This window comes from Melospiza melodia, chromosome 9 (assembly GCF_035770615.1).
Source record: "Melospiza melodia melodia isolate bMelMel2 chromosome 9, bMelMel2.pri, whole genome shotgun sequence".
In the NCBI taxonomy this organism is placed as follows: domain Eukaryota; kingdom Metazoa; phylum Chordata; class Aves; order Passeriformes; family Passerellidae; genus Melospiza; species Melospiza melodia.
The window spans coordinates 5,592,838-6,161,823 of NC_086202.1; the positions used below are offsets into that span (position 1 = coordinate 5,592,838).

Here is a 568,986-nt window from a genome sequence, read left to right on the forward strand (position 1 = left end):
AGCACTGCAAACTTAAAGATGATCTGTCTTTTTCTGAGCTCAAGATTAGGCAAGGAACCAGTAGCAGCAGTCACAAAAACTACTGAGTGTGGCAATTTTTTTTTTTTTTTTGGGTAATTGTTTGTGTTTTTTTTACTTTGGTTGTTTCTTCTGGTTGGCCAAAAATTCCCTTTCGTGTGCAGGTGTGGAATATTCTTCTGTGAGAGGTGGAGAGCTGCCAAAACCTGAATCAGACTTTTTTCCTTCTTCTTTCATTTTTGAAAAAGAGAGGCTGCAAGTTAGGGAAACAGAACTGGGAAGTGCTGAGCCTTTTTCAGGGCTCAGCATTTTCAAAGAGGGATGCCCAAGGATGCAGCTGACCCCCGGAGGGGTGGGGGTGGATGGAGAGGGAAAGCTGCAGGGCTGGGAACTGCCAAAGGTGGATTCTGTTCAGGGTTTCAGTGCTAAGGGCCAGCTGTCCTTGTGGATGTAACTGATATCCCAACAGGGCTCTCAAACTGCACAGAAAAAGGAGGGGAAAAATCAGTTTATATTTTTATATTTATCAGTTTTAAAAGGTCTTCATGGTGTGCTAAATAAAACTGAGAAAGGCATAGCAGTAACTAAAGTGACATAGACAAAAAATCTGCATTCAGCCAAGTTCCAGTTTTGGTCCCAGGGGAGCTGTAGCTATAACCTGAAAACCATTATTTACCTCACTGTTGATTCCTAATTTGCCTCTGGGTGCATTCAGCTGGGCACTAAAACCTCCAGAATCATGATATGGGGATGCCCTGACAACTTTAATTTTATTTATGTGGCAGCAATCTTCCATTGAGCAGCATTTTCCTTCAAGGCACGTCCTGCCTCACCAGGGTGGGAGATTTATGAGCATCTGGAGCACAGCAGCATGAGCACCCACTTCCCAGAGGATGTGCAGACATCCCTCCCACCCCTCTTTGGTCTCTGTGGCCTCCACCCTGCTCCTTCACCCTTCCATTTAGGAGTAACCTACACCAGGATTATTACTTTTTTCCCCCTCTTCATATTCTCCTTTAAATTTTATAAATACAGTGGGCAGGAGTGGTTGTACCTCTGGACCACAAACTTTCCTAAATATCTTATAAAAACCATTAATTTTCAACATGGGTAAAAAGACAGTGATAGGAAAGAGAAGTCATTGTTACTGAGAAAAGGAAAATCACAGCTCCCAGTGTGGTGAGCATCACTGTTTTCCATGTAACCTGTTCCATGATTTTTCCCCCTGACACTGGGATGTACTACACAGTTCTGCTTTAAAAATAAATAGAAGGGTTTTGCCTGGGGGTATTTTTTTTTGGTTTTATTTTTTGCCAGTGAGACCAGCAGCTGAAGTGGATGGAGCTGTGGCAGGAGCAGCTCTGGCTGTGCCTCGCAGTGAATCCTTCCTGGGAGCCGCAGGTGCCGCAGCTTGGCTCTGCCCTTGGCCTGGGAGGATTTGCAAACACGTGTTCCACCAGGGCTGCAGCCCCATCTTTTATTTCCACAAATAACAGCACCAATTTAAACGTGATTTAATCAGGTGGCAGCTTTTGCATCTGCTGCAGGTTCATTGCATTGACACCATTTAATAGATTTGCTTTTTGGGCACCTGTCTCACGTGCCTGGTTGGACTGACAGAAGCCAGAGATTCAACCTCCACCACGACATTAATGCTGGGATTTTCAGGGGCTCAAACAGCACCTGAAGCTGCAGCTGGGGTCAGAGGGGACATTTTGCTAAATGTTCTCCTTGCTGCAGGGTGGAGCTCTGGTGGCCTCAGCACAGGGAGGACAGAGGGGGCTTGAGGATGGTCAGGGCTGGCAGTGAGGAAAGGATGGGAGGGTTGAGGTGTCAGACCACAAGAGGAGACTCCAGAGGGATCTCAGAGCCTCTTTCAGCCCCTAAAGGGGCTCCAGGAGAGCTGGAGAGGGATTTTGGACAAGGCATGGAGGGACAGGGCACAGGGAATGGCTCCCACTGCCAGAGGGCAGGGATGGATGGGATGTTGGGGAGGATTCTTCCCTGTGAGGGGGGCAAAGCTCCATTCCCCGTGAGCTCCGTGTGAGGGGGACACGGCAGAGCTGGGACCCCAAAATCTCCATAGCAGCCTCAGGACCCCAAATCCTCATCGTGGCAGCAGGACCCTCAAACCCACATTGCAGCTGCGAGACCCCAAACCCCACTGTGGCCCCAGGACCCCCAAATCCCCATCATGGCACAGGACCCTCAAACCCACATTGTGGTCCCTGGACCCTCAAACACCCATTGCGGCTGTGAGACCCCAAAACCCCCATGGCAACCCTTGGGCCCTCAAATCCCCATGGCAGCCCCGAAATCCCAAGCCCCCATGGCAGCCCCGGGACCCCAAATCCCCATGGTGGCCCCGGGACCCCTAAATCTTCACGGCAGCCCTGGAACCCCAAATCCCACTGAAGCTGTAGAACCCAAACCCTCATTGCAGCTGTGGAACCCCCAAACCCCTATGGCAGCCCCAGGGCCCCCAAAACTCCATCACGGCCCTGGGACCCCCAAATCCCCACGGCGGCCCCGGCGCCCCCGACCCGTGCAGGGCCCCGAAGCACCGGCAGAGGGCGCGCTGGGGCGGATTTTGGGGTCCCTGTGGGTTATTTGTGGCTTAGGGGATCTCAGTGTTTTATTTAGGATTCAGGGGTCCCTGTGCGTTATTTGGGGATTAAGAGATTTCAGTGTTTTATTTGGGGTTTAGGGGTTTCTGTGTGTAATTTGGGGATTTTGGGGATATTTGATTTGACTTTTGCTGTATTTTTCCTGCACCCTGGATGTTGGGCTGTGCATTTGCTTATGGCTTCCTGTGCTTTGGAAGCTGCCATGGGATGAAGGTGGGTGGGTGAGGCACTTTGGAACAACCACACTGGCTCAATGTGTCCAAAACACGTGGCAGTGCCAGCACTGTGGTTGTGTGTAGCCATGGTATTTTCTGAAAAATCCTTTCCTTAGGATTTTTCCTCCTGAGAAGCTGAAAGGCCTCAGGAACAAAATGTAAACAATGGTTATCTGCTGCTGTGGAATGCAACAGGTGCATCTGTGATTGGTCTCATGTGCTTGTTTCTAATTAATGGCCAATCACAGTCAGCTGGCTCAGACTCTCTGTCTGAGACACAAACCTTTGTTATCATTCTTTCTTTTTCTATTCTTAGCCAGCATTCTGATGAAATCCTTTCTTCTATTCTTTTAGTATTGTTTTAATATAATATATATAATAAAGAATAAATCAGCCTTCTGAAACATGGAGTCAGATCCTCATGTCTTCCCTCATCCTCAGACCCCTGTGAACATGGTCACAATTGTGTGCCCCTTCAGTTTCCAGAATTAAGGGGGAGGAGGATGCTTTAGTGCCTTACTGAGCTTTTTTTCTTGGAGGTTGGCAATGTTGTCAAAGTGCCACAAAGCTGCCCCAGGGCTGAGCAGGTCCAGGTGGGTTCATTCCTGACCCGGAGCAGCTGTGAGCAGACACAGGGAACCCCCACTGCCCTCCCAGAGGGAACAGCACATTCCCCGAGCTTCCAGCCACCCTCCAGGAAGCGCAGGAACCTGGGCTCAAAAACAGGAAAAGAAACAAAGAAACAGAAGCCCCGAGAGCTGAGTCCTGGGGGATGCAGCAGGGAACTTCACAGCTCCGCAGCTGCTTTGCTCTGTGCCAAGGAGGGTCACAGCTGCCTGCCCCGCTGCTCACCTGGGGAAGTTTGCATGGAAGCAGAGCCAGGTGTAAATCGGAGTGTAAATCAGAGTATTCACCACAAACACCCCATGGCATTGCTCCCAAATCAGCTTCACGTGCACTGAGAAATGTGCACTGTCCTGCAGCTCTGCCCTTTCCCTCCCATGAGTGCAGCAGTGACAATTTTTTATTCTTTTTCCATCTCTTTTTTAGCACCCACTTCCAATATTCTTCCTCCTGCACTCCAGGCATTCAATCCCTCTGCTGTACTCCAACCCACAAATGAGTTTTAAAATAATCAGAAGCCGTGAGTGATGTACCTGTGGCCAGACCTGGTCAGGGAGTGCTTGTTTCACATTTCAGGCTGGTGATTATGACTGAAATCTCACTCTGCTGAAATCCAATAGTGAACGTGCCACGTGAGGCAAGGGTTTGACATCTGCAAATGGGTGCCATCTGTCTCTCCCTGTAAGAGCATTAACTGTCTAAAAAAGGAAAAGAGATGCATGAAACTTGGTCTGAGGTCAAAAGAATGCGAGTGAGATTAGGGGTTTCTGATTGCAAAGCAAAATGGGGCATAGATTCACCCCCCTGTTATAGAAGCCTCCTCGAGCCAGGTCTCATAAGCTCTTAAAAGCTATAAAATACCCAAGATAACTCAGCTGCCTTTGGAGGCATCAAATCAGCAAGATAGCTTCTGTTGCAGTGTTGGAAACAAAAAGGTTTAATAAAAAGGCAAAATAACAAACAGAGAAAAACCGAGCCAAGTGCAAGAAGTTCTTGCTCCTATTAAAACACTTCCCAAAAGCCATTAGTTTCTTTGTTCACTTCTTTGCCTAGTGAATTGTCTAAGCAGGACAATTTGGCTTCTGTCCAGTTAGCTATCCTTAAGTTTAAGGTGAAGTCCCTGAGGCCTATGAGATGGCTTTTTCACTTAATCAAGGAGAAAAACTTCAGGGCTTCTTTCCTTTTTGAGGGGACAAAGGATAGTTTTGTCAACAAAAAGCACATTGCTCTAGCCCCCAGCTCTTCTTGGGAACTGAGGGGGAGAAAACTGCAGAACTCACACCTGCAGGTTTGGGGGAACTTGGGGCGCACAGGCAATCATACAGCCCAGGCTTCTTTTTAGGGCCAGACCAAATGAGGAACTGAGTAACATCACAACACACAATTTTGACTCAGCTTTCTGCAATTCTACTTCTGCTCCCATCCCCAATCTCTGGAGCAGGGACCAGGGCCCTGCTCTGCGCCAGAAACAGCTCCTTGCTTCTCTTTTCAGGACACACTTTGCTCCCGTGGGCAGCAGCAATGGGGTTGGTGTGTCCATGCTCATTTTCCCCACTTTTGGGCTGTTTCAGAGCCCTGGGCTGCCAGAGGAACCTCAGCTCTGCTGGGCTCCCCTGCCTGGCTCTGCCTTGTCAGGGATTTGGGACTGACTTCTCTGCCTCTGTCCTTAGGTGTTACAAGCCAGCACTCAGCCCAGTTTCACAAGAACTCCTTTTTTTAAAGGCTTTACATCACACATAAAGGCTTCACATCACCCACAAGGTTTAAAGGCTTTACACCACGCTTGGCCCAGGATTTGCAGGCTGGAGGGGAGCCTGCTCTGTGGGCACTGAGGCAGCTCAGAGAGGATTTGTGAGCTCTGGGTGCTGCAGCAGGGCTGCTGCTGTGTCCTGGCACACTCTGGGCTGTTTCTAGCACAGCACAGTGTGCTGGAGCAGGGACACCCCTTGAGCAGCACAGAGGAAGGGATTTGCTGTGCATTTCACTCTGTTCTTGCTGTGAGTGTTTGTTCCTGCCTGCCCATGCACTCAGTCTTGCAGGAGAGCATCCTTCTGGGTTTGATGCAGGCTGTGCACATCCTGAGCACCTCATGTGACATCAGGGGTCTGACTGTCACCCAAACTATCCAGAAATTCTTTTAAAAAGAATCTAAAGGTTGGTAGATAAGGTGGGTAATGAGTGATGCCTACACATTACTGAAAATCATGTTTCCTTTCCCTGAAGGATACCAGGATAATGCAAAGGTGTGTGTTAAGCAGGATGGAGAGTTTTGCTGAAGAGAGATCTGCCTTGGCCCCATTGCAGGCAGTAATGACATGATGCTGGAACCCAGGACATCTCTCTGGCTGCCCTGGAGGGCTCCAGACCCTGGCAAATTGCTTGTTTTTAAAATTTTAAAAGTTTAATAGTAATAAAGTGATTATAAAAATAGTAATACAAATAGAGTAATAATAGTCTGGACAACTTGAATTAGGACCATCCGAGGCAATAGAAACAAAGAGTTACTGACAGTCCAGGTACGTTTTCTGGGTAACATAATCCTGGAAAAGGACCCACGTTAACAAAGGATTAACCCTTAAAAGCAACAGCCTGTTGCATATTCATACACCTCATACATGATGCATAAATTCCATTCAAACACAGGATTCTGTCTGGTCAGTGTCAACTTCTTCCTCTGAATCCTGACAGTGTCATCCTGGCTGAGCGAGGTGGGAAAAAGTTCATTTCTCCTGATAACGAGGCAATAAATTCTCTTTCTTTGAAAGATTTGGGTGTCCTGTGGCTGCTTTCTCAGTGCGAGTCCTTTCTTTAGGAAAAAAAGTATCCTACATAGCATAGTTTATATTTTAACATTTTGTTATAACCTAAAACTATATTTACCACACTACTTAAGATAATTAATAGAGCATAATTAATAGCACAACATATACAATATTCATTTTAATATTTGTGACATACAATATTCATTTTAATATTTGCTAAAAGTCAATCATAAAATACACATTTTTCACACCTTGAAAACCAGAGCTGAGGAATCTCGACTTCTTCGGTCGCTGGGTAAAAAGACTTTTAATACCTCGGGAGCCATTGCAGCAACACAAAACCCGAGACCATGGCATAGGAAGCAGCACAGAAAAGAGCAAAACCGCAGTTTCAGGCTGCGGGAGTAGAACCAGACCCTCCCATTAAAGCAGGAATGTGGGGCTGGTTTTTCCCGGCTCCAGGAATTCACCCATCCAATGGAGAACAATCCGCAATTACAGGCGAAAAGCTGCGGGTGTCTCACTTGAACCGGGAAACGCTCTGGGGGCCCGCGGGGTTTGACAAGGAGAGGTTTTACCCTGCAGGTTTGAACGGAAAGAGGGAAATCTTTACCTGTGGTTTCACACAGCTCTCAATGAGCCAGGACAAGGTGTGGGCAGCATCGCGGGTTCCTGATCTGTGGAACGGGAGAACCCTCAGTGAAACCAGCTGTGCTCCAGCTGCTGTTCCCTGCGCCCCTGGGCAGGGCAAGGCAGCTCTGCGGCGCACATCGCTCTGTCTCTGCCCTTCCTGCTCCTGTCCTCCATCCTCTGCTGGGATGGTGGCACTTCTGGCTTGGTTTAGAGCAGAGACAGACTGTCAGAAATAGGTGATAGGTATTGGAAAAGTATTGTAAATAAAGTACATGTAGTTCTTAGCATAAAAAGCCAACGCCACCCCAAGGGCGGTCAGTGCGCCATGAACCGGCCTGCTGGACAGATCTCAGCCGGTCAGAGAAAGAATGCAAGAGATAAAATAAACAACTTCTGTGGGAAACGCCAATCGCTTGTTTTTAAAATTTTCAAAGTTTAATAGCAATAAAATGGTTATAAAAATAGTATTAAAATTAGAGTAATAACAATTTGGACAAATTCAATTAGGACAATTACGAGACAATAGAAACAAAGAGTTATGGACAGTACGGGTACCTTTTTCTGCGCAGTGACCTGCTCTGACCACTCACAGACAAAACCCAGACCCTGCTCGTCTGCAGGGATTTACTGATCCTGGTTTGCCTGGAAGACATCCCCAAAACTGTCACCAGGATATTCTCTGAAAAATCCTCTTTGCCCAGGATTTTCCCCTGGGAAGCTGAGAAGCCTCAGAGAGGAATGAAAACAATAATTATCTGATTGCTGCTCCTGTGTTTGCTGCTTTGGGATGTGGCTTGGACATTGTCTCCCAGCAGGTGAATGTCTGATTGGCTCCATGTGAATTGCTTTTAATTAATGACCAATCACGATCAGCTGTATCAGAGTCTGAGTCAGTCCCGAGCTTTTATTATAATTTCTTGCTAAGCCTTCTGATGTATCCTTTCTCTTTCTTTAGTATAGTTTTAGTATAGCATAATATAATATAATATAATATAATATAATATAATATAATATAATATAATATAATATAATATAATATAATATAATATAATATAATATAATATAATATAATATAATATAATATAATATAATATAATATAATATAATATAATATAATATAATATAATATAACATAATATAATATAATATAATATAATATAATATAACATAACATAATATAACATAATATAACATAACATAATATAACATAATATAACATATAACATAACATAACATAATCTCATCATTATAAATCAACCTTCTGGGAACACGGAGTCAAATTCTCATCTCTTACCTCATCCTGGGGACTTCACAAACACCACACAAAACAACTGTGGCCCAGGGTGTATCTGAAAAATGTTGGAAGGATGACTAGTAAAAAAAATAATTTTTTTCCCCCCCTGCCAAATGAGATAAGGAAAGCCTTTTGGGGGAAAATTCCTTTCCAGGAAATCTTTTTGATTAAAAAAAAATCTTTTTGGTTTTAAAAATTTTTCTCAGGTGCTCCTAGCAAGGCCGCATTATATTTCTATCTGAAGGTACCATTATGTACACAACAGCACTGCAAACCATCAGGGCTGCAGCAGCAGGGATGACTCACAGCTCCATTCCTTTGTGAGCACTGTGGCATCTCTGCATGCAGAGTGTTACTGCCAGCCTCACGTTTGAATTTGTGTGGCTCATACAGAGCTGTGGGCTCAGACCCTGACCTGCAATGGCCACTCACACAGAGAGATTTGTTCTCTGCCTGAGAATTGTTTTAGTCACAAATGAAAAACTGACAGAGCAGGTAAAAAAGGGAATGTGCAGCTTTGCAGCTGGACAGTGGAGGGCTGGGTGGAAATGTTTCCATGGGTCCTGTCCCACTCCTGACCTGCTGCTCCAGCAGCCAGGGGGGTGCTGAGGGTCCTGCCCTGCTGCCATCTGCCAGAGAGCCCGAGGCACCAACCTGCATCCAGCTGATGGCCTCATGGATCACATCCAAAGCCCTTTAGATCACACTCAGGGCTCTGAAAACGTGCATGCAAGTGTTGGTGGATGCCCTGGATTGATAAGGAGCTCTAGCTCATCCAGGGCACCTGCAAATATTTGTATGAATGTATTCAGAGTGGGCAAACATTTACGAATGCCAAACATTTATGAGTAAGTGAGAAGCCTTGGAGGGTGAGGGGATTGCAAATCCCCTCTGTATTCCTTCCACAAGCAGCAGTGAGCACAGCAATCACTCCATGGTGTGTGATGGAGAAGAGGCAGTTCAGCCCCAGTGCCGAAGCTCTGCATGCAGTGGGGCAGTGCTGGAGGTGTCCCCTGTCACTGGGGACAAAAAGGGGGAGCCCTGTGCTGCCAGAGCTCGTGCTGTGCCAACTGTGGCAGCTACACACATTCCAGCAGATGATTCCACCGAGGTATCTCCAAACCCAAGCTGGGGCTTCTCCCTGGCTGTCCCTCCCCTGCCATGTGTGGGCTGTGAGCTGCTCAGGGCAGCCGTGGCATCTTGCTGGGAACATTTGCTCAGCTCTGGCTGAAAGGAATCCTGCTGTTTCCACCATCCCTTGCCAAACTTGCCCTGGTGCTGGGCTGTCTGGAGGCAGAGCATCCCTCTGCTGACACACACAGTGAGGCAGCTCAGGTCTCTTTGGATCTCCAGGTCTGGAGCCCATCTCCAACCACACTGGGGAAGCCAAAAGGCACAGGATTTCTTGGGAGGAATTTTTTACTGCGGCTTCCTACACTGTTTGTTCCTGTGTTAACTTAACTCACCTTTCACCTTGCTGGGCTAAAGCCCTGAAGGTTTTGGTGTCAGGGATCCCTGTCAGGCACAAGGGCAGTGATCTGCCTGCTCCAAATCGGCTGAGTGACGCCTCCTGCTGCGGCTGCTGATCCTCCCTAATTGCTGCCACCACGTCAGAGCCACATCAGGCAGGCTGAGATGACATGGGACACTCTAATCCCTGCAAATTCCCTCTCACCTGAGCCCTCTGCGGTCTTCCTTCTGATTTGCCGACCTTCTGTGGGGAGTTTTCAGGGGATAAAAGCAGCATTAATGGTTTGAGGGTCCCAGACCTCAGCACAGGCATCTCCTGCTGGTATCTGTTTGTGCTGCTGGCACTCAGCACCACAGGCTGTACCCTGGGACCAGGGAATGCAGTAGAGGAGAGCTGGGAGAGAATTACTCTGGAATACACACAGCTTCCAAACTCCTGGGAGAGAGATATTCTGGAATACACACAGCTTCCAAACTCCTGAGAGAGTTTTTCTGGAATACACACAGCTTCCAAACTCCTGAGAGAGTTGCTCTGGAATACACACTGCTCCCAAACTCCTCTGCATCCTGCTGAGATGGAGGGCCCTGCCTCCACGCTGTGCCTGAGAACTTGCTACATAAAGCACTGCAGAGTGCTTGGCATTGCTGAAAATCCACCTGAGCTGGGGCAAAGCCCCCTCTCCAGGAGCTGCAGGTGCTCTCGTAGGATTGTGAAACAGCAGAGCTCAAACAGAGTCAGCAAGTGTGCCCTGCCCATCATCCCAGAATACCCAGGCTTCCAGGATGTCAAGGTTTGCATGCCAAAACTCTCTTTGCAATATGGGGTGACTGCTACCTATTCTTCTGCTGGATGAATGGCTCCCTTATGTTCTGGGAAGCTGATGTTTGATATGATAATAAAGTCTGAGCTGTGGTTGGGTGTAGAAAAACTTAACTTGAAAGGCTTTTATTCTGCTACAATTTAAAAGCTGATTATTATTTTTAGGTTGGTTTTGTTTTTTAAACCATTTTTAAAAGTTTGAGCTAGGAAGGCTGCTTTGGCCAGGTTGAAGTGTCCAATTACCTAACTTATTCCAAAAGTACAACCACTGCAGGCAGGGACATCAGATTTGCTGGGTCCCCTCCAGAATGAAGTGTGATGGAAGAGTGGGAGATCAAAACCTCGACTGCTTTTCAGTTTACATGGCATGTCCAACCCAGTATTTCTCATTTGAGCTCAATGTTGCTCATTCATTAGGAGCAGGCAGCGTGCCAGGGGCTGATGATGGAGTGCCCCACTGAGACATTGCTGGGCTCTCCAACCAGATTTGTGGCTGGACCCTTAGTGAGGATCTAGACTTAATTAGAGATTGTCAGAAACTGCATGAGTGATGGCTTTTTTTTTTTTTAAATACCAAAGGCATTGTCAGACATAATAAATTATTGCAAAATGTTCCACGACCCCGCTGTGGCTGTCATCTACATACAGTATAGTCTTTCTTTTTATTGATTAGAAACAGTAATATAATATAAAACAGTTCTTCTCTCAAGCCAAACCGCTGAGGTTTTCAGAGAAAAAGGCCATGGTCTGTACAGAAACCAGCTGCTGCTCCTGGTAGCTTGAGACTGGCCAGGGTGTCTTGGAGTACCTGTGAGAAAGGTGGGAATGGCAGGGCAGGGACTTTGAAAACCCAGAGGACATTAAACTGTGGGAAGGCAACCTTTTACATGGTGAATTTCTGCCAAAATTTTATCTCCCAGTCAATAAAAGGGTTTATCACATGGATGTTCCCCTGAAATCAACCTAGAGATGCCCAAGTGTATCAATGGGGGCTGGGCCAGGTTTTCCTTTACTATTTAAATAATTTGAGTATTGATTTGGCAGGTTGGAAAGGAGAGAAGCATTCTGCAAAGGGAAAAGAGGAGAAAAAATATGCATATTGATTGGTGATGATGATGATGATGATGATGATGATGATGAAAAAAAAAATAATAATAAAAAACTTCATAGTTTCAAGATGTAGAAATGAATCGATATTGAATAGTTCACCGTTGTAGGATGTAGAAATGAATGTATATTGAATAGTTCACAGTTGTAGGATGTAGAAATGGATGTATATTGAATGTGAAAATTGCAATTTTTGTAAAAATGCACTGAGTTCAGCAGTTATCTGGGATTAAAGAAGGTTGGGGGGGAAATGAATCTCTTAGAAGTAGGATCAAGGTCTGCCTTGGGAAACAGCAGCTACAAGCTAATGGGATTTGGAAAAGATAAACCTAAAGTTCTGTTAATACAGACAAGTGAGAAATTAAAAGAGTTAGAATTTCACAGAGACAACACAAATTGTGTCACAGTCAGCTGGAGGTAAAAATGCTCAGCATTGACCTCAGCCCCCTGGACTTCTGTTCCAGAGAGGGATTGGTACCAAACTGCTTGGTCTTCAGGAAATTTGGATTAAGAATCTCAAACATCTCAACAGCTGTTTATTGTATGGAATCTTATACCTGAGATCTATTTCTACTTAAGCCAACATATCTTAATTCATATTTCCTTCTTCCTTTTGCCCCCAACCCCGCCTTTTCCTCCCCCGCCTCTCTTTAAAACAGCCATCCAAAAGTTCTTTGGCAAATCCTGCCTTCAGCCAAATGTTCCAGGACCTGGAGAGAGGCAGGAGGCTCGGTGACCGCCCAAGGAGGGGCTCCTTACCCCAGGGCCTGGGGGGCCCCTCGGGAGGCTGCTCGAGAGCCCGCCAGCCCCCCAGCCCCGGCTTCCAGGACAAGCCCCTGCAGGAGTATTTCACCGAGAGGCTGCTGGAGCTGGGGAGCCGCGAGGGCCAGAGGAGCAGCAGGAGATGCAGGGGCCTTGCAGAGAGGAACCAGAGCCGGTGCCGGAGCGGGAGGGAGGCAGAGCAGCCCTGTGGCCCAGCACAGCAGCACAGCAGCGCGGGAACGGACAGCGAGGCCCAGCAGGAGATCCACAGCATCCTAAAGGTCTGCTCTGGTGACTTCTTGGAGCTTTTGACAGTGCCCATCACCGCTCCTCTGGAAGCGCTGGTGCAGGAGAAGTGATGCTGGAGATGGTCACGGGTTTTCCTGCAGTCCTGGAAGAGTTGTTCCTGCACCACTGTCATTTATAGCTCAGTCCCCTCTGATGCAGAAAGGGGCTTGTTTTGGGATTGCTCTTGATTAACATTGCATATATTTGTTTTCAGTTATTTCCTGGAAAGAATCAGCGTGATTGAGCCATAGGTGCAGTACATACATGCATGTATTACTAGAATACTTAAGTTGCCTTCAGAAATGCTGATTAGTGTCAGAGGAGTAGCTTGTTTCCTGCTGTGCACTTTGTGTTAATTAATCTGAGGAAAGGCTGTTGTATTCTGCCTCTTTATTTTGCTTTTTTAAGCCCCTTGCTTTTATGATGTCACTGTGGCCTGACTAATTTATCTTCTTACTGTGACTTATTTCTGACACAGATGCAAATAGTTGATGAGAAATTACTGATTTTCAGTCATTGCCATGTAGTCAGTGGATCACTGCAAGAGTCTGATGCATGAAGAAGCAAACACAGACATAAGATCTACATTTAAATATGATCTGCCATTATGGTTTTATTTGCAGACTCAGAACCCCTTGACTGAAAAACCACCGCAGGGGCAGAGAGGAAAAAATGCTGGATTTAAGTTAGATTGATGGAATGAAGTATGAAAGAAGGCTCCTTCCCTCTTTCCTTCTGTAAATACAAGAACCACATAGGGAATTCCTAATGTAATCTGAACTTCAAATTGTTTATCGTATTTTAATGTTTATCGTGGTCATGTAAGTATAAAATGTCAGCTGCAGCTGAATCTTTTTACTATGGGAAATGTCAATGTTTAATTCCACAGTGAATATCAGACCCAAATGAAGCAATGACTTTAAGCTTCCAGAAAGATCTATTACTGCCTGTGGTATCATCAGCAATAAATTCCTCATTATAGTTGTGGTTGGAATGGATGTTTCTCTCTTTGCTTTCAGACTGGTTTTAATGTGATTTAGCAAATAAACCATGGCCCTGGCTCTACCCAGCCCCATCCTGTCTGACTCCTCTCCATCACTTTTCCCTCCTTGTGCCTCTGTTTCTTCAGCCCTGGTGAAACTTGCCCCAAGTTGCCTTGTCCCTTCTGCAGGTCACATTTCCCTTCTTCCCAACACCTGCTTGCAGAAATATTTCTTCTGCATTGCCTCCTCGGCTCTTGGCCTCATGTTTGTGTTTTTCAGACTGTAGAGATACCAGGAAAGGGGAGGGCAGATTAAGGAACTTCTCACATCCCTCTGCCACTTCCCTCAGGAAACAACCAAGGGTTTTCCCCCTAAAAAAAGGGGAAGGGAAACATTTAAGACTCATTCCACATCCTTTCCCCCATCCTGGGATCAAGATAATCTAAGAGAAACCAGATAGGATACTGAGAGCTCTCAGTCCTTTGTGTGTGGGAGAAAACTCTAAATATTTAGGACAAATAAACTTTTCTGAATTCCCAATTGTCTTCCTGCTGCAAATGGAGGGAGCAGCCAATTAGGTGAGATTTTCCCTGCAGGAAAATATTTTTATTTTGAAAGATTTAAAGGGAAGTCTGAAACTCATAATGTATTAGCAGATGCCATTGAAGGGATGCATCTGGTTTTCATTGTGAGCTTGCCAGAGGTTAGTTTCTCCTCCAGGAGTGGATGCACAATAATAACACGGTTTTATGTGAGGGCATAATAATAACAGTGCATGAGGAACAGTATTAATGGGACACAGGCAACCTTAATTCTTTCATTTCTTAAACATGTGGCTTTGCACACTTGGATGTGTCCTTTTGAAGTTTGGTTTTGCAAGTCATTTCCCACCTACAAGCTTTTCAGAAAAGGGAAACTGCCTGCCTTTTTGCTCCTGATGTTTCAATGGCTGTCACAGTGCAATAACCCCAGATTAGCAGGTCTGGAGCATCCTGAGCCTCTGTGCAGATTTAAATGAACAGAGGAATGTGGAGACTTGTTAGGGTGAGACTGACATTTGCTGACACAGCAAAGGAAAACAAAGCTCCCTTAAGAAAAAAAAAATAGCAGCAATAAGCTGCAATTAAAAAGAAACCAGAAAACCAAGAAATTTCTTCTCTGAAGGAGTGGTGAGGCTTTGGAATGGGTTGCCCAGGGAGGGTGGCAGAGTCCCTGGAAACGTTCCAGAAATGACTTAATGCTATGGTTTAGTGGACAAGGTGGTGTTTGGTCAAACGTTTGACCTGATGATCTTGGAAGTCTTTTCCAACCTTAATGATTCCATGGTTCCGTGATTTACCCAAGCATCTGTAAATGGGTTATTCGAGCTGCTCAGTCTCTGGGTACTTCCTCTTCTCCACTGAAGAAAATTCAGAGCATCAGTTTTTAACGGGCCATGTTTAAATTTAATTTTTTGCTTTTACTGAATACCAAACACGAAACAGAATTTCAAAATCCCAAAAAATAGACTGACTTGGCAGAAACTTGTAATGTTTCCTCCCCCAGAAGGACCCCATAGACCTGAAATTTCACAGCCAGGCCCATTTATGGTATTTTTCATCTGTAAAGCACCCTGAGGAATTATAAAAAGTTGACGTGTCTTTTAAATTGGATTTCCTTCAAAATAGTGTCATGACTTTCCTCTGAGAAGCTGCACATCCCATGTCAGAGATAGTGGAAAAGTCTAGGAAGACTAAATCTCCCTGGAGGGAATATTTCTAGATGTTTCTGCATAGAAAAGACATGAAGTTACAGAGAAAACAAAAACAAAACAAAACAAAACAAAAAAAAAAACAACAGAGCACCAAGAGCTGTTAAGAGAAGAAATAAAATTTCATCTCACAGCCTCTCAGATTGTTAAAACCTTGTGAAAAAATGTCTTGGGTTTGTTTGGAAAGTGATAATATGCATGACTTGAATTTGTATAGTCTATTACCTTGGGTTTTACTGAGCTTAGCTGTTGGATGTAGCTGCTTCTTTCATGCAGATAATCTGTTTTCTCAATGTTCTTCTGTGCAACTTGAGGCAGACACTGCCTGCCATTAGCAGTCTCATAAAAATATTCTTTATGCCTCTGAAAAGTTCTTCTTTCTCCTCTTAAAGGAAAAGCAGTGCACCATCACTGTCCTGCTGGTGATTTTGCAGCCACCCTTTATCTCTGTTTCAGGTGTTCCTGTGTGGAACTCTGCACAGCACCTTGGCTGGTTGTTGTTTTCCTCCTGTAAATTTATTCTGTCTGTCTGTCTGGAGCTTAGGCAAAGCAGGGCCTCATAAATCAGGCAGTGCTCACTTCACTTAAAGCAGAGTTCAAACGTTCTGCAGCTCGTGTTCCTGCTGGGATTTTGTCCCCTTCTCCCTGAATTTACCCCAAAAAAGTTGTGTTGGCTGCTGGGGAAGGGAAGGGAAGGGAAGGGAAGGGAAGGGAAGGGAAGGGAAGGGAAGGGAAGGGAAGGGAAGGGAAGGGAAGGGAAGGGAAGGGAAGGGAAGGGAAGGGAAGGGAAGGGAAGGGAAGGGAAGGGAAGGGAAGGGAAGGGAAGGGAAGGGGGTATCAGGTGAAACACAACCTGGCGAGAACAGAACGTGCCCAAAATGAGATCCAACCTCAGGCTGGGTCCCCCAATCTCTGTGGTGGGACAGAAACCACAAACCACACAAAGCCATCCAGAAAGAGATGAGATACCCCACCCTCATTGTAACCATCTTCAGGATCCAAAGCACCTGCGGAATCTCTGCTTGATTAGGTGCCTCATTAAAGCAAAACATACGGTTTCCATGTATTTAAATTAAGGAATTTATTAAAAAAAAAAAGCCAAAAAACCCAATCAAAACAGTGGTTTGATCTAAATACAGCAGCACTGTGACATTACTAGGACATTATGTACGAAGAATCCAAGCAGCCATAGAACACAGAAGCCTTTATCTTCAGTAACAATCTCAAAATGAAACTAGCTTCATCAAACAATGTTAAAGATCTCCCTGGAAAGAGAAACAAAACCAAACAGACCCTCCCCACCCCTAACCCCTTGGATATTAGAATGACTTTTTTTTTGTACAATATCAACAGCCACTAGCTCTTCTAATTGAGAACACTTGCTTTAATTTATTACAAAAATGATCTGTTGACTCAGTTATGAAAGACAACTTTTAACATTGCTTTAGAAGTGTCTGCTCCTCTTATAGACTACAGTATTAGAAGTGCTTAAAAACATTTACTCCTGGATATGCTCTTGAAATTCAATCAGAAGGATATTCTGTGTGTGTTTATATACCAAATATGATTTTTAATTTTTAAAGCAGGTGAAAAGACTAACCCTAATATGAAACTGCAATTTTACAATTTAATTATTAGTCAGATATGGGCAACCACATGATAGTTCATGAAATCTTTAGGTCTATCTACATTGCTCAGAAACACAAAATAAAGTTTTTACAGCTTTCAGCTTCAAAAGGCTAAAATGTTCAGTCTTTTAGAAGAGTGTCCAGTGTTTAAAAGAAATGCAATTAAGGGAGACCGCATTCAATACTCATGAAACAACTCATTTGAGCTTGCTAATTAACATATCCAACAGCTGCATGTGGGGTGATGAGAAAGGAAAACACATTTGCCATCCAGCCACTCCCTGAGGTGTTTCTTCTCTGGGAGTGAATCCTCTCTGCAGGACCACTCCAGAAATCCTGGAGCCCACGGACCCCAGGCACTTTTGCTCTTTTTGCCTCTTTTGCTTCCAGACCCAGATCCACATTTGGGACTTCACACAGCACCTCTCTCAGTGGGTGCCCAGGGAATCCTTTGCAGGCATGGCCAAAAAAGCCGAACCAATGAATGTTGTTTTGCTCCCCTGCTCATAACTATTTATCTCCATTCTAGAAACAGAGGAAGTGTTTCCATGTGAATGCCACACTCACTGGCCAGCTCTTCAGCAAGAAATGAATGCTTTAAACATTTGCACTGCCACCTCTTTGTCTGCTGGAGATGTCTTACAGAAGTGCAGTTTGTTCTGTTTCAGTATCTCTAAGGAGCTAAGACAAACCAATAATAAAAGAGTCCTAATTTAGGAGAGTGTCTCACTGGTCATGTAAATAAAGATCAGCTACACTAAGCCTACTTCATTTAAATAATAATACAAAGACTTGATACTGATCTGGTTTATGCACAGACTCCAAAGTGCTTTCCATTGACAGACAGAGAGCATCTCTCCGTGTTTGGGAATGGGAAAACAAAATTGCACCGAGGTTTGCCCAGGGCAGTGAGGAAAAACACAGCCAGAAGAGGAATAGAAACCATCACTCCTGGCTCCAGTACATACAGCAAGGAGAATACATATGTGCCAGCAGTAATATTCATGTTAATGAATAGGCAGCAATCTGTTTAAAATTGCTTCTTTCATAAAGCCCATTTGTCAGTACAGCAGCTTAGTTGATCCAACTGCAGCAGATTGTATTTGTATTATCACAGACACATTTGGGGGAGGTCAGCCCATAATACTGCAGCATATTGTTGGCTTTCACCTTCTTTGATGAAATTTTTTCCTTTCCCTAAAGGAAATAATTTTAAAATCCTCTGAACCAATTCCTTTATCTTTTCAGTTTTTGCATTTAAGGAAAGACAATTATTACCAGCCAGCACTTTAATATTATTTAATATAAAAGGAAGTGTGTCCTGCCCAGCACACAGAAGAGATGTTTTTAAATGATGCAGACTTTCTCTTAACTTTAGCATGAGGGTGTTAGTAATTATTCTCCTTACTCTAAATCTTTAGTATTATTTTAAGTTAAAGGTCATATTTGTGAAAGGCTTGAGAAAGACAACTCTGGAACTTCCTGATTTCCATGGAGCCAGTGAACATTTGATTCTTCCAAAATTCACTGCCAAAGGAACCTCCCTGCAGCCTGAGACAGACTGGGACCATCCCTGGGCAGGAGAGCCTTGGAGTGAGGACTTGAGCTCCTGCAGGCTTCCACGTGATGGAAGATGCCAAGAGACAGAAAGGATATTCTTCCAAAGAAAAATCCAGTCTTTCCAAGGTTGTATGGGAAATGCCTGATGAATGAACTCCTCTGCAGTGAGTAACTGCAGTGAATATGGCAAATATTAACTGAACAAATCAATGATCACAACTAATTGTGGAGCAGGGGTGCAAACACCAACATCTTGTTCACAACGGAGCCCGTTCCTGCTCCGTGGACGTTGGTGAGGAGCAGCAGCTGTGCTCTGGGGCTGTGCATTTATTGCTCTTCCAGAGCAGCCTGTGCAGGGAGCTCCTGGCTGAGGCTGGGGGAATCCTGCTTGCCCCATCCAGCTGTCCCCTCTGACCTCAGGGGGACAACACTGTCCTTGAGCCACGGGCCAGCCCTTGCGCGTGCCACCCCCAGGTCACTGCAGGAACCCTGGCCAGCACGTGGTGGCCCCAGGGAAGAAGGTGCAGCAGTGTGGTGCCACTGCACCCCTGCTGGAGATCCACACCCCGTGGGACTTCACAGCCTGTCCTCCAGAGCTCACAGCTTCTGTGTCTCCCTCACCCTGCCCGTGCTTTTACCACTAATGCAAGTTCATTTCCTGCTGGTTCCTTCAGCTGAGGCATGGCCACTGAGAAAGATCAACTGGATTGGAAATGTGAGCAGAGGATTCAAGCCGGATCCTGAGGTTTGGGTGAGTGACCTTAAGAATCTCTGTCTTCAAATCTGGTGCTTTACTGGGTCAGCCAAGTTTGATTCCTACTGCTGATGGCACTCCCAGCTGATGGCTGCAAATTGAGGAGGTACCAAGCTGTGTTTATGGAGGGCTGCTTTGTCTCTGAGCTGGCAGGAACCAGCAGGGCCAGGTGAACACTGAGATACTGAATTCTGCAGCTCCCTAACACTCCCTTTGATCTGCACTACCTGCTTGGTTTGATTATCTTCACACCTTTCCCAGCTTCACAAGCAGGTTTTTGTTCAGAAACAACATCTGAGTCATGGCCAGTCTTGTGAAAAACCTCTTTTTAGATAATCCAGGTCAAGAGTGCACATCTAAGAGTTTGTGGTTTTTTTTTTTTTCTTCATTATTCATTTGCTTAAAAAAAGCCTCACATCCAACAGTGGGGAAAAAATGCTACAAGACTCAAATGAACCTTGAGACACTGTAGGAAATGAATAGCAAACACCTGACTCATGAAAGTCTGTCAACTAATTAGTGTTCATCAGACTCCTCAACAAAGATTTAAAAATAAAAGGCATGCTTGCATAATTCAGGATCAGATTGCAAATGATTTCTGATTCTTAAAAAGAGCTAAGTTTGCTCATCTGTCTATTTAAAACAAGCAACCAGATCTGAGCATATGCATTTTTTGGAAAGAATTTGGATGCTAACTGAAGAGGACATAAAGAAAATGAATCAGTCTGGAAAGCTATTACAAAACTACTCCTTTCTTCTCCTTTGTTACCTGCAGACCTACCTCAAAATTCACCTGGAGTCAAAATACTAAAAATCTTATTGCAAATGCTGTCCAAGGTTGTATGACAAAACTACTTTTGTTATTTTCAGAGTTCCCAGTGGTTTTTAAATTTGACTCCATGGAGCCAATGGCCAAATGCCTGTGGAAGCCTGGCTGAGCAGGGCACTGCCTTGAGAGGGCTTCAGCCCTGAGTTCTGGGCCCAAACTGCACCTGGTCACACTATGGAAGTGCAAGGACTGTGCTCCTACTCCAGCTCTGAGTGCACGGTGAGCTGAAAAAATAATAAAAATCATCTCAACAAAAATAAGAAGGAATAAACAAGAAATCCTGCAGGTTTTGTTGTTGTAGGCAAACCACGACAAGGAGATCCCTAGGACTGGTCATTAGCACTTCTGATGGATTTTAAGCTTTCCAGGGCTGGAGGCCGAAAAGTTCTGCTGCCCCAGCATGGTAATACTGTTTGTAGTTTGTAGAGACACTGCAGGGATGAAATCTCTGTCTGTTGGTGGTGTTTTCTGTCTCTCCTCTTCCTCTCTCACTGCTCCAAGGAGGTGGGATTCAGAGGGGCTCCATCCCAGGCTTGATGCCTTCAGGTGCACAGCAGCATCCTTCTTCCATGCCACGAGAACTCAGGGTACCCAGCCCTAGCAGCACACCCTGCAGGTACCCAGGGAGAATGAATGCTCTCACCCTTCCAGCACTCTGCCAGAGCCCCAGAGCTGCTGAGTGAGCACTGTCCTGCCTGAAAGGACAGCAGGACAAGGCACAAATGCTGTCCTTCACTGCTGTCCCTAAAATGTCATCCACCACAGGTTAGGGCTGGGAGCATCTAAAAGGTGTAACCAACATTTGCAGTTTGTTCACCAGCTTTCAGGAAGGAATTGGCTGGTATTTCTCAATACTGGGAGATGGTGAAGAATGAAGATTTTAGTCTTCACATGCCAAACTAGCGACATCTCTAAAATCCTGCATCTTCTATAAGATCTGCAATGCCATCATCTGACATGGGAGAATGGCTGAAGCCTCATCTCCCTGTCTTGACTCTTCTCTGTCAGCTGCTCTATGCAAGTCCCTGTTCTGCCCCTCTGTCTCACAGCTTCACGCTGCTTTGCTATGTCATTCCTGTGTGCTTCTCACTCAGGGATTTGCCACCACCAACCTTCATCCTTTTCCCCCTCAGCACTGGCCACACAGAACATGCACGTGGCAGTCTAATGAATTTTGGCTATTTACACTCCCACTGGAACATCACTTCCTTGGACCCTGGGGTAGCTCCACTGCTGGCTAACAGGATTTTAAACACACCAGGGTGGCTTTCAGATGCTCCTGATGACCCAAAGGTTTAAAAAATTCAGTATAGTCTAGCCAACATTGTAAGGAGTATGGGGAACCAACACACCCTAGAGAACGCTTTGGGCTGCAGTTGTGGGCACAAAGGATTTCCAGCTCCTGTGGAAGGGAAGTTACCCTATTTTTTGGCCTGGTGTTCTTAACAATAAGAGTGAAATACTTGAAAAGAGCCTGATTCTGATGCCTGAGGTACTGCTACTGATCCTGCCTGATCTGCTCATCCTAGTGGGGCAGAGTTTTTGTCAATGGTTAAAGGATCCTGGACAAAGAACGATGGAGCTGGGAGTGGGAGTTATTATTTCATGCTGGCATTTCATTCAGTTGAGGGTCTAATTGAGGGGATGTGTCAGGGGGTGTTTGCATGACACATGGAAGTATTTTAAGTGCAGTCACAGCCTGTGGGTTCTGCTACTGCCCAAAAGCAGCTCAGATCCCACCCTGAGCCTCCACAGCTCAGCCCTACAAAGCTGTCACAAATCTCACGGTTGGCACAAGCCAGACTGCTGAACTTCCCTCCTGCTGCCTCTTGGATGTGGGCAGCTGTGGAAAGGCCTTGGGCTTTTCACTGCAGCATGGAGAACACTTTGAGTTTTGCTCTCCTTTCAGCAGGTGCAGGTTTGAAGTCCTAGAAAAAGAAATGGACATTTGCTATCCTGGTCACCTCTCCCTCAGCTTTGTTCTGCCTGTTGCTAGAAACAGCACAAAGACCAGTGAAGGAAAAGAGCTTAAAACAGGGCTCCCTGTCTAACTAAAAAGCCTTTGATGGAGCAACAACGTAAGTGCAAATCTCAACTGTGCTGGTCCCAAGACATCACAAACCATCAGCATAGCAAGTAGCATTTGTGAATGCATCAAAATCTTGTCTTTCAGCATTTAATGCGAGACATTACAAACTAATGAAGAGGAGAAATGTATGCAGTGTTGCTGTAAACCAAATATACAGATGTAAAATAATTAAGAATAAACTGTTCCATAAAAATGCATGTCAATAAACCCCTGTGTGATAAAGTGATTTATGAAGAATTTTCTAGAATTGCTAAAAAGAATGATTTCTCGTTTGAGGCTCTGGAAGTCTTGAGTCACATTTTGTTTCTTTTAAAAAAATGTCTTAAAACACATGGCTTTACAGCTGCTGCTTGGAAAATATACACCTCCAAAGTCTGACTTTCATTTAAATACAAATGTACAAAATGTAAACTGAGACAATAGAGAAATTTACAAAACTTTTCTTTAAAAATAATAAAGACAAAATTCAGTTCTAGTATGATGCTATTTAAATACGTGCAAGTAGTCATGTTCATTGAATTTCTATTGCAATGTTCTAAAGAGACAAATTTGATTCACACAGTCTTGAGTGCCACCTCCAAAAACAGACCTGAGTGGAAATTTCTTCTTAAAATGTGAGGCTCCACTGGAAGGAATGGATAGAAAAATCTCCATTTTGGGAGATCCAGATTTTCTTTCTTTTCACTCAACGGTGGAGGCTCTCTCATCCACAGAAGCTCCAGAGATTATAGTGGAAGGATGCAACATGATGTTTCATGGGACTGAGCTGGAACTAGCTGCTTCCAGTGGAGTTTGAACTTACGTGATTTGAATTTATGTGATGATTTAAACTGGCCTTTGAATTTGGAGAACTCTTTGAATTGTTCTGATGCTGTAGGAAGAGGAAGAGGAAGAAAATTACAATTAGATTTCCATAATATGCCATGGTTCTATTTTTAATCCAACATTGTTCATTTTATGGTACTGGCTGGACTGCAAGATTCTTGATTGAAGATCCTCAGATGGAAAATATTCTTCATTTTCCTACCTGTAGTCTCTCTAGGTCAGCAGAACCATGGCAGTTCTTGAGCAATGCAGCAAAGGAGACTCACTCCAGCTCCAAGAGCCAAATCAATTCACTGCAAAATGTCAGTATCTGCTAAATCTGACTAATACAGAGGGGGTACCTGCCAGTGCTCAGGCATGGCTTTAACCCTACAGAAATAGCCCAGTCTAAGAATGTTATTGACATTTGCAAGTGGTGCCTTGGTGTCTCATGAAAGCCACACATAATTTTTTATCCAGGCTGCTCTCTTCTTTATTATCTTGCTTTCCTCCCTCAAAATGTGCATTTGCTTTTTTTTTTTTTTTTAAACACATAAATCAAGGATTTTCACCAGGAACTTCTTAAAACCATAAAACAGTTTCAAAAGGCGTTTCAGCATAGCACTGAAAAACAGGTTGGGTGAGAAGTTTTCAACTGCTGGAAACAAAACTCATGGGCAACACTGGAACTGCTGGTGGCAAAAATCACACAGGGTAGATGAAAAACTTGAGATATGGAGGAAAATGTGGGAGCCAGCCCTCTCAAAGATGAACTGCCCTTCTCCTAGCACAAATATCACCACAACAGGGCTGTGAAAAAAAGTATCTACAGGAGTTTCCTGGTCTTAGTCATAAAAGATCTCACCTTTCGCTTAAATATTCTCTGTAGCAATCCTTTCTTGGGTGGCTCTGGGGGGTAGCTTTTGTTTAGGTCTGGTGAAATAGTACCATTTGGTCCAAATACATTCAGCTCCTTGAAGCACTCTGTTTCTATCATCTAATGGAATATATATAGAGAGAGAGAAAAAAAGGGAATTATTCATCTGCACTAAATAAATTCCAGTAGGGCTGGGTTTTTCAAAGTCAGCAGTGTGTGAGGAGAGTTAACAGTTGGATTCCTGCTGGTGTATTTGAGAGTATGAAAAGCAGAGGCTGAGTCTGCTCTGTGTGTTTGCACATCAGGCTTGTCAGAAGCTGCCCCACAAGACTTTCTGTTCCTTCCTCCAGCATTGCAGAGAATACCAGGCAGAGACAGGCACACTTACAAAATCCCAGTTACTAGCAGCCCTCTGCCCAAGTGGATCTGCTGTTTGATGCAGAGCTGGATTCTGAAATCCACTGCTGGCTGTGTTTGGATGCCAAGCAGAGACAAAGACCCAGGCATGGAAATGCTGGAGGAGCTCAGGGTGCAGGGTGAACTGCTGCAGACAGTGGGTGACAGCAGGGTCACCAGAGGAGGATCCTTAAGGATTTCCAGCTGAGCCACAGAAGGGGCTGAGAGCTGCCCAAACACCTCTGCAGAAACCCAGGAGGAGGAAGTACAGTAGGATCCTTGCCAATTCACACAAACACACAGAGCCAACAGATACAGTCACCTGAACCTGACATCTGTGCTACATTACAGATCTTGAAAGAGGCCATTTGTAACTCATGAAAGCATTAGAGTCTGGCAAGTTGTCCAGTAGCTATATATTACTGGAACATACAGCTCCCCTTAAATCGTCTGTGTTATGGGCTTTATTGCAGTAATTTTGCTATGATACATCCTTACCTCATTTTGCCATGGAATAGACACCGATCCTGTGGAAAACTTGGAATAGAAATCGTCATCTGTTTGGTCCAGGTTAACTCCTTTCACTGTGGAGAACTGCTCAATGTCTAGCACATCCTTGCAGTACACTGCTCTGGGCTATGTCAGCAGAAAAAAAAAAGGAGAAATGACAAGAGGAAAAATATTTCTGAGTCGGACCATGTGCTTTCATTCACAGATTCAGTCAAGTGAGAATGTCTAACAAGTGTGTGTCTGCATCCTCCTTCTCCAGGCTTGCTCTGCCTGCATGTTTATCATCAAAGGCTGACTTCACTTTAAGCACATTAAGCTTCCTATTCCAAAGTCCTCAAAGCATCAGTCAAAGAGGGTTTTAGTCATCCATGTGCCATCTGGTTAAGAGGTGAGGGCAAAAGGACAGAAAGAGCCAGAAAAGAAAAATGGAACCCTTCAGCAGTCTTTTTATTTAGAGAGGGAACAACAGAAAACCAGAATGTTTACCAGTGGCACACTGAGAGAGCCCTGGAAAGAGGCCTCAGATAGAAAGTGCCCTCCTGCCCAGATAGCTGTGGAGTTTGCAGCTTGGAAGTTTAAAGGAATGCATCCTAATTGCTAAAGAAAACAGAGGAGGTTTGGCACTTTTCCATTGTTTTTATTAATAGCTCTGCTGCTGGAAGCTGCCCAGAATTACCTCTATTAACTCTTTTAACTCGCCTGCATTTCTTCAAAGGAACAGTCAAATGGCTTTGCCTTTTTGAACCACTCAGTTTTCGGGGATGACAGAGACAAAGCTCTCTGCAGTGATGGAACTTTCAGCTCTATATTTCAGCAGTCAGCCCCAGGGAGCAGAAAATCCATCAGTGGCTGCCTGTCACAGGCAGCGTGTGTGCCCAGGGATCTCCCAACCTTTGGTGTGCAGGGATCACTGAGGGGTGGCTTGTGGGACCAGCCTGGACCCCAGCCCATGTGGAATCCTGCTGTCTGTCCCTGCTACCAGGACTGCACAGCCAGGGTGTGCAGCACTTTATTGATCTGGTTCTCAGCACTGTGACCAAACAAATTGACCTAATTCCTGACAGAAGCCCTGTTTGCTGGAGGCTGTATCCCTCTGCATTCCTGACAGATGCAATCCAATTTTTGTAAGAGAGGATGGAGAGACATGGTTTGGATAACAACTTCTGCCATTGGCTATATAGCTTTGGGTGATTCAGCTGACTTCAGTAAAGACTGGGAGATCTATGGATGAAGTGCCAAATAAATTAAATTAGGGGCAGCTCTCGAGCTCCCAATAAAGAGCCATAAAAATTTATGTGCCTTCGCTTTTGCAAATATGTCCCTAGGAGGTGCCTTCTAGGCCTTACGTGCCACGGTTTTTATGCACTCTGGCGGATCCCAAATTTGAGCCCAGAATTTTATAATTTTCTACATCAGAAAGAAATAGTAGCTTGTCTCTTATTTCTTCCCACTAAAGCAGGTCGTAACACCACGGGCTAATTGGCAGGAATAACTAGGCTGCATAGTAAAATGTAAAGCAAAACCAGAGCAACTAAAGTAAACTTTTGTAGTGTTCAAACCACTTTGGTTTGGTTGAGCCTGCAGCAAGGGGAATGGGAGCTGCCAAGATGTTACTTTCTTTAATATGTTAAAATGGCAGTGTTTACTTAGAACCATATGGGGACTTTAAGGATAGAAGCTCCAGCCAGAAAGAGAGCCCTGCAGGAGGGAAATAATCAGATAACTCTGCGCACTGGGCTAGAAACCCATACCACAAAAGGGTGGAAAAAGTTTTGTTGTTGCCAGTGCAACAAAGCCTTTCAGTATGTGTGAGCCTGGTGTGTAAATCTGGGCAAGGACTCAGTGTTGGGTTCTGTGCCCCAAAATGAGAGAGAAAGAGAGATCCAAATGCTCTCTAAGGTCCAAGTCACCTTCTCTGCTTGAGGTGACACTTGATGCTGAGCCTGGCTCAGATCTCTGCAGCAAATGACTCTTCTCATGATGATCCAACTCCACAGAGCCCTGGACTTTGCATTTCTGGTTTCACCTCTATAAACCTGCATGCACACATTTGGCTTTCACTGCTGATTGTTCCAAGCACCACCTGGTTCTGAGAACACTTATTTTCACAGTAATGCCATGGATAAGGGTTCCCAGTGCCTCCAGTGCCATACAGGAATGCTGTGGTAAAAGGAGTGGGAATGGATCGAGCCCCAGATTAAATCCCCATGCCCACAGAGCCCTCTCTCCTCTTCCTCCCAGCCTCCCCACTCCAGCCCCACCACTCATCACACCTTCCTGGGGTAGCTCCCTGTGCAGAGAGCGATGACAGCCCTGAGAGAGAGAAGCTATTTTAGAAACAAACCTCTTAAAAGAGGCCACTGGGGGTCCTTGCTGTTGTACTTACATCAGGCACGAAGGGAGGATCCAGCATTCCTGCTTCTAACCGCTTGAAATTCATGCTCTTGAAAAAGGGGTGTCTCTTCACCTCTGCTGCCCCTTCCCCCTGACATCCCAGCCGCTGCTTCACGTCTTTGGTGAGGAGCTGAAACGTGCCAACAGGAATGGGGAGGCTGTCAGAAAAGCAAGAGCTCCACAAAGATATTTTTATCTCCACTTGTTGTTGAATGTGCCCACAGGGATGTACAGAGGGGAGTTGCAACTGCTGTTGCTTAAAAGCTGGAGTTAAATGGATTAGGATTGCACTGTTCTACATGCTGGTGAAATCCTCAGAAAATCACCTGCTGTAAAGTGTTTACAGTCAAAATAGAGACCGTTTCTTTTGCCTGCTTTCAGCGAACACTTTCAAGAGGAGATCTACATATCCTAGTAACACATAAAGATTTTACTTTCTTATATGTCATTTACATGTAAAGATGTACATTCATAAGTTCCATGTTCTTTGTCTCAGTTCTTTTTGTTTTGCCTTTTTTTTACATTTGTAAGAATAATTTTCCCTCAAAAGAACAGGTGCTTAGGAAAAACCAAAAATACCAAATTGTATTTCCCTCACCCATTGCACTACATTCCAGAGCATCACATGGCACACTGAACCACCCCTTTACAGTCATGGGGAGTTCCATCCATGGAGCCAGTGCTCAGTAATTATCCTCAGTTCTGCCTTGTTTGTTTTCAGAGAAGGTCAGTGCACAACCTCTACCTGCTACAGCAAGTCCTGCCTGTTTCCTGGGTACCCATAATGGAGCAATGCCCACCAAAGTGAACTCAGCCTCTTTGCTCTATCAGGCAAGCAAGTCCATGAAGAGAAACACCGCGATAAATATACAGGAGAGATTCAACAGGGATATATATACAACATGATATATGTACAGGAGAGATTCAACAGGGGAGGCTCAACAGCACCTTCCAGGGCAGGAGAGCTGGAGAGGGACCTTGGAGAGAGGCATGTCACAAATAGACAAGGGGGAATGGCTTTAAGCTGAAGGGATATATACAGGGATATATATACAATATGATATATATACAGGAGAGACTCAACAGCACCTTCCAGTGCAAGAGAGCTGGAGAAGGACCTTGGATAAGGGCAACTCAAAAATAGACAAGGGGAATGGCTTTAAATGAGGGATGGCAGGTTTAGATAGGATATTAGGAAGATATTCTTCCCTGAGGGTGATGTAGTCCTGGCACAGGATGCCCAGAGAAGCTGTGGCTGCCCTGGATCCCTGGAAGTGCCCAACTCCAGGCTGGACAGGGCTTGGAGCACCCTGCTCCAGTGGAAGGCGTCCCTGCCATGGCAGAGGGTTAGACTGGACAGTATTGAGGATCCCTCCGAGACAAACCTTCCTGCCGTTCCCTGGGTGATGCTGAGCCGCTCGGGAGGTGCCGCCGGGAGGCAGCAGAGGAAAGGGCAGCGGCGGGAGCGCCGCCCGGGGACGGGGGACGGGACACGGCAGGGAGCGCTGCCCGGGGACGGGACACGGGGCACGGCGGGAGCGCTGCCCGGGGACGGGGGACGGGACACGGGGCACGGCAGGGAGCGCTCCCCGGGGACGGGGAACGGGACACGGGACACGGCAGGGTGCGCTCCCCGGGGACGGAGAACGGGACACGGGACACGGCGGGAGCGCTGCCCGGGGACGGGACACGGGACACGGAGCACGGCGGGAGCGCTGCCCGGGGACGGGGCTGCTCCGGGGGATGGCAGCGCTGCCGCTGCTCCTCCGCCGCTGGCCCCGGCGTTATGGGCCCGCAGCCGGGCCAGAAGCAGCGCTCAGCCCTGCCCGGGTGGGCTGTGCTCGGTGATGGCACCGAGAGCATCAGCAAAGCCCGGCGGGGCTCGGCGGCAGGCGGGACAGGGGCAAGGGCTGGGTTGGGCTCTCTCTGAGCCCGGGCAGGCACCGGGAGCATCCCGGCAGATCCCCGGGACGGTCCCAGCTGCGGGTGAAGGGATGCCAACACATTTGGGAAGGCTGGGGAGGATCCCGTGCTCTCGGGTGCATCCCTGCAGGAGCAGGAAAGGTAGCCAGGCGGGCTCCACGCTGGGGCAAGGCTGCCTGGAGATGCTGATGGTGTGCCCAGCTCGGGGTTTGTGTGCCCAGCTCGGGGTTTGTGTGCCCAGATCAGGGTTGTGTGCCCACCTTGGGACTTGTGTGCCCAGCTCAGGGTTGTGTGCCCAGCTCAGGGTTGTGTGCCCAGATCAGGGCTGTGTGCCCAGCTCAGGGTTGTGTGCTCAGCTGGGGTTTGTGTGCCCAGCTCAGGGTTTGTGTGCCCAGCTCAGGGCTGTGTGCCCAGCTCAGGGTTGTGTGCCCAGCTCAGGGCTGTGTGCCCAGCTCAGGGCTGTGTGCCCAGCTCAGGGCTGTGTGCCCAGCTCAGGGTTTGTGTGCCCAGCTCAGGGTTTGTGTGCCCACCTCAGGGTTGTGTGCCCAGATCAGGGTTGTGTGCCCAGCTCAGGGTTGTGTGCCCAGCTCAGGGTTGTGTGCCCAGATCAGGGTTTGTGTGCCCAGCTCAGGGTTGTGTGCCCAGCTCAGGGTTTGTGTGCCCAGCTCAGGGTTGTGTGCCCAGCTCAGGGTTGTGTGCCCCAGCACATTCTGCCTCAGCCACCGAGGCAGCAGCCCAGCTCAGCTGCCTTGTCTCACCAACAGGGAACGTGGAAATTGTTTGTTGCTAATGTCATGCTGTGCTCTTTCCTCTGGTGCCTGGCTGGAGCTGGGGTTTCTTGTCCCTGTCAGGGGTTTACAGTGTCACAGCTCTTCAGGCCTTGCTACCACTGGGCATTTTCACCACCTGGGCATTGGTGGTTTTCTGATCTGACTTCCAACAGCCACCTCAGTTCTGTTTCTGTGCTGCTGGGGACCTCAATTCCAGCCTGAGATGGCAAATGGCTTTGGCAATCCGTGTGCCCCATGGTGCAGAGGCAGCAGCCAGGCCAGAAATGGTGCTGAAGGGGCTTGTAGACATGAGTCCCTTCATATTTTCTGCTCAGGTCTTTCTGCCCCAGCAGCAGCAATAACAGGAGATTGAATGGTCAGAGGAATGGGTTTAAAGCCATTCCTCTGCTGCTGGCCACAGCAGCGATGTTCAGCTTCCAAACAGCAACAGCCCTTTCTTCCCCACACTTTGCCTGTGATGCTGCCAAGCTGGTGACATCTGGGCTGACAGATCACAACTGCCTGATCCATAAATGTGAAAAGACTTGAGGAAACATCTGTATGCCCTGTCATTCCCTGAACAGAGAGATTCACATGATACTGTACCACATCCATCTGACTCACTGCAAAAGATCTGTCTCAGAGCACTTCTCTGGACTTTGCTTCCTCTGCTAGAAGGAAAGAGAGATGCTTTGCTTTCAAATAAGTGCATTAGATTTGAGTTCTCATGGTCCTGAGACTAGGAGTTTTGTTGTGAGGAGTTTTTTGGGGTTGTTTCTGGGTTGTTTTAGTTTTTTGGTTTTTTAAAATCTCAACAGTTTTATGCTCTAGCCTATTGAAGATGATTGCTTTGGAATTTCCAATCAGAATCAGGTTTATTCTATTCTGGTTGGGCAAAGAAATCAAAAATTGTTTTAGTCTTTTATTCTCATGTCAATAGGACTTTCCTGACAGATGTAAGGAAGAATCTGAAAGCAGAAAGATCATTTTTAGTACCCATGGCTCTGGAATACTTTTAGAAATGATACCTTGGACCTTTGAGGAACAGCTGAGGAGCAAGTGGTGGAAGGAAGGGACGGATTTGGACCTTCCTGGAGATGATACAGGAGAGCTCTGCAGTCTCTGCCCTCAGGTCAGCTCTGAAGGGATGAAAAGGGGGTTATTTCCCATCTCTGCAGCCTGGATTCTGGGCTCAGTGGGGAGACCAGGCTGATGTGTGAATTTGCCCTTGTCAGGCTGTAGGATGTTTGGAGTGTGCGGTCAGAGAAAAGGGGAGCTGAGGACAGAAAAAGCTGCCTGGGGATTCCTGGGTTCCTCCATGACAAACAAGGGAGTATTCAGTAACTTCAGATGCAAGAAGGAAGTTTCTGGAGCATGAATGCAGTTGGTTGTGGGTGGCTTGGCCACTGCTGGCTGGAAGACACAAAAGGGAACAGGCCACTGGGAATAGGCTGGGGCTGAAAGAACAGGGAGAGGAGAGGATTCTCCTGCAAAACCCTGCTGCGGGGGAGCTGCAGTCTCCTAAGAGTCCCAGGAGAGTCACAATGGAGAAAACTGCTAGAAATAAATGGAACTTGAAAAGCTGTAGATGGAGCCAGCTCTAGAGATGGCAACAGGTGAAACCAGCCATTCTTCCTGGCTTCTGTTGCAGATATCAAGACATAGCATGGACTAGAATATTTTCCAGAAGGGAGAATCCTTCCTTTCACCAAGGAATTATTAGTCTTTCACCATTTCCTGCCCCAGAACCTTTCTGCAATAATGAATCCATTCAAGAGCCTGAAAGATGCATCCCATTTGGGAATGTGACATGGAAAAGAAAATGGAGATAACAACAGTATGTTATAAGTCATCTCTACACTTTTGTTTAATTCAGCTTCAAAGGGTTTGTTTAATATGAATAGGGAGCAGAACAAAAGCAACTCCATCAGGCTGATGACAAGCCCTCCTGGGACAGCAGTGCAAGGGACTCCATCAAATGTAATTTAAATGAAATTCTACAGTAGATCCTGCAGATAATTCACAGTTTCAAATCGGGAGATGGCCTGGGCCACCCAACCACGCATGAAGCTAATGCCAAAGAGCAGAGCTGTGAGCTCTGGTAAAAAAGGCTCCAGCTGACACTGGACATTTAGGGTTTAGTCTGCAGAGTTCATGGGCAGACCATGACTAGAACAGGACTTTCAAAGAGAGTCTTGAGTAGCAGCAGTAAAGTTCTGTCAAGATCTTGATACAAAGAGCTCTCTGATACTTTCATGTCACTCACTTGATCCCCACTGGGGATTCAAACTCTGCAATGTCTGAGACTTTTTTCCATGACTTTGTTTTGCTTCCTTTACAAAAAGAAACAACTGTTGTGAGGACTGCTAAAAAAAGCCAAAAGTCCCCAAAGCACTGTTTTATCTTCATGTGATCAGTCAGTTCATCTCCAGACCATACCATGTAATAAATAATTCCAAGTTCTAAGATGATAGTCCTAAAATTATAGGAGCAAGGAAAACAAAAAATTGCCACTCATGAAAGGAGACAAGGGGAAGGCTAAAACCACTTCCACTGACTCAGCTGATCAAGCAGTTTGAGGAATCACCTAGGTAAAGTTCAGCCCTGACACTGAAGTAAACATTTTATTTTAAGCAATTTTTAGAGAACAGAAAAGCAATACTTTGGTCAATTACTAAATGAGAGCAGAGAGATGAAAGAGAAGTTATTCTTGGGCGCTGCTAAACTTTAAGGTGTCATAATGCTGATTTCCATGGGATGAAAGCAGAAAGGAGGGATGGCAGCAGGCAGGAGTAGCTGTATGCTCACAGAGCTCCTGATGGTAAGTGAGGAACAGGAAAAAATTGCTTTTGAGGAAAACAGAACCTGTTATATTTTAGTTGGTTGGGGTGACACTTTGAAAAGGGAATGGAGATCAGAAACATGGAACAGCTGAGGCTGGAAGCCACATCTGGACATGGTCTAGTCCAACCCCTCTAGTGCCTGTCCTAGTTCAAAGCAGAGGTTCCTAGAGCAGGTTGTTCCAGACCTTGCCTGGTTGGGCTTTGGATATTTCCAAGTGTGGAGACTGCACAGCCTCTCTGGGCAACCTGTTCCACTATTTGGTTACCCTCAGGATGGAAAAATGTGTCCTAATGTTCAGAGGGAACAGAACAGCTCCTGTGCCCCAAAGTTCCCTTGCTTCCTGTCCTGTTGCAGGACACCCAACCAAGAGTTTGGCCCTGTCTCCTTTACACCATCCCACCAGAGACCCCTTGTGCAGGGTAAAATGGGAGCTGCAGGGATAAAAGGCACCAGGGAAGGCAATTCTGTGGGAAATGCAGACAAGCAGGGCCCTGACAGAGTGACAGAGCAGCGCAGCAATGAGGGCCCATCCAACACTGCTGACTTGAATGCACTTCAAGTCACATCTCGGGATGCATGACTGCACTTGTCAGGGAAAACAGGCATGTACATCATGGAGTACGAGGCATAACCACAACAAACACGGAGCATTTCCTAGAAAGACTGGATTTTTTCACAGAAAAAACACACCAGGAGCAGCTATGTTATATGGGAACTATGGGTTGGGGAGCTTCCCAGAAAGCCAGCTGCCCCCTGTTCCTAATTATTTGTTATTCATCTCTGTTTCAGTCCAAAATGAGGTCTGATTTATGGGAAATTACTTACAAAATGAAACATGGAAATATGGGATGGATGATGATTAATGGGAGCTATGATATGTGCCTGCAAAAATGCAAAAGGGCACAAACATCCAGGAGGGGCAGGCTGACGTGGGGTGACACCAGAGGGTTTTCCTATGAGTAAATGAACAAAGACAATGTATTTCCTGGTGGTGATGCTATTAGCTCATGGAGAAAGCTCTGAAGAGAAGGCTGGGCAACATGGTGGGAAACATTTCCTCACTCCTGCCCTGAAGAGTCCACCATGGGAAAGCCTTTTGTTCTGGATCTTCAAGAAGGCTCAAGTTTCATTTATGTCTTGCAACTTTTTGCCTTATTTTGCAGACATGATGGGTACTTTATGACTCTTTTGTTTCCTTGTTAAGACGCTGATGGAAAGCAACAAAGTTCTGGCCTTCATTATAAAAAGCAAAAAGAAATGGAGAAAATATGAATTTGAATAATGGATTTAAAAATAAAAAACATCACTTGATAAAATAAATTACTTTTGGATGGGAAACCACAAAGGCCATCACACTCAGTACCAGGACTCAGACTCTTCCTGCCTCAAGATGCTAATGCTCAGAAAAGAAAAGCTTATCTTTGGATCTATTAATAGTTTGCACAAACCACCTCAATAAAGATGTCACATGATTGGACAGGGAAGCTGCAGTGATCAAGTTTTCAGGAGTAATTTATATATAGTCCAAGCTTCCCTGAGGCAAGACGAAGAGCTAGATGATCTCCTGAGGTCCCGACTCCCTGAAACCAGAGTCTCCATGGCTGGAAGATGAAAATGACCACCACAGTGTCATGCCTGTCTGCTGCCCTGGGAGTGTGGGAGGTCATCCACAGCACTATCCCATCAATGCTACATTTAATTCTTCCCAGCTTAAAGTTCTCATGGTTATGTTCAGAGTGTATGTTCATTCTGTTATGCAAGGGAAATAAAGAGTAACAAGAAGGGTTCTACAGGTATGCCAGCCAGAAAAGGGAGGTTGAACTATGTGATCTTTAAAGGTCCCTTTCAACCCAAGCTATCCTGATTCTATGCCTCAAGCAGCAAGGTAAATTTTTTGCCTCACATTTCCATTTCAGATTAACAGCAGGACACACACAGAAATTCCCTGCCACTCCAGCAGACTCTGCTGCTCACCTGGTGAGAGCTGAGATGCTGCCTGGGAAGAGAGGGCAGCCAGTTGGGGCACATGGGATGCTCTGTGAGAACCCATGGGATGCCTTGTGAGAGCCCATGGGATGGTCTGTGGGAGCCCATGGGATGGTCAGTGAGAGCCCATGGGATGGTGTGTGAGAGCCCATGGGATGGTGTGTGAGAGCCCATGGGATGGTCAGTGAGAGGCCATGGGATGGTCAGTGAGAGGCCATGGGATGGTCAGTGAGAGCCCATGGGATGGTGTGTGAGAGCCCATGGGATGCCCTGTGAGAGCCCATGGGATGGTGTGTGAGAGCCCATGGGATGGTGTGTGAGAGCCCATGGGATGGTCAGTGAGAGGCCATGGGATGGTGTGTGAGAGCCCATGGGATGGTCAGTGAGAGCCCATGGGATGCCCTGTGAGAGGCCATGGGATGCTCTGTGAGAGCCCATGGGATGGTCAGTGAGAGCCCATGGGATGCTCTGTGAGAGCCCATGGGATGGTGTGTGAGAGCCCATGGGATGCTCTGTGAGAGCCCATGGGATGGTCAGTGAGAGCCCATGGGATGCTCTGTGAGAGCCCATGGGATGGTGTGTGAGAGCCCATGGGATGCTCTGTGAGAGCCCATGGGATGGTGTGTGAGAGCCCATGGGATGCCCTGTGAGAGCCCATGGGATGGTGTGTGAGAGCCCATGGGATGGTCTGTGGGAGCCCATGGGATGGTGTGTGAGAGCCCATGGGATGGTGTGTGAGAGCCCATGGGATGGTGTGTGAGAGCCCATGGGATGGTCAGTGAGAGGCCATGGGATGGTCAGTGAGAGGCCATGGGATGGTCAGTGAGAGGCCATGGGATGGTGTGTGAGAGCCCATGGGATGGTCAGTGAGAGCCCATGGGATGGTGTGTGAGAGCCCATGGGATGGTCTGTGAGAGGCCATGGGATGGTCAGTGAGAGCCCATGGGATGGTGTGTGAGAGCCCATGGGATGGTGTGTGAGAGCCCATGGGATGGTCAGTGAGAGCCCATGGGATGGTCTGTGGGAGCCCATGGGATGCCCTGTGAGAGCCCATGGGATGGTCAGTGAGAGCCCATGGGATGGTCAGTGAGAGCCCATGGGATGGTCAGTGAGAGGCCATGGGATGGTCAGTGAGAGGCCATGGGATGGTCAGTGAGAGGCCATGGGATGGTCAGTGAGAGCCCATGGGATGCTCTGTGAGAGCCCATGGGATGGTCAGTGAGAGCCCATGGGATGGTGTGTGAGAGCCCATGGGATGGTGTGTGAGAGCCCATGGGATGGTCTGTGAGAGGCCATGGGATGGTCAGTGAGAGCCCATGGGATGGTCAGTGAGAGCCCATGGGATGGTCAGTGAGAGCCCATGGGATGGTCAGTGAGAGCCCATGGGATGGTCAGTGAGAGGCCATGGGATGGTCAGTGAGAGGCCATGGGATGGTGTGTGAGAGCCCATGGGATGGTGTGTGAGAGCCCATGGGATGGTCAGTGAGAGCCCATGGGATGTTCTGTGGGAGCCCATGGGATGCCCTGTGAGAGCCCATGGGATGCCCTGTGAGAGCCCATGGGATGGTCAGTGAGAGCCCATGGGATGGTCAGTGAGAGCCCATGGGATGGTCAGTGAGAGGCCATGGGATGGTCAGTGAGAGGCCATGGGATGGTCAGTGAGAGGCCATGGGATGGTCAGTGAGAGCCCATGGGATGGTCAGTGAGAGGCCATGGGATGGTCTGTGGGAGCCCATGGGATGGTCAGTGAGAGGCCATGGGATGGTCAGTGAGAGCCCATGGGATGCCCTGTGAGAGCCCATGGGATGGTCTGTGAGAGCCCATGGGATGGTCTGTGAGAGCCCATGGGATGGTCTGTGGGAGCCCATGGGATGGTCAGTGAGAGCCCATGGGATGCCCTGTGAGAGCCCATGGGATGGTCTGTGGGAGCCCATGGGATGGTCAGTGAGAGCCCATGGGATGGTCTGTGGGAGCCCATGGGATGGTCAGTGAGAGCCCCTGGCTGCCCCAGGTGCTCCATGCCAGCTTCACTGGGGCTCTGCATCACCAGTTAAGGGCAGTGAAGGGCCCAGAGCATCTCTCAAGAGTGATGTCAGTTAAACACCACCCCGAGGATTCAGGAATGACTCGGTGCACTGTGAGTTAATGACTTCCAGGCATGACTCTTGGCAGTGCTACCATTATTATTCTGCAAGGAGACTTCAGTGTCTCTTCTTGCAGCCAGCCAGCCAGAGTGTTGTGGATCTGCTCTTTGCCTGCCTGTTGCACAAGGCATTGGTGAAACCCTCCCTACCTATTTGTTGACCTTTCCTCCCCTTCGTTCTCCCTCCACCAGCAAACACAGATAGATCATTGTCTCCAAAGGAGACTTCACTCCTTAGCAAACAACACCCAGAAAAAGGCCACATCCTTTTCCAAATTACAATTCAGCCTTCTAAAGATGGATGTCAACAAGACATTGATGAATTCAGACGCAGCTTTGAAATTTCTCAGAGGGATTGAGGATTTCCATTGTCAGACATGGCTATTGTGCTAGGAAAATGACTCCCAGCTGAAGGAGTGAGAAAACATTTTGAAGAACAGCTCAACAGTATTAAGAAAAGCTGGATACCCTGACACCCCCGGGGAAAAGCTGCTAACAAAGTTAGTGAGATGGGCTGGAACAACATTTGAGTGTCACAATAATTTCATTGCATAATCTTTGTCCTGCTTACCCCCAGCTCTCACCAAAGACAATGGAAGCGTGGGGTTTGCAGTTCCTTGCAGGAGACAATCAGGTTCTTGCATCATCGAGTCCTTTTTCTTTTTTTCTACAAGTTTATAAAAGACAGAGATGCATTCTTGACTGCAAACTAACATTCAAAGTCTCATGAGAATAGACACCGCTCCTTCGGCCATAAAACTCTGGAGAGGGCTCGGGATCACCGAGATGAATCTCACGGAGAAACAAGCCCAAATAAACAGAGTCTGAATGAATAGAGAGTGCAGTCATCCCATCCACAGATGAGCTTGGTTAGTCCCTGTTTCTGCAGCCCCTCCATGGCCCCCTGTTACTGCTCAGACAGTGTCAGACATAGCTGGTTAGTGAAGCTGCCCCACTGAGCCTTCCAGCCCCTTACCATTTTACAGATGGACTTGGCCTCCTCAGAGAACTTATGGGAGTACACCTCCTCTGTCTCCAGCACTCTTCTGTCCACTTCTTCCCTCTTCACCTTCTCTTTCCTCCCACGGAACGGCGATTGCCCAGCAATCATTTCATAAATGAGGCAGCCTAACCCCCAGTAGTCAGGGCTGAGTGTGTATCTCTGGTTGTTCAGCACCTCTGGAGCTGTGGAGGAGAGTGAGATGCCTTGTGGAAATGCTTGGTGTTTACACAGGCACAGCATTTAAATGCCTCAAAGTTTCATTTTGGTGACTGAATACACATGCACAGAGAATGATGGGTAAAATACAGAAATACCTTCTGAAATGCAGCATGCTGCATGCCATGGTGTTCTCTCTACATGCTACATGCCTTGTGCATGCTGTCTTCTGACTTCTCTACCAACTCAGTCCAATTAAAATAAAAAATCATGAAAGAAGTTGGGTCTAAATATTAAGCAGAGACCTAATTTTAAGAGTTCCTCCAGATTTCTCCACTTAGGGAAGAAAGGAAATGCAAACACACATCCTGTAAACAGCTGTGACATTTCTTCAAAAGCAAGTTCTGTCTCTTTGGTCAATTCATAGCTTCTCTTTTTCCCCTTTAAAGAAACTCCAATCCATTAATTTTGTGTTGCAACCACAGACAATGCTTTTGGGCAGAGAGTCACTGTCTTGCAGGCACCCTCACCTCCATGCAGGGGTACAAACACACATCCCCACGTGCTCACAAGCACAGAGCCTTGGTGTGCACGCAAACTTACACTGGGATAACAAAATTTAGACATGACAACTGATTTGCTTGCTTTCATTAAAGTCTCCATATGGTGTAACAGTGGCTCACATCAGCTAGTTTCTATTCAGTCAAATAAGCATAAGCAATTTTTACTCCAAGAAAATATGCCCACCCAGAGAATGCATGAAAATAATTACACTGAGTTTAGAAAACAGATCTAGTTAAATAAGGGAGTGTAGTTTTTTTTTTTTTTTTTTTACCAATGTAGAAATCTCTACTTGTCTTTTGTGCAGATCCTCCTTTGCACATAGAGGAAAGCTCAAGCTGACCCTGGTCAAGATGACCATAGGTCTGACTTACCCCTTTTATCATAACCATGCAAATACATTCTAACTCCTATACAAAGCAACAACTAGAAAGAAACCTTTATTTTGGCACATAACCCTCCTAAGATAAATCTACAATAAAATCACTAGAATCCCAGTTGCTGTCTCCCCTTTCAATTTTCTTTGCTGATTTAAGGTTATAGACCAGCCTCACTGAGAGCTGTAGAGGTCCAGCCTTTCACCCTCTTCTGATTTTCACTATCAGGATTTCTGTAGGAGTTGCTGCATGAAACTGGACCCAGCTGAATGTGAATACTTTTTATTCTTTTTCTTAAGCTTTCTCGGCAGAAATATCTCTAAAACTCAAGTAACCTTGGTAAATTTTTAAAAAGATGAGCTGTGGAAGACTTACCCATATACCCTACTGTTCCTACTCTTCCACGGATTGATTCACCCTCGGGGATTTTGACAGCTAGACCCAAATCAGATATTCTAATATGGCCTGGAAGGAAAAAAGAAACAAAACAACACAAAGCAGATATAATAACCTGACCCAAATTAGTCCAAAACACACAACTGTGGTCATTGCTAAACGACTCCTGCAATTTACTGCTCAGACATTTTAGGAAAAGAGTGTTCTGAATCACTGAATTGGAGCAGTTCCATTGATTGGGAAAAGAGGAATTATTAAGGGCACTACAACACAGTGAAATAAATGCTAACAGTAAGGCTGTGGACTGCAGTGAATTGCATCAGGTATTTTAAAACCAATGAAAAAAGGCAGAGAGAAGCATGCTGTGGGGAAGTATCTTGAACTGATCACAGAGGATGGACGGGCTGACACAATTCTGTAACTCTGTGATGGCTGAGGAGGCCACATCTGGCCTGCAAGTCAGCAGGAGATTCGATTATCGCTGCCTCCAGCAATGAATGGGTACCTGGGTTTGCATGAAACCAGACTTGGCTCAGCAGAGGGGGAAAGTACTTTCAAAAATGGAGAGGGAAGCACAGATTTAGAAATTGGAGCTCCCTTTGTGTTGCACCAGCCTTGCAACAAGGATGGAAAAGCAGCGAGGGAAGGCAGAGAGCCCCAGCAAGGCCGAGCTCTGGAGAACAGCCCCTGCTGAGGGCACGGCTGCCTCCCTCCATCTGCGCAGAGCTCCAGCAGCTCAGCCACCCCTAGACAGGAATATCAGTGTATGCTGAGCCTCTTAATCACTTCAGAGCATTATTTGTCTTTGTGCAATATATATCCTGAAACTAACTTAATCTACTTTACTGCGAAAGCATCTCTGTAAAGCTCCGAGACTTACCATAATCATCCAGCAGGATATTTTCTGGCTTCAGATCTCTGGAAATGAAAGATAGCAGTTATGGGCGTGAAGCTGGTTTTGATAACATAACCATACAACTGTGTGGGGGCATTTATTACTTGTAATAAACTAATTGAGTGTCAATTCAAACAGCAAGGAACTCCTGAAACCAATACAACCTTTTACAACTCACTTCACAGATAGACTGAGACCATATGTCTTTTCCTAAACTGGAGTTGTAATTTTTCACCAAACCAAGCTTTTAGTTCCTAATCTACCCTATAATGGACTCATCCATCTAGTCCTGTAAGCCCTGTAAACGAACCCCTATAGCCCTGTGTGCTGTAAAATCTCTCTAACATTTTCTGTTATAAAATCTTATGTTAAAAAAATAGATTTTAAAATCCCTTATTTACATGGGAAAATGGAAATAGCAATCTGCTGGGCTCTAATTTTCTATGTCTGGCATCTGAGCCAGACTGAATGTGTGAATGTGTGTCCATGCACGTGCACACATGTGCAATAATTTTGTTGAGTTTGGAAAACGCGGGGCAGAGGGGGGAATGCTGTGCCCAGATTAAGATTATTCTTACAAGCATTAGTGAAACTCTAGTGCAAGGTGGTCAATCTGATGTCAAAGATGTGCCTTTTACTGTTCCTGAGGGAAAAAAAAAAAAATCTGGGCATGGTACAAACTTCTGAAGTAAATAATCTCACTTTTCATATATTTAGCAGAGCCTGGGCAGTCTGAAAAGTTTGAGGTGGGAGCCAGGCAGGCTCCTTCTCATCCTGCTCGTGCAGAGGGCACTGAAGCCAGCCCAAGAGATGGGAGCAGAGGTGTCAGAGGGGGACATGGACATGCTGGGCTGGGAGTGTCCCAGCAGTGCCCAGGACTGGGCTGTGCTGGCCTCAGCCTGAATGAGGCACCAGCAGCTGGGTGAGGCAGGAAAAACAGCATTGCTTCAATTCACCACACCATGCCCTGGCTTTTATCTAAAGACAGTGCTCAGCCTGGTGCAAATCCAAGCCCTGCTTGGCCTCTTCTTTTTTGTCAGTGTGTCAGTGTAAGGCTGCCTTGCATCTCTGAACCAGCTTGGTTCTGGTAACTTCCCAGAAAAGAGTAATTTCTGTGCAAAGAGCAAAGAGAAATCCTCACACCAGGGCACAGGGCAGAGCACAGAGCCCACCCCACCTCTCCAGCTGCACCACTCCAGTATCATGAATTTTCCTGTGCAGAAGACGGGTACTTTATAGTTTTGACAATGCCTAAGTTGGAATTTTGAAACTTGCCGTGTTTTTATTTATGATTTCAAGCAAGAACACAGAGCGCTGTGAGTAATCTCCTCTCCTTGCTTGCTTCAGACCTTCCTGACCTCCCAGATAAACCTCACCCAGTGCTCAGTGGTACCAAGCCTGCTTTTCAAACAAACAATGCTGAAATATGTGAAGGGCATATTTCTGAATATTGAGGAGAAGCTGTGATTTTGTTTAACATACCACTGTGGCTTTCCCTGCCACTCAGCAGAAGGTTTCCAATGCTGGAGCAGCACAGTCAAGGGCATTGTCTATTTATTTTTGAAAATAGGTTTTAAATCCTGTAAGAATCATTCCCTTGAAGAACTCAGCCTTCATCAGTTATTTAATCTTCTGCTCAGCAGTTATTAGTGCCACATAAAACTGCAACTGGGGGCAGTGATAAGAATCTTATGTGCAACTTGGGAAATTGTTGTCTTTGAATGAGAAAATGGGAGACTCCAGAAGGACTCTGAGAACATCAGTTCAGTTCTTAGGGTCCTCTGTGATTCAGGGCAAGTAGAGGAAGCTTTCCTCCCTTCCCAGGCATCAGCTGTCATTCCTGTTTTCAGGATTCTGGTTCCTCAGGATCGAGGCTGGCTTCCTTTGCAGGGCCAGCACTTCCAAGGGTTCATGACTGAAAAAAGTCCAGGAGGAATAAAACTCCCTGGTGGACACACTGACACATAAAGCTACTTCCCAAAGGCTCAGCTTCCCATTTGTAAATTAGCCTTGCCCAAACACACTGAAACATAAACTGCTGGCACTGTGCCCACGCTCAAAAGGCAATTGTCTGGCTGTGCAGGACAGCCTAAACAACTCAATTAATCACTTTGGACAAGGCTTTACCATGTACTTGTGCAATGCCTGGGACAATGTGAGCTCGGAGCTTCCAGGCATCGCTACGGTATAAATGAAAAAAAATTACATACATAAAAAATATTTCTAGAAACAAAAAAAAGTTATATACATATACATATATATAAAAATTATAAAATAAAAATCTAAATACATAATCTAAATTATGAACTTTAAATGAATAAAAATGAATTACATATATATACACATAAATAATTTTAGTAGAACCAGCAGCTTTTTACATTTGCTTTCCACGAACAACCAACCCATTGACCTTTACTAACATGCTGCAGTTGAGAGATGTAGCACAAGTGCCATGTTTGACAAGGGAATTCTGAATGAGATGAATCTGACTCTGAGCCTGGTTGTTCTCCCAGGTCACGTCTGCAGCGTGCGTCAGCAGCGGCCCAGGAGATGGGGATGCATTTTCCAAAGCTGTGATTTACTCAGGAGCATTTTGTTTAAAGAAAATGAAATTAAGTCTGAAGAAGAAGTGTTTTGTGATGAATTATTCGCCTTGAGAAGGCAGTGGCATTTAGCTGCTATTTTTTATTGACCTATATAGCACTTCTCACGGGTCCCACAACACGCTGCGCTGTTACAAATGAGGGGTCTCTGCAGATGCTCCTGACATACTGCTAGAAAATGTCACCTACAAGGATGTAGTATCATTCATCACCAAAATGAATGTGCCATCTGAGGTGTAAAGTAGCAGCTCTTTTAAGAGAAGCATGAAAACTCCTGCTTAAGGAAGTAGGTGCCATTTCTCTCAGAGCCATGCACTATTTTATGTGGCCAGATCTGATTTGTTCTATTAGAAAATGGAATTAGTATGGCATTTTACCAGCCATGTTATGAATGAACCAGTCATTTTTTTACTAAAATATGATTGTGAAACACTACACTACCTCCTAAAATGTTTGAATGTGTGGTAGGAGGTTTTCTAAGGGAAAAGGAAGCCAGACGCTTCACTTATGATTTGATTTTTCAATTGACGTTAGACATTTAGTACCATTTTGTTCCCTGGGGAAAGAAAAAACTTCCTTCTTGGGTGAGCACCAACTAAATCAGCATGTTATCTGTCTGCCCTCTGTGTGCCAGCTAGCAAGATGCAAGGCAACCAAGTGTCAGTTTCTTAGAGGTTTCCAAGGAACAACAATATTGCATTTTCCATGCATACAAGTGCATGTATCATATGTATTACACCCAGGCATATAAAATGATTTAAAGTGTGGCTTGGCTTTTAAAAATAGCATCTTATTGTCTATTAATCATTGTCCTTGGAAGTTCTTTCATCAATTTACAGACTCTCTTCTGCTGTGAATGCCAGCAATGATGATTTCACAAGCGGGGATGATGAAGACAAACAAGAACCGTTGTTTACAACTACAGTGGCTGTTGATTAAAAAAAATAAATCCTCGTGGAGTCACAAGAACTCTGTCTGCAATCTGCTTGCTTTTCCAGCCTGCCCTGGAAAAGTGCTTGTGTAGAGCTGGGAGCCAAAGTGGAAGCTGAGAACTTGGGATGTGCCCTCCTGGAAGCGGCAGCGCCGGGCAGCGCTGTGCCCGCTGGCTGCACCCAGGGAGGGTGGGATGCTGCCAGCAGGATGCCTCTGTGGTGTGCCTGGGAATGGGCCCTCTTCCATGGCTGGCACGCCAGGATCACCAGGATCCCATCCAGCTAATCACACGCACACCAGGGGAGATCCATGCCCTCTGTCTCAGACACCCTCTTGCGTGCCATCTGCAATAGAAGTTCTCCCACACCTGATGTGCTGCAGCCCCTCCTGCAAAATAATCTAACTCATTAAAATAGAGGCTTGGATGGAATGATCTCCATTTCACCCCAACTAAGAACTCAATTCCTTAATGAAATCCCTCTAAAGGAACTTCCATCATTTTCTTCTGTAGCCCAGTGCACACTGAGGTAGGGTTTGGGGAGCTTTGTGCTAGTTCTGGATGATTTAGACAGGATGTATTTAGGGAAGCAACTGCTTCCTTCCATGATTATTGTATCATGCTGTATTTATACAGGGCTCTGCAAAATTTCAGCCAAAGCACTCGGGCATCTCAGCTGTGCAGCACCACAATAAGAAGGGAGGAAGCAGACAATTCTTTCCTACCCAGAAAAGACATCCTGAGACTCTAGAGAGTGCTTACCTGTACACAGTGTTTTCTCTGTGAAGGTCTTCCAAGCCACAAAGAATCTCTGCTGCATAAAACAAAGCTCTTTCCTCCTCAAAGCCTGGGTTTCCCATGTTGTAGATATGAAACTTCAGGTCACCTCCATTCATTATGGTCAGAACTAAACACAGTGCGTCCTTTGTTTCATAGGCATAGGCTAAATTGACCTAGAAAAACATTTGCAGCACAGTTGTGACAGTTCAGATGGCTGCTAAGAAGGAAGTGCTAGCTCTTCATTAAAGATTTTCATTAAAGATTTTCCCCAGAAAATGAAAAAAAAAATACATTGATTGACTTTGGTATGGGCTTTCTTACAGTGGTAAGCACGTATTTTAAAAGTTCGGAAAAATCAGATGTTAGGATTCTACAGATTTATTTGTGGACCAGAAACCCTCAAGGCTCAGATGGCTTCAGAGGCTGGGCAAGCATACTAATTCCAGGCATATTTTCCCATGTATGAGAAATCTTAGTAATCAAGGGAATCTACACCTCCTGCTGCACTGTTTTGCATCTCAGTGAGTTCTCTGGAAGGCCCAGATGTCCCAGTCCTGGGGTGATCAAATGGACCATCACAGAGATGTGAAGTCCAGCATCATCCCTGGGGGCTCTGGTGGGCGCACAAGGAAAAATCAGACCAGCCAAAATCGACCCATCACTTTTAAATACGTGCCATCCTCTGTCAGAGGCAACTAAACACTAAGCAAACACCTTGCATCTGTTGTATACACAGTGTTCCCTGAAATAAGCATAAAGAACACGACAGGTGCTGAGATAACACCTTTTTTCTTTTTCTAAATCTAAGGGAAGCTTTAAAGGAGGGACAAGAGCTGGTGTGACTCAGGAGAGCCCTGCATCAGGCCAAGCAGCTCCACCTCACTGCTCAGATGCTTCTGCAAGCCAGTCTCATCTGATCTGTTTGGGCTGAATCTCCTTCAGTCTCCTCCAAGCACCTCTCTCCCAGAGCCTGGGAATTCAGGTGATCACACTGGGTAAGAGCAGCTCATCCTGATGCAAGCCAAGGCTGTGAAACAGATCCTGCTCCCATGGCAGGCACAGGCCCCTTGTCTGCTGCACTTCTCATGCACCAGAGACTGAAATGAGACTCTGCAAAGGTACCCAGAGCAGGACTAGGGTGCAAGCAAAGGGATTCAGCTCCTGGCACCTCTCCAGGAGCAGGAGATGGAGGAGGCACTGGGTTCAACCAGAGCAGGTGAGCAGGGAACCACGGAGCTCAAACAATACTCACTACAAACTGACTATTGACTTTCTCTAAAATCTGCTTCTCGTTGAGCGCCATGGATTCGCCTTTCCTCTTCTTGATCCTCTTCTTCTCCAACCTCTTGCAGGCGTACATCTTCCCCGTGGCTCGCACTTGGCAGGCGCAGACCTGCGAACAAACGGAGCACAGCAATCGTGGGTGATGCAAAGCAAACCCAGCTGTGTCTGGGCTGCTCTTCCCTCCTCACATCTCCTCTGGATCAGTCCTTTTAAGGCCAGAGATGGAGGCGCAGTGAGCCAGGCCTAGGCGGGGGCAGCTGGGGGATAAACTACTGTTTCCAAACCTGCTGTGGAATATTGGTTTAATTACTTCACTTTCCTCTGCCTGCTTCCTCTCCCACCTCCTTTTGTCTGTGCAGAGTTTAATCTCTCAAGTCTGCACCTCCCCTGCCTCTGCTGCCACCTCCACACACCAGGAAAATACAAACAAGGGTGTGACCCCAATTCCGCCGTGAACGCAACAGCTGAACACAAAATAACTCTCCAAAGTGTCCCTTTGAGATTATGGTGTCACGAGGGGTTAAGTAGAACTGTCAGCAATTAATGTAAATCAGCCTCTGTCACATCAGGCTCCTGTACCTGCACTGTCTGAAAAGTAAGAAACTAAAAGTAAGAAACACTCTTAACAGAAAATTTCAGAATTACTCACCTCCCCAAAGCCGCCTTTCCCCAGCACCCTGTACTGCCTAAACGTGTTTTTTGTTACTGGTTGCCTGGAAGAAAAGGAAATAAATAAATAAACCCCCTCACCACACTATGTTTAATGCACTCTCTGTGATTTATTTATTTCAGAGCATACTTTTGAAAAGCAAAATAGATAAATATTATATAATCCCATTATTTCAAGGTAATCGTATTATATAATATAATATATAATTACATAATTACATTACTTCAATACTATGTATGGCTTGAACTTTTCAATTCCAACATATTAAGCTGTAATAAAATACAACACATTAGTGAGTCATCAGTATAATTTCTGCTAGCATCTTAGGACCAAGGAGGGTTCTGAATCTCCATTATACAACTTTGGCCTTTGTTAAGCAAAGAGGAAGCCTGAGATCTTCCATTGAGATATTAATTCCCATGACACATAGGGTGGGCTAACACATTGCTTTGCTTGGCCAGCAAGATGTGAAAAAGAGATCCAAAATTCAAACCACCAGAAAACACTTCTGTTGTGTTAAACAAAACATGAAGCTCATATGAATGAAAGGCAGAAACAATTCTGGGAGCAGGAGGATTTGTGTGACATTTGCAGGCTGGGAGAGCAGGAAGACGAGATCCAAGCCAGTGCATTCCCTCTGGGCTACCTGCTTCCTGGGGGAGCATCAAGGGCAAGAAGGGATCAAGAGCAAAATTAAGGTTAAATAAATCTGTCTTTGAGGGCAGAGTGCTCCCTAACACTTGACACGATCCCTACACAACCTCCCAGGCTTCCCACAAAATCTGCTCCACCAGAACTGCTCCAACCCTACACCAAACCTTTACTTTGCTACTGTAGAAGTTTTACAACACGACAGAAGAAGAATTCCAGGTTCAGGGAGATCCCGTTTTGTTTCCAGCACCAAGGTTTTACAGGGATCCCAGCAGTGGATTTGAACATTCCTGCTCCCCTCTGGCAGGCAGCCAGCCGGCAGAGGGAGCACAGGGACGTGGCTGTTCCCACCACAGGGATGATGAGGTCGATGACAATGAAGAATAAATGCTGAACTGAATCCTTTCATTAATGCCCTTTATTGTTTTCCAAACTAGGGGGAGAATAGTATGCAGACACTAAAAAACTAGAAGAGGAAAAGATGTTTTTTTCAGTATTCCATGAGGCTGCTGCAAATGCTTTTGGGGTTAAAAGCATCAATTAGTATTGATAGCTACATGTTCAGCAATGTCCCTGGAATAAATGGACCCTGTGACTGCTCCTTTGGAGCTCTTGATCACTCCATGCTACTAACATCTCTTTGCTAATCCCAAAAACAATTCTCCCAGCTTCTTAAGCCAGGCATATCCAACAGCTTGTCACACTTGTTGGGGGAATGGAAAAAAAAAATCCTCAAAGCATTGCAGAAAATTCCTTATCCCTAATGTGAAAACAGATAGGAAATAGCCTGGCTAGAGATGAATCACCCGATGTTTTTTTAATTGAAATGGAAGAGTAAATGCTGGGCTCAGAGAAGATGGCATGTGGAGCATGTCTTGGCATGAAATGGCTCTTCCCTGTGCCCACCCCTCCAGAGCAGCAGCTCTGCAGCTTTCCAGGGAGAGGAACTGGCACAGCTCCTGTGATCTGGAGGCATCCTGCTGCCACACAGTGCTCACGGATCCGGCCCTGGCTCAGCCGCCGTAATTAATGCCATTTGTGCAAAATGGGGCTTCTCCCTGCCCAAGGTCACTGTCACCCAGCAGTGACCGTCTGTGCAGCACCCCCTGACAGGGGAAAGGCACTCTCCTTGCAAATTAATACCCACCAAGGCTGCCTGGTTATTAAATGTGCTCAGGAATGTCCAGCCAATAAATACGGCGAGAGGACCTGTACGCCGCATTTTCCCTCTCTTTGGAGTGATTTAATAACAGTGACAACTGGTCCAGACAAAATGTCACCACATTCAGAGGGGAAGCTAAACAGAAAGACAGCTGAAGTTGCTGAACGTACATCAATCATACCTAATATGTTTAATGTACCTAAGCCCATTAAATGGTCCAACACTTGAGCTGTAGAAGCAAACATTATCTCAAGTGTCAGATTTTGAGCATATTCGACAGACTTTGCATGGAAAGTAAAAACAAGCATTTTAATTTATTTTTATTCAAAAAAGTGTTGTGACACTTACCTTTCCAACCACTTCCACTGGAGGAACCTGTCGAAGTACATGCTGTTTAGGTACTCTTGGAATGGTTCCCCACTGAGGTGGTCAAGGACAGATCTATCTCAGATGAAAAGGATATATAAGCATTTTATAATCCTGAACTTTGAGCAAAAGAGAAATGAAACAAGAGGAGAAAAGTCCAGAGTTCTTTTACAGTAGGATCATGTTACTTCTACTTTATTTTGCACTTTATTTTGTACTTTATTTTGCTCACTGTTTCAACATAGAAACAAAGTGATGTGCTCGATGTATTTCATAACAGGAGGCCTCACACAAGCTGAATACTGGTGATGCTTGCTGAAAATTATCAGGGCAACTCCCACTGACTTTAAAGGACTTTTACAAAGGTTGTTAGCCACCACAGAGTGAATGTCTTTGCTTCTGTTAGTAAACTGAAACAACATCCTCAGGAACTGAGCTCCTAAACTTTGAGGGATGTTTACATCTGGATAGAAAACTTCTGGCTGAAGCCCATTTCTATCAAAGAGAGACCATCTGAGGCATCATTTTGAGCAAAAAGTTCAGTTTCAATTCCTGCTATATAGAAGAAGAGTACATGTGACTAAAGTCAAAGGGGATTTCCTAACAGCTATGTGCTCTGTAGAGTAAAACAGAGGAAAGAAAAGTCTGAACAGGGATGTGGATTTGCTTCTGGATCAAGAAAAGAATTTTGGGGCTCAGGCAGTGGATAGAAACTTTTGCTTAATGGAAGGAATAAAGGAATAAAAAGGTCAGTCTGCAAATGTGAGAAGAAAGTCTGTGGCTTGAGGCAGGCAGCAAAGAGCCAGAGAGCATCAGGCATCCCATCAGAAAGGCCAAGGGCTTGGAACTAAGAAAACATGGGCTGAGCTGGGAGTTGTCTAAAATGAAGGGGGTCAGGTTGTTTAACAATGTTAAACATGCTGGTGCTGGTTCTTGCTTTGCTTCCTGGGGCTCCTGCAGCCACCTCTGCTGGCAGCACTGGCAGGACACAAGTTGGGTTTGGGTGAAAAGCGCCCAAAGAAATGAGCATTTCTGTCTGGGTGTACACAGACACACTTGTGTCTGTGTCTAAAGGCATAGGGACACATTTCCAGATCTTGCTGGAAGGAGGAAATCCTCTCTGAATGACTGCTCTAGTCTGGGGATGGATAGTCCATGACTTACCCTGAGGCAGTTCTCAGAGCAAACAAGTCATCATGAGTAATGTGTCTCCTCAGTTCAGTTCCTCCCTGTTCATGAGCTAGTATTTTTGGGATTTCTTAACTGTTACAATGTTATTATTTTTTGTAATTCTTGCACCATCAATTTGGTGAAGGTAGGTAATTGCGCATGTTCAGAATGCACAAGTCAAATTGTTGCTGTCTTCATTAGCTTTGACTGGATACAGATCATAAGAGTTTCCCTTAATGGATTTAAGACTACAAAATGAAATTAAAAGTAAGTCTTAATTTACTTTAACAAATGTCCAAATTCACATCAGATTTCTAGGTGATGTTGGAGGAGGGCAGGAGCAGCCAGTCAAAATATTAAAGCTAAAAGCAGAAGCTACATACATGCACTTTTCTTGCAGACTGATTTTTATCTATGAAGAAGTGAATGGAACTTATCCCATCCCTGCTCCTCCAGGACAGCAGGCTTTATATTTGTATGTATGCCTCCCTTTCCTGGTCTGACTGTGAACCCTTCCAAAATTAACATCATTCAGCACCAGTAAATACCAACAGCAATTTTTTAAAACTTCCTTTTGACCTCATTTTAGTCCGTGTGAGATGGTCAGCATATTTATTAACAAGGTCCCAAACCTGGCTCATTTCTCAGTTTCAGGATGGGATGAAGGAAGGAGCCTGCATTAAGTGGTGCCCAATGCTCGCCCTTTCCATTCAGTTAATTAAAAGCTGCACGTATTTTAAAAGAACAATAGCTGCCTTTCAGCAGTTGTTTGCTTTTTAGTTCTCCTCTTTGGCAACAACAAAGTGCATTTTAGAGGGAACTGTCAGCTTTCAAACCCATTTGGGAGCTGGAAACAGGCACCAGGGGGGTTTGTGTGCAGCACAGCTCTGCCTTTGTCACTGGGACTGGCACCCACAACTGGTGCGAGGCACAGAGCATCTCTACAGGACACCATGCAGGGAAACTGCCGGTGCTACAAGGGAAGGCCAGAAATAACCCACAGCTCCTACCAGCTCAAAGAATAACTGGAACCAGAAAAGGTCAATGAAATGAGTCAAAACAATGAATGACAGCGGAGCAAATTTTACAAATCCCCATTACATCACCCAGGGAAAACAAACCGTGCTCAGCCAGGAACCGCATGGGCCCGCGTGCCACGAGCCCTCCTTTTCATATTTTTATTGGTTTATGATCTACTGGTGTGGATGCACTCAGGGCAGGGTTTGCAAAGGCAGATTGCATACATGGAGCTTTAGCACATAATGGCACAAATGGCTGCAGAAACTGATAAGCCTTTTCCCAGACAAAGGGGGAAATACACGTTGGTTTGAACGCCACGGGCAGACAGAAAGAATTAAAAAAGCCCCGTTCTCCTGGTGAAGATTTTCTGGAAAAGCCATGCAGAGCAAGTTTGCACATTCCTCTGTCTAAATGGACTGTATAGCCACTTAATTTTTATTCACTTTGAAACAGAGATGTTTTCTTTGGATACATTATCATTGTAGCTCTTTTCACACAGCATGAAATCCACGGCTGGCTTACTTGGCTGGAACACTCTGTCAAATACCTGAAACAGTAAGTGCCTGTGTGCATGCTATATAATGGCATGGAAATGTTTATAACATTTTGTTCAGATGAAATGACTTCACCGCTTGTCAGCTCTGCCTCAAGGAGTGTGAGCAGAGATGTGAGCCTCAGGTTCAGGCTGGAATGTCACATTCCCTACCTGCCACATTCATTCCCCACGAGCTGCTGGCTGCAGCCCTGGCATCTTGGGGTGTGTGTGATATACTTACTTTGTACAGGGAGAGAACAGCTCCTTGCAGGGGCTGTTTTCCAGTTTCTCCTCTGTCTGCTGGATAAGTTCTTGACTGACTTCAGGAACATAGGCTGGAGACTGGGGAGAGAAGAGAGGGGCACATTAAATCCCCGGCGAGGTGCAGGTTCTGCTCTCCCGGCGTGTGAGAGGCACATTCATTATTTATGCCCCCGAGCTGCTTCCATTCAATTCCAGCGGTTGTGTAAAAGCAAAGGAGCTTTACGTCAAAGAGCAGTAAAATAGGATACCGTGGCAACTCGCTCCACATTCCACTCTATCCTCACATTGCTTTTCTGCCTTCTCCGGTGCTTTCACCTCCTTGCCCAGCCTCATGAATATGCAGGACCCGCTCCTTGCCAATTCTTTGAACTGCTCCCTTGCATCCCATGAAAAATGTGCTGGCCTGAGCTGTGTACAGCCCATTCTATTAACAAAAGAGAATTTGCCCAGTATTTTCACTTCATGGGTGATTCATTGTGCTGTCCAAAAAATCCATCTTTTTTTTTTTCCTTTTTTTACCAGCAAAGCAAAACAAGAGCAGAGTATTGGTACTTATTGATATAGATTGACATCTATCTATATATTAAAAAGATGTTCACAAAAGTATCTGGACACTTTAGTTCATCCTTAGACAAAAATAATTCAGCAACTTTAAAATAATAATTTCAGAAAGGAACTTTGCCAACCAACCACATATAGTCTATTAACCTTCTCCTCCCTTTGGAGAGAATGTATATTCAACCCTGCAAACCTTACCAAAGAGAGGTCTCTTGCAATATGCCTTGATGGTTAACCAGTTTAGGACTTTTGGGACTAATTATCTAAAAGGACAGATTTTTAGGCAGTCCACATCCTTACACATTGACTGTATACTGTAATTATATTACAAAGTATATTTGGTATAAATATACAAGGTATATTTATATAAATATACAAGGTATATTTGGGTGTGTGTGTGTGTGTGTGCACCTACTCATAGGCATTTCTCCCATCTACATGAAAGTCCCTTTATGTAACCAATTGGATTTGGGTATTTTCAATAAACTCAGCCATAGAGGGTAAAATCCTCTTTCCTTGCAGAAGCCTTAATGCTCAGTAAGGTCCCCATCCATGCCCACAGCCACCAGATGTGCTGAGTGGGTGGGGCACAGAGCATCATCCCTCATTCCTGGCCAGATGTTCTCATTAACTCACCCCCCAGTCAGAGATATCTTGGCAAGCCCTGAAATGCATTGCAGGCAGAGTTCAAAAACATTGGGAATGAGGACAGAGGAAGGGGCAGAGGTGGAGCCACAGAAAATCTCCAGCATGTTGAGAGCTGAATTAAGTCTTTTATCTTTCCCTTCCCACTGCTGAAATGTGAATATGATCCCAGCTGTGACATGAAAAAGTAAGTTTGTTCCACTTGAATGTTTTTAAATGGGAACGTGGTTTACAGAACTGTCTGTGCACTCTGTGCAATGCACTCTCACTGCCCAGCCTTGACAGACAATCTGCAGAACGTGCTGGGGACACCTCTGACCTCACTGAAATGTTTCCTCATTCCCTCAATATATTCCTCCATTTCCTCAGCAAAAGATATCTAGGGAACACTCACTTTTAATCACAGAGTAGATTACTAATAATTAAGAAGTCTCATGGTTTTTTGAGAGGTAGATCAGCCCCTCATGTCAACATCTAAAAGTTAGAGACTGAGACAAAGCTAGATTTGTCAGCTTGATTGACCACTGAGGTAACTACACGTGCTCACAACAAAATCTAAGTCCCAGTTTTGGTTCAACAGTGCGAGTAGAGGCAAGAGGGAAGCAGTGAAACAAAAAACCCTCCTGTTTTCCAGTCCTACAGCACTGAAACTACTGGGGGAAAGACAGGGAAACAGATTAAACCAAAATCTTTTAAAGCAATATTCAGATATGAACAAAAGTCTAATGATTAGCAGTATTTCAGCTGATTGTGGCCAGAAACCAGATGAATGAATACCTTTAATTTACAATTTATGCACTCAGTGGATACACCTTTGCACATGCATCCTCACTGGTAGCCCAAGGTTGGTAGGTGTCTGTGTGAATCCAGTGGTCCAAACCCTGTTTCAAGATGATCATCCCTCTGATTTACAGGGAACAGAAACACCCCTGAACTCCACAGTTTTGGGGCTGCTGTGGACCAGGAGTGGTTTTGATGTGAATGGAGCAGCGCTTCAGTAAAATCTGTACCAGGGCCTCTAACTGAAGTTACTACTGACTACATCTTGAACTTGTTCTGACTTCAGAGGTCAGAACAGGAATCCAAAAGCTAAGTACTAAACTGCATAATTAGTCATTTAGACCAAGTGACCTGATTCTTACTCATGCCAGGCAACTTCATCTCCCATTGGGAGTTCATTTCCCAGTGGAAGGTAAACTGCCTTGAGGTTAGTGTTGAAGATCATGCCCATGACACATTACTAGAGTACTAATCCCATCAAACTTTGTCTGAGATCAAAGTACACTTAAAAATAAATTATAAGCATCAGCTAACTCTTATTCATAAAGAGGAAATTAAATTCTTGTAGTGAAAGGGGGAAAGAATGAGCAAAAGAAATAGTAAGTAAGACAATGTGGGAAGCATTTACAAATGACACAAACTGTGATTCCTCTCTCCAAGTTTGTGGGAGATACAGTCACCACTTGGTTTTTCAAAACCGCTCATTGCTAATCTCTGAGTCTTTACTCCCTCTGCACAAACTTGAGCAAGGTAAAAATATCAAGGTGGGCAAAGACACAAACTCACTGAAATCCTGTGCATGGACTAAAGCCTTCGAGTGCAGTGCAAACACCTCCCTAGACCACTCCATTTTGTATAACAAGGAAGAGAGGTTGTGTTGGTTTGTTTTTTGCTTTTTTTTTTTTTTTTCCAAAGACTGATCATTTCCAAAGCTTCTGTAGACCCACCAAAACATTTTGTGCTGTTCTACAGCCCTCCACAGAGTTCAGGGCACCACATGCCTGGGAAGAACATGCCCAACCCTTCCCAACTGTGCCCGCAGCTCCAGGGAGCCTTTGTAGGACCCTTGCTGAGACTCTCCTTGAGACTTGCCAGTCCCCACTGCTCCCATTAAACAGCCATGGCTGCCACTTTCCCTGTGTGAATGCTGTGCATACCCACAGCATTCAGAAGTTCAAACAAAGCCAGAAATAATTACAGCCCAAAACCCAACCCACCAACCTACTTCTGCTCCCCTGGAGAACCATTAGGTAGCACAGGTTGTGCGTGCAAGGAAGCCTTTGGATCCCAAGAGTGAAAGCTTCCAAAGGTAACACTTGGGCCTTTTACAGATGAAAAAGTTGCTCCTTCCCTGGAGAGGTGCAGAAGATTTCTGCAGCCACAATGAAATGGTTATTAACACCATTCTCCTGCTGCATTATGGGCAAGGGCTGTAAAAGCAAATTTGGCTTTTACAAGGGAACAGAGACACCTTTTCCAACATATTAAATGTCCTGTGGCAGCTAGGAGAGCCATACACCGTGATTAAGACCATTACATCTGAGCTTGTGACAAAGAATATTCTGCTAACTCTTGAGAAACACCTGCAGAAACCAGTTACACCTTCTTGCATTCAAAACAAAACAGTGGGGAGTTACAAGCATAGTTCCACATTTCCCCTAATGGCTATTCTGTTTCCTGAAGGCAAAGAAGGAGATTCTTGATCTCACTTACAATAATGTAATCAGAAATTATGCCAGTCAAACCAACTGATTAACGCTAGGGTAAAGCTGATGGAACTGAAACCAGATTCATGGCAGCACAAAATGTGCTGAAGTTGATTCTACAACAAAAATGTCTCTCATCACATTATCCTTATTGATCAGACCTTTTAATAATAGTCCAAAAGTCTACAATACTTTTACCAGGTTTTAACCAAAATCTCCTACCTCCTGTACCTTCTCTTTAATGGCCAGAAACTGAAAACCGCTCTACAAATATTTTGCTGGCATAGCAATAGCTCTGTTTTATGATACTCTCCCATTTAATTTTTAAGAAAAGAAAAGAATGCAACTAGGAATCGTGTTAGTGGTTATTTGAGAAACAAGAAATGGATATTCAGTTACTTCTGAGTGCCATTAGCCCACCCTGAGAAAAGTCTCCTCTTCTAAACTTTATTTTTTTCTGTCTTTATAAAAGAGTTCCTTTCAGATGCTCTTCCCTTTCCATTAATGGCATGAGAACAGCTGATAGATCTCACACTTGCTCAGGGTTAGTTGTGTTCATGCCCACAAAAAGACTGGAAGCCAGCAGGGCCCTGTCCAGCAGCAGAGTCTGGTGCTGCCCATGGCCTGGCACTCCACTGGAGTACTGAAGAGTAGCAAAGTCTGATTCAGATCAGATAAAAGCTTCCAGGCTCTGTGGCTCCCCATCATCTGTTATTGTGAATGTCATGTTGCATCGCTACTCTTTAAAACGTGGCCTCTTCTTTTCTGACAGCTCTGTAAGTTTTGCTACAGGCTATTTCACCCAGATCTCCAAGACCCAGTCTTTGCTGAGTTCACTGAACAGCACAGCCATCAAAAAACCTTCTCCTGAAGTCATCACTATGTGTTTGCCATGCCACTCACAGCACCTCTCAGTGCTTCCCCTGCGACTGTGTGGGGGAGATGCGACCTTGTGTGGATCTATCAGTAAATCAAACTCTTTATCAAACAAGCTGAAGTGCTGGCAGTACCAAGGGAGGCATTCAGAAGACCTTCTCTTTTACTTTTTCATGAAGATGTGTCATTTGTTCTAGCTTTTCTTGTGAGATAAGATACATTTCCAAACATTTACAGTGTATGACCTCGGTCAAGACGTGGCGCGCTACAGGCGTCACCTCCATGCCTGTGGGAGTGAAAGCAGGCAGGCAGCAAGCAAAGATTGGCACTTTCAAGGAACAGGAGCATTTTTCTGGCAGCCCAGCAGCTGGGGTTCACACTTGTGGAGCTGGGGTGAGGTGGGAAGGTGTCCCCAGTGATTCCCAGAGCAGATGCACACACAACACAAACCTGCGTGGGCAGAGCTGGCTCATTGTGGGTAACACTGGTGTTCCTGTGGGAAAAGTGCCCAAATGACGAAGAGGACTGAGGGTGATGTGTTGAGGATCCAGCTAAAGACATGTCCAGCTGGGGTCACCACCATTTGAGAAACCTACAGAGAGCTGACAAGAGCACCGAGTGACTGGAGTGCTGAGAAACAAGCTTAGGAAAAAAAACCCAGAGGAAAGCATTGAGGAATTTTAGAATCTGTTTAGGCTGGAAAAACAAGGGTGAAACTTGATAAAGGTCTTTTAATATAGAAATGTTTTTAATAAAAAGGGCAGGGATCAATTATTCTGCATATTCTGCTCTGCTCTGGGGGAATGATGTGAAGAAATCCACTTAATTGGATATGAAGGCTTTTTATTCTAATTTTTCACACAGGGAAGCAGAAGAACAGGCCTATGAATATTGTGGAATCTGTTCTCAGAGGTCTGAAAGACCTCCAAGGGCACTCAGACATCTGTTGATCATCTAAGTGTATTTGATCTCTGTTCAATGCAAGAAGCTCTTGAGCCCTTTCCCAGTCCTTTGTACCAATGATTTTGCAAAACACTGGGCTTCATAAAGCACAGGCACATGGCATGGCCATGAGAACAGATGAGGAAGGGAGTTTGTTTGCTGAGTGCTCACCAAAGGATACCTGTAGGTCTGAGAAAAGGAATAAGAATCTTCTCTGCAAATTAGCAGTCCTGCTTCAAAGACTTGTCTCAATCATCACTGTCTCCTAAAAAAATAAATGACGTGGCTTGCAGATCCTTGAAGTTCAGAGCAGAAAAAGGGAAAGCATTGAGTTTGGCCAGACTGACTTGGTAAGAAACAGAGCAGTAGTTCAGAGGTGATTCTTCACCCTTACACAATGACTTTAATCTAAGAACCTTAAAATATTAACTCTTCAGTGCAGGATTAAGTTTTCATGAGCTAGGTGGCAATCTCACAATATTTTACAGAAGGGTGCACAGGAGGTTGAGAGATGTGTTTTGCAGAGGATTTGATCATCACCTGTGACTGAAATCAAAGAAGTCGCTCTGGGATAAATGAAAGCTAGAGATGCTCAGATTCCTCAAATCAGTCCAATTGTCCCTTGCAATTAGTGAATAAAGAATAGAAACCTAGAAGTACAGGCTTTCATTTCATACCAGCTCCTGCCAGTGGATGTGAGTCATCAGGGTGTCTTACAGCACAACTGCTCATCACTACAGAAGCCATATGAACCAGAAAGATTCCACACTCTTTAGATTGAATAGACCTGATGCAAACTTCTGTCACAAACACAACTGCTTTCCTGGCAAGTTTCAGGCATGCAGCTGATACTGAAACACGATGAGTTATTTTAAAAGTCACTTGTGTAAAATAAATAACGTGCAGCATATGTTATGTTTCAGGTTATGAAAACATTCCACAACAAACTGGCTTAAAACAATTAAAAACCTTTCAGTCAATGGACAAAAGTTCAAGCTGTAACTTTTCTTGAGCTGCGTCTCAAATTGCCTTCCAAGCATTTGTCTTCATGATATGTGTGTTTTCAGATGTTGACAGCAATGTTCCACATATAATCTGTTTGAAAATCTCCACACAGATTTGCTACTAGTAGAGACCTCAAAACTATGACAGAAACAGGCTAAAATGAACTTTTTTTGTGTGAGATGATGCATGATCAGACAAGAACAGTTCATACACAAAAACCTGGAAATTCTGGCTTTATCCAGCACTCTAAACTCCAGCCAGGGAAGTTTCAGCCACGCAGCCAGAGACTGACTGAGGGAAAGTGTGAAGGCACTGACAGGGGGAATCCAAAATTCTTTTAGGTTGGGAAAGACCTTTAAGATGACTGAGTCCCGTCAAGAAATTCAGGGGAGAGCAGCAGATGAGGAGATGGAATGTCTTGGTTGTATTTAGATTTTGGGAAACCAAGGCTGGGCATTCCTGGTGAGGGAAAGGATCCCAGCACTGCCACAGCACACGCAGTCTCCTGATGCCTTTTAGTGTTACACAAAGAAATCTTGGAACATTCTTTTGCCTTTCCCTGTGTCTGATCTTATCTATTCAGTCTGAGCTGTATGTGTGGTAAACAGCCAATTCTACATCAGGAGCAGCTGCAACACTTTAACTAATCAACTTCTGCATTTTCTCTTTACTTTTATTTTTTTCCCTTGCCACAGTCATTTGGGTCTGTATGAGCAGAACCAGTAAAGCAAAAGGCTTCATAATTCCAGGATATTTGCTTTGAGAGGACAGATATAGGAATGGCAGTGGGGTGGATGGGGAGCATGGAAGGCAGCTGTTATTAGCAGCAATTTATCTATTACAAGGGTGTAGACATGACACCTAAGAATGGGGGGCCCATATTGCCAGGCATTATAGACATGCTATGGGAGCCAGAGCTTCCAAAGCAAACCAATCTCACCAGCCCTGGGAATGGGAACAGGGGCCAAAGACATGAAATATCTCATCAGGATTACAGAGAGGGTCAGTGGCAGAGAAAATATTGAGCCCAATCCCAATACCCAGGGCAGGCTCACTTGCTGTATCTGAATGAAGCAAATCATCAGTGCCTGTCAGCTGTGGGGTTTGTTTTGTAGCTGCAAGCTGATCTGGAGTCATGACAAATCTGTTTTCCCTCATATGCTGCTAAACTATCAAAACACATGTTGACACACAGAGAAACGCAATGAGTGGAGGCAGCAGAGTCCTCAGCCAGCAGCTGAGCATGTTCTGGCCTGGAGGGGTTGTACTGATACTGCACAAGGGGCCACCTCAGCTCTGGGGCTAGATCTGGAGCAGCTTCAGGCTCCCCCACTTGTCCTGGGCTCCTCAGGTTGCCTCTGGTGCCTCAGCAGCAGAAAAAGGAGAAGTTTCCTCCCTGGGTTCCCAGCATCCTTCCTCTTTGGAGCTGGGATACAAGCTGCAGTCTGGAACTGTGCCTTTCCTTGGGAAAACAGCAGCCTCTGAGGTTTCCCTTCTGACAGGTGCATAGGAAGTATATGAGTTATTTTTTGGCCCTCCTGTTAGTCACCAACAGGGCCTGCTATCTGGCTGTACCTTGTTTTTCCTCTTCTCAGCAGACATTTTTTGTAGCTGCTCCTTTCTAGAAACCGCATTTGTGCTCCTGATAGTGGCAAACAAGCAACTGCCATGCAAGTGGTGTGAGTCAACATGTTTCCTACACACAGCTCTTCTGTCCAAAGTGTGGTTTCCTTGGAATGTTGACTTGTTTGATTCAGAGAAATCTGGGGGCATAACCACAACAGGAGTTTCGGAGCAACAAAGGAAAAGGCTGCCTAGACTCAAGAAGGAGGAAATTCTTCCTGGCTCCTATTGGTGACCAAAGCTTAAACACCCAAAGCCCCATAGAAAGTAATTTTGAAATAACAAATTGTCCCATGAGACAAAATTTAGTTGCTTCATCATCTCCTTTTGCAAGTCCAGTGAATCAGCTGCAGACTTTATACTCTTCAATTAAACAGAAACACTCACCACAATCCCAACCAGTGACAGGGTTTTTGGTACAGCTTATTTTATAGCTCTAAACTGGTCAGCACAGAAGATATGCTTTTGACTTCAATTAGTGAGAAATTGGGCCTCACAAGAAGTGCTTGCAGAATATTTTCCTGGATCTTCAAACCCTAGTTCTTTCCTAGCCATACTTTTAAAATTATTCTTTAGAAACATGCTCATAGAGGTTTCTTCACCAAAGAAACACATTTTTTCCTCCTTTTTGTAGACATGCTCATAGAGGTTTCTTCACCAAAGAAACATATTTTTCCTCCTTTCTGTAGACAATAGGTTTATTGGTAGAGGGATGCTCATAAACCAGCCAGCTGAAATAGTTTTAAACAAATTTGCTTTTAAAGCAGGGGAAAGGAAAGTTTTGCTTTGTTTGTTGTTGCCCTTTTTCTGCCTTAAAAGCATTTTGCACCTGGATTAAAGGATGGAAACGGATGAAATAACCTGTCAGCAGGATGAGGAGTGCAGCTTAAGGAACAGAAAAGAGCAGGTTTATATCAAGCAGGATCTTCTGTCCACCCCACAGTGAGGCTGCTTACAATCCTTTGGAGTGTCACAGAACCACTTTTGTTAACAACCCAACAGAGCCATGTCCACAAGCAGCCAGATATTTGATAAAGCTTTTTGGGAGAACAATGTATTCCCACTATTACTAACAGCAAACATGACAGGACAATTCTGAAAGCTTCTCTTCTCAGGAAGATTTTTTTCTCTTGTCACATGTGCTTAATAGGTTTGGACAACATCCAGTGTCCAGCCTCTTATCAGGACCTTCCTACTTCTTTTAACATCCTCCTGCACTGATGGATGGCCTAAACATTAGCAAGCAACCTTATGTTGCAATAGTCATAGCTTGGCTTCCTCTGGTAAACCAAATGTCATTTGTTCCATTAAAAAAAAACCAAAAAAAAAACCCCAAAAAACCAACAACCCCTAAACAGATAAACACTCACTTACAACCTCAACGTTACTGAATGGCTTTCTTGCAGGAAAACAAACAGATCCCTGCTTGAATTCACTCCTGAGACACAAGGCTGTAAACAGGAGTAACCCTTCCCTTGCAGGCTGGAGCCTGATCCACACTGAGCTGATGTTTTGCCATCACTTGCAGGGGGGGATTCTATAGAATTTGCCTTCATCTTTTTCCATTGGCAGGTCAAAATCCTGAGGAAAATTTTGAATGAAAAAAATGAAAATCCAGAAGAGAGTCTGGGAAGGTCTTGCAAAGAATTAGGAAACAAATGAAACAAACATCAGGCAGGAGCCAGTGGCCCACTCACAGACAGACTGGAAACACCCAGGAAGGCAAACAAAATCACTGCTGGAAACAGGGCATTCCCACATCACCTGGATCACACAACCCATTAGCAGTCAGATGGTAACAGCCATCTGCAAGGAGCTGGGAGGGAGGACATTTATTGTAGGCAATGACATGTTGTTTGCAGTGGCATATTCCACTCTTCCTCACTTTTGCTTGTTGAACAAACAACATCAGTGCAAGGATAATAAACTTGCTATGTGCTTGATTTTTGACTCAGGTCAGAGTCTGACTTGGTTAAAAAAATAAATTAGCATACAAGCTAAAGCTCAGCAAGCAAGTTAAATGACTTTTTTCAGTGTTGTTGGATTACTGGGGGAAAAAATAAACATTAATAGCTTGAAGTGTCACATATCCACATTTAAATATGCTGGTTATTTCTAAATCAATTTGTAAAAAGACTTTTCAAAAAAATCTCACTTTTTACAATAATATTTTAAGGAAATGAAATATATTTTTTTCTGTGGCATTTAAAACCCTGTGATTCCTGGTTCCATGTTAAATTAGCACAGTCTACCAGCTTACTGATTCTTCTAGTTACATCATCCCAGCCAAAGGTGTCAGCCTTAGGCATCTCACTGGAATTTGCCTGACCTGTTCTTGAGAGGCTACTCAGATGCTGAAGTCTCCAGATGTTTTTCCAGAATCCTAATTTCCTATTACAAGGGAACCAGGTGAGAAATAAGGTTTGATTAACTTCCATTCTCACCATGAGCTTCCTGATTCTCTGCTTTGTTGGCGTTGCCTGTTACTGCTTCTGAGTTTAGCACATGGAATCCTGAGCTCAGAGACACATTTGTTGATCCATTACACTTTTACTTCCAGAAATCTGAAACTGAACCAGCAAAGCTTCAGCAAGTGGGGGAATGGATAGGTGGGCAGGGTAGGTCAGGACTTCAAAGGACTCCTGAACTATTGAGAAATTGTGCCCAGAAACCTGGGTGGATATGCCATGCCAGGTAATTTAATGTATTCTGCATGACACCTAGCACGGAATTCACCTCATCACACTTTAATCACCTAAAAGCTGAGACACTCAGAGCCTGCCCAGGCTCCCTGCAGCCAGTGGGCAGAAAGAGTCATCCCATGTCTCCCATCCATCTCCCTCCAAGGCTGAGTGCTGGGAATGCAAGGGGCAGGACTCACCAGAGGTCTATTTTAATGTCATCCTGTGCAAACACACAAAAGCCATCTCCTGCAGATTCCTGGATGGTTTGCAAGTCAGTGTTCCAGACAGCTGGAAAAGGCTGATTCCTTTTTTCCCATGTGAGCAACGTTTTCAGGCAGAAAAGGCTGTTTCTGGGAAAGCTGAATGGACCTGAAAGTCTTTCAGAATTAACTTCCCTGGCCACTGGATAATCCATACAAACCAAATAGAAGTCATGAGGGGCATGCAGAGGGGATAGGGAAAAGATGACCCCCAAAACAGGGAGGAGAAAACTATAATTAGCATATTCATTAGCCAAGGGGAGGCAAATAGAGCCTTCCTGCTGCCGGATAACCCTGAGCAGATCTGCTCTTTGTTTGCAGAGTCCCTTTGGATGGGCTGGCTGCTCTGAGAGGAGCTGGAGCAGGCTGGGGTCTGCCCTGCCTCACAGGCAGATGGAAGCCAGGTTCACATGTGTGGCTGACATCCATTAGTGGAATTGAGTTTCCACTGTCCAAAGGGTCAAGTCGGAGCAATTCCAGCAAACACAGGGAAGCCAGAAGGCTTCTTCTCAATGAGCAAAGCATCCCAGTGCTTTTCCTGACCAAGAATGACAAACAGTGAGGAGGCATGAGCACTGGGGAGTGTAACCTCTCCAGAAAACAGGGAAAGAGAAGCAGAGCTTCAATAGCTCTGATGAGCACAAAACCAGAGGAGGTGATGACTCCAGCCCAGACCTTCTACCAGTCTGAGCAAAGGCATTGCAAGGACAGGACACAGGGACCACCCAAGGACCTATTCTGGGGCAGCATCATCAGGGCAGGGCAGGCTCCAAGTTGTTTCCATAGTCTCTCCTACAAGTTTGGCACCACTGCAGGAGACAGAAGCCCTCAGTAAGTGTTTAGTTAACTAACATTTGTATTATAAACAGTGGGTAAAAGATGAGGAAATAGGACTTGAGCAAACCGTGAGAAAAAAGCCTTTTTGCCTGAGACCACAGCAAAGGGACTCCTAATCAAGGCAACACTGTGATTCTTCAGATTCCCTACCACACTACATTACAGCCTGGCCTCAGTGGCAGACAAACGTTTATTAAAATAAATCCTGACTAGAAAGCATTAATTTGAGTAACACAGTTGCCATTCTGCCACCCAGACATTTTCCCAGAACTGAACCTGGGAAAGATGAGCTTTTCCAGAGAGCCCACAGAGAAGGTACTTTCCTGGGCTCAGACACAGTGATCAGCAGAGATATTGATTGTGCTGTCTCTGCAGCAACAACAGGAATTATCCATTGATTTCTCTGGAGACTGGATTATGTATTGATTATGTGAGCTGCAAAGCAGAGGCCTAAGTAATGCTATCATGTCTGGCTAAAATGGTGCTCGTGGAGTAGTGAAGTCAATAGAAAGGGGAGATGAGAAATCCATTGAGGTAAAGGGCAGAGTCCCAGGGTAATTAATTAAATGGCAAAATTCTGGCTCAAGTGATGCCAGGATTTCTACTTAAGCATTTTGCATCCTGAGAAGTCCCCTAATAGGAGCCCAAAGGATGCAGTGAATAACGCTTTGAGCAAGTAAATAATTCTGGCCCATCCCGAGCCCATGTAACACTCTGTGGACAGACAGGCACCTCATTCATTGCTTACTTCAATTGGGTCATTAATGAAATGCATAGGGTTTAGAAAAATTTGAAAACTAGCTGTGGAGATAACTCCTGGACCGAGCCTGAAGGGGCCATCCACTGCAGCCAGTGAAAAGAGATACTGTGCTGGCCTTTTATCAGCAAGATAATGAGCTTACAGGGGGACAGAGATGACTTGCTGGATATAAGTGACATAAGCTGAATTTGCAGGAGAAAGATAACAAGGTAGAAAACAGCCCCTGAAGGCTCACCTTTCAAAACACAGAGCCTCTGTCTTGCATTAAACTCTGCAGATTGCTTTACAGAAGCTTAACGTTTCTATCTTCCACTGCTCCCCTTAGAGTGGCATTCAGCTTTTGTTCTGGCCGTCCCAAAAACTAATTATAGCATGTTCCCTAGGAGGCATTTAGTAAAACTAAACAGGTAGAGGAAGAGGTCTCAGGACTTGAATCCAATTCTTGGTATGGTGTGACCTGCAGGACTCAGCCAGAATCGTTAAGAAGTGATAGATGGAACTTCACTGGTCAGCAAAGATGACTCACCCAGAAGCACAAGTGCTGAACTTTGCATTTATTTTGGAGCTGGAAATGGGAAGGAGGGGAAGAAATCCCAAGGAGAGAGGCAAAGGTCCTCGTTGTCAAGATCAAAGCAATGGCCAAAAGGGAACTATCAGAGGATGGTGCACAAAGATGGGAGAGGTGTCTGTGAGCAGCAGCCTGGCTCAGCCAGGTGGCCTGGCCCAGCAGAAAGCCTCATGTGTAATTTTAATTTCATCTACCCATCTTATGGAGATGTTTTCTTCTCCATAAACATCTGGTTTGAGAGAAGGGCACATTCTTGCCAGTAGACAAGTGGAAGGCCAGGCACTGCTGACCAGCCAGAGGCCCTTTCAAGGGACTTTTCCCTCCCTTCCTTATCCTATAATTGGTCATAAAAACAAAGCCATAGTTTTGTTTACCAAAATCCCCACCGATAGCCTCAGACTGGTGTAAGGAGGTTATTGCTGTGCCCAGCCAACCTCTTGCAGCAAAGAAAGTGCAAACATGGCCTTTATTCTGTGCATTTCCTGGAGGAAAGGGTACTGGACAGGAATTCAGATAAGAAAATTCATGTTGTCGCTGTTCTTCATATTCTGTGAAGTATTTTAATGGGGATAACAATACACATTAGACATCCTGTTCAGTAACATTTTTAGTACCCAGCTGAGTCCAAATATAAACTATAATGGCATATGGAGACTGTCTTAAGAGCCATTTCAAATCAATTTAGTTTTATATAGCGTCTCTTCAAGTCTCTCAAGGTGATTTACAGTGAAAAAGCAAATAGTGGGATAGTGATTTAGTGGAGTAAGGCATGGCAGCTGTCAGGCAGGAAGGAAAAAATGCTGCATGGAGACGTAAAACTCTAATTTAAAAGCAGTACAAAGGTAAATATATCTCTTTGCTCTTCCAGTACAAGAAGCAGTCAGGTAATGAAGCCAGGTTGGGTTCAGTTTAATTCAACAGTTCAATGGAGCCATTTACAGATGGAACTGGACCTAAAACTCAACCTTTTCCACTCAACTGCTGAGATTAGGAAAAAAAACAGGGAAGAAATATTTGTGACCAATTCATTTTACCATCATATTTCACAACCTCAGAAATTTCAGACTTCCTGTGGCTTGGACTTCTGCCCTAGGGGCTTATGAAGTCAAGAAGGCAGCTTTAAGTGTCTTTTTCATGGAAATTGTTAAAGCCTTTTTTAAAGAAGCAAGACTCTAGTCAGGAAACCTTGGCCTGGCTGGTGTGACAACCATTGTGCTGCTCCTGTGCACGGAGGAGGAATAATTCTTCAGAGAATGTTTCCCTCAGCTACAGGACACCCTTCCTGTGGGTTTTTTGCCCTCCTGCTCACCCCTCAAGTGAAGCTGCTGCGGAAGCCATGAAAACACTCATATTTTGGTGTTCCTAGTGTGGAGATCTTACATTTCCCTTCCATCAAAGAGCTCAGAACAGGCTGTTGGATGTGGCTGTTTCAGTGAACTTCAGGCAAGAGAGAGGGAATGCTGCTGACTTCCTAGGGCCTGGGTACACAGGATCCTGGGACAGCTCAGCATGGAAGGGACCTTTGAAGATTTCATGGGAGAGGTAGTCTAGATGAGATGATGCAGTGCCCAACAGCATCCTGAAAACCTCCAGTGATAAGGACTCCACCACACCCTTAGGGAGGTTGTTCTATATACTTCTTGTTTGAGAGGCCTAAACCATCCGTGTTTCCTTCCACCTAAACCATCCGTGTTTCCTTCCACCTAAACCATCCGTGTTTCCTTCCACCTAAACCACCCACATTTCCTTCCACCTAAACCACCCACATTTCCTTCCACCTAAACCATCCACATTTCCTTCTACCTAAACCATCCACATTTCCTTCTACCTAAACCTTCTACATTTCCTTCCACCTAAACCACCCATATTTCCTTCCACCTAAACCACCCATGTTTCCTTCCACCTAAACCACTCACATTTCCTTCCACCTAAACCACCCACGTTTCCTTCTACCTAAACCACCCAGGTTTCCTTCCACCCAAACCACCCAGGTTTCCTTCCAGGTGCCAGCATTTGTCAGGATTTGTCACTGCTGCTGCCTGCAGGTCAGGGACATGGTGGAAGCCTGACCTGCTTGTCCACCAGGATTAAGATTTCAATTTTCCAACAAGCAGGTAGGGGCTGTTCAGGATGCCAAAGCTGTGGAGAGCCTGAGCTGTGATCACTTGAGAACCTCCTTGCTCCAGCATGCTGGCAAGGGCAGGGTTTGCTGAGTGGCCTCAGGGCAGACGTCTCACAGGCTGTGACTCTGTGACTCACACGGGGCTGGGAGTCCTGCTGGGATGTCTGCTCATCTGGGAAAGTGCCTTCTCCTCCTTTCTGCTGTGCAAGAAGTGTATGTTTTATTAAATAAAGTGCATGTTCCCTATGCAAATGAGCGCCCTTTGGAAGGGTGATACACTGACACGTTTTATGTTAAATATGTATGCCCTTTAAAAAACGAAGCAAGAGCTAAAAATCATTTATAAATATTAAAGAGTGAGAAGTCTACTTTTTGTTTTCACTGTGTTTCTGATCCTGCACTCTGGGAAAAACACTCCTCACATTATAAGACTGAATTATCTGTCCAAGAACTAAACCTGTAATTTATTCTATCAGTCAAGCTGTATGTCACGCATTTTTGGATCAAGACAATCAGGTTCTTTGAAGCACAGACACACACCTACTTAAAAGAAGCTTTCAGCTGAAAGCAGAAGACTCCAGAAACAGCAGCAATTTGTACCTTTCAAGGAACTGATTATTAAATAGAGAAATGCTGATTCCAATGAAAAGAAGGTTTCTTTGCTGGCCAGGATGATGTTCCATTAGGACATTTGGGTCCAGATTCATCTGCTTGGACTGCGGACATCAGTCCTTTCAATCATTGACTTCTAATGGCATCAAATGTGTCCTTTGGAGATACTTATTTCTCTTTCTTGACAAGAAAGGACAGTAGGCCATCTGCAATCCTAACCTGACTACCTTAGTTAGGTATCTAAAATGAAATTAAATCAATCCAGGCCTTTGTTTTTTTAAAGTATTCATTGCTTGGGACACCTATCAGAAAGTCCAGTATCCAACCCATTGTTACAACACAGTCACCCTTGCCTCCAGGAAGCATTTTCTGCTATGCAAGGTTTCCACATCCCTCTGGGAACAAGCAGAAGTTTCTCATTAAGGAACAAAAGTGCAGCAAGACCAATGCAGACATTAAAGCACCACCAGCAGGGAGGCAGTTTTAGATTACCAGTGAAGGAGGGGAGCTCTGTGTTTCACAGGATCACAGAATGGGTGATGCTGGAAGGGACCACTGGAGATCATCCAGTTTCCTTCTGCTCAGAGTTGTTAAGGTAACTTGCAAATACCAGAAAAGTCTCAGGGCAGACTGTAAATATGCTGTGCCAATTTTACATACTGAGAAACCAGGTACACAGGTCAAATAAGAAGTCCAGGGCATGGCAGAGAATGGAAACTCCAGCTCTGGAGTCCCAGTATTTTTCCTTCCTGTAACACCACTGTTCTTTGTTGATGAAGAAGCAGCAGTTTTCAGCTTGGTCTTCACTGCACATTCACTAAATTATTCCATGTACTTCTGGCTGCACCATGGATGGCAGGAGAGCCACTGGACAGCAGTGAAGGGCTTTTGGAAACCTGCAGCAGGACTGGCTGAAGTGAAGCAATGCTATCCTCCCCTCACTTTACTAGCTCTGCTATCAGCAAAATGCCTTTCTCCCTTTCCAGATGGGAGCCGGAGCAGTGGGAAATATTTTCCCTCAGAGTTTGTTGCTCTGTTGACAGGAATTTTAAGACAAAAGGTCATTTTGGTGGATTTAAAAAGCAGTGGAACTTCGTGCCCCTAATGAATGGGCAGCAGGAACTTATACTGGCAGTGCTCAATGGCTGCACATGAAACTAGCCAGGCCCAGTAAATGAAACCAGATCCCAAAATGCAGCCTGAGATAACTGAAAGTATGCATCAAAGTTTATTGTAGGAAAATGACTGAGTGGAAAAAGAGTGGTCTGCTCTGCCCCTGCACCTCCAAAACATATTGTACCACTTAAGCCCTCTAGAAGGACATCTGCCAAAAATGTGATTAATTCTCCTGAAGGTCAAATGTATTACTTTTGTAAAATAGTTGAAGCAGCAGTTGTACGTCTTTGATTACTCTTACGAAAGCAACTCAGGAAAAATCCCAGGATGGCTCTTGTGTTTGAAGCTGCTCTTGTGTTTGAAGCTGGATGTTTACTGCTTACTGGCAGTGACTTGTGCAGCGAAGGTGAAATGTGGTCAGGAAATGATTGTAACCCCCCCAGAAGGGCTGGTCCCAGAGCAGCCTGTCCCAAATTCCAGCAGCACATCCTGTGTCCCTGTTTGGAGTGCCACCCTGTGGATGCTGCTCCCAGGAGCTCCTCTCCTTCCCACAGCCACAGAGGAACACTCAGGACCCACCCTGGGCACGAGGATGGGTGACAGAACCTCTGAACTCCCAACCCCTCTGTCCCCTGCATGTCCCCAGCCTGGGGGAAATGGGGCTGGGGGAGAAATGGGAATTTCTGTACCAAAATACAGCGCCTGTCATGAAAAATAATTTTTGCCTGTTCTTTCTACACAACAGAATATGAAATGCCACCACCACTTCTGAGCTGGATAGGAAATAATTGGGGCACCTGTTGGTAACAGGTCTTTTGTATTACACCCCCAATGCAGAGCTTTGTACACTGAGGAGAGACCAGAGAAGCTCTCTGCTCACCTACAGATGAATTAAGCCCCTGCTAAGTCAAGTTCATCCTCAGAAGTCCCTTTCTGGACTGCATTATATTTTTTTTTCTCTCTGACTGTTTGTGTAAGACTTGCAGGTTTATTCACTGGAGATTGCCACCATAAATTTTAGGAGTCTGGCTTACAAAGCCTGTAACAACCTTGTTTAGTAAAGGTGTGCCGTGCAGAATTCCTTCAGTAATGCCACTTTGGCTGCCCCTTACCTCTGGGGTGAGGTATTTCATCATGATTTCCTTTCCTTTCTCTCCCAGCTTTTCATCTGGAGCAATTTCATATTCTGCCTGGAACAGACATATAAAAAATAAAAGTCAATATTTGCACTCATATTTCACCATTATAACTTCATTTTGGATGTGGCCTTAACAGAACACTCTGTATGAAAAATCTGAAGGACAAATATCATTTTCTGGTGGAAGTAAAACCTGAACACACAATCTTATTAAAAACCTTCCACAATATTTTGACCAGACCCTAGCGGCGCATCTTCTGGGGCTTTGTCTCTTAATTAACACCAATACCATTTAATTAATTTATATTTTATAACCTTGCAAAGCCAGCTTTCAGAAAGCATTCAGTGACAAGAGACATCAGCTTCATTTGGTTTTGCTCAAAAGGAAGGTGGACACAGAAGGTAAAATTATTTCTCCGAGTGGTAGAGAATGTGAATGTTTGTTAACCCTTGGTATTTCAAGTGCCAACTGAATATATATATATATATATTCTTTTTTGTTTAATGTGTCTTTTCTATATATTTATGCCTTGACCTTGGTCTAACAATACCTGTGCAAAGCAGAGAGACTTGCCCATCACTATTAGTGACCCTTGGCTCAGCCCCTCCTGATTTCTTAGGCAGATTTCTTAGGTCCAAGAGGAAACAAGAGAGACCACTTAGAGGAATAGGCACCATAAGGAAAATTCTCTTTGGCTTCCCTAGTGTATTAAAAAAGGGAGCACCCCATCCTCACACCCTACCTACATTTTAAAATTCTGACTGCTCTAGGTATTGAAGTATTACTGAGTTTTGATGAGTTTTGTTTATATTAGAAGCAAAAGAAGCACAATGTGTGTACCGTGCAGATATTGATCACTTCATCTAAAGTTTTAGATCCATGGAGGCATTTGAAGGAAACACATGCTGCAGGGGAGCCCAGTGGCTAAATGACAACAAGTTCTCTTAGGGACATTCTTGGCACTGCTTGGGATATGAAGCTTTAGCCTTCAGGTCAAAATATTTTCCAGAATAAAATAAAATAAAATTTAAAAAAAAAGAAGACAACAGCCTAGCAGTTTTCATGACTGTATTAAAAGAAGGATCCCAGAAAATCCTGCCAAGCCAATTAAATAACCTGGTCCAATACAAGCTGTCTGTGATGATAAATGAGGAGGAAGCTTAACAAAAAAAAAAAAAAAAAAAAAAAAAAGGTAAATCAGACTGAACTGGCAAACACTTGGAAGAAGAAATTTCAGAACTATTGCCCATTGGAAGATGTATGTGCTGCTCCAGGCTGGATGCAATAAATCTGCAGGCTGGCTGTAATGGATACCCCAGCTAAGCAAACCCAGGAATGACATGGAAACCACAATGTAGTAATAATGCTATTCCCCTTTCTCTCTGGCCAGGGCTCACTAAGCTATTGCAGCTCAGGTCTGGAGCTGCATATTTACACACAGGCATGGCAGGTAGCTTGAACAATCTGGAATTATGATCTGATTTGGTTTGGGAAATGATAATGGCCACAAATAAGAATGATGAAAAAACAACCAAAAACTAGAACCTACAAGTACAGTACTTCTTTTTAAGTGACAGTTTTGGGGATGCAACTGATTAGGTTCTCATAAAACTTAATTCAAGGGTTTAAAAAAATATTTTATCTAATTTCCTGTCCTTTTAGATGGTATCTGAGTATGGGTCATTTCAGCTCCTAAACTACAGAAACTCTGAAATGCTTAGAGCATCTTAGCAGCATTTTTCTTCATGATTTCTCTCTCCTTCATTTTCTTTCAAATTCTGATAATATATTGTTTCCCAAGCAAATAAACCTGATTATAAGTCATCATCTCCTATTTGAAATGAACCAGGGAGCTGTTGAAAAATTTGTCGTCTTTTTTGCCTCACATAACCTATAACAGTTACATCCCATCAGAACTGTACAACAGGAAACAAATCAGGACAGACCAGAAGGCAGAAACTCAGCAAGAAGTGACGTCTTGAAATGCAATTCCAACATGGGAAACGGGATCCAACATATGCAGAGCTAAATGCACACCTATACATGCACAGAGGATCTTGTTCTGCCTCAAGACAGACAGCATAGAATAAAAGGAAAGTTAAATTACACTTGCATTTGACATTCCCAGAGAATGTGACACGGTGGCGGCAAAGGTGGGAAGTGACAGACAAGTGAGGATGTGAGAAGAAACCATAAGTTCCAATTGTGCACAGTGTTGATTTCACTGCAGGTCTGCACTAGAAGCCTGTTCCATTTTGTCCCTAATCTCATTATTATTTCTACCTTCAGTGCCATTTTTGAGCAAACAGACCCTGGTGCATTTGCAGCCAGGACCTGTTATTACAGCAGATAGACAGGGATGTCCCCATGCTCTCTCTGCCACCTGCCTGGGAAGCCACCAAGGTCCTCAACCCCTGGTCTTGTGCTTAAATCACAAGATACCTCCCCTTCTTTCCCAATGCTCAAAAGCACAGTTTTTCTTTCCCAATGCTCAAAAGCACAAAAGCAAATCCGTAATTGCTAGAAATAACATAATTTCTTATAATCCGTGGAACAAACTATTTTCCATCATTCCTTTGATGAATCCAGGCATGTGTTTCAAGGCTCCTGCTCTGAAGTCTAATAGCTTCCCCATGCCCTGCTTGGGTCAGACAGGGCCCTATTCATAGCCCATAAATGAGGGGAGGATTTACGATCACCCTGACTCCGTGGGACAAGCTGCAGGGAAGGCTCTTTCTGTGGGCAGGCACAGATTCTCCAGCCCAAATGGTGAGAGGATGTGGGCTGGCCACTGTCTGCTGCTAGCTTTCCTTCTGGCTGCTCTTTTGGAGGCAGCAGTCATGCTGGTGGCTCCTTCTTCCATGGAAGCAGCCGTGGCTGGGCGGGGGAATGGGAGTGCAAAGTGTCCCTCCCTTTGGAGCAGCTGCCCTCAGGATGGGCTGAGATCAAGGGAAAAATGCTCCTCAGCTGGGAAAGGAGCAACATCCAGCCTGGTTGTGGGGTGGGACAGCCACAGGCTCAGGGACAGCTCAGGTCTGGGGCCTGTGATGGATGGAGAGCTACCAGGGCAGTGACACAGGGACCCCACAGGGGCTCACATTGATCCTGACACATCAATTTATGGAGTATCTGAATTTTCACCTCAATATTATTTGAGCTCCTGAAACTGCACAGATAAAAAATATGTGAAAATGGAAAAACATATCCAAAGAGATCTCTCTGCAGATCTGGAGGATGCTCTCCCACAGCAGCATGGCATGGCTGAGGGAATCATCACCCCTTGTACCCACCAGAAGATGGAGGTGGGAACAGACACTCTCACCAGAGCAGTTCTGGCTTCTTGGTAAAAGTCAGGAACAGTGGAATCACCTTTTGAGCATCTGCAGGAGGTTGCTGGCATTTCAATCCCAATTTTTCACCTCCACTTTCTCAGCTCCCTCCTCCGTTATCTGAGAACATCTCTCTGCTCAGTCCTTTCTCAGACTCCAGGCTCTGCCCTGCTATTGCTCTGTCCTCAGTGCCTGTCCTTGCACTTGCCTCTGCTGGAGATTTAAAATCTGTGACTGAAAACTGGAAGGCAAATCCCAAACAGCTGGGATTCATAATAACTCACATTTCTAAATGAAAAGTGAACTTGAAACCATATTTTTCATATTTAAAGGCAGGGCAAAGAGAGCCCTTTCAACTGTTTGAAAACACGTTTTGAGTTAATGAGTTTGTTGATACCAACAAACTGGCATTTCTGATGGGAAAAGCCTTGAACAGCTTTAAGACACACACACACAGATGGTTTATATACCACAAAAGGGACTTAACCAAATGAAATCTCCCTAACAGCAAGGCAGGGTTTTCACAAATGGCATTAAATGGATGCTCACTCATCCTTTCAGCCCAGGTAAGTGCCATGTCTAGTGAAGCATTCAGCTGAAAAGTCCAACCGAGGAGATTGTGCCTCTCACCCTGAGCCCAAATATCACAAGCAGAAACAACCTGGAGAGGCAGCAGGGCTATTTTCCTCCGGAGGATCTATTCCTGTGTGACTCCAGTGCAAAAATGTAACCTTGTTCACATTAGAGAGAAAATAATGACCAAAATTGTCCACATTCTCCACCAGTCAACCTAAATCTGGTCCACATTAAATTGTTAAAAGCCCTCCCTTGGCAAAAAACCATTATGAATGTGAGTAGATGAAGCAGGAAAGGGAGTCCAGAAGTGAAAGCCTTCATTTTAATGACGAATGAAAATCACAGGAGAGGAGAAGGAAGTGTCAGGGAATGTGCTGGTGAGAAGGGGACAGGAGCAGGAGGTCCCCGCTGAACTGAACTGCCACCTTCCTGTGCTGGAGGCACTGGCTGTGGAGAAGCAAACACATCTTGCTAGCCCCTTGCCTGCTCACTGACCTGCCTTTTAGCACAGGAAACATTTCCCCCCACACTTGATTCAGATGGCTCTCTTTCAACGGCTCCAACGTTGCTAGAATATTTGTAAGCAGAGCACAGTGAGCTTCAGGGCTGTGCGTGACTCCTTGGCTGAGGGCTTCTAGAGGAGCCCATGTAACCACAAACCATCTCCATCTAATGACAACAGCTCGTGCTCACACAGTTCCTCCATGTGAATGGCTCCATCGGGCTTTGCTGAGCCATCCAGGGAGATCTCTGTGGTTCCAAGCACCCAGACCAGCACGTGATGCCTCCAGAGCCCCACGGGAGCTCGGAGCATATTTCATCTCAGCAGTCAGGACCTCTGCCATGAGCTTGTTTGCACAATATCTGCAGCAAGAGATGGCTGTCTGTCCTTACAGCCCTCCTGCCAGCTGGGGGAAGGGGCTGCTGTTGCTCCATTTCCCAGACAGACAGACAGACAGACTGACAGACACACTGACAGGTCCCACAGCAGCAGTGGGAACCAAACACCCACAGCTCCAGCAGTGCTGTGCTGCAGAGCTCTGCATCTCTTTGTTCTTATCACTGTTATCATCTAGAGTTGGGGCCTGCTGCTTACAAACCACATGTCGTGTTAGTCTGGGCTACAATCGATTGTGACTAATTACCCAAACATTGCTCTCACAAAACATGGGGAGACTTTATGCCTCTGAGCACTTTCCTCTCAATTACTGGTTGAAATTGGCCAAGGTATTCACAGGTCTCAGAGGGAGCTAACAGCTACACGCCTACATGCATGCAGAATTCAGTGATACAAATCCTTTCTCTTCAGAAGGCAGCTTAACAACTGTTTAACAGAAAAAAAATCCCCAAATCCTGCCATAATTACATTTGCAGGAGACTACTTCAAAGCAGGTTAGGTATTTCACACAACAGCTGACACAAATGTCCAGTCAGGAGAGGATTTTTTTTTTGTCTCTTTACATATTCTGGTCTGCAAGGTCTGGATGATTCCACCAGCCTTTGGAAGCAAAGGTGTGAGAGAGCTTAGTCTCTCACAAGGCTGGTGAGAGGTTGTTAAATGCCTGACTCAGCTTCTGGTTTTCTCCCAGAAGCCTCAGTCACTTCTTTCCTTGCAGACAGTTGAGTGCAAGAGCACAAAAACTGAATAAAATATTGGGAGGCATCAAGTACTGGCTTCTGCCAGTGTCTTACTGTGCCACCTGGTAAAGTCACTTAGATGGGCACTGAAAAAGAGAGGTGGTCCTACCTTTCAACGTGCAAAAAGCTCTGTAAGTCCCTCAAGAACAGCTCAATATTATCCCCTTTTATCTTTTCCCTTTATTTGACATTACACAAAAGGTAATTTTTGCATCTTGTGTTAGAAAAATAACTGAGAGAAAAGAAAATTAAGGCTCTTGGCTTTTCCTGCTTGTTACAGCAGGTGGTCTAGAAAAGGTTTCCCATTCCTGGTGGTCTCAGATTAGGGCTGTAAAGTCAGACTCCTGGTCTCATTATAGGGCCTTTTTTGCCTAACATAGGGCTTGGCTTGAATCCCACCACTCACTAAACACAGTGTGACCACGCTGGGCAAATTTCAGTAGCAATCATCCAATTTAATGGCCAAGGGCTGTGTTGCTTGACCTTAATATTGCCTAATGCAGGGATTTTTCATGGGCTGGGAGCAAGCTTATACAGAATAATTATATTTGAAATCAATAATATTTGAAAATTTAAAAATTAACAGCAGTCTCATTTGTTTATTGATTTCAAATATTTAAAAACTGATTCAGACTTTATTGAACACTTTTTGTGATGCTGCAGATTTGCTGTTGTTACTGCAGGAGTAACATAAACCTTAAGAGACAACATGTCCTCTGCAGACTGTTAATTTTACAGCTTCAGGGCAATCCACACATTTCCCTATACTTCAGAGTAGCTTCACCATGGTGCAAACAAAACAATTTTATTCCTGTTGGTGTGCATTGTTTTGCTTCTGAGTTCAGTGTTAGCCAGGGAGCGAGACCCTGTGGGCACTCACAAGCGACAAGTTCCTCTAGCTCTTTGGTACCATTTCACCTTTTGGCTGATCAACACCTTCCCCTTACACAGCAAAGGAAGTGACTGAGAGCCTTTTCCACTGTGAACAGCTGGCAGGACACATGGCCAAGTGCTGCCAGACTGGGAAAGAGCCTCAGGTCCCCCAGGGCTTGGGGGTGATGCTCAGTGGCTGGGTTAACTGATGGCTCACTGGGGTGGAAAATGGAGCAGATTTGTTCCTCAGTGACCTCAGTCAAGTTTTTTCTGTACTTTGCGCCTCTGTTCTCCTATTTGAAAAAAACAGGGTGATTATCAGGGTGTCCTTTGTGAACCATCCTGAACTCTGTGGATGAAAAGCCTTGGTAAGGGATATTGCAATTATTACATTCCCCATCCTCTCTTGTCAGCCCATTCTCAACTTGCCTTTCCTCCCAGTGCCTCCCAGCAGGGCAGGCTTCACCCCCATCAGCAGACAGTGCTCACAGCAGCTCAGCTGCTCAGGTGTTCCCATGAAAGGAGGCCACAGCAGCACTGTGGGGGTGACTGTCCTTACCCTCTCTGGTGGCTCATGTCCCTGAGTGTCCCAGCGCCACCAGTGGCGCCAAGCCGATGCTGGGGCCAGCCCTGTCCTGCTCCAGCACTTCAGACACAAAATCCCACAAAACAGTGATTTCTTGGGGTCAGAGGAGTCTCCTCTGTCAGGGGAACATTGCAAAGCACCCCAGAATACCACAAGAACTGACTTACCACCGAGTCAAGGAACCTGATGCAGCACTCGAGCTCGGGCCGGGTCTCACAGAACTGCCGAAAGAGGAGCCTTCCAATGGGCTGCTTCTCACATATGCTGCAGTAATCTCTCTCTGCAGGCAAGAAAGAGAAGAACAGAAGCATGAAAATGAGAACAGCTCTGCCTTTTGGGTTGTTCATGAGCTCAAAGCATTGCAAGTGAGTGCACGACTACAACCCCAAAATCACACAACCTCCTTCTCCCTGCCACCACGTTTCAGGTATCCAAATATAAATATAATTAATGGCTTTAGGACTCAATTAAGAGAGGCTGAATTTTGTTGGTAAAGGTCAAGCAAAAGCCATTCAGCTATTATGAAAAAATAATTCCACATTTTTCTGTGGTGGAAATGTATGCAAAGGTACAGCTCAGACTGGTGGTGCTGGTGGCAATGTGGGGAGCAAATTACAAGTCCTTGAAATATGAGTCATACGTTAAAGGGCAGAAAAAGCTGGGATTTGTGGAGATCTTCCTGGATGCTTCCTAGATATGCACTAAAGTACTAAAGTGCTCCACATCTCTGGAAATGCTTAGCCTACTTTCAATTAAACAATTATAGTAAACACTGCATTTTCAAAGGTTTCAAAATTTCTGCTATTTAATTGCTGAACATTAAGGAATGGATAGAGCATATGGCATCTGGCTCATTTCAGTTTAACACAGCACTCCTCACAGAACTGCATTTCCCCTCAAAAGCCATGTTTAAATGCCATTCCTCTGTGCTGGTGCATCCACAACCATCACTCACAGTACAGCAAAAGGTTCTTTGCTCATCACAAGGACTATCAGCAGGAGAATATCAGCATCATTAACTGGCATGGCACCAGCACGAATGCCAAGGGCTCTGGATATTTTTCTGGTGAGAGCAGAAAATCCCCCAGCCTGCTTGGAGCAGCAATACTTGCTTGAGACACGTTATTCCTCTACAAGTACACACATGTCAAACAACATACTGTGTTTCCTTAGGCATTCTTCTCACCACCCTCCTCGCTGCCATATGGCACTTGCTGTTATTATGGAAACAACCAGCTTCTAAACACATAACACAGCACTGCAAACAGACATACCAAACCCACACAAGTTGTCAGTGCCTTGGCTATTTCTCTCTTGGGCCTGCAGTCACTCCTGCAATGTCTTTGATTCCCCCTCTGCTTCGGCCCCCATGCCCTTCAGCTCCTCCCATTCCATGGATGAAGGCATCCAAAGCTGCCCTTTGCCATTGAGGCACCCAGCTGAAAGACCTGCTCAACTCAGCTTGTGCCCTGGGGACCATGTTCAGAAAAATCAGAATTGCCATAGAATCATGGAATGGTTTGGGTTGGAAACATTGGAAATGGGTTGTCCAAGAATAACAAAATGGTTTGGGTTGGTAGGGATCCTAAAGATCACCTAATTACACATCCCCTGCCATGGGCAGAGCCACCTTCCACTATCCCAGGCTGCTCCAACCAAACTGGCCTTGGACACTTCCAGTGATGAGGCACCCACATCTTCTCTGGGCAGCTAATGCCAGGGCCTCCCCACGCTCTGGGGACATTTGTCCTGAACAGAAAATGCTGTTTGAGGTGCTGGATTTCTGCCCTGTACCTGTGTGACAGCAGGCAGGAGCAGCCAAGGCTGCCTCACCTAAGGGGAAGGAGGGAGCCTGCCCAGTGCTGCACCTGGCTGCACTTCAGGAACTGATTCCTGAAGCACTTGGTCAGGAACTTGGTCCAGTGGTCACTAGAGACATGGATTGGGGATAGCTGAAATGGGCTTTAATTCAGTCTGGTCCTGCTCTGGTTTGGTCTTCTGAAGCAGTTGGGAACAACATGCCAGCAGCATTTTTTCGCTGGCACTGCCATTTCATTTTGGATCAGGATATCACTCAATCTACTGAGAAAACTGCAATGTTTTGATGCCCTCTCACAAGCAAAACTGGATCAAAATCACTGTGTAAATCCTAACTTCACCTTCAGTCAACTATCAGCAGCCACCCCCTGGCACTGGTTTGTTTGCCTGAGCTGGAGCCTTCAGCATGGAACACGATGGCACTGATAAGTGTGGTGGGAAAAGCAGCAGGATCCCTAGGACATGGAGCAGCCTTGGGGTGTCCTTCTGGGTGCTTGTGGGGTGTCCTTGTGGGTGCTACCAGCTTGTGCTGCTTGACCAAGTGGCATTTTTAGTGAGTAACTGCTGGAGGGATGTGCAGACATGTACAGCACCTTAGTGGAAGTGAAGGAGTGAGGAGAGTGGATCAGGACAGCCCTCACAACATCCCAGAGACCAGCACGAAGCCAGAGGCTCAGGTGAGCTCTCCTGGGAGGTTTTTGAGGTTTAACTACATCTGCCTGATGCTGGTTTCTGCTGCCTTGACTAACCAGCTCTTGTGAGGATATGAATACAACATACACCCTGAATACCAGCAGCACGCGGCCTGCCTGGTGGCAGGACTCAATCCCTCCAGAAGCTCCCCCGTGCCAAAAAAGAATGAGACTGTTTGGATTCATAACAGAGTAAACCAGAAAGGGACAAACACAATAATCAGCTGGTTTGCCCCATGTTTTTTCTTGTACAACATCATTTGATAGACAGTGATAACTGTTGTACAAAATGCAGTTAGTTTATCAAAGTTGTTATGACACGATGACACCCAGTGTAGCAGAGGATGATCTTCTACCAAAAGGGCCAGTGAGACCAGGTAAATTAGTGTGTTAATTGCACATCCATAACTTCATAGAACAGCAGGGAAAGAAAACAAGCAGCTAAACACTACAACATACAAATAAACAGATAGATATACACAGATAAACACAACATAAATAAGACATGAGCACAGACTTCCTCTTACTCTCCAGAACTTGGCCAGCACATGAGAAGGGTGACCCACTGGTAACAAGGAAAAAGGAAATACCAGAAATAATCTCAGAAAATGCAACAGCCAGAGCAGCTCCCTGGAGCCATCCACGCCTCCGTCATGGATGTACCAACACAGACAACAAACACACGACAAAAATGCTTTCATTCCTTGTAGGTGACACAAATTATTTTCTTAGGCCCTGATCTTGCTGTTGGCCTCACCAAGTCAGCTAAAGGAATCTGCACTCAACTAATTCTTGGGATGCATGGGCCCGGAGCGGACTAAGAAAGAAAAACACGTCTGAGCTCAAGCTGGAAAAGGAGTGGAAGGTTTTATTAGAGCAAGAAGTGTTTCAGCAGCGTGCTGCACCCCAGAGATGGGGCCGGGGCACCCCGAGCCGTGCTCAGGAGCTGCTGCAGGATGGGGAGGGACGGGGAGGCGGGCGGGCACCGCAGCCAGGGCTCTCCTGGGCTGGGGCTGGGCCTTGGGTCGCTCCCGTTCCGCCTGCCAGTAAAAACATCCATCCCGTTTCAAAAGTTTAAAAAATAGAAGGAATGATTTCCTGAGGAAATGGAAATGTTAAACACTTGGAAGTGAAACCATATGCTTGTGATGATGAAGTGTAACTAAAACAGCTCTGAGAGTGATATCTTTGGTAGTCAGACCCTCCTGCCTCAGCGCCATCCTGTTTAACACCTGCAAAGTCACCCAAAATGGGGGTGAAAGGCTGGGTGGGTCAAACTCTTGGGAAAGCAGACACTTCTCAGTGACGCCAAACTCTTTATTTAGAAAATATCGCTGGCAAACAACGCACACATGCGAGTGAATTCTCCATCTTCCCAACAGAGCAACAACACAGATTAATATAGAAAAGGTATTATATAAAATGCCATAATTAACATTCATAAGATAAATAAAGATAAATAATGTTTATTCATAATTCTACTGACTCATTTTCCCCTTTACTTCATAGCTTATGTATTGAAATACTAATTTCAGGAGCAGCCAGCACAAAGAACACACTGAAATAGTTGCACCTGCACACGTCATGCTGTCACCATTCAAAGCCTATGGCCAAATTTGTTCCCAAACAGATATTTTGGTAAGGTTCTGAAAAATATCTGAGCCCACACCTAAGAAAAATAGTCCTATTAACAAAATTTCATACCTGTCAAAACCTACCATTGATGAAGTGAAAAGCTCAACACAACGTAATAGAGTTGCTGATGTCAAAATCCCCAACTTTCAATTAAAAGAGGAGAAAATCTAATATTTTAATTATATAAAAACCTTCCTGTGCACGGTGAAGATTTTTTGTCCTAATTTCTCACATAAATACCTTTCTTTTTTTTGGCTGGCTCAAAATACCATCTTTTGGAGAGAAACTGGTCTGCAGAGAGACAGGTCCCCCCTTCTCTTTCACATTTGCAATCTACCTGTGGGTTTTGATGGCTTAGTGATGAACTAAAAAACTGTGTGATAACTCTTGGCTGAAAATCAGTTTTTATGATATTCAGTGTAAACTGCAGGTGTCTAAGACTCCTATAAAAGCTGCACTTCTGCAACTCATTCTGAAAGCCAAGCCCTGCAATCAGCTGGTGAGGCTTCCTCCTGTAGGTGTCTGTGGGAAGGGATGAGCTCAGTTTAAACCTCACTTTTAAAGTCTACAAAAGCCAGAAACATCTTTTCAGCTCTTTGGTCATTTATTGGTGTGACCAAGGATTGTATTTATGTACTATCTGTTAAGTAACATTTTATTTTCCAACATACTGGAATCCCAAGAGCAGATTTTCCGAAGGAATGCGTGGAGAATTGCCAAGAAGAGATGCACCATGCTGCTGCATGGGAACATTTGGGCTTGACCTCTGGATCCCTGCTATCCTTGGCATTAAATCAGATGAAAAATGAGTAAGATCCAAATGCAAAGTTATTACGCCGCCTAAAAAAGCCCCCACAAAACAAAACAACCAACAAACAAACACCTGGAACCCCCAAAGAGGATGTAGGAAGACTTAATTGTTGATTTCCTGCTCTTGCTCAGTGATCCAAGATCAGAATTCATCTTCCCTTCCTGATTTTTCTTCTTTAAGGTGAACCAAAACCACTCAGATGCTGTTGCAAGTCTGTGATTTGTCTGCTGCTCTCTTCCTCTCACCTGCTTTGTCCCAGAATAACAAAAATCACCCCAAATTAATGGCAGAAAGCATCTGAATGGCTCACTCCCTACACTCAAGCTGGGCAATGGGAGCAGGGGCCTGCCAAAGTGATCCCCAAAATCTGTGAGATGGATGGAAATTTCTGCTAAAATTGTCCCAAAATCACACGTCTCCCTCCTCAATCAAACTCAGGGAGATGCTGCTAAAAGAAATCCTACCCTGCCCAGCCCAAATATAAAACCGCTTCTGGTTTTTTTCGCCCATCTTTGCTTTCTTTATGTAAGTTTCCTTACAGGGACACACAATGAAAAGGAGGACAAAGGCAGGAACTAAGAGCAAGATTAAAGAATATGCAGCACAACTGAACCAAACAGACTTTCACAGCCCATCATACACTTTGCACTTGTAGCAATTTCCTTCTTTTTGTCAAAAAAAGGGCTAAATCCTTTAAGGTTCACAGAATTATTTTGTGTCCATTCAGAGTACTAATAGAAAACAAATTGCATCTTTAAGCACTGAATAACCCCATTTAGAGCTATATTAATATAAATACATTTTTCATTTTAAACCCGCAAGTCTAACATTGGTGCTTATAAAGATGTCTTATAATTTACTGCTGCTCTTCTCCAGCCAAAAGTGGAATTACCACTGTCTATGTATAAACTTAATAAACAGCACACACTAAACTGCCTAGTCTTTCAGGCTGATGAAAGTTGCTTCTTATCAAAGGATCCTTTGTGGATGTTTTAAAAGGATTTAAATTGCTTTGATTGCATTATTAACAGTGTCTGTGTTGCTCTTGTATTTCAGAATGATCTGGAAAGCTGGAACATTAGCTCTTGCATTCTACAAAAGGCGCTTTTCCATCTCTAATAAAAATGCTTCAATACAAAAGATAATCCTTGTGTTCAAGAGCAAAACCCCAAGTTGGGCCATGTTAGCATATCTGAAGACCCTATTACTACCTTTTTACTCCTACTCCTAATTTTCTATGGTCTTCAGTCCTGGAGATGTCATGGCCAATAAGGCTTCATAAACTTTGCTGGGAACCCAGGTACTTGGAGTGGAAAACATATCAGATTTTTCTTTCTGAGAAACGGAAAACAGGGGACCATTTCTGATGAAGAAACTGGGATATTGCTGTTTAAACTGCAGAGCCTGATCAAAAACCTGTACAGTAACATAGAGAGGGATCTCTTTTTCATGGTGCCTGTTTGGGAATATTGCAGGAATGGGAGGAAGCAACAGGAGGGAAGTTCCTTGTTATTTGTTCCCAAACAGATATTTTGGTAAGGTTCTGAAAAATATCTGAGCCCACACCTAAGAAAAATAGTCCTATTAACAAAATCTCATACCTGTCAAAACCTACCATTGATGAAGTGAAAAGCTCAACACAAAGCAATAGAGTTGCTGATGTCAAAATTGTTAAATTTCAATTAAAAGGGGAGAAAATCTAATATTTTAATTTGTTGTCTGTTATTTTCTGGGGTTTGTTGGGTTTGGTTTTTTTTTTTTTTTTTGGTTGGTGTTGTTTGGGGAGTGAGGGGGGGCTGTTTTACAATGCAAACCTGTGATTAAGATGCTGAGGACTCTCCATTCACCGTGTCCCCAGCAATGCATTTAAAAAGTGAGGCAAGCCAGATGGTTAGAGAGCACAACACAGGAATAAAAACGCCACATTTCAGTTCATTCAAAAATTCCTATAAACTGTGGCAGCAAGTCACGTCATAAAAGCCTAACACAAGCATGCAGGCTCCCGTGGGAATTCAGTTACCAGCACAGCCAATATTCTGTGCCCTGCAGACCTCAGTGGCATGCTGTATTTGTAAAATGGGGCTAATGGCACTGCCTGCCTCAGTGGCATGCTGTATTTATAAAATGGGGCTAACGGCACTGCCTGCCCTCAAGCAGCGTGGCCAGAAAAGGTCCATGGAGGTGCGGGAGCCCCGAGTGCTGCTGTTGGCCCTGTGGCTCCTGGCTATTCACCTGCAGCACAAACTCCAGCAGAGGAAATTCAGTCCAGGAGAGCACAGCAGAGCCTTTTTATACATGAACCACTCTGCTGCTCCAGAGCTTCACCTGGCACTTCAGGGAGATTAAAAAGGACGAGGCAGCCTCTGTCTCAGGGAGTGTTTGTCTTGGCAGCTCCAGAGCCCTGCAGGTGCCGGACAGCAGCTCTGGAGCCAAGGGCTGTGATGAAGTTCTCCTGCTCGTGGCAAAAGCACACTCTCTCTAACCATAAATATTTCATCTGCTTTCTTTCTTTATTTTTTTTTTTAATAAAACTTGGAAATTGTTACAACCTATGACAAGATAATGGCTTGATAGATTCCTTACTCTAAACAGCAGCTTGTCCTGCTCTGCAGTTCAAACCAGCCCTTCATTGCTGAGGAAAGCTCCAGAACTAACATATGAAGTACTGGGGAAGAAGATTTTTTTGGCCTTCCTTTAGTTTTTCCATTTGAATTTAGGATTTTCTACAAGAGACTTGGAGACCCTCATCTATGCTGTTACAGCAAGAGTTGTTCTGGCACTGACTATCTAAGTTTAATTAATTAAAAATAAGAATGCAATCAAGCTTACTTGAGACAATGGAATTACCCCAAACTGGTTTTAAGTCCTGCCAACTTAATTTTCTCTATTTGTCAGCTGTCTTTTTTAAAACAAACAAATTTAATCTCCTGATCATCAAACATCTAATGTAATTATTCAGATGCAGACAGTGTTTGCTTTGTATAACTTCCCTTATTTCCACTCTTTTCATGGCATTAGGCTACAAGGATAAACTCCACACATCACAGCAGCATTACACTGGAGATGGAAACAGTCCAGTTGGACTGATATGGAAAATATGCTTGGAGAATATTGGAACAAACTCACAGTTAAATACACTTCAGTGATACATATGGATCTTCTCATTTGTTTTTTGAAAGCAGCTGCATTGAAGCTTTGCTCATGGAATTCTATTTGAAAGTCAAATCCTACAAGCAGTCACATAAATATGTTTGCACGAGTACTTGAACCAGAACTCGTTTGTGGCTTTGTGGATTTTGGACAAAGATTTTGACAGGAGGGATAACAACCCACCCACCCTTTTTGTAGCAGCAGCAGGAGGAGGATCAAACCAGATCCTGTGAGCTCAATATAATCACTGCACAGGAAAACAGGAGTGGGGTCCAGAGCCTGGGGAGGGACCCTCGGCTCTCACAGGGGAGACATTTGGTCATCCAGCCTCGTGCCAGGAGCAGAGTCAGATGGCAAAGTGAAAATGCCCAGCCCTGAGACCACGCTGTTTGCCAGTGGAACACAAATTCTCATCCTAACAAAATCTGAGCTACTCTGCCGAGTTATTCCAGCCCTCCACCAACACTCCTGGCATCTTGTAAAAGTTACTCACTCAGGCAACTGCAACCCTTCCACATGGGTCACTGAGCAAGCCCCCTGCTCAAAAACAGAAACTGCAGGTTCAAGGCTCAGCAGAGGAAGATGAAGATGGAGTTTGCCATTAATGCTTGAGCCCATCAATCAGAGAATCAAAAATATCCCTTAGTGAATGATGGGGTACAGGAAAAGACAACAAATAATTGCTGCCAATAATGAAGACATTTGTTAAACCTGCTGAAACCACGGAATATTCTGAGTTGGAAGGGACCCAACCATCGAGTCCAGCTTTCAAGTGAACAGCTCATATGGGGATTGAATCCCCAGCCATGGTGTTATCAGCATCATGCTCTGACCAACTGGGATGGAAAGAATGACTCCCACCCATTCCAGCAGCTCTTTGATCCAAGCCCACCTTGGTTTTCCCAGCTCTCCTCTGTCAAGCACAATTTACATGAATAAACCACTCACTCTGTCTCTCAGTTCCACATCAACACCAGCAGGACAGTGGAAATGCATGCACCAGGATTAATCACCAGGAAATCTGGACTGCGAATGTGCAATGGGAATATTTTAAAGTCTTTTTTTTTTAACTTAAATTATTAGCTACCATGTTCTTAAACATATCCTTTCTTTTACATTTGGCTGCCAGTTAAAATAACAGTGCACAGAAAGGGAACAAAAAGCAAAAAAGAGCAGGGAGACAGAATGACTGGCTGACAGACAGATGGGCAGGTGTGTTACACTTCTAGTCAAAAAATTCCCATTGCTAGTAGTAAGCTGCTTTCCATTCCCATAAATTACACTTGAAAAGCACATGGCCCTGGATCAGTGCCTCTGGTGAGGTTTCCCAAGCACAGTGTTTGAACAGTCACCTCTGTGGGCCAGTCACAAAGGTATTCAGGGCAGGGTGGGCTTCCAAACTGCTTCACCCTGATCACAAAAGATGCCCCACCAACATTTCCCTGCACTTTCATGTGGTACTGGTGCAGCCCCAGGGGAAGGGCTGCCCACACCAAAACCCTGACCACCACCCTGGCTAGAAAAAGGGTTTGCCTTTATCTTCTTAAATGGCTTTCAACAATGTCTCTGCCGCAAGGCCAGAGGACTGGAAAAAAAAATCCCTCAGAGAAATATGAAAGCTCACCTCAGAAACGCCCTGTGAAATTCGGGGAACAAACACTTAGTTGTTCTCATTTTGTTCTGCCTTGGATGGGAATGACAGAACTGGATGATTTGTTCTCAAAGACCGTAGCTACTGAGAGGTTTTTTTCTTTTTATTTGGGACTTTTATGCCCAGTCTGAAAGTTTTTAACTGAAATACCAAACTTACTTTCTGTCTAGTGCTGTTATTTAGACTCCTGCCTGGTGACATTCTGGGTAATGCACGCTGAAAGAAAATTTCAGTAGAAGTTGCAATTTGAATGTTTAATGTTATGAAATCTACAGAACTGTTGCTGTTGTACATAGCACAAAATAAACATCTCGGTTCCAGGAAACCAATGCAGACATCTTGTGAATCACTTTCTTAAGACGAAAAGACTTCTGCAGAACTACTCTTTGACTTCTAAAGCAGCCCAGGTAGAAAGCAAAGCAGCTTTCCCTTCTCAAGATGAAACTTTTACCAGGTCAGAAAGTGGCAGAGAGCACAGAGCCACCAGCACAGTCACTCTGTGAGTGCATATTTAAGCAGCACACGTTACTGACAGGCACATAATAAAACTATTCACGGGCTTTGCTTACTCTGCATGCTGCTCAATAGTCACTGCAAGTCCTAAGCATCCCAGCCCTTTTATTAGTGAATCCTTTAACAGAATAGTAGATGCTGCTAGTTGTTACTACACTGCTAAATTTTCTTGGGTATTTTTCTTTCCATTTTTTCTCCTGATGTTTTGAAACCCCAAGCTTCGAGTGCAACAAAAACCCACACTGGCAAAACTCTACTTATTTTACAAGTGTTTGTCAATCCCAACCTTTAAAAAAATTGCACAATAAGCTCAACCACCAACCTAAGTAATCAGAGACAATAATATACTGAAAAACATAATCAATCCTCAACGATTTTTAAGGGGTACCACTGACCTGTGAGAACACTGCTAAATTACCACTTAACTGGATCTTTTGCTCAACTACAAGTGGCTCATTTGTATTAATACAGACACTGAGTTTGCCTTGGTTTTTATTGACAGGCTGATTTGACTGCCTGCTGAGAGACAGCCCCCTCTGAGTGGGTGTGAAGGAGCTGAGCTGCTGAGTAAAATTGATAGGAGGAGTGGAAAGGAGGTTTTAAAGTCATTTAGAAACTCCAAATGTACTGAAAGTAGCTTGTGCAAGAAAGGGATTGCCAGTGGTAAGTATTTTTTCCTCCTTTTTGACAGAAGTCTGCAGTACCAGGGATCCCTTCATACCAAATTACTGGGATGGATGCAGAGGGTGTGGCAGCTTGTGTCCAGACACAAAAACCATGAGCAGTCTTACTTAGGTCTACTAAAAAAGAAAAACCAATTTTAGACAGAACTTCAGTCTTACGAAAACTGCATTGTCATGGGGAAAATATGTGAAAACTTTAGCATGTTTTAAAAGTTATTCTAGTGTTTGAATTTTTTCAGTTTATCTCTTTTTTTTCCTGGTCATTTCTTGGTCTATTTTTCCACTGTCATATGAAAAAACATCTTGCCCTTATGAAGTGTTTTGCCCCATTTGTTTTTCCTAAATTTCAACATACAAATATCCAGCAACACAAAATAATGGTGTTGTTTCAGATAATGTTTCAGATCTGCAAAACAAGAAGCCCAGACTATCACCTCCAAAGTTAGTGAAAAGATTTCAGTGAACAGAAGGCAATAATGATACAAACTTTAAGTAGGGTTGCCTACCTCATAAGCAGTGATAGGATATTTAGATGCTGAAAATGTATTTAGACATTTTACTTCTCACTTGGAAGAGGATTCTTCAACATATTGGAAGAAATAAATGAAAAACTGAGATCCTAATGCTTGCCTTCTTCAGCATCCTTCCAGCCAGGTGCTGACCCACCAAGAAATTGCTTTGCTCAAATATATCAACTGGGAACACTGAAATCTAAACTGGTTATCTCATAAAGTTTTATACCAGAGTGACACATGGCAAGGAGTAACTCTGGTGTGGTAAAGCAGCCTGACAACTACATGGGAAATTCATTCCCAAGTTATTCTGGTCAAGAGCATAGCAGGAAGTGAGGTGGATGAAGTCAGACATAAGAACTGTGCAAGTGCTCATGCTGTCTTTTCTCAGCTGGGTGACACCACCTTCCCTCAGTGTGAAGCATCACCTCTGAGTCTGTAAATGTGAAGGGATGCCCAGACATGGGGAAAAGAATCACTTTTATGGGGCAGCCACTTAGATTTGGGTTGCCCCTTCAATTCTACCAAGCAGAGTAGCCTCTTGTGCTTGTACTTTCCTGCTGACCTCCAGAATGGGTAGGGCAGATGCTGTATATGGCTTTTGGGTGCACAGATGTTTGCAGCAAGCTGTGGCTTCACCAGCAATATTCTGTGTCCCATGTGCATGGATAGACTGCTCCTGTCACCTCATAAGTGCAACAGCTGCTGGGAGTTCTCTAAAAATGGAATTCAGTGTGTAATTATCACTTTGGAGATGGGTAGGCTCTCCTGTGAGGGTGGGATATGGGAACACTCAGCACAGTGCACGAGGCTGGGAGAGGACCATCAGCTAAGGCTAAACAGCTCCATTCCCAGGACTGAGGTGCACTGTCTTCTGGGTCCTCAGCCCAGGAACTCCACAGAAGACAGGGATTTCCTCTTCAGCAGACACATAAAATGTACTTCTCTGAAAGGAAACGGGGGAAAGGGATGGAAAAGAAGAGCCACATGGCGGATCTGAAAGGAAAGCATGCTTGCATTGACACTGAAACATCAGAGACATTGTTGGAGTGCAGTTCATCCTTGCAAAAATATTATCCTCGTCTCGATGCCAAGGTTGGTGAAAGTATGGGCTACTTGCCATGGAAGTGCTGGGTAGTTAGGCTAGACCTGTCATGGGGCTTATTTACTCTCTGCGCCCAATGTTTCAGACACACTTAAGTGTACTGTTCATGTCTTGGCAGGAGCTTCTCATTCAGGCACCTTCTCCTGGTCCCCTTTGAGGAGTCTTCCTCCTCCGACATTGCAGTGGTTAAAATTTCATTGCTTGCTGAGAAAACCAACACTGATTAATTTCATCCTACTTGCATGGAAGAGGTAAAGTATGCAGGTCTCCAGCCAGGGACAAGGAAATCCCTGCTGCTTACACGCCACATCGAATAAGCAGCCCATGGTTGAGGCCATTGGACTTCAACAGTCTTGATTCCACCCGCAGGAAAGAGGCAATTATCCATAGCAGCATGGGGAGCAAACAGGAAGTCATGCAAGACTTTTGATTACAGGATATCTTTTTTTATAGGACATAATATGCCACAAGGAAGAATTCAGCTGCAGCGTTACATCGACGTACCCTGAATTATTAAAGGAACGTGATTGAGGTTGCAAAGCTCAGACTCAAGACCCAGGAAAAACCTAAATTAAAGTTGCTGGTGCAGCCTGAATGCCACTGCTCACTGTTCTGGTACAGTCTGTAATTACATCACTGCAAACTGCTTTTCCCACAGGGCCTTTCCCTCATTCAGTGCACAGGACAGACAGTGCCTAATAATGAGCAGCTATTCAGTGTTTGGTGCTCTCCTCTGGTTCAGTGTGTGGCCCTGGACTGCATTTACTGCACACCAGTCAGGCCTGCTCTGGAGACACAGTGATTCATCTCCCCATGGGTCTTTCTGTGACATCTCCAACACAGCCCTTAGATATCTCAGGTGTATTCATGGATCTATTTGCACCCCACCTTCGAGAGACAGAGACTCCAATTTTGCAGATGGGGAGCTGAAACATGTGAAGATTAAGGTAAAAAGTGTCTACTGATTAGTGCTACTTGATTTTCTGTGTATTTAACTTTAAATGCTGTTCTCTCTGTCCAAAGCCAACCTTCCATTTGCTTCAGTTGGACACGTTTGTAACCAAGACCCAAAAATCTCAAGGCAGCTACTCAGAAAATGGAAAAAGCACAATTAGAGGCCAACTGTGAAAAACTAATTTTAAGTGACTTGCCTGTCATCACATAAGATCTATCCCTGTCCAGTTCCTTAGTATGCCATTCAATTGCCTTGGCTATGAGACCATTTCCTTTGATGCTGCAAATCCCCATTTAAATTTATCACACACCTTTTACCTCATGCAGTAAATGAGTCAGCCATTCTATGCTCCTTTATTAGACAACCCAGTTCCAGCCCCAGACTAACTCAGTCTTTTGAACTGACAGCACTGGGGCTCCTGGGGAAGAAAATTAATTACTTGATATATATACTGAAAGATTAATTTAAGCTGCATAGGCAGACTTAATTCAAAATTTATTTTAGGTGCTCATTGTTTTAACACATATTTTTTGCATGCTTAATTTCCTAAGCTTTTAAGGCACTGAAGAAAAACTGAAGAACAAAACCTGCTGTGGACCAGTGAAGAAAATCTTGCTCATTTGGAAGAGTTTACACAAAAGGCTGGGAACTTTCGACTTGGCAACTTGAAGAATGTTCTTTTAACACAGCTTTTCTTGAGCTCTTTGCTAAGTTTTCTTTGAAACAGAAACTCCATCATGCTGACACTCATAGTGATACCCACAGCAGCCGAGCTGACACAGGGGTGTCAGTGTATCTGTGCTGCTTGTGCTGGGAAAGAAGCTGTAAATTGTGTTGGCTGATCATCCTGGGCTCTCTGGACTCTGTGGACCATGACTGCCCTATTTTTCCTTTCACCTTCCCATCCTAATTTTGCAGCAGTACTGCTCCTCCATTTTGCTTCCTCTAAGATGATTTCCTCCATTCCTGCACTCATTCTCAATCTCTTTAGACAGTGGGTCACAATTTCTCTCCCCATCTGATCCCAGCACTTGTCCTACACTGGCAGTGTGCAGCAGTACAGGTGGGATATGGATTCACTGCACACCAGCAACTCTGCAGCACCTCTCCAAGTGCCACCCTTTGGGAGACATCTGCAAGACTTTGAGGCTCAGTCTGAAGTGGCTGCTTTCTTTCACTGGAGGGAAAAGCATGGAGAGACCCTCAAGATGGGATCATTCCCTGAAATCCCTAAATGGCCTCTCCCATTTTTGACTGAGAGGATGAACAGCATCACTGAGTTGCAGCAAAATACTGTTAAATTTGTCAGCTCCCTCAGCAATGTGCAATGCAAATAACATTCTCTGAAACTGCACTAGATCTCATACTTAGCCTGGATATTTAAGGAATAGCTATAATGGTGCTAATTCACCAGAGCTCATTCCCTCACCAGACTGATGACACTTCTTTGTCTTTCTGATCAATCTTGGCTTCCACCTTCAGACTTTTAGTTTTAATAAAACAAAATTAAAAAGAAGGAAAAAAAAAAAGAAAAAATGTAGCACAGAAAATATCCAGCGTGGAAAATTTCAGTCTACATAATTCTGGCAAGATCTTAATCTTATAATGTCCAATATTAGACAAATTCAATAATGGATGGTGCTACCCAGCCCACCAGTAACAGCAATCCTTATACAGAAGATTTAGCTTTGGGAGAAGAGCTGTTATTATTTATCATGTGTTACAGGGCCAGTTTGGGAACCTTGACTTGGGAGCCTCACTGGATGCTGACTGCAAAACTCTCAGAGGATGCTATCTTTGAGGGTCATATGGGAACCAAAACACAAACAGCTTCTTTTCCCAGAGTTTTAGCCTAAATAGATAAACATAAAACAGCAGAAGATGAGGAAAAATGAGAGTGACTGCATAAGACTCATGCAACGTTTTGTATAATTTTATGATTTGTAATAATTAAGCACCTTTGTCAGTTTATCTGGGATTAATATCACCTTGCTTTCCGTGAATTCCATTCAGTTCTTACATTATACATATTCCACATGAGCACTCTCTTCTCCCAATACCTCTGGCACAAATCTGAGCCTCTCTGGTAAGAACTCATATGGTTATGAATGTCTGGACAGCCTGAGTAATGAAAGGCCATTTGGGGCCGAACCATTGACCACAGCTTTAACTTGCCAGGAAGCATAAAACATGAAATGTAAATTAGGTACTAATAACCCATTTTTCTTCTAAATCCCTGGTATAGATGCGCAGCATGAAGCACAGATTATGTTTTGAGAGAGATTTTGGAATAATTTGCAGTTAAAAATATTGCATGGGACTTTGTGTTGTGGCCTCAGAAGAGACTGAATTGTGAGTTGTTACTGCTGCCCTTGAACCCACTTCAGTCGATGGAAAGTTTCATTGGCACCTGGATTTGTTGCTTTGGGTAGCTGCCTAGCTACCAGCAAAACCCAGCACATAATACTGTCATCAGGGAAAGGGGAATGTGCAGTCCAGCAAGCAAGACATGCATGGAAAAGTACATTTCTCCCAGCATGTTTTGCAATCTCCATGCTATTCCCTCCCCATCTTCCTTTCCACTGATCTCATCTGTGGAGATGAAGTCAAGAAGAAAATTTAGGAAGTAGCACTTGCAGGGCAAGATCATTTTACTGCCTGTGCATGACCAGCATCATCCTTAGCACAGCTTTGACCCTCTGGATGGGGCCAACCCTGTGTGAAACAACAGAAAATCAGAAAAAACAGCTCCCCAGTGTGTTCCTCAGTCAAGGGATCCCAAGGCAGCTTGAGGTTGGCTGGGCACGTTTAGTTCCCATGTGAATTTGCCATTGTTGTGGTCTTGGATTCTGCCAGCAACAATGCGCATGAAACTGCTGGGAAATGGAGCTACACGTTATGCATGTCACAGCACAACATTTCTGTCGTGCTGCTTTCAGAACACATTCAAAGACATGTCCTTCATGTGTGAATTCCAACCTCCAGCTGCTTTATGGAAGAGAGCTGGAGCTATCAGTCCCCCATCAGAAACCATTTCTCTTTTTCTGCTCATTGCAGCCCAGCTATGAGGAAATGACCAGCTTTTATCGTTTTCACCTCAGCCCAGGAGTATCTAAAAATATAACCTGTGGAACTTGCTTCTTGAATTAATTATGCTTCAGGTAAAAATAAAATAAATGTGCTTGGCCTTAATGAGATCCGCAACTGCTTCTCCATCTCATGGCACACATAATTTTTAAGCAAAACCTGGATCCTTGTTATGTTTTAATAGGTCAGTGCAACTGATATGGCTGAGTCAAACCATTGCTCTACAGCTCAACAATTTCCACCATTCTTTGCACCTAGAAAATGAGATAATTCAATCAATACTTTTAAAAAATAAATAAATACCTGGGTTTTGGTGTGTGAAGAGGGAAAACATGGCTATGCCACTGATGCAAGACTTAAAGAGAAGGCAGGAGTAGATCTCTACTGTACCTCTGCAGAATTGCCTTGCTGGAATAGATACCTCCCCCCAAAGAAGCAATGCAGGGGAAAGCAAACTCATATCTCCTCACTCATTCTTCCTGGTAATATTTGTAGCATTATCACTAATAACGGTTATTTTACTGTGCTAATGGCTAATCGTGGCACAGGAGCAAGAACATATGGAGGGGAGCATGGTGCTAGGCACTGAATAAACACAGAAAAACAGGGCAGTCCTACCCTGATGAGTGGAAAGGTTTAGATAATACAAACAAATATTCATTGCTTTTGGACGCCTGTCAGAGACACCTTCCAAGCCTTCTCAGGTTCAACCACTACTGTTGATGTAGAGAAAGAGAATCATGACTTAAACAGGGAAAGGAGGAGACTCCTAAAAACACAAAACAGAAACAGACTAAACAAGCCTCTTGAAGAAATATGCATTTGAGAAACTACCCTGATTGAAAAGATCTGGCTTTTTATCCTTCCCCCGCTGCCTGGACCTGTGGCACAGCAGCACGCTGGAGATACATCATGTGATAACTCAGGGACACCAACACGGTAGGAAAAGCAACAATGCTGCAAGAGCAAGAAAATAAACCTTGAGATAATAAAGAAAAAAACAAGGAAAAGAATCCACAAGGTCTGGTCCAGCGCACACTATCACATTATTGATGTGAATCGTGACTTTGTGATCCCCAGAGGAGGGTTGATGTGCCTCTCCATAAATCAGGTCTTAAGGGTATATACATTACTAGCAAAGGACAAGCTTTCACGTAATGGTCCAGCAATGGCATTTAATTGAGCAGAATATAAACACCCAGGCTGGAATTCAGCCAGGACACTACATTTAACATCCTACTCTAAATAAGAAATTCCATATAGGCTGCAGTGTCCAAGCAGAGCGGAGACAAGCAAAAGTAAAAGATCTCCTCTGATAATCCCTCTCACAACAAACTACACAGACCAGAATTTATAGCCCTGGGCAACATCAGGAGCTGAGTCGACCCTGGCTGCAGCTGCCAAATGTGGTGGAGCACTTGGAGAACATTTGCTGAGGATGACAGCAAGCTTCTTTTGTCTTGGAGTGTCCTAGCTAAGTCCCCTGGGGGGAAAAAACCAAACAACCATCTGCAAGAGGTCTCTCTTCCACCCTGTCCTGCTGGCCTGCTTCCCTTGACTGATCACTGTGCTCTCAAATGAACTCACTCATAAATGTGACGACAGCCTCCCCGATTTTTGGATGTCGGACTCTAAGCGAAAGGAAATCAGGGTGTTTGGAAAGTTGTCGCCTTATCCTCTGCCAGGGACCAGGAGAATTTTCTTTTTTCATTTTTTAGGAGTGGCCAAACCACTTTTGAATCACACAGTCAACATGGTGAGCATGGCTGCCTTGCCTTGCTTTCCCCAGAACCAATGTGCACTGTTCAAGGACAACGGCTTGTGCAAATACTGCCAGGAAGTCAGAAAAAATATGACAGAAGGAAGATGTAAAATTTCCAGCACAATTAAGCAAACTGGTTTTGGTTACTCTCATCGGTTGAGACTAATTAGATCAGTAAGAGTGGCCAGACCTGGCTCTAGTGTGGAATAATCTGCTTGCACCTCTCACAAATGATATTTCCACTGAACAGGCCCAAGACAACGCTCCCTTTGCCTTAGGTGTCTGTGTTGACCAGGCTGATTTCATCCATCCTGTCACCTGGTGCTGCCCTTGGCACAGCCTCACTGAAAGTACTGTAGCACATTATTCAGATAATTCCCCTCTTCATCCATCATTGTGAAAAGTCTTACAAATGTTGCAAGATAGTCCAGGAATTCATATAAAGTCCCTTGATTTCAATGGGAACTGTTTTACTGTGGAGATCTCCAAAGCAGATAATGTATATAATTGAAATGGCCTGCTTCTCTTTTTTTACCAATTCAGCATTCTTGAGAGACAACATTTTAATTTCTTATCTTCCTAAGTTTTTTATCAGATCTTCCTGTATTCTTCACTCCAGCCTTCACATAATTTTTTTATTAAATAACTGAAAACACCTGGTATAGACCAGGTCTTTCAGCATGTACTCAGAGGAGCCCAATGACTGTGAAATGCTCAGCAAGCAAGGCCAGAGCTTTAAAATTTCCACGTGGGTATTCACATTGCAGTTGGAATATATTTGGGTTCGACAAAAAAAGTAAATAGGGAATGTAAGAAATCAATAATTAACAAGCTCTGTTACTGCCCACAGTGAAGGCAGAGACTGCCCTTTGCTTGTGTCTGGGATCACATCACATCTCACAGCTCTACATCAGTCCAGCTATATGGCACTGACTTCATTTCTGGATCCCACAAGCCTCACTGTCCATGAGCAGTTGGTTGTTGAGACCTGGGTAAGAGCAGAAATTTCAAAGAACTACAGTAGGTCATTAATAATAAGAATAAATGCCTGAGAGAATGCCTTAAAACAACCTTTCTCTAAAATTAATAGGAGCATAAATTTCACTTGCTGCAAATTAGAGACCAGGAGGTCCAAGCACGATCCATTTTCTAAGCATTCTATTTTAAAGTAGCATAGATCAACACCATGAAATGGCAGTGCATGTACACTTTGAAATAACAAGGGCCTGCTAGTCTGTGCCAGCTGCAAAGGGCAACAGCATGAAACACCCTGGCACGTTCCTCTTCAGGCTGGGGGAATTAATGTTCCTCTCACAAACATTAGATGCTCCTGCTACCTCTTCACAAGCCAGAGCTGCCACTGTTTTCCTATGCCCACTGCATTAACCACGTGCAATCACACCTGTAATTCATGGGCTGCTTGGCAAGGGCCCTGGGCAAACAGCTCCTGTGAACTCAGCCAAAAGATCACAAGGACTTCCACCAGCCCAAAAGCAGAATGCCTGTTGTGGTGCTGGTTTTGCTCTTCTCCATTTGATCTTGCCTTTTTATGATGCCTTTTTTATGGTGTCGTTACCCACCATTTAGAACCTCATTTCTTTTCAGATCCACCACCATATCTTCCAAGGAGAAATCATAACATTTCATAGTGACATAGGGATTCTAAGTCACGCCCACCAAATTAAAATATGCCAACCCAACAGAACTCTATGTGGATATGAAGTTGGTTTTCCTCCCTGGCAGCTATCAGCAAGCAAGGCTGTCTCTGTAAAATGGAGCTTTTAGTTCTTGAAAGCTCTGAAATGGAAAACTAGGAAAGCAACAGCATCACCTTTGCTACTGCTGCTGCAGAGGTGGAAAACTAAAACTTTTCATGGCTTTTTTATGGTGGTAATAATGTTTTCCTACTCATCTCATGCTGCCTGAGACCTTAGCTTTTGTATTCACTTTCGTACTTCGTATTCACTTTTGTATTTTGTATTCACTTTTGTATTCATTAGCTTTTGTATTCACTTTTGTATTTTGTATTCACTTTTGTATTCATTAGCTTTTGTATTCACTCTTCCTTGAACTAGAGCATGATCCTTTACCATGGCCAGAGCTCTGCTGCTCTCAGATGCTTAACCCTGATCTGTTTGATTCCAGGGCTGAATACGACCCAGAGTCCACATTCCTTGTGCTGACTGATAACCTCCTCCAGGCCACAGAGAGCTATTTGCCACAGCAGTGCTCCCACATAGGTCAGATGTATTTATTACTGACCACATGGCCTTCCCCTTCTCTAGCAACAGAAGCAGCAGAGCAATGCCAAGCTCTGATTCTCTGATACCAAGGACTTCCATGGGAGATCCACACCATCCCCAGTTTTATTTCACATGCAGAGCTCTGACAGGACATCACATCTGGATATCCCTGGGTGCCCTCTTGGCCAATCCAACAGGATGCAGAGACATTAACTGGAGATTTCAAGCCTGAGGTGAGGAATAAAACTGATTTACTAAAACACAATGGAAAAGTCAGCACTTATGAGAAGCCAGACTGAAGGAGGCTGTTCTGTCACTCAGGTTCAGGGCTGGGCTGGATTTGCCAAGTGCTTTTCTCCTTATGGCTGATGAGGAAACTGTGGGCTTGACATTTCACTATGGACCTCTCTGCAGTGACTCTGCCTCTGCTGGCTCCCCACATGCCATCTCCCCTTTCAGATGGCTGAGAGCAGCAGGATGCTTTGCAATGGATTTTTCCTGCTCAGCCCTGCACTGCACAGGGTTCCCATGGCTGTCATTAGCTGGGAGCTGAGTTCCAGCTCCAGTGGAAAACCCCACACCATAACAGCCTAAATAGCAAGACATCTGCTGTCCCCTGCCCCAGGCTATGTCACTGCAGTGCTCCAGACTGGCTCAGCAGTGTGGGCTGCAGCTCTGCAAACACTCCTGGGGCAAGGGTTGTCTCCTCTGGAATGTGCTTCCCCATTTCAGCTCCAGCAGCCTGGATTTCATGACCCCTCCCCAGGTCATCCTGCAGGGTCCATCTGCTTTCCCAGGCTCTGGAGGGGAGGAGAAGTGTGGGGAATTGTAAGGCTGCTGTAGAAAAGGCTTAGCTGTAACACAGCAGGGAGAGTTTGTGCCCAGAGACATTGGCTTGGTGGGTAGAAATTGCAGTGGTATTGAGTAAATCCGCCCAGGAAGCAGAATGGGGAACTGTTACTGAGCTGAAGAAGCAGACACTTATTGACTTTCTGGGACAGGAAATAAAGGGTTTTTACAACCTGATAAGTAAAACTGTCCTGATTAAGGCTTAAAGTCTATAAATAAAAAAAGAGGACTAGGAGGAAACACAGGACTTATGTCCTAAGAAGACAGAGGGATAGGGAAGTCCATTACAGGATTGCTCCAAGAGCCTACTTAAAATATTCAATGCTGATCCCTCTGCCTTCTAGCTCCTCAAAAGAAATCACCTCTTACATCATGCCATTCAAAATGAATTATGCTTTCAATTTTCCTTGTTTCCTGCTATATTCATATTAAACTATTACATTGTATGCAGGAAAGAATCCAGCAAAAGCAGCTCGTTGCATGCTAGGAATGGTTTTCTTCAGATGGCTTTAATGCTGAAGACAAAGGTCAGCAATTTCCCCCAAACAAAGCACTGGAATTTAATCTTTCCTCTGCTTGGGAGCAGCATGATTCCACAGCCTTCACTGCGTTCTTCAAATACATTCCTACTGGAGAGCAGGCCTTTAAAAAACCTTTTATAAAGCTGGGTTTTTTTTGCTCCCTGAGAGACTTGAAGCCATGAATACAGTATTAGGGAGCTGCCAAGTTATCTGCAGAGGACCTCCACCACTTTACCTCTTCCAGAGATTCTTGTTTAATTAATGCATTCCACAAGCTGTAGGGCTCCTCATAGCTGAGGATTCCTTCTGGAGGATGAGGGCACGGACAGTTCACACCAAATCCTGCAGCCCCCTGAGCAGCTTTTGGCATGCCAACTGCACAGCCTGGAAATGCATCCCAGGGCAAGGCATGAAACCAGCAAACTGCACTCTGGAATTGGGAAGGAAGGGGAAGACAGCTGGAAATGTGCATTATTTAAAATGCTGTAGGATGAGAAACAGATGCTGGCATGGCATTTGTGGAGTTGAAAGTCACCCAACTCACACTGCCAGCTGGCAAGCTAGGCTGGTATCAAACCCACAGCTATGCAAAACCCACCACCACAGCTGGCACCCAGGCTGGTAGAGCTGGCCAAGGGCCACTGGAATGTTCCCTCTCCTGCCACTGCACCTCCACCCTGCACCAGAGCACACACAGGGAACTCAGACTGCACCTGCCTGGGACATACACACAATATCTCCCTTTCAAGGGCTGTCTGTGCATCAAGAGGACCTAAATTTGCTTAAACAAAGGGTAAAAAGGGCAGGAAGAAGAGCAAAGGGGTGTGTTTGCTCTCTAATTTGTCTTGATGACCCACATCTCACAGGCAGAGCCTCCAGCTGAACTCCCAGTGCCTCCTCTGACTGAGGCAGTCAAAGGAAAGGCTTTCTGATCTCTTCCCAATGCCTGCTGTAAGTGGGTGAGCTGGCAGCAAGATGAGATTCCCTTCCTCATTGCTGCCTACCAAAAAGGGAAGCCCTGGAAAACTGCCAGATCTGAGGACTTGTTAGGGAAATACGAGTTTGTTGATGGGAGGCAAAAAAACAGATGAGGCAGAATTCCACATAATTCTGCCAGCTAAAGCATTGTTTTGACTTGCATCAGTAGAAGGAAGCTATCAGCTAATTTACACAAAGAATAAAGGCTTTTGGGGAGATGTGATTTAGTATCATCAGCCTCCAGCAAAGAGTGAGGCAGAAGGCTAAAACCATAGAATCATTGAATAGTTTGGGTTGGAAGGGATCTTTGAAGGTCACCTAGCCCAATCCCCTGCAATGAACACGGGGGTTTATGAAAAAATTATAATCTGTCCTTGGGGATGGAGAAGGACAAGTTTTCTCATTTGATATGAACAAGGAGAAAATAAAGGAATATCCTACCTATGCTAAGAGTTACTGCGGGAGCACTCGGTAGATTTCAGTCTATAGGTGCTTTACTGGGAACTGGTTGTGGGTGATGGTTACTTTCCACTTAGCTCAATGGTGCTGTTGGGAACAAAATCCCATCCCTTTTTTTGAACGAGGATGGCAGGTCTCCATCAGAGCTCCTTCAGGATTTGGAGCAGAGGCCAGCGAGTGCCAGAAAACTTGCGAAAACCACACGGCTGCAGGGTGGATCCTTGTCTTCCCTGTCTCTGTGCTGGCCCTGCTGTAATCCCAGCCTGTGCTGGTGCACAGAGCCCTTTGCAGAGCACACTGGGAGTAACCACAACCTTGGGTGACCTTTGCCTTGGCAGCTCCTCTGAAGTTTGAAACTTCGCGTTGCCTCCTTTCGCTCCTTGAGATCTCACCTAAAGAAGATGATTTTTAACTCATAAGAAAGGTCCCTGCTCCTTGAGGAGACTTTGATGTAGATTCTAAAAAGGACATTAGTGCCAGTCATAGGACTTGGGGCTGTCCATGGCAAAGAACAGGGAGAAAAGGCTGTAATTCTCCCTTGCAGCTCTGACCACTGATTCATAGTCACACTGGCATAGACAATACTGACACAGACAATATTTTTAGAAGTTGGTTAGGGTTTTTTTCCATAGAAGATAATGAGGTTACAGTGCCCCATGGACACCCACAGTCTCCTGGGCAGGGATGAAAGCAGTCTTAGAAGGAAAGAGTTTCTACCTTGGAGGAAGAAAGCCTCCATGGAGCTAAGGACAGTCATGAGGCCTACTCCCAGCACTGGGGCTGCTTAACAGCAGCTCTTTTCATGCTGGCTCTTCTCCCACAGGCAGAACAAGCCTTGGGAATACTCCCACTGATGATATGATGGGGATGTAGCTTTATTTACCTACAGGGGTTGTAACTTTTAGTTCCCACTCTCCATTCTCCATCTTCCTCAGGCACAGACCTGGGCACACAGAGGCCCCAGGAGCCAACAGTGCTCCCTCACATGTGGGGCCCACCCTGTTACCAGCACAGAGGTCTTTTCCAAAAATTTCCCACCTAGGTACTCATGGTCAGGCTTATCAGGTTCAGCTGAAGAGATCTGAAAAGGATCTTGCTTGAAGTGGCAGGGCTGCCAGTTGGCTTTGGCTTGCTGGAGAGCTGATCGGCATAAACATGTCAAACTTTTCTACATTAAATCAAATATTCCCTGTTATGCAGTAAGTTCCCAACCATGTGTTTCTCTCTTTGGCATTATAGAGTCAGTATTGTACCTTTTTAGACCTCTCTTGAAGCTCAGTGTGCTGAAGCCACTGCTCATGAAACGAACTATACCCACACCAAAAGGTCAAATGTGAGGAACCTGGTGCTCAAGAGCTGAATGTTGTTTGTTTGGACTGATCAGAATAGCTCTGAAGTGACTTACACCAAATTCTTCCTGTGCTCAAAACCCATGTTTCTCCATAAGCCATGTTTACAAATGCCAAAAATATTTTGAAGCAGGAGTTATGAAAGCCTGAAAGCACTTACTTATAGAGAGCTGTTTCAACATTGCACATACTTGTATGTAGTGGAGCCAGGTCCTGCTGCTCATGAGAACAGCCTTCACCAATCTGTCAACACTGACCTAACTTGTCCAAGAGAGGGCTCAGAAAATCAATGTGACATGGGGAGACTTTCAAAGTGCCACTGTACAAACACAAAGCTGGTGCAGGGCTGGAGGATGGTGAAATCTGGCAGGTACAAGGAAGTCTGTAACCATCTCCAAAGATTATATTTTTGTGGGTCATTTAATAATACAAAGACTCTCCATCTTTTGAAATCCATAATAGTTCTGGAAAGGTAAAACACTTCACGTTTTTCTTAATATACTAAATTGAATTGTAATTTAAATATCTTGGTCCATAGTATATTTTTAAGGATTATAAGAGTTCAGAATATTTTTTACCATTTTTCACTGGCTTTACCAATGCCAGGACAACAGGGGGTTCTTGATACAAAATCAAGTATCAGTCTACCATCCTATCCGAACTTGGGAGTTTTTTTCATAGTTTGCATGACAGTATCCTGCTCTATAATTTCATTTCCTTTCCCTAAATTGGACTTTCACTCATCCTTTCCATTAGTTCAGCTAAGGGACACAGTTGAGGGCAAGAGAGTATTTTATTTTACTTGTCTTAGAATTCCCTGGGATCAGTTTAGCATGGTAAAAATGTGATTAGTAAGTAAATAACAGTACTGGCACAACCAGAGGCTGTGCTCAGAAATGGCCTCATAGCTCCTGCTTTGATCCTGCCGAGTGGAGGTTCTATTTTAACAGCAACATGTAGCAGAATTCATGGCCATGCCCTGATTTCTGGCCTACACAGCACAGAGAAATATTTCAAATTATCACCTCCAAGTGTTTTCTAAGCAGCACAGAGTGATTACCTGAAAAATAAATGGAATCTCTCAACGACTTCAGGGACTCAGCCAAACCACTGAAAAATCAGGCTTGGAGCATTCTACATGTGAATTCCCTCACGCTGTCTTGAAATCAGAATGAAAAGATAGGTGTGGGCCTATCTTAAAAGCACTCCACCTCTCTTTTCCTTGACAGCTGGAAGCTGTGAGTGCATGGACAGCAATGGGCATATTCCCACTAAGAGACTTCCCCTGGTGCATGACTGCTCCCAGAAAACCCAGAAACAAAGCCCAGCCACAGTCCTGGAGGCCTCTGTAGTAACCAGCAGAAGCCAAGTCAAAGTAACACTTCCTCTACCACTACTGCAAATGAGTTCTTTTCCTCAAGAAGCATTAATTTGGCTAATCCCATCCCAATCCCTGAAAGCCTGAGTGTGTCCCCAAAGGTGAGGATGTCAGGCTGCTCACTTCACAGCATCCCTATAAAGCAGATAGATCTTTTCTCTTCCTTTTCCCTCCCTGCAGTTCCCTCCTTCCATTATAAGAGGGTTCCTGCACAGTTTAATTTAAGGGAAACTTTCTCCCTGACTCCAGCAGAGCCAGCCAAGCTTTGTCCTGCCACCACCTTCCCATCACCACCAGGAGCAAAGCCACAAGAGAGTCCTGCAGGGATAAGAGCAAGGTTTTACCATAAATGCAGCCCTACCTCTCATTCCCCATACCCAGCAAACGCTGAATTGGTTTTAAAATAAATTTCCTTAACAACCAAGTACTACTATTTAACAGGACCCGTGAGCACTTCTATAGCATTTTACAAATCACTGCATAAGTATTAATTAGACTTAATGACTCATATTACCTAATGAGATAATGAAAAACCCTGCAGCTCACAATATCTACTTCTATTTTCAGCAAGAGATGAAATAGATCTTGTAAAAGGATATTCTCTTCTAATTCCCTTCCTGCATATCCCTGTAATAACGTTGGAAAGTAATTCAAAGTCTGCAAGTCGTGGCATTTTTTTCCTTCTCAGTTTGCAAAGGTTAATAGAGTCTTTGCCACAAAACACAAATGCAGAAGTTCAGTGATAATATTTGTTCCTTAGGAGGCTTTCTGTTGAAGGATAACTGGTGGGGGCTCACTTTTTGGTAAGGAGATGTGGATTTGCTGCCCGTTCTTTATGGGGAATAGCAAAGTCTTTCTTGCTTGCTTTCTTTCTGGGTTGCCCCTGCCAAGGTAATACTCAATGGATTAAGTCTTGTGAAATAAATTCTGTAAATAGAACGTGGGCTGAGATCATTTCTACTCATTTCCCCTGCGTCCCCTTCCCGTCCTGGAAGCTGTCAAGCACCAGCAGCCTGTTCTCCCAGTGTTAGTCTTGAGTCTCACTAGATGCATAAAACAGCTTGTTTTTCACATATTTTCTGTGATGGCATTAAAAAAAAATTACAAGGAGGGAAAAAAAAAAACAAACCCCAACCCTTCTCAATTCCACCCATAGCTATAAACTGGATACAGCTAATCTTGCAAGGGCACCAAACATTGCTCTGTTTGTCCACATTTGAGCACTAGAAACCTATGTTTATGATGGAATTACACTTGAATCTGAAGGATTTTAAAGAAAGGATCTGAACCAACTGTGGGTTTGTAAACAAACACTATGGTTTTGACGTCAGCCATATCATTTCATGAGCTGGAACTGTTTCTATCATGTGGCCAGTTCCTGCCCCAGAAGAGTATCTAATTTAATTTAGATGTATTCACGATATGGGACAGCACACCGAGTCCAAGAAACTACAGGGCAACTCTGCAGGAAGGTCTGTGCTGGAAAGATTGCATAAGCTGTGCTTTGAAGGAGCAACAGAGACCTTTTGGCTCAAGGGAGAGAGGGGAAAGCAATGTCTGCTGCAGAAAAAGAAAAAAGAAAGAAGTGTGTGGAGTGGGCACTGTGAAGGGGAAGGACTTTCTTTCTCCTTTAGAAATGAATTAGTTTGATGTATTTTTTCTGCATTAATGTAATACAAAATACTCTGCATAACTTTTCCCAGAGCAATAAATCCTATCCAGAGCTTTCAGAAGTCCTTCCAACTTTGTTTTCAGTCCTTCTTGGGTTCTTCTCTCTGGTCTTTCTGTGCTGGCCCTGCAGACAACCACCACAGAGGATAACTCATCCAGGAGATCTTCTGTCAGGCATCACTCCAGCATCCATGGGATCACCCACAAGAAGCCCTCAAGTCCTGGTGACCCCAGGGTTGATGCAAAGCCCCACTCCCTCCCCTGAGCACCTGGGCTGAGAACAAACACCCAGGGGAGGGGTTGGCACCTGGGTGATGGGAGAACAGCACCAAGATACCCCTTTGCTGCTGTTGGTAGTGACTGAAATATGTCTTATATTGCAGGTATCTAAGGGCACCAGTGTGGGAAAACTGCTTTTCACACCGAGCATGATTCTGATTGCTAAAAACCCCCCAACCTGGCATCAGCTGAATTTAAAGGGACACCCTGTGAGGTTAAAAAATTCTTTTTGAGCCTACATGCTTACCAGCTCGGGCCTTAAATTATATGAATTTCTCTAGAAATATATTTCAATTAAGAGTATAACAACAACAACACAGTATGCTGTCTTATTTATTCATTTAAATCTTTTTACTAGACAGCATTTTCTACTCCAGTAGTTCTAATTCCCCAGGTTTCCAGAAAAGCCAGCTCCTCCCAGAAGTGGTGCAGAGCTCTGTGCTGGGTCCTCAGCTCTGGCTGTGCACACACACTCCCAACACAGCCACCCTGATTCCTACACTTTTGGAAAGGAGGAGATGGATCCCCCTGCAGTTATTTAATGCCATGGAATCCTGACTGCTTGCTGAAAAACTATTTCCAATTAAAATGTAAGGGTTTTTCCAAGGAAAGCTAATGCTTTCTACAAAAAAAATATTTCTCAAAAACCTGAACTCTAGTTGTGTCCAAAAACACAAGACTGGCCTTAGGTGCAGGACTCAGACCAATACTACAAGACAATCACTGAAGTTATAACCAGCTGAGCTTGGTTATTTACAGTGGAAGGCAAGCTGCAATTCCTTCCTTTGATCTGTTTGTTGGCTTCAGGATTACATTTCCCAACCATGCTTTTTAATCACTGTAAACATCAGAGGTGAAGAATTTGGTGGAGAGAAATCTGGCTGCTTCTTTGTGTTTTTGATCAGAGCGGGGCTTTGATGCCTTCTCCTTCCCCATTCCAGTTGCCTGAGCTTTATATGTGACACCACCACGGGGCCTCAGGCTCTGAGATCTGCACATGGAGAGCATTTCCCTGCCTACATCTCCATCTCCTGAGGGGTGCAGCCCCAGGGGTGATGCCCTGCCCAGTGAAGAGGTGCCACAGCTACCCCACAATGAACATGACAGCCCACGCTGTCACTCAGTCTCTCAGGGACTCCCCAGCAAGCCTGGAAATTCACACTTTGCTTTTGCAGCACTCCTCACCCATGAGTTTCTCTCTGCAGTGCTGGAAAAGCTGTGGAGTCAAGAAACCTGGTGGCAATACATGAAAGATGTGCCAGCACCATGCAGAAGAGAGGGAGGTCCAAGCCACCATGGGGTACAGCAGGAGGCTTTCTGCCACAGGATGGAGCTCAGTGCAGGCTGCAAAGCATTTCTAGGAAGCTCCACAAATACTCAAAGCACCTCAGTCTCATTGCACTGCCAGTTGTGCCTCCAGGCAGATAAACTGCAAAGTGACTGGGAAATAAAAAATGGTGTAGGTGAAGGTCTTGATCATGTCTGAAAAAAGTACAATACCCAAGAGAGTGATGGGGGGAGAAAAGAGGCAGCTTCTGTAAAAAGGGAGCATGTGAACTCTGTGGCTTCAATTCTGTCCCACTTACTCTGTTCACCAGCTCTACAAAGTGTTTCTCACACAGAAGTGTATGTTTAACAACACAGAAAAGAATGTGGCAAAATTGGAAGCTCGAGCTACTTTTACCCCAGGTAAAAGGCAAATGCCATGCAAGAGGCTGAATGGCAAAGGAAAGATTTTTTTTTTTTTTTTTTTAACCAAGAATGGCCAAATTTGTGTTAATGGGGCTGATATTTCTGACTGTGAAATCTTACTGAACAAAAATATTTAATAAGAGAAATCCTCAGTGATCTCTTCTACCTGAGCATCATGCACAACCAGAAACTACTTTACCAAAGGAGTTAAAAGTTTTCTGCAATAATGCAGCAAATCACTCTGTGCAACAAGCACAGACACATTCTGTGGCAGTTTCCCCACAAGGTTCAATCTATGGGGTAAAAAAGTCTTGATTTATTATATAGCATTTGGACAGTTGTGAATGAAAATTTGCCAAAGATCAGAATAATCAACTCTTTCACCCAGGCAGGTTTTTTTATGCAAGAAAAAAGCACAGAATGGGTCTGAGCAAAATAAATAAAAATTCCACACTTTTAACCAACAGAACCTTTTGCGTCATTCAGAAATATTTACAGACATCCAGAATCTTTTATCATCAAAAAGACACTCTGGCCTTTCAAATTGCAACTTTTTCTTATAATTTTTTGTTTACTGATGGCCTTTAAACTGGTGGATATCTCTAACTTTTGGCATCTCTTCATGTCATGTCAAATGCAGGAACTTTTAAAGCTGTTCCTTGGTATTTTTTTTCTCTTCCCTTGAAACACCTCTCTTTTGCTAAGCTGTCATCTGTGAGTTTTAAAGATAGCAGAACCCCATCTACAGCAGCACCCATCACATGAGTCATGGTAGCTATGCCTCAAAAATCAGTTTTTATTGACTGACTGGGCCTCTGGTGCCAATATGGAAACCTTCCAACCTGTAAGGGGCCGGCTGTTTTAACACAATTAAATACAGCCAGGAAGAGGGCTGCAAATGGAAACATGCATTAGCCATTCATAGTATACAAGCCTCTCTCAGAGCCCAGCAAAGTGCAGCATCCCTGCTTCCCCTGCTTATTTAATTAGCACACAATGAAGGCCACTGAATTTCCCTGCAAAAGGTGTTGCGTACTTTGGACAAAAAAGAAAGGAGAAAAGAAGTCGCTTTTAAGTCCAGTCCAAAAAAATAGCTCCTTGACTAAATGGCACTTTTAATAAAGACGCTTCCAGTGTTTGTTTATTTATCAAAAAGCAGTGTTTCTCTCGGTGTTTTGATTTTTATTTCTGTGCACAAGAAGGAGGGGAAAAAAAGGGCTTTACTAAGCGAGTCTTTCAGTGAGACACCAGATGATGGATAGTCAAACACAGAGTCTCCTGTAAACACAGAGGTAACCAAAAGGTATGAACTGACTCATAATTGTGTCAACACAGGTTGCAGACCCTTGGTTTATTTCAGCCTTCCTGTTTTTCACAGATTTCTTTTCACACTACAGTATTTTTTTTCAGACACAGACTCTTTTCAGTACATCTTAGCGGGGTGCAAAAGCACACACGTTTTTACACCAAAATGTGGGCACCTACACACACACGTCGGCTGTACTGCCCCAACTTCAACAGCAGCATTTTCCACCTATTGCTTATGGCTACATTAAACTAAGCTGTGCAGTCCATGACTGCTCTAAATCAAAAAGTCCATCCCATTCCTGCATCCTGCCTTTCCCTGGAGGCTCTTGGGAAGCATCCAGAAGAGAGGAATACAACAAAACCTCAACAGCCTAGTGCTCCAGCTTATCCAACCCTCCAAGACTTGCTGTGATTTGGTTTTTTTTTTTAACCTAAGTGGCAAGACTCTGTCTGATGGAAAATGCTGGGAGGAGGACAGGCAGCAAAGAGGTCTGTGATGAGCAGAACCTACCTGTGTTTGTCCTGATCTCTAAACAAATTGAATTAGGCTGTAGCTTCTCCCTTGTATAAAGTTTAGAACCATGGTTTGGAAGATTGGAAAGATCGTCAAATTCCAATCCCCCTAAAAGACCTTCCACTAAAAGCCCCATCCAACACAGCCTTGGAGGAAAAAGCCTTTCTGGGCTCTTTATTTCTGAACTAGAAAGGTAAAAAGTTGTTAGGGTATGGGCTGAAGTGCAGACACCCCAAGACATTGAATCCCCTGCAAGTCCCAGACCAGCTGAAGGGCCAGGAAAGATGTTTCAGTACATTCCCTGTACCTGCGCAGACATTAGTCTGAAATCCTGAGATCCTTTTAAAGGACTTGCAGAAAATAACAAAATAAGAATGGGCTAAAGCCAGGGAAATTGTTCTTCCTCAGCAGAGGCAGGAAAAGAAGGCATTTAAGGCCAGACTGCAGTGAGCAGCACTTGTTCCTGGGTGTCCAGGGAGCACAGAGCCCAGTAAAGGGATCTTCAATGGATCCAGCCTGAGCACACACATGAAAAGGACTTAATGCTACCCAAGATGTGTCAGACACCCTGCATGAGCCAGGAGAGGTTCAGACAACTCTTTAGCTGGGATGTTTCAGCTTCAGAGATTCACTGAAAATGGCAGAGCCAGCAAGGACAGATAACATTATTCAGGCTGAGCAGTGCCTTATTCCTTGTGTAACCACATCCAGCTCAACTCAGCAAAAATCAGAGTTACAGAACCAGGATTTGGACCTTATTTCCCACTGTAGAAAAGGCAGGGGCTAAAATTCCCAGCTAACAGGTAATTACTGTAGTGACTGAAACCAAATCTGCCCAGAGATCCCACAATGTCTCTTGCCTTGTTACATCACCAAATCATTCACTGAAAAAATAAAAAACAAATTACATTAGGGTGAAGCTGACACACACAAAACCCTCCAGAAACAGCATTTCAGAAACAGAAAATATTGGCAGACTTTATTTTTTAAAGACTACTCATTTTAGGATACTACACCTTTGTAAAGAGAGAACATTTTATGTGGAGCTATTTTCCCCTTTGGAAACCAAGGCTGACAGAACAATGGGGAGAATTGCCTTTGCAAATTACAGCATATTAAGTCAGGTTTTCTTCCAGCAGGTTCTGTACCTTCAGAAATTGGTCAGGCTTTGCATGTTTGTCAACTCTACACTCTATTCTCCTGCCTCTCCTCTTTTCTTTACCTCCCTTTAGCTACAAGAGAAGGCAAAGGAAGAAAATTTTACTGAAGGAGACCATGAAAAGAGTCTTCCAAACATTCCACATATTTCCTCTGCATAAACATGCTGTGGATTTCTAATGTAAATAGTGCCAGGGCACTGTCACTCAGACCCCAGGAGCTCACTCAAGTTAGACAAATTATGCTGCCCGTTATCTCAGTTGTTACAGATTCTTGCATTTCATTCATTTCTTGCCAGTGGCTGGATTTTGTGTGCAGGGGAGAAAAGAAGCCTCAAATGCTGAAGTTAACCTCTTGTGGTGAGACCAGTAATCCTGGGCTTTCCAGGGGAGAATGCAGAAGGAGATAGCTACTGGCCTTGTCTGCCAAGGCAGCAGTCAAAGGAATGCTGAAATTTGGCATCTGTGAGCAGGAGAAAAGCAGTGCTGTGAAAATGGACACTGCAAGCTCCCTGCCAAATCTGCAGCATTTGGCCCACATGAATAAAACAAATTAAGTTAAAATAAGTTTTTTGCTCCATTAAGTTGAATAGAGGATGGTGCTGCTGAGCAAACCTGCCTGGCAGAAGCCTGGCTGCTGCTTCAAACATCATCTCCACACTATAATTAACACTAACTTACAGTCAGCAAGGCTCATTTCCTCCCAGATAAGGAGATACTTACTAGAAGGGAGTGCAGGATGTGATGAGGGGATTCCTTTCTGTTTTTACAGCCACACTGGCAGGGACAGAGGGAAAGCCCCTGTCCCACATGCCAGGTGTTGTCCAGCTGTGAAACCCCTTTGGGTCCTGGAACCTGTGTATGGAACACAAAGGGCCTGGAGGCTGCCAGCCCCATGCCCTGCCCTGCCAGTGCAGCATTCCAGCCTCTCTGCCTGGTCCACAACCCCTTTAGGAACAGAAAATCAGCATTTTTTGCATGGCAGCACCACGGGAGGAACATGCATTGCATGCCCACCTGTAAACTGACTCCCTGTAATGATGAGCAGCTTTAATGCCATTCTAATGAGCCAGTTCTGATAGAATCTTTTATTTATGCTGTGCTTCCAAAGAAGGGAAAAGCTCTTACCTATTGTTCTTCGGAGATCTTCACACTGGCTAATGTGAGGGAATTTCAGGATTTCCTTCCACTTTTTGCTTTTGCCTTTGCGTTTCCCTCCACCCCCTGCAGAGAGAGAAATACCAGGATTAGATGGCTCTGGGGACACAGTTCCACCTAGAGTTTACCTGCCCAGTCACAGTTCTTATGGATACCAATGATAATTAAAGCTGAGACACTGTGGGTTGATGTGCAACAGATTCCTGGAAGTGTTCAAGGTAAGGCACAATGGGGCTCTGAGCAATCTGGCCTAGCAAAAGAGATCCCTGCTCATGGCAGAGGGTTTGCAACTAGATGGCCTTTAAGGTCCCTTCTAAGCCAAACCATTCTATGATTCTATGACACAGATCAAATCTCAACTTGTTTGAACTTAAAACAGACCAAGGAGGTGGCATCTGCCAGAAGATCAGCTCCCTAAAAGTCAGTGGACCTGTTGCCCACCAGGTCCAGCTGAGATGACAGTGCTACCTCCAGCATCACCTCCTCCCCAACCAAGAGCCACTTCACACAAGTCAAACAATCTTGTAAAATTACAGCTCACACCTTTTCAAGGCAGATAACCCCGTTCTGGTTTTGGGACAAGCTCTGATTCTATCCCAAAAAGTGCTGAAAACTGAAGATCTAAATTCAATTCCTGACATCCCCTCCCACCCTCACATTACATATCCTGCCATGGCACTACTGCTGCTCTTACACACTCTGGTCACTGCTGCTTCCACAGGACAACTCTCTGACAAAATTAATAGCTTCATGAGGAAAAAAATCACTTATTGGCTCTTCTTTCTGTTCTGCTTGGAGAGGCTGTGCAGCCAATGGAGGAGGAGAATCCCTCTGGAGATGAGAGCCCAGATGCAGACTGGGATTCTCTGAGCCCTTGTATTTACTGCAATTCAGTCCCTGCACACAAAATCTGATCCACTTGAGTCTATTTTGCATGCACTGGCATGCTGAATGACTAATTCAGAGCTGAGTTAATTCTGTAGTGGGGTTAGTAGAGTCACAATTGCAGATTGAGAGTGTCTTGGGTCCTGCATGACATTACAGGCTAAATTAGGAGAGCACTGACTCAAGAAGTAGCAGACCACCAGAGAGAAAACAGGAGCCTTGGAAAAAAATCACAAGTATTGCTCTCTATGGGGCATTTCTGACCACACAATGCCATCTTTGGCACAGGAGAGCTCCTTTTGAATCTCAGCTTTTATTCCTTTGCTTCTGATGGCCAAAGGTTTTGCCATCATAGAGTCTGCCTTGAATTATTTTAAACTCCTTATTGACAGGAGCTGATTGTATATCTGCAGCATGCAATGTAGAGCTGAGATATCTGCACTGGCCCTGCAGCTTGTTTGGACTTTCAGGAGCACAGCCCTGCTGTCCTTTCCAGGAATCAGGCTGCAGGAAAGCACAGAGAGCTGTGACTGCCTCCCACCACACAGCATTCTGCAATACCGACATACCCCTTGGGTCTGTCATGAATTCTGCTTCAACCCCCCCATCACTGCATCCCAACCACTGCTGCTGAAGTAATTTCCTCCCCATCCCTCTGCCCACAGCATCAGAGAGCTTGTCCTGTCTCTCACCTGAGGGCCTTAGGTGAACTACAAAGCGCTGTTAAGCACTTTGTGGGCTGGGGTGAGCTCTGTGATCATCTGTTCACCAACTTCTGGAGCACATCTGCTCCCAGATGGCTCTGCCCTGGCTGCCAGTGGCCACAAGGGGTTGGATTCAGCAACCCTAAGGGTCTTCATTGGTGTTCATGTCCCCAGAAGCCCACTCCTGCCATCCTGCACAGTGGCTCCTGCATGCCAGGCTGCCACCTCCACTTGCTCCTCCTTTCCTTCTCTTCCAGGGGCATTTTCCTTTGTGCTCCTGCCCTTATGCCTCATCACACTGTACTTACACTTCTCTCCCGGCACCCTCCCTTCACATATCCTCTGGGAAAATGATCCTTCCACCAGGAATTCCTGCTTCCTTCTCTTCCAGTCATTCTCTACGGCTGCATTTTCTTCTCTGAACCATTCTTCCCTAAACTTTTCTTCTCTTTGTGTTTTCCTCACTCTCATTTATCTTAGAATCACAGAATCCTACAATACACTGAGTTGGAAAGAACCCATCAAGATAATTGAGTCCAGCTCCTGGCCCTGCACAGGACATCTCAAGAAACACAACTGTGCCTGAGAGTGCTGTCCAAATGTGTTTTGAACTCAGACAGGTTTGGTCTGAGTTTGGTGCTGTGAGCCCTTCCCTGGGGGGAAGCCTGTCCCAGTGCTCAGCCACCCTCTGGGTGAAAAACATTTTCCTGATACCAAACCTAAACTCCACGTGCCCCTCATTTTTGGCTGCTGCCAAAAGGAGCTCTCAGCTCAAGGGATATATTTCCAAACACTTTTGGACACAGGAGGCAGTGGGGGTCAGCCAGATGAAACCATCCTTTAGGCTAATCTGCTCAACACTGGTGCATCTTCACCCACTGAAGACCTACCCTGTAAGCACTAGAGATTCCAGAGCACACCTGCTTCTCCAGCCACCTTCACAGAAGTCCTCCCCAAAAGGCTCCATCTTTAGCGACATCAAGCAACACAGAATACTGCAGAATAGCCCTTTGCTCTAAATGACAGCTCTGAGATTTGTGCAGAGGTGATATGATCCTGCTAAGCTGGGCCAGAACATCTTTAAAATCCATTCAGTATAAAATATGTATTGATGTATTTACATGGGATGATGTATTCCTGACATTAAATTCCCATCAAAACCAGGGAAGGGCTCTGTGGCCCCCCGTTACAACCGTGATCAATACAGCCAGCATGTTCCCTTCTCTTTTGTGGCTATCCTCCAAAAATAAGCAGCCTTGCCTGATGAATCATTTGCTCTTAGCTGAGCGTGAAGCAGCGTTCCTGCTTTGCTTGTGACGTCTTTATGTTAAAGATTCTGATCAAGTGCTTTAATCGACCTGACCTTTCCGCTCCCAGCTCTTCTCGTGGAGCCAGCAGTGTTTGCTGCCTCCAAACGTTAACTCTGGGGGGGTTTGAAGGACATAATGCACTGAGACAGCTGAGACACACAGTAAATTGTCTGGCAGAGCTAAAAGCTAAAAGGGGAGGTTTCTCTGAGCAGGTCATGCTGCAGGTTGCAGAGGGAAGCTTTTCACACGTTGCCTCAACTGCTGCCTTTGCACCCTCTATTCCATACAGGAGGATTTGCACTCTTCAAGGCAGCTCTCAGGGCAGGACTTGACAGACAGGCCATGTTTAAAATCTAAGTTCCATCAAGCAGTGTTGGAGGGTCTGACTGCTTTAAAATTTTGCTGTGCTGCTGACAACCAAAGGTGAGCTGCCAGCAGCAGCACGAGAGCTCAGCCCCGCTGCCTTGCCTGCACTCAACAACTCAGCATTTGCAAGCTGAGGGCTGAAGCTAATTCTCTAACATGTCAACCAGTCCTGCAGGAAACAAAAGCATTTGCTCTACATCCTATCTACTGAAAAATACATGGCATTTTTCACATCATCTTGTGATGCTGCATGGCAAATCTAGCTCTGATCTCTGCTTGTGAGGAGAGAGACATAAACAGAGGCACACATGTAAAACATCTGCCAGCAGGAGTTACCCTTATCTAAAGTGCCTACCTTTTTTTCCTCTCCATTATTCAGGATATACTTACTCTCCTAACACCAAGGGGAGACAGGAAAACACCCGCATATTATTAAGCCAGTGAGATATTAAGTCAAAATTAAATGAGAAATCAGAGACAGAGGACAGAAGAACATGATGCTGAAGAAGCCAAGACTTTGAGCCTGTTAATTCTGCTAAAGACAGCACCAAGCCATGCTCCTGCTCGGATGACTGAAGATCATTTAGAACACAGAGTAAAACATTGTTGGATGAATTTTATCCAGCACCACATCCATAGCATATTCCATTTGTTCCTTGTGCCACCATGCAAGGTGGATTTTAAGGATGGACAATCTGGCTTCCTACTGCTGCTCTGTTCTTGGCCAAGTTGATAAAACAGCAGCACATCCCATGCTTCCAGGCCTGGCTAATCCAAGACAGCCAAGTATTTAATGCAATTGTATTAACTGCAATCTAGTTTATCCACAGATCACGGGAGAATGACTCCAGCTTCCATCTTCCCCTTTACAACAGTACCTGGGTTGTCACCCAGGGCCTCCCCAACAACAGCAGAGAGCTCTGTAGCCTCAGAATGCAAGGCCTTGATTACACAGTGAAAAAAAACTCCAAAAAAATAAAAGTCAGAAAAATCATGGTTAGTGTCCTGTTTCCACTCACAAGATGTTTATGTTTCTTCTCTTCTTTCTCTTGCAACCCTTTCTCTGCTCTGTCCCAGGGAGGTGTTTGAAGCCATGTTCTCTATATGGAATTGCCATATTAGAGTAAGGTCTGGCCAGTACAGGATGGTCTGCAGGCAGCTTCAGAGGAAGATCCTGGAAAGCTGTTTCTGAAGTACTTGAAAAACATTAAATTTGTTCCATATTCTGTTAATTAGATGTGGCTAACAAAACATGAAAGTGTGTGACTTCCAATCAATTTCTTCTTCTTTTTTAGCATCTGTGCTACTTAGAATCAGGCTGTTCTTATGATCCTGGTAAACGCCCTGCTCTGCTGAATGCCCTCATGTCTCATGTGGGTGTGAACACCAAAGATTAACTGTGTATTTGTGAAGGAAAAGAATACTAATTTTAATCTTGTTTTCCTAGAGCGCCTTGTCCTAATGAGACAGCATGAATAAAACTTACCGGCCCATCATTTTCCCCTAGGAATTTTTCATGTCTAATACATTCAGCCTCTGAGGCAAACAGTTTCACCCTTATTAGACCTGTTTCATGTGGAAGTTCTCCCAGGTTCACTATTCTTCTTTCCTATTAGTTCCACCTACGCTCAGCTGTACTAGCAAATAAAACCAGCATGTTTTTAAAGAATAAAAGACTGCTTGCTCTCTGCCCTTCATCCTGCCTCTCTCCTCTGGGGATAAAATCCCAGGAACCCTGGTTTATTCTGAAAAGATCTTAGATGATGCTCCTGATTTAACCTGTGCTGACAGCACTTACAAAGCTGTCAAGAACCTCTTTATGCATCCCCTCCTGTCAGCCCAAGGAAAATGCCATGAGTACGAGGGATGGATTTCCAAGAGCAGGTGGGTGTCCACCATGGGGGGCAGTGCCTCTGCAAACCAGTCTCTTTTATCAGATACAATAAAAAGTCCACTGCAGGCCCTCAGAAGAGAATCCTGTTACACAGCCCCTCTTATCAACGCTAATCTGGTTTTATCTCCCGCAGCCTTTTTTCATGAGCGCGGCTCTGGAGAGTCACAGACCGTGATAAGGGTTTTGTGCCCATCTCTCCTGCTGCCACAGCATATTTGCTCAAAATGCTGCTACAGATACCTAAGCCTGACAACCACTGTGTCAAACACCTCACTGCTTCTTGGGAATGAAGAGCAGATGTGCTTCTGTGCAAGCCTCCAGAACCACATTGCTGGGAATTTCACAAGCAAAAGCACAAGCAAAAATATGATGCCAGCTCCAGAGGGAGAGCGTGCAAGAGTCAGGATGGCTTTGCAATCTGAGGGCAAAATATTTTGTATACAACTGGCATCTAAAGCACCATTAACCTTGGCTTACAGAAGTCAGTGTTGATAAACACTTACTGCCTATGATTTAAAGAAGAGGTCAGGTAATACTGCAAATACTGATAAGAGGCTGAAACATGACTTTAACAACACATTTTTTATGTTAATTATAGTAATAATAATAATAATATGCTTTAGTAACATCTACTGCCCTGAAGGGACAGAGAAAGCTAAGGGATTAGTCTTTGAAGACTGATCCTCAGGGCTTTACTATCATATGTCAAGGCCATTTTGTTGCTCCCCTAGGAATATAAAGGAGTCTGCACAAGCTACCTGAATGCCTGGTCAGAGCACATTGAAAGGACTTAACTAAACTGAAAAATCAAGCCTTTAATTTCTGCTCTAAGTCTTAAGTAGGCATCCCAGTTTGTGGCATTCTCCACACAACTCTGCCTACATCCTCCACTGGATATTTTTAATGCATCTTTTGAGATTATTTGAACAAGTTTTCTTTGGGTTTTGTGGGTCAGTTCACATATACTGAGTTTACATTTCACTGCTATGCTAACAGAGAGTTGCCTGGTCACAAATTTCCCTGGATGCAGTTTAATTTCCCCCAACATAAACACCTATAGTTTGTCTATATGGTGTCTCTCTCTTATACCTTGTATTTAACTGCATTTTGTTTATCTGCAGCTGATAAATGAGCAAAAAGAGATTGTTGGTTTTTATATCATGAACAAAAATAATCCAAAATATACAAAATCTATGGAGGATTTACAATCTATTAAAAAACAACAAACAAACAAACAGTAAATTGAACAAAAATGAAGCCAGCTATAATCTAAAACAGTAAAATTGAGAAGAGCCCAAAATTTCAATTTCCTATTCTTGACCTCAAAGTAAACAAGGCTACTGGCACAAACCCAGGCATTTTTGTTGGGTTTAGAATGCACTACCATGTACTGGCTGATTCAACACATTTGGGGGACTGTCTGGGGACTATTGAGAGATTTTCTTCATCAATAGTGTGGATAACAGAAAAAAAAATTGTAACATCTCCATATCAATGATTACTATGGGAGACCAAGCTTTTGAACAGAGTTGTTGAGAATCAAGGTTATTACCCTGCTGAAAATATTAAATCCCTCAGTGGACTTTTCCTCCCAACTGCAGCTGAGACTGTATTTCAAAGTTCTACAAAATTCTGATGTAAAGACATGAAACCATTTCACTGTGATAACATTTGAGTCATCTCAGTTCTCTAACGTCAAAACATTATCATAGAACATATCAAATAGAGTGCTAAGATATCACTGGAACAAAATGGGGATGGTAAATTGACATTCTTTACTTTTTTAAGATGATGTTTCTATATTGTCAATAAGAAGGTAGAAAAAGCAAATCATCTTTTCTCTTAAGCAGACACTTTCCTGCAAACCCTTTAATTTTTGACAAAACTTCATTCTCTGAAAGGAAGATTCTTTTGTCAGAAATGTTCTCAACTGTCACATGCTCTGAAGTACACAAGAATTAAGCAAGGAACGTGGTCTCCCCATAGCTGAATGCTTGAGTGACTCTAAATTCCCACATTTCTTACCAATTCCCTCGAGTTAATTTGCACAGCTGTGAATTGCACTGACTGTAAGAGACCTCCTTCCCATTCTTCCAAAGGAAGAATGCAAAGCCCTGCTCCAGAAATCCTGCTTGAATAGGGCTTGATAACATCTTTCCAGGAAGGAACTCCTCTTTAAGCAATGCCTTTTAAACTTATGACCTGTTCCATATATTTATTACCCTGTTTAGCAACATGCATGCAAGCTACCAACCAATCCTCCAAACCCAAACCTGCAAATGCAACGTGGGGTGGTCCTGTGCATGGTCAGGATGATGATTTTTGTGGATGAACAGCTCAAATGCTCTCAGGGCTGGCTCCTAAACCCAAAAGACCTTACAGGGACTCCTGGATCTTAGTTAGATACAGAGGTAAGTGAGGAGAAACCTAAAAAAGCTCTGCTGATTTGCTGATCCATAATATGCAGTTCTGATGTTTAGCAACACAACAGCACTATGTGCAACATCAGACAAGCAGGAGGATTGCAAGGAAACCTGACCCTGGTACAGGTAAATACATGGGCTCAGCTCTCCTGAAATATAGGATGCCAGTTCCCCAGTTCCAGAGGGAGAACATGCAAAAACCCAGCCCTGAGCAGGAAACCATGTGGGTTCTGTCTGTCCCTGTCAAAGAGCTGTGTGGGCTTTTTCTCCTGCAAATAGTTCTGCAGTATCTAAAAAAATAACTTAGCCTCTGTGTTCGTGACATTTGAGTCTCATAAGGAGTATTTCTGAGCTGTGGGGAGGAGATCCAGCTGGAGGGGAGGTGAGAATTCAAGAGTTCCTATCAGCAGTCTATAGCCAGGCTCCGAGAATTATGTTCTATTCTGGTTTTTTACCCTCATCTAAATAAACTTACCAACAAGACTAAAGAAAAGAATTTTTGTAGACATCATGAAAAATTAACAGCTTGAGACTAAAATAATAGCTTGCTTTATTAGGCCTGGCTGATTAATCAGTTCCATCAAATTGGTAGAATTGGTAAAGCTTTGAGATGTTCTGACAAGAACCCAGAAATCCACGTTAAAAATGGTGCAAATTAGGCTGGGAACCTCCTTAGTACATGTGTATGGACTGTACTGCCAGATTTTATTTAGGGGAATTTCCCTTCTGTGACACCTTTTGCTTCCAGAGTCAGCCAGGAAGGAAAGTGCAGCATCACAACATGTCTCACACTAGGTCGTGTTCTGTTTGGGATCAGGACCAGACACATTTTTCTTCACCACAAAAGCAGATAACTACCATCCTCCTTGCTCCCCGTGGTCAAGCAACACACTAATTTCTCAGACATATTCAAAAAACATAAATTAAATGCTAGATATATGAGGAGCCTTCAAACACACCATGGGGGCAATGAGGAGAGGAAACCTCCAATGAGGTGAAACCTGGTTACAACAAGCATTTGCAAATTGCACTGACTGACTGGCAGAGGGGAAAAGGTGTGGGCACAAGCACTGATTTGGAGGAAGGGGATTCTGTGTGGATACCAGGGAAAGCTGTAGGAGGGTGCACAGCACTGATGCAAAAAGACATGGCCAGCTTTAGGGGAGACTTCCCCCTCCCTTAGCTATAAAGCTTGGCTTTGCCCCATCATCTTGTCCAGCAACGAGGTACCAACAGCTGCTTTCTGAGGGAGGTGCTGCTAGATCCCCCCTGAAACCACAGAAAACATTCTCTTCAAAAAGCACTGACAGCCCAAGCTGTGATGGCAGCAGTATTGTCTGCGTCAGCTTTGGGGATCATTATTGTAAAAGGTTACAGAAGGGATTTAGGTTAATGGAGGTAATCTGTGATTATCTGATGCAACAGATTGCTCTGCCAGTGACTCATTCCTTCTGCCACAATATACTGTGGGCTGCAGCTGCAAATAGAGAGCAGGATGGAGCTGGCTCCCGAGCTAAGGCTGTCCCTGTTGTCTGGAGAAAACCCTACAGGAGGGGGTGCCAAGGCATTGCAGGTGTGTGACAGCCTGGCACAGCCTTGCTGAGGGGAGTGGGCTGCAGAAGTGTACTACAGTCACTCACTCGGGGGTGTTACTATAGCTACCAGTTGAAGGACTCAACACAAAAAGCAGAACTTAAAAAAAAAAAAAAATAAAAAGAAAAGAAAAGAAAAAAATTAGGATGTAGAAGACAAAAAACAAGGGAACTTGCAGAGCAAAGGCAGAGGGTTCCTCTGATTAGCTAATGAAGCGCTTCAAAAGCAGTGAGTGAAAAATGAGGCTTGAAGGTTGCATGGTGTAAGCGTCAGATGATGCAAGCAGCTGGCCCAGCTCGGCTGCCTCTCCCACCCACCCACCCACCCGGCTGTCTTCACAAACACAAACCAGAGCTCTGTGCCAGGCGTGCATTAACTATTTCCTCATGGCTCACACAGCCCTGCACTTCCACTGGCTCTCACTGCAGCCCTGGGGCCAGAACTACAGCAAGGTATTGATTTGGGCCATCAGCCCCCTTGAGAGCAGCAAAGATCCTACCACCAGGGACCCCAGGAGAGAGCAAAAGCCAAGTACTGCCATAGCCTGGAAGATGCAGCAAGAAGAATAAACAGCACCATGCACCAATCCCACACCTCCCAGTGGAAAGCCCCTGCCTCTGGTCTGGATGCCCAAGGCAGCCCAAAGCACCAAAAGCTGCTGCAGCCAGGGATGGGCACTTCTAATATGTACATAAATCTAAATAAATGTATGATTCCCACTCACATGCTTTCCTGAGAGCCAGCTGCTCCCTTTGCTTGCTGTTATCGTCACTCGGAGATTAATGTCACTGCCTGGGACAGCTTATTAGCAATTTTTATTACAAAGCATACACATTTGGCTGGTGGTGGGCAAGAGCTAAGCCTCAGAGTAAATAAAATACCAGGACAGCCCAGAGGGAATGACAGAGAACAGATATCTGTGGGGTCTTTACCCTGGCTCTGAAAGGCAATAATGGCAGGAGGTCAGAGATCAGCGGCTTAATTGTCCAGTGAATTAATGGTGACGAACGTCTGTTTCCCCTCTTGTTAAAAGTGACACCAGATATTTCAGAGAAAGCAGAAGCACACTTGGCTACAAAGGAATGTTTTGAAGGCTGAGGCTGAGATTGTTGCCAGCCCCAGCCTGTCAGAGCAGCGCAGGTCAAACGAAGTCACTGTAGGAACTGCTGCTGACTCCAGCACAAACCAGAACCTTCTGGGCCCAGACACAGATTACCCTGCTCACTCTGGAAAGAAACATTGTTTGCTTGTGTTTAATAAAAAAGTCAGATCTAGAGCTTTGAATATGCAAACATAAAAAATAACAAAAAAAAAATTTAAAATTAGAGGAGTGTGAATTGCACCATAAAAATCAGCCTGCGCTTGTTTCCTCTCATTTTGAAGAAAAATAGAGACCAACAAGGAAAAAAACAAACAGAATATATTAAAAAATGCAAAAAAAAAAAAAAAATCTGTACTTCTTCCCTCTCCAGAAAATGTCCCTCTTTCATTGTCCTGCACAACCCTGATTCAACAATGCATCTCTTAATGGAAATTGTCATCATGGGAGGAGTAAGGAAACTGGGAAATGCATGGGGACCACTTTCACCCAGTCAGTGACATTTTCTGAAGCTGCCTAATACTTTTCTATTGAAACAACTTCCACAGGGAAGAATGAGGTCTACTTATTTATTTTCTTCTAGTTGCTCAATCTCAGTGCAATTCAGATTTTCATGTGTAGCTGTAAGAAGGAGGATGAAAGCTTCCCTTTGTTTTAAGGTGGTTATGTTAGCTTTGAGCTGTGGTGAAAGAGACTGCAGGACACATCTTTCCCCTTCATCTGAACACACGTGGACCCCTCTGGTGTTTAATTTAATCTTCACAAACAAGGAACAAGCACTTTCTGAATATTAAAAAACACAGTGTCGACCTACCAGTCAGTTTTTGAGAAGCATGATGTGACTTCTTACGTGGCAAGTAATCCCCCTCATTAGGGGACATGCTGATACCTTTAATTAACAGCGGTAACATATAACACTGTTAACAAGGATGCCTAACCCTGAATTAGGTGACTGAAGTCTAAGTATTCTTTCAGCAGTGTTTTCTACAGAGGTCATGATGACTGCAGACAGCCACACTGTTTTTTAAGTCAATCTATGTGCTCAGTCTCTGGCTGAGCTAATTATAATGGTGCCTTTAGCATCACTGCCTTTAAGTGTCTGCCAGCATGTCCCTAACAAACCACCAGGTTCATGTTTTTCTAGCCCAGACAGAAGAGTCTGATTATCAGCTCAGAGTTCATTCATCTCCAAGGCCAGGCTTCCATCCCACATGAATCCAGCTTGCTGAACTTCAATTACCAATGGAGAAGTTCATAACAAGACATCATTGATCAGTGTATTTGCTTGCGTCCTGCTGCTGCCCCTAATCAGTACCTGGGGGAGGAATGCTGCTGGATCCTCAAAGGCTAAAAAGACTTAACATGGTCCTCAAGGGCTAAGGGAGGCATCTGGCACAGCATTTCCAGTGTGAGGATGGTCTGACCTTCACATGGGCACCAGACAGCGGTCCCTGCATGCCCCATGGCCCCTGTCCCCTCCCAGCTCAGCAAAACTAAGAGAGGGGCTTTTGACAGGACAAAGGAGAGAGGGGCTTTTGACAAGACAAAACTAAGAGAGGGGCTTTTGAAAAGACTTCTGAAAGGCCAGTGAGCTGCAGATTTGGGAGGGGCAGTGGTCAGGGAGCAGCCACACAACCTGTGACAGTGCTGGTGGCACAGAGCACAGCACGACAGTGCCAGGGGCATGACTGGGTATAAAGCCAATTGCATGGAGTGTGATTCTGATAAATGAGGTCTGTGTACTGCTTGTGTGGCACTTGGAGTCACTCTAGAGCTGAACAGATCTACAAGGAAGTCACAATCTCTGCAGCAAGATGCACTTTCTGTCCAGGTGTTTTATGGAACTCATTTTTTAGGGCTTGCTGTCATCATTCCTTGTCAGATGTCAGGGCAGAGAAAAGAAATACAGCCATTGCTTTAGACAAAATTCTGATTTTCAAACTCATGAGAGAAAAACCCCAAGCAGCTGGGCAGAAAATCCCAGCCTCCTTATCTCACCCAGCTGCCCCAGTGACGCCACATGCTCTGCACTGTGCTGAGCAGCACAGCAGCAAACACTGATCTTTGTGTCTAAGCATCTAAGCCCAAGTGGCCCATGTGCTATTTTAGCACCTCCTGGGACCATTCTGGGAGATAATGTAATTAATATTATCTTGGTGACGGCTATTTACCACATCCCACTGGGAAACTGCAATCTGTGCTCGTGGAACTTGAACCCAATTAATCCCCACTTCCTACCAGTTTCAGGTGTCTCCTAATTTGAAGATACATTTACAGACAAAACAGGTCAGTAACTCTTCCCAGCGAGCCAAACAGCATCTTAATCACTCGTGTTTAATAGGAAACAAAGGACTGAGCACTGATAAAGTTCACCATTATGCTTTTGAGGAAAAGAAAAGTGACTACAGAACAATCTGATAACAGGAGAATTTGCTTCCTGCGTAACTCGATATTTATAAACCCTCTCAGCAAGGGGGCAAAAAGGAAATCATTTCAGCTGGCTGGAGTTAACATTCCAAAACACGATTTGAAATGACAACACACACAGGACCCCAGCTGAAAATAGTGCTTCTGGGAAAAACATGCAGAAACAAGGGGAGGCAGGCAGGCCAGGGCTCCTGGCACAGGTCCTCCAGGTGACATTGCTGCACCTTGACAGCACAGAGCCACCCTCAGCCTCCCCAGCAGCAGCAGGGCACAGGTGCCAGGGCAGCAGGTGGAAGCAGGATTGTCCTGGCTGTGCTTTCCATCTCTGATGGAATGACTGGATTAAACAACCTCCGTCTGCAGCAAACATGCAAGTGCCTCCACAGGTATGAAGATATGGGATTTTTTTTCATGGTAAAGGCTAGATTTTCAATCTTACTAGGATCTTCAGTTATTTTCTATGCTTTTCTATAGTTAATCATCTTGAAATGCAGGCTGTGGTTGCCCTAAAACCTGTCTGAAGAGCAGAACTAGTTCTCAAACCCAACAGCCTCAAGTCCAGCACCTACAACTCCAGCTGATTTTATGGGGAACCACAATTCCAGCAAGCCCTTCAACAGGCCCCTTGTGAGAGGGAGAGATAAGGACCTGCACTGAGGAGTGCCCTCTGCACAAAATTGCAAGTACAGAGTATTTCTGGTGCAAGTGCTGTTTTCCAAGGTTTCCTGGTATGGAAGTTTTTCATGAGAGTATACCATGGGAGATGTGGAAGAGTGCTTACAGTGAGAGTAAAAATAAAAATAAATTATTTGCATTTTATTACTAGAAAGGCAATGTTCTAAATTATTAAAATTATCTCCCAGAGGCACAAAAACAATTTTGGGGGAGGAAAAAACCCAGTAGAAGGTACACCTATTTTGTTTCCCCTTTTCCACATTAGTAGATGACAGTCATTTGCACTTTGCTGCCTTGGCTTCAGATTATCAAGTAAAAGATTTCTGAGTTGCTTTTAAAGTACATAAATAAAAATAATAAAACCAACACAAACCTTGGCTTTTCAGCAGTGCCCTCTACTTAAAAGACATAAAAGCATTTTGCAAACAAAAACAGGGAAAGCTTTTCCAGCTAAAAGACTCATTTTGCCCTCACATAAATTAGCATGACTTTTACAGTCGTGTTGAGACACTCCACATGTGCAACTGGGAAAAGAAATTATCACAGGCAGTTTAAATGCTCAGCTTTAATTAGGAAAAAGAAAACCAAAATAAAACCAGACCCATTCTTCTTGAAAAGTTTTCCAGCTGATATTGTCAGAAGACATAAGAAAACTAGGGCTGCTAGATGCTAGCAGGAAAAGCATGCATAAATTTGCTTTAAGCTGCTGAGCTCTGGAAAGGGAACCCACACAGGTGTGGATCCCCTCCATCAAAGGGCTGGTCACTTGTCCAGGGGTTGCACATCACCTTCCTGCAGCTGAGAGAACAAGCAGCAAAAAGATCTGCTGAGAGCAGCCTGACACTCGCCCTTTACCACACACGGAGCATCCAATGGCACGGGTGTTTCATCACTTCCACTGCTCACAGGACAACTTAGCATTTGCTTTTCTGCACTGCCTGGGGGCCAACAAATTCAGGACCTCTTTGTACGAGGCAACACATGAACACAGATCCCATCTCCAAGAGTTTGCAGCTGGGTAGAGCAGCCAAAAGCACTCCCCGTGACACGCTGGACCCGCTGCTGTCGCTGGGGATGCTCCTCTGCCTCCAGCAAGGGTTAGGATTTCATCCCCTGTGGCTTCAGAGGGTCACAGCTTTCCCACTCATCAACACAATTGCTTTCTGAGGAAGGCCCATTTTTCAAAATGGGGTGGTATTACTGAAAAAACATTAAAAGTTGCCAGGAACGATCAAGGGCTGTAAATGCGCTGTTGTCCAGAGCTGACTGCATTACAAACAGATTCAATAAAAACATGATGATGGAAAGAACATTGAAAAATTAAGAGCAAGTCAGACCAGGTGTTTCCCCTCACTTTCACCCTGACATTTCTTGTCTTTCTGTCTTCTGCCCATCTCTAACATTTCTAGCATTAATGACTTATTTTATTTTCCAATTTTGTCCTCTTTTCACGTCTTGTTGACTATCAGCCTCTGAGGACACCTTCTATTTCTGACCTGTTCCAAACTGGACTGTTACCCCTCCACATCCTTCCTACTCTTGAAAGCAACCCTAGGAATAGGGGCTGGGAGCCTTTTGCTCTTCTCTCCCCTCATTTCAGGGAAATGCCTCTAGGAATGGACTGCAACAGGCATGCAACAGTCTCTGAGGAATAAAACACAAGGGATTTTCCATCTGAAATCACTTGCCACAGGCCTGTTCAACCTCTTCAGGAGCTGACACAATTGAATAGAAGGAATTTCTGGCAATTTGCTCACACACACAAAGGAAAAAAAAAAGCCAAGAATAGCACTTTGGTCTTGTCCTGAAATCCAAGAGAGATACAACAGCAGATGTCTTTCATCTATATGACCTTTTCCACTAAGACAAAGAGAGACAGGATATTAAATCACAGTTTAAGATTTTTATGACTCTTGGCAAGCATTTATTTATTATGGGTTTGTTTGTTTTGGGACTTTGTTTTTAGGCAAAGTGTTATTTTTTGTACTTTTCATGGAACTCCAACTGAAATACCATAAAAACATCTGAGACAAATTTCTTTTGGGTGATTTGCACATTTTCAAAGTCACAGGCTGACTCCCCTTCCAACTCACACTGCTCAGACCAGTGTGTTTAAACCAGAACAACCATATGACACGAGAACAGCAATTATTTTTCCACAAAGTCATGGGAAACCTTGCTGGTATGTGCCATCATCATGTGAGGGGGACAGCAGCAAATCCTTTAACCAGCAGATCTAGATCAGAAAACATGCTCAAAAGCTGTACCATGAAAATTCCTCAGCGGCTACAGTGGGGAACACACAGTGACAGCAAGACACAGCACGAGGAATGTGAGAGAAAACACAGATTAATTGCATTTCTCTTCTTAATTTGCTTACACTCTTGAGGGGAGCTTTCCCTTCCATGCTCAGCTTACCTTACAGATGACCAAGCAGACAGGAGGATGGGGATGGCACCAGGAAAGACAATCCAGGGGAAAGGACATTGACCTCAGACCCTGGGAGGATTAGTTTTAAGTCCTTCTTCTAGCACAGATTTCTCACGTTATTTTAGGCAAAGAGCAGAGCTGTGTAAACACCTTGTGAAAGTGTGATCACAGGAGGTGGCTGAAGCAGACACAGGTCTGTTCACCCAGCCAGGGGCTGTTACCCCTGGAGAACAGCAGGTTTAATGGGCTGTGCCCCTGATTCACAGCTGCTGAAACTCCCCTTACCCAAAGGGCTCTGATCCCTGCCTGCAGGCTCATCCCACCTAAAGCTCCACAGCATCTCCACTCTGAGCCCTTCATCTTGCCCCCAGTCAGCTCCCAGCACATCACACAGACCCAGAGCATTTCCTAAGCCTCCCTTTGATATTGATGGGTGTAAATACATTAAAGACTAATACATTAAAGACTAAAGAGAAGCCCTAAAGCCTGATAGAAATTTTCAGTGAAACATTTTTCCCTCAGAAGGCACCCATCAGCCAAAAGTAAATGTTTCACAGATGCGTCACTTCTGATAAGATTTTATTTTTAAATGTAGGAAATTCGAAAGGTCCTCAGTAAGATTAAAACAGTGTTTCAACTTCTGATTCCGAGCTATTTTACCCCCTTTAAAATATGACATTATATTTTATTCCTTTATTCACAAGGAATAAAAGAATAGGATAGGATAGGATAGGATAGAATAGAATAGAATAGAATAGAATAGAATAGAATAGAATAGAATAGAATAGAATAGAATAGAATAGAATAGGAGATGTTGTTACCATTTATTCCCAAATAAAAACATATAGGCTGAGCTCAAACATTTTTCCTGCTCGGATTTATTTCACAGCACATCAGAAATGTTTGTATTCCCTTTGTCTCAGAATAGAAATGTTTTCTTGAAATTTGGGAAGGAAAACAAACAAACAAGCAAAACCCCAAAACAGGACAACAGAGGAACCTTTGGCCTTCAAAACCTCCCCAAGGCCCTGAGCTCTTGCAGTCGTGAGGGCAGGTGAGGACAGGCTGGAGCTCTGCGTGTTCTTTCTGAGTGACTAAAACACGACATGGGCCAAATGCAACCACATGATACTTCCAAAACGAGAACACATATGGCTGAGCATTTCTGAAAAGTCAAAATCTGCTCGCTCCGAAATCAATGGGCGTTTTACTCCTGACTTCTTGGAAGCAGGGTTAAGTCAACACCGGGTAAGACGGGAAAATCCCAATCAGAGATCAAGCACAGCGTTCCCCCTCAAGATTATTCATAAAGAGTGTGCAGACGTCATGAGAAAACAGAAGGTGCTACAGTGCTGTTATTTTTAAGCTGAGGGTGAGAAAATAGGCAGTGAAGCGTAGAGCAGAACTTCGTACGTTGCTTTGTCACCAGTCTTGTTAAGGAGCTCGGGGAATTTATTTTAGGGAGAAAAAATTCGTAGTTATTTCTGCTTCTTCCATTCAGAACAGACTTACTTTTACATGAACTTTTACAGGGTTTTTTTGAATACTTCTGTATTTTCTGAAGGTATTTCTTTGTGAATGCTGTTTTTCTGTGACCCGCCCCATTTTCAGAACCACGGAAAATGTCCAAGAATGCTTCTTTAAACTACCTAGAAGGCATCAGAAGTTATAGTCAGAATTTAAATCAGGTCCTAGCTGCCTGCAAAGCTCTTGCAGAATTGTGTCTTCCTTCTCTTGCAAAGAGCAATCAATTTGGAGAAGCTGAGGCAGTCACTGAAGTGGATCACAGGGAGCCTCTGTGCACAAAAAAGGGAGACCAATTCTAATCATCAGCATTGCAGGACTGTAATCCTTGAACTCAGGCATGAGCAATTATCAGTGTGAGAGTATAATTTATTCCTTGTAGTCAGCCACAAGATGGATATCCCATTGGGCACCAGTTAGATTGTTATACTCATTTTAGAAAGCTTAGCAATACCACTCATCATGTATGAAACAGCACTAATGGCAGGCAGCCTGAGCCATCAGATGAGTTTAATAAAGGGATTCACTAAGTTAGCCCTGCTCTCATCATGCAAGGGGGGCAGAAATCCTGGCATGTAAAAGGAAGTACAGCAGCTTCTTGGACTTCCATACTGAAATCTTCCTTTGCTTGAAATCTCTCAACTGACATACACACCCTCATTCATGCAAACTTTTAGAGTATGCTACTCAATTCACCAGAAGAAAGGAAATATAAGAAAAGTATAGGATTTCAACACCTTAGATCCACAGCTAATCTAACTGACAGCACACAGGAATAATCCTGTCTGCATTATGATTAATAAACCTCACACCCCACCTGTCTGACAATCAACAAGGGAAAAACCCAGAGACTCCTCTCTGTATCTCCCAGCCAGGATTACAGCCCCCATCCCAAAAAATGCACTGGCAGCTCAGTTTGTGAGCAGCAGAGCCTGATCCAGCAGCTGGGACCATCCCAGGATGACGTTCCCCAGGAGCCATCCCTTCCTTCCCTCTAGCTGCTTTTCCCATCCCAGAGCTGACCAGCCTGTTCATGAGGCTGGACAAAAGCAGCCACTCAGTGTGGCTTGGCCAAGGTGTAAAATATCTCAGACAGGAATTTGGGTTTGCTCAGCCCAGCGCTCCCAGGCGCAACTGCGACACCCGCAATTAGGGCTTGCGGAGAACACACATCGTTACAGCTGCACCCTTGGGCATTCACCAAAAGAGAGATTTGCTTTTCTAATTGGCTCAATATTTTGAGAAGGTAAATGGTGAATAATAACAGCCTCGGCAGGAACATGAGACGGGATGAAAGCAACACAAACTCCCCGTTTACGCTGCCGGCTTCGTGGCGTGAGCCACATGTTGATTGACTCGCAGCCCTGGGAGGAAAGTGTCCAGCAGAAGACATCCCTCCTCCCTGCCAGCACACCTCTGCTGGCTTTGGTCACCTCAGCTGCCTTTTGGCCTTGGTGAACCACGCTGTATTTCTGTGCAGCTACAAACCTCATCTGCAGAGCGATAAGCTCCCCGCGGAGTTAGGAACTCGCTTCCCTTATTGCAGAGAAGAAATAAACAGTTCTTTGAAGGGAATGGCAGTGTTTAATTTGCATGGGCTGGATACTATTCCAAAGTTTAAGCTAGGTAAAATGTTAATTTTCTGCAAAGCACTTCTACAGCAAAAGCAGCTTTATAAATGGAATTTGATAAAAACAATAAATCTTTTTTTTTTTTTTTTTTTGCAGAGGTTCTTAAACCCCTATGCTCAGTCTTCACAAATACAAGGAAAAAAATCAAAACAGCAACATCCATCATGAGGTTAACTACAACTGGTCACACTTAACCTCTGATAATTTAGCCATGAGGAGTACCTTTTGCTCATAAAAGCTGCAGCAAATGTAATGCAATCTATAAATATCACTGAGGCCACTGGTGGCTGAGCTGTGGAGTTTAACCTCTGGCTTGCTGATTCAAATGTGCTGGGCTCTGAGCACAGTGTGCTGCAGCCTGACTGCTGCCTGGGTTCAGGGCTGACAGATGTCCCTTCCCAGAGCTGGAGAGGGGGATGAATGAATGAAAATCCTGCACACCATTCATGGCTGCCAAAGAGCTCATTTTTAAATGCAACCGAGAGTGGCATCCTTCCACCGCCTGCTGATACAGCTCCAAACGCTTCTCCTGCACTTGCTCTACCTTTTCATTTTTCTATGCATGTCATTGTTTCAAGTCTTTTTTTTGCTTTTGTGCAAAAGCCTAGAGCTTTCTTGCCTCAATGCCAGGGACATAATTCTGCTGTTTGCAGGGAGGAGCGTGACCTCAGTCTTCTGCTCTCCCCGAAAGAGCGAATCTTCCATTGACGTCAAGGGCTCTGCACACAGAAGGGAGGGAGATAAGCACACTGGAGGCAGGATCTGCTTCGTGAATGAGAATTCTGCTGTAGGAATTTACAAGCCTCTCGCAGTCTCCTCTCTTGATTAAAGCCGGCAGGATTATTTCACAAATTCAGCTGCTGAGCCCTGGCTATTGGGAATCTGTCTCACACAGGGCTCTCTGCTGTTAGCCCAGCCCGGCTGCTCAGGCAAGCCAAAAACCACCATTATCTGTAAAAAAGCATGTCAGACATAGAGAGGGTTGTGTCAGAGGGGAGCTGCTGACGCCTCTCTGTATGGCATCTCACACCTGTGAGCTCTGAGGGGCTCTTACAAAACCTGCATCCTGCTTGTGCTGCAGATTTTAAGCAATATGGACTTGTGGGTTAAATGAGGGGGGGGTTATACCCAGCCTTATGCATTCCCTCCCTGAAGGAGAAGATGGGGCTCAGCACAGATGAGCTCCCTGTGAGTCAGTGGCCAGGGCAGGCTGGGCAGCACAGGCAGGGCAGGCACACTGGGAGCAGGGCTATACCAGCTGAGAGCCCCTGCCCACCAGCCTGGGCACGAGGCCACCCCAGAGTGACACTGCTGTTCACACGTCAGCAGCAAACCTGGGCTGTGGGGTCAGGGACCTTTGGGTCATGCTCTGCCCCATGTGCAGTCCAGCCTGGGGTCAGCAAAGGGCTGACAGTGTCCCCTGCCACCAGCTTCTCCTCTGCAGTGGAGCTCCCCAGCCTCACTTGGCTCCTGGGTCCTCTGGGACACCAGCACTGGAAGCAACCTTGAGCTGCCCTGTTTACACACAGCACAGCACCCTGAGAAACACCCCCAGAGAGGAGAGAGGACAGCACTCAGCACAAACACCAGGCTTTTGGGCAAAGCTGCTTACTGCAAATACCATTACAACAACACAAACCAACAGCACAATCTGATTACACCGTGGTGTACATTTAACCAGGATTATCTGATCCTACATTTGTGTGCAAGCTTTCCCCTGCTCTCACGCACAGGGCTGTTTCTTATTTATTTTTGTGCTGTTTTGCAGTGCAAATGCTTGGTTATGATTTACCTTCCTTTACCATGTTGCCACCTCTGCAGGTGTTGCAGCTGTAAAGTGATAATGGCTGCACATCAACAGCAAGTTTTGATCACAAGCGAGAGAAAACACAGGTTTGAATGGATGCACGAATAATAACGAGATGCTAACTTTCTGCAGCAAAATCTGAAAGGGAAAGGAATGCTGTCAGTGTGTCAGCAATGCAGCCACAGATCTTCATGGCTGGACTGTTATACCTGGTAGAACACTGTGGTAGGAACTTCTGTACATGAGGTTTAGCTAGGACACCTGAAGAAAGGGATGCCCCTCTGTGCAGATGGTGCATCACTTTACACAATTTAAGAAATATTATTGACTGTACATTTAAAGCCTGAGTGAATCCTCTCTGTGATCTCTGCTGTGACACCCCAGCACAGCTCACCCTGCCCAAAGGCTGGAAGGACTGGGAAGAGGGGCTGGTGTCTGGGCTTATGGGTGAATCATGTTCCACAAAGCAAAAAACAAAACAACAACCAACAAAACCTCCTTGTTTAAACAAAAGGTAAACAGTGTGAATGAAATGTGAATGGACAGAAAATGATGAATTTCCTTACCAGCTCAGCCTACTGCAGGGTCAAAGCTCATTCACAAATGTTTTGGTATCACAAAGGAAGAACAAGATACCCACTTACAGCCAAGACCCTCCTCCTTTCCTGTTTTCCTGCAGCCCCAACAGAGCAGGGCAGGTATGTTAGAACAATATAGGAAATGATCAGCTTTGATATACGTAAGACAATGCTGATGTGGTTTGCAGATAACTCACACAGGCAGCTGCAAGTTATTGGTTAAGGTTCCCCAGCCTTGATCACAACACTGGGTCATTGTTTCTGCTTGATACTTAACACAGCAACCTTTGAAAATGCCTACTGAAGTGTTTAATATGGAGCTGGGGAAGAGACAAAGGATAGATCATATCCTGACGTTCAAGATCTCATTTTCTTTTTCTTACTCTTCCTACGCAAAACCCCAAACTTTATAATCATGATAGTAACCAGGGTTTTTCAAAGTCTTCCCACAAGAAATGGGATTCTCTGCCAAAAGGCTGCAGCAGTGAGTTCCCCAGATTGACTGCTGCTGTGTCCATTTTTTATTTTTTTCAGCCATTAGGTATTGCTTTATACCTTCCCAGCATATTAGGATTATAATTAGAAGTCAAAAAAAAACAAACAAGGAAAAAATATGCTAAAGTTTCAGTATGATTTTCCACAGTATTTTTTCTATTCTCTAGTTATGTCTTTTTTTTTTTTAATTTAAATAGAGCACATGTGAACTTCCAAAATATTCCGATCAATTAAATTAAGGCATTTCTTCCAGTTCTCCTTCTTTTTCCTCTCCCCTTAGGATTTCAAATAAATTGCTGGTTGTCTGAATGCCAGGGGAAATCAAGAATTAAAATACAGAGCCATTCAAAACATCCTCAAGACCGTAGTCTGACACTGTGGTTTCTGTCAGCGACCACACTTTCATCTTATTGGGATGCCCTTGAAAAAATCTCCTGCTGTCGGAAGCAAAACCTGTGCCCAATTCATGGAATACATGAATGCAGCATCAACCCTCACAGGCCAAGAAATTCCAGAGAGACCACACGGATTAGCTGTGATAACATCTTTTCCCATAATATTGAGCGGCGACAGGAATAAAAGACCAATGTTTTTAACATTTCGAAACCTGGGGCCAGCCCCTGAAGCAGGGCAGTGTGTGCACCACTGCAGGGGAAGAAGCTGCCCAAAAAGCTGGCTTGTCTCAGAGTCTGCTTCATGTATGGAGATCTCAGGAGGGCACAGAGCATTCACAGGAGCACAGCATCGTTGCTTTGACACTTGCTCTTCTTGTACCCAAGCCATCAGACGTGTGCTTGAGGCACACCTGGGCACAGCAGCCCTTGGAATGTTTATTTCCTCAGGAAGGGATCAGCACAATGCAGATCCAGAGAGGAAAAGCTTTGAATCCATGTTGTAACCACCTCCACATTTTCTTTCTGCTTAAAAACCCCCTCAATCATAGGTGAGATCCTGTTTATGCAGATGGTGACAGCTGGAGGGACAGGGTGTCAAACAGGCTCCTTGTTGATTTAAAGAAATCCCATCAGTAGCTTGATTGGTTACACTTTTTGTATTCCAAGCACAGTTCTTGGCAGGGTTTCCCCCAGCTTCTCTCCTCACATGTTGGCCAGTGCCATGGGATGTGCCCACTGAGGAGTGAAGGCCACGTTTGAACAGCCACTACACAGAATAAAAAGCTTCAGAGGGCAGAGCTGCCCCCCTGGCCCTGCTCAGGGACTAGCAGGTATTGATCATGAAAATCCTCTCTGTGAATCACAGGAGTTTCTTAGGCCTCCAAAAACCAGATGTTGAAAGTCAGACTCATTCTCTCCTGTTGCCACAAACCAAGCTCCTGTGCAACCAAGAAATAAATGCCTCTGGAAAAAGGAGTTACAGCACTTCAGGATGGACTTTTGCACAAAATCATGCTTATATTGGGTACTTCCAAGGATTCTCTCAACTTGATTAGGACACCCTGAGAAGGATGACCCTTCAAATGCCACCATAAAGCTGGGACACAGCCATTGGGATGGTCTGCAAGGCACCAGCGTGGCTGGGAGTGTGATGGTCAAAGGACAAAATAATATATTTAAGGTGGTGACTTTTCTGGCAAGCACAACTCCAAGCAGCAGATGCTTAATCCCTTGCCCCTTGCCCAAGGGCTCATGCTCCAGGTGGCAGTGCCCCTTCCACATCCCTCCTGGCTTGTCCAAGGGAGGGACCAGTGCAGAGCTGTACATCCAAAAACCCTCAGCTGAGATACCTGACACACCAGCACCCTTCTTTATGTGAAATCCAGCAGGCCAACATAACTGCACTCCTGGTACTTTCGTGTACATCCTTTACTAGCCATCATCTGGTGTCCTGTAGAGAGCTCTTGGCATCCTGCAGGCAGAATGTTGAAGTGAAGGAGCTTCCAGGCTGCCATAGTCTGTCCCTGGCTGCCATTCTCCTGGACACCCTGACACAAACCAAGGAGAGCTGTTTTGAGAACTTTTGTGGTCTTATTTGTTATTGAGTGTGGAGATGACACTGTGCATCATCACATCCCTCTCTGGAGCTGCTCCTCCCTCAGCCAGCGATGGTCAGAGAGGATCCATCCCCAGCCTGTCCTCTGTGGGCACCACACACAGACAAGAGAGAAGCTGGGAGCTCTGTGGGGCTCCAGGCACACATTAGTGAAGCAGTGGTGCACCATCCCCTCCCAGAAGCTCTCAGTAGTTTTCCACACTCTGTTGATCTCCACACCACACTCACTGCAGCCAGATACAAGGGAGACTTCCCACAGCAAGCTCAAAGAGCCCAGTGAAGAATTTAAGGCAGTTTTGCCCTGCAGCCCAGATAAAACAGGAGGGAGGAGAAGCGACTGGCACAGGCCCTGCTGGACAGCAGCGAGTCCAGACAGACATGTGATGGGCCCTGGCCACAAAAGACTGGGAAGGAGAGCTGTGTTCCTAGCCCCAGGTGTGAGCTCCTTCCCCAGAAAACAGATTTCATGCTCCTCAGTGGTTTTTTGGCAGCTCTGCTGTCAGGAGCAGCGAGGTGCCCGGTCAGGAGCTGGCTCCAGGCCTCCCCCTGGCCAGGCCTGCCAAGACTGCTGCTCTCAGACAGATCCTCACCCACAGCACAGCACACCCGTGGCTCTTCCTCCACACACATGCAACAAGCACGTGTCACCCCATGGAGAGATGTGTCTCCAGACCTCCCAGATAGTTTTCAAATATGGAACCTAAAAACATAACTCTCAACAGCCATCTTGGGCAAGAGACATCACTTCTGCCAGTTTGGTGGGCCTGAGGAACAAAGCAGTGCTCCCATAGGAAATGTTCAAGTGTGACAAGCTGCTCCTGGTGGTCCAGCTCTGTTTCCATCCCTGGGACTGAGGGGAAAATGGAAGTTTTGTGCTGTGTTGAGACAGCTCAGCCTCTGCTGATGGATCCAGCACTCCAAGGAGATCATTTGGCTCCTCATTTAACTGCATGGCAGCAGGAACAGGGCCCAGTCCAAAGCTGGGTGCCTCCAACAGCTGCTGAGATTTCAGCATGGTGTTCCTGCACAAAAGGCACAGAAAAGGTTTTAGGAGAGCCCTCACACCACAACAAACATGAAGGGAAAGGCAAGGAGCACTCCACACACCTCATGGGTGGAATGGTCATTGTTTGTGGTGGCTCTGGCACTCTGAAGCTCAAACCTGGATGACAAGGAGGGCGTGTGGGATCCCTAGCTATTGAGGTGCTTTGAAAATGCTGCCCAAAGTCTCAAAGTTTATTCTCTGTGAGTGAATCAGGGCCATCCATGCTGAAACACAACATCTTCACCACTATAAAGCCAGCTGAGACTGGTAAATCACTGTTTTATCTCTGAGCTGCCTCAGTCTAATTTAGAAAACACAGCTTCAGCCTTCATAACAGTCTCTTTTGATGGCCAAAGATGTTATTTTGAAATAAACAGGAGACATCCAGAAGATTCTCCATAAAAAGCACCACAAAGAGGCTTCAAGAATAGGATCACCAATTGAAAGAGGTTAGATGGCACTTGTAGTGCTCCTGCTCTGTCACTCTTGGCCCTGCCCTGGTCCCACCATGAAGCAGAATGGTGCAGGTGAGGTTTTACCATTAAGCACCTAGTGAAGACTTACAAAGAATGCCTGAAACAAAGAGAAAATTCCCACTCACCAACTGATCGAGCACTAAATAGCAATAAACTGTGAGGCGGCAGGGGTGGGAACTAAAGGTGGAAGAAAAAGGTGAAGAAAACTAAAAAAACTAAAAATGAAGAAAAAACATCTAAAAGGCAGGGAACAGTGCTAGGGGAAGGGGACAGATCCTCTACAAAGACAGTGGCAGGCAAATTAGAGAAAGAACACAGAGGCGGATGTTAGAAAAATATAATGTTCCTGTGGGTGTATCACTTATCAGCCATTCTTGCACATAAAACACATTTTTTCAACATTTAGAAAAGAAAAAGAATGACTGATCTGTAATTAGCAGAAATAAAGGCCTGGCCCAGATCCTAGGGTAGAATAACATTCCTGCAAAAGGGAATTTTGCTAAAATATTGGTATTAGACAGGGCAGGGCTGTTGCAGGAAAAGGGCAAATCCAGAATAATTGGAACAGTCTGCCCACTAAGAGCCACCCAGCTGGGGACCCCATTTAATAAGCTATTTAAATCCTATTTAACAATCCATTTAACAACAATATGACCCCACTGAAGGGAAATCCTGGGGGAACAATTTTGCGTATTTGATACAGGCACCTTTTGCACATCCTGCTGCCAAAGTTTCCCTCTACCTCCTCCTTGCTGGGGCTCACTATGGAAAGAAATCCCCTGGCACAGCTGCATGGTTTGGAGTTTAAATGCAAACTGCCTTGACAATCTCACCTGTCCCCCTCTCTCACTGGCACAAACCCACACTCCTTAGGCAGAAGATGTTTGATTTCAGTTCCTCTGCCTCTCTCAACAGCCTGCAGCCTCACAGCCCTACTTTTGGATGGTCATCAGCTCATGTCAAGTATCTTTCCTACCACCAATCCTGCCCAAATCCACCCTAACACTCACAGCTCTGGACCACACCATCACTGGAGCAGCACCCTGTCCACAGCATGTCTTTAATCACTGTTCCAACTTCACCTCTGCTACATGGTGTGCAACCTCCTCCTCCGGTCTCAGTCTCCTGTTTTCCTCCCCAACCTGTGCCAGCTGATGGAAAGCCAGGAGTGAGGGCAAGCCACCACCCCCTTGAGTGGGTTGATTCTTCAAAGCAGCTAGAACAACAAAGGGCAGCAATTTATCAGGAAAATATCAGCTGTCAAAAAAAGCAAATGCAAATAATTTCTCTGCTGACTGTTCTTTTCACAACTGCCTCACAATTGTCTTGTTGATTCCCACAGCTGGATGCTGTAGCTTTCTCCTTGGCATATGTAATTGAAAGTGATGCTAGAACAACTTGAGTAAATTGAAATTGATTTCATCAACTGTGTATGTGTGTGTCAGTGACATGTGTCTTTTTTTCCTCCCCTCCCATTGTCCACTAGCATGTTCTCCAGCCCAGCAGCTGTTGACATTTTGTTTAATGGCACATTTTCCCACTGGGAAATGATGCTTCCATTAAACTCAAGTGTTCCATGAGAAGATACACAATTTGTCAACATTTTCACTAAAAATGGTAATTCAGACTTGACTGGTCTGGAATACTATGATGTGATAAGGTCAAAATGCATCATCTTAGCTTCATTATTTGGATTTCTACATTATTACAGAATCACATAACTTGACACCAGCTGATAGAAGTGGAAAGCTAAATATTTCGGTCTCAGTGAAATATTTCACTGGAATACTAATATGTGAGAGAGGAGAAACCTTTTCTAAAAGGAAATTGCACATGGGAAATTTCCCAGCACTTGTCCTAATTGGGATCTCATTTGCTTCAACGCTACCCATGGATTAAGATTTCCAAGTTCCAGCCAGATGACAGCAGCCTGGAGTCCCGAGTGTGGGATTACCAGCCAGGGACATTTGCAGAATGGATTGATGAACAAACTTCTCTCTTGCTGCCCTCACAAACAAACATAAATCTTCATTTCCTCAAGGCTGAAGAAGAATGACAGACTTATCAGTGGCTCTGGGCTTTGCTGCAGCCAACTTCCCTGGTGCATACTCTCATCTTTCTTTTGCCTCCTAATGTATCTCCTGCTCCATCCTTCCCTTGCCTGTACTAGAAGCATCTCTGTAGCTGTGGGTTCTCAAATGGCAGTGGCCAGTGTCTCATTACCTGGGAGGTCCTCCCAGAAATTTGTCAGGTATGGGAATTTTCCTTGCAACTGATGTTTTACAGGTAATAGCTGTTTTTAAAACAGCAAGTAAACAAAACACCAATTGCTTTGGTGCATATGAGAAAACAATTGAAGTGTAACCTAGATCACAATTTTTTAATTACAGTATTAAAAAAAAGGCATTATCAACTAAATACAGCAACTGGAGAAATTACTCATGAATATGCAAATTACCTGACAAAACCTTTCTGTAAATGCTTCAGTAATTTTTAGAGATAAACCATGAACCAGCTGCCTCTTTCATTTGCCATTTTATTTGTTGATAAATATCCAATGCTCTCTACTTTATTTTGAGCAAATATTTTTAATGCAGTCATCCTCTAAAAGCACTTCTTGTACATGAAATGCATTAAATGTACCTGAGGTTGTCTTCCTGCATTAAAGGGCATTTTAAAGCCTGGAGTACAAGAATTTTTATTTCCTTTTATCATTCAGCATAGTAAGTGAACAAGAGTCACTGTAAACCTCAACGTCTGGCAGTAGCAAAAGTCCAAATATCAAACATCAAAATTTTATGGCCATCTAGGACAAGACTTGAGCCAAATGAAGACCTCGGGGAATTTTAAGAAGCTGCACTGGTGTTGCTCCATGGACTACAGCAGTAGTTTCACTCTTCTGCTCAACTGGAAGCGTGAGAGAAGGGGAAGAGAGGGAATATCCACTGTTAAAAGTTTGCTTGAGTGCTTTGCTAAGGCACTTGAGGCTGGCCTCAGTGAGGAGGCCTGCTGAGAAGTGTGGGTATTGAAGCCAAGGAGAACTCTCCACTTGCTTGGGAAGGAGCCTGGTTCCAAGCTGAGCTGTGCTCCCAGGGAAGCCCAGCACTGTGGCCAGGGCCAGCTGTCCTATCCTGCTGCCTAAGGGGATGCAGACCATCTCCCCAAGCTCAGATGTGTGAGATGCCACCTCCACCTCTCACCCACGACTGTCATCATCTCCACAGCCAACATAAGATTACTTAGAGAAGGAATTATGAAGAGTGACCAGCTCATTTGTGTTCCAAAGCGAGCTGCTCTGCAGTCACACTGTGCTTGAAGGAGGCCCTGAGCAGGTCCCCAGCTGTCAGCAGCATGGAAACCCAGCCCTGCTGGAGGAGACGCCCTTCTGACCCCTCAGCCTGTGCCACTTTCTGTTCAGCTGTGGACACTGGGTGGGAGAGTGAGAACAGCCAGAGACTGACACATGGCAGCAGCCACAGCCGCAAGTGTGGATGGATCCCCATTCCCAACAGGATTTCCATGGCTCTGCCTCTTCCCACAGCACTGGCCAAGCTCCCTCTGCTCCTGAGCTGCCTGCCCCTGTGCAAACCAGCCCTTAGGGTGGGGAATATGTGATCCATCTGGTATGAAAGCCAAGCAGACTGCCCAGCTCACAGGCACAGCAGAACACACTGGGGTTTGCTCTGATCACTCTAAACACAAACACATCACCTGGATCTCACCCTTAGGAGAGCTGCTCTGCCTTAGCACAGACATCCCTAGCATGGTCCCAAGGCCTCCTTGGAAGCCACTCAAGGCTGTTTTGTTTTCACACATCCCCCCTGCCCCCGAGCAGCCGTCACACACATCATTATCCCAGCCTGAGACCCAACATGTGCAGCCACGGCCAGGGGTCCTGAGGGCAGCCAAGGCCAGCCTGAAGGGCGTGTGAATAATTTAGGTGGGATGTGTGTGACACTAAGCTGTGGACCTTTATCATCTCTAGGCTGTAATCCTACAGCCCAAACCTTCATTTGAAAGGTGATGTCACCATGATTAATTATTCTGTTATCAGTAAAGAGGAAGCACACCAGATATATATACATGTATCTGCATATACCCATATGTATACAAAAGACCAAGTATTAATTGCTAGAATAACTGAATAAATAATTAGAATATTTCTAGATAATTAGATATTATATTTCTATATAAATAAATATTTCTAAATAATTAGAATGTATTCTAGAATAACTAGAATAAATAATTAACGCTAGAATAACTTAATACCCTAATCAGTATTAGTCAAGATTTATTTTTTCAATTTTTTTTAATTACAGAAAAAAACATATTAGCATAGTGAGAACTGATATACATAGACTTAGTTTCTACCCTCTTTCCTGGTGCTGTGCTCTCCCTTTCCCAGTCTCTCTGGGTCCCAAGGCCGCAGGTTTCATTCTGGCATTTGGGAGTGTTTCAGTGAACCCCCATCACCCACATCCCTCTCCCAGCAGGAATATACTGCTCTTGTTGATGTTTTATTTCTTCCTCACACTCAGATCCCCTTGGAGTAATTTTTATGAGTTTGCTGACATGCTTTTACACCTTTGCTCTTTCTTCACTGGCCTGCAGCTCCATCTGCATTTGCTATATATTATGGCTTTTATGTGTGCTAGATACCATTTCATTGTTTCCCATAAAACAGTTCTGAACATCCCCAGCTCTGCCTTTCTCTAACTTCCCACAGGGGACTTGTTTTCATGGGGTTAGGCTGCTGTGGACTTGAGGAAAGGATCCCAGGTAAATCACCCTGAATTTTGGAAACCTGTGTCTTCCTTAGGTGTGTTTTTATAGACAACTATTGTGCACATCAGAAACTTCAAACATGTTTGTTCAAGCCGTTGTTTTACAGCTTGACCACAGCCTCTTTACAAGAGGAAGTGAAGCTTTAGGAGGTGGCAATTAGCTCTGCAGCCCCCAGACACACGTGGGTTTGTAAATTCTGTGGGAGCAATCCAGGATCTGGAAGGGCCTGTAGCCTGGACTGGGGGGATGCAATTCAATGCCCTGTTTGGGGGGTAGGGAGTAAGGAACTGGTCTAAAACAAGAATGGTAATAAAATGCTTTGGGATTTGAAGAGAGAACAGTGTCACACCTTGCTCTGCCATGGTTTCAAGCCATTGGATGATGAGAGCATTACAAAATAAATATCAATCAGCAAAAAACTCTACTTCCAGTGTCTTTGTGCAAACAAAGCATGTCCATATGCACATAAAGCATACACATAGGGATGATTGAGCAGAACCTGTCCCTCTCCTCTATCTGTTTTATTTTTTTAATTGTCTCAGACTTCAAACTATTTGGTCATGAACAGTTTATTCCTGTGTTGCCACAGCAGCAGCATGGCAAGGCTCCAGTTTTGTTTAGGTCCTGGAGTGACAGCTATGATGAACACAGCACACACACACACAAAAAAAAAAAAAAAAAAGCTCCATAATTTACTACCACAGCACTTATGTAAACATGCACGAGAGATCTGGAGGAGACTCAGGCAGAGCCTGTGATGCTCCTGTCACTGGGAACCAGGAATACCCTGGCTATGGGCTGTTTCTGCAGAAAATAATATGTGTGACTGTCATGCTGCCCTGTAGAGTTATTTGATCCTTTTCTATCTCTGCAGTAGGATGTGCATTTCCCACCTCACAGAGATGGAAAAAAAAGCTCAGTGACTTTCTTTTCCTGCTCTGACTGCCAGGCGAGTGTCAAATCAAGGGATTAAGATACATTTTCCTCAAAATCCAGCCAATCTCATCTGGCTTCGCAGACAGTTACTTGTAATTACTTTTCTTTTCCCTTAAAGCCAATACAATTGTCCTCTGGACTTGAGAGCTGGTTGTACTTTTTAATGTAGAAAGTAAATGCTTTTTAACATACAGTTCATTCTGCTCTTAAAAGTAATTACTTTTTAGCACTGAAGAGAAAAGACTGCTTCATATCAAAGCAGTATCATAACAAAAAGGACTACCTTGAGGAAAAGATCCTGAGGAACAAATAAAACAGGAGTTGATTTTTCTTCATTCAATTTTCATATTTAGCTTCTTGAGGCAGCACTTTATACACATTTTAAGAGGTGTGTTAAACTGAATGGGACTTAAACACCTGGCTGTAAGCAGAATATCCTGAGCACTCCCTGTCTCCCAGGGAAGAGAAATTACTTTTTAGCCATCTTTCCTGTAAAGCCATCCCCGCCTGGCCCACACACGTGACTTTCTATCAGGGCAGTGAGTATGTGACAGCTGAAATGCAGAGATATTGATGTGTAATTTCGTGAGTGCCTCTGCCAACAGATGCCTCTGTGATGTACTTGAGGGAGTGCTGAGCAATGCTGACCGTCTGTGACACCCCCTCCATTTACTGGGATGAAGAAGCACTCAGGACCTCTCAGGACGTCTGCTCGCTGACAGAGAGTGAAATGTCCTTTTCAGTGTGCTGGGAAGGAGAACAACAAAAGGCCAAAGCCACACCTGGAACAGGCTGAGGTTCAGAGAAGGCTGCAAGACTGTGCAGTTTAAAGTCATCTTTAGCAGACAAGTCCTTGGCATCCACAAGCTCTGACTCCCTCTGATTGGAGACAGTGTTGTCACTTACTCGTGACTCATTTCCTAATAGGGAAAAGTAAATAACATTGGAATCCCCAAACACCTATTTTCAGCCCTCTGATTAAACTGAGCATGTGGAAGAAGAAATATCTCCTCTCTTGAAATAAAGCAACAAAGGAATGAAATGCTAAAATGTCTCATAAAGATAAGTTCTTCAAAAAAAAGAAAAAGGGGAAAGCTGAACATTAAAGAGGTCCAGTTGGCCCCGTCCCAAGCATGAGGAATATATCTAGACTAGCATGAAGATCTATATCTGCAAGCAGAGGATTATTCGTTTTACAGCTTTCCCATAAAAACCAAAAGCACTCCTGGATGGAAAGGAGACTGTAAGTGCTACTATTATTACTGTGTTTATGGGGATGGAGGGGAAAAATACCAACAGAGAGCCTTGGGGGAGCTGGGGGTCTGAGCACACCAGTTTGTAGAAGGGGTGATTGCACTGTGGTTCCTCCACAAAGGAACAGAGAACACAGCATTACCCACACCATCTAATGTTGATGTTGGAAATGGCAGATCCCAGTTTTGGGGGACACAAGGAGGAGAGGTGCTGGGAAGAGTTGGAGTAAGTTTATTTATAGACTTGCCAAGCTGAGATTATCCAAGCACCATTTGGATTTGGATTCTGAGCACAGCATTTCAGCACTAACATCAATGGAAGTCACCCAAGCCCTTAAATTCAACTGCTGCTGGATACAACATTGCCTCCAGGTCTTTTAAGAAAGGTACTGCCACAAAGCAAGGAAATGGAAAACACTAAAAAAAAAAAAAAAAGGAATAATAAAAAGTCTGCAGATGTTCTAAATTACTAGTTACCAACACCCACAACCCTCCCCACTCAATCTGTGGGCAGCACAATTTTCATCCTCCTTCTCCCCTCGGGTTATGTAACGTTTTGCGTATTTACTTTCGCCGAAGTCTGGTGGCAATAGAATTAACCCTGGCCCAGATGACCTTTACATAACGTGGGGCTGCTGGTGGCCAAGCCACTCACACCCAGCAGCTAAACCACAGCAGAGCCACCACAGCAGGGCCTGTCCTTCCAGCCACCACTGCGCAGAGGCGGTGCCGCTGAACAATGCTGTGCTCTCCTCCACCCTCACATTCTCATTTTCCAGTGCTAACGCACAAGAAAGCACAAATAAGCATTTAGAACTGTCACTGCGGCCTCGCTGCAGAACTTGAGTGTTTTACTCCCACTCTTTTTTTTTTCTTTTTTTTTTTTTTTTCCAAGTAATACTGAAATGTCCCTACCAGCCACAGCTGGAAGGGCGAGTCCATGAAGTGCTACCAAACCCAGTGTAGCAACAGAAACCAGGCAAGCAGCTCAAAAAACAGGAGTTGGGAATTTTGCTTCCAGTCTGGAGAAAGAATATGGGCCTGAACTGCCAGGCAGCTTTGTGTGAGGGAGCTCTGGCTACTGAGACCTGGGCACAGCTGTAGGGACATGGAAAAACAGCGATGAACCTCAGTTCTTAAAATGTACAAATGCATAAAGCACTTCTTTCTGTAGGTACAGCCTGGATCCCACTGGCAATGCTGGCCACAGAATAAACATGACAACTAGGACGTGACATTGCACACAAGCAGACATTTCTACTGTCATAAAGCAGTATCAGAGAGCAGCATGCCAGGCTCAAGCAGCACATACCACAAAGTACACACACACACAGTGCACCCTCTGGGTACAGCACAGCCTGCACCACTAACAGGCACCATTCAGCTGAAAGGAGGGTTTCGAGGGGCTGCAGGTAGGGAGAGAGGAGTTTGAGGGGACAGATGCTAATTTGGGCCCCTGGATAGCAGTAAGGGACAAGATATCCCCCTTGGGTGCTAGTGGGGTTCAGCTGGAGAACACTGGGATGGGAAAACAGCCCCATGTGAAGGATTAGGAAGGATATGTGGAAAAGCACCTCAGGACCAGTGATGGAGAGAGTGGAGCAGCAGAGAAGCTGGTGGCTGGGAAGGTGAGCTGGCTGGGACTCCTGCAAGCAAGGTGAATCAACAGCTTTAAAATGCCAAGCTCTCCATTACAGGAGTGGTGAGGGGGGGAGGATTTATTGCAGCTGGCATTTTCCAGAGGAAAATAATTTACCTTAGCCTTTTAATGTATGATAAATGCATACAGATCTTGCTGGGAAAAAAAAACAAACCCAAAATGGCGTGAAATATCATGGTATTATCTTTAGGAGAAGATTAGTTGAGTAAGCCTTCGCTGTTTTGCTCAGGCTGCAAGGTCTGGATGATGCATTAGGAAGCACACTTTTACAATAATTTTCTCCTCAGGCATGACATATAAATGTATGTCTAGAATGTATGCGTGTGGATGTCTACCACGCTCACATTATCAACACAATGTACCAAACTCCGGGTTCAGCTTATTTTTCCTTTTTTTTTCCCTTTTTTATTTCAGCGCTGATAATGTCAAGAAGTTGGGAGCACCTGGATTCAGCATCACAAGAAGCACCAACCACACTCCTTTTGAGCTGAAGTTAATACAAATACAAACCTCACAAACACTGCAATAAAGACTATAGAGAGGCTCCTAAGCCCCAGATTGAGCTGTGGAACCCCTCCAGGCTCAGGAATGGTTTGTGTTCCTTCCAGTTACCCAGGCCAGGTCTTCAGCTGCTGCAAATGAGCATCAGTGGGGCTGCTGTGCCCATTGCCCATCCTCTCCAAGGAACAGCTCAGAGCCAGGCCATGCTGCAGGTCAGCTCCAACCCACAGGCCAGCAGCTGCAGCCCCAGGGTCTCTGCCAGCCACACAGCACCCACAAGACTCTGCTCAGCAGAGGGAAGGGGAACCACGAGCAGAGCCAGCAGGAGAAAGGAGAACCAGCTCCCCATTCATTTCCTTGCTGTGCCAGCCTCGCACATCCCTGAGGTGTGCGAGCACACATCACCTCCCCATCGGGCTGATCCAGTTTCTGAGCTCCTTAAAGGATTTAAACATCAACTTCCCAGGGAGGTCTCCTTAATCTTTGTTTATAAAGGGAGTAAACAGAAAGGTTAAGAGAAATGCCTGCCATCTGACTTTTCGGGAAGGCAGAAGCGAGTTGCTGAGAGGAGCACTGAAAATGCTTGTGTTCTTCCCGAAAATAAACAGTCAGGAAAATCAGGCTGTCATCTGTCAAGTAAGAAAGCAGTGTCAAAACAAAAAAAGTTCAGCCCAGGGTCCTTCTCTAGAGATCTGGTAGCATTCAAAGCTTTCCCTAAGCATTACATGTAATCCAAGGATTTCTCTGTAACATTCAGAGTTTGGCACTCAGTGGACTTTGGCTATCAAAGATTCAATAGCACACAAGTCTCCAAAGGGAAAGCATTAGATGGACACAGGGAAATCATTAGATGGACAATTAAGATGTTTGGCTTCAGATGTCAGACCAACTTCAAATTAAAACCATATCACCAGTACATTTTCCAAGTATGGCATATAAAAGTGTACATTTATCTGCATAGCATCAAAACAAAAAGCTTGAAGCCTAAAACATCAAGGCCACAACTGTTAATTCTTCCTCTCTCTACAGAGATGAAAACATAGGCAAAATCAAGGGGAAAATAATATTAGAAGTCTATGAAAATAATCCACAAATATGAAAGGATTTGGGGGTGAAAAAAAAAACTGTAGAGAAACCTGACTTGCCTTTGCGAAGTCTTAAGAAACACTTCAAACAACAGAGATCAAACTCTTTCAAAATAAAGTAAGACTTCTGACTCTAAAGGAGTTCTAATCCTAGGGATGTTTGGTTTCATTTCATTCAGAGTTTGTGCCAAGCCACAAAATTTGGGTCTGACCATTTCCCGAAGTTTAGAGCATTTAGAATCCAAAGATTTTGGTTTGCACCCACCACTAATGCCGTTATTGTATGGGTCAAATATCTTATTATAATGATAGTAAACAGCAAGGGAGAGCTGTGAGGCCAGCCAGGGCTCCCTCTGCCAGCTAATCACCGAAAATGTTCACACACTGGAATGAGGGATGGTGCTGTGGATACCAGAACTGGCCACAAACACTGCAGCTATTACACACAGATCAGGCAAGCAGTCTCTGCACCGTAGGTTATGCAAATTCAAAGGCTGGAGAAAAAATGCCTATTAACTACTGTTTCTGAGGTGTCACAAAGAACCTTCAAGCCATGGCTGTGTACAAACCTGCTCCTGACCCTGTCACTTTTGGCCACCTGCTTTCAGAAGTTTCCATTCATAATCTATGCAGATGAAAACATCCTCCATTCATCTCCCACTGCCTTACCAGTACTGAGGGGAAGGGAGCAGAGATCATGCACAGTTGAACTGAATTTGAATTAAACTGCATATAAAGGTGAAGGGAATGACTTTCAAATGTGGAATGGCCCTGTTTCCTGCAAGGACATAAACGGAGAGACAGCTACCAGCAGGGATTGCTGGAAAAAGCACAAGAGAGGTAGACAAAGCTGCAGAATGTATCACAGCAACAACCACATGCAGAAATAAGTACATTTTATTCCTCTGTAGAACAAAGCTTGCCTATGAAGATCTTAAAGCACTTCTTAAATGCTTGATGATGCATTCATCCTGGTGAGAAACTGGGTTCATTGTCATTTATCAACAGAAACAGAGGCCCAGGTGACAAGAGGCTTTGCTACAGGCTCAGCAGGAAACTGATGGAGTTTGGGAACAAAACAGAATCAGGTCTCTCTCCAGCCCCTTCTCTACTCAGACAATATTACTGCCCTAGATGAGACCTCACCACAACAAAAGTCAACCACAAAACTGCCACTTGCCTGAAAACTTCTCATCAATAAGCACAAACTGTGACTTGTGCAGCTCAACCACTTGGCATTACATTCCATTTTGGTGCATTAGCAGTTTTAAACCTTGCTTTCACTCGGGAAGCTCCCACTGCAAGAAGCTGATTCAGTGGAGGGTCTCTGCTCTCGTGCAAGAAAAGAGCTTGACCTGGCAAGTACAAATGAGTACCAGGCTTTGTGTGCAGGAACAACTTGTTATGGCCCATTTTAAAACCCTGAAGGAGGCACAGGATGTCTAAGGAAAACATACTGTAGGACTGAATGAATGGGACATCAATTTCCTTGACAGAGATGTCCTGCCTGGCTGCTTTGCTCTTCTTGTATTTTTGATACACAGTTTGGTGCCTTCATTCTGTAATAGTGGGACCTCTGCCAGGTGTTGCTACAGGCATTCATAGTGAATGGCTTCAACTGTGAAATCAACCCAGTTTTCTCTCTTTACAGAGTAGGGAACTCTCTTTGTGATCCAAATAAACCTTGAAGAAGGCTTCAAGCCAACTTCGTCACTGTTTGCTCTTACGTAACTGGACTAGGAACACTCAGTACCCAGAGGTAACAACAATTCTCCTATATACCTAAAAACTACATTTACTTTGAACTTATCAGCAGCAAAAGCCTGTCATCTTTGGACATCATCCACTAGAACTGCCCAAGACAACTTATCTGTTATTTTTGGGTGCCAACAACAATGGACTTGATATCGTCTGCATTTATCAGAACGGATTTGTTACCCAAGATGCAGATAATAAAAAAACAATTCCTTGCCTCATGGGCAATATTTTTTTTTTCTGCTGAACTGAAGTGACTTTTTATGTTATATTCACACACAAAATTCATTGCTTTAGGAATTCAAAGTAGTTTATTCTTCAGGGCACAGATGAGCACAGATGAAACCTTTCCACAGGGATCAGCTTCTACCTCTGCTTGTGGTTAGACCAAACCATGCAGAAGCCACAGTCCCTCTTGTCTCCACAGTGATGTTCTCTCAGAGGGCACCAAATAGCTGTGTCACCCTTGGAACCCCAACCAGTTTGCAGCAGGAGCACCTGAAGAATTTCCAGCTTGAGCACTGAGGTGCTGCAGGAGCAGATCCTGCAGGGTCAGCCTGAGCCCAGACAGGGCTGAGGGACTCCCCAGAGCCAAATCCTCTCCAGTGCCCACCAAAGTCATCCCGACCACCACAGCCTCAGCCTAAACCCTGCCTGACATCCAAAAATATAGGAGAAAAAGGATTGCCAGCCATGGAGCTATCACTGGAGAGCTCTTCACCCCAGAGAAGCAGAGGAGGCTCTGGCACCCACACAGAGGGAGGTGGGCAGAAATGGGGTCAGGTACCTCAGGGGAGGCTTCCTGATTTAGGTACCTGACTTTGGGGTGGTTGGAAGCACACAAAGCAAACAACATTTCCCATCAGGGATGTCTGGTGCAGGACCCAGCAGGGTGGGGTGGGTGCCTGGGGAAGACTGAGTGACCTCATTTCAGACTCAGAGAGCAGCTGTTTGCCAGCTACCGTGACTCCTCTGGAACTGCTGGGTTGTTTTGGATCCTTTGGTGGCTTCCAAGGATCTGATGGGCATCTGTAAGCACACCAAAGGCCAGCCAGGCTGTGCTGCTGGAGCTGTGAACACATCTGTAAGTGCTGCAGAGCAGGCACAGAGGGAGGACTGTAACACGTACTCACTGCTGGGTTACACACACGCAGCCCAAACTGCTGGGTGACACTCAAGCACAAGTCCCAGAATGTTTAACCTGCATAAAGGGCTTTAAGTTTAAAATGAAATGAAATAAAAACAGCATTTAGCTGTGCATATAGCTTGCTGCCACCTCTGGTGGCCAAGCCAAAAGTATTAGGTAGAGCTAACTTTGGCTGACACCGCAGCATTTACTGTTTAATTTCCTGATACTTAAAAAATAATTTTTTAAAAATATCTGTATCTTGAATATATCTGTGTTGGTGGGAACAGCTTCTCATTTTCTTTAACAACAGCTGTGTTTTTGAGTTCCCATTTCACAGATTTTTCTCCTCCTAAGCTCAACTCCATTCAGCAGCACCCACAGCATCTTGGCACAGGCCTCCCTCCCTTGGACAAATATGTCACCAGACATTTCTGGCAGGCTGTCCTCTTACAGATAACCAGCATGCCGAGCTAAGAATAGGATTAGCTGCTTCTCTAGCTGCTTTGTTCAGGTGCCTGCAGAAGATCACTTGGTGTGGTTGTTCAGCTTCTCAGTACTGGGCTGGGACTACAGCAAGTTATTAGGAAGCCTGCGTGGGCGCTTGGATCAAAACACATCAAAAATCAGTGCTAAGCATCAGATTTCAGCTGTCCAGTGATCCCTGGCTAGCAACAAAAAAAGCCTTTCCCAAATATTTTATTATGGGACAGTCAAAGCATTACACTTTCCTCAGTCATCTGACTCTAGTTACTGTCACAGAAAAAAATCCAGATTACAGAGGCCAGTAATACAGTCCAAGATGTGACTCTGGTTTAGGCAGAATTACCTACAATTCTTAAGTGCCTAATATAATATACAAACAGTCCAAATTATGTATGTAATTAAAAATTAAAATAACTCAGGAAAACAAGTTTAGCCTTCACTGGAGAGCCAGATGTAGTGCAGGTGTGCTCAAAGGACTGCTGAGCATTATTTATCATAAAACAGTTACAAGAGGTCCTAAAGCTTTCTGGCCTTTGGTAACTATAGCATTCTGCAAGAAATCACTTTTTTCTTTTAAATTTGTGAATGTATTAAGTGGTAGAAGATTAAAAAGTACACCCTGAAGAGAGTCCTGTGGGGAAATAAGGAAAGAGGGATATTTTATGGGAATTGAGTGCTAAAAATGGCATAAAACAAGGATGATGGTCATGTACATGTCAGACTGTACCATGAGGCAAACATGGGGTGATGGCACTGGAAGAAGAACTTGTGGACCTTGAGATAAAAATGTAAGAACCAGAGTTTATCACAGCAAAGCCAGCTGAGAAAGGCTGCAGCAAAGGGAGAGCAATCACAGCCAGGAGGAAAGTGTTGGCATCTCCTGCACAAATTCTGAGTGGTTTCAGCCATTAGTGCAAAAGGATTAATTCTCTAGAACTGTCACTCACTGACTGCACACTCCTGTGCCTGCATGTAAGAAGAGCATGTGTCATACAAAGACAGGATGGAAATGCAGCTATTCAGTGATTGCCCATTTTGATCTTTTTCTGTAACTTCACTTCCTCTGACTGCTTTGAGAGAGATCTGAAGCCTCTTTGCCAACGTGCAGCGGCGAAACTGGGGAAAATAACTGCAGTTAAAATATCCCCTCTGTCAAGTGGAGGCTTCCTCCCTCTGTGTGCGTGCGAGGACGTAGTTCCCCTCCCATTGTGTTCCTGGGGACACCGATTGTCCCCCTGAACAGGGCCTGGCCAGGCTCTGATTAGGCTCAGCCACCTTATCAGCCTGCCAAGCACGCACAATTCAGATCTCATCACTAGCCTACGTCCTCTCCTTATCCCTGCTCCAGCATTTCCCTGATGTTTTTTCTTACGTGACTGCCCTCTGCACTCGAGGGCCACACTTTTGGTGGGGACAGGAGCCCTGTGAGGAGAGAAAACAAAGGCAGAGCTCGGTGCAGCCTGGCCCAGGTCCTGCCAGATAAGGCTCCGTGAGCCGTGCAGGGACCGACTCACCCACGATCTGCCACAATCTGCTGTGGCCAGCGAGGCTGCCCTGGCTGCTGCTCACCAGGGCTGCTCATGGCTCCTCGATAAAGATGTGGCAACAGCTGTTTCCCCACACACACAGGAGCCAAGGGCCACGATAAGAGGCTGAAACTCTCTGCACCAACAGGGAGGCGCAGGCAGAAAAGCTTGAGGGGGCACCACTTCACATGGCCAAACACACACAGTTAAATAACTCTTTTCAGCAGGTAGGAGGAAGGGATAGAAAAGTGACCTTTCCCATTAAGAATGACATATTTGTTTTGTTTCCCTACAAGCAGATTTTTCTGGCATCGTGACATGTAAAACATTTTGAACTTTCTAAGGAAACTGTTATTAAAGCTCTGAACATTACTGCGAGGGTGCGTTCGAAAAACAGAACAATTAGGCATTTCAAAGTTTATCTAACTTAGTCACTGGTACCTTTCAAATTTGTCACCATGAAGCACAAACAGTTGTGGGGGGGGAGTTAAATTATTCCTGTGTACAAGACCTCTGCCTATAGGAAGAACAAACCCCTTGAAAATTTATCTTTGTCTATAAGCCACCCTCCATCTTCCTGCTGCAGTCTCCTAGTGCACATACTGGAAAAGGAAGATTTTCTGAGACAGAGGTGAGGGGGTTTTAAGACTCGAGAGCCCTTAGGGAAACACTGAGAGCAGCTCTGTGGAGGTAAGAGTCCAGCAGCTCCAGGTTTGCACACAGAGCCACAAGGCTGGCAAAGTGAGAGCAGAACCTGAGTCTCCTGGGGAATTATGTGATGTTATCTTCTTTACTCCTGTTATAATTCACCATTCCAGCTCAGCTTCTACCAAGCTCCCCAGAAAAATTTTGCAGAGCCACTGCCAGTGTTTAAGGCTCTCCAAAAATTCATGCAGACAGAAGGGGAAATTCCACACAACGTGCAGAAAGTCTGAATGAGGGGATTCTGCGAGATAACAGGAAAGGTGGGGCTGAGCTTGGGCTAGCACCTCCCTAACCAATTGCATGAAATTCTCAAAGAGGAGGTTTAAGATGTTCAAAGGAGGTTTTTTAGTGATGTCAAGGGGCTGCTGAACAGAAAAGTAATTGTAAAAAAAGGACAGAATTTGAAAGGAAATGTGTTTCACTAAAGGAGAAAACTCTCTACTTCTGAGCTGCTCTAAGAGAACAGTAATGGGGAATTCATTAGCTTGCTCCTGCTGGGAGGGTTTTGAAGGGTAGGATCCTGCCACGTTTCATGAAGTCTATGAAAGTGAATCCAACCTGCCTTATTTGAAGTCAGATTACCTTTCCCCCTTTTAAAATAAAATTTAGAAGGTCTCTTTGAATTTTATTCAAATTCTGAAGAGCACAGAGTACTATGGTGCAGAACCTACTATTCCTGGAACGTGAGGCATCTCTGATCAGAAATGTTAGGGAGGCCTAGAAATAAATGCCATGACTTCATTCCATTGCTGCTGAGCTTCTCAAAACAATAATCTCGAGAGGAGCTGTAGGTGAAGAAAGGACAGAGGACATGATGGCATTTTGCTCAGAGAAGCAGGAGAGGACAGAACAGGCAGTGGCTGAGACCTGGTGCTCAGCCAGGTCTGCAAGTGAGGCTATTTTAGCCTGGGACAGAGAGAGGTCCAGGGGCAACAGCCTGGTGTGAACAGCACTGCTCAGGGCTGCCAAGCCTCTGCACAGCACTGCTTTTAGCAACTGAGGCAAGAAGTGAAAATAGGGGCAGATAACAGTAAAAGAAGCTGGGACCTGGCTGTTGTTTTTGGGGTGAAAGTCATTGAACACAGCTGGAGGCTCCATGGCTGTTGCAAAGAAGAGGAGCTTTGATTCTGGAAGAGGAGCTCATTGCTGGAAGCAGCAAATAATGTGGTTACAGAAATCCAGAAAAAGGATTCCATCTCAAAACAGGTTTAAACAAATACATAAAGCAAAAAAAAAAAAGAAACCCCAGGAAACCCAGGAAGATTTCATACCACCTATGGAACCACAGAGGGCTTTAGAGCCTAACACCCAAACTGGGAACCCAAATAACTGGGATTTCCAAAGAATCCCATTGCTTTCATTCCCTTTCAATGCTAAAAGTCTTTTTCCATACAGGAAAAGGATCTATTTATGTTTCATTAGTGCCAGTTTTGTGTATACCAATAAACTGTGTGTGTATAGGAGAGAGGGGAGTGTGCTATGCAGCTGTGAGCTTTCTTGGCTAATTACTTGTTTTCTCTTTCCCAGCAAAATAAATACAACAACAAAATTCAACAGGGCATACCAGCACATCTATTAAGGCTGTGCATTTTCCACCAGATTCCACTGGTATTTGTCTTAGGCTGAGGAGCCCAGTCTATGGTATCCTTCATTAACAGGAGCTGCACAAACACATTTCCCAAACCAAACAAAATAATACCCCGACTTGACACAGAGCAATGTAAGGCAGTGATGCCAAAATGCCAGTTACACTGATGTTAAATTTAAGAAAGAATTCCCCCTGCAGCATCAACAGCCTCAAAACATTTTGTCCGAAGCCTGGGAGCCTGCTCCTTACATATACACTCCATCCCCCAAGTTGAAAGGTTTTATAGGACACCACAGACTGAGCTGGGTTACTCACTTATTTTTTAAAAAAAGTTTATTTCAGCATCAGTTTTGGTAATGAGAAATGTTCCATGTTCTGAGAATGCTTTTAGAGTTTGAAACTCCTGAAATGCTTTAAAACTGTGATTTTAAACCAGAAATATTGCAACACTTAATACCCTCAAGCTTAACAACACCCTGGGCAGCAGCTGAATTATAAAATTTTACAAGAGGAAACAAAAGAAAGTTTTCATAAATTATTTGCAAACACCAGCCTTCTAAATCACAGTCTGCAGCATGGTGTACTTCCACTAAGTAATAACAGATATTTCAGGTCCCTGGCTGCCAACTGGCAAAACCTACTGGTGTTCATATACTTTGGAAACAGGTCCCAGACTAGACCTTAAAGCAGACTGACTTGGGGATGACTGCCTAATGATACAAAGATTTAAGAAGAATTTTTGACATTCTTACAGGTTTTCTTCTGAGTCACCTTCCAGAGGTGGACTCAGAAGCCAGATGTGTTCTGCTTTGAAGTAAGATGAGCTACTCACATGTATACATTTCCCCACACATAAAGGTTTGGGGAATAAAGTCATATTCAAAGGTGAAAATCAAATATCTTTAATAACCTGACCATACACCAGTGATTTTCCTTTGCAGGAAAGAGCATAGTCCCAAAGTGTTTAAAGTAAGTTATAAATCAGAAAACAGAAATGGAAATATTTTCCATATGCTTAATTTTACACTGTAATTATTCATTAACAAAGTCTACAGCTACATGTTGTTACACTTATGGGAGTTCAAACACTATTCTTACTATTTAGATTATGTTATTCAGTTTGCTGCTAACTGCAGGCATTTATTAGCTCCATATTTCACTGGCAGCAATTATTGCTGGGAGCCATTCACTCACAACCTCTGCAGATCACAGGGAGGCACCTGCGTGGATGCAAAGCTCAGCCAAGCCCTAAACCGCCTGAAAACCTCCACTCCCTTTAAAAGAGCAGGCTGCAAATAAAACCTGCTATCAGCACTGGTGTTTGGATGCGTGCTGGTATTTGGGGCAGCCCCAGGGAAGGCAGGGTGGCAGTGGCACACACCAGGCTGCAGTTGATTTAGCCAGAGGGAGCCCCACTCACTGCCCTGAGTGCTGGCACCACGCACACAACACCCAACACCCAACACCCAACACGGGTGAGCCTCCCTGCAGGGAACACGTGGAGCCCTGGCTTTTATCCTCTGGGAGCAAAGGCCCCAGGATTTTCTCCTCCTTCTTTCCACTCCTTGCCCCGAGAAGCCCTGGGTTCCCACACAGCAGTTATTCCTTCAGTGCTTTCCAGAGCGGTTCTTTTGTTTTTATTGTAAATGAGTTTGTAGATGCAAACCAAGATTTGAATCCCGCTGCTGTCAGATGGGGTGGGCAGCATGTGCTGCCTCAATTCCCCTGTGACTTCAGCAGGGAGCCACAGTATAGCAGGAGCTCTTGTTTTCCACTGTGTTTTATTGCACTTGTACTTTGGAAAATCTCAGATCTTAATCTGCTTGGGTAAATTGTTTGGAGGAAACCAGCAGCCCTACAACCAACACACACTTACCCCTCGTGGCAACCATGGCAAAATGCTCTCCCAGCTGCAGAATTACTTGCAGTTCCAAATTCTTATTCTTGCAATTCTTCAAATTCAAATTCTTGCAAGAATTTGAAGCTGTATGAGAGGACGACTTTCTCAACTGGTTATAACCAAGAGATGAGGTGAAATAAGATGAATTAACCTCATGGGCTGGAAACGGGAATTGAAATAAGTGAAATAAGGTGAATTAACCTCATGGGCAGTGGGGAGCTGAGGTTTGTGAGTGCAGAGATCAAAAGCCTCCAGGGCCACTCTGCTGCCTTCTGCTCAGAAGCTCTGTGGGACCCCAAGGAAGGGGCTGCTCCTCACTCTGCCCTCTGCCCACCATGGATAAAAGTAAAAGTAAAGTAAAGCTTTATGCTGCTCAGGGAACACGCTGCATCCTCTTCCCTTGTGCTTGCCAGCACTGAGCAGCACTAAAGGATTCTGCATCTGGAGTGCTACTATCATCAGAGGTAAACACAGAATATTTTTGAAGTTCATAAGGAGGGCAGGAAACACTAATGGTCACCTGCAAAATTACTGAGCTGTCGACATAGCCTGCAGCAGCCAGCTTTGTGAGGAAAGGTTAAGTGCCTGCATAAGGCTTTCCATACCTTTATGCTTTTAACTGTTGCTGAATTCAATATATGTGAGCTTACTGTAAGCTTATAAACTTTGCAGGAGTGATGCTATCACCCTTAAGGTATGTGCATATTCCCTTTCACATGTCAGCACAGAGCTGCTCAAAACTGAGAAAGCAAACCAGGATTTTCAAAAACTTTCAGAAAACTCCCAAGAATTTCATTAAGCCATTCCTATAAAGAAAAATTACAAATTTTGGTGGTCAAATACAGATACTTAAGAAAATGTGAGGTATGCTTGGTTTCAGTGTCTCAGGAAGAACATGATATGCACTTATCTCAAAAAAAATGTCATGAAGAAGCAGAAAGAATTCACCTGGTTTAACTTGAGAAGAAGGACCAACCTGGACATAGTCCTGAGGTTTTCAATCAGCCAAAGTCTACAGTGACTTCAAAGGGGAAGTTCCCAGGGTGTCAGCTACAGCAATGTTCCTTGATCTGCTCACACATCAGAGTGGCATTACTCATGACTTCTCTATAAGATAATTAATGATGACATGCATTTTTTAAAACTTGCTTACATGGCACAGCTAATGGAAGAGCCAGGTTGAAAAATTAGCCCTAACAATTAAACAGGGGATCATTCCTGAATAAGTAGTGTAAATTCCTGTAGAATACACTGATCCATGTATTACAAATTACTACAAAACAAATAAAATATGCTGATTTATGCACAGAAAATAAAAACCACATGCTGCTCCACAGCAGAAGGGGACATCATTGCATACTCTGTTTTCCATGGAATAGAGACACCTGCATTAATATTCCTTTATTAGAGCCTTAAGTTCAGCTGCTTTACAGAACACAGGTCAGTTGCAGAAGAGATTTTTGACCATGAAAGATTAAACAGTTGACTCAGATGCACCAAGTTTATTGGTGGTAGAAACCATTCTCCTACTCTCCAGCCTCATCCATCACAACTTAAAAGGCAGTAAAAAAAAATCTTCAATGCCAGTGCTGAAATACACAACTGTGAGTGGTGCTTGGTGGCCTGCTCCTCTCCAGTTTCAGTCTCCTGAGTCCTTTCCTCTTTCCAGGTGCAGGATTTACTCACACTTAGAAAAATTGCTCACTTTCTAACTGATCCCAGACCCCTCTTAAACAGCTGTGAGTCCCTGATATGTCTCCCAGGACTGGAATTTCTTGCTCCCAGGGACTGGATGAAGGGGCCACAGCCTGAGCCCGTCCCATGCAGACAGGGAAAGGGGCAGAGCCCCAGGGCACTGCACAGCTGGGATGCAGCAGAGGGAAATAATTCCCACCACTCAAAAGGCCAGCTACAGCATCCTCTAAGGGATCTGCACCTTGCCCAAAAAGTACTGTTGTTTCTTCATGAAAAGCATGTGCAGTGAGAGGACAGGCAGAGGTAGACAGCCACAGACAGGAACATTTACAAATGAGAGTGTTCACCACCATAGATCACATCCCGTCACTTCCCACCACGTTGTAGTGGTTGGTTTGTGGGTTACCCTGGTCAGGAAAGGAGCTGCTTGTCAAATAACACTCCTCCACTGCTAAAAACAAGGTGGAGTCAGAGCACAAATTATACCGAGGTCTGTGCCAGTAGTTATAGATTGACATGAAAGCCTAAGCATTTGATTTTAAATATCCAAATACCAGTCTGATCAACTGGACTGATTCATCCTATAGGCAGGTTACTGTTTTTTTCATGGAGATGAATTACTGGATTCTTGCTTTTAGTCTAAAAACAGAGGTTCAGGACCCTGCAAGAATGGTAAAAACAGTAAATCGCAATGGTGAGGAGAAATTTTTAAAACCCTACAGAATTCACAGAGTTCAGCAAATTTTATTTGCCATCTCTGTGCTTACCCCATTGATATAAAGTGATTGTTAATATTCCTGCATAAGCAGTAAGCTGAGCCTTTGGCTTATTTCTCAAAAGTTAAAAGAATTGGCACCAAATATGCTTCCTTGTGCTTTTTAGCTTAGAAGAAAAAGAAAAAAAAAAAAAAGACACTCATGGCCAGTGGGTTCAATGGAAAATTATGGTGACTTTGCCATGTTCCATTAAAAAAGAAATTATATAATTGAGCTTGAATTGAGCCTTTGCCTCCTGCCCAAATTTTGAGGCTTCCTTCTTTTGAAAGAAAACAAATATACACCTCATGTAGATCAAGACAGGAGCTGTTAGAAAGATCAACACAGAGGTGTGTCTAGATAAAGAAATCTTCTCTCTCATACTGAAAAGAATGAATAAAAATTACAAGACCTGAGGAAGAGAAGGGGGAAGAGATTCCCCTTCCCTCAAATCAAATATGAACTATGGCATCAAACTAAGCATAAAGCACAATCAGAAATGGGGGGCACTAAGTGCCTCATACCAAGGAGTACTTTATAGACTGCTAAATCCTGAAATAAGTAGGTAGAAAAGTAGGAAAATGCCAGTTGTGGCTCCTTTTGTATTGTCATTCCTGGCTGCAGCAAGTGTATCAAGCAGGATTTGTGGTGTGGGTGATGGCTTAAGAGGGAAGAGATTAATATTTTATACAGCAGAAGTACCATGAAGCTGTTCCAAGGCATGGACAGAGCATGCAAACAAAAATGCAACTGTGTCCACTGTCAGAATCTGTTTTAAAATCTATTTAAGAGCTGAATTTGCACCCACTGAACAGTGTCAGGGAATGCAGTGGCATTATTCTCAGACTAAGACAAAGAGTGTAAGATTCTAGTTGTAAAATTAATAGCTGTGTTTACAAGGTCTTTAAGATGCTGCCTATTTTTACTCAGTGAATCATTGCCCTTCTTTACGAAGTATATTTCATTAATCTTAGCAATGCTCTCAAATCTCAGTGGAGTTGCTCTGCTTACATACCAAATCTGATGTTCTAAGTCTAAACTATTTGTCACAGTATTCAACTTTAATAAAATCTGTATTTATTGGAAGATACCATTTCCTCACATTATCTAAAATCAAAACAACTGATTCCTGTCAAGCTATTTCTCTCCCTCTTCCCCCTCCCTAGAGGAAAACAGTAAGATTTATAAAAAGCAAAATTCACTCCTGTGCAAAACTTTGCAATCCTAAAACTTAGCTTCATCCTCCAGCTGAACATCATCTACTAAGGTCAAATGAAACTCCATCTGCAATGAGATATTAGAGGAGTTAATACCTCACTTGTTTGTGTTTTTTGCAATCAGTCCAGCTGATTTGCAATCAGTCCAGCTGAAAAGATAAAAGTAATAGTGTATATCTATGTTAGCAAAGTACCTGCAAATCTCATCACCTTTTTAATGAAACAAGCAAAACCTCCTTAAAAACCAGTCTTCCCACAATTATCTGGTGGAATTAGGCATCAGGCCCTCCAAGAACTTATACAAAATGTGTTTTTTTCCATACAAGGCAAGAGCCAGGAATGTAAAGAATTTCACTGATGAGCAACTGCTCAAATTGCCCTGTCAACAAATTGTTCACCTTATGGGACTATTCACATCTGAAGCTTATTACCTTCTTCAGTGTTTATAAAATGGCATCTTCAGCTGGCACCTGCACTGGCAGGTTCTCACAGGCAGCATTTCTGCATTCCCCCTCTCAGATGTGATGTGGCATCCCAGGATCTGAGCGATAACAGCGAGCACAGAGATGAACAAAGGGCAGAGGTCAAAGCTTTGCTGCCTGCCCTCTCTGCTATCTGGCCCTAGAAACATGCCAGACCTCTCACATTTACCTCTTCCCTGCACAGAATGCACATTTTAACAGAGTTTAATATCCAGTAGTTAATTCCCTATTTTAATTTCTTCTCAGCTCATTGTATCTAAAAGCTGAATTTTTTTTTTTTTAATCCCTAAGTATTTCTTAAAATTTAGGCCAGGGACTCTGAACAAAAGCATGCTCTGTCCTCACCTTGTAATATTTCTGGGCTTCTAAACAAGCTTCATGCCTTCACACAGCTGGTAAACGTTTGCTTTAAAATATATTCCAACCATCCCTTTGAAAAAGATTTGCAACATAAAGACTTGAGCTTCATCTTGGAAGCATCATTTCCACAGCACGCCCGTAAGTTTTTAAAAGCTGCCTCCTACTTATTTCACTCTTTGCAATTACCAGTTTGCTTCTATCAACCAGCACACAGAGGTCTTGGAGAGGTCACTCAATAAATAATAAATTTCCCTATCTGCTTTCCCAAGTACGCTGACGAGCCAGAGTTTACTTCCTTCACTTGCCTCCACCAACAATCCCAGTGCCGTGGTATTATTCAAGCCATAAGCTGCTAATAAGCAAGGATAAATTATTAGCAACCTGAAATGCTTGGCAAGGTTAAACATTAACTTGTTGTGCACTCAGATTACAGCATTACTTTTAGGCAAGCTCTGCGCAGTGCAGGCTCCTACCTGTGCCACCTCCACAGCCCTTCATGGCCTCTGGTATTTATGATACACAGAAAAGAGAGCTGTGTTCCCCAGGAGAGCTGGAGGCAAACAGCATCCCAAAAAAGGAAGAGAAAACAATATGCTGAATCCATCAAAGATTGTTACTTCATAGACTTTTCACAGCCAAATAAACATTCTGCAGCTGGAGGTCTGCATGAGCCAGAATAACAAATGTCCTGAGACCTGCTAGAGATTTTGGATTAGGCTGTCTGATGGAAGAGGTTGATCCTGTGCATGCATGCATGGACAGAGGCAAGTATTTAGTGTACAGATCCTAAAGATTAATTACCTGAAAACACCTTTCATTTTCTTTTATTTTTTTTTTTTTTGTTCCCATGATTGGAAGGGTTTGGGGGTTCATTTTTCAGTGTGTTGTGGCCAGTGGCCCACTGGCAGGTATCACACACTCCTCTGGGGCATCAGGGGTGACCACTGACCTCACACCAGGCTCTGAGATGTGATGGGTGCATTTCACAGTGCCCATTTCAAGTGTTCACCTGGGACCTTGTCCCTCAGCCCTTGGTGCAACCTTCATTTCTTTGCCAATCTTCAGTTGTCTCAGGAATGGCTCCTTCAAACACTGCCATCAGCTGGCAAATTCCTACATTTCTCATTCCCTTTTCCTCCCCACCTCTGGAAGAAGTTGGCTGTACTCACAGCTGCCTGGGCAGGTGGATTTTGACACTTTTGAGCAGTGATTTTCTTGGCAGTGACCTTCCCCAACAATTCTTAAGAAACTAAACAGTTTCTGGAGAGAGGGCCCTGCTGTGAGCCAGTAGCAGTTGACAAGATGGAAAATCAGGGATAAGAATTTGACAGTGGAGCAGGGCTGCTCACAGGGTGCCACACAGACTATTCAGTGTATTTATAAATGGTCTGGAAAAGAGATAAATAACAAGATGGCACCTGCTGCCAAGATGAATTTCTTCAGGACAGTTGTAACAAAAACAGCCTGCAAAGAGTTGCAGGAGCATTTTGCAGTACTAAATCACTTAAAAATTAGGAGGAAAAAAAAAGCTATATTCTGTGTCAGCACAGTATTGCTCATGGAAGAAAACAACTCTTGCTATATCCACCAAACAATGGGCTCCAAATTAAACATTGCAGCTCAGGAGACAAATTTCTGAGCTCACCATCAATAGGCCTAGTAATGAATACTTGTGGCAGTGGGGAAAAAACACAAACAAACATCAACTAAAAATGGTGACAAGAAGAAAGTGCAAAGTGGTCAGCATCACTGTGCCACTGCCCACGGTGCACACCAGTGCCAGGTAGTTTTGGTCACCCAATTCAAAAAAAGGACAGAGAATTAGAAGATGTAGAGGGTCACAGATGACAGACTTGGACCTTTCAGCATGGAGATACATTATTTATAAGAGGACATGATAAAAGGTTATAAAATCATGGATGGTCTAATATAAATCACAGAAGCAATGAAATCAACATGTTAAAAAAAAAAAGTTAAAACCAAACCAACACAGCAAAAACCCAGAAATATTTGACTGATTTGTGGATAATTCCCTTTCTTCCCCCTCCAAGACACTTCCACGTGTTCACAATGGCTGCTTTCTGAGGCTGCCAAAACATAAGTCATGCATTGACCAAGTCCCTCATGAAGGACACATGTGGGGAAGCTTGCATGCCTTTCTTACATGATGGAACTCATCACCACAGAAAGCTGCTCAGGCCAAAAGCAGAAATGTGATCCAAAAAATGGATTAAATAAGTTCACAAAGGATAGTTAAGTCTCACAGGGTCCCTTTTGCTCAGTAAGTCCCTTGAATGGGAGGCTGAAGAAATCAGCCTGAGGAGGGATTGTGATATCCAAGCCTTTCCAGGCACCTGCTGCTGTTCAGTGTCCATCAGTGACATGTGACAAGAAGGAGATTTACTTCAAATGCTTTTCTGCTCTATCACCAGCTCTCCAAACCAGAGTGCTAAAGTTTTGAGGGTTTTTTTTTTCATTCCTGAACCATTCCTTGTCTCTCACCCAGCAAAGAGTGGAAGGAGATGCACACTAAACACACAAAGCTTCCAGGACAGGTGTGAGGTAACCCCGAGAGAACCTCACATCATATGTAAATCATCTGCATAGCTCTTCCCAAAACTCTGCTGCTGCTGAAATAAACAAAGCACAAACTTTCCCAGATGTGTGCTTCACAAGGAATTCTCACTCAATGTATGATTTGTAATTTGGCATCCCAAGAAAACACAAAACCATGATGCAAAGATGGAATGTAGATGTGGAATTGTTAAGGAGGGAAATAGAAAGGGGTTATTCATAGATTAGTCCAAACTTCTGTACTTGTAAGCTTTTTCACAGCTTCCAAATGTTGCACTGGGCAACCATCCTTCCTCTCATAGTAAGGTTAAGGATGAGTGCCTTGATTCTCTTAATTTTCCATAACTGATAGCCAAGTAAAATCTCCTCTGCAAAGCTTGCATGGTGAGCAGTTGCATTTTTGTGCAACAAAAGAGGAAAAGCAGGTTGTTCCACTGATTGCTGCAGGAGAAAGGTTTGCTGTGCAAGTAGCAAGATCACCCCTACAAAAAGCAACCCTATTGATTTCCAGAGTTCTTTCCAATAAAACCTCTCCTCCTTCATAGAGAGGTTTTAGTGTGTCCCCTGAACACTGGGAAAATAAAGAAACCGCATCTCTAACAACCAAAACTGAAGAAGATGGAAGAGAGAACATTGGCTGAAAGAGATTACCAACATAACCTTCATCCCCAGGAAGAAACAAGACCTAAGCTAAGGGGGAAGAGGAAGATGAAATCAGCAGAAAGCTAAGGACAAGCATGAAGCACCACCAGTATGAATGAGTATGTATCCACACATATCTACATCTTCCACAGAGATTCTGGCAACCTTGGCTAAATGATGATTTAGCCTGGCATCCATCCTTTCCAGCTCATCAGCTTGTTGAAGGTGTCAGTTCCCCTGCACTGCCTACAGGAATATTTTGACGGAAGTGTCACGGAGGACTCACTGGTGCTGTTGTCACTTGGCATCACTGACATCTTCCCTTTGTTTCTGAATCTCCTCTTCTTCCAGCTGCACTTCTCTCCTTTTTTAATCATTTTTTCTCCCCACAAGAGGAGATCTTCCATCAGTGCCTTCTGCAAGTGCTGCTAAGTGAACACCACTGTAATATTACAGAATTTCTCCATTCTCCTGGCAGGTTGGGCCTTTCCTGGGGCACACAAGATAAAACTGAGGGACAACTCTGAGGCAGGCAGAGTCTAAAGCTTTCATTGTAAATAGAGACTTCCTATAGAGCCATGAAAGTCTCTCCTAACACATGCATGCAGAGGAAAAAGAGAAAAGTTTCAGTAATTTTAGACAGGAGCCTTGTCACACAGACTAAACACTGACCAAAGAGCAACCAAGGATAATAGGAGTGTGTAAATACATAAAGCCTTACATGTGGCTAGGAAACTGACATTTAATCCAAACTAATTAAATGTGTTTTAAACAGCACATCAAAGACTTCTCAAATTCAAAGGCAGTGTCAGAAACAGAAGACAGGGAAAATAAACTAGACAGAGAAGTGGGAAGAACAAAATACGGGAATTTTGGTCTAGAAAAATTTGGACTATTCCAACAGGGAGAGGAAATAAAATCATCCAAATTTATTCAGTGGGAGAATGATGTTAGGAAAAAGGGATGGCTTCAGGAGCACTGGGAACCAGCAAACAGCATCCAAAAAGTCATCATCCTCCACACCCACACAAGGTAAAGATTGTCTCTTTGAGTAGTGAAGCAAAAGAGGTATTGTATGAAAAATACGGTAACTTCTAGAACTTGCAACATAACTTCAGCCTACCAGGAAAAGCCAGGCTCATAGTGAAATCATGCATTCAATGGGACCCAAGAGAATACTCAAGCAAGGCAAAAAATAGCTGCTCCAGCTTATTCACCACCCCTCCGGCATCCTGGGGACAACAGGGAGCTCCACCAGCAACCTCAGCGGCAGAAACTGCTCAGAAATACCCTGATGAAACACCCTGGGGGTCCTGCCCCTTCCCCAGGGCCTGTCCCCCCCACAGGAGCTGTCCTGGCTGGTTTTGAGGAGGGGCAGGGTGAGGAGCAGGTTCAGCCTCCCTGCATGGCCAAGGAAGCCACCACCAGCAGGGAACTCCAGGGCTGAATGCACAAAATCCAGGCTGGGCCATCCAAGCTGACAGGCTGGGAGAAGGAAAGAACAAATCCTGCTCAACTTGGCAAAGACTGTAACTGGGGAGGAACAGAAAGTACCTGGAAAAAGGAAAACTGTACAAAAGGGATTGCATGAGTGAAGGAGATGGGAGTGAGAAAAAAAACGATAACCAAGATTTCTTGGGCTCATTAAAAAAAAATCTAGAGAGACAGACCCATGAATGGAGTCATTTTTACACCAAAATGTTTCATACCTTAACAAGTACATGGCAGACCAGGGACAGGATGATGTAGCAGGCCTTTCCCAGTGGCTTCCAGCAGCTTCCCCTCAGCTCCATCCATGTGGTTTCACTGCCTGGAACAGCTCTGCTGCAGTGAGAGCTGGCTGATCCCTGAGCACAAACAAGCTGCATTTCCAAGCAGCCAGCAGAGCCCATGAAGTCCATGGGACTACTCATGCATAGCAAACACATCCCTAGGTGCTGGAAATGATGGATAGAGACATTTTTCAGCCTTGGCTGTACCACCAGAAACTTCTCTGTGAATAACTATTCTCATGCTGGAACAGAGACAGCCTTCACTATTGGTATTATTTGCTCCCAGGTCTGAATTGAGGCTTGAGTGCCTGTGTGTAATTCTGCTCCTTTTAGCCTGCCCTTCTTACCTAAATAACTGCTTTTGACAGTTTTTCAACTATCTCTGAAAGGACATTATATGAGCTAGAAGCAGCTGAGCCAGTGGAACAGCTTCATCCATCTTCCTCCTCACCTGTGTTTTGTTCCATCCTTTCATTTTTAACAGGCAACTTGGTGCATTTTTAAAATTAAGTAAAATACCCATCATCTTTGCAATATTTTCTTTAGATTGTTTACTTTAATTTTGGTTTCCCTACTTAATCTTTTTCACAAAGCCGTACGCATTTTTAAATCTTCCAAGGAAAATAATTACAAAGATAATCCAGCTGAGTGTAATCAAACTGCAGGGTTCTTTATTTTTCTGGCCTTTTAATTTAATTTCACATCCTGTGGTCTTAAAGAAATATTAGGATTATATCATCTTGTTATTGTTTAGATTACATGCCAGTAAAAATAGGGGGCAACCAATTATTTTCTTCCCCTCTGCCACACAAAAAAGTCATAGAGCACACAGAATATTTTCAAAATAAAGATGCAGGGGAAGATCTCAGATGAGCATGAGTTAAATCCCTAACTCCCAGTTTTCTGTCCTGTGTTTATTTGGTTGGATTTTTACATAAGCACAGTAACTGCTTTGATAAAGCAATCTGCTTTTAAAGTTTTTCAGTGCAACAATATGGATCCTGATGTGATATTGTAGCTTTCCCTGGATCCATACAAACCAGAAGTCATCCACAGAGTAACACTGGCAGAAAATCAGCGTGGGAGAACAATCAGTCAGCTGAACAACAAAACCACAACTGGTGTCTCTACCCCTGCAGGAGGACCCTGCCCCATCCTGGCAGCCAGTTTTGAGGTTTGTGGGGATCAGAACACATCTGCAGCAAGTCTGACCACACAGCTGGGGCTTCAGACCCCTCCCTGCAGGCACCCAAGTCCTCAGCACACATTTCTCCATCCTCTGAGCTGGGAAGAGATCACTGGCAGCTCTCAGCTGGCACAGCACTACCTGGAAATGGAGCTCATTTCCAAGCCAGGATGCAATTGTGGGGTCTTTGTAGTGTGTTTTTTTCCAGGAGTAACACATTGTGCTGCCCACAGGTATAAAGGAAAAAGGAAGCAATTTCAGCCACCAAGCAGGTGTAACACCCACAGGGCCTAAAGCAGCAAAGTCAGAGCTGCTGGATTCCTCTTTAAACATTTTCTCCTTCAAAATGGGGCAGCTCATGCCAACCCAACTCACTGGGGACAAAGGCTTGGACAGGTAGGGCTCATCTTGGGGCATCACTGTGTTTAGAACTTTCATTCTGCAGCTGTTTATCACAAAGACACATGGGTTGGTTTGGTCCCCATGCTGCTGCTCTGGCAACACTCAGTAGAGCATCACTAAAACCACCTCTTTTGGGTGTTTTTGATTAAACTGTCAGAGTATTCTTAACTAAGACAAAAAAAGAGTCATAAAGTTATGTCAATGTCTTGTATAAGTACTGAAAATTCTTTTCTGAGTGGATAATTTCAGCAACACGAAGTTAAAACCTTCTCAGAAAAAGAACACACTGATAACAGAGACAGGCAGTCTCTTCTTAGATTTATTATTTTGCACTTGAGGAAAGCAATCCCATGAGATTAATGGAGCAGATGTAAGTAGTTCTACTCAAACCTCCACAGTTAACATTTGTACTAAAAGTTTTACTACATAATAGGTTCTCTGTGTTAATAACCTGGCTCACCACTAAATATTTTTAAATGCCTACAAACCCAACAAGACAGATAGCAATCAGGCCATAACAGTTCCACCAACAACACAGGAAGGAGCAGTGAAAAAGTTTGGATGGAAGAGCTCTTATTTCTCCAGCATTGCCCTGCTGCCCATGTCTGCAGACTGGAGAACCCCAGAGTGTCCACCAAGACCACAGACACAGCTCCACCTTGCTCTGAATCAGCCCTGCTATCAAAAAATGTTAACAAAACAATATAGGAAATATATTTCAAGCCAGTTCTACACACTCACGTTTGTCCTAAGCCAGGTGTGGCTACAGAACTAATTACCTTCTCTAAAAAGAACCTTTGACATGATTCAGGCTTACACATTCTTTTCAGAAAGGCCTGAAAAATCCTCTTTTCTGAATTTCCTTGATTAAAATATAATGAGATAGTCTTGACTCTTCCAGGTACCATTTCTTCCCCAGGAAGAAATGGTTCCAAGACACTAATTTTTTTAAACTACTGCTTGAAAGCACCCTGTTGCATCTGAAGCAATGGCTGACTCCATTCTTGAAATAATTTTTTTGAAAGCTATTACAGTGGTGAGCTTCTCTTGAACTCCAAAAAGAAAACTAAACTGAGACACCACATGGAAGCTTCCTTTGCTCACAATGTTTGTCATACAAGGAATGTTGGGTTTACTTCAAGGGATGGAGGACAGGACCTTAGATTCTGCATTCAGTGCACTGGTTAATGAAGTTGCAATAATCATATTCTCCATAGAGTTTTGGCTGCCACTACAGCCACCTTCTTTCCTTCAAAATATGCTTTTCATTGTTCTCCTGCCCTTTTTCCAACTGCTCCTCAGCCAAGTTCTTGGAAAGCAACCACGCTTCATGTTTAGGATTTATTGCTAGTCTTCTGCCAGTACGGACACACACAAATCTCTCCTGTGATCATCCTGCAAAAGCAAGCTAAAAATACAGCAATTTATGAACATTTTGCATGTTATATGCCATCAGTGTGCATGCATCAAAAAATTCTGAGTGCATGAAAGGTCTCCCCTTTTGTCTAGGCCAACAGGAGGCTCTGCTTGGGCGCCACAAATAAGCTCATTTTAGAATTCCAGCCTACCTAAAAAGGGAAAAAAGCATTTGCATTGTGTTTCAGTGGTTGAAGATTTTTTTTTTTCCTTTTACACGGTAAATTTTGCGCTTTAAAAACTCTAGGTTTGACAAAAAACCACACTTCATCTTCCAAAGTGGCTGCTTTAAAACTAATGACTAAATTAGACATCAGAGTTATCATGAGAACTCCAAAGTGGTGAGAATTGTCTGCACAAATTTTTTAAGGATTTTGCAATTTTAGAGTCAAGTTGTAGTTCAGTTTTGAAATGTGTTTTGGGTTATCTGAGGAAGCTCATGCCCACAGAAGCAGCAGGAAACATCAGGGAAGGGCTGATTTTACGGCTGGGATGGAACAGTTCACGAGGAAGAGTATTCAGGTAATCACCATGCTTTGGTCATGTTTTCATGTTGTTAAATAAACCTGTTGCTTATTTTTATTACAAAGACTGTAGTTTAATTATCAGCCTCTTTGAAAGACTTGTCTTTTGACAGGCAAGAGTAGATTCAAGACTGTGGATACAACTGAAATTCTGGATTAGGATTGTTAAAGTTCCTCTGAGGCCAGGGGGACTCAGTTCTTGGTTTCTCCTGGCTCCTTGTTTCTGATGATGGCCTCTGCCACATCACAGATTTGGAAGGTGACCTGGGGCTCCCTGCCCAGCCTGGATGGCAGCTGGGGGATCTCCAATGCTCATGGCTGGGAGTTTCTGAGCCTCAGCCACCACTGCTGAGACTCAGGAACACGAAGGCTGATGGAAAGAAAGGGCAGTGAAATGGCTCAGACTGGCAGAGGGCAGGGCTGGATGGGATATTGGGAATTAGGAACTGTTCTCTGTGAGGGTGGTGAGGCCCTGGCACAGGGTGCCCAGAGCAGCTGTGGATCCCAATCCCTGGCAGTGCCCAAGGCCAGGTTGGACAGGGCTTGGAGCAGCCTGGGACAGTGGGAGGTGTCCCTGCCCATGGCACCGGATGGGATTTAAGGTCCCTTCCCACCCAACCATTCTATGATGCCATGAAGGTCCAGATAAATGTTTTATCACCTCAAAATCTGGGGTTCTTACTCAACCCAAAATGACTGCAATTGTTATTGTTTTGATTTTCTCTTTATGACTCTCATCTTTCTTGCCTTCCCTTCTTAGCTTATTCTTCTCCCCAGGCAATGCTAGATAGTTCCCAAATACCTATTTGGTTCCTATAATTAAACCAGATGTATTTTCTGTTCAGCCTGAAAAGGGATTAGTGATTTGTGAAATGGGACTTTGCATTCAAGAAATGAGAAATTACAGTTGAGGAAAAAGCATAAATTTACTCCTAATAAATAATGAATGGACTTTCAAATGCAGTAAATCTCCATTCTTGCATGTTCAAACTGACAGACTTCTGAGTATAACAAGTAACTTATGTGTAATTTTGTGTCAAAAACCTTCATATTCTGCAAAAATATTAAAATTTCCCGAAATTTATTCTCTGCTCAAAATTATTCACTGAAATGCATTTTTGTATGTGAACCACATTTACTCTTTTTGTTGCTCTAATAAGATTACTCATGTATCACATGGCATCAGCTAATTCTGGGTGTGCTTCTCATTGTGATCATCAGGATTTAAGTGCAAGTATTTGTGCAGCAGTTATAAAACTTGCCCCCTGGTATTTCAGCTAAAAAGCTCACTTTACATCTGGGGTGAAGGAACTTAGACAAGGGACTACAGGGGGAAAAAAAAAGCTACCAAGGCCAGAGCAAAAGAGTTGCAAAATTTAAACCAATATTTGCTATGAAACATTTGTGGTGGCCACTCAGCCCTACTTCTGACTCCCTGAAATGTCCTCACTGCTGGATTTCACACTGCAGCTCTACCTAAACCCCTGCTTGACACTCCTTTTGCTACTGAGAGTAGGTTTGTGCTCCCCTTGCAATTCTGACAAAACTTCTGCCTTTACTGACATTTGCAGAGTGGTTCCATCATTTCTCTCCTCCCAACATTAAGGACCACACTGCAGGCACCAACCAGCATGTGACTGAGCTAACACAGCTTTTGATTTTGACTTCACCAGTGGAAACACACAGGCACATACTTGGCTTAGGCTACACATTTCACCCAGCTAAATCTGTTGATGGAGTCTGCAGAACCTGGAACAAACTTATTTTTAGATACCATAATCTTCAATATATTAACTTGCTTTTACTCTTGGTCTTGCATATGTTGTCTGCCTTCTTCATCTGCAATGAAGGCCACCTACATTACTCACTGCAAATTTTAAAACAACTTTACCCACAGCAGCCTGCAACAATAACTGAAGTGTGGCAACCTATCTCATACAGCAATAATACTTGTGGCTCTGATGTCAGGTACATCATTTGCCCTTGTTCTTCCTTTGAAAAAATTTCATATCCCCTCCAAAAAAAAAAAAAGCTTTAAAATAAATTAGCACCAGGCCTCCAAAAATGTTGTTGGAGATTCATACGTGGTATAAAGAACACTTGCAATGTAGTTTGGAGGAAATCTTGATAAATTTCTGCCATTGGGATTATAGCTAACAGCTTCTTTAATGCAATTCTAACACAATAAAGCAACATGACTGTAACCATCTTCCTGAGAATGGTAGAAAAGGACCATAAAACTGAACGGCACATTTAAAATTACTTGCAAAATATCAGCTCTCTGTAAACAACACACAATAACTGTAATTAATACCAGTCCTTTAAAGTATTCCTAAAGTCTGCTGAAATCTAAACCAGTATTGTATGACTGGTAACAGCAACTGCATCCTAAACAACATATAAAATGACAACAGAAAATAAAATATCTCCATCAGAAGTCAAAAAGTTATAATTCACTGATCTGCTGAACACCTTTGCCCTTATTATTATTTGTAGAGCTTTTTTGGGACGATCTCAGGACTTTACTCTTTAGCTAAGCCTCAAAAGTTCAACAGCCTGTGAGTTATATAAACACTATTCTACAATTTGAGTTATTTTCCCAGCAAAAGGATCGCTCCAGGGGCGGACTATTTGAATGATCTCTCTTAGAAAATGAACGCAGCTTTACTCGCAGCTCCACAGCTCCGGAGTGGCCGGAGCTGAAGCCCACCCAAGCGGGCAGGCAGCTCCAGCGCTCCGGCGGGCGGTGGAGCGCAGGCTGCAGGTTGCAGCGCACCTAAAAACGCTCCAGCAAGTGCTCTCATGAAAGAAACTCTGACCAAGGGCTTGGAAAAATGCCTTATTTTAAGCAGCAAGCAAGTAAATAAACACAAACATAAAACCGGGCTGGAGCAGACAGAAGGCGATCGCGTCTTGGCAGCGATGCCGCAGCCGTAGGACGTGTTGCTTGTGCGCGGCGCTCCCGCTCCAGCCGGAGGGATGCTCCGGGCGGACGGGGCTCCGCGGGGACCCCGAGCCCGGCCCCGCCGTGCGCAGCGCCCCGCGGCCGCGGGAGGATTTCCGCCAGCGCGGGGAGAGGAAACCGCGTCCGCTCCGCACGGGGCGAAAGAAAGCGCCGGGAGCCCGATCCACCGGTGGCTGTCGGGGTTCGCTCCTGCGAGCCCTCGGCGTCGGGACGGGGATGCTGGGGGAGCCCCCGGGCAGCCGAGGGCGCCCCGCGCCGAGCAGCGGCGGCTCCGCGGCGGCGGCTCCGGCATCGCCCGGAGCATCCCCGGGGCTGCCCGAGCGCGGCGGCGGCCGCGGGGGACAAACCCCGCTCGGAGACCCCCGCGCCAGCCGCGGGCAGGGGACAGCCCCCAGCCCCTCCGGCCGGCTCCGGCCGGGGACAAACACGCTCGCAACAATGGGCATGTTTGCAGCAACATGATCTCACCTAATAACGCCGAATAAGGCAATGACTGTACGGGGAAGCGATACGATCCTGCCGGTCTCACCACACGGCGCGGAAAGCTATTTGCAGATTTGCTAAGCCCTTTTGAATGAATGCATCTGCAGCTGACCTTTAACAATAGACGCTGAAATAGCACAATCTGTGGGACCAGATTTGAGGGGGGGAGGCGGGAAGGGGGAAGGAAGAGATGGGTGAATATTGTAATCTCTGCAATCTCATTCACTTCCTTTCCCAAACCCCCGCGCACAGGGAAAAACAGCGGTATTTTCCTTTTCGCCAGGGCTCCGTCTCAAACAAGCCGTTTCCAACGCCGGCACGGCCACATGGCACCCCGACAGCCGCCGCCGGCGGGACCGGCGCGCATCCCCACCGGCGCCCGCCCGCATCCCGCGGGCATCGCTCCGCGGAGGGGCGACTGCGACAAGGATGCTCCAGCCCCCTCTCCCCTCCCGCCGCTCTCTCACCTTCCCTGGCTTTCAGCAAAACGGTGTTGGCAACGATGTTTTCCAGCTCCATTGACGAGCTCGGGCAGCGCAGGCAGCGGCACTGCAGCAGGACGTCACTCCGAGGTGCGGAGTCTCCGGGCGACCACCCGCCTCCTGCCCCTAGCGCGCTGTCCCCCCGCGCATCATCCCCGCCCGCCTGCCCGCCCGCTCCCCCGCGCTGCCGGGCGGAGGCGGCGCTCCCCGCACTGCCGGCTCCGCCGCGCCCCGCTACTCCATCCTCCGCCCCGCCGGCTCCCCCGGTGGTTTGAGGGCTCGGGCGCTCCTGCCTCCCTCCCCGGGGGTGTGGCACCGCGGAGCGGCCCCGCAGCCCCGCGCAGGCGCCGGCCCCGCCGGGCCGGGCACGCCGGGACGTGTAGTCCTGGGGCGGCCCCGCCGCACCTGGCGCCGGTTCCGCAGCCGTGCTGAGTCCGCAGGGAGGGACGGCCGCTGTCCGCCTCGGGGAGGGCGAGACCACGGGCAGGGGCACGGACAGGCGCCGGGCAGAGCGTCCCGGACCGTGGGGATGGGTGTTCGCCGCCGGGGATGCTCGGGGCTCCCGCGGTGCCGGCCCCGGCGCAGCCCTGGTGCCGCGCTCCATCCCGCGGTACGGGGCTCCGCTTGTCCTGCCCGCGGTCCCCAGGGCTCCCCAGCCCGGCTCTTGGTGCGTGTCACCCCCCGCAGGTGCCCACGCTCGTGGGAAGGGGTCGCCGACACCCGCAGATATCTCCCGCCCCCCGCCCTTCTCCTCGGGATCTCAAAAGCCCCCACAGAAGAACCCGAGGGAACCCCATCTCCCCCCACACCATTGTTTTCACCCTTGTAAGGAGCTGTGTGAAGCATCAGCCACTTGTGGAAAGTTTGTGAATTTTAAGCGCTAGATTACAACATAAGCTCTCCCCTGTCTACATAGGACAGATGCTCATGTCAGCATGATTCTGATTTTCCTAGCAACGGGGTAGATCGATTCATCAGGTCAAGCAATGAAAGAGAAATAAAAACGACCCATTACTCCCACTGACACTCTTCTTCCATCTATATTTGCATTGATTAAATCCACATGAAGCAAATCAAATTAACATGCACCTTCTTGTAAGTGGAGCACAGACACTACTCTTTTCTTCTTTTATTTTTATTGTACCAATTTATTTCTTTCCACAGCCACACAGAAATGGCCTGCAATAGCAGAGCTTGCAGACTGCCTAGAACACATTTTCTGAACATAGGAAATAGATGAGAAATTCATTTAATGAATAATACCTTGCGGGTAAAATTGCTACAATAAATGCCTTTTGTACCTGATTAAGTGTCAAAGGTTTGACCTTTGAAAGTTATTTTGCATAGCAGGTGGCATTGCTATGAACAATATTCCACAGCCTTTCTCCTGTAGCTTCAGAAAAACATTCAGCTTTCAGAGCCATTCCATGTTGAGGTTCCTTTCTTTGTAATACAAGTTCTATACAGCAGCAGTTGTGTCAGTAAGTACCGGAAGATTTTTCTCTGATTAAATAATTCTTGAGGGAGAAATTGCTTCCTGGAAACCAGAGCCTTAGCACTGAGATGAGGCTCCTAAGGAGCATCTGCCCTGCTTGTTGTTTGAACTCTTCTGTGCAAGCACTGATGTAAACAGACCAGATTATGCTCAGTTCTAAGTGCGCTTCACATCCCTGCCCAGCCTCCCACTAATGATCATCATAAGGACAATGCAACCATTGCAACAAGGCTGATGGTCGGTGGAAGACAGAACTTTTTCTATACAGAATGTTTTTAATGCCACAAGCAACTCCTCTCTCCAGAGGACAAATGAAGGCATGTGTCTAAGTGCCACTTTGTGAAGCGCCACTCGCTGCAGCAGCACTGGGATATTGCTGTGTCTGCTGTGCCTCAGGATGAGACTGGTCAGTGGGATTTACCTTCATGGGAGACTCCCCAGGGAGCACTGACTGTGTTTGGTGAGTTATTTTTATAGAGGTGCCTGAATGAAGAGGGCAGATCTTGAAGAGCTCAAGTATGAGTTGCACTGGAAATCAGCACGTGCATCGAACAGCTGTACTGCTCCTCTTATCTCATATCTGTATGTACCTCGAGATATGCGGAGTCACCCACAGTGTTGCCCTGTGGCACAAAAGCATGACTCCAATGTGCTGATGTTGCCCTGTATAGTTTCAAATATTTAATGCCTGAAAGGGCAATCCTATTTATCAAACGAGTTACGACAGATCTGTCAGGAGTTTGGAAATGCCACGGAGCTACCTAGTGTTCGTGAGCGGCGCAGCTCCCGCAGGCTCCTCGATCCTGGCAGCGGGAGGCACGCTCAGCCAGCTCCCGAGGGAGCAGGGACACGGGTTATTCCAGCAGGAGCAGGGACAGCAGTGAGTGTGCTGGGACACAGGGGTTATTCCAGCAGGAGCAGGGACAGCAGTGAGTGTGCTGGGACACAGGGGTTATTCCAGCAGGAGCAGGGATAGCAGTGAGTGTGCTGGGACACAGGGGTTATTCCAGCAGGAGCAGGGACAGCAGTGAGTGTGCTGGGACACAGGGTTTATTCCAGCTCCTGTGGGAGCAGGGACAGCAGTGAGTGTGCTGGGACACAGGGGTTATTCCAGCAGGAGCAGGGACAGCAGTGAGTGTGCTGGGACACAGGGTTTATTCCAGCTCCTGTGGGAGCAGGGACAGCAGTGAGTGTGCTGGGACACAGGGGTTATTCCAGCTCCTGTGGGAGCAGGGACAGCAGTGAGTGTGCTGGGACACAGGGGTTATTCCAGCAGGAGCAGGGACAGCAGTGAGTGTGCTGGGACACAGGGTTTATTCCAGCTCCTGTGGGAGCAGGGACAGCAGTGAGTGTGCTGGGACACAGGGGTTATTCCAGCAGGAGCAGGGACAGCAGTGAGTGTGCTGGGACACAGGGTTTATTCCAGCTCCTGTGGGAGCAGGGACAGCAGTGAGTGTGCTGGGACACAGGGGTTATTCCAGCTCCTGTGGGAGCAGGGACAGCAGTGAGTGTGCTGGGACACAGGGGTTATTCCAGCAGGAGCAGGGACAGCAGTGAGTGTGCTGGGACACAGGGGTTATTCCAGCTCCTGTGGGAGCAGGGACAGCAGTGAGTGTGCTGGGACACAGGGGTTATTCCAGCAGGAGCAGGGACAGCAGTGAGTGTGCTGGGACACAGGGGTTATTCCAGCTCCTGTGGGAGCAGGGACAGCAGTGAGTGTGCTGGGACACAGGGGTTATTCCAGCTCAGCTCTGCTACAGGGCTGCTGAGGGTCTGCAATAAATGTGTGTCTGTCTTACACATCTACATGGAGAGCAGCGATTCTGACTCCATGCCTGTCGGGAAGAGCAATGGAGGGGTGTTTTTTTCAATATTATGTTAACTAACAACTCCCCTTGTTTCTAATAAATCTGATTCAGTGTGGTGCACTAGGACATGGAAGGAGGTGTGCTCACTAGCACTCACTAGCACTACTTTGAAAAGCAAAATCAAGGTGATTAGTGTGTAGTTCCACATTAGTCCTCACTGCATCTCTCTTTTCTACTACATTTTTAAAGTCTGATTAAACCCCTGGTATATGACACAGGCCTGAGATGGATGGCCCCTTTCATGGATGTGGCCCCCATGTATTTCCACTGCACACAAAGTCCATCAGTTGGCTTTTGCAGAACCCACTGCAGCATTTGGACTCTTACCTCATGACTGCTTCACAGCTATCAGTAGCTTCATTCTCATGTCATCTGGTTCACAAAACCAACAAAGAAAATTAGGAGGAGGTAGATTTATTTATATCCATTTTCTCTTGTGGTGACACAGTCCTTTAATTTCAAGCTATGTCTGCACCTGATTTAATGGAACAGTCTGTGAGTGAGGGAGAAGGAAACAGGAGACCTGTAAATCTGTTCCACTGCTTATCTGACTATTCACTCTTGTAAAATGGTTCTGAAATACCTGGACTCAAAGACAGGGTGCCAGGGAAGGAATGCAGGGAAGGAATACAGGTCTCTTTTGCTGGCCTAAATATCCTGATTCAACACTTGAAGGACAAAAAGGAAAATTTAGTCTGAATCATATGCAGAAGCAACCAGTATTGGAAGGAAAAAAATAAAAAAGGAGAGGCTACCCAAAATTATTTCATATTCTGAAAAATGCGCTTTCTAAGGTGCTTTAAAAACATGCTTTCAAATTTCCATCTGAAGCCATTCAGGAGAAGCTCCTAAAAACCTAAAAGTGCTGAACATCAGGGTACAGCAGGGCCGGCAGCCATCTTTCCTTTATGGCAAAAGCGAGGTTTGTAAATGAAACGCCAACACCGAGCGAGCCCCAAATGCATCAGTGTAATGGGAACAGGGAAGCAGCAGCGAGGCTCAGTGTGATATTCTGAGCCACTCAAGGATGACTCATCGGCAGGGTGGGCTCGCACAGCTCCAGCCAAACACGGCGGCAACACACCCAGTTTGATCCTGGCTCCAGAGAAAGCGCTCGGCCTCAGCACGGCCGCCTGCACAGCCAAGGGTAGGAAGGACCCCATGGTGGAGCAGATGTCAGAAAGGCTTTTACCTATACTTATCAGCTGGAAACATACCCTAACAGCAGCTATCTCCTCAATCCACGTTCTGACACTTAATTCATGCAGCAAAGCCCGTTCATGATTAGCCCTAAGCTGGATTGTGCTTGGGATTGCTTCTGAAACTTATTGGTATGAACGGGTGAATTCTTTCTCCTCCTGCTGAGCTTGGGTATCAGCAGGTGGGAGCACACAGGCCTGTGAGAGCATTTGCAGGCAGCTGGAAGATTTTCCAGCGCCCCTGTGTGCAAGGACAGAGGCTGCCATCTACCAACAGTCACGGGGTGATGCATCATGTTGCCGAAGCCAAACTTTTTGCTTTGGTTTAGATACAAATGTTTGTGCCTCTATTCTTTTTTTTTTCCATTTCCCAGCTTCTTTTTCAGTTATCTATTTCCTCAAGGTAGAGGACAAATGATTGTTACAGCATTTCAGCACATGGAGTAACATAACCTTCTAGAAATTGAGCAGATTTTATTTTTAAACAAGCAGACATATGTATCCTGACATACTCTGCACAGAATTTGCCACTCAGTGATCCACAGCAGCAGTTCTGATTTGGGATTTGCTTATCCTTTTCATCAAGTTTAGAGAGAAACAGCTACTTTTCCCCTAAAATTTTGTTGTGTGAATGGTATCTTTCAAAGCGCTCTTTAAAATCTAACTTACAAAACAATAATGGAAACAACACACAAGCATTATCTGTATTTTTTATCAACTGATCTTGTAGTTTTTCACCAGAAAGACATAGTTAACTATTTCCAGATAGGAAAAGAGAGGCACAAAATGGAAGCAGGCAGATAAGTATCCTCACCAAAAAGAACATTCACATCTTCCATTATCAATTCAAGTGCCTTTTAGACTACTCTGCACCTTGTACAGCAACTTCTCCTTAAAGCCTGCTGAAATCCCTGGAGAGTCTTTCAGCAACTTCACATGTCAATTTGAATCACACTTAAAGACAGCGAAGGAGACAACCAACAAGATCTGGAAAAAGATGTGCAAATGGTATCACTGGGTAGATTGATTTTGAGCTTTGGATGTCAATAAGAACCAGGTTTAGCAGCTGCTTGAGACTGTGCCAGAGCCAGAGCTGAGGAAAAAGGAACAACTTTTATCAGGTGCACTTTGGCAGTGACAAGGTCCATCTTCAGATTGCAGGGATGCTCATTTTGCAAAAGCAAAGTGGAAACTACTCCCCATTAAATGGCAGTAGTTCAAGCTTTTGCACAGAAGTCTGAGAAGCTGAATTACGCTGCCTCCATAACAAAGCATGAGCAATATTTCCCCACCTGCAAGCCAAGAGTTTAAACAAAGAGTTTTAAACAAATATAACTTTCCGGGGATGGGGGGAAGGGCATTGGTTTAGAATACATCAACTTAGAAGTTTGGTGAATAATCATCTGTGGATGAGACAGCCATCCTCAGGAAATCCGAGCAACAGCCCTTTTCTGGCTGCCACAGTGCAGCTCCCACACCTGAGGGAAAGGAACCCAGCCACCCCTGGCACACAATTTGCTGCCCAGCCCAGGGCACTCATCTGGGTAAACAAATCTCTGTGTCTGAGGGCATGTGCCAGGTTTCAGACACGGATGCAGTCATGCCATCCTGCACTGCTCTGAAAAGCATCAGCCCAGGTAATGGCTGTGGGTTTTCTGCTCTCCACCTGCAGCTCCACAGGTGTCCCAGGCTCAGCTGCACTGCTCACTGCTCTGCCTGCAGCCCTCAGCAGCAGCACAAAGCCCTCCCACACCTCTGTCCTGGCCACAATCTCCACAATCGCTCCTTCCCTCTCCTAATCCAAGGCTGCAGGCTAGGGCACAGTTCACCCACACTCTACCTGACACACTTTCTAATGTGCAAATTGGTTACTCACTTCCACTTTCATGTTTTGGGCAGATAACATTATTGTGGCTGCTCTGCTGGGAATTACTTTCTTTTTGAGAAGATTTTCAGAGCCAGGTTTCCAGCTGTCATTGGCTACATCTGGATTAATAAATTCAAGGCACCAGTGACTGAAATTTGCCATGATGTTAAAAGTCCAGAAAGCACACTTTTGGACAACACCAAATAATATTGCCCTTAACAATTCCTAGGCATAGTAGAGAGTTAATACCAGCTGGTTATCAGCCCTAACAGGCAGGTTGAACATAATCCTCCCTCTTTTGAAGGCTCAGAGATTCCCTGTTACAGAGGTGACTGGACCATGCAGACGGATCAGTACTAGGAATAAGTTCAAAAGTGTAGATTTAGCATTCATTGAGTTCATCCCAGGGGTAGCTGACATTTCTCTGGCTGCCTTTGGCTTTGCCCCCCTGATGCTGATGGCTGAGCTTATCCTGCTAGCAGAGCCAGACTCTTCTCCAGTCCACAAGGTCCACCCTTTCTAAAATGTTGTGGATATTAATAAATATATGAAACTAGAAGTTATTAAAACCCCAGAAGGGAAACTGGGTTCAGCTTGGTTTAAGTGTTTAGATGAAGGAACACAAAGAAAGAAGCTAGGAGCTGCAAAGATGGTGAAAGGCCTTGAGAAGATGCTGCATGAGGAGCAGCTGAGAGCAAGCACCTGGTCTGTTCAGCCTGGAGGAGACTGAGGGACAACACATTGCAGTCTACAATTTCTGTGTGAGAGGAAGAGGGGCAGACACTGATGTGTGCTCTGTGGTGATCAGTGACAGGACCCGAGGGAACGGCCTGAAGTTGAGTCAGGAGAGGTTCCAGTTGTGTATTAGAAAAACCACCAGGATTTAGAAAAAACAGAGGGTGACTGGGTGCTGGAATGAGCTCCCCAGGGAAGTGGACACAGCACCAAGCCTGACAGAGTTCAAGAGTGTTTAGACAACACTCTCAGGCACATGGTGTGACTCTGGGGGTGTCCTGGGCAGGACCTGGAGATGGATTTTGATGACCCTTGTGTATTCCTTCCAACTGAGGATATTCTGTGATCCTGTAAGTGTAATCCAAGTGAGTTCAACAGAGTCGGAGCCAGTTGTAAGGGTGTATAAGGAAGGTTTCTGAGCACAAGCTGGGTTGTATCAGTGGGCACAGCGCCGGGGACATGGCACTGGTGAGGCTGCACCTCGAGTCCTGCGCCAGTTCTGGGCCCCGCAGTTCTGGAAGGACATTGAGGGGCTGGAGCAGGTCCAGAGAAGGTCACGGAACTGGGAAAGGGTCCGGAGCACAAGTCCTGTGGGGAGCAGGGGAGGGAGCTGGGGGTTTAGCCCGGAGGAGGCTCAGGGCCAAGCAGTGATAACTCTCCACAACTCCCTGACAGGGGTCGGGCTGTGCTCCCAAACAATAAAGGTCAAGACAAGAGGACATGGCCTCAAGCTGTGCGTAGGGAGGTTTAGGTTGGACATTAGGAAGAACTGCTTCGCAGAAAGGGTGGTTAGACATTGGAATGGGCTGCCCAGGGAGGTGGTGGAGTCACGGCCACTGCAGGCCTTCAAGGACAGACTGGACATGGTCCTCCGTGCCATGGTCTGGCTGCCCGGTGGTGCCCGACCATAGGTCGGACTCCATGGTCCGAGAAGCCTTTCCCAACCGGATCGATTCCGTGAATCCTGCGCGTCCCTCACGGCCCCTCCGGGGTTCCCGCCCCCGGCGCTCCGCCCCGCTCCGCCCGCTCCGCCCGCCGCTCGACATGGCCGCCGCGCTGGGGAGGCTGCTCCGCGCCGCGGTGAGTGAGGGCCCGCCCGCCGGCCTGCCCGCCCGGCCCCGCCGCCGCCTGACCCTCCCTGTCCCCGCAGGTGCCCCTGGCTGCCGCCGCCGGGAGGAGAGGCACGGCATGGCCCCCGGCCTGCGCCCGCCGCCCCTTCAGCCTCGGTAAGTGCGGGAGGGCGGCCGGGGAAGGCGCCCGGGAGCGCCCCCGGGCCCGGCCCGCAGCTCTGCGTTCTCCCCTCCGCAGGCTCCTCGCGGTTCGCCGTGGCGGTGACCCAGCACGCCCCGGCCTTCAAGGGAACGGCCGTCGTGAACGGAGAGTTCAAGGAGCTGAGCCTAGATGATTACAAGGGGAAATACCTGGTTCTCTTCTTCTACCCCCTGGACTTGTGAGTGCGGCTTTCTCCCTTTCCCGATGGGCCTGCTGAAGGTCCTGCTGAAGGTCATCACAGGCGCTGCAGGTCGTTCTGGGTTTGTTCGATTTGGGCCAGTCTTGCAGGGCAGATGTGCCTGTTTCTAGGGCGTCAGTGATAAGATTGGAGGCACACGGCCGTTGTGTGTTAAAGCAGTGGATAAAGGGGCTGGAGAGCATCTTCTAGGTGCAGGGCCTGCATCAGGAGCTGGCTGTGGTTCCTGTTACACTCAGATCCCAGGGGTGAGGACATTGCCTTGCAGTTTGGGACTGCCTTGGAGACTCTGTCCTTGAAGAAGCAAGGCCAGCAGAACTGCAGCTAAAAGCTTTAGAGCAAAACATGATAGGATGGGGGTCAGTCTGCCAGGAAGACTTGAATTGCCGAGAGTATCTTGGTGCAGGTGGGCACATGGAGAAGGGTTTAACCTGCAGATCTTTCTGCTATAGTTTCCAAAAACTCTCTGTCGAGAGAGTCTCTAGCAGAGGCAGTTTCTCCATCTTTGTGAGGAATCTGTCTAGAACTCAGAGATGGTAACTGGTGTGCCAGCTGTGCGGCTGTGACTGTTGGTTTGAGACTGAAACTAATTTTGAGCAGGAAACATGGCTAAAATTATCAGTCTAAAGAAAATGCCTAGAAACAGACATGAGTCTTCTCTAGAGAAGATGGCAGAATCATTACAGCCTGATGTCTCTTCCCACAGCACCTTTGTCTGCCCCACAGAAATTGTGGCCTTCAGCAACAAAGCAAAAGAGTTTCGTGATGTGAACTGTGAAGTGGTGGCAGTTTCAGTGGACTCTCATTTTACTCATCTGGCATGGATAAACACACCACGAAGGGTAGGAATTGAGTATCTCTTTGAGGCTTTCTGTTTTGGTTTGGTTTCTTTTCACAAGAGCTCCAGAGAAGTGGAGTTGAATAAATAATTGTGCCAACGCTGATTTTTAATAGATTTCCTAAAGTCATATGCAATCAACTTCTAGATTTGATGACATAATTCTGACCTCTGTCTTTTGTTTTCTTTTTCATAATTGTCTTGCTTGGGTTTTTAACTTGTTTAGCTGTGATGATAGCTTTGTTGATAACATATCTCAAAAGACAAATGCTCAGTTTACATGTCAGTGTCCCAAAGTGCCTGTGACAGCTGATAATGCACAGAAGTTATCACAGAAAAGGAGCAGCAGCTGTTCATTTGTTACTGTTAACAATTACCCAGCACTGGTGGCTTTAGGTTGGAAGCAGAGGAACCACCAGTTTATTGGAGCACTTGTATCATTGATTCTCACTGGGTGAAAGGGTTCCACTCTTGCAGTACAAATAGAGGTTTTTGGCTTTCTTTAGGGAAATCAGATGATAAAGACTTTTACTGGAGAGGAGCCTCTTTCAGATATATATAAAAACACCTGTTTTTGATGACATAAAGCATCCCCCTGCTTTAGGCAGTTGTAGAGGACCAGAGGTGTCCCAGGAAGGTGCAGAAGCACGTGTGCCATTAGTCCCAGCCTGTGTGGGCAGCAGTGTGCAGTTGTGCTGCAGGCTGGGTGCCTCCTGGCACCACTGGGACATGCAGGGGAGGGAGGAGAGTTTGCTGCATTTAATACACCTTGGCTGAGCCTATCAAGAGTATTTCTTTTCTGCAAGCTTTGTTCAAAGCTCAGCAGTATAATTGTGGCCTGAGTTCCCAGCTTTATCCTAAAGGTGTTCAGGGTATGTCAGTTGTGCTCAGTGTTTTACAGATGCACAGACTGTTCTCAGTTGCAAGGGACCCACAAGGATCATCAAGCCCAGCTCAAACACCCTGCACAGGGTGGAAAGAATTCCACGGTGGCACAGGCAGGAAACTGACACCCAGAGAAGCTGAAGCCCTGCTTTCTCTGACATCTGTGCTCAAAGCTCTGTAGGGAACTCTGTTGCAGACAAGTGTTTGCAGGATCTGGGTCTGTGGCTGAGATTACACAGTGAATCACTGATGAGGCCAAGAATAGCAAAGCTAACAAACTCCAGCCTTGTTTCAAGGTTAGAGAGCTTATCTCTCTTGCAGTCTCAGTCTGTGACAAAAAGGAAAGAAATCTTGTTTGACTCTTCAAATAGTATTGAAATTGATTTGTGAGAGGCAAAACAAAAATAGCCATGTGCACAGAATAGAGCAGCAGAACTCTTGACATACTTAGTGTGTTGGTAAGAGCATTGTGTTTGGAATCAGAATTGTTAAGGTTAGAAAAGACCTCTAGGATCATGAAGTCTCATGATGATGAGATGGTGATCTCACTGCCACCACCATCACCATATTCACCTCTAATCATGACCTCAAGTGCCACATCCACATGTTTTTTTCCCCTTCTCCTGGGAAGTCTATTCCAATGTCTGACAATCCTTTCTGTGAAGAAATTTTTGATAATATTCAATATAAACCTCTCCTGGTGCAATTTGACATAATTTCATTTTGTCTTGTCCCTTGTTACCTGGAGAAGAGGCTTACCCCCACCAGGCTACACCCACTTTTAAGTCGTTGTAGAGGTCACTCCTGAGTCTCCTTTTCTCCAGGCTAAATATCCTCAGCTGTTCCTCATCAGATGTGTGCTCCAAAGTTTGTTTGTTCACAGGTTTGTTTCCCTTTCCTCCCCACCATGTTCATCCTGTTTAATTCTGAACACTTAAATATGCAGTAGAAACTTTTCTATTCAAAGCTGCTGAATAATATAAAAAGGAAGTTTTTCTGGAAATTTATGGCTGTTGCCATTGGCAGCCTCTTACCACCAAAATCAGCAATTCTAAAATGCACAGTGCAAAAGAAATTTTCACTTTCTAAAGAAACAAACTGTTCTTGACTACTTTAAAACAAACAACCAAAACAAACCAAAGCAACACCACACACACTTGGTTCCTTTCATGGAGCAGGTGCCTTGGTTGTGTTTTGTTGTTACTGTGCCCTCAAGAACATGGAATCCAGCACTCAGGAAGGATCACCCTGTGGAGCTTTTTGTAACCAAGTGGAATCTTTCCCTGTTCTCTAGAGCGGCGGTTTGGGCAAAATGAATATTCCAGTTCTGTCAGACCTCACAAAGGAGATCTCTCGTTCGTATGGGGTGCTGCTGGAAGGACCTGGCATAGCACTGAGGTAAGGCTGGGCTGCTGTGCTGGGACACAACCCAGACTAACCAACACAGGGCACACTGTGCCCTCCTGCAGGGAAATGGCATCAGGTGAAGATTGGGAGATGTCTTCTGCTGCAGGATGGCTGGATCCCACCCTAGGAATAGGGCACCTGCTCATTTTGGCCATGAAACCTGAGAATGGCTCCAGGCCTCTCTGAAAATGTGTGAGGGAAAAGCTCTTCTGCTCTGAGAGAGGCCAAGAGCTCCATGTCCCTAAGGAAAAGGAGCAGCATAGAAGGGCAATTTCTGATCATTTTTTTCCATAGCAGTCCCTGAGAAACAGTGGATTGGGTAGGAGTCTTCTGGAGACCTTCAGTTCCTGATCTCTTTGGCTCAGGAACTTTTGGCATTTGCTTACTGAGAGATTAAGTTAATTAGTATGGTATGATTGGGACTTTGGTTTTCACAAATACTTGTATGCAACAGGATTTAATTTAGTAGCATAATGCACAAGCAGCTCTTCACTTAGCACTTACAGATTTGACCAAAAAGACAAGGACAGGATGTCAGCTTTCAGTTTTGAAGCACAGGTGGAACACTGAGTTCTCCCTTTGCTCCCTCTGCCTGGATTGAATAGTCTGCATACATACTTTGTGATTTCACAGTACCACAGCAGTAGTGGATCACTTTGCTAACAAACAAGATACCAAATACTGCAGTTCCCCTCCTAACTGATGCATATCACTGCTGAAATTGTGCACCCAGTTGTGTTTGGCCTGGGAAATTGATTTGCCTTGCCTGAATGCTGCATTGCAGAGGTCTGTTCATCATTGACCCAAACGGGATCATCAAGCACCTGAGTGTCAACGACCTGCCCGTGGGGCGCAGCGTGGACGAGACCCTGCGCCTGGTCAAGGCCTTCCAGTTCGTGGAGACACACGGCGAGGTGTGCCCTGCTGACTGGATTCCAAACTCCCCCACGGTGAGTGAGCTCAGGGATAAATGTATCCTCCTCAGGACAGCCACTGGTGCTTGTCTGCAGGGCTGGGATCCTCTCAGGTGTGAGGTGCTTCGCTGCGTCGTGCCTGCTGTCAAAGCTGTTATCGGTTGGGCCGCTTTAGTTTGTTTGTCTGAAAGTAATTGTGGGATGTTTGTGAAGAAATTTTCCTTTTAGGAGATGCAAATTGTGTTCAGAACTCCAGACTTGACTTGGACTCTCCATTAACTGAGTTCAAATTTTTTACTTACTTAATCCCTTGTAATTAAACAGAAAAACATGGTTTATAGGTTAGCCAAGTTCAGATATGTTACTTACTTAATGCATTGTAATTTAACAGGAAAAACGTGGTTTATATGTTAACTGAGTTCAGATTTTTTATTTATTTAATACATTGTAGTTAAACAGAAAAATGTGGTTTATCTATTAGCTGAGTTCAGATTTTTTACTTACTTATTGCATTGTAATTTAACAGGAAAAATGTGGTTTATACGTTATCTGAGTTCAGATTTTTTATTTACTTAATTACTTACATTTTAGTTTTTTTTATTTACTTAATTACCTTTTTTTTGCTTTAAGAGAAGAAATGTGGTTTATACTTAAAATTTTCAAGTACAACTTGTACATGATCTAGGCTTTTGTCTTTCAACCAACTTTCAACCAATCAATAAATAGATCACTGTTTTTATAAAGTGTGCATGTATTTTCATGGATAAAGTATCAAATCTGTGGTTTTTTTATCATACCTGTTCCAAGTAATAGCTTAATTTTCTTTTCTTGACAGATCAAACCAAGCCCAGAAGGTTCCAAGGAATATTTTGAAAAAGTGCATTACTAAACACTCAAATATGTGGACACAATTCTTTAGTTTTGTCTACTGAAGACATTAGGAAAACAGCTGTGATTGTAAAAATTAATAATAAAAATAAAAGCTGTCATTTTCTCATGTTTAAGAAGAAATTAAATGCTAAAATATTTACTGACTCCCTTGTCTTGCTTTAAAAAGAGTAAAACTAAGGCTTTTCCCTCTGCCTCCTGCAACTTCAGTTTCATGGATTTCTGTGAGCATTCTTCATCTTCTGAATGTGATGAGTACACAAGTTACAGTTGCCTTCCACTGGCTTTTCCCTTTATCTAGTTTTGGACCAGAAAATTTCCTGCATTTCATTTTCTCACACAATGTAAAAGTCGGTTAAAAAAAAAAAGAAAAAATACAAGGTAGAATTTTGATACATGGTTTGTTTTTAATGATTTTTGCAGAGGAAGAGATGAATGTAACAAGTAAAGTAATTTTAAAATCATTGGTTTTGTGTGTAAATGCACTAAAACATGGAAAGAATGTAAATGTGTGCCATTTAAAACAGAAGTGCAGCTATTCAGGAGCACTAACAAGCATGAACTTTAATTTTGTTTGGGAGATGGTAAAAACATGAACCCCCACAGTGCACTTATTGGAGCTTAATGGCAAAGTTTCTTTCACTTGAATTTGCTTGACTCTTTTACTGCTTGAAACTGATGTAGCATCTCTCTAGCCATAATAAAATAATCTTAAGGTGGCCTAGCAGCAGGTGTGGTGCTTTGCTTTTCTTTCTCTGTTTCTCTGGAAGGAACTGGGTGTGTTCATTGCCTCAGCAGCTCTGACAGCAGCTCACGGGTGCCATGGGGAGCAGCCCATGGACACAAGTCCTGGGGGGCTGCACAGATCCATACAACACTCTGTGTGTTTCTGTTTTCCAGCTTTTGACCCTCTGAGCAAAGAAGCACAAGGTGGCTGAGCCCTGAGCGAGCTTTATAACAGGGAAGCTGCTGGAAGGGAAAAGCCTGTGGGGCCGGGCCTTGCCTGCCCGGTGTGAGAAACGCCAATCACTTGTTTTGAAAATTTTCAAAGTTTAATAGTAATAAGAAGGTTATAAAAATAGTAATACAATTAGAGTAATAATAATTTGGACTATTTGAATTATGACAATATGAGACATTAGAGACAAAGAGTTATGGACGACCGGGTACCTTTTTCTGGGCAGCACAAGCCTGAAAAGGACACACATTAACAGAGGATTAACCCTTAAAAACAACAGCCTGTTGCATATTCATACACCTCATACATGATGCATAAATTCCATTCAAACACAGGATTCTGTCTGGTCATCATCAACTTCTTCCTCTAAATCCTGACAGCGCCTTCGAGGTGGGAAGAAGTTCGTTTCTCCTGATAAGAGGGCAATAAATTCTCTTTCTCTGAAAGACTGAGGTGTCCTGTGGCTGCTATGTTGCTGCAAGTCCTTTCTTTTTAAAATAAGTATCCTACACAGCATAGTTTCTATTTTAACATTTTTATAACCTAAAACTATATTTAATACACTGCTTAAGAGAATAAATACAGCATTACTTTCTAACAGAACACATAGTATATTCATTTGAATATTTGCGAAAAGCTAATCATAAAATACATGCATTTTTCATAGTTAGGATTCAGAAGAAGCAGCTGACACTGATCAGACAGAATCCTCTGTTTGAATGGAATTTATGCATCATGTGTGAGGTGTATGAATATGCAACAGGTTATTAATCCTTCTTTAACGTGGGTCCTTTTTCAGTCTTCTGCTGCCCAGAAAAGGTACCTGGACATCTGTAACTCTTTGTCTCTATTGTCTCATATTGTCCTAATTCAAATTGTCCAAATTATTATTAGTCTAATTATATTGCTATTTTTATAACCATTTTATTACTATTAAGCTTTGAAAATGTTAAAAACAAGTGATTGGCGTTTTTCACACCGGCTGGAAAGAGAAAAGCCCATGGGGCCTTGCCTTGCCTTACCGGTGTGAAAAACCAGGAAGGCAAGGCAAAAAGCATCCTACATAGCATAGTTTATATTTTAACATTTTCTTATAACCTAACTCTATATTTAGCACACTACTTAAGAGAATTAATACAGCATTACTTTCTAACACAACACATATAATATCCATTTTAATATTTGTGAAAAGCCAATCATAAAAGACACGCATTTTTCACAGTTGGGATTCAGAGGAAGAAGTTGACACTGACCAGACAGAATCCTGTGTTTTAATGGAATTTATGCATCATGTATGAGCTGTATGAATACGCAACAGGCTGTTGTTTTTAAGCGTTAATCCTTTGTTAATGTGTCCTTTTTCAGGCTTATGCTGCCCAGAAAAAGGTACCCAGATATCCATTACCCTTTGTTTCTATTGTCTCATACTGTCCTAATCCAAATCGTCCAAATTATTATTACTCCAATTGTATTACTATTTTTATAACCATTTTATTACTATTAAACTTTGAACATTTTAAAAACAAGTGACTGGCGTATTTCACACGGGGGGAAGCCGCTGGAAGGGAAAGGCCGCGGGGCCTCTCCCCAGCGCGCTGCAGGGAGCGGGCCCCGGCGCGGCGGCTCCGTGGCCGGGCGGAGCGTGCGGCACCGGACCGGGCCCGCCGGCGCTTCCGGTGCCGCGGCTCCATGGATGCCAACCTGCGCTTCTGGAGGGCGGAGGGGCAGGTGGGCACCGCGGCCGGGAGGGGGCACGGGTCCTGTTAGGGAAGGTCCGCAATAACGCCTCCAACGTGTCTCCCTCAGTCTTTCTTCCAGAGGTTTCTCCTCTGGGCGGACGCCTTGGATCCGCTGCTGCTGCTCAAGTCCTCCGTGAGTAGCGCGGGAAGGTCGAGATGAGCGGGCGGCCTGAGGGGCTGTGCCTGGGCCGGGGGAGGAATGGCCTTTGAAATCACCGCAGGGCTGCTGAGGAGAAGGGAATTCGTGAGGAATGTAGCGGTGGATGTCATGTTGCGCTGCCTAAAGGGGCGGCGAAGAGCTGGGGAGGGGCTTTGGGCAAGGGCACGGAGTGCTGGGACGTGGGAATGGCTTTAAGGTGACAGAGGAGGTTTAGGTTGTGTAGCTGAAAGGAATTCCTGCCTGTGAGGGTGGGCAGGCCCTGGCACAGGTGCCCAGAGCAGCTGTGGCTGCCCCTGGATCCCTGCAGTGCCCAAGGCCAGGTTGGACACTGGGTTTGGAGCCACCTGGGACAGTGGAAGGTGTCCCTGCCATGGCTGGGGTGGCACTGGGTGGGATTTAAAGTCCCTCCCAACCCAAAGCATTCCAGAGTCCTGCAATAAACAAACACACGTGGATGCACCTGTGATTACATAAACCAAGGGACATTCTAGGCGCAGCGATCTCAGCAGCCCTGCTCACACTGTGCCAGCAGTTGAATTAGTTTAAAAGTTTCTGTGATTGTGAATTAATTGTGTCTAGGAGTGTTCTTGCTTTCATTGTAAGTTACAGGTACATCATTAGCTTCTAGGTCTGTTTTATAGCTGATAAATTGCACTGAAAATATTGACACTGAGATGGTTTTGTTTGTTTTGTTTTGTTTATTTTTTTCTCTCAAATACAGAATGAAATACATAGAACCAGGTTATCAATACTAATCAATGAGAAGACCCTAAGTGAGCCCATACAGAATAATCAGGTATTTTGGACTGCATATGTTTATCCATATTCAATTGTTGTTTTATGGTTTAAAAGCTCACTAGTTTTAACTTTTTAAAATAAACCTTCTGTTCTGCTCTAGTGTGTGCTTTGGTGCTGTTACACAGCTCATGGGATATGAATGCTTTATATTCCACAGGCAGTATATGCAGAGAAATTTTAGGGGAAGAATGTAATTAAAGGGATATATAAAAGGGATGTATAAAAGGAAGTGATTAGAAAAAGACATAGAATAAGTTCAGAAAGAAGATTTTACCCAGCCTCCTCTGAAATTTAATTATTAACCTAATTTTTCAACTGTTGTAGACTAAAAAAGACTTCTTGCTAAGCCTGGTAAGTTTACAAAATATTTAGATTTTTTTTCCTGTTATTCAAGTATGGCAAAGATGTTCTAATTTGCTTTTTTTCCCTTTTTAAGTCCAGTGTACATCCTGATACAGACAAGATAATTCCTGTTTTGTTTAGACCTCCAGGTGGGTTCCCTTAAGTGAAATTTTTTTGTGTGTGTGACTGAAGCATCAGGGAGGAAGAGCTCATGGTGAACAGCTGCTGTGATACCACAGTGACACTCACACAAAAAAGCAAGCAGGCTCTTCTCTTAGTTGTATTGTTAAATGTGTTGAAGATTGTTTGATTTATTCCTATGGTCCTGCTGAAGAATTTCTCCCTGGGATAATCTGTTTATCTAGATGGAAACACTGATCAGTCTGTGCTTCTTGTTGTGCAGAATGAGTTCCCAAATCCCTCCACATTTAACTGTCTGCTGTAATTTAAATTTTTCTTTTGATGGCTGTGGCTGCTGGGTGAATTTACATTCTGGTGACAGATCAGGTGTGCTTGGGGTTTGTTTAGGAGCACAGGTTGTTTATCACAGATAACCACACTGAGGCTCTGCACTCATTATCTCCTGTGCCACTCACACTGTGGCAGCTTTTGTTCCACCTCTCTTTTTGAACAGAGGGCTGAAGTTGTCTTCAGTTATTTGGTTTCCAAGCAGCCCTGGGGAGTTCACGAGGGCTCCTTTTGGCTGTGAAATCTGAGCAGGGGTTGTGGTTTTTTGAGCCAGGAGTGAGAGATAAAGCTTAGGGTTGGAGTTAGTGGTGATGCTGGGGTTTGTAAGCAGTGTTTTACTTGGAGATGGAAATAGACAGGGGAAATGAGGAGAATTTTCTGCTCTAGACCATCCATCTACAGTCACAGATGCTATTTTTACTGAAATAAAGTTTTCTTTCTTTTTAGCTTTCATGCCCATAACTCTTCCCTTGGTGAGTAATCGTGACAGATTCCAGTGTGCATCCAGCAAGGCTTCCATTTTCCATAGTCAGGGGTTGGAGGGAGGGAATGGGAGTTTTGGGGCTTTGTTGTAGCTTCAGCACAAGCTGTTTGAAAGACATCTGTTGTATGGGAAGTAACCTGGAAATTGAGTCCTTAAAGAATCTCCCTGGAAGTCCAAAGCTGTTGGTTACCCTTCTCCAGCAGCATTCCAAGAGACTGTTCATGTGTGAAGGACAGCTTTCTGATGCAAGGTGAGATCACTCAGCAATGAGAGCAAGGCAAGGTTTGGGCTGTTCAGCCTCAAAAATCTGGAACTGCACTGGGAAGGGGTTGGAGCCTTGTGTTCTGTGGCTCAGACCCAGAATATGATTTTTTTCTTATGTTGATGTGCATTTGCAAGTAGGAAATGGTGTTGCCAGTAAACTACCAAAGATATAAAAATAAACTCTTGTTACTGTGCTCAAAAATGGCACCATTTTGTTTCATCAAATTTGTAGCTGTAATCATGTGCTTATTTATTAATTTAGATTCTTTAGGTTTGGGCTTGGCCCATGAGTGTACATCCTGAGATATGTCATTCCATACAGACATTACAGCATGAACTTACATGGCACTGCTAGAAAGTACAGTGAAAGTCTTGATGGCTGTTAAATTCATTAATAACAGTAATAAAATTAATAGAAATACTTATTTTTTATATTTACACCTTAATGTACTCTCATAGGTGTGGTTAGAGTCAGTGCTGGCATTACTAATAAAGATGGATGATCTGCTAATATTAAATGAATTACTGATCTTTCTCTGAGGCTTTGGAGGTTCTCAGCCTTCCTCTTATTCAATATTTTGTATTCTTATCTTGACTGACTCTGTTTTTTGAAAGTGTTCCACACCTTGAGCTTGAAACCTCAAGAAAGGTTGTGGTTTATTGAAGCTGAAGTGTGTATTCACTGTCTGAATTTCAGAAGAAGCTGGGAATTAACTCCTAAAACCTTTGATCTTTGGTCAGTTAGATCTAAGTTAGTGTTCATATCTCCAGCATTGATCCTTTCTCAATCATTTCTTTAATTAGACTTTTGTTACCTTAGTTATTTTATTTGCATCTATTTAAGCTTCACAGGCATAAATGCATTTTTCTTTTGGGTAAGAAAGCACCTTGCTGCAATATTACACACAATGTTTTACCCCAACGTGCCTGTGATTTTTACATGTCTGTGTGCTTTCTGTTGTACAGAAAAATGAGCATGCCACTGCTGTAAGAAGAGAATGTGGTAGCCAGGAACCAGGGCTGATGGCCTTGGGCACTGGCTGGAGTCTGACACTGCTGCCAGTGGTACCTCAGCAGTTCTCCTGGTGCTCCTGCACCAAAATCCTCCACACTCTTCAAACCTCATTTTCTTGTGCGTTTTCCTCTTAGGTCATCATTTCATCTGTTCAGCGCCACGCAAGGCATTCTTTCTTTTGGCAGGTAATTGCCTCTTTCTTTCTACTTTTACAGCTTTTCTAGTCTCAATCCTGAATTAATTTTTTCTTACAATCTCTTGTTTCTGCAGTTTGTGTTTCACACATACACCACAGCATTCACTCTGGTAAATGGAAATGGCACCCCAAAGGCTCAAGTGAGTGTTGATTTTTATTTTTGTAATCCTCTTCATTGTGCAGATGCCATTTTGAACTTGATTTGCAAATGTTTTACAATGTATTTATGCAGTGTGGTTTTTCTCTCCTTAGGGATACTCACTTCAGCAAAAGCAGCTCTTGCTTGGCTTGGGAGCCATTTCCTATTCAGCCTGTGTTGGTGTAAGTATTTGCTCAATGACTGCTTTCCTAACAAGCTCTCTGAGAAGGTGTAGGCACTGAGTGCCACATGTCCCTCAGGATATCCACAGTGCCACATTTCCCTCAGGATATCCACAGTGCCACATTTCCCTCAGGATATCCACAGTGCCACATTTCCCTCAGGATATCCACAGTGCCACATATCCCTCAGGATATCCACAGTGCCACATTTCCCTCAGGATATCCACAGTGCCACATATCCTTCAGGATATCCACAGTGCCACATTTCCCTCAGGATATCCACGGTGCCACATTTCCCTCAGGATATCCACGGTGCCACATTTCCCTCAGGATATCCACGGTGCCACATATCCCTCAGGATATCCACAGTGCCACATATCCCTCAGGATATCCACAGTGCCACATATCCCTCAGGATATCCACAGTGCCACATATCCCTCAGGATATCCACAGTGCCACATATCCCTCAGGATATCCATGGTGCCACATATCCCTCAGGATATCCATAGTGCCACATATACCTCAGGATATCCAAGGTGCCACATATCCCTCAGGATATCCAAGGTGCCACATTTCCCTCAGGATATCCACAGTGCCACATTTCCCTCAGGATATCCATGGTGCCACATATCCCTCAGGATATCCATAGTGCCACATATACCTCAGGATATCCAAGGTGCCACATTTCCCTCAGGATATCCACAGTGCCACATTTCCCTCAGGATATCCAGTGCCACATATCCCTCAGGATATCCACAGTGCCACATATCCCTCAGGATATCCAAGGTGCCACATATCCCTCAGGATATCCAAGGTGCCACATTTCCCTCAGGATATCCACAGTGCCACAATTCCCTCAGGATATCCACGGTGCCACATTTCCCTCAGGATATCCAGTGCCACATATCCTTCAGGATATCCACAGTGCCACATTTCCCTCAGGATATCCACAGTGCCACATATCCTTCAGGGCTGTGCTCTGGTGCTCTGCTCTGATATCTTCCCACAGAACTGTTCAGGATAAGAATACTTTCTGATCATCTGTCAGCCATTATTTTGCTTGGCTTCCCCTGATGCTTCCTCTTGTGTCAATTTCTTGTTGTTTTGCAAGTTTAGCACACAGGTAGTGAGAGGAACTGGCCAGTGTTTACAAGCACAGGGTGAGCCACTGTTGTAGCTGATTTTTGATGTGGTGCTGTGGAAGAGATCTAACTCCAAACAAGTGGTGAGGTCTGCAAGCATCAGTACTGGACAGTGTTTGTTCAAATCCCAGGAACATAGCCATGAAAATACTGCACTGGATACAGGGAAATCAGTCTTCCAAAAGGGAGCTGACCCTGTGCTCTCTGCTGAAATAGGAGGTTTTGGTTTCTGGAGTTTGTTACATCAGAATGAGCTCAGGAATTATCATGACACTCATCACTAGTGTAGATGTCTCTGTAATGCCTCTCCTCAGCCCCCACACAAAGCAGTGATTTTCATAAGCTTTTGGCAGAAAAAATGTGATGGTTCTTGCTTCTGTTAGAGGGAGGTTTCACCTCTGCCCACTGCAGGGTGGAACAGCTGGCCAGGATTGCTCAGGCCTTACAGAAACCTGGGGAGGCAGCCCTGCCTGTGGGTCACCATGGGAGTGCTTCCCTTTGTCCTTCAAGGGAGTGTCTGAGGGCCAGCTGGTGTCCTGGCCCTTTATTCCTACATGAAACTTCCTGCAAGTGTATTATGGGAATATAGAATTGGGCTGAAACTGCAGAGAAGCAGGAAAAATACAGAAGTAAACCAGATTTCCTGTTTAGGGGAGAGAGGAATATGTGACACAATGCAGTTGGACAAATGTCCAAGGAATATTAGTCAGAGGTAATTATTTTCTTTTTTCTGTCTTTGTATTCACACTGCTGCTGTGCTCTACATAATAATGTTGAATTCTTTTTTTATCACAATGTTTTGCATTCTTATCTAAAAGAGTGATTACAAGCACCTTCATTAACTAGAAAAGTTGTATATTTTGCTGGAATGTTAAACCAAGGCATTTGTTTATTTTCATAGATGGTAACCAAGTCACAGATTGATTTTCCTAACCTTTCACACTGAAATGCTGCACATTTTTTCAGTGGCCTGTTTCCTCTCCATGCCTTAGGCTCTCCCTCTTGCCTTCATGAATCGTTACACGTTGAAGAACTCATTAATGCACCTTGTGGTCAGAAAACTGCTGCCTGCTCCTCTGCTTGGTGAGTGGGAACAAACTGTGCCCCATGCAGCTGCCTGAGGGCCATCTGCCTGTCTGACTGTAGAGTTTTCTTACTTTTGCCCAGGTGTGCTCTCTGTTTCTTCTCTGGCTGCCTTTGTTAGTCCCCTCCTTTCTGTGGGAGACAACTCTCACTGCGAGTGTCCCTGACCTCACCGGATTCTTGCTGGTTTTAGTTTCAGAGCTGCAGAGCACTCTTGTGAGCTTTGTACACACACCTGAAAGCAGCTGGACAGATCAGGAGGGCAGTAGCAGTGGCACTGATGTGACCTGGTGTGGCACATGTGTGACACCAGAGAGCGACATCGCTCTGGGAGTGCAGAAAAGGAGATTGTTCCAGCAGGGTGTTATTAATCCTGCAAGGAAAGTGGGACTCACTTCATTACTGCAACAGCTCTACTGCCAGGGTGAAGTTGCATCAGGACAAGTTCAACTATTTAATGTCATTAATTATGTTTCTTATGCCATTATAGAAATTTTTCTCCTTTCTCAGGAAAAAAATGATAAAATGCATCATCTCCTCTGTTTCAAGTTATGTGAGATGCCTACTCAGATCTTTCTGAAGTACATTAGAGGTTTCTGGCTTGTTTCCTTGAAGCAGGTGTTAAATGTGCTTCCCTTTTCTTAAATGTAGAGAAAAGCCTGAGGGTAATTGATTAGTGTTAGTCCAGCCATTTGCAAAGTGTCCTCTGGTACACTAATGTCTTTATGGAATAGCTCTACCAAGAACTAATTAAAAGAGCAACCTCTTCTTTCAGGCAAGGTCAGATTGACAGTCTGTGCCCTTCCTTTCAATGCAGGATGCAACTTTTCTGAAACCCTGTTTGTTCCTTTCAGGATTTTGTCTTCTGTGCTGGATTTTATGCTGAGCAGAACAAAACCTAACCACAACAGAAATCCCTCCACCTTCTCTTAAGACAAAGTACTCGTGGTTTGAGCTGGATGGAAATTATTTTAAAGCTCTGAATCCATAATGACAAAGCACATTTTATGCCTGAAGCCTTGCAGTCTCTCTCAAGATTCTGAAACAAAGATTCAGATCCTGAGTAGATTTTCATGGGGCAGTGTTTTTTTAAGCTGTCAGGTTATTCAGATGTGAACTGTTGAACTGGAAATGTAAAATGCACATCATTATGGATGTTACTATTGAGGCAGTCCTTTGGGATCTGTTAAAGCAAAGTCCCCTTTACCCCTGCAGGTCTGACGAGTGCGTTTACCGTGGCAATGGTGAGAAGCCCAGAATTTGATAATGGGATAGAAGTGATGGACAGGAATGGCAAGGTTATAGGAGTGTCTAAGAAGGCTGGTGAGAAGGTAGGTGAGGGGGTGAAGAACTTTTTTGACTTGCCTTTCATTCCCTGCTAAGAGCAGAATGTGATGCTGACAGTAGCTAGGTTGGATATATTGAGTAAGGAATCCCACACCAGGTGCTGAATCTTTGGGCAGGCTTGGATTCCACATCTTCAGTGTCATCAAGGGTTGGCTGCCTCCCCACACCAATATACTGAGGACCAGAGACACTGGCACAGATATTTCTGTTTGCTCTGGTCACCTCCAGAAGGAGATAAGACTCTTGGATCTTCTGAGGAACACCTCAGAGAAATGCCCTGTATTGTGGAAGCAACTGCATGAGCATAAGGATTTGGGGACAGCTGGAGATGGAACTTCAGATTTAACACAGGCTACTTAGGACGTCCACAAAGTATAACCAATTGTATGAAGTTCAGCTTCATACAACTTTAAAAAGCAAGTCTTAGCAAAATTATTATTATGGCAGGAAATCTCATCAGTAGTTTCACCTTCCTTGTAAGGAATTTCTCAGTCACAAGCAGAGTATTTGCCTCTTAGCTTCCATTTAAGAAAGAATTCCTCTAGTAAGTGTTATCCCTCATTAACCTGTTGCTTTAAAGTCCAGAGTGTAAGACAAGAAAGCACTCAGGGCAGCAGGCAGTGCTTGAAGCTGCCCAGAACATTCTTTTGACACCACTTGTTTTGCTCTCTCCCTGAAGGCTGTTATGGAAACAGCATTGTCCAGAGCAGTCTTGTTTGGGACAACGTTCTTCCTGCCAGAAGTGCTGATGCACTGTGTGCAGAGGTGAGAGGCACTGCAGGGGCTGGGCTGCCTGGGCAGTGGGACTCTGCTTTCCAGTCTGGCTCTCACCATTTGCCAAGTTTTCCCTTGGGTTTCCAGTATTGCTTGTCCTGGTGGAAATGGTGATGTGGGAAGTTGCTGTTCAGCTGCTGTGATTCTCTGAGGTCATTAAGTGAATGTGGTTATGTCTAACCCATGCTCCAGGGTTTGTAGGAATGAGGTTTTCCTCTCTGCTCCCATGCAGGAAACATGTTTGTGCTCTCCTGACAGGCTCTTTTCCAGCACCTACCCACCTCCAGTTCCCTAATTTAACATTTGAGTTTCAGTGTTTGTATCAAGGTTGTTCACAGCACTTAGCTTAGGTTTGTGTATTTGAAGAGGTAATGTGGCACTTGAATTTGCAATTATAGCTGGATCCAAACTTCCTAATAGATTTCCACCTGTTGTAAAACATGTTCTTGCTTTTCAACATTTTAAATCCCTGTATCCTAAGAAGAATACATTGTATGCTTTATGAGAGGGTTCTTAGCCTGCCCCGAACTTTTGGTCATGATCTTTTGTCATGTAAATAATACAGGTAGGGATAATCTATCTCTGTCAGGTAATTTGGTATTGCCTAAATTGATTCCCTATCAGCTTAAGGGACTCCTGTTACCAGAAGACAAATGCAGATGTAAAATAAAATTTTATATCTGTATGTCAAGTAATACATTTTTGTACAAAGTAAAATAGGGCTGCCCACAGGAACTGGATGTGTAAGGAAAGAGGGTAAGGCAAGAAAAATCTTAATGAAGGAACTGAAATACTTTTAAGCACTAATGTACTTTATCTCCTTTTGTCACTTTGATCTTGCTGCTTTTTTTCTTAATCTTGACAGTCTGAGCTTGGAAAATGCTGCAGGAAAGCACAAAACAAAGGAAGTTAAGAGTAAGAACATAGGAAGTGAAGTGGGGAAACATCTTTTGGAACCATAAGCCTAGATTATTACTAATTTCAGTAAAACAGTAGCTAATGCTCTTTGTGTCACTGTCAGGTTATTTTTTTATATACTGACATACTTTTTTCAATGTCTTGGACAGAGCAAGAATTGTTAAAAATCCTCGTGCTTTGGGTCCTGTGAGGATGTTTGTGATTATGTCAGTCCTAGCAGGGATGCTGCCAGTCTCCTTTAGTATGTTCCCACAGTGTGGGGAGGTAAGTCCTTTCACAGGAATTGATTGAAGATTGTTGTGACATTAAATCAGCTTTTCAGAACTATGGTCAGCACTCTGAAGGCCACATATTAAAAAAATTAACAGGATTAATGTGGTACATCTTCAATGGGGCAGCAAAGAGGCTGCTTGTGAAGGCCCACGTACTAGGGAGAGGCTCACAGGACTTTTGAGGTCTGAGTTGCATTGTTTGGTATTTATATTTACACTTTTAAATGTAGGTTTATCAGACTTTCACAACAATCTGAAGCAAGCAAAGTCAGGAGAACTAACTCTTGCAATTTTCAGCGGTTTCTTTTATTTGTCTAAACTTTCTGGCATTTTAGTTTTTTGGGTTTTTTTAAATTTCTTCATCTCTTATGACAACAAACTGAACATAAATGAGGGGACTTTTGAGGAATTATGTACTGAAATTAGAGCTGGTTCATGCCCTTTGGGCTTCCCAATGGCTCAGCCCACAGCAGAAGTTCTCCTGTGTGTCACCCAAATATATTTACAGCTGGATTGGGTGATCCTAAAGGTCTCTTCACACCTAAATGATTCTGTGATTCTATAGTGAACAGGGATAATGTCACTATTTAAAAAAAAAAAAAAAGTATTTTTTCCAATATGTGTGCACATGCAGAAAATGCTGGAGGAGAAAAAAAAAAGGCCCAAAACAACAATGAAAAATCCCTCAAATCCCCAAATAAACAAAGAGCAAGTCCCAAATCCTGAATGCAGTACTTGAATTTGTGCAAAGCGCAATGGAGTAACAAAGATTTAACATCCACTTTCCAGGCCATGGTGGTGCTGATTCCCTTTTCTCCTACATTGCAGATAAAGCGAGCAGACCTTGAACCAGAAATTCTGTCATCTACAGAAGAAACAGTGTTCTTCTACAACAGGGGCATTTAGAGCCTGGCTTTTATACAGAAGTGTGTGCTCTGATCCAAGTGAATCCTGAATGCACCACTGGCATTTGGGACTGAATTGTGATTGTGTGTGGCAAAGGTGCCAGATCTGGTGTACAGTGGTGAACTTGGGAATGTGGCTTTGCCAGCCCAGCCTGGAGGCACACAAACACACCTCAGCTGATGCTGAGAAGTGCTAGAAAAGCACTGTAACACAGCCTTTGTCACAGCCTGTGTTCTCTGCTTCCCCAGGTGATTGATTCCTTAATTAAATGACTGCTGAGTACCTAAGTTTGTTCTGCTGCTGCAGCTTTTGGTGTGCTTCTTTCCAGGAACCTAGCTGGTGAAAGCTTTGACATCAGCACTCCTGTGGGTAAAGCCCAGCTGGTTCTTCTCAGAACACTTTGATGTTCTCAGTGATCTAACAATGCTCCTTTGGAGGATGAGATGTGAGTGAGGCACCCCTTGAAGTGATATTAGACAAAGCAACCTTGGATGGCAATAGAATATTGGTTTAATTTAGTTGTTTAAAAAGTGCTCAGGAAATGGGTGACAAACTTGACCTCCAGTAAATTCCTGTTTTTCTAAACATACTTGAAGGAGTTGTGAAGCTTGATAGCCCTTGAGCTTTAGAACTTGGTTTTTACACTGAAGCCATGAGGAGATCCCATGTCTTTCTGACCTTGTAGTGGACAATGAGGAATTCCACTTTTGCAGGTTGGCTGTGTTTATCCAAAGAAAGAAAGTTCTTTTGATATGTGCCATCATTTTTGTATATGTGGATCAGCAAGGTGATACATTTTGCTGATCCAGTGAAATTATCCTCAGCTGTCTGTGAAGAGCTGCAGAAAGAGCTTACAGGAGACTCTGTGATTGTGACAACATCTTCAGTGATTTTGGAGCCACCTCTGCTACAACCCCTGCCTATAGTTATGTCATGTGCTGCTAAGGCTGTGTGACAAGGATGGAAATACACTAAATAATACAAAATTATTTATGTGAAGGTGATTAGCACAAGTGCAGCCTCCAAGTGTGCCATAATTTAACTTAGGGCACAATACACAGGTCACTGCTCTGCTGTTGCTGCAGGATTTGATTTCTTTTCAGTGTGAGGAAAACAATGGCTGCCCAATCCAATCCATCCTACAGGAAGAGAGCAGCATAGAGCAAAGCAAGGAAAACTAGCAGGCCTGGGCTTCTGCAAGAAGAGATTCCTGAAGAGCTTTTGGCACTGAACAAAAGCAGGAAGTTGGGGGTTGAGTTTAATTTCTTGTTTGAGTTCTGCCTTTTCTGAGCCTTCCTCTGACAACTTGCTGGGAAAGAAGGTCAGACAAGGGAAGAAGAGAGAGGAGCAGCAGCACATCCTAAGGACCTGGAACTGGAGGGGAACATGCTCTAAAAAAACCATATGGATACTGTCTGTAACTGGCAGAGTTTGCACTGCTCCACTGGAGAACTGTGGTGAATTTTTAAAGGTAAAGGATTGTTTACAGCTACTGAACTCTGCAGGCTCACTCAGCCTCTGGGGGTGATGTCCTTCAGTACATGGTAAAACCTCATCAGGGTCAAGAAGATAATTGTGTTGTGTCAGACCAAAGGGCCTGCTGAGCCAAATGTCACCTGCTCATGGCAGGAGGTAGAAATAGACGATCTTTAGGGTCACTTCCAACCCAAACCATTCCATGATTCTAGCACAAGGTCAGGTGGAACAGGCTTGAGCCTCAGCCTGCCTCTCTGGGTGAAGTGTTTGTCTCCTCCCAAAGCTTTAATAGCAGAGGTACAGATAACACCCTGCAGTTAAATTATCTAAACCATGTTTCTCTATTCCTATTTCTGTCACATACCAAAGGCAAATGCAGGAGGGGTCTGATTCCACTCTCAGTAAACAGTAACTGGCACTACAGTGAAGACCTGCACCTCTCCCCACTCCTTTTTTAAACATCATTTAAGAATGGCTAAAGTAAATGCTAATTACATGAACCACAGTGGGAACAAGCAAAAAACCCCAAAACCTAAGAGTAGAGCAAAGCCAACAAATAGAAGAGAATATATTGGTGAACTTGGGATTGTCATGGTAACTAGACAAGCTATAAATTCACTGGCAGCACACTTGGATGTTTTAAGCAAATTGATGTCATTACAACTCCATGAGTAAGGCTTCTGGAATAGGTCTGGTAATAGAGTCTGTTATTACAGCTGCCCCTTCTCAAACTCCACCAGCTCCTTACTGAATACCTGAGCTGAAATTTGCCATATTAAACCCAGCCCCCTCTGGGTTATTAAATACCCCTTTCCCCCATTCTCATAAATGTTCCTATTGCCCTAACCAGAATTTTCCAGAAGAGGAGGGCAAGCACTGCCATTTAAATTGCCTGGCTGACTCAGCTGCTTCCCAAATCAGGGCAGGGAAATGACATTGCCAAAAAGGCCCTGGCATCCTCAGCCCTGAACCAGTCCCTGAGGTGAGAACTGCCAGGAGCAGACACCTGGTAATCCAGAGATACAAGTCAGGGAACAAGACTGGGACAAGCAGCAAAGCAGTGTGTTTGAGGGACCTGGGAAGAGGAAACCTTCCCCTTTGTAATGTGGAATAAATTAACAACACACCAGCCCAAGGCAGGTCTGAGTCCTGCCTTAGCTGGCCCTGGTGTTAAGTGACAGTGCATTAGTGGTGGAACCAGTTTAAGCTGTGGTGAATAACAGATGGAAGCTTTCAGCTTCAAGGAAAACAGAAGTCTTAGTACAGCACAAGATGCTGTGCCTCACCCACTCAGCTTGTCATCTTGAAATGTAGGAAAATCCAGTGAGGCTTTCAGGCCCCTTTAATGTTGCTTAAAAAAAAAAAAAAATCAGCCACTCCCATGTTAAGAAATACTGAGATCAAAGCTTTTCTCAGCTGGAGCTGTGTCCCTGCTTCACCCCCAGGCCTGTAACCCAGCCATGCTGCTTTTCCCTTTTCCCCACATGCTGGGGGTGGAGGAAGGAAGGAAGGAAGGATGAACACAGGAGGGAGTCCTGCACTGCAGCTCCTTCCCTGTCACACAGTGGCACTCAGCAAGGAGCTGCTGCCCAGCCTTGGAGTCTCCTCCTATCCCACATCCCTCAGCAGCTCCAAGGAATGATTTCACCTGACCAGAGAGGCTCTGACTCAGACTGCAGCCAGCTGCCCAGGGAAGGGTGTAAGGCACTGTGAGGCAGCTGGGAACTCCCTGCACTGAGCTTTATTGAATCAAGAAATGGAGCTGCTTCAACTGACATCTCACACCACACAGTGAACAAACCCTCTGCAGCCATTTCAGGAGCAGTCAGGATGTTTAAGATGGATTCTGTAACATGTCCCATGTCGAGTTTTTCCAGGTTGAACAGCATTACACTGCTCCCCATTGAACATTCCCTCTTCACACATTTGCCTGCAGGGAAACAGGGCAGGGCAGCTCCTAGCAGGAACTAAAACCCCAGGGATGAAAGCAGTAAAGAGTAACCCAATTTACTCAGCAAAATCTCAACTGCAGGGACTGAGTGTTTACCCTGCTCCCCTTTCCAGGCCTCTGCCCTGCTCACTCTTTACCTTCCCATTTCTGCAAATGTAGTGGGGATGTTATGGTGCAGGAACCATTCACCATTTTGTATTTCTCCAAGAACAGAAAGGTAATAAGATGAAAAGGTATGAATAAAAATTCCATTTGAAATGGCCTTTGCCTCTAGGAGGAAGAAAGGATGGCATCTGACTGCAAAAGAGCAACTGCACCACAGCCTGCTTGTCTGCATCCTGGGGAAAGGGAAGTGAGAAATGAGTAGAAATATTTTCCTGTCCTGACCTTGCACATTTTTCTATTTTATTTTAAACATTTTTGAAAAGAAACAGTGTCAAAAGTCAATAAGAAAATGCAAGAACATTAAGATAATCCTTTGAACTCACTGAAGCTGAGAGAGGCCAATAAATGTTGTACAGTGCTGATGATAAAATCAGCAAGGACAGAAGTGTTAGGACATTTCCAACCTAAAGCCCAAACCACAGCTCAATCCCAGTATTGCAAAATTAAGAGCTAAGGTGTGTGGCTCCATGGTCACAACTATTCAAAAACAAATTTACATAAATGAAAGGGCAGACTCTTCAGGAATTTTTTAATAGGCATAAGCATGCTATGAGTCCAGTTCCTTAAGTGCAAAATCGAATTTCATCTGTGTTGCACAAACAGCAGAAGGTCTCATCCAACACTGAGATTTTCAACTGAAACATTTCCAGAACAGAAATCAAAATAGGCATTCAAGGTTTAGTTTGCACCTGAGCTCCTCTGCTTTGTGTGGTTGTCTCTAGATATGCCTTAAGGCAGTTTGTTAATAAGAAAAAAAGGGAATTTCTTCTCAGTTACACTATGGTGTTAAGACAGCTGGCTGAAGCAGGTTCAGATTTTCCTTGGTGAAAGAATTCCATTTCAGTGGACTTTAAAGTAGGTCCTGAATAGAATTTTCAGCATAGTTTTGCAGTTCTTCTAATGTGACTGTTTCATAGGCCCCAAAACAGCAATATTAAAGAACCATTTACAAAAACCATGAATGGGCAAATGGGGGAAAAAGCTGTAGAGCACTTACAGGTAAACAAAGGCAGTTGCAGTATTTTTCTCAGAAGTTAAAATTACATGCTACTGTGTTCAGAATTTAAACTTCAGACTAAGTGTTTAAAGCAGAATTTTACACCCCTGAAAACAGGGGACTGTTCTGAAACACTTTCATTTCCTGACTGTAATAATCACTCTTTGTATACACAGATGCCACATTCCTTAATCACATTCTAAAATAGATTTCCTTAAGGTATCATAGATAGCAGAAGAACAATTCTTTCTCACATAGTTATTGATGAGCTCTACCAGTTTCAGAATAGCAAACTTCCAATTATTTAACAATATAAATAGTGGTTACTAAAGTTTGAATCAGAAGTATAAAATATCTATGTAAAACCACATGCTACAGCCTCTCTGTACAAAGGCCAGGAAAAAGGTTCTTTTTTCTTGTAACAAAGTGCTACTGCAGAATTGACTGATTTGTTGTGGACATTTCTGAACAAATACAGATTGTTTGGCTCAGAGCATTTCCTTACAGACTCTAAATTCTTTCAGAAGATTGTAAAGCAGTTAGTTTCAGGCTGCTCAGTAAAAAAAAAAAAAATCCAAACAAAAAACCAATAACAAAAAAAAAAAAAAAAAAAAAAAAATTCTTGAATTATGGCTGTGCAACCAAACAAGTAGGCAAATTTTAATTTTCTCTAAACTCTTTCCCAGTTTTCTGTATGACTTGAGAAGTTTCCATCTAGATTTCATTTACACAGAGCACCATCAGCCAGTACCTGTGTTCCAGCTCCAGTCATCCAAGAAGCTGCTGCTCCTCCTGTGGCACCTGGGCCATTTGAGCATTCCTGGTGCATAAGGCTTTGACTCATCTGATTTTCCCTCACATGGATCAGGAATGAATGGCCAGGTCCCTTTTCAGCTGAGAGCCCCAAGAGCTTCTCCACTGCCTCCAGCTGTAAGGCAGCACTTGTCCATGACCCCCACCCACTCCAAGCACAGTAATCCTGGATCTTATCCCTCCACCAGAGGCATGGGATGGAGTGAAAGGGGGAAAACCTCTAAGGCAAGAGTCCCAAAGAGGTGCTCAACTCACACCTGAGCTTCAAAACATCCCTTCCTTTTCATACTAAGGCTGCCCATCAGATTTTCCCAGACATCCTTTATTCACACCTAGACACTTTCAAGTAGAAAGAGAGAACTTGTCCATTTATTTGGGATTTCCAGGTACCAGGCAGTCCAGAGCAGGAGCAGCATCTGACACCAGGCTGGCATCCCTGGAAGCCCAGAAGGAGCACTCAGAGCATGTTCAGGTGTCCTGTGCAGTGATCAGCACATCCCAGCTGTGCTGCAGCCGTGTTCCAGACCCCAGGCAGACAAGTCAGAGCTGTCCAGCCTCTGCAGTGTGCAGGACAAACAGCCACTACACTGATGGACACACAGCCTGGACACACTGGCCTGTGCTACTTGTACATCCACTCGCTCTGTGGGGTGAAATTCAGAAGCCATAGGTACACAGTGAGAGTTGGGGGAGATAATGACACCAGGAATGTTCCCAAATATGTCTCCACATGTTCCCAGTCAAGCTCCAATATTCTGCATTACATCAGTAACTAGGACATTGACTCATACCTTTAGTTTTCATATCAAATACCAGGTATACCTATCTGGATGGCAGAGACAGCTTTTTCAGAATTGGTCCATAACACTGCAGTGCATCAAAATCAGATTTTGAGCATTTGTTCAGCAGCTGCTAAATGAAAAAGGAAATTTTCTGTGGCTGGTGGAAATCGCTTTTGTTTCAGGGCCTCAGCATTAAGGGTTGGTTTTTCATTGCCATCAGAAACTTCAGTAAGTGAGGCTAAAGTGGCCAAGATTTCTTTTGTCTTCAGAGAAATGTCCTTAAGGAACAGAAAAACAAGCAACCTTGAATATAGTATTAGGTATTAAAAGGTTTTCACATACACTTACAATAAAAAAACAATCAATACAGAACAAAAAAAGGAAGCAATGGTAAATAAATAGCTCATTTAAATAAAGACCCCACTTGTAACAGTTCTTCAGCCTGCTCTTGTGCCATATTGGATAAAGGAAGCACAACCACTCCTCTCCTGACCTTACTGAGCTCTGTGACTGAGTCACTCAGTTGTGAAGTGTCTAATATTACATGGGGGAGGGAGTGATAAAATGCCATCATCATAAAAATCAGCTTTTATAGCTAAGAAGCCACATTTAGCAGGACCTTTTCAAGGTACTGCCAATACTATTGACACAGCACTGAGCAAAATCCATGCCTTGTGGAATAAAACTGGGAAACCAGTCTTACAATCAATAGAATTTCTGAACTTTCTTCAGCAATGTAGTTACCCAAGAGATAATATAGACTAAGTTATCCTTAAAAGCCTGCATGATAAATAAAAATGCTCATTTGTATAAAGGCAGAAGGTAGAAGAAACTGACTGATTCTCAGTGCCACTCTTCCTCCTAATCCCTCCTTCTGCCAAGATTCAGCAATAGAAGTTAATTAGATTTAAAAATAAAATATTAACCTTAATGACTTGGCTGTCTGATTTATCTGGATCTTCTGCAGACTGAACAATTAGTTGTCCAATTTCTTTGTGAAGTTTTCCCATTGTCATTGCCTCTGTGTAAGAAAAAACCAAAACACCACACATAAAATCACCTTTTTTGTGATACCTAGAAATGTATATGAGTAATACACCAAACTGAGGAATCTTTTCATGACTGCTATTTGAAATCTGTTGATAAAGGCAATAACTTTGTATCAACAGCCAGTACCTCTGAAGTGGCCCAAAGCAGTGATAAGGAGCAGCAAGATGATAAGCAACATAAAAGGTTTTCTTTCAAATAATCCCCAGACTTCAAGTATTTAGTGCCATGTTTTTCTAAAAACTCATGTAATATATCTCCATTCAGCTGAAAGTCTCTTCCATGTCTAACATGGATGTTATGAAATCTCAATTATGCATTTTTTGGAAAACAAAGCACATCTTCATAAAAATTCCAACTTTAACCAGTCTTCCAGGGTGGCAATAAAATGAAGACAGAAACTTACAAATTGACTTTTCAAAACCTGGATGGAAGAAGGATCAAGATTGTTTGATCTACAGCAAGGTTGAGCAAGAACTGTCAACTCTGGAATAAGCTGCCTCTAAATCCAAAATATAAAGAGCAACCAACCTTTTACTACAGGTGAAACTGTAATCTCACTGTCTGCCAAATTCACATAGACATCATAGAGGTCTGATCTACTGCTCACTTCAGAGTCTGTAAATCCAGCAATGTAACCTAGAGCACAGAATTGAGCAAGATTAGGATCTTCAGAAATAAAATCAAAAATCACAGTCCTAAAGTCTCTTCTAAGAGTATCTGACACAAAACCCACTGGACCCAAGAGGCTGCTCTCTTGATATTATCAGTCATTCCACAAGTGCTCAGCAGATGCTTCATTTCCAAGGAGCTTAAAAATGAACTTCTAAAACTGCCTTGAGCATGGATTAACTGCTAACACTACAGCAATATCACCAAGTTACCAAAATGACATTTTAAACTCTCTTCCTATTAAAATTACTCATTTGTAACTCATTATATTCTCAAAATCTCCACTCTGGAGCTTCCTGTCACAAAGTCAGTATTAGACTGGAACAGAGGAATAAACCCAGCAGATTTGCTTATTTATAGCATGTCAGATGAGCAAACCTGGAGCAGTTTTTTTTCCATGGAAGGTGCTTAGTGAGCTGTAGAAATGCTGAAGATGAGTAGTCTCCTTGCTCATATTCTGTATAAAGAAGCCTCTTCATGGCCACATGATGTGTCACAGGAACCTCTGCATAAAGCTTGGGCCTGTTCCTGGATTATGCATGAAGCACTGTGCACACACAGCACTGTGTCACACAGACCAACTCCTACAGGTAAAGTTTACCTGGGATGAGGAGCCTCAGACTTCACTGACATCAAAACAGAAGTCTGGGACTTCAGGGTTAGGAATTAAAAGAAAAAACAAACATTCCATTACTAGTAATGTGTAGAAGCTGGGAGAAATGTTGCTTATCTAAGTGAGCTGGTTCTGTACACCAGGAAGACTTTTAATCCCTCCAATCAAAGCATCAAAGAAGTCTCAAGGCTGCTTTGCATCTGTGATTAGAGATAGACTGATGTGGATCCACCCAAAGCCACCAGATTAACTAATTATCTTCCCACATACTTGTTTAGCTGATTTGCCTTTTCCAAAGAAAATTGTTTAACTTTGATCAATACCATTAACAGCAAAATAACCTTTTTTTCCCTCCAAAGTTCCCTAGTGCAAAACTTTGCAGCAACAAGCTGAAACAGAATTTTCCTGGTATTTTTGATTAAGAAATCATCTCTACCTGTGCAGGCTTTTAAGGCTTCCAGTTCATCCTCATTTAGATGCACATATGAATGAAGAATTGACCAGTCTTGTCGATGCCACACTAAAGCAGGCAAAGTCCTGGGGAGATCAGGGTGCAGCTTGAGACACAGTACATTTTTACTTACACTAAACAAAGCTTCACACTAAAAACTGCATGCCATGAAAAAAAACAATTATCACTAGGTCCCATTAAGGGTGTGTATATTTATTTATGAATTGTAGAAATTTCACCTATCAGTACAAGCAGAGTTTATCACTCATTCTGCCATTCAATTTCTCTGAGTAGAGCAACATGCAGTTAAACCTTAAGAGGGATTTAGCAGAATTCCTATAAACAAGTTTAAGATGGATTTGTTTCCCTTGAAATACAGGGGAAAAAATGAACCTCAATGAAGGTTCAAAATTTGTTGGACTTCTGGGGGTGGGTGGGTTGGAATGAAGGAATTGATAAAGTACCTGGTAAATTCCTGGATAGCTTCTATTCTGGGATGGTAGACTACAATTCTCTTCTTTAACATCAGTGCAGTATATAAAATAACTGTTTCCATTCCAAACTGAGACACTATATCTAGAAAAGAGAGGGAATTATTTTATAGAAGATATTTATGCTGATATTATCATGTTTTTGAAAAACTTTAATAGCAACAGCACAGGTAACAGTGTCAGCACAGTTTACTTGAAGCATGCATGAAAACAAGATTGTATTTTAGGCTGTGAGAAAGAAATCAGAGCAGAGACTGTGGCAGAGATGAACCTTTGATGGAGCCAGCAAGGTAAGCCTTGCGAGCATCAAAGTCCTTGCTGAGGAAGGATCCATTTTCTTCACTTTGGCAGATGCCCTTTGTGAGGACTGCAATGTAACTCTCCATCATCTTAACTGGGCTTCCATGCTTCAGGTAGATTCTGTGGGAAAAGGAGAGAGTCTGCTATTTTAACTGCAATCACTGCACCTATATATATATAAATATATATATATGTTAAAAATCAGTATCACAAATAGTAATATTGCTGGCAATAATTTTTATTCTGGACACCTGGCTGAGGTTTTAAATACTAAACTAGAAGTCTTCCAACATGCACACAAACACGTCTGTCGTTTAGAATTTAAAATAACCCTGTATTTTTATTTCAGCTTTCTATTTTATGAATGAACCAGCATGGACTAAGATAGAAACACACCCCAAAGGTGCAGGTAGGTGTCCAGACAAAGGATTCTTTGTAGACTTGGAAGGTGTCTGCTTAATGGAAAAGTAACTACCACAGTAACTCCAGTAACATGCAGACTATGACTAGGTAGCTTTTAATTTTTTATCCAAGTATCTTTTGCCATTCTTCTGTACTCTTTACCAAATAATGAAAGAAAAATATAAACATGTCCTTGATACTCAATAAAACCCCAAAATGACACAGAGGAAGCACACCCTAAGAGAGCCATGCACTGTCAGCGGTCTTCCAGGAAGCACAGAGACACTGTAACCTCTTTTACAGGGCAAGATATTTCAGGAACAGCACTGAAGCTGTCAACTACACATTTTCCATAGCACAAAGCAACATCACACTTGAAACTCAATTATTATCATGCTTAGAAGAATCCATTCTAGATTTGAAAGGAAGTATTAGCTGGTAAGTCAGCAGAAATGTGATCCACAGTGAATCTAAATTTTTCATGTATCGCCAAATAAGAACAGTTTTTCAGTACCTTGCAGAATTGGTAAGTCTGAAAGCATTTCCAAGTCTGCATTATATATAGTAATTCCCAAGAGCACAGTAACCTCACAATTGCATCCAATGAGCTGCAAAATCCCAGGGAATACTCTTGGTATCAAGAACTGGGACTGAACTAATTTGGAAACTGAAGGAAAAGTAAAATAAGAAGCAGACAGAGAATGAGAACGGGGACATGAAGGGAAGTGAGTAACAGAAGGAAATGAGAAGAGTTTTTTCGTTGGAACAGGGCTCTCACTTCCCCACAGGAAAAGCAAAACCATCCCTGGGTGCTGTGCTTGGCTGACAGGAGCTGCAAGCAGCACTTACAAAGATGTTGTGGAGGGATCCAAGTCATTCACCATACACAGGGAGATCTTTAAGTCCAGCACTGACATCTTCCCAAACATTTACACCTTTTAAAATATACTCTCAGAGAAAATGAGTGTGAGGGTGGTGGTGGTGTGTGTATGGAGAAGATACAGATTAAAACCCAGTAAACATCTGACATTCACCCAACACCTTCTGTATATGACAGATCAAATCAAGGATTTTTATAATCTGATTTCCTTTGTAGGGCTGAGTTTCCTGCAATTTGTTTGAACAAATGCAACCCAATGAACTGAACCTTTTGCTTTGGCAAGATCTAAGCATGCAGAACCTCAGGCCAGCTTTTGTACAGACCTGCAGAGGATCCTGGTGAAGGCTGCATATTTCTCTGGGTTGAAGTCTTTGGCTGTCAGGACAATGGAGAAGTGGGTCACCTGCACATGACACAGGCACAGAAACACACAGAGCTCAGGTAATGACCCCACAGGAACAGCCTTGGTCACTTCACTGTCCAAGCTCCTAACTGCAGGAATGGCCTGGACAGAGAACTTCTGATGTGACTCAGCTCTAGTACAGACTATCTTCTGCTTAACCTACACACAAGAGTTGCTTTCCTCTAACCTCATGAGGCTATTAAAAAACAGAAAGGCATTTTCCTTCCCCATAGCAGGGAGGAAACTTCCAGAATTTGTTGCCATCAACATATTTAGAAAGAGACTGGAAAAAACACAGACAGTAGGCCCACAAACAGAACTGCTCTAACGTCCTCAATCAAATGATTGTGGCTGGGACAGTACCAGACTGAAAGGTTGTAGACAATGACCAGGCTCACATGTCCTCCTGAAATAGCATCTCCCACTGCACCTACTGAAGACAGCACTGTGACGTTTAATTTTATTTTACTTCATAGGATATATAAACTTGGAGTGAGGAAAGACAAGCAACATTCTGCTGGGGGCATACAAAATTACCATGTCATCTTTCTACTTAACAAGACAGCATGAAACATGAAAATTGATCAGACTCAACCAACAGTTTAATGATTTCTATAACAGGGAAAAGATAGAACATACAACTATATTTGCTGTCTTCCAGTAATAAATGCAGTGGCAAAGAAAGTACCTACAAAACTCAATCCTTTGGGGAAAAACGGCAGCAGGTTCTATAAGAACAAGACTCTGGACACTATGAAACAAACTCCATAGAAAGAAATAAAATGCTGAACTTAAAATGCAAATTACCTAGAAACAGCAGCATGAAATAGCATTTGTATGTTAACACAAAGAATTGGGTAATGAATACCTCAATCATTCTGTGATGCCAGGTCCTGGTGACAAATGAAACAGACTAGCTGGACACCTGGACAGAGCTGCATCTGTGAGCACACAACACCTTGAATCCCTTCTTATTTCTCTCCATGAGAAAACACTGCTTAATCTACAGAGAACTCTGCAGAAGCCCTCCCTGCATTCTGCTGAAAAACTCCACCAAGCCATACCTTCTTCAAGGCTGGAGAATCTTGAACTTCTACCGTTGTGATGTAGAACCAAGACCTTTTATACTGGCCGAACACAAACGTGTGGAGCAGCTTGTTTTCATCTGTAAGGCAGCACTTTCGCAGCAGCAGAGTCCTCAGTTCCGCTGTTACGGACGGATAACACCAAACCCACAAAACATCTCCGTTGGTGTCTTTTTCTATGGTGGAAAGATGTTCACTGTGAGAATGCCAAACAGCAGCAAGGAAGTAAATTGATGGGTTAATCAGGTTTGTTTCCTGGAATGAGATTAAAATTTCACCTCACCCTGACCCTAGACATCCAGTTCTGCCACTACGGTTCAAGCCTTAAGGCAGGAATTCTGACACGGGTTTTATTTTTTTAAATGTTATTCTTGACCTGCTTCACGAGGTCCAAGAAGCACCAAGTTTGAATGCACGTTCAATATGAGCACGGCATTGAGGAACAAGCACCCGGACCAGCTCATTGATGATTTTCCCTATTTCTGATTTCGCAACACCAACCTCGGAAGAATTTCAGACACTTCGGCCGAGTTGTGCACGGCTGAGCCCCGCAACAGGCAGAGCCGGCACCCCCGGCACGGCACCGCCCAGGCCCGCGGCCTCAGCGCGGCGGGCCCCGGTAGCGCCCCTGCCCGGTTCCCCCGGCCCTCACCGATCAGCCCCACGGCCCGCAGCAGCTGCGCCTCCGGCTCTGCCATCTTCGCTCCTCCGCCTTCCGCCCGCCCGGCCCCGCTCCACCCTCACGGCCCCGCTCCGCCCCCCCGCCATTTACTGAGCGCTCCCTGCTGCTTCCTCCTCAGAACGGCCGCCCGTTCTCCGGCCCGAACCGGGGGGAAAAAACGGGTCTGGGAAAAATGGGTGTTTTTTATTGTCTGTGTCACAGAATCCCTGGGAAGTTCAGGCTGGAAGGGACCATGGAGCTCAGCCGGTGCCATCGCCGTGCTGAAGGAGGTCTCCAGAGCCTGGCACTCGGGCGTGTCCAGACGGCTTCTGGACGCCTCCAGGGAGAGAAACTAAACCTTCCGGAGGCAGTGTCCCAGTGTATGATCACTGCACAATACAGGCGGAATTCCGTGTGTTCCTGCCTGCTGCCCCTCGTCCTATTGCTGGGCACCACCTGGTCCATCTGACACGTCCCTTCAGATAGTGACAGACATGGATGAGATCCCTGTCTCTTCTCCAGGCTGAACAGCCCCAGCTCCCTCAGCCTTTCCCCAAAAGGGAAGAGCTCCAGTGCCCTCATCATCTCCACATCCCTCTGTGTCACAGTTCATATGAAATGTTACACAAAAGGAAGGTGGCTTTGCTGGCAACTACCTCCTGAAATCACGGCCAGGATCTGTCCCCTGAGTAACCCAAAACAGACATCCCTGTGTTTCCACACAGCATGGATAAAGGCTGGCTCCTGCCCAGGTGGGGACTGGGTGGTGTTAGGAACAGTCATGGAAGCAGAACAACTATTCCTGAGTAACTCCACACACCAGCAAGTTTATTGAGAATGTAAATCTCATTTGCAAGAATGTAATCTTATGTGCAAGTTTGGATGAGCAGTGGCACCTGAACATTGGAGTCCATTACCTTAAGGGTCTTTTCCAACCTAAATGATTCCAGAAATACCATTATACTGATTAGGAGAAGAAACTTCTGAAATAACTGAGATAACTAGAGGAGCATCAGAAGCTGATAAAAAATGTGTGAAGTTGTGGGAGAGGCCAGGCCTGTCCCAGCCTGGCTAGAGAACACACTAAAGGGCGGCTTGCCATATGATTTTCATGAAGTCATCAAGTACACACATTAGTAGGAAGAGACAAGACAGATGATACAAAATTGTTGTGAGGGCTTTTATAGATCCAAAAACATGGAGTGGGCTGCCCGATAGCAAACCCAGCCATAAATACCAGGCAGGACACCTGCAGTCCCCATGAGAGCACAGCAGCCCCCATGAGAAGGCTGCAAGGACAGCCACTGGCTCCGGTGACATGGGCACAGCTGCCATCCTGACCTCAGATACTCACCCGACAGACTTAAATTAATTTTATGAACACAAGAAACGCACTTGTTCAGCGCTATAAATACCTTAGTGATGACTATTTAATGCAGACTGTACTAAAACACGCGTCTGTCATGGCTTAGGAACAAAATTCCCCAATTTAGTGTTCCCATTGAAACACCCCAGACTATGCACCACTCGGTCGCGTCCCCCTCACCTCCCCTTGTGATAGGATGGAGAACAAAAAGGGAAAGATCGCGGGTTGGACTAAGAACAATTTACTAGCAGATAAAGGATAGGAAAACGAACAGTAACAACAGTGCTAATAACAGAGTGTGCGAGAGAGGCGAACCACTCACACAGAACCCAGCGCCACCCGACCGCCCCTCCGCTAAACCCCCTGATTTAAGGCTCGTTCGGACAAAGGGCTTTGTGGAGTTCGCCCCGCGCTCCCCTCACGGGCCCGATCTCCCCATGACCCCATCTCACGATCCCTTCAGGGTCCTGGTCCCAAACCCCCTCCCGCTTTCTCCGCGATTTCCCCACGATCCCCTCCCGGTCCCGATCCCAGCGCCCCGTGGCTCCGGTGCCGGTCCTGGTGCCGGCCCGCGCGCGCGCCGGGCGGGGTTTCCGCTTCCGCCGCCGCGGCCGTGGCGGCGCGCGCGGGCCCCTTTCCCTCCCCTTCCCCTGGCGTTCCCTCCCTTTCCGGCCGCGCGTGCCGCCTGGCTGGAGCTCGGAGCCGCCGCCGCCCCGTGAGGAGCCGCCGCCGCCGCCATCATGCCGGTGTACTTCCAGCGGCCCGAGAACGCCCTGAAGCGGGCGAACGGTCAGTGCGGGCCGCGCCCCCACACACACACACAGCGCCGGGTCGCCTCCCGCTCCGCTCCCCGGCTCCCGGCCGCGCCCGCCTCGGGGCCCCGCGGCCGGGCCCGCCCGGGAGAGCCCACCCGGAATCCCCCGGCGCTTGAGCGGAGGCCGCCCGGGAGCGCCTGCCCGGGAGGGAGCGGGCGGTGCGGCGGCGGCGCGGTGAAAGGGCCGGGCAGGGCCGGCGCGGCCGCGCCGCATGGCGGAGGGGAGGCAGGCCCGGCGGGCGCGGGGAGCGGGCCCGGCCCCGCCTCCGCTCCCCTGGGCCCCACGGCCGCCTCCGGGCGCAGGGGGAGCCGGGGCTGGCACGGCCTCAGCCTGCCGGCCTGGCCGTGAGCGGGCCGGAGCGCGCTGCCCTGCCGGGCTGAGCGCACACGCGGGCTCATTCCAGGCCCCTGTGGGCACCGTGTGCTGTGTCCCGTCCTTCGCGTGACTCCGGCGAGAACGCAAATGGTAAAACTCCCTCGCTGCCGCACAGGCTGGTACCGCTGGTTTGCTTCTGGAAGACCGACCTAGGGAGACAATTCAGCGCTGTAGCCGTTGCTTGCTGGACTGGTTATATTTATCAGCTGGCTCATTTCGGGCCAAACATATGGCTTTGACGCTTCTGTTTTTTATAGTATCCTATTTTAAGCCCTTAGCGAGACCATTTAGACTGATCATTGTCACAGGGCTAATCGAAAGATGACACTTAAAGACATCCACAACTTAGGGATGATTTCTGGGCCTTTAAATGACAGCAGGAGAGGCTGTGTGGTCTGGGGACTCTGCATTATTAACGTACTTAGTGTAACAAGAAAATGTGGAAGTACTGCACATCCTCAAGATTTTTAATCAAAAATTCATTGTAAAAATCTTTCCCACAAAGATAAAAAGATCAAAGACAAAATCAGCTTCGGTCAGCGTTCAAGGATGAAGATGTGTTGTATCAGTCCTTTCACTGGAAAAGATGCACGTACCATAATATATAAATTTTATTTATATTTGCAAATGCTTGGGTAGAGGAAGTGGCATTTGGTGTGCAAGTCACATTTCTGGAATATTGACTTTAAGCTGCTCATTATTATTATTATTGATGCTTTCCTGGAATATAAGTTCACATTTCTTATAGTGCTGCAAGTCAGCTAAGTTGTGTTGAAGTGAAGGAGTGGAACTGCAGGGGGTGTTCTCCAGACAGATGCTGGCAATCCTGAATTTCAGTGGGCTGAATGGAAAACATGACAAGCAGTGTCACATCTTACAAACTGCAGGGGCTCAAGCTAACCACAGCCAAGCATATTAAAGGGTGGAAAGTCGCACCTAAGGCAGATTGTGTGTTGCAGGAAGCAGTTTAATGTTAAACTGGCATTTTTAATGGGGACATTCAGTGCAGTTTCCAGAGTTTCAGTGTGTGTTTTATAAGGCTCAAGTGAGCATTAGAAGCACTTCACGTTCTCAGCGACTTCAACATACAGAGGTGATGTTTGGAAATGCAAAGAGCAGGAAGAATTTTAAGTATATACAGACATGTAAGAAAAGTGTTTTTATAATTGATTAATGTAGGTCAAGGCAAACCCTCAGCTATTGTTGTTATTTGGCATTGCTTTGTACTCAGGCATGCAATGCAACTTTAAGGAGTGTTTTATTGTTGCATATAACAGCCTGCTCACTGTTAGAGATACTGTAAAGCACTTGACATCTTTGTCACCTCTTGTGGTGACATGTTTTCTCAGATTGAAAACTGAGCTTAATTCAGGATTTAGGGTTAGCAGCAGTGAGTTGATGTGTATCAGCTGGTTCTTGACCACTCAGCTTCAGTTGCTACTCTGGATACCTGTTAGCATTTTAAGAAGTATAAAAGTACAAAAAGAAGGTAACTCTTACAGCTACTTATGGACTCAGCTTTACAGTTTATATGTTACAGATCTGAGTTTCCATAACTTACAGTTCCTACTGCAAAGCTTGGCATTGTGTGCTGTATTTGATTCTTCAGGTTCATTTTGTGCTTTTACTGAAGTGTCTCTTAAATTAGCCTCTTAATTATTTGGCTTACTTGTAAGAACCTGCTTGGCCAGAGTTAATTAAAAGTTTCAAAACAACATAAATTAATTTTGTGCTTTGTCCAGTTGGTTATCAACCACTGAGCACTGTGCTTGGAGTGCCCTGGCATTGTTGCAGGATCAAACTTGCCTTTCAAGTTTATTTTCATAAATAAAGTGTAAAGCTCAACAGTAATTGTCTCAAAAGCAGCTCTGAGATAGAATAGCAGTGTAAATTATGGGATGGAGGGTAGCTTTATTAAAATTCCCCTGGTGACTAAAGTACTGCTGGGCACTGCCGCACCGTAACTTTGATTATCTGCAGTTGTATCAGGTGCTTTCTCTAGACAGGAGTTTGCTCATCTTCTGCCAGCTCAGTATTTACATAAACTGATCCATGAATATGAGCTGTTGTGGTCCTTAAATTAAAACCACTCTGCTGCTTTCAGTCTAAATCTTTTGCCATGTTTAACTTCAAATTTGAGGTTCCAAAACTTGGAAGCTGTCTGACGTCTGAGCCCCTGGAGCAGGCCCCTACTTTAATAATTTCTGCCATTATTTCTTTAGGAATGAGTGCTTTCCAAGGTACTTCATGGCAGTACTGACTCCACCCTCAGCCTTTAAGAACAGGCATATTTCCCACTGGCTGTGCTTGACCTTCCTTATCTTTTAAACCTGTTTGCTTCCTATTCTGTGTGTTCATTTCTCCTGTTCTGCAGTGCAGAGTACATTCAGAGCAAGGTCTGTGTGGGTGTGGGTCTCTGCCTCACTGTTTCCAGTGGGTGCTTTGCTGTGTTTTGTGCAAGGCAGAATGTGTGGGATGTCAGAGGTGGGAGTTGCTGTGATGCTGAGAGCTCCTGTTAATAACAGCAGCTGCTTAGGGATGAGTAAATGGGGCACTGGTTTCAGCAGCAAGGCTGATCTAAAAAGTGTCTGACCTTTCAACTGAACTGCAGCAGCTTTTGATGTAACTTCTGTAAACTGAAGTGCTGAACCACTCAGGAGTTAAAAACAACAAATGAACAACTTTGCTGAAGAAGTTTCTTCCTTCCTCCCTCCCTCCCTCACCTGAGAGCAGTACATTCAGTCACATTTGTGGTATGTTTGGTACCTTGTTAAATGCCCATGGTGGGTGCTGTACCCACAAGCCTCCTGGTGGGTATTCCTTGTCCTTGATGAAACCAGGATGGTTAAAACTGGAGGTGTGCATTCATACACATTCATGTGTATGAAGTGCTCAGTCATGCCTGGATGGATGGAGAGACAGCTCTGCTATCCTGAAATTCCCATGTAAATTTCCTGGTCAACATTTGTTTGCCAGTTATGTCATTGAATGACTGGCACTGAGTTGCCAATGTTTTTGGTCTGGCCAACTAAATCAAACCATCAATGCACCTGGGTAGAGTTTATAAAATACTGAGTGTTTCCTGTGTTAAGCATAAAAAAAATGCATCTTCTGGTGTGCAAGTTTTTGTTAACTGGGATTTTACTTTCAGAATTTCTTGAGGTTGGCAAAAAGCAGCCTGCCCTCGATGTTCTCTATGATGTTATGAAAAGTAAGAAACACCGAACATGGCAGAAAATCCACGAGCCGATTATGCTGAAGTACCTGGAGCTCTGCGTGGATCTGCGCAAGAGCCACCTGGCAAAAGAGGGATTGTACCAGTACAAGAATATTTGCCAGCAGGTATGGCTTTTGAATTTTTATGGTATGTATTTATAGCAAGCGTGGTATCTGTCAGCTGATATAATCTAAAAGTAACTGATTTGTCCTGAATTAGGATTAACCTGCCTTTTAGATGTTCCTGGGTTTGTAGCAGTTACATTTTAAAAGATACGTTGCCTATTGTGGGTGGAAACATCTTACCATTTTTTTGCCTTTGATGTAGGTTAACATCAAATCCTTGGAGGATGTTGTTCGAGCCTATTTAAAATTAGCTGAAGAAAAAACAGAAGCAGCTAAGGAAGAATCCCAGCAGATGGTGCTGGACATAGAAGACTTGGATAACATTCAGACTCCAGAAAGGTGAGCAGCCTGTCTTTAAAATGTAGCAATTCACAGAAAGTATCCCTAATTTCATTCACAGTGCTGAGATATAAATGTGGTAGACTTGAAATGGAATACTAGTGGTGTTCTAGAGGTTATAAAGGTAGGGATAAAAGCAGAAATTTTATGTTGGAAGAAATCCTGAGTAAAGAAAGCAAGCAGTAAGGAGTAGAAAATCTAGGTGCAGTGGGAGTGGTTCTGGGAGTTGGGTCACCACTTTCCAGTGTCTGCTCAGATCTGCATCTCTAGTGGTTTTGGAGAGTTTATTATGGTAAACTGATCATTACTAGTTGATGTAGAAATGCTGTTAATTATATCAGACCAATGTAATTCTTATGTGTGATAGCCTTCATTTCTTCTGACCACATTGTGCACATACAAACAAAAGGAAATGTTACTTTATATTTGCTTGGTTAAGTGATGAGATAATAGAATAACATGATATGTACAGTCAAGAGAGAATTAATAGGATAGGTAATGAGAACATAGAATGGTGATAGAAATAATAAAAAAATGGAAGAAATTACTGAATATTTGTCTTGTGTAGGAATAGAGTTGTAGTAGTCAAGTAATACTCATAAAAACCTGCTGTGTTTTTACATGTTAAGAGCAAAACTCTCTAGTAGAAGTTGGTTGCAAAAAAGAGGAGGTGGCAGACGTGTCTTCAACAGGGGGCAGTGCCATTCATGTTATTTCAGTGCCTGAAATTGTTACAGAGGAATCCACTAATAGTTAAACAGTGAAGATTGACTGACCTCTCTTTTCCTTGTTCTCCTTTCTGTAACAGAGGACTAGAGAATGGATCTTTTCAATCACACTTCTCCTCTAAACAAGCACAGTTTCCTTAGTGTTTTTTAGGTCCTGTTTTCTAGACTTCTCATGCTGTTTTGCTGGATTCACCTCTTGATCTTTTAGAGAAAGCACTGGTGATGTGTCGTGTTTAATAGTGTATGTAGTACCCAAGGATGCAAATTAAAACTGCAAATGGTGTGGTAGAAAAGATACAAGAGTTAAGACTTTATATTAAAAACAATTCAAAAAGAATTTTCAAAATGAAGGCTTAGGGAAGATGGTTTTTTGTGAGTTTAATATGTTGAGTGGATTGTTTAGCAGAAAGGGATCATGTGGGACATAGCACTGAATTGGTCTCAGTGTCTTTGGAATGCTTTCCCCTGTCTTATATTCCTGTGAGGAGGGAATGAAGTTCTAAATGCAAGATTATTGTGTCTTACTTCTGGTGTATTTAATCATCTTTTTCATGTCAGAATTTGTAAAGGATTTGAAATGCTAGTGTGAGTATTCTGGTTTCTGATGTGTGCAGATGATACCACAGCATTTGTGTCACATGTCAACATGAAGTGAACTCTGGCAGCAGTGCTGGTGACTAAAAGGGAAGTGTCAGCAAGTACTAAAGTGTTTGCATTGGCACTGATACTTGCCTCTGACAGAGGTACAGGACACAGCTCCCTCCTAGGAAAGGGAAGGTGAAAATCCTGGACTTAGTTTCCTTTGAAGGATACAAGTTTCTGATGTCTTACCTCTGGAGCTTGGACATGTCAGTCATATAGGCAGTGGCAAAAGTTTGAAACTTAAAACTTTGAAATATTTACCTGCATCCTTTAAAGGAAAAGGGAGCCATCTGAGGGACCAGTTTGAAAATAAGCAATAGACCATTCAGCAGCAATCAGCTGTTCAGATTTGTCCAGACTCGTCTTAGAACCTGGTAAGAAAAATTGATGAGAAAGAATTGTAGGGAATAACCCACTTCTCTTTTTTCTCTTTCCTTACCCCACTGCCCTGACTGAAGTGTTCTTTTGAGTGCTGTAAGTGGAGAGGACACTCAGGATCGTACTGACCGCCTGCTTTTGACACCCTGGGTTAAATTTCTGTGGGAGTCCTATAGACAGTGTTTGGATCTTCTCCGAAATAATTCTCGAGTAGAACGCCTGTACCATGACATTGCACAGCAAGGTAGGTGCAAAAGATGGAAACTTGAACTGTAATGATGTGGTGTGTCCCCCTTAAGGGGAGGGGAACATCAAGAGTCGTAGATGCATGTGGTCAGAAGGAACAACAAGAATCAGAGGGTCCTCGAAAGCTTACAGAGTTTAGTAGTGAATGACATGCTGGGCATGAAAATTGGTGTGGTAGTCCCAGTATAACCCCCACAGTGGGTTCTGGGTAAAGGGATAGGGTGGAACAAGAGAGGGTTGAATTAAAGAAGAGGGTTAGAGAGAAAGAATGGGAGGGTAAAAGAGAGAAGTCACCGGTCCTCAGTGTTGATCCAACTGATGGGGGTGTCCTGGGGTGTACACACACCTGGGCTTGACCTTTGTATAGATGAGTTTCTCACTTGTTATGCAGATCCGTTCTCATGCTCCATCTGTTCTTCTGGACCTTTGTGGAAATGGGTTGGAGGGCTTCCAGGGTTTTGGGTGGTCTTGATCCCCCTCTACAGTCCATACTGTCTTCTTGGCCTCTTTTCTGCACTTGTGTTGTGCTTATCTCTGGAAACCAGAACAAGGACTGGTGTTTGAGAACTATGGGATTAATGACAGGGTTTTAGTCTGTGTAATATCCAGTCATTTGAAAGCTTCGTTTGACTTTACCATCTTTAGATGACTTGAGAATTTTTGCCCCACATTTTATAAAGCCAAAACCTGAATTCATGCCATTCACAGGATTTTGTGTGCTCTTAGTTCAGACTAAAAGCCGGAATCATACGTAAATTAGAACATTTTTAAAGAGATTTAAAGTATTCCCTTTGCTCTTTAATCTTAATTATGTGGAAACATCTTCATCTTTTAAGGTCAAGATGAAAATGCGCTGCATTGTCACTTGCTCATTATGTGTGACAGATTGTATCATGTTTGAGATGTCTTTTGACTGCAAATGAAGATTTTTTAAGTGTACTGATTTACATACTTGAATCCCATTTAGAAGTACCGTGAAGTCACCATTAGTGAACATTTTCCATTTCCATCATTCCTTTTTGCAGCTTTCAAGTTCTGCCTGCAGTACACGCGGAAAGCGGAGTTCCGCAAGCTCTGCGATAACCTGCGCATGCACCTGGGGCAGATCCAGCGGCACCACAACCAAAGCACAGCCATCAACCTCAACAACCCTGACAGCCAGTCCATGCACCTGGAGACCAGGCTGGTGCAGCTGGACAGTGCTATCAGCATGGAGCTGTGGCAGGTAGGCACCAGGGCTCCCCATCACGCTTGGTCTGCAGCCTTTCCAGGATTTTCTCCAAGCTGTTCTTGTCTCATGGTACATGCAGCAAGGTGAAGAGAGGATAAGAGCTAAAGAATAAAGTTTTAATATCTAGAATATTGAATGCTTAGTCTGGTGTTCCTGCACAGCATTTCAAACCAAGCTTTGATGGTAGAACTTTTGAGAGATTTTTTGTTTGGCTCCCCACCCACCTTGGTTTGTAGCTTGAAAATCGGAATGAAACAAGTTTTCAAAAATACCAACTTCTAAGCAGATAGTTAAAGTGAATATGTCCAAATAATTTATTAAGAAGGATGTAATTTCATGTAGCTGACAAAACTTCCAGATTTAAAAGTTGTGATTGAAGATCACAGCTTTCAGTAGTATTAAATATTTTATAGTCTTATAACCTTTAATAGATTTGTATTTTTTCCGTTTTTGGGATGTTGCAAAAAACTTCCTAACAATGGTGTATTTGGTTGTTTTGGGGTTTTCTAGGAAGCTTTCAAAGCAGTTGAAGATATTCATGGACTGTTTGCATTGTCGAAGAAGCCACCCAAGCCACAGCTGATGGCAAATTACTACCACAAAGTCTCAACTGTCTTCTGGAAATCAGGAAATGCTCTTTTTCACGCATCCACCCTTCACCGCCTTTATCACTTATCGAGGGAAATGCGAAAGAATCTCACACAAGAGGAGATGCAGAGGTGGGGAAAGATGCTTGCTGTGATCTTAGAATCTGCTTTTAACCCCCTAGGTTCAAAAATAAACTAAATTGTACCCCAAAAGAAGCAGATGACATGTATGGCTATGAGCAGCTCTGCCTAAATTGGCCAGTACTAATTGCCTCAAAAGAAATCTAGAGCAAGGAGGATATTTTACAAAGCTGCAGTGTAAGTATTGTGAACATTAGCATCACCTTAGTTAAGCTTCCTTCTCTTTACTGAGGAGATATGCAAGTCAATAAATATCTGGTAGTTTGTTTTCTTTTTCTCTTTTGGGTGATGGTATTTTCCTCACAAGATTTCACTGTTTCTTCTCATGCTATAGTTGGTGTGTGCTCTGTTATTTCTGGTGGTTTTACACAGTTTTGCATCATGGATGCTCCCCATTCCTCTCTTGAACTGCTACATCCATGAACAGGAATTAGTAAGCATTCTTTTTGCACTTCTGCTTTGTCACCAGGATGTCCACTCGAGTCCTTTTGGCCACTCTGTCCATTCCCATAACCCCAGAGAGAACTGATATTGCTCGTCTCCTGGACATGGACGGGATCATCGTGGAGAAGCAGCGGCGCCTGGCCACGCTGCTGGGGCTGCAGGCGCCCCCTACCCGGGCCAGCCTCATCAATGACATGGTGGGTGCTGGGGGTCAGCTCAGCAGCTCCTCAATGCTGAGTCCTGCTCCTCCTCTGCTTAGCTGTGGGATGGAAACTTAATAGCTAAAACAGCTGTGTGGGTAATTGGAACTTAATTGCAGACTCGCAAGGAGTGTTTGGAAATGGCAGTGATAATGAACACTTACAGTGTTTTATGTCACCCAAACTACAAATACTGATTTGAAACACTGGGGGGTCTGAGACATGTTAGAATCTAGAACTTTGGGGTTTTTTTCCAACTCTGAAGTGTGTAATTAACTGAACCAAGTGCTTATTTTTCTGTTTTAAATGTGTTTTGGATAAGCACAGGCCAGATGTCAAATGTTGGACCATATGGATCTAAGTGATTATGAAAACTTCCATGTGTTTAATTTGAAGGGATGTTAGATTTATCTATCCTCAGACCTCCCCTAATGTTCATGAACAAATTGGACATTAAGTAATGGGTATTTTCAGAGAATGTTTGAATTTCTTGCAGTCATTCACACTCATATCTAAAATTTAGGTTCAAAGCTCATTTTACAATTTGAATTAATTCTTCTTGCAGTACCTCTTCAGTCTGCCTCAAACCCACAATTTAAGGCTTCAGAAATTTAATAATGACCAGGGATGTGTGGTTTTAGTTTGGATGTGGGCCTATGTTTGTGTAGTAGGCTTGTGTCTTAGAAATGGCTGAGGATGGTACTCTAGTTTGTTTAGATTGTTTGTTTTTTGTCCACTTTTCCATTTTTAACTCCATTTAATTGATGTAGTGTAGAATTACTGTCACTGCAGTTAAGAATGTAATGAAAAATACCTAGTTTCCTGTATTAAAAACCACATCTGTTTCCTGTTTAACTTGTTGAATATGAAATTCTTAAAGCATTAACTATTGGTTAATACTGTATTTATATTGAGATCTTTGGAATTTTTTTGTTGACTGTAGGTCAGGTTCAATGTAGTGCAATATGTTGTCCCAGAAGTGAAAGAACTTTACAATTGGCTTGAAGTAGACTTTCACCCCCTCAAGTTGAGTGCCCGTGTCAGCAAGGTAAGGTTTTTGTAGCTCTGTGTGTGTAGTAATTGATCTTGACTAATAGTCTGTTATTTCAATATTGATTTGTGGTAAATATCAACCAGCTTTTTCTGTTGCCCGATTTTTCAGTAGTAGCCTTATTTGGTGAAGTTCCATCACCATGACATGTGCACAGGTCACTGAAATCGAATGAAAATTCACTCAGGTCTTTTGGGTGCTATTCAGAGGGCTCCATAAAAGTGCAGAGTTTTGGGAATGTGTCAGAAGGTTTTGTTGGTGGAGATGATACTGAGTTAATTTTGTTTAAAGGTGCAAAATAAGAATACTGTGCACATGTGGGCTCATGCTGGCAAGTGGGTTGTATGCTAAGTGGAAAGATGAACCAATGACTGGTTTTACTATTAAAAGGTAGAGTGTTGGGAGGTAGAATATGTGAGAGCTGTTGATTAGATTAGTGTAAATTCTGCAGCTGATGAAGCACATCATGTTCTTTTTCTTTGATAGTGGGAACAAAGATATTTGAGGTGCTAAAAAGAACTTGAAGGTAAATTAGCAGTGTGGTAAATGTTGCCAGTACTGTCAGTCGCCTTCATACAAAAACTGTCAGCTCTCCTTTGTAACTGTAAGTGTTCTGATCAAAGGATGCACTTCAGTAAAACAGTATCTGGACAGAAGTGCTCTTGTTTTAAGAGTGTAAACCAGAAATGTAACTTTAATGGTGAAGTTTGTACAGGTCAATGCAGATAGAGTAACTTTTCAGGCTTTTGATAGGTTCTGAACTGGGTGAAGGACCAAGCTGAGAAGGAGCCTGAGCTGCAGCTGTACATTCCTCACCTGCAAAACAACACCATCCTTCGCCTTCTGCAGCAGGTATGAGTAAAGATAGTGTATGTTCCTAAGTATACATAAGTTAGAATTTGCTTTGGAGGAAGATTAGGTTGGAAACTTTAATGCCGAAATAATTTTTCTTTCTTTCAAATAGAAGACTGTTTGACTTTCAAACACATTTTTATGATATATAACCCATATCTTCAGTTCATGCATAATTTAAATACAGCTATAATAGCTATACTTGATAGTGGGGTACAGTGGTGTAGTAATCCTCTCTAGATTTTCTTCATTACTTCTCTTTGGAGTAATGTCAGGGAGGGAAGTCTTTCACTTTGGTTTTTAGTTTCTTTTTTTTTAAATTGCATTTGTATCTTAAGGTTTTTTTTTATAAAATGCACATTTCATTGACCTGCTTTCTTTACCAGTGATGAGCAGTGTTATTTCTGGTGTGCTAAAGAAATAGTTGAAGGCTAATTAGCAGCATAGCTGGATGTAGTTACTGCTGCCAGTCTCCTTCATACAAAGCAGCCATTCAGGAATGGTGTTTAATCTGAATACAGTACAGAAATAGAATCCTCAAACAGTATTTGCAACTACATTCATGTGTATACATTCATTTGTTGACAATTTAGCGAGTTAACTTTAAGGCCTGTACAACAACTTTTACTTCTGATTTCTTTTTATTGAGGAAAAATACTGATGTTTCTGTTCACATTCAGGTGGCCCAGATTTATCAAAGCATTGAGTTTGCTCGGCTGTGCACCCTGGTTCCCTTTGTGGATGCCTTCCAGCTGGAGCGCTGCATCGTGGATGCAGCCAGGCATTGTGACCTGCAGGTGAGGGCTGTGAAAGACTTTGTGTCGTGTCTGGGGTCATGTGTATTGCATGTGATAGAAAGGAACTGCTTGACAATGTGGAGGAAGAGACAAGAGTGATTTGGCTTTCAGTGCTAACTTCATTGAATCATTGAAAGTTCAGCCTCTTCCAATGATTTTGGTTCTGTTGTTTGGGTTTTTTTTTTCTAAACCATAGAAATAAACCTTCATTGACATTGCTATTTTTCTCCTACTAATTTGAGTGGTATAGCAACATTTTTTTAAAGTTATTTCTGCTTAGAGCTTCTGTTGACTCGTGGAGATCATAAGCAGAACAACAAAGAAATTGTTCAATAAAAAACAATCCTTTCTCTTCCTGTTTTTCTATTTTTGCGAAGGTTCGCCTTGATCACACAACCCGGACACTGAGTTTTGGTTCAGATTTGAATTACTGTACTAGAGAGGATGCTCCCCTGGGCCCTCAGCTGCAGAGCATGCCTTCTGAGCAGATCAGAAACCAGCTGACTGCCATGTCCTCAGCTCTGGCTAAGGCTCTTGCAGTCATTAAGCCTCCTCACTTAATGGTAAGTCGTTTAAAGTCTTAGGAGAGTGTTGACAAAGCTTATATTTTAATGAATGTGTTTTCTCAGATTAGACATACATTTTACTTTCCTTTTTTTCAGCTTAGTGCTAATCAGTTTTTTGTGCTTTTAAAGAAGTCATTCTTAAAAGCACTCAGCTAGTTGTTTCTGGTCATAACCAAAATATGACAAAATGTACACAAGAGGCCTGAGTTTAAAATTTCCAGTCTTGCAAATACCTGGTTTAGAATATAACAAATAATAACTGATAATATGTGAGCCTGCAGAACTAGGATTTGTTTAAAGTTTTGCATACATTTTTGGAAATCCAAGAGCCTGCTTCATTTATTCTTCCTGGAGAAACTGTTGTTGTGAAAAACCTGGAATGCAGCTTTATAGAACCAAACATCTCACAGCTCAAGAACTGACCTGTCTTTGTCACTTCTTTTCCTCCTCCCTGGGACTCTTGGCTTCAAGGTCAGACTCACATTTCAGGTTTTCCAGTGCTCTGTAGCAGCAAGGTGTAAATCAGTCTCAGATTTCCAACATGCTTTGATCGTGGCAAATTAAACCTTCACTTCTTTTACTAGAGCAGTGGTAATTTTTTCATTTGTTTCAGGTTTATGAAAGATTTCATAGCTGACAAATTAGATATTTGTTCCATAGGGAAAAAAGGCTTTTAGCAACATGTCTATGTTAGATTCTCTACAGATTGAAATACTAAGTGATATTCTTAAAAACTAAATGCAGAACATAGAACTGTATCATGGCACCCAATGCTCACTTTATTATGTTAGCTTGAACATACGTTAGTGATTTTATAGTGTTTAAGATAAAAATATTTTTATATGGGTTTTCCCTTAAAAATATTTGATTTGTGATGGGTATTAGATTTTTATTTTGAAAGAAAAAACATGCTTTAACTATACATTTGTGGATAGAAATGGCAATTAGTCTTGGACTTGACATGTAAGTACAGTTAGTACCTGAATTAAACATAAATCCTCCTCATTTAACTCATTAGTGGTCATTACACTTGTAAAATTGGAGAACAGTATCAAGGTTAATATCAATCTGTGATGTTAGAGAAGCTACAGAACAAGTTGATATCCTTTTTTTCCTTCACTATTCAGGTCAAAACCTTCCATTTTTGTCAGTTGCTTAAAAGCTTTTAATTTGTCACATTTCTAATAATTCACAAAGCCATTAAATTTGTCTAAAGCTTTTTACTTTGGTGTTTCTGGCCCCTCCAATTAGCTTTGAATGTGTGCAAATCTGCAGCAAAGTAGGGATGTTTCAGTGTTTTTGCTGAGTGCCCTAGAAGTGACAGGTTACTAAAAATACCCTGTGTGTGCTCACATTTCAGGAGTAGCATGGCTGGGGGAGTGTGGGAGCTGATTTGGGCTGAATGCTTGGCTGGACTCATGGAAATGGGCAGCTCCCTGAGCTGGCACAGTGACACCTCCTTGTGTGTACAGCATGAATGTCCAGCAAGAACTGTGGGGTGCTCTGGGCAGTGCTGGGGGTGGGAAGGCTGCTTATACAGCAGTCTGTGTTCTAGTGTCTAGTAGCCTAGTGGTTTTTATAAGGTAATGAAAATGCTTTTAAATATAATGTTTAAGTCATTGACTAGCTTTTTAATCATCTCACTGATAGTGTTTTGTGTTAATTAGGATACATTTTTCTTCTATTGGTGTGTTTGGAAAATAACAAAATTGAAAAGAGCAGCTTTGGTGAAATACAGTCCATGTGGTGATATGTTTGTAAACATAGAGACAAACAAGATTGGCCCACACACCCATTCCAGTCAGAGATTTCAATATCAATAACATCTGGGTGTACAGTATTTTTGGACAGAAAATGCCAAATTGTGATACCCAAACCATGTTGCAGAATATTGTGTTTTACAGACAGCTTTCTCCATGTGCACGTGGTTCTGGGCAGTTGGCACTGCCTGGGATGCCACTTGGATGAGTGATTGCTTAGATTTGCCACCACAGCTGTACTTCCATTCAGTTGGCAAGTTGGGGAGAATAGAATTAACTTTGCGTTTTTCCTTGAGAAGCACTTGCTTTGCTTACTGCCTTTTCAAAGAAGGACTGTTTACATCATTGTCTTATTCTCAATTTCAATCCAGCAAGAGAAGGAAGAGCAGCATCAGCTGGCAGTCACTGCCTTCCTGAAGAACTCCAGGAAGGAGCACCAGCGTATCCTCGCACGCCGTCAGACCATAGAGGAGAGGAAGGAGCGCCTGGAAAGTTTGAACATCCAGAGAGAAAAGGAGGAGCTGGAACAAAGGGAAGCAGAACTGCAGAAAGTGAGGAAAGCTGAGGAGGAGAGGCTGCGCCAGGAGGCAAAGGAGAGGGAGAAGGAGAGGATCCTGCAGGAGCATGAGCAGATCAAAAAGAAAACTGTTCGGGAGCGCTTGGAGCAGATCAAGAAGACTGAACTGGGAGCCAAAGCGTTTAAAGATATTGATATTGAGGTAGGGGATTTATTGTTGCAGTGGGGAGTTATTTTGTTATTTCAGTATTACATTGCTGGGCTACCTGAGTTTCATAGGTTTGTACTGCAACTAGTCTTACAGTCTCTCCTAAAAATGAGACAATTAAGTAAACTTTAGTTCTGGGTTTGGATAGGACCATTTTTACTTGAGGGAATAAAGACCACCTTTTGTGGGAGTTTTGTCTCCTTTTTATATTGATAACTTTACTTGGTTGTAGGATCTTGAAGAGTTGGATCCTGACTTTATTATGGCTAAACAAGTGGAACAGCTGGAAAAAGAAAAGAAGGAACTTCAGGAACGACTGAAGAATCAGGAGAAAAAGGTACAAAGTAGGAAGGGTAAAAATGTCCATACAGTTTTTTAGTGAATGTGATCTGTGTTGATACATATATGTGCATACACACATATATAATACTGGTGTTGGAAATGTTTGAAACTCAAGAAAGGTAAATGTGTTATATACCAATTGGGTCTCTGATTTTGGTGCAAAATTTACTGTTCTGATTAATGGAGTTAATTTGAACAAGAATCCTTAAACTGGATGTGAACTGAGTCTTAGTTGGGAAGACTTGTAATTAAAAAATGTTCAGAACAGGTTAAATGTTCAGAGAAGGGGAGCCCATGACGGAGAAACAAAATTAATGAATGATGTTAGTCCTCACTGAAAGAGAGGAAACTCCACTGCTAGAGCCCTCCTAGATGGCAGAAAAGGATCTGTCTGAAACGTGGGTAGCTATAAAAGTGTGAGAAATGTGTAGTAATAAATAGAAACACATCACCTGGGCAAGGTGAAACTCAGCCAGGGCTTCCTGCTCTATTCAGGAATGAAACAGGGGTTCTGTGGTACAGTTGGTGACTTGGGTCACTTAAAACTGGTTTAAAGAAAAATGGCAAGTAGAAAGTGGCAGGTTAGTTAAAAAGGTTCCAGTGAGGATCTTGGACACTGCAGGCCTGCAGAGCTGTTGCTTACACTGGACAGAGGAGCAGAAAATACATTACCAGTAGAATTAGTAGTCACCTGAGTGAATGTGATCTACCTGGGAAAGTCAGCACAGCTTCTATGAAAGGAATGTTAGCAAGGGCTTCCTCTTAGAGTTCTCTGAAGCTGTCAAGGCAAACATGACCAAGGCTGATCTGATGGGTGCAACTAAGTTGGATTTCAAAAAAAAGCTTTTTCCAAAGCTCTTCACAAAAACCCCCAACTTAGTAGTGTGACCAAAGGAAGTCTTTGAATTATGTTCTGGTTAGATAGATTAAGAAACTTCATAGAGGGAAAGCTAGGGAAAGAATCCCTCTCCCTTTGGCTTTGCATATTAAATGATGGACTTCAAACTTAACATTCTTTGCCAGCAGTGAGAACTTGGTGCCTCTGCATTTTGAGCACTGTCTGCAGTTCTGGTCTCTTTGTCTAAAAGGATGTGGCTGAACTGAAAGTTTGTCAGTAGGCCAACAAGAATTATCAATGATGCAGATTTACTTCTGTGGGGATATTGTCTGTGTAAAATAGTTCCCCTCTGTCAGATTTCTAAAGAGAGGATGTGGTGCCAGTCTGTAAGAGTGTACCTGTTGTAAGAGCTGCTGGTGGGAGCAATTGTTCTTGCACTGCCTGCAACAGGTAGTGGAGTGAGAAGCATCAAATGAAGCCAGCAGGAGCTGTGTTCAGAGCTGTTTGTAGGTAGAAGTTTGATCTTCATGCTGTGAGCCACAGGCATGCAGGAGTTCTTTCCAAAGTACATTGTTGTATATGAAAAGCTTTGAGCTCAGGACAAGAGAGGAATCCCACTGTTTAAAATATAAAAATGCTTTCAACACAGGAAATGCTGGGAGCTGAAAATGGATGATGCTGAGAGAGAATTTGATGTGCCTGTCTCCATTCCTGCATCCTTGCCTGGGAGTACACTTAGTTGCAGTGGTAGAGGCAGGTTCTTGGTTAGGCTGACCTTAGATGGTCCAGTGTGGTTTTTGCTATATTGCCATAACATATCAGCTATATTGGAGAAGTCTCCAGAAATCAGGGGTTTATGTGTGCATTATCTCACACTAAAGGTGTGTTATTTTTATTCAGATTGACTACTTTGAGAGAGCGAAGCGCTTGGAAGAAATTCCATTAATAAAGACTGCCTATGAGGAACAAAGAGTGCATGATATGGAGCTGTGGGAGCAACAGGAAGAAGAAAGGGTAAGAATTTTTTGTTCAGTTGATAAAGTGCATTAGCAATGCATGAAAAACAGTGGGATTTGCACTGTTTTCTTTTCCCAGCTTTTTCCAAAAATGAAAGATTGAAGTCTTTACACAAATTCACAAATTGTTAGCTTTGTGATTTCACTGTTTTAGTGGACAGCAATTTCTTCTGTCTTTGCTTTGAATGAGGAAGAGAAAATTTCACCTTCTAGTGGCTGGGGTAGATTGAATCCAAATGTATAGTGAAGTTATACTTTGTATATTTTCTGTTTTCAGATTACCACCCTGCAGCTGGAGCGTGAGAAAGCCCTTGAGCACAAGAGCAGACTCTCCAGGATGTTGGAGGATAGAGATTTATTTGAAGCCAGGCTTAAGGCATCACGACGAACAGTTTATGAGGTACATGAGATGTGGCATTACTAACAAAGTACACCCCTAAAGTGAGGAGCTAAAACTGATTCTTCATCAAACTAGAAACAAATTAGTATTTAAAATGGTTCAGAACTGTGGAATTGCTTATTTTCTGCTTTGACTTTTAAATTGAATTCCTTGCACCTGTTCCTAGGTAGTATCACTTAAAATTTTTGACAGTTTCTTCAATAGCTTATATGGAAAATAAAAGAGGGGTAAATATTTATTTCAGTACAGCTATTAGTAAGGGATCACTGGGTGTCATATAGGCAGGCAGCTCTATCTGCCTGTTTATAGCTTTGAGTATTTGGCTATGTGGCAGTAAAAACTGGCTTTACCAAAAAAAAAAAGCAGAAGAGGTGTTATGTTAATATAAATTAGTAACTGCATATGATTCTTTGCAATAATAGGGAAAATTTTGGGTAATGTGTTTTGGGTACAGATAAATTATTATTTAGGCAATTCCTTTCTGAAAAAGCAGGACTAATACTGTACATGATGATTTGTTTGTGTCTTTCTTCTATGCTAGAGTATATTCTTTTATACAAAATCAACTACAGAAGGGTTTGGCATGCCAAACAGCTCATTTTTCAATGGAACAAAATTAACGTTGCAGTTGTTCTGAGTTTCTGTGTAGCTTTATTTACCAATTGTGTAACTGCCTAGCTCTCAGACATTACAGTGTGGTGTTCTGAGGTGTTTGTTGGCATTTCAGGATAAACTGAAGCAGTTCCAGGAGCGCTTGGCAGAGGAGCGGCGGAACCGTCTGGAGGAACGCAAGAAGCAGCGCAAAGAGGAGAGACGCATCACTTACTACAGGGAGAAGGAGGAGGAGGAGCAAAGGCTACGGGAGGAGCAGCTGCTTAAAGGTGGCATTGAGAATCCTTCATCCTTTGCATCCTTGAGCCTTCCCATTTTGTAACACAGCTAGTGTCTGGTTTTCCTGTTTCACGAGTTTGGAGAAAGTCTTTCCAACTTCCAGTTGTTGCACCTTCCTTGCTTACCTGTGCAGCACAGACAGGAAGGTAAAGCTTTGTAGCTCCTAGACGTGAGTGAAGGAGGAGATAAAGTAAGGGAGGCTAATGAAAAAATGAGTCTTTGATTTTAGCCTATAGTTAGAGTTCTGGCCACTTGTTTGTGTACATCTTAAAGAGAAAAGAACATTGGTGTCAGATCAAGAGCTCCAAAATTATAAACTACTCATATCCTTCTTTGTGAATTGTTGTGTCTAACAGCCTGTTTCAGGACTTTAGAGGAGAAGATGTGATTGGCAAACTGCAGGATGAATTTCGGCCCTATTTGTCAGTTGGAGGTTGAAGATTTTATGCTTCAGAGCTCATCACAATGCAGTATTTAAAAAAACAAACAAAACCAGAAGCGGCCATGAATATCAAATTTCTGACACTCTTAGCTGATTTTTTTTTGTTTGACTTTTTCTAAAGGAGGGATTCTCTGCTATGTTTGAGGTAGTTGCTGATGTCTTGGTTGCTACAGTTAGAGTATGTACCTTGAATTAACATACAGGTATTGGAACTTCTTCCTTGCTAATTGTTCAAGATGTCTCATTAATGGATCTATCTTTTCCTATTGCTTTTGAGTTAGACGACTTGCAGAAAACACGTTCTGTGGTTAGCTAAACACATCACACAAAATGCTTGTATTTTTAAGTGTTTATTTTTTATAGACTCCAAGGGGAGAGATTGTGTTGTGGAGCCCCTCTGTGGATACAGCAAAGCAATGGAATTTGTGTGGGTAACAAGTTGTCTGTGTGTCTCCAACTGTGCAGAGCGCGAGGAGAAGGAGCGCATCGAGCGCGAGAAGCGCGAGCAGGAGCAGCGGGAGTACCAGGAGAGGGTCAAGAAACTGGAGGAGCTGGAGAAGAAAAAACGGCAGAGAGAAATGGAGATCGAGGAGAGAGAGCGCCGCCGAGAGGAGGAGAGGAGAGGGCTGGATGACCCATTCTCAAGGAAGGTGGGTAATTCCTGCAGGTTTGTTTCTTTCTGACTGCTCCTTCTTCAGTAGTTTATTTGAAATAAGGTGTCAGCATTGCAAAGTCATAGGTTAGTTTATTTATGTATTTCTTAAGTTATAATGTGAGTGGCTAATTTAATAGTTAAATTACTGTCACTTAGTTTCAGCTCACCATCAAGATCTGGAAACTCTAGTTTAGCAATAAAGTAAAATAAAGAAATCACTTGGAAACTAAGATATCCAAGCTGTTTAAAAACTAAATTAATAAAGACTAAAATGAATAATTAAATTACTGTCAATTAGTTTCAGCTCACCATCAGGATCTGGAATCTCTAGTTTAGCAATAAAGTAAAATAAAGAAATTACCTTGAAACTAAGATATCCAAGCTGTTTAAAAACTAAAGACTAAAATGAATATTGGACAAAATTTTCTTTAATGCAAAAAGAAGGAAAACTGTTGGAAGCAAGTGCAACAACTCATGCAAAAGTCAGAAATTCAAGTGGATATTGAAGGAAAATTCCCCCCAGATTAAACATAAAAGCATAGTTTTATATTTTATAAGAAATATGCAATAACATAAAACCAAGATGTGTGTGCAACTTTCTCTTTACAAATATAACTTTGGTTGGGAGAATGTGTTACCCAACCCAACAGGAAATAAAACAACAAAATTATTTGGAAATGTTTAATGGTTTAAAAGAATGCAGCTAAGTTCCATAAGCCTTCTACACTCCCACTTTTTTAGAGCTTACCTTTCAAGAGAACTAGTTTTAAATTTCATCCCCCACAGCCTTTCTCTTTGTTTAATACATATTTCATTGAGGAACACTATGAAGATAAGTTATCAGCTTGTATAAATTGTTTTGACAGTCTGTCAAGTAAATAATCATGATGGGTATTTTTCACATAAGAGGTCTTGGGCACTTGATTACATGGAAAAGCTGCCTCAGGTTCTGAGAGAGATCCCTGTACCACTCCAGAAATTCCATTTGCAGTTTTGGGATTCTTTGCACACTGTTGGTTTTTGGAGTAATTTCAAAAGAATTTAAGGAGACAAAGTAGTGGATATACAAGATCTTGGTTAAGCTGTATTGATAAATGAAAGCACTTTTCAAAGAGGGGTTTAAAACTGGAATACCCTTTTTATAAAGAGGTTGTGTGATTATGTGAAATCAGGTATTTAGGATGGTTTGGATAACTAGTTCCGGAATTAAGGCATAAAAATCCATTTAAATGATTTGTCTGGCAATGGAGAGAGACACTTTATTTTTAAAAAATACAGATTGATTATTGCTCTGCCTTGCAACCTGTGGGAATCACTAATACCTCATCTCTTCTGTGCGCTGAGTAGTGGGAACAAAATTGTTCTTGCCACAGAGAGCTTTCAGTGTATTCAGTTACATTTCCTGATGAGATCAGAAAGCACAAAAGCAAATAATTACTTAAGTTCATTCCTGTTGTCCTTAAGTTCATTCCTATAAAGGCCCAGGAAAAGTTTAACTGTTAAAATATCTCTTTTGTGTCAACAGGTAGTGGCTGTGGCTGACTGTAGCTGTTGTTCAATTGTTCATACACTTCTCATAAACTTTTTAGTGTATTTGCATATATCCTTCCCTGCCTGTGAAGTGTGAGGCACAAGGGCAACCATGTTTGTTTGAACTACAGCAGAAACAATAAAGTCAGTTCAAGCCACACTTTAGTTACTCAAAACTCGTAATAGTTCTGTGTTCTGCAGTGTGGCAAGTGAGTTTTTATGACATAACATGCTCAAGAGTGAATTATATGTTGAAAATCTTAGTTTTACACATTTAAAGAGAATGTTCCTAATTTCTCTTGGCATGCAGGAATCTCGTTGGGGTGACAGGGAGTCAGAAAGCTCCTGGAGAAGAGGAGGGGAGCCGGAATCTGAATGGCGTCGAGCACCAGTGGAGAGGTAATCAGGGCTTACCAAGCCCCAGTTACATTGGATCAATGGAAGTTTCCATTTTGGTGCTAAAGCTGCATTAACTGAGTCATATCTCATGCCTCTGCATCTCTGAAAGTTACCTTCTATTAAAAAGTTGCTTTGTAAGGATCTTGGAATGAGAGAGAGGTTTTATCTTGGAACCATGCTCAGATAACATTCCTAGATATGTGAAGGCAAGCAGACACCTTCTGTGTGTGATAAACAATTTGCTTCCTTGGATTCCTTTTTAAATTAACAACTTCTCTCCCACTCAAACATTGGTGTCAGTTCTGTAAATACAGAATGGAGAAGAATGACAAGCAAGTACAGTGTTCCTGGATGATGAAATTCTGAGATTTTCCATTTAGAAAATTGATAGTAACTGTGCAACTCCCAGAGCAGAAAACACATGCCATAAATTAAACTAAGTTCTGAAGAGCTGTATTGAACAGGGAGGGATAGATTTCTGAAGGAAGAATATTATGAATGTACTTTGAACTTCAAAAATATTTTAAAAATCCACACTTGTTAACATTTATTGTGGATATGTTCACTAATAATGAAAACTGTTTATACAGTTGTAGAAAACAAGATTTTTAACATTTGTCTGTTTTTCTGCTTCACATCAGGATGAACTGTAGCTAAAAATATTTCTGATGGTGCACATCTAGTTGTTCTTAAAAGCCTGTGCTGATGGAGATAACACTGCTGATTCCAATTGGCAGTATGTTTTATTGTTTAATTAGCCTTGCAGGTAGATAGATTTTTGTAAATGTCTAACCCTAATTTCCAGTACAGCAATTTAAATCCATTACTGCTTGCTCTGACTCCAGTGGAAGCAAGTTTATTGACTCTTTCTCTCTCTAGTAATTTCTTATAATGTTTTAGAAGGGCATGATCTCTATAAACAAAATGGAATTCCATCTTTCCTTAAAAGCTGTGTTGCCATTCTTGGTAGTGATCCACTTTGTCATGAACTGCAGAATCTAACAATTGGATGAAACTGCTGGGTGAAGCCTTTCACTACAAATATATTGCATAAGCTGTGGTGCCCCATCCTTGGAAATGTTCCAGGCCAGGTTGGACAGGGCTTGGAGCAACCTGGGACAGTGGAAGGTGTCCCTGCCCATGGCAGGGGGTGAAATGAGATGATCTTCAAGGTCTCTTCCAACCCAAACCATTCTGTGATTTTGTGAAGTGTTTGATTTTATTTGTATGCTTCAATAGATTTGGTTTTTTCCACACAGAGTGATGCAGCTTGTCTTAGTCATTTCTCATTCAACTTTCCAAGAGATGGATTAGAGCAGAGGTAGTTTAAAAGTAATAGTTTAAAATTAGATTTTAAAATCCTAAGACACTGAGACAGTATCTGAATGAATTAAATACTTGTTCATCTGATAAACATTATAACCATTCTTCCACATGTCTTTTATGGTAAAATAATCGGATTTTTCAAAGGGGAAGATTATCCAATTTGAGTCTAAATGGAAATTAACAATCTCCATGTCTTGGTTTTTACCTCACAGATCAATGATAATTGCATTCTCCCTTATTCTTGCAAACCCAGGAAATGCACTGCTTGCTATTCCTCAAAATTCTCAAGACTCTTGAGTTGTCACAAACTGTTGTCTCTTTGTTCTCACCTCTTCAAGTCCTACATCTGCTGTTTTGTAGCAAGTCATTGCTAGTTTTTTGTTTACATTTTAGTAGCATAGTGGATTTCTAAACCTTGGGGTGTTCTTTCTGTTGTGTTTTGATTTGGGTTTTATTTTTTTTAAATCCCCGAGATTCAACCCCAGTGCAGCTTCTCTTCTCCTGCCAAGAAGCAGGTACCAGTACATTTCTGTGATGTTCTACTTCTTGGTTTTTTGGGGTTTTTTTCTTTTATTTCTGAGGAAGCTTAATTTCCTGAAATAAATTAATTTGGTGACAAAAACAGGGTTTATGGTCTAAATATATGTTTAAAATCTTGTAGACAGCAGACTTAATGGTGTGTAGGTTGGCAAGTGCTTGGAGAGAGGGATACTGAATTGATGGTTGTGGGATTTTTTAGTATTGATTCTTTCAGACTTAGGTCAAGTTTGCCAAATTAGGTTTGGTGTAGAAGCAAGCCCTCTTCTCTGTGGTGTTGCAGCAGATAACCAACAGGGGACTGTCCAAACTGTAGTTTGAAAGGAGGTGATGAACTGCTGAGACTTTACTGGAGCTGTAGGGACAGTGACCTGCCGCTTTCCTGTGGCAGTGAAGGGCGTTAAAAGGTGCATTTGAAACTGCACACTTTGTGTTTGGAGCCACTCATCAAGTGGGTGCAGTCAGAAATGGCTTTGAGGGGTTTGCTGCTGTTGATGGAAAGCTTTCCTGGATGTCACCCTCCACTTCTCACTCGTTCCCTGTGGTTTTGCAGAGACTGGCGTCGAGGAGATCCGCGAGACGATGACCGACCGTTCCGCCGCGGGGACGACCTGCCCCGGCGAGGGGACGATCTGCCCAGGCGTGGTCCTGCAGATGACAAGGAGCGTCCTCCAGAGTCAGCAGAGGACAGGCCACCTAGACGGGAAGGGGACGAGGACAGGCCCCCGAGGCGAGAAGGGGACGAGGACAGGCCCCCCAGACGTGGCTTGGACGAGGACAGGCCGCCCCGCCGTGGTTTGGATGATGACAGAGGAAGCTGGCGAGCTGCAGATGACGACAGAGGTCCCAGACGTGCCCTGGATGATGACAGGCCCCCCAGACGTGCCCTGGATGATGACAGGCCCCCCAGACGTGTCCTGGATGATGACAGACCACCCAGACGTGCCCTGGATGACGACAGGCCCCCCCGGCGCGGCTTGGACGATGACAGAGGCAGCTGGCGCGCGGCGGACGACGACAGAGGGCCGCGGCGCGGGCTGGATGATGACAGGCCCCCTAGACGTGCCCTGGATGAGGACAGGCCCCCCAGGCGTGCCCTGGATGATGACAGGGGCAGCTGGAGGGCTGCAGATGACGACAGGGGGCCCCGGCGCGGGCTGGATGACGACAGGATGGCCCGGCGGGATGAGGACAGGGGGCCCTGGCGCAACGCGGACGATGACAGGCTCTCCAGGAGAGACGATGACAGGGGCCCGTGGCGTGGCGGTGAGGACTCCAGGCCAGGCCCTTGGAGACCGTTTGGTAAACCAGGTAAAACTTAAAAACAATAATCCTCCCTCCAGAGTATCCTCACAGATAGTGAACGTAATATACTTGGTACCAGAGGTGGGAGAATCAGCTCTGAAAACATCTGGATCAATTTGGCTTATATGGACACTCCTGTGACGGTGTTCACAGGGATCTTAGGATGAGGCAAGAAACAAGGATCTGACTCCATGTTTCAGAAGGCTTGATTTATTATTTTATATATATTATATTAAAACTCTACTAAAAGAATAGAAGAAAGGTTTTCATCAGAAGGCTGGCTAAGAACAGAAAAAGAAAGAATGATAACAAAAGCTTGTGTCTCGGACAGAGAGTCTGAGCCAGCTCACTATGATTGGTCATTAATTAGAAACAACCACACGAGACCAAACAGATCCACCTGTTGCATTCCACAGCAGCAGATAATCAATGTTTACATTTTGTTCCTGAGGCCTCCCAGCTTCTCAGGAGGGAAAATCCTAAGGAAAGGATTTTCCATAAAATATCATGGCTACACACTCCTCCACTTACCATAATTAAACCTTTTCATTTAGTTGAAGTTAAAAAAAAATTGCTTGCGTGGAAGATTTGTGATGGTCACACTTAACACTGGTCACCTCCCTGTGTGCAAAAACAAAATATACAAGTTGAATGCTCTGCTGGGAGCATTCTCACTAGATTAGCACACCTTGGACTCTTTCCCTGCCACTTCCATGTGTCTGAAGTTAATCTCCTTCTAAAGGAAGATTTTGATACTTCATTCAAGTGGGTGTGGTTTTGATAAGCCCTTCCTGTGTGTGCAGAGATAAAAGTTTTTAACATTCCCTTTTTGTTTTTAACTCTTACTGAGAGTCCTGTTAAGAGCAGAGCTTGGATTAGATGACCTTTTGAGGTCCCTTAAAATCTGAATGATCCTGTTCTTGTGTTGTTTATTTCTGTTCTTAAGTGTCATTGATGGTGTCTAGAGCTGTTTCTGATTTTTTTCAGAACTGTTGATAACATCTGAATGTTAGATATTTTGATTTCCTGGTTCTTTTCACTTATGTATTGGCAGGCACCATGTCAGCTTTCATAAACACTAATCATATAATCCAAACCTTTAGAATACTTACTATAAATATCAAAACTTGCACTCCAGTTTTTCCTATTTAAAGCCTAAGCAAGCTACATAATAAAGAACTCCCATTCATAAATAACTGAGCAGTACTGCAGGGTGCACTGTGTTAAGTGGATGGTAACAAAAGTCACATTTTAAATTAGTGCTTTAAAAAGCAGTAAGTCCTTTAAAAATCTGCTTCCTTAAAATCTCCTCACTTGTGGATTTTCACAAAGGAATCTGCTGTCTGGGCTACACCCTCTGCTTCTTCTTGCACTTGTTTTGCACCAGACCCTTGTGGTTTCTGGCTGAAAGCTGCAGGGTGCAGCCAGCTCTGCTGAATTGCAGCCCTGTGCATTACTGACTTAACATTTAGCTGCTTGCACAGTGTTTTCTCTGTGCCTCCCATGTGCAAGCTTCCTACAAACATCTTGAGTTGCATCTTCAGGAGTCAGAACTTGAAGAACCAGTTTCTGTGACGGAAGTAAAGGGTTCTTTGTCTACAAGAGAGATCAGAGGTCACTCACAAACTCCTTTGACTGTGTTTCTTTCTTCCAGGGGGGTGGAGAGAACGAGAGAAGGCTCGTGAGGACAGCTGGGGCCCTCCCCGAGACTCCAGACCTTCCGGAGACCGTGAATGGGATCGAGACAAAGATCGGGATGAAGGCGAGAAGGAGCGGGAATTCGACAGGGAGAGAGATTTTGATCGAGACGATCGTTTCAGGCGTCCCAGGTCTGACTGCTCTGTTTAAGTACTTCTAGAATGTTTCTGCCAAAAGAAAAAAGGGTTCTGCTGATACAGAAATAACGTGGAATTGCTGAGTGAAAGGAACAAGGGTTAGTTTGTGCGAAGCTAAGCACTTTAGGGCAGCAAATGGATAGGGGCATTTTGGAGCCTTTTTGGTTTGTTATTTTTAGGATGATATCTGTTTACAGGAGGAATTCCACAATGCTTAAAATGCTTTTAAATTTTTCATTTTAACCTTTTATCAAGAGAATTCCATGTTAGGCTCCAGGAAAACAAAACCAATTTTGGAAGTATGTTAAATATACACCCACTAGGTCTGTAAATATCCGTGTTGTGATTTATTACCGCTCCTTTCCATAGCAGAGATAAAAATCCTAACGTTTTGTTTTATGTTCTGTGTGGCCAAAGGGATGAAGGCGGTTGGAGGAGAGGGCCAGCTGAGGAAACTTCCAGCTGGAGAGATTCGAGTCGCCGTGAGGAGTGGGACAGAGGTGGCCGTGACATGAGGGACCGGCGTGGTGACGACAGGGAGCCGCCCCTCAGGAGAGGGATCCCCCTGCGATCCGACCGGGAAGAGCGTACGTTCCCTTTAGTGTCCCCAAGGTCCTGCATGCTGCACAGAGCCTCCCTCTTCCTGACACTGCCAGGGGAATAGATTTCAGCCTGTCTTTAAACTGCCTTTCCATAAACAAAATAATAAACAGCACCTTTGGCATAATAGGGAGTTCTTCAGGGAATCTTAACTATTTCTAATTGTGTTGTTTTCCATCTTAGTAGCATTTCACTTCTACAGTAGGAGGATAACATTGCAAGTACGCGCTTCTCATAGGATTGTGTTCTGGGTGTATGTAGTCCTTGTGTTCAGATTATCAAGACAGACATCCCAGAAAGTAATTTCTTAAAACCCTTTTCTTAAAACCCTTTCCTTAAAACCATTAAAATGTGACGGAAATATTTGTGAATGAGGGTTTTACACTATTAATAGTATTAATTTTGATGACAGACCTGTATTAATTTCATATAATTATTAATCTTTTGCTGTGTTCTAAAAATACGCTAACAGCAAATCCATTTAGCCTGGAGGGACCACCACATGTTCCAATTCTGACATTCTTACCTTCAGAATCTCATTTTGTCTCTGCCCCAAATGTGGGTGCTCCTTGGGAGCAAGCTGGAACAGAGCATGGCAACACAGGAGTGCTGCTGACAGAACGGCAGAGTGTTCTCAGTGTGGAGATTTTTTTTTAATGGGATTCGACTTCTTGGCATCTGCCATAGCTTTGTTCACACACAGCTGGGGTGGCACATCCTTTTGGTGGAAATGAACAGTCTTTCATACAGTAAAGGGTGGTGGATGCTGTTACCAGTGGAGTCATGTAATTCAGTACCATTTTACCTCTGATTCCAGTAGGCTTAATAGCAATTTCCTGTCTTGCAATAACAGCAAACACCTAAACATTTTCCACAGATGTTTTTGAGTCAGGATTTTTCTGTTTTCAGGGTTCAGTCATTTCTAAGGAGGCACTTTTGTGATTTTAATTCTGCTAATATAGGAATATGTTTGTACACCATAAAGCCACATACAGCAGTAGAACATTCTTACTGCAGTTACTGTGTTTTAAGATGACACTGGGCTTGCTCACCACAATCCCAAACCTGAAAAGAGGTTTGAGTAGTTCTGCTGTACTTTCCTATAAAATCAAAACGTGTATTTGGCCATTGTGATGGTGTTCCCTGTTGTCAGGGCTGAGGATCAGTAAATCCCACTGCCAGGGTGGGGGCAGTTTGTTGGAGCTCTTGCAGGCTGCTGCTGCAGCGTGACTGAGTTGTTTTCCTTTCTCCCCTCCCCGCAGTGAGCTCGTGGCGGCGCGCCGACGACAGGAGGGAAGAGCGCGGCGAGGAGCGGGAACCGCCGCGGCGCTCGGGCCCTGCTCCTGCTGCTCCTCCAACCTCTGCTCCCCCAGCGGCTTCCAAAGAGAGGGAAAGGGATGGGGAGAAGGAGAAAGGATCCTGGAAAGCAGAGAAGGAGCGTGAGCCCGCACGCCGCACTAAAAACGAGACAGACGAAGAAGGGTGGACCACTGTACGGCGTTAAGTGGGAATCACAGAGTTTAACCGATGTTTTAGCTTTGATTTGATGGAATCCACAGATTATATTTGTGCTTATAAACATTCTGAATTTGGAATTCTTTAACCAATGTTTTGAGGTAACATGAAAGCATGAATTACTTACTCATATAGATTGATCATGCACAAAACTCACAGCAGAAGGTTGGAAATTGAATGCCAGGTTTTGAGATTTCAAATGATGCTTATTTCATGGGTCATTTGTTGCTAAAATAAAAAGAAGCAAGCCCAACAGCTGTCTTCAGTACAGCTTCTCTTCTGCACCAAAAACAGGCTGCCCTTTTTATTTTTAGTCTCTCTTAGTTTGGAATGGGGTATTATTGTCACAGGACACGCATCTGAAAACGCCTCTGTTCACACAGTGGAATTATTGAAAAAGCAGAGCTAAAAGAATTTGCATAATTAGCCAAAAAGTAGAAAAGCCCTCTTTTACATAGGTATTTTCGAGGGCAGGCTGTTTCTGAGATATTCTATCACTATCTAAATTCAGTAAGTTGTTTAAATTTGAATTGAATACAATAAACATTGTGAATTAGCTACACTGGGATATTTTCTGTAGATTTACTTGAATCCATAATGCCTCTGAGGCCACTTTGCAGTCATTGTTCCAGTAATGTACACACTGCTGCAGTGTACAAATCAAACTTGCAGCTTTTACAATTTGTGTTTTGGTAAGCATATGGCTATGTACTTTCTGTTGCCAATATCACAACTGCTTTTTCCATTACTGGATAATTCATGCCTTTCAAGGATTTATAAATATTGTCATATTTAAAATGTGTGGTTTTGGAGAAATTGTTCAATTTTCCCCCCAATTCTTTGTCTTCAGGGTCAATTCTTTCCCTTTCCAAAAAAGTGATTTGTAGTAATGGCTGTGTTGACTTTAAAGCTGGGGTGCAGTAACAACAAGGAACAATCTGGTCACACTGAAGCCAACACAGAACTTGCTGCTGTGTGTTTCTTCAATGATAAATAAACAAGTTAAGGAATTAGCTGCTGCAGTGTCTTGACTTTTTGGTGAGTCCTGCACCATGTGTTGATGCAGCTATTGAACAACCATTTTCTGTTCTCAGACCTGTTCTGTACCTGCTGAAGAAGGTGAGAACACCTGGGCTAGTTTCTCCCTGAGAAACCTGGTGTGTGAACAGAAGTTGTACTACTCCTCTTGTCCTTTTCCTGCCCTCTTCTGGGTCATCCAGGGCCAGTAGTTTTCTTGGGAAAACCTCGTTCTCAGAGCCATCTTCTCAGGGCTTGATTTTTGTGTCTTTGGATCCTGTCATTGCTGGTTGAATCACAGGACTCCTTCAGAAGTAGTGTTTTCTAAGCATAAAAAAAAACCCGAAAAGTATTTTTTGTTCTTTATACAGTCCCAAAAATGATGGAACTAGAGACTGGCAGCCCCCCAGTAATGGTGCTTACTGGATCTGGAGTAGAGGTGCTGCTGTTCTTCAGCCACCTCCTGCTGTCCTTGCATTCTGTGTCACTGGATGCTGTTAAAGGGGACAATGCTGGCTGTGAAATGCCTGTGGTCCTAACAACTGTGTTTGTCCAGTGTGGTTTTGAAGACCTCTGAGGCTGAGGACTGTACAACTGTTCTGGGAAGCCTCTTCCAGTGCTTGCCTGCTCCAGAGTGAAAAATCAGTGTCACAGAATGGTTTGGTGTGGAAGGGGAGCTCAAAGGACATGCAGTCCAACCCTCAGCTGCAATGAGTAGGGACATATTCAATAGGTCATGTTGCTCAGAGCTTCAGTGTTTCCAGGGAAGGGGCATCCACCCTGTCTCTGGGCAATCTGTGCCACTGTTTTCCACCCTCATTGTTAAAAAACTTCTTGTATCTAATCTGAATCAACCATCCTTCAGTTTAAAACCATTGCCCCTTTTCCTATCACAACAAAGTCTGCCAAAAAATCTGTGCCCATCCTTCTTACAGGCAGGCCCCCTTCAAACAGTTAGGGTTCTTTGGAGCCTGCTTTCCAGGCTGAAAAACCTCAGCTCTCAGCCTTTCCTCACTGGGGAGGTGCTCCAGCTCTCTGGTCATTTTTGTGGCTCTCAAAAAGTTTAGACCTCTCTCTTTTGGCTTCTACCCTGTATCTCTGCTCACTGTGTGCTACTGTGCAAAAGCTGGAATTTTCCAGATAACTTCCTAGTAGGAAATGGGAGACTGCTGTGAGGTCTCCCCTAAAACAATTCCTTTTTCCAGGCTGAACAAGCCCTGTCCCTTCCACCTTTCCTCCCAGCTGTGTGCTCCAGCCCTGGACACTGTGCTGAACTCAAATTTGGCTGAGTCCTTGTGTGGGGGGAATGGAACCCCAAAGAGCACACAGGAAAGATGGGGTGAACTGAGGGGGACTCTTCCCTTCTGCAGGCTGGGAACAGTTCAGTGCCCAGCTCAGACAGCCTGGGCTCTGCTGGCTCCTGCTCACCTTTTCCCTGTTTGTGCCCCCAGCCTGGCACTGCAAGGGCTCCTTGCTTGGCTGCCCTGCTCCCTCCTGAGGTCAGCAGGCTCCTGTCCATCCCCCTGGCCAGCAGCCCTGTCCCAGCTGGGTCCCACCTCAGTGCCATCCTGTGGCTGCTCCAGGCCTGGAGGATGGTTCCAGCCCTGCCCACGGTGCTGAGCCCAGACACCCAGCCAGGTTTGCTGCCCCCTTTGTTAGGTGGGCTCCATGCTGAGCTGGGTGCAAGGACAGTGTGTGAGACAGTGCTGAAAGCCTTGCTAAAGCTGACATGAAGAACATCCAGTGCTCCTTCCCTCATCCACAAAGATATTTTATTGTAGAAGGCAGGTGAGCCAGGCATGGCTTACCCTCAGTAATTCCATTCTGGCTGTTCCCAGTTGTCTTCTGCATGTCCTCAAAAAGATGTTCTGCAAGGATTTCCTCTGATTCTCCCAGGAACTGAAATGATACCATCTGGCTGTGCTTCCTCAGATGGTCCTTTCAGCCTTTTATCACAACATTTGCCTTCCTGCAGCCTTATAATGTGTAAATAGTGATTATACCTTCAGTTGCAGTTTTAATTGTATCCACACAAAGACACTTCCACACAGGCATGGGAGTTAGTCATCCCTGCACCAGCTAAAGCTGCTTCCCAATCTGTGTTGTTAATTTGCATTATTTGAGATTGTGGCAATGTTGTCAGTGAGTGTCACATTTTCAGGGCTGGGCAGCTTGGCAAGAGGCTGGGGAGATGTGAGCTTTGCAGGCATGCCAGGGTGTTTATTTTATTGCTTGATCTGCTTAGACACCATACTGACAGTGATCAAAAACCTCTGCTGACCAAATCCAACAGCTCAAACCTCCATCTCCCGCCATCATTAAACATGAACACAGAATTTGGTTACCTGAAAACGTTGATGAAGCCAAATGAGTTCTGTGTCAATCTTTGCCTTGTTTGAGTCACGTTCCCTTAAACAGCTAAATTTTTCAGTGAACCTTAGAAGAACACAAACTGTGACAGGCTGTGTTTAGAAGGCAGAACTTAAGGCTGCTGCTGTTTGAATGGGTGCAAATGTTGCTGGATTAAAACAAATCTCCAGCAGGGCAGTGTCAGGTATGACAAGTGCTGTTTCCCTCCAGGAGCAGTCCAGACACTGACCCAGCCCATGGGCAGGGCCAGCAGGGTCCTCAGCAGAAGAGGGGCATAACTGGCATCATATTTAAGCTTTACCTAGAATGCTTTACCTATAAAAACTAATATTTACTTACAAAATCCACATTTATGAGAACTGGCAGGGTGCAGTGGTGTTTCCCCTGACTGGGCACAGCCACATCTGCAGCCCAGGACATGTCATGACTTTGGTGACCTCAGTGAGGCCATGAGGAGGGCCAGGAGGATGTTGGGGTGGGCTGATGGGCAGCCAGGAGCCACCTCAGACAGCAAGAGTACTGGGAGGCTTGTCTTGCTATAAATGAAAGAGATCTCTGTCATTCCCCTGTCCTTGGGCTGCTCTCCTTGGCAGCAGCTGCTGCATGTAAGCAAGTTTTCCTCCTGTGGCTAAAGGGTTCTGCTGAGTGGTGCCAGCCTACAAAGGGAAGGCATTGGGTCAGTGAAATGCAAGATCCAAATTGTGCCTCTCATTCAGGCACCTGTGCCCATCCTGTGGTTTACTGCAGCATTGCAGGAAGTAGGCACTCAAGTGGTGAAAAAAACCCACCCAATTCTTCCTTTTCTGAATGAAATGTTCTACACTTTGTCTGGTCCTTCTCTTAAATAAAATCAATGCATTTAATTACAGTAGGATAGAGATTTTGCCAACTATTCCACTGCACTTTGCTAATCAAAGCCTCCCTTGCTGCACTTTAAGCTCTGTTAGCCCTTTCTCTCCTGGGCAGGAGGCTTTGCTAAACCTTGTTCCACTTTCAGTGCATCACTTGTTTTGTCCAGAAAACAGTAATTTTAGAATTATATCTTCCTCCCCATGCAACTCTTAGCATCTCTAGTAAAAAATAATCTATAATCTATATATCTGATGGGTCACACTGGCACTGTAAAAGAAAAAAGAAAAAACAAAAAAGGACATTTTATAGCTGTTGTGGTTGGGTCCTATGGCATCTACCTGAGTCACTGGTCAGCAGACTGACAGCAACCTGCCCAAACAGAATTTCCACTAAAGATGGGCACAGACTTACCTGACTTCAGCTGAATCAAGTTACCTATGCACCTGAAATTAGTTTCTAATTAAAAGTAGCTTGCTTTTTGCCAAGACTAGCACCAGCTGAGGATGATTATCCAATGTTGTGTTCACTGCTCTTGCCAGACTATCACTATAGAAAAGATTCCATGACTTACATGCACAAGTTTAATCAGGTGACCATAATATTTTGATTTGCAAATGCTTGCAGAAGAGTGAAAATAGTATCTCACTTTTCATAGATTTCAGATTAAGCTCTTTGCTGTTCCTAGAATTTAAATTACTAATGCAAACAGTTCCCTGTATTTAAGGAGTCAAAGTAGCAAAACAAAACACTGTCTATTGTAATAACCTTTCCAGAGTGACCAAGAAGAAGCATCTTTCTGCTCACTCAGTGCCACAAGGAGTGTGCTGGTATGCCAGAAATCACAGGAGCTCACTTCAAAAAAACCAATCAAAAAATCCTTTAAGGTTTAGTCTTTGTTAGACTCACACTTGTAAATCTTTAAAGGGCAAGCTGTCCTGTCGAATGATTACATAAAGTCACTGAAGAGCCTTGCTGTCAGGCTGGCTTTTGCTGAATCCTGTCATCTTTCTGCAGTAGTCTGAGGTTTGTTTTTGTTTTTTTTTTTACTTCCCCCACCCCCAACTGGTCTTGAAGCTGTTACCCTTGCACTTTACCTGTGATGGGATGCCCAGTGCTCGGTAGCAGCGGGGCCAGGCAGCTCCTGGCCTCTCCAGAGCAAGGCTGCAGCTCCCTGCAGAACAGAACCAGGAGCTGCAGGCTGTGGACACAAGTTTTCCTCTCACACAGGCTCTGCAGAAGGCCAGTGCCATGCAGGACACAGATCTGCTGTTATCCTGAGGGATTTCAGGCTGGTGCTGCAGAGCAGCTGAATGGAAAGAGCAACAGGAGGGGCAGGGTCATGGCAAACCCCTCCAATCATGCCCAGTGAGCCCTCAGAAAATACCCGAGACACATTTTCTCTTTGATCTTTCTTGCTTTTGTGTCCAGTAACAGTCAGCTGCATTAAAATGTATATAAGGATCTTCAAACTTCCCACAAGGAGGTAACAAAATTACAGAAGAAAACTCTTCCCACAGCATCACACTGGAGCTCGATTCTAATGTGGACACAGATTAAACCTATGTGGACCAGGAATCACAAAACCAAACACATCTAACTTTAACAGCTTAGAAGAGCCTGTGGTGCACTCCCCATAGAGCAAGAGGCAAAATGTAATGTATTCAGCACAAGGATAGCTGCAGCCACTGAGTGTTATTTAATGCAAACCCCACTGCATTTGGTAATTAGACCTGACACCATCTTTGGAGCCATCTGATGGAGATTTAAGGGAACACTTCCACACAAAATCAGATTCTCCCTCCTAATTGCTGCAGCTGGGAGTCAACAGTGAGTAATGAACCCTGGGTCCCCATGCCCAGCCCATCCCACACGTTTTGACTCCATCCTTGACTGTCCTGCTCTCCTGACCCCATCTGCCACCCTGCTGAGCAGCTTTTCAAAAAAAACCCCACTCAAGTGTGGATTACTCTTCACTTTCCTAGTTCCCTGTCTCTGTCCCATCTCCTTTCTCACCTTCCTGGTGATGTCCCACCTCTCTTCACCTCCCTGCTGCACAGCAGTGTGATTCTGCCCTGAAAACTCCAGCACCCATCTCTGCTCCAGAGTACTCTTAAACTCCAAACAGCTGCTGCTCCTTGTCCTGCCTCTGGGTAACAAAAAACCCCCCAAAAAACTAAAACCAAAAACAAACAAAAACCCCAAAAACTCAAAACAAAACAAACAAAAAAATCCCAACTAAAAACAAACAAAAAACATCCAAAACAAAACAGAAACAACGATCAGACAAACCAACCAAAAAAAAAAGGCCTTTTTTCACTTGGGTATTAGAAGTGATATAGCCCTGGCTGATATTCAGTACCAAGGAACTGCCATCACCCAGAGTGGTCCAGGACTTCAGCCTAATTCTTATGCTTTGTACAGTCTGTGTAGAGTTAAGGATATTTGTTATCCACACGGGTAGATCTCTTTTAGTTGCAAGGAGTTAAAGCCACATTCTCTGAACTCTTGAAAACAAACAACCTCCCTTTCTTCCGTTCTCCTACGGTCCCAGCTTTCTGCTTTGTGCAGGTCTCGTTCCATCGGGTTTCCCCCGTTCTCCACCACAAACACAGCTGCATCAAAGCTTGTTCCACTGCCCTTCTTTCTGCCTTTCTGTCAGCAGCACGGGCTCGGTTTGCACTCTAGCCCAGAGCCAGCACGTTTTCAAACACGCACTTGGATGTTTTCTCCCCTCAGACCTCCCCTAAAGCCGCGTATTCCACACGGGGATCAGCGGGACCAGCGCCATCGGTGCCCACGGGAGGCAGGCTGACCGCTGGGATGCTGCCATTCCGGGAAGCAGCTGCGAACCACCGAGCGCAGCTCCGATGGCGATTTGCACACCGGCATTAACGCCGGCCAAGGAAACCGCTGGGATGTTTGCTTTAAGCGCTGAAAGGCGGAGTGTTGTACCCTAATTAAACACCTTGTTATCAGCAATGAAGAGCGGCTCTCCCGCCGCACGGAGCGCTCGGGCCGGGCGGGAGAAGGCGGCGCTGCCCCGACACAGGCACCGGGACCCCCGACACAGGCACCGGGGCCTCGCCACCTCCCCGGCCGCGGGTTTAACCCCGGACCCCCCCCGCACACCGCACCCAGTCAGAGCTCGCCGTCTCCATAAAAATCACATATAGATATATTTTTTCTTACAATAAACAAACACAGCGCATCTCCGCCTCGCAGTGCCCGTGCCCGGCGCCGGGCTCCGCGCGTTCCAGCGCGCAGCGGCCGCGCCGGGGCCGGGAGCGGGGCCGGGTCCGGGGCGGTGTCAGCGCTGGGGGGCGCGGGGCGAGCCCCGGGGGTCCCGGCCGCTAGCGGCCCTTCCTGCCCAGCGCGGTCCGGGCGTGCCGGAGCTGCCGCGCCGCCGGCACTTTGGACAGGGGGCAGTACTTGATGGTGTGGGCATTGTCGCCGCTGGCGCCGCACAGGGGGCAGGTGTAGCGCCGCAGCACCGGGCACAGGACGCGGCCGTCGGGTCCCTTGAGGATGTGCGTGGTGTAGAGGGCCACCGCCTCCTTGTTGTTCCGGCAGAAGACGCAGACCTGCAGCTCGGGCTTGAGCAGGCGGGAGGCGGCCCGCGGGTGCGCCGGCAGCCGCCCCGCCACCACCACGCCGCCCCAGGCGTGGGCAGAGCCCTCCCGGCCCGGGTGCTCCCCCGAGCAGTCGAACACCACGGCGGCGGGGCCGCCGCGCCCGGGAAAGGGGCTGAACTCGGCGAAGCGCTCCTCCAGCAGCCCCTCGCCGTGGTGGTGATGGTGGTGATGCCCGCACAGCTCCAGGTCGTGCAAGTCCAGCGCGCCCTCGAAGTACGGCCCCGCCGCCTCTTCTTCCTCCTCCTCCTCTTCCTCCTCCTCCTCGGCCGGCGGCACGGCGGCCGCTACCACCACCGAGGGGGGCTCGGGGCCGAAGCCCTTGCCGGGCCGCACGGCCTTGGTGATGAGAGTGGCCAGCCCCAGGTAGTCGTTCCAGGAGTTGAAGACGTTCCCGCAGGCGCTGTGGCTCCGGCCGCCGTAGCGGGCGCCCGGCAGGCACTCCACGGGCGGGAGGTGCCGGTGCTGCTCCAGCTTGGTGCCCGGGAATGCCTCCATGGGAGCGGCCCCGCCTCGGGCGCGGCGCTCCGTGCGCTCCGGGACCGCTCCCGCTCCCCGCTCCCGCCGCCTCTGCGAGCGCGCGGCCGCGCGGAGCGCCTCAAGTAGGGGGCGGGGGCGCGGCCGCGGCGCTCCCATTGGCTGATGTCCAGAGCTCCTTCGCGCTCATTGGCTGAGCGGCGGAGGGGGCGTGGCTCAACCGCGGTCGGGGCGCGCTCCGGTCCCGCAGGTGCGGCCGGACCGGGAACAGGGACAGCGGGATAGGGATACCCGCTAGGGGGGACGGGGACTGTGGGATCGGGATATGGGGGGACGGGGATCGGGGAACCGGGATACCGGGGGATGGAGACGGGGACTGGAATGGGGATGGAGATCGGGACCGGGGATGGGAATGGAGATCGGGACTGGCACCGGCACCGGAATCAGGAGTGGGATCGGGAGAGAGATCGGGATCGGGACTGGGACCGGAATCAGGAGCGGGACCGGGACCGGGACCGGGAAGGGGACCGGGACGGGGAGCGGAAACGGAGCCGCAGGATGATCCGGGAGCAGCCCGTGTAGCCGGACCCGACAGGGCACAGGCCCGGGCGGTGCCGCCCCGAGAGCCCGGCAGTGGCAGGGGCGAATCGTCCCCCGCCGCAGAGCGCTGCGGGCACGGAACAAGTTTGTACGGGGGAAGGAGGCTCGAACGAGCCCTGTAAGCTCATGGAAACAGGGCAGCAGGTGCCTTCCCATTGCTGCCAATAAGTTGTTTGGGGCAGAGGAGATTTCCTCTTTACACCTCTGCCAGAAGTGAGTTTGAATTAATTAAATTCGAGAAGGTGTGGCTGGGGTCTCAGGTGAGTTGCAGCCCTCACTGGAGTGCTGCTCAGGTGTGGGGAAGCAGTCTGGAATATTGAACCCTAGGAAGCGATGGGCTTGGCTGTGCTGTGCCTGTGAGTGCTCTGTGTGCAGTGGGAGGATGGACAGACACCCTGGCAGCAGGACAGGCAGCAGGGTCCCTCAGCACCCACTGCTGGGCCTGCTGAGCCCAGGTTTTGGTGGCCCAGCCCTCTGGGCAGTCCTGCAGGGCAGGTGCTGTGCTGCAGGACAAGGCACCGTGGTGGGGAGATGCAAACCCCCTTTGCTGCCTCTGATGGTTCCCATCCAGTCAGGCCACCCAGAAACCAGATCCTCCTTTGGGAAGCATCAGGTGTGCTTTTCCATTTGGGCAAGAGGAGCTGACAATGCAAAGATCCTATTAATTTCCAGCCCCTGGTGAGAGCTGCTGGGCTGAGCAGGGTGGGTGGGTTTTGTCAGGAGTAAATATCTCTCCCCTGCACGGCCCTGATTTGTCAGTCTAACAGATGCTCCTCTGGCAGGTAAAGCAGCTTTCCAGTGTGTTTTGTTTGCATCTGGAACGGGCAGGTTTCATAAGCTCAGGTATCAGGAATCCCTCCCTGGGGGCTGGATCCGCCTCCCCAGCCACATGGAATGCCTGGGAAGTGGGTGTGCCCAGGACCAGGGAACAACAGGGATGGCTGCAGGGAGCAGAGCTGGCTGGAAGCAGAGTTTCAGAGCATGAATTCCCTGGCTGGAACTCTCTGGGACTCCCTCCAGCCCTGAAAACATTCCCAGAGGAAGTTCTGTTCCAGACCACGTTGTGTGGGACACGGTTCTGCACTGGGTGACCACAGGGACGTTTCACTGTCATGGGGTATCAGGCTGAGCCCAGAGCTCATCCCTGAGATGTGACTGTCCTTTGCCCTCTTCATTGGAGTGTTTCAGGGCCTGATTTGCACTGGAGCCAGCAGGGAATGGCAGAGGTGACAGATGGGTGACAGGGCACAGGGGGATCAGTCAGAGTGGTCGAGCATCACTTCCTGGAGCAATTGTTGTGTCTCATCTTCTGTAGGCATTTCAAGAGGCAGAGTGAATAATTTCACATCACTGCTGTAGCAGGATGTGTAGCTACAGGCAGAGAGGAAAATGACCCTGTGTTGTGATGAAGAACCTGGAGCAGCATAAAAAACCATCCTCACTGGGAAAATATTGTGAAGGACAGACACCTGTCAACAGCACTGCAGTAACAGCATCCTCTGTCTGACCAACAGCTCAGCAGAGCTCACGTGCCTTGGCAATCCAAGTGTTTGGGATGTGTTTCAGGAGTTATTTCACTACTTTCTTTGTCCAGACTTCTGCCCATGGACCTGCATGTTCCAGGTGTTGAGCAAAGACTCAGCAGCTCCACTCAGGTCCCTGCAGAGCTGCCAGGCATTGTCAGGCTTGCACCAAGCTCATGCCAGCTCATTGGGGTCACCCAGGCACAGTGCTGGTGCCAGAGCAGGGAATCCCACTGTTGACATGGAATGAATCAAAGTCTTGGTGAAAGTCTTCACCAGTTTCAGGCAGTAAACAAAACATGTCCTCAAGAAGAGCTAATGGACAGGCAGCTGCTTCTGGGAAGGACTGATGTTTTGGTGTGCTTTGAAATGTTCTACATTTGCAGCACTGAGAACTGCATGAAAAACAACTGCTTTGTCCTCAGCTGGAAGTTGGGATTTTTTCTGACTGTGCCAAAGTCCCCTTTAGGGATCCCCTGTCAGGGCTTGGGCAGTGTAGGAGCACAGCTGCCTTGGGATGTCTCATGTGAGTTCTTGTGGCACAGCAACCCTGGCAAACTCTCATCTAGAGCAGAAGTGACAAATAAACAGCTGTTGGCACTGTGAATTCAGCACCACCACCAAGCTCTGCCCAGCCAGGGGGAAAGTTTTCTGCTCCCTCAGAGCAGAGAAAAACTGTGTCAGAAATTGGAGCTGATCTGAGCACAGGGAGCCACCAGATCTGCTGGGGTTTGAGAAATCTGCTGGGGGAGCTCCCAGTGGCCACAGGAATTTGTAGGGTCCAAGATTACTCCTGGGAATACACAGGCACACATATAGATGTATAAAATTTGGGGCTGTGCCAGCTGCAGGTGAGTGAGGCCTTTGTTTGGGGCTGGAGGAAAGATTTTTTTCTTGGTATCAAAGCAAAAATGATCTAACAAGTGACTTAACAAGAACGATAGAAGGATTTAAGCACAGAGGGGTTTGAGTGCACGCAGGACAGCTGTCAAGTTTAGAGAGGGGATTAGCAGTTCATTTGAGAGATACATTAGGAAAGGGCTTACTCTGGGGGACTGAGAGCTCCCCCGAGGCTGGGGAGGATTTACTGCCTGCAAGTGTTGATGTATTGTGCACGTTGTGAAGCTTGCCATCCCAGCAGCTTCGATACGTTCCGGCTTTTCTTCAAAACCCCTGTGGATTTTAAAGTGGCTTTCATTTAATGTGGGAGATGTTGACAAGCTCCCCCAGGAGGCTGGCAAGTTCTCAGAAGGGTCTTTTAAAAATATTAGCTTCACCACCACTTCTAGAAGAATTCCCCCCCCCCCTCTCTGGAATATCAGGGAGTGGTTTGTTTCTGACAGCACTGAAAATACACGAGGTGTGTGCTGACACAGGGGAGATATGCCCTGTGCTGCTTGGACTCCCAGCCTGGTGTTCAGCAATCCTATCTAAAGCTTTTGCTTAACAGATGATGCTTGTGTTTGGAAAACTGAGGTTTATAGCACAGAGCAATCCTGTGCACAAGATTGGAAGCATCTGGTGGGACTGACATGGGTGAGTTGGGTTTCAGAGGAGGATACAAACACAAGTGAGGTTTCAGAGGAGGATACAAACACAAGTGAGAGTAGCAGAGCTTCAGCCTGGGGCCTGCTCAGAGGCCTCAGTGCCGATGTTCGATGTAATGCCTCAGGTTCAGCTTTTATATTTTTCAGATCTGTGCTGCTTTAGTGTGTGGGTCTGGGTTTCACAATAGGGGATGGTGAGCTCTCTTCGCAGAATAAGTAGACAAAACAATTCCTTCTCTGGCTGGGGACCCAAAGAGAGCCAATCCGGATCTCAGGCCCAAGAGCACAAACATTGTGGGCTGAAGGGAGAAAACAAGAAAGATGGGATTGCATGGGCTAAACCTGGAATTAGACAATTAGCTCCAATATGTTAATAGGAAAAAACATAAAAGTGTGAGACCTCATGATGTCTTGTCCATTTTGTGGCCATTTTAAGCTGTCCTGCCCAAGGTAGATCCATTGAGGCCTCCTAATAAATTCCTGCTTTATTCTATATCTCTGTCCAGTCTCTGTTCTAGGTCAGCCTCCACAAGGTATCAGATGTTCCTGTGGGAGAAGAGCTTCTCTGGCGTTTCCCTCCTCAGAAGGGAGGGCTGCACAGGGAGGAGGCCTCTGCTCCCTGTCAGGGCTGTGAGGGGATCCCAGGCTCGGTGTCTCCCCAACTCCAGGGAAAGGAGGCCCTGAGCTGGCATGACAGTGTTGGTAAGAGGGATAAAGAAATCATCCCAGCCCCATTTTACTGGCAAAAACCTCTGTGATGGAGGATTAGGGATGCAAAAGCCAGCCACAAAACATGGCTGTGGTTTTGGGAGCATTTCTTTGGAGCTGTGCTTTTGCTTTTGTTGTGTGGAAGCAGCTGATCCTTCAAGGGGGTGGAAATGTGGCTGCAAAGGAGGCAGTGGTGGTTTCACCTCCTCTGGTCTGTGCTGAGCCCAGGGGCTGTTTCAGCATAACCAAACACATCAGGTGTTTCTCTAACAGGGCATCAAACTCCCTCGGAGTGTAGAGCACAACCTTCACTGCACTGGGGGCAGCAGTGACTGCCCAGATCAGTCATTTAGAGTTACATGACACTCCTCAGGTAACTGCAGCAAATGTTTGCCCAGGCCAACACAGCTGCTGGGGAATATGATGCATTTTTAGCTGTGTCTCAATTTGATTCAACCACTGAAATTGCAGAGCAGCACACAGCATTAGCCAGCTCTGTAAGAACTGCTGCTCCACCTGGAAAGAGCTGAGGGCAGAAAATAAAAGGTGCTTCTGAGAATACATCATTGCCATCAAGTAAGCAATGTGCTCATCACAGCAGAAAGTTATATGGGCAACCTAAACATGGCTGTGCTTGAATTTCCAGCAAAATGCTGTCACTTCCCCTGGTTTGCTTTCTCTCTAGCAATGGCACCTTGAGCCAAGATCAAGGGAAGCTGAGCATTCAGCAGAGCCCAGAGTGCCCAGCCCAGCATCACCTGCAGCAGAAGGGGAGCTCAGGGGTGTGTGGGGACAGCTGAGCCTCCCCAGGGCTGACAGCAAAGAGCATGAGAGGAGATTTCATGCAGAGAGACAGTGCAGAGAGAAGAGAAATGCATTTCCTCTCCCCCCAGAAAAGTTTGTCAGCTGAAGGAGACAAAGTGCTTCCTGGTCTTTTAAAATCAGAGCACTGCTGAAAGTGTTGGAAATAGAAGCTGTAAAAAAATAAGGGAAAAAAATCCATCTCAAAACTATTTTTACAATCAAAAATGTATCTAATTTAATTATGGTGGCTGATAAACAGGAGATGCTATCAGCTCTTCCATCATCTCTTGCAAATGCATGGAATTTAAAGGAGAATGCAAAGGTCATAGACAACCAGCCAGGGTTTTGAGTTGCCCATCCAAACTGGAGCAGAACACAAATAAAGCCAAGAGCCAAATGATTATCAGCAGCACCATATTTGTCCTGAAGATATACTGACTTATGGAGAGGATGCCAAAGTGGCATGGAAATTCATATATACTGTTCATGAGAAAATTAAATGTTTTTTATGAAAACCAAAAGGTAGGTTTGGTTTCTTATTTTGTTGAAGAACAGTTTGTGTCTATGCATTTTATTAATATATCAGGGAAATGTAATAAATGTCATAAGCACTTCAGTTCCTAAATGTCAAATGTGATTTCCCTTTACAGCAAATCCATGTTGAGATGCAGAACCAGGTACTTCTGGAAAGAGCCTGAAATGGCACAGGAGGTGTGCTAATTTTACAATTTTGTATGAATTAAATCAAGTCTATATTACTGAACTTTATTATTGCTGACTATCTCTGGATATCCCTGGATATATCCAAGGTCAGGCTGCATGAGGCTCTGAGCAACCTGGTCTAGTGCAGGGTGTGTCTGCCTGTGACAGAGGGGCTGGAACAAGGTTTAAAATCCCTTCCCACCCAAACCATTCTGTGATGCTGTGACCTCAAACTCACATTTTTGGGGAGCAGGAGCTCTGGTCTGATCTGATCTGAGCTGCTGACACCCTCTGTGTGACCTGGCTGTGCATTTGGGGGTGCTGGGGTTAAACCCCAGCCTGCTGCACCCCTCTGCAGCCAGCAGTTCATCTTTGGAACTCACTGTCCTGCCAGGTTGTTATCTGTGCCTCTGTCAGAGTCTGCCCCAGCAGCTGTGCTGGGTTTGTGCCTCTTGGGGGTATTTTGGTTTGTGCCTCTTGGGGGTATTTTGGTATATAATTTGGTAAATTATATATTTAATATTTTGGTATTAATTCACACACTGAATTTTGGAGTGTCAGTGGGCTTCACCTGCAGGTAATATTGTTTCACACTTTCCTTTAACTTCAGAGTAATAATAAATGAAACCCCAACCCAGCAAACATGAAGGATGTGCTTATTGTGGCAGGCCTTGCCACAGCACCTGCAGTTTTTCTCAAAGCTGGAAGTTTTATAAGATGTCAGGAGACCACAGAGCTCTTAAAGCAGCACAGAAAGGTGTCCTGGTGACTCACAGTGCAGATTAAACCCCTGTTTAATATCAGAGATGAAAATCCTCCTTACTAAAAGGGGCTGCCCAAGAGTTTGGTCATCTCCTGCTGCCCCTGCTTTCTTGTCTCTTGGAAGTGGAAAGCCAAGTCAATGCATTTGGGAAAAATCAGAGGTTTTCTGTTTTGGACAAGTCTCTGCATTCATTGAAAAAAGTATTTCAAATAAAATTTTGGCTAGACACTCTACATTCCTTTATGTATTCCTCCTCTCCAAAAAAAAATCACTGCTCCAGGATATCCTTGAGAGAGCTCAGTGCTTGCATGAAGATTTATTGCTTTTAGTTTCTGAATCACTTCTGAACTGAATTAGCAAATGCTAGTGCATATTTCTGATAGCAACAAGAATTCCAGCAGAATTTCTGGAATTTCTGGCTGATTAAATCCAGCAAAGTCTCCTGCTAAGCTCCTTGGCAGAGCCAGCCAAATTCAAGGACTTTTAGACAATCACAAATTCAGTTCTGAAAGTTTTTTTATTGTGTGAAATTCTACCAAGCAGAAGGGATATATATGTATTAGTTGCAATGATCCATATAAATGTCATGCACACATGCAAGACAGTAGGTAAGTTCCTGATATATTAATTTCACATGGTGAGGATAATAGCATTTTTTCTGACAACTCAATTCAATTAGTAAAAAATTCCTAGTGAAAATCAGTCATTGCATTTTCTGTCAAGCTGATAAGCACAATTTAGCTCAAAGAGGAAAGCAATCCAAAAAATCAGGCTTGCACTTGGAAATTTCTTGTGCAAATTTACACTCATTTTCTGTTTTGTTATTTGGTAAAAGGAGTAAGCAGAGGGTTCTCCATTGTCCTGCCTGCTTGGTGGTTTCTTGATGTGAAATTGAAGTGGTCTCTGTTGGGAAGAACAGTGATGTCCAAGAAAATAAACAACTGAAGAATACAGAAGTCATTAAAACACTGAGAAATAATTTTTAATCAGTCTAAATGTTTTACATTTCTGATACATTCTGGGCTCTGCTGTCTTGTCAGAAGTCACAGCCTGGGTACCCATGGACACCACTGAGTTTGGGTGTTCCCAGTGTGTGCCAGTGGATTGCAGCTTTGGCATTTCACATCCTTGAGGAGCCTCTGTCAAGTTTCTAAATTCTTGCACTCCTGTTTTCTCACAAATCCCATTCAGAGTCTGACCTGAGAGCATGACTTCATTTGTGTTTTCAGCAAGAACTATTTTGCTCAAACCTTTGGGTGCTTTTAAATTACTTTTTTTTTTTTTTTTTTTTTCTGAAGGGATAACCCACTAATTATACATGAATATTGTACCTCAAAAGATCCATCTTAATAATATAATTGTAGCAGCAAAGCAACTGGTGTGATTATGTGCATCATTGCACTTTTCAGCCATTAACCAGCTTTTCTTGGTTAATGAAGTTAGTAAAACCTAGAATGTGCTTTGCTGGAATACATCCAGTGCAATCTCATTATCACCTACAAGCCTCTATAATTGGGGTGATAATGTGCAAAACGTTATATGGCTGATAGAGGCAATGGGATTAAAAGAGGGCCAAGCTCTGCTCTCAGGCACACGTGACAGAGCTTGGGGTTTGGTGTGGGTTTGTGGAAGTTCTGCAGCCCCACGTGGAGTTTTGGGGGTGATGTTTTGGGCAGGAGGAGGTGCACTTGGAAGGAATCCAGCAGCAAAAACTAAAGAGAGCTGTGGCCTCTCAGGAAAGGGAGGAGAAATGGGTGCTGTCAAGTCAGGAGGAGAGAACAGTGAGGCGTGAAAATGGTCTTAAATGCCTTGAAAAGAGGGAATAATCTGTTCTCTGTGATCCTGCTGGATAGGACACAGAGGAGTGTGTTACAGCACAGTGGATGTTGGATATCAGGGAAATGCAGGATGGATAACTGAGAAGTGGGAAATGCAGGATAGATAACTGAGGGCTGGTTGGATTTTAGTGAAATTCAGGATGGATAACTGAGAACTGGTTGGTTGGATTCAGGGAAAGGCAGGATGGATAACTGAGAATTGGTTGGATTTAGGGAAATGCAGAATGGGTAACTGAGGGCTGGTTGGTTGGATATTAGGAAAATTCAGGATGCGTAACTGAGGGCTGGTTGGATTTAGGGAAATGCAGGATAGATAATTTAGAATGGTTGGCTGGATATTAGGGAAATTCAGGATAGATAACTGAGAATTGGTTGGACATTAGGAAAATTCAGGATGGATAACTGAGAACTGTTTGATTGGATATTAGGGAAATGCAGGATGGATAACAGAGGTTGGATATTAAGAAAATGCAGGATGGATAACAGAACTGTTTGATTGGGTATCAGGGAAATGCAGGATGGATAACTGAGGGCTGGTTGGACATTAGGGAAATGCAGAATGGATAACAGAATTGTTTAATTGGATATTAGAGAAATGCAGGGTGGATAACTGAGGGCTGGTTGTTTGGATATTAGGGAAATTCAGGATGGATAACTGAGAACTGGTTGGATTTAGGGAAATGCAGGGTGGATAACTGAGAGCTGTTTGATTGGATATTAGGGAAATGCAGGATGGATAACTGAGGGCTGGTTGGAATTGCTTGCACCAGGATGTGTCAGAGGATTCCCTGCTGCTGCTGGGCACTAGGAGGGGAGTGAGGAGGTGAATTTTGTGCTGGCCTCTGGCCTCAGGCAGTGAGGAGGGAGCACCGGTGTCCCTACAATAGTATTTATAGCTTTTATATTTTATCTCTGGCAGAGAGCTGAGAGAACTCCTTGGTGCTTGCACAAACACAGAGCAGCTCTGCCAGGAGGATCTGTGATCAGAATTATGCTCCAAGCTGTTACACACTTGGAATTGCTGTCAGGACTGCTGGTGGAAGGGAGAGAAGGCCATGAATGTGAAAAAAGGGAAGCATTGCTGTTTGCTCCCTTGGATAATACAGGTCACAAGGCTGGTTCTGTTTGTGCTTGTTTGAATTTCAACATGTCTTTTCAGGAAAAAAACATACAAATGTTATTAAAACCCCTGTAATGAAGAGTCATCCTGTCTGCTTCAGCTCTGGCTTTGGTAATAAATTCACTATTTACACTGGTAAACATGTGCCTCATGTTTCCAGTCAGGACTTGCCTGCTTTCAGTGTCAAGGTTTCCTGTGCTAATTGAGGACCCTGACCTCAACATTTAATTCTCCTTGTGAGCACTGATATTCTTTAACCAAGTCATCCCTTAAACTCTTCACAAGCTAAACAGACGAAGCTCCTGCAGCTGTAAATGCTGTTTTTCCATCTTTCATATTCCTTTCTGGACTCTCTGCAACTTGTCAGTTCCTTTATGAATTGTAGGCTCCAAAATTAACGTGGCCCTCCGGTGGGAATTGCACCAGTAATGCCAGGAGCACAGGAAGATTTGCATCCTTTGCCCCAGTACAACCCTCAGACACTGTGTACAGCTGAAGAGGAGCACAAAAACAGGCTCAGACCAAGGTTCCTCCAACTCAGCATTTTGTTTGTAGCAGTGGGTGGATTCTGAAGGGTGGCATTTCCCTGCACAGCCTCCCTTTATCTTTAAAAAAAAAAAAGATACAATCTGGAATTCCATGCAAAGCCTTTGGAATTCTTTGGTGTCCAAATGGCCTGGTGTCCAATGTCTTTGGCATCCAAAGTCCTGCAGCTTCCCAGCGTTGGTGCCATGGGCTGCCCCAGGAGTTAAACTGCAAACCAGAAGATTTGTGTCTTTGCTAGGAGTCTGGGAAAGGATATTTATAAATCCCAGCAGCCCCTGGGGAGGCAGGGCAGACAGAAGGACAGCGTGGGGATGGTGCTCAGCAGCAGACAGGCTCACCTTGATGGCTGTGCCAGCCCTGGCACCCCAAAAAGGAGAGGGAGCAAACCCTGGGCTCTGCCAGAGCTCTGAGATCCGGCAGATCCAGGGCAGGAGCTCTGGGGAGCCCTGCCTTGTCACTACAGGACATGAAATAACATGATATGGACATGCTGCTCTCTCAAGGTAAAAGAGAATTTTTTAATTTCTGACTCCAGCATTTATAGACTTCTAAAAGTGACAGTGGATTGGAGGGTGACAGTGCCACCTCTCAAATGACACTGTACAACCCAACAGTCTATCAAATTTCTCCTCTTCTATAAAGGAATGCAAACCAATCACTTATTTACCTAAAATGTGTAAGAAAGTGTGACGGTGTTCACAGAAGTCTTAGGATGAGGGAAGAGACGAGGATCTGACTCCATGTTTCAGAAGGCTGATTTATTATTTTATGATATATATTACATTAAAACTATACTAAAAGAATTAAAGAAAAGATTTCATCAGAAGGCTGGCTAAGAATAGAAAAAGAAAGGATGATAACAAAGGTTTGTGGCTCAGACAGAGTCCAAGCCAGCTGTGATTGGCCATTAATTAGAAACAACCACATGAGACCAATCCCAGATGCACCTGTTGCATTCCACAGCAGCAGATAATCATTGTTTGCATTTTGTTCCTGAGGCCTCACAGCTTCTCAGGAGGAAAAATCCTAAGGAAAGGATTTTCCATAAAAGATGTCTGCAACAAGAAAGTTCATTACAAGAATATGAACATCAGAAGGCTTAGAAAAACTTAAAAAATCAAACCAACACTGCCTCCCTGTCTGTAAGCTGAGCTGAGGAACCACCAGGACCCCAAACCTGTCTGAGCATCTCTGAACACAGCGCTGCCTCCTCTGTGTTCCCCATGGAGCTGGGGATTCCATCCTGCCCTGAGTGCCTGGGACTCCCCTGCCCCTGCCCAGCCAGGTCCTTGGCATTCAGCAATCCTGTCCCTGAGTTATCTCCCTGCTCTGCTGTGTCAGCTGCTGCTTTATTAGGAGATGATTCCGTGTTTTCTTCCAGGACAGAAGGCTGCTGTTGGGCAGGATGGCAGGAGGAGGGGAGCACTGCAGCCACGTTTGCTGCAGGTGCTGCTCAGAGATCCAAAGGACCACTGTAATCCAGCTATTCCACGCAGGCTTTCAAAGCCAGCGCTGCAGGGCTTGCTCCAGTTTTAGTCTTTACATTTTACAAGCATTGCTGTGACATTCATCCCTCTAATTCCTGAACCTGCTGCATCCTCCTGTGACAAAGGGCATTTTTACCTCGTTATTGTGGTGGGGCACTCCTGAGGTAGGACATGGCTATAGAATTTGTTCATAATCACCTGCTAGGGGTGTGAAAGAGCCAAGAACACGCTTGTTTCCCCATAGTGGGCCTTAATCACAAAAAAAAAAAAAAAAAAAAAAAAAATCCTTCCACTCCAGTGAAGCAGGTCACATCAGGGAGCTGTGTGCATTAGTCCTGCAGCTCATAGACCTCCCTCATTAAAGAATCACATGCTGCAGCCTGAGTGCCAGGCCAACCTTCCAGCCGTGTGTTTTCAGGCTGGGAAGGCAAATCCTGGCATGGAAAAAACTCAGCTTTCATCAGGCACTGTCTGAAATCAGCTAATCTCATTGGAGAGCACACAGGGACTGCAAACAGGGGCTTGGTGCTGGGGGACACAGCTGAGACTGTCCTGGCTCTGCTGGATCCAGCTGCAGCCCCCACTGGCTGGGAAAGGATTTTAGCGAAGCCAAGAGAGAGCTGAAGCTGCAGAGCACAGGTCCTGACAGCAAGCAAATAAATAGCAATGCCCTTTGGGGACAGCAAATGAATCAAATACCTGTGACCTTTGGTGTGCTCAGGGAGCTCTGTGGTTCCCAGGTTTGTCAGGTGTCTCTGCCAGGGCTGAGGGGGGCTCTGATAAGGGATGAGCTGCTCTGGAAACATTTCTTCCCACATTACTAAACCCCTTTCATTAGCAAGAGGACAATTTGTGCTCTCTCTCTCTGGTGACCTTTGCTGACACATCTTCCTGCGTACCTCACTTTCTTCTGACTCTCTTTTCCTGACCAGCTCTGGGCACCTGCCTTTCCACTGCTTTGGGGATTGTGCCCACATTTGTGTCTGCATTTGCTCAGGTGTTTCCCCAGGGTTTGCCAGAGCAGTGGGCACTCACAGCAGGATGCTCTCCCTGCTCTGAAGCCAGCAGTGATGTCGCCTGTGCCTCTGCAGGGAGCTATGAGCTGTCCCCACCTGCTCAGGAGGTCTTGGCAGCCCTGGGGCTCACCTGGGGGTACAGGACAGTTGTGAAGGGCCAGAATCATCTCAGGTTTCATGTCTTCCATCCACTACCGGGCAGCAATAGCTGTGATGGTGCCAGTCCTACAGGGGCTCCTCCACAGCCTGAGTGAGGGATGTTTCCTAAACATTTTCCATTCATTGTGGAGGGATAGAATGTAAGAAAATAAAGGTAGTGCAGAAGGTAATCTCACACCTGAGGACTTGCAGCTGTACCAATCACCAAAGATTAGGAACAGGCCTGCCCTTAACAGGCCACAGCTGTGTCCAATAATGATAAGTGCTATAAAGGAGTGGCTTAGCCGGGTGAGGAGAGGGCTGGAGTTTGTTGGCTGTGCTGTGAAGAAGGAGTCAGTGCTGTGAGGAGATGACCATGAGAAATCACCAAGAAGGTATGGAACTTTTGCAATAAGATGACAACAACTCATTGCTTCCTAGTAACTGTGAGCTGCTCTTGGCCACTTTCTGATTGTTTTTTAGCACAACATCAGGAGATGCAGCTGGAGGGCCCTGCCTGGGGTGTGTACGTGGTGTTGTAGCGCTGGCATGTCTCTGGGTCTGATTATGTTAGAGGAAAATAACTCAAATGTGAAAGGAGCTTTCACATTTAGGAAAATGAGAATTTTCCTAAATGGATTTGTTCCTCTGATTCACTGAGGCTTTCAGCCTCCCCAGAGCAGCTCCTGGTTCACTCATTTTTGTTCTATTAATAAATACAGACAAGCACTTAAATGGAATAATGTACCTTAGAAAGGGAAAAAAAAAAAAACAAACCAAGCAACACAACTTGCAGTCCCCATGAGAGTAAAAAAATAAAAACCTACACAGGAAAAAGCAGTGCCATTCCAGTAGATTTTCTTTGTTTACTGAAATGTATTTGATTCACAGGCTTAGCTCCTGAGGCTCTGTGGGGCCAGGGCAGTTTATACATTTCTCTTGTTTAAGGTATACAGCATCATTTCCCCCTGATCTTTCCTTTCCTCTCTCTCTTCGTGTATTGGGGTGTTCCATATCTGAATCAAACTGAGTGCTAATTTTTGAGGTTTTTGTTTGAGCTGAGGTTAAATCAGTATTTAACAGGGGAGCTGGCTTAGGGTTGGAGTGTCACAACACTCTCTGTGAGCATAAATACAATGTTGGAGCATGATGTTGTCTGGAGTGAAAGAACAGGCTGTGTGACATTATGAAAAACATTATTTCTGAAATCTTTGTTCTTTTAGCTGAGGTTTCCTCTCCTTAAATGGCTCTAATATGGATGTGTCTGGGGTCAGTTCCGTTTTTCTCTCCTGTCTTTGCACATTTGAGCTTAGCTGGGATTTTTCTTGCACACTGGGAGAAATCTCACAGCACCTCTGAAATTCCCTTTCCCTGGGGATCCCTGTCAGGAGATTCTCACCTGGGCAGACAACAGGCACCAACCTCCTCTTTGCTTCTGTGCAGAGGTTATATTTTACACTAATATTGATTTATGGTAATAATGACACTTTCTAGAAGTTTTCCTGTCAGGCTGTGCTTTGTTTCCAGGGGAGGCTGTGTGTAGGACAGCAGGACAGCCCAGCTCCCTCCAGGAGTGGCACTGAAGTCCTTGATGCCTTGCCAGAGCCTCTGGAGGGTGGAGAGCACCTGAGGTTTATCTTCCCCTCTTGGACATATATATGGACATCTCATATATATATATATACATACATCTTCTATATATGTGTATTGGATATCTTATATATATATATATCTATCTATCTTCCCCCCCCCCAACTTGGATATATATGTTTTAATTGCAATGATCCATATAAATGTCATTCACACGTACAAGACAGTAGATAAGTTCCTGATATATTAATTTCACATGGTGAGGATAACAGCATTTCTCCTGACAACTCCATTAAAGTAGTAAAAAATTCCTAGTGAAAAACAGTCATTGCATTTTCTGCCAAGCTGATAAGCACATTTTAGCTGAAAGAGAAAAGCAATCCAAAAAATCAGGCTTGCACTTGGAAATTGCTTGTGCAAATTTACACTTGTTTTCTGTTTTGTTATTTGGTAAAAGGAGTAAACAGAGGGTTCTCCATTGTCCTCCCTGCTTGGTGGTGCTGGTTTCTTGATGTGAAATTGAAGTTGTCTCTATTGAGAAAAACAGTGATGTCCAAGAAAATAAACTGAAGAATACAGAAGCCACTAAAACACTGAGAAATATTTTTAATCAGTCTAAATGTTTTACATTTCTGATACGTTCTGGGCTCATGCACAGTCCAAGCTGTGCTTTACCCTCATTGCTGGGGTGCCAGCAAAGGGCACATCCCTCCTCTTCCTCCCCTGCAGCTCCTCCGCCCTGCCCATCCTGCTGCCCTCCCGGGTGGGGTGCAGGAGGTTTTGTCTGTCAGGGTAAGAAAGGCACCTCTGGCCCTGCTGGGAGGAGCAGCAGAGGATCCTGGCAGCCCCCAGGCTCCCTTTGCAAGGGGGAAAGCAAAGGATGTGGAAATGAGCGCAGGGTATTAATAAGCCAGGCTGCCCCACATAGCAGGAGTGAAAGTGGGACAGGGAGCACACTGCTAATTTTACACAGGCCCAAGGGGATTTTTTTTTTTTTCCAGGGAGTGTGTTATCATTATTTTGTGTCCTAAAGGGCCTAAAATTAGGGCTTGTAAGAAGCAAGCCGTGGTTGGAGGCTTTGTCCTAGGCCTGGGGAGAGCTGGGTCTCCTCATGCACCTGCACATTCCAGGTACTCCTTAGCTTGGAAAAAAAAGAAAAGAGGTGGCAGCAGAGGTGCAGAGGGGTCTGGCTGCAAGTCCTGTGGCCCTGGAAGGTGCCTGTCCCAGTGTGGCAGTGAGGGATGTCCCCAGGGCCATCAGTGCTGAGCAGGGCTGGGCTGTTCCCCTGCTGCACAGTGGGAGCTGTGGCCAGTGTTTAATCAGGCATGAGCTTTTGGGCATGAAGGCTTTCAGTCAGTGAATTACAGAGAACATTTGCAGCTTCTCTTTCAGTCCCAGCACTGCCTCTGTGCCCCCCTTGCACAGACAGGCCTGGATGGCACCCAGGATGGCAGTGGGGGACACAGGGGTGGATCCTGAGCCCTGCCAGGGCTCCTGCCTGTCCCACCAGGGGAGGCCTGGCATGTCTAACACTCTGAGCACCTGTCCTTGGACACATTTGGGTCACATTTCCCTCAGTTTTGTCCCCCTCACACCTGGGCTGAGGCCCCATCCTGCCATCCAAGCCAAGCAATGCAGTGTTCAGTCAATGGTTTGTTCACATGCTCAAGTTAAACACTTTAAGTGCTTTTGCTTAATTAGGCCAGACCATGCTGCTCCTCGTGGGACTGAGTGCAAAGTAAGGCACTCTAAATTAGAACCAGTATTTTCAAGCATAAAGCTGAAAATGAAGCACTTAGCCCCCAGTTCTGCAAATAATTAAGCACATGGGTAATTACTGATTTCAATCCATTCATCAGTTGTGTTGATTTCAGTGGGGCCACGAGATGCTGGTGGTTACTCAAGTGTGTGCAAGGTTGGGCCTCCAGGTTAGAAGATCTCAGGGACTGGGGAAATGGATGTTTGCAGAGTGTCTGGGCTCTGGGATGCCTGCACACCTCCTTAGGTAGTGCCAGAAGAATAATAATGCCACGTTTAAATGCTAATGGTTTTTAAAGATGCTGAGCACTGGCCTTACCCATGGAAATGTGGCTTTGGCTTTCTGTGGCGAGCAAGCCTCATCATTAATGGGGAAATGAAACAGCATTTGATATCTGGACAAGGAAATCTGTAGCCTAGTGTCCACCTGGGCTGTCATTTTGCCCAGGGAGGCTGTAGATCCCCTATCCCTGGAGATATTGAAGATGAGGCTCTCAGTAATCTGATGTGTTCCCTACCCATGGCAGTGGGGTTGAAGCTACATGATCATTAAGATATCTCCCAGCCCATACTATTGTGTGATTCTCTGATTATTTTCCAAAATGTCAGTGTTAAAATAACTGTTTTCAGTACTAACCCAAAAGGAAAAAGGTGAAATGCAGGCTGAAGTAGAGTTTGACTCAAGAAGTCAGCAAGAAGGACTTCAGCTGATATTCTTTTGTTTGGTTTTCCCCTGGCACAATGCATTTTAACTCCTTTTAAAACCAGACACAGCTCTTATCTGTGAGGAAACACTGAATTCTTGGTATCATTTTGTTCCCCTGCAGCTGATTTGGCAGCGATGTTTACAGAACTCACAATTTAGGGGAAAAAACAAACCTGTGAAGGAAGGGCAGAAAGGAGGGAAGTGAACCGAGCTGACCCAGGAGAGGCTGCTGCCCCTGCAGGAGCAGCTGTTGGTGATGCCTTTGATAAGGTGCCATGCTGAGGGGACCCTACACGGTTTCTCCTCTGCATCCAGACGGCCGCAGCTTTAAGCTGGTTGTGTGTGCCCTCGGGGGGGGGGGGGGGTGACAGTGCTGTGCTCTCAAACAGAGCCACCACCAGCACCTCGCGTCACACACCAGGCTCATTAGCATAGCTCAGCAATTAAAGCCCCGCTCAGTCTGCTGTCCTGAGATAAAGAACTCCCAGTTTCTGGCCAGGCTGACTTGTGCTGGAGATGAATTGGCTGACAGCTTGCAGTGGTGACGTTCTGTCTCCTGAGTGCAGCTGCTCGCAGGGGTGATCTCTCAGAATGTGACTTTTGCAGAGCCAGCCAAGGGTATTAGCACCAACTAATTACAGGGAGAAGCCAGGGGCGATGCTTTTCCAGGAGTGGGAGCATCACAGGCCCCAAACAGCTGGGTAGTGCCAGTGCTGGTCTCTCCTGGAAAACAACAGCCCTGCTGGAGGAGAGCTCCCCATCTGGCAATCCCTTCTAATTCCTATAATGCATGCAAATGATATTTATCTTATTTATTTTTTACTAGACTTTAATGAAGTTTAGAGAGGGCTGGGCATATGTGGCAAGGCAAGGGGCTTCTCTTAGAGCGAGCCTGTTGTAATGTTTGATCAGTGATGTTGTGTTACAGGAGCTGTCTCAGGTTAGTTTGTTTTCAATTTTATGAACATCAGTTTTAGGAAAGAAGTTTTCTTCTGCTTTCATCTCAGTGCAGTGATCTTTTGCTGTTTGATTTTGCTTCTCATGGGCTGAGCTTATGTAAAACAACAGCATAACGGGGTCACCACATACAGAGTGCACAGGGACAGTCACAGGGATGTGATGTGGGCAGGAGAGGGGACAAGAAGGTGTCTCTGTCCTCTGCTACTCTGGAGAATGAACTCTTTGTGCAATGAGTGTCTGTGTAAACCTTCTTTTCCTCTTATTAAAATTACTTCTCAGTGAGTGCATGGATCCCCATAGAGCTACTTTAAGGCCATTAACAACAGACTCACTTTTCTTAATTACCCTTTGTAGAATTATCTCAGGATTCCCCAGGGTTCCTGGTCTGCAGGTTGGAAAGTGTCTATACATTGAAGGATGAAGTATCTGATGGTGGTGGCTGGGAACACAGAAAATACAATTTCTGCATTAAGGATGACCTGCTGGTGTTTGCTCATGATCTCTCTTATTTACCCCAGCTTGTAACTGTAGGGAACACTGCTGTGAGTGAGAGCCAGTGGAGCACCACAGCCCAGGTGGCCCCAAGTTCTGTATTTGCTGCAGACTGTGTTGGTTTTGGGTCTGGGCCAAGCAGGGAGCCAGCCCAGGCGCTGAGTGGTGAAGGATGAGAACTCTGATCTCTGTCTGTGGCCACATAAATGGCAGCAGGAGCCTGGTGTGTCTGGGGCTGTAAGATCAGCTTGTGTTGACTCTTTTGGAGCCAGCAAAAGTGCTGGTTAATCTGAGTGTGGCTACTTTGAAATGTCACTGCTGTTTGGCAGTGTGACTCAAGGATTTCTTTGGAGGGAATAAGCTGTGTACACTGATGGTTAACTACATGATGTTTGTTGTGACTGTGTTCACAGGGGTCTTAGGATGAGGGAAGAGATGAGAATCTGGCTCCATGTTTCAGAAGGCTTAATTTATTATTTTATGATATATATTACATTAAAACCATACTAAAAGAATAGGATTTAATCAGAAGGCTTGAAAGGAATAGAATAGGAAAAGAATGAATGATAACAAAGGCAGCTGTCTTGGACTCTCTGTCCAAGCCAGCTGACTGTGATTGGCCATTAATTAAAAACAACCACAAGAGACCAGCCACAGATGCACCTGTTGCATTCCACAGCAGCAGATAACCAATGTTTACATTTTGTTCCTGAGGCCTCTCAGCTTCTCAGGAGGGAAAATCCTAAGGAAAGGATTTTCCATAAAAGATCTCTGCGACAGTATTTATTCCCATTTCACAGCTTGTGTCTCCCTGGCACAGACGCTGGTAGGTGTCTGAGGAGCCCTGAGCTCCGTGTGCATGTTCAGGTGTATCCACAGGGAGCAGAGATGTGGCCAGTGGGAACTCCAAGGACCAGAACTGCCAGGTCTACTGCAGCATCTCCCTCTGCTGCTGTGCGGAAACAGACCTGGGGTTCTGAGATTCCAGGGCTGCTGCTTGCTGCTGCAGAGTGGGTACTGCCTGGCATAAGTGCTTCAGGAGTTAACAAAAAGCAGAATTGAGGCCAGCAGGGCAGGCAGTCTCAGCAAACTGTTGAATGTGCATTTTTCTTCATTATTTTCTCACTGAGCCATGATGATGTCTGATGGAGCATTATGGATGGGGAGAAGGAAGGAAGTGTTAGCAAAGCTTTAAAACTAGCCACTGCTCTGGCTAATGAGGCAAAAAGGAAATTCTGGCTGTAGCAGCAGCAAAGTCCAACAAGAGAGAATTGGTTCGGAGTGAGGGAGTGGAGAGTGCATGAAGACCCTCACTGGGTCAAACAAAAAACCTTTCACTTTATAGCTTCCCTTGTCTTCTTATCTAGAAAATAAGCATCCACATGGCCACATAAAACTCACACATACCCATTGGTGGCTTGCACTTTCAGCTGCAGTGCTGATGTCTGCTGTAATTTGTTGTGGTTTTGATCCAAGGATGTTTCTGGTCTTTGGAAGATGAGGAAGACTAGGAAATGTGCTCTTACTGCACATCTGGAAAGAGTTGGAGACAGCTGAGTGATCCCTGACACCAGATAGAAATACACAGCTTTTCACTCAAACCAGTTTGGTGAAGGCATGTTTTTGACCTTTTTAGTGTGTTTTGACCTTTTTGTGAAACCATGAAATGGTAAATGAAGGCTATGATGTGCTGCCCCTGTGGCAGTAGTTTCTCAATTATATTTTGGACAGATATGGTCACATTTTCTTATGAGTGTCCCAGACCTCACTGTTGGACAGGATTGCATTCAGTGCTCAGCTGCAGCATAGCAGGGATCCTATGGTGTGAGCTCCAAAGCAGCCCAGGCTGGTGCACTCAGCATCAGCTGCAGAAGTGCCTGGGGGTGTGGACAACTTGAAAATTCTCCAAATTCATCTCCAGTGTCTTAGAAATCACATGGGGTCCCAGGGTGTTGGCTCTCTGGCTGGTTTAAAGCAAAGGGTTGGAGATGTACCTGTGCTTGGTGGGCAGTGAGGTGGCAGTGCCTGGGAGCTGGTCGCAGGGGCAGTAAAATGGAATATATTGTGCCCTGTCGTGGTTTCTGTTACCAGAAAACACAGAGAGACTCCTGTGTGACTGTGATCACACACTGATGAGCTGAGCATTTAATGCTGCTGAAAATGAGCACTCACACCAGCATTGATCATATTGGGTGAAACACAGGGGTGAATAAAGAGTTTGGATCTTGCACTGCTGAGTTGCCAGGGCTCCATGCAGGGAGAGAGCTGAGCTGCCAGCCTGGAATCCTTCCAGGCAGCCAAATCCACCTGCTGAACAGGACAGAGGGGCTTTCACAGACCTGGGCATAAACTGGACACAGTCCTGCAGGAGCTGGGTGTGTGCAGGTGCCCCCAGGCCCCTGGTGGCAGCTCCAGGCTCCCTGGCTTTGGAATTCCACACCAGAATGTGGCTGCAGAGGCAAACACCAGCTGGCTGTCATGTGGAAGGGAGGCAGATTAGTGGGACTCGACAGCTCCTGGATGCGACCAGCAGCCCTGAATCTCCTATTCCTTTGGAATGGGGAGATCAAAGAGCTGTGATTTGGAAGCAGCCAGGCAGCCTGTCACGGTGCATTAGGAGGGAACAACACCCCCCTGAGCCCAGGTGAAAATGGCTTTTGTGTGGTTTGGTTTGTGGCTTTAGGGATGGGAATCCCAAAATGCCCCTGGATTAGGCACACAATACACGAATCCTTTGTGAGTTTGGCTAAGTGCTCTGCTGCCTGCTGGAATTTGCCACCCTGGGCTGCATCCTCCAAAAGAGAGGATGAAGGGAGAGGCCCTGTCTCATGGGGGGCAGACAGGGAGGGCTAAGGGGGTGCTGAGCCGGAGTTGGCACCTCTGTCTCAGGGGCAGGTGCTCAGCTTGGGGTCACCTCTGCCTTGAAGTGACAGCTGTGAGCTGGGGGGGACACCAGGCCTGACACCAGGGCAGGGAAGGGCACACAGCACCAGTGAACACAGCAGCTGTGCCTCCCCCTTGGCTCACCTTGCCCTGTGCATGGAATGGGCTTGGGGAAGGATGAACACACAGCTCTTGCACACACCTGTGCAAGGATTTCTTTCCTAAAGTACCTCTATATTGTATTTGTGTCGCCCCTAGATGAAGGGAGAATGATGAATCTGACTCCATGTTCTCAGAAGGCTAATTTAATATTTTATGATACTATATTAAAGAATGCTATACTAAACTATACTAAAGAATAGAGAAAGGATACTTACAGAAGGCTAAAAAGATAGTAATGAAATAATGAAAAGATAATAATGAGAACTCGTGACTCCTTCCAGAGTCCTGACACAGCTTGGCACTGATTGGCCAAAGAGTCAAAACAACTCACAGCAGAAACCAATGAAACAATTTCCAAACACATTCCAAAGCAGCAAAACACAGGAGAAGCAAATGAGATAATAGTTGTTTTCCTTTTTCTGAGGCTTCTCAGCTTCCCAGGAGAAAAATCCTGGGCCAAGGGGTTTTTCCAGAGAGTGTGAATGTGACACCTCCAGGCTCCTTTTTCATGTTTTTGTGCAAGGTCTTTTGAGCCCATGCACACCCTTGATGTTCACATCCATAGGATTGTAAGTGGTGGCAGTGTGGTTGAAATCTTTGAGGGACCAGCCCTGAATGCAAGACTTTCTGGGGGATTTCTGTGCTTAAGTTACCTCTGACAGGATGCTCAAATTGCTTAGTATAAAGCCTGAGTTTTTCTTTTTTAGAGCTGCAGATGCTGATATGGCCATTTAACAGGAGCAAAAATAACTTAGCCAAAAGATGCCCTTTTATTAAGCCATCACTGTGTCTTAGGTAAAGTGTTCTTATTCTATAAATAGATGTCACTTTGCCCTGGGAACAGCCTGGTATTTTATTAACATTGTCTCTTCACTAGAACCTGCCACCTATTCTCTAGTGCTAAAATGGGAACAGCTCTTAACTTTTATAGCCTATCTCAGTTCCTTTCTTCCAATTGCCTGTAAGACCATTGCATTTGGTTTAAGGTCCAGTTATGACTTTCTTTTTTTTTTTTTCAATGGACGCTTTTTGGTTTTGTTGTGCCTTTTCCCCTGCTATTGATTTGCAGTGCTACAGAAAATAACAGCTGAATTACATTTGGCTTCTCCTGCTTCCTTTCTCTTTGAGATGAGGTTACAACGACCTCATCTACCTAAATCAATAATGTGCACCCAAATCTAATAAAGATTTAGCAGGGCCTGTAAAATAGCATGTAGCCCAGATGGAAAGGGAGGCCCTAATGTCCAAGCCACTCATTAGCTATTTATCAACCATTAATGATGGGAATAGGAGTGGTGTGTGGGGAGAAGGACACAGAAGCAGGACAGAACCTTCCTGGATATGAGAAGGGACAAAGACTGTACAACACATGTGCAGGCTGCAGTGTGACACTGGCTGGGGACAGGGAAGTCCCTAAAAAGTGGAATTTCAGTGGGAGTTTACTGGCAGAATCGCAGATTTTTATACAAAAAAAACCCTGAAGTTACTGTTTAAGAGGATATAACTAAGAGCTGAAATACATCTGGCTTCCTATTAGCTGACCCTGCATCTCTTTGCAGATGTGAAAGCACAAAAAGCTGAATTTCCTGGAACTGAATATTATAACTTTGATTTTTATTTCAGTAAAAGAGAAATCATCCATGTGATAGTGGGCCCATCTCTTAATCAGTGGTAGTGTTAGGAAAAATCCACAATTTCCCTGTCTTCTGCTTTAATTCCAAGAGTTTTCTTTCAGCTGAAGGAAATCATCATGTTTTGAAATAAAATGAATTCATAAAATGAATAGCCACCAAAGTTTTTTTCACCAAGTTGTCTGAGTGTAGAATAAGGCAGGCTGTGAGTGCAAATAGAGAAATATAATTTTTCATCACTGTTTTTTTGTTTCTGTGGTTAAACATTTTTTATGGGTTTAAAGTTTTCATGCTTTTTTTGAGGCAGAGCTGTTGATATTTGCTGGAGATGGGAAATGTTTTTTTCAAGAGCAGGAGCAGCAGCATGAAAAGGAATTTGGCATCTCTGGAGTTTGTGGTATGCACAAATACAATCATGTTCCATGAAACAATATTTCAGATTCCAGCAATGCAGAACATAGTAGCAATTTTAAAGAAAACAGGAAATAGAAATAATTAGTCAGGCAGAGGGAAGAATCCCAAACATGACTGGGATACCAAATGCTTTTACAAAGCAGTAGCCAAAACTGTATCTTTAATCTTTGAATATCTGTGATGGTGTTCACAGGGGTCTCAGGATGAGGGAAGAGATGAGGATCTGACTCCATGTTTCAGAAGGCTGATTTATTATTTTATGATATATATTACATTAAAACTATACTAAAAGGATTTCATCAGAAGGCTGGCTAAGAAGAGAATAGCAAAGAATGATAACAAAGATCTGTGGCTTGGCTCTCTGTCCAAGCCAGCTGGGCTGTGATTGGCCATTAATTAGAAACAACCACATGAGACCAATCCCAGATCCACCTGTTGCATTCCACAGCAGCAGATAACCATTGTTTACATTTTGTTCCTGAGGCCTCACAACTTCTCAGGAGGAAAAATCCTAAGGAAAGGGTTTTCCATAAAAGATGTCTGTGGCAAATATTCCTTCAATCTTGCTCTGAAGGTGGAAAGCCAAAATCAATTACACTAAATTTGAGTTCTTTTTGATGAAAGCTGACTTCACATTTATCTGTTAAACAGCTGCAATGAATCTTTTCTGTAGCAGTAACAGTTCCTGGCTGCTCACCTCTCAGCTGGCTGTGGTGCAGAGCCAGGTGCTCTTTCCCAAGGTGGCTCTGGGAGCTCCAGTCCCTTCCCTTCCCAGCATCTCCCATGGCTTCAGCACTGCTGAGTGCAGGGGAAGGATCCCAGCATTGCTCCTTGCAGGCCTGGCCCTTGCTGGGAATGGAGGCAGCTGTGCAGAATTCATCAGCATGAACTGAGGAATCCACTGCATCCTTTGCCAGCTTGCTGTTAAAAATCTGTGCTGTGTTCTCTGTTTGAAGCTGTCTGGCTTTAGCTCTCAGCCATGGGTTCTTGTAAAGCCTTTCCCTGCTAGATTAAAGAGCCCTTTATGGCTGGTATTTTCCCTCCATGGAGGTACTTAATACCCTGTAATCAAGTCACCCTTGGTCTTCTCTTTGATAAGCTCAATAAATCCTGCCCATCAAATTTCTCACTGGAAGCAGTTCCTCCTCCCCAGCCTTTAAATGGTTTTGGTGGCAATTTTCTTCATCCTCTAGGTTTTGCAGTTTCCTAGAAGACAGTAGAGATCCTAGGGCTGTCTGTGGTCCTTGTGCCTGAATGCACCAGGATCAATGGAGAAGTGCAAGTGCAGAGCTGAGTGACTGCAGCTGCAGAGGTGCTGCTGTGGGGCATTCACATGTTCTGAAAAAATCCCTTTGCCCAGGATTTTTCTCCTGAGAAGCTGAGAAGCCTCGGAGAAAAAGGAAAACAATAATTATCTCATTTGCTTCTCCTGTGTTGTTGTCCTTTGGAATGTGTTTGGAGATTGTTTACCCACGGGTGATTGTTTCATTGGATTCTGCTGTGAGTTTTCATTCTTTGGCCAATCAGGGCCAGGCTGAGTCAGGACTCTGGAAGCAGTCACGAGTTTTTATTATTCTCTTTTTAGCTTTCTGTAAGTATTCTTTCTATATTCTTTGGTGTAGTATATTATTCTTCAATATAATATAGTATCATAAAATACCAAATTAGCCTTCTGACGCCATGTTCTCAGATTCATCATTCCTTCCTTTGCCTGGGCACCCTGCTAATACAATACTTCCAGAGGCACCTTGTTCTCATGTAGACTAGCATGGAGTAGACTACTTTAACTAGTAAAGAATTAATTACCCTAAAAAATCCTTATCAGCTCTATTTATCACTCAAATACATAAGGGGGGAAGTATGGAGAGGCTTGACAGCTGGTCTACAAGCAAAACTGAGTTAGTAGAAGAAATAACAATTGATTATTTTAGAGTGCATCCATAGTAAAGACGACAAAGCTGTCAACATAAGAACAAATTAAAAAAAAGACACATGAAAATTTTTGTAAGCTAGACTAGGTGCAGAATTAAATGCATATACGTGCCTTATTGCATTTCTATTAAAATGTTACCAATTATATTGACACTAATTACTTTACACCAGTCAATATAATAAGTTGTTATGATGTAGTTAATACTTAAAATCACCCTTTGTTAAGAGTATATAACCTAGAGAACACACAAAATAAAAACTTTTTGTTCTTAAGTTCTAATCATGCGTGTGTATATCAGATCTAACCTAACAACAACAGACTTTCAGGGCTGTTGGCATCACCTGAACCTTGTCCCTTGCTCTATAACTGGAATAAATAAGTTTTTATGGATAAGCCCAGCTTACCAGGGAAGTCATTAAACTGTATGATTTCCTCCAGGGAAAGCCATGGATTGTCCATGACACTGTGGGAAATGAATTTATAGAGAAGTTTTAAATTTTGATAGAAGGTTTATACGGTATGTGTTTGCATGTAAATTTTGTGATAAGAAATGTTAATTTGACAGACCACTGTTGCAGAGCTGTGGGAATAGCAGCTTTGAGGAGAGATTTATGAAAGGAGAGTTCTCTGTGACCGTGGCTGGCTCTGGTTTGGCAGAGGAAGGTTTTGCACATGGAAGGGATGGCTTGGCAGGCATCCCATGGCACATCAACCTTCCCTCTGTGCAGGTTAAGCTGTCCTGAGGTTTTACAGCCAGAGGCTCTCCAGGAGATGCTGGATGAGGGAGAGCCCCATGGGACGTTCTGCAGGTTCTGTTGTTTCATCATGGTGAAACTTGTCCTGTTTTTTAACTCAGTGCTACTACTGGTTCTGCTGGTGGCTGCTTTGCTGCTCTAAGGGTTTGCATGGCTCACAAACAGGTTTTGGATGGAATGTATTCATTTCCTTCTGAAATATGCTCATGAATGCATGGCAAGATTTCTTTGTGTCTTTCTCCATCAGGACTGCAAAGGTTTGGGTTTGTTGGTTTGTATCCCCGCCCGGAGCAGTAAATCAACAGGCTGTAATTAAAGATGTTAAGAAGCTCCTTTATTTTTCAGTCCAAAGTTTAATTTAGTGAAGCATCTCTAACTATCTGGCAGCTGAATCACACATTTTCTATTTCTCCTCTCCTTTGTGGAGCAGGACAGAAGAGCAGAGACACCACTCTCAGTGCTGCTGAGTGACTCTATCAGCCCAGGACACCTTGGCTGTTCCCCTTCCCTCTTCCAGAGCAAAACCTTGTTCACAGCACTGCTCCAACCTGGATTTTTCCATTCCCTGGTTGCTACTGTTGTTCTCCTTTTGTTTCCAAAAAGAAAGAAACCCAACAAACCAGATGTCTTTAGTGCTGTTTACCCCAGGAAACATTTTGAGCATTCAGTAATAAAACTGGGAGGAAATCCTTCACTTCCTTTATGCCTCCTAGCAAGTAACCACATCAATATGAAGTGAGGATGTTTTTGGGTACTAACCCAATGTCACCGATCAAAACACAGCCATAAATTCTTTCAAGATGCAGCCTTGAATGAGGATGGTGCATGAGGAAAAGCCACTTCTGTTTTGGAAAGGAATTCTTTCCTTCTGCAACCACTTTCTAAATTGCTCTGACATTTAGCAATTAACATACAAAAGCTTTCGTATCCGCAGGATCATTTTTCATGTCAATAAACACATTCCTTCTCTTTTTGGTGCAATGTTTAATAATTCTCATTTCCTATAGGGGAAGAGAGCCCTTGTACTTTATTTGTATTACACAAATTACATGGAAGAAACAAAGTCATATCTGAAGATAATTATTAAATTAAGAACATTTGCATAAATCCTTTTTTCCCCCTCCCCTAATCTAGTTTGCTGTTGGTAAACAGTGTGTTATCTAGGTTTAGCAAAGCATTTGGTTCCTAGCCAGATTTTTGCTTTCCTCTTGTCCTTTTTGAAGTTCTCTTGGCAGGCAGGATCTGCTTCTCCTAAGCTATCTGTCATCACACCAAGTGGATTCCAGCTTCAGACAACAAATGAGTTGCTATTCTGGATTCATGGCTGAACTGTCATTAAGTCACTGCCTCTCTGCTCTGGGCTTTTAGGAATTGTCTCTGCTCCAGCCCCAGGCTCTGCTCTGGGGGCTCCTCATGGATGGTAAAGTGGGAAGCTCTGTGGTGCTCCCTGTCTCGTGTGTCCCCACCATGGGCTGGGGGTTGAGCAGACAGTTTGGTGTGTGGGGCTGATAAAATGGGAAAAGGACTGCCTGGTCTCCATGGGAGCCCCTCAGATTTCCCTCAGGGCAGCTAGGATCCAAGAGAGAAGAATAAACAAAGAATAAATTCATTTCTCCCAAGCCCCTGCCTGGAAGCGAGGGTGTGTGTGTAGGCAGAAATGATCTAACACCTCCTACAGAACAGGAGGGGTTGGAAACACCTGAAATACCCATGAAATGTTTGTGCCTGGCAAAGGGGAGCCCTGGGCTCGCTCTTGTGCTGTGTCTTGGTAACCAGGAGCAGCCTGTGGTGGCACAGTGCAAATCAAGGGAATGTTGGTGTCTGCAGAGGCACAGAGAGCATGGATGGAGCCTCCAGGGACCTCTGTTTGCTGTCAGGTGGCTTTCTCGGGGTGCTGGAGGGGTGGTGGATTTGGGTGGAGGAATATTAAGGCTGGGACCATGTCAGGCTGCTGTTAAGTAGAAGTTTCTGGGTGGTTGCTTGTAAGAGCTGGTGTTTTTTGGGGACAGGTTATGGACTCCTTTCCCATTCCCAGTGCCAGCTACCTTGGGACAACCTGATTTCATTCCCCTGCAAACACCTTCTGCTGCTGCTCTCACTTTTTGGGGAGTCCTTCTTCCCCTCCCCTGCTCTGCTGTTGGTTATTAATTTTCAGTAGTATTTCTTTCCTTCCAAGGAAGAGAATTCAACAGCAATTCCAATCCTCAGCAACAGAGGTTTCTGCAAGGAATGGAAAGGACACTTGGTGTTTTTTAAGGCAGCATTTTCACCATCTCATAAAGAACAGCAGTTTTCTTTACTGCTCCGGGACATCCTGTCAGATCCAAGCCTGGAAATCTTTTCCTTTAAAAGCAGATGCAGCAGGCTCTGAAAAAGATGGTGGCAGCCATGGGAGCAGCACCACCACCCTGCTGAGATGTGCACATCCCACATGAGATGTGCCCTGGAGCTGGCTCCCAGGTTTGTGTGCCCACAGAGGCTCTGCAGACTGGTTGGGATATTGGGCTGGGCTCTGTCACTCATCCTTTCCTTGCCCCATGATCTGAAGCTTTGCCTTGGTGCATGGGGGAGAAGAAGGAGGTCAGACTGACCTTCTCACTTTGTTGTCTCTTCACTAGAACCTACCACCTATTCTGTAGTGCTAAAATGGGGAAAGCTCTTAACTTTTATAGCCTATCTCAGTTTTTTCTTCCAAGTGCCTGTAAGACCATTGCATTTGGTTTAAGGTCTGGTTTCACTCACACATGAGTGAAACGGGAGCTGAATCTCTCTGGAGCACACCACCTCCAGCCTTGCAGGTAGCACTGTTGGTGTCAGGCTGTGTCCCCATGGTGCCTAAATTTGGGGCTGGAGCAGCTGGGCACCACCAGCAAAGCCAGGATCAATTTTGGCAAGCTTTGGTGCATGTCCCTGAACTTGATGGTATGCCATGCCTTTTGATGGCTTTAACTTTGGGGAAGATTTTTTTTTTTTTAAAGTACCCATGCCATGTCCTTCATATCTTCCCCTCCATGTTGCGTCTTCCTCTGATTTTTCTCCCTGCTTTTGCAACAGCTGTGAGCTCAGTTTTGGCCTCTTTTCGTCCTTTGCGCTGCACCTGATATAATCCCAGTCCATTTTCTTGTAGTCGCTAAATTTCCCAATTTTCTCTTTTTTCTCCTCTCACTTCCCAAGGGTGCAGCTGGCTCAGAAACCAGCCCTGGGGCTGCCACAGCATGTCCTGGGTGTCTGGTGACTCTGTGACACATGGCTGGCACCGTGCAGTGCCTGACAAACCCTGCAAAGGAAGGATTTAGGGGGTGTGAGGGAAAGGAGGGGCCCCGCATTTGTGAAGCCTGGTTCCAACTACCTGTACAGACAGGAGACTCACATTGATTTAAATGAAATCTGGGTTGACCCCTAGCAAATGAGATCATTTGCAAAATTGAAGCCTTTGTTTACTTGCTGGATTGGAGCCTGACTGTTGGTGGGGTCCCAGGGACAGAGAGCCAGGCACTTAACTTGGAAATGACTTTAGTGCAATAATGTCATTACCTTTTATTGGCCAAGCGTTTCCACAAGTGGTGAGAGGGGATTATTGGGAGGCTGGGATGCATGTGCATTATGTCACTTTTGAATCATATCCTGTTTGCAGGGAAGATGTGAGCCCTGATTGAGCGAGCCACCAGGCAGAGGGGTTTGTGTGCAGGAGCTGTGCTACTGTGTGCAGAGGAGCTGGGGCTGCCTGCAGGAAAGGCTCTGCTGGAAAACTACAGAGCCCATATCAGAGGAAATGCTTTCAACATATCTAAATCAAGATGTATGGGCTTTTAGTCTTGCATGTGTTACATATCCCTGAGCTCTTTTTGGTCAACTGATAGTCATTGGACAAAGCTGCATTGCTTTGCAATTTACTCATTGCAGGGCTGTGACTTAACTGCTAACAGAGTAATATTTTTTCTGATATGTAACTTATCATTTGTTGGATGTGCATCCAGCATGGATTAAAGTTCCAGAGAGGTGTGCCACTGTTCTCCAGGCACTGACAGCCCTCAAACAGCTGCTGAGCACAGCCAGATGTGAAGTGTTAGCACAGTTGCCTGCAAAGGCCTTTTCCCTTGCACCCACACTCAGCTGGGAAATGAAATACAAGATCACCATGACATCAATAAAACATTCTGTCAGCAGGACATGTAAGTTACCTGGAAGCTGAATTCCATTTACAGGAATGGCAGCAGAGTATGCTGCCTGCATTTTTTCCCCCCCAAGAATCAGTTTCTCTGATTGCATTTATGTTTCATCATGTGTTTCCATCACAGTTCTGTGATTCTCTGTTAGGGAATCTTGTTTCCATTTGTGGTATTTTTATAAGGCTTAGGAAAGTAAGTGATACGAAACCAGGAGGTTTAGGAGAATGGTTTTCAAGCAGAAACAATAAGACTGGAAAAGATTTCTTGTGTTTGTTAATATTCAGCTGGGCTTCAGTCTTTAGATCCTAATATTCTGCATTGGAGGCTATTCTAAAATTCATTGCTCTTAAGGGAACCTTTTAGCATATGTGCCTAAATATACTAAAATATTTCTTCTAAATTACTTTTACCACATTTTTGTGAGTTTGATTGTGCTGAACATGTCTAACTTCAGTGATTCTTACACACAGGAATTCTTGGTAGGATCATCATAAGATATATGCCCTGATCCTCCAGGACTAGTGACATGTGTGAGGATCTGAGGGTGAGCTCAGGGCCAGCCCAGAGAGCTGTAGAGGAATAACCTTGCAGTAAGGAATGCTGGGCTTTTCGTTTCAACAAAACTTCTCCTTCAGTACCAGGAGTGATTCTCTTGGATGTTGCTTCCTCATCTAAATTTATATTTTGCAAATCAGAGAACACAACTCACACTAATTCTTTTAGGGAGAAGAATACGACTGAAAATCAAGTTTCTTTTGTTCAGATATTCAGAATATAGATTAAATGCCATGCTTTAAATAATACAAATAGAGCTTAGGGTTAGTAAGATAACTGGGTTTTATTCTCCCTGTTTGTGATTAGTAAATAGCATTGTGTTCCTGTTCTGCATTGAATCTCACCTGAGGCTGTGGTGATCCTGTCCCCATGGCCAGGGGAGCTGTCCCCAGGCAGAGGGACCATGGAGGGCTCTGTCCCTGCTCAGCCCATGTTCCTGCCTGGCTCTTGCCCATTTTTTGTCTCTGTGGCTGCTGGCTTTGGGCACAGGCACTGTTTGTGTTCGGGTCACAGGGGCACCCATGGCTAAACAGATTGTGCAGCCTAATCCATGGCTGTGGCATGAAGTCACACATCTCCCCAAGTGATACTTTATCTAATCCATTTCTGGCTCTAAGCAGATTATAAATTTCTTTCACTGAGCCTCTGTTTTCACAGAAATAAAGGAAGAGTTGTAGATGAGTTTGCTGCTAAGATTTGTGTGTGTGCGTGTGTGTACTGAGGATTTATTTATTAGATTTCTAACCATAAACAGTTTAATGTTTTTGAATTACTGCTCAGTCTCATTTAGTTTGGTGGTGACCTTGAGCCATACATTTCCAGGGCTCTTGCTAATGGACCTTTTAAATGATGACAATGACATACACCAGGCTCTTTGATAGGGGAACCACTGCTACACTGCATATTATTTTAATGTTATTCTACAAAATAGCCATTATAGTATTGTTATTATTTTTTAACTCTGGTTTTATTTTGTCACACCAGCATTACAACAATCTACATCTGAAATATTTCCTCATTTGTGCAAAGCACATTTCTCTGCCAGGGGTAATGAAATGACCAAGCAGTGACCCTCATTTTTATGTTTCTCCTACTGTGAAGAGGAATTGAAGATGAAATGTAGAAGCTAATAGCTGTGCAGCCCCAGTGAATCTAGCAAATCTAAAGAGCCCAGCCATGGGATACATTTAAATATTAAAGCAGTTTTTATGTGCTCTAAACAATATTTGATGCAGCTCTCAGTATGCTTTAATCTGGCTAAATGGTTATTGTGTTATGTGTCCTAGCTGTAAAACTGTCGAGCTCTTTTGTGGTCAGGATACTTCTCCCCACTGCAATTTAGATTTGACATCAATAAACATAAAGGACCATTCTCCAAAATGTACCCTGAACAAGTTAATCCTGCATGAAGCAGGGTGCTTAGAAACCATCCACATTTATTTAATGCTTCCTTCCTGATGTGCACTGTAACACTTGCTTGTAGGGCAGGGAAAGTGCTGGTTTTTCAAGGGGAAAATAAAAGGAACTGGACACAGTTCAGTCCTACAGGGAGAGGGGCACTGGCAAAGTTCAGTCTGAGGCAGGAAAACCTTGACCAGTGGCTTTCTGTCGTATAGAAACAATGACAAACATCTTATTTTTTCTGTATTAATTGCCTCTGCCCACTCCTGCTGGCCTGTTTCTCTGGAAAGGAAAATGCTTGCTGGAAATTGGCTGCTCTGGCTGATGGAGCATCTCCAGGTAGAGATGTTGGACTAGAAGAAGGTTTTTTGCATGTGTCAAGGCTGTGACTGAATTTCCTGCAGTTCTGTGTCTCTTGTCAGGTTTATTCAAGGCTTACAAAGGCACCAATGGAATTTTTCCTGGTTTTTGAGTCTTCCTAACTGAGTTCAGGTTGTAGTATTATCCCCAGGGGCAGTAAAAACTTCTTGCCTCCTTTTTACCTGATTCATGTCCGTGAGATGTGTACAAGTCCTTTTCCCATTTTTTTGCCTCCCAAATGGGATTGAAATAAGGTAGTGACCTCAAAAGTGAAAAGGATCCTTTTATTTACTATTTTAATTTATTTTTTTATTTAGTATTTATTTATTATTCCATATTTCTTTAGAAAACAAAGCTAAATATGGAGAATATACACATTCTGTTTTTTTCCTTCTAGTTATAAGAAAAACCACCACCATTTCACCTGCTCTTCCTTCCACCCCTGAAAAAACAAATTCCAACCCCCAGTGTAGCGTGGCTGTATTAGTAATAAGAAGAGCATTTAGTAACCTCTGGGAACAGAGGTTCTGAATTATCCTGAAATCTCAAAATTACTTTAGCAATCTCCTTTAAATCCCAAGTGGGCAGTGATCCATATTGTAAACCCTTCACATGTAATTGGAAACAATTAGCAAATTCTACTTTTGAGACCATCTTGTGACTTGTGCTGGAGGTGTTTTCTGCAGAGGAGCTCTGGGATGTTTGGGTCTGGGTGGAGGTGGGTGAATCAGCCCTGGCAGAAAGCTGATACTGCCCAGCCTACCCTGGGCCAGCATGGTGCTGATTAAAGTCTGGCTTATCCACTGTCAAAGGAAATGTTTCCCTGTTTATGCTCCAGAAATAAAGCAGAGCATTGCACAGAATCCCAGTGCAGTCTTTTCTGGATCCTTCAGTTGCTTCTGGTCAAACCTGTTTCCCTTAAATAAAGTGATTTTCCGATTCCTGTAACTGGCCTTCCTATCTCCAAGTGGAATGATCTCTGTCAGTCTGACTCTTTTATGATCTTGCTAATGAACTTTCCATTTTATGCTTCTTGTGTGATTAGCAATGCCAGGGGTTTAACCAAGCAGAGATAATTCATCAGCCAGAGCCATAGCTCTGAGGGCACGGTGTCAGACCCTCCCTTCCCACCCCTGCACTGTTATTTTCTCTTTGCTCTGAAATCTTCTCCATTTGTTTCTGAGGGAAAAGGCAGAAACCTGCTCCTGCTGCTTATTCCTTAAGTGTTGGTTATTCTTGACTCATCGACAGTGAAATTCACAGCATTGTTTTGGAAACTCTCAAGCTGCCATTTGTTTTTAAAATCCATGCTAAGGTTCATGCAGATCAGTGAAAACAGAAAAAACCCCCATGCATAGATTCTGACTTGCAGTGTATAAAAATAGGTAATTACTTGCATTTTGTGGGAGCAGCGACACTTATTTATGCTACAATCCCTTTTTTTTCTGATGTTGTTTTAATTCACTGCCCTTGAAATTCAGAAATATTTAATCTAAGTGGTGAAGTCAGTGCGCTGTAAAGGAGGACAGAGATTTCTCTGGGAATGACTGCGTGTGACTCAAGTGTGCTGGTTTGGTGTTGAGATTCCTGTCTGCTGATTGCAGGGGATTGTTTCCATTCTAGAGCTGCTTTCTGGGATTGGGGAATAGATCCTCAGTGGCTCAATCCCTGTGCATGCTGCTGCCACACCTGCTCTGGGTTAGTGGACTGTCCAGGCTGGCCATGTTTAGGCCACTCTCTTTAGCAGGCTGTGTCCATTCCATGCCAGAAACCTGCTCCTGCCAGGTGGGGGCTGTGGTGAGTGGGGAGCACCTGGGATGGTGGGGATTCACCTGGCAGGAGGATAAATCTCCCTCTCTTCATCTTAGGGATGATGCCTTGTGAAGGGTAACCTAGAACAGAGACTAGATGGAGTTAAAGAATAAAGTAGGGATTTATTAGGAGGCCTCAGTGGATCCACCTTGGGCAGCACAACTGAAAATGGCCACAAAATACATGACTGGTAATGAGGTCTCTCACTTTTATAAATTCTGGTCCATTTGCATGTTGGAGTTCATTGTCCCATTCCAGCTTTAGCCCCTGCAGTCCCACCCTGCTTGTGTTTCTCTCTGCAGCCCACGGTGTTTGTGCTCCTGGGCTGAGATTTGGGTCATTTGTCCTTGGTGCCCAGCTGGAGCAGGAATTGTTTTGTGTCCCTGCTCTGTGCACAGAGCTCAGCATCCCCTCATGTGAACCCAGACCCACACACTAAAGCAGCACAGAATGGGAAAAATAGAAAAGCTAAACCTGAGGCATCAGGGAAACTTCAGAAAATCTTGTTTATTCCTGGAACCAGAAGCAGACTTGGCCCAACTCTACCATAAAGGCTGGAGTCAGAGCCAGTGAAACCTGCAGGGAGTAAGGAAAGATATGGGCATGGCAGTCCTCCATGTCAGAACCTGCAACAACAGCCAGGTGAGAATTTTTGGCTGAAAAGTCTCCAAGATAGTTTGGCTGCTCTGGCACCTTTCTTTGGACCTTTTTTATGAGCTTTTGGCCATTTTCACGATCACTGCAAATCTGGTAGATTCACCAGATTTGCTCAAGCTGTACCAGATTCTGCCAGTGATGTTTTTAAAGTTATCTCCTTGTAAGCAATGGGTGCAAACCTGTATTCCTTGTGTACCCACAACTACCAGAAAAACCCCAGCAATCATTAATCTGTCAGTGACACAGTCATTGCAGTGAGGAGACCTGGGATGTTGTGCACAGGATGCCCTTTATTTATCAGCTCCATGAAAATCAGGTGTTTTGCAGTGTGGACACCACAGCCCTTGTCTCTTGCTGCTGGGTTGAGTTCCTGTGTACAACTTGCAGTCATGCCAGACAGAGCACGTTGGGATCTCTTTGTGATCATCTCCCCACTGCCTAACATGAGCCCTTCTCACTTCTGCTGCTGCCACAGAGGGCAGGCAGGCTCTAATTAAAGAGCAGGAGGGATGGATCTGCACATGTTGTTTGTGTTTGGGGACTCTCTGGCTCGGAGGAGCAATAATTGGCTACAGGCCCTTTCACCTCCATGGCATGGCTTTGAATGTAGATCAGCTTGGTGACTTTTAATGCCATCACCATGTGACAGCTGTTTTACGTGTGAAATTAGCTGCTTGTTTGAGTGCTCTTCCTACAGGAAGCCAAGATCAAGAATTACCACATCAGATGGTGCTATTAGGATTCCTTAAAAATATGTATAATTTTAAGTTTTGTGAACTTGCTTTAATTGCACATAATGGTGTGTGTTGTAACAACACTGAAATAATTATAAATCCACTTAACTCCATATTTAATGTATGTATAGGAGAAATTAATGCTGTGAGTAAAATATTGGAGGGCTCCAAGATCTCCCTGCATTTGTGGTCCCACTATAATTTAGGGCATATAAACCTATGATTAATTTAAAATTAGTCTGTGTGACTATCCCCTAAATGTGTAAAAATCACTGTGAAAAAGCAGCATCAAGCAGAAAAGGTCAAGGTAGCTCAGGGAAAATTCCTTCTTGATAAATGACTCCCATTTTCACGGGGGGAGCTGTAAGGAGAGATATGTCATTTTAGGCCAGCTGATACAGCTGAATGAAACAGATAAGCTTTTGGACACTTGGCCTCCTGTTTCTAACGTGCCAGCCCTAGGCTGAGGCAGCAGCTCAGCCCTTGTTAAAACCTTTTGCACTATTTTGTCAGCTGCAGCTGGTTTGCCTGGAGAGGAATGCGCTGTGTCCTCCTGGCTGGCTCCAGCCCCGCTGGTGGCTGAGCTGGAGATGTTTGCAGGAGGAAGTTTTGCCACTTTGTGCTGTGAAGAAAAAGTGGGAAAGGCCAGGGAGATGTTCTGAGGCTGCAGGCTGACCTCACATTCTTTGTCCTCTGCTGCTTTTTGGAGCTCTGTTTTCCGTGGCAACAGTAATACAGCTGTGAACCCTTGCCTCATTCCCCCTCCTTCCCACCTGAGTGGGAAGCTAATGATGCAGCTGGGAATGTTGACTAAATGTATTTGTGCTGGAGAGCAATGGCTCATGAAAGTTAAAACCTTCTGTGGAAAAGGTTTGGTGTTTTTTTTTTAATTTTAAAAAGAGCTTTTTATTGCATATTCATCCTGGACCACAGAGGAAACACAGCTCCCAAGAAGAACCCAAGGTTTTGCAGGTTTCTGGTGGGGTGGAAATCCTGAGCCTGGGTTAGTGCTGTTCCTTGCTTGATGATACCAGATTTGTGCAAAGAACAACAGATCCAACAGAAAAGGCTTGCTGAGACAGACACAGCCTCACCCTGCTCAGAGGGATGAAAAGGAATATCTGACACCCTGACATTTTTCATAACGTGGAATTCTTTTCTCCCAGCAGGTCCTTTTCAAGGTGATGAAGGGGAAATTTCTCTGCATGGCTGTTCCTTGCTTGTGATCTCTAGATTTTCTGCTTGGTTGGTTCAGTAGGTTTGCATGCAATCCCTTCCTCCCCTGGATCATGTAATACCTATATTCCCCTACATTATTATGGTAACTTGTTCCCCTCAGTGTGAAAATTAATAAACTCCCCATAATTCTGCAATCCCCCATAATGCATTTAGCCCCTCCTACCAGGTAATGAAGCCATTATTCACTAATAAATTAAACATGCAAGTCTGTAAGTTTGTAAACAGATAAGGTGTTATCAGCTAGAGAAGGAAGCCTCCAGGCTATCACAAAACAGGATAATTTACATGACGTGAAGGATGTTCCTGAGATCCTGCAGAGACACAGTAACAGAGGATATCTTGATTTACAGTGGCACAAAGGGTGGCTTCTCAGGCCCAGTTTCTGGGGATCTTCAGAGAGTTTTCAGAATAGGTTGGAGACACATCTGCCACAAGTCCCTTTCTGGATGAGCTCCTAAAGCCCTCTCCAGACTGCTCTTCTGTGATGGATTCATGCCCAGGCAAGCACAGGAACAGATTTCTACCAAAGGAAGTGGAAATGTTGCCTAACACAGGATTATACAGCAATGCAACAGGTTGGGACTCCTTGGTGAGCCCTTTGAATTTCCTGCTGCTCCATCCCCATCCCAGGGTGCACCTGAGCTTTTTATCCTTTGGAAAACCAATTGACAGGGACCCAAAGGAAAGATGTGCAGGATGAGAAATGCTGAGCTGTATATTGACCTGGGCTTCAAAAGGTCCAATTTTACAGGTGAAACACTTGATGGGAGGAGTCATAAATAGAGGGTGTTGGTCATTTAGCAACAGGGAGCGGGAGCAGTGCTTGGTCCATGGGGAAATTAACTGACAGGAATGAATGGGAAGATGAAATGCAGGGATACTGGGCACAGCCACACTGTGTCTCAGGGGAGTGGAGATCTCTTTCATTAGTGCACCACACAAACAGCAGCCTGTCCTGCTCCAGATGTGCTCCATGCCTTCATCACAGACCTCTTCAGATGTGCTCCATGCCTTCCTCACAGACCTCTTCTGTGTGAAAAGCAATTCCCCCACAAATGGCCCTTCATTAGCTGTGGGGTCATGTCAGGAACAATCATCAGTGCATTGCTGATGTGGCCAACACATCTTGTGAACTCCCTGACCCAGCAGTCAGCAGGATTTCTTTATGTGAGCACTAATATGAAAAGCATTAGCATTAATAAAAGAGCTCTCAACCTAGCTGGTGTGAGGGGTCAGCAGAAGTTTACAGACACCTTTGCTAACATTCCTATCATGCCTGGCACTTTGACTCTCATCTTGTTTTTCGCGGGCTCTGGATGATGATATAATTGTGAAACCCTTCTACAATCCATCAATACAGCAGGAATCCAGCACAGCTGGGAGCCACCCTGACTGCACAGCATCGCCCAGCTGGGGACTGCTCTGTCCCTTCACATTCACTCATTTGTGGTGTTGTGCCAACTCATCCCCCTGCTGGAAAACGAGAAAGGGGGTAGAGCAGATAAAGATTTGAAGATTTTTTTTTGTTTGTTTTTTGAGAAATCTTACCCTCATGCTTCTCTTCTCTTGACCTGGCTAAGAATCTCCTCCATAGATGGGACAGCAGTTTCTGAACATCCCTTGATCCAGCACACTCATCTCAGAGTTCAAGACCTGAACTTGAACTCCTAATGTGACAAATGCTGGAGATCTTGATTAGTCCTTTCCCTTTTCAAGAGTATTTGAAACAAAGTGCCGACAAATGGGGTAGCAGAAGTTGTTGTGAAGGGTAGAAGCCTTTTTTATGAATACCTTTGTCTTTAAAATTAGAAGTCACTTAAAAAAATATAACTGTATACATAATCCTAATTTTCACTTGCAAAAATCTAGTTTTCACTTGGATCAAAGAACATAGAGGTAGACAATACAGCCTCCTGATTGGTCAGGATGAGCAATATCATACATTAACTACAGAACTTGAACTGCAGGATGTTTTATTTTGGAACCCCAGTAAACATTTGGGTGCTATCTGAGAGCCATCACTATTCCCTGTGCTCACAGGGATTGCAAAGGGGGCTCTGTCAGGTACCCAAGGCTGGGAGCCAAAGGCTTGGCCACCCTTTGGGTATCTCAGCTCCCTGTGCTAGGGAGGACTGGAAATGTTTCTAAGTGAATGGCAAACCAGTTTCAGCTGCAGAATGAGCTACCTGTGTCTATATAAAAGTCTGGGTAAACATAGTTTGGATTCTTACATCTGTTTGGGACTCCTGATTCTGCTCTTTACAGCAGCAACTGAGCACATTATGCTGCATTTCTGCCACTTGCCTTCTTCCAGCTCCAGCTCAGATTTGCAGCTTGTGAAGCAGCTGAGAGTGGAAGAGCTCTCTGTGACTGTTTTGTCAGCCTTGCAGAAGAGGTGGGATGAGTATGGGTAGGACAATGACTCTGGCAGTCCCAAGACAATAGGATCTTTTTGTTTCCAGCCTGGAGTGCTCTCCTGGCTGTCTGGCATCTCGCAGAGCTGGTTATGTTGCAGAGGGAAAAAAAAAAAAAAAGTGGATATTTGGCTGTGCTGTAGGGCTAAAAGTTCATTGCAAAACAAACGGATTTTCAGCTGCCTGACTTTTTCTAGGAGGTGTTTTCATACTGCAGGAAGGTGATTGTAGCAGCCAGCATCAATTTTCTGTGTTCTTAACAGCGTGTTTTACTTTGATGGCAAAATTTAATTAGGGTTGTTGGTTATTATTTTTTTTTCTTGCCCAGTTGAAATGTTTCATCCACTTTGCCAGGGTAGCCATATCCCAGCTTGGTTGAAAATGTGGTACAAAAGAGGGGGATGGTGATTCCTGACCATGTCAGCCCCACGGTGAGGTTGACACTGTCTGTGTCTGCTGTGTATGAGACTGACAAATTCACCTTCACCATCTCTAATTCTGCACCTGCAGGAGCTGCAGCCCTTGCAGGGTCACAGAATGGGCTGGAAAAGCTCAACAACAGAGAGTCCAAGGTGGGAACGCATAAACTGCCAGGATTTTGGTCCTTATTGCCCACAGGTCCCACCTTAGAGAGACAGAAGAGGCTGCCTGGAGGGAGGTGTGGGATGTCTCATGCTCCCTTTTGGGTAAACATTAGCTTCTGTGGGAGTTGCTTTATTTCTGGATTTGTTATGCTTGGTTTGTCTTGCTGGTTTTAAATATTTGTACAAATGACTAGAACTGTGCAAGCTGTGCCTGGAGGAACTGTGAAACACAGGAGAAGAATTAGCTGCAGGTACCAGCATTGGTCAGTTATCCTAACTAAAAGTATTACAAGGGAGCTTGAAGGAATATGCCAGAAGAGCAAGGAAGTTTTTCCCTTCTGTTGACCTGTGGAAGCAAAAGTCCAGGGAATGTATTTTTCTGACAGAGAGGCTAGTGGATAGACCTTGTCTTTAAATAGGTTTATTATTTAAAATGTCTCTTAAAGCAGTAATTTATTGGTGTTCAGACATAGAAGTGGTTAGGGAGACTGCCTGTAACATCACTGCTCAGACATGTTGGCTTCTGCTGTCAATTTTTTGTCAATATTTACCTTGGTTTTTTAAAAAGATTTATAAAATGTGTGGTAACCCTTGAACGGCTGTGCAGATATGGTCAATGCAGCCTCTGTCCCATAACCCACAAGGTGAGCAGCACCAAAAATGCTCTTTGCCATCACACGAGGCAGTGAAGTTTAAATTTCACTGGACAAGTTTGGGCAGCATTGAAGGGTTTAAAAATACCTAAGCATGGGACACATCACCTTCCCAAACACACAATTTGCTATCTGATGTATCAAATGACAGGATTACATTTCCAAGGATAATAATTCCATGTGGAAGCCTTTTAAATTAATTGATTCCTTCCTGCCTGCTGCTGTAGTGGAAGACAATGCTTGTTAAGAAAAATGTAAAACTGCCAAATGGAAAGCACTGAAAACCAGAGATATCTTGATATGCAGAGAATAGCAGTGGTGTGAATAGCTGCACAGAGCACAAGTACACTGGGGGTTGCCTGCACTAAAAAAAATCCTTTATTATTATTGCTGCTGCCCTAACTGCTGGTTAAAAACAACTCAGCTGACAGGATTAATGGCATAAATCCATCAGAGTGAGAGAGAAATGAGGGAATAGGTTTCCTCTAATGGCATTGCTCTGTAGACAAGCACCTGAATATAATTTTTGGCTTGTTTGCTCAATAGGGAGGATGAGGAGACCACCTTGATGTGATGCTAACAAGATCTAGTTGGTGAATATGACACTCTGGAAGGAAAAGGGGTGGTAGCTGAACTCCTGTGATTCTGCAGTGTTTGTGACCAGGCTTGAATAATCCAACACTTTCTACTACACAATGGAAAGCTACTTTCATACTTTTCCTCTGTATTTGTCACTTTTTTTTTTTCTAGAGATGCAGGAAAAACAATAATAACTTGGCATTACTTTTGGGTAATGTAGAGATGGAAGTTTCTCTGCCTCATTCCCTATTCATTAACCTCTCAGTTCTACCATCTAAAACTGTATTTTGATAGTAATTAGGGTTTTGTTTGCTTGGTTGTCTCCAGACTGTTCACTGATTATGCAGAATACTAGTGAGCTGAAATATCATTCAGTAAATAGCAATGTGTCCTATTGTTCCATGCAAAGTTTGAAAGAAATAAAAGTATTCTACAGGGGGAAGAACAGATTTAGCAGCCTGCTGTCCCCTTTAGAGCAGCATGTGACTCTTTCAGCTCCAGGGGGAACCTGAATTCATGCAGCAAAACTCCCCAAAGAATTCCCATTTTGTAAACTGCTGCAGACATTTCTGTGAGGAGCAACAACAAATCGAAGCTGGCAAAAATCAAAGCCTGCCAAGACTTGCTGAATATGAAGGCAAGATGTTTTCCATCTCTGCTCTTGCAGAGCAGAGTGCCTCCTGCAGCTCCTGTCTCTGAGGATGAGCTGGGATTTATTCACCAACATCCATGCAAATTCCCCTCCTAGGAGAACATGCAGGTTTTGGAAGACAGCACCCGACAGAAAGGACTGTGTCTTTTGGCTCTCACTTCCAAACCAATTTGTAAGCATGAGAGAAAAAAATGCCTTCAGGAGGTTTAAAAATAGTTCTCATAGCTGGGATTTTTTGTATCATATTTCTACATAAGCTTATCCACTTCTGCTCCCCTGTTAAAAACTGTGATGGGAGAGGAATAGCAGGAGCAGCAAGTGTTATCTGATAACTATTTAATGTGATAGCATTGCTATCTAACAGAATTTGAAAACGGTGCCAGGGAAAATCCTAATTCTTAAAGCTTCACATTCTGGCAAACAGCTTGCTAGAGATTAGCACTGTAGTTATGATTAAACTACAATCTGCATTATTCCACAATTTTTCCTTTCACATAGCACATTATGCTAATCACTCTGTATTCCATTTTTCAATAAAAGGTCAACAGTGCACTGTTTGTGCAGAATGTGCAATTTAAACTTCATGTCTGTCATTAGAGATAATCTAGGTTTGCTGTATCAAGTGAGGTTGTCATAGAAACTAGACCTGAGATCTCTGTTTACAGCCTTTGGAGAATAAACACTTTGCATTTATTTCACTGAAAAATAGGCGAACAATTAAATAAGGTTTGAAAACAAAATCGTAATGGCCCAGAGAGAGATGTCATTCATCAAAAATCAATATATGTTATGCAGCTGGTAAACTCCAAGCATTGAAGCAGTTGACTGACAGCAATAGGGAAATATTTCCCGGGGGGGTGGAGGGTGAGGGAGTAACTGATAGTGTATCCTAATGCCTGGAGCAGGATTAATTTAAATTTGCTAATAAATTTGGTTCCAGGAATTACAACACTGAAGAATATTTGTTTAAATTTTTTGCCTTATTTCAGGTAAGGCTTTTTGTGTTGACTGTTTGGCTCTTTTAATAGCACTGTGAAATGTTTTACTTTTTATTTTTCTGTAACATTCTGTGTCTTCCTATTGTAGCTGAACTTTTCGTTGTGGATTATAACGAGGTTTGCAGGCATCCTAAAAATATCTCTGGTGTCTGCAGCTTCATTAGTTGAGCAGAAGGGTTACAGCTGAACACAGGGGTTCTGCTTGCTCTTTCTGTGATGTGCTATCAACTTGGAGAGCTCACCTTTGTCGGGCTGGGCTGTTTAGTGATGATGCTTCAGGAAAGGATTAGAGAGCTGTGTGGACAAAGGCAGCTTCTGTGGTTATTGCACAGTGAAATCAGCAGGACTATCAATCTTTTTTTCCTCAGGGCATAATCATATCGCCAGCTGGGTGTTTGTGAGGGGTTTTGTCAATGGCAGAGCGTTGCTCTGCTGATGAGGTGAGTTATTGTGGATTGAGTGTCTTCTGCAGCACCTGAATGCTGCCTGGTGTCACAGGACAGGGTCTCTTAAAAGCAAGAATTCCCTGTTTTTCTACCATACCCTCACCCACAAAGGTGCTCCTGAAAACAGCTGCCAGCTCTTCAGGGGAAAGTGAAACACAAAATTAAACCAGATTTTGAAATGACTCAGAAGCGAGCAGAACTCGTGGCTAAGGCAAGCTGAATGAAAATCTTCTGATATTTTGCTTCTGTGTCAAAGGAAGGATTTTTCTCCCTGCAGACAGGACAACTGATTTTTCCAAGTGGGAGGTGTCCATGCTCTGCTTTCCAGGGTGTAAAACATGACAGCACAGCCTGGTGTTTGCTGCTGGTGGAAGCTGTGCTCAGCTCTGTTTGCTGCAGAGCATTTATTTCATTTCTTCTAGCAATGAATGTGACCTGTAAGTCCCCAAGGGTTGTCCCTGATGTCTCATTTTCTGGTGAGTTTGGTCTCTACAGAGCCCCATGTTCAAACCCTGAAATAGGAACTGCAATTCTACAGGCTGATCATCTTGGATTTGTAAATCTGCAAGTCCTTGGTTTTTCATGAATGCTCAAACCAACACGAGGTAGTTCTGTAAATGCAATTTATCTGCCTTTCCAGAGCAGAAGATCTTCCCATGCCTGATGTGTTTGCTCAGCACCACACACTTCCCTTCTAATTACCTGCTCTATTTGTATTTCTTGACCTCACATGCATCAGTAGCATGGTAGGTCTGTGAAAAAAATCCTGGCTTGTTGAACTTCCCTCAGACGCTTTTTATGATACAATAGAAATACTTTATTATTATTTATATGTACTTATGATACAATATTTTTGTTATGCCTGTGCTAATGTTGAGACTCACAGCCCTGCCTTTGGGTGACTGGCCCTGCATTGGTTGAAAAACTGAGAAAATCATTACCCACAGTAAGTTGTTTATCCTGGTTTTAAGCTTCCCTCAGGTCTGCTCCTGCCCTGTGCTGCATTACACTGAGCCCCAGGTCTGCAGGCACCTTCAAACAGAGAAGCTGGAGCAGTGCTGTGCTCACAGACACATCCACACTTGGCTGAGCAGCCTCAAAGGCTGGGAAAGCCCTGGGGACATCTCCCCGTGGAGTTCAGGCCATGGCAGGGATCATTGGGCCTGGTTTGGGAGGGATGGGCTCTGCCTGCCCTTCTCTCTGTGTGTCAGCTTTGCACAGGCTCTGCTCATAACTTTATTTTAATTTCAGCGCACCACCAAAGCTCAGGCTGGTGGGTACATCCCATATCTGAGCTGGCAAACATTCTCTGGACAGAATTGCACTGCAGATCCAAAGAAATTCCACTGCAAAAGGAATCTTTTTTTTCAGCCTGGCTTCACCCCACAGCTGATTTTCTCCCCCCAGGAGGAACATCTCATCTCTGGTTTTGCTTTTATTGGCTGCATCTCCCTGTGCCAGTGAGTGTAACCAGCTGGAAGGTGGGGAGGGAAATAATACTGGGATGTACCCCCTTGAGAGGCTGGAATGCTGATGGGTAATGACTCAGTGCTTCATTTGTGGGTGCTTTGTGGGCCATAAACCATCAAAGACACTCAAAGCACCCCCAGACTCATTTCTGGGTCTTTCCCTTCCCCCAGAAGAGGTACCTGGGTGCTTCCACCTGAATCTGATGCATGATGTGACATCATCCTTCCAGCTGACAGTGAGAAGGAGCATTCTCCAGCTCTGGATTCCTCTTTAAGTCTACATGACAAAAATATGCTTAATTTAAAAATCCTTGGTTTGGCAGATAGTTGAAAGCTGATATGTCCAAAGCCTTACTAGACAGGGCTCACTTTGGGATCTCTGCTGGGCTCTGTTTTCTGACTAGGCAGGAATCTCTGCCTTTTATAAGAGATTGAGTGAATATTGGAGTGTATCACAAACAATCTTATATTTAGAGAGGGAATTATTTCCCTTCAAGTGCCTTTTCATTTGGGTTTTTTTTTGTGCTTATCTAGTCAGGTTCTCCAGGTAAATGATTTGCCTTGTAATTCTCTGCATTGATGAGAGTTCCTTCACACTCAACATGGATTTTTCCATTTCTAATTTCAGGCTGCTTCTCACTTTTATCCATTAATTTCTTCTCTCTAGTCCCTTGCATTTTCAGGCTACTGTCACCTCTTGTATTCCCCAGTTTGCAAGCTCCATGCACCTTGTTCTCCATGATCCTCTCCTGGGAAATTCCTGCCATGGCTGATAGGAGCAGGGGAGTGGGAAGAGCAGGGATTGCTCAGGTTGCACTTGGTTTTGCTAAGGGATGAAACCCTTGTCTCTTTTTAGGACGTTTCCCCTGCACTTGGCTTGTGCTGGGCTGAAGGGTGCACAGTGAATTGTAGACATAGATTTTGTTGATGTGGCAGTCAAGAAGTGTGAGGCAGTTTTGGCAGTTATCAGTGGGTTTTTGGTTGTTTTTCTTTTTTTTTTTTTTTAATTTGAAGCAAGCTTCTCCTCACAGAATGGATGAAAAATTACATTCTGCTGTAACTCTCTCCTTTGCACATTTCTCCACGCCTTTTGAATGAGCTCTGCTCGAGGGACTTTATGGCCTTACCCACTTGGTGGGAACATTTTGGTGTGGAGGGTGATGGTAACAACATCCCAAACCTTGCACAGGGACCCCGAAGGGCAGCCTGGACATTGTGTGAGCAGTGCCAGATGTCAGGATTTGCCCTGCTGCTGCTGCTTCAGATCATGGACAAACAGGGAAAGGTTCATGCAGAGATTGAATCAGCATTTCTTGAAAGCTCTTATTGAAAACATGGTGCAACTTTTGTGATGGTCACAGTCTGTATCTCCTCAGGCTCCTGGGATGTCAAAGCTAAGGCTGTGGCTGTGGTGATAATAATAATGATAACAAAGCTTAATTACCCTCAGTGCTCAAAGCTTTCCAAAGTGCTGTGATGGGATGATCACACTGGCTCTCCTGCGAGGTTAATCTGCAGAGCTCACGTGTTTGCACGTGAATTGTGGACACAGATCATAGAATCCCTCATGTGTGATGAGGGATTTGTCACCTCCACCCTGCCCATTTCAGCCTGAGCTCCCCTCCTCTGCTTGGCCCTGACCCTGCAGAGTGTGATGGGCAGGGACAGCTTCCCCCAAGCCACCTGGTACCTGCTCCTGCCTCCACTCTGGCTGCTACAGGAATAATTAAAAAAACCATTCAGTGCTTGCTGATTACTTCCCTCTGTTATTGGGCTTTTCATTCAACCGCTCCCAAGTATTATTAAAAAAAATAGGTTTGCATGGTGTTTTACAACACTTTTGTGAAGGAACCAACTGCACGTGGCACATGCTGAAGATGATTTTGAAGGGATGTGAAAGAGAAAGTAAATTGTCAGCTGCAGATTGTGACTAGAATTTACTGGGAAAATTTAGTTCTGAATTTATTTTAATAAGAAGATGTCTCTACAAATTGTGTTTTGGAAGGACTGGGATATGTAATGTAACAGCTTACTGCTGCCTGCCTCACACTCACAGGTTTTAGTTTTAATTCATGATTGTCTCTGTATCTTTACTTTCAGTTTTAAATAAATAAAGAAATAATCCATGGTGTGAGTTTCAGCCTGCCAATAGTGTTATTTTCCAAGATGAAATAATTCAGAAGGGCAGTCAGTGCTTGGCAAAAGTGGCATCTATGAACTAGGGAGACAAGAGAGGGCTCCTATGTGACTCCAGAGCTCACAGTTAAATGGTTTTGTCCCCAGCTTGGGCCAGCAGATTTTGTGCAGCCTCTGCAGGGAGAAAGCAGTGGGGGAGGAGAGGGCAGGGGCTGGTGCTAATGTTTTTAATTTCTCATTTACTATCAGGCAGCACCATATGGAGCAGAAGGGAGCACATAAAGGAAAGGGGGATGGATGCCATTTTTATTCCTTGAGCTTCTTGTCAGAAGAAAAGCAAAGTGAATTCTCTGCAGGTAGCTTGAGCCTTGCCAGAAAAGTGTTTTTTTTTTTTATGATTGCTGATGCTGGTGAGGACATTATATTTAATCAATTGTGTGGGATTTTGGGTCTTTTTTTTTTTTTTTTTTTTGTTCCTCATAGGATGAGTAGGATTGACTTGTTCCTCCCTAATATTTTCATAATGCCAGTGCATTATTTCCTTGCTGCATTCAGAGCATGCTAGGCACTTGTCACAATCAAACATTATTTATTTGGAGGCTCGGTGGGATGCCCAGGCATGTGAATGCCTCTAAAAGAAGCACTGCTGCTTTGAGTGATTGTGCAGTGGCACTTCTCCTGCCAGCTGTGCCTCACAGTCCCTGGCTGCCAGCAGACCTGTGGTGAGCAGAGACTTTGCCCTGCTCTGCTGCTTCTCCTCTGACATCTCTTCCTCCCACAGGTTTATTTCATTGTTTATTTTTTCCCACTGACCCCTCAAAGCCAAAAGCTTTGAAATTGGGTGAGGGGAGGGGGAAGAACCTGCTAGAAAAGTGCCCTCCATGATTTTGTGCTGTAACTTGTGTGCAGAGGGTTCTTGGGAAATTCTGGGGGCTCTGAGCTCCCCTGCAGCACTAAGAAGATGTGGGTAGGAGTAGAGGCTTGGGAAAAAACTTTTTAATAAAGCATCCCTTTGGAGCTGTGCCATCCTGAGCATGAAGCTGTGCCTGCTCTGTGAGAACCAGGCTGCTCTGTGTGAGCAGGGGGGCCCCCAGCAGGAATCCCCTGCAGTCTCTGGGTGATGAGACCAAGAGCTGAGTGTGTTTGTGTGCTGTGATGAGACCAAGAGCTGAGTGTGTTTGTGTGCTGTGATGAGACCAAGAGCTGAGTGTGCTTGTGTGCTGTGATGAGACCAAGAGCTGAGCGTGTCTGTGTGCTGTGATGAGACCAAGAGCTGAGTGTGTCTGTGTGCTGTGATGAGACCAAGAGCTGAGCGTGTCTGTGTGCTGTGATGAGACCAAGAGCTGAGTGTGTCTGTGTGCTGTGATGAGACCAAGAGCTGAGTGTGTCTGTGTGCTGTGATGAGACCAAGAGCTGAGTGTGTCTGTGTGCTGTGATGAGACCAAGAGCTGAGTGTGTCTGTGTGCTGTGATGAGACCAAGAGCTGAGTGTGTTTGTGCTTGTTCAGACACGCAGTGCTCATCCAGCTCCCCAGTGGCCTTGCTAGCAGGGTGAGCCCCAGGGAGCACAGAAATCCATTGGCACAGCTACATCAGCTCTCCTCATGCACCCTCAGCTCAGTGTGCTGCAGATTTAAGTGATTTAAAAAGCATTATTTGCCAGCTTCCCCTTTAATAGGGATTAGTGTGTCTTCTATCCATTCCTTCTGCTGAGGTCATTGCTTCATAGCTGCAAGGCTGCAACATCATGACTCCATCTCTTAATTGTGTTTTAGGGCTGCTTTTCTTGTCCATAATGGATTTGCAGTGCGGTCAGAAATGAAAAGAGATGTTTATAAAAATATGAGGTTGAGGGTAGCACAAAATCCCTCTGAACCCTCTCTCATGAGTCTCACTCACAGCTCCACTGACAAAAGATATACAGGCACAAGTCAAAAATGTCAGTATGGTTTTGTAATGGAAAAGATGTCCAACCATTGATCTTCCCTTAGAAGTTTTACCTTCTCTAATTCATTCTCAAAAGCCTCACTGTGTTTTTCCCAAAGACAAAGAGACATTTAAAGCAGGTCATCGTGTGCTGGGGTCTTGCCTATCCTGTGAGTTCAGGTTCTTCAAGCAGCAGCAATTTCAAAAATCCTTTAAGGGCAGAGGGTGGTTAAGTGCTGTGATTGGTCTCAAGCTTCTGCTGCACCCATGCAGCCTCTGTAAGCCTAAAAAATGCTGATAATCCTCAGTGAGAGCCAGTGGAGGAGTGTTTGGTGCTTCTCACAGGTATGGGCTGGGGGAAATTAGTACCAAAAACATCTAAGAGAAACCTTGGTGTGGGTGCAAAGCCCATCCTGGCTGGTCTTGCAAGACTTTGGCCAAGACCCAGTCCCTCTCCTGCACTGTGTGACTGGGACTTTCTCCAGCAGAACTTGGCTCCTGCCTTGGTCATGGCATCTGGGGCTTTCCTGACTCCTGCTAACTGCATTATTAACTGGTTCAGGAGGGCCCACAAGAGGCTTGGTCACTGTCCTAAAGTGGACAAGAGTTTTAGGCAGTAACATGCACAAAACTGCTGTCAATGTGCATATTGTGTGTATGTCTTACCTCTCCCTGCTGGCTGCCTCCTCCTGTTTATGATTACATCCTGGAGCAGGTATGAAGGAACTTGTTTTCCTTGATGGAGACAAGCACCTACGGGTGAAAACCACTTCCTGATCAAAGCCAAGGAATCACATTCAGGGTTTCTGACTTGCTTTCCCTTTGAGTTGACTATTCAGTACCTTGTTTTTTAATGTTCCTGCTGCAAAATGGTTGCAGTGCCTGACTTAGAGCAGTGCAGCAGCTGCTGGTGCTTCACTGGGACATGCTCGGGTAACACACACCAGGGTACCTGATGTGCCTGCTTGGGAGGGTGAGGAGTCCTGAGCTGAATCACTGAACATTTTCCAATGCAAATTTGTTAAATCTTCTGGGAAGTGTGTTAGCGTGCATGCTCCAACTCTCAAACTTCCAAACTTGTGCAGAAAAAAGGCTTGCTTGGGCTCATTGCTAATCTGCAAGAGGTGCTGGCTTGCCTTGTCCAGCTGGCAGCCTTCCCAGGTGCAGCATCCAAGTCCCCAGGCAGCAGTGTCACATCTCATCCCCCCAGGGAAGGCAGGACCTGTGCACAGCGCTCACCACAGCAAGGGAGGGGACTGCAAAGAAGCTTTCCAGGAAGAGAAAGGAGGTAGGTGACCTTCAATGGAAAGAGCCTTTATCCTATTTCTTATCTGAACCTCTCTGGCTCAAGACTGGCTGAAAATTGTTTTCTTCTGCTGGTTGCTCAAAGGCCTGTGTGAAATGTCACTGACAGATTTGGCTGCGACGTTGCCAAGTCTTCAGGCTCCCTGTGAGTAACACAGCCCTGGCCCCTGCTGCATAACGTGAGCACTGCTTACTTTCCATGATATTTTGGGGGAGGCAGGCAGCTTTCTACCCCACACAATGAGTCACAGCTGAGAGGAACACAAAGCCACGAGCCCACGCGCTGAGTTTCGGCTCTTGATTCGCGCGTCTCGTGAGAGCGCCTCGGTGCCAGTGGCTCTCACATCCGTCCCTCATTAGGGTAGCGCTGGGGGTTTGCAGCTTGGAAGGATGTTTCAGATGTTAGGAGTGGGCTGCAGGAGCTGGAATCATCACACCTAGCTGTAGGTGTTCAGAAGAGGTGGGTCTCAGCTGCTTGGCGTCAGAGGAAGGAGGCATTTGTGCTCTGAATCCTGGAAATGTTCGTGTTTCTGAGCAACACAGCGTGATGGTAGCAGTCCCTGTCCATGGCAGGGGGTTTGGAATAGGTGATCTTTGAGGTCCCTTCCTGTTGGAACCCTGGTTGCTGAGAATTTCAGACTTTCTCTGTTGAAAGGCACAGACCCTCAAGAGAACACTACATTTACCTGAGGCTGTGGAGAAGCTTCCAAAATTGATTGGTAGCCCTGGGATTGTGGGTGTGGAGTTTGAATACAAGTGTGTGATATCACAGGGTGGAAAACTTCGAGTTTAAGCTTTTAGAATATAGTAATATATATAAAGCAAGTTGGAGGTTTTAGGGTGGTGTCTGGACCTCCTCCTGCACCTTCTTCTTCATGGGTTTGGGTGGTATTTTGTAATTGGACAGAAAAGTCCACATGGCAGGGCATGGGTGATTAGTTATTGGGTTAAAAGTGAAAATAATTTAGGTGTCATTTCTTAATTGGATATTTTTTCCTTAAAAGACCTTGTAGAGATAGATAGAGGGCCATTTTGTAGCTTGTTAGTGAAGTGCTGTAGAACTCATGGCTTGTAAGACTGTAATATAGGTAAGAAATAATAAACATCTGAGTCTGAACACAAAATACTATCCTGAGAACTTTCAATCCTGACCCAAACAGAAAAAGAAAATAAAGAATTGATACCTTACAACCCAAATAATTCTGTGATTCAGTGATTTGAGAGGGGGACTCTGTTGGTACTTCCAGGTGGGTTTGGGCAAGGTGTTGGCTCCCCTGCTGTTGCTGGCCCAGTGTTTGGGGATTGGCCCCTCATACTCAGCTGGAATCTCTCCCTTTTGTGTTCTTGAGGCTCAAGCTCAGTTCCTGCAGGTGCTTCATATGAGCTTGTTGCTGCATCTCACTAGAGCTTAAATCCCAGTCTGCTCCAGCTTTTGTGCAGAGGGGGTTGTTTGGGGTGGTTCCTGTAATTGGCTGGCTCACTTAAAAAAGATTTTTCCAGAAGTGATTTTAATATAGAAAGTTGGATAATTGTGTGCTTCAGACTTTCAATTTTCTGGTGACTTTTCTACGTCTTTTACAAAGAGAACACAAAGGACTGTGGTGCTGTTGGTGGGAGGCACATCCAGTGTCCCATCATGGGAAACCTGATTCAGGCCCTGGATCTCATCAGGATCCAGCTGCAGGGAAGCTGGGATATTGAGATAGGAAGCTGGATATTGTGCCAGTGCTGTTTTAGTGCAGTGCTTTCCATATTTAATGTGGCTAAATGAGGCTGACTCTTCAGGAGTGTCTCTGCAGGAAAGATGCTTCCTGTGTGCCTGGAAACTGCCTCTCTCTGCTTGGGTAAGGTCTGAACAGGTAATTGTGAAAAACAAACTATTTTGTGAGGCAGCAGGTGCTTTCTACAAGGTATGAAGATTTAACTTGGAAATGGGGCACATCTAGGACATTGCCAAGGAGCTCTGTAGTATTCAAGGCTGGCTCTCCAGTCTGAGCCTTGACTGGTTCAGTTATGTCTAGGAATTCCCATTCAGTGGGTGTTTAATATAAAGTGAATTTGCATCTCATTTCCAATTCTTTTTCTGGTGCTACTGTCTGTCATACTCCCCTGAGACGTTTACCTGACCTCTAAATTGATAGAGTCTTTTTTCAGAGATGAAACCTTGCTGCTTTTCACTAGGCATCAAGCAGGGCAGCACTTTTCCAGCATTTATTGCAGCTGAGACCTGTGATTTCACCAAAGGTTTATTCCATGAAGTGAAAATCCTGCTTTTGTGCTCCTGCCCCAGGACAACACCTTGGGCTCTGATTTTTCCCTACACTTGGTGTTTCCAGCTGGCAGAGGAGGTAAAACCTGTGCAGGTGGCAAAACCCACCAAAGCAGCAGAGAGAGCAACAGGTAATAAGAGGGGGAAGAGCACTTGCTTTGCCAAGCCTTGGAAAGTCTTTGGGTGCCAGAAGATGTGGGTGAGGTCCTGAAAGGCCCTGAAGAGCAGGCAGTGAAGCCCAGCCCTGCAGTGAAGCCCTTCATTGTCATCTTCCTCCTCTTCCCCTGCCCAAGGCAGCTGACACAAAGAAAGCTGAGGGAGCAGCGTTTCCCAGGGACGCTGCTGCTCTGACTGCTTCATTTAGCAGCACTTTGGCAATTCCTCAGCGCCCAGAGCTGCTGAAAGAGTCCTCGGTGTGGTGAAAGAGGAAAACAAACAAGTCAAAGGCTTCATTAGGGGACGAGGCCATCAGTGGTGGCTGGGTGAGGGATGGAGCCCTTTGCTCTGCTGGGGCTGTGCCACAACTTTCCCTGCCTTGTATCCTCACCTTGGAGCTGCTGCTGGTGACCCTGGTGTAGCTGCCACACGAGCATAAATTGGAGGAGAGCTAATTAACTGTCAAAACCCAGGGCAAAAGCCAATAAACCCCTGCTTCACCTCCTGGTGGGTTTCAGTGTTTTCTCTTTGATGTGACAGCTTGTCCTCCATTCCTTTTGCAAACAACTCACCATTGCAGAGGAAATGCAATACAGCAAGGCAATCACTTATTGCCAGTGACAGCGAATAAACATGAAAAATGGGCTTTGAAATACTAAAGGACAATGATCAGAAAGGTTTCTTCTTTCATCCTAAATCATGATGTTTAGCACTCGGCTGTAGTATTATATGTTATTTATAAACGTCTTGGCTTGTTAGGAAATATATGTTTTTCTATAGAGATAAATAATGTTTTTAATCAGATGATAGATGTGCATGCTGTGCATGGGGAGGGGGGAATGTGGAGAAACCAAATCAGACTGGGTGTAATATTCTCATCCTAATGGGGAGGCACCTCACCAAGCAAAATATTGCACAGTGACATTTCCTCCTAGGCATGAGTAACACAGACGTGTTTGTATTGAAGGAAAGCTCATTAAAATTTCTGATGGAACAATTTTCTGTCAGAAAACGAAATTTCATCAAAATCAGAATGTCTTCCTGAGACATGTCAATCTCACAGATATTTACAACCGAGGAGGATTTTTGTTTTGCTTTGGAAAGGTAAAATCCTTGTTTCTGTGTTTGTTTGTATTCTTCACACAAAATGTTGATATACTTTAGCAGGATTTAATTTGTTACATTGCTTTGATGTTCTCAAAACAAAAATTTAAATTGTATCAATATGGACAAGTTCAAAACTGGATTTTTTTGGATTGTCACTTCATGAGAAATTTTAATTTTTTTTTTTGGTTCTGATTCAATGGAAAAACATGCCAGAATGTCAGTTTCTCATATGACACAAGTTCTGTTTTTCACTCAATTCCAATTATAGCATCTGAATTTTAAAATTCAAAGAAGCAGAGAAAAACAGGAGGCAGGAACAAGATGTGTCAAAACCACCTTTTGTTCCCCCCCTCCCTCAGAGCCATGAATCAGCTTCGGCAAACTCAGCGTTTTCCAGTGTTGTTCTTGGAATTGGATTGTTGGTGTATTATTATTTCCATGCTATTGTAGGCACATTCCTAGCTGGGCCTTGTGGGGATGTACTTTGTTCTGGAAAAGCTCAGCCCCTACACCTGGATGTGGGATGCAACCTCCTCTTCCCACTGAAGGGGGGGTTTTACATGGGTTTTGCCTGGGTTTTTTTGGTGGATTCTCATTTCTGCTGCTTGTGAGGGATTTGGGTCATTTTGCTGATGGAGTGCCTGGAATTAATGGAAGCTGCTGCTCCCTGCAGGTTCTGGGGCATCCTGCTGACCTGGGGGACTGAGCTGTGGAGTTCCAGGGTCCCCTGTACAGTGAGAGCTGTTATCAACAGCAGAAGGCAGCTGTACCCAAAATGAGCCATCCCACCCCTCCACGGCTGCTGCTGTGCTAGCTTCTACTTAAAAACAGCTCCCAAATCTTCCCTGGGCTGTTTCACAATGTGAACATGCTTCTGGGTGATTTGTTTTCTTTGTAAAGAAGTGTAACACACTTTGGAGCAGCCTGTGACCAGTTACAGGTGCATCCATTCAAGGGCTGGTTTATCTTGCTGTGAGTTGTAACACCTTTGGAAGAATCCTTAACTTTTGTGAACACACAGGCAAAGCAGGAATGCAGAATCAGCCAGGTTGGAAACAAGACTGCAGTTCTGCCCCTCACTGCTGCACACACTTTTGGATTATTTCAATTATTTCAAGGTTGAGGCAGCCTAGCTCAGGAAATCTTCCAAGGGGGAATGTAAGTCATGCTGGAAATGAGACTTCTGGAAAACAAGAACACAGATTTACTTCATACAGGATGTTTTTGGTGTTTGAAAATAAAGCCTGTTCAGCAAAGGCAGTCTCTGCTTAATTACATGAATTTTGACAGATTTTATTCCAAGAAGAAAATGTCACCATTTGTCACAAGCCAGCCTGAATAAGACTTTGTTTATACATTCCTTTCCCACACTACTTTGAATTATACCATAGTAAATTTGGAGCAGCTCTACTGAGTTCACTGGAAAGTGACTTTGGTTTTATACAGGTGGAATTAAAAAGAGTTTTGGCCTGTTGCACTTGGATTTGTGGCTAATCTAAGACTTTAGAAAGTATTTGGCTGTCTTGACATTATTGAACTCATTGCACTGTCCTTCCCCACTTCATAAAAGTGATTTGCTTTTGGTTCCAGGGTTTGTTTTGCTTTTGAGGGAAGGAAGGAAGAGTTTGTGGTGAAAGATGAAGGGGGAAATGGTGACCGTGAGATTTTGTTTGGCTTCTGTGTGGTTTTCAGATGGATGGGGGAAGTGGACTTGGATTGCAAATGGTTTTTTGGTGTGATAAACTGGCTTGGTGTGAACCCCTCCTGAAATAAACCCTCCAACCTGGAATATTTTCTTGTGGAAGGTGGGGGAACAATCCTGCACCAGCAAAACCCTCTGCAGATGGTGCAGTGTGCTGTGGGGAGCAGGCTGGGGGTGCTGTGGGAGCCTGGGGCAGGGGTGGGGCTGGGCTGTGCTGATAAGCCTGGCAGGCTGGAGTCCTGCTTCAGGCAATGGAGTTGTTAGAAATCATCTTTGCCCAGCTTTTAGTGGCTCTGTTGGCTCCTTCAGGGTGACTTTTGGTAGCTATTAAATGCAGAGTGGCTCTGACTCCCAAAGGGAAGAGGGTGAGGAGAAGGCACAGGAAGAGGGAGGGCAAAGACTGCCTTGGTGAAAGATTCCTCCAGCTGAATTTGAGTTGTGTTAAGCTCTTCCCTGAGGGCAAATACTTGATTTTATTTATGGCTCCTGAGTTAGAAGAAAGCTTTTCATTTTAGAAGGGTTTTAGAATTATTTCCCCCCCTCTCTCCCACTTGTTATATTTGACTAGCTGTGGCACTGACTCTTGTTTCACTTGATAAAAACACTCTGCTATAGAAATCAGAAAAGAAACAAACCTAATAAACTAATCTTCCTATTTCTTAGTTTCCAAATCAGGTTGGTTTGTAAATGCTTATACCTTTTAAAATTCCCATCACTCCAGTATTTCCCTCCGCTCAGACCCTTTGTTAGACTCAAGCCTTTTAAAACACATTTGTTTTCTGAAAATAACCATGGACATTTTTGTGTCCAAGACCTTTATGTTCTGACACTGCTTACGACAACTAATGGGATAACTTATCAAAGTAGGGTGACCCATTTAACTGTTTCTAGCCCTGCTGAAATGCAGAGAATTTAAATCTGCTCTTTCCTTCCCCTGACAGCTCCCTTTTCCCCACTGATCCCGTTGTTGCTCCTATTTAGAGCAAATAAGCAGGATAACCATGATGTCCTCGGTTGGTATCTATGCCCACATTGTGCTGTGAGAGCCACGTCTGTACTTAGAAATGTGAGAAGAAAAACTAAAAGGGGCATAACATAGATTAGGGCAGCAGAGGAATCTTGTTTTACACTCCTCCCTCCCCCTCACCAGCATCAGAAATGTGAGAAGCCCAAGGGGGGGAGCAGCCAGGCAGGTTTTGCTTCCTCAGGACACTGATTTGAGCTCAGCTTTGCCAGGCTCCTGCAAGGGGCTGCACCACTCTCAGCCTGCCATGGGCACAGCCAGAATCCAGGAGAGCTGGCTCCTTGTGTTTGTAATGTTCAACCTGCTGGGCCTCCCTGGGGTCTGCTCCCGTTCCCAGAGCTGATGGAGCCACTGCAGGGCAGGGCTGGAGGGGCTGATGGTCCAGCAGGGTTTGTGCAGAGTTTTGGACCAGAGTTTTGGGGTCTGCCCTGCACACTGACAGCCTGCAATAGAGGAACAGACCCTTCTGATGTCCCCATGGCTTCCCCAATGATCTCCAAGATTCCTCTCATGCCTTGGGAAATGGTTCTTTTGTCTTTATTCAAGCTCATCTCTGAAGCCTTTGTGGCTCTCCAAGGTGTAGCTGTCTGCACCATTCATTTGTTCTCTGTTCCCACTTAAATTGCCAGTCTAGATGCCATATGGCTCACCTAATAGACAAACAAGCCAATGTATGTGGTGTAAATATTTTCTTACAAGTTAGATTGCAAATAAGGAAGTTATTTTGTGAGAATAAATTGAGTTTTCAAAGTGAGATTAACAACAAAAACAAAAAAGTCTATTTCAATACTGCTCCAGAGGACTTCCCCCTGAAGGTTTTGAATGCCTGATGCATCCTTCCTTTTTTTTCCCCTTTTTTTTTTTAAACAATCTGACTAGATTTTTAATTACTCTTTAACCTTCCCTTTGGTAAAGCGCACTAAGATCTATTGGCATGTTATAAATAGCAACAAAACACCCATCTCTTTTTTTTTTCTTTTTTTTTTTTTTTTTCCAAGCAGTGGATATAGTGTAAGAACAGGAAATGTCAGGTGTAAGATTACATGATATAAATGGTGTAATGGAAAATATCAGGCAACTCACAGTGCATTTACTGCTGCTCAACCCAATGCCCTCAGTTCAAAGCTTAGCAAAGCTGCAAAGGCTAAAACAACAACAACCCCTCTCTGCCATGAATGTGCTCTGGGAGCAGCTTGCAGCTTATTAAATTATTGCAGATGCTATAAAGGGCTGTATCTCCAAGCTCATCTCTCAGATGTGCTCTCCTGTTGTGTACATTGAGCTGCACAAGGGAGGGAGAGGAGAGTTCTGATATTTACTGCCCTTAAAACACTTTGGGGATAACACAGCCCCATCCCCTGCTTGAACTCTGCCTTTCTGCACAGACTGCTCTAACCTGATCTTGTAAACAGGGGTGAGAACAGAGGTGTTTAGAGCAGGGATGCCAAGGAGTCAATGGGGAATGGAAAATCTCAGGAGGAGGTGGATGGGTTTCAAACCCACCCTCCCTGCAGAAATCTGGAGCTCAGGATGCAAGTCAGATACATGAACATATCTGAATGTCCTTTTAAAAACAAGGGTTTTATGCTAAGCCACCTTCCAGAGCTCAGTGTTACACAAGTCTTTTGGAGTTTTTTTTCTTTTGTTTAAGCAAATTTTTCACCTATTCATAGCTAAGCAGGACTCTGACCTGCCCTCAGCACCAGTGGATGGGCAGAGATGGTGAATGCCTAATGGAATAAATTGTTCCTAAGTGTTGATGGCCTTGGAAGTGAGAGGACTGCTGAAGCCCAGAGATACTGGGAGCATCTGTTGAGAGTCTGACTCTTGTGCATTTTGGAATTTAGGCTTCTAGCTCAACTATTGTCTTCTGAAGACAAACCATCAGGTTGAGGCAGCCAGAAAATATTTCAAGGGAGAAGTGGCTGAAACAGCAGAGTGATTTTATCTAACCTGCCTTTGAGAAGCCAGATTCTGGCTGCCAGGGCTGCCACAAAAGCCCTCTTGGAGGAAGCAGGGTCTGTGAAAGGGAGATGCAGCCGTGTGCTGCTGAAGGGAACAACTGAGCCCTGGGTTTGTTTAGTTTGAATGGGGTGTGCAGCTGGTTTGGGCTTCTTGTCTTTTATCCAGGCGGGATTTTGCCATGGAGAGTGAGCAGAGCCTGCTGTGACATGGGGATTTTGGCAGGTGGCCTGGGCTGTGTTTGTTGAGTTTCTGACCTGGCCCTGCCTTTGCCCTGTCTGGTGTGGGGCAGGCTGAAATCACTGTGGCTTGATCATCTTTTGTTCCTTCTCCTGGGCACCGGGGCTCTGAGCATGGCTGATTTAAGAGGTTTGAAAGCAAATGGCCCAGAGGCTGACAGGGCTGGCAGGGAGCTGGCTGCCCTGTGGGCTGGGACAGCACTGCTGACACTCCTGACATGGAATTCCTGGCCTTGGGTCAGTGGGGTAGGGAGGAAGAATCCACTTCTCATCACACTGTGGGTCACCAGGGAGAGAGGTGTTCCCCTGTCACAGACACATTTTTTATGAAAAATCCTTTCCTTAGGATTTTTTCTCCTGAGAAGCTGGGAGGCCTCAGGAACAAAATGTAAACAATGGTTATCTGCTGCTGTGGGATGCAACAGGTGCATCTGTGATTGGTCTCGTGTGGTTGTTTCTAATTAATGGCCAATCACAGCTGGCTCGGACTCTCTGTCTGAGACACAAGCTTTTGTTATCATTCTTTCTTATTCTATTCTTAGCTAGCCTTCTGATGAAATCCTTTCTTCTATTCTTTTAGTATAGTTTTAATAAATATATATCATAAAATAATAAATCAGCCTTCTGAAACATGGAGTCAGATCCTCATGTCTTCCCTCATCCTCAGACCCCTGTGAACACGGTCACATTCCCCTGTCGCCCGGCAGTGAGCAGAGCCAGGATGTGTCCCAACAGAAATCCCGACACTGTGTTCCTCCCACACTGCCCCCTCCTCTTCCCAAAGCCCCAGGGTGTTTGACTAACACCCTGCTATGCCCTGTCAGCTGCAGGATTTTTCCCTGTTCCTGTTGTTGTGGCATGCAAAGGTGGTAGAAAACATTCTCCCTAAACTTCTGCCTCTGAAATTGTCTGTCTCTACCGCTCTGATTTACTTTGTCACCTCGCATCATTTTATAACCATTTTTGACACTAAAAGCAATGTTTTCAAAATATTTGGCCAACCCCTACAGGTCTCAGGGGCTCTTCCACAGCATTTTCTGTAGCCTGGAGTGTAACTAGAGCTCCCACTGTGGTTTTTGCAACTCAAAGGGTCTCCAGGTTGGATAAAAAGTGTAAAGAAATGAACACTTCTGTGCCCTGTGTCATATGTGCTCAGAATGATCTGCTGGCAGAAATTTAATTTTGTTTCCAGTAATTTGAGGTTATGGATAGGATTACATCTCCCAGTCAGAGAGAGACATTAATCAAGAAATAGGCCTCTTAATCCTCCTTTCAATTTTAATGAAACACTGTAAAAATGCCTTTCACCAGGGGATGTCAAGTATCAGTTGTGCTTTGATTAACATGCTTTTGTGACAGGTTTACTGTTGTACCATGTACCAAGTTATTCAGCAACCTAATTTAAGCTGTCTGTCAAGGGAAAACAAGTACAAAGAGAGCATTATTTTCTCATTGGACTTGCAATAACAGACTTCTCTATCTCCAAACTTTTTTTTTTTTTTTTGAAATGCTGGTTACTCCACACCCGTTGTGACATTTTTAACCTTCAGAATAAACGGGTAAAGGCTGGACGTGACACACATCACACTGTCCCCTGAATGGCAATTAGGGAACAGATAAGGAATAGGAAATGTTTTTGCAGCTGATGTAAGTTAAGCACTTGCCTTTCTCACAGCAAAGGGGAATTTGGATCAACTCTTCTGGACTATAATGGGTGCAAATCTGGGGCAGTTGAGAGGAGCTGCCGGGCCCTGAATCTTTAATCTTCTCTTCTTTTTTCCTGTCCCCTTTCTGAAGTCAAAACACATTTTCAATGGAGGCTTTGTGGTTTGAGTTGGGTTTGGCTTCTTATCTGCTCAGTTTTTTCTAATGTGGCTTGATGATATTAGATATGAACTTCCTCGTGGCTGGCAGCCAGCACCAGACAGGCCATTCTCTCTCCCAGGCCCTGAAACCTGACAGGGGAGTGCCAGGCCTTTTCACAGGACTTGGTTTATTTTTAGAGAGGGATGTTTTTGTTCCTGCCTCTTTCAAAATTGACCTCTTGGAACAGAATGGCTCCAGATCATCTCCAAGTAGAATGCAGCTGGAGACTGGAGTCTCCATGCAAATGCAGCCTGTTCCAGCTAATATGGAACACAATATTAGAAAGGAGCTGCCCCCACCAAGCTCAGTTACCAGAGTGTGACCGTGTTCACAGGGGTCTGAGGATGAGGGAAGAGACGAGGATCTGACTCCATGTTTCAGAAGGCTGATTTATTATTTTATGATATATATTATATTAAATCTATACTAAAAGAATAGAAGAAGGGATTTCATCAGAAGGCTAGCTAAGAATAGAAAAAGAAAGAATGATAACAAAGGTTGGTGGCTCAGACAGAGAGTCGGAGCCAGCTGACTGTGATTGGCCATTAATTAGCAACAACCACATGAGACCAATCACAGATGCACCTGTTGCATTCCACAGCAGCAGATAACCATTGCTTACATTTTGTTCCTGAGGCCTCCCAGCTTCTCAGGAGGAAAAATCCTAAGGAAAGGATTTTTCATAAAACATCATGGCTATACCAGAGTGAATTTTCCTGTGTGAGTGGGTGAATTGCACTCCTGAGCTGTGGAACACAGACTGAAAACTCCACAGTCCCCTCTCTGGTGTGTGACTGCTCTGTGGACAGAAAAAATTAATTACAAGGTGGCTTTCCATTTGAAAAAATTGTAAGTGAACTCTCAGCCTGATTCTGGTGGCAAATTGCTGCCAGGAGGCCGTGGCACCGCTTGCCTTGCTTGGTTTCCTGGAGGGAAGGAGCTGCAGCGTGTGGAAACCAGGGAGCTGGCAGAGGTGCCATCCCCTCTGAGCTGGGCTGCTTCTCCCTGCTGACAGCCAGGAAGGAAAGCTGTGCCTTGTCCTTGCCTTGTCAGGTTCCTCATGGCACCCAGACCTGCTGAGGTGCCCAAGCTCTGCTCCCCCTGTTGCTCTGTGCATCCTGCTGGCCTGGGAGGGTGCTCAGGAGCCGTTTGTAACATCCTAATGGCCATATTAACACCTCTAATTGTAAATGACAGGGCAATTAGTCTCAGCACAGCAGTTTGAACAATTATGTTTGGCCTGCTAAAGTGACAGAATATTCATTAATGCAATAAGAAAAAAAAAAAAAGGTCTCCTCAGGATTTGTTGCTCTGAGGAGAAGTAGAGTTGGCTGTTTGTCTGCTTTATTCCTCTCGAAAAAAATGAAAGTTTGTTTGCAGCTCTTGCCAAAAATTCTCAGCTGTCAAACCTGTTTCTTCCATGAAACACACTGAGGGTAAGTGTATCTCTACTCTCTATTCACAGTGAAGAAGTTTGAGAGAGAAGAGTGCCTAAATTTCTATTTTCCACAAGGCCAAAGAGTCTTGGGGCCTCTTAGCTGAATCCCAAACTGTGATGATGGAATCCCTTGATAGGATTTATTAAAGGGTGCACTTATTTAGTGTCAGAAACTGTGATGGAGGTTGTGCCAGGTCTGAAAGTTTCTCAGTGTTTACACTGCTTTGCACTTGATGTCTCGTTTGAAAACAGAGCTGTTTTTCTGGAGGAGCCTGTGCTTCCAGCAGAGCCAAGCCCAGCTCTGAAGGCCTTGCTGCCTTCAGCAGGACAGCCAAAGCCTGGGGCAGCAGGGACTGTGGGGGCACCTGGACTGATGCTGTGCCACATTTCTCACTCTCTCCATCAGATTTCACTGCTCTTAGCCAAGTAAAGGCACATGTGGCTTGATTCTGTCCATTAGACTGTTTTTCCCTGCAATGGAAGCTGCAAAATGGTGGATCAGTCTTTAGTCACTTGCAAGAATTCTGTTTGAAACCCTGAATATGGTTAATTTAACACATTGGTTTGCTTACCTGCTCACTTTTAGTCTCTTTCCTTTCTGACATGCAGCAAGTGATAATTTTCCAGGGGTGTTTCACCTGATATTGCCATCACAGATCTCAGGGGTCCTGTGGGATCTCCTTGGGCTTGGAGTTTTTTCAAGAGGTTTCTGATGGATTTTGGGTGGAGGGCAGCCCTAAAGGCAGACTCATTTTCCCAACAACCTTTGTGTGCTATTGCTCTCAAACAACTGGAATGATTAAATTTAAATTTTGTTTAATGTCTTAACCAATGAGCATCCTGGTACCTTGGATGAGGTGTCACTGGTTTGGGGCTTTATTTTGGTTTTCCTTCTGATAAATCCATCTGAAATCTGACAAGAGAGGTTGTGATTTTTTAAAACATAGCTTCACTCCTAAGTGAAAGCTGTCATTGCAGATGTGGTTCAGCTCAGTGGAAACATCAGGACTGTGTTTGGGACTGCAGGATCATGACATCTTTTTAAGCACAGTGGGAGACAGATGGGTGAGCAGCCAGCTTGATGCAAGAACAATAAGAAGAAATGAGCTTTTTAAAAATAGAACAATTGCATTTGGAAAGAGGATTGGAGGGGGGTGAAGCTGAGAGGGAAATAATTCTCCCATGATTCTATCCTGGTTTTTGTATTAAACAAAACATGTTGCAACATTGTCTTCGTTAGCAATGAAGTGACAATCTGGAGCACTTCCAAATTGGCTGGCTCCAAACTGCTTTCATATTGACCTGAAATGTCAGCTGCTATTATGTTCTGCTGACCACTGATTGCTTCCAGAGTAGCATTTTCTCCTGTGAAATGAAAGAAGTTCCATCTCAGTGATCTCAGTGTCTCCTGGTGCTCGTGGAGAGCGATAGTCATGGGAAATGACAGTGCCTTTATTTCAAACCACTTCTCAGTTTGGATGAAATGAATTGTGAATATTGGAGTTACTCATGCTGTGAGAGTGAGTTCTGTGCAAGAATGTTTTGCTCATCTATAAGATCCTCCACTTCACCTTCTTAGGGTCAGAAAACCAAGGTGATAAGTGCCTCTGATTTATTTCCCTGCTTTCACGCACAGGTACACAGAGTTGGACTTGGACATAGCAAGGCTGATATCCTGCTCTGCAGGCAAACTTCTAAATTTTCCTGTGGGACTATGTAGAAAATCCCCATAAATATGGAGAAATGGTGCTTCTGGCAGCAGTAGTTGAAGTTCTGTGATCAGGTATCAAATGGTACGATGATTTTTTTTTTAATTTCAAATCTCTTTAAAGCCCCAAAATGGGTGCAGATCTTCTTGTCACTTGCCACGCTAAGATGGCAGAGGAGGTTTGGATATTTTTCACCCCTCTGCTGAGAAGAACTCTGTTTCAGGAAGCTGCTGCTGGTTTTATGATTGCAATAACCCATGGAGAGAGCAAACAGAATGGCACTGGGCACTGGGTCTGGAGGTGTTGTGCACCTGCATGTGAAAGGAATGCAGAAGAGGAGCTGCAGCACAAGGGTGAGGTGAGAGCTTCCCAGAGTAAAGCCATGAATGAAGCCATGACTAACTGCTGGCCTTTGGAGAAGGAGATTGGCACTTCCAAAGCATCCCAGAATAGCTTTGTTTACAAGACTTGCAAATAATTGAAATATTAGCAGTGCCGCTGAGTCACAGGGAGATGAAATGGTTTTCCAGCTGCTGTGATGATTCTTGTGAATCTGCAGGGGTTTGTCCACTGGGAGTTTCATCCCTAACAGTAGAAATAGCAGCTCATACTATGAGTCAGGGCTCATGCTTAGCAGAAGGCAATTAGGGCATTGGTAAATTCAGTAAAAGTGAGTCAGTGCAGGAGCAGACCACGGGGCTCCTGAGCTGGAGCCCACCTTGTTTTTCTCCAGTCTGGTCCCTTCCAAGCTCTTTCCCCTTCAAGACTGAAGTCCTCCATAGAACTCCAAAACAAACAGCTCTCCTGAAGCTCCTTTCAGTGGGTGCTTGCCCAGCTGTCTCTACTGATGCTCTCTGAGATGCCCAACAAACCAGGCACGAGGGGGATGGATCATCATTAAGGATCATCACCAGGGGGATGATCCTCAATCCTCTGGGAACATCAGAGCTCTCAGCAGCGAGGCAAGGCTTCAGGGATGGATTTCTGCTCCCCCCTTGGTTCAGGATGCTGGCCATTGGGAATGCAGCTGAACAGATTTCCCAGGGTGGGTCTGTCCCCTCCTGGGTTTTATCACAGCCTTCAGAGCCAGCAGGAATTTTGTTGGATTCCCTCGTTACAATATTAGCTGCACTTCACTGAGGAGTCTAATGCTTTAAATTCTGCTAAAATGGCCTCCCAACCCCTGCAACTGCAGGGGGAAAAATTCTGGCCAAATAAAGGATCTGTGAAAAGAAACATATCTTTTTATATGACACCCTGTTAGCCTTAATAACAGTTTTCTCTCGGTAAGTGCAGTAAAGTATGGAAATATTGCTGTGCTACATGGTGCAATTTTCTGACAGTGATTTTCTCTGATAAAAGCCTTCAGAGAGTGCATTTTCCTTCCCACTTATCTGCCATCAAAAGGCAGCAAATACATTCAGCTGTCACTCTAAACAAAATATACAATTACTCTGGGTTGAAGTTTTAAGCAGAAATAATTTCCATAGCAAAAACCCCTGCAGCTATTTCCTAAATGCTGTGGTGTTTGCTTCTAGCTTTTAGCATTAGGCATGTATCACCTGTTTTGGACATTTGAATGCAAAGATGAGATATCACAAGTTAAAACTCAGCTCTTGCCAAATTAAATATTTGCTGGGCTGAGCCCAGCTCATTACTTGACTGCTGTTTTGCACCAGAGAATGAAAAATCTTTTCTAACATGCCAAAGGTGGTTATTTTAGGAAGCTGACGAAGAGGGCAGATGTTATTCAAGTGGCTGCATAAGAAAAGAAAATAGTACATGTTAAGCCTTCTGTAATAACCAGGTAGATGAAAGTGAGTGGAAATATTCCTGAAATATGCTGATTTGTTTGGACAAATCTAAGCAGAAAATATGAGATGGAAATTTGGTACTTCATCTTTCACAACTTGAAATGTTAAATTAAGGCTGCTTATAGCTCCTGTTGCTTGGAATAAATTACTTTTGAGGCATCTCTGAGCTTTGAAAGCACCCAAAACCCAGAACAATGTTCCTGTGGTGTGGTTTCACTTGCTTGGTTTTTTTTGGCATACAACTTATATTAGAGATCAAGAAGTTTCATGAAAGTGTATTTAAAAGCTGAGATGGAAATTTTTTCTTATCTTGTTGCTAGGGCTGAACCTAAAAATAATAGTTAAAAATCAACTTATCTTGGCAAAACAAACAAAACTTTCTCCTTTTGACTCAAAGGGAAAGATCATTGGAACAGGCTATCTAGGGAAGTGGTGGAATCACCAGCTCTGCAAGTGTTCAAAAAATATGTGGATGGTTTAGGGGAGGTGGTGATCCTGGTTAAACAACTGGACCCAATGATTTTAGAGGTCATTTCCAACCTTAATGATCTCCTTTCTTTTGGAAGTCACTTAGGTTTTATTCCTCTTTCTTTCACCCCAGCTTAAAAAAGTTCTATTTAATCTGTGTCATTCTGAAATGCCAACTCAAAACAGTTGAAAACTTCTAAAAGTATTTTAGCACTTCTAAACTGGAACTGTTGAGTTTGGAAGAGAAATCTCCCCTCCTGCTTAAGGCAAAAACACCAACCCCCTTTGAAAACATGAAGAAAAAACCTATTCTGATACTTTTAGTGTCACAGAATCACAAAATCATTTAGGTTGGAAGGGACCTCTGGAGGTGATGTATTCCATCCTCCCTGCTCAGGCAGGGTCAGCTGCAGCAGGCTGCCCATGTCCTGTTGGGTTTGGTGTTTCCACAAATGGAGATGTCTTCTTGTTTTTTCCCTGAAACTTGAATGTTAATACACTACTAGTTTTTGTCTCCTACCAAATTCCACCTCTGCAAATTTAGCATTATTCAAATAGAATATGAAAAACCCCCTGCCATCTCACTTTTTTTTTTTTTTTTAATTTTTTTGGTTTTTTCTGGGATACATTTCCCAGAACATACTGCCATTTGCTCTAGTTTGGGTTTTGTTTCTGTTGGTTACATACATAGCATTCTCTGGAGAGCACTGCAGCATCTTCAGGTTTTGTACAACGAAGTCTGATTCACTCTTCTTGTGGAAATTTTCAAATTATAATTAAACTTGGCTTTTGTTCAGAGGGTCTCTGCAGTGGGGATTCAAATGTGCTGGAGAGGTCATGTCACGAGTTAGAGCTCCTGCAATGAAACAAAGTCAGGATGCAGATACATGGCCCTCAGTTAAATGATGTTAATTCAGTTTGAGAAAATGAGTATTTAGCATTTCGTGCTGTGTGAGGATATCATTCCAGAGTGGCAGAAAAAGTCATTGACCTTCCCATGCAAGCAGCTTTGCTTGGGTATTGTGAGCTGAGCCAGCCCTCCTCTCCAACTGGCCCTGGGTCTGTTGTGCCAGGGTCTCAGTGCTGGAAGGTGATTTTGGGTTTTGGTTCATCTCACACCCAAATCTAGGCTCTAGAACCTCATCAGTGTATCCTGATCAAGTCACCAATGGGACAGATCATTTGCCTGCTCCTCTCCTGAGGATGTTGGAGCTAACCCAGGCTTAGAGAAGTCCAGAGCACAGCAGGACTCAGCCCACAGAAGCAGGATTGTGAGCAGAAAAATAGAACAAGCCTTTTGGTGAGACTTGGTCAAGTCCGCTGCTCTGCTGTCCATATTTATCCAGCAGTGGTGCTCAGCTTCACAATTAAATAATCTAACACACTTGCATAGAGGTCAGGCAGCAGATGCTGCCATTAGACCTGACAGATTCACTGATAAACTCCACTTCAAGGCAAAGCATTTTAGAAGAAAATTAATATCAACTTTTAGTATTTCCAACCACATGTGCACATTCACAAATATGTGTCTTAGCAAAGAGCTTATTCTTCATCTTCAAGTAGAAATATGCACTACGAAGGCTCAAACTTTTGAAACCATGCCACACACAATAAATAAAATGGATATTTCAGTTAAGATATGTGACAGGTCTGATTAACAATTCTTTAACTACAGTCAAGTGTTTGTGTAGTTAACAGCAAATGTGTTCTGAAGAATGAATGGATATCTCACTAACATACAGAATATCTTTGCATAGTAATAACGGAAGAAAAATCAAATTATTCCAGAGTCTGACTAGGCATTGAGTGGAGTTTTATGAGAATGTAAATTGGAAAGAGAAAGGGCCATATCTCTGCATTCTCACCAATCTTTTATAGGTAATGAATTGTTTAGAAAATTTAGCTAAGGGAAAGCTTTTGAGTTGGAGCCTGACAGTCCTTCAGGGTATTCTTAGAGGTTATCTCTGCAAGGCAGGTGGATGAGGAAAGAGACAAGCTTAACCCTATAAAAATAATTATGATATATTATTAGCACTAATGGCAGCCTAATGGAGTCTTTTCAGCAGAGACACCACTGGCTGCAATTTCTCTTTGTCATCTGCATAAAAAAGCAACTCTTAATGAAGTCTTTATTCTGGTAATTTCTCAAACTCAGTGAAATTAGCAGGAAACTTTCTGCCCTGGAAACTTCTCGTGGCTCAGCAAACTTCCACACTACCATTAATGGGAACACCCCACCAGGGCAGCAAGGTTCCACACGGAAACCAGCACCAGAAATCTGTTCAGACCACATGATCCACTAGATCCAGAGTACACCTGGGTTTTCAGAGTATACCTTTTAATTTCTTACCTAAATTTTTAATTTCTGACTTTCTTTTTTACATTAAACAAACTGACATGACCTTATGATGGCGTACATATCAGAAGCTGCTGGATCATTTTACTTCTAAAGGCATAAAAAGTGCCTGTAATAGTTGTGGCTCTGTGTAACAGCTAGATTGAGGCTGGAGAACCTACACATAGCCCCATAAATCAACTAAGGAGAGTAAAAAAATAATTAAAATCACTGTAGGAATGGAATTTGAGAGACTGTAATGAGCAAACAAAACACCAGATGCATGAAGTCTCACTCCACAGTCCATTGCTTAAAAAGATTTGGGTAATGCTTGGAGAAAGGGAAAGGGAGAAGAGGACAAGGATGACATTAGCAAAAAGCAGGGCACATTACACAGTCAATAAGTAATTGCTGCAATTGGAGCTCATCATCTGCTTAGCACTTAATGTCTTGGCCTTTTCAGAGTGAATCTTATTAATACTAATGTCTGAAGAAAACAGTACAGCCATTATCTCTGTTGATTCTTGTGATGCTCAAAAGTGAAGCTCTTCTCTTGCTTTTGATCACTTGACTCTACCAAATCCTTCATGCTGCCAAGGGCTCTCAGACACTTTGAACTTGCCCCCAGGGTCTCTGAGGGAAGGAGTGTCAGCACTGCTCCCCTGCAAGCACATACCAACTCCTCCCAGTCACATTCTTTTCCTTCAGATGTTTGGAAATGGAGCAAAAAACACCAGGAGTCATTCCCTTTCCCAGGGCTCAAGGTGGGACCAGCCAGCCTGTGGTTTTCTCCAGCAGATCTCTCAGAGGTGATGCTGAAATGCCTCACTGGGCTAGGATGGCTTTTGGTCATACCCCTGTTCTTTAGAAACCACAGCATGAATTTCTTGTATGAATTCTGCTGATCTTTTATGTCTCTTCTGTTTCCTTCCATCAGTTTCCCCAGTTAGGAGTAACCATTTGAGGTGCTCAAGGCCCTTGCAGCAAGAGCAGAATCATTTGCAGTCCTGCAGAAAGAGGTTTCCTGTGGATTTTCTCTGAAATTGCCAGTCAAAAATCATTAGTGTGTTCTAAAAGTGAGGGTAAGGCAGAGGCCTTGGAATGAAAGTGTTACAAAGACCTTATTCTGTGTCTTTTTCAAACTTTGGTTTCTTGAGGAAAGGAGATCATCAACAAGAGAGCAAAACAAATCCCCACATGCTAGGGTGGGCCCATTAGAGGAATGCAGGCTCATTAGTCCTGCTAAATATGATACTGACTTTACTGTGTGAAGTCAAAAAAGCAGAGTGAGGCCTGGAAAACTTGGCAGGAAATCAGCCAAGATCCATTATATTCTCTTTCACATGGCTGGGTAGGGGTGGCACTAATTGAAGGCCAGGCCCTCTCCTTGCTGACTAACACGGGGCAATTTTAATTTCACCTGATTATGTTGTCCTGTTGTAGGAAGTTGACAAAAACAGGGCTCGTGGAGACTTCTACCAATGAGTCCTTGGCTGCCCAAAAGCTCTTTTGGAAGCTGGAAGGTTTCCTTTAGTAAATTGACTGACCCATTTTTCATTTCTAAACATCCCAGATAAATTTTTTACTGTACTGCTGCATTTCAGTTAAAGCTGACCAGGTTTCTGTAGCTTATCAATCTGTATTTACTGGATGTGTGAAACTTTAAATATTAAAATGGTAATATTAAAAATGCTGCAATTCCTTCCCACCCCCATAAGAAAGTGACTTGAGCAAGACTGGCCACCTGAGTGTTGCCAAAGAGTGGGAGTAGATGAAAAAAGTTTTGTTGTAGGAAAAGACCATACAGTAGTGGAATTGTTTTGGGAGAACTTTTTGTCACACACTTGGATAAGAACTGTGGTTCTTTGCTGCTTTTATCAACATTATTTGTAATTTCCTCTTATATTTCCCCTGCTTTTTCTTTGCAGTTCCCTGAGCAGACCCGCTCAGCTGTATAATAAGGAGATGAGTTTTACCTCCTTTTTATCACTGCAAATCTAAAGTGACTCTGCAGAAGTCTAACTGATGTTGGCTAGGGGAGAAATTGTGCCACTAAAAAGCTTTCTGGAGAGAAAAATCCCCTCTCCATTTGAGGAACAAATTAACTACTGGAGGCATCCAGTTGGATGCACCTCTCTGGGCCCAACCACCAGAGAGATTTAAAAGTCCATTATGCTAAAGCCTAATTCCTTCTTTGCACAGAGGAAATGTCCCAGCAAGCTGGGCTGTGGCATGGTCCTGAGCTTCCATCAGGGAAGGGATTTAGATTTACAGCAAGGAAACATTTGGTGATTACGAGTACCAACTGCGTTAATCAGCGGCTTCAATTAAAACTCACTGACGAGCTGCTCTGGGAGCCGTGTGGCTCTGTGAGGGAAAAAAGCCAGAAGGAGCAATTCTGAGCAAACTCAGTGTGCCAGAGAGGGATCACCCTCTGCCTCTGCTGAGTGCTGACACATTGCACAGAAATGGGGCTCTGTCAGAACAGGATGGGCCCTTTTACGAGGTAAATCTGCCCTTTTGTGTCTTTTAGGGCACGACACCGTGGAGGCTGCTTTGTTTGAGGAGGGTGTCAGTGTGTGGTGCCACAGGGATTTTGCTGCTGGATGGCTGCTCCAAACAGGGCAAAGCTGAGTCCTGCTGTGACTGTGTTCACAGGGGTCTCAGGTTGAGGAAAGAGATGAGAATCTGACTCCATGTTTCAGAAGGCTTGATTTATTATTTTATTATATATATTATATTAAAACGATACTGAAAGAATAGAAGAATTGATTTCATCAGAAGGCTGGCGAAGAATAGAAAAAGAAAGAATGATAACAAAAGCTTGTGTCTTGGACAGAGAGTCCGAGCCAACTGACTATGATTGGCCATTAATTAGAAACAACCATTCGAGACCAATCCCAGATGCACCTGTTGCATTCCACAGCAGCAGATAATCAATGTTTACATTTTGTTCTTGAGGCCTTTCAGCTTCTCAGGAGGAAAAATCCTAAAGAAAGGATTTTCCATAAAAGATGTCTGCAACATCCTGCCTTGTGTTGTCCAAATGGCTTCTCCAAGGCCAGGTTTGGAGGCCCAACCTTCTGGGGGTCAGCAGCCAGCAACCTGCTGAGGGATTTTTGGGAAGCAGGAGCAGCCCACTAGTCCCTTGAGCCATCTAGTGGTGCCTTCCTTGGCCATTGAGCAGAACATCTCGCTGAAAAAACCATAAACAGCATCTCATTAATGTGAGAAGAGTGATTAGTGCCAGCAGCAGGCCCACCACAATGGAACCATCCATGCTTTTAGGGGGGTTACCAAAGCAACAGAAGTTCTGGCCTGGAATTGGCAGTCAGGATGAAGAGGTGATGCCAACATAGGATGCTCAAGGCTAAGAAGATTGGCCTGTTGTGATCTGTTTTGTGCTTTTGTCTTGGTGTTTGCAGCCCTTTGTGGGTCCTCACTGAACGAGGCTGGGGTTTATAAAGCAGAGCTGAACTTTCCGACCTGAAACCTCAAATCCTTTTCTGATGGTTTTTGTAACTGGAAAGCGGAAATGGAGCCTTCAGTAATTCAAAAGAGATTTAATGATCAAAGCTGCAATTAAGAGCGTGGTGAGTCATCTTACAGTCGTCCATGTGGTGAAACCTACAGGCTGTGCAAGAGATCATGTTGTCATGGCTGGTTTTACTCAAAACCAGGATAGAGAAGCTGCTATAGCTTCCAGCTTCAGAAACAATCTGAGCTCTGCAGACCTGTGTTTATAGAGCAGAAGGAAAGGCAGCAGCCCTGACTCCCCCATCAGTGTATTTTATTTAGTAGTTCTGTCTGCAACATCTGAATTCATCATGGTGCTTTATTACTTTTTGCCTTCTTTCACAGTGTCTGCTCTCAGTAGGAATCTTGATTTTATTTTTTTCACTTACACTAACAAATTACCCACCAAAATAAATACAGAAGAGCTTATCTTTAGAGTATTATGTTGGCTTTTTTGCTTTCTGCATCATGCGCTAACAATGAAATATTTAACTGAAGTTTTCACAGTATGTGCATTTTCTCAAATTAAAATTGCAAAAGACATGGAAATGAAGATAAAAGTACCCAACCATGCTCAGAGGGTTTCTCAGAAACCCTCACAAGTAATCTAATATTTCTTTATAATCCTGTTGTTTTATTCTGCTCAGTACAAAAAATACTGCTGAATAGAATTTGGTTTTAGTAAAGGAGAAACTTCTTACTAAAAATATTTAGCCTGTCACACACAAAAGCAACTAAAAGGAGAATTGGTAACTGTCTACTGGAAAAATGTAATAAAAATTTTGATATTCTGCTACTAGTCTTGCTTTCCCTGTTCCTCAGTTCCCTTCCTAGTGGCAGTGAGGTATTTCATTTCAGGTTTTATTTTCAATTTCTCATAATGGTTGCAATATTCAAACTCTAACCCACTAGAATGTGATTGCCTACTTTACAGAAATCATTGCTGTAGCTTTGCTTCTGCAGGTTTATTTGTAAAACAGGCTTTTTTATCTTGCCATTTCTGACATCAAGTGCCTCTAGTCAGTGACAGATAGATAAAAATAAATGCCAGCTTTTACAAGAATCCCAAAAGGAACATCTAAAGTAAAATATAATGCAATATCAAATAAATTGGTGCTTTCTTTCCCAGCTTTATCTGAAAAGAGACCTGCTCTGGATGCTGAGAGACAAAACAGGTTATCAGATCTAGCAAATCTTGCAAACAAGCAAATTCAAATAACTTATCATGGATTAAATCCATTGTGGTCACTTCAATTCAGTTGACATAACACAGCTATAGAAAATGCTCTTAAATCCTTATATTACTTTACAAATTCAATTGTTTAGTAAATGAGAAGTAGAATTGCTATCTCAGTGCATGAGAATGGCCTTTATCTATTGCAGTCACAGAGTTTAATGGGGAAAAAGAAGAAAAATCCTGTTAAGAAAACATGGATCTTGAGCTAAAGGATTTTATGGACTTTTTCTAGAGGTGGCCCAGGATGGGACAAACATTTGATGTCTAAATTTGGAGGGAGAAGCAATCCATCTAATAACTGGGCAATGTTTTTATCATAGCCTTGCCTTACAATGGAGGGAATATTAGCAGAAGTGGTGAGAACTTCTCCAGAACTTGGAAATGGTTTTCAGTGAGTTCTGACAAAATCTATCAAAGTCCTGGAGCAGTCTGAGATGGTTTGTACCTGCCCATGGGTTCAAAGAGCTGCAGTTGCTCTATTGTGGTACAGCAATGTCTTGGTGTTGCTATTAAGAGCCAGAGCAAAACCCTCTCGAGGGAAGGGCTACACTGTGTAATTTTGAAATTCCTACAGGATTTCCCACCTGTCAGTCACTGGTTTGCTGCTAGTCTGGGCTAGCACTGCTTTTATACCTTATAGATCATTTGGCCTCACCATTGACATGGTGAAATTCTTATTATCCAGGCCAGCAGGGAATCTTGTGCAGTGGAATGACAGGGAACCTCCATAACTCGTAGAAATGAGTCCCACAAGCTCATAAGGTAGCTGGTAAAAAAAAAAAAAAAATTGTTGCATGAATTTGAAACTTTCCTCTTTTGCCCTTTCTAATTTCATTGTATATTCCCTACTTTTCTACAACAGAAGAGGAAGTTATAGCAATTAACTGATGTTTAAAAATTTGATGAGGGAATATGAAAGTCCACCCCATGTGCCTTTATCTTTTCATGAATCTCTGTCCTGTTCCACCATTCTGTGGTGGAAACCACCTTCTCTAAATTTAATCCCCTCAGACATCCCCAAATCCTGTCATATATTTACTGTGAAAACTGTCTTGGCCGCTCCCACATCCATGCAAGTGGGGATGACTTTGCTACCAGATGTAATCGTGAGTGGATAACTTTAATCTTGATGAGAACCAAAAGCTTGACATTGAGGAGGAGGATTTTTCAGGGCTCAGGCACTGAAAACAGTGACAAAATTTGGCTCTATTGTACTGACTTTTTATGTGTGTTCAAAAGAGGAAAAATACTTGCATTTTAATATCAGTCCAGCAATCTAAACTGAGAAGGAAGTAATTATACATGAAAGAAATACAGTCTTTTGTAATAACACTTTTAAAGTATCAGTTTCATTCTATCATAATATTTTTATGATTAGATTTACCTTCTAATATTTTAATAACTTTGGTATGAAGTAAGGAAGTCCTTTGTAGCTTATCTCAGAAGCCTGTCTAGGACGTGGCACTTAATGAGCTTTATAATTTGATATGTCCACATCTGCATCTTTAATAATGCCTAACATTTAATCTTCATTGCACCACTTGAATCAAAAGATCTAAAATTAAACCTACTGCAGCTTAATCTAATAATAAACATGCGTGACATTTTGTGCAAAATGTGTGCCTGATCAGCACGGTGCACTCTTACAATTGTATCAGATGGGGAAAAACAGAGTTTAATCAGCCAAAGGTGGATGGTGACATTTAACTCCCGTGGATGCATCCACTTTGGGAAGCTCTAAGATCCTGCCCCTGGAAGAAAGGGCTGGTTGTTAGATCATCACCAAATTTAGGTTAAAATCCCACTTGTTAGAACAGCATTTACATGTACCCTTAACAGGTGGTGGGATTTTAAGACCCTCTAACTCCAGACAGGTAATTTTGGTACCTTCAGCAGGAGCTCCCTGTGGAGTCAGTGGTGAGGTGCTCCTGTTTTCCCCTCATAATTTACTGGAGGATGTGAGATCCAGAGGCACCTGAACCTTGTTTGGTTTGTCACCCCTGCAATGCCAGTGTCCTTCCCACCCCAGCTCCTCTTAGAGCACCTTGTAAGGTGTTCTAATCCTGCTGGGACCACGTTTTCCACTTCTCAGGTGGGAATGGGAATCTCTCTGGAGCACAGGAATAGCCTTTCAGCCACAGCCGTGGCATTTGGTGGGGTTTGGTAGCCACAGTAGTAGGGTTGTTCTCCTCCACTAAAGAATGAAGGACTGCATATGAGATGTTCATGGGTTTTTTGTGCTCAGAAGGAACTATGGATAGGAAGGCCCCCCCAGATTAATGGGAATTTGCACAGGGAGCCAGAGCAGAGAACAATTTCTGCAGAGCTTTGTGTGGGCTCAGGGCTTTGCATGGGACCTTTGAGGGCTTTGAGGGCTGCAACAGTTCTGCCCCATGACACGGACATTTATCCCTGCTGAAAGTGAGACAAACAAGCTGGAAAGACAACAAAACATGTAGAGACAACATTTTGGGGAACAGGCAGTGTTAGGATTGTCTAGAACCTGTTCAGGTGAAATGATGAATCTGTGAAAGCTGAACCCAGGTATTTAAAGAGAAACTAAAGCTTCTCATTTTTCCCCTCATTTATTCTTAGGTCAGCTACACTCATAATCACTGTTTAAATTAGTTACAGGTGCAAAAATTAGCAGTGTCTATAAAAGATTGGAACTTCTATTAGACATTGATTTGAGATATTTCCCTGTATTTAAGCGGCTCTGGCTGTGGAACTGTAGAGCAGCCAAAGTCTTTATTTAAAATTTATTTTGAGAATGGTGAGCAAGAGTGCAGCTCCTTCACCTGAGACACCTGTGTGATAATCACAGGAAGTCCCCATGACAAATAAAAAGGAGAGTTTGAAATCAGCTGGGTCAGGGTAAGATGCTTGGGAGGAGAAGAAAGGCTGGGCAAGATCTGCTGGGGTGTAGAGTCCCCTGCTGAAGCTGAACCCTCACAACTCAACTGGGCTCCATCTGACTTGAATTAAACAAGGGCTGATCAAAGCCTACAAATCCTCCCTGATCTCTATCAGCATGGAAAACTGAAGGTAAAAATTCTCAGTGTCTTTCTGTTCTTTTGAAGTCAATAGTGAGCTCTGTGTGAGGACACAAGTGCCATTTGGGCAGCTGCAGGTTTATGATCATTTTGACGTAATGTTTATGCAAGGGGAGGGAGAGAAGCTGCATCTTGAAATTATAACTTTGCAGCTGTGGGTCCCCTTTCCTCCCCCAGACTGGTTTTATCTTTGGGATTTGCTTTGTCTCATGGTGATGCTTGAGGCACAATTACATCTAGTGAATCAGGGGAAACCATTGTCTTAGCTTTTCTTCAGCTATAAATCACAAACTATTTTTGTACAACCATTTCCCATTCCCCCTCCTGCCTTCCTTGCATACTAGTGAGGTGAGCTGGAGGCTCACTTGATGAAAACATCCTGAACTAAACCAGCTGGAAATAGAGGGTATAATAAGCCAGGCTGCTGTCAGCCCTGATCTATTTTTGTTTGATCAGTATCTGATGGTGATTGAAAGGCTGACTCTCAGAGTTAACCACCTTGAGGCCAACCTTGAAATCGTGTCACGTTTGGCTCCTCGAGAGCATCTGAAGCATAATGTTGGATCTAGAGCACACATAGTGCAAAGAAAAAAAAAAAATAAATAAAGCTGGCATCTTGCTACACTGCACAGCAAAAGGAAAAGCAACATGGAAGGAATCTGACAGATGTGCAAGGCAATGGAAATGCTGCAAGGCAGAAGAGGAGCAGGTCCATGTGCATTAGCAGGACAGAGCAGTGACTTCCCCAGGGTCCAGGTTGACTTTGTGTCCAAGAGCTGCTGCAAAATAATGTCCCTCCTCAGCAGGGAGGAGCTGTGTGAGGGCAGCTTTGCCTGTGTATGGCTCAGGAGGGCTGGAATCAGAGCAGCTCCTGGAGGTAACAGGCTCTTGTTTGCTGGGGAGTGGGTTAGGGAGGGGGTGGAGAGTGTGTTTAGTCATGTGTAGGATGCTTGTATAGGACACATGAGCAAGGAAAACAAAATAAATGTTGATTATGTCAAAGTCAAGAAAAAGTGGCAGTGATAGGTCTGCTACAGAGGAGAGAGCATTGGTTGTTTTCATTCCAGTTTCTATTTTCTGACTGACAGCCACAAATAATAGCTGTGAGGGCAAAAGGTACAGACCTTCCAATCATACCTCCCTGAAAAGCAGAGCTGTGCTCTCAGGGGTTGTGTAACTGAGGCTAACAGCAACAAGCCACGACAATGAGCTCCAGAAGGGAGAGTTAGCAAAGTCAGTGCACCTGCTGAAAAAAGTGATGGTTCAGCACAAACACCAGGAATGGCAAGGGAAGAGTTGTGTGTGAGTAGCTCTCACTTTATCTGCACTGGAAATGCAAAAGGAGCTCACTTCTGTTGCCAGAGGTGAAAGAGATGCCGTGGGGATAACTTAAAACGTGGCTTGACTCTGGGTCAAGGTGCTGTATTTGATGCAGAGTTGCATTTGAGACACTCTCAATACAGCATGATAAAAAGATAGTGTGCTGTTATCACAAAAAGATACATCAAAGAGGTCTAAGCACAGGCCCTGCTAGGACATAAAGGACTTTGTAAAACAGAAGTTGTAGTTGATATAGAAATGGTTTGCTATTCCAAAACATTTTAACATCATTCCTATATTGGCCTCTTTGTGGGTTTCTCACGAGGTGCTGAGGCCAGTCTCTGGTATGTAATCCATAACATACCACTGGTGCTTTCTAATGCCCTTCTGAGAGGGAAGGATTTTCCCCTTAAATGGAAAATCCATAGAAAACCATTGTGATCAATGATGAATACTTTCTATAAGGGCAGCCTTTCTCTCTTGGTGTCTGTTTGAGATTTTCTTTTATTTTCTCAGGAAGCAAAGCTCCTCTCAGCTTCCTGACTGAGAGGGAGTGGTTGTGTTTTCACCTGCACAGCTCATCCAAACAAGCTCCCCTTTGGATGAGGGGATGAGAGGCTGCTCACAGCTGGGCAGGGCTCTCTGCTGACCATGCACAGGGGCTGAGCTGTGCCCCAGGAGATCAATATTGGATACGCTGGGGTGGCCACAGGGCTGCTGGGGAGCAGCTGGGGCTGCAGGGAGGGGAGTTTAATAAACCATGGACAAGGATAGGGCAAGGAGGACGTGCCCTTCATCCTGTTTGTCCCTGGAGTTCAGTGCTAGGCTGAGCCTCAAACATGACCTTCAGCTCCTTGGTGCCACAGCAGAGCCAGGGGAGGGATGGGAAAGGTGAGCCTGGAAATTCTGCTGGATTTTCACTATTGCAGGGAAGTGTTAATGTCAGTCCAAAGCCCTGAGAGCTTCAGGGCTGTCAGAAGCACTCTGTGCCTGTGACCGTGTTCACAGGGCTCTCAGGATGAGGGAAGAGATGAGGATCTGACTCCATGTTTCAGAAGGTTTGATTTATTATTTTATGATATATATTATATTAAAACTATACTAAAAGAAGAGAAGAAAGGATGTAATCAGAAGGCTGGCTAAGAATAGAATAAGAAAGAATGATAACAAAGGCTTGTGGCTCAGCTCTCTGTCTGAGCCAGCTGACTGTGATTGGCCATTAATTATAAACATCCAACATGGACCAATCCCAGATGCACCTGTTGCATTCCACAGCAGCAGATAATCAATGTTTATATTTTGTTCTTGAGGCCTCTCAGCTTCTCAGGAGGAAAAATCCTAAAGAAAGGATTTTTCATAAAAGATGTCTGGGACACGTGCCTGTGTTGCTTTGTGGCAGGGCTGGGTGGCTCCCCAAGCCCCACCTCTCTGCCAGGTGAGTGTGACAACCCAGCAGATTTGCACATAAAAAACCTCCCACCCTGCTGGCTGCTCAGCCCCACCTGCACTGCTCGGTGTTTTTAGCTAATAGGTGCAAAAAAAGGAACGAGGAATGAAAGGTTCCCAATGGCTGTCAGTAAATTTATTTTGCAGTTAACAGCCTTTGTAATGCACAGCCTAACTTTATCTCATTTCACTGTGGGTGTGCTGGAATAACTGCTCAAGTACTTTGTTAAAAAGAAAAGCTCTCCACATTTCCATTAACTCCCGGCATGGTGTCTGTCTCACTTGGCTGCACTAGGTACCATTTACAGTTCAATTTCACAGTCATGATGGACTGAAACATATAAACCTGCTTTCTCTCCACTCCACTACTCACATGCCTTAATAAACAGAGACATTCATAAGGTCTGTTACTTTTATTTTTTCTTTGCAAGTCTATTTTTATGAATTAAATCTTGAGCTAATTCTTCCCTGCGAAAACCAAACTACCAGAGGAATAAATACAGAGTTATCTTATTCAGTAGGGTGTAATAAGCTACTATTTTAGGGTAGCAAGCCAGGCATACTGAAGTTGTTGCAAACTAGAAATACATAAAAAAATCCAGCAACAAAGAATAGCATTGTGTGATGTCAATCTACAGTATGCATGTGTTTATATAATCACATTGGAATTCACTTTGAACTTTAGCCTGGAAAATTTACTTAGTGGGGGGGGGGGAAGGAGGGGGAAGGATTTGAGTATCTAAGCACCAAAATAGCTAAGACAAAGTAGTAAAACTGTGTGGTTGGTTGTGGAGCAGAACCACGTGAAAATGCAAAGAATCCCTTTTGTAACGGGTAGGGACAAGTAAGCCACTTGATCAGTGTGGTATGAGATAAGTACACAGGCCACGGGAAATGCTGTGTTGTTCACATTCCTCCCTTATTGTTTTTCCAAGGGTGGTTAATTTTTTGCCTTTTTAAGGAACTGTTTTTTTGTACATGACTTGTTCTTGCTCTGCTTTCATAATCTGAGTTCTCCACGGAAAAAGAAAGGACAGTCACAACTCCCATCGCACGAGAGAAAACAGGGGTGAGGGGTCAGAGCACCACACTGTCCTTTCTCCTGTGGCTTTTTTGGGGAAGCAAGAAGGAAAAAACAAACCCATACCCATATTTGACCCACCACAGCTTTTATTAGCCCTCATTGATAGTGATTGAGGGGCAGCTGAATAGTCCTGATTTCAGTACAACTACCCACAAAATCCCTTCTCTCTGTAGGGTCTGTCCCTCCTGGCCCTTTGTAAAACTGGATGTAGCAGCTTTTCTCTGTCAAGGGCACGTGAGAGAAGCATTCTGATGCCCTAACCATGTTTTTTAAAGTGTTGAATACTCAGCAACTTTTTTTTTATTATTTTGGTGAGAATTACAAAAGACCTTAATGTGCTGGTTGTTAAGTCATTTAGAAAATTCTCTTGCTTTTGCTGATGACATGGAAGCAGAGCCTGCTTCAGAGCCTCCCCAGAAATGTTTTGCATGTCACCTTTGTTTTTTTCTGTATTATGGCATGTCCTGTGACAGTGGTATGGCCACATCTTGGATCATACATGGCCCATTCTTCATTTGTGTTCAAGGAAAATCTCACCGTCAACGACACTAATTCAGCCTGCAGAAGGTGTTGGTTATGGGCTGCTGGTGTTTTCATCTCTTTCTGCAGAGCAAACACTAGACTTAAATTACTAGGATTTAATCACTAGTGTCAGGGCAGCTTTGCAGCCTGCCTCTTCCCTTTAAAAGTTGCCATTTCAATGTATTTTTTTTTTTTTTGAGAAAAGCCCATGTTTGGGATTGCATTTTCTGCTTAGACATTACAAAGCCTATTTTTTTTCTCTTAGTAAATGCCACCTGTCCTAAAAGGCAATTGGATGACTTCTGTGATAAACCACCTGTGCTGTTTAAGGGCACCATGATTCATCTGCAGACCTAGCTATTGCAATAATAAAGCTTTTTCTACTCAGTAGTTAAGATAATTTAATTGCTTTATTCGAGCTGGAAGACATAAGCATGTAGAAACTTCCTCTAAGTGACTCACAGGCTGTTTGGAAATTCACCATGACAGCCAGCATTTGCTTTTAAGTTTATTCTGCCCCCTGTTTTATTTGACTTTACCAAGAGCTGTTAGGCTGTGTGGGCCCAGGGCAGCCCTTTGCATCTTTCTGGAGATGGGGATCCAGGAGAGAGGCAAAGCAGGGGGACACTGGGTCCTGTGTCCCAAATCACAGCCTGCAAATGTGTGATGGGGTGAGAGGAGGAGGAAATCCTGCAGCCCTCTCCTGCTGGTTGCTTTCCTCTGAGCCTTTGGAGCTCTCTCTGTGAAGCAGAAACACATGAGGAAGAGGAGGATGATCCTAGAAAAGCTGGGTTCACTCTTCCAGCAGTCACAGAGGTCTGTACCCAACACCTCAGTCTTCTGCTGTTGTAGGAACCCTCTGAAATCCTCCTGACCCATCAAATGCAATGTGAGAAATGATGAAAGACTCTGCAAATGCACAGCGGCTGTGCTGGTGGGCCATGGCCTGAATCCATGGATGGCTCCTGTGGTGCTCAGCTGGAACAGCAGATTCCCTGTGCCCCTCCTGGGGCTGGACCTGCAGGAGTGGATGAGCATTTCTGGTGGGTTTTTAGCTCAAATCCACATTTCTATGGCACTGCATTTATTTTATACACTGGAAAGCTCAAGACAGATGTTGCTTGGCTGGTTGCTCTATCTGTGCTCCACAAATTTGGAAGCGAAGCATTTCTGTTAGCTCAATGCAACAACAGAAATTAATGAAGACATTTCTCTGTGTCATTAGACCTTGTTATTCCATGTAATTCACAATTCTGTGATCCTACCACTCTGTGTCATTAGACCTTGTTATTCCATGTATTTCATTACCATTTACCTGAAGCAATTTCTGCAGCCAATGAGTTTTCTTCATCTGCTTCTCTCCAGGCTGTTGGTTTGCTTCAGTTATGAATTTTGTGAAAAAACTCAGCTTTAACCTTGTGGATCTTGCAGTATTCTTGATTCATCTGCAGTCAATAGCAACTTGATCCTTCTCTTTCCAGTGTCTTTGTGATTCTTGTTCTCCACTTGGAGCCTGCAGGGTTTTGGGATAGCTGAACTTATATTTTGTTGTCCTCCAATAATTCCACGGTTCAGTTTTGTGGTCTTTCATCCACTTTTGTTCAGATTTTATGAAATTAATTTATCAGGTTCAGTTGGGTCCTGCAGATTTTTCCAAGACGTCTGTTACAATAATATGTTGGTGTGTTTTTTCTGAGTCCTGCCCGAAACCCAGCCTGTTTATCTCTAGCTATTTTTTTCACCTTCCCCTTGATTCCTCTTCTTTCTCTTCATTGTTTACTCTGTTTTTATTTACATTCTTGAGGAATTGGTTTGTACAGTTCTTTAGCTGTGGATTCCCTACCTGTTTGTAGCATGTGTTTCCAATGCCATTTTTAACAGTTTTTCACTTTTGAAGTTTTTTCAAAACCATGAGACTTTTGACTCCTTAGTCTAAATAAACCAACCAAACCCCACAACCAATAAGCGCAAGAAAAACAACAACAAACCCTGCACCTGGTCCCTTCTATTTGAACCAGGAAGTTTTTCTAGGGTTCTTTCATCTGCTGTGCTCTGGTCTCTTCAGAACAATCTTTCTATTCTTATTTTTCCTGCTCAACTTGAGCTGTTTTTTTGCCACCAGCCTCTTCACCTCAACTTCTCCTGCTCATGTGCATGTGCTGATGTTCATAGGGAGTCCCCTAAATGCTGACTTAGTGACTGATCAAAAACCATGTCAGAACAAATAAAAGTGTTGATACAAGTAAGGATTAGCAATGGACACAAAGCAAAGTTTTACTGTGCCCTTCTGAGAGTGCCTCTGAAAGCATTCTTAGGAAAATGATTTTTTTTTTTCCCCCTCTGTCCTTTTTATCAGACTGACTGGGTTTTGCTGGCTTTGTGCCATCTGACAGGGATGACAGGAAACAATAGGACCTGTGTGCAATAGCCTGTGTTTCTGGTCTAGATTCCTTGCCAAAATAGCTGCACTTAGCACTTGCACAGCTCTTTTCATCTTCAAAGCCTTTCCCAGATCTGATGTAAACAGCCAGAGTTCCACTGATTTTGGTGGCAAAGAGCTTAGTAGCCTTCAGAAAAGGATTATGCATTTGCATGGAAAGTAGGAATATCAGCTGCTGCTCTGCTGGCTCAAATTCCATAAAGGTATCAGGCTTCAAGCTAGAAAATGTTATTAGCTGAATGAGGTTCAGTAACTTTCCTTGTGATCAACATGCACATTTCTGGCTATAGTTTCATTGGATGAATCCAGGATTGATTATTGAATCAATCCTTTAATGTGTTTACAGGAAATGCAATTGCTGACAGCAACAGTATTTTTGAGTGCAATTGATTTTGATGTTTTATCAAGCCATGTTACCTGTATGTCCTAATGCTTATGCCACACATGTGTGCAGGTATTGCCTTGGCAGGGTTTTTTTAGTGTATTAATATCCTGGAGATTTACTTTGTGATGTTTCAGAGTATTTAACAAATAAGACATTTTAATTCACTAGTACAGCCTATGCTATAGATAGCTAATCCTAAGTATATCCTAAATAGATATTTATATACACAATTATATAAAATATGTTACATAGAAAACATAAAAATTATAAATGTTAATATAAGACTTAATAAAATTAATAAAAATAATATTTGATATTTTATATCTATAATTATATGAAAATATATCTTAAATATGTTGCTGTGTTTAACTTGGGGTGCATTTAAGAGGTCAAGCCCTGCTTCATCCCCCTGATCCTTTGCAGAACCAGGTCTATCTAGCCTGGGATCACATTTATTTGGTCTTTTTGTCAATTATGTTCTTCTTTTACCTGTTTAGAGGCTGATACCCAGTTTGCCTTATAGTCAGGTGACTCTGCTTCTATAGTGAAAATTAAACCAATTTTCTACAACTTTCTCTGTAATTTGTGTTTGTCTTTACTTCTTATGATTCTTGCTGATCTTCTCTGAACTACCTCTAAATTTTCTACATTTTTCTTGGTGAGATGCTGCAATATTCCAGCAGAGATCTCTCAGCTGTGTGCAGAGCAGGATGTCCATCTGCCCTGTCTAGCACATGATGCATCTGCCAGTGCCTCCCAGAGCAGGACCATCTCCTTGTGTGTGGTGGTCCATGAAAATATCCATTTCTGCAGTGATTTTGCTGAACCAGTGACCCCTGACTCATGTTTTTGTGTTTGATTTCTATTTCTGTCTTTACTGAATTTTATTGTGTTGATGTCAGACCATTACTTATGAACTGGTGCCCATTTGTAATATGCATTTATTAGCAGCAGGAACTGCTGTGGAAATGAGAGTTTCTCCTCAAAACCTGTTTGGGAAAGGATGGATGAGGTGGGGTGAAACTGTTTCAATGGTTGGACTTGCTTTTCCAACTGCCCTGTTGGAGCAGCTCTTCCAAATTTGTCGGGAACTACAATAGCAAAAGCTGCTAATATTTTTCCTCTCAATATGTCCATTTTTATGGCATGGACATACTGAAATGAAAAATATTAGCACTGACTCTGAAAAGAGGGCTGTTGCTACGTCTGTCCTTTACTGGGCATTCTGTCAATCTGGACATCAGATTCTTGAAACCACCCTTCCTGTGGATGTTGAGCCCTGGCTGGTAAATATAATGTGTGAGTGTTTTATTTTTGCATGTGGGAAAATAAGCATGGGTTAAGCTGAATTATGTTCTCTGCTCTGGGAACACCATGCAGCAAAGCCAGGATTTTAAACCACTCTTTCAAAGTTATGAGCTGGTGCTTCAGCACAACCTGAAGAGAAATTACCTCTATAACCTCTGGATTATGAAAGATGGTGAATTGAATTAAACACTCATCTTTGCCAGTGACTCATCTGCTTTTTAGTGTTAGTGGATGGACAGTGTTGTCCTTTCTCTTTGAAGCAGTTCAGAGTAATTCCCTTTTAATTTGTCACCAGTGAATTCTGCAGGTCTCCAACCAAAATCTTCAGGGGCCAGTTCAGCAAACCTGACCTGGCTCTGGTGTCCCCAGAGCAAGTCCTGCTCCTGGGGGAACAATGCCATTGCTACAGCTCTACTTCATCTGCAGCAGACCAGGAGAAAGAGCAGCTAAAATGTCTTTAGCTGTCTGCACAGGCATCATTCCTGCTGCTGGGAGGAGGAGGTAACAAGCCTGCATCAAAGGGAGACGTCCTGAAAAACATCACTGTAAACACAAGCCTGTTAGTGCCTTTTTTGTGAACATATTGTTTGCAGTCAAGTATTTCACTTCTGCCTTAAAAATGCAGAGTGCAGAAGGATTCAGAATTAATCCCATCCTCTCCTCTGCAATGAATTTTCCCCTGTTTTCAGCTTCTGAAGTAATATCTGAGGACTTTATTCCTTTTGCATCCATCAGGATTCTTTTTCAGTCTGTCCTTCTCTGTTCTTGAATATCTGACTCTGAGTTTCTGCTGGCTGGTTGTTGTATCCCTCATAAAACCCTTCATAAAAGGAGACTCCTGTCTCTGAATCCTTTTTGATTATTTCCTGCTGCCTGTCCAGTGCTTTCTTTTCTCATAATTTCTTTACTGCTTTCAGCTATCCATTCTCCACACTGGCCAACAGCATTTACCTGAATCCTTGGGTAGCTTTCAATATTACTTTTCCTCCCTTTCATTTTCATTTAAATGTGTTGTATTCCCAAATAGCCCCAAACTGCCACAACAATTATTTCCTAGTGAGACTGAAGGAGATACTTGCAAATACTCTCAAACTGCTGCTTCATTCCTCATTCCCAGCATCCCTCCCTTCTGGTTATTGTGGGCAGCCAGCAAGACAAACATTGGATGTGAACAACCTTCCCTTCTGCCTTGGACACCTCTCTGGAGTAAAATCCTCCATCCCCACTCAGATTTAAATTCCATTTGCTGCTACACTTCCCTCCAGGATGCTGCCAAAGGAAGTCCTAACTCTGTTTTAGGAAGCTGTTGTGATGGGTGTGTGGTGTTGTGAGGTCTCCAGGATGAGGTGAGAGATGAGAATCTGACTCCATGTTCTCAGAAGGATTTATTATTTTATTATATTATTAAAAGAAAATTATGTACTAAAACTCTACTAAACTATAGAGAAAGAATACAGGTTAGAAAAGAATGAACAATAAAAACCCCTGACTGACCAGACTGACCAATTAATTATATTATATTTATATTATATAAAAACATTTATTATTTATTATAAATATTTATTATTTATTATATTTTATATAATAGATATTATATATTATTATATATTTTCTATACAATATATATGTTATTAAAAGATACATAATATATAATGTACATTTATATATTATATTAATACAATAATGATATGTAAATATAATTAATATAATAACATATGTAATGATTAAACCTGCAGTACTTCCAGCTAAAACAGTCCAGCTTTGCTGGGTCTGCAAAGCTCTGCTTTTGTATGGTGGGGAACCATTGGTGTGGACCAGTGCTGTAACCTGCACTTAATGCTTCTTTGTAAAAGACAAGCCTGATAAAAACAGCAGCCCTTCAGACTCTCCTGGATGTATAAAGAAATGCACTGTGGTGTATTTGGGATTAAATCCTTTAATTGCAGTAATTCTTCTATTGCAGCATTTTACTTTATATTGGAATATGTCCAGAAAGACTGTTTAGTGGAATAGATTAACAACTTGAATAGTACTTTAAATATTTAGATTTTCATCCAGTATCCCAGATCCAGGTTCATAAGAGAACAAAGAACTTCTTTCCAGATCCAGAGCACTAGGATATTGATTGCAGGACTCCAGCTGCATGGAAATAATGCAATATACCACAAATATATTAGATGTTGTATCAGCTGGGTAATTATTTATTGCTTTTGTGGAAATGCCTCTGTTTTGATGCAGATGTTGCTGTCCAATGCAAGACCAAAGTGAGTAATATCTTTGTGCCTCCTGGTAGTAATATCTGAATACTGTAGATTAATTTTTTCCCCTCCTTTCAGCCTATTATCTTTCATTCTGTCTGGAGCAGTATTATTTTGTGCATCTGTCACTGGTAGTGATGTGCTGGGAGGAAGGGTGAGCATAATCATTCAGTTATGAGACACTGAATAAAACAAATGATCTTTTAGCAGATTCATAGTATTTAAGTCTGGAAGGGATTGTTACATTTAGCCTGAACTTCTCTACATCACATCTTTATAAAGCCAGAGCTGTCTAATAATTTCTGAGGCCCATGTTGCATACAATTATCAGTCTCCTGGATAAATACCAGCTGTTGGGATGCTTCCAGCTATGCCTTTTCCTGAAAAGCCTTCTGTATAATAAGAGGGGACTGATGATGCTCTTTTTGAAAGAAAACTGTGCTACAGGGAGCCAGAAACGTAAGGAAGAACTTCAATTCCATGAGGAGTGAGGGTTTCTGGCACAACTCTGAGAGCAGTAAGAATGGGTGTTGGGATGAAAGGATTCCCCAGCCTGGCAGCTGGCTTCTTCCATTTCAGAGTGAGAGAGCCAGAGATCAGAGAGCAGTGCCCCAGAACAGGAGACTTGTCCCTCAGTGTGCAGCATTGGCAGTGCCCAAGAGGAAGGATGCTGTGTTGTCGGGTTGGGGATGCTCAGAGTGACCTCAAGAAAAGTTGGAAAGTCTCTTTTCCCAGCCCAGCGCTTGAAGAAGGAGTCAGAGCTCTCCATTTCTCAGTCTCAAGGCTGTTTATTGTTCCTTATCTATAAAATTCTTTCTCCTCTCCTGCAGAGGTCCATCCAGCAGGACAGTTCCAGGCACTCTGCCTGCCCCAGGGTGGTGTTATGTCTTTATACTAAAAACTACGTGTGCAATATTTACAATTACTTTCCAATACCTATCACCTATGTTAGACAGTGAGCTTCTACTCTAAACCAATCTAAAAGTGCCAACATCACAGCAGAAGATGGAGGCCATGAAGAAGAAGGAGAAAGGCTGAACATGCCAGATCCCTCCATCTTGCCCCCTGAACCCCCATACCAGAAACCTCAGAATCTACTTTTTCGCCTTGTGATAAATTCACTGTCATTCTACTTAATTTGTCGTGGCTTGCAGATCTTCATCTAAGGCTGGTAACTTGCTCCATGGGTCATAATCAATACCACAGGCAATTCTGAGCTCTGTGCCAGGGTCTCTGAGACCCCTGGCAGGGGTCTGGGCTGCTCAGGACAGCCAGAGGGATGTCCTGGGTCCTGACACTGTGTGTCAAGGAGCAGGAACATTTTTCCCTATGGCAGAAAAAGATATCTACTCTTTTTCTTTTTCTTTTTTTTTTTTATTCTTGTGCATGTTGTTTCAATGCTGAGCAGCTTGCCCACAAGCACAGCAATCAGCAGCCATGTGATGGGCTCCTCATGGGTTTTCTAATCACCAAGGGTAATAAATGTCCTGCAGTGAGACTGGGTTTGTGAGGCTTCTACCTGCTTGTGCCAGTGATGGTTACTCCTGTCGGTGACGTGCTGCAGGGACTGCAGTGAGGAGCTGTGTTTTGGTTATTCTGTGTTTTACTCAGAGCCTTGTGAGCTCCTCAGACACTGGAGCTCTCCAAATGCTCCTGTCAGTGCTTTCCTGACACCTGCCTGTGCAGATGCAATTACAGCAGCACAGCCCTGTCAGGCCATGAGACACCTCCAATCAATGCTGGTTATGGCTGCAGCTCCAAAATTGGGATGGCAGCAGGATGCTGCAAAATGAACCTCCCTTTTCACTCTGTGCAGGGCATGAACTGTGCCAGCAGGCATCTCTCGTGTCTGAGTGCTGCTTCCCTGGAAAAATGAGCAGAAAGTAACCTTTATCCTGTGGGTTTTGTGTGTGTCTGCAAGGCTGTAACAAGCTTTCTTGAGAAGGTTGCCTCTCTCCTTTTCTTTTGTGGGTGGCTCAACACATTCCAGATGGGACCCCAGGTGTGGAGCCTGAGTGTGGCTGCCCAGCCTTTTGCAATTGAGAGTTCTGATGGTTTCTCTCCTCCAGTCTGACAGTCTGGGTTTTTTTCCTGTGTTTTTTTTCCTGTTTTTTTTTTTTCCCTGTGTTTTTTTTTTTTTTTTTTTTTTTCCTGTTTTTTTTTCTGGTGGTTTTTTTTTTTTTTCCTTTTTTTCCCCCTGTTTTTTCTGTATTTTTTCTAGGGTTTTTTTTTTGGTTTTTTTTTTTTTTTCGCTTTTCTGGGGGTTTTTTCCTGTTTTTTTCTAGTTTTCTTTTTTCTGTAATTTTTTTCTGGGTTTTTTGATGTTTTTCAGTGGTTTTCGTTTTTTTTTTCCTGTCTTTTTTTTTCCTATTCTTTTCTTTTTTTTTCACTGTCTTGTCCTGTTTGTTTTTTTTTTGTTTTTTTTTTTTTTTTTTCAGTTTTTTATCTGCTTTTTTTTCTGGATTTTTTTCTGGGTTTTTTTTTTTTCTTTTAATTAATTCTGTATTTGGTTGGGGTTCCTGTCACTTCTGAGCAAAACGCTTTCAACCTGATCTTGAATCTCTCTCTGGGAAAAAGGTACTCAGGAGAAAAATAACTTCCTTCTCATTTTGACACAGCCTTCTATACAGCCTGCATATCAGGAAAGCCATTTATAGAGCATGTACAGTAATTGCATGCTTAATATTTCATCAGCTGTGTTAAGAGTAATGTCACTAAAACCAGGTATAGATTTAAAAGGATCTCTTTTGATTAAAAGTGACTTTGGAGCTTCTTGTGTATAATAATAGCAGCAGGATGTATTATCATAGATGTTGCTATGGGGTTCTGAATTTAATAATTCAACACAAATAGACACACACACACAGAAATTTGCACTGAGATTTTTGGACAAAGCATCTGCTCCTGTTTGGCAGTGATCCTCTAATTACACCAAGATTAGGCTGGTGGGAAGAAGATTGCTGCAGCTTGAGCCTCACTCCTCCTTCACAGCCAAGAGATTGCAATATTTTGGGTGGTTTCATTGCCATGCTCCAGGTGACAGCTGTGGGAAACAAAGATTAGAATCCAGAGTGGTTTTCTACCAGACCTCCTTTAGCCTCTTGTGGTAGGATGTCATGAAATGTTTGGACTTGAGGCAGAAATGTTTCCTTTGAAAGAGTGCTTCAATTCTACTTGAATTCTACTGCACCCTCTCAGCTACTGAGAACAAAGATCAGCTGCCAATGGGGCAGAAACCCTTCAAACATGGAAGATAAAGGAAGGACTTTATTGGATGTGTCTTAACAGTAACTCTCTTGAGCTCCACTCTGGTCTTAGAAATAAGAAAGAATCTTTTTAAGAAGGTCTTGTGTTAAATGGTAAAGAGGAATTCAAGTGCAAGTGTCAGTGGTCTTCTTCAGAGACACCCTTGTTATTTGTAATTTCTTTGTATTATTTAGCTAATAATTTTGCTAAATATTAGTAATGGATCTACTGGGTCTTTTGGCCAATGATGAAGAAAAAAAAAATTAATGCTTGTGTTTCACTGATGATAAATTTCACTCTTTTTTGAAGTTATCATCAGAGCAGGTTTCACAGGTGCCTTCTTCCAGCCTGACCATGTGTGCACTTTGAGTTGTGCAGCCTGAATTTTCCACCAGCAATAAGAGGTAATTTCTGTAGGCACAATTTGGGGCAGACCAAAATGCTGGAATTTATATTCCAGGGATTGCTGTACTAGAAGGTGAAGACATCTTAAGAAATTTGGGAGGTGTTACCAAACTGAATGCCTGTCAGAGGAGCACTTTATTTTTCACCATTGGAACTTAGGTCTATCAGTGCCTCAAATTAAATATATATATGTATATATATTTATATGTGTATGTATACACACAGATATATATATATATATATACATATACAAAAATATATGGTTCTTTCAAGGTTAGGAATGGAGAAATTATTGCATGGAGAACATCCTGCCTGCAAAATGTGCACACCAAGCATGACAAACCATCACTCATTTTCTATCTGGATCAACCACATGGAATGGTGATGTCAGGCATGCACAGCCACTGTGCATCTGCTCCAGCTTTTATAGCTGAGGAAGATTTATGCACCTGACTAAAATGAAACTCAGCTTTAGTGTTTACTTATGATTTGAACTGTAATTAGCTGATTTATAAATGCCATCCTCCACATAGAGGTAGTGGAGTGAGAAATACATCACTCTGATACTTCTGGCCCTGCTAATTCTGTTGGGGTGAGAGCAAATACACTGCAGACTGCTTTGAAACTTGTAATTTCCCTCCAGTCTATTATTGGGGCAGTGATTTCATGGGCAGCACTCACACAGCAAAGGCAGAGGGGTAGGGCAGAAATGAATTCCCAGGTGCCACTGAGGTGACAGGTGTATTTCTGGGCGTAGAATTAACTTAAACCAGCCTTGTGCTTTCCTGCAGGAATGAGCCCTCCTCCCTTTCCCCTACATGTGTCAGTAATCTGCTCCTTTTCAGCTGGCTGGAACTGCCCTTTTCCTGTTTTTCATTTGTACTAGCCTCAACATCTTCAGTTGACTGTGGCAGCTCTTTCTCCTGGGCATTGCACACAAACAACTGGAGATTTGGGGCGTTTGTGTCAGGTAGTCAATAACTCCAGATGTCTTTTTAAAATTAATACTTGCTTTCATAATATTTCAATATAATGGATATAAACAAAGATACACCCAATACAATGAAGTGGAGTTGGGTTTGGAGTGTTCGCTTTCTCATTTGAAGTTGGCAGAAAACTTTCATTGAAAGACCAGTTAAAAGAGACAAAAAGTCATGGCTAATTCCATCCTTGGAGAATATTTATTTGATGATGCTCTTACAGGAATTCCAGTTTTTGGTTCAATACAAGGCATACTTACATGGAAGTGAAATCATCATAATGATGTTAACTGGTGTAATTACTTAACTCAGCTAATGCTATCTTTACATTGCAAAACATCAGTGTTATTTCTTGGTTCTACAGCAGAGCTTTAATGAACACAAATCAATTGCTGTTATTGCTGATCTGGAGATTGCAATTAAACAACTGGTCACTAAAAGATCAGAGATTCTTACTGTTGGAGAAAGCAATCTCCATCTTGTCATCTGCCTCATAGCACTGGTTTTAGTAAAAAAGAGAAATAAATCATCAGAACCCTCAACAAGAAATGGCATTGCCTTTTTTCTATACTGCATCAGTATAGTGGCTTCATCTTAGGCTTTCCTGGAATTTCAGCAAATGCTGCATTTAATAAGGGGATGAGTTTCTGTATAAATGCTCCAAAGGATTTGGCTTCCAGCTCTGGGAGTTTTCCAAGCTGTAAACTGTTGATCACTCTTTCAGGCTCTGCTTGAGGTATTGGCTCCTCAAATCTAATTATATCTCTTTGTGGTAGCAGTGCCTGATGTGCTAATTTAAATACTTTGCATCTGCTCTGTGGCACTAATGTATCTCTTTATGGCTAATTTGGTCAAGAAATCCTGAAAAGTGGATTTAGTGGATCTAGGATCACTCTAGAGTCTTTCCTTTGAATAAGCCACTTTCTAGTCATCTTTGTGAGCTGTGTGTTCCTGTTCCATAAAGGATTGTTTCAACCCATTTTCTTGGTACTGCTGTTTCTCTTTCAGTAGTATATTCATTTCTCCTCTAATATTCTCTAAATTCTCCCTACTTGAATCAATGAGAGGATCTTATCTTGGTAATATAGAACAGGAATCTGGAATTTTTCTCTTTTTTTCCCTTTTTCTCTCTAGCCATACCATGCAACTTTGCAACTTTCCTTACCAGCTGCATCTGCCACTCCCCATGGGTTGATTTGCACCTTGTGCCTTGTTTTATTTCTACCTTTGAGAACACCCCTTTGAGTTTTATTTTTTTCCTGAGAGTATCCAGAATCCCTGTAAAGTGGCTCAGTAAAACCCAGCAAACCTGACTTTGGGTGCTGTCTGGATGTGTGGAATTCTGTGTGCTCTGCCAGGCAGGATTGGGCTCCTTCACATCTGCAGCATTTATGTGAATGTGGGAAAAGGGATTTTTTGGGGATTCTCATGAGAGTACTCAAGGCATAGGGAAAAAAGAATGGTTTAAAACCTGCCCACACAATTCTCAGAACTGGCACTGAGCAGTTAGGAGAGAGATATTGCTGAAGGCTCTTAGAAATCATGAGATCCATGTGCAGTGGCAGCCACAGGATCCAGGATGTCCTTGCTGAGAGCAGAGCTTTGGGACTTGTTTTACTGCTGAGAAAGATAGAATCAAAGTTATTAAAGTCATGAATTAGGTGGACTTGGAAGTGTTTCTCACCAAATTCTGCACTGCTTCTGGGTGGAGGAACTCTTTGAAACTGGTAGGAAAGAAGTGTCAGACAAGTGAAGGAGATTACTGTTTCTCATAGCAGGCAGTGAACCTCTGGGCGTGTTGTCCCAGGAAATTCAAAATTGGACTAGACACATTTAATTTCATCCGGCAGGTCTGAAGAGGATCTAAATAGTGCAGGCAGAGCAGAGATTTCTGTGTCCCTATTGCAGCTGTTACAGATCCTGGAGGAGCAGGGGACAGCGAACTGCAGAGAGGGACCAGGCTCAGATGTTGTCCCTAAACAGAGAGCCCTGGTCCAGGGCAGTGGGATTTTGGGCTGGACAGAGCAGAGCTGCAGACTCTGAGGATAATTCTTGCCCATCCAAAAACAGTGGGATTTTGGGCTGGACAGAGCAGAGCTGCAGTCTCTGGGGGCATTTCTTTCCCATCCAAAGGCAGTGGGATGGGATTTCTGGGCTGGACAGAGCAGAGCTGCAGCCTCTGGGGTGTTTCTTGCCCATCCAGGCTACTCTGCTCCCACTGTTCAAGCCCTAGCCTGGCTTGCTGCGCCACAAAGTCTTACATCACTCAACTGCTGCTTGTTTGTTGAAATTAAACCTCTGAGAAGCAGGGATCCCTCCTCTCCCCTGGCATATTTTCTCCCGTGCATTGTAGAATACAGCCCATATTTTGGCTTGGGTCCTTAGGTACCACTGTGATTTATACTGCTGAACAGGTTTATGAGCCATACAAATAAATTTTTTGTGCATAATGCGCATTAGTTCATTGCTGTCATTGAAATATCTGGATGCAGGTGATTAATTTGAGGCAAGCAATGAAATTTGTGTGATTCAATCATTATAAGGAGAAAAAAGAACCAAGACTGCCTGTGCTATAAGTGTCTTTTTGCTTACTTATGTCAGCTCACTTCCCTTTTGGCATTTCCCTGTCATGGTGTCATTAATATTTCCATCCCCCCTGCATCCTTAATGATTTACTTGGTTGACCTGCATCATTTAAAATATTTTTTCATTATAGTGATTTTCTCATTTAGGTCCCTGGGAGATCTCGATATGTAATCAGTTTTCTCTAACAAATGACCTCCTTTAACTTCATTAGTTCAGAATTAATTTACTAGCATCCAAGATATTGAGTGACTCTGATTAGTAAAATACAGCAAAAAAAATTAAAGTTCTCTTTCATTTATGGTGAAGGCAAACATTAATTAAACCCTGTATTTCTTTGCTGATTTTGTTCACACTTGAATTTAATAAAGAGGGGATGTTTGATGGGCTGTCACTGGCTATCAGATGAGGGTGGGATTACAGGATTTCTGTGAGAAACACTTGGGGAGGGCTGGGGAGGATGTGCCTTTGGCTGGGCACCCCCTGGCTTATCTCAGAGTGATCTCAGCATCTCTCCTTCCCAGGCAGTGAGTTATTTACAGGACCAGCCCTCTCCACACTTCAATGCTTTGCAGGTTTCCAGTTTGCAGATCTGCTGCAGAGGCTGTGTGGCATCTCTGTCGTGAATGGCAGCAAGGCTTGGCTCAGGGAATGATCCTTACTCCTGGAAAAATCCAATTATTTGGGGAGGGCAGCACTGTGGGGTGCTTTGCCCCAGTTCCCACCCTGCATTGGAGCTAAAGGGGGATTGGATGGGGCCAATGGCCTTGTGAATGATTCTCCCTTATTCATAAGCAGAGAGAGTTTGTGGAGGCACTCAGGCAATCAATTTGCATCTCTTGAAGGAAAAGAAATTGAAAACACTAAAGCAATTTATTGCCTTTTAAATTTGGGGATGAGGGGGAATGTTAGTAGCCCTAAAATTTAACTACCTGAAAAAGCAAATAAAAAACCCTTGCAATATTTCACCAAGTCATAATCCACTATACTTATATATAAGTGCATTTTCAATTTCATTGTGGAAAATGTAAGTTGCAGCTGCTTTCTGCTGGAGAACTTGCCCGTAAAACAACATGTAATTGGTGGATTGTGTAGTGTTTCTGGTATTGTGGTTTTTTTTCCTTGCATTCTTACAATTTACATAAAGTATTTAGACAGGATTTTTTTCCCCAGACCTCATATTGCAGTATTCCAAATTTTCAATACAATAAGTGTTTTGCCTGCAAGGCCTATACCTAATATTGGCTCGTTTTGAATGTCTTTTTCCATTTAAATATTAGTCCAGGAAACCACAGTAATTGTAATCAAATGAGTGTGCTCAATATACTGTAGCTTATATGACTACAGGGTGGCTTTCTTGGTCTAATTCAAATTATCTCAGAAAACAGGAGAGATGATTCAGGAGCTCTTCTAAGAAGAGTCTTGCTCCTGGCAATATTTACTCCTAGGTAGATCAGAAAAATAACAGGTGGCGTAAGAGAAAACAACAAAACCCTAAATTGGTTGATATCTGCTGATTTCTGCTGATTACATGAGGGCAAAGCTACTGCTCCCAGTGCAGCAAAAAGCTGAATTTTCCCCCTCTGGGTGGCACAGCATCGCAGAAAGTTCATGGAGAAGTTCATTGGACGAAGAGAGGTTAGGAAATACAACCTGAGCTTCACCCAGGCTACAAATCCTGCCTGTTCATTTTTCCCATCCAGGAAAAGTCACTCTGAGCCCAAAGCCTGCAGTGCCAGGCACTGGAACAGCTGCCCAGGGAAGTGATGGAGTCTCCATCCCTGGAGGATTTAAAAGATGGGCTGATGTGGCACCAGGGGACATGGGTTAGTGGTGGGCTCTACAACCTTGGGAGTCTTTATCAGCTTGAGCAACTCTGTGATTCAACAGTTCAGGATGGTCCAGGATGAATTGATGGCTGTTTGTGACTGATTGCCTGGGCTGTTCTGGGACAGCTCTACAGGTATCCTGCAGTGGGTTTGTGTCCAGATAAATCCAGCCTCTGAGGTAAAGGAAACTTCTTCCTGGCATCATTACTGAGAGAATGGCTTTTCTCCTGTGTTACAGCAGGCTCCCTGAAACAGCTCTTGGGGATGGAAACCTCCTTGCCTGGAGAATTGAGAGCTTGTCCATGTGAAAAATCACTTCCAGCTACATCTAGGCCAGCCAACAATCTCCATGTGAGCCACAGCATTCCCAAACCAACAGCAAAACATTTGTTTTCCCAAGAATACGTTGGCTTTCCACCCTCCCAGGCTGCCCTAGATGGGATCCCAAAGCCTCTGCTTATCCTCACAAGGAGCTGAACCTGGCCATGCCTTAATCACAGGTAAATGAGAAAACTTTGTAACAGCTCACATTTGCTTAACCATAACCACATCTTTTTGTTCCTGCTTCACACACAAATTTCCCCGTTTTATTAGCTATTTATAAATACCTGATTAATTTATGCAGATGAGGTTGGTTATCATGGCTCTTGAGGCACTGCTGGTGCTGTGAATGTTTTGTGCTGGGTCTATTGAGTCTTAGCAGAGAGGGGAACGAGATATATTTTTCCTTTTAGGGATGCTCCAGCTGCTCTCTGTAGCTGTCAATCTACATTTGAGCAGAGGTATTGCACTGACCCAATCCCATCTGCAGAGATCTCGGATGCAGCTCTGTGCGTCAGGGGGGGTTTTAGCTCCAGGGCTGGATAATTTAGGGAGGATGGAGTTTTCCCCTTGTATAAATCCATTTGCATTCACTTCAGAGGCTGGAGGGAGCTTCCAGCCCAGGTGTGCTGCAGCAGGGTGTGCTCACAGGGGTGATTTTACCCACCATGACAGTGCCTAAGAGCCTGCTCAGATGGTAACAGAAAATGACTGTGCAGAGCTCTGCCTTCCCCCAGAGCTGTGCTGACTGCCTGCTGCTGCAAGGACATGGGAATCCTTTTAGCCCACTGCTAGATAAAACCTGCAATATTGAAGACCCACTCTGGTGCTGCAAGCTCTGAGCTGTGCTGCTGTGGGATGATGCACCTCCACTGTCACCAGCCCAGGGCTCTAGGGGATTGGAACATGGCTCTGCTGATTTACAGGAGAATCTGGCTGTGGAAGCTCACAAACCAAACCTCTGTGATCTCTTATAAACATGCCTGGTTAGGGCACAGCTCAACCTGAAATCAAACTGTGGTGGTGCTCGCAGGGGTCTCAGGATGAGGGAAGAGATGAGGATCTGACTCCATGTTTCAGAAGGATTGATTTATTATTTTATGATATATATTGCATTAAAACTATACTAAAAAGAATAGAAGAAAGTATTTCATCAGAAGGCTAGCTAAGAATAGAAAAAGAAAGAATGATAACAAAGACTTGTGACTGACTGAGACAGTCTGGACAGCTGACTGTGATTGGCCATTAATTAGCAACAACCACATAAGACCAATCACAGATGCACCTGTTGCATTCCACAGCAGCAGATAATCAATGTTTACATTTTGTTCCTGAGGCCTTTCAGCTTCTCAGGAGAAAACAATCCTAAGGAAAGAATTTTCCATAAAATATCATGGCTACATTAAACCATTGAGAAATACTGAAACCACGGCTCTTGCTAATCATCACTGTAATTAGGATTTCTGCTGCTTTGCTTTGCTCTGCTGCAAGGCCCTTGGAGCATTATGGTAACTTATGGTGACATAAAACCCAGATTTACTGTTATTTGCTGTAAACATTGGAGCACAACAGAAAAGAACCTCAAAATATTAATCTGTGCTGTAGCATAAAACATACATGCAAGTCACAACAATTAGCAATAATTTTTCACTCTGTGCTACATTTAATTTTAAAGAGGCCAAACTATTGGACAAAATACTACCAGAGCATGTGCTGTGGATTTTTCCTGCAATAGCTGCCTTCTGTTCCAAGGAGCAGCAGCTCCTCCTCTCCCAAACCAGCATGGGCAGACCTCATGTCTGTACATGAATCTGGGGAAGGAGAGGACTGCCTGAGATAAAATTTTGTCTTGGTGGGTCTTCTGAAGACCTCAGCAGCATCTCTCTTGCATGCAGGATCTGCTCCTGGAACTGATGTGAGCATTGTCCTCTTTCTGGGCTGGCAGTTTCTCCCCAGAACTGAGATAGAAGGAATCAGGGCTGGCATTGTTGTCTTGAGATAACATCACTTGAGCTGAACCTTGCTGCCTTCAGACCACGAGATTCTCTTGAGATAAATCACTTTAAGCAATATTGGTTTGCAAATTTTGTCTTTTCAGTCATAAAATATCTTTTTTATAGTACTACATCATGATCTTATTGAAACATTTTTTCTATCCAAAAACCTACCATACCCAGTCCTTTTTCTTTCCTAACCTGAAATATCAGTGCTTTGTAAAATATTACACAAAAATATGAATATTTGGAAAATACCCATTTTAAGCCTATTTGTGTATTGCAAATTTACTTAGAATGAACTTAAATAGTTTCCTAGCTCTGATGACTGGAGCAGTGCAGTGATACACCCCGTGGTGTGGCTATGCACTGTCTGGAGCTTGATTGAAAATGTGATTCCTGGATCACAGATCTTGTTGCAGCTTTGAAAGAGGGTCCAGCCTGCGCAGTGGTTTCCTCTGGCTTTTGAGAGCTGCATTAGCTGGGGTTGGAGCCACTGTGGATTTCTGGCACTGATGAAGGGCTCTACAGTTTGAAAGGTTTCCTGTAAACTAGAAGACTGTCTAGCCTGTGGGCTTGGCTTGGATGCAGCTCACCCCAATAACTATTTATTGGATACAATATTTAGATCAGCTAAGGAAGGTCTGCTCCAGTTCAGAAATATAGAATAATTCAGAAGGAGTGAAGGAGGAAATTTTCTTTCTTTTTTCCTTTCCTATATGAGAATTGTATTAACATCAAATTATCTAGGATTTTTATTAGATTATCCTGATTTCTATGGGTCTGAGAATCCCATCAAGCTTGTTTTTTTTCCATGTTCAAAGTGTCTTCTCCCCCTACCCAACATTATTTTTGTGTGCAGCAGTCCTTTAGTTCCATCTCTCACACAAGGAATGCAGTGGGGTCTGATGTGCAGCCAGCTGCCTTCCCTCATTGCATGAGTCTGGCCCTTGGGAACTCACAGTCCCAATCTTCTGAGCCTGGCCTAAAACCCCAAACCTGGCAGATGTGAGAATGCTGCCAGAGACTTTAAACACACAGGGGCCCCTCTCTTGGCAAGGTGACTGGCACAGGGACAAACCAGGATTCTGAGAGATCAGATGAGGACAGACAGCATCCTCTGAGCTCCAAGGGTTAACAGGAGATTGCTGCTTCTCTTCCTTTGCCTTTGCTGGGATCATGATTTATATATTTGAGAGCAGGGGTGATTAATAATCCACAAGCCCTCAGCCTGCCAGGAGAGCTCAGGCACTTAGCACACCACAGAGAGCCAGGGTGCAAACGGGGAGGGATGATTAACAGCACTAACATTTACCCTCCTCCCCAGAGAACCCAGGAGCAGCATCAGTGGTCCCTTGCACTCCCTGGCTCCCTTTTGGCTCCCACCTAAAGCCTCCTGTAGCAAAAGGTTGTGGCTAAAAGTCAGTGCAGTGCAGGCACCATGGTGATGAGTCTGGCATAGTCACCTGGAAAGATAAATACAGTCATCATGCCATTCCTGGAGCTGGATATAAATGTCTCCATTCCATCTGCACTGTTACTCCGGAGATAAGAAAAGCTGGCCATGGAGTCCTCACTGACCTCAGAAGTCAATTAAAGCACAGAAGGAATTCATTTGCTGTTTATCAGCTTGGACCTCAATGCTGTCCCTCCTCAGCACTGGGATAAGAGCAGAGGGAGGACAATGTGGCCAAAGAAGAGAGGAGCAGATCCAGGAAGGTAAATTGGAGGGAATTTGCCTCTGGGGAAATGGCACATTGAATACTGAGTTGCATCAGTTCCTGATATCTTTGACTTCATACAGACCAATCACTGCCAGCTTTGTTCTGTGGTTCCTGGTGAAAAAGAAAGGATCTGCTTAATTCATAAAATCCTTTGGAGGTCAGAAAGTGTTTTTCTTTCCGCTGTGTTTTTCAGTGCTGCAGGGGGGCAGATTAGGTTTCTTAAATACAAAGAGGCAACCTAACAAGGTCCTGTCTCTGTGCTGATACAAAAGGGAGGATGGGAAGTCCTGGTAAGCAAGCAAAACATATACAGAAGAAAATCCAAATGGAGATGTGGGCAGCTCAGCTGTCCTTTCTTCCAGTGATGGAATTAAACATGAGAAGGTGTAACTTGCAGCCTCACGCAGAAAAGAGTAATGTTACTTTTCTAGTGCTAATCCGCATCAGCAGCAAAATGAGTAGACTGGAACACTGGTAAGGGTTGTCTGACCTACTTATTTCCAATGGTACAAACAACCCTGTTTAATGAGATAGAATGGCAGAGCAGGACCACAGAGGGGATTCTGAATCCCTTCCCTTCCCACCAGGGTCTGCAGGACCTGCAAGCTTCAGTCTCCTGCCAGCTCTCACTGCAGCATCCATGGGGACAGAATGCCCAAACATGTGTGTGCTGCTTCCATGGGAGGGCAGGACACAGCAGAGATGCAACTCCTGCAGCAGCACCCGTGTGCAGTGATGAGTTTTCTGCACTGAAATTGTGAGCAGGGCCCAAAGCAATACTCTCTCTTGTTTTAATCAAATGTGAGCCCTCCCCAAGCACAGGCAGGTTTTGTCCTGGCATATTCTTTCATGATCCTCAAGTGGGAGTGTTTTAAGATAAGATTTTCTTAGTAAAAAAAGGAAAAAAATTCTGTTTGTGTTATTTCAGCAGGCACCTCAGTCTGCAGAGATGCTTCACTTTCTTGGCAGCAGCTCCTCCCCAGACCCTGTCCCTGCTGCACCCCCCAAAATGCTCACACTCTGCTGTTAGCCTTAAGAAACTGGTTAGATCTGCCTGAAAACATCCCCTGACGCTGCTTTTAGCAACAAACTGGACTTCCTGTCAAGCTAAACTTTTCTCAAAAAGTCCCTACTTTGTCCTTTACTCACCTCTTTTAAGTCAGATAACTGGAAATAACATTTTATTTAGAAATATTGAAAGGCTGTCATGGGATTTTTATTTCCCAGATGGACTGGCTGTTCCCTCCTGCACCACCAACAGCTGTCTCCTCACCCTGGAGAATATTTTGCAGTGTGTGATGGGGATGGAAGATGACAGGGTACATGGCTTCTGGAGAAACCTGGAGCACAGGAACTCTACTCAAAGGGGGTTCTGTGGTACTACTTCAGCAGCAATATTGAACTTTTTACTTTTTATTTTCCATAATCATCTTCAAGTTTGGGGTTTTTTTTCACTGTAAAGCAGCTTAGGTCTAATGTCAGACATGCTGCACACATATTTGTTCTGGCATGCCAGCCAAGCTGAGCAGTGAAGTTGATTTTCTGCTGTACAGCCACTGAGCTGCACAGCTCTGGGAGAAGGAGCTGCAGAGCAAGTGGAGCCAGATGGGTTATAAAAAAGGGAGGTGTGCATCACTCCAATTTTGTTCCTTAGGATGGCTTCACTGACCCCTGCCTCTGAACAAGTCCTTCCTACACCTCTCTTAGCTGCATTTTTGCTCTGTTTTTTTGGGGACACCAGATAAACATCCTTTGTGTGAGGTTATGTGGGTTGTAGTGCAGCCATTGTTACTGAGACTAATCCTGGAGGCCATCAGGGTGCTTTCTTTGGCTGCACAATTACATTTCACCAAGTACCATATGGTGGGCTAGTCCTTCCACCAAGCTGTTAATGAAAAGGCTGAACCAAGCCAACACTGGCATAAATGTGCCTTAGGATCATGACTGGAATGATCTGCTATCTCTCAATACCCTCCTCCTCCTCCTAGAAATCACCTGAAAGTCTCGTTGAGATAATCAGCACAATGCAAAGGGGTGAAAATGCTCTGCTAGAGAGCAACAGTGCTCAAAGGCAGGGCCAGGTCCTCCAAAAATGACTGGAGGATTGGAAACATGGATTTGTGTTTCCTGCAAAAGGAAGGACAAGGTGGCACTGCTGACCCTCTGCAGGATGGAGGGAACAGCACAAACAGAACATAGCAGCATGTCAGGATGCTGGGCAGCTTCATCTTCCAAGAGATTTCATGGACATGCAGCCCCTGCCTGGAAAACTGCATCCAGCTCTGATGCATGACAGAGAACAGCACAGGTCTGGGGTGGCTCAGGTCACTGGGGTAAATCTCATCTAACTGCAGAGTTTGTGGTGAAAACGAGACCAGCATGTGGCCAGCAATTCCATAGCAAGGAAATATTCCAATCAATCAGTTCTGTTTGCTTATCCTTCTGCCCTGTTTCACTTCTACTTTTCCTGTCCCTCTTTATTCTCTGCCCCCTCCTTGCAGACCTGACTGCTTTCATTACAGGGTTGAAGGGCAGTGCCAAGTGAGCACATTAATCTCACACATTTTCATGAATATCAATTACAAGCTGGATGCCAGAAGATTTTTCTTATTTTCATCAGAGTGGAGACCCAATTCTATGCACAAATCCTGTCTCAGGTAAAATCTGGGGGTGTTTCTTCCAAAGTCAAGCCTGCCATTTCTTTTTCCCATTCCCTCCCTCCATGCTGATAGCCCTTTGCTTTTTTCCTGTAGCATCTATATATACAATGGTTATCAGGAAAAGCCATTCCCCTTTCTGCCCTTGAAAGGCAATATCCACACAGGCTCTCAGGCAGAATTTGGAGTGCAGAATCTCTGCCATTCAATTACCATGGAGCTTATCTCTTTCATGTGTTACTAGATATTGTATGTTTTTTTTTTTTTTTTCTATCCAGCAAGACTGAAATTTAAAAGGACAGAAGAATTTCTAGTGCTTGAGATAGAGGAATATGTCTGGTGTTGAAATGAACAGAGTTTATGGGCTGCTGGGAAATACGACTATTTCTGAGGGAATAATTGTGTTTCTTATTTTTGCACTTGCACACGACAACAAAAGGTCAAAATCATATAGCAAACTTTACAGCTATTCTTTTCTGCACATGAAACCTCCTTTTTCATTCCCAGAGTCCATTTTACTCATGGTACAGGAAGCTCTGGCTGCATGGCCGTAAAGCAAGGCCAGACAGAGCTGCCTGCAAGCCAGCAATGTACTCTTTATTTGAATTACAGAAATGCCAGTGAACTTCATGGGTTAGCATTCCACCTTGCTGGCTGCTCTGCAGAAACCCAGCAAGAAAGCAAACCCACCCCAAAGGGGTTTTGGTTGGAGGCAGAGGTTTGTCAGGTGCCGCTGCTGGAGCAGGACCCTGACCCATCCTGCTGAGAGCAGGATGTCACAGGCCAAAGGCTTCAGTTTCTCATGTCTCGTCTTTTCCCTTTTTCCTGACGTTTTTCCTGACCCAAAGGAGCAGCTCTCCCTGGCACCCCCAGCCCTGAAACTGCTCCCTGGGGAGGGCACCAAGGGCTCAGGGCTGCCCTGGTGAGCAAACCAGCAGGGCTGGCACATTGAGCCCTGCTCGAGGGATTGATCCCGCTGATGCTGAGAGCTGCGTCCCCAGAGACTGTGATCTCACCCAGCCAAAGCATCATCCAGACAGCTCCTAAAATGGCTGGGAGTGTCTGTGTGTGACAGTGGCCACAAGGGTTCTTGGATGAGGGAAGAGATGAGAATGTTGACTCCATGTTCAGAAGGCTTGATTTATTATTTTATTATACATATATATATTACATTATAACTATACTAAAAAGAAATAGAAGGAAAGGTTTCCTCAGAAGGTTAAGCTAAGAATAGAAAAGAGTGGATAAAAAAGATCTGTGGCTCGGACAGAGAGTCCAAGCTATCTGGTCTGTGGTTGGCCATTAATTGTAAACATTCGAGATGGCCCAATCAAAAACACACTTGATGCATTCCACAGCAGCAGATAACCATTGTTTACATCTTGTTGCTGAAACTTCTCCGCTTCAGCAGGAAAAATCCTAAGAAAGGATTTTCATAGAAAGATGTCTGCAACATCTGTGGCATGCACACAGCTGGAAAAAGGGGGAAATGCACCATATAAAATACATCTATTAATTTTGGGTCGAGATATGACAGCCTACCATGAAGTTTTATAGCTATAGATAGTAACAGGAGCAGTGACCTTTAATTAGAGTGAGATAATGGGCACTGCTCTAACACAGAAACAGCTAAAAATAAAAGCCAGTGTAAAAATATAAAGTATCTCAGAATGTGATCACATTTTCCACTAATGGAAAACATAGCTCAGCTCGCTGTATCACTGAAAAATGTTTTCTTTCACAGACACTAAGGTTACATTTAGATTCTGAGTTGGTGTGGTTTAATTCAAAGCACCATATTAGACTGGTAAATTTAGAGTAACCAGAAAACTGAGTGGATATTCCCACTTTGCTTTAAGCTGGAGTTATTAAATTTTGGTTGAGTTTAATTTGATTTAGTTTGAGTTTAAAGTAAATGAAAACCCCTGATATAAAATTAAATTCACCACCTGTAAATTAAAACAAGAGAGATTTTTCAATGCTTTTGCTTTAGAAAGGTATCCAGTGCTGGAGATGTGTAGGGAGAAATGGTGCTGAGCCCTGATAATCCACTCTGTGTGTGTTTCTGGGGGGATATTTCAAATTAATTTGGTCCTGAGAGCTGAGTGCCTCTAAGGGCTGGGGCATTACTGCAGGTGGTTTAGCTCCATCTGAGAGGAACCCAGAGCAGGTGCTGCCAGAAACCTTCCTGGACACTAAAAGATGGGAATGGTCAGGATGGCTGGCTTGAAAGCACATTCCTGACCCGGACTGAGATGTAGGTGTGGTTGTCCCCTGGCTCCCTGAATGGCTTTGGATGGCTTGGGGCATGTTTGTGTGGCAGGAGACAGTTCCTAAAGCCTCAGTGGGACCCAGTCTGTGAAATGGCTGCTGCTGGGACCCCATGTGAGCAGAAATACCTGTGAGCTCACCAGGCAGCACATTCAATTTCCTTCCTCAAGGAAGAACTTTTCCAGTATTCTATTTCTAGTATTTTCTAGTATTTCTTCTGGGAATTGAAAAGAATTTGCTCTTCACATATGCCAATCTGTAGCTAGAGCTACTAACACACAGAATATGGCTTCATTTTTCTCTGAGTTAAACTGGCCCACTGGAATTAAACTTATCTTTCCTCAAGGTAGGAAAGAACTGTTTACAACCCAAACTGCCTCAAAATGATACAGCCTGTGGCTCTCAGCTTAGAAATGAACTATTCACTATTATAAGAATTTGGGCATCTAGCTTCTTGTGTGAATTTGGGCATTTATCTTCCTTTATTAATGAAAATTTTCCACTTCCCAGGTTTTGCTGACAAACTTCCTGCACCCATTCAGATAATGTGATTTGTGAACTGCCTTGAAATGCCCCAACAATTACAAGCTGTGAATAGCAGCTCTATTAATATGCAAGTCAGAGCTGCCATTATGGCACAAATTATAGAGAGAGCTGGAAAACACTTCAAGAGTTGACTTGTGAGCATTGAGAAGCAATCACAGCCCACCCCTGCCCCAGCACATATCCTTCCACAATAGGATCTTCCCTATATCTGTTGACAAACTTTGGCTAATGTTTCTGCTCTCTGAAAGGTTTTCTGCCAATACAGCAACATATTGCAGATAAAACCTAATGAGCTGAGTTTAACAAAAAAATGCCATGTGGCTTCCTTACAGTGATGCCCATCTGTCGGCTCAGCGAAGCAGCAGCGTGCTGCAGCTGTACTCCTTTGCTTTTTATCAAATCAAAATAAAGCTGTGCACCCCAGAGTCAGGTATGATAAACAGGCCAGCAAATTGCCTTACATGGGTATCACACAGCTCCTTATCTGCCTCACTTTTCAGAGCAGCAGAAGCAGATGGCTCCTAACGGTGGGTGAAATTTTCTCCGTTATGTTTTTTGGCATGGAGCTGGAGGGATGTGGTCCAGAAGTCCACCACCAAAACAACAGATATTTAAATTGGACTGGGACTGAGATTACAGCTTGCAAACAGAACTTTTGAAATTGAAGCAGATTTCATTAATGGCAAACAAAATGCCTATTTAGAGTGGGTCTGGTGGAACAAAACGGACACAAAACAATTAAAAAGAAAAAAAAAAAAAAAAGAGTCTTTGTGAGCAGCCTCACAGAACAATGAGGGGGTTGGCCTTCCTCCAGCCTCCCTCCTGGCTGGTGCAAGAGATCTGCCCTTTCCATACCCCCCTTATCTGCCACAGGGGCAGTGGGAATAGGGAAGAGATCCCTGGCTGCTGGCTGGGGGCACTGTCACCCATCAGTCCTCTCTGTGGCCAGGGGTGCAGGGAAATAATTTCTGCTTTGGCTGGAACTTGGGTCATTAAGAGGGCTTGGGGATATGGAGCATCTGTCTGTGACAGAAATCCCTGCTGAGAGCAGGATGTCACGGGCTAAAGGCTTCAGTTCCTCCTGTCTCATCTTTTCCCTTTTTGCTGACATTTTTCAGACCAATCTGAAGTTTGAAATGAGTTTGCTCTTCCTTTAACTGGCTGCTAAACAAATTTTTGGGCTTTTGTCTCATTTGTGGCTTTGGCATCAGTTCCAGGTTTGGGGGACAGTCAAAAAGGGTCTAGATTCAGTGTAGAGGCAGTTCTTGCTTGGCTAATTTGGAATGGAGAGTCTTTCTTTTTTGTAGGTGAGTTTTGAGTCCAGCTGGTTTTAAATCTCAAAGCTGAATGTGGAATCTGTTTTTTGCTGCCAAGGTGTATGTGAGCCCCTTCTATTGCTGGGAACTTGCATGAGGTTTTGCTGTGACCAAGAGAAACACATGAAATAGAGCAGATTGAAATACTTTAAAAATGTGACTGCTGATGAACTCCTCCAGCACATTTAGGTTTTTAGTGAATTTAGACTTCCCTGAACATTTGTGTTGTGTGTGTGTGTGCTGGTGTCTCCATGAGCTGTCACCCTGCAGCTGTACCAATATTTCAAAGGCTAAACCTGGGGCTGCTCAGTTGTCTGCACTCCAGTGAGACAGAAAATAAAAATGTCATATGTAGAAAACCAACAGAACAGAAACAGAACTGGCACCTTTTTCCCCTGGGTCATTAAAAATTATCTGAATCTACCACACTTCTGAAGAGCAGATTGTTTGTATTCATGGGTATTTGCATGTAGGTAGATGGTTCATTTTAGGCACAGATATCTGGAAAATCTGTCCTCTTTTCCCTCAATGTGCCTCAGGAAAAGATGCTTCTGCTGAACATGAATGAAACAGTATTAAATAAACTGCAGAGATGCTGAAGATTGGTACTGAGACAAAACCTAAAAATGTTTAAATTTTGTGCATAAGATCTTGCAGGATTGTGATTGCTGTGAATTGTGGTGATTTCTTTTTGTGTGCATGTGATGGTGAAGGGTGTATCCACCTCAAACAGCTGAAGGAGGATGAGCATATGATCAATGGCAGAGCCAGGCAGCTCTAATTCACATTGTTCCTCTTCACTGTGTCGTGTCTGCATCCTGCAGATATAACAAAATGAGAGGTGCTTGTCTTGGAAAGGGTGTCAGGACCAGCATGGCAAAGGATGAGTTATGTACAGTGCTGTGGCATCTAAATGTGGACAAATGGAATTTTCTTGTTTGGGAAGTGGTGACAAATGCCATGTTGAGCTAGCTTTGCTTGGGCAGGGCTGTACAGTGGTAGGCAAAGTTTGCTGGGAAGTGTTTTGAGGAATCTATACTCTGGAACTGAAATCTATACATTGGCCATTGCATCTGCTGTCCCCTGATTTGCAGAAGCAAGATCAGCTTAGCTCAAGAGTAATTTTACTGCTTTTTCACCACTGTTTCAAATTCTGCCCCATCTCCTAAATTCCTAACTCTCCCATTCCACTTGCAAGCAGTAAACTGGATGCACATCCCTCCTAAACAGAATGGGCAATGTTACAGGTGCTGGAATTTGCCTAAAAGCGTGTTGTATAATTTGACTTTCCTCCTGGTATTTTATTCATGGCTGCATTTCTTCCTTTCAGCCAAGCTGCAGATGAGAGGAAGAATGAACAAGATGGTTGAGTTAAATATAGCACAGGGCTGGAGCATAACAGACTGTCCAGGGCTCCAGTCATAAAAGAAGAAAGAAATTACTTCAGAGAGCATTAAGCACTCTCTTGCTATAGAAGTTGTACATGATGTCAAAGAGTGGAGAGTGCTGAACAGCATGCTAGGAAAAGGAAAATCCTGGGATGCTGACCCAGAACATTAACACGCTGCTCAGTGGTTAGCTCAAAATGGAAGAGGAGTTTCACTGCTCTGTTCCCTGAGCTGGTGACAGCTGTGACAAAGCCAAGCCATGGAGTTACAGCTCCAGCCTCATCCTCAGTGTGTATGTGTGTGCCTGTGGGTAAGGAAAGTCATGGTTTTGTACATGGAGTGAGTGAGCTGCAGGCTGGACACACTGAGCACTGCACTAGAGCAAGAAACTTGGCCAGGCCCCTTCCCACCCTGTGAATCTCTGCTCACACTTCCAGCATTAACCCTCTCATGCCAGCTCTGTACCTCACAATGCTAGGAGGCATGAGAAATTGATTGCTGGAAGCATAGGATTCAACACAACCCTCGTGGCAGGGAGAAATGACGAGGAGGACTACATTGATATCAGAAGGCCAATTTTATTATTATACTATATTATTCTCTACTATATTACACTACATCTAAACTGAATCTGCCAAGCACTCAACTCAACTCAAGTGCCCAGAATCTCGTGACTGTCAGCCCACAGTCCCAACACATACATGGGTTCAATTGGTCAGTGAATCAAAACACTCACACCAGAATCCAATCACCAATTCTCCTCAAGTAAACAATCTTCCACAATGCATTCCACTTGTGAACAACACAGGAGCAGTAAATGATATAAGAACTGGCTTTTCTCTCTCTGAGGTTCAGAGAATGTGAATCCCAGAAATATTCTTGGGAAGTTGTGCCTGGCTTTTCTCTGTGAGGAGAAATGTGGCTACACTGGATGTACAAATGTGGCCCTGAGCTGGAGGAATGTGTCTGGATGCTGCCCCCGAGCCTCTCTGGAGGCAGAGGTCTGCAGACAGCCTGGACACACGCTGTCCATGGGCTGTGGCCAATCTGTGTGGCCACCTCAGCTTGTGTTGCTCACAGAGCTGGCTCACCCCTCCCCAGCCATGCTGGCAATATTCAACCTTCCCAACACAAAAACAGCAGCTGGGCTGCCCCAAAGCTTCTTGCAGGGCACAGGAGGCAGGGCTGGGTCTGGAGCTGGCCCTGGGAGGTGCGGTGGCTGTGTCTGGTGGGTGCCACATCTCTGTCCCCTGAGCATCCCCTCCCTGGCCACAGCAGCACTGAGGCTGCCTTCAGGACCCTGGCAGGGGATGTGGGACCTGCAGCTCTGCAAAAACCTGTTGTTGTGCAGGTGCTTTGTCTCCTGAAACTGTGGGTAGAAAAACACACAAACCAGGGGTGCCATTGGTTCTGCTGGGAGCTGTGCAGCTGTGAGGGATGTGATGTGATGTGGTGGGGGCAGGAGGTGCTCCTCAGGATTTCTGGGTTAGTGCTGGAGACCTTCCTCAGTGGCCAACTGTGAGAAAACAGTGGAAATAGTTTCCAAACCCTTGCAAATGAAACAAACCTGGGCTTTGGAGAGGTGACAGGAACTCTTGTGTTTTTTGGTTGAACAAAGGGTGTGGGGCTGAAGCAGGAGAGGAGTGAGTTCTCTTTTCCTACGTGGTGGGAAGCTTTGCTTTGTTTTTGGTATCACAGTTAAATTGTGCTCTGATGAATGCAAGAGGGCCCCCGTGGTGAAAATCAAACTGTCCCTTCCCCACCATGCTGACAGGTGCTGTGTAGAGGCTCAGAATTTTACATTGCAGAGACATTCTGGGAATTGGGTAGCTGCAGAGAGGAAAATGTTAGATCAGCAAGGAATCTGCTCACTCTGCTGCCTCCCCCTCTCTCTGCATGAATACAAGAGCCCCTTCTGTGAAAAGAGGATTTAAAGAAAATTGGACATCAAAAGCAGAGCCATTCACCTGCTATCATTTGTTTATTAAACAACCTCATAATGGTGATGATTAGGAAAATATTTCATTGAAATTCATCCAATACCTTTCTCTGCAAAGAAATTGCTATAGTAAAATGCTACTTATGCTGAACAAATAACAAAATCATCACAGGACCTATTGAACAATTTACCCCACACATCCACAAACTCCTAGAAAACAATTCCCATTCAATATCTGCCATTTATAGGGAGAAAGAAATGCTGGACACTGGTTTAATTTCAGTTTGTATATCTCCAGATCTATACAAAAGGCATTTGCCCACTGAGTTTTGTGCCTTTTATTAGGAATTCCTTACTGAAAAAGAATGTGTCTCACTTTGAGTGATCCTGAGCACTAGGAATGGATGAAGAATTGATTTTTTGGTTTGCTGAGTGAACCAGGAATTTGTGAGGAAAATGCTTGTGGGTTGATCGCCCCCAACTTTTTTCATCTTCCCACAGAAGTGTAAAATAAAAAAAAGCTAAAAAGGATTGCGTTGGCCCAAGCACTTCTTTGACACAGAACACAATATGTTGTTCAGAAAATGTGAAAGGCCTGGAATGCTTTTAGCAGAAAAAAAAACCCCAAAAAACATGTCAGCTTCTAGTGCTGGGAATGAGTAAGGTCAGATCCCCTGTTCTCTTCAATCTGAACCTCTTGTGTTGGAGCAAACCAGCAGCACCTTCAAACAAAACAAGAAACTACTTTATAGTGCAATAAAGAGAGTTGCTTGTGCCTGTCTGTAGTGATCCACCTGAATTTTACAAAGAAGCAGTTGTGTCAGGAACAACAAAACCCCTTTGCCAGAATTTTCAGTGGCAAAAGCTTTGACAAAAATGGAAATTGCACCAATAATACCTTTTATTTTCAGATTGCTTCAGTTTTTATTTGAGAAAAAAAATGAAAAAGTGTCTTGCAGCTACTAAACCCTAGGCTTTTGTGCTTTAAATTAAGGGAAAAAAGAGCAATCTTTGAGTTTTTCAGTGCAACTTCAAAAATGCTCAAACATTTTTAAACAGAGAAGGGAAAAACCTTTGACTTGTTCTCAAGATCTTCTCTAAACCAAGTCACATCTCTGCAGCTTCTTAAATGCACTGTGGTCACAGACCCCAGCTTCTTGTGGGCTTGTACTCACAGAATTAATCACCAGGCTTTTATTTGCTTTCAGCTTAGAAAGGGTGATATAACTGCACATGAAGCTTTTGTACCCACTCTCAGACGAGCTGGAACGTTTTATAACACTTTCTGGTCTATTTTCCAGCCCTGCAACAAATAAATAAACTCTTTGATGTTACCAGCTGAAAGCCTAATTGTTCCTGTAATGATTCTTTGTTAAGTTACCTCTTTGCTCCTTGCCTGTGAAGATGTTTTCCACTGCCTGGGTTCAGGATGTTCTCTGAAAGGCCATTACGTGATCCAATTATGTGACACATTACAGGAGATTTTGCATGAAAGACTTTGGAAACTTTGAATCTTGGTTATTAAAAGATGAGGTGTTGCAAAGGAGTATCTTGAAAGCCAAGCAAGATGGATTTGGGAGTTTCAGTGGAATGAAGCTGCTCTATTTTAAGAGCTGTCCATTCTGGTAATTTTGGGGAGGGGGATGCTGTTAATTGGAGAGGCATGAATAGAGAATGGCTTTCTTTAAAGAGCAAACCACCCAAAAGGGGAAGCCTTGTTTTCTGCAGGGAAATGATCTTTTACATAGTCCAGGACGTTTCTGGGTGGGTCCAACCTGGGCCCCACTCAGCTCCTGAACCTTGGAGAATCAGACAGCCCTAAAAGCTCTGGCTTGCTTAGCATCAAGACATGACCTCTCCATGTCCATTTTCCCTCTGCAGAGCACAGGAGGTGTAACTTCCCCCCTCTAATTCACAGGGACTGCTCACTGAGTTCTGCCATGTTATTCCAACAACAGCAGATTTGCCACCTCGGCTCTTTCCAACAATTTAATTTCTTTTTCTCAAAGTCTTCCTTCTTCCCCAAAGCTGGTTCCTCAAAGCTGTGTTTGTTTAGCCCAATTAATACACCTCTGACACAGAAGTGGCCATTTTATGATCTTAGTAATGCTTTGCAGAGAGAATCTTGTTTCATTTCAAACTCATAGGTCAAATTTTCTAGTTCCTCTTTATTTATTTATTACATGGAAAACTGCAATGTTCAGCTCTGGGCTATTCTCTACCTTTTGTCCCACCCTTTCATAATTGATTAAAGCTATGTGATTCTTCCTATTGCTCCTTGATGTGTTCTCCTGTGTTTGCACTTCCTTTGTTAGTGTTGGAACATGAAGGAACACAATGAAACACTAAATAACATGAGGTTAATGGAATTGTTAGAAGGTAAGCAGAGAAAATGAGTATAAAGGATCAGAGCCTGGGAACTGACAGAGCTTTTAGGCATTGGGGGAATGTGGCCTTGCGACAGACTTAATTAGTTTAAGGAGAGAGTTTGATCAATTTATGTGCCATTTTTCACAGAAGAGCTGCATGTGATGGCAGGAGTGAGCATTAGCAAGCTGGAAGGTCTCTTGCAGCCCTAGCAGTTCTTCCTTAGGGAGGAAACATCCAGTTCCCTGTCTGACCCACTCCTGCTTGCTTTCCTTGCCTCAAAAAGCTCTATTTCCGTGCTGGGGGAGCAGGGGGTCAGCAGCATAGGTGGACATGTCCCTCTTTGAGGAGGCATTTTTGGGCCAGGGAGAGGTGCTTGAAGTACCAAGAGGTTCCTGTTCTGGGGGGAAGTGCCAGAAAATGCTGGCTGTTCTGGAGAAAAGTGTCTCAAATAGGAATCAGAGTGGGCAGGTTGAGTTACAACCTTTTCAGGTTTAGGATCTGTGCTGAACAATAGACCAGGCTGCTAATGAAAATGAGCCGTTCCCTCCAGGTTAGGCTTTGCAAGCAAACATTCAGCTTGATTTGTTAACAGCTCACAGTGCCTCAGGGAGTGCAGAGCAGCTCAGTTCTCTGAAGGCAAGGAAGAGCAGGATGGAGTGCAGGACATTTATCATCCAGCTTAGAACAGAGCATCATGAGTGAGAAGGGAATAAAAGCCAAGGGGTTAGTAAATTCTGGGGAGGCAATCTCCAGGCTGTTCAGCTGCCTGAGGTGCATCAAATAAAGGTCTGATAGCACTTGATCCTCCTGAACACAGCAGCTTCTCTGGCTGTTGGGAGAGCTGAGCTGATTCCAGAGTGTCACCAGAGTTGTTGTGCCTCTTGGCCCCTTCTGGCCACTCATGTTCTCATCCCTTGTTTTTGTGCTGGCTGTGCCATTGAAACCTTCTCTTGGTTTTGCCCCCCAGATTTGATATCTGCCTGCTTAGAGCATGGAATCAGCTGGAGGGAGATTGGGGGTCAATCTAAGGGCCAGCCCCAAGAAAAAGGGGCAGAATATATAGCTCTAAACTGGGGAGGAGAGGTGGAAGGAGGAGCAGGGCAGCCTGGATTTGCAGGCAGCCAATTGCTGGATCAGCTCAGCTGGCTGTGCCCTCAGCCCATGCACAGCAATTGCACCTCAGGTTTGTGGGGTCATGCTGGAAAGGGAGCTGAGCTGGCACTGGGTGCCAGATGCCCCTGGCACTGCCCAGCTGTGCCTGTTGTTAGGATGCTAAAAGCATTTCAGCTGAAGAAGGAGGTGGTGAGGCAAGACAAAGATGTAATCCATCGTGAAGGAGAGACTCTGCCATCTCATAGAGCATCCCTGGCATCACATGCTCTGCCAGAGACTTCAGGCTGGCCTAATTTAATCAAATATTCATGTTGTGGTTCTCCCAGCTCCAACTGTGAGAGCAGCTGACATCGATCACCAAAAGCCTTTGACAGAGATAATTGCCCTTGTTGAGCTTTGCTTCTATTTCAACACCCCCTTGGCAGCATCTTTTCACACCTTCATGGATGTGCACTTTTACTGCCTTTATTTGGCTCCAGGAGCTGCTGGATTCAGGTGTCTCTCAAGAAGCCTGTGCAGGCACATGTGGATCTGGACACAGAGCACATCCCCACGGAGCCATCATCCTTTGACAATTTGGATATGACATGCATTAACATATCATGGCATCCTTAGCACAGCTGACAAGTCTGTGGCACTTTTTAAGAGCTAAAAAATGCATTCATGAAATCCTGCATCATATTGCTGGCTCTCTGCTATCCTGTCAGTATTGTCCTCCCTTGTTATGCAGAATCAAATTGTGTGCCTGCAGAATTTGATAAAGTCTAGCACTTCACACATCTGCAACAGGCTAACCTGATTACAATAGTTTAATTCTTCTTGATATCAATGAACTCCATACACAGTAAGATTAATTATTGCTGTCACTTTGTCAGCTCTGTAATAAGAAAACACAGACTCTAAATGACAGATGCAAATCTGTTGGGAAGAGTCAGTTTGCCTCACCTGCTCCCCAGGGAGGGAAAAATCTGCAAGAGGTGAGCTGACCTGGCAAGGGCTGTGCAGGCTGGAGCTGGGATTATCACCTGCTCTTGGATGTGCCATGGATGTGCTTGTCAGTACCTAAACCATCCCCTGTCAGCCCACCAGAGCATCTCACAATTACATTTGCCCAGACAGCCTAATTTTATGTTCCAGTGTGTGATGGTGAGGATGGAAACTAGGTGCTGCCAAATGTTTGTCTTCAGGAGACTGTGCTATGTGTTTGCCTCTCCTTATAGTGATCTTGTCTGGTCAGAGTGAGTGTAAAATGCCACCAGACAGAGCAGCAATGATTCCCACCTGCTCTGTGCTGCTATAAATGAGTGCCCAGGAAAGCGGGACTGAAAAGCTGCCTGCTGCTGCAGAGGTGACAGACATAGCTGTTATTTTTGCTTTGTTATTGTGCACTGGCAGTCTCCTGCAGAAGTTATGTTGGGTTATAGATTGGTATTTAATGCTCCACACTCACACTGGTATGAGGGACTTCAGTTCTCTTACTGGAAGGGTAATGCTGGATGTTGGAGCATCCAAAAGCTGCTCCAACCACTCCAGGGTGTGCAAGGCTCTGAATCAGGGGGCAGTGGCCACCTCCTTACTCTCCCAGCTTCATCCTTGGAACAGGGAATGGAGCAGAGCTGGGAACAGGGAGGAAATGTGCTTGTTTTGGGGGGTGAGTTTGGTAAAGGGAATCTTCTGGGAGCACAGCTGGGAAAGGCACAGGCTGGCATTTCACAACATGAAGTGTGGCTTTCTGAATGGATCTGGTCTCTCTAGGTTGGTGTCTCCTCATTTGCTGGGTCTGCTGCACCTGCACAGATTTGGAGCAGATGATCATTGCAGGTCCCTTCCAACTGAAATGTTCTATTCCATATCAATGAAGCACTAAGGATCCTTTTTTATCTTGAAGCAACAGGATGCTGCAGTCTTCCTGCCCAATGACAGCAGCAGGAGAGATGATGCATTGTGCATAATTCCTGTTTCATTTCCTCAATACACAGTGCATACATCACTGTGCTGGCAGCTGGGCCATTAAGAACTACCCAAGAGCTGCCTCCAATATATCACATACATGAAAGGATGATATTAGGAGGACTTTAATGTCATATGATGATCCCCTGGAATTGTTTGTCAGACTCCTGTTTTGGATTGGTCTGAGGTTAAAGCCTGGCTGCCACACAATGTAATTCACACTGTCTTTCTGTTCAGAGTTTACTACCTGAAGTCATGCATTTAGGGAAAGTGAATGATGATAAAGTACAGGAATATATTTAACCTTAACTGTTATTAAATGATAGCTCTTCTCACTGCTTCAGCTGTCAGTGATCAAATAGATACTTGCTAATGACTTCTGCTTTTAAATTATGTGTTGAAACTTCTGAAATTCATCAGAGGCAGTCATGCTAACATTTTTATAGCAGTAAAAAAGGACAGCCTAGGGTTGGAGGAGGGGAATAGGCACTTGCAAATCATTTAGCAGAACAAGTCACTAAAACCCCCACATTCCTGCCCAAGAGCTGTGCTTTGGGCCATGGGCCCCCGAGCTCAAGGAGGGGGTTTTAGTGAGGTGTGCCATTAGAACGAGCAGGAAGGACTGTCCTGTCACAGGATCAGTGCCAGCCAGGGTAACCTGAGCTGTTCCTTGGGTTTACAAGGGTTTTTTCTCCTCCTGTACCCATGCAGCCTTTGAGCAGCGCACTCAGGGCACGGGGATTGGGTCAGCAATGTCTCTCTGCTGCCTCCACTTCAAAGACAAATTATCTTGTGTGGGGGACAGGCAAGACTTGAACTGGCAGCACTGCTCTGCTCGAGGCACCAGGGCATTAGGTGTGCTGAAGGACAGGGGTTAAAGCTTTCTTGGTATTCCTCAATTGTTTCATTTTATTTTGGCATTGATGACTCTCCTGTAATCCTGTTTGTCTGCGAGCCCCAAAGCAAGTTGTCTGTCCCTGGAGCTGGCACAGGAGAGCAGGAGATGTCACTTCTGCTGGTGGCTGACAATCCTGTGCAGCTGAGACCCTCACCATGGGGTTTTTTGGAAGCTCACAGCTCTCAGACATTGCCTGAGCTTTGGCTTTACTCCTATTCATTCATAAACCAGGAGCTAACAAACGCCATTTGCACTTTTTTTGTTTCCTGTGTTTTTATGGTGAGGTGGAGAAAAAAAGTTCTTCTGGTGGTGGTGTTTATTCAAAAAATGGCATAATATTTTTGTTTTAAATAATTGGAATTACCCAAACCTACAAGCCTGCCCTGTCCTTTGCTAAAACTGACAGCAGCTGATTTTGCAATGGGGCTGTCTTTCAAATGTAAACCCAGTAGAGAGACCCCTCATCTCATTTCTCCAAAGCTACAGAAGACTCATTTTCACTTTTGATTCAGGCTGGACTTGAATAGGTGACCTGTCTGAATGGGAAGGACTTTTCCAGTTGCTTCAATTGCTCACTTTACAGTAATTTTGATCTTGCTTCCTTTGATGTATTTCTACTGCTAACCTTTTTTTTAATGACACACAATTCAGTGTTTTTCTCAAATGCCTTGCCTTTACTGAGCAGCTCCTTGATACAAATCAGCCATTGTTGTATTGGGGAGAGGTTCAAAGCTATGCTTGATACTGCAGGGCAAGCTAATGGCTCAAAACCAGAATCACTACAAAGTGTAGGTGTCTTTATCTTTTTTCATCCTTTTATTTTTTTCCTCTCTGCTCAAAAAAAAAAAAAAAAAAAAAAGGCACAAAATGTATTCTCAGTAGTCAAGCATGCAGGAGGGGGAGAAGGTATTTATCACAGCAGCCTGAGTGCTGGAAAGGGACCATTTCAAAAGGACAGAGGATAAAAAGCCATGAATCAATATTGCTATGTGCCTTCTGCTGCTGTTTATTTGAATCCATTTGTTTTGCTGACATATTTCCCATGTGGCTGGCAGTGCTATTTCCTTTGATAGCATCAGCAATTGATGTGTTGCGTTCGCTGTACAGCGAGGTGCATCACAGGCAAAGGGATGTCACTCTGCCTCTGCTCCCAGCTGAAAGGGCATGTTTCAATTCACCTTTATCTCCCAGCCCTGCCTGGTGGGCACTGGGTCCTTGCAGGGAATGAGCTGACAGACAGAGAACAAATTGCTGCTGACCAAGGGCACACTGTTATCTTTGTCACACGAGAGTGCTGGGTTTCCACGAGATACAAGTTCTCCTGGGATGAACCCACTGAGGTCTGGCAGGTCTGCTGGTGACACTGGGCGCCAGGCAGTGGTGGGGAGGTGATCCCTGGAGAGAACTTCTGTGAGGTTTTGAAGCTGGGAAGGACACCTGCATGGGAAGCCAGGCTGCTTCACTGGGTGGTGATGCTCCCTTCACTGGCCACATCTCCTTCCTATTGAAACAAATCCCTTAAATCTAATACAGCTTTCCATTTGCTGATGGAAGTGCTGTAACAAATGGTGTATGTTAATTCAAAAGTTGTCTAAACCCACAAACTTAGAATGCAAAGTATCGCAGGCATGTTTTATGAAAAATCCTTTTGCTAGGATTTTTTTTCTTCTGAGAAGCTGAGAAGCCTCAGAGGAAAAGAAAAACAAAAATTATCTGCTGCTGTGGAATGCAACAGGTGCATCTGTGATTGGTCTTATGTGGTTGTTTCTAATTAATGGACAACCACAGTCAGCTGGCTTGGACTATCTGAGAGTCACGAGCTTTTGTTATCATTCCATTCCTTTCCTTTCAAGCATTCTGATGGAATCCTTTCTTCTATTCTTTTAGTGTAGTTTTAATATAATACATATCATAAAATAATAAATCAGCCTTCTGAAACATGGAGTCAAGATTCCCATCTCCTCTCTGATCCTGGGCCCCCTGTGAATTCCACCACATCAAAGAACTATAAAAGATGAAAATTTCACTAGGAACAGATTTGGTCACACTTTGAATAACAGAGAATTAATTTTTTAACATCAGCTTTGGGCTGGTGTTTTAACAAACCCACAGCTCCTATGAGAACATGCAGACAAGGTTTTGTTAAGCTGCAAACTAGGCTGATGTGTTGTGCAAAAGTAAGAGGAGAAAACTTCTGTTTGTCTGATTTCCTTTCAATGCATGTTCTGAGAAGATGACACTTCTGCTGAAAACTTCCCACTCAGGCATTAGTAATTTTAATGAATGACATACCATTTCATGTCAAAAAGGCATCTTGGTCCCTGTCATCATTACTGGTGTATGGAAAAAGCAATTACAGTCTCTTTCAAATTCAGCAAGGGAAGAACAGCTTTGCAATGAATCACAGAACTATTTATGTTTGTGGGGAGCACAGGGGAGAGTGGAGTGGCAATAGAAAACACTTTCTGTGTTCTGCCTGCTTTTTCTAGTGACCTAGAAAAACGTTGGGGGTTTTTTTTTTGGCTCTCCATAGTTACCAGAATATCCATTTTTCTCTTTTTGTTTTGTTTTGTTCTCAAAGCCTGGCACCTGCAGGAGGTGTTTTCTGAGCTCTTTGAGCATTGGATCAGTAAATGGGGAAGAGCACATCCTCTCTCTGTAAAAATGTGCAGTCTCCTATAGTTTTTTCCTATTCAGGAGCTGCTCAAAGGGACATACCTTTCAAACATAATTCTTGCTATTCAGTGAACAAAGCTGAGGTTGAATATTGACCTCTTAAAGGGAATTCTTCCTTTTCAACACAAAGCTGGTTGCATTCCAGCTCAGAATGGCTGCTGCTTCTGCTTTTTAAAGATGAAGAAGCAGACACCAACACAAAGGGACTTGAACTGCCACATGCTATCTGCCATTTACTTGAGTCTTGCTGTGCACACTCATAGAGGAATTGTGAATCTCTGTTTTCAGAGCAGTGAGGGCGTGGAATCACACAAATAAACTGGCACGGCGAGGTTCAGCTTCAGGAGACTCCTCCTGTGGTCTGGATTGTTCTTTCCATTCTGCCCAACATCTGCTCAGTAAATTGTGCAGAGCAGAGGTTTGTGCAGAGCAGAGCTGCCAGATTGCTGTCTTCTCTGGTGCTTGGTACAGCAGGGCCCTGGGACTGGGCATGTGTTTCCACCAGACTCCTGCAGCAGATGATAAATGGCCTGAGTGTTGTGGTCCCTTCCACCAGTGCTGTTCCTGCTGGATCAGGCTGAATTCCATCAGGGCAATGTGGAGAGCCAGGGAGGCTTTCTGGCAAGTTGCAGAGAAGGAAGAGCTTGTGCACAGCAGCCTGGGCACACTGGGACCTTGTAACCAGCTTTCCTGGAAGGAAGGATGTGCTGAATGGCAAACACAAGCTGTGGCACATCCCTCTCCTGACTGCCCAGAGCTGCCCAAAGTGCCTTTGCTTTTATCTGTGCAGCCAAGTTTTACTTCTGGTCAAAGCAGAGCACCAAGGGCAAGGTGGAGAGGGAAAGGGCTTGTCATGGCTGAGCCTGATCTCCACAGAGCCAGCACGTGGAGGGGCTCCACAGCCCGACCTGTGAACCAAGAAAAGCTCCAGGAGCTCCTGACTTATCTGGGGTGAGTGTCCCAGACTGCTCACAATGCAAAGTGTTTGGGAAAAGAATACAGGAGCTTTCAGCATTTATTTAGGTGGAAATTTTGACTGAGTCCAAGGCAGCTTCCAGTTTTATAAATTTAAAAATCACCAGCCAATTTGTCTCTGGCATCCAGCCCACAAGTTAGCAGCTTTAGTTCATTGCAATGAGTTGAAGTTCCTAAGCTTTTCAAGAGTTCACAAACACTGAATTCTGAGCTCTGAGGCTTGTGGATGTAGCATTTCTTAGCAGGATCTGAAGCCTGTTCTCCTAAACCACATTTGACAGGTGAATGCAAGAGAGAAAATGTGGTTCCAGTGTGTATATTGAAAGCAGATGCAGCAAACTGAGTTCAGTGGCTCAGAAGGGGGTAGCTGCTGCAAAGCTTGACACAGAAGATAAATTATGAGGTGCTATTTCTGGCCTCTGGCAAAAAGAAAGGTGGGTGATAGAAGATTGACTTGAAAACAATCACTCTAAATGATTTTGGAATTGTATGAGCTGGAGATGTGCTGCATTCCACTGATGGATGAGTTCAGAAGCTGACCTAATTCCCCTTATTTTTGTCATATGGGCTTTTCTTTACCTGTTTCACTTACAGAAGAAACATTTAAAGAGAACTTAAAGTAATTTCTGTCTTTGAAAATAACACATATGACAGGCTATTTGCAACCTCTTTTATTTAAGCTAGTTATTTAAGATTTCTAAGCATTTAATTTGCTTTGTCTGATTCTGTTAGTTCCTCTACAGTGATTTATTTATTTAGGTTTTGTGGGTTTTATTTTCTTTGTTTTATTTTTTTCACATAGACGTTAACTTCTTCCATAAAGTAGTAGATAAATGTCCACCTATAATGTGTTAATTCTCATTGTACCTCATCAGAGAATGCATGAAGGAAAAGTCCATGAAAGGTGCTTAGGTTCAGCTGAGACTTTTTCTGTAACAGTGGAGTAGCCCCTTTTCTACTGTCATTAATTATGCACTGCAGCAGTGAGTTTTGCAGTGAAATTTCCACATGCCTTAAGCCACACTAATGAACACAGATAAAAAGAAGTGATATTGTTTTTCCCCCTCCCTTTTATTTACTGTAAACAAAGCTGATTTTGATTCTATTTCCCTCTGCATTGCTTTCCATTCACTGTGTTGCTTTGCAGCACCTCCACGATGGTTTTGATCCTGCATGACATTTTCAGCTGATATTTATTAAAGAAATTGCAGCAATGAATTAAGCTATTTAAAAGCTTAGCCCCTCTGTTCTAGACTTAAGCATATGTCAAACTGGTGGTGTTTGGAATTAGGAATGCTATGCTGGCTCTGCTGCCACTATAATTCTGCCAGCAAAAGTTCTCCTGGTAAAGATTTATGGCTTAGAAATTGTTGTCTAACAGCAAAACAGAACGGTTCTGACCACATGAATATAAAAGAGTATTTTCTTTGAATTCTGCTTTCACTTCTAGGAGACATGGATGAAGCCAAGTGGATAGGTCTTTGATTTAGGGATAAAATCTGTCCTGGTGAATCAGGCTTGAAGCAGAAAAGGAGCAGTTTGCAAGAGGGCGTGGCAAGAGCAGAGAAACTGATTGACCTGAGGCAGAATCTGTTAATGCTATTTGTTACCATAAAAAACCAAAAAAACAGGATTGGAGTAGATATTTATTTGTAACATCAGAAGATGGCAATTAAAAGGTGCTTTAGTCCCAGATTCCTTTAAAAGCCCTCTCATTGTATTCTTATTTCCTGATAAGTTCTACCAGTTCTACAAATAGTTGATAGAAGAAAAGGTGTGAATTTAAAGCATGGCACAAAGAAAAAACCTCCTAGGAATGCTTCTGCCTTTTCTTATCTTTTCTGCTGATATGCTGCCAGGAACTCCACATTTATTTTTTTCTTTCATTCTGGCATGAAGTCAGAATTAGTCTTCAATAATGCTCATCTATGATCTTGCTAGTTCATTGCTTTCTGTTGTTACGTAGTGTTATATGTGTAATTTGCATCTAAATTTCTCCAGTCTGTGGTGAATTTGGGACAAATCTGCTGCTAGAAATAAAAAATAAAAATAAATTGAAGCATAATTTTGATGGGAAAAGGCTGTGAATTGATTAATTCCGTTACTGCTGTAATCCAGCTGCTGGTCAGGGATCAGGGCCTCACAGTGGAAGAGAAAGGAGATGACTGTCCTTCCCAGACCTCGCTATCAGACAATTAATGAATGGATACAGACAGGGAGGGAGGCAGGAGGACACATGAGCCGCTCTGAGTCAGAGGGCTGCAGCAAACCCACAGCCCAACACTTAGGGATGTTATTGACGTAATGCCACGGGAGAATTAGGAGGATAATGAGGATAGTTTCACAGATACTTAGGGCTGCCTGGGAAAAAGCACAAAGGTGCCTAAGTGAGTGTTTTAACAAGTGGGAGATAAGGGCTTTTATCCTGAATGGATTAGAGGACGGAGTTGGTTTCCTGACACTTAATGAAAGACAAGAACTGCATCATAAAGAACCTTGAAAGTGAAGCTTCTGTGTGATGCAATGGAGAAGAGGGTCCAGAAACCCAAGAGGGGTCTGAGATGGTTTAGGTTTGATGGATAAGGGGGGAACATAACCATGTCTTTTAGGGGAAGTGAAAAAAAAAAAAAAATAGGGCACTGTAAGAGAGGAAAGAACCTGCACCTTTGGGGGATGAAGAGAGGGTGGATGCCAAAATGTCTCCCAAAGCACTTCCCAAGAAGGGCCAGGCCAGGGCAGCAGCCAGCTGGGGTGATGGGACTGTGCCCGAGGAAGAGGAGGGATGGAGATAAGGCTGTGAGTCCAGAGGGAGAGCTAAAGATGTCTTTGAGGTTTTTGATGTGCTGAGGTTGTACTGCTGCCAGGAAGGAAGGGAGGAGAGAAAGTTGAGGCAGGGACACAAACGCGACATGGGCGGCGGAGGAGAGGCTGAAGGGAAGAAATAACTGAAGAAGTAGGAAGAAAATTAGAGAGTACTGAGCAAGGAAGCCAGACAAGACAAGATTGTGGGTGGTGGATGATGCCAGAGCTCTGGGCAGACTGAAGAGGATGAGGCTGAAGCGCTGATAGAGAAGTTTGATTAAGATAAGGCCACTTGCTGTGCTAGGAAGAGCAGTAATCATGAGGGCTGGAGGCTGGCATTTGTGTGCCTTTGATCCTTGAATAACAACACATGAAAACCCCTTGCATTTTTTATTTCTGTGTTTAACCTTGTCTCTAAAACCTCTTGCATTTGTGTAATTCCTTTCACCCTGAAGTGTTTTACAGAGGGGACATTAGTTTGGCCAGCAGAGATTTTGGATTGAACCAGAGCAGGCGTCAAATCTGGACAATGCAGAATGGAAAGTGGGAAGCAGCAGCAGGTACCACAGAATACATGGGTGAACCTTCCTTTGAGAGTATTAAATTGAAAGCAGACAAAAAAACTGCTTTAAAAAAAAAAAATTATCTTTAAAGCCTTCCCCACCGTAACAACTTACATGGAAAAAAGTTTTAATGGACCAGTATCTCCTCTCTTACAGCCCTGGAAATAAACCAGTCAGGTTTAAAACTGAAGGCATGATGAATTCATGCATTATCTTCCAGCAGGAGGAACTATGGATGCTCTTTTTCCATTTCCTGAGAAAATACAAATAATGAGGAAGTCAATACCCAGTATCTGATAAAAAACAAAGACTGGGCACCCACTCTTTTGTTGCTGAACAATGGTAGCTTATGCCAGCCCAGATAAGTGCTGTGCAAATTATTTTCCAGAGTGCCTTAGATGTGAAAGCCAGTGAAAGATGTAATGAAGAAAGCTTCCCTACTATCTGATTAAACAGTCCTAGAAAGGCCTGTTCTTGAAATAGCAAGAGAATTGCTGCTTGGCACCTAAAGATTGTGCAAGACAGTAATCAGCAGCAGGGCTCTGCATGGCAGGGCAGCAAAACATTGCTCTGTGAGGAAGGTGCTGCTTGTTCTCTTCTTCTTTATGTGTGGTTTTCATTTGTGCAGAGATTCTTTTTTCCCCCAGGCTCCCTTCCCACATTTTCCCCTGAGAAATTCCATTGTGGCTATCACAGCTATATCCTAAACCTTCCAGTAATCTGCTGCTCACTATTGGTGAGGATGTATCACACCCACAGAGCCATTACTGAAGCAAATCCCTGACTTACATTATTACTATTTCTGTTTTCCTGTGTTATTGCTCAGAAAACGTCTGCTGCTCAGTGTTGAGCCCTGCAGATGACTGGCTCCACCTCTAGGCCAGTTACAGCTGGCTCTGCAGGGTGAGAGCTGTCCATGCTTTTATTTTCATTTAGGAGAAATCAGACCAGAATGTTTTGTTGCATGGATGGCTCTCAGTTACAGGCACATTTCTACTTTTATACTTACCTGCCTGAAGTCTAGGAGGAAGGAAAGTTTTCACTCTATTCACTCTCATAATGAAAAACTCACAAATACTTCCTAAACTTCATACATAAATATGTTGATAACATCCCTTTAAAAAAGGTTCCTGACTACTAAGAGAATCCTATTGATATCAGATAATATCAAAATACTTTTCTTTTTTTTCAAATGACCACAGTTCTCGTGGTTTTTTACCCAACACATCCTTATATTTGCATTCTCAGCAAAAAAAAAACTGGAAAGGAAAAAAAGAGTTTAAGATTAAAGCTCAAAAACTTTGTGAGATTCTCTGAAAATGTCACTTAATGACTTAATGCATGCACTAATGCACCTTATTTTACTGGAACCAAAGTTTTCACAGACTCTCACATACTCTCTGAATACATTCTGAGAAAGAAATTAAATGCTTAATGACAAAATAAACAAAATCTACACTGGGAAGTCTAGAGTTTGCTTTTTGCTTTTGATAAATGGGTCGCTTTTAGAGATCTTACAAGAGATTGCACACCCGAGTGGAGGCAGAGGCTCAGCAGAAGATTATTGGGAGATAATGGAGCAAGTCAGATGAGAAAACATGATGAAACAGCAGAAAATTTACATGCTGTTTTGCTTCTTCCCTTTGCATTAATAAAGCTGAAGCTTTTGTGTTTATTTCCAAATGCTGCCTGTTGCTGGATGTACCCGTATGCTGGATGACCTTCCCATTCCTGTGGGGAGCTAATGCCAGGCTGGGAAACAGCACTGAGCACATTTTCAGAGTCCTTTCTGTTGCTTGCACTGACTCAGTGTCATCCAGATTCACAGAATTCACTGAATCACAGAATTTCTGGGTTGGAAGGGACCTTCAAGATCATCGAGTCCAACCCAGCCCCAACAGCTCAACTCAACCCTGGCCCCCAGTGCCACATCCAGGCTTTGTTAAACACACCCAGGGATGGGGACTGCACCACCTCCCTGGGCAGCCATTCCAGAACTTTATCACCTTTCTGTGAAATCTTTTCCCTGCTATCCAGCCTGTATTTCCCTTGAGGCTGTGTGCTCTGGCTGTGTCAGTGCTGCTGCAGACAGAGCCCAGCCCCAGCTGAGCACAGGCACCTTTCAGGAGCTGTGAGAGTGATGGGGGCAGCCCTGAGTCTCCTTTTCTCCAGGCTGAGCCCCCCCAGCTCCCTCAGGGGTTCCTCTCAGGGTTTGTGTTCCCAGCCCCTCACCAGCCTTGCTGCCCTTGTTGATAAATGAGACTGGCTGACCAAAGGCCCAGAAAACAGCCAAAATGAGGTCATTAATGAATAGCAGGGAATATATTTTATTATTTAACATAAGACCCTTTGATATTGGCTTATGGGACAGAATAGTCTGGTCATGCCTGTAGTTAGAAGGATTAACACAAATGTGCTTGTAGTGCAATTGCACTAAAAGAATTGTGCTTTGTCTTGGTGCAAGAGGAAAATATATTCCTGTTTTACAGGGTACACACACCTCCCACCCTGCAGCCCTCGGGGCTGGGCTCAGGACACTGCTTTATGTGCCTGACTGATGTGACAGAGCATCCAGAGGTGCTGAGGGTGGCTGTGCCCTGGGGACACAGCTGGGCAGGGCTCTCCTGTCCTCTGCTCCCATGGGCCAAACACTGAGCTCTTCTCATATGCAGGAACTCAGGTGACAGAGACCTTGAGATAATCCTGTTAAATAATTTATGAGGGAGGAACATGTCTGGACTTGGCAGAGAAAGGTGACAGGGCATACACAGCATAGGGCAGGTATGGAGTGAACCTTAAGCTCGGAGCTTGAACAGGACACTGGTTTTATGGGAATCTAAGAGAGGCTGGTCTTGTTAATTAGGGTAAATTAGTGTACTCAGGGCCCTCACACAAGGCACAGATGGTGCAGGGAATGGGACCACTAGTGGGGAAACTGGAAAAATTTCAGTGCACACTCTCCTGAAGTCATTGTGCTCTTAATATCTTGCTGGTGAGAGAACTCAGAGAGAGGAGAGCTGGTTTGAATATACATTTTCATTTTAAACATTTTCACACAGCTCTGAGTCCTATCCTCTTTGTAAGGCTGAGAAGCAGGAATACAGCTGAAGGACAGAAGCAGGGACGTACTTGAGCCTTATTTAAAACTATCCCATATAGCCTAAGTGCAAATTATCAAGCTGAGTTTTTGCACCCAGGGTACCAGGAGCAGACCATGGAGTGACCCTTTAGCTCATCTCAGGAGAATATGATCTGATTTGACTCTGTATTTATGTTCTGCCCTGCAAAGCAGCTGTGCGGGACAGCACAGGGAAAGGACAGACATCCCTGGAGTACCCGTGTTCGGCTTTGATCAGAGCTCACATCTACCCTGCTGTTCCCTGCTGTTCCCTGGCTGTGTGCTTCTCTTCTCCACCAAAGGCACTCTGCTGGCACCTGGCATGAGCACACTCCTGCTGTCTTGGCGGGGATTAGCTGGAATTTCCTTTGTTCACAATAGAACTTTTGCCTGTGGAAGATGGCAAGGATTATTCCTCTTCAGGCAGGTGATTGATGCTTGTGCTCTGACACTTTGCATCGAGCTCAGAAATTGATAGTGCTGGTCAAACACGTTAACAACCTTTACTTCCCAAAGACTTATCACATAAACTGTGTTTTTCCATTTTTTCCCCTGCTTAGGCAGAGACCAACTGAGACATCATGAAAATAGAGACCGTATGTAGCCAGTGTTCACAAATTACATGTAGGCAAGAAACACCAAGGATGGTCTCTCCATCCCATAACTGGCACATTTTCAGGAAAACTTTACACTGATCAGCTTGCCCAAAGTGGGAGATGCTGTTGAAAGAGGTATGTCACAAATTGCCAGTCTGCCATGGGACTTTCAGTCCCCTGTGCCTGAGAAAATCATCAATTGTCAAAATATGTCTCAAAAATAACGAGCACCTAAACTTCCTTGTAGGTTTATCTGCTCTCTGCCAGCACTCAGCAAGGGGCTGTCTTATTAAGCATTGAAAGAGCTGTGTTGTATGCTCCTCCTGACACACTGCTATTTAGGGCTCTGCCTAGCGATAATTTTTCTTTCTGGTTGGAATTATTTTCTTTTTTTTTTTAATTTGGTTTTCAGAACCAGAGCTATAAATCTGAAAAGCGTTTTACACGCTGTGTTAGGGCTTGATTGAAAACCCATTGAAATCAATGAAAGCTTTCCTACTGACTGCAGTGGGATTGGTGCTTGGGAAATCAGGAAGAAATGTCTTTTGAAATAAGAATTGTATCCATGTCATAATGTTTATTACCAGTAGCAGGAAATAAACCAAAACACACACATCTTTTCCCAACATGCCTCATATATCATTTAACTGCTACCTATATATCATTTAACTGCTACCTATATATACCCAGCTGGGACACAGAGTGCAGAAACAGCTCTTCTGGGCTACCTAATAATTCTGCCTTATAAACACAAATCAATGAGAAAAACAAAATTCCCTTCTCTGATTGATACAAATGTTCATAAAATTACACAAGAGGAAACATCCAGCAAGTGTCCCAGTCTGCTTCTGAGAACCTGGAAGGAAAAGCTTCCTTGTAGTCTCATTTCTGTGAAGTTCTGTGTAGAAAATATTTCTTTAATGCCTCACACTTTCCATGGACAGGTACTGTTAGGAAATTTAAATTTGTAGCAAAGCTTGTGGCTGTGACCTGGTTATGAGAAGTTGTGAGCCAGAAAAAAAAAATTAAAAAAAAAAAAAAAAGAGAACAAAGATATGATGCAGATGTAAGAACTACTTGTGATACTTGTCTGGGTAATTACATGCAGATCCTGGAGACTGAAATGAAAGTGTGACATCTGCATGTTACTTTGTCATCAAAATTGCTGCAGTCTACTGACGAGCTCGTTACAATAGAGACAAGCCTCAAGTCTCTGGGGATGTTACAGAGACGTGAGGATCCTCAGGTCTTGTCAGAACTGAATTTTTATGTGGTATTCTCAGCTAACAGCGAAAATAATTATAGTTATGGTATTTCAAAACCCTAACTTTGCCAAGGCAGTATTTAAAGCCTGAGTCGAATTTTCACATGCTGACGAGGAAAAAAGGAAGCGGTGCAGAGAAGTCTCTGTGCAAAAACAAGTGCTGCTGCAGTGATGAGCCCTTTGATAGTGCCTTTATCAGCGTGCAGGCGTGTTTGGAATAGTGTGAGAGCCATGGATGGCTGTTGCAGCTTGTTCTTTGCCTTATGGGAGGCAAGAAAGGGCTTCTTGTTTGGTTGGTAAGATGAGCTGCCTGCTTGCACAAGGCAGTGAAGTATTTCCTAAGCTTTCCTGGATTCCTGCCACAAGGAAGTGCAGTGAGTGTAGTCACAGTGAATGGAACGTTGTGAGAAGGAATTAGAAGGGCAAAGTACCTTTAAAGATTGTGGCAAAAACCCTCAGCCAGCAAACCAAACCAAACTAAAACAAACCAAACTAAAACAAACCAAACCAACCCAAACTGAACCGAACCAAACCAAACCAAACCAAACCAACCCAAACCAACCCAACCCAAACCAACCCGACCCAAACCAACCCAACCCAAACCAAACCAACCCAACCCAAACCAAACCAACCTGACCCAAACCAACCCAACCCAACCCAAACCAACACAACCCAAACCAAACCAACCTGACCCAAACCAACCCAACCCAACCCAAACCAACCCAGCCCAAACCAAACCAAACCAAAGCAACCCAACCCAACTCAAACCAAACCAAACCAATCCAACCCAACCCAAACCAACTCAACCCAAACCCACCCAAATCAACCCAAACCAACCCAACCCAACCCAAACCAAACCAACCTGACCCAAACCAACCCAACCCAAACCAAACCAACCCAGCCCAAACCAAACCAAACCAAACCAACCCAACCCAACCCAACTCAAACCAAACCAATCCAACCCAATCCAAACCAACTCAATCCAAACCCACCCAAACCAACCCAAACCAACCCAGCCCAAACCAAAACAAACCAAACCTCAGCTGTTCAGTAAATTACAGAGATGGCTGCAGAAATAGGTGCAGGCAGCGAGAGAGTATGAAAGAGAAAAGAAGACATTTTAGAACCGAACATGAAAAGCAGTAATTCTAGAACTGAAAAATGCTGTGTTTGTCCACTGCTCTTAGATGTTAGCATAAGCACTTTTGAAATGAGTAAAACAAAGATAAAACTCTACTGATAAGAGTAAGTTTCTGATTCCTCCTCAGCTCGTGATGTTTTTAAACACTGGCAAGCAATCAGAGCCCCACTCCTGAGATCAGCAAGAGCAGATGAGTGGGAGGCTACAGTGGAGTTGCTCTGAGGGCTGAGAACACAAACATGCCTTCCTCGAAGCAGTGAAGATATGCAAACTCCATTTACTTTTCTGTGTGGTTATCAGAGTTGTGGTTATCCTCACTTAGCTGAGCTGGAAATGGTTTGCTGCTTTAGCTTTCCAAGTTTAACATCCATTATAAATGACTCTACTGATACCTGCATCACCCTGCACATCCAAGTCACTAAACACAGGTTGCAGCAGAGTGAACAAAAATGTCCTGTCTGTTCTCTTTCCAGGTGTGGGAAAGGTGTGGATAGAAACAAACCAGCAGCCAGAGCAGGCCTGTGAATTTGCTGAAGCTGTAATCTGAGATCTATGCATGATGTGCCAAATCAGCTTGTGGACTCTGAGACCAAATTGTGACTGGTTGGGGTTTACCAAGATGGAAAATGGAGAGAAATGTCTGCTGGTTTGAACAGAGCATTGATGTTCAAGGTGTGATTTTACATCTAAGGAAAACACTCTTAGCTCAAAAATGTTCTAAGAACTAAATGTACTTAGTTCAAAAATGTACACCCCATGCAGTAGGGACAAACTGTTTTCATCACCTGCCTTTATCAAAGCAGCTTGAGTTGGTTCCACACTGCTGTGAAATCAGCAGCATCTTCTGCTTTTATAAAACAGAACAACTTTGTTTCATGCTAAAATAGAACCTGGTGTTTCTACTCGGAAGAAATATGATGTGCTTTTCACTTTTTATGAGACATTTTGGAAAGAAGGCCCACCTTTGATTTTATCTAAATTTTTCACTTTGTTTTTGTTTTGTTTGCCAAGCAAGATCAAAACCCCACACAGGGGGAATCTATTTTCAGTAAAAGTCCACTGCTCATTTCCATTCTTCCATCACAGTGCCCAGGTGAAAATGAAAATAACACTTAAAGTAAGTGTACTTGAAGGCAAGTAGGCAATATTATCACAGGATCATGGAATGTGAAGGGGTTGGGAGGGACCTTAAGGACCATCTAGTCCCAGCCATAGTGCCAGGGACAGGGACATCTGCTAGACCAGGCTGCTCAAGGATCTTCCAAAGTGTCCCTGGACCCTGCCAGGGATGGGGAATCCATGACTTCACTGGGCAACCTGTTCCAGCGTCTCACCACACTCACAGTAATGAATTTCTTCCTAATATCTGACCTAAATTTCCCCTCTTTCAATTTTTATCCATTATTCCTTGTCCTATAACTACAGTTTTGGTGAAGAGCATAATAAAAAATACTTTTTAATTGTTATATTGTTTATTGCAGGACGATCGGGTTTATACGTTATTTGTGCAGGTTATTCCCCTTACCAACAGGAGAATGGAAGGGAGTAGCGCTGTGCAGGAACTTCACAGAAACAGGCTGGTCTGGAAGGGACTTTAAGGAGGGTTTGTTTCCAAGCCCCTCATGGGCAGGGACACCTCGCAGGGTGGCGGTGGTGCCGAGGAGCGGGGACAGGGCGTGACAAGCGACATCCCGACCGTGTTCCGTCCCTTTTCCTGAGCGGGCCCCTCACGGCCGCCGCGCTCCCGCCAGGGGGCGCTGTGGGCACGGGGCCCGCTCTCAGCGCGGGCCCTTCCGGAGCCTCCCCGCTGCAGACGAACCCTCCTGGCCCTCGGGGAACCGCGAAGAGCGAACTGCGGGCGCGGACGGGGACGGACTCCGAGCCGGCCGCACCTCTTTCCGCGCCCCGGCTGTCGCTCCGCCCCGCAGGACTACATCCCCCAGCATGCCCCGCGGCGGTGCCGCCCGGCGCGGCTGCCGCCTTCCGCCCGGCGCGAAGTGTCGCGCGGCGCGGCCGGAGCTGGGCTGGGGCCCGGGCCGAGCCCGCCGAGCCCCGCCGGGCCTGAGGCGGCGGCGATGGGCGGCGGGCGCTGATCCCGCTCCGCTCCCGCAGCCAGGCGCCCGCCATGGAGGAGGAGAGCATGGAAGAGGAAGGCGGCGGCGAGGCCATGATGGACGACCAGAACCACAACAACTGGGGCGCGGGCGGTTACGGGCGGCACCTGCTCGACGAGCGGCTGCTGCCGCCGGCCGGGCCGCCGCGCCCCGCGGGGCCCGAGCACAACGGAGCGGGGCTGCGGGGCTGCGAGCCGGGGGCTGCCGCCGGCAGGGTGGGGGCGGCCGGGGCCATCGCCGCCATCAACATCAGCGCCTCGACCTCCAAGTTCCGTGAGTGAGCCGGGCCTGGGCACGGGGGGGCCCCGCCTGCTGCTGTGCTGAACCCGCTGTGCTGAACCCGCTGGCCCCGCTCCCCTCTGGGGCTCCGCTCGTTCCCACCCAGACCCGGAGCTCGCCTCGAGAGGCTCTCGAAGCGGAGTCAGACGGGTTAAGGCGCCTTGGAAGGCGAAAACAGCCTTTGCTCGCACAGCGCCCCAACTTCTGCTTTGCTGTCACGGTGGCTGTGGCTGTAGAGCTGGGAGAGTGAGCGTGGGCAGGGCTCTGGGCCGCTGCTGGTTCTGAAGCCCTTTAGCTCAGACCTTTCCTATACACTTTGCCTCTCAGCCTAGAAAAAGCTGGAGATGAATTGGAAGCCTGTTTGGGATTGCTGCTGGCAGCTGTGGGCAGAGCCCCTGCAAGGATCGTGCTGTCCCGGAAGGGATGAGTGTCTGCAAAGGGTTAATTTACCCAAGTTAGCCCCAAAAATAGAGTGGTAACATCAGAGAATGGTTTGGGTTGGAAGGGACCTTAAAGACCATATTGTTCAAAGCCCCCTGCTTGAGTAGAACACCTTCCTCTAGACCAGGTTGTTCAGAGCTCCATCCATCCTGGCCTTGGAATTTCCAAAATGACCTTTGTGTGTAGCTTCTAACAAAAATGGCATTTTCTCCCTGTTTTTTCTATGTTAAGATCTAGGCAATGGAAGATTTTTCGCTGTACATTTCAGTTCTACTTTTTTTCCAAAAGTCACCTTTCTGGGCAAAATAGGCCTTTTTTTTCTCATGGACTGTTGGAAAACTTGGGTTTGGGTAGTTAAAAGCTTTCCTGGAAGTGCAACTGTGTGATTGCCACGACAAAATTTAGATGGGAAATGCACTTTGTGTGTCCTCCCTGCTTTCCCCCGTGCTCTCTCACCTGTCCATGTCCAGGGGTGATCCAAAGCTCAAAGTTCAGGCTCCTGGATTCCTGCTTCTCGGGTAAGCCTGGCTTTTGTGGCACATGGCCAGGGCTGGCTGCTTTGAAGTTAAGACTCCCAGGCTCTGTGAGCTCCCTGGCACTTTTCCTGCCTTGCTTGTCAGGTCTCCAGGTACCTTGGGGTGGCTTCTAAGCCCTGGAGACAGCTGAAATGAGATGTCGTTCGACCTTGCTAAACTAGGCTCTTGAAGTCCTGCTCCAGACATTCAGAATCTCAGTTTTTCTCTGTGTTTCAGAATTAAAATGGTTTTCAAGCTGTTTCCAGCAAGTGGGAAGGTGATTTTCCAGCTAATCCACAATTTATGACTGAGGGGAGAAGCAGCAGCAGAGCATGGTTTTGCTTAGGGCGTGGTTTTGGAGTTCTTGTTTTCACTTCTCCAGCGCTGGTATCCCAACGTAGTGTTTTACTGATCTTTTTTTAAATAATTATTTTCCTGGAAAACAGAAAATTGTCTGAGTGAAGTTCATTAGCACTTTTCCACATCCTCGTGTAGTGGGCAGCTGTGGTGGTACATGGAAGTGAACAGAACAAGTCCAGTGAAGTGGGATTGACTGAGAACCTCAAGGAGCTGAGGTGGCTCCTGCCTGTTCTTATCCTGGCTCTGACAGAGGATCCCTTGATCACCTTGCTTTAATTTTCACCCATGGAAAAAGGGAGAGGGGTCTCTTTGGATGTAAGTGTTTCCTAGGAGGGAATCTGTGTGTGCTGGATCCCTCCTGCCTGCTCTGTCCCACTAATGGCAGAGCACGTGTGGAGAGGTTTGCCAGTCCCAAGCTGGATGGAAAAGTTGTCTGTTGTCTGCTGCATGAGGCAGCTGGATGAACAAGAGCTCCTGCCTTGCTTCATGATGCAGAGGCTGTCCTGGACAGAGTATCCTTCCTGTCCTTCAAAGAGGCTAAATCCAGTTCTCCTACCTTGAGATTTTGGTGAGAGTGAGAGCTAAAATTGGATTAGTGCATAGTTAATTTAGTAGTTTTTCTTTGATAGCCTTTCTTGTACTTTAAAGCAACTTAAGAAAAACTTCTGTGTTATAGTAAAATTGAAACTAAATATTTACAGTTGATCAGCTTTAAATTACAGCATAACCTGATTGAGGTGAGCAATGAAGAGTTTCCATTTTGTTTCTTTTCTCAAGGAGGGGTGGTTATAAATGTTGTTGGGACAGGCACATGTGGCTGTGTGCACTGGATCTGCTGCCTTCCCCGTTGCATAACCTTGCTCAGTGCAGTGTGTGTGCGTGGCTGCGTGGGCACATGGTCTGGTGGAGAAAAAGTTACTTTTACTAACCAGCCTTCATGCAGGCTGAGAAACAGGTTATAAAAATAGAATAGAATTGGAAGCCAACCACGGGGCAAACTCATAAACTTGCTAATGTGTGCTGGGATGTGTCAGGCAGGGGGGCAGAGCAAAATCTCCTGTGAAAACGTGCACGTGGGGGCTGAGAAACAGGAAAGCACAGGGCCACAGTCTGTACATGACTCTTGGACAGCTGCCTGAGGAGTTTGTACACTTCAGCAAAATCCTGAGCATTGTAGGGTGCACTGCTAATTGAGCAGTAAAGTTTCATGTATCTCACTTGCTGAGATGAAATGCAGCTTCTGGAAGATGCTTAGTTGCTTTCTTTTATTTTTATTGCCAGAATAAATGACAGATAATTGTCAGAGTGCTGTCTGCATTCTTGGCAGTGTATTGGATCAGCCATCCTGCTCTGTCTCTTGCTTTTTAGCTACAGATTTGAGAAAGTGAGTGTGTGTAAGGTTTTATTACCAGTTTCATGGGGGATGTGTACCTACTCTTGGTGGGCTATATTTTTTGTGGTTTTGTTTTAGTCTTAGTGGGTTTTGCCATTCTTTTCATTGAAGTTGATATCAAAGAATTTTGTAGTTGAAGCAGTTCCATTATGACTATAATACTGATATATCTAGGTTATGATAGCTCATGCATATTCTTTTTTACTGAAATAGTTTCACTGCTGCATTTCACCTAAAGCTTTCCTTTTGAACTTTTTTTTTTTTTGTATGGAAAAGCAGCAGTTGTTGCTCAAGATTTACTTGTGAAGTCTTTAATAATTTTCTAGAAAATGCTGAATTCTCTGGAAAATACTGACTTCTTTCGATTCTGTCAGACTGATTTCTCTCCCAGCCCCACCCCCAGCCTTGCTGGGGTTGGATAAAATCCAGCATTCTAGCAAGCTTTCTTACAAAATATCACTGTCACTTCCCAGAAACCAACTAAATTGCAGTTTGGGGATGGAAGCTCTTGGGCAAATTCTTTTAAATCTTGGACACATAATGTAAGGATAAGCATTTAAGCATGACATCCTAAAAAGAGAGAAAAATAAAAAATTAAAGGGCAATCTGTCTTTCCTTGCTAAGGGTCTGATTCCTTCCTTGCTGGTCTCAGCAAACTCTGTTCTTGCAGAGTTTGTAGTTGGGGGATCTTCAGGCCACCTTTCACTTGTGTGTGTGTAAGAGCTGCCAGGAGAAAAAGGACCTTACTAACTTGTGATAGTTATTAAAATTTTAAAGTACTTTGTTTACTGGATTAGAAGAATAAAAATAGTGATTGTTCTGTTTGTAGTCTTGGACTTTTAGCTATGTAAATATTGTGGTTGGCTTAGTTTCAGAACTGAAGTGTGGAAATCAAATTACATAGTACTTGTAAGAGACTTTTGAATGAGAATGAAGCTTTTCTGGAATGTTACTGTGAAATTATCAGTACCATTTTCTATGCAGACTTTTCTGTGCAAGTCTCATGGGGCTTTTTGTGAAAGTGTTTTGTCCTTTACCTGTGCAGCATGTCTAATGGGCAGACCTTCCTGTCTGCTGCTGCTTTCTTTTTCCATATTGTAAAAAATTAATATCTCAACAGACTGTTAAAATTATCTTACTTGACTATTTTCTTTCAAATTAATAGGGCTCATTTAGTATGTTAAACCAGATGTGGGTGTGATTAAACATTGAAATCTTAAAAGCAAGACTTGGTCTAATGTTTATGCTGACTTCAGCTTAATATTTTCTGTGGAACAGAGTGGTTCTGTGGAGGCCCATCTTTTTTGGGCTAGCAAAGTAAAACAAGCTCATGCTTTGCTGCAGAGTATAAACAGGAATAGTAAAGGTGCTGATGCTGAGAACACCTGCCTGGAGTGTTGCTCTGCAAGGGATGAGAGCTCCAACGAGGCATTGCAGGGCAGGGAACAGGGGCTGAGTTCCCTGCCAGGGAGGGGCTCTGCTGTTGCTGACTGCATGGCTGCTCCTTCCTGGGGAAGCTGACTTGCTGGACCTGTTAACTGAACTCTGGTGGCTGTGTAGCTGCCCTGTGACCTTGGCTCTCTCTCTCGTTGGCAAACAGTGATGGCCTTTCAGATTGCAGCCTGGGCTCCTGGGGCAGTGTCCTGCAGCCCGGGTAGAGGGGACCTGGTCACTGCTCAGACACTTTTGGGATAACTAGAATGATTCTGGGATAACTAGATCTGATTCTGTAACAGCTGTGGAACAAGAGGGCACCAATGGCTGCAGCTGGATGAAGAGGAGCAGGAGTGCTGCACTAACATCCTCCTCTAAGCAGAGTTTCTGGCTGAAATACCCTAACATGGCACACAGATCTGTAATACTTGCTCCTACAGATAGAGTTCCAACACCTCCTTGTCTCACACCTCTCTCTATTCCATGTTCACTTTACAATCTTTTATTTTCCTCATGATACTCAGAACTGTTTTGCCAATTTCCTTACAGTTGTTCCTTATAATGCTGCCAAAAGTGACTCACTCACTCAGCTCCTTTCAATCCCTTTGAAAATACCTTTCAAAAATATTGCTTCTCAAACCCATCAGTGAATCTACATTTAAATGCATATTTAAAATTCATTGCTAACCAAAATATTTCTTTCCAGTGTTGTGTCTGAAATGGTCTGTCTGGGGTGAGAAGTATCTTTATTCTCTGTTCCATTTAGTGGAGTTCAAATGAAGAAGTTATTCTAGATTTCCTAGGCTGGATAGTTTTGATCCATTTTTGTTTTGATAGATTTGCTTTGATTTCATTGCTTGGATTCAAATCACAGATTTGACTGAGGTGCTGGTGGTTGCTGAGGGCTTTTTGAGTGGGTGCTGTGAAGCTGTGGTGGTGTGACAAGGCAGTGAGGAAGCGCTGCGAGTGAGGCCCTGAAGGGAGGGTGTGAACCTGTTGGAACTGAGCCACGAGTGGATGGTTCAGAAATCCCCCCTGAAAAGAGAGAAATCCAAACCCTGCCGTGGCTGGGAAGGTGCCCTGAGTCACTGGTGCAGGAGGGGCAGTTGGGAAGCTCAGGAGGAAGGTCAGGGAGCAGTGGGAACCCTAATTTAAACACCTCCTGTTCTTCCCTCTGCTGATCTTTATCTGCAGTAATTGTCCCTGCTAGGGGAGAACTGTAATGCAGATTCAGAAAAGTTGCCTGGAAGCCTAACTGCACTTGAAGGCAGAGGGAATTGCATCATCTTTTAGACCAAGGAAGCTGCTGGTCCCACCTGGGACTTGTGAAATGAATACATCTGCTGGGAAGGAATATTCAAACCCTACCAGTCTTGGCCAGAGCTTGTCCTCATGAATGTGAAGATGCCAGGTTAATGATTGGTTCTGAACTGCCACAAAGTTTCATAATTTATTAGTCTGAACTAATCTTTTTATAATTTTTTATTATTATATTTTCATGTTACAACTCCCAGGAGTTTGCTTTTCCATGTTACTTAGGCCCCAAGGAAATAGCAAAGCACTGATTTGGCAGGTTTTCTGATTTTATTTTTGTAAATACAGAGGTACAAATTCAAGTCTGGGCTTTAGTTTTAGATGAGGTTGTTTTGGTGGAAGTGAGGTGTTCCCAGGTTTTTTGGCCATGTTCTTGGTGTGATCTGAAATCACAGAGTGTTCATTTGTTTCTGGGCTTTTAGGTGAAGTTACTACATCTATTCTTGTCTTTTTCTTGCAGTAATGAATGTTATAACAATTGAAGACTATAAGAGCACATATTGGCCAAAGTTGGACAGTGCCATAGATCAGCTTTTAACTCAGAGTCCTGGTGACTACATCCCTATCTCCTATGAACAAATATACAGGTAAGGAAATACTTTAAATGCTGCATAACTTATTTTGTCTTTAAAAGGAAATGTTTATTTGATTTTGTTGTTTATGCATATGTCATATTTTGGGGAGACAAATTGGAAAGTTATATGAAATACAGTACTGTTTAAATGGTTAGAGTGAATAATAGATATATATCTCCATGTTAACAGGAATAAATGCTAAAGAATTAAAATGCAGAAGTGCTGAAAACACTAACATTAAAATAAACCCCATCACAGTTGCTTAGTATAATGTCCTAGGAAATGTAGTAAAGACTCAACATCCTTTTCTCCAAAAAAATTGGCATGGTGAGCAGTTGATTTAATGTATCAAAAGGCTTCTTTATGGTAGCTAATAGGAACCAATTTGGTGTGGTTGATGTGCACAAGGAAATAGAAGCACCTGGTGCCAAGGTCCTTTGATGTAAATTGACATTTGTGTGTTTTGCCTCAGGTGTTTTGGTGTGTTCTCCCCTTGCCAGGTGCCAGGCAGTTTGAAGGACACTCCTTTGGATCTCCATTCTTGTCTGGAGAAGCTTGGGCTGTCTTGGAGCTGCAGTTTGGTTTGAAAGGGATCTGATCACACAGCAGAACTGCCTTCAGGCTAAACCAGTGCTCAGTGCTGGGGATGGTGGGGGGTTTGCTTCCCCATCACACTGCTGCTCCAAACCAAAGTGCTAAATGCTCTGGAGACCTGGCAGTTCCTTAAGAGATGAACTGAAATGGAGATGCTTGTTCTGTAGATGGCAGATACTCAGGGTGTTGGTGAACAGGATGGCAAGGGGTGACTGCTCTGGATTTACTGCCCAGGATGCTGCTAAAACCCCTGCCCCTTGCACATCTGTGCCACTGCTGTCTTGCTTTTCTTCACCAGAGTGTTGCCCTGTGTGGAATAATGCTGCCAGTCACTGATGGCTGGTTTTAGAGACTTTCAGCTCTGTTATCTCATGGCCACTTCCTTTCAGCCACTCTGCAGTTTAAAACTTTGGATTAAGGCAACTGTTCAGTTTTGCCCCTTAGTTCACATTGAAAACTCAAGAAACTTCTTCTTTCCCCTGTAAACTTTTGGAGCTGCTTTGATCAGGACTCAGAGATCAATCATCATGTGTATAAATAATTGAGATGGCTGTTTGAATTAAGAGAGCCAGCTTTAGTGTAAGTAATCAGAATCCTTTCCCAGCTTGAAATCCCCAATGTGCAAACAGTCTGCAGTAAGAGATCTCTCAAAAGTGATCTCTGATCATGAGTAGGTGTGCAAAGTTAATTGTTTAATTATACGTAGTTATGGTTTGCAGATAACTGGACTTCATCCTTGTCATCTTTCTACTCCTCAAAAGTTTTATTTACTGAAGGAATACTGGGTTTTGAGTTTCTCCTGGATAACCCCCCTTTACATCTGAGGCACTTGGTGCAGGACTGTAATGATGCATGGATATCTGTTGGATATATTTTATTATTACCAAAGCTAAAGATTTTCCATAGTTTAGTGTTAATGGTAAAGCTGGTGTGTCAGTTTTCCTTTAAAAATTATGTCTGGGGTTGTAATTACTCTGCCACAGCCTCTTCCAACCAGGAGATTGATTTTGGTGTTTTTTTAAATATTTTTAGACTGTTCCTTTGATTGAGAATCTAGACAAGATAGATTGACAAGGGAAGGATAATTGATATTTAAAAAGAATTGAATTTAATAAGGATGTTTGCTTGGAGTATTTTTGAGAATCTGTAGCAGACTTGGAGTATAGATCTTCTCTGTTTCTAAGCCAGTTCTTTTGTCTGAAAAGTGGAATGTTTCTTGAAGTGGTTCAAACAGCTACATGTATATATTTTTTCTTTACAATGAAACTGACATAAAATCCAGTAGTATTCTTGGTCATCTTTGTGCTGACTAAAGGAGCCAAGCTTTCCATAATGCAAACTCCAATACATTATTAGATCCCCAAATATTTGGGTATTTGCTGTGTTTGACATGGTCAGTGATTGCTGTAGGTGTTTACTCCCCAGCAGTGAGAGCTGGGAGATAAATTCCAAGGTGTGTATGCAGATACTTACCATGGAGCACTTTGTCTCTAAGGTATTAGTGCCTGTTTTCAACTGAGTCCAAAGCCTGCCTGTGCACTGTCACTTCCAGTCATAAAAGGGTTGGATAAATTGGCAGAGAGGTGTGAAGGAAGGTTTGAGATGAGGAAAACATGAGCAGCTAAGTTGTATTTCTGGAAGCCTCCACTGCCTCCTAGGTGCAGTGCAATTTTCTGTTCCTCAGGAGAGCTTGGATATTCATCCACTGCTTGCCCTCTTAAAGTCCTTTTTGGGATTTCCTTTTCCTAAGGTGTTTGGTTATGTTAAAGAACTAACAAGCTTGTGACTTCTTTTGGGTAACATCAGGGCAAGGATGATTCACAGAATTAGCCCACAATCAGGAACTGAAAACAGGATCTCAGAAGGAAAAGGAACCTCTAAGTAGAAGTGTTCAAATCAACTGTAAACACACCCTGTGTGTACATGGGAAGACTGGTGTTTGACTACTGAACAAGTTGCAGAAATAGAGGCAGCAATAGTGTGTGTAACACTAAGGAGAAGTGTTCTTTAAATATCATTTTAGTTGCATACAAATAAAGCAGTCAGCTTGTGGAAGTGGCTGTGTACTGGTTAGCTGTGCAGCAAACAAATGTGTGGCCATCTGCTGGGGTTACCCAGCTGGCTGATTTTGTAAGAGATCACAAAAATCAATCTCACTTTTCTTATCAGTGTTTCTCTCTTTGATCCAAACCAAACTAATATTTGTGCTCTTAGCTAAAAACATTATACCAAAATATCTTTTGCATTGGCATGTTTCAATAAAGGATCTGCTATTGGTAGACTTGCTATGAAAGAAAAGGAATGACCTTGACTGATAATATATAAATAATTGCAAACTAGAGATGCTCAGTATTTTTAAAATATAATAATATGAGAAGTGTAGGTTGTCTTTTGGTTTTTAACAAATAACATAGTTCACCAAATAAGCAGACTTTTGCCATCTTTGTAGTTTGCCTGTTTTTGTGCCACCGTGTCAGTAGAGAATTGGAGAGCCATAGTTCCCCTACAGAGATACAGTGTAACTGTCCCATAGCCCTATTTTGGCTTTTGGGGCTGTTTAAAATCTGCAGAATTCAAGGCTGGGGTCTGGATCTCCCTGGAAATCATTTGTTTGCACATGTCCTAAGAGCAGTCTCTGCCTAAATTGCTTGTTCTTGGTGCAGAGGAGTGGAGAGGGGAGCAGAACAGAACAGAAATGTGACTTGCCCAGGGTACCAGGTGAAGTCTCCCTGGGTCTCTTGCATTTGGCAGACACATTTTGAAAAGCTGACTGAGGAGTAAAAGCTGCTTGGTACAGATGAATGTTGGTGTTAGTCCTGACAGTGAGGACTACTCCGATAACATCTTGCTGAAAATAATAAATGTGTTTGTTTTACAACTTGTGTAAATATATCTTCAATGAATAGCCTTGTTTTGCAGATGTTATATTGCAATGTGAAAGCAATAAAGTGTTCTTAGGAATCAAAGGTGGCACTGAAGACCAGACATAACACAGCAAAGCCATAGAATGCAGAATTAGTTTTATAGTCCTTCTTCTGCACCTTTCTTCATTATGAAATTGTAGAATTTTCTTAGAATTTAAGAAAGAAATGAAGAAAGAATGGAGAAGCCTGGTTGGGTCTGTAACTGTAGAACTTTTGCCATTTCTTTTTAACACTTACCATGGTTTTCATGCTACTTCTATGATACTTGTCAGCATTCCCCTTCTTTTAGTGAGGGTTTTGCCCTAGAATATTCACAGAATTGTTAAACCTGCTTATTTTAATGGAGACTTTATTCACAAAGGAGAGACAAAAGCAGAAGTAGGAGTGTGCTGTTGACAGAAATGTCCTGGCTGTTAGGAAATGCACTGTAAGAGAACTCATTGTAAGTTAAAATGAAGTTGGGGAGGGGGAATGGGATGGACACCCTGGAGCCTCCAGGGAGCCCCAAGAGCCTGCTGGAGCTCATTCCAACCTTAGAACTGTATTTAAAAGTTCAACAATCATTCAATTAACTCTATAATCCTCTAAATTAAAACTTGAACAAAATGTTTTGGTGTTACCTTTCATTGCAAACTGTTGGAAGTTCATTGTTTGTTCCTATATTTGTTTCTGCAGTTGTGTGTATAAGTGTGTGTGCCAGCAGCATTCGGAACAGATGTATAGTGACCTAATAAAAAAGATAACTAACCACTTAGAGAGAGTCTCAAAGGAGCTGCAGGTAAGAAACTGCACAATCTACTTCTCTCTTTCCTGGGACCTGTGATTTTATCAGAGCAGTATGTAGGTGGCCCATGGAGGGGATTGTTATTATGACTGATTTACATTAAGTTACAAAATTGTCAGCTGAAAACCAACTACTACATCCAAAGCTTTGGCACTACCAAGACCTTGGAGATCTCAACCACGTGGAGACCACTGGCTAAACCTAAATATATGATATAAAATGAAAAAATGGAGAATGGGAAATCTTAAGTATCATCTGGAATGTAAATACCTCAGTCAAAGTGATTTGAGCACATGAGATAAATGTCTGCCATTCCTGTGTAAATGTGTATGAACTGTTTATGGTTCTTGTGCAACCAAAAGCAGCACAAAAGGGAAAATCTAAAGGAAAAAATCTAAGTGAATTAAATATAGGTTGTGAAGTATAAGTTAAGAGTTAATGCATACAGAGCTCTGTTACAGCTTATTCTGCATTTTTCTTGCCTATCTGTAGATGTCAGTGGTTTACAGCAGTCCTAATACATACAGTTTGTATACCCCTATCCTTCTCTGGATCTTACCTCTGCATCCATGGTTGTTTTCACATGTGTACCTTGTTGAACATTCTTTTTAGACTAGAATCTCCAGATATGTACTTGAAATTGTCATTGTTGTAGCAGCAGTGCTGCTTGATTTTTTTTCCCCTGAAGCTTTTTTCACTTCCATAGCTGATGTTTGAGTTTTGTACTGATTTACAGTGCATGAGGTAGAGAAGCCAGATACCAAGAAACCCTAAACTACAGCAGCTTCTTCAGTGCTTCTAACACATTGATAACTAATTTAGGTTAGCTCAAAACAGTCTTAATACTTTAACTGCATCAGATATTTCTGGCTAAATGTGCATTCCCAAAATATATAGCACTGTGATCTCTCTGATGTCCTTTTGTTGCACTGTTTTCCTCTTGTGGCTTTCCTTACAAGAAATTTAATAGGCATGGTATTTGCTAGGTTCTTTCTTCTTTTCTCTTTTATGGTCTCTTTATTCCTCATGGAGTGACAGCCTCAGTGTTCTGTAAAAATTGCTTGGAACTGGTGAATGTAGTATTTAAAATAAAGCCTTCCCTTGGTTCTGCTGAGCTGGTGCAGCCTTTTTTCTTCTGTTTGTGAGAACTATGAATCATTTCAGCTATACAGGTTTGGCCAGTTCTTCTGATATATTTCATAGTAATCCATGGCTTTAGTTTGATTTGAATTTGGGAATACCCCAGATTCTTTACTTGCTAATCCTTGCCTCTTCTCTTTTAAGTCTAAAACTGAGGCAGCTGATTTTAAAGTTTGCTTTAGCACATATAAGCTTAAATACCTCTGTGTAAAAACAAGGCTGCCTTCTGAAAATCAGCTTGTTAAAAGAATAATTAAGACAACTGTTTAATGCAATCTTAGCCTTGCAAAAGCTTCCTTATGTGGGTTAGACACACCTGTGATATAACACAATACCATCCTTGAGTGCATCATGTGGGTTTTGTCTGATGTGTGAGCATGACTTGGCTTTTGGATGACAAATGGATCTTTTTGAGCTGCTGGAGGTAAAACTCTCATGTGCCTCAAAAAATTATTCTATAAAGAAACTGTTTTAGCTGTGGGCTGTGAAATTTACTCTTAAGAAATTACTACAATATGTTTTATTTCTCTGATACTTCTTTGATCTTAGTACATTTTGGTGGCATTCAGTCACCTGAAATTTATGTTGAAAATGCAGTTCTAGATCTTTCCTCTAGCAACAATAGCAGATTACTTTATAAATGTTGGTTGCTTAGAAGTTTCTGGTTCCCACAGCCAACAATGAAAAAACCCATATATGTGAATCCTTTATATATATGTGAATCCTTTTAATGCACAATTTGTGGTTTTTTGCTTTTTGACATAATCTCATTCACCTGCCAACAACATTTAAGAGTTTTATTTATTTGGCAAGCTATGACTTGATGCAAGTTGTTGGTTTTTAATGTTCAGAGGTGCAAAGGTAGAAGAAGAAGAAGTAGAAGAAGGAAACAGATGGTTATAGAAACTGAAATGGCAGAAAATGCAATGCCTTTCCCTGGACAGGGCAGCACTTTGTTTGCACAGCAGTGTAACAGTTAAATGGCAAGTGGGCTGCAGTGTCTGCATGTAACCAACTTGCCAGAGCAAGCTGTCTCCTACAGGAGCCACTCATCAACAGCCAAACCTGTAAAACCCAGATACCAAACAGTAAAAGTGGGAGCACCTCAGGGGACTGGTCAGACTTGCTCTTGCATGGATTTAGTCTTAATGGAGTTTGGTTTCTCTCTTTGGGGCCTTCACTGCAGAAACTCCCTGTATATCTATTTATTGCCCCCCTCCCTGTGTGTGTAGCCCTGTGCTTGCCTGGCCACAGCTGGAGTCAGCAGTGATGGACACTCCTGTGCCCTGGTCATCCTGTGTGACTTCTGCTTTTCCACACTGCAGCACAGCTTGTGTGGTGTTGGTGTTTGTTGCCCTGTGTGTTCCTGAGGGATTGTTTCACAGCTTCTCAGCTCGAGAGAGTTCCTGTCAGTGGTGGCAGAGGCCACAGGGAGATGTGGCTGGGCTGGGGCATTTCTGCCTGTTGGACGTTGGGTGAAGAGCACTGAGCAGTGCCTGCTGAGTAATGGTACATTTAGAGGAGATGAATTGCTTGTCACCAGGCTGATCTGGGGCCTCTTGGATGCAAAGCCATTTGCAGCTCCCTCATTACTGTATCAGTCAGTTAATGATCCCCTTTCAGGCTGCTATGGAGAGACTCACAGCAAGGATTGCTTTCCTTTTCTGACTAGCTTCTCTGCATTAGTTAAGACAGAGTTTTATCATGTGGACTTTCAGTCCTTGAGAATTCAATCTCTATAATTCCTGAGCTGATTGGAATTTTGGATTTTTTCAGCTTAAAAAAATAACGTGTCGCTGCAGAAAACACAAATTAACTTGTTTCCTGTTTTCTTGAGGTCTCTGAAGCCTGTAGCATGCAGGTGATTTTTCTAAGATGCTTTATTTGGAAACATTCCACTGGTAATGGACATGGTTCATTATGTTGTGGTTTAAAATAATGTCATCTGTTTTTGTGGGTAATTGCTGAGTCATTCAGATGTATGAGGTAGGGTGGATACACAAACATATGCTTTCAAATTAAATACATCTCTTTAAAATGAGTAAAACTCTATTTGCATTAGGCACTGGTGTTTCTGGCTTAATTTATTCTTATGCACTCTGATAAAGTAATTTAAAATCAAGCACTTTACCCATTAGCACTTCAGCAAAAGATGCTGGAAAGTACTCAAAGCATTGACAATCAGAATGTGCTGTGGCTTTGAGCCTGCTTGGTACAAATGTAGCTTTTTTTGTGCAGGTGCAGTGCAATATTTTCCTTTTAGTTAGAATAAATTCAGTGCTTCCTTTTTGAAATGATTGAGGGCTGAAAACTATTTATTTGTCATGTTCCACCTTTTATTTATCTAGAGGAGAGAGAAAAGGGGATCTGTTGTTTTCTGTTTGTGGTGGGGTTTTTATGATGATGAATTATATTTTTTTTTTAATAATGAACATGACTGCACTGAGGAGTCACTGGTGTTGTAGATGATTTGCATGTCTGCTGTTTAGCCCCCAGGACCTGCAGGTTTATAGTCTTTGTTGTGCAATGCCAGAAAGGTTTCCTGCCTGATATTAATCCTTACAACTTCTCAGCCTTTTGTCTTGGCTCTCAAACCAGTCAGTGCAGTGTATGAAAGTATTGTCCCACTTGCTGTTTCCTTGGGAGTCAGGTGTCCTGAGTGAGGGCTTTAAGGTGCTCAAAGAACCCTGGTAAAGGTATCAGCAAAGCAGATTTAATATTAAAGTGGATTTATTGCTGTGAGATTCACTGACCTGAATCAGCTCATATGGATGTTTTTGAGATGGTAGAAACCAGAAGTGTTATAAATGTTTGTATCTCTGTGTGTGGACATCAAAAAGATGGCTTTTGACTTGAAGTAGTAGGGGTGACCATATTGCCAGAATTGCCATTCAAAGTGACACAACCATCAGCAGGTTAAGCTGAGAGGAGCATTCTTGTCTGCAGCTTTTTGGAAAGGCTTGTTTATCTCTGCAGCTCTGTTTATCTGTTTTGTCACACTGCACTGGGGCTGCAGACCTTGATGCAATTACAGAAAGATACAAGTACAGCACAAATGAATCTGTATTTAATAGATAGAAAAGCTTCTGAAGGTTTCTTAGTGCTGCACAGTTTTGATGGTCCTTAGATACAATGTCTTTTTGTTTTACTAGCATGCAGAATGGAAATGCAACATGGCCCACAGCTGCTAACCTGCTGTGAGACAGTTACATGAGAAAATGTCATGAGGCTTTGATCAGGTTTGAGTGCAGGCTTGGCTGGGAAGGCACAGTCTTTGAATCAGTTGTGCTTTGGTTTGATGGCTGTTTTTTGGAAAAGGTTTTAATAATACCAATGTCTAGTGAGGTAGACTTGGGCATCACGTACATTGCAAGGCAAGGTAAACAAATTATATTTTCTTGAGAAAGAACAAAGAGTGGTTTAGAAGATTCAGAGCACTTACATGAATAACAGGTTAATTTGTGTAGTCATAGCCATTCTCCCTTTTCACTTGGCAGGCGTGGGAGGGATGCTGCAGCATATGTGCTGGCATTTTGGCAGGGAGCATATTCCCAGGAACATGGAGCTGCCCATTCACCATAGGAATGTAAGCTCCACGACACATACTGCTGGTTGTGCCAGACAACTCTTCAGAAACAGATTAACTTTGTGTTCCTCAAGCACAGAACTGCTTCTCTCTTTCTTTCTTGTGAGCTGTTTGGGAGTTGTTTTGAGCCAGCAGCTGCCTTCTGATTTCATATGTTCAGTTTAAGAATGATATTGAGACTGGTTTTCAAGCTCAAAAAATCCGTATCTTTTGGAGATGCATAGTTTCTTGCCCACAAGTGCCTTAAAATGCCTGGATATTAGATTTCAGATAAGGACAGGGTGATTTAGTGCACAGGATCTCCAGCTGCTCATTTTGTTTGACTGTGTCTTGTATGTAATCCTTTCCCAAATGTGCTTTCTTATTTCTCATTTCCATTGGTGCTGAGATGTCCACTGTGGTGTGTAAGGAGATGAAATTGTGTCTTGAGCATCAGCTTTTACACAGCAGCCATAGTATTTTATTCTAAGAAGCAGTTGACTCACAACCAAGCTGAAGATGTTAAGCAAATGCAACTGCATCAGAGTTTAAGAAATCCAGCCAAACATTCAGTGCTCCTGTGAGCAGACACACAATACAATTGTTAATGGAAAACTGTTCTTAACCCTACAAGTGGTAGATAAGAGCAAATGTAGCAGAGGATTTAAACTGTATGCCTGTGTTGAGTGTTTTAAAAAAACCCCAAACAATCCAAAAACCCAACAAATTTACAAAAGAATACCATCTCCAACCCCCTGAATTGACAGTTTGATGGGATTCAGGATGAGGAGTGAAGGAATGAGGGATTCTCTTCTTTCCTGGAAAACCTTAAGCTAGGAGTGTGCATTTTGTATATTTGAATACCTTCTGTAATACATCCCTCAGGTAAGGTAGGAGTGGGTTTAAACACTTAATAGTTGCTGGGGAGTTGTAAGAAGTAAATGTCAGGCTTAATTCTGCCCCATCCCTTGTAATTTAAACAGCTGAATGTATGCATTCTCTTTTTTTTGGACTAGGACCAGGAGTAAAAAGTGTCAGCCAAAGCAGTTTTTTTGGGTTTTTTTTCTTGTAATAGCTATATCTGAATAAATATAGATTTTAAATGCAAGTTGGGCTGTTTGATGGCCACTTAATACAAAAATCTTACCAACTTCTATTTACTCATGAATTTGTTACCATGTGCTGCTTTTTAGTTTACAAAACTCAAATAGTTTATATAAAACTATTCCAGCTCCAGTTTCTGTCCTATAAATGTCAGTGTAGAGATGTGGAGAAAGATCCTGTGCTGAAGCAAATAATTGATTTCAGCCTGGCAGTTTGGTGCAGCTGTACAGTAACACTGTGATGAACAGAAAACAGATGGTTCTGTTTTCCCCACACAGATTACAGTAATTCATAGATGAGCTGTGAAAATACCATTATTGATTTCTCTTTGGCTTGGGTATTTTGGTAGTTTACAAGTCAAGCTTTAGTTGAGCAGGGTTTGATTGTCAATCTTGCTTTTTTTTTGTTGTTGTTGTCCATTGCTGTTACTGTCTTGGCTATTTGGGCTTGACATGAAACACTATCAGGAGAATTAAACTGAAAAGTGACATGCCATGCTGATAAAGCAGACACCACCATAATTTCTGCATTGCAGAGGTTAAAACCAAGGCCTGGTACTTGCCTGACACTAGTGAGACACTTCTCTGAAGCCATCAGCCTCTCCTAGCTTTGTCTTTATCCAGAGCAGTTGTTTTCCGCTTGATTGCAAGGCAAAGGGTTGACAGCTCCCAGGTGTCCTTCCCTGAGAGGCTCCTGAGGTCATTCTCATGAGCAGCCTCCCTTCCTGTGACACCTCTGGGAGCTGAGCAAGCAGAGTTTCCATCTGCAGAGGGGAAAAAAGATAGCAGTGCTTATATCCCCTGTCAGAAGTGTGCACACATTGCCTGGGATCAAATCTCCACTGCCCAGACAGCTTCTGACTGTAGTTTTTCTTGTTGGCTTTATTATTGTTTTGTTTTTTTAATGAAAATGGCAATCTATCAGGGAGAGAAGAGTGGTGCCCTGTGTCAGCCTATGGTCTCCTTTTGTCTGACGTGTTCTTTCAAGTAGAATTTTCCTTTTTCTTTAATCTTAGAAGCTGTATACAAATCAGAGAGTAAAACCATATTTAAAGTTGAGGTTGAAAAGGAGTGAAGCAGGAATACATACTGCTTAGAATGCAGATTTCATTGCATGTTATTTGCAACAAATTGTATATGCAGCTATATATGAAAGGGAGTCCTTGGAGCTCATTGCCACTTTTATATGTTGTTGGCATTTTTGAACTAAAATTTGTTTGGCCACCCCTGAGAACTGCATTTGCAATAAGATTAAAACCTTATGATCAAAATGAGGAATAACCATAAATAGCCTTTGGCAACTGCATATGGAATAACACTCTTTCTTCCTTTGCCAGTTTTGCTTTCCTTTCTGAACTGTCTGCTCTGTTGGTGTTTGCTGTGAAAATTATCCACGTGTTCATTAAGCATATTAAGAAGGGAGGCAAAAGAAGCTATTTTAAGGTGGGAAAAAAGTAATAAATTTAGAATACTTCATAGACCAAAATATCAACATAAATTTTAACTTTTCTCTTAGGGCTGCTGGTGAATGTCCATACAAAAGTTGAAAAATGTGAAGATAGCTTTAAGTTCTGGGGAGGTGGTCAAGGTGCAGCTAAGCCTTGAGTGTTTCTTGTGCCACAGATGCTTTGGCTTTAGGGAAATCTTTGAACTTGTTTTCTTGCAGGGTCCCAGTTACTGCTGTATTCTGCATCTTCTCTTGGCTTGGTGCTGTCAGAGGAGAAAACAGTGCAGGGGAAGAGAAGTTTTGCTTCTCATTGGCAAGCAGCACTTTGCCCTTGGGTTTGTGTAGGTGTATCTGTATATGTGAGCAGTAAGAACTCAGGCAGCCACCCAGCCCCTCTGGAAAGACCAAAGAGGGGTTGGGCCAGAGGTAGGGCAGTGTAAGGGGGAGGATGGGGGTGGAGAAACACATTGCTGTAGCTCCACTTCCAGCTGTGGGTATCTAAGTGCACTTCTGGATTCTCCAGTGCAGCTCCTCTGCAGGCCTCCAAATGGATATTGTACCAGAAACACTGCTTGGTGCTTCCTGTTCTTCTGGTTCTTCTCTCAATTTAACTTCACCTGCTGATCTGTCGGGAGTTTAGTTCAAGCATGGCTTAAAGAAAAAGGCCATGAAGGCATACAATTGATAGAAAAGTAAAAGGTAGTTGTAAAGCAGTTCCAAAGCAGTTCCCAGCCTGACTTCTATAAACAATTAGACTCTCTGAGGCATCATTGTATAAACAATAAGGTTCTCAGGCAGTCTTCCCATAACAAGTGTAACACTCTCTCTGGGAAAAGATGGCACCCTGAGAACAGATGTGGAAGTTTTGGGAACCGTTCATAACACAGTGAGAACACTGGTTTTGTTTTGTGTAAACAATCAACGGTGTAGTAAAACAAAAGGTGTGGTTAGAGTTTTCTCTGTTAGCCTATCATAAACCTGTATTTCAGAATATGCATGAAGTTCGTTAACACTATTATTTAAGCTGACTGATCGATCAATAAATCGAGTTCGATGCATCACAGGATGGTCGTTCTCCCCTCACTTCAACACTGATCCTTTAAGTTCCTTAACCCCTTCTTTGGGAAATAGGGTATTGTAGCACTTTCAGGTTTTGTGTAGCCAGGTTTAGGCTGGGACTCCAGGGGATGCTGTGTGCTGGAGCACGGCTGGATTTCCACAGGCCTAACCTGCAGCATGAGACCTGAATGCAGAATTCTCTCTGAAGATGTTGCTTCTCTGTGAAGCTGAACCTGAGATAACCCAGCAGTGACTTAGAAAGGTTTTCTGTGGAGGGCAGCATTCCCTGGAGCAGGAGGATGTGCCACTTGCCAGCTCAGCTGCAGAGCTTAATGCCACCCTGCTCTGGTGGAATGAAAGCTCAGGGGGGTGGGAGCACACACTGCAGCACTTGTGCACATTTGGTTATGGATTCTAGGCATGACAGCTGGTGCTTTCAAAACAAACCTCTGGTCTTTAAAAAGCAGTGTTTTTATTTGCATATGCTAACTGTCAGCTTGTTACAGGCTCACTGGATTTCTTGTTGAATGGACCTTGTGCTGGGCACTGATGTATAGCCCTAGGAAAATCTAGTTACTGAAGGGAGATTGGTTTTGCTGGAGGGAGTTAGAGCAGAAACTCTGGAATGATGTGTGGCTTGCTTTGTGTGATCCTAGTGCATCAAATCCTTTGTAGTTGTTTGAGTTTGCTATGAAAGCATAGCCCATGCTGTTCCAGATCTTTCTCTTGTTCAAATTCCAACCTGACTTTTACGGTTTCTTGCAGGCCAGCCCTCCAGATCTCTATATTGAAAGATTTAACGTAGCTCTTGGACAGTATATGGGAGCATTGCAGAGCATTGTGCCTCTTTTCATATATATGGTAAGTTTTAGAAAATTCTTTTCAAATAAATATGTCCATACACGAGATACTGACTGAAAATGAAAAGAATAAAATGCAGCTATAATAACTTCTGACATGTAAAACCTAAGATTTGTGCCTAGTTTTGGTGCCTGCCTAACAATACTGATCAAATTGTATGGGGGGAGAAAGGGGAAGCCATGCTTTTTAAATGCAGAGTTTTGCAGTTTGAGATTTGCCCTGATACTTCTTTCCTGGGAGTGGGGAGAATGGTTTTGATTTTAAGTGGAAAAAAGCCATCTCAAATAGTTCATTATGGATATCTTTTTGTACAGAGATCATTTATTGACTTGTTAAATTTTGGCTTCTTAGTTTGGGCAGGTAGTGGAGATGATTATTTTTTGCTTTCAAATAGTACAGATTCAAAAAAGACAGGAAGAAATGTGGCTTGGAAATGTCTTCATCATTTGATAAAGCAATTAAGAGTGTTGGATGGAGGAAGCCAAAATAATGTTCATAGCACTGTCAGGTGTACTTGGAATGGTTCAGAAACCAGTAATTTGCATCCTTTTTGTCAAAGTACCAAAACTTTTTTTTTGTGGGATAATTAATAACTTAAGCTTGAAATTTGTCCTTCTTCCAGAAACTGTCCTTGTTTTGGCATCACTTAGAAATGAAAAAAAGAAAAATAAAAAAAGATTAAATAAACCTCAAACTCTTCAAGTTTTTCTCATTAGTAATTTCACAGAGTTTGGGAAGCCTTTAGGAGGCTCTCCTGTGTCTCAGTGAATTTCAGTCACTTGCTACAGTATTTTGGCATTGTTACCATACAGATTTGTTGCATTAAAAGAGGAATTCTTGAGCTTGGTGTCTTCTAGTCTGCTCTTTTATCTGGTTCTGTTACCTGGCAGTTCCTCCTGCTGCCAAAAGCAGTGCTGACTTGGCTCAGCTGGTTTAGAAGGCTGATGGCAAATTAGCTGTCACACTTTTTCACTGAAATAATTTCAGTGTTGTGCACGATGTGGGAAATGTGTCTAGAGAAGTCAGGGTGAAAAATGTGTTTCTTAGTTTTTTCTTTGTGCACTGTGGAAGTGCTTTTATGTACAGGTACTCTTAAAAATCTTACATTGTAGTGTCTAACCAAGTCTTCTCATACAGTAACAACAGTTTCCTCTCTTTAGTCCAAAAGTACAATTGAAAAACAACTGCAGGAGGTGAAAGCCTAATTACAGTGTAAATTACAGCTCTGCAGTTCCTTTAATAGATACTTTGCAAAGCATTTTGAAGTGGACCAAGTTGTTAAACTCTGCCTTTATGTCAGAGGTGAGGAGAGGCTTTCCATTTCTGTGATTGCTTTAATCAGGGATTTCCAAGGCTGTTGAGTTGCTCTTGAGGACTTTGTTCTGAAAGGATAATTACATTGCTGCTTAGGAAAACTTTTAATAAGCATTTAAATATTTTTAAAATCTATGAAACTGAGGAAAAACTAAAGTTTTTTTATGTAGAACTGGAATATGGCATAATACTTTGTCTTAGTCTTGTGTGTCTTAAAAGCAGCAGCAGCACTTTTCTTTCCTGATATGTACTAAAGCAGGAAAGGTGATTTCTTACCTTGGGTGTGTATGGTGACCAAGGGGTGGTTCCAGGCTTATCAGGAGGGGTGGCTCAGAGAACTGACCTTGCAACTGAGGGAGTTTTCTTTTTCCTTCTTTTCCTGGCAGCATTTTGGGTTTTTTTCACACGGTGATGGACTTTTTCAGTCTTAGGCTGCTGCAGCAGATTTGTCAGAAAAGCACAGAGACCAAATGACCCTCTGAGATTCTGTGGGTTAGGCTCCTTCAGAAGTTCAGGGATGTAGTTGAAGGTGAAGCAAACAAAACTGGAAGTCATCTTCATACACAGTGCTTTGTTCCTTGCAGAAAACTGTTTTGTAAATTTAAGTGAGATTTTTCTAGGTGCTTACAGATTGTACATATCACAGTCTGCTACACACATGAATGAAAACATATTTCCACTTGAATAAAGAATAAAATTTAGAGGATATATTTTTCTTATAGAATCTCATTTTTTCATTTTACTTTGAGATATAGCTGTAAATCTGTTATCATGTTATATGAGCCTAACATTTGTGAGCACTGTGCTTTTGGGATGGTTAAAATTTTTTCATTGCCTCTAAAATATTGTTATCCTTACTGAGTGGTATTGCATTTTGTTGCTTATCAGCTAGAGGGCATTTTGTGTGTGTCTATACACAAATATATGTGAGCATGATGTGATAAGCACACCTATGTTCTGTGTTTTCTTCTTTCAAGTACTTACTGATCTCCTCTTAATATTAACTGAGCTTTATCTTGTCAGATTTGCCAGATTGCTTTATCATAAGGTCTTTTGTAGAATTAATGTTTGTATCATACCTGACTTTCTCAGTTACTCACATCTGCCTTCCATTTTACATGTCAGTTAGACCTTTATGTGACTTTTTTTTTCCAAGAAATATTGGCATAATGTAAAACTTATCACTGGTAGTGACAAGTTACACAGAAAATCTTCCTGATTTACCCCTAACAAGAGTGAGGGAGGTGCCAGCTCTTCTGCTCTCTTCTTACAGCACTGTGGTTGGAAATGAAGTACTTCAGTTAGATGCTTTTTCACTGTCTATTTAAGCTCACAAAAGTGGTACATCTTTTTGGAAAGGTGTTTCCAAGTAAGCAAATGTGAAGAGTATTTTACATTTCTTCTGGGTTTGTACTGTCTTGTAACTGCTGGGTTGTGGGGATTTTTGTTGCTTTTCTAGTGATGAAATTACTAGAATTAAAAGTTTAGGCTTTCCAGCCCCTGAGCAAAACAGAGCATCATAATTTGCACATCTTGTGCAAACTGGTTTAGGAAAATGTTCTGGTGAAAGGCTGTAGTGTGATGTGTAGCTTAACATTTCCTTGAAGTGTATCTTTAGTTACTGTGGGTTTCTGTTGCAATGGAAATTCACCATTGACCAAAAGCATTACCAATAAGTGAGTCTGTTTCTAATTAGGATGTTCTGTCTGCAGAGCCTTTCCCTCAATCTCTGTTCACAGGCCCAGGTGAGGGGAAACAACTGAGTCCTAGTCCTTGATTAAACTTCTACAGGCAGGATAAATTCAGGGTAGCAGAGGCAACCACCAGCAGCAAGTTTTGTAAATTTAATAAAAACATCTTTTTAAGACCGTTGTCTATCACTGCAACAAACTTAAACTACAATAGGGACATATATTCAGCCCTCAGATTGCCTTTGTTCTACCAGGCAATCTTTATTAAAGGTAAATAACTGCTGGTGAATGTTCTCTGACAGGTTTAAAGGGTTTCTGTCTGGACAGATTGTTGTGGTGTGTTTGTAGTTTTGGTGATGGCTCAGAGAATGGGTTTCACACAAAAACATGAAGATTGCTCTGTGTTCTGAGAGTTCTGGTTTTGCTAAATCCTTTAGTGAATAGGAGAAAAACTTGATTTAAAAGCATGGGAAAACCTTCTCCCTTAAGTTACCACTTCTTCTAGTAAATCTCTCAGATAAGAGAGATTGCTGTGGAATATTTTTGAATTGATTTTCTGTTTAACTCTTTTACACCATTTGTCCAAATTAGTTAATTCAACTGCTCTACTTCCCAGTTAGCTTTGTAATGTTAGGAGATTTATCTTGAAGCAAATTTTTCCCCTCAGCTTTTAAAACACCTCTATGAATAAGACACACAGAAGAAATCTTGCTATTAATTGCAGGAAATGGAACATTGATACCAAATAGACCATTTGGTATTGGGGCCCTGGAGGAACTCATTAATAGAATTCTTTGAATTTCCCTCAAAGAGATGAGTTCTTTATTAATGCTGAATTGGTCAAAGTAATGGAATCCTAAAAATTTTAATTTAGTTCACTTTTGTGTAGTTTTGTATGTATTACTTATTTCCACAGCTGATTCATTCTGAGTAGCTATTCTCTGAGATTGTCAATCAACCACAGAAGTGGATAGTTGTGCTGATGTTTTATTATTGTAACCCATCTATTTTAATGGTTAGTCACTGGAAAAAAAATATTTTCTTTTGTTGCAAACATGATGTCCAGCTGTATTTTGGTGCTACGAGAATTTAAAAAATTTCTTGAAGTTCTAAAATGAAGTGTTCTGTATACAAGTTCTCCAGTCTGGATCAGTATGGGGTATAGCTGTAGATACAGAAAATAAAATACATATGTATGGCTGTATGTAAGTAGGTTTGTCGCCCATGTTTTTTTGTTGTGCAGGAATGTTCTATTTAAATGCAGTCACCAAGGAAACACTTTACAGGTGAAATATTCTACAGCTTTAATGTTCTGAACTGGTTTTATCAAGGAGAAAAAAATAAGTTTCCTTTATTTGCTGTTATGAGAAGCAAACTTGAAAACTTGTGTCTTGTTTTCCAGAATAAATTTTACATAGAAACCAAGCTAAACAGAGACTTAAAAGATGACCTTATAAAGCTGTTTACGGAACATGTTGCAGAAAAGCACATTTACAACCTGATGCGTAAGTACAGCTGCTGAATTTGTCTTAAAATGGAAAGAGGCAGGCTTCAGATACTGTGGAGATCCACAGCAAAAAGGGATAAAATGCCAAATATTAGTGAACCTCAATACTTTGAGGTGTAAGGAAATGTGACACACCTCAGCTTACTTATTTCAGAAATCTGACTTTGTATGAAGTAATATTTTGCTTGAGATCTGGGAGATCCAATATTTATTTTCCCTTGTGACTTGTGATTATGGCAAAACGAGTGTTGTATTGTTCTGTTGTTTATGCTGCTACTTTTCAACTTCATTACCAAAATACTGACAGGTGTCATTAAGAAGGTGTTGTGATCTGTGCCACCTCTGTGGTTATTGCCATGGTGTGCTGGAGTGCTGCTGTGTGTGGGGAGCTGCAGAATGCTGCCAGCAGTTTGTCTCTTGGGTTAATGGGTTAATGCAGATGTAATGTGCTGCAAGGGACAGCCACAGGAGCACTGAAGGGGAAGTGTGACTCCTGTGGTGAGCCACAGTGTTTGCCTGTGTGAAACCTGGCACCCCTGGCAGGGTTTGTGTGGGCACAGGGAGCTGCTGCTGGCCTGCCTGGCCCCTCAGAAGGGCAGCTGGCCAAGCACAGGAGCAGTGGGAATGGAGTTTACTGCTCCTTTTGTCTTTGCTTGGTAGCAATGCTCTGCTCTTTCCAGGCAAAGGCTGGGGAAAGGAGCTGGGCTGTTGTTTCAGGCTCACTGAGAGGTGAATTCCTGGCTGAGGGATGGGTGACCAGAGTGGTTACAAGGTCAGGGAGCCTGGCACCCTACAGGGATGGGAGATCATCAGCTCTGATGAAGTCTTGCCATCTGGAAAAGCAACACTAGGAGCAGATCACATCACCTTAAAAATAGCAGAACAATGAGAAATGCCCAGCCATGGGCCTGATGCTTTATTTTGTGCTAAAGAGAATTACTGGTATGAAACCTGGTAAGATGATTGCTGCAACAAGGTCATGGAAAATTTAGCTGATAATTGCCTTAAAACGTTGGCATTTTTCAGGCAAAGAATTTTTTTTCCAGTGGCAAGGCAAAGGTGTAACAGTGGATAAACCTCTGACAAAGGTGATGTCAGATGTGTTGTTGCTAAGTAATTAACTTTCTGCAGTGATAATAGCAGAATCAAATAGAAATTGCAGGTGAACTGTTGAAAGGAAAAGACCTGTGGTGTTGTGTGCGTGTGTAATCAGAAATACTTTTCTCCAGCTCTGTTAAATGCAGAAGTAAAATGAAAAAAAAATAAAAAAGAAAAACAAAGGTAAGCTGTTTGTGTTGCTGTATATGAAGTCATTTGTTTAATGGGCAAGAGATTCATTTCCTTGGGTTCAATTCAGTCTGACCATCAGTTTATTAAAGCTAAGTTATTTGGGTTTTATCTCCCTCCTAAGTAAGATGATAAATACTGACAGGCATGAACTCCTAGCTGTGATCTGATTTAATTAAATCTTGGATAAGAGGATCTATAAATTGAGTTAAAGTATGCCTAAATAAAATTTTAAATTTGCTAACAGGTTCTTGGCAAATAATTGAAGATACATTGCGCATGATGTAGTACTGTAGATGTGCTGAAAAACTTCTAGTATTGTATTTTTTCTGTCTTTCTCAGCTGTTTTTTCTAGCTTCCTGAAATTCAAACCAAAATAGATGAGTAGTATCTTGCTCTTTGGAAATGTAAGGGCTCTATGAAAATAGAATGCAAGTCAGTGTTTGTTACTTTGCTTCTCAATGTCAGTGTGTGGTGCTCTTTGCTGGTATTTGATACAGATTTGGTTCAGCAAAAAAATGTTTCTCTATTGTGAGGGGAAAAAAGTACAAATGTGGAGTGGGATACTTTGGAAATTAAAGTAAAGGAAATTATGATTGGTATGGACAAATCCTGGGGCTGTTTTGTAAAGAGATGCTGCAACTGCAGCTTCAGTGAGAGGAAGCATGCCTTCCCTCTGTTTGAAAGTAAAATTAAATTACAAAATTGGTTTAATCCGTTTGTGATCTAGACTTGGAGGGTCAGAGTAACATCTGCTCTCTCTCCTGAAATTTGTTGCTATGTTTGGACAAAGTGGGTTTTGTTTATAGTACCTTGTCATTCTCTCAGAGCCTGGAAGCTGACATTTCTATTTGAAGCTGTGTTCAGGAAGGACTGTAAGTACATTTCAGGTTCATTTGATTTTTGAAAAAAATCCCGCTCTACTCCAGAAAGAGAGGGGGGAGAAGCCAGAAGAGCAGTGCAGGCCCAGTCTCTTCCTTGGCATTGGGTGTCACTCAGATTCCCCCAGGCTGCCCCCTCATTCCTGCTCTGCCTGCTGGGGGGCAGGAAGGTGCAAGATCAATGCCTGTCCCTGTGCTGGGAGCACTTTTCTGAGCACTTGGTTGCAAAAATTAGAGTGATCAATGTGTGGGAATATTCCCTAAGTGAACATTACTTTGGCAAATTTTTCCTGTACCACTTTGGTTCCATTTGGGGTTTGATAGATGATTTTTTTTAAAGCACTTGACTATCTGGTGGACTTCTCATTAGTTAAAGTAAATACATAATAAAACCCCACAATACACAGATCCATGAACACAGCTGTTTGTGAAACACTTTTACACTCACACATTTATCAAGTCAGTGCTCTTCAAATTAAAGTGGGTACATTTGAACTAAGTGAATATAACCTGATTGTTTTCTTTACAAAGCCAAAGCTGGCTCTTGCTGATAAGACTGCTGCATTCAATGGCTTGGGAGAAGTTGCTGTGTGCAGAACTGCTTAACTGAATGTAACAAGCAAAGATACAGCATCTTATTTACAGGCAGCTTCAGAAATGAGTGTGGGAGGGGGAGAAGGTGCAGATAATATCCCCATGTCACCAGGGAAAGGGGTGGTGGAGAATGTAGTTTTTGTTCCTGCTACAGTCCTGCATGAGGTGACTTGTAAGCAGAAAAACTCAGAAGTAGGTTTATTTTCTCCTTATGCAGCCATTGTCTCTTCTGATAGTGCTGCAATGTAATGTCTGTGCCCTGGAAACATCCTGCCTGTTTATTCTTGTCTAGAAAAATGGCAATTACTATGTGAAAGTGGATAGCAACTCCTGAAACTCTCTACTGCTGGTACTTGCAGTAGGCAAAATTCAATGGCAGAGTATTTGTTAGCAACTGCAATTCTTCTCCTTGTGGATATTGGCAGCTTAGTGCCCAAACCAAGCTTGCTTTTGAATCTAACAAAAGAGGAAAAGCCTTTAAGAGCATTGTGTTGTGTCTCCTTGGTGGAGAGATCACTTGGGTTTAAATTACAAGAGTTTGCAAGCATTCCTGTTCTCTTCCTGAAAACTGAGGAAAGGAAGGTGAATGCTAGACTGTAATCCTGCTCTGGGAGGTCGATGGTGTTCCCATACTAAAAAAAAGCAACAGAAATTAAGCTGGTCATGGAGGTGAAAGCTGTTTCAGAGGACAGTCCTTCCTCTCCTTCCTTCTGCTAATTCCTTGCTGTAGTGCTTCAGCCATTTATATCTGTGTGTGTAGGGCTGTTTCTTGCCTTACATGTTCCTTTTTTGAGTTCAGTAAATGTTTTTTACTCTTGAAAGAGCCATGTGCTGGTACAGATCATTCAGTACAAGTTGGGTCTTCCAAAAAAACCATCTGCCTGCACTTTTATACAGTAGTTATTCAACTAGGAAGGCAGGTGAATTTTATCAGAGAGAAAATAACTTTGTGCAGCCCTTCTGATTTTGTTCTTGTTGCCTGGGGTAATTACAGAATTAGCCACTGAAGCCTGAGCACACAGAGTGGTTACTGTGTGTGGGCAGTTGCAGAATGTAAGTCTTTATGTCAGTGCCTGTGTGAGTTCAGAGCTAAAACCCAGTGTAAAAATACATCACATATGTTTGTTAAAGTAGAAGCTTTTCTCATGGTCTCCAAGAAAAAGTTCTTTGAAAGAAGTCAGGAGGAGAGAGACCACTCACAGCCCTTTTCATCATGTTTTCAGTTTCTCATTAGTTACGGAGGAAGTCTTTTTCTCTGAACATTTTACATATGGCAGCTTTGTTTCTTTCTAGTTAGGTCACTTGGAGTCAGATGAGGGGAAGAGATCTTGTTGTTCCATTTTCTTTATTTTTTTTGTTGGAGTTGTATTAAAGTTCAATAGAAGGGCTGTTTATGTTGGAAAAGCTTTTTTCTTTATAAAAGCAGGAAAGATATTTCCAATGCATTACTACTTTCTACAAAGTACCAGAAAAGTTAAGTCAAACATTAACAGCTATTTAACAATGAAATAATTCAGCTTTTTGATTCAGCAGGTAGAAATGCAATGCAGAATTATAGAGAATGGATCTATTTATATCTGTTAGAAGCTGATGAATGCAGCAGGGAGTATGCTGCCTGAGCAGGGATTCTCCTTTTGCTGTGCAGTGCCTCAGCAGGCTGTTTGTTGCTCTGTGGGCACCCAGCCCTGTGTGTTTAGCAGCTGTGTTTTGCTGTGCTGACCTCCCAAAGCCTGTTGATGTCAGTGCAGCAAAGGATCCTCCTCATCTCTTAGGCCGTGTGCTGCTTTGACAGAATGTCTTTCATTAATAAGTGCCATGTCCAGCTTTTGTTTGTGAATACAGAGCTCTGCTTGCGAGGAGCAGTGCAAAAGGCTGAGGGAAGGATTGTGATTGATGCCAAGTTCATGGCCTGACTCTACAGCTACAACAGAGACCACAGGGTTTGTTTTGATGTGTGCTTTTTTTCACTCCCCTTGCCTCACCCTCTGGCACAGATAGACAAGAAAAAGATGGATTGAATTGACATTCACCCTCTTTGAGGTGGCATTTGTTCCCTCTCCCTCAATTTTGTCACCTGTCTCAAACAATCTGCACATGAGAAGCAACCTGTTACTCCCTTGATGCACAAACTGCAGAGAAAATACCTGACAAGGAGAATTAACACTCTCATGGTGTCTCAGCTTCTTGCAGAGAGCATTGCCCCCAGCCTTTCTGTATGCTGCTGACATTGACAAAGTTGTTCTTTGTGCTTCTCATTTCCTTGTCACATTTAATGACTGTTTCAGAAGGAAAATGATCTTGTTCTTGAATGTCTGTCCTGAGCTGCTTTTGACAGCAGTGCCTGGAGCATCATTATAGGTTTGGTGCAGCAGAACCACTAGCTTTTATCTGAAAGGTTTGGGCTCTGTAGGAAGAGCTGGGGTTTCATTGCATGGTTTAGGCTCTGTCTGCATCAGTAAGTGGGGTGGTGTAAGGGGACCAGATATGCAATGCCTCCCTGTTGGTGTTGAGGACCCACTGCTGACCTCTCCCTGCTTTTTTGAGAGTTTTATTTCCTCCTTGTTCATGTCTGCTCCTTTGGATAGAGTGCCAGGGAGTAGCAGTTTGAGCACATCTGGTTTAATCTTGCCCAAAAGGAATTAAAGTAATATGCTCCAAGACAGCTCTGTCATACCAGCCAAGGAGCAGCAGTGTGGGGATGATCAGTGAATTTGCTTCAAAATCACATTTCTAATCTGAACTAAAGCTTTAATATAGAACCTGCCCTCAGGAGTTTGAAATCATTATTCTTTTTGGTTTGGGATTCGGGGTGACTACTGTGATGACAGAAGCAATGTGTTTTAAAAATGTCTTTTTTGATTACTGAGGCCCTTTCCTTCTGCAATATGTTAGATGTTAGCCTCTAGACACTGCTTTGCTTTGTCCTTAAACTCTGAAAAGTTAGTATGCAGAAGAAAATCTGCACAACTCTACTCTGCCATGTTCATAAACTGTATTTCTTGCTTTTAAGTTTAAGAATGAGACCCAAAAAAGGGAGATTGCTTTGAAAAAGAAATAGTAACAAAGGCAGAATGACTGGCCTGTGGAGTACCTTTGTCCTTAGAATTAGCATGTGTCATGGTAGGTTAAAATGAAATCAGGTTTCTTCCTCAGGACCTTAAAAATGAAGAAAGATAGTGGAAGACTAGGAGAAAATTCCAGTTAATACCAGTGGCTTGTGCCAGACTAAACCAGGGTGATTTCTGTTAGAATTCCTCTGAAACTAAAAGCTAATGTATTCTTTGCCTCAGCTATGAAGGTGTTGAGGTTCCAGCTTCTGACAGTAATTGATTTGGGGGCAAGAGGGTTCTGTAGTATAAAAAGTCCTTTTTTTGAGATGTAGGGAAGGGATGCAATTATTCTGAAGTTCTTCATTAAAAATAATGATAAAAAATTTTATTTTACAGGGTTGTGTATTTCAGTATTTCATTTCTAACTTACTTTATGTTAGCAAATAGTTCAATCACTTCAAGTTTTCAATTCTAACCTTCAATGTTCTCCTTCCTTCTTTTCTTCCAAATACTGATAGACACAGATAAGGGACAGTGAAAATCAGCTGCAGAATTGTTCCACTTCTTTTCCAGCCACGGGGAGTGTGCTGGGATGCTGCTGCTGCAGGAAACTCCTTCAAAACTTCTGTCACATGAATGTCACCCTTTTCTCAGACCTCAGCAGACACCTTTACACTCTGCAGGGATAACTGAGAGAGCTTTTGTAGCTGTTTATGTGTTATACCCTCTGTGCTCTGTAGATCTGATGGAATAATCAATATTTACATGCTCAGCAGTTCAAGGGGCCCATCACTAATATTGAAGTCACAGCTGTAATTTGACATCTAAAGACTAAGTAATTGTGTTTAACAATACTGAAAGCAGTCTGGGTTGTTACCAAGTATTGTAGAACACATTCAAATTCTTTAAATAACAATCTACATGCAAATATTGTCTCTGAACTAAACCTTTCATGAAAGAACTCTAGGCCATTTTAAAAACTTACAGCTACATTTCTTATTTTCCTTGTTTCGTGTTGATTGAGTTGCAGCACCTCAAATTAAGTTGGAAAATACAGTCTCAGGTAATGACCCCCATGGTTAATCTAGCTCCTTGGCAAAGAAATAGGAATAATATTCCAATTTCAATAAGACCTCATAAAATTATTAATGTGAAAATACCACCCTATTTTCCAATTACACAAGTCCAAAAGCATATATGTCTACATTTATAGCTTTGTTTTTCATATTTATTCTTTTTACAGCACTGAATACTTTCCATGTGATTAAGATTCAAAATTTTTATTTTGTAGCATTTTTACTACGTACTCAATAAAGCTTTTGGTGTGTATAATGAATATTTTTAAAGTAAGCTGTGGCTTTATTAAATGCCTAGTGGAAAATGCATAGTAATAATTTTTTTTTTCTGATCTACATTTTAACTCATTACAAACTTACAACAAATTTAAGTTGGTAAAAATTTATTTTTAGTTCTGTTTAAAGGAAGATAAAACCCCTGGATCATGAGGAGTTTGATATTACTGCACATGTAAGGGTTACGCCAAAGAAAAAGTCAGCTTTCATTCAAAAGGCTTTTGAAGTTCTAGATCAGTAATTAACATGGAGGAACTGAAGAAGTGAAAAGGTAATATATGATCAAGTTACATCAGACAGTTTAATAATAAAATAGGCAGCAGGTAAAAAACAAACAAACAAAAAACAAACACAAAAACCTGACCAACCTGCAGAAAACCACAGCCCAAAATGGCCACAACAAAACCTATCAGCGGCATTTTGGCTGCCAGCTGTGGCAGTTCCCTCCCTGTTTAATTGCTGTTGGCATTGGGGTTCAATCCAGTGCTTTGCATGGGGTGGGATAAAGGAACCATCTTCAGGGTGAATGGGGTTTTATCACAGTGAAGTGGAAGTGTTTGTGTGGTCAGATGGACCCTGAATTATTTGGCTGAGGGAAAGAAAGATAATTTATCCTAGTATAGATTTGACTCCATGGGACCTGCAGATCTTCCCAAGAAGGCAGAAATGCTCTGCACTTTTGTAAGGACTCAGTTCCCTGGGAGTACTGAAGTTGTCACTCTGCACAATAATACAGACATCGCATACACAGTGGAATTAAGTCCTGAAAAGCCCAGGTTGTGCAGCAGGACAAAGATCTCCAGTATCTGTTTGTGTTAAGCAATGGGTTCTGCTGCTGTTGGAGACTGGAGAGCACAGCTGACTCATGCCTTGGTGTCGAAGCTGCTGGGGTGCTTTTAGTGGGAATATGGTTTCTAATTCTTTTAGATTGCATGGTTGAGTAGTTACAACTTTGAACACATCTGCCTAAGTCACACTTAGGTATGATCTGTTAAAATAGCTTACTTAGAAATTCTGTTAGATTACCACAGAGGGAGGAAAAAAGCCCTTATTGCAGAAGTTTCACTGTTCTGCCTGAAAAGTTACATCTTCAGCAAGTAAAATAGATTTATTTTCAAGGGAATGTTGAAGGATAGAAAAAGCTTTTTAGAACAGCTAAACCTTAGTTTCTGCAAGTCAGTGTTGGGGTGTGAAGAAGTGAATTTCTGCTTGTTGAGATATCATCTGCTACTCCTGGAATTACTGGGCTGCTGGATCTTGCCCCAAGTGCCTCACTGTAATTAGGAGTGGCTTAAATGTTCATCAAGGGCCGTGGTTCCCCAGTGCTGCTGTGCAGCTTTGGGGTCACTTGGTTACTGCACAGTACCTGAAGTGCTGCAGCTTCACACCTCACTTATTCCAATACTGTTCATTCACTGGTTCTTAAGAATCCTTGAGGCCATTTGGGGTATTGTGTTCAAGAATATTTCAAAGCATTTTGTATCTTTCTGCGTTTAATATTTCTCATCATGGGAACCCACACTTCTCTTCTTTGGTTCTGCCAGGAGGTATTTTCCAGACTCTTTCCAGGTTAATTAACTTGTTTGCATGTCAGTCTGTAGAACGTGGTGTTAATTTGTGAGCACTGTGGAGGTGGTCAGATGGTATCAGGGTGCCATTACCACCCTCATTCCGCTGAGGTTCGGCTTTATTTTGCCTCTCCCTCCTCTCTCTTTGTAAATGCTGCAGGTGCAGTTCTGGGGTAGGGTACAAGGAGTCTGTGCAATTTCTGTGCAGACTCTGACTAATTATTTAATAAAGCAAGAGCCAAAGCCTTAGTATTTGTTAGTGTTTTGTAAGATTGTAAATTAACAACAGAGTTAATTTCAGCATGTCTGGCAGAGCTGTTTCTGTTCCTTGAGTGAGCCTCTCAAGAAGTAATACAGGATTGAATGAATGTCTACATTTGTTTCATTGCAAAACTGAGGAGGAATTCATGTGCAAAAAAAGTTTTGCATCTTTGCATCTTAGTTTACAACTTTGTCTTTAAATTTACATTGAGATCCAGCGAGGAGTCTTGTTTGCTCTTATGGAAATAATTCTGAAAACACAAATCCCACAGCAGTGCCATTCATTTTTTGAGTCTTGATGTTCAGCTTTGGACAAGCTGGGTTAGTTCATACTGTATTAGTTATTTCATACTGTTCATGCTGCTTATTGAACTGGATATTCTTTAATTTTCTTTATTGAGAATCAGGAAATACATGCCATTACGTTGTTATCTTGTTGAATTTAATACTATCATGGTTGTATTTATTGACTGTAAATCAGGAGTGAGTGATTTAAATCTGCATTGTAGCAGGTGATGTGTGCATTTGCAGAAAGCAAGATAAGAAATATTAATATCTGAAGCTGCAGCAATGAAGATTTTTTTTGTTTTAATTAATTTGTTTTGCATAATTTGATGTCTGCATATGAAGAACAAATTCACAGTTCTTTGGATATTCTGCAAATCTTTTGGTGATGCTTAGGCTGAAGTGGCCACAGTCTAATTAAAGAACGAAATATTTGTATATGCACACACATTGTTTGGATTGTTCATTACTGTCACATAAAGCACTATGCCCATTTTAATTCTGTGATTTCTAGCTTTCTTGGCTGCCAGGAGGTTGTTTGACAAACCTTTAGGAAAGGGGCTGTAAATATGTCATTACAGAACAAATCACAGGCTCTCATACCCTCAAGGCTTCTGCTGAAATGAGCAAGAACTTTTAAGATATCTCTTTGTAAAACAAATTCATCCATAATAGTTAAATATAACAACTTTGATTACTTGAAGGTTAAAAAAAACTACTTTGTTTTCATTTCCCTATGACATGAGCCGCTTAAATAGTTTCAGAAAGAGAAGCAAAAACATGCTACTGAAGATTTTTCTTTCTATTTAAGTATTTTAGAGGCAGATGCTGAAACCAGAACTGGAGATGCTCTGAAGCTTAAAAAGCAGAGCTTCTCCAATGGAAGCCCAAGAGACATGTCGCTTGGGTAGGATTGTAAGAGTCATTTCTTGTCCTGAGGTGGGCACAGAAAGGTACTCACCTACTTCGTAGAGAAATAAAAATCAAGATGTAGCAGTTGGTTAACACTTTCTTAATTTCCTTCTTTTTTGTGTGTGTGTTTCTGTAATTCAGATTACAAAGCTCATGTAAATACAAATAAGGTAAAAACCTGCACATCACAACAGAAACAGTGAATGTGCTATTGGCAGGTTTTCCCTCAAGAGGAAGGTGCAGTTATTAACTTGTGTTTAAAACAACTTTTCTTTTTGGATGTTTATAATTTTTGTACTACAAGTGCATAGACTTTCAATATATCTTAGTTTTGTGTGCAGGATTCTAAATGCTGTAAAGATTTGTGGATCTACAGGTGTTTGACACACTTGGTATGAGTTTGCTTCAGTTCTGTGTCTGAATACTCAAAGCCATCACCTGCTTGTTTTTGCTGAACCTCTGCTAATTCTAATGAAAAAAGAAATTATAACACATTTTCACTATTCATAATTTGAGCAGGATATTTCTGTCTAGAAATGATGTTTTATTACTCTTGAGAATAAGTTGAAATCAGATATTTGTCTGTTTTCTTTGTGAGGACATCAGGTGCCAAAAAAAGCACAATTACTATATTTTTTTGATTAAAAGAATCTATGTGTAAGAGCCTGTATTTCTTGGTTGGACAAGTTGCTGATTGTGTTAATTTTATTTCAGCTTTACTTTTGGAAGCTCAGTCAACACCGTTTCAGATAACTCCTTCAACCATGGCAAATATTGTGAAAGGCCTGTATACACTACGACCAGGTAAAAGGGAAAAATGTTTGTGCTGATCTCATCCTGTGCTTGTCATTTGTTTGCCAAAATGTGCCTGCTCTCTAGCTAATGCACAGTTATCAATCAGAGTTTGTTAACAATCAGTTAACAATCAGATTTGTGCATCATAATGCTCATTCCACCCTGGTTCTTGTTGCCTATCTATCATCTGGGCAAGGTACTGTGTGAATACCAAATACTTAAAAAAAAACAACCCAGCCCTCTGTTCTGTAGACAAAGGGAAGATCCATTCCTTTTCTGTAGAAATAAGGAAAGAAGGATGTCAATGGGTCAATCATGGTATTGATATGGTGAAAGTTGTATTGAGAGTCACTCTTCAAACAACCAGATCTTTGGCATGAGGTGAATGATTCACTATTTCTTTGATGAAGCCATTGATTTGTTGGTATTATTTCATAGAAGAGCTTTATTTAACTTTTGAATACATTGTGGCATCTTATGCTATAACAATTATATTGAAAGGAAAATGGTGTTGCAGACTTTAATCAATTTTGTACAAGAATCTTCCAAGTTTTGGAGAACTGAGGAGAGCCTCACCCTGTATTTGGGAAGTTATTAGAATCAGGAAGTGTTCACAATATCCATAAATAAATGGTACCTGTTTCCCTTCCTTTTACAGTACTGACAGTTTCTTACTGTGGCATGCCTGAGAGGATTGTGTCTATTTTTGCAGTCCCCATTTATGGAAATAGAAATGAGAATGGAAATCCCTTAAAAAAAGCTTTAGTGCAATATTTACAATGTGTACAAACCAGGAATATAGTGGACTCTACATGTACAAAATGCACTTTCTATAAACAAAGATTATTTTTACATCAGCAAAGTGGACATAGTTCATCAATTTTAAGGCAATGCTAATTTCAGTTTTAGAAAATGTTCAGGACCAAAGATAGGAAGGGTGTATATATAATTATAAAAGTATTGCTCTTTTAAAAGCAATTCAGGGTGGTTGTTCTTTGACCACACTTCATATTGTAGGTGATGGATTGTGATTTCACAGTTCTCCATTTCAGATGATCCCTGTCTCGCTGTCCACAGCACAGCAGGCACTGCTTTGGGGTGGTACCATGGGGCTGACCAGATTTTGAGTAGTTGAAGAGCCCAGGATAGACTTCTTGGTGTATAAGTCTGTTCTTTGGTGATCCTAGTTGGTGATGGGGGATTAATTCTGAATCAGTCAGAGCAGGGGTTCCTCTGAGGCAGTGCTGCTCACTTTCCCTGTGGGGTTGCTCCATTGGTGTCTGGTGGGACTGGTGAGCAGGTAACTGGGACCAGGGGAAGGAGCAGCCTGGGGGTGTCTGAGTGCCCTGCATGGCACCCAGGGGCTTCCCTTCTCACTCTCTTCCTTTGTTTCCTCCTCACGTTGAAAGTCCCTAACAGCTGTCACACTTCCAAACTCTCTTTTAATCCCAGCTCAGTACTGAGTCCTTTTTAAAGGACTTACTGACTCAGTGCTCTGTCCTTTTTAAAGTCTCTGTCACTGCTCTGGATGAGGGGATCAAGTGCTCCCTCAGTTGGTTTGCAGGACTGTGGGAATTGTATAAAAACCTGTTATGTTCCTCAGTGAATTTAAAAATATCCCTTTTTTCTAAGTAAAAATCAAATTTCAGGTAACTTCAACAGCCTGTGGAAAATCTATCTGCAGAAATAGTTGAGGGCTGTTTATTTTTCTCAGAACCTGGTATATAGTTGCTGTAAACCCAATTCTCATCCCTTGCTTAGTCTTAAAGCCTTGAAGCAACTTCAAGGTAAATTGTCTTGCTCCTGTAAAACAGTGTTCAGGGTAGTGAAATTAAATCACATTTCTGTCCTGAAGCTGAACTAGTACAGGTTAGACTTATATTATCAACATTAAAAAAGTGTTTGTCTAAGCTTTGGAAGATCAGTGAGAGAAATGCATGAATTCCTTTGAAATGGACATGGAGGAATACGGCTGTATGATGATACTACTGTGATTTTTAGAAGTAAGGCTCAGGAGAGAGAAGGGTACATTTTAGAGATAGATTTCCTGGAGTACAGTGTTACAATCATTATCTAATTATCCAAGTGAGTTTGCTGATCATCACTTGCCTGTCCTTAAGAGTGTCCAGGGACTCAGCAGGTCCTGTGAGATGCAGCAAGAACTGAATTTCAGTTTGATGATGAGGTTGAGAAAAACAGTAATTCTGTCTACATGTAAACATCCAATTTCAACAGTCTCATTATTTGTTCTGCTTTAAGGCATGGTTTCTGTGGATTTGGGGGGGGGGTTTCTTTTTCCTTTTTTTAAAATTCAAGATCCTAATATCTATTCAAAATAAAGTTACATTTGTCAAACAGTAAAAATGTCACAAAATATCTCTTCCATGTGTTTTGTTATTGCTTTCTCTCTTCTTACAGAATGGGTACAGATGGCACCAGCTTTATTTTCTAAATTCATCCCAAATATTCTACCCCCTGCTGTGGAATCTGAGCTTCAGGAATATGCTGCTCAAGACCAGAAACTTCAAAGAGAGCTTATTCAGAATGGATTTACTAGGTAATAATTATTAATCTTTAGTAGTGATTGTGCAAGATAGATAACAATGGATACACCTAAAAATACTGACAAAATAATTTAAGAGTTAATGGAGAACCTTCACAATTCAATATCTGAAATATGGCCTTATTTTCAATGTCTTTTGAGCACTAACAGCCCTGCAGATGGTACCTAAAAAGTAGATAATTGTAAGGCTTGACATTTTTTGATCAGGTTGCTTGCAGTTCATGCATCCCTGGGTTTTGGTTGTGCTTCTACTGCATGATCATGGTTCTGTTCAACTTTAACCTTTACTTTGGCTGTTTATTTTCTATAAGCTCTCTTTTATTCATGGTGCTTCTGGAAATGTCAGTTTTCTCCTTACTTCACTTTCAGAGTTATTTATACAGGCAGGGTGTTTATTTTAAATAGACATTTCCCATCTGAGTATTGAATCAGGGAGGGGGAAAAGGGGGAGGAACAAACAGTAAAAAACACAGCAGAAATGTTCAAATGTAAATTGTTCCCTCTGGGCAGTGCCTGTTGCTCTGTGCTCTTCTATTTTTCTGCCCAGACAAAGGCACAGCACTTTCACCATTTCTGCAGTACTCTCAAATATAAGATCAGGCTGGGGAAGCCTTATGCTCTACTCCCAAGAGGTTCATTTCTTCATAAAGAGAAAACATCTTCATTTTCCCTTATTACCTGGGCAATGCTGAGAGTCTGGCCCTGTAGTTTGAACATCCCCTAGATGTGGGTATATTTAGTGCTGGGTGTATTTCTTGATTTCATACCCCAAGGTTTTCCTCAAAGGTCATCTCTTTCTTCACAGTTTGGTAAATTATTGAGCTGCAGAGCTGTACCATTGACCAAAATGCAAATGATGTGGTGCAGACTCTTTCCTTATAAAGGCTGGCTGTTGAGAAAAAGAATGTTTTGAGAGATAAGCATCATAATAAAAGCATCAGACTCTGGGCTGAGAAAAGCAGTGCATTTGGCCCAAGAAATAGAAGTGTGAGACTCTGTAACTGAGTAGGCATGTAATGCTGACAAAAGAATGTAATGTACAGAACAAAACAGAAAAGGGAACAATTTGGTGTTGTCAGACTTTCAGTCTTACTAATTCTGTAGGTGGCTGATAATAGTTCTGCTTACCAAGTGCATTTCACCAGTTTCACATTGCTTAGAGAACTGAATGTGACATTTCAATACTAACAGTCTATATCCACAAAACCAGCTGGTTTTCTGAAATGCACTTTGCCTTGCAATGGTCAGTGTCCCTTACTGCCCTTCCCAGCCTTTCCCACAGTCTCTCATCCTTCCAGAACCAGCCAAAGAACTTGGCAGCCAAGTCTCTCATTTCCAGGTAACTAAAGAAAAATATTTTTCAAACCAGTTGTTTTGGTGGATATAGACTAGACTGTTAGTACTCGAAATGTCACGTTTAGTTCTCTAAGCAGTGTGAGACTGGTGAAATGCACTTGGAAGCAGAACTATTATCAGCCACCTACAGAATTAGTAAGATTGAAAGCAGTAACCATGAGGAACGCAGCACAGTGAGGTGTATTCAGCAGCAGTAATTGCACATCAGCTTCTAGTTGAAGAACAACAGCTTATCAACACCATTAAGTGCTAAAATCTTCTGCTTAAAGAGCAAGTGTTGTCAGCTCAGACTTGCTTAGAATCTGTAAGATTCAGGAGCATTTTTTTAGACTGACAGATGCAGAGTTTTTTCACATAGTTCTATAAAGTTTGGTTGAGCAGTTCAAAGTGAGGAAAACAATTTTATGCATGTTTTAAGTTCCAACTGCATATGAACATTTTCTCCTCATTTTCATTTTGTAAAAAATTATCCTCTGAGATCAAGCTTACTGTCTGTAGCAAAAGTAATGAGCTGATTAAATCTATGAAATATGGCTTGTACTTTCAGTAAATTGAGTAGTAGTAGTAGTATGTTTGCAATTTTTTTTTTAATCTCTTAGAGCTGCTGATTGTGCTGAGGTGTTTCACTGTTGTTTTGAGGAGCACAGGGTGGTTGGGGTCCCTGAACCTTTGAAGTTTCAAAGGATCAGGGAGATCTTTAATTAAAGTTATCCTGAAGACACTTTTCTTTGCCTTCTCCCACAGAGGTGACCAGTCACGCAAGAGAGCTGGAGAAGAGTTAACTTACAGTAAGTACAGATCCAGCCCTGCCCTCACAGCTTGGGCAGACAGCTCCTGGTGGAATTCTGGGTTCTCAGGGTGGGGAGAGGTGTCAGAGGCTGCATCTCCACATGGAGAAGTAATACAAACTGCTTGGATATGGAGCCATTGGAGAATGGAATCTGTTCTGGTACTGTTGTTAACTTCTGCTCATTTTATGGCCCTCTTACCACCAAGTTTCCTCATGTGCTTTCAGCTGAGTATGTTCACTTTATTCCCTGCCATAAAATATCACTGGTTTATGATGAACTCTTATTGCAGGCTGAAATGACTGAGTGGACATTTCTGTGTGAATGTTTTGCAGACACTGCTGTGTTTTGGAGGATGTAATGTGGAAGTTTAACATGAGAGAATTTCTTAACTTCTTCTATAATTTCAGATGGCTCATCAGCTTGTGCAAGCTCCAGGGGATACAGATAGTGAATATACTGGATCAGCTTCTATTCCTAGCCAGAACAGACACTGGAGGAGCACAGGTGATATCTGGAGCCTCCTTTGTGGCAACTGCTGATACTCAAGCTCTGACACAAACCATGCCTCAAAGAAGAGTTTTGGACTTTCTTCTTTATATATTAAAATGTCAGTTGCTGCTACAGTTGGAATGACTTTGAAAGACAAATTCCTTGGTCTGGTCTATCAACAAGCTCTTCTTCTGTGACCTTTGTGAGGAATGCACCTTGAAAAACAATCCTTTCAAAGTGGGAATGGGCAGCCAAAATCAGCAGCTTCCAAAAGCATTAGAATGGAAGAATCCTTTTTGCACTCTTTTCTTAATATTAAGGACATTCTTAAAACTAGTTAACATGTCAGTGTATTAGATTTTAAACTTCAAGTTATTTTCTGGAGCTTCTACTTAAATAATAAGAATAAAGTTTCATTATTTTGCAGTATTTGTTCGTTAGTTTAAAAACCTGTCACCTTTCAAGAGTTGGTCCCATATAAATGTATCTTCTGTCAGGGAGTTTTGAATTCCAGATTTTGCTTTTATCTCTTTTTTTGTTACTTGGTATTTTGAAATCTGTTTTCCTATGTGTTTGTACTCTGTGCCTTCAGCTTGTGCACTTTGCGACTTTATAGACCATATTTTGTTACTGCAAAATGTGTTCTTGAGGAAAAACTTGATGTGAACAAACATGCTGCAAAGTTGCACTTTTCTCTTGCATTAATAGGAAGTGAAAATGAGGACGAAGGAAAGTAAGTTGAACCCATCACCATCACTAATAGTGACTTGGAAGATTGTCCCCAGTTCTTTTTCACGTGTATTAAGTGTTTAATGCAGGGACCAACTCTTGTAGAATCTCCCTCACTGATATTTCATTGGCCTGGAGTTGGACTGGATGATCCTTGTCCCTTCCAACTCAGACTGTTCTGTGATTCTGTGATTCCATAATTGCAATAGATGAAGATGAGAATTCCAGACTGAACAAAACACCAGGATGTGGTTTGTTTTGTGCTCTGTAAGAACATTGTGGGCAAAACTCTCCAGTCTGGTGGCTCGGCAAAGTGCATCTCCATCAGCACAAGATTTGCACTGGGCTGAGCAATGGTACCTTCCAACATCACTGTGTGGCTCCTGTGCCATTTCTCCTGCTGGGGGGATGTGATGGAGCTGGGACAGGGGGTGTAGTCAGAATCAGGGATTTCAGGAGTGATGTCAAGTGTGCATGTGCCCATCTGCTCCTGCCTCCAGTTTTGTGTCCTGGAGATCCAGCTGAGCCCATCTCCAGGGCACTGGGCCTAGGGGCTAAGTCTGCTCATTGTCATGTGGGTTTTAATCAGCAGGATGGCTAATGCAGCTCTTTCATGAGGGGAGAAACATACTTGAAAAAGCAGTTTGATTACAGGGTTTGGGTTTTTTTTTTCATTACTATGGATTTATTTTTTATCACCTTTAGTTATAAAGAGAAATAAGTTGGTAATATAAAAAAAAATCTTTCTGAATGAAATAAAAGTTTGTTCAGTTTTGTCTGGCACAACTCTTACGCCTGTTTTAAAAAACAAGACAAAAATGCCAACACAACTCCTTTCATGCTTGTATGGGTCCATTACAAAATGCAAGAAAAAAAGAAAAAAATAGATGCGGCAGGGACAAAGTTTCTTTTTGTTTTGTATCCAGGCTTTATGTTAGAGGATTTAATTCCATCAGTGTCTCACCAGCCACTTTGGCAATGTGGTTTGATTGGAGGGTGGGGAGGAAGAATGAGTTTGACACTGCTGGGATTGAGAGATTCAAATATGATTTTCCTGTGTCTTTCTTTGCATATTTGCAAAGCCTGTTTAATTTTGAGGAAGTGTTTCTTTTTCGAGTAAGACCTAAATGCTTCAGTGTTTTGTGTTCAGTGTAGAGCAATGCCAGCAATCTGAACTCATCCCCAGTGGTGTAAACCAAGCATCTCTGAAAGGGATTTTCAGGTGTTGGTAGTGTCTGCTTCAACTTTGCTACCAGCTGCTTGAGTTGGAGCAGAATTAGATAAAATCAGGGGGTTTGAAAATTTTGTTGAAGTGTGCTGTGGAGAAGTTAATGAAGGCTAATAAGGAACAAAAATTATTTGCCATCTTCCAGGTTTTTAAAGTCTTGGCTTTAAACAAAAATAAAACCTCTGATAGTGTCCTTAGCTTTAAAAATCACTGTCTGCTGAAATGGCAATATTCTTGAGTTAAGAATAGATGCATTAACCTAATTTGGTTAAATTTGTTTACAACTTCATTACCATCCTGGTTCTCACAGTACAGTAACCAAGCTCTGCCATCTCTGTCAAGTGGTCACAGTTTTTCTCTGGTCTTAAAGTGGTTTTACTGCTTCAGGTCTGTAAATAACAGGTAGTGCCTTTGCTTCAAGTCTGAGGCAAAGGTTTAACATTCCTTTTCCATTGCATTATGTTTGGGACACAAACTCCTAGAGTGACAATTCCATCAAAAGGTAAAGCATTCCTGTCAGTGTGGTCCACTGTGTGTGCACTGAGTAGGGCTTGGATGCTTCTAGTCCTGTTTAGCATTGTCACCACTGCCCCCATGCCTGAGGAATCTGTTTGTTAAGCACTGTATTATGTTGTAAATTTGGCATTACAATTCCTGTATGTTTTGGCATTATTTATATAATGCTGAAATGTTGTTTATCTGTTGAAGACATTACCATTGTGACTGAGCATGGAACAGAATACAGGATACTATACTAAATTATTTTGTTTCTCTGTAAACTTGCATTTTACTTACAGTCAAACTAACTCAGCCAACTTGAGCATTGGTACTGTAAAACCAGAATTACCAACAGCATGAGTCTAACTTCAGTATTTAATTTAACCAAATAACTTGTGGTGAATCTGTTGCATCTGTAGCTTACTCTGTTAAGCAGTGAAGTTGGTTATACAATGGGTGTCCTCTTTATGTTGCACTGGTTCTATAGCCAAGCTTGCTACATTAAAATATTTTTAGATTAATTTTATTTCTTTATTTGAGAAGTTGAAATATTTGAATTCAGCATGCTGACTAATGGTTGACAGTCTTTGATACATGGTAAGGATGGTCTTTGGTACAAATTATGGGGTTGGGGGTCTAACCAAGTAAGTACCCAACTCTTCTTCAGCTGCATCTCCTTCCTGCAGTTGTTGGGGAAACGTTTACAGATTAATGCATTGAAGTTTTTGACTCCTGTCATTGGATGGAAGTGTGATCAGCCAAACCCATCCCTTTTAATTTGTCCCTGACATGATTATTCACTTTCTAAAAATTACAAAAACCAAACAAAACCCTCAAGAACTACAAAGGGCATGTTTTGAGTGACTGAAAAATGTTTCTCATGTACACTGTGACAACCCTAGTGAAAGGAATATTCTGTAGAACTATGGAATAAAAAACAACCACTTGAATTTGACTCCTGTCATCAACCCAGCTCCAGCAGAGAGAAAACAAAGAATTTTGGTTTTGTTTTGTTTTTTATTTTTGTGTGATGCCTTGACATGCACAAGGTGCCCAGAGGGCACTTAGTGCAGCTCATGGTGTGGGCCTTTAGGGTCAGTTGACAGCAACCATCCTGGATTTCTTCTGGGATAAACAAGGATATTTTTGGTAGCTTACAAACTTCAGGTATGGGTAATCAGGGCAGACATGAACCAGGTATGGATTTATTCTGGCAGGTGTCATTCCAGTAGTTACAACTATGGAAATTTACTTTGTAAATTTAGCACAAGTCAGTGTGATACTGGCCCAACAAGATACTTTAATGTCCCTAGTGCCTGTTAAAAGAAAAAGGCTGGAGAATCTAAATTTTACCCTTGTGGCTTCAAATGGGGCCCAGAGTCACCTGTGAAGGGAAGTTGTCCCTGTCCATCAGGAAGGACAGAAAATCAGCATTACTGCATGAGCAAAACAGGGCAAACTTGCTGATTTGGCCTCAGCTGGAAACTCCTTGATGGAGTGCTGTGTGCTTTGCTAGAGAGAGTGAGGGAAAGGATTAAACCAATGTATCTTGATCTAACAGGAATGACTTGTTAAGAATTCCTGAATTCCATAGGCAATGAGTACTCAGAATTCCATAGGCAATGAGTACTCAGAAATCCCTTCTGGCTGTCTCTGGAATGCTCCAGATACACTTGGTTAATGCTCATCTTTCTGAGCTCCTGCTATCTGACCTAATTAGCACAGAACAGGAATGTTGACTTGCCTAATGATGGCAACAGAGTGGATTTAGTAATGGCACTTATTGCCTCATTAGTATTGTTTTTCAATTAGTGTTCCTTATGAGGAGCTGTTCCAGTTTCAGTGATGACCTGGGCCTCTGTTACAGAGCAGTGGATAATTTATTTGTTATTACTCATGGTTTGCACCACTGGCCATTTATCAGTGAGCTGGATGGTTTTGTACAGAGATCAGTTCATTCATTAATTAACATCTCAGGGTGGTTGGGAGGTGCTGCCCTGTGCATGAGGTGCATTGCCAGGATGAGAACTCCTGTTCCATGATGGGATAGGTCTGAAGGCTCTGCTGAGGTGATCCCTGGGGTGGGTGTCACACTGCTGTCCTCTGGGAACATCCAGTGACCATGGAGTGAGTTGCACTGCCAGCAAACACCCCAAATGCTTCTACACAGCCACCATGGGAGAGCTCATGGACTGTAAGCTCACCTCTTAGCTCTGCAGCTGCCTGTTCCTGTGGCAGGAGTGCCTGAGCAGTGACATTCAGGGCTTGAAATCTGACTCAAATTCCCTGTGTGGTCAAGGTGAAAATAAGACTTCTCCAGCAGGTGCCACCTATCAGTAAATGGATGTGTTCCCAGATTTCTGGTTTGAGGTCTCAGTTATTGGCCATGGTACTTGAACCCACCTTGTGGAAGGAGCTGGAAGCAGAACTTGGCAGCCAGGACCAGTGCTACCTGTGCAAGAGCAGAAGGAAAACAGGCCTGCTTGGTTCTTTTTCTTAATTGCTTCTGTATTAAGTCTTTATTGAGCAGGCACCTGCTGTTCCCAGTTGCTGAGGCAGCCTCAGTTGTTTCAGGTGCACAGTTTGGATGTCTGTTGGAATGGGTCTGAGGCAGAATTCCATCCAAGCTGTAAAATAATCATTGCCCTTAAAATGCAGAGATGCGTCATACCTGGTGATTATCCACTTGTTTTGGAAATAATCTCATTATCCTATTTGTTCCCTCAGTTACAACTTCTGAATACATATTCAAGTGAAATGTGCTTGCCAGCTATGGCTCTGATCTGCTTCAGAGAGTGCCATAGTTACAGATATGCAGGGGAGAGACACCCATAAAGTGAAATCCTGCTTCCATGCTTGTTTCCCTCTGGGAATGTGACATGGAATGAAAAACTGCACTTCAGTTTATTCATGCTCTGGCATAATTATGTTTTATTATTTCTTTCTTAATAATTCCCAGCATTGAATTTGCCTTTTCTGACTAGCTGCTGTATATCAAGCAAACCCTTCTTACAGCTGTTACAGTGCCAGGATGCCCTTTGTGGGCAGCAGCAGCTCCTCCTTGTGAAAGCAGAATTAGGATCACATTTTCCCAGTGCCTCTCTCTGTAAGTCACTGCAGTCAGATATTTTTGGAGCTCTCATGTCCCTTGCTGAGTGAAATGAAGTCCTGTAGCTCTTTGTAGCCAATGTTCTGCACTTGCCTGGGTGATGATGGCACGTGAACTTCATGTCTCACTGTTCACCTCCTTGTCAGCTTATGGTGAGCACTGCAATGAGCAGGACCCCAGCGCTGTGGGAATGTGGTGCTGACCTCTTTCTGCTGGGAGCACAGTCAGTCAGTTCCTGCTGTGCAGCTTCCCATTTGTGTGGAAAAGCTTCTCCATTATAGGAATTGCTGGGCAGACCTAAGGGTCTGAACTCTCGCATCACAGGTGACAGATTTCAGGTGGAAATTTGTGGTGTCACACTCTGCCCCTGCTGATGAATTGGGGTTTTCCTTGGGTAAAAGGAAACAAGAAAAAAATTACCATAACATTTCATCTGCTCTATTTAGCAAAGAGTATCTGCTGTAAACTCTCTGAACTTGGACTGATAAATTTATAACTTGCCAGGTCCTCTTGTCAGCTTGCCAGCACAGCTGCTCATCCTGGGAGGATCTCCTGGCACCTGAAGGTCCAAGCTGAGAGGAGACTGAGCAGAGCAGTGCAGCAGCCCCAGTGGTTCTGGCTGAGGTCTCACATCCACGCTGCTGCTGTTTCATCTACAGGGCCTTCAGTGCTTCATTGTCACACTTGCTTCTCTGATTGTCACTTTAAATAAGCCACAGTCAGTGATCTGCAAATGTCAGGAATCACCTTTGGGGCTCATTTACCAAGGCCCCTCCTGAGCTAAATCTGGGCTCTGTAACAAATCAAACTTGCGGCTTCCTGTTTCCAAATCCTGGAAAAATCCAAATCCTGGGTGGGCTGGGCAGGGAGGGTCTGTGCTCAGCTGGGCAGGGCTGGGTGCACAGTGGGCCCTGGGCCACATGTGCTGCAGGAAGGTTTTTAATTACAGGTGTAATGGCAGTGTGTGCATGCCCAGAGCTAACCTTCAGGGATGGGAGGTGGTTTGCCTAATAAAGGGGAAACAAAAGATTATCCTTTGCTCTGTATTTGTGTAAGTGAGCAGAAAATGGCTTTAAGCTGTGAGAGAGCAGGTTAGATATTAGAAAGAAATTCTAATACCCTGCTTTACTCAGGGTAGTAAAGCACTGGCACAGGTGCCCAGAGCAGCTGGGGCTGCCCCTGGATCCCTGGCAGTGCCCAAGGCCAGGCTGGACAGGGCTTGGAGCAGCCTGGGACAGTGGAAGGTGTCCAAGCCATGGCAGGGGTGGCACTGGATGGGCTTTCAGGTCCCTTCTAACCCAAACCATTCTGTGATTCTACGAAAACACCCCTCTCCCGTGAACTTTGGGGAAAAAAGGAGCAGAAAGCTGAATCAGCCTGGGCAAACTAGAAAACCTTGTCCTGCCAGAGCAGCAGGGACTGCCCCAGGCTGGTTGAGAGCATTTTCAATGTGTTGCAGAGTTTAGAGCTGTGTGCTGATAGAAGTGTTCTGGGGAGAGGGGGATTGCCCAGCCTGCTGGGAGCTGTGTGCTGGGAGGGCAGGGGGTCACTGTACCCCCAAATGGTGCTTGTGCTCCTTTCAACCATCCCCAGGGCACGACAAACCACCCTTCAGCTGATTCAGCTGCTTTTCAGCCCGTTTTTGGTTGTATATAAAGTATTTCAAGAGCTCTATTCATTTTTAAAAGCATCCTGAAATCACAATACATTTGAAGTTTAGTTCATAGAGGAGCTAATTTAACTTTCTGCTGGTTTGCATCCTCAGAGTGACTTAGCTCAAGATTGCTTTAGCCTGATGAATTCTTCTTCTGTTGAATACAAACAAATGCTTTGGCCATTATTATATTATTCTCTTTGTTTGTAGGCTACATATGCACAGGAAAAAGCCCAACATGTCTGGCTGCTTTTAATTGAACCATGTGACTTATTTGATTTTTCATCAGTCAAATTTAAGCTAATAAACTGAATTTAAAGCAAAAGAAGGATATTCATGCAGAAGAAATAATTCTTCTCTTGGCTGGATAAATTTCAAACAACAGCTTTGGCTCTCAATATTTATCTCTGAGAATTTTCAGTCATAAAGAGCTAATTTAAAAAGTCCTGGGTCATATTGGATATGTCAACTCATGAGCAGAATGGAGGAAGCACTTCACCACTTGGGACAGCTCATCTCTGACCAAAAACTGAGACTGTGCAAAACTTGTGTGTGCCCCAACAGGCACAATTTCAGCATTTTTTAGCTTTGCAGTGTGTTGCCTGAGTTGTGTTCTGAAATCTGTAACTTTCCATGTGGTTTTCAGCTATTGTCTCTATTTCATCTGTCCGGTGTCTTCTGGCTGGATCATGCTGGACACCTTCAAATCCCCATCTTCCCCCCTAGCCAGGACACAGTCTGGGCTACTTTGCGTGTCTCCAAAATCAGAGGCTTGGAGGAGAAAGGCAGGACAGGACAGAACTGCTTAGTTCAGAAAGAACATCAGTGCACCTAGACAGTCTCTGCCTTTTTCTGAGGAGAAACATCATGACCTGAAATCCTCTGGATTTAGTAATCCTAATCTGTGCCTCTGGCTGTCCAGATGTGCTCTGGAGAGCCTTTACACCATGTTACAGGTATCTGCATCCTTTTCTCTCCACACTCCTGTCCCTGAGTGCTGCTCTGGGTGGGCAGCACTGCTGCAGCTGGGTGAGGCTGCGGCTGTCAAGGCAGCTTTAATCTCTCTCCTCTGTGCATGATGTACTGGCAACCCTTGAGCAATGCTGCATTTTAAATCCCCTTAATGGTTATTTGCAAAATGGATGAAAATATTGACAGCTTGATATTTCAAAACAGATTGAAATCTTAGGTACTTGTAGCGTCAACATAATTGCTTTCTCGGGAATGGGGGAATTAATTTAAATATATTTAAATTTTCTACCAGCAATTCTGGTCTGTTATTCTCTAGTTGTTGCTGTGCTGTCAGTCAGGTTCTCCTGATTTGTAGGTTCCAACATTGTATGATTTTCTTTTGCTGTCACTTTTTTTGGTAGCCTACTTCAATATGTATGAAGCTGCAGATGTGTTCTCTCTGGTTTTATTCTCAAGTCATAGAAACCTGTCACTTTTTCTGCCTTTCACTCTGACTCAGAGCTGTCAGAAAGGCTTATTCCCACTTGGTGGAGAATTCCTGGAAGTTGAAGAGATAAAAACACCCAACTTTCAGTAATCTGCCTGATTACTGAAAAACACTGAGTGGTGCTCTTTGGGGACATCTGTGCTGAGGATGGATGTGTCTGGCCAGCCAACAGTGCTGGCCATTGCTTCAGCGTGTCAGGGGTTATTTTCTTGTCCATATTTTAGTAAGAAAATATACTTTAAGTTCTTCTAAACCATAGAACAAACCTGGCACCACAAAATGAAGTGGTGGTTGTAAGGAAAACAGTGAAACGAGGTGACAAAAACCAGTGGTGAAGGATTCCAGGGGTACAGACACAGAGTGAAGCTCTGCCCCTGCTAAACTGGGCAGGGACTTCCCTGCAAAACACCAAATTCTGCAGTGTTGAGCTGAGCTGATTGTGGAGGGAAGTGCTCAGACATGTGGCTGCATCCAGCCTTGCACAAGGAAGGAAACAGCACTCAGCTGCTCTTTAAATTATGCACAAAGCAAACAGGGATGTTCTGTAGAACTGGGACATGTGAAAGATCCATACAGAGCCTGCTTGGGCAATAAATTACACAATTTGTTAGAGTCTGCTGAGGCATCAGAGAGTTCATTGCAGACCATTTCCTTCACCAAAGAATGGTAAAGCAGATGCTGTGGGCTCTGCTTGCCTGCAGAGTTGTCTGAGCCTTGGTGGTGGAGAGGTGGGAAGGCTTTCCCTGAGGAAATGGCTTTGCTCACAGCTCTTGAGGGATGGCAGCACCAAAACAGCTGAGGAAAACACACCAGTGGCCATGCAAGTGCTCAGGCTGCAATATCTGCCAAACACAGATTGCCTGGTGGTCTTTGGGCTGTTGCTTGGATGGATGGATGGATGGATGGATGGATGGATGGATGGATGGATAGATAGATAGATAGATAGATATAGATAGATAGATAGATAGATAGATAGATAGATAGATAGATAGATAGATAGATAGATAGATAGATAGAGATATTGAGATAGAGATAGATAGGTAGATAGATAGATAGATAGATAGATAGATAGATAGATAGATAGATAGATAGATAGATAGATAGATAGATAGATAGATTTCTCCATCAGATACCAGAGCTGCCTGGCCTCTGGGTAAATATAAGGAAACCTGTGGGTTCTATGGGTAGCAACACAATGTTACACAAAATGCCATTACAAAGACCAGGACTTCCCTACTCAATCACTCCAGAAGGATTTGTTTTGCAAGGGACTGTCAGACCAGTAACTTGTGTGAGGGAAAGCAGGAATAGTTATTTGGGTTCTTTTCAAACTCGTAATTATGTCCTAATTGTAAGTGCTGAATGCTTTTTTGAATTGTCCACAAATTGCATTACTCTAGCATTGAGATGAATTTTGATGTTAGTGAATAGCTCTGCTTAGTGGAGGTGATTGAGTTACACCAGGAGAAATCTCATTTTAGGGGAAGGAAAGGAGACCTTGGGACTGGAACAAAAGGTCCCCCTATGGCAATGCCATAAAGTCACTTCTCAAAACTCACTGGGGGTTTTCCCACAGGGGTACACAATTCCTGATGCTGAAAGACACAAAACCAGGCAAGGGAGAGGATTCCTGCTCTGTGCCCTCCCTGAGCCAGCTTCCTGCAGGATCAGGTAACACCAGCTTGTGGCTCTTGGAAATATTAGTGCTGATATCAGCATAGCAAAGAAGTCCCCTCAACTGCTTAAAAAATCTAATTTTCAGGCTCCTGAGGGGTTCCTCCATTTTTGGTGGCCATGAATCTCATTGCTTTTGTGAACAGGGAGGGAACAGCTGCTGAGTGGTATCAGTGACAGCCCATGGGGTGGCTGCTGCTCCAGGGCCTCTGTGCAAACCCATCCTCTGCCATCCCAAAATTACCCACGAGGGTAAGAGCACAGTTTTCTCTCTGTGGCAGGCCAAGGTATTTTATGACTGAAAGGCAGCCCATATAAAGATTTGTTCTGCCGGCTTATTTTCACAAAAATTAAGAAAAAAGGTTAATCCTTCAATTCCCTCCTGTATGAGATTTTTTACATGTCCCTGCCTTGGTAACCACTCACAGAAACTTTAAAACTGTCTAGTTGGATACACAGGAATCAAGCTCAGAAATGTTCTTTTTTTGATAGATATTTGATTTTCATGAAGCCACTTTGATATTTATTTTTAACAAATTGATTATTTTGAATTCCTTTTACCAACTCGCTGCTCATGTTGCTCGCTTGAGATGAAAAGGTGGTGCAAAATCCTGGCCTCAGTAAACTTAATGTTTTTGATTGGAATAAAGGTGAGCAACAGAGCCTAAAGGCTTTTTGATTTGCATTCAGAAGTTCTTGATTGATTGGTTTCTAGGGGATTACCCAGCATGAGATGGCATCTGTGCTCCAGTTTTGTTCATAGTCTTTTTATCTAAATTCCTGAAATCAAAAGTACTTATAAAAACACATTGCATTTCTGTTATTGATAAATGCGTGGCTTTATTTTGGACCCTTAGCTATGATCTTGCACAAACAGAGGCAGAGGAGAGTCAGCAGACAGACATTTGGTCAAAGACACTCTGAGCACTGCAGTGAAAACTGGATGGTTTCACCTGCTATGGAGCAGTGCCCAAGTGTGCACCTGAAGTGACACCTTCGATAAACACAGAGAGTAACCAAGGCACGTGAAATTCTTTGAGATTCAGAAACGTGTTGGTCTGCTTTGGGGGGGATTTTACCCTGGGCACTCATTAGGAATTTCCCTGGACTGTCTTTGGGGCAAGCATTGTTCCACTTCGGTGCTCCTTGTTTTGTAGAGCTGACTACAGATTCTTCCTTTTTATTTTGGCCATTTATTTAGTATTAACAAACTTCCTGGTCCCATGCCTCTCACTAAAGGTGTCCTTTAAAAGAGTGACACAAATTACTGTTGGTTTCCCATTGGCCATGAATTTGGACTTTTCATTAGGAGCTGCCTCAAAAGCCGCGCTTGCTTTAATCAGCTCTTGTCTGCTTGTTTGGAAAGCCTTGCAAGGTTGACTGGCTTTCTCAACTTGATCTGTGCTCACAGTAATGAGCTATCAGGCTAATGAGACCGCTACCATTACAATTACCAGCTTATTAAATCCTAATTAGGGCCCCAATGCTGCCGGGTGCTGAGCGCTGGCTGGAAGCAGCTGGATGTTTTCCTGGGCCCGTTTTTGATCTCCAGTTGAAAGCAGCACTTGAAGAGCATTGAGGCTCCTCGTGCACAGTCTGAGCTCTGTTTCAGTGCTAATGGGGTAATTGACTCTAATGATGTTGGCTGGTGTGTAATGGTCAGAGCTGCCTTTCCCTCCCCTGAGCAGCCCAGCATCCATGTCACTGTTAAATGGGCTGTGACATGGCAGGAGGCTGCAGGATGCTGAAGGACAGCATTTCCTGTGTAATGTCCTGTGGCAGGTTGTTTTCTGCACATTCATGCACTGGCGAAAGGAGTTTGCAACTTTATTGTTCATCAGCGCCAATTAAATGCAAACTCAATGTTAGCCGGACATGCTTCCTCCTGAATAAACAACTCAATTCTGTCCTCCCGAGGCTGGAGAATATGAAATGTGCACTGTCTCTTTTGGAATCTAATTTCCACCTGACCTTCCCCAGGCTGCTCTGTGTTCTGAGGCAGTTATTGAGCTGGGCAGGTGGTGTCAGTACCACTGCAGGGCACCTTCCAGAGGTGCATTACAGAGCATTCCCCCGCCTGCCAAGGGCTGCTTGTTTTGCTGTTCTTTCTGCCAGGGCAAGATTGCATGAGCTCTTGGTGATTTTTCATCTCGTGGGGATGGAGTTTGAGGGTCACCTTTGCCGGCCTGTGGAGGTTCTGCTGTTCCTGGCAAGCGAGGCTGTGCAGGATGTGAATCTTTCCAGCTCAGTTTGAAAGCAGTGGCTGCTGCCAGGCTTGGAGAGCCTGGACTGTGCTCCCTTCTCGCCCATCAGCCCCAAATTCTGAGCTGAGGGAGCGCCTTAAAACTGAAACATGAAGGTACAAATGCATCTTGCAGCACATTCTCTGACCAGCAGCCAGGTGGATTCCTCCAGGACTCCAGACATGTTCTCTGTGGAAACTGCCCAGATGGCGCAGAACCCACATCCTGATTTTTACTGCTTCTTTTAGTATTGGTCAATTTGTTCTCCCTGGGAGGAAGATGCTCACTTGTATCTCAATCCCATTTCTCATTAGCAGCCCTGCTAATGAAATCCCAGTAATGATGTGGACTGCTGGAAGTTGTGCCTCATCCAGCCCGGCCTGGAATGTTTCAGGGATGGAGCATCCAGCACCTCTCTGGTCTCCTGATAGGCTGTCACGTCCAGAAGCTTTTTCACATCTTCCCCACTTTCCTTAATCCCAGGCAAGGCCCTTGTAGCAGTCACCCAGGAAACACAAAGATACAGGTGTGATGAAGCCTTTTACTGCCACAAGTGAACAAAACAAGTTCCTTTTTGCTGCAGAGAGAAGCAGCGCCCTGTGGTGGTGTTCGCAGGGGTCCCAGGATGAGAGAAGAGATGAGAGTCTTGACTCCGTGTTTCAGAAGGCTGAATTATTATTTTATTATATATATTAAAAGAAAATGATATACTAAAGCTATACTAAAAGAATAGAGAAAGGATTTCATCAGAAGGCTTGAAAGGAATAGAAAGGAATGGAATGATAATAAAATCTTGTGACTGACAAGAGAGTCCAAGCCAGCTGACTGTGACTGGCCATTAATTAGAAACAACCACATGAGAGCAATTACAGATGCACCTGTTGCATTCCACAGCAGCAGATAATCATCGTTTACATTTTGTTCCTGAGGCCTCTCAGCTTTTCAGGAGAAAAATCCTGGCAAAGGGATTTTTCAGAAAATATCATGGCTGCAGCACCCCATCCTAGAGCTTTTCATGGCATCCCTTTGTGGGTCACTGTGGGAATTTGAGAGTCTGCAGGAGAAGCAAAAGTAAAACTCTTAACAAAAAGTCCACAAGAAAGAAGATTATAATGTTTGTATCTGGGGTGCTGTTGTTCACACAGGAGTTTTAAAGAAATGACTGGAGCCTTCCTGTGCCTGGGTTTAGTGATTAGACCCAGAAGAAATGATCAGCTGGATTTTGAAGCCTTCAGCCTCACAGAGATGTGTACTTATTTGTGAGACATGTACTTATTTGTGCTGCTCTGAATCCCAGAGAAAAGCTGAGGAGTCAGAGTTAGGCCCTGCACAAAGCTCTGGAAGATGTGGATCTGTGATATCAATCTCTTAATTACAGAGGCTGAATTTCCTGAAACCTTTATTCTCTGACATAACTTCATTGAAAGATCCTGCTTGCAATTAACCTTTAAATGCTTAGGCAATTGCAAGGGCTGCTGAATCCCTTAATGCATTAAGAGATTAGGGATGCCTTTTGATGGCAGGATTCAGTTTCTGGGCTGTCTGGGAATGGCTTATTTCCACTGTCTCTATTTAGATGCTGTGCTGTACCAGCTCCTTTGTTTGTGTTCATTTCCCCCAGGTCTGGACTGCCACACCTTCACCCCTGCTGCAGCCCAGGTAAAACCACCTAAAGTCCTGCCCAAGTGCCTGATGCTCAGGGCAGGCCACAGGGAAATCTGTGGGCTTTGTTTTTTACTGTTGGCAGCTGCTTCTCTGCAAGGACAGACTCCAGAATCCCAAACAGGCCCTGAAGCACAGACTGCTGAGGGTTCTGCATCCCTGCCCTGTGAGCAGCAGATGCTGCAGACCTCACCTTCACCGTGCCTAAAAGTTCTTAAAACACTCCATTTTTTGCTTGAGGGAAGGCTATTTACAGCTTGGCACCTTACCCTGCCTTGTTCAGGATTACATTCACCAAAATAAATGTTCCTAAACTTCTCCAATTTTCCAGCAATTTGACTAAGGCAGTTATTTGTGGATCACTGTTTCTGCCTGGCCAGGGTATTCTGTTCAAGGCATTAATTGAAAGCAGGAGTCCTTGGAGATACCTGTTGCTGTGTGAATGGCATGTGAATGGATTTTACACCCCTTTGTGCATCTATTCAAGTGGAAAACAATAATTTTCACTGTCTTGCACGTAAGGTATGAAGTTTAATTTATCACTGGAATCACTCTGAGGTGATTGATTCTGGGGCCAGGAAAAAAAATGTGATTTTGCCACGTGTTTAGGAAATTGGTAGCTCTGATTTACAGATCCTTAACAGGCTCTCTGAATAACAGAAAATTTTTCATGTTGGTGGTGGAGATGCCTCTGGGATAACAGAGCAGAAAGAGAAAAGGGTAATGAGAACTTGTAGTGATTGATAACTGCAGGAATTTTTGATCAGATTAAGGCAATTACTGGTGGGGTGATGGTCATTAGTACTTTGTTTTTAATACAGAGATGAATTGCTAGAAAGCAGAGAAGGGTGCTGAGATGAACAGGAACCATTCAGCACTTAGTTTTTTTGCTGGTGTATTTTTTTTTTTGTCTTGCTAATCATGATGCAAAGTAGATGGCAATGGCAAAGCAGGCTGGCAGAGGGAAGCAGTGTGTGGGAGCAGGGAGCGGATTGCAGGCTGCTGCTGGGAGCACCCCTGGGCAGGGTCAGCCTCCAGGTGCTTAAAATGAAGGAGAAATGTGGGCAGAAAAGAACACAAGAAAACAGCCTGGAAGAGTCAAGCAGACCTGCCTGTTTATCTAATGGAAATACTGACTTGATTAGAGCAAGCGAAGCCCTTGGAGACAATTCTTGGTGATAATAGGGCTTTTTTTTATAAGTGAGAGAGAGGGGGACTGATTAGAGGTGAAGCTGGACAAATTAGGAGCAATTTCTTTTCCCAATTTGAACGGCAGGAATGAGCTGCTGGGAGGGTCACAGGTGACACAGGCAGATGTCTCTCCATGTCTAGACTGGCTCATTGTTGAGAATTCCGTCTTTTGCCAAGTTGTACCTCAGCCAGCTGCAGACCTTGCTGTGAGGGTGTTTCAGGAACCCCTGTGTGTTCATCCCCTGCTCCACCATGGGTTCTGTGTGCCCCTGGTTCATGGGCTGGCCTGGGGAACAGATTTGCTGTGGCAAACCCAGTCCTTGGGCTTTAACACATCCCCCAGCCCAGCGGGGCAGGCAAGGCAAGGCAGAGATCACCCACAGCTGAGCTTGGTCCTGCCCACGGGTCCTAATGAAGGAAAACATTTCCAAGAGGAGCTGGAGATGCTTTAGTTAAAAATGCCTAAAGCGAGAGCCCTTTGGTGAGCTCCAGAGCTGGCAAGCTGCAGGTTCCTGCACAGGTTCACATGAGCAGTGACACTCCCACAGCCATCATGTGAACCCCAATTGATGAGCTGTGTCACAGGGTGAGGCTGCTGTGGAATCAGGTGTTGATCCTTTGAGGAGAACTTCCTGTTACAGATGCTGGTGCTGATAATTCTGTCCCTGAGGTGCAGGAGATGAGCTCAGCCCGTTGCAGCTGGCTGGGAACGCAGGGCTGAGGGGGAGGATGGATGCTCTGACATTTACAGTGGCAATGCCCAGTGGACGTGGACAGACCCGGCGTGGTGGCATGTGGAGGAGGCTAACAGTGAGCTTGTTAGCTAAAGGAGTGAGAAGAAGCTGAGAAGCAAAAAGAAGCTGATAAAGAGCTCTCTGTAAGGCTGTAATTAAGGAGACTAAAAGAAAGATAGAGTCAGAAGTTTTCATCATTATCTTTCCAGCATTCATTAAGTATCCTTTCTGAATATAATATAATATAATATAATATAATATAATATAATATAATATAATATAATATAATATAATATAATATAATATAATATAATATAATATAATATCCTTCTGAGAACATGGAGTCAGATTCAGCATTCCTTCCTTCATCTGAAGACAGCACAAATACAATACTGGAGGACCCCCTGAGTGGGGTCTCCAAATCCAAGCAGTGGGTTTGACTGCTGCCCTTCATGTGTCAGGGGAAGCATTTTCAAGCAGGAAGACTTGAGATAGTGAGCTGCTCCCTGATTCTGAGGTGATGGTCCAAGTTCACAAAATGTTGAGAACATATCTTGCATTAAAATGTATGTCCGGATTTGTAGGCATTAAAAAAAACCCCAAAACCCTGGTCTTATAAAAAACAAACAAGAAAAAGCTATGGCCTCTGACAGTAAGAAATATCTCAGTCTGAAAGCAAGACAAATTGGTATTTCTGTAAATCCCACCAGGAGAAGTTGTACAGATTTATTCTTTTGCTTTGCATCTCATTTCAGTCTCATCCCTTCTGCATTTTTTGTGCACTGTTCCAGTTGCTTGGCTGTCCTGAGTGCTCTCTTGTCTTGCCCGTACACACACCTGGGGAATCTTGCATGCAAAGAGCTTTTTTCCCTAATTTGACCCTGCAGCCACATAGGTCTGTGGAAATGAGGTGGTGCAGCTGTGCATAAATCATCACCCAGGTTTGCCTGTGGTGTGCCCGTGGCTGATCTGACAGATCAGCACAGGGCATCCAATGGTGGCACCAAACTGTTCTGGGAGGAGCAGCTCCTCCCTGGGGCCATGGGGATGGGAGGGGGAATGGGGATCCCCATCCCTGCAGGCTCTGGCACAATCAATCAATCCTTCCCCTCTGGAGTGCCCCAAGGAGCTGTGCCTGCACCGTGAGACCCATCCTCTCCTCCTGCACAGGAATAACCCAGAAACCTGGGGGAGCTTCTGCTGCCTCTTGACTCTTTATGTGTCCAAAAGAGACACCTCCACCTCCTCCTGTGGAATTGCTGAAGTGGCAGCATGGCATCACATTTCCAGCCTTGGCTAACACCACCCACCTGCTGCTTGGGGTCTGACTGGGCATTTTGTTCCTTAGCTTTGTGGTGATGTGAGCAAGCCCTTCTCTCTCAGCAGTGGGTGCACAAAGCAGATTCTGTCTGGACCATGCTGCAGAGTGGAGTTAGCTCCCAAAAAAGGAGGTGAACAACAGGGAAGAGGGAGGGATTTGTGCTGCTGGCTTGTGCCTATGGGCTTGCCCTTGTGGAAACAGAAAGCTTTGTTATCACCTTTGTGGTGACAACAGTCACTGTCACCTCTGTAGTGACAGCAGCTCACCTTTGTGGTGGCAACTGGCACAGTCACCTTCATGGTGAGAGCAGCTCTTGTATTTACAGGGCTCCCAGACAAAGGAAGGAATGATGAATCTGACTCTATGTTCTCAGAAGGCTAATTTATTATTTTATGATATCAGAATATTTTAAATACTAAACTAAACTATACTAAAGAATAGAGAAAGGATACTTACAGAAGGCTAAAAAGATAATAATGAAAACTGGTGACTCCTTCCAGAGTTCTGACACAGTTTGACCATGATTGGTCATTAAGTTAAAGCAGTTCACATGGAACCAATGAAACAATCACCTGTTGGATAAACAATCTCCAAACAACATTCCAAAGCAGCAAAACACAGGAGAAGCAAATCAGATAATATTGTTTTCCTTTTTCTCTGAGGCTTCTCAGCTTCCCAGGAGAGAAATTCTGGGCAAGGGGATTTTTCCAGAAATCATGACAGTGACAGCAGCTCACCTTCTTGGTGACAACAGCCACCTTTGTGGTGACAACAGTCACAGCCACCTCTGTGGGGGCAGCAGCTGCTCCTGTGCAGGGTGGGGCTGGTGCACAGTCCGTGCTGGACCCAGCACCCCTCCATCCAAGGGAGAAGGCAGGTGAACACCTGCAGGGTGATAAATGGCCCCCAGTTTGGCATGCAGGCTCCTGCTGGAGAGGCAGATGAGGTGATTTGGAAATCACCAGGCAATGCTGATCAGCCACGTTTGCTTTCCAGACACTGCTTTGCTCCTAATCCTGAGTGGTTTTTGGATGGCACTGGGATGGGGAGTCTTGTCTTAACTGGAATTTACATGGAATCTTGCTTCTTGGAACAGGCTGAAAATCCCCAACCCCCAAATTACGCAAATTCACTGCAAGATTTGCTTTCATTTTTACATTAAATCATCATTACTTGTAAATGACCTTCCCTGAATTCGGGTTGTCACAAGGAGAAAATACATTTTCACCAGGCATGTGGATATGGAGTCAATTTCCACCACAGCAGGAAATCAGCCAGGGCTTGTTTAGCTGCTGGAAACTTGCTTCGTCTGAAAACAGGGGAGTGAGCATCAGGCCTGAAGTCAGGCACAAACCAGTTCTTGGAATGCTGCACAGCTGCCTTTGCTCTGAGATCTGCGCTCTGTCTTGCTCCTGGCTGACGAGATGATTTGGGATGATGAATTTTCCTGTGGGACAGCAGCTCTGCTCCTGTCCAGTCTGAGCTAAGAAGGTAATGCATTTAGGTTCTAATCCATTTAGGCTGAAAATGTGATTCCAGAGGATTTTTGCTAAGTGCAGTCCCATTCTATGACCTCTACTATCTCCTCTCATAAAAGTATGTATATCAGTGCAGTGAATGTCTCCCATATATATATATTTATAAAGTCATTCTAAATATATTCATTTATTTTCATGAATGCTTGTCATTACATAAATTCTGCTTAGCCAGGAATGCACCCCTCTTAGATTACCTCTGTAACAACCCCACTGAGCAGCAGATGGATATTTTAATAATCTGTTTAATGGTTGCAGGAGACTCCACTGGCTTGCCAGGTTTTAACTTGATCTGGTGAAAGGTTCAACAGAGGGAACTGACCCCAAAAAATCAATGTACACTGAATTTGGAGAAAGGTTTCCGAATTGTTTCAGTCGGGGGGAAAAACTAATCACTGTTATTTGGAAGCACTGACTGCTTTTTTGTTTAAATTGTTGACTTTTATTGAACAGTTTTCCTTATTTAAACTTTGATCCAACAGTCAATGTCAGTAAATGGGTTTTAACAGCCTTTCAAGCCAAACAATTTTGCAGGCTGACTCCAAGCAGAATTCTCTTGTTTGCTTGTCGTAGTGATGACTTGAAAACAAAACTTTCTTGTTTTATTTGTTTGGACATGAACTTTGTTTTCCAAAGTTCACCCCCAAACCCTGAAAAAAACCATTATTTATGAAGTTTTGGTCACTAGTTGAAAAACAACATCATGTACTTTGGCTAAAGCAAATTTATTGCAAGTGCGACTTAAGAATAGAAGTATTCATTTTACAATTAACCCTATGTAGTTTTTACATTTCAAAATAATATATAGAGATCCTTTGGTCATGACAAAATACAGTTTCCTTTAAAGTTACCTTAGAGCCTTGAAACTGAACCTATGTATTTTTATTTTTTTCCCTAGATTTTAATATAGTTGATGAATTTGCCAACATCTTTCAATGACCTTTAGAACTTGGATCTTTCCAGAACTGACTTAATTAAAGATGAGATGGAACCAAAGTGAATGTTTTATTGTTCCCTATTAAATTTCTCCTGAATTATTCAGCTGTCAGAGATGGAATGGAATTTATCATTAAGTTATTCACTTAGATAATTAAAGGAACCTGCAGCTTCAATAGAAATGAAAGTAGAAAAAGGCAGCAGGGTGCTGCATGTGACAAGTTCACTTCCTTGCAGAATCCTTGGGATTATTTAATTGTCCACCCATAGGTTGAAGAGGGTCCATTGAGTTTCTGCTTTTGATTTTTAAATCTATAATAGAGTATGCAAATTGAAGAACCCCCAACAAAGCCCAGCTCAGCTCTCCATGTGCTGAGCCTGAAGGTTATTAAAAATAGAGGTTATAAGATCCATTCCTTGGTGCTTCTGTTATTCCAAGTGCACCCTGAAACAGCTTCCTGCCCTCATCATCACTCTGAAAATCAATTACAGGGAAATAAAAGAACATCTGGAAAGAAGAACATTGTGTGATAGAGAGTTTTATGTGTAGGTGCCTGCCTTGCTGGACACCAAGGGCAATCTGGACCAGGATGTTTAATTCCTGTTGGTGTGGCTCACAGTGCTGGAAGAAGGTTTCTTCAGGCTGAGTTCAATCTGCTCTGGCCATTGAGGGAGCCAAATTGGTTCCATGAAGCCATTTGCTATTCATAATTATTTTCACAACACCTGCTGGATTAATTAAAAAATAAATATCCTGAAATGTAAGGAAAGCCTGACTATAGAAAATTCTGACTAATGGGGGGAGGAGAAGCTTGCAGTGCCCAGCCTGGACCTAGGGATTTTTTTATGTCCATTTGTCCATTAGTGATTTAGAAAATTCTATAAGAAAGACAATGGAGACGGTGAAAACTGGGTGTTGAAGGGGATGTGATGGTGAAAGCATTTGTTAAAACCCCAAACCCACAGCCCTCAGCATTCCCTGCAGTCACTCTTATACCTCCAGTGTTTTGGCTTTCACAGTTGGCTGCAAATTAGATACCATGTCATAAATCCTGATCTGTTTATCATAGAGCACTTCCAAACTATGTGATCTTCATTTTAATGAACAGCTCTTGTGAAAACAGAAACTTATAAATTCAGTGCTCTCTTTGGGTTCCAGTGAGTGATTGCAGCACTAATTTCAAACTTCAGTGGCTTTTCTATTGCACCTGCAACTCTTAGATATTTATTTTCCTGTCTAGCTGTGTTATTTTCTGCCAGAGAGTGTTGGCAGTGCCAAGAGTGTATAAAAAGGATCTATAATGCAAAAAAAGGGTTATGCCACTGGCTGTCTCAACTGCCTGGAAGGGGTCTCTGCAGTGAGGTGCAGGTCAGTCACAGGTGACAGGACAAGAAATGGCCTCAAGTTGTGACAAGGGAGGTTTAGATTGGGTAGCAGGAAACATTTATTCATTGAAAGGGTTGTCAAGCCCTGGAACAGGGCATTAAAGCAGTCACCATCCCTGGGGGGATTTCAAAGGACCACTCTGAAAGATTTCATAACTTTGCTGAAACATTTCCTAGCTCTTCCTCCAAGGCAGTTTTTTCCAAGCCCAAAACCTAGTCTCCTGATTCCTCCAAGGATTTCTACTATCTCATCCCATAAAAATGTCTTATTCTTGATGCTGTCAAGGTGAAAATTATATTCTCTTGCATGGTGTTTGCAGGCACAGACTTCATTTCTAGGTGTATACATGAGTGCTTGGTCAAACAAGATTGATGTAATATCAGAAAGCAAATTGTGCTTCTCCCTCCCGTGCTCTCAGAAAAGAGAGAAAACTCTTATTCAAGGTGCTGAAGTGAATTAATTTCTTGCAGTCTAATGCCAGATTTTGTTAATATTCTCTTTATAGGGAGTGGGCAAGCCCTGTGGGACAGCAGTGCCTTCCTGAGCAAGAGGCAGCAAAGCTTTGTGGCACTTGTGTTCTTCCCTGAAGATCCAAGCAGCAGAAAAGTGCAAAGATTGAAACCCCCCATTGCAGAGGTGATTTCCACATCCTGCTCCTCCCCTCGGAGCAGGGCTGGGCTGGTGCTCCCTGTCACAGCAGGGCTGCTGCAGGCTGCTGAGGGCACCACACACCCCCTGAACGTGTCATGGAATCAGCCACCTGAGGCTTGCTCCATGGACAGGGATTTGCATTTCTCAGAGTGATGCAGGTTTCTCCTGCAGGTCTGCAGGAGAAAAATAAGACTGTCGAAGACATCTTTTAATGAAAAATCCTTTCCTTAGGATTTTTCCTCCTGAGAAGCTGAGAGGCCTCAGGAACAAAATGTAAACAATGATTACCTTCTGCTGTGGAATGCAACAGGTGCATCTGTGATTGGTCTCATGTTCTTGTTTGTAATTAATTGACAATCACAGCACAGCTGGCTCAGAGAGCCGAGACACAAGCCTTTGTTATCATTCTTTCTTTTCTATTCTTAGCTAGCCTTCTGATGAGAACCTTTTCTTCTATTATTTTAGTATAATTTTAATGTAATATATATCATAAAATAATAAATCAGCCCTCTGAAACATGGAGTCAGATCCTCATCTCTTCCCTCATCCTAAAATCCCTGTGAACACTGTCACATAAGACTTTCATCTCATAAGCACATTTGGGCTTGCTTTTCAATTAGGCTTAATTTTTATTACAAGAAACTGAGTGTTTACTGGAAAAACACGTGATGGAGAAACTGATCTGCCCACTTTAAATTCCCCAGGGAATTTGATCCAAGGCAGGCAGATTTGCTTGCCTACAGGTGACAGCCTTCCTCAAAAATCCTCAAAAATATCATTTCACACCTACACATAGTGCTATATGATTTTTGAGGCTATCTTAATTAATTTTCCATTATTATTGTTATTTTCTCATTAAATGTTTTATTTAAGGGTTTTACTGTGAACTAAGGAAACCAACGGATTTGTGGGAAGAGGTTTTCAGTGGAGTAACATCTGAAATCACAGTGGAATAAAGTTTAAATAAATAACAACAAAGGAAATGAATTAATAAAGAGCATGAGTGTTTATGGAGAGCTCAAGGGACAAGGGAATGATGCTGATGGATCTTTTCTTCCAGCTTGCTCTAGGAAATGCATGTCTGCATCTGGAGTGCAAATCATGGGCTGTGCTGGCTAGAGAAGGATGTTTGTGTGGTTACTGCTCCAGTGTTCATGTTTTGACTCTTCTTCTTGGAAAAGGTGTTTGTGTCTGTCCCTTTGTCCCCCACCTGCCCTCTGTCCCTCACCTCAAGGTGCAGCATCCACAGCCTGGCCTGAAGATGCAGGGTCTGCACATCCTGATTTCCCAAGCAGCAGAAACATTGCAGGGTGTGAGCAGCCTTTTGTCCTCTGCAGATGGAGAATTTTACTGCACAAAACCATCCTATCACCCCTCTCAGCCAGAGCTGTTGTTGATCTCTGTTGATTTCTCCCTTGAGAATGTTCTTGACCCAGTGCTGCATGACAATGCCAGCCCGACAGGTTCAGAGCACTCAGGGGACAATGGAACAGCTCTGCTGGATAAAGAGAAACCACCTGAAAATACTCCAGTCCTGTCTGTGTGCACCAAAAAGGACCAGGATTGCTGGTAACACAGCAAGAGATGAGTGAACCTGGTAATTATTCAGATAAACATCTCTGCCCTCTGAAAGGGCAGCATCAGCTGCCAGCAATCACTTAGGAAATGATATTTTTAATGACTGATAAGGTTTGTCCTCCCCCATTTTGTGTGCCAAAGTGACTTTTGGTTTTTTTAAAAATAGGTGCAAACTGGGTTTTGTGACTATTGAGGGAGTTCTCCAGGTTTGAGAAAGAGGGAATTAAGTTGTAGGAGCTGTGATCCAGATAGTGGGAATGAGTTTGGTGGCAGTGTGATGCATCTGCTGTGCCTGGCAATCTGTGGCTTTGGACTTGCTTAAGAAATGTGAGGATATGGACTCAAGCTATTATATTCTGCTGTCACCTGCCTTAATGGAACAGGCTGGAAGCTGGATTTTCTGATTTTCTTTAATGGGTAACTCACAGTTTGGCCAAAATGTGACAGTTTCAAGCAGAACAAAATTCTGAAAACAAATTTCAAACTAGTGAAAACTTATAAAATTGGCAGCTCCAGTTGATTTTTAATGGTGGAAACCTTGGAAATTTCTGGACAAAAAATCTTCTAGAGAGAAAAACAAAAGTTTTCTGAGGGGTGAAAAAGTATTCATGGTTGGCTTTTTTTTCCCCCACATTAGTAAAGTGATTCTGCCATTAGATTCCATTTTTGAAGGTGAATTATGGATGTTTACATATGGAACATAGGCCAGACCAATCCCTAAGCTTGCGATTTTATAGAGAAAGACATTCATATTTTCCATGAGCTTGCAGTGGGAACTGCATTTTTTTTTTACTTGCTCCTGCCATGAGGAATAGAGCTTTTAATTAAAATGACAAAGTCAGACTAGTAGACTCCTATTATCATATTTAAGGAGAGCTTTGGGGAGCTGTAAACATGACAAGGTGATTTAACAGAAAAGTGCCTGACTTGCTAAGCTGTTCCTTTAGGTGTTCCAACATGCCTCTAGGGGTATTTAATATCTCCTTTGCTGCAGCACCAAAGGATGTGCTTTGCTCTGATATTTGTACAGTCCTTTGTATCCTGATAATTTGTTCATTATCCTCTTTTAATTCCAACCTCACTCGCCCTCCTCCTTTCAATTTGTGCTCATCTGTGCTCCCCAAACCTCAGCAAACCTCAATCTTCCTTCAGCTAAAGTGTTTTTAGGAAGAAAATAGGAGCAGGACAAGTTTTGAGAGTCCTGCAGTGAGGATGATGGTTGTTATGGCTACTGGATTAACCATATTGCTGCCACATCTGGATTCATCCAGATCCTCACTGGAGGAGTCGCACCCTACAAGACAAACCTTGGCAAACCAGTCCAACCATTTGTCACATTTATTCAGAAATAAAAAAAACCCACAATGATCCCTCTTGCTGGGGTACTTCAGGCTCTGTAGCTGCTTCCATGGACTCCAGGTGTGTTGGATGGGACAGGTGATTGAAAAGACTCAGAAATGACTCTTAGAACATTTATTATTTCTTAATAAATCCAATCCACCTAATAAAGTGCAGAATATAAAAGTGCAGAATATAAAAATCCAATCCACTTAATAAAGTGCAAAATACAAAAGAATATAAATATGCAAATTCCACATAAGTATTCCCTCAGGAAAATATTTTTTTTTAGTTTTTTATAAAGAGACTTAGTGCATCTCTGACCTGCACTCTTGCCAGCATGGTTAAATGTGAGGCTTAGAGACAAACATGTTTGAGCAAGAATGATCCACAGAGAAACATGGTTTTGGCAAAAGGATTCTTCTAATTTTCAGCTGGGACTAAAACAAGTTGGCTGCACAAGAACTGCCTGTGGAAAAGCTGGGTGGAGAACAGGAGATCTTGAACTGCAAATCTCAAAATGCTTGGAAACAGTGAGGAATTTAGACAGAGAAATGTAAATATGACTTCTACTGCTGTCTCTTTTCTCTTACTTACCTGACTTAGGGAAATCCTCCTGTTGTGTCTGTAAGGACTGACCTGGGAGAAGGATCAGGGTGCTTTGATCTCTGGAAAGCAAACTTGCTAATACAGCCCTGATATGCAAGGCTGGATTGGATTTTTCTACTTGCATTTATGTTTTCTTATCTGGGGTATTTTATTTTCAGGATATTGTTTTCCCTTCTAGGGATTGCTTTGCCTGCAGTGATTTATGCACAATTTCAGTGGTTTCACTGCTGCACTCTCTTGATTTGACTCCACCACCTTGAATCCCTGGACCTAAAAATCAACCTTGCTGGTTCTTGTGAGCCTCTCTAGTACCTGCTTGTAGGTGTTCAATGAAGCCTTTATATATAAAATTATTATTATAAGATAATAAAATTATAAAAAATATTTATATTTTATAATAAGTAATTAAACAAATTAATAAATTTAATAGTATTTAATATGTTATAGTTAAAGTATATAAATATTCTAGTATTTAAAATAAATAGTTATAAATTTAGTAATATTTATTAATTTAATAATATATTAATTAAAGTTATAAATTTGTAAGAAGCAATTATAAAATTATGATAATAATTATATAATAATTATAATTATTAAATTTATATTCACATAATAATAATAATAATAATAATAATAATAATAATAATAATAATAATAATAATAATAATAATAATAATAATAATAATAATATACTATTTTATCGTGTAAAATTATGGACGGTACATGACTTGTGAAGAGCTGTCTCCTGATTTGTTTGGATCAGCTCCTGTTTGCATTGCTGGCTGCACCCACACCCCTGTGCTAAAAGCTGTTGGTGGGAATCCCAGCTTGTGCCATCAGCTGAGGAAAATCTGGGGCTACAACATTTTAAGAGGGGTAACAATTGACCTGAGGGATTAACTGCTTGTGTCCAGATAATCTTCAGCAGATCAGGTGGCAAAGCTCATCACCTGGTGCTCTGCTTGTGTTGGACCCACAGGACCTTGAAGATTCTCTGGTGCCACCCCTGCCATGGCAGGGACAGCCTGGGCAGGCTCATCCTTCACCCCTCCCAGGGACGGGAGCTCCAGGGACGGGAGCTCCACAGCCTCTCTGGGAGATGATGAGGGGCCAATGGTTCAGCTCTTAGTGTAAAAAGCATCATCTTCATTCAAAAGATTCATCCTCCTCATGTCCAGAGGCACAGGGGCTCTCTGGACATCATTAGAAACCACTGGGCTTTTCCCTGCTGCAGAAGTCATGTGGATGTCTCCATTGCTAATTTGGGCTTTTTTAAAATTTCCTTTGGGCAGCAGGATTGGCAAAACAGAGTAAGAATAAATTAGAGAAAAGGGGCATTGGAGATGAGAGAGATTCTGCTTTTTCAGCTTATTCTTTTCTCAAAATCCTTGCCCTTCTTGCCCTTTCTCCAGTGCCAAATGGAATCTGAGGGAGGAAAACACAACCAAGGAGCTAAAGGGTGGATGTTGCAAGGAATTAAATGGCCCCACAATGGACTACAGTGAGGCAGGTGGGTGTTCAGCATCCTGCAAATCAGGCCCTGGAGTGTCCCAAGCATGCAGCCTCAGAAAGCTTGTTTGTGCTCCAAGAGGGGTGTAAAGTGCAGAAATGACTCTGCAGACATTAATCAAACAATCTGGTTCCATCCCTCTGTCATAAATAACTTTCAATGTCTCTGGGATGTTGTTGTTATAGAACCACTGTCATTACAGGTGTTTATTTGTGATTGCTACAGTGGCTAAAATATTAAAGTTAGACACGTTCCAATGATTGTTAACATTTCTGCAGTGTAAGGGTTTCAAATTGTGCAATAAAAGTTCATGTCTAGGGCATCTTTTAATGTGTCAGATTAACTTAAAGGATCTCCTGAAATCCTAGTGATTTCTCTTGTTGATTTAATTTCTGAGCTCCTGACAGCCTGGATTTTATAGCAGATCAGCATGGTGCCTTTAAATTATCTCTGTAAATCTCCTTGGCTGTACCCAGTGCTGTGGGAACTTGATTACTTGAGTTTCTGAGATTAACTTGAGCAACAAACAACCTCTAGCTCCTGCATCAGGCAGGTGAAGGCTTCCAAGTGGGCTTTAAAAAATAGAAGAAGGTGAATTACTCTGCTACTTCAAATAGAATTTTAAAAGGTTATTATTGAATATTGGCTGATTTTAAAAATAGCTCCATCCCCAAAGCTGTAATTTTCACTAGCAGCTAAGCACTGTGAGTAGAGCAATTAATTACAAAATAAAAGCTGCTAAAAGCTGGGGTCATCAGGGATGGGACTTTGTGCACCCCAAGGTTGAGTGAGGGAGCCAGAGGAATGCACAATGCACAGTTTGACCTCAGCATGGGATCCCTAAGGCTGGAAAATGCAGCATGATACATTTCCCAAGAAAACATGCTAAGCAAATGATTTGGGAAGCTATTGTACAAGGACTGTAAAGTCAAACTCTTGAGGCTGGTATTAGCAAAGATTTTTGGTGAGTCAATCTGCTTCCTCCACCCAGAATCTGCAATGATGTGTTGGAAAGAGTTTCTATATCAGGAGCTGCTATCTATATTTATCCCATCTATATCTGTCTTATCTATCTATCTATCTATCTATCTAATCTATATCTATATCTATATCTATATCTATATCTATATCTATATCTATATCTATATCTATATCTATATCTATATCTATATCTATATCTATATCTATATCATCTATATCCATATCTATATCTATATCTATATCTATATCTATATCTATATCTATATCTATATCTATATCTATATCTATATCTATATCTATATCTATATCATCTATATCTATATCTATATCATCTATATCTATATCATCTATATCTATATCATCTATATATATACACATTTATTTCTATATAATTTCTTATCTATATCAATCTACATCTACCTCAGTGTATTTCTATATATTTTTCTCCCACCCTGGCTGGTTTCTAATGCTCCTCTGCAATGCCTGAACTTGTGCAGGCTTTGTTAATGACCAAATGACCAATGTTAATGTTATTTCTATTCCAAAGGCTGTCATAGCCTGGCTATGAAATATCCCACAAGCTGCTGCAGGTGCCATTTTAGAAATGTGTTCCCTTGTACATGGGAAGAACTCTGCCTGGATTAGGAATTAGGAATAATTAGAATTAGGAATTCCTGCTTAAACTGAAGGGCAGAATTTCTCATTTTGTTTGGTGACAGGAGTCACTCCATGGGTGAACATCAATAAATTTGACTCTCAACCCCCACATGGTGCTGCATTAAGCTCGTAATTCACTGGAACTGTGCTATTTCTTAAATGCAAGGCAAACTCCTTGCACTGGGAAAGGCTAATCCCTTCCCTTCCCAACTGCAGGAGTAAATGTTTGGCTCAAATGTGTAATTATAATTGATTTTGGAAAGAGTTATTTACAGTCTTGTGCTCTGCAGTTCTGTGTTCTGTACAGAGTGTGATGTGTTTGATGGTGTCAGAGGCTGCTCCCAGCTCAGGCAAACCTGAAGCTGATAAACTCTAACCTCCATGAGTATTATTTTACAGATTTATGGCATTCATTGGCAGCTTCAATAATTCAGATTGAGTCACCTGATCCACCAGGGCAGTTTTAACATCTCAGGCAGCAGACACGGAGATTATCAGTCTCAGTGTGGCACATCTGTTCCCAGGTGTGCTGGTGAGACAACTACGAAAAACAAGTGCACATAAAGTGAAATTGTAAATTTTTTTTTTTTGCTTTCTGCTTATTAGGGTGCTAACAATGTGGTGATGTTTAATCAATCCAAGAGCTACAACCAATTACAGTTCCTGCTCTCAAAATCGTGGTCATGCTCGATGAGTTTTGTACCACTGTTCTATCACTTTGGTGTATTTTGTCATAAAGCCTCAAGTGGGATCAGTACTGAGGAAAGTTCTCATGAAGAACATCCCTATAACCCTTTAACTGTTGATTTTTCCCCACTCAGCCATGGTCAGTCTATTACAGTTTAAAATAATTGCAGCAGCACCTCTTTGGCATCTTCATCTCCTTGCAGGGGTCACTTCTGTCACCCCCACAAGGAAATGGGGTCTTCTCACCCTCTAAACAAAGACTCTGTGGGGAGACCCCTGCAATTTATGGACCCATTCCCAGGGCTTGGGCCATGGACATTCAGCACAGATTTGTGCCAGTGGAGGCAACAGACCCCTGAGCTTTCTGCAGTATTCAAAATCCAGCCATTCACATCTAAATCCAAACAATGGCATGAACTTCTTCTTGATTGCTCTGAAAGATTCTTGGCCACAGGTCTCAGGGCTCCAAGGAGTCAAAAATCACACATTGTTTATTCATGTGCCTTCTCCTCACATTGCAGGAATCGTTTCTGCTGTTGGCTTCTTTTTGCCTCTGCTGTGGATACAGCAAAAAGAACTTATTCTTCATTCCTTGAATTCTGTTTTTTTTTCTGGAATCCCTACCAAATGCCTATAGTGCTGCACTTTTTTTTTCCCCCACAGCTATTTTCTCTCTATCAAGGAGGGGTGAGTACATAGACAAAAAGTTACAGAAAACAAATTTCTCCATGAATTGCCCAAAGCAGAGCAATTCAGGCAGGTTTCACTGAGCTGCAGAATTCCTTCATGCTCAGCTGGACATGGATTCACAGATCCAAGAGATGTGTGCAGGCTCCTGGGTCACACAGCAGCACATGCTGGTTGTCACAGAGGGATCCTGCAGCCTGCATGTGTTTGCTCAGATATCTGAATATCTGTTCATGCAATCCAAGTCCCACATTTAAAGTCAACACTACAATTAAAAGTGAATTAGCATGTATTTTATACAAGGTTGCTCGTTAGAATAAGGGTTTGGTTTTTCCTCAAAGCTGTTTCCAGAGCTCTCAGAGTGCATCTGAAATGGGAGCAGAGAGAGCCCTGAGGGGCACAGAGCCCAGAGGCAGCTCCAGCTCTGCTCTGCTCTGCTGGGGCTCACAGCAGCCCAGCCTCCAGAGACACAATTACCCTGCAGTTCCCACGACTGTTGGTTCCATGTTTTAGCCCAAAATCTACTTCTTTGGTAGCTTTTAATTTTTTTGTTTGCTTGTTTGTTTGATTTTTTTTTTTTTATTCCTTTTTCCTGGTTCTTCAGGTCTGCTTACAGCTCCAGGATCACATTCCTTTACCTGCAGGTTTTTCCAGGTCTGGCTGCTGCTTTTTCTAATAGGAGGCTGGAAGTGTAAAGAAGCCAAAGTTCCATTCCCATAAAGCACCAAGTAGCATTTTTTTAAAAAATTAAACTGTTTCGGTTCTCTCCTGAAATTACTGTTGAAAAGATATCTACCACCTGCAGGACATTTTGATGAGACATTATTTTACCTCAGTTTCAGGGAAAAGAGAACACATTTCCAGTTGGCTTTGGACAGCAAAACTAACAGAAAATCCTCAGACTGTTTTGAGGTCCAGAGAAGATTTGTCAGGTGTTTTCTCTCTTAGTAGCAGTAGTAGTAACTTCACTTATTTTCAACTGATGCTTTAATGAATGCTGTACTCCAAAGCTCTCATTTCTATTCTATTCTGTGAGTAAAAGAACTCTTGGTTCCTTTCTTCTTTTCCCAGCAGCCTCCAAGACAGTGAGGATCAGCTTTAAGACCACTTGAAGTCAATGGAGAGATTTTGATCCATTTTAAAGGGCTTTGAGGCAGAGCCATAAAAACTAGCTGAAAAAACTGCTGGCATTTCAGGAAAACCACAGCTGAATTTGGCAGAATGTAATTAATTACTGAAATTCAATATTTTCTTGCACAATACTTGGCTCCTCACAGAAGCAAGAGCATTTCTAATATTTCTATATCCCAGTGCAAGGCATATTTTAAAAGTCATTGCCATGAACAAGAAGAATGTCTTTCATTACACTTAAAATTGAGTGTGATTGGTTTCTATCCCCATCAGAGGATAATGAAAACAGCCAGAGCCTAATTATTATAATTCAGAAATATTCACTGTCATATTCCTCTTTCAGTATGCTCTGTCTTGTGGATGTGAGTTGTGTGGAGTGGAGAAGATCAAGAGCAACCTCCTGACTTTGGAGATGGGAAATTTCTGTCTCCTCTAGCTGAACAGACCACCTGCAAATACAGCCCCCTATTTGATGAGGTATTTAGCTCATCAAACCACAAATATTTCCAGAAAAGGTTCCCTGTTACCCAAAACTCTGAGCAGTCAGCAGACTGACGGGGTATCTGTTTGATAATCTCTCCAACAAGCATGAAGAAGCTGCAACAACTTCAAGTCCCTGACAAATTGTTGTGTAGTGGATTTGGCAACAGGGTTGGCTGAAGGACAGCACATGAGAGGAGCAGCAAATCTGCCTCGTGGTTTGCAGAATGCAGAGCTGTGAAACACTTTGGAGAGCTGCCTCCTTCTGGTTTGCAAAATACAGAGCAGTAAAATGCTTTGGAGAGCTGCCTCCCTCTCTGCTAAATCTCAGTGACTCAGTAAATCTTTAGTGACTCAGCCAGCAATGTTTTGAGACTTATGTAGAATATAACAATCTTCTCCCAAAAGTTTTCTTTGCTTCACTTTTACATTTGTATTCTTGCAGTTGCATGAGTTTCATTTAAAAAAATGGCTTTACTGTTCACCACCATGATGCTTGTCTGCTGAACACAGGGTAATAAAACCATTTGTAATTTCTGTTTTAATGAGACAGAAAAGGAGGAAAGGGAGGAAAACTGCTGTGATTTTATATCTCCCTAGACATCTACTTTTATCTTTTAATTTTTTTACTTTAGAGCAGACCCAGAATGATGCTTTTTATTTAATCTGTTGCCAAGTATTGAATGAATCATAGCTTCCCCTTATTGATCTGTTGTAATCTTATAAAATGAATAGTCCTTCCTTCTCAGAGTGAAAAATTAATTAGTATGAGAGAAGAAAGCAGGATATGAAACCTTATTGCTAGAGCATCTTCCTTCCTGTGCTGTGGCCTTGCAGGTGCTGCTCCTGCCCCTGAGGTCCAGCTCTAACACCTCTATTTTCACCTTTGGGCTTGTTTACCTTGTGCCAAAGCTCTGTGAACCTGAGGGATGAGCGTTGTCAGGATCCAAAACAAATGGAAATCGTGTTGTCCCCAAAAGGGGTTGACCTCAGGCTGGGGTCAGAGTCTGGCTGTGCCCAGTGTGGGGAAAGGCAATGTCAGTGTCTATCCTGAGAGCCTCTGTGCTGTTTCCTGTTTGTATTTCTGTGCCAGCTTCCCTCTGCACCAGGCCAGCTTCTAACATGTGTTTTGCGGAGAAAAGAAGAAACCTCACAACTTTATAAAAGTTGTAAAGCTCGGTATGTTTATTTACAGCGCCGGACACGTGCGGAGAAAACTCTCCTCAAAAGGCATGCATACCTCTGAGAACTTCAGATCTCCTTTTATCCCCCTCTCAGATACATATGCATACAGTTTCACAATAGGTTCATACATATGCATTTTTATGGGTTTCTTGTGACTTTTACCACTAGTTCCTTTTTATCAGAAAGAATTCTGAGGTCAGGCTGACTTGCCCTTACAGCAGTCCCTGTCTCTCTCTATCATCTTCTGTCTCCCCCCCTTTATCTCTGTCCTTCGCTGAAGTAACTTCACTGAGCTTAGGCCTTGCAGTCTGGCTAAATAACTATGGTTTCTAACCACAGACTCAACTCAAAAATGTACATTTCACCTAAATTAAAATGGATTTCTATCCTGGAAAATTTTCACTTTGCTTCACATGCTAGAGGAAACAAAGTGCTGTGTAGAGCATGGCTGCAGATGAGAAAATTTCTTCTTACCATGTGTCTGACACACCACAGCAAGCAAGGTGTCTAATTAAAATCCTGCTTGAACTTTGATCTCCTGTTCTTGCTCTCTTACCAGATATGAGTGTTGGAAAGGATGTTTTTACCAGTACTTTGCAGTGTAATTAGTGCTTTCCTGACCTGCTTTTCATGTGTACCACATCTCACCCTCAGTCCAGCAGAGAATTACTGCCTTTCCTGAGAATGCAGAAATCTGGATTGGTTCATTGTTTCACTGAAAAAAAATCACAAAGAATAATTTCACATTCCTCCTTAATGCAGCGTGATCTTGGTTCAGTCTGACCTTTTTTATTATCTTACACCTTCCTCAACCTGTTCACCAACATTTCAACCTCCTCACTGAAAGTGAGGAATTGTGCAACTGCTGAGGAAAGGCTGTGTGTATTGACAAACACTTGGAATGACAGATCTGCTTCAAAGAGGAACTGGAACTGGTTTGCAGGCTCTGAGAACAGTGTGGGCTGGCAGAGCACATCCTACTCTCACTTTAGGCTATCATGTCAAATTCCCAGCTGCTGAAATCTCATCACAAGGTGGTGGCTTGGAAAACATGAGACAAACTTTTCTCTCATCAAAGAGCAAGTGTTTTGTTTGCTTTATGTTCTTTCCTCCTCAGAGCTATGAAGAAATAAGTTTGACTATTGAAGTGTGCATTTGCGAAACAGCTTAAAAGGAATTATGGAAGAAAACAGAAAAAAAAAAAATAAAAAGAAAGAGATAACAGGGGAAATCAGAGGGAAGCAAGTAAACCAAATCCAGGACGGAAGTGCAAGGATCTCCCTTTCTACTCACCTTCTTCATAACAAACTGGCTGGGCATTGCAGGAATGGGGTAAAATACACCTGGAGAAACACCACACTCGCAAAAATGCTACTGGGACATCAGGATATCAGAGCATGCTACAGCTCCTGCAGAAAGAAACACCACTGTGTGTGTGCCTGTTTGCTAATGAACAGGCAAAATTAACAAAGAACAAGGGTTAATACAGGGTGGAGAAATATAAATAGGAAAGCAGCATGGAAGAGAGAATAAGAGGCTTGGTTCCATGCTGGTTGTGAGTCAGGAGATGCTGAAACACGCTGAACTGGAAGCTGAGGAGTCTGAACAGGATATACAAAGATTTAGGTCTGTTTAAAAATTAAATCAAGCAAGAGTAATGTAAGGTCTGTGAGGTGGATGTGTTCTGTGGTGCTGTTACAAGTCAATTTTACATTTCAAGGAAACATGATGCCAGTGCACATTAATGCACAGGGGAAAAAAAAAAGAGCAGAGAGCTCAGCGCTTGAAAAGTGCCACTTGACAGGAGTGACATGGTGAACAGTTTAAAAGCCTCTGAGTGGTTCTTGGAACCCGGAGCCCCACGCAACAAAGACACAGAAATTCCGTAAATATTTTATTCCAGAACATCTTGTTCTTCTACTGACATTAATAAATATATGGAAAATGCACTTATTAAAGGTTAGGTTATTCTGAGAAAGTGTTCTTTGCAAATGTCATCCAGCCCTGTTGCATTTCCAATTTGGGTGGAAGGTTTTTGCGTCGTTTTGGCAGCAGCGTAAAAATACAGATGATTCATATATAAAGAGTTATTTAAGAAAAATGCAGATGGCATTTTAGACAGGAAAAGGTATTTTGATTATTTTCAATTCTGGGGAAAATTGAGTTGAAAAATCAGCATCAAACAAAGGGGTTGGAACTTACATTTAAGGTTTGTGACTTCACTTGGAAAAAAAAGATTTTATCTGATGAAATATTAAAAGCTCAGAAGTTCCTAACAAAATTAAACTATGAAGTTGATTCATAACCATTAATGAGAACCATTATAGTTTATTTCTTGACTTTTCTCTCCCTCCTTTTGTCTCTTGAATCTTTTAAAGAAAACTTCTTTGAACATGGCGCATTGAGATCAATTTATTAACTCTGATTGTCCTTTTGCTCCATTGGTTGCAAATGGAAACTGAGCACATTTTAAAAGAGCCTCCACTCACTCTTTACAGTCCGTCTGACAAAGGCCAGCAGTGCTGATACACATTCAGAAGCAAAATTGGCCAGCTGTTGTCATTTTGCTGATGAACAATTTCCCTATTACACTTCCGTCTGTCATAATCTTGGAAAACACCAGGTTATTCCTGCCAGATTTTAAATTGCCAGGGGGATTTATTTTGTAATTGTCCCACAAATTAGAAACCCAGGTTGTGGGGTAGACCCAGGTGCTTTGCAAGTGATGTATGAAAATGGATTGCAGTTGAAACAATCAAGGATTTTCACAACTTTTTCTTTGAAATCTTGTCATAGCAGCCAAATACTGACAAAACAAATATTTTCCCAAATCGTCAGTATTCTTTACTTTGTTTTAAAATGATTAGAATAATTCTTTTGGCCCTGAATTATTTGCCATTGCAGATGGGGTTCTGCACCAGACAGCCTTGATTCAAGTTGAATTCCTGTGTAACCCTGTGTTCAGCTCACAGCGTAGAAAATTAACATGTTTGAGAACTGGAGGAGGAACAGGAGGATAAGCAGCAGTCAGTTTGCTCTGGCCTCCTGTGGTGCTCCCCTGAAGCCACTGTGGCTTCCCTTGTGTAAGGCAGGACACCCAGAACCACCAAAGCAAAGTCATTATTTCAGGTTTTATTGCTGAGCCTTCCCCCCTGCAGGAGGACAGGACCACGTTATCATTAAATTGTCACCAGGATTATTCAATTGCAAGCTGGTGAGGCTCCTCTTGAAGCTGTTGAACTTGAACCAGAGCCTCTGGAAGAGGGACATGGACAGAAATTGTACATGTTCTTAATATTTAGCTGAATCTATTTATTGAAGGGGCTTCAATTAATTAGCATGGGGAAGTACCTCAGATTCCCCTTTAAGTCCTAAATTCAAACTGTCAGGGAGCAGCCTAAAAGAACATTTCAGATTTGTGTGGCTTTCATCTTTCAGTTAGAATACAAATTTTTATGGACTACAGATACTTTGTGCTACAATTTCTGTTTAGGTGAGAGCCAGATTTTTGGCAACATTGCACTGAAAAATGTCAACAAGCACTTTTTACCCTCTAGCAGTCTAAAGCCCTCCCCACGGTCACTCCTTGCCGCATCAGTTGGACTTACTTGGAAGAGAATTTGATTTAGTCTCTTTTATGGAATAAAACTATCAGTCAACGATTAGGGGACAGCTGGGCTAGTTGCTGCTTGTGTTTGCCACCTGGCCCTGGGCACTGCAAACCCCAGCGTGGCCCAGCTGCTGCTTTAGCGTGGTCTGGGCAGCATTGCCACCTTCTGAGAAGAGCAGCAGTCTGGACAGGATGAATCCACTTAATTTCAGAATTTACTGTCCTCCTTGATTGAAAATACCATTTTTTTTTAAATTTAATTTTATTTTTTTTTGCAGGTGGCTATATGGCGTTTCTTCTCCTTACTTGGCATTGCTGGTGTGATTTTCTTGCTCCTTTCAGAGGCTTGCAGTGACCTGTTTGAGACGTGGGCTCATGATGGGAGGGATCTGCTCACCAGGGAAACATTTGGCAGCGGTCTGAGGGTTGATCTGCAGGCACAGAACTGCAGGCAGGAGATCAGAGGCTCAGCCCAGCTCTGCTGACCTCAGCAGGGCTCTGTCAGGCTGCCCCAGGCAGTGGGGTTTGGTCACCAGGAGCGTGGAGCAGAGTCATTATCCCGGTGGCTCTGCAGGCATGGCAGCCCCAGGGAGTATCAAAGTTAATTCAGGAACATGAACTCAGAGATCAAACTCACTGTCCCAGCTCCTGGATCAGCATGATTCACTCCTTATGGGCATTAGATCTGTTTATATGGGTGGGCACAGAGTGTACTGATGGCCATCACCTTGAGGGGAGGTTGCCGGGAGGATGAGGAGGTGTAGCTGTGAGGATGAAGGAGTCACTTCCCTCCATCTCTCCTTTTCTGGTGTTACAGATGTCCTTTCTTTTATAACACTGAAAAAAGTGTCAGGAGAAATGGGAAAAGTAGAGGATGCTCCAACCTAATCCTGTGTTCCATGAGACCATCTAACAAAACCCAGTTGGAAACCCCCTGGCTGAGGGCTCAAACCCCATCAGGACAACACTTGGGCTTTTATTTGGATTACTACATTGAGGAGATCCTAGTCATCACAGAATCTTAAAGATCATCTTGTTCCACCCCTTGTCATAGGCAGGGACACCTTCCACTATCCCAATTTGCTCCAAGCCCCATCCAGCCTTGTCTGGAACACTTCCAGGGATGAGGCATCCTCAGCTTCCCTGGGCAACCTGTGCCAGTGCCTCACTGCTCTCTGAGCTAAGAATTTCCTCCCAACATCTCATCTAAATCTCTCGTCTTTTCGCTTAAAATGCTTCCCCTTTTTCCTATGATTACCTGACCATCGGAAAAGTAATTTTCCTTCATTTATGTAACTTCTTCCTGTTTATGTTATTTCAAATCAGAACAGTAGCAACTCCTACACATTTTATGTCTTTCAAGTCTGTTTTGTGAGTAGCAGATTCACAAGACTGGAGGGTTTCTTGAGAACGTGGGGAGGAGAGAAATTACTTGTGAATTTCAATTGAATTTAGGAAACAGATTCTGCCAGAGGGGAAGAGAAGGAGAAGGAATGTTAAAAACCTGCCTTTCCTCAGCATTTTGGAAAAGCATCACTCCAAAGTTGTGCACATAGGTAATTTTCATGTTGCTGTGTTTTTTTTCTCAAAAAGCAATCTGGGCTTTTCATACTGATATGTTATATTTTGATGTTGGATGAAAAGCTGAAGTAACCCCAGATGGGCAAAACACAGCCCAGAATAAAATTTTTGTAGATTCTTTTTTGTTTTACTCCAATCAAACCCCTCTTTTTTTTTTTTTTTTTTTTTTTTTTTTTTTTTTTTTTCTTTTTTCTTTTTTCTTTTTTCTTTTTTACTCTTTTCTTATGAAGTTCATCCTAGGCCAAGTTTTTAGGAGATTTTTTTTATTTCCAGCCTCAAAACTGACTCTGGACCCCTTTGTGAAGGTTCAGGTGCTGGGATTTGAGTAGGTATTTGAGTAGGTATGCTACAGACAGAAAGCAAAAATTATTTTTTAATACTAATAAAAAGAATTGCACGTGTTTTATGTTACAGAGCTTTTATTTTGGCTAACTATGGATCCATTTAAGGCTTTCACACAGTTCTAACTCCCCTCTGGGACGGCATTCAAGAAATAAATTCAATGGGTTGGAAAAATAATGTGTTTTTTTAGCAACTGATGTTGAAACAAAACAAAAACCAAACCGGAGTGCTAAACTGAACTAGACACATAATTTTCATTGCTGTTTCAGATATGTTGCATTTAAAATAATAGTACAGAAGTGTAGGTCAGATACACAGTGTGCTGTCAGCAGCAGGAGCATTTCCATGATCATCCCTCAGTGGGGGAGATGATCCCTTGTTTAGCTCATATGGAGCTGGAATTCTTGCCTTCCCTCACCTTAAAATAAAATCTGCATCATATCTCTGCTGTGTGGCAATTTCTCTTTATGCTGGGAAAACTTACAGATGGAGCAGAAGCAGAGGCACACGGAGAAGAGACAGTCTGGTGGGAGAATTGTGTCTTAATTCTGTGTATTGACTGATTAAAATAGCATGAGGAGTGAGGCTTGCCTTTAGCAAGTACAATGAACACACTCAGTGCTCTTGGATTCCTTCTGTATAGCTTTTAAATGTGTCAATATTTGGTCCAACAGCAGCATTTTGTTTAGGATATGCTCAGCTTCTGTCCCTGTAGTTTAAATTAATCTCACTCCTGGGTTTTTGTTGTCACAGATCCGTTTATTCCAATCTGAAATTCGTGTCCCTGTAACCCAGGGATGTAGCATGTGGCTCACGAGCATCTCTGCCCATGGCTTTAAATAGAAGTTCTTTAGCAAGATACAGGCAAGGAGTCCCAGGCAAGGAAGAAGGGCACGTGCATCAGACAGCAATGCAGGGTTTAACTCCTATTGCACCAATTTATCCTCCCCTCCCTTCCACAGGAGTGCATTTTCCTCAGGAAAGGGGAACTTTCTCTGCTTAATTGGATGCTGTGTATGGCACAAGCAGCCTCAGTCATAACTTAAAGCCTGCAAACCATTAGTGAGGAGCAGAATTTCTTCTAGAAAGTCAACCAGCCCTTAAATCTTATTCAGGAAGACTTTGAGCAACAAAACACCCATATTCTCGGAACGTTTCTCCAATGCCTAATAAACTCCCTACCTGATGTTTTGTGCCTTATTTTTAGCTTCAATTTATCCAGCTCCAGCTTTGGCCTTCAGCTCTCATTATTCTTTTTGCTGATTAATAGTCCCTCTATTACCAGATGTTCCCATCATGTCGGCATGAATTAGAACATTTTCACCTTTTAACCTCCTCTTGCATGCACTCATATTGAGGTCCCTTGAGGCTTTCCTGATAACAGTGAATTCTAGGAAAAGCAACTACAGAGTATTTTGTTTTCTGGCATTTTTTAGAGGATGTGGAGAAACTGGGAGAGAGCAAACAGCCCCACAGATATCCAGCACCCAGCAATGGTGCTATAAATGTTGGTACAAACCTATAGGTACAAACCTATCCCTTGTGACTCTTATAAAAAAAAAAATTCATTTTATGATACAACTGCATAAACCTTTCCCCAGAGATGTTGTGCTAACTTCTAACTCTCTCAAGTATACGTCATCTACATCTGAGCTCACTTTCTGCAATATATTGCTTTTGTGTATATTCTGTTTTTTTTAATCCAAGTGCCATATGCCACTAAATACTTTACAAAACCTTATATACATTAACACCCATTTCTTCATCGATCACATTTGTAACTCATGAAAAACATCAAATGTATTTGTGTGTGAATGCACATAACTGTAAATATTTCTGTTCAAGATGGGATGATTAGAAAAGCCAGACTCAAGGGCTTCTGCACAAAGCAGAAATAATGTGTTAGAAAGAGTTAACATGCCTTCTTGGAAAATACTCCCAGGCCTTGTGATTGCATTGGATCTACATTTGCATAACAATCACCTTGTCTAACTGCTTTCCAATAATTTGTGTAGATGAAAGGGTAATTTTCATTTCAGTGTTCTCCATTTGATTTAATTTCTATGGACGTCAATAGGATTATATTTTTTAAGTGCAAATGGTTTTCAGTGTAATCACTTCCTCTTTTTATTTACTTTTCTGTTTGTTTTTTTTTTTATTATTATTTTTATTCAAGGACACTTTAAATCCTTAGTGACATTTTTGAGGAAATGAACATCCTTTTTATACCTGATTGTACCCATTAAATCTGATTGTTACACAGGGCAGCCAGGGCTTAAAGAAATAATGATGACAGGCTAATGTGTAAAGTATTAGAAAAATAAATCATCCAGTGCAATCATCGAACTTCAGATCAAACTGTTCAAAGGATTTCTATTGATTGTTCAAGGCTGCATATTGGTAAATCTGGTTCCTCCCTTATGGGACAAGACTTTTTCAATGGGACTCTGCTGTGTGCCCTTTGATGTCTGCTCTGTGCTGATTCTCTGCAAACTGTGGGTTGCCCCATCAACCTTTGTGAAGGCCCCTTTGTGTGATCAAAGGTGGGTGCAGAGTGTGGCTGGTGCAGAGCCCAGTACGGCTCAGTGTGGCCATGAGCAGTGGGAGGACAGAAATTCTGCATGGCTGATTGTTCCCTCTGCAATTACAACCAGTTCTTGCTGTCCTGCACAGCCTTGGGGAAGACAATGCCTCGGAGAAAAAAAAAAGAAATATTTGCTGTCTGACAAAAGGGTCTGAAAAACCTTCCTAGAAGTGTTCCTCTTATTTCTGGGTGCTGATGAGCTGGGAGGAGAGAGGGAGAAAGAAGAATTAGAAATTATTTTGTGTCATGCACACACAAAAAAGGTTTTCCTGTTTCTTAGTTGTCTCATTAACAGGCAAAACTTTACTGCCTGCAGACATAGTAGCTCTGTATTACCTCTATTTTTCAGAATGCTTCCTCTGGGAAGCTTACAAGATCATATTTATTTACCTATACAGTGATTTAGTCACGTGGAACCAGATGAATATTGCTGTGGCCTTGCTGAATCTCTGCTGCAAACAGCATCGAGCCTGTGCTGAATCCTTAACACAGCCCTCATCTCCTTCTCCATTCCCAGGTGTGGAGAGGGAAACAAGCAGAGTGTCAATAAGCTCAGCCAAGAGGCAGAATCGCTCTGCTCACAGCTGGGAATTGTGCATTAAAGGCTCTTTCTCCATCACCACTAATTGCCACATGTATGACTGAAGCAAGCACTTACCAGAGGGATCGACAACGGGGCCGGTTGTTAGGAGACGGCTGGAATTCTGTGCCCTTGGAGCTTTGTGGGAAAAGACAATTTCTGAGCATGAGTCATGTGGATCTGGCTGCCACTTGCTGAAAAATACGTGTGCATGTGGCATGTTGCAAAAATTAGCTGGACCCATTGGGTAGGGATAGGATACGTGCAGGGAGAAGATAAATATGTGAACACTGAAATGTGGGCAGTGGGGGCAAATAATCTGGTTATATAAGCTCTTCATGGGAGCCAGTGAGCTGTTAATAGAATCTTTTGAATTTCATTCTGGAGACCTCTACCAGAACTGTGGGCACCCTGGGTTTTTGTGGCTTTGCATACACCCACATGTTTTCTGCACAAGGGATGGTGTCAGGGTCATGGTCTGTCCAGCTCCAGCCCCTCTGGAGTGAGTCAGAGATGCAGTGCTTTGAGAACAGCCTGTGAACCAACCACAGTTATTAATAATTTTGTTTTTGACACTGTTATTTTTCAATGAGACCAGTTTCCCAGCCCAGCTCACTGGAGAGCTGCCCAAACACTTCCAGCAGGTGACCTGAGGGGCAGGAATATTGCTGGAACTGGGAGATCCATCAGCTGGATCTGCTATTTAGGGGAATTCTGCATTTCCAAGGAAAACAACTTCTGAGCTCTAATGGCAGCTGTGACATTACAACTGGTTGGATGGTTAGCTCAGCACAGGCTTTTGGAAATTTGGGTCTGGACATGATCGTAATGTCAAAAGAGAAAAATTCTCCCCTGCTTCTAACAGAGCTGAGCACAGCACCAGAGCTGGGAGGCATTGAAAGATGGGAATGTTTGACACCAAGTTGGATGGGGCCCTGATCAGCCTGGTCAGGTGGAAGGTGTTCCTGGTTCCTGCCCATGTCAGGGGCTTGTAACAAGCTGATCTTTAAGTCCTTTTCAACATAAACCATTATTCCACTGTTCCATCAAGCTGTACACTTGTCATGCAGTCACCATGAGCTGGCAGGGGGATTGAATGTATAAAAGGAAGGTGATTTTCAAAGATTCAGAATTCAAGTGCTGAGTCAGTCAAATTCCTCTCCACTGACAGTTCTGGGAAGGTCAGAATGTGTAACCTTTAGCAAAGCACACATATTTGAAAGGTCAGGCCCTGTTTGGGTGGGTTTATGAGAGGATCTGGAGTGCTGGCTTCCCAAGCAAAGTCACTCCTGTACATCCTCAGAATAAAGTACTAATAAATCCTTGTTCTTTTAGTACTTCAGAATAGAATATTCTGTGATTAATGGTTGCAGGGTAAGTGCCTGAGGCACTCTGTATGTTTAAAAAACCTTACAAGAAAGCTTTCTCTCTTTAGGTTCAAGCAAAGATATAATAAGGACAACACAGGAATTTCTGATTCCTAATGCTGCTCTCCTCAATTGGCCTCAATCTGATGTTTTGCTGATATCACAAATAAATCCTCTCTAACAGAGATGTTGGAGAATGCATCTCTGTCTAGGGTTGTGAATTTAACTTACACATATTTCAAGGCAGTTATATTCAGGCTTTTGCAGCATGATTATTATTCTGGAAACAGTTTGAGAAACTCATCATTGCAGTATTAACTTTCCAGTCATCCAGTAAATAAAATAATCCTAATGCTGTTATGAATAGTTTTAAATTACAAATTAGTTAAAAATTCCAATAAATTGCCTAATTTGAAAGCAGTGGCTCTGCTGGGAAATGTGTGAATCTCATGTAGATAGCACTTGAACAAAAAGGTCAATGATGCAGTTTATTACTTGGAAAAGGAAGAAATGTTTTTAAACTTATTTTCTGTTTTCCCGGTAGTATTTATTGCTGTTAACACTAACCAGGCTAACTAAATCAATATTGTTTCCGGATCATATGCCTGGAGTTCTCAAAAATATTAAGTTTCTTTTCATCTGAGATTTAGCATCTGATCTTTAATAGATGAATAATAGATACAAGATGCTCTTAATTACTGAACCATGACTTCATAAGTTTACTGGAGGAAAAATGATGAGTGATCACTTTATGAAGAAATGAACACTGCCATTGATTTTTGGATGAGACTCCTGGTAATTTATTGCAGGGGTAACATTGGTGAGTAACTTTCCAGCTCAACATAATTTCAGGGCTGCCTTCTACTGGTTTTTGCAGAGGGAGAGAAACTACAAGTCAAAAATGCTGAGTTTATTCCCATCTTTGGTGTCCTAATGAGCAGGAGGAGCTCTGACTCTCTGGTTAATGTGTTTATTCTGTGGCATTCAGCTGCTTTGGAGAACTCTCTGCAGCAACCTGAGATTGAAAATGTTTACAAGAAGTTCACCTGGAAGGACCCCAGCAGCAGAGTGTGAGACTCCCACAGGAATTTACAGCAAGAATTTTCAAAGTGGAAAAAGGCAAGATTTGTAGGTTAGCATGAGTGAACAAATGATCAAAGCTTCTGAGGGTCTCTTGAGTTACTGGTTTTCTGTTTTTTTCTTAAGCATCAAAAGCTTACTGCTTCAGGCAGAATGAATTAAACAATGAAGGCAGGAGAAAATTGCTGAGGAAGGGATGGAGAACAAAAACTTGTTAAAATTTAACTACTAGATATCTGTTTTTCATGTTATATCTGTTATGCTGATCAATTTTCAACATCAAAACATTATTTTTTTCTAATTCTGCAGAAATGCCTGGTATGTAGGTCTATACTCTCCTGTTTGGGAGTTCAAATTGCATCTTTAGCAGTACTCAAGAATAATTTTTTTTGGGCTTCTTCTGTAGGTGAAAAAAGGCAGGAATTTAGAGAGGAAGCCTGCCAAAAAAAGTGCCAAATTTTAATTGCATGGCTTTGGTTTTAAGCCTATTGCCTAGAGGATAACTTTATGGGTTCAGTGTAGCAAACAAACTATGTGTTAGATCTTCAGGAAGCAGAAACCAGGAAAAAAAATCATAAAGTTATCCATCAGGTGGTCAGCTTAAAACCCAAATTTGCAAAGTGAAAAAGTGGCAAGTTTTTGATAGTTTGTTTTGGATATGGATGAATTAAACCCAGAGAAATCTGTGGGAGAAAACCCCATGGAACAAATCTCTGTGGATTAAACCATTGCCTTAGAGGAACGTGGAATGTTCATCACTGGAAGGTTTTTTACAGGGAAGTTATCAACATATCCTTTTTCTCTTCTCCTTTTCCTTCTCCCAAAAGTCACTACGAGAGATGGGCTGCTGGAATAGTTACATCAACCTAGTGCTGCAATTCTTCTGCTACAAAATTAAAATTAATTTAATCACAAACTTAGTTTGTGACTCCAAAAATCACAGCATTATTAAAGGGGAAAGGTTTGGCCAGTGGTGGCTTGTCATTACCTTGCCACACCTCATTTGATAGTCACAATTTGCCTCTTCAACCTGCTGTTATGGGACTATTTCTCTCCTCCCACATTAAAATCTTTGAAGTCTCATTTATATACCTGAATCATATTCCTAATGAGACATGAGCTCAAATTATGGAAGTATTGAAAGCATGTGTGAGTCATACTTTATATATGGCATATGAATAATAATTTATATATTCCATTAACTGCATTACTCTTCATGATCCTTCTCATAGACCTTTTTTTGACTCACCACTGTGCCTCTTTGACACCCAAAATTATCTACGTCACTTATTGTTTAGTTACTTGTATTTTTTTCTCTTTTCAGTGTGTGGATATTGTAACTGTATATGTAGTAGCCATGTACACATAGATAATAATTAGATAATAATAGGTAGATTATAGATAATATCTGTACAAAATAATTAGGCATCAAAATTTTGGGCAGAAATATAAAGTTTTCAACACCAAACTTTTATTGACTTGTAAATTTTACCAGCTGTTTGTGTGTTGGAGTTGAAGGGAGTTCCTGTGACAGATTGTGTTACTTTGGGATTACTCTGACAAACATCTGGTTAACAAATGAGTTCCACAGCAGAGTTTGCTGTTCAGTGTCTTTTTATCTCCATCACTAATATTAACTTTACTATGAGAGGTTCTCAGTGCCAGTGAGTCCTCACCAGTTGGAGGTTTTAAAGGGGAGCCAAAACAATGTGGTTTGGCTCAACAATGAGAAGATCATAAAGGACAGGAGTTTTGAGACAGCTGCTGTGGTGTGTGAAATTGAAGAGATCTATCTACTTGAGCAGGATTTGGTAATTCTTTTTTTTATAGAGCAACTTATTAGATGTCCATGATAATGAGGACCCTAAGTTGTTTAAGTGACAGAAGTTCACTAAAAAAGAAGACTCCAAGCACCTCAACATGTGTGGGGACAGTGCAGACCACATTGTGCCTGTCTGGTGCCAAAAATACCCTGCAAGCAGCTTGAGCCTCCCCTCAGGGGTCTTACAGCAGGATGACTCTTTCTTTGGCTGGAGTTAATGTCCCGAAGAATTTTAGGCTCCCCAGTTGGATAATTGCCACACATTCAGGCTCTGGGAGCCACTGAGCTGCAGCCCTTTGTGGCAGCTGATTCAGGCTGTTTCCAGTTGTGCTCTCAGTGTGATGCTATAAACAGCAAGGCTGTGGCCCTGGTGGATGACTTGGAAGACTTTATCAGCTGGTGTAGTGAAAATTAAGGGAATCCTCACACCTTCTTCTGCCCTCTTATTTGTACCAAAGACACTCCTCTGCAGAGCCTTCTAGACCTCTCTCTTCTTTTTATGGACAAAGTGTTTGGTAACCTGGTACCTACAAATCCCTCACCCAGCTTGGATGTGCCTTTTCCATGGCAAGGACGTGCAGCTGTCCCAGCCTTTGCATTTCAGGCTCTCAGAGCTTTGTTCCCCTCTCACATTTAACAAATGCCTGTGGATGTCTCCTGCAGGCCCCAGTGACATGAGGCATGTTTTTCAGCTGGTCTCTGCTCCTCTCATCTCTTCTTCCTCACTGCTCCTGCAGCATTTTGGTAGCTTTTGAGCACTGGGTAATTTCAGTGCTGTGAAATAAGTCTGTGCACAGCAACTAAGCTGCTAGACTGGATAGAGGCAACTCATGCTGAATGTGGAAAAAGGAAAGAATAACTAAGTGCAAAAAGCATTTCAAGTGGGTCAAAAATGGCTTTATTATGAATTATAGACTACTTTTGCTGATAATGGGGCACTGTCTACTGTGATTCATCGTAGTCAAGCAGTATTAATTTCAGAGGGAAATGGGACAGAAGGGAAACTACTCCATTGGTAATGGGGTATTTTGTGTGGGCAGGCACTGTGGCTATACTAAATTGTTGTACTCTGCTCATCCAGATGTGACCTTCTCAACCTTTTGAGGTTGAAGTTACACGGTGTACAGTATAAAATGTGTTAAAGAGTGTCTGAGTAATTGAATCAAGTGTGTTAATCAGAGAATAGAACCATGAAACTTATTAAGTTTTTAAGAAATTACTTTTAACAGAATAGAAAAAAAACAAACCCCAGAACTAAGAAAAACCTATTTGATTAGGGACTGATAAATTTGGGTTCCAAACACATCAATAGATGAATTTTGCTTCTTTTTAACTACCTTCTCTCAATGTCACATTTGGCAGACCCCAGGGAGATACAGCTCACTGGAATAAATTCAGCCCTTGTGAACCTCTGCCACAATATCATAGTGTATTAGTGGACATCTATTTTAGCAGAGAACTCTTTATTATGACTCATGAACACTGAGAGGCATTACAGATTATAATTTCTTTTTGGGTATGTGTGCGTGTTCAAATTCAATCAGGTTGATATGCCACAATGGAGCATTTAATTGAAATTTAATTAATCAATAGCCACCTCATTTTAATATTGTCTTGGTAAAATCCTTGGCCTGTAGAACTCAAGAACAAGACTTGACATGGTGGTAAAATGACACCATGACATCAGCTCTTTTACAAAATTAATGCAACAAAATAAATTGCTTCTACCTTCCCCTGTCATTCTTCTTGTTTTGAACTGTTGCCATTTGGACAAACATCCTCCATATTCTGTTCTCTTTTATGGAGCAAAGGTATTGCAGAGATTTGTAATGGGGGGTTGAGACCCCTCCCTAATTATTTCTGTAAGAAATGGTGAGAGCTGTTAGTGTTTTGCAATGCCCAGACCTAGAGTATTGTGGTTTTACTTGGAAATTTCATTTTGTTTTAAGGGAAAAGATGCTATTTTCTTGATGTGGCTGGGAATTTCAAAGATGTGGTCAAGTCTCAAAGCTCTTTTTCCTCAAATGTGCATTTTTATTTTCATTTAACTGGTTAGTTATTATGATGGATGATGAGGGAAGACGGGCTCATGGAGGGTAATTCTAAGCTTGATGGAGCTGGAGTTTACCATTTCTTGGTAAATAAATAGACAGAACCTTGTGTAATGACCTGAACAAGTATATTAAAAGAACTGGATGGGAACAAGGGATCTTGGGAAAACTGAATTCAGCTTCACTTATCCATAGGACTTCATTTCAATCATGGAGGGGTCCTGGCTGAACAATTTAGACATCCCATGGCCTTTTATCTATGGGGTCTGTAGGGTCTATTATATTATCTTATAATTTCCATTCTGCCTCGGGTCAAGTGCAGATTTCTATAGCGCTTGGATAACTAATAGTGGGAAAGATTTGTCTCCAGATTAACCAGAGCTGGTCCCACGCTAGAGATTGTTGTTTTATATATGTGAAACCCAACCTGTAGAACTTTTTCACTTTCACTTTTCAGTGTGCTTTAGTTATTTATGATTTCGTGCCTGAAATTTAGCTATGCCTTTGTAAATAACCAAAGAAATATCTGAAAGGTTACTTTTCCCATTGAGTAAAAGCAGTCATAATTAAAAGGTTTATTTAGCTTTTTTTACATCTGGATTCTGGATTCTTTTTATCAGCCTTTTGTACAATTTTCATTTCATTCTTGCTGTATAGTCTACAGATCCAAAGGGTTATAGCTGGGTATTCTGTAAACAATACGTTTCTTTTAATGGGAACATATTATTTTTTAAATATGCTTTTGGAGATAAAAGGAAAATTCTCTGAATGTAAATTTGGCTCTGCTCAATAGTAATTTAAAAAGAATGACTGGAAAGTGACATGTGTACCCTTTTTAACTTGTATAACATTGAAAGCCTTAGAAATTTTACCATCATTCACTTTAACACATCAAAGTATTGCTGGTTGAACTCAAATCTCTCTGAAATGCTAATCCACACCCTTCACTGTAGTGAAATGAACATACAGATGGTTCTTCTAATTACTTGGGGAAAGAAAAGGGGATGATTTCCTTTAATGATTTCCCCTTCTTTCCTGACTGAAAGCAGTTCCAGCTCTTCCCTCCAGCTAATTTGACGACTAAAAGATGCCTTTGTCTTGCTTTCAGCTATTGAGGTTTCATTTAATTTGTTAAAACTTTCTGTCATGAAGCGAGGTGTGAACCCAGGGCTGTGTAGGTTTGGTTCAGAGGTCATGTGAAGGGGAATTACAGCCTTGAATATTTAAAGCCAGGGTGCAGGGGGGTTATTATTGCACCTATGGCAAAGATGGAGTTTTTGGTTTAAAAAAGGATTTTGAGTCTGTGTAGATGCAGGAAGTTATTGGCTGAGGAATACACCCCAGGTATTCATACTCCAGACTCATGGCAGCTCCGTTTTCCCAAGGATACAAATGAAGAGATTTGAAGCACATTCCTTTGAGCTGCTGACTTCACTGGAGATTTGTGGGGTAATGTGCTTCAGGGGAAGTGGAGAAAATTGGTTTAAGAATAATTTCAAAGCTCCTAATTTTAACTATCAGTTAGAACAAAGGTTGAGATTTTACAAACTGTACCGCGAAAAATGAATTCTTCACTCTAGGAACAGCTGGTGTGAGCACTGATCTATTGCTCTCCTGATTTCTTCTGGCTTGAGATCTGGCTTTCACTCTGTTTCAAAAGTTGTGACCTATGGCCTTTCAAAAAACCTCTGTGTCAATGGCAGTGTCATCCCACAACTCCTCCTGTTTCACTTCCTTCAACATGGAATCAGACTGCTGCTGTTCCTTCAGGATGCCACAGAATAAAAAAAGTTACCATTTGATGGCATGTTTTCCTGAATATTTTAGAAGCTCTTTTGTATTTTTCAATTAAAATACCCAATGGGAACAACAACAAAGAAAGAAAGAAAAGCTTAAATAAATACAGGTACTTCAGTCCTTCTGAGCTTTTAACTATACATCTTATATAATAATCCCCCATCAACAATGCTTTCTTTACTGTTTTTGAGGTACATCACTTCTCTGCAAGCTTTCAAAAGAATGGGAATAATATTTCAGTGCTCTAAAAGTATAATTGAGAGGCAAGAATTCAGTGGGGTTTTTTTCCTTCTTCATTTTCTATTAGACAGAATATTGTATAATAGTTTTGCTGAGTAAAACTATAGCCAGGCTTAAAAGCTCTTTTTCCTACTAGAACAAAAATAGGAACCATTATTGATATAGAAAAGAGTTTTGGCCTTTTTGAAAGTACAATAATGTGGGCATCTTCAGAAGAGGCTTTGGAGTAGTTTGTTGCCTAGAGCTGTGTATTTTAATTTTGTCTGCTCAAACCTGGCTTTAGAATGTTGGAAAAGAAACAGGAGAAAGGAAGAATGGTTAATTAGAAATTTTTATCTTCTTGTTCCTCTTGAGTGATGACACCTCACATAGTAGTAGGGAAAGGTGGTTTGCCTACATAAGACATCAGCAGATCTGGATTCCCTTGTCAGTTCTACCAGGAATTTCTAGCCTGCTCCAGGGTAAAAATTACCCAGCCTCAGTTTCATCCTCCCTGGAGAGGAGTTGACAGTGATCTTTGCTTGGTGTCAGAAAGACCTGTTCATTATCGTGTTTAAAATGCTGTGAGCTTCTGGGCTTGTTCCATTTGCAGTGATTAAGTTGTCTTCTGTTTGGGCACATCTTGCCTTGTCCTATTGCAAGTCCCTCTGCACACCTGGAGAACTACTTGAGCAATAGGGTTAAAATAATAAATGAGTCCTAAATAACAATCAGCAGATCATTTTTATGGGGCTTTTTTAGATTACTCTAATTAGGATATGGCTCTCATGAGTCACTACTACTGGGAATGAAATATCTGGAACAACACTTATGTTTCTTAATAGGAAAGATTTATTTTGCTGCCATGATGAAGCAAAATATATGCAAAGTTATGTAAGAATTGTAAACACCTGAGGCATGCTGGACCTCACAGATTTCAGCCAAGCTCTCATCCATTAGTTATTTTGACATTACAGTTCTTAACTGCAAGTTTTTGGCAAAATAATTTTCCAGGTTAAGTCTCCCACTGCTTTATTTGATGAATATGATTTCACTATAATTCATCATCATCAGATGGTCACATCCAGCCCTGAAGTGAGTGACCATGGATAACAACCACTTAGAAATCTTGCAAAGTAAAACAAATTTGTTCTTTGGAATAAAAATACCCATGGAAAGATGGATACATAATGGGGTAGGTATTTATAGTAGCAACTGCATGTTGAAGTTTTCTAATTGATGGGAGTCCAACCAGTTGAAACAAGAGTGTTCATAAAATCAGAGCTAAACCATGACTCTTAGTGCTGCTCATGCACTTGACAGAGCCCCTGGGTAAGAACCATTCTCCCATCACAAATGCTGTCACAAAATAAAAAACCCCCACAATTCTTTAAGAAAAACGTTAGGGGAAAGCTACTATGAGATTAAACTCTTAATCTAAGAGCAATCAGGTAATGGGAGAGCATTCATGAGAATAATAGCACTTACAAACATGAGCTGAGGAACTCTGCAGATAAGGCTGGATTCCTTCTTGGTAAGACTCAGTAAGACTCATTAAAGAGTGGAAGAGTATCCAAAGGAGAGGTTGAAAAAGGTGAGACAAAAGGAGTCACAGTAAAGGAAATCTGATGGTCTTTGGGGTTTCAAACTTCTTGTGTTCAATAAAATATTGAGGAAGCTGGCAGAGCTGGAGAGAAACAGTCAAAAGCAAATATATTAAAGAAAAGGGCATGGAAGAAACTGGATATTGTTGAAATCTGCAGCAAAATTCACATTGATTTTCACAGGAAGAGAATCTTTAGTCATTAATATTGCCATTTTTAGCCAGCTACACATATCAGAATAGCAAGAAAGAAAAAACAGCAAAAGTGGTGTGTGGGGTTAAGTCATAGAAGTAGGAGTCATCATGAAGTGATCTTTCATCTTCTGTGTTCCTTTAATGCCTTCCACATTTATCCTTCTTGCCTTCTTTTACTCATCTGACAGTAGATGCCTTTAATGGCTGCTGTGAGCAGAGAGAAATAAAAACCCAAATTCTACTGTGGAAGAGAAATGCAGACAAAGAAAGAGAATAAACCCAGGTGCTGAAGTGCAGGTAGGAAGGATCAATACACATACACACAGAGTGAGGGAATAGTCCTGAGAGCAAATATAGATCTCTACATTTTGAGGGGAGATGATCATAAAACAGCCTGGCTGTGAAGATGCTACAAAAAGTTTTATTTTATTGTTTAAAACATCCCTTCCTTATTAATGTAACCATACTGAAAACATGCATAAACCTTCATTAGAAGTTCTCTTAAATTTTATTCTGATAATGTGGGTTATAAAAGTCCAATCTCTCTTATCATCTTTCTCTTTTTTATTTTTTTTCTATAAACAGGAATTTGCATGAGAGAGCAGAACAACTCAATTTTAAATAGTGTTCTTATCTCTACATAATATTATTATGCAAACTATAATCAAACTAGATGACAGTCCTCCAGACAAACCTTCAGTATTAAGAGCTTTTAAAGCTCCCAGGCAGATTGTTGTTAGTGGGATAGTTAATTAAATGGAAGTTGGATTTTATTACTTTTTATAAACAACATAGGGCAGCTGGGATGATGTTGGTCCTCTGGGTTTTTTTCATTTCTGTTTGACAAATATTAATTGAACTCATTGTTCCATGAAATCAGCAAGTTTGCTCATGGCAACATGGTTGCTAAAGAACATCAGGTAGATGTTGATCTCTTCTGTCCTTTACCCATCACCAGGGTAAATGGAAATTTTGGGATGGTGCAGTGTGCTGGATTTTGCTGGGATAGAGCTGATTTTCCTCACAGTACCAGATAGGGGCTGTTGGATTTGAGCTGGAAAGAGTCCTGATAAAATGAGCCTTTCAGGGGTGTTCTTGGCTGTCCTGCCTTGTCACATGAAGAGGGACATGAGCTCACCCTGGGTAGGGGTACCAGTCATTGGTTTTTCTGGGTTTGGATTGAAGGCACTTGAGACAGTAATTCGTGTTTGGACTCAAGTGTTTATTATTTCTTATTAGTAAAACAGTCTCACTACTCTGAGTTTGGCAGCTTTTCATTAGAAGCACAAAATGGCCAACAATCTCTTGGTACAAGGTCTTTAAAGACTAAACTATTCAATTAAGAACTGACATGTAGATTATTTTCCCTTTTAACCCAATAACTGATCCCACAGAGCTGCAATGGGGACTTTTCTGCCCAATTACAAAATGCCACCCAAACCTATGAAGAAGAAGGAAGAAGCAGCATGAAGAAGAAACCCAGGATGACACCCTGTGCCCTCCATCTTGCTTCCATCCCCAACATGCTAAAAATCCCAAACCCTAAATTTCTCACCAAGTGATACACCAACACTGCTCTCTCTAATCTATTTCACACTTTTGTGAATTCCAGTCTATCTTGAAGTCTAGGAAACTTTCTCCATGAATGAGGGTCAGAGTCAGTGCTCCCCTGGGGGTCAGGGCACCCAAGGGCAGACAGAGAAATATTCCTGGTGCTCTGGGTTTCCGCAACCCTGGGGTGAAGCTGCGGCTCTGCGGGCTCTGTCCGTGGTTCTGGAGGTGCCGCTGTCCATGGTCCTGGATGTTCCGCTGTCCATGGTCCTGGATGTTCCACTGTCCGTGGTCCTGGATGTTCCTCTGTCCATGGTCCTGGATGTTCCGCTGTCCGTGGTCCTGGATGTTCCGCTGTCCGTGGTCCTGGATGTTCCGCTGTCCGTGGTCCTGGAGTCCCGCTGTCCGAGGTGCTGCCCCGCTGTCCCTGGTGCTGCAGGCTCCGGGAAACCTCCTGGAGGTGTTCAAGCCCCTCTCCACTGATACCCAGGGCGCTGCAGAGGGGCAGGTGTTTCTCCGCGGTGCTGCAGAGCAGTGTCATGGGCAGGGCAGCGTTTTGTCCCCTCAAGCCTCAGCTATTGGGGTTTTTTGGCAACCTTTGGCTGCCCCAGGCTGAACAGCCTGCAGGACCCTGGGATGTGCAGGGATCCTGACTCCTGGCTCTTCAGGGCTGCAGGGAACAGCTGGAAAACAAAATTTCTCTAGGGCTTAGCATCAATCTGCAGATGTTTGTGGCAGCCAATTCCCACGGTCTGCTCTGGCTAGGGGCACATGTTTGTATTGCTCTCTGCATCCCTTCAGGACCTGGGAGCAGAGCAGAAATACCAGTTTTTCTGGAGAGGTAGGAATTGGATCTGATGGGTATGCAAATCTGCCTGCATACTTTTCCATTTATATCCTTCCTTGTAACAGCCTTTAGATCAGAGACTTTCAGATACCTGATACCAGAAAAGATACCTTTTCCCAGGTGAGTTCTGACTGAGCTATAAAAACAAAACAGCATTTTACCACAATGTGTCAGCAGTATAGCCTAAAATTACATTAAAGATGAAGAAGAAAACTTCTAGCTCTGATATTTCTTAATATTTTTCCCCGGGGATTTGTCTGTTTGCTTGTTTGCTTGTTTCCTAGTCCTATCCATGGAAATGCTGAAGACAACAGCTATCTCTTACTGTAACATAATATGAGTCCATTTCGGTCATGGGTTTACAGAAGAATCTGTAGTAAAAATCTGAAATTCTATTACTGTCTGTCCAGTCAACTCAGAGATGGTCAGGTTTGGTAGCCAGACCCTATTTTCCAGCAAAATTCTACTTTAGCATGCTCAAGCAACATATTAAACAAAAACACTTCTTTAGTCATCCTAACACTCAACCTATGTCTCCTGTGCTTACTTAGAAATTAAAAAAAATTCCAACCCCTTCCTCCCCCAACAATAGCACAAACACACAGAGAAACAAAAAAATGAGCTTTCCTTGGTCATTAATTCCTGTGTGGGTTTGGATGAGAAAGAAAATATTAAGGGTTTGGGGATGTGGGGGAATCAGGTCTGCTTGTATCAAGTCTCTTGGCAGTAATTTTGTAGGAAGGCAGATCAGATAAAGAAGAATCAGTGATTGCACTGACTGAAGTGCTTTGTGGCTGAAATGATTTTACAGAGTGGCTGTGCTGACCCTGCCTTTCTCCCTGATTTGTAAATCAGCTCCTCTGAGCAGGTGCTGAGACCAGTAAAGGAAAAGTCTGTCTGGCAAATATTTAAGGGCTGTTCTAGTAGATCTTCACAGGCACTAGTGCAACAACCTCCCCATTGAAAAATGACAAAGAATGCTACAAACATAATAAGACTGAGTGTGAGCTGTGCCCATGCATGGGGGTGTGCAGGAATATAAATTTTAATTCTATCTTTTGAATTCTATCTTCCTATTATCAATGGGAACACTGCTGGAAAAGGCAATAGTGGAGATATTTTCAAGTAGGAGTGAGAACAGTCTGAAGCCTGTGTTGATGAAGGATGGAAAGGAACCTCCTGAAACCTATTCCCCATGAAAGAAATCAGTCCATATGGACGTTTTTATCTCCCATAATACACTGGTTGTTCAAAAGGCAAGCAATTACAAGGGGAAATTTGTTGCCCTCCAACCTAGAAGTGTTCTACTTTCCATCCTAAATTTGCCCAAAGTGAATTTGTTCTTTCATTATTCCTTTCTCTAAATATGTGTTTTCCTGCCCTGGAGTTTACTATCCTCCCCAGTGCTTTTAAAGAATACAGTGCAATTCTGCCCTGGTGAATAGACACATAGAAACAAAATTGTCCAGAGGTTGTAGAAAGTAGAGGTGAATTCAGCCTGAGAACTCTCACAGAGCAGCAGATTTTCTTTTGTTTGCATTTCAAATGCACTGCCTGCTCCTTTCTATAGACCCACAATACAATTTGCTATGTCCTAAGCCACAGTGAAAATTATTATTATGGTGAACTTGATTTTGTCTTTTATAACAGGTTTTTCTTTTATTCTCCCTTAGGCTTTCAAAGTTTCACTGCTTAATTGTTCTGTCATCTGCTATGTTGTCTCTGATTCCAAACTTGGTATTTCTACCAAATTTACTTGGTGCAGCCCTACTTTTGTGTTAACATGGTAAAATGAAAAGAGCTACCAAGGCTGGTCAATCCTAAAAAAGGTTCTTGAGCACCACAAATAGCTCTTCTGGTCCAATTTCTTTGTAGGTGCTGCTGTTCTTTGGCTGCCTCACAGTCCTTAGGATATTTCCTCTGTTATAGGTGATGATTTCTCATCAGTTACACAAACCCAAACTGAAAACTGCTACATATTCTATATGGAGAAAATAATTTTAACAACATAGGTGGCAAGTTAATTTCACAAAATCTTCCTTTGATGTCCTATTCTGTCTACTCTCTCTCTTGTATGCTTTCTTCTGTCCTTAAATCTAGTTAAAAACCTACCATAAAGCAGACTACAGGACTTCCACTTTGTGTGCTTTTTTTCATCTATAGTGAATTATTTTAATCTAAATCCTGTGCAAAGTTTGATGCCTTGAATTTGAGAAAAGCAGCAGCAACAACCAAAAAACTCCTAGCCAACAAATAAAGTCCCCCAAACAACAAACAAACAAAAAAACCCCATAAACACGGTTCTTAGAGTTTACGGACTGTGATTTCTCATAGGGACAGACAGGATGTATTTATATGATTAAATGGGTGAAGGACAAGCTTCCCTGATTTGAAATTGTTGTCTGAAATAAAATCTTGTTCCCTGGGTGGCCAAAAGAAGAATTTGGTAAAGGAACCCCAATCCTGACATCATTAAAATTATGCAAATCATTGTTTTTTATAGGCTCTGCAAGTATTGCCTGGGCTGTTCTGCACAGAACATTCCTGGAAGAATGTGAAAGAATTGTTAAAGTAGATCTGTGATGCATAAAAAGTTGTGGTTTATGGGAAAAAAAAAGAGGCAAATAAACAGGAACATGGAAAAGTAACAGCTGAAACTGTGAGACTTTATTGGCAGAAGAAAATGTTTTGGTTTGTAAAGCTTAAAGCAACTTCCAATGTTTGTACTCAGTTTCTGTGGGGAGCTGGACAGGTTAGCATAAGAGATTATGAAAGCTCAGCTGTGAAACATTTCTGTGAAGTGTTGGTCTGGCTCTAAATATAACATAACATCAAGGACAACCAGGGCTTCAACCAGACACTCATCATCATTCCTGTGCGTGACACCCTTATACACTTGGAATGTCAAAATAGCTCTAATATGACAGTAATGCAGTTTCTGTGACCTTTTCTCTTTTAATGGGGAAATTCTGCGTGTGAAAAGGACTTAGGGTCTATTCAGGAAGGACTCTGTCAGATAGCCTTGGAAATTCTAAACAAAATTAATATTTGTCGTTTTAGAAGGAGAAAATATTTTCTTGGGATAAATTGCTGGAATACTTTTTCTATTCAAGCCCTTATTAAATATTATCTTTCCAGACCTTGACTGTGGCATACAGCAGAACTGAAGACATTTTCTGCCTGAAGCCAAAACAAACAGAAAATCACTAAGAGAAATAGGTGGGAGCCTTCAAACAAAAGGTGTATCAGTTACTGGTTTCAGAGGTGAAAAAAATAAATTTAAAGACAAGGGAAAATGCAGGAACATTGCCTGGTACATCTTGAAATAAAAGAATATATAAAGTTAGTTTCTTGACCTGAGCATTAAGGTGACCTTGAAGGCTTCTTGAGATGATACTGTGTTTGATTTTTCTCACATAGGGAAGAATAAACCTTTTTCTCATAGGAACACAATATTTACAGGATCTACTCTGCAGCTCTTGGAAATGAAAAAAAAATAAGTTAAAAATGAAATTTTCAATTATTTCATTTGCAATTATATTATTGTGAGGCTTCTTTCCTTGCACAAGCCTTGTAATTCCAGTAGGATGTGGGCAGTATGAAGGGATGTGGGCAGTATGAAGGGATGTGGGCAGTATGGAAGCCTTTTACAAATGCCTCCCTAAATTTTTCTATATTTTCTATGTCTTCTGCAAGGGGCCATGTACAAAGCCTACTGCAATCCTACTTTAAACCAGGCCATGCTTTTCTCCCCCATTAAATGGAGCTAGTGAATTGATGGGTTTTAGGAATTCTGAACATGCTGCTTATCACCAAGCAGTCTGGTTGCACTGGGTGGTGACAGCAGTAGGAATTTCCTATTTTCTTGCCTCTTTGCAACCTCTCCCCTCATGTCCCTCTCCTATTCTGGATTTGGGTATGTAGAGATAAACAGGTACTGAGTTCCCCTGAGTCCCACATGGCTCAGAGAGGTGAGATTGGACTCTGAAGTGGGGTATAACATCCCATTTTTAGTCTGCGTCATGGCTAGGTGACTATAGCCGTGCAGTGAAGGATGACACTCCTGAGCAATGGGGTTACATGCTCATTCTCCCCTCAGGCTGGAATTACAGCCATATTCCAGTCCATGGCATAATTTAACCCTGGATGCAGCAGCACAGAGCCAGCACTTGCCAAGCTTTAATTTCCCATCTTTCGCAAGCAGAATGTCTGATCAGAACAAAGGCTACACGAGATTAACTTCTGGTTTAGGAATAGAGAAAGGAGTAGGACAAAAATCAAGTCTATTTAAACTTCTGATTTATGTCAAATGACATCTAATCAAAAGGATATGGTTCTGCTCATAGCCTCCTAGAAAGTAATGGGTTAATATTTCCTTAGTCTGACTAGAACATAAACTGTCATTTAAAATTGAGTCTGAATCCCCTGAGTGCCTTGCAGTACCTAACAATATTCTCTGCTCTGAAGCATTCAGAAGTTAGGCTGCTCCATGAATTTTTTTTTTTTAGTTTCTCTAGCTGGTACAAATAGATACAGTGGATTTTCACTGTTTTTCACCAGATGAGATTCTGGTCCTGGGTTGAAATGGAGAAGAGTTAAGGGAGAATTAGAACAATAGACAAAAGCTGGATGGGGATGTCTAATTAAATGTTCTGTAAGCACTTATCCTGAGTTTTCTGCTTTCTAATATCTGAACCAAGCAAAACAACTATAGATGGTTTTACTGACCAGTTAGCACTTGTCTGGTATAGAAAAGGTTAACTAATCTAACACAGGAATGAAGAAACACCCCAAATATTTTTAGGCAGTTGAGATAACAGCAGAAGTTTGCTGTAGTTCTCTGCAGGTAAACACATCTAACTTATTTGGATGCTAATATTTCCTTTGAGATGCTCACACATGTTTGTTTACTTTTAAAGATGTGTAAATCCTACTGAAAATAGCCATAGTGGGTGAGTAAACATTGTAGCACTAGTAGAAAATAAATTTAAGTAAAATAAGATCCTTTGTGCTACAAGATAAATGCACATTTCTAATCCTAACTTCATTCACAGGTACATAGCTGAGACCCTCTAGTGGTATAAACATTTATTTGCCTTTAGCATGTGATTAAAATTCTATTTTACCGTCACATTATAGCAACAAAATTACAGGTAGTATTTTTGGACACTCTGGGGGCTCTGGAAAAGCTAATCTAGGATTAGATACTGTGCAGGTTCACGTTAATGAAAGTAAATTGATTTTTAGATGTGAGGGGCAATTATAGATGCACTGGAAGGAGAGGGGAATTTTTGAAAGGATATTCTAGAACTAATTACTATCAGTAAAAAACACACAAAGACCAACGTAATACCCAGGGCAGCCAATGGGGATAAAAGCTTACACATAAATCTGTCATGACCTAGTAGTGAAGACTGTTTAAAAACAGTGATCTCCACTTAGCTTGTAAATGCACATCGCCCTCTTTCTCACTCATACATTCTCTCTCTCTCTCTCTCTGACACACACACACACATACACGCTCCTGGATTTGCAGAAGACAGACATCTAGGGCACTTCTTGGCATCCACAGGAAAATCATATGGGATTAAAAACCCCCAGCAGTAAGTACTCACTGTATTAAATGTTTATTAAGTGGCATGCTGTCAAAAGCTAGATTTAATAGTAAATACAGGAGGGCTTTAATGGAAATTGGTTGTATTTGATTTTTCTTAGGATTTGCTGAAAGCTGCCTCTCGAGGGTTACAAGTTCACCTTTTGCATTTCCAGCTGCTTGTTTGCTATCCATGTGGCAACCTCTGGACAGGCAGTGATCCATCCCTTATCCCCCCTGATTGAGTGCAGAAGCAGCGCAGTGCTAACTACTTCACTCAGCTGACGGCAGACAACAAAAGGAGGAAAATGATGAATTCGGACAATTTAACCTCCCAAAGCTTCCTCTCTGCGATTCACAGCAACACCAGCAATTTATTCTCAGGGCTCCAGTTCGTTCAGTCCTTCAAGCCACTCATCATCCCCTGCTACTCGCTGGTGGTTTTTATTGGTGTCATCGGGAATTACCTTCTCATCTATGTCATCTGCAAGACAAAAAAAATGCACAACGTCACCAACTTTCTGGTAGGCAATCTGGCTTTCTCAGACATGCTCATGTGTGCCACCTGTGTGCCCCTGACCCTGGCCTACGCCTTTGAGCCCCGGGGCTGGGTTTACGGGCGCTTCATGTGCTACTTTGTTTTCCTGATGCAACCTGTCACGGTGTTTGTGTCAGTGTTCACCCTGACCGTGATAGCTGTGGACAGGTACTGTGCCACGGTGTACCCCTTCCGCAGGAGGCTCACCATCCCCATCTGTGCTTACATCCTGGCTGCTATTTGGCTGCTGAGCTGCACTTTGGCTGCCCCAGCCTTGGTGCACACCTACCACGCCGAGTTCCCGGAGCTGGACTTCTCCATCTGCGAGGAGTTTTGGTTCCACATGAAGAGAGATCGCTTGGCTTACGCCTACAGCACCCTCATCATCACCTATGTATTGCCTCTGGCTGTCATCTCCCTGTCCTACCTGAGGATCTCAGTCAAGCTGAAGAACCGTGTAGTCCCAGGCAACGTCACCCAGGGCCAAGCTGAATGGGACAGAGCCAGGAGGAGAAAGACTTTTCGCTTGCTGGTCTTAGTGGTGGCAGCCTTTGGAGTCTGTTGGCTGCCCCTGCACATCTTCAACATGATAAAGGACATTGACATCAGCTTGATTGACAAGCAGTACTTCAACTTCATCCAGCTGCTGTGCCACTGGTTTGCAATGATGTCTGCTTGTACCAATGCCTTCCTCTATGCCTGGCTCCATGACAGCTTCAGGGGAGAGCTGAAAAAAATGTTTGCCTGGAGGAAGAAGAAAATTGGACCCGCTACAAACTGCATTATGGCCAGTGTGGTGCTGTAAATGAGAGCTGGTGGGAGTGCACCTCCTTTGTCCATGCACGTTGTAAGTCTTTTCCGCTTTTAATTAGTCCTCATTCCTGACATTTGCCCTTAGGGCTCAATTATAACAACACAAGTCCCATGTGCACCTACACTTCTAATGGAGAATGGCAGGCAGATGTCATGCCTCAATAACAGCTTTATTGCTTTGATAGGAGTTAGAAGCCAAGGAGATGTAAGCACAATAAGATACAGGGATCCTTCCTAGCTGTGTTGAATATTACTGTCAGTACAGACATGGGTTTTGGGGACAAAGAGAAGCAAGGATGAATAGAAAACCTGAATATCTCAAAGAGGGAGTGTTTTGGATTGGATAAAAATTAAATCTGTGTGTCTGCCCAGAGTCCATTCCTTAGCACAGGCTCTAGGGTGGAGAACTCACAGCATTCCTGTAGTCCTTTTTGGGTTAGGGCCATTTCCTCATGCAGCCCCGATTCCCTGACCCTACTGTGTCAGCTGTGTTGCCCTCACAGCCTTGACAGCACCGAGATGAATTCATCATTCCTTGAGGAGCTGATTTTGACATGTGGCAATGCTGCCATCAGCTTTGACCTCCAGAGAGAGCCAGAGGCTTTGGCACCGCCCCTCTGGAGGTGCCCCAGGACACAGAAGGGGCTGTGGATACTGAGCCAAGCATGAGCACTGCATGGCCAGTCAAAGAAAGAGCTGCCAAACACAGAGGAGGGGCAGACACTCTCCTTTGGAGGAGTCTTTTGGGAAGAAACAATTTCCTTTGACATTTGCCTTTCAAAGGGAGTTAGAAGCTATAATCAGCCTAGTGGTTTCTAGTTTCTTCCTCCCTGAAAATACCTGGTATAACAGTTAAGTGCAGAGGACAAAGTTCTGAGAGGTTTCTTCCAGCCTGCTCAGCTGCAATTGGGGATAGCACGAGAAACTTCCTGGCACTGAACTGCCATCAGCCAAAAAAGCAGCACAACCCAGGGGCAGCTCTGGCCATGGTCAGCAAGGACACCTCTCTGACCATACCTGCACAGAGACTTCTCTGCTGGGGGCAATGCAAATGGACAGGAGGGGAGGGGGAGAGAGAGAGGATGGCTGCTTTATTTTGTGAATGTAATCCTACTGTGAATCTGTGAAAATCATTTTGCTCATCGTGTTTCAGTAAAATTAATCTGATAAAAAAAACCCCCTGGATCAGTGTGCACATCCTGTGAAAAGTGTTGGGAAAATATTTGAAATCCCATTTCACAAACTTGCTACAATCTCAAGTTTTTTTACTGCTGGTAATGAGGACATTAAAAGCTGATTACAGAGGCACTGAATGAAGGTCCATTTAAATTGGGTATTACTTGCATTCACTCTGATTATGTGTGCCTGCCTTTCTTAGCTCTATTTAAAGATTTGAGTGACCTTCTAAAGAATGTTTTGCTTTTGCTGAATTTCAGGAAATTGTTTTTCCTTGAAGCTCAAAATAGTAAGTTACTGGTATAACTGGTCACTTTGAAAAGGCAAAAAGACCACTTCTAAACAAACCAACCTAATTTTAAAAGCTTTTCAATCTCATTTTCAGGACTTTTAAAGAGTACAGAGAGCAGGACACCAAGGGAGCACTGAAACAACAATGCAGAAAGCAGCTTCAAATAACAAAAAAATCCTGATTTTTAGACATTTTTCTTCTGTGAAATTAAGTAAATTCAAACTGCTAATTTTTCAGGATATAGAGGTCAATTAAGATTGATGTGGCTCATGATGTCTACAACCTCCTGCACTAAATACAGACAGTGCTGTCACCCAGAGAGATTCAAAGCCCAGTGGAGTCCTCCCAGACTTCTAAACCACAGCAGTCCTGGGATCTTTTCCTCTTTACATTTCATATTTTCCCCTCATTTGTCATCACTGCAGTTTGACTTGTTCATGTTCTCTTGAACGATAATGACTGGAGATGGCGACTGCCAAGAGCTGCATGAGGCAAACAAGGATTTCTCTCTCTGTTTGCTTTTCCTTGAGACAGAAATGAAGGGCTGCTCAGGGCACAGATTGTTCCCACAGTGACACATGCAATCTCTCTTCAGGCTGCCTCTGGAGCTGCTCTCAGAGCAGTGCCAGGGTCTGGCAGCTCCTGGAGATGCCCAGCACAGCTGGCACCCTCATCTTAAGAGCTGGTTTAACCTGTACATGCCCTGGTTCTGTCAGGATGGGAATTTGCAGCAGAAAGCTCAGAGCCTGCTCTCATTTCAGGCCCTCCTCACAAGCAGGTTTTCAGATGCACCCTGAAATTATCTGCATTCCCCACCTGTGGGCTCCTGAAGCTCCTTCTCTGTCCTCCACAGCCCCCTTGGTCCACCTCAGCGGTCCTGTAATGCCATTTTCCAGGTTTTCCCTCCACAAAGGAGGTACAGTCCTGAGCTTGAGGTCTAGGGGTTCCAAAGGGCAGAGAACAAAGCACAGTCACATTCAATTCTGTTAACTGAGCCCCAAGAATCTCTGCCCAATTTAATTATTGTTTTGTCTGAAATCCAGAGTAATAAACAGTAATAAGATTTAGAGGCACGTTGATGCACTTCTGTAATCCAGTTATTCAAATAAATATATTGAAAGCTGTCATGTGAAACGTGTTTGCTAATCTCCACCACTCTCCAGGGAGCTGCTGCAGTTCTTGGAGGCACCAGGGCTCATCACTGAGACGTTTTTGGTGGTGTATTTTTTAATTGCAGTTTAAGAAATCACAGTACGCTTTTATTTTGTAGAGTAGCTCGGTTCAAAACTTGATAAACCTATTAACTACACTTGTGCTTGATCAAAGAAAAACTACTCCCTGTGGTCTAGAGTGGGGCTGGCATTAAAAGGCAATGTACTCATGAAAAACATAGAAAAGTACGCCAGGAATGTTTGATCAGGAATTAGATTAGAAAGTGACCAAAGCTCACTAAAGCTGAGATCAGGCAGCCGAAGCAAAACAATAAAACCTCACTTAGGGTCAAGTAGAGTTGGTCTTTCCCCCACCTCAGGGATATCCACTCAGAACAGTCACCAAAACCCAACTTGTCTGTGCAATGCATTGCTTTAAATAATTGTTCCTTGTTCTTGTCAGCAGAAAACTAAGAGTTGTATTTGCACTGTGTTTGGGGAATGTCAATTTATCTGGGGGGCAAAAGCAGCTCCTGCCGTAAGGAGGAGCAGGGTGAACCTTTCATAGCTGATAGATGGACTGGGGAAAGCTGGGGGTTTTCATACCTGCTGGACAACAGGTCCTCTGAACAGCTTTAATTCAGCAAATTCTCCTTGTTGAGGTGTCAATGGTGAGTTGTAATTAGTTGTTTAAGGTGACAGAAGCTGAAAATGATACACCTGCATCTGGAGATAAAAAAAGTGTGAAAGAGAGAACTGCACAATGCATCAATCAATCTCCCCACCAGATGCGAAGAAGGTAAAGACAAAACCAATATTCTGTTGGTAAAGCCACTGCCATCTTGGCCATTTCTACATGAAGAAATGTAGTGCAAACTTTTACCTTCAGCCCTTCCCTCTCACTGCTTTTCTTTTCTCAGGAAAAAATAATTACATTCCTCTTCTTTACCCTGGAGAAAAGGCTGCTCAAGGGTGAAAGCAAACATTTCTGCCTCATGGAAGGCATACAGAGAGGGAGAGCTTAAAGGGAAAAGGGCTTCTTAAAATGAAGAATATCCTCTTCTCTCTTTCTGCAAGGCATACAGGCTCTGAACTGAACCATTTGCTGTGTGCACTTTCAGCTGACCTGGCCTGACACTTGCAGCTCTGGCTCTTGTGTTTACCTCAAGTAAATACTCTCCCCATGCTCAGTGACCTCATTTTGGGTCACAACCATCACTAACTCTGATCCTTTGCACCTGATTTCCCTCCACAGCAACAAGATGCTTCATTCAAAGTCCCAGAGAGGAGCTGCAGATGCATCTGAGGTATCCATCCTACACTAATGGGGCTTTTCCTTTGGAAATCATTTCCACAATCCCTGTCTCAAGAGCAGGTTTCAAGTCCATTCTTATTGTGTAGTGACATAAGCAGATGGGACAGGCTTCCCCAGGCTGATATCAAAAAAATTTTGTATTATTTATTTCTCTGCTCCCTGCTCTCTTAACTCTCCCATAGACTTTTGAAGCCATTGATCAGCTACTCAGTGGAAGCTGGACCTTCAAGGTTGTTGCCACCTGAAATTAGGAATATTGGCATTTTCTCATTGCTCCCTGGGGAAGAAAAAGATATCTAAGCACTCTGTCTTTTAGGAACCCACACAGGATTACACAGGGATTGGATATAAGGAAAAAATTCTTCTCCAAATGGCTGGTCAGGCATTGGAACAGGGTGGCCAGGGCAATGGAGAACTCACCATCCTTGGAAGGATTTAAAAGATGTGTAGATGAGGCACCTGGGGACGTGGTTTAGTGGTGGTCTTGGCAATATTGGGTTAAGAGATGGGCTTGATGATCTTAGAGGTGTTTTCTCTCCTAAATGATTCAGAACCAACTACTTGATAGTCAGGCTGCCTCCCTACAGGGCAAAATATGAGAGGTAAAGGGCATGAAGCTCAAATGTATCTCATTGGGTGTTATGTCCCTTTAGGAACTATACATTTACTTTCTTCACCAAGAAGTAGATGGGATTGACTTTCCCTTTCTACAGCTTGCTTTGTAAAATAAAGTCAATGAAGTTAGTAATTTATACAGATAATAAAGCAACACTCGAGAGCTCCTCGATTCACGTCTCCAGCCCATTGGAAATCAATTTGAGATCACTGCTACCTATTTGAAACTGACTGGGCTCTCCATTCTTTGCATCTTGCTTATGTTAATTATCCCATTGTAATTTCCCTGTGGTTCTTTGTTTTTGTTGGGTTTTGTTTGTTTGCTTGTTTGTTTTTGTTGTCATTTTGATTTTGTTTTGTTTTCTTAAATTTCTGCAGGGAATATCCAGAAGGAGATGATGCCAAAAATCTCTACACCTACACTTCCTACAATTCCTACATTTCCATGAGGCACAGGAGCCAAGCAGCAGAAGGAGGACTGGAGAGAGAAGCTTGCAGCTTTGAGTGTGGAGCTGGGCTCTGCCTCTCCTGCTGAGCACAGCTCTGGGTCTCCAGAAAACATGCTGGAAAGGCAGCTGGTGGCTCCCAGCAGCAGGAGTGGTTTCAGTGCTGTGCTTTGTGAGGAGCTGGTGCTGGGGGTGGGCTGGGCATCTCTCAGCGCAGCTCAGCTCCTCCCCAGCAGCATCAGCACAAGGTGACCGCTCAGCCCAGGGCAGCTCTGCTCTGAGGAGGATGATCAGCTCGAGGTGTTGTCTCTCTTCCTAGAGCTTCCCAGCCACTGGAGATGTGTTTGTTTTCCTCCACCACACCCACAAGACAGGTGAAAATGTGAGAGCAAACGACATGGGAGCCGTGGTGCGCCGTCCCAGGCTGCCACCAGCCACAGATGAGTTTGTGACCTGCTGTGCTCGGGAGTGGGAAGGAGAAGGAACAGATTGTGCTGTGAACCAACCCCGTCGTGGGCTCCTGGAGGCAGGGCAGGAAAGAAAGCAAAAAACCAAATTTCTGCTCTTCAAGCTATCAATAAGCAGCCAAAGGGTGAATCTGTAATCACCCAGAGGCTGCTCCTGTACCAATGCAGGAGCCACTCAATCCTTCTGAGAGCAGGGTCCCTCGCCTGTGGTGTGTCAGCTCAGTGTATTTGCTTTGTGGTTTTCTTCTTCACTCCCCTCACTCCCTCAGTGCAGCAGGGGCAAGCCAGGCAAAAGCAGGAACATCCCATTTCTGTTCAGTCCAGAGGCACAGGAGTTGAGGGCAGATGCACTTGTGAAAGGGTTTTTTTAATAAAAAAAAAGAAAGTTTAGGGATGGAGTTCCAAGGCAAATGTTCAACCAACCCACTCCTCAGCTACTGGAGGAAACTCTGGAGGAAGTAAATGACAAAAATTATCATGTACAAGAGCTAGCTATGAGCTAAATAACCAATATATAATACATAAAAAGTATTTCAAATAAATACATGACAAAATTATCACTCAGCTTTGAAATGATTTCCTCTCGATTACTGGATAATTTAAAAATTCAACATCTGCTGTTAATATGCATAGATTAAAAAATAAAAATAAATTTGAAACCATCTGAAGCACTTAGCATATGGCAGACCTGTTTAATCTTAACAAGTCAATAATATTATCATTGTGAATCACTCCTTCATTAAAACATATATTAATGTCGGTTGCATAAAATAATGTCTATTTGTAAAAGCCTTTTGTGCCACCCATGCAATTGTCACTTTTCACAGCTAATTCTAGATTGCTTTGATACTGCCTCCTCTTGGAAAACTGTCACAGACTGAGGACAGAGGAAATGCAAATCATCACCTGTCAGAGTTCTGACAACAACACAGACAAAGTGAAGATTTTGAAGACCTGTGTTTTGCTCTAGTGACAAAAATATGGGTTTCTTTGCTTTTAAGGCATTGTGGAAAGCACTGTTCCAAACAACTCTGACCCCCCCATAAAACCTTGTGTACAGTGTCTGACAAAATTTGCATTATTTCACAGTCCTTAATATTCTTTGCTTATTGTTAAATGAAGAAACTATTCACATGAACAGCTTAATTTACAGTGTTGAAAATAGGGATAATTAGGCAAGCACTTTCTGTTCCAGCTCTCACATGAGGTATTTAAAAACAGGGATGGAAGGTGGGTTTGGAGAAGGCTGGATTGAAACAAGAATGGTGTTAAAATTTTTAACAGTTGTGAATGAAAACTAAATGAAGAGTGTCAGTACAGCTTTCTAAATCTGAAGTTATTTACATTCAAATATTGAGACTCAATGAGGTGGATAAAAGGTAATGTGGAGCTACACTGAGTTTTACAATTCACCTATTTAAAAATAGTTGCAGAAATGGCAAACCCTACAGATTACTCTCAACTACAGAGGGGAAATAGAATGCAAGGGAAGTTCCAACCTGTTTACTGTTCTACAATATTCCCAAGTTCCCTTTTGGGAATTAAAAAATCTTTGTTTTGTTCGCCCTCTGGATCAGAAACCCGCAGAATGCAGCAGCTCCTCCCTCCACATATTTTGTACAGTTTCTAGGGGAAGGGAGAATCCCAGATCTGAGACATCTCCTGCTAACAGCTCTGGGAGATTGGAGTCCATGTGGCACTGAGCACAAATGCATGTAATTATCATCCTAATATACAGATAAAACTAAACTCTGAATTGGAGCTAGTAGGTTTATCAAGCACCACCTCTTCACAAGAAATTAATATAATTTTCCCTTCAGCATTCAGCATTAAAACACTTGATAAAGTGTCTGGGTCTTTATTCACCAAAGTATTCTTGTAAATTATTCCTTGTTTCCCTGGAACCTGCTAGTCAGCTGCTTTCTCACTAATTCTCTCCTCATCAGAGAAACAAAAGCTGTTTTCCCTACCTCCAGCATCCCTTACATCCCATTTCCCAGCAGTACTGAGCCTCTGATGAACTTGGTGTCCTTCCATGACCATCAGTTGCCCCCAGCCCAGCAGGCAGAGCCTTTAAACACACACAGGACCCCCCTGCCAAAAACTGACAGTGCTGCTGCAGGCTGGGGTGGGTGGGAATGCTTTAGAGAGGGTTCAGCTCATTAAACAATAAGTTTCCCAAGGCTGTGTCATCAGGAGATACAATTACACAAAGCCAGGCAGAGCTCACATATGCAAGACAGTGATTAAAATAAGTATCTGATACTAATAAAGCAGCCTAGTGCAACAGAGAAAAAAAAGTCTTTCCTAATCTCTTTGGAAAATTAATACAGAAAAAGAATTAATGAAAATTGATAAAAAATATTTGCGAGTGCATGAAGAATTTGATATTCTGTTTATTCTAGACCCCCTCTCAGAGTCCTAAAATGCTGTCCACAGTTGTTATGTTCTTTCTAAAAAAGTTTCAGGTTTCATACCCATGGATTTATTATCCCCTTTTTTGGTTTCCAAGTGGGTCTCTTGCTCCTGTTGATATTACCTCACCTATTTCCTCTTGCCCTGGCCATCTGAAACAGGCAGGTGAGGACCACACAAGCTTCAGACCATGCCATGTGTCCCCTGTTTGCAAACCTGGGATCTGCCTGGGCAAGGAGACCAATCTATACTAATTACTTTCTCCCTTTTGAATGAGAAGGTAGCAAAGTTATTTCTGTGACTTTAAATGCTGTTTATTGTTTCCTCTCTGTCCCGGCCAAGGCCCATTCAAAAGAGAACTGAGTTTGTTCTGAGAGGATTTAAAGTAGGAAAATCCTTTTGATTCATTGCCTTGTTTTCTTTAATTGCTCACAAAGATTTTGTGGTTTCCAAGATTTTTTTGGCAGTTGAAGGTAAGCTGACTGATGGACAAATCCTTGATTGGTCTTTTCCTTCCATTCTTAGAAACTGAATATATTTGCTCCTTTCTAGTCTTCAGATGCTTATTTACACCCCCTGACTTCCCTAAAATAACCCCAAGTGCTTCTGACATTAATCCTGTCATATTTTTCTGCAGTATTTTGGGATGAAATGCATGATGCTCAGGCAGTGTGAAGCTTTCCAGTTCTCCAGTACCTCCTTGTGCATTTCCAGAGAGGCAGTTATCCCAGCATGAGGGAAGTTAAAAAGGGGACTAGAGGCTCATCAACAAATATTAACTTAAATCATGATGTTGGCACTATTCTGTTTACTTTGCTTCACTCTGAGAATCCTGTATGTTCTTTAGTCAGTTGTAGTGGATTTGATATGCAGATGCTTTACTCATTTGAGTAATAAAAATGATTAAAACTGCTTTGAAATCCAATTCTTTGCAATTACACACAGCTTTTCTCCTCCTGGCTTTCAAGTGAACAAATTTCCTTACACATTTCCAGGCTATTAACTACGGAGCCACAGATTCTGGCACTTGGGGTATCCCAGATGGGGGTGACTTTTAAAGCCCCCAAACTGCATATATTTGCTCCTTTCTAGTCTTCAGATGCTCATTTACACCCTGTTTGCTGTGCTGTGCTGGACAGCAGTCCTTGATTCTGCCCTTGGTGAACCGTGAGCTCTCCGTGCTTGTGGAGTGATGGATGCTCTTCCACTGCCACCTCCTGGACATGACCAGGGCACTTGAGAGATGTAGTAATAAAAACATTAAATGAACTTGAAAATGTGCTAAATCAAGGACAAAATATCTAATTTTGGCCACAAACTTGGACATTTTAAATCTTTCACTCGACCCTTTGAGTCTGACCCCAAAGCACAGCAGTGGGGGTGAGATGACTGAACTCTTCTGATGATATGCGTGTAAATTATATAGATTTTAAACAGTGTTTAAATATTCAGCTTGACACTTAAAAAAGAATACTCACAACCCACCAGGAGTGGGGGGAAGCCTGGGAGGCGGGGGCTGCACAAACATGAACCACTCCCTTCACCACACAGAGCCAGTGAGGTCTCTGAGGACATCCCCCTCTGACTTGGCCACCTGGCCCTAATGATGAGTTACTTTTAATTAAAACTGCCTTCAAAAGAAGATGCTTGATTAATGGCCTGGGAGACCTTGAAAATAGAGTCATTCCTGCAAGAGGAAGGTAATGAACTTTTTTAATCAGTAGGGGCTGACCTCAAAGTCTAGTGAAGGGAGTCATCAGCAAACTCACTCCCACAGACACATAGCAGAGAGCTCTTCTACATTATTGGAGACCCCAGGGAAAGGCTGGGAACTGGACTTGGTACACCCCAGCCTGCAGAGCTGCCTCATCATCTCATCCCATCATCTCCTCATCCCCCTGCCTGGCTGGGAGCAGTCTGGGCACTCCCCTGGGGCAGAGACTCCTTGTGCTTTCTCCTCCCTCACCTCTAACATGAGCAAAGCTCTGGCTCTTCTCATCTCACTCTGTCTCAAAAAAGATAAAAACAGCAAACTTCCAACCAGAGACAGCACCAGTCTCTGCAGATAACTCCTCAGCAGCCCAGATTCCCCTCACTGTCTCACAGGGATGACCCTGGCAAACAAACAACCATCAGGACTAAAGGCTTTCCCCTGGCAGATGCCAACAGTGCTGCAGCACAAACCCCAGCTTCTGCTTTCCTGTTCCTCACCTGGCACAGATGGGGATGCCTGGCAGGGACAGTTAATCAGGTTTTGTCTGAGATTACAGTGAACTCCTGCCTTTCACAACCTGCATCCTCAACCTGCTCTCTAATTCCCTACAGGAGAGGGATTTATGCTTTCAGTTTTATCTCCAGTTAGTTAATGGTCCATTACTGTCAAAAGGACAGCCAGAAGTAAAATCCTACAGGATTTATGTTAAGTAAAACCCAAAATCTGCAGAAGAGAATGTACCAGAGAGAGGGCACAGGGAGCACACAGAGGTGTTTGCTGTGACACTTGTGACAGCACTGTGGCTTGGTGCCAGCTCCACAGCCAGGCAGCACAGAGCAGCTCTGGGTCTGCAGCCATCAGGACAGCTCACAGTTCCTCTCCAGCATGGTCCACACCTGCAGAAGGAGGCCACTTTAGGCCAGGAAGGACAATACAGGATAGCTCCTAATTCTAAACCCCTCACTGCCTCACCACCAAGCCCTGCTGGTCCTGGGCAGCCTGGGACAGGGAATGTGAACATTAATGCTCTTGTGTGGCTTTCCAGCCATGCTGCAACTCCCTCCCTGCCAGCAGTCCCCACTGAAGTCTGCCTCACCCTCTGGATGCAATCACACATCTTCAAGGAGCCCATTGCACACACCATGCGAATCCCTGCCAGCACTCAGAAATTTTACTGCCATTGCTTTAAACTTTCATCTGCTGAGCTTCTCAGAGATCATAAATTTTGATATTTTCCCCCACTCCCTCTTCCTGCACACCTAGGAGCACTCCTCCCCAAGGAAATCTGTGCTTGTCCAGCAGAACTCTGTCTGCTGGCATAGACACAAAATAGAGCTGTGCAAATCAGGACAGCACAAACCCATAAAGCTCACTTTTATCCTACATATTCACCCTGCCAGGAAGACAATGTGAAATCCCCAAAACTGAAGGATCATTAAAATAAAAATAAACAACAAACAAACAAACAAAAAACCCCAGTCAAAACTCCCCCTACCAATGGGCTGCCTGCATGAACAAAACAGGACTTGTGCATTCCACAATGTGTTCTGTGCTTGTGCAGGACCAGCCTGCTCCACCCCTCAAGCCTCACCATGGCAAAGCAGGAGCACCACACTGGTTCCCACCAGCGGTGCTCAGGGGTTTCCCAGCAGCACATCCAGTCTCCCCACTGCTCTCCAAAGCTGTTTTCTTCCTGTTCTCCTGACTCTTTTCATCTTTGCTTTAGTGCAAATTCCCTTGTACATCTCCAAGCAAAACCAATTAATGTAATATTTACAGCAAAGGAGGAGAAAGGTAACTACCAACTCATTGCTTTTCATGAGCAGGACACACAGAGACTTCAGGCAGTCTTTTTTGTCCCTTCACACTTGATAGATTCACATTTACTACATTTCATTTGGATTTTTCTTTTTTTTTGTGATTTATTTCTAATATATTTTCAGAAATATAACCCTGATCTGCCAGCACAGACAGGAATTGCATTAACATAGGCTGTGATTTGTGTTCTAGCATTTATTTGCTATTTCTGTAGTAAATAACTTTATTTACTATTTCTGTAGTAAATAACAGGTTACATTGTTTGTGATGGTTGATATTTTTGCTAAGCCTGTGTTCTATGTAACTAGATAAGAGCAATGATAAAATTCAGCAATGTTAGCTAGTGAAGGTTGCCTCTCACAGGCTATGGCAGAAAGTTCTGGGTTTTTTGTGCCCATGCTAAAAGGTTTGTGGAAGTGCTGAATCAATGTTGCACTGGCTTCATGTGCAGCTCAGAGGGAAGGTTCAATCTTGGCCAATTATAGCAAAAGGAATTTTAGAATGTGTCAGGCCCTTAATTACTGATGGTCAGGCAGGGATTTCAGCTTTTGGGGAGTGAGTCAGTGCCATTAGTGGAGGCAGATCCCTCCTTTATCACAGCTCCTTCCAGCAGGGCTGGCTCTCACAGAACATTTCCTCTAATTGCTCTGTGAGAGGACAGGACATTAGGCAATGGATCATCATGGTCTGGCTCAAAGGGGTGTGTGAGAGTTGTGCTGCATGAATGTCACTCCATTAAAGGCACATGTCATGGCTTTTGTTCAGAAAAGAGTATCCTGGATTGCAGGAAAATTGCTGCATTTCATCTGTCCAGCATGTTTATTCAGCCTTTTGAGCCTGTGTCATGTCAGAGTCTGGTGCAGAACCCACTTTTTCCCCTTTTGAATGAGAAAGTATCAAAGCTCATTCTGTGACTTTAGGTGCTGTTTATTGTTTCCTCTCCATCCAGGCCCAGGGCCCATTCATAAAAAGAGATGAGTTTGCTGTGAGAGGATTTGCAGCTGAAAAATCCATTTTGACTTTCCTCATTGCCTTGCTCTCTTGCACTGCTCACAAAGATTTTGTGCTTTCCAGGATTTTCTGGCATTGAAGGTAAGCTGACTGATAGACAAATCCTAGATTAATCTTTTCCTTCCATTCTTAGAAACTGAATACATTTGCTCCTCTCCAGTTTTCTGATGCTTATTTACACCCCATGACTTCCCTAAGATAACCCAAGTGCTTTTGACATTAATTCTGTCATATTCTTCTGCAGCATCTTGGGATGAAATGCATCAGGCTCAGGCAGTGTGAAACTTTCCAGTTCTCTGTGTGCTGTTGCCTCCCTGTGCTTTTCCATGTGGATTTCCTCCTGTTCTGCTGCTGCTGCTTGAAGCCTTTGCACTTGATCTTTCCCCTTAAAAACACACACAAAAAAAAGACACAGAGAACTTTGGCTTTTCTAGCTTTTTTTATTTGTTTATGACCCCTCCTTTTAATTTGCTGATGAACCAATAATAATAATAACCTGTGTAGTCTCTTTCCCTTAGTTTCTCAATGTACATTGAGAATTGTTTCTTGCTGATATCACTTGCAAAATCCTTTTCTCTCCCTTCACATTTTAAAATTTTGACTCCTCTTGCTCCTGCTGTTCTTTGATAGTTGTGACAGAAGCCTCAATCACTGCATTCTCTAGGCAAATTCTCCGTTTTTAAATTGAAGAACTTGAGACTTTTTCATCATATTTCAAAATCTTCTCCAGCATTTGTTTTTGAATTGTGATGTGCTGCTCACATCACAATTAAAGAAGACATGTCAGCATCTCTGTGCTGCTCAAAAAAAGAGCTGGAGTCTAACTAAGAGTTCTGTCCTGCTTCACACTGCTCATTTACCCATGACATTTTTTTCCTTTATTTTTACATCTACTTTTTAAAAGCTAAATTGAATAGAGGGTTTTGTAAGATTTTCACAATTCCCTGTCTTTTTCTTCCTTTTAAAGGGATCTTTTAGAAAAAAACTTCAATTTGAGCATTACTGAATACAAAATCAAAGCAAACCCAAATATCCCTGAAACACATGAAATAGGAGGGTTTTTAGTGTTTATTTATGAAAATACATCAACGTGATCCTGTTGTCTTTAACAGAAAATAAGACACACTCGGTAGGGGACACATCAGAACCCCTGGGCTGCATTTCTCTCTCTGGTACTGCTTTTCCCTGAGCCAGGCACGGTTTATTCCATCATTCAGGACCTGGCAAATGTGTCCAAGATGCCCCAAGCCGGACTCCCGAGCTGAGACCCCCGAGCCCCGCGTTCGTGGAGCGATGGATGCTCCTCCACTGCCACCTCCTGGATGCCACCGGGGCGACTTCAGCCACCAGATAATAAAAGCTTTACATGAACTTGAAAAGATGCTAAGCCAAAAATTCAACCACCCTTCCATTCCTACCCGGAAAAAACCCAAAAAACACCCTCACCTTAGGTGGCCCCTGCTGGGCAGCACTCTAAATGTAATAATTATTTGTAGAGACCTCTAAGTTTTTTACTAATCTTCAGACTTCTACTGCTATGAGCTGGATGCTCTGAGATAATCCTGGAAAGGCATTTTCAGCTGTACACAGCTCTTAGTGTTTGCAAAAGCACAAACAGTGATGTTAGTGGAAGTGAAGGAACAGTTCAAGTCTGTCAGACTGGCTCTGTTCCCTGGCTTGGCAGAGCAAGAACACTTTACACCAACATAAACAACCTACCATAAGAATTATCATACTTTCTAGTTTTCAAAGTTCTAGGACTATGCTTGTGTTTTAGTGGTTTGTTTGTGTGGTTTTGGGTTTTTTTAAATGTCATTCCCTATATTGCTTCAGATGTTCATCAGAAGCCTGCTAAAATTTCTAACATGAAAAGAGTTAGGAGACACCTTAAAGGTCATCTAATCAACCCCCTGCCCTGGGCAAGGACACCTTCCACTATTCCAGGCTGCTCCAAGCCCTATCCAACCTGGCCTGGGGCATTTCCTGGGATGGGGCACCCACATTTCCCTTGGCAACCTGTGCCGGGGCCTCACCAGTGTCACAGGGAAGAAATTCTTAGCACTATAGAATCTAAACCACTCTCTGTCAGTTAAAAGCTGTTCCCCCTTCTCCCATCACTGCAGGCCTTTGTACAAAATCCCTCTCCAGCTCTCTACCTGTTCAGGAACTGGAAGGGGCTCCCAGGTCTCCCTGTAGTGTTCTCCAAGCTGAACACCCCCAGCTCCCCCAGCCTGTGCCCATAGCAGAGGTTCCAGCCGTCTGAACATCTCTGTGACCTCCTCTGGACTCACTCCAGCCCCTCTGTGTCCTTCTTGTGCCTGGTGCTGGACGCGGCACGGCCCAGCCCTCTCGGCTGGAACTGGAATAACATGTGTGACACAAGAATTCTGTAGAGACAGAACTCAGACTGATAGCTCCCGCCTCCAGCAGGTGTCAGTGGAAGCTACAGAATGGAGAAACTGCAGCGAAGCCAGGCTCTATTTACCGTTCATTCCTACAAGATGCTCCAGGGACAGAGGGGATGCTCCATTCCATGAAAAAATGTTATTTCCAGCCAGGTTACTTAATGATTTTTTTCCTGCTTTGATGTATGGCTCAAAAATTTGCAAAGCGACTTCAGAAGAGGCCAGTGATTAAGCAGGTGTGAAATATTTATTGAAGAGACAGTAGATATGTTTGAAACATTTGAATTAGTGACCCAATTCACTCATATTGCTGCAGGGAGTTAAGGATCTCTGGCTTTACTCCCTGGAGTAGTGCTTTACCCAGACACACAGAAAGGCAAACATAAGGTTCTCTCAGCAGCTTAAATCCTGACATTTCCTAACATTTGAGTGCTTTAGATGTTACTGATGGCCCTGCAGAGGATCATCCAGTAGAGATTTTGCTGGCAGTCCCCAAGCTCTTAGAGACAGGAATGTGACAGCTTGGGTGGACTGTGAAGAAGGGCACATAGGAGAAACTTTGCAAGGTTATGCGCAAGGTAATGGCAACTTCTTTATGAAAAGTATAAAAACATTTTCATCTTAGTGCTCTGTTGTTAATGAGTTCACACGCTGTCCTGGTGCCCTGTGATGTTCTCTGAGGCCTCGGTTGCCTCTGTGCATGCAAACACAGCCACACAAAATTTCCAGCTGAGATCCCAAAAGAATTAGAGCCTGCAGTGATAGAAAGGTGGGTGATGAATAATGACAGACCTACAGTGATGAGCTGTAGAATGGTGCAGAGCTGGGGCTCCAGAGCTTTGGTATAGCTGGAGGAAACTCATCTAAAAATCTATGGCTCAATCTTGGCTTTATTGAAATATCCACCTCCTGGGCACTGAATTCCAGCAGGGGCTGAGCTTCTGAATACTTTTTGGAAGATTGGTGCCTGAATTCCGTAATGCTGCAGGATGGATTCAGTGAAACACAGCCCTGCTGCCCGGCTCACTGGATCCAACAAGGGCACGTTGCTACAACACATTGACTGAGAGGTGTAGGTAAAAATAGGTTCATTGAATGTTTATTAGAGGAAGTAAGAGATGAGGAAACATCAGCCATCTTGAAAAGAGCTCCATGCTGAGCGTCTTCCACTGTGTTTTTAAAATACCTGTTAAGAGATACCTCACTTGTGAAGGGCTGCTCTCACTTGGGGAGAAATGTTTCAAATGGTAGCAGCATTTCAGTGACACAATTGGAATAACATGTGTGACACAAGATAAACACTTTAAACACTGGTGTGGTGTGTTTCCCCAGAAGGTTTTATCAAAAGAAGTTCCTACCCCATATCACTTGAAGATCATGATGCCTCAGTGCCGCTTCACAGGAATATTTTAGCCTTGCTGAATATTAACAAGGGGTAAGCCTACCTATCTTGTGTGAATAAAGCATTTTGTGTTTTATTAACAGGTTCATCAGCACACATTTGCAAAGCTTTACATGATCCTCTCTCAATTAATCCATTTACCTATTCAGAAATGCAAATTTTTTAAAACATGCATCCATCATTGAATAATGACTCTAAAAGTCTTTAAAGACACTTGGACTAATACACAACGTAAGTTTCTATTAACATCAAGTATTGCAAAATAAATTCAAAAAAAGACTTAATCTCAATATCCATTAACATAATTTACAATTCTTTAGCAAGAGAAACTCATGCTCATTTACTCTGAGATTTATAATTAAAAACTCTGTCTTGAATTCCCAGCATCTTCATTTCTATTGTATTTTATTCAATAAGTTGCATCAGAATTCAGAGGAAGAATTTATAGATGATTCTTGATGCATTATGTAAACTTTTTTTCTTGAAATATGAAATATGAAAAATGAGGGTTACAAAATCTATCTTTAAGAAAGATTCAATAAAGTATATGAGGAAATAATTTGGAGTTGACTGTAAATAAGAACCATTCTTACTCTCACACAGGAAATTGCTGTCACCAGTTTCCATAAAATTGAGGAGCTGCTCTGTTGGTGTTTTGCATCTAACATTTCTCTGTACAGCCAGTGCCAGCCTTTACTTCTGAAACAAGGTTTCTTTGCTAAAAATGGCAATGTGCCACTTCTAAAGTACCTGAGGCTTCTCACAGGTTCCTTTCCAGGGACAAAAGGGCCAGGGTTTGGGTGACAAATGCAGGGAGAGCAGCTGTGGGTTTGGTGATCAAGTGTCAGCCAACAAAGGGCTGCTCCTCTCTTCAGGAGGGTCTTTCACAGGAGGTGCTACACCTGCAAACACTGGATTGTGTTGCCAGGTCCCCTGGGCCCAAGCTAAGGTGTTTGGACACCTCCACGGTGCCAGCATTTTTGGAATCGATAGAAACTGAAGCTTGACAGCATTTTTTATATCACAGCTTCACAGACACCTCCAAATAGGGAAGGAATTCTTTACCTGTAGTCATGTGAATCTAAGGAGAATACCATGAATTTGAGAAAAGCTTTCCCCACCACCAAACGTACAAATCTTCCTGTGCCTGAGTGGGATGGGGAAGAGTGTGACTCACCCAGGGAGGATTTTCAGGTGTGTTGTGTGTTGTTTCAGCTAAGGACACCAAAACAGCCAACTTTGGAGGAGTGTGTTATACAAGATACCAGAGGTGATCATCCCAGTGGAGCTGCTGCCCTAAACTCCCATTGGACCAAAGGACAACAAAACAGATTCTTCAGGGGGAGAAAAGCATGGCAAACTCTGTTGGACACTTTGCAGGTGGGAGGGAGAGGTAGAGCCCTGAGCTGCCCAGGCTGCAGTGTGGGCTGGGTTAGAGGGCAGTGGGGTCTGATGTGTGATGGGACTGCAGCAGTTCCCACCCTGTGACCCCAGACAGGCACGTGGGTTAGCTGCTAGCTGGGATGTTGGCCCTGACACAGCCCTGACCTGAGAAACTGCATCAGAACTGCATCAGAAACTGCATCAGAGCTGCTGCTGGCATCCCAGCAGCAAAGGGGGGAAAGAGACACAGAAAAAGTCCCAGCTACTGCAACAGTTTATTATGAGCTTGTACCACTTGGGCTGTGAATGTCACATCACAAAGTGATCTGCTGCCCTCATTTTCTAACAGTCAGTTGTGCTTTCATCGTGAGGAATCAAACCACACTGTGAGAATAAAATCTAGCAAGGCTCTGTGCGTATCCACGTTTAGGGAAAACCATTTCTTTTTTTAAATTATTTTTATTTTAAACATGTGACACTGATTATCTGCAGATACTTGATGTGCTTATGATTTCAATCAGCATTTTGTTCATTCCCTGCCTCTTGGTTTATTGATTTATAAGCCCTTTAGAATGGTATGATTAGTCCTAGCATTTTATTCTCAGTGGGGGTAAAACGGTATTTCATTATTAACGTGTTAGAAGCTATTTCACACTGACAGTTTGTTTTGAATCTGGGCAAGAGAAGTGACATTTATATTTGGAAGTGGGAGATTGACACAGAAATTATTCTGAAACATAATTACAGTAAAGGCAAATGCAGAAGAAGATAGAAATTCCAGCTAGAGTTTCTGGGGGCTGCTCTGCCGTCAGTAACTAACTCCTGCTCTTTTCCCAGCTCAGAGTAATGAGACACAGCGGTGGTCCCTGTAGGCGCTCACAGGAGATGCAGCATCAAGATTTTTACACATTTAAGCAACTCAGCACAGGGCTGTGAGTGAGGATAGAAGGCAAATGCTGTTCTACAGCCCGTTCTGGCTACCCCAGAAAGCTGCAGCGCTGTGACGACACCCTGTGCTGGAAAAAGGAGGAGAGGGTTAGTGGCAGTGAGCAGACAGAGAACAAGTGAGCAGAGTCCAGAGGAGAATGTGGGGACCAGAGCATCTCTTACAAGGGAAAGCTGAGGGAGCTGAAGCTGTTTATCCCAGAAAAGGCATGACCATGTGGGCACAAACTGAAACAAGAATTTTCATCTGAATATGAGGAAAAACTTCTTTACTGTGAGGGTGATTGAACACCAGAACAGTCTGCCCCGAGAGGCTGTGGAGTCTCCTTCCCTGCAGATATTCACCAGCCACCTGAGGGCAATCCTGTGTCATCTGCTTAAGCTGAACCTGCTTTAGCAGGGGGCTTGGACCAGGTGATTTCCAGAGATCTCTTCAAACTCCAACCATTCTGTCCTTCTTTATCCACCTTTGCAGTCAGGCTGGTTTAGTTCAGTGTTTTCCAGGGCATCAGGCTGGTTTAGTCCAGTATTTTCCAGGGTGGGAATTTGTACCTCCTTGCTGCCTAGCTGGTCCTGCACCACCTGCACCTGCTCTAGGCTCCTTGTGAGTGCCCAGAGATCTGCTTGGATTTTTTTTTCCAGGAGTCAAGCTGACTTTGTGTGCACTCTAGGGCTGTTAATATAAGCTCTTCCCATTTTTTCCCAAGTTAAACATCTATATTACATCACAAATGTGCCTTTTCTTGCCAGTGTCTCTTCTCACATACTATAAGAGAACTCAAGAAGATTTTGGACTTTAAAAGTAGATTATAGTAGGATTTTTTTCTGCAAAGGATTTTGATTTTAGTGACTGACCCTCCGTTACCGAGATCTAAAGAAACTTTTCTATTGATGTGAGCAGGAGCAGAGGTCAGGGCTGTGTTGGAGTATTGGGAATTTCTATTTTGGCACTAGGGCTCATGCAATAGGGACACTGCAAGTTTTCATACAGAAGTTATGGATAACCTATTACTCATGGTGTAAGGAATATACAGATTCAGAGAGCAACAATGAGTCAATATATTGCACTAAACTAGGTGCCAAACATGACCTGATTTGTTGCTCTCCCCTCTGGAGCAGATTGAGTAAGAATACAAAGTGGCCATCATTGCATTTTTGGTGTGTTGTGTGATTTTTGTGGTTATTTCTCAGAGGTACATTGAATCTATTACAATGTAGTTTTTAATATCTAATGTGTTTTAAGCAGATTGAATAAATAAAGTAGAGAGGCTCAAAATTCTTTTACTTAAATGCATAGGCTTTTGTTTGTGTAGGACTGAAACCTTATTCTATGCCAGTGAGCATGCATTTCTGCCTGAACTTACTTAGAACAGCAGTGCTATTAAATTCTCAGGATGAAATCCTAGAATCCTTGCTGAAGTCAGCCAGAGCACTGCCTCTCATTCCAGCAGGACTGTGATTTCAGTTTTCTGTCTGGTCCAGTCCTGCTTTACCTCTCCCAATCTGCTGTGTTCTCGTGGCTGATCTCATTACATTGCACTGTTTCATGTTCCTTTCTAATGAATGAAGTTAAATGTGGATCCACTATCCATGCAGAATTCCTTCACAAAAATGGAAGGCGAAACCCCCAAACTTTACAAATAAATGTCCAGCTTTATCTGAATAACACAGAGAAGGTGACTCAATGACTATGGAAAAACAAATATATTTGTTACTAGAATTATTCATCTTCAGATTAAGAAGAGTTGAAGGAAACAGAATGCCATTAGATACAATCATGAAAGATATACGAGAAATTACAGATCATCATAGGTATTTTTCCAACTAACATTTGCCTTTCACTGTGGGAAAACTTTTAACTGAAAATAACCACCAGAATTATGCCATGTCAAGCAAAATGCTGATTCCTTCTTCATGGAAGAGGGAAACAACACAAAAACTCCAACAACCCTAAAGTGGTTTTCAGGGACGAAAGATTCAAGGACTGAAAACTGTTTCTTATTTCAATGAGAAATATCAAAATTACCATGAATAAACTCCTGGATGAAATAGTAAGACTCATCTTTAGCCTAATGATGACATCTGTTTGCAATAACACTCCATGCCAGTAAACGATGTTATTTTAACTAATCTATTGGCGTGGCGATGAAAGTGACAGTAAAATGTTGATATGGAAGCTAATTTCTGTGTTTGGCCTTGGGATCCATCTTCACAGGCACAGGGTGAGTGCAGAAACTATTTTTGGCAACATCATGGCCATCCAGATTAAATTCTGACACTTCTCTGCCTTCCTGAAATCCAAGGAAGACATCTGGCTGCATTTTCTGCGTATGTTTCTGAAGTGCCATTGAAATAATTTGCATCAGAAGTGAATTTGGAGATGGAAATGTGACGAGAAGGTGCACGTGAGGAGGAGGGGATCAAAACCCTGGGTTTATAAAGGAAAAAAAGAATTGCAGCTCTTCAATGCATAACGAGCTTACTGAAAGCTGGGAATAAGATGTCATACTGAATATGTTTCTGTGAACTTATAACTTTGTTTAGTGCTTCTAGGTTGCTCAGACCCATGATTTATATGGAATTATGCATATGCATGGCATGTGAGAAATGAGGGGATGGCTCTGCCTGATTCCCAGGGGAGCACCTCCTGAAGGCATTTGCTGTCCCTGCCATGGGTGTGCTTCCTGCAGCCCTTCAGGAGAATAACTGACTGAAGTGTTTGTGAGTTATCAGCTAATTTGATACTATTTAGGGTGGCCACAGTCTCTTCATCAAACCTTTCAAGCTGGAAAAGTTTGTTTAGGCAAAAAGTAGCCTTTGTGTTTGCAGCCATTCCGTATAACCCACCACTGTCTGATGGTCTTCCGCTGGGAGCAGAGCCTGAGAGTTACTGGCACCATGCTCAAGTTGCAGATTTCCTTAAAAAAGAGTGAAAAAACCCCGTAACAGCTCTCCTGATGTGCTGGGCTACCTGTGGGTTGCCTTGCTGTGCCATGCTGAGTGTCTGGTGGGTCACACAGGGGCAACCCCTACAGCTGGAGCAGGATCCTCCTGCCAGGGACGCTGGCCTGGGCTCTCCATGGCCTCCCCACATGGCAGCCACGTGGGGGGAAGGAGGGTGAGTGGCAGAGTGAACTGGCTTGTGGCTGCTTCATCTTGGAGACCGCTTTTTCCAAGCGGCCTAAACACGGGCCTTAATCATCAGCACTTCTGAAGCACTCATCATTCTTGTATCCAGGCAAGGAACCTTGTTATTACCCCTGGAGAGACACCACATTCCCTCATTTCCTAGGGAAGGGGCCTGCCAGCAGCGTCAATACAGGCACAGCTTGGTTTGTTTCAGATTAAAAATGTCCCCAGGGAAGGTCTGAGTTCAGCAGGGTCTGGGGAATAAAGCCCTGCTGTTGGTTACTTCCAGGAAATGAATAGGTGGTCGCCTTCACTGAATGCTCTGCTTTGAAAATATTCTGGGATTGGATTGGGAAACCCTCTCTCTCAGGCTTCTTGTTGGTGAAATGGTGTCACAAGGTCACTGAATGTCCTTCACTGACTGTTCTGAACTGTCCTGGTGTGGGGGTGGCATGTGGTAACTTCAGTCCTTGGGGTGGTGACTTCCCCTGGGTTGGACAAGCCTGACTGGCTTGGCTCCAGCCAAATGCTAGAAGAAATTCTTGGAACAAAAGGAACCACAAAACACTGTCTGCAAGGCCTTCCAGAGCATGACTGCCCACACCCCGACCTGCTCTGAGCTCCCAGCCATGGGGAGAGCAGGAGGAGCTGAAAGGAAAAGCTGCATTTCCAACAAAATTTAAATTTGCCTCCTGTATTTCAGAGAGTTACGAGATGCACATACTGTAACTGCACACGCTCCTTGAAGGGATCCATAAACACCAGATGCCATGGCTGTCTGCACAAGGAAACCATGGGATGCTGCAGTTCAGGTCGTGTATGAAAAGGCCAGCCATTGAGGGGGAAGAAAATACTGTATAGATGTGATATCACAAGTTATATAATATCATGGCCAAATCTCCGCAGCTGGATATCATCAAATCAAAATTAGAAACTCATTGGAAGCAAAGGACAGTCTTTGCACAGATTGCCTATAAATCTGCAATAACTAGTTCTCCCTGGGCGTAACATCAAAAACATTTTTTAGTGTCTCATTAGTAAGAAAATTTATTGCTCAACTATTGAACTATGTCGATTTTTGAAAACATTGTGTGAATAATTCCAGAAAGCATGTGTTTGATTTGTATTCGTTTTGTGCCGCTGGATAGAAAAAGTGGCTTTTCCCCTATGATGAAATGACACTAATCATGAAATTATAAGGTGAAGCATGTCTACAGTTTCAGAACAAGGTAAATTTTTATAAATATGCTAATGCCCTCCCTTTCCCATAAGTCAAACTAAGATTAAGGAGTTCATACCCCAACTGAGCTTAAAAAAAAATAACAAGAGAAGACCCAATTACAGTTCTGTGGAGGGAAAAAGAACTTCTCCCAGCCTTTATTATTTTTTCTTTGTGTTGCAGTGTGTTTCCCAGCTGTGTCTGTTGGCCAGTTTTGTGGCTCAAATAGCCTGGAAAAAAAAAAAAAAAGAAAAGAAAATTGAGAAATGGGAGAAGTTTAAACCAAGCAGCACTGTTCATGCAGCATGCAGGATGGATGGAAGGAGTTTACAAGTACTTTTTGGGTGGTGAGGATTTACTGAGGGGGTGGTGGGGTTGACACCCCCACATGCAGGCAGAGATGCTGTCCTTTCTCATGTTTTAGCAATAGGGAGAGCAAAACAAATGGCTCCCGGGAGATTCACCAGCAAGGACCCATGTGTGCAAAATTCTTGAACCATTTGGGTGCTGAGGCAGGTGGTTCTGTACCCAGGCATCTCCCTCAGCTTCAGCAGGACTGCCTAGGTGAGTGTGGGTGAGAAAATTGCACAGAGGTACCCTTACCTGTCACCAGTATTCCTTTGCTGGATCTTCCTCTGCAAGCAAATGCTTGCCAGCAGCCTGTAAGATGGAGGAAAGCCACTGGGCATGAGGATTTGTGATGCTGTGCTGTCCCTGAAGGTTCCTAGGTTCCAGCTGCAGAGATGGCAGGGGCATGGCAAGGCTGCCATGAGGTTTTTCGGGCAAGTCCAGATGTGGACTGTCCAGAGGCTCAGCTGGATAGCAAGCCATGCAATTAAACCCCTGTCTTCAGCAACATATCCAGCTAATTGTTTATATCACACTCTTGGCAGGCTTTCCTCGGTGCTTTTGCTTTGGTCCTGCCCACTTCCCCATTGCACGACACACCTCACAAATGCAAACTAATAACCAGCTCTTCTATCAAGGACTTTATACTGCAGGAAAATAAAAGAGAAAAGAAGAAACTGAGTCAAAGGGGCCAAGTGGTCTGGTCAGGGTTACTCACACCTCAGTGGCAGAGCCAGAAATAAACTCAGGCTGGGGAATCACAGCCTGATGCCCTCCAGACTATGGAAAATACAGCTAAACTCTCAGCTGTCTTTGCAAAGTGAGGTATTGGGGAATTTTTTCAGAATTGAAAAATACAAGAAGTAACTGAGTCTGGGTAGCATTTGTACTATGTAATTCCTTTTCATGAAGTAGTTTTGGCATCATCCAGTCAGGGAACTGTGGAAAGCACAGAATGATAGGCATTGCTGTGATAAAGCTCCATTTAAATCTGTGAGCAGCTCCTTCCTAGTCCTGCCCTGTAAGCATGTGCAGCATGGGTGCAGGTGAAGCAGATGACAATCAGAAAGGAGTGTGGGGGCAAGCTGAGACCTTCCCAAAAAGGTGTTGGAGACTGGCAGTGCAGCTGCCCTGGTTGGAACTTGGCATCCTGCCTGGCAGAGGGTCTGGGGTACAGGTGGGCTTGCCCCCCTTTCAGGCATTAGCATCCTAAGAAAAATAAACCCTTGCACCACGGACATTTCTCAGCCGGGGCTCCTCACTCTGAGTTGTGCTGGGATGGAGGGGTGCCCTCCTCAGAACTGGGGGTGCAGGGAAGGGGGTCCGAAATGGAGGTGCTGAGCTGCTGGTCCCAGCAAACCTCACCAGAGCACCCCTCTGGTTTGCCTACAAAGGCCTCCAAGCTGGGCTCCAGAGGACACCAGCAGTGCTCTCCTGCTTTCTTCCAGCTGTGCTGGCAAATCTCTTTCCTGAACAGTGATGGGAAATGAGAAAATACAGGCACAGCCCTGGCCCTCGCTGGAACGACAGCGAGCCCCTCTGTGACCCCACTCCCCCACGCCAGGCCCCTCCAGCCCAGTTTTATGGGTGAGAAGGATCAAAGGGCCCCAACTGCTCCCATATGGGAAATGGCCCTATATGTTGTGTATAATTACACACAAGCATCCCCACATCCATGTTCTGTCTCTGTTAAAGATGCCTGGGCTGCAGCCAGAGCTGTTTTCCCCAGGCAGGAGCGTTCCAGACGTCATGGCGGTGGCGTCACGCGCTCGCACGCAGGGCCTGCAGGCCAGGACACACCTGCCCCAGGCACGGGATCCCCTTGGTGCCTTCAGGAGGCTGACCCAGAACAGACACCAGACAGCACTAAAGAATAAAGTGGGGATTTATTAAAAGCCCTCAATTGATCCACCTTGGGCAGCACAAGAGCCCAGCCAGGGCCACACCCTAGGCAAACCAAAATGGCCCCAAATGGGACGACTGGTGACGGGGTCTCTCACTTTGATCAGTTTTGGTCCATTTGCATATTTGAGCTCATTAACATAATTGTCCAATTACAACTTATAGCCCATGAAGTACTATCCTTCTTGCTTTTCTCTCTTTGGCCCACATTGTTTCTGCCCTTGGGCCTGAGATTTGGATCATTTGTCCTTGGTGCCCAGCTGGAGCAGGAATTGTTTTGTCTCCCTGCTCTGTGCAGAGAGCTCACCATCCCCTAATATCCCCAGCCCCACACACATAAGCAGCACAGAATCTGAAAAATATAAAAGCTAAAACCTGAGGCATCACCTCCACTGCCCATGTTCTGCCTCACAGCATTAGGACAAGGCAATTCCAGGGCCAGTGGAGCCCTTCCTCTGCACGCCAGCTGGAAAAGGAGTTTTCCAGCCACAGGGTGGCATCTGGAGGAAGTGTTAGTGGTGAGTTGATGCTGCCTGGGTGAATTTGAAGCTGGCCTTTCTTGAAATTAAATTTGCTGCATGAATATAACTCCCCAAAGGGGATGTTTGCTTTTTATTAAGACTGGGCAGAAATGAGAAGAAAATCAGACCTTTAGTCACTTATTTTAAGCTGCTAGGATCCTTTTTTAAAGCAGTGGATGCATGTGAGCATGTGGCAGCACTCAGGGCAGGGCTCTCACCCATCACGGGTACTGGAACCTGGAATGGCACTGGTTAAACAAAAACATCATCTGAAGTTGGAGACTCTGGGAATAGGAGAGCCAGGCCATAGGAAACAAGTTTGTTCTGATTTTAAAGGCTGAACTCTCTGGAATGCAACTCTGCCTTGCCATCTGGGTAGAAGGAGACAGTTTCCTTGTGGCACCAAGATGGAGAGAAAGTGAGGGAGGTATGAAGGAGATCTAAGACTGTGACACAAGATTTTTTTATCTCATGTTCAATCAGCATAAAAAATTCAGGAGATTCAGAGGGAAGTAGCCCTTGGTTCCATAAATGATATTTGACTCAAGAAAGGGGAATGAAAATCCCAGTTTCCATTTTCAACCTCATGGTGAAGCTTTGTGACGTCCCCCAGAGGTGGGTCTGCATTCAGCCTGGTCAGCCACAACCTCCAGATTGCTCCCTGCTCCTTCTTGGGCCAGCTCATACCAGACATGGGAAGAAAGCTCATTTTAGCAGAGCCATCTTACCTGGGTAGGTCTGTCCTGGAGCAGAAGGACACTCTCTGCTGTCATTGCAAACTGCAAGTGCAAAGCTACCATCCCTGGCCATCCTTCTGGGCTGGAAATGGAAAAATTGGAAATGGAGAAGTTCCATCCCCAGAGTGAGTGCTCAGCTCAGCCTGAGTTCATCTCAGGCAGGCTCTGTTTCATACATGGGATGTGTTTCATGTCAGCATGCACCACTGCAAAACTGTCCCTGCAGACTCCTGGGGTTTCTGACATGAAACTCAGAGGTTCACACAAAGATTCACATGAACTCCTGGGCTGATATGGAAACCTCACTTTTATAAATATGATAATTACAGAATTTGGGTGGTGCTTGACTTTTGTTTCTAACTGAAGAAATTCCTCCCTCCTACCCCTTCCAGCTATGCTTACCTTGGGTCACCTTCTGCAGGAGCTTGTAGCAGATCTCATTAGGGATCTTCCATCAATGAAAGGTTTTCAGACAGAAAATATACTGGCAAAGGAAAGCCTGTGTTTTGGGGTGGTCTGCCCAGCTAAGAAGAAAAAGCAGCCAGGCTGTTTTCATCAGAAGATTCCCCTGGTTTTCAGACAGAGACCTTGAGCCATGACTGCCTGAAGGACTGAGTTGCTCCCCCATTTCTGTGAAGGGTTTTCTGGGGGTCACCCTGATCCTCTACAGAGCCAGCAAGAAAGGACATTTTCCTTCTTTGCCTCTACTTTCCCCTATTGTGTGTTAGCTGGCTGCTGTGGTTGGACTGACAATGCTGAATGCAATGTTGATACCTGGTTTGAGTCCAAGCAGTGTTTTATTCAAGTAATTAGCTGGGGAAGTAAAAGCCTGCATTGCTGTGCTTTTTCAGGGACTGGTGTGTTAGGTTACCTGCTGAGTTAGAGAAGTTACCTGTTTGGGTCTTTTTTTCCCCCCTCAATCCTAGACTTGTGATAGCCTGAGAAAAAAATTGCCTTTGTAGAGGAACCCTTTAAAAACAGCCACAGGCACTCCCATTTTATTTCTGCTCAGTAGCCCAAGGGAAGAGTTAATTAAAAGTTCCTTCAAAATATACTCCTTACCACTCTCCTGTGTTTCAAAGGCTCTGGTGCTGTGCCAAAGTGGGAGCAGGCATACATTAAAGTGACAGGTACAAAAGAGGTTGTTATATGTTCCTCATGCTCCCTCCTTCTCTGATCCCTCCAAGCTAAAGCCCTGCAACCTAAACATTATTGAAAATAAAGAATAATAGTCCCTCTTCTCCCCTGCCCATCTAACAAACAGAACATGGCTGAGTGTTTGCCTTTTGCATGCAGCCTCCTCGGGCACAGGTTCCCAATCCCCTTGGGAATGTTTTCCTGAAAGAGCAGCTTGGTCACACCATGTGTCTGCTGGCAGCATGTCCCATGGAAGGATGGCATGCTGCCTGTGCCAGGATGATCAGGCCAGGGCACCTCAATATCTACCAGCTTCTTGTTAATAGCTGAGATAAAGCCATCTCTTTACTGGGATACTTTGAATTTTCCAAGGATATCCATCAGCCTTTCTGAACAGCACATCCCAGGTGCTACTGACTGCCAGTAACACAGGCCAGTATTGGGCTGAGAGACAATGATTTCAGAGAAAAAGGGATCATCACTTCTCCAGCCTAAGATGGAAGGATAATGACGGCCATCTCTAGGCAGTAGGAAGAGATAAACATCCTTCCCTGAAGAGAGAAAAGGAGCATGAATTGGAGCACATTAAGTTAATCTAGCAGCTTGGCATGGACCAGCTTCCCATTTTCACAGTAAATGGGAGCCTTATTCTGTCAATGTGCTGAGGATTTTATTTCTAGAGATTTATAGCCACAGGTTCTGGAGTGCTCTGTAATTACATGAGTTTACACTTGCAGGGACAAAGGCTGAGTAAATATTTTATTAGGCAATTTTTTATCTTATTGAAACTAAATACACATGTGATAATTTGCCTGGTGAATGGAAGGATAGTGAAATAAATAAGATGGTTTACACAGAGCCTTTTTTTGTGGGCTGCATGCAGAATCAGCACCCACACTGCATTACCCCACACAGACCCAGGAGTGACACCCACAGCCTGAATGGGAGCCTGGGCAGAGACATGAGGATGTGGTCACTGCTAGGGGGTGAAATGTGACATCCCACAGGATAGAAGGGACACTGGAAGCCTCCACATACAGACTCATTGTCCTGGGACAGATGGATTTTTTGGCCTGTTGGGTACCTGCCACCATAGGTTGGAAACACCAGGTGTCCTTCTGAGGGTCCCCAAAGGATGCTGGCACTGCAGCATCACACTCTGCTCTTGATTATGACAGAAATAATAAACAAATAAGATAAGCATCAGCTTTTATCCAGGACCTCTTGTTACTGCAAAATTTTCAAGGTTTGTCTGCTGTGGGATCATCCAGCTAATGGTGCTGACATGAACTGGACTCTTGGTGAAGAAGCACTGGTGTAATTAACATTTTTTAGCAGCAAGACATTTATCAAGCATCTTCAAAGACCCAAATAGATTTGACAAAAATCAAAGATTCCTATAGCATTTTTGAGCTTCATATTGTTATTCTATTCACAAACAACTGCAGCCTGTTATAAGTCCCACGGCACAAAATTTTCTAAGAATAGAAAAGGAACCTTAGAATTAATTTATAAAATTTGGTAATCATTCACAACTTCATTAAATACTCAGATGCCTAATAATACATTATTCTTATCTTGATTTTAAATTTTAATTGCATGAAGTTTGGTCCCTCAATAATTAACACATTGTATATCCCACCTAATTCATGAACTAATTGTAATTTCCTAGTTCTTAATGTTACTCACTAATTCTGCCAGTGATAAAGAATTTTATGTCAAAACTCCAGAGTAAGTGACATTCTACATGCACAATAATGACAAAACAAGTTAATTTACTGCAAAGTTGCTGAAAGACAGAGCTTTTTTAATTGCATATTTGTTACCTTCATTAAAAGGTAAGTGGCTCTTCAGTTATGTATTTGCCCATTTCTTACACATTAAAAAAAGTGCTAATGAACCTGATTAAAATTAATTGAAAAGGTCCAAGATCTGCAAAGAGATCCTAACACCAACAGACTTCTAATTACTGCTGGAAGATGGACCTAAATGGGGTTTAGCAGAAGATAGAAAATCATTTTCCAGCCCTGTTGTAAGGGACGACGCAGGGAATGCAAAAGCGTGCAAGAGCTGAAACTCCCAGTTCTGGCAGAGAAAATGCAGAGTGTCTGGACACTATTTCCTCTCCCTCCTCTCTGCTGATAGCTGCTCTTCCTGCCCTGTCCCCTGGCTGTGTGACAGCTGCTCAGGGGACAGCAGGAGCTCCAGGCAGGGCAGGGGTGCAGCCTCAGCCCCCTCAGCATCATCTCTCAGGAGAGCCTGGGTTTGGGCAGATTCAGGGAAATGCCCACAGAAGTCAGAGGGGGGGGCCTGGAAATGAGATGCTGCAGAGAGAAAGGGGGAAAAATGCAGGAGCGGAATGGGTGCTCAGCTAGGGGGAATTGTGCTGTTATTTTATTTTATTTTATTTTATTTTATTTTATTTTATTTTATTTTATTTTATTTTATTTTATTTTATTTTATTTTATTTTATTTTATTTTATTTTATTTTATTTTATTTTATGAACAGGACAGGACTGTTGGGGTACATTCCTTAAGCTATATTTGTAGCATTAGTCTCATTACATGGTTGAGACGTCAGGAAGATGGTAAATTTACACACAGCTAGTAGCAGATAAAGATTTTTGGTTACGGAGCATCTTAAAAACTTTTTAGCCGATAGTATATTGCTAAAGCTTGCAGACAGTTGTTTAGCTAATTGTCTTGTTTCTATTAACAATACTCCAATATTAAGCTTAAAATCTTCTACTTATCTTGCTTAACATATTTTCTTGCAGTCTTAAGGTCTCTCTTAGCCAAGCCTAAGGCTCAAGCTATTGTTCAATGTCCTTGCTTGCTATACCATTGTAACTTTTTTTACTTTCAGACTTTGCAGCTGCAGCTGGTTCTCTGTTTCTCTGCTCTTTCTGTTTCTAAGTCCTGCTTCCCAGCTTTCTAAAAATCTTCTTACCTTCACTAATTCCCACAAGGAATGGTACTGGATGGGGAATTCTGAGCCCTGCAGAAGATGGGCTGTGTTGGAAACCTTGTTTTATCCCACCCTAGGCTTTCCTGGAAGCTGTGGTAGTGCTCACAGTCATCCAGGATTCTGGGAGAGAACATTCCCTGCCATATAGTCCTTACTTTGCCAAGGTGAAAACTGTCATAGATTAATGGAGTCAAGGCCCTTTCTGGCTTATTGGAAGCATTTTGTCCTGCTGGTTTTGTGCTTTCAGAAGCCAAAAACCTCACTAAGCCAGAAAAAGGAGCTCATTCCTTGTTATCAGCAGAATTATTTCTGTCTAAGGTGGGGAGACTGTACAAGTATGGGTTTATAGCAAGAATATAGGGTTGCCTTAGAGAACAGTCAGTCTCAAACTTAACAGACCACTTTATTACTGTAGCTGCACCCTTTATAACTGCCCTTTTTCTTCTGTGCTTCCCCACTATCCATTGCCATTATTCCAGGATATTCTAATCTTATAAGAACTATTTTCTTCCTCTCTGTTAATAACACACACCACTTATCTTGCTACCACTATATAAATGTAAAAGAAGAGAGAAATATATGAGCTATTTTAATTTTTTTTTGTTTTGATTGAATTTAAATTGCTGAATGAAAAAAGTAGCTTCTTCTAGTAATTCTGCTGTAACTAACTCAGTTTGATATTGGTTCTATTAGCCTTCTAATAGCATGAAAGCTAAAAAATTAAATCGTTCCACTTGCACATTCATAATTATGTGCAATTAAAATCTTTACATACCCAAAAGTCTTATATGAAGCCCTGAACCCTTCAACTGTCACTCTTCATTATCTCCAAGCCTAACAATTTTACAGTGACACATTGTACACAATGAGATGTGCTAAAGAGGAAATATTATATTTTACTGATGTATGTGTTCTTTTAATTTCTCTGAATTAGCTTTTTGATATGGATGCTAATTGTTTTCTTTGAAAGGAGTCGCCACAGATATGTGATTTCTCTATGCCTGTTGCGCTTCAAAAAAAATACAGTTAATTGCAGGAAACAGGAATTTCTCTCTTTTTTATATATTAAAAAAAATAATCAGCTGCATATCAAAGGAGTGAATCTTAATCCAACTTTCTGATTGTACATTAAAAAGAAACCTTCAGTGTTTGTGACCAGCACAGAGTATTTGGCGACTTTTGATGTTTCCCCTTTTCATTTATTCATGAGGCGAGATGAATAATTAAAACAGGACGTTTGGCAAAACCGGTGCACACACACACACACAAAAAAATTTCCATATGAGCTTCCAGTTCCAGCCCACGACAGTCTAGGAGATGTGTTACTGCAGGATTGTCCATATGGCAAGTGTGCATGGAGCTCTGAAACCACAGACCTGGCCCAGACTTGGGATGGGGCCATCAGTGGCTGACAGCTGTTACTGCTCCACAAATGCAAATGCTGCATGTGGGGGAGACAAAAGTGGCAGAAAGGTGGAATTTAGGCCCAGTCCTGGGTGTGAGGAAGCCACTGATAATGTGTGCTCACAGGGAGAGGGACAGATCCACTCTGGGTCTTCCAGGGGAAGGGGATGGAGTTGCCACACTCTCACACAGATATGAAGCACAGAAACATCCCTGATGGAAGAGCAGCTTGCTCCACATGCTCCAGACAAGGTCCTTGTGATGGACAGTAGTTTCCTTTGGTCTGTAGTTTCCCACAGGGTGCTCACCAGATGAATTTAACACTTAGTTTTAGCTACGGTGTTACAGCATTTGGCATTTTTCACCCGAAATCTCATAAAAGGCTAATTTGACTTAGCTTGTATTCAATACAAGGAAATATTATAGAGAAGTGACAATATACTATGCATAGAAAAATGTCTATATCAGTCTGAGCTGGGCTGCCCTGTCTCACAAATCCTCAAAGGAACTTGTGTGTTTTACTTGTCGCATCCTGCTCTAGTTCACGTCTCCAAGAACCCTTCAGATGAAGGGCTCCTTCTCTCCACATCCAGCTTAGAGATTCCCCACTGCTTCTAACAAAGCTCTACATTCCTCTGTGAACATTTCTAAATTTATTCTTCAAAATTTTTAGCTCGGTTCCAGTCCTCCTGAGCAGTGAGCTTGCGCAGCAGTGTTGGAATCACAAATGAAAAGGGCTCAGTGCAATATTCCATCACTGTATGTAGCTGTGACTTTAAAATTTCCCACAAATTCTTCTCATCTGTGCAAATTACATATTTTTATTTAATTTATTTTACATCTGCAGTCAGGATTTAGCTTCTCACAGAGACAACAGGACAAAAACTCCAGAACCTGGCTGGTTTATGCATGTCTGTGCACACTTTCAGGATGCCTCTGGAAAACAAACTCTTGTTTCACTCCGTCTCCTCTTGGAGCTTCACCTTTGCCTCTGCATTTCCTGAAGTGGAGTCTGTGGTTTCTGAATTGTTTTACTATGACTTTGTCTCGTTTTCCCTCCAGAGCTGTGGTCTTTGCTTGCATTCTCTGAATGGCAAAGCCCATTTGTTTCTTTTTATACTTCTGTCAGCTTAAACTTCCATCAGCCTTCTTCTCTGCTTGGGGTCTCTGATCCCCACTCAGACCTTATCTCAAATTAGGGATTCCACAAGCTTCTGTAAAATGAGGATCAACTTAAATTCTCAGATTAAGTAAGATGAATAATTAAAATAAAAATTCTGTCTCCATTTTTCTGTTCCTCACCCAATGTGAGGATCATCTCCTATTTCTGCTCTGAAAATACAATTTTAAAAGCTACCTTTTTTCTCACTGATGTTTTTGTTAGCTCCACCTGCACAGATTCCTTTCTTGAATTTTTTCCTGAGGCTCATGGGCACTAGGATGGGGAAAGCTGAGTAAAAAGATTTGTTCCATATTCCCTTTGTGGCCTCAGGGCATGTTTGACAGTCTGGTAGAAGGACAGTTTCCCAGAGACAATCTGCTTAGAAATTAATATAATATTAATAACACTTATAAAATTAATCAAAGGGGTTTTGTTTTTCCCACCTCCCTTTACTCATTCTCACAGAAATTTAGTCAATAGCCATGAGCAGATGGATCCTCACCAAGTGTGACCTCCCTACCCATGAACTCTGTCCTACCAACATGTCCTGACTGCCCATTATGGGCATGGAGGACACAGACCCACCATCCAGAAGAGAAATATTTAAAGGCATGGCTGTAAAAAGAGTGATCTTGTGGTGTTTTCTTTTCCATAGGGCTTCCTGAGGGCTTCTGTATGGAAAACTCACTCACTTTGCTTATATTGTTATCTAATATAAATAAGTTCATTAAGTGGCTTGTTTGAATTGCATTTATCACATTGCATCCTTGCTGAAAAACCCTCTTCAAAAATGCAAGTGGCTGGAGCATTTGCAGAGAAGTGTTATAGTCACAAGAGTGATAATGAGATGGGTGCAGCTGGGAATCAGGTACATGAGGATCACTGAACACTTGGCAAAGACTGATTGCCTTTCTCCCCCTCTTTTCCTTCTAATGATTACAAATAAATTAGGACAGACATTCGTACACCACCAACAGAAGCTTGTTTATTATGTCTTATAGAGTTCTTCCAGGTTGTAGGGCCTTATAAATCTCTTTTTCTGCTTCTTTAAATTACTGAGGAGTATTTTCTAACACCTCTTCAAGCCATTCTTTTCCTGGGAAAATGATTGTGTCTATGACCTTGTGCCTCCACACAGGAACCTCAGCCTTTCCTTGGATGTCACCTACATTTTTTTCTAGATTTTGTTCTACACATATGTATTTTTCTTTCTGCATTGTGGCTGTGGTAGTGGCCTTAAGCAAGTGGAAAAGAGCACAGCCTCTTTGTATGGAATTTCCCAGGGCTCCACTGCCATTCCCCGGCTCTCCTGGTCCCAGATGGGTGGAGGCAGAGGCGTCAAGAGCATTGAGCACTCAGACTCCTCTGGGCTGAAGGGAAATCCTCTGTGCAGTTCTCCAGCTCAGATGATAAATGAGAGCAGACTCTGGTAGTCTTCTGAAATGCTTTTGCCCAAAGAGGGGATAAAATTGTTTTCAGCGGCGTCAGAGTCCATGAAATAATGTAAACAAGGATCATGATTCTTCTTGCAGATCCATTGATCTACATGTGTGGTGAGAAAGATTAAGGATGAGTTTCTTGTAAGCCCATCACTGATGAGTTTTAACCACCTGGTGCAGGAATAGCTGCTCCATGAGTCATGTACAGCACGCACGAATCCTCTCAGCAGCTACAGCCAGAGGGTTACACAGCACCACCCCTTTTCATGTGGGTTCTTCCCTGCTTTTTGGCATATTCACTTTGAAAAGATGGATAGAAAGATGAAAATATAAGAAAGAAAAATGGCAACATAAAAATCTGCTTTATGCTTCTTATTTCTTGTTCCTGTTAATCACTCTGATAATATCCTCAGCTAAGGGGAGTCTAACTGAACAATAGCTTGGTTTGGATGGCAGCTCTGCTATATTACCAACCCAACAAACAGCATTTTTCCTTCTAGCAAGGTCCTGTATCTGACTGGTAACAAGATGTCATACAGATGTTAAAAGACTACCCATTAGTAAAAATTACCCCAGAAAAAAGCAATATATTTCTACTTGAGTAACACAGAAATTCTGTTGTAGGCATAAGAAATCAGCTCAAGAGTTCCTAGGAATGTGTTGTTGGGTGGGTTTTCATTGGCTTAAAATCTGTTGAGCACATTTGCTCCCACATTTGCATCACTGCCACACCACGGTGTCAGAGGCAGAGGCAGAGGCTTGGGGGACAGTCAGGACTGACTGCAAGGAACAACTGAACCATCACAGAGACCTGGTCCAGACCCCAGTCACTGACAGCTGACAGCAGGAATCAAAGTCTTGGGAAAGCTCAGCTCTGGGCCCTCACCCACCACAGGCTGAGCAAACAAAGGCAAAATCATCCCTGCTTACAGGTGACCTCCAGCTCTGCCCAGAAGCTTTGAATCTGTGAATGTTGTCCCCAGTGTTTTACTCTGGCCATCCCTGGCCAGACAGACTTGGAGAAAGCACCTGAGTGGCCCCAGGAGACATTGGAATTGAGTCTGTCAGAAGTGTCTGATGGAAGGGCCACAAGGAAGGAGGGGACAGTCATGGTGACTTGAAGAAACTTCAAACTTGTCTCACAGGTTTGCTTGGGAAACTGGGGCTCTTCAAAATAACCCCTCACCCCAATGCTGCAGGACCTAGTGCTGCTGTGGATGACCAGGATATTCCCTCCTGGAACAACAAAGAAGAAAAATCAAATTTTTGCATTTGGTCACTGAACTGAGCGCATTTCTGTTAATCCCAAAAGAAAAATATGCATTTCAATCCCCAGCCTTAAAGCAATGAGTTTTATTTTTTTTCATTTTGAAATAAAAAATTTTTACCACAAATCTAAAATAATTTTTTTTAACAATTTAACAAAAACAACTTTTTTTTTTGTTTTTCTGAAATTTCACTGAATCTAATGCACAGTCACCATTTTTTGTGTTTTCTCTGGATTTCCAGTTTACTCTCTATTAAAAAAATACTGAAAGGCCCTGACAAAATTTAGAATTGACAGTTCCTGTTGTTTTTCTGTAAGAGAAGAATGGGTGAGTAAGGTGGAAACCCCTAGCAGGAGGAATAGATGGTGAAGATATTGAGTCTGTTGTTAGAAGTTTCCAAACATAGGTGAAGCAGGCAAGGAAATTAATCAAGAGTCTGCAAACAGCAGATGCCATGCAGGAGACAGTGTGAGTCAGCAGACCGGTGAGGCAGGACCTCAGACACATTTCAAGATCAATTTTATGTTTTCCCTAATATTAAAAGTCAGAGGAGAGCTCTGTGTAGCTGCAGGAAGGCTCCAGACCTTTAGATTTTGAAATGAAGTGTTTGTAGATCGCTGAAGATCCAAATTATGCCAAAATTATGTTATTAAAGTGTAATCATCTTGTTAGCTGCTTAGAACATTTTCTTCATTATCACTTCATTCATACTTATGATGATGAACAGATGGTACCAGTGTCACAACGCAGCATAAATCACTCCCAAATGTTGTTTGAAAACACAGTTGGAAGGTGGTAGGGACATCCTCCTGCTGATGAGCCTGGCTCACTCTGCTTGCTCTGAGAGGAATTACACAAACCTGCTTTGCCACTTAACCTGCTGGCTGCTGGCACCAAAACACTGCCAGTCCTGTGCCAACACAGGTTGCAGTCATACTGAGAATGAAGTATATTTATTTTTTTCAGCAAAAACTGGTGAATTTAAGCGCTGAGTAGCCAAGGAAATTGTGCAACTGGAAGCTGCATGCTGCAATTTTAGCAGCAGTGGAGCTGGGCCTGAGAGGGGAGCAGTGGGAGGGTCCCAGGCGCACCCACAACCCAGAGGGAAAACCAAAGTTCAGGTTTAATCCAGAGATCAGCACTCTTTCAAAAAAAGGTCATTGATTCCTGAAGCATCCCACAGACCGGCTGCACAGTCCCTCTCTCCAGGCAGCAGCTGAGAGCCACAGAGCTCAGCTGGTTTGTGACAACCCCCTGGGATTGTTCCTCTCCCTGCTTTGGGCAGGTACAGCACAGCAGCCAACGGGAGGAATGGGAGTGCTCAGAGCAAACACTCCATCATTTCACTCAGAGAACACACTCACACTCCAGAGCCCAGCCCCAAATCCAGGAGACGCAGAGGGAATTCACACCCAGAGCACCTAAGCAAAGGTGCACATGCACAAAAACCCATGGAAACTGAACAACAGCTACCATAAAGTTACTGAAGCCTATTTTAAAATCCCCAACCAAACAGAAAACCAAAGGAGGAAAAAAATGACTGTTAACACTTTTCAAACTTGTACAATATAGAATTTTCCCAACTCCTTCTTCACCTTTATTCTGTCTCTCACCCTCAAGCTGCACCAAACATGGCCTTTGTTTTCTAGGTGCAATCAACATTACTCAGGCCAAAAGAGCAATTTGATCTCTACCTACAGCACAAGGGGGGTGAGTTTTGTCACTGCACGGGGTAAGAACACCCTGCTTATGTTGCTAAATGTATTTATATCTCTAAATTCCCCTTGATTTCCCTTTGCAAATTTGGTTTTAGCTCTCAGAAGAATTTCCTCACATAAATCTTTTACCAGCCACTAGAGGGGAACGTGCAACACAGTGAGAAGGGAGACAGTGGCACTGCAATTAAGTTGCAGCCAGTTTGCTCACTCAGATGAAGCACTTAGTGTCATGCTGGATCTTTACAATTTTTAGGAGCTAATTTCACGTTTATCAGGTACCTTGTTGTTTTACTCTTTTTTGTGGTATTGATTTCTCTCACCTTCTGCCAGTTTAGGCTAGTTTATGTTAAAGTCAGGACTCTTCAGGTGAGAAAAAGATCCTTACAGACACTTAATTTGATGTTTAATACCCTCATGAGCCCATAAATCATGCATTTGAAAATGTGATCTCCACTGAAACAGTGTCCTATTTAAAATTGTTTACAGAGTATAGCAAATACAGCATTTCCATCCCAGGAGAAATGTTGGCATTTCAGCCTTTCTCTCAATTTAAAACGGGATTAAAAGTAAGATTCAGATTTTTTTGTGTGTATGTGTGTGGGATGGAAATTCCACATTAATTCTAGCTTGGAAATGACAAACAGATTCATTTGGGCGTTCCTCTAACAGAATGAGACTTTCAGCTCTTCTGGAACCGATGGGTTTTTCACTCCAGTCGCTGATAAAACAACGAAATGTCCCACGTCAGGAATGTGGATGGGAGCCAAGCCCTGCTGCCCTGGAGCTGGGATCTGCCCTTCCTGCAGCCCAGACTTCCTGCAGAAACGGAGAAGGGACTGGAGCAACTCTCTCCAAGGAATGGCTGAGGGAGCTGGGGCTGCTGGGGCTGGAGAGCAGAAAACTGAACAGGGACCTCACCAGTGCACACAAATATCTCAGGGGTGGGTGTCCAGACCATCTTCAGTGGGACAGAATGAGGGGCAACTGAGACACGGGGAGTTCCATCTGAACATGAGGAAAAACTTCTGCGCTGTGAAGACAACTGGGCACTGGAACAGCTGCCCAGAGAGGCTCCTTCTGGACATCACCCCACCTGTCCACCACAGGACATGATCCTATGCATACCATTGTAGCTGACCCTCTGTTGGCAGTGAGGTTGGGCCAGATGATCTCCTCCCTCAAACTCCAACCTGTGAATCTGTGATTCAGAATATGCTCCGAGTCGAATGAAACAGTTAATTCCATTTTTCTGTGGAAATTGCAAATATTCGGTGAAACAAAAACTTTCCAATAGAAAATTCTGATCTGGTACTAACTGCATTTTTATTAGGGGGAAAAAATACTCTTAAAAAAGAAATTATTTATTGTCCTGATAAAAGACACCCAATCATCTCTGGTTATTTGCATCAGAGATTTACATTTCAAATATATCTTGTTCATGAGCCAAATTTTTGGCAGATGGGAATTAGCAGATTCAAGTCAACAGAAACAGAGAGACTGACCAAAAAAAGAGAAAGGAATATGCATCTCTACATTTCCAAATGCTCTCTCCTGATACCATATAGATGGATGCTGAATTAAACTACCTGTTCTGCAAAGAGGCTTTCATCAGAGCACTAGAAGGTCATAGTATCTCTTCAGCCTTCTCTCTCAAAAACTCAAAAATCCCCATGAATGCTTTCTAGGAGATGTGGAGCTCCCATATCTTGCTGAAGTTGGCCTCTACCTACAGCCTCCTGAGACATAATCTCTAGATTTACCCATAGAAGCTCCTTGTGGTCCAACAGAAACATTGCCATGCAAATAAAAGCAGATGCTTGACTTTGGACCCCCAACTTTTATATTCAGAGCACAGTTTGTGAGGAGATGAAGGCAGAAGTGTCAGATATTTCTCTCAAATAGGGCAGGTAAAACTATCCATTGGAATTTGCCGTATTTTAGGTGTATCTTGTGCTGGGGGCCCAGTGAGGCCACTCCTGGATGTGGTGAGTGGCCTCAAAGTTAGACCAAAGCTCTTCATTCATATTCTGCTGATGCCAGGGAAGCACCATGAGGAGCTGATGGAACAGTGAACACACACCTCTCTAAAATTATCACATTTAGTGTGATTCCCATAATAAAAGCATGAGCCAGCATGGGGAGCCTCTTTCAGTTTACACAGGGAGACTTGGGGTCTCCAGACAGTCAAAACGGAGCCAATGTTTCTGAGTAAACTTTGTTAGGAAAACAGATTAAAAACTCTAGAGGTTTAGCTAAATCTTATGCAGGAAAACACCTTGTTACCCTCCTGATTTAGAATCATAATTTAGTGCCAGTGAATAATACATATTAAGTGGTGTCAAATACGCCTTTGTAACAAAGCTTACAAGATGATTTTTTTTTTCCTTTTATCTGAAACGTGCAAGATTAGCTTTTCTCTTCTGATTATTATTATTTCACTCTGACTAGTTGTGCAATAGTTGCTACAACCAAGTTTTGATGGCTCATTAATGAGTTGTTTACTGAAAATAAGTCAATTCTCCATATGTAAATTCTTCTGGTTGGACACATTAGCCTTGTCATATTGATGTGCCTCTGACTGGAATATTGTCACATCTAGAATGAGGATTTAAATTAGGTTTTAAAGCAGTAGAAATAAGTGCCCCTGCATTTAAAGAAAACAGGAAGATATTCCCTTAAAAATGACTCTTTAAAATCTGCTCTAAACCCTGGTCATTCTGCTGGTGATCTTTTATACAGGATGAATGCAATAGGAGAAAAAACTCCTCCAGTGTGAGATGGATTTGCAATCTCACATTCCCATTCTTTTCTAGCATTACCCAAGTATTTACCTCCATTTTTATTTGTAAGTAGTGGTGTTAACTGCTGCAGCTTGCCCTTTCATACTGACACCATTGAGTAGAGGCAGGAGCAGAGGGACACACAGACACAGACAGACTGATGCTTTAAAGACTGTCCTGAGCCATGTCCTGAACTTCCCTGGAGTTCAGGCCCATGGCTGCTCTTGGTTCATGGTTTCCTTGACCTGTGTCCAGGATCAGCCAGACCAGGGAAGGATTGTGCTGGGTTACAAAGCCAGGAGTTCAGGTTTATAATCCCTTGGAAGTGTGAGGGCTGTAGGCAGCCTGAAACCCTTCCATAAATGTGATGTGCTGTTGCTATGCTGGAGATCAACTGCTCCTCTCTCCATTTCCTGTATTTGAAAGAGAAAGACATCTCTGTGATACACCATCACCTATATCTTTGTTTAAATGAAGATGGAATTTGGAATCTTATAAGCAACATGCCCATGGCAGGGTGTTGTAAGCAGACCATCTTTAGCTCCCTTCCAACACAAACCATTTTGTGAATCTTTACCTTCTGCTGAGTTTTCTGCCTTGTTGTACCTTTCTCTAAACCCTGTTGTCCCCTCCATCCCAGCACTCCCCCACTCTGTCCCAAAGAAAGGAGTGTGTGTTCATCCAGTACTGCATCTTACCTGAACCGAATTACTGTGTGTGAATTCTGTGTGGGCTGAAAGTGAAAATCTAACCCACATTCCCCTTCTTCTCGCTCTAGGAAAAAAAAAAAAATCCCAAACAAACCACCCAGATTCTAACAAATTGCTCTGCAGGGATTATTTTACCTTTTTATAACTTAATTTGATTTTACTCCTGACACAATGGACTTCTTTTGACAGTTAAACTTTCCAGTCTGCATGTTGCATGTATTTCAATATCCTGCTACCTCTGGCAGGGAAGAGCTAAAATTTCATGCCAGATACTGAAGGTGATGTGCCAAGAGACTTTTCTGAAAATTTGCTTTAAAAAATAGAAATAATTACCTCTATCTGCAGCAACAAAACTTCCTAAGCAACTACTGGTAATAGCTAGCTAGGTAAGAAGTTGGAAAATAAAAAGTGAATAGAAAGCCCACTTCCAAACACTCCCTGCCTGTTGCCTAGACAGAAAAATGCAAATTGCTGATGAGGAGCTCTGTCATTCTTTCAATCCAAGGCAATGTGTCAGTGCTGGGTGACAAAAACTGATTACTGTGAAATCCTTGTCCCGCTGCTTGTCCTACACAGTATTCCATGTTGTTGTGTTGTGAGCTGCCTCCAAGGTTCTCACTCTCCATAAGACAGGGCTAAAAGAAGGTTTTGAGATGGTCCTATCAAGGGGGTTGGGGAAGGAATAGATCTGAATGTAGAGATTTTGACAGTCATGGCTCATTCTTTGGAAGAATTACCGTCTGAGCAGGCTGAGGCCATGATTGTACAGACAGGCAGTGAGTGATTTTTGGTCAAATTCATAATGCTCAATATTGCACATGCAGCAGTAGAAAGAAAAAAAAATAAAAACGTGATTTCAAGAATAAGTTGTTTGGCTGTTTCACAGACGGTGCTAAAAAGGAGACTTTGAAATAATTTGCTTAATGCAATTGCATTACCAGAAATTTTAAGAACATCCCATCTCAATTTACTCCTGCCTCTCAGATAGAACTCCTCTCTTAGTTATTTGAAACTAGTTTATTCAAGTATGCAGTGACTCTGGGACATTTGCACAGCAATGTCAGATGCTATCTGGGAAATAAGTAGTACATTTGCAGGCTCTGAAAGTAATATTTGATGACACCCTTAAATCAACTTCATGGTCAGTTTTCTCATTTTGAGCAAGAACTGGGATTCCATTGTGATAACTGAAAGCTGCATGTTACTTGATCTACAGTAATGTGGAATAATTACGAGTCCATTGCACTTCATTACACTACTGTAATAGGCAGCAGGTCAGTGTTTGAGCTACAGCTGCTCTGAAAATTGAGCTGACACTGATACTATGGCAGAAGTGATAGCAAAAGGCTCTCATGCAAATTGCTGAAATTAGCTTCCACTCAAAGGGTTTTGAAATACAATACGTGGCTCTGATCCGGACACCTGGTTTTGACTAACATTTTTTATCTTGGATACAATGGGATGGTCATGAAATAAATTAATTGTTCCATGCAATCTGCCTTATAAAAGGTCACTGAAATGCCAGAGGATGCTAAATACCACAAAACTGCTGGACTCTGACTAATAACATTCCCCAACACGTCACTGAAGACTGATGGTGGTTTCATTTAATTCAGATGATTCTCACAATCATTTGCAAGCATTCAGCTCCTTTATTCACAGGACATTTCATTGCACAAGACACTGCCACTTTTTATCAATTTTCCTAATTTGTCAAGCCTTCAGGAGAGGGCAGTAGGGAGAAGCTATGAAAAATGAGATGCTTCCCTTTCCCTTCCCTTTCTAAATCTATGGATTTAGAATCTATGTATTCAGAAGGATCCCCTGTGCAGTCTGACTCTTAGTGAGGCATGGAATGATCCTCATTTCAAGTCAAATATTCTTACAAAATCTCCCAAGAGCACTCAGGCTAACACACCACTGAAACACTTATTTAAAATAGATGTGGGTGTTTTTAAGGACAATGAAATATTTCTCCTCTGAAACATTCATTGAATTAAACCATCTATTTCACTAAATTTGGTTCTGCTGGAAAACAATTGTCCCAGCAGACATACCATATCCACACTCTGGGGAATGCTTATCAATACATGCAAAAAAAGGGAAATTTGACACCTGGAGAAAGAAATCTTGTTGTATCTCTAGAGTTTTTATAGAAAGACCATTGTACATGTAAATATTTTCATTACTGCAGCCTGCCCAGCCACACTCTGTGTGTATCCCACAGAAGGTGATCAGCAGCTCCATCCCTGTGACACTGGACTGGAGTTTGTTCCATCCTGTCCCTGACCAGCCTTGAACCAAACTGGGGGATCCCCAGCAGGAATTTTCCTTCCTTCTGAGCTAAGACACTGCAGTACCTGTTCTGTCCCTGCCTCTGGCATTTGGTGTTCAATGTGATGAACACAGGCCTCCCTTTCCTCAAAAATCCCCGAGTTCAGAGGGAATCCCTTGTCAGCTGCCAGCACATCCTTATAACCCTGCTGCTTTTGATATGACGTAGAATAATCTAAAATGCTGAAAATATTTTGCTAAAAATATTCCCTTAACATTTGTATTTGCCAGCTTCAATACATAAACAAAGGGATATTGTGAAGGCACACACAGACATCTGAAATCTTATCCCATTAATGCACTGTGCAATGCCTTCAGATTGTGCACTTGTCTGTATCTTTCCTAACCTCCTGGGGGATTACTCCTAGAATTGACTACCACTGTTTGTTTGAACTGTTTATAAATTAATAAAAAAATCAATACCTGGTTGTAAATGCCAGCTAATCACAAATAGCTTTGTACAAATTAGAGCAGGGATATAAGAAGAAAGTAAATGGACAATGCCTGTGAGGGTGAAAAAGTCAACACTCAAAGTTCATCTGCTACCTGAATGATTCCAGAGACACTCAGCCTATTCCTGTGGTTTTGTTATTCATGAGAAATGGAAGAGGAGGAGGAGAGCTAAGCAAACATAGCCCATGCTGTATGGGCAATGAATACAAAGAGCCACTAAGCCATGAGAGTAGGAACTCTGGCAGACAGAATTGGAATGTTGGAAAATTCATCATCTGGATTTCAAAATGGAAAAAAAAAAATCTTTTTTTTAACAAATAATTTCTGGATTGATACCTGGGAAGGAATTACCTGTCAGATTTAGACTCATTGCTTTTCTACCTCAGGAAACACTTCTCTGGTTTACCTGTGGTAGCTATGATAGAGCTGTGCTAGCCATGAGGAGGGATTCACACTTACTGTACTGCAGATTTATTAAAAGATTGATGTATTTCCCCCAGAAGTTACATCTGTGGCACATGAAAACATTTCGTTTCTCCATATAAAGCAATTCTTGGTAAAGGGAATTCCCCAGTGTTCTCATGTTCAAAGGATGACAACCAGAAAGAAACTGGAAATGGATCATGTCATGAATCCAGAAACTGGAAATGGATCATGTCATGAATCCTGAAACTGGAAATGGATTTTGTCATCATCTTTGCCCCACCTCACTCTACAAGATCCCAGGGATCTCTCAGTACATTTGATGCCCAGTGCCAGGCCCTGTTAAGAAAGGTTCAGTGCAGGCAGCCAAATCAGCAGGGTGAGGACACAGTCTGGGACTTTTGCATCACACAGTGGGATGGACTGAGCTCCTGGAGTGTCAGATCCACTGGGAAAGGAGGGGTCTTCCTAAGGGATCCCCCACCTTGTGTGTTTAAGTCTGCTGCTTCATCTCCTCATCCTGTTTTGCTACTTTGCAATGATAGCACCAGAAATATGGTGTAGTAAGAAGCAGTGGGGTCTAAAATATCAATGCAATTTCAATGCTGTAAAGCAAAGTGACTCTGTATGGACATCCTCTGTGTAAAAAACCATATTTCCTGCTTAGAGTTTTGTGAGGTTTCTGTTTGGCAAAAGCATTTTTCCCCAGTACACCTACCTGCTAAAAATGTGCTATTTTTTTTCATTTCCCAGACAAGAATTGCACTCTTATTAAATTTTCTGATTGATGCAGCTGTATACTCTAAACCCCCTCCAAAGTGCATTTTGGTTAGTTGGTTTGGTTTGGTTTTATTTGGTTGGTATTTGTGTGCCTGTGGGTTTTTTGTGGTGCTTCCATAATGGTAAAATCCTGTCTGAAGTGCTCTGGAAGCTCCTGAGCAAGCCTTGCACAAAACTTCAGTTCACCTGCTTTAGGCTGTGAAAAGCAGTTGCAAAAGGAGATTACAGCATCCACAGGAGACCCTGTAAGCACATCCAAAAACTTGCTGTTTTGGATAAATTACTGTTTTCATGTACTCCTTTTTCTCACAGCCACCATCCTTTCAGTGTGTTTGTTCTCATTTCAAATTACCAATTGAGCCTTTCATCTACAATACGAGGGACATTACCAAGGTATTAGTAGTTAAGCTGCTTTGTTAATTACAGCCAGGCTCCTCTTTTGCCTGCCTGTCAGTTCAGCAGCAACAGCAGTGCCAAATGGGTCTCCACTTGCTCTGCAGCTCTGTTCACACACAAATCTCTGCTGCCTGAGCTTTCCAGGTTCCAGTTCAGGCAGAGCTGACAAGGTCACCACAGTTTGGCCACAGTGATCACACACCAGGGCAGCCTCTCCAGGCTGGGCTCAGCATCCATTCAAATGGAAATCATTGAAAAGTTGTGTCTGTGTCACCATTTTCAGGCCTTCTCCAGGTCCACACATCCCATTGTGCACATGCTGAATCCACAAAGGGACATGACTGTATTTCCAGTGTGGGTCTCTATTTCTTTCCTTACAGTATCCAGTTCATTGTTTTGATTTGGGTCTGGCTTTAAGCTGATTTTTCTGCAAAACTACTCACTATAAACCTAACACTGTTCCTCATGCTTAAAGGCAAACAGGACTGCATTTCAGTACATGCACAATTAAGTATTTTTCCATTTTCATCACAATGCCTTCACCCACATCAAATTTCAACATCAGTTATCTTGCCCTATCTCTCCAGGAGCTGATAAGGTCCTTCTTCAGGTTTTCACAATTAACCAGCATGTTTACAATCCTGGATAATCTGAGCATCCTCAGAAGATTTCACTAAGAGAATTGCTTTTTTGGTGACTGCAGGGTCTGGAAGCTCTGGGAACCCAGCAGGCCCCGAAATTATGATCCAGCAGCCCTGAAGGCAGGCACTTGTCACTGCTCCATCCATCCTGAAGTCTGTTCAGATGAGAAATCTGCCAAAGCTTAGGACAGCACATTCACCAGGGTATCCATATTCAAGAGGATGGGAATTTGGCATGGTACTGCCATCTCCAGTATTTAGAAACAGAAACAGGGGAACACAATTGTGAATTGATATTGATATCACTGAGTAAATCTCTTTCAAAACACCAGATATGGTCTGCAGACAGTTGCATTGGTTATACTTTTAAAGAAAGCTCACACAAAGTAAAAAAATAAAAACCAACCAAAAAAACCAACAAACTCTAATCTTTCAGGGCCAAACGATAGCTAAGGAAAAAAACAAAGCCAATTTATTTTTCCCTTCTGTAATTCTGTTTGTGAATAGAATGTAAATCAAGTTAGCTGGATAATTTGCTAAAACCCATGGATGCAATAATTCTTATGTTGTTCTAACAGAGAAAGAAAGTAGAAAATGTTACAGGGAGAGACAATATGCAATTATGTAGGAATACTAACACCCTAAGGGACAAATTACCAACAATGACAGTAAAATACTGCAGATTTCTCTTTGTGCTACAGTATAATTGACTTATACTTTGACAAGAAGAAACAGCTTAGCTTTGGAGAAAAATTTAAAAATACAAGCTATGTATTTGCTCTGAAGTATACAGTTACTCTGGGTTTTTACTTTGCTTTACCTGTGATGCTGACTGCATTCTTTCATTTTTAATTTACCTATGTAACTTTATTTCAGAAGACATAATTTTTTTTTATCTGTTCAAGAAATCATTAATCTTTCTTAATGGTATTAATTATGCAACTCCAATTACTTAATCAAACTTAGCCAATACATTCAATGTAAACACTTTTAAAATCACATGTGGGAAGCCTCCTTTGTTAAGTGAAGGAGAAATAAATCTTTCTCTAATGACTCACATGAGCTGAGCCTCAAGGGGCTGTTCCCATCCATCAACACTACACCTTGTAGGATCTGCTGCATGGCATGGCAAAGCAGGAGTTGATGTAACCTGATAAGCAGCAATCTGCAAACACCAATCTAGGGGCAGAATAAAGACCTTAATTTGAATTTTATTGTTAACCCCAAGGAAGTTTAAGGAAATACAGTCAAAGTTAGCTGCTCAATACCCAAGGTACTTTTTTGAATCATTTTGCAAAGTTAACCTCATTGTCCTTCAGATTCCCTCCACCCTGTTGTATAAATCCTCTGATTTTCTAGTTCTTGTAGGGTAAAGAAGTTGAGCTGTTTGTTCACAAACAAGTTTATGTTTTGTGTTTAGAGGTGTGATGCTTTTATAGACACTGGGACCTGGATGTGACCATGAGTAAGGCCTCCAAAGACTGCTTAAAATTGGCAACACTGGCAAAGACAGAGCAGTTTTGCTTGCAAATCAGTTTACAGAGCATCCTGGAATGCCTTGAGTTGGTAAAGAACCAATGAACAGAGCAGCAGATCCACAGCAGGGCAGAGCCAGGTCTGCCTTTTTTCTCTCCTTGATATTTTCAAAGACACTCCCTGTCTAAAGGATGGAGGAAGCAAGGCAAACATATTTTACACTGTTAAAGACAATTAAGTTCTAATTAACTAGAAAGGTTTTGAACTGCTAAATTGTTAACTGCATTATGTAATATCCAGAAGAAAATGGAAATTAGCAGGGCTTAGCCTAACCTAGGGAGGTACAAATTGTTGAATGTAGCACTAGGCTGCATAACAAGGCACACTCCCTCACAGGACTCTATATATTAATTAATGCTCTTTCCTGACTAATCATCCTGACACTCCTGATCACCAATATGGTGGAGAAAAATGAAAGTTTGAGCAAAACATCTCTCTGAATCATATTCTGTCAGCAAAATTTTCAGGAGAAGGTTATTGATGGTAACTCACACCCCATCTGGAGTCATACTTACATGCATGGCAAACATTTATTTTGCTCTGGAGACAAAGAGGTGCTGCAGACACAGTCCCTATGGAGGAGTTACTGTGGAGGGCACTGAACCTCAAAGCACAACAAATGCAAAGTTAGAAGTTAAAAAGCTCTGTTAAAAGCTCTGCACACTGGGCCGGGTAACTGAGGAGACCAATGGTCCATCAAAGCCACTCTTCTGTGTCTGTGGACACTGGCCTTGTTCAGAGGACAGTGAGCTTTGCTTTTCTCCATCTCACACAGATTAAAGTTCATTCTGAATGGTCCATATTGCCTTTCTTCTGTGCAGTCACAATGAGTGGGGGGTAATTCCCAGTCTACTGCAGCTGAGAAATATTAATCAAACTTTGCAATTTCAGATGGAGTTAAAAACAAAGGCCATGAAAGCAGTGGCCAAATGTATGTGAGACCTGAATTGACAAGATATCAGGTGTAGAGCATCCCATACTGCAAATTTTAGCACCTCTGTTAAAACCTTGCACAAACAGAAGTTTCTTTGTCCTGCTCACAGTTATGCCATTACTCTACTGTGTAATGTACACCCAGGGTGGCTTGTGAGATTTTAATTGATTATTTAATTGATTGATTATTGATTATACAAATAATTGATTATTTGTATAATCATTTTGAGCTCCAGAGGATTGATTATTTTCTTTTCTTTGTCCTGCTCACAGTTATGCCATTACTCTACTGTGTAATGTACACCCAGGGTGGCTGCAGAGTAACAAACCTTTGAAATATTATCAGAAATGTGGTTGTACATCTATATCTATGGGTGGTCTGAACCCTGAAACAGCTTACCTGCTCTCTGAGCAATGCTAGAGTTTGGTCAGACAAATTAATTTCATTTCTTCACTTCCTCCACTGAGGCTTTTTATGGGCTAAGGAGGCTGGAAGAGATTTGAGAGTGACAAGTGAGCAAACTCAGACCTGCTGCTGTCTATGAGGACACTCACCACTTTCTCCCCTGGCTTGCCTACCCAGTTTAGTCAATATGCTCTTCCTCAGGCATGGAGAAAGAGAGAGATCACAGCTTGATAGTGGCAGACACAGCATCTGAGAGCAGATTAGAGGCAAGAAGAAAGTGATAGAGGTGACTTCTTCAGAACATAAGTAGTTCTCCTGTAACACTTAAGCCCTTATCAGGTTCAGGTACCTTCTCTCTGCCTTTGACCTTAAGCCCCAGTGAGATAAGATTTGATGACTGTCCCCAAGCTGAGCAGGATGTTTACCTGTTACATTACATATGCACTGCATAGGCACCCTCTGGAGCTCAAAATGATTATACAAATGCTAATAATCAATTAAAGTCTCACAAGTCCTGAGATTAGGATAGGGTTATTATCTTCATTTTACAGATAGGAAAAATAAGCTTTGAAAGGTTAGATTATTTTTTCCAGAGGTCACTTGGGCTGTGATATACACAGGGCTCCTGAGTATCCAGGCTGCTCATAAGGGCTCCCACACCTCAGTGTTGAGGCCTGGGACAAACTCTGATCAGGAGTTGAACTGATCTCTTAATATGCTGCACACTTCGCTCTAAGTCGTAAGATTAATGCTGATTTAGTTATATCCAACATGTTTAGTACCATTTCATAGCCTAACACTCATGATGAGTGTCTGAAACTTCTGTTTTTCCATCCTCTTACTTTTGTGAGACATTAAAATCTCCTTACCACCTGGTTAAACTGGCAAATATCAGCTTAAACACCTGTGTTCCTGATACATCTATTAATATCACTGCATGCAGCACATGCCAGGTGCATTACTTTGAGAGGCTTGGGATAGGGATTCAGTCTAAAATGATGCTGGTCTCATTAAGAACCATGTTTTCCTCTTTCTCACTGTGTTCCTCTAATCTTCTTACAAGGCAAACAAGCCAGGTGTTTTCTGAGTACTTGTGAAAATACTGTACCTTGAATTCAGCTTCAGATGTTCCTAGACTGAGTTTTGTGCAATTATGTTATTGTTTGTGTGATGCAGAATTTGAGAGGGCCAGCTGAGAATAAAATACTGCTCTTTCCTTCTTTTATAACCTAAAGAGTAATAATGATTTTGTGGAGGTTCAGAAGTCATTTCAAACACACACGGCAGTAGGGCAGCCATTTAGCAACTCTAAATACTGAGTTACATCTTAAGAAATGATTTTCAATACATACAGGCTGTACTTTCATAAAAAAGACAAGTTAATTTTAAGGGAAATATGCAAAGAGTTCGAGGTGGGAAGGAGTTATGTGGCAAACAAAGCTTCTGTGAGTGACTTGTCACTCCAGAATGAAGTTAAAGGCTGCCCAAAAGTTGTGTGAACGTCACACTAAGTCTCTCATTTTAGAAACATTGTTGGATAACAGGAGCAGATTCCAGACTAATACAACTGCACACCCCTCTATCACACAGCCTCCAATTCCTAGCAAATTCTGCAATATAGTGACAGTAATGGAAAGCAAAATGATCTCTAAATAATGGTTTAAGATGGTTACTTGATAAAGGGCACTGCAATAATTATGATCAATGGAGCATGGATTCAATATATATTGCCCATTTAGATGCACCAGATTAGCTTAACAGCTTTCTTTAATGTTCTGAGTATTTTGTGTGTGTGTGTGGTTGTGCATGTGTATATGAGAGGGACAGCACTGCACATTTTTGGTGTTTTCCTCATTACCTAAAATTTATCAATGCAGCTGAGCACCTTGCTGCATGGGAAAGCAAAATGTGAAAGTTAAACTACCAGCTGCAAAGACAAAGTATCAAAAGTTGTGTGTGGGTTTTTGTGGTTTTTTTGTTTTCCTTTTTTTGTGGATACAATAATTTGGTGTTCTTACTACCAATAATTGCAAAAATAGTAATTTTTTTTCTTTAAAGAACAACATGCACAGAAGGAAGGGGATTGAAAAAAAATGCAGCTGGACTAAATGCCTCTTGGTTCCTCCAGACATACTGAAACACAATGAAAGCTTGAGAAAAAACAGAGGCACTGATGGGTTCTGACTCATGCAGGGAGGGCCCAGGGAGGCACTGCAGATTCCAAAGTTTCTAGGAATTGTGTTCCTTCACAAAATAGAAGTTTCCGAACTAAAACTCACTGTTGATTTTCAGAGCCCAAAAGGAGGGTGGAATTATTTCCTCTAGGACAGTTTCACTGCCTGAATATTTTGCTCACTGAACTTCCATGGATGGTCATCCATGGCTCCAGCATCGCATGGAGCTGAGAGTGGGGCTGTACCTGGAGGCAGAATCTGCTTTGGCTGAACATAATTTAATGTACGAGCCCTTTCTGCTCCTTGCTGGCCATGACAGAGCAGTAGGAATGGCTCCCACATTTTAACAATATATCCCTAATTTTGCTTGAGAAACTGAGGCACAAGAGGGACAGGATTTTTCCAGAAACACACAGGCACTGTTTCTGCTGGAAACAGATGGCTGAGTTCCCACTTTCAGTCTCATGCTAACTACTGGCATATGCTGCCTCTCATTATGCAATGAAATAACTATCAGATGAGGTTTTATTCCACACTGAGCAAGGACATAATTTTCGTGTCCTAGCTTTGACAAATTTAGGGCTGTATTTTGACAGAGCACAGAACTACAATGGCAGATGTCACAGTGCCTATTAGATCTCAGCAACTAAAGAAGCAAAGCTATTTTTGAATTTTAGACTGAAGGCAAAATCTAACTATGAACCCTCCTAAATGAATTTATTAAATAAAAGCCAAACAAAAAACCCCAATTTTTCATGTAGCTCCGTTCAAGGATGGTGACAGACTACCAACACAATGATTTTATTTCAGAGGTACTGCAGCATAGGGGTTGGATGAACCCTGGTGCTGAATTTGGGGAATCCAGTTTGGCAGAAGCCTCTCATGGCATTCATTTCAGAATAATGGGCAAAGCAAATGAACATTAAATGTAATGCTTTAACTGCAGCACCACACGCTGGCTCTGTTGTGTGAAAAACCATGGCAATTGGTGAAATGATAGTAATGTGTGATATACAAATATTTTGGGTGAAATATATAATCAGTTAATTGGTTTATTAAATTATAAAACTTTTGTTTGCCTGAAAGAGCAATAAAACTAACTGACTAAATGAATATTCGCCCCTTTGAAGACTTCTTACATTAATTATGTTTATGCATCACTTGCAGCAGTAATGTTAGACAAAGGAAGCTTTATCTTTATATGCCATAGCTACATTGTATTGTGGTACAAATGATGGCACCGACTTTGTGTCTACATAATTACTGAAATCTTATCCCTTTTGTGTTTGCACATCATTTTCAGTTTTTTGGAATAGTTAAACTCCATTTTACTTTTTAATAACATTTTAGAAATCATTCTGATTCAGGTAAACAGAATTTGATTGCTTTGATGGATTGAAAATGGTTAGCTCAGCCAGAGCTTATTTGATTTGTTTCTTCAGGGATTACAAAGAATAGGATTTTATCTATGAACTGACAAAAGAGGCAATCTCTGCATTTTTGCCTATGAAATAGGAGATCCACTAAGCCATTGCTCCTTCACATAGTGAATGTATTAGTCACGGGGTTGCTTTTTATTCATTTTCAAAGTTTTTATTCCACATTGTATGGGGTGTCAAGCTCCTTTGTTCTTTAAAAAAAATTAATCTGGAAAAATAATACTGTCAAATGGAGTTTGGGGAGATTCAGTAGCCCATTAGATTTAAAGCAGATTTTAAAAACAAACAAACTCTTTGTCACCAGCGACGGACATCTTAGACAAATGCTCCTCAGCTCATGCCATGGATTTAAAAGCCTGAAGTACCTGAATGCTGATTACCTGGCAAAGTTCAGGCTGGGAGTTCTCCTGTGGCTTTCCCAGGAGCTCAGACCCTGACCCAGTCAGATTATGTGGTTTTCCTGGTACTGCTCTTCATTTTATCCTGTGTGACATGACATTTGCAAAGCAGACAGCAGCAAGAAAATGTCAATATACGTTATAGAGATGATACAAGACACCCTGAATAATGTGGTTGGAATTGTTCTTTCCCTGGATGGTCTCTTCAGAGCTGCTCCTGCTGGGCCTTGTGCCTGCTGGGTTTGGTTCGTGGTGAGGAGATTGTAGCTTGATATGCAGAAAACCACTGATTTTTTCAGGGAATTTGTAATTTACAAGCTCAGTGTTTGTCTCACACTGGGATAAAATGGTCTGCACGTAAGTATTAGAGGATGCAAATTAAACACTGAACTTCTGTTCAATAACCCTTGATTTTTTTTTTTTCAGTTTTCCTCCCTTTATTTCTGCTTGGGCTAGCAAAGAGGGGGTGTTTTATCCTTCAGAGTGTTAAATGTTTAAGTACAAATCCAATTTTTATTAAGAATTTAATCACTTGCTTAAACCACAAGTTTTGGTAGTCTGGGACCTCGTCTCCCAACTGTTTCCAGATTTCATCCTCATGCTCTGACTATTGGAACACAGCAGGATTTCCTGTGTGCACTTAAAAGCTCCATTAAGTTCTGCATCCTATACAGTCAACCCTCAAAAAATCCCTTAACAGTAATAATGGGATGTTCTTTCTCAAAATTCCCATTTATGGCCAGATACAATGGGAAATGTACAGAATGTAACATCTGTATTATCCCTCTTAAGTGTGAGGCTTTAGATTTGCTCTGTGAAATTCAACAGGCGGCTTTCAAGTGCCCCAGATTAGAAGAAAAAGTGGAAAAGTGAAAATCAGTTTTGATCCATTTTCTCCTTTGATTTACACTATTTGGTTTTACCATTTGGAGATTTGGCCCAGCATGGGGTTGTTTCTCCTCCCTTTAATAGACAAATATAGGATGAGCTACTGATTTTGGTAACTCAGGTTCTGGAAATTCAGGTTCTGGTAACTCAGGTTCTGGAAGGAAGCTTTGGGGAATATCCAAACTGCTCTAGGAAAGCTCAGCTGTACCAAAGTGTCCCTGCACCCCCAGCTCTAACCTGGGCACCTCCTTATCCAAATAACCCAGAGATGACACAGGATGGGGTATGCTTCAGAAAGAAATGCAGGAAGTCCCAGCACACTCAAGGCTGTTATTCTGCTTTATTTCAGTTAAACAGTAATGCTCTCTGTCAAGGGTTAAACGTAAATAACTTTATTTTTTTTGAGAAGAATACTCATTGTTGTGCTTACAGAAGAGAGAATTGTTTTATATATATCTCATTTTTATAATTAGGCGCCCTTTTTTGCTAATTTATGACTTATTTTAGCTTTAACTAGTCCGTGTTTCTGACAGCAAAAAAGATAATCCATGCTTCCATGTGAGCTTCAAAGAAATGCTGATTATCCGCTGGGGCTGATCCCGAGCCCTGGCAGCAGAAACCTGGAGGAGGAAAACAATGTGCTGATTAAAATTATGGAAAACCTCCTCAGGTCACTGGGGCAGCACTCAGAGCCCTTAATGGCCTGTCTGACATTGAACTTCTCTCAAAACTGGTGGTGAGACTTTGTCTTTCCCATCTTTACCATGATTTGGGGAGGGCAGCTGCAGCCGTCCAGCCCTGTGCTGCTCAGCATCACCTCTCCATCCTCCCACAGGGCTCCATTCACACGCAGGGATGGGTCCACCAGGAAAGAGTTAAAAGCAGTGGCCCTTCCAGAGCAACAGGCACTTTCTGCCGTTTCACAAGGCCAGGTGAGCTCATTCATGAACATCAGAGCGTTCATTGCCAGCTCTGAGCTCCCCCTGCTTTAACCTGAGCCTGGAGTTGCAAACGTCTTGGGCTTAATCCTGTATTTAATTAAGTGAAGGTCAGGAGGAGGGTCAACTAGACTACTGAACTTAATCCAAGACCCACAGGTTATACAATAGCTGCTTTGGGGAGCTATAATTGTAGATAGGAATTGAGACAAGAAAAGACAATATAATTGAACAAGTTATATGATAAAGGAGGAGGGGAAAAGCAGGATTAATTTTTTTTTATAGGCTGTGTGGCACTGGATGTATTTTTAAGAATAGCCACTAGATAGCAGAACAGGCATGATGCTCTGAGAGTTTCCTGGGCCAAATGCAAGACAAAGACTGACTTGGTCCCAACAAATACAGAGTGTGTGACTGTGTTCAGCTGGTACCCCTGTTCCACAGGAGAGAAGGATTTTTAAGATGCTTTTCCATTATTCTGCCTCCTGCTTCTCTGGTCTTTGAGTATTTTTCTTCCAGCATGCTGAAAAGGGAGTTAATTTCCTGAACAAGCAACCAACCCTGACTTTTGTTCTAGGGAAGAGTTTCTTTATGAACGAGCTGATCATTTGCTGAGGTCAGGGGGCACCAGCACACTGGAAGTCAGCCCACAAAAATGATCTTGTAGTCAGACTTAGAGAGAAAGCATCTTTGAACAGCTGGGCAAGGAGAATTGAAGTGGGTTCCCACCCAGCTGCATCTCTGATGAAGCAATAAAAAGCTGCAATGGCATTGCATGGGTGCAGACATCTCAGTCTTGCTACCTTCATTCATCACCTTGCTGAGCTTGAAGCTGTGCAACCACTCCCCTTCAAGACCTAAATTACAAAAGTCTTTTCTAGATTTTTTTTGATTGATGGACTCATCCAGACCCCAAAACAAAGGTCTAGGTCTTCAGGGGAGAGTGGAGCACTTCTGTAAGTCAGAGAGATAAAAATGCACCCAGGGTTTTTCCAGTGCCCCAGGTTTGGCACTGCTCTGTAGCAGCCTCATGCGCTGACTCAAATCCTCATCTCTAATTCCTATGCAGCCAGACCTGCTTGGGAAAGTCTAGAACTTAATTATGTAAAAACATTCCAAGATACCAATAGTAATTGATCCTCATTACAGATTCAATTTGTCTGCAATTGTTTTAACTAAATAACAGAGCTGTTTTTCAGTTACAGCAGATGAGGAAAGGGGGGCGTGGAGGCTTAAACAAGGATACACTTTCTAACTCACTGCCTCAAGGGGAAAACAAGATTTTTCCAGAAAAAAAAATTTGTTTTAAAGTAATTAGCTCCTGAGCTGAGATATTTTCACCCTGCTGTGAATTTTTATGACAGTGCTGTTAGACTGCTGAAAATGTGGTTTCCTAGTTTATCTTCCAGAATTTTAACTATGATGTGCAAGTCGTATTGAGTAGAAGGAACTAATGATGTGTCTGTAGCCATATATACACATGCATAGATGTCCCCAGATATTTTAACCTGTCTCTTGCAAGAACTGAACCACTTGTGCTCAGTGAAAGAATGAGCTATACTGCACTGCGCTTTAATATTTTATCTGTTTAAAAATGAAAATTAAAAAAAAAAAACAAAGAAGATAATCTTGCTCCAAGTGGGCTGTTCAGTGAATAAAGAACCTGTTGGATCTCAGAGAGTCAGCTTTCAATGTGCTCCCATTGTCTGATTCTGGATGAGGTGTATTTGCTGTCTCAACCTCAACCTCCTGATCTGCAAAACTGGGGATAATGATGCTGAACTCATTTGCAAAATGCTTGACAGTGGAGCTGGAAGAAGCCCAAATGCTCTTAGTTGATATGAATCACGTAATTCTATCTAAAAAGAAAAGAAATATTGTGCTGGACCCTCTTGGGTCCCCAGTCCCTCAGTGCTGAGCTGCAGACCCTTTGCCAAGCTGTGCCTGTCACTGACACGTCACCCTTGTGAGACCCCGTGCCAAAAGCTCACCTTGTCTCTGCAGGGTCACTGATAATGCTCAGACACCCTCAGCCCCTGTCCCCTTCCACAGCCTGGATCCCAGAGCAATCCCAGGGTGGGGATGAGTTTTGGTGTCAGCAGCCGTGCCACATTCAGTGACACCTGGCCGAAAGCTTTAAAGGAACGGGAAGGGTAAACACAAGAACAATTTTTTTCTTCAATAAGCCAATAGTCCAATTAAATAAACAAACAAAGTAGTTTGTTTAATAGTAAATAGTCCAATTAAATAAACAGACAAGTGGAGCAGCCACAGCAGAGCCTCTCTCCTCAGAGAACAGCTTTCCCTGCCCATAGGAAGCATCAGCCTGCAGGTGACACCAGGAATCTCCAGCCTGAATGAGAGAACAACCCTGTGAGGAGGAAATAACACTGTCCTGCCTGTGTGCTTAGAGAAGCTGATGCATGAATCATTGTTATAACGAGTTTAATTACAAACATGATTAAATAGGCAATTAATGAGTATTCTGCCCTGGATAAACAGAATTAAATTCCTGCAATATTAACATCTTCCACAAGGTTTGTTATTAGATTGCTGCAAGTCCTGTGCTAAAGGAACATTTTCATGCCCTTCCTTTGTTGCCAACCAACACCATTTTTTATTTCCACTTAACCTGATGTAAAGGACAAAATTTGCTACTCCTCTAAACTACCAGGGTGTTTGGAAAAAACACCATGCTGTGCATTTTTAAAAATGTATTACAAAATAAGTCACAGGCAGTGCAGGCTTTCCAGGCTTACCTTGTGACAACTCACAACAGCTACAGCTGGAGCTGAACAGAAACACCATCGAGTCCTAGGCAGGAGGCTTTTTAGTGGGTATATTTTATTTCCTGGCACATCTATCTGTACAGAAAGATACCTTCAATATATAGGCAGTCTTTTATCTGATTAGCTTCAGAAAATGGTATAAACATATAAACAGCTTTTTTCTGCTTTGTGATTAGTAATTTGAGAGTGTAGAGGACACAGAGAAAATGCTGAATGTCCACGTAACTCTCTGTGAGAAACCTCCAGTTAGCAAAATTATGAACTGGTTTTAAGATAGATAGTTTTTAGTTCTGTTTTCATGTTAACAAACAGGTAAAAGAAACGGTTTGAGACTGGTTAGCAGCTCCAAAAGGATTTAAACTTTTTTTTTTTTTTTTTTTTTTTTTTTTTTTTTTTTTCAGCAGCACTGTTCCTGTCCATTTTTTACTTTGGTTTTCCTTGAGTTTCCTTAATTTATGTTTTCCCAAGTTTCTAAAAATTTTAAATTCCATACATTGCCTCATGCTTCCTGGCCAAAGGGAGTTGGATTTCACACCAGTGACGGATTTAAAGGTCACAAATAAATGCGTAGGGAAGCTACAAATATTGTTTATTTGTCCTATTTGAAGTGCAGAACTTTGGGGGCAGCTGCTAAAAAAAGAGGAAGCTGCTGCAGTAACATTTAGCTGTAATATCACATCCAGTGTTATTATTCCTGACTGTTGAGATAACCTAGACTCTTTCTCTGCATCTTTTATAATTGCCCTGTGAATCCAGAAAGGATCCAAAATAAATTGATATAGCAGCCATATGCATAAATCTGTGTCAGCAGAAACTGATTCAGCAAATTTTCTGCAGTAGTGAAGCCAACCTCACCACCCTTGCACATTGTCCATTGTATGCTCAGCTTTTGGAAAATAAGCAGCATTTCTACAAGGCTGTTATGCTGTGCAGTTAACATCTTCAGCAGTGATGGAATAAGCAAGCAGCTGGTTTATGGAGTCTAGGGAAAAATCTCAATTTGGATAAGAAATTGCCACAAGTAATTTTAGCTCTACACTGCCACAGTCCCTTCCCCTTTCATGAGCGAGGCAATCTTGGTCTAATATAGCATGGCATTCACCTCTCACAGGACACACAATGATGCTCACCCCACAAGAAAATTTGTGTCTCTATTTACAGCTGTCAGTGATGCTGCAGCATGTAAATCCTCAGGTGGATGACATAGGCAAATCCCAGCTTTCTCCCAAACCAAATGAGGCCCAGATGCCACTTTGCTGATCAATTGTCTGTCAGTGAAGCCTTGGGCTGGACTGGAGTGCCCATCCCTGTGACAGCGTTCACAGGGGTCTTAGGATGAGGGAAGAGATGAGGATCTGAGTCCATGTTTCAGAAGGCTGATTTATTATTTTATGATGCATATCATATTAAAACTATACTAAAATAATAGAAGAAAGGATTTCATCAGAAGGCTGGCTAAGAATAGAAAAAGAATGAGTGATAACAAAAGCTTGTATCTGGGACAGAGAGTCGGAGCCAGCTGACTGTGAATGGCCATTAATTACAAACAAGAACATGAGACCAATCACAGATCCACCTGTTGCATTCCACAGCAGCAGATAACCATTGCTTACATTTTGTTCCTGAGGGCTCTCAGCTTCCCAGGAGAAAAAATCCTAAGGAAAGGATTTTTCATAAAAGATGTCTGTGGCACATCCCAGCAGGGAGCTCTGTGCTGGCCACTAGGAAGGAAGGCAGGCAATGTCCTGATTGATGCCATGGTTTGGGATTTGGGTGAGGAGAGTGCCCTGGCTTTAGGAACAGAGAATTCTCCTGCCTGTGTCCCTCCCAGTCCCTCCATGGCTGGTGTTAGCCCTGGCCCTGATGCTGACCTGCTGCACAGGAATGAGCTCCAGCATGAAACCCTGGTGAGAAGTGCCCGTGGTGGCCCCTGCTGGGGTTCAGGATCAGCATTTGCTGCTGGAGGGGCCCTGCTCTGGGCCTGTGAGCACATTTATGGCAGGGAAGGCTGCACAGTCAGGCACACATGACTTTGTGGAGAGAAGTAGGTGACACACTGAGCTATTCCTCCCAGAGGCAGCACAGCCCTGGGTCAGGAGAAAGCAGCAAGCCCCTTATCACATTGTCAAAGCCAGCACCAGCTCCAGCTTTCTGATATCAATACAACATTAACTTGTCTTGGGCCAGCATTGCCTCTTCAAGGGCAGGGAGGAATTTCAGAATTCCCCAAGACATAAGCACACTGAAAAGCCAAAAGAGTCCCCAAATATGCTTTTCCTCAAACCCAACAGGTGTACTTTTCTTTCTCTTATTTCTAATTGAACTTCTTGGCATTCTAGTCAATGCTCCTTAGTGTATTTTGGAAAACAATAAATCCTGGTAACATGAGACCCTGCTGCAGTATTTCACTGTTAAATCTTTGCTGAGATTTGGGAAGAGTGTACTGGGGTTTGTGTGCTGAATTATGGGGTGTGTGGATGAATGATTTTCCTCCCTTCACTTTTTCCATCACAGAATCAGCACACAGGGAAATCTCTGATGAGTCAGATTCCTACTGTGTCTGCATTTGAATGTGTGCTTCAAATACATTTAAAATTTTCCTTGAACATAAATTATTATTTCCACGTAGAGAACATGGATGCTTTATTTTCCAGGGCTAATCAATGTTTGGTTTTGTTCAAATTTTAATTTTGACAATAGTGTGTTTTCTCCTTAAAGGAAATTTTAGCTTAATTCTCAAATAACACCTGGAGTTTTTCTTGTTTATAAGTTCCGTTTAGAATTTTAAAATATTTTCCAAAATTCATACACAATTCTTGAAAAGGAAAAATGTTTTTTCAAGCATTTTTTAATTTAAAAAGTCCCCTCCACTTTTCCCTGGAAATGTTTGGAGAAAGAAATAATTTTGGAAATGTCACTAAAACCTTTGTGTTTCACATTATTTGATCATTGTGCCTCCAAATGCCTTTCTGTTTAACTATTTTATCATTGCTACTGCGACTTCCTGGAAAGAAATCAGGATATTGCTGATATAGTCACTAATCTGGTACTCAAGAACTTCCTGAAACTCTCTGAAATGGCACGTTAATGAAAAGTATTTCAAAAAAAACAAACTCAAAAGCAAACCTGTGAAGTTTCAAAATCTTGTATATACTCTTAAATAGCTATTGAGGCATTTTAATATGATAGTGGGTGAAACATCATTGAGGTCTTCATCTCACAAAGGCATAAGGAGACAGCAAAGAGTTACCCCAGACTCTGCCCTAACAATGATTAAAAACTGTGAAATTGTATTTAATAGTTTATAGTCTATATTTTAACTGCAATATCATGAACAATAATTCTTTTTTGACTATTTTTTCCAATTTAACATCACTATTCTTCAAGAATCAGAGAAGCATAACTCTAATAATTTTCCTATTTCTGAGAAAATTATTATGCTGCTTTAACAGACTGTCCTAAATGAACTCAGCTCTCTCTGTCACAGACTTCCAACACTGTCCAAGCTTTTTACCCCAAGCTGACCTGGAAGATCAACTCCAAGTTTTTATTCTTCTAAAAGGCTTTATATGTCAAGAGCAGCACTCATAATAGTATGTTGGGTTTGTTTTACCTAAGCATTTCTGGCCATTTACAGGGTCCCTCAAGTTCAGTCATTAATCCTGGAGCTTGATCATAGCATGTCTATTAAAATTGAAGATTACTGGGAAAATAGCATTCATTCTTTCCAAATGTCTACATTGTAGTTTCACATCCTCACTGACATTTGATGCAGAAAATAGGCTATATATATATATATATATATATATATAAAAACTTAATTTTTGCCTTTATTTTTGAAAGTTATGGAAAAAAAGCACACAGCCCAGAAAACCATTTGCCAGGTGTAATATAAAGCAGGATACTACAGAAACTGAGAACTGGTTATGGCAGATATCCTGTCAAAGGAATGACTTATAATCTGGAAATACAAGCAGTAAGAGAGGCCCACCAGCTAGACCTGTGTCATCTGAGGCAATCAAACCCTGCAAATATAAAGCAATTTAGCATTACCATTTCCAAGTACCTCCCCACAATAAGGACTCTTGTATGCCAAAGTTTAATATTCAGAGCAGAAACCACAAGCTCCAGCAGCAGCTTCTGGTCAGGAGAGCCAATAACAGCTCCCAGGAATGGCACAGTTGGAATGGTTTTGCACAGAGCAGCTGGGATTTACTTGTGTGTCAGCTTCCACATCTGAGAACCACCGTGGGTCAGACATCCATTTGCTTTATATATTGATATAATTTCATCAGAATTTATGATGTGGGAATTATTGCACTGGCAAGAAATGTAATCTAACCTTCATCTTGCACAATGTAGTGCCGATATTATGTTCTGAAAGAAATATACTGACTTGTTGAATCAGATTACTCCCAGCACATTCCTAATGGATTTCAATATTCCCTTGGATAAACCAATGCTATTTGCTTTGTATTTATTACATTTAAAAAAAATATACAGAAGATAAAACCTCTTCTAACACCATATATTCTTTCATTTTGCAATCTACAAACATACATTTTTTCATTAATTTTAATGGCTAAACTTTTCCCTGGGTAACAGTCACGGCATTTACTCAACTACCTATATTTCAACTGCACACTTTAAATGTATAAAGAATTTCAATTCTAAGTATTGACAACTGTATTTTTTTTTCCTTCCTCTCCTGGATTAGGCAGCTTGTCCTTGCATATCTGTGAGGATCACACGGTGTAATTATTAGTGCTGGGATATTCCCAAATGCCAGGGCATGCCACTGCTAATAAGTGATATATTTGGAATATTCTTTAAAATGACACTTCTAATGTAACATAACCCAGGGGATTTTATCAAGAGATAAAAAAAAAGTTGGATCAGTCCTGAGGCTGCTTTATATCATGAGTCAAGAATGGGGAAAATAATAATAGCAACAAAGATTTATAGAAGAGAGAGCAGGGTCTTGAGAGGGAATCCTTCAAACAGCTCTGAAAAGACCTTAAAAGCCCTATGAACTCCTGTCCCTGACCTATAGATTATTCCCAAGAAGAATAATTATTTTCAAACCCCTCTGTATACTAAACGTGTCCACTGCTAATTTATCTTCTCCGAGCTCTCATTTTCCAATAAAATAAATATTGGCAAGTTCCTCTAAGGAGATTCTTCTCTGCTGGTGGAGCACTCAGCTTGGTGAACATCCTGTGCTGTGATCTCCTGGGCAGGAGGCACCCAGAGCAAGGCAGGCCAGCTGGAAATGGATGTGCACAGAGCACACTGTGCCTGCCAGCTCACCTCAGCCCCTCCAGGAATGCTGCTGGGCTCCAAAACTGGAAACAAAGCTTCAGAGAAGCAAAGCAAGGAGTCCATCTCTTTTTGGGGGTGCGGCTTTATCCTCCTCAGCTGCTAGTCCATAATTCCTGTGCAGAGAGTGTGGGACAGTGAACAATCTCTGATGGTGGAGGGCAGCAAATGTTCCCCCAGACAGGACAGCAGCTGATGGAATTTTCACCTCCCTCACACCCCATCTTAATAACAACTCCATCAACAGCTACTGAGTGGAAATGGTTCCTCTCCCACCCCATTTACAGAGCTCCTCAGTCTCCTGGCTCTTCAACCAGCAGATTGTTTTATATTCCCTCTTCATTTTATTGTCCTTTCCTCCTGCTGTGGTGATCAGACAAGACAGAATAGGTTTGTATATCAATAGAAGTGCAAACTGCTGTGCATAGTATGTAAATATTGATATTAGGAATGGGGAGACTGAATTAATACTTCCACACACTGTCAGTTCCAGGGTACTTGTCATGTCCAGGCAGTTTTATAAACAAATATATAAAGAAGAAACAAAGATCTTATTCCTTACTGTTATTTATGCTTGAGCAAAATTAGAGTCAGAAGAAGAAAAAGTAGCTGGGTACCACCAACACCTGCTGGTACCCAGCACTGGAAAGTGCATTTTAGTTGGAAATTCTCTTCTTTGTGGAGAGCTTCACATTTTTATGGTCCAGTCAAGCCAAAGTTGGTTTACCATTGACACTGGGTTATATTTTAAGTTCCAGACAATATGAGACGTAATAATATGAGAACATTCATTGGAACATTTGTAAAAATTACCTTTTCAGCTCAGCATACTGCAGCCCATCTTGTTATCATTCTCCATTCACTGTGCTGAATTTGGTGATTCCACAGGGAGGAGCTTCATGAGTGGAAATGCTCCTCAAAGAGCAGAACTGGAAGAGAAGTCAGATCACAGAGATTATTGCCTTGCTTGAACATTTCCTTATAAAGAACAATCAACCAACATCCCCCCAAAAGAGCACACAGGGGGTTTGTGTGGGCCCCAGGCTGAGGGTTTCTATTGAACAGACATGCAATGCTAATGGATGGAATGAACAGATTCAGTGTTTTACCCTTGTTGAGTGTCAAAGCCATTATTACAGGGCCAGGAGCTGTAAATGAGATGGGAGATGATTCCAGCACTCCCTGGGCATGGGTAGAAGATCCTCAGAACACATGGATGGTGTGTCCTGAGATGGCCACCACTGTTTCACTCCCCTCTTCTTTATTGTCCCTTGATGTTCATGGAAAAGGGGCGTTATTTAATGGTGCAGAAGCAACTGCAGCAGACCAAACTCTCCTGAGGTTTGCTTGGTAATCTCCTGCTTGCCTCACTGCTCGTGGCTTCCTCCTCTTTGCACCTGAGTCACTCACAGGTAGCAAATGTCACCATCCAGCAGGACAGAGTCTTGTGTTGATAAGGTTTTCCTGAGAGGAAAAGGTCTGAGCTATGAAGTCCACTTAACTAAATCATGGCTACTATTAAACATTGCACCTGAGAAAAGGTTTCAGCCCAAAATAAAAGAATAATGGTAAAGTTTGAGCATAAGTACATCTGTCTGCTTTGCAGAGGCAAGGTTGAGGTATTACCTAAAAGCATTTATTTCAAAGCAGTGTAGTGAAGCCTGAAGGAGCACTATTTTAAAACAAATCAGTCAGCATTTTATTGGTGTCGGCCCAGCTTTGTACTAAACACTCAGATTAATGTTAAATCACAGCTCAGGAATTATTCATGAGATCTCACACAATGTAATTGCTGATTTTGGCATCAATAGTCTGTATCCCTTTATTTCCTAGATTAGCTTCCCTTCCTGAACTACTGTATGTCATGCCAGAGACAATGATTTATATGACATATTTAGGAAAGAGGAACCCACCTATTTTACATGAAAGAACATCTGAGAAATGTACCCTCATTGCTGAGGTGCCAGTCTGTGCTGACATGTTCCTGTGAGAGGCAGAGCCTGCTGAGAGAGCAGGGAGCACTCTGCTAAATGTCTCCTTTCAAACTGTTGACTGAATGGTTAGTTTTATTCCAAACCTTTATAAAAACTAATGAAATTACCCTTCACCTATCTTTAAGGATTAGCATTAATGCTCAGAACAAACTGCATGACTACTAATCTCTTAATGTCCCTAAAGATATGTACAAAATGAAATTTATAAATAATAAATGAAACCCAACTTTTGCTAGAAATACTCAGTCGTCCTGCTCTTTCCTTCTCTCTCTGAGAGCTTGTGAACAAGGTCAGGCTGATACAGGGAGTTGGAGAAAGGTGACTTTGAGCATGGAAGTCAATGAGCTCCATGCTTTGGACCTCCACCATGTTTTCTCCTCTAAAAACACTTCCTTTTCTATCTACAGCAGCATGTATAGATTTAAATATCTTCAGCCTCTCCCCTGTTTCACTCCTTCATGCTCCAAATCACATGGGGGAGCAATGACAGCAGGAGTCCCTGAAGAACTGAGCATTTCATGCTCAGGTTGCTACATCCTGTACCTTCCAGAAAAGGAACACTACCACTCATGCCATCCCCTACATCTACCTTTTCATCTGAATGAAAAACAATATTCAAATTATCAGAGTGATTGGTGAGAAGAAATGGTTGAAATTTATGAGAATTCATTGCAGGTACTACAAAAAAAAGAGTTTCCCAAGTGAGAAAACTAGCTGTTGTTCTCTTAACTGGAAGGCTAAGCCCTCTAGTTTCTATATTATTATTATTATTATTATTATTATTATTATTATTATTATTATTATTATTATTGTTATTGTTATTGTTATTACTATTATTATTTTTTTTTACTTTTACTTTTACTTTTACTATTATTATTCAAATTTCTAAATTATGATACTGGAGGAATTAGTTAATCTGATTTTGTAGTGCCTTCAGTCCACCTCTGCTTATAGACACCCACACTTGCCTACTTGAGGATTTTACTATTTACTTTTAAACATTTGCTTTTTAGGCTGTAGAAAAGGATAGATTTTGAATTTAATAGTTAAAAGATTTCACAGGAAAGCTGTCTCTGACCTCCATCCCTGGGGTGTTTGTTTTTGCAACAAGTGCACCTGAAATGTTTTATCATACTTGTATGATTTCAGAGAATTTAGTGTTTTTATCACACTTGTGTGATTTTAGAGTATACCAGGCACGGAAAACATATTAGTGACTATTTCTGAAGGATTGTGGCAGCATCACTTTGAGCTGATTGTAATGATACATTTTTGATGGAAATTTGCTCACATTTTCAAGCCCCCATCATTGCAGGCCAAGCACAGTTTGCCCAAGGGTTCCTCCCAGGTCATTATTTGATTTACATTTTCCCCATTTCTGAGAATCTACACTCAAGGAACTGTTTCAGGCCGAAAATTTTTTCCTCTTCAAGGAATAACTCATGGAACACTGAGAACTCAAGGCTCAGTAGATCTTTGGCTACCCAGATTGTCTGACTTGTGTACTTTTTTATCTCTGAGCTCTCACAGCAAAATTTGAAACCCTAAAAAAGGCACTTAGGCTTCACATCCAAAGCAGATGCAGACTTACATGCTTTGTGGAAGGAACACACAAAAGCAGTAAGCTCCAGAGTTGACAAAAAAGGAGTGAATTTATCCTAAATCCTTCCCTGTGCCAAAGGGAAAGGACACTTCACCTTGACTGTCAAAGAAAGTGATCCCATCATCACTTTATTTTGGGGAGGCTGATCTAAGTGGGCAAAATTGGGGTGGCATCATCCTCTTGTTCCCTCTAAAATCAACAGTCCCCACTACATTTGCACAGGCCTGCTTTGATATTTAGATCAATTCTCTCAGATGACAAACGTGGAGAAGCACCAAACCTATGGATCCCAGCTGAAGCCAGGCATTTTTAGCTGAGGAGTGACAAAAATCAGGATTCTGTGCATGTAGTGAAGCAGAATTTTTTGAACACTAGCAACTGAGATCGCACAGACTCCCACAAGAGCTGGCATTACTTGAAAGTTAGGCAAGAGTGCTATGATGATGATACAAGATTGTTTCACTCCTCAAGATTGGGTTCCTTTGATTTTGTAAAAAACCATGCATGAGAAAACAGGAGTGCTGGTTCAGACTTAGGTTTCTAGCCCAGCCTCTTCCAAAATCTCAACTGCTTTCAGCTCTATTTGGACACATAAGGCCTCAGAAGCCTAAACCTGTCTTAAGCAGGGTTTGTAGGAACTGTTGCAAGAAAATCACACTTATCCATGACAGAAAACCTTACTTTGTGGTAATTTTGTATGCTCCTATATATCAAAAAAGTCATTAAATGTGTTTTTTAAAAAATACTTCCCAAGTGATCATTACTGCTTGCAAGTCAAATGGGGATTTTGTTAAAATAAAGCAGATCTATTTCTGAAAGTTGTAAGACTCCCATAGGCATTGAGTAGAACTTTAAAGGCTCAGAACCCAGAAAAGCAACAGCACTTATTTTTATGCTCATAATTTTGCAGTGGCCATATGTACAGTCTTCTAACTTTACAAAAATTGCATAAATTAATGATACAAAATAAAAATAGCACAATCCAAATTACCTAAAGGCTGAGCTACCATGTGCCTAATTTCAGCCCAATTTTCATGGCTGTGTTATCTGGGCCTGCATATTTATAACAGAATTATTGACAACCCTTTCTTCATAAGGAGTTCCTCCTGCTTTAAGATCAATGTGAATGCAGCCGGGCAGATTTAGCATGCAGGAAAACAAAAATCAATGAAGATTTTGATATGCAGAATAATGCAGAAATGACAACATATTTCTGACTCCGTACAAAAACATGCATTCATCTGTAAATGATTACACTTCTATCTGTGGCAGAATGGCAGTGTGGGGCATATGAATCTCACCTTCAAAAGATATTCTTTCGTTCTACAGAAAAACGCCGGCAAGCACAGGAAACTTCAATCAATGTCTTATATTCGAAAACTATGACACTGTCAAACTGGTGTCATTAAAGCTAACTAACCATATTAAACGAATATTAAAATATAGGTTTCTTTGCATAACATAATGAGTAAAACTGCTTTTAAGTTTTTCCCTATGCTTTGAGGTGTAGGTGGCATTTTCATTCCAAAACTTTGAAGTCAGAACAAAATGTACAGGTAGAGGGTACTAGATCAAATAATAATCAACTTCAAAAAGCATTTTGGCTGTTAGATGTCCCAAGGCTAATTTCCTCTAGACATTTTAAATGTAAATGTCTAAACTCATTTAAAAATTGTAAATTGGTCTAGGTTCAATCAAAAACCATCCTGACACAGAACAGGGAGACTGGGCTAATTGTCATTTGTTTGTCAAATGAATTCCATTTGGAAAGCAATGAAACCTCCAAGCTAATTCTTTTAAGGTGAGCTGGTAGTTGTATTATCAGTTAAATGCAGTAAAATGGATAATCACATGATGATAATGAAAACTGAACCTGTGTTAGCACTCAGGCTTAGTCTGCCACAGGGCATATAGTGATGGAACTTAAGTACTGTAATGTTCCACTGGGCACAATGGCACCAAGTCTGCTCTTTAGCCTTACAGACACTTTCTTTGCATTTTAAAAAACTTTATCAAAGCACCGTGGCAATGTAGAAAATGTCAAAGTGAAATGCACTGTAGGCAAATTGAGATTTCATTAAGTTTAAATTTATTGCTTTTGACTGATGTATTACCATGCTTGTTAAGAACCAGTAATTTGGAATATCTGCCTGCCTGGTAAAATAGCTTTGTCTCCTTGCCTAATACTTTATATGGACTTTGAAAGACCACAGTAATTCAAAAAGAGTGTGGGTTATTTTATTTTTCTAAAGAACAATTTCAAATATTTTCAGGTCCCTGACCCAGTGGATCAATAGACTTCTGCATGTGTCCCAAGTGTGTTGTTGATGTACTTGGTAGAAAATTACAGCACTAATATGTTATTTTTTTGCCTTGGTATAACACTGACAACAGAACCTTAGGAAGCACTTAACAATTCTGCTTGTTCTGTCACTCTCGGATATATTGGAATTAAATGAAAATATCTGTGAGAGATAAGGAATTGAAAAATTGGTGAAAGGCTGTGTGCAGATGCATAATTTTTAATAAAAACATACACGCACACACATAAATTGTATGTCCAGATGAGTTTGTGCCTAGATTTATTAGCAGGCAAAAGAGAGATACAGCTGTATCTGTATCAGGACAGGCACATGTATTCTTGGTGTTGCATAGTACAGATGTTATTTAGTTTGCTTCAGCTACATTTGAGATGTTGACATAAAATCTCTTAATGTACTCTGGTGCTTTTCTCACCTTCAGAAAAGGATTGAATCAACATAGTAGAACTAGCAGAATTTCTGCCTGATGAGGAAAGTTAGGCCTTCAGGAACACATTACTGCCCTTGGAGAGAGACCTGGATTGAATTTAGTATATTCTAGATATATTTATTTACAGTGGGTGCCAGGGTTTTATGGCAGAAGTGACAAAGTTTGTGAAACCCAGGAATGCATTATCATGTTATCTGGTATCTTAGATGGACAGTCAATATGAACAGACTGCAGACACACCTGTCCCAGTATCCAGTTCACCAAGTAATGAAATGGAAACAATAAAAGTCTTTGAACAAACAACAGACATTTGAGTCTTTGGGTTTAAACAAGAGGATTGTAGAACTCAAATGGGTTTCCTCTGGGGCTGCCAAGGCAGCCATATCTGTATTGGTGCCAATGCTGAGAGCCACACAACAAAGCTTGGCTTGTGTCTGCCCATGTGCTTTTGTCCCACAGATATATGTACTTCTTGGGGTGGGGGCTGAGGGAGAGAAAAGAGTTTTAAATTATACTTATTTTATCTACAATTTCAATGAAACTTCCAGTTGAAACCTGAGGAGAAAGAGATGCGTGGGTCTCTATGAATTTAAGCTGCATTTTGTTTTTACCATTTAAACATTACGTTCTGAGGATTAGGGCAGGTTGTGTGAATTAATCAAGACACAATCATTTGTTCCTGGAAAAACTTATTTCTCTCCTCATGTGGAAACAACCTGCATCCCTCCTCAGCAGTGTTGATTTTCTCTCAAGCTCTCCCTGCTTGTGACTGCAGGCTCAGATTTACCAAGGCAGGACACGGCTGCATCTGCAGAGCCTGAGCTCAAATCCACCTAAGAGTGATTTTCACCAGGGGTACTGACCCCTCTTTACAGTGGAACCCCCAAAATCTTCCTTTTTGTACTCCTTCAACTTGCCAAGGGAATCCTGAGTCACCAGTCCAGGTTAAGCAAGGGACATCAGAGCCAGAAGAGACCCACGAGCGCCACAAAGTCCTGAGAGAAGAGGAATCCACCAAAGGTGGATCCAAATCTCCAATCCTACTTACAAATAAATATTTCTAGCTTTGTTTGTGCACGTTGCACAAAAGCTGCACCAACTCTCAGCAGGAAGGGGGCAAGGGAGGAGCTGAGGTAAAGCTTTTTATTTGATAAAACATCTGGGATTTTGCTTTAAGACACATACTAGCTGGTTCCTTTGAAGTCCAGAGGAGCTGTGCAAGTCTACACTTGAGGGCAGAATTTGGCCCAATGTGATAACACAGGAGCCTGCAATTGGAAAAGAGTGTGTTTATTACATTTTAAAGATTTTGTGGGTTAACTCAAATTAGCCAGGAAGAACTAATGCCTCTGAATAATTCTCCCTCTCAACACACACTTCTGAATGCTGTAAGAATTACAACTAAACTCCACCTTTCTTCTAAGGCACTGGACAAAATTTGCATTTTGGAGTGAGCCACTAGCTGGAGCTAAAGACCTGTAGAGCAAATTCAGAGGGGAAAAAAAAAAGAAAAGAAAAGGGGGAAATCCACAAACCTGAGGAGAAATCCAGACTTTTTAAGGCAGGCCTGGAACAGATTTTTGAGTGAGTTGTGGGTACTGAGTGTCATCTGTTAGAAGGACAGAATGATCAGCCTAAAAAAATGAGAACATCCATATTCCTGAGTTGATGTCTAGCTGAACTAAACTGTGCAATGTCTGGTATTTAGCAGAAGAATGAATCAAAGCGAACACATTGAGCTTTTAAAAGCACCCAAGGGAGCACTGAAGCAATGAAAGCTAAGAAAATCTGACTAAAGAAGTAATTAAAGGCAGAAATTGTTAGTTAACTTGTTTGGAATTAAGAAGGAACCACCCAGAAATAAAGAAAGAGCCTAACAACCTCTCTGACCTATTTACTTTTAATTATTGATATTGCAAAGGTTCTTTAATATGCAATTGCCTAAACATCATCCCGAAAGATGCTTTCATGGGAGCAGAAGAAAAGGTGTCATTTTGTAGATAAAGATCAATTTATCTTTGGCAATCAGATACAATACATCAGGTGGGAACTGAGCACTCTCTGAGACAGAGAAACACAAAGAATATTCTGCACATTCTCCCAGCTCAGTGGCACACACACAGGGTTTGATCTTCCCATGCACATCGTGGCGCTGGGATGACTTCAGTGAAAACACAAATCGCTCTGAGTCATACAGCTGCAAGAAAATGTAATTCAATCTCTCAAAACTTTTCTAAACATCACCAAATCAATGCCTAATGTGCTAAATGGGATTAAAAGGGCCAGCTTTCCCTGCAGGCCTCCGTAGAGGAAAACCAGGAGTAAAAGCGCTGCTGGGGAGACAGCAAACATTTCATAAGTTTGTGTTTGTGCCTGCTGTCCCCCAAGCTGCAGCAGATGGGGGCTGGCAGGGCGGGTGTCACACCTGGGGAAAGGATGGATATGCATAAGTTCAGTGTTCCCACAAGGGTTACACGTGTCACGCTAATATCATGCTGCCCTTGCCATGATTCAACAAAACACTGAAATATGAATGCAGATTTAAACACTTGGTGAAGGGCTCTGCTGGAGCTGCCTGATAACCAATTCCTCGTCTCCAGCCAGGTCTTGAATAGGAGGCTCAGTTTCTGTGTGGAGGCATTTGTTTCCCACAGCAAATTGAGCAAATTTAGCAAATTTCCACAGCTTCCAGAGGGTCACATATGCATCCTGGAAATGCCTGTGGTAATTTCACCATTGGGATGATTTTCCTAATTGAAGTAAGTCCTGTTCTTTGGGCAGATGTCATTTATTGGATTCCTGGAGCCAGTTAGCATGGGCAGCACCCACACCAGCAGCAGGGCAGCTCCCAGTTTTCAGCAGGAGCTGCAGGGAAGGCACTCTGCCCTCTGGGCACTGCTGGGGTGTTGTTTTGTAGCAGCCGTGTATGACAGACTATAACCATCCATCTGCTTATTACATTGAACGGGACAGATTCCTTCATCATTTTAATATGCAACTTAATATTTTTTAATATGCAGTCCCTCTTTATTCATAGGACTGAGTGCTTTACACATGGGTAGTTACTATGCCTTGAACTGGGCCTTTGGTTTCACTCTTTAAATTTAAACAGAGCTGCTTTCACATGTGAACATGAGACTTTCTTTCCTGACTCGGGATTGGAATTTTTTTTAAAAGCAATTTCCACTCAACTACTTTCCCAAACCAATAGCCTGCAGACATAGTAAACAGCTACATTTTCTCAACAATACCACAATTCTGACCATTTCTCCTTTTCTTTGAATTGTACAAAAAACCTTTGAGTTAACACCACCTTCAGAACTGCTTTACAACACTATGCCAAGTGTATTTATATGCTGCTCCATAGGATTCACAGAGAAATCACATTGTTTCAGTGCTCCAGGCAGCATTGCAAATAAAGCTTTCATATCGATACATGCAATGATTTAGAAAAGTTTCCTTCTGGGTCAATTTGTGGTGTCTTTAAGTTCTGAAAATCAAGGCAGCAAAAGACATAAAAAACACAAGGAGTTCTGTGTGTACTTATATATATTCCACTTCAGTGTTTGAAAAATCCAGCCAGGGAGTGTTCCTGAAGAAGTGACTGCTTTTATTCTATTGCACACACACTTTGAAGAGTCCTGCATCAGCCTGAACACAGGAATACCTTTTTATATGTCTAGAGAGTGATAGGACAAGGGGAAATGAACTTAAACCTAAAGAGGAGAGATTTAGATTAGATGTCAGTAAGAAATTCTCTGCTCAGAGGGTGGCAAGGCACTGGCACAGGTGGCACAGAGACGTTGTGGATGACTGGAACATTTTCCTGGAAGTGTTCAAGGCCACGTTGGATGGGTCCCTGAGCAACCTGGGCTAGTGGGTGGCATCCCATGGATATCCCATGGATAGCCCATGGCAGGGGGCTGGAACCAGATGGTGTTTAAGGTTCCTTCCAAGCCAAACCATTCTATGGTTCTGTGGATTTAGAATGGAGCAGGGCAGACTCAGCTTTACTCAGGGCCAAAACCTTCCCTAGTGATGAGATTTAAAGAGCTGAGAAATTTCCAGAGGAGGCAAACTGAGGGGAAGGAGCCTTGGCTGCAAATCCAAGGAAAACGCAGAGTGACTCCATTTCCCTATGGCACCCTGCATGAATTCATTCTGTGGGCAGCTGTGGCAACCTGATCCTATCTCTTGTGTATATATATGATCACATATCACTCCCTAGGAAGGAGAAGAACAGGGGGAAGATGTGTCCTTGTGAATCCTGTCAAATTCACAAATTCACAAATCCAGTCCCGCGACCTTTCGGAGCACGGATGGGAGATGACGACAGAAAACCAGAGTTGTGCCGCACGGAGAAGCAGCACACGGAGCAAGAAGAGCAGGTCAGGAGCACAGGCTGAGCACGGTGTTTGTTTTGGAGAGGAGGAGCAGCAGAGGATGGAGGCAGCGGGCACAGCGTGTAAGGAACACCGGGGGCTGGCAGCGCCGCCCGGGCGATCCGCAAGAAATCGCGCCCATGGCACAAAGACATTGGAGTCATTGACACAGCAGCGAGAAATGGCTCCTGCTGGAGTCAGACATTTGGGAGCAGATAAAGCCCCTAAAGAATGCTCCTTTTCTCCCTGAGAGATTAATGTAGATGTGAACGCATTAGCGCTGTTTAAGGGAGAGTATTCTCTTTGACAGATAACTGGGATTGGGAATATTAGATTACCAAATAATGGACCTTTTAAATTCTGTCATCATTACTTATCAGGTACATTAGTTTAAAACCTGCAGTTTTGAACTTAGCATTATTGAGCTTTTGAAAGATTAAATTACTGAGCTTTTGTTTGTGAATGGCTCTGTGAAATTTCCTGAAAAGGATAGTCCTCGTCCTTCATTGTGTCATGGTGAATGCCAAATAACATACTTTATTGATATTTACAGACATACAAATGATAGTACTAATGCACCTTAATGTCTGTCTCCCCAGTGAAAAGCCAGAGCTCTGTTAGATAATATGGTGCACTGTATCTCTTTTGTAAACCTGTTTGGAAGAACAGGTTTACAAAACCTCATTTGCACAGGTAGCCTCACATAGGCAGGTCTGCAGTATAGGCTTCCCTCCAAGGGTCACTTTCTTTTACTCATTAGATAGATCAAGAAATAAAAAAATTACAGACACAGCTTGCATGTATGGGCTGGCAGGAAAGTCCAATATGTAAAAAAAATGAGATATTCCTAAGCACATCCACAATTGTGTTAGATAGAGAGGATAAAGCCCCATGTTCATTGGGATGAGTCTCAGTCAAGGGTTTAGGAGCAAAATTCAAACTGTTAAACCTCCCAGCTGCCTGCCAAGGGGGTTCAGGAACAGGGTTTTCAGCAAGATCTGCTCCAACAACCATTGCAGGACTGCCCTGGTGACACAGGGACCATCTGTGTCCTGGACGTGGCAATCTGCGACCTTCCCCTTCTCCAGACTGAACTGGGAGATTGAGTCTTCAAGGCAGGATTTTCAAAGCCAAACAAGGAAATTAATCTCACAAATCCCTCAGACACAGCATGCAAATTGGGTGTTTTCTTTATACCAACACTTTTGAAAACGCACACTGAGTTTCTTAAAGTTTTTTGGTGAGAGCGGGACTTTTTGTTTTTCAAACTTTTCCGACTTTTTAAGAAGTCAATAGAGTAGCGAGCCAAAAAAATATGAGGAGTGATAAGCCATGAAATGCAAAACTAATGTTTCTGAGAATATATGTTTGTTTAATGAGGTAGGTTCAAATTATGCTCATAAAACAAAATCAGAGAAAAAGAAAAGATATCCAGCAAATATTCCTGACACTCCATTAGACCCCAAATGTAGGTACCGCCTCTGCCTGAACAACTCAAAACACTTGGAAACAGTTTAAAATACATTTTGTTTTGCTTCTTCAGTCTTTATGTGGTTTTGGTTTGTTTTTTTTTTTTTTTTTTTTTATTTTTAATTTACCACATTTTTTCATGCCTCTGAGATAAAACCTGTTATATTTGGGAGCCAGACTTCAAATAGATGAATGTTCTGTAAATGTTAAAAGAAAGAAAATGATTTCAAAAACAGAGTCTCTTCTTCTAAATGATGCTTTTTTCCCCTTTTTTCTCCCAGAAATGAAATACACTCACAATTCAGATGAAAAAAACCTGGACATCTATTCAACTCATCAATTCAGCCAACAGTGAGGAGCAAACTCCAGCTACAATATTAATGAGTTGTTTATCAGGTCAAGCTTAAAACTTTTATGTTTTTGTATGTTCTTCCAAACTCTTGTATGTTCTTAGGTGTCTTTGCCACAGAGAGAAGCTTCATTGTTATACTTGGATACCTGTAAGACTTGCAAAATGTCACATATTCATCCAAAAAGAGCAACCAAGTTACTCATCAAATATCAGTTTCATTCTCTTCTCAAAATGGTATTTCTCTTGTTTGCACTCACTGAGAAAGATTAAGATAATGTATGTATTTTTAATTTGGAGCAATTTTGTTGAATCTCACCTGAATTACTCCAGGTATAATTTGTGGCACGTAACAATGACATTATTTTCTATAGATTTAAACAGTCTCATCTATTTATTTGACTCCTAAATCATTGACTGTACATCACTCTGTACTGGTACAGTTTGAAGTCTATCTTCCACCTTCCAGTGGAAAACGTCCCTGCTTGTGACAGGGAGTAAGAACTGAATGGTCTTTAAGGTGTCTTCTAACCAAAACCAGTCTGTGATTTGATGGAAAGATAATAAGGATGTGCAAACATAGGAAAATATAATCAATCCAAAATTAGTATAATGATTTCTCAGCCCAAACTTAACAAAGCTATGGATAAGATGAACACCAGAATATGAGGTTGGAGACATGAGAGCATCCTCTTTGTGTGTGACATGAGGGTTTTTGTGCAAAATGAAACAAGTCAATATGCCTCATTCCAGCCAAGGCTGACATCTGCTTTTGTATTTGGGGAGTAATGTGACTCAGAGACCCACAAATGCTTTTTCTTGCCTGTACAAGCTCTTTTCATTATGCTAAAAGCTCATTACCATTTTAATTTTTAGATCACGATTCTCATTAATTGCTACTTAAAAAAAAAAAAAAAAAAAAAAAAAAAAAGAGGAAGGGCTTAAGGTTTGAGCTGTGTGTAGTGCTGGAGAGCTTGCATGAGCATCAGAGCTGTTTTTCCCCCACAGTGCAAGGGAAAATATTCAATGGCTCAGCAGATACTGGACTATCCAGAACCCCAAGATAAGGGTGGTGAAACAGTTTCCTACTTGAGCTATTGTTTATCAGGGTTTTTGCACCTTCTTGAAAGACATGGTTAGAAAGGGGATGCTAAGATCCAAAGGAAGATATTAGGATTTTGGGGGATATGGTTTAGGGGTGGTTATCATGGTGCTTGGCTTACAGCTGGACTAGATGATCTTCAAAGTTTCTTGCAGCCCTGACAATCCTCTGGTTCTGTGATCAGTTACCTGAAACCAGTTTTCTCTGGTGTCCTCCTTAGAGAGACAAGGTGGTGAATGTCTTCAACTCACAAGAAAGCAGAACTGCTTGAAATGAAACCTTTTACTGTTCAAGAGGAGTGGGAATATATTCAAACTTCTTGACATGATCTTACTCAAATTTACAGAGCACATCCTACTTCTAGGAGTAATTTTTAAGCATTTCAAACAATTTTTTAATTCCCAGAGCAATTTTAAAGCATTTCAAGCCATATTCTGTTGACATGTGCAATGCCACAAACACCCACTGCCATTCACAGTGGCTAAGTGAATGAACATCTCCTACCCTGTGGAATTTGACTGTACTCCAGTGAAGATGACAGGAAAGGAAGGAGATCCAGCTTTTCATTGCTGCCTCTCCTTCAGCCTCCTCTCTTCTGCTCCTACAAGTCTTTGCATACTGAATGGATGAAATGAAGTTTTTAACCTGAGGTCAGCTGCACATTGGCCTTGCAATGCCCAGCAGGAAAAGCCTTTGGGCACCTCACAGGAGCAGTCCTGGCACTAAAATTATGTGCATTAGGCACCAGCACTGCTCTTTATGCCTGTTAATAAAGAGTCTTTCAGATAATGACCGACAAATGTGCTTTAGTTTAGGGCACAGAACAGAAAGATTACATGCTAATGGAAACAGCCAGGGAAGAAACATGATAGGCAGGGACAGAGAAGGGTAAACAAGAGAGACAGAATTTGAAAATGGCAAAGATGCAAGCAAATATTTATGCAGGCTAGCTAATGTCAACGCGCCTCCACAGCGCCTCCTCAAGAAGGACCCTGAGCTCTCTCCTGTCTGTAAACAGGATTCTCCAGCTGGAAAATGCCCCAGCACCTTGGGGAACAGGAGATATTTCTCAGAAATACACTTTGGGGTGGAATTGTCAAAGAGATACTTGAAACACTTTGTTAAGCACAAAAACTTAGAAGCTGCTAGGGTGCAGGGCCAGACGAAATCCCATGGGGAATTCTGAGGGAGCAGAAATGCTGACACATCTTCCTTGAAGTGTTTGTGTTTTTTTAGATGCAGAACAGAAATCCAGCTAAACAGAAATACTCCACTTGAAAAAGATAAAGTTTAAATAAGCTCAGTCCCCAAATGCCTGTGTTTAAAGCTCAGGTACATTTGAAGTCAAAACCAGAGCAAACGTTATTGGAAGACAAGATGCAAATTAGAGAGTTAATCTCTGTGCAGTGATCAGCACACTCACTTTATCAGGTTTCCATCTGTCATCTGAGCTGCAAGTTTACAGGCAATGTACTGTCTGTCCTGAAATCTACATCTCTGATAAGGCATTTGGGTTTCTGTACTGGAGTCTCCTCCACAGAGATAACCAGTCTTTTATTTGGGGAAAAAGGTAAGGGAATTTATTCACAAACATATTGGAAAACTGACAGCTTGTCTGTCTGTTTTCACTTTTAAAAGAATGTTGCAATTTCAAAGTTTTCTCCTAGAATGGGAATAAAAATTTCAAGCTCAGAAAAAATTGTTTTGAATAAATGGGGTTTTTTTTCAGGTGATGGTTAAGAGAGCTGTCAATGGAATTAAATGGAATTTAAAAGGCCATCAGATAAATAAATTTTTCTGAATAGTCTTCCTATAAGTTATTTTTCTAGTAGATCACAAAACTTCCTGTTAAGGAGTCAAATATATTATTTAAAAACAAAATTAAAAGCACAGGTAGTCAGGTGCCATGCTGGACAGAAGTCTCTGTGGTGAATGTTGAGGAAGCTGAAATGCTGACATTCCTGAGTACTGAGCACTGTCCATAAAGGGAATTTCAAAGGCCTTTCCTCATTTTATGTAAGATCTAATTTCAACATAAAAAATTTTTCTATGCTTGCAATAAAGCACCAGGAGCAGCAACTCTGAAACCAGTCTGTAAATGAGATATCCTATAGACAGGGGAGAGGCAGAAGTGTTTTGACTCAAACCTATCTAGTCCCTAAAGTCAACTGTGCATGGAACCCATGCTTTATGACTGTCAGGTAAGAGTGACCACAGACAACCTGGGTATTATTGTAACATAAAAAAGCTGAATTTATAAATCTGTAAAATTTACAGACCTTTTAATTGATGCATATACGCTTTTGCAAGAGGAAATAAACACTCCTGAAACACAGACCCTCTGTGAGCAGCCCCCTGATAACAAATCTAAACCACCTCTAAACAAATCTATTGCTGCTCTTTGCCTGCATATTAAACAGGATTAAAATAAAAAAAGTAGAAAACCAGAGAGCCAGAAACTTGCATAAAACTGATTAAAACTCATAAGCCCTTTGTGCAACAGGTGTTAAATCTAGATGCAATGCGCATTATGTTACCACCTGGGCTCATCTTTTTCTGGCCAAAACAATATCCTTTGCAGGTGTGCAGGAGGAGCAGGAATGTAACAATGCTTTAGAGAAAAGGGAGTTTTGGCTGAGGATTTCACATCAAGTGTGCAGTCAGGGAACTTGGAGCTGCACAGCACAGGAGGAGCAGGTCTGTACGCAGAAATCTCTGTGCAGAACCACGTGCAGATGTGGGCACCAAGAAATTCCTTTTTGCCAGAAACATTTCCACGAGTACTTCTGCTGACCCAGCTGGAAATGGCAGCACATGCCAGTAGCAATATTTCCTGGCATTAATAAAAGAAGGATCAATTAGACAAACATAGTCTTTCATATTTATCATAATCACCATATTTATGAGCTGATTCTGACATTTCTTTTTCTTTCCACTTTTCTCCTTTCTGCTGCAGAAGTAGCTGAAGAATGCTGATGAGATACGAGTGACAGTAATTCAGCCCTTAGCTGCACCCAGTGCATAAAGTTCAAACCCAAATGAGAGGGTTGTGGATGGTGAAGTAATAAATTTCACTGGTGATCTTGGTTTTTCAGCTTCTCTGAAGCAGCAGGTCCACCAGGAAAGTGCTTATTGCTTCATTAATACCCGGTGTTTCTTCCTCATCAGTTCAAAATTCATTAAAACTGTGAGTGAAACTCTAGAATACTTTTCTCAGACCTTCTCCATTATTTTCTGTGTAAGAAATGTACAATTTGCATCCCTCTCATTCAGCTGAGAGGTTCTCAGCAACATTTCTCCACAGTGACCTGCATCACTTCTCCACAGCTGTTTGGAGGGTAGAGCATCCAAGCCAGGGGAAAAGATACACTTTGAGCATTTGCAAGACTTTGTTATTCAAAACACAGTTTGAAAATGGCTGTAGGAATTTAATTAGAAACTTCCATTAGGAGATTAGATGACTAGAACAAAGAAAACCAGTGAAAAGGCTTCTTATTAAAACCAGTAGCACTGCAGAATATTGATAATATAACAAAGGAATGAGTGGATATGCATAGCAAATTATTAAAGGTTACAGATAAATGTCCAAAATTTGCTTAGTTTCTGGTTGTCCTGGTACATACAGAAGTCACTGAGAGGAGATGACAGAGGGTCCCTGGCCCTGCAGAATGCAGGGGCTGAGGTGGCCAGAGGTATCAGAGCACAGAGCTCAGCAGTGCTGTGCAATTCCTTGTTTGCATCTCTCCAGCGCCAGTGCATAAGTGAAGCAACAAACACACACAAGTCCACAGGCTGCAGCAGGAATTCCAGCCCCAGAGATTAGTAAATGGAAACTCCTCTGATAAAGAATCGTGCCTGGAGGAAGGCGAGTCTATGCCTGGAAAAGGACTGGAGCAAGGAGAGACTCACAGTTCTGGAGAGAATCCCTAAATACCATCACTGGGCTCAGGTGAGCTTAAGCCCTAGAAATTGCTGCCCAGAAAAGTGTCTGAGCAGATTCCCTGGGCAGAGAATAAGAAAATAATCAATGAAAGATTTAAGATCAAACTTGAAGGTAATTTGATTGGGTTCACCTTTCTGGAATGCAGATGAGTTGTTGCCATTTGTGGTCAGTACTCAGAATGTTCTTATTCAAAAGAGTCCTACTGCTTCCATCCAAGCGTGGATGGAAATATTATTGTAACTATCCAATCCCAAGTTCTTACGGTTCTGTCCTCTACAACCATCTACTCTGTGCCTAGTTTTATAATTTCTACAACTAGGAGCTCAGCCTTATTCAAATCAATCTTCCTGGTGCAGCCTGGCCCACTTTTGAATCTGCGCTGAGAATTCTCAGGACTCAGCCAAAAGCAGTCAGTGGGTTTGCAGTGTGTGGAACAAACAGCTGGGGCTCAAAGCACCTTCCTTTCACACCAGAAGTGCTGGATTTCCCCAGATATGAAGGGTGAGCCTTGGTTATGTCTGCACGACCTTGCAATCCTGAGCCTGCCCAGGGCTCCTCAGCCCTGCGCTGATGGAAGGGCTTTGCTGTCAATATCTGAGTTAGGTCATGCAGGGTCTGATCAGATATCCTTGCATGACACTTCAGAAAACATTGAATGATGAATTGCAATTTTAAAAAAATGCCTTTTTTACCAATGATATACAGATTCCACTTGTATGAATACAGATAAATATGCCCTCCTTTATTGCTTGAGAAAGAATCCTTAAATAATCAAGACAAAATCAGTACATGAGTAGCACTCAGCCTTGCCTCAACCAAAGATCCTCCCATGTTTTCCACATTCCAGAGGGATCCAGTGAGCCAACACCAACTGCCTTGTGTCTCCTTGCCCTGCTGTGAAAGATCCTTGCTAATGAGAATAATGTGCCTTCCTACCATCCTGCCCAGGTGGAAGTCAAGGTAGCAGCTGCCAATATTTGGACCATTTTCGCCTATAAAAAGGGGAGTAAGACAATAATTTAGCACACAAAGATTTGCACAGACAGCTTTCCTCTTCATTAATACAATACAGCATTTTAGTGATTGCCAGTTACTAAAAGGTTAACAAATTTGAATATTTCCAAGAAAAAGTAAGGGTATTACAAGATGAACAGATAGCTAGATGGATGACTGTAAAATACTAGAAAATTGCTGATTGCTTTGCTAAAGGGCAGAGGCAAATTACAATCATTGTCTTTTGTTCTTGTGAACCCAAGGCATTCTTTTTTTTTTTTTTTTTTTTTAGTCAAGTTATTTTAAAATGAACCATACAGGAAACTGTGCTGTCCTAGGAAAAAGTGAATATAGCCCAGGATATTTAAATGGGTCATGAAGCCAACCTGGAGCAATACAGAAACACCCCAATATGTTTGCACGTTTCAGAGCCTTCATGCAGTTTAGAAAAGGCAAGAAAACATTCAAATGTCATTGTAACAGTACCACAGTATCTTAAGGTCAATGTTATGGAAACACAAGCTTCCTCCCCTTTGAACACTGAGAAGAAATTGTACAGCTACTGCAATATAGAATCTCATCTAGTTCAGGAGTCCAAAAATTTAAAAATCATTTCTTCTACAGTACTTGCTGATGAAACTAGATGGGCTTACCTGTTTAGAAAAGCAAGAACTAAGGAGGAGAAGCATATAGAAATTTTCTATAATAATTATTACTAATTATTATAATGTTTATTCTTACCCTACTGAAACAAACTAACGCCCTGAAATCCAAACATCACAAGTCCTCCACTTTTTCAAAAAGCCTTTGATGGTTCCTGAAAAAAATCTTGTTTATACTGTGGCTATTTCTTTCAGAAGCTCAGAAGAAGAGGCAAACTTTCTGTCTGAAGCACAATTAACCCGTCTTCAGTCTCTGAGGCTGTTGCACAGCAGGAGTACAGCTGCCCCAGCTGGGTTCCCACAGGAGCTGGCAGCTCCTCACCCTGCAGACATCTGGATGAGAGTGCTTGTTTATTTAGGTACATCCTTGTTTTGCCATGGAGAATGCTTGAATCGCTGATGACAATGATTTCATGCAGGGCTATAATAATAGTTGGGAGCACCGCCCCACTCTGGCCATGGCTGAGAGCTCCCCTGACCTGAAGCTCAGCAGATGAAGGCTTTGTTCTCCTCAAACCCCTGCTCTGGCAGCAGCCTGGGGACAGCACTGGGGACAGCAGGGCAGCAGCCCAGGAGGGCTCTCCTGGCACCACTCCCAATGATGCCAGTGAAGCTGAGGAGGAGCCTGGCAGCCTTTTCCAGAGCCAAGGGGTCACCCTGGAGGGAACTGGGACCTTTGGAAGGCAGCAGCCTTGGGAGTCGCTTGGTCCCCTTCTTCAGTTCCGTCAAACTTCACTCAAAATAACTCTACTATTCCCCCAACCACACAATAAGTACTTTAAACTTATGTTTATATGGTAATATCTAAATTATAAAGAATTGGCCTTTCACCTTTAGGTTCCTGACTGCATTCAAACCCTCTTTCCTATGGGAAATGAGTTTGGTGGCCTAAGCAGAGTCTCGAGTGGACAAAAGTCCTTATCTCTAAACTCCAAGCATAATTCAGCACAACATGTCATGATTGGAATTCCCTGCTCACGAAAAGACAAGGAATGGGCTTGTGTCAAAAGCAAATTACCTAAGTAATCAAATCAATACTGAATTCAAAGTGGAAATATCAAAATTATCAGGTGGTGCTGTGGAGGCTACAAAATTGCTGTTTAGCACAATGTTTTCCAGCTATATTCAAAATGAGCAATATCATTTAAAGCAGATAAACTACAAAAAATGAGGTCAAAGCTGCAAAGAAGCACTAGCTGAGAACCTTAATAAATTAAAAAATTTCCTTGAATAGCACCTTATCTCCCCTGGAAGAATGCATACAGTATTTTCACTCCTCACTAGTACCAGGCAAAGAACCATGATCTACATCTCAGATACATTCAAAGATACCTGAGCATGGGATAGAATTACCATTTAGAAGTGAGTCCTTACAGAAATTCGATGAGTTTAAAATTGGACACTGCATGTTGTGACAAAGCACCTACAGATGAACTCTCGTAACTTTAAGTTAAAAGAAATTCAAGAAAATACAGATAAGTACAGTCCCTTTCTTGGGTTGGAGGGTATAAAAAGATGTAACAGGCTATGAACATTTTCACCTGGTGATGAAAAAAGCAAAACAAAGTAGCTCTTAGCCGTGTTGTGATCTTGAAGCACCTCGTGGTCAGGTTCACATGGCATCAGCTATTCACTTCATCCCTGGATGTTTGTGTTATACCCTCTACCTTTAACTCACCACAAAATGGATGACAGTTTCATTACAGAATGGCATCACTTGTCGAACTTTGAATTACTGATCATAAAAATATCAGTTATTCTTTGAAGGATTGTTTGAACACTCTTTTTTTTTTTTATTTTTTTATCAGCATTACTGTTTAGTGCAACGTACACAAGGGGTTGAGTGGGGGAGCGATGGTGGAAAGAAATCAAACCTGGCTGAAGAGCTCAGAGTTTGCAATACCCTACCCATACAAACAAGCTTCTATCGCAGTTATAGACAGCAGAAATAAAAGGGAGCTTTTTGGCTCACAGCTATAAAAAAAAAAATTATCATAGTGATGAAGTTCCTCAGCCATCAACAGAGCTGTGATAACGCTGTTTGATGATGATTTTCCCATGAATGTTAAACAGCCGCCACTGCGGAGGAAAAGGAGCTTATCTGCACCTAATACTGATCTCTAATTCCTGCCCTTCTTGAACCATCCATTTTCTAACAGCATTAACTGGCAAATTTACATCCCATCTTAATGCTGCTAAAGAGGACAGGAGATGAAGAGTAAATGACAGCAGTGTAATGAGGATGGCTTTTTTCTCCTTTCTCTTTAATGGCTGAAGATTTACACAATTGTCTGTAAGCTTATATAGAGAGCTTACCTGAACCTTTTGCCAGCATGGATTCAACTTACAGGAGCTTTTGTTAACTAAATACACATAAATATTTTTAAGGAGGTTTAATATTGTGACTTCAAAGAAAGCTAAAAGACAGGATGAGAAAAAATATTTTTTTAGCATTTTGATTATGGATAAAAATCGCTAATATTTCTTTCTTAAGCAGATGCAGTTGTATTTACAAAATACAAAAATCAGAGCCTAATAAAAATTCTTTTTCTGCTAAAAAAATACTTGTCTTTTTTCTGTCATGCAGGAGAAGAAATTTTTTTCCAGTTACAGAATTTTAGTGAAGAATTATCTGCAAAACTCAGAAATCAATGGTTATCCAAATACATTATGTAGAGCTGTGTTTCACATGTCACCCACAATATGGATTGCTTTCTGATCATGTTGCTGCCATTGGAATAGAAGGTGCTGCCCTGCCTGCAGAGAGGGAATGTTCCAGTATAGGAAACCACAGCTAC

At 43.3% G+C, this 568,986-nt stretch overlaps 8 protein-coding genes, 1 long non-coding RNA gene and 1 other non-coding gene across 11 annotated transcripts; 7 read left to right on the forward strand and 3 right to left on the reverse strand.

The window, feature by feature from the left end:
* Nucleotides 1-16,419: 16,419 nt before the first annotated feature.
* GRK5 (G protein-coupled receptor kinase 5) lies at nucleotides 16,420-172,618 on the reverse strand. 2 transcript variants are annotated; one of them, XM_063163111.1, is made up of 16 exons: nucleotides 172,468-172,618; nucleotides 110,820-110,915; nucleotides 77,087-77,199; nucleotides 69,891-69,968; nucleotides 51,662-51,762; nucleotides 48,678-48,770; nucleotides 46,496-46,559; nucleotides 45,815-45,955; nucleotides 44,545-44,735; nucleotides 40,234-40,271; nucleotides 39,333-39,422; nucleotides 37,837-38,045; nucleotides 27,187-27,324; nucleotides 24,789-24,926; nucleotides 23,883-24,014; nucleotides 16,420-23,084 (listed from the first exon to the last, which is right to left on the reverse strand). In XM_063163111.1, the coding sequence occupies exons 1-16, from the start codon at nucleotides 172,517-172,519 to the stop codon at nucleotides 22,986-22,988; spliced, it is 1,773 nt and encodes a 590-aa protein (XP_063019181.1). In that variant the 5' UTR covers nucleotides 172,520-172,618; the 3' UTR covers nucleotides 16,420-22,985. The 2 variants fall into 2 exon arrangements, with proteins under 2 accessions (XP_063019181.1, XP_063019182.1); XM_063163112.1 differs by lacking the exons at nucleotides 110,820-110,915; nucleotides 172,468-172,618 and having other exon boundaries at nucleotides 48,678-48,774; nucleotides 77,087-77,147.
* Nucleotides 172,619-180,678: 8,060 nt separating this feature from the next.
* On the forward strand, nucleotides 180,679-186,773 carry PRDX3 (peroxiredoxin 3). Its single transcript, XM_063163113.1, has 7 exons — nucleotides 180,679-180,726; nucleotides 180,797-180,872; nucleotides 180,955-181,096; nucleotides 181,821-181,956; nucleotides 184,132-184,235; nucleotides 185,029-185,194; nucleotides 185,994-186,773. The coding sequence occupies exons 1-7, from the start codon at nucleotides 180,691-180,693 to the stop codon at nucleotides 186,045-186,047; spliced, it is 714 nt and encodes a 237-aa protein (XP_063019183.1). The 5' UTR covers nucleotides 180,679-180,690; the 3' UTR covers nucleotides 186,048-186,773.
* A 1,886-nt stretch (nucleotides 186,774-188,659) lies between these two features.
* Nucleotides 188,660-199,520, forward strand: SFXN4 (sideroflexin 4). The gene is made up of 14 exons (XM_063163115.1): nucleotides 188,660-188,732; nucleotides 188,811-188,876; nucleotides 189,625-189,699; nucleotides 190,026-190,052; nucleotides 190,138-190,192; nucleotides 190,959-190,984; nucleotides 192,409-192,459; nucleotides 192,545-192,610; nucleotides 192,723-192,791; nucleotides 194,926-195,016; nucleotides 196,232-196,347; nucleotides 197,043-197,128; nucleotides 198,205-198,319; nucleotides 199,156-199,520. The coding sequence occupies exons 1-14, from the start codon at nucleotides 188,694-188,696 to the stop codon at nucleotides 199,231-199,233; spliced, it is 960 nt and encodes a 319-aa protein (XP_063019185.1). The 5' UTR covers nucleotides 188,660-188,693; the 3' UTR covers nucleotides 199,234-199,520.
* Nucleotides 199,521-204,458: 4,938 nt separating this feature from the next.
* DENND10 (DENN domain containing 10) lies at nucleotides 204,459-212,485 on the reverse strand. Its single transcript, XM_063163114.1, has 9 exons — nucleotides 212,414-212,485; nucleotides 211,741-211,937; nucleotides 210,597-210,676; nucleotides 208,963-209,111; nucleotides 208,665-208,776; nucleotides 208,186-208,286; nucleotides 206,996-207,103; nucleotides 206,344-206,438; nucleotides 204,459-205,695 (listed from the first exon to the last, which is right to left on the reverse strand). Exons 1-9 carry the CDS (start codon nucleotides 212,457-212,459, stop codon nucleotides 205,519-205,521), a joined length of 1,065 nt encoding a protein of 354 aa, XP_063019184.1. The 5' UTR covers nucleotides 212,460-212,485; the 3' UTR covers nucleotides 204,459-205,518.
* Nucleotides 212,486-214,454: 1,969 nt separating this feature from the next.
* On the forward strand, nucleotides 214,455-243,651 carry EIF3A (eukaryotic translation initiation factor 3 subunit A). The gene is made up of 22 exons (XM_063163116.1): nucleotides 214,455-214,577; nucleotides 218,130-218,320; nucleotides 218,523-218,659; nucleotides 220,488-220,651; nucleotides 221,679-221,878; nucleotides 222,395-222,603; nucleotides 223,082-223,253; nucleotides 224,200-224,304; nucleotides 225,061-225,159; nucleotides 225,840-225,956; nucleotides 226,334-226,519; nucleotides 228,654-229,001; nucleotides 229,240-229,344; nucleotides 231,088-231,201; nucleotides 231,481-231,603; nucleotides 232,331-232,484; nucleotides 233,402-233,586; nucleotides 235,432-235,520; nucleotides 237,937-238,694; nucleotides 240,343-240,517; nucleotides 240,941-241,110; nucleotides 242,386-243,651. Exons 1-22 carry the CDS (start codon nucleotides 214,529-214,531, stop codon nucleotides 242,625-242,627), a joined length of 4,092 nt encoding a protein of 1,363 aa, XP_063019186.1. The 5' UTR covers nucleotides 214,455-214,528; the 3' UTR covers nucleotides 242,628-243,651.
* On the forward strand, nucleotides 225,513-225,645 carry LOC134422293 (small nucleolar RNA SNORA19). Its single transcript, XR_010028768.1, has one exon. It is a non-coding gene; the product is annotated as a small nucleolar RNA SNORA19 (small nucleolar RNA).
* Nucleotides 243,652-250,218: 6,567 nt separating the features above from the next.
* Nucleotides 250,219-251,062, reverse strand: NANOS1 (nanos C2HC-type zinc finger 1). Its single transcript, XM_063162815.1, has one exon. The coding sequence runs from the start codon at nucleotides 251,002-251,004 to the stop codon at nucleotides 250,228-250,230; it is 777 nt and encodes a 258-aa protein (XP_063018885.1). The 5' UTR covers nucleotides 251,005-251,062; the 3' UTR covers nucleotides 250,219-250,227.
* Nucleotides 251,063-264,101: 13,039 nt separating this feature from the next.
* Nucleotides 264,102-381,936, forward strand: LOC134421632 (uncharacterized). Its single transcript, XR_010028637.1, has 2 exons — nucleotides 264,102-264,170; nucleotides 380,944-381,936. It is a non-coding gene; the product is annotated as an uncharacterized LOC134421632 (long non-coding RNA).
* Nucleotides 381,937-382,546: 610 nt separating this feature from the next.
* CACUL1 (CDK2 associated cullin domain 1) lies at nucleotides 382,547-426,473 on the forward strand. Its single transcript, XM_063163118.1, has 9 exons — nucleotides 382,547-382,857; nucleotides 388,781-388,907; nucleotides 393,089-393,191; nucleotides 402,277-402,372; nucleotides 406,780-406,882; nucleotides 417,789-417,878; nucleotides 420,288-420,426; nucleotides 422,533-422,576; nucleotides 422,987-426,473. The coding sequence occupies exons 1-9, from the start codon at nucleotides 382,596-382,598 to the stop codon at nucleotides 423,025-423,027; spliced, it is 1,005 nt and encodes a 334-aa protein (XP_063019188.1). The 5' UTR covers nucleotides 382,547-382,595; the 3' UTR covers nucleotides 423,028-426,473.
* Nucleotides 426,474-482,620: 56,147 nt separating this feature from the next.
* On the forward strand, nucleotides 482,621-490,128 carry PRLHR (prolactin releasing hormone receptor). Its single transcript, XM_063162816.1, has 3 exons — nucleotides 482,621-482,754; nucleotides 482,867-484,129; nucleotides 489,023-490,128. The coding sequence occupies exon 2, from the start codon at nucleotides 483,053-483,055 to the stop codon at nucleotides 484,085-484,087; it is 1,035 nt and encodes a 344-aa protein (XP_063018886.1). The 5' UTR covers nucleotides 482,621-482,754; nucleotides 482,867-483,052; the 3' UTR covers nucleotides 484,088-484,129; nucleotides 489,023-490,128.
* The last annotated feature ends 78,858 nt before the right edge of the window (nucleotides 490,129-568,986 follow it).

Coding starts and splice junctions, on each gene's coding strand:
- GRK5 (XM_063163111.1), bottom strand. CDS start 172,519: ATGGAGCTGGAAAACATCGTTGCCAACACCGTTTTGCTGAAAGCCAGG. Junction 46,560..48,677: donor CAGTGGAAGTGGTTGGAAAG/GTAAGTGTCACA, acceptor CTTTTCTTCCAG/GCAACCAGTAACAAAAAACA. Junction 45,956..46,495: donor GGAAAGGCGGCTTTGGGGAG/GTGAGTAATTCT, acceptor GTTTGTTCGCAG/GTCTGCGCCTGCCAAGTGCG.
- PRDX3 (XM_063163113.1), top strand. CDS start 180,691: ATGGCCGCCGCGCTGGGGAGGCTGCTCCGCGCCGCG. Junction 181,097..181,820: donor TTCTTCTACCCCCTGGACTT/GTGAGTGCGGCT, acceptor CTCTTCCCACAG/CACCTTTGTCTGCCCCACAG. Junction 185,195..185,993: donor GGATTCCAAACTCCCCCACG/GTGAGTGAGCTC, acceptor TTTTCTTGACAG/ATCAAACCAAGCCCAGAAGG.
- SFXN4 (XM_063163115.1), top strand. CDS start 188,694: ATGGATGCCAACCTGCGCTTCTGGAGGGCGGAGGGGCAG. Junction 188,877..189,624: donor TGCTGCTGCTCAAGTCCTCC/GTGAGTAGCGCG, acceptor TCTCAAATACAG/AATGAAATACATAGAACCAG. Junction 197,129..198,204: donor CTGATGCACTGTGTGCAGAG/GTGAGAGGCACT, acceptor TGTCTTGGACAG/AGCAAGAATTGTTAAAAATC.
- DENND10 (XM_063163114.1), bottom strand. CDS start 212,459: ATGGCAGAGCCGGAGGCGCAGCTGCTGCGGGCCGTGGGGCTGATCG. Junction 208,777..208,962: donor CCTTGCTGGCTCCATCAAAG/GTTCATCTCTGC, acceptor TCTCTTTTCTAG/ATATAGTGTCTCAGTTTGGA. Junction 208,287..208,664: donor GCTATCCAGGAATTTACCAG/GTACTTTATCAA, acceptor TGATCTCCCCAG/GACTTTGCCTGCTTTAGTGT.
- EIF3A (XM_063163116.1), top strand. CDS start 214,529: ATGCCGGTGTACTTCCAGCGGCCCGAGAACGCCCTGAAGCGGGCGAAC. Junction 221,879..222,394: donor TCAGCATGGAGCTGTGGCAG/GTAGGCACCAGG, acceptor GGGGTTTTCTAG/GAAGCTTTCAAAGCAGTTGA. Junction 233,587..235,431: donor ATGACCCATTCTCAAGGAAG/GTGGGTAATTCC, acceptor CTTGGCATGCAG/GAATCTCGTTGGGGTGACAG.
- NANOS1 (XM_063162815.1), bottom strand. CDS start 251,004: ATGGAGGCATTCCCGGGCACCAAGCTGGAGCAGCACCGGCACCTCCCG.
- CACUL1 (XM_063163118.1), top strand. CDS start 382,596: ATGGAGGAGGAGAGCATGGAAGAGGAAGGCGGCGGCGAGGCCATGATG. Junction 382,858..388,780: donor CGCCTCGACCTCCAAGTTCC/GTGAGTGAGCCG, acceptor TTTTTCTTGCAG/TAATGAATGTTATAACAATT. Junction 422,577..422,986: donor TGGAGAAGAGTTAACTTACA/GTAAGTACAGAT, acceptor CTATAATTTCAG/ATGGCTCATCAGCTTGTGCA.
- PRLHR (XM_063162816.1), top strand. CDS start 483,053: ATGATGAATTCGGACAATTTAACCTCCCAAAGCTTCCTCTCTGCGATT.